The following is a 429,526-nucleotide window of genomic DNA, read 5'->3' on the forward strand; positions in this document are numbered from 1 at the left end:
GTAGACTAAGAAGTATAGAACAAATATCATGAGGTTTTTGTGATATTTTAATGAGTTCATATACATAAATGTTTTAGTAGAATCTTGGCACATAGTAAAAATCAAATAGATGTTGCTTTTATAATAATTATTATTATTTATACCAATTTCTCAACGCCTGGCTTCACATTGCCAAATGCATGCCAATCTAAGGGGAAAATATTCAATTTTTTTCTTTCTTTTTTTTGGTTAGTTGTCTCTGCTCCTTTGTTGTCTTTTCTTTTCTTCTCTCCAGGCAATCTCTTCTGGTCTTTTATTGGCTTCTCTTCCCAGTAGGTATTCTACTGGCCTCTCCCTAACCTTATTGTTAATTCCAGTATTTCACTTCAATTACATTATATTATAATTTCATTAAGATTCTCTGGGAAATTTATCAAATAGTAATTGTGCAATAACCATCCTAATTGTACAATTGTTAGGAGTAAAGATTCCAACAAACATTAAAATTAATTTTAATAATAACATTTATTAGTCATAGGAGACCCATGGAGTCAGTGTACCTATTCCCCTTTTAAAAATTTACCAGAAGTCTTTAATGAAATGTCTATCCATCTTTTTTTGCCCTCTATCCCCTCCACCCCAGCACTGTTCCCAGTGCACCACACTTGGAAAGAGTTCCTGGCTCCTGTTAAACCAGTGCTGTCCTTGTTTTTTTTTTCAGGCGCCATCATGATCATCTACCAGGACCTCATCAGCCATGATGAAATGCTGAGAAATCCCGGGTGGGCTGTGCCTGGAGGTGGAGGGGAAGATGGTCAGTAGAATAGTAGGTAACACTGATGACTTGTCCATTGGTGAAAATGCCAGTCCTGATGACCCCAAGAGTGAAGTTAGCAAAAGCACAGTTATCACTGGTGTTGATATTGTCATGAACCATCACTGGCAGAAACCCAACTTGACAAAATAAGCCTACAAGAAGTACATCAAAGATGACATGAACTCAATTAAAGGCAAACTTGAAGAACAGAGACCAGAATGAGCAAAACCTTTTACTTATTTTTTTAACACTTATTTATTTTTTTTGAGGGACAGAGCATGAGCAGGGGAGGGGCAGAGAGAGAGGGAGACACAGAATCTGAAGCAGGCTCCAGACTCTGAGATGTCAGCGCAGACCCCGACTTGGGGCCCTAACCGATGAACTATGAGATCATGACCTAAGCTGAAGTTGGTGCTTTAACCGACTGAGCCAGCCAGGTGCACCTAGAATGAGCAAAACCTTTCATGACAGGGATGCAGAACAAATCAAGTACATTCTTGCTAATTCTAAAACTTGCCAATTCTTTATTGGTAAAACATGGATCCAGATGGTCGCTCTGCTGGATTACAATGAGGATAGTGTGACTCCATATACAATTTTCTTTAAGGACGGTTGAGAAATGACAAAATGTTAACAAAATTTGGCTATAGCTTTGGATTACCTGTCATCATAACTGACTGCTGCTTTTCATCTACCCAATACCAGGGCTTAGACAAATGGGACTGATACCATCTTAAGCACTTCATTAATTTTGGGCTTGATTTACTAGGAGAAGAGGCAGTTTTTACGGGGGAAAAACATGTCATATAGGTTGTCTAAAAATAAAATGCATTTAAGCTCAAAAACAAACAAACAAATAAACAAAAAGCATCCGTCAATACTACGGTGTTATTAACAGGGATTGCAAATTTCAAGCCCTCTAGTGGTCATCACCATGTTGCTTATTCTCTAAGACTTCCTCAAAGATAAAAATTTACTACAATTTAACAAAAATATTTCCACCAAAAAATGACAGGCCATTATCTTTGTCCCTGAAACAATGTACCACAATTCAAGCTGAATAATTCATTACTTAAAAAAAAAAGAGTTGTGAATATCAGTGTTAATTAATTCCTAAAATCATGTACTTATCTTTACTAGTAATAAAAAAAAATCAAGAAACCAAGATAAATTGTCAATACTTCCTGCTTTTGGGGTGGGTTATATATTTTAGTGATACAGTACATTTTTTTTTATTATTGTGTATCATATAGGCTTTAGGAACAGATATGACTACTTATATTCATGGCTTAGAGGAGTTAATAAATATTTATAAGTATCAGTTTCTACTAGTCAAAAAAATCTAGATCATAATATCTTCCTTTTAAGAATTATGAAAAAGTAACAAGATTAAAATGTATACCTTCACTGCATAGAACAAAAGTGCTAGTCAAATCACCAGAATAATCACGGTGGTGCTACTTTTAAGTAATAAAGGAAAACTAAGGTATCTAACTGCTTCTTTATTTTTTAAATGTTTATTTTTATTTTTGAGAGAGAGAGAGAGCTGAAGCAGGGGAGGGACAGAGAGAGGGGGACAGAGGGTCAGAAGCAGGCTCTGTGCTGACAGCAGAGAGCCTGATGTGGGGCTTGAACTCATGAACCACAAGATTATGACCTGAGCCAAAGTCAGATGCTCAAACTACTGAGCCATCCAAGTGCCTCCATCTCTAATTTCTCACAAAAATGATACTCTTACTGAAATTACTTAATTAAATCTAAACTCAAGCGCATTTTATGTGTACTTAAATAATAATCATTCCAACTTTTAAGTTGTATATGACTTAATAAGATAGTTACCCCATTGCAAAACTCTGATTTTTGTTTCAAGTTTAACACAGACACTTAATGACATTTTTTAAAAGTAGGGCTAGGTCTGAAGGACTAATGACAACATTAGATTTTTTAAATGACAAATTATAAATAATTGCAGTGATTCTATATAGTTAATTTAGTGTTATTATAAGTATTTAAAATAAAAATGATGTATATTTTAAATGTATTTAAAATTGTGACAATATTAGTATGTGGAAGTCTCTGACTTTTTTCACCTTTTGAAAACTAGATTAGCTTTCTGATGAGATTATTACTATTCAGTTAGTTATATTTTATGTATAAAATATCCTTGTTCCATTGTGTGATCAAGTGTGTGTATAATACAATGAAAATAACACAACATATTCTTCTTTCATTTTCTTCTACAGTAGAAAACATAGACCTTTTATTCATAGAGACCAGGTGATTATGTATCATATTTCACTGTAAAGTTACTAACTCAAGTTTTAATGTCCTTTATATGTAAGGATATACATCTGTTTCTATTTCCTTGACTTCATACCTCTGCCAAACTTAGATCTAGAAATGTTTAAAAGTAGTTCTACAGGGCTCAGCTTACAATAAAAAGGAAGTAAATTAGCCAGATAAAATAAAGGATGCCCAATTCAATTTGTTTCAAACAGTACAGCATTGGTGATATAGTGGTAAGCATACCTGCCTTCCAATTGGTTGTAGATAAGTAAGGATTATTTAGTGTATATCCCATGCAATAATTTTTTAGTATTACCTATGTCGCAAATATTACACAGGTCATACTTACATTGAGTAATTAATTATTAATTATTTATCTGAAATTCAAATTTAACTGGGCACCCTGTATTTTTATTTGCTAAATCTGGTAACCATAAAAGGAAGATAAAAATTATTTTGGAAGAAAATACAAAACATATATGTCAACAGTATACCTTATATTTTAATTAAAAAATAAATGGATCTCCAGTCCCTAAAAATGCAAGGCCAATCCATAAAGACTTATGCATATATAGAGAAAAAAAAGAACTAACTCTCCTCTCAACTCGAGATTGTTTCTGCTGCTCCTGGCATAATTTCCATTCTTATATAAATTTCCTAAGTAATTGATTTTTAGGAGATCTGCAAGAGTTAAAGGTTAGTGGCAGTCTGAAATATAAAAAAAAAAATATAAACAACAACAAAAAACCCCACAAAAATCAGGTATTGTGAATAACTGCCTTACCCACCAAAATCTAACCAATTCACAATTTTTTTAAAGCATATATCCTTGCTTCCTGAATCATAGCTAATTGAACCATGAGTGGGTACCATTTTCAATTGAAATACCTTCTCCAGGGATTTAGAGGTTGAACAATATTCAATTTCTTTGTGTAGGCCATTTGATGGGGTCTCCACTTGCCCATATGTTATTGTTTAGAACCTAGAAAAAGTCACCCTTTCTAGGATGACTCAGCCCTGAGGGTTCACAGCATGGCTGGCATAGCTAGATTGTATTTTGATTCTCTTGGCTGGACACTTTTATGTAGTGAGCAACCTGTACAATCTTATGGGGTTGCCTTGCCATTTTATGCCATGCAGAATAAAAAGTAGAGCACAGAAAGAAGTGTAAATGGGAGATGGTATAAAAATACTGCTAGCACTTTGATGTTTTTCTGCTTCTAAATACTAAACCTCCTTGAGACAAAGGTTTATTCCTATCATTGTGTTTTGTAAAATGCTCTCTTAAATCTTATAATAAATGCCTCCATTTTGCTTAAGGTAGATCATGCTCATTCCTGACACTTGAAAACAACATATTATAATTAGTTACATAAACACTGGCTTGAAAATAACATCTTAAGAATCACTGGCAGATTCTGATAAGATTCTGGCAATAATCTATATTGAATTGACATTTGAATACACGAAAGTGCTTTCCTTTTACTTCTAGATTGATCTTGGTTTCAGAGGCTGACAAATCCTTCCGTGAACAAAAGGGTTTGCCTTAAACTGCATCTAGAATGAATTTAATTTTCATTCACTTCCCATGAATAATGAGCTCCTCAGGCTGGACTATAAGCTGTGTTGTTTGATATAAATGCCTTTTCTTTTTTTGGAACAATTTGTAAACATAGAATTGGAGAGGCAGTAAAAAGAAGGATTCAGAGGTTTTATATAAAAACAGCTTAATGACATGAAAGGAAGAAAGAAACAGCAGAATAAACAAGAACAAGAATGGAACCACTTAATGTGTTAATAAGACCTCTCTGGGCAGTGGCTTATATCTTACCAAAGCTTTTTGTTCTATTTTGTTCTGTTTAAAAGCTCTGCTTTTTCATAAACTGTGGCATCTCAGGTCTTCACAGAGCCATCTTCATAGACATTTACTTTCCTCCAGTTGGAGGAATAGGAAGTTGTTTTTTCATTGTCTTTCTATCATTTTAATGAGAGGCAAACTTGCTCTAGCATTCAGTTCATTGCAGACATCTTGTGTATAATCATGTGTTGAAAGCATCCATTTCACACAACATTGTCCAGAGCATGCTCCTACCACTGTTTCGTGTGGTAGATAGTTTTCCTTCTTATAATGACAATCACAGTTTGTATATAAATAAAAACTTGGCCATCAGAGAAATGACCATTCCTTGAATCTGACTAAGGAAGTTAAAATAGGTTAAAGTATCAATGTCTTTTTTTTTTTGGTCTTTTCTCCTTGTACTTAATCTCATTCTATATCAACAAAAATCCTGAAAGTACGTATCTTGATTTCAATGGGTTAATTTTTAAAATTTTTCTGACATATGATCACATATGAAACAAAAATTTTGTATCCAGTGATTGTCTAATTTATGCATCTTTGTAGCATCATATGTTAAATTCTTAGAATAAGCTTTGGAATCCAAGAGACCTCAATCAAACGACAGCTCTATCTGCCTTGTAGTGGGTGTGGACTTATAAAAACAAATACACAGTTAATTGAAGCTTGTTTGCTTAAATGTACAATAGGTATAAGAAGCCTTACTTTTCACAGTTCTTGAAAAGATTAAAAAATGTAAATATACATAAGGTAGTTAACAAAATTTTTAGCATAAATAAATAATAGTTATTATGGGAGGAATGCAGATGAGCCTGGTAGTTTAGGTTCTCAGTTTTTAACGTTGTTTCATTTTTAATATAGAAGTGATTGATGGGCATCAGAGAAGACTGGTGAAGTGGACTGGTAGTTTGGAGGAGAGGGCTCAGTAGGTGAGATACTCAGTTAGGGGACCATTGCAGTCACTGAGCACCAAGATAATAGACTCCCTCTTTGGTGATGACATTTAATTGGGAAGGACTAAATCCTAATGGGTATTTTTAATGCAGATATTTTGAATACAGAATCTATAGGATGTGATAACATTGGAAATAGGAAATATAAGGAAGAGATCAAACATTATTCCAAGGATTGAACTGGAACACGTAGGGAAATGGTATCATTAACAGAAATTGAGAGTTTGGAAAGATCTACTGTGGCATCAAAGCATGATGTGGGAGAGAAGAATGAGCAGTTCTGGAGAGCTACAGGGGCTAGGGATCATGATGTAGAAGTCATCTAAATGGAGCTGATAGGCAAAGGCTTTGGCAATGTTATCCACTTCAAAGCAGTGGGAAATTTAAAGGAAAAGGGAAGGAAGAAGAACAAGGCAGAAATATGAATACTATAGGAACAATTCTTAGCAGTAGGAAAACCAGGAGAACTGGAATTGAGGAAGTCATAGGAAGATTCATTTCAAGAAAAAGGTAATTGGCTATGCAGATTCCTACAGCTTCTCATGAGGATGAGATGTGAGTCAGGTTGCCTGGATTTGGTCATTGGGAGTCCTTGGTTATTCGTAGGATTCTCAGATTGGTAGAAGGATGGGAACTGGAATGCAAAGACACAAATAAGTGGCAGCGGTAGATATTGCTAGAATCCATCTGAACGTGAAACTTTCTTTTACTTTCCGAGGACCACTTGGAATCTGGCTTTGCCAGCCTGTTGGGAAATCCTGGTGTGAAGTTCAGGGAATGTACTGCAGAAATATGCTCAGGAAATGAGTTGGGCTTGGAACAGTAGGGTAAAGGGCTTGCCTCTAGTCACTGAAATATCTAGTGAGGGCTTAGGTTTTTATTATCAACTTCCCCCTTACCATTTAGTCAGAGTTGCAGATCCTAGCCTGGGTTAGCCCCGAAATGAAATATGAAACTAAGTTGAGGATGGGAGTACCAGAGCCAGGGAGAAGCAAAAAATTGAGGACGAGACATACAAAAAGGAGAGAGAAAGGATGTGCTCAGCTAAAGCTCTGTGGCAGGAGGTGATAGCAATAGATTTAGAAAATGAGTCACTTATCTCTCTGGAAAAGCGATTGGTTTATTGGTTAGTATTATCTGCCACTTAGGAATTAGTGTAGTGAATTATCAAAGCAGGAAATGCACTGGTTTTCCCCTGAAGACATTACTTCTGTGGTCCATTTGTTTACTCCACAGTGTCTCCCCTTAAAGAGCAGCCAAAGCTACTTAGCTAAATATTTTCAGAGTTACCCATTTGAAAAATATAAAGTATACCTATGAGTATCTAACTGTGGCATATTAAATGAATAAAAATATGAAAGATAATATGTAGTAATTAAAAGTACAGGTTCTGTGTGGCTCTGTAGTAGAAAACTGTCTCAGAGGATTGTGAGTCATATAGTAAAAACTCAAAAAATGTTACCTATTATTATTACCTTTGTATAAAACTTGAGTATAAAACTGAGTTGGCCCTTGTTTCTAGTGAGAAATAAAGTTATTTCCACATTTAGTGCTCCAGTTTTCTCATTCCATAAGATGAAAAATGTCACGTTGCTTACATGAAAATATAACATGCAAATAATAGTTATTACTATTCCTCCCTCCTATTTCAACAACACCAACAAGGAAATCTCAAGGAGGAAACCACAGAATTTATAAATTCTAAACTTCTTTTGGATTCTGGAATGCACATTCTAATTCCCAAATATATGCAAATTGAAAAGTTTTATCTCTTTATAGCATTCATTGCCTTTAATACACATATAAAAGGTATTCAGAGAAGGGAAATTCAAAAACATTGTAAAGAAATAATTCATACCTCTACCCCCAAAGACAATCACAGTTAAAATTTAGGAAGTTGTCCTTTGAGAATTGTATCTATCTTCCATCTATCCAAACAACCAAACATATAAACTGAGATTAAGCTAAACTAAAGTGGGATAAAATAAACTCTTTAGTAACTTGAATTTTTAGTTAACATATTGTGACATTTTTCTATGCCAGAACTTTGCTTCAGCATAATTTAATGTGATAATAGCTGCATATATTTTATTGCATGACATGGCAGTATTTGAAAGAACTTCCTGTGTTTACATTGTTGAACTCCTGGAAACATCTTCAGACAACCTGTTAATAATGCAATACAAACTCATTACAACAGAGAGAATGCCACCTTGACAGAGTTTTGGCAGTGTTTCTGACGAAAGAAGTCAGAGGTGAGATATTCTTAGGAATTGGGGTCTGGCCTCAAGATGGTGTTTGTTTTTTTTTTTTTTTTAATATTTATTTATTTATTTTGACAGAGAGAGAGCAGGGAAGGGACAGAGAAAGCAGGGGCTGGACAGAGAGAGAGAGAGAGAGAGAGAGAGAGAGAGAGAGAGAATCCCAAGCAGGCTCCATGTTGTGAGTGCAGAGCCCAACGTGGGGCTTGATCTCATGAACCAGTGAGATCATGACCTCAGCTGAAATCAAGAGTCAAATGCCCAACAAACTGAACCACCCCAGTGCTCCCTGGCCTCAAGATGTTTAAGGAAGTCTTTCAAGAAGTGAAGTGGAGAATTGGGCAATCCATGGTATAAGAGTTTAAAGTTAGTGGATACTGTAAAGTAATTCTTGATAACTAAATTGATGAGTAAGCTATTTAGCCAGATAAGCAGATTACTATCTCTACTAACTTTATCTGAAGGAATTTCCTGAAGCAAACAGTAAAGTTATTTGTTGATTTATAGTACTATATTTCCTGGGCAGAATTTTCCTAAAAATGAAAAAAAAAAAAAACACCTAAAATCTAAGTCATACTAAAATAGTCTACTGTTTTATCTAATTCCTATTAAAACAGATGGTCTCAACTGTCAGTGTGTTTTTATAATTTTAATATTAAGTTTCCAAATATATTTTCAATATTCATTTATCTCTATTTTCACCACCGCCACCTAAATTCAAGCTATCACTTTCTCTTACCTTGTCTTCCAAGCTGACCACTTCAGATTGCTAGCATTCATTTTCCACAAGGCAGCCAGACTGAACTATATGATACAGAATGTGACATCCATTTAAAAATCTTTGCAGTTTTTCCACACTGTTTTTCATACAGTTTTAAGTTCCCCATGAGAGCCTCTTAGACCCATCCTGACAGCCTCATTTGGCTAGCAGTGTGTGCTACCCGCAGTGGACTTCCTTTGGTTCCTTGAATTTGCCACGTTCCATCTACTAGCATGCTTTTCCCTGCACTTTCTTTCATCTAGTTAATTCCTACTTATTTTTCAGATCTCATTTGCTTATCCACTCTCAGAAAAACCCTCTTTGCCTACTCCACCAAGACAAATATTGTACATTCTCATAACTTCCTATATTCCTCCTTTATATTTTTTCCATATAATTGATTTAATGCTGATTCCTCCCCCCACCCCCACTTAAAAGTAAGCCCTATAATAGTGAAGACACTATTTATTTGGTCTACATTCCATCTTCAGAGTGCATGGCATAATACACGAACGCACAATTTACAGAGTAGATGCTGCAGAATTAATGGCACAATTCACCATTTGCATTTAAGCTGCAGAAAGAAGTTCTTTGTTTTCCACATACTTTGATAACCCACCTAGCTTAATTGCCTCCACCTTCAAAAACACCTTGAAACTCTTAATTTGAGGGCACACTTTCTCTGTTAAATGAACCAAGTAGTTGTGAAAAAAAAAGTGTTGCTTACAAATAAGCCATTAAGTGAAGCTTTTTTTTTTTTTTCTTTCTTTCTTGGAGTAATAAATGAAATAGAAAAACATTAAGAATGGGAAGGTTTTAGAGAAAAATGTGCATGGCCCCTCGTGGTGGTATTGCAATAGCTTCTAGGACCTCTAAAAATCTGTTTCCCCTATTGAATGAAATGTGTGTGTGTGTGTGTGTGTGTGTGTGTGTGTGTGTGTGTGTAGTAGGCAGTGAAAAGGGTAAACTTGTTCTTTTATCTATTTTTTAACTTGAACTTATTTAAGTTTAGATACTAGTTTAATGGAGCTGGACCATTTTACAATATAGCTAACTCTCAATTACCTCACTAATGGAAACCAGCATAATATGGAAAAATAAAATATGGTCATAACCCAAATCGCCTATTTCCATTCATTCATTATATTTTTATTCATAAACTTTGAGTTATAGTGATACTTTACATTTGCACAGGACTTTTGATTTTAAGATTTTTTTTCACATGCTTTGTTTTAGATATGGTAGGCTAACTACAGAAACAAAAAAGACCCTTAAAACTTACTTCCTTTATGAACAAAAGTTTATTTCTTTAGTCTAGAGCAGGGACTCCAGGTTAGCAACAGCTCTGCTCTGATGAAATCTTTCAGGCACCCAGGCTGACAGTTGCTCTGCCATCTTCAACATGATACTTACAAGATTATCCTAGAGAGCAGCCTAAAATGGAGCACATCATTTACCATAAAGGTAGAGAGAAAAAGAGCTCAGGAATGTGCTTGAAGAAAGGAGATAGAAATGTTGTGAGTGCAGGGAGGTGTCCTGAATGGAGAATGTGGTGGTGTTAGGGAAACCTGTGGAGAACATTTTAAACCCAGTATGAAATGATACGGAGAAGCCAAGTTATGGAAGATTGGAAGTGATCTATTATATATAGACACAAAGAAACATCATTACACCCTATTAAAGACTGGGCATTTTTAATATCATGGAGATAAAGACTGATGATAACATATGTTCTTTTTTTTTTAAGCACCTATGATGGCACAAGCTCTATACCAGTGCTGCTGTAGGAAACTGACAGTTCCTGCCATGAAGGGGCTAATAGTCACAGTCCAGTGTGATGAAAGTAGTAAGTGAAAGTCATTACCCGTGCACAGAGGAAGGCTTGACATCTGCTAATTCGTTTTTTTTTTTTTTTTTTTTTACTTTGCTAATGACTTCACAACCTTTTACAAAGTTGTTTTGATTTGTGCGTCATATTTAATATAACTTCCTGTTACACTTCTTTTTAGCAGAGTATTAGGTATCTTCGCGGAGGATCAAATATGCTAACCAAAATACTTGGAAGTAGTGGGGAAAGAGCTACTGGTTCTTCATTGTATTATTTCTTGATTCATTTACATATTTAGGTTTATTTTTGGCACCTGATGAAACAAAGAAAACCTTTTCTGTTATGAGCTTTTGTTTTATGAATAGTTCATTTCTTCATCTGCAAATTCATCTTGCATGAATAGACAGTTTGGTGAGTAGATTATTTGCTCACTAGTAGATTATATTTGTGTCTGGCTCTACAGGGTTAGATTATTGTACCTTGAGAGGGCTAACTGAAAGAAGCAAATTGCTTTCTTCTCCTTGCCTCTAAATCTTCAGTGAAGAGTGGCCATGATACAGACCAGAAACAGACCCTGCTAAAATTCTCACTGCAATCTTCTTATTACTGATTACTTCTTATTACCGATTATTCTTATTACTGAGTCTTCACTTTGGGGAGCAATGGATATAGCGTCATCTCTTCCTTGTTTCTTGTCTTGTAACTCTGTAGCAAGGAAAATCAATGATTGTCAATATCTGGTTTGCTTACCTAAGTATTAGAAACTCATCCTTTCCTAGTGGGACTACTAAAGGCTTGCAATTTTTAGTTGCAACTGGGCAAAAAGACAACAAAGATACTTTCTATCTTTGGTTCTCCTGTTGTATTTGTATGTGGTGATCATTTTCAGTTTGTCTTCCATCTCTTCGCTACTTTTTTGTTAGTTGATTCTATCACATACGCACATGCGCGCGCACACACACACACACACACACACACAGGGATGGATCGTATTTAGAGCAAAATATTGTGTGGTCTTGGTACTCACATGATTTTATCTGATTGAAGCCTAGCAATCTAGGTAGTGATAGGGGTCTGCTTGTAACTAGTTTTTACTCCCTTAGCCCCCCCACCTCCATGTCCCCATCCCTCATACTTCACCTCTCCTTCTTTGCTTGCTGTTACCCTTTCTAGTATTAAGGAACACATTTTAGAAGTGGATACAATTACAAATGTTTTTCTTCCACTTTAACAAAGCAGAAAGTTAGGAGTTTATACACTAGCTAATCTTGATTTGTGTGTGATTAATATAAATCGATTGAGAAACCAAGTATGCTCATGTTTACAATTTTTTCAATTTGCATTTGAACAACACATTTTTGTACAATCTCCAGCTCATGTTTGTTGCTAAATTTTAGAAAATTTCTTAACTTTAATCTGGCAATCCTTCATCACCATTCTGTAACTTCTGACGTTCTTTTCACATTTATGACTTCCTAAGTGTTTCTCCACATCATAAGATGGATCTTCTTCCATAGTAGTGGTGTTAAACTAGTTTAGGAATTACAAAAACCACATTTAAAGCCACATTTTTCATTCTCTTACATTGACTTGTGTCTTCAGAGTGAGATCTAACCATTTGGAACTTGGCATCTGTCTTTTATTACAGTGTAAAATTTAGTAAGGCCGGTATATCTAAAAAATGGAAATTCCTTCTTCCTTTATGGACTTCAATGGCAAGAAAATTAGTACTAGATCCTTTTCCCTTGATGTCAATTATTAGTGTATTTTAAAAATCCATTTCTCTGCACTTTTAATCATGGGATACTGTGACTATCTTGATTAAATACGATCACCCTTACAGTAAGTTTTATTGGTACGTTAATTATCAACAACTAACTTTAATATAATAAACCCCTAAATAATTAATTTGCCAATTTAATAAAATTCATAGAACAGCTATTATGTGCCAGGCACTATTCTAGTCGCTGGAAATAGAGCAGTGAACAAAACAGGTAGTAATTCATGCCCTTGGGAGAGTATATTTTAGTTGTAAAGTCTAAACAATTAACAGGGAAAAAAATAAAATTTATAGTATACTAGATGGTAATAGATATTATGGGGAAAAATGAAGCAGGCAATGTGAAGTCATGTTTGAAAAATGTGTAGTAATTGATAGAGTGGCTAGGGAAAGCTCCATCAATAAGATGATAGAGAAAATATTAGAAGGAGGTGAAGAAGTGCAATAGGACAGTTAAACATTCCAGGGAAGACAGAATAGCAAATGCAAAGTTGCTAATCAGGAGCATGCCAAGTCATGCTCCAGGAACCGCAGAGGCCAGTGTGGCTGGAGTAGAATGAGCCAGGGCACAAACTGAGGTAGGGAAGACTAATGATGTAGGAGTGGAGGGCAGATCCCCCAAGGCCTTGTAAGCCATTTTTAAAATTTTGGTTTTTAGTCTAATTGAGACACGAAGGCTTCAGAAGTTTTTGAGCAAAGGCATGATTTGTCCTGACTGAGGGTTTAAGGGGACCATTATGCTTGCCTCGGATGAGACTAGAACAAAGAGGGGCAAGGGTAGAAGCAGGAGACCAGGAAGAAGGCAAGAGATGATAATCCAAATGGAATTTCTGTGTAATTGTGAAAGGATTACTGCCTTCAGAAAGCCCACGCTTCAGAAATAACTGGCAATATTTGCTTAAATAAGATAAATATTTTAATTACTTTAAGATATAGACCAAGAAACAGCACAAATGCAGAGTAAGCAGTGTTTTAAAAAGTACACATTTATTGTCTAATAATACATCAATATTAAAACTGTTATGTTTTCTTTATTGTATCATACAATCATCATAACCATGTACAATTATTGGTAGTTTAAATAATTGAGATAAATACTGTAATTATGTAGACCTCATAACTTGGATATTTAAATTTTTTTTTCTTCCCTAGAGTTGTAAAATTTTATATTATCTTTATTTATTGTTTTAATTTTACTTTTTCGGTTTCACTTTTAGGTTCAGAGAATATTAAATTATTGCATTATAACTTGGACCCATATTGTTAAATATTTGATATAGATTAAAAATCTTTAGCATAGACCAAATTGGTTTTTTTTTTCAATTCTATAGCCCAATTATTAGTATTTAGACACCTTTTTTTTTTTCCCTTTATATAGTTTTTGGTATCATCTTGTACCATTACATTTTACACAATGTTATATTTGCTTTTAATAGCCAGGAATAAAAATATGTACGAAATTCAATTTTGTTTAATAACTGTTACAATTTGTAAAAATTTTGAAAATTTCAAAGTAAAAGCTGTTGGCAGAAATAGCATTCCCCACAGGAGGATGGGAGGGAATTACGATTATGTGTGACTGTGGACAAGGTAATTTACAATTAATAGCAGCCTCTGGAAGTGAGCAACAATTCCTTCAAGTTTTAGATTCTCTGTATGACCAAGTTATGTTTTATCTTCCAGCTGTGGAATTTTGAGCCCATGATGTAATGCTAAAGATGAACAAATTAGCACTGCAAGGTCTTTAGGGTCGGAAAGACCGTTCATAACCCTTTTGTTCCGCGTTTTAATTTGCAATTACATAGTTTATTGAAAACACAGGACTGTAAGAAAGGCCCAGGGGTGATTTCAGCAATCAGCGATTTATTTTACACGTAATGCATAATTATTTTTTCTCCTATCTGCTGCATGCTAATGATTAGGACATATTCTTGAACTGTTAAGTGATTTTCCAGATAACCATTTACAGAGTATACTTCTGTGCCACCATCACAGGCAGGGCACACTCCGCCTCTCCTTTTCTTTTTTTCCTTTGCAAAGCGAAACAGGCTATAACGTGTTCATGTGATGCCAGTGACGTCAGCCTCGACCGGGTCGCGTGACCGACACCCAACCTTCCCACAACCCCACCCCTGCCGCCAGAGCAGGAAATCTCGCGAGAAACCGTCTTACTATCAGAACTTACCGAGGTTACTGGGGAGTTACTCAGAAGGTGTGGCTCCATGGGGGAGTTTTTGCTTTCATTCTAACACTGAGGGCCGAAAGCAAAGGCCTTCGGGGGTTGCCAGAGTCTGAGCCACCCAACCTATAAAACGGCGGAGGTGGACAGTGAGGTGGCAGTCATATCAGAAGTGAAACGTGGCGCACGGCTGGCGTCGTCCCTCACTAAACGGGCCGGGGGTGGGGGGAGGGGAGGGAGAAAACGCGCACCCGGAGCTCGAGAGCGGGCGGCTCGGCTTCTGCTCTCCGGGGGTGGGCCCGGAGTCACTGGGAGGCTGTAGGCTGGGACCCTTCTAAGGAAGCAGTCAGTTGCCCACATCCGGCCCCCGCCGTGTCAACACGGAGACGCGCCGAGATGAAATGGTTGCACACTTCGCCCTCCCACCCGGAGCACCGCGGCTCACGAGTCGGCGTGGAGCGGTTTCTAGTGCCCCGTGCCCGCAACAGGGTCGGGGGCCTCCGCGGCCCGGGAAGCATCCCCGGGCAGCCCACGACTTACCCCACATCTTCTAAATCAACCCCAGGTTTAGGCAGCAGCTTAATTGCGAGTTTAACTGGGTAATTTTGACATCTCATCTCATTCACCTAAATCTTCCCCAGGCTTCTCCCTCGTACAGCCTCCTCCGCCCACCTGGTCTCTCTCCAGACGGGTGTGCGCGAGTGTAAGACCTAGGGAGGGAGAGCGAGATCCGCGAAGGGACTGGGTTAGAGTCGCTAGAGGGAGGTGTGGGACCGGCGAGGAGGGGGCTTCGCGAGGGAGGGGGTGCTGGCAGGCGGAGGGAGTGGCGGGAGGAGGAAAGAGGCGGAGGCCTGGGGACGGCGGACTAGTCTTCGCCCCATCCGAGCGCTCTTTCTCTCGCCGCGCAGTCTCCAAGCGGCGCGGGCTCTTGGGGGAGTGCCAGGCAGCCGAGGTGCCCGCGGGAGGCAGGCGGGTCCCGGGCGCGCACGCTCGGCCGAGCCCCGGCGCGCCCCGCGCCCGCGCCTGCTGACAGCTGCAGCTGGGCTCGAGCTGTCCGCTCTCGGCTCCGCGGCCTCCGCCCCCTCGGGTTCCCTCCCCTCTGCCCCTACCCCTCCAGCCCCGGTGCGGCTAGTTTCGCAACTGCTTTCGCCCCGTGCCCGGCTGTTTTCCGTTTCCCGACCCCCTCTTCTTGAGTACTTTGCCCCCAGCATTTGGGGAGAGGGGCTGGAAAGGGGGCGGGTGGAGCGTCCAGAGGAGAAGGAAGCGAGGGCCGGAGGAGGAGGAAGAGAATCTGCGGACCGTGGGGAGGAGACCCCACGCCACCCTTTCTGGTCATCTTCCCTCCCGCCCCGCCCCTGCGCACACTCCCTCCCGGGTGAGCTACTTTCGGACGAGGAAAGTGAGGGCGGCCCTGGGTGACAGCGCCGCGGGGCCAGTCCTGGGGAAGCCGCGCGTCTGTTCGAGTCTTGTCCGCCGCGCTCCCAGCCAGGGGCATAGCCCGGACCGAGGATGGCTTCGACTACAACCTGCACCAGGTTCACGGACGAGTATCAGCTTTTCGAGGAGCTCGGAAAGTAAGCGCCTTGGCCCGCATCTGCACGTCCCCTTTCCAGAAGAGGGCGGGTCGCGTTGCCCCCGACCCACCGGCCTCCCGCGTGGGGCGAGGGAGTTTGGGAGACCAGAGGAGAGGGAGGAGGGCCCGCGGTGTGGCAGCTCTGAGGAAGGTGCTGCCTTAGCGAGAGGAGGGGACAGAGACGGAAAAAGACCCTCCACCCCGGCTGTGGCACATTCCGATAATCCTTAGCCCACCTTCACCCGTTCCCCCACCCTCTAGCCCTAGAGACTTAGTGGATTTACGATCCCTGCAGTTGTAGCTGTCATCCAGAGAAGTGTGCGAGCGTGTGTGTGTGTGTGTAGAGGAAACAAGAACCCATGTAAAATGCAACATAGATCATGTTTTCTGTAAATAGAGATGCCTCCTGGTTAGCCGGCGTGCGGCCGTACGACCCTCGTACGGATGAGAACTCGCTGCCACAGACGGTGCCATATTTATTGATGCCGAAAGTTCAACTTGGCGTAGAGTCTATTTTGCATCCAGTAGTTGTTCTGTCCAGGAAAAGGGCCACTGAAAAGAACTCGACCCCTTGCCCCATGTCCACTCTTATTCTTTGCACTAGGTTATTCGCTCATCATCATCATCCTTCCAATGATTTACGTGTACATCTTCGCATTCTCTGGGAGGATTTATTTATACAGGCAACGGAAAAGACCTGGAGACCGAGAGAAAGCTTCCCAAGGGTAGCCTAGTGTTGTATAAAAGGACCTCCTACACCCGACTGGCAGAACTGCTCGGAGAATTTAAGGAAGGGGACCTGAGACCTCCTGAGGACCTCTGTGCTTAGGGACTTAGGGGCTGAACCGTGAATGTTGATTTATGTAGCATCCAACCCAAACCCAGTTCTTCTATCGCTAGTTTCGACTATTACTTATGAAAGGGGTGCGTTTATATGTATGTTGTTGTTTTATGCAGTTGAATTCAAGGGAATGTAATTATATTTTAAATGTAATGAAAATTATATCCTTATATATTTATACGCTGTCTGTTGTTAAAACATGGAGAATATGTCGGAAGAGCAGCTTAATTCAAATCTCTCCCTTCCCCCAGCTCAAAACAGGGCACAGAGAAATCACCATATCAGGATTTGTTAAACCACACAAATGTTCCCAACACTTATATTTTAATGAAAACAATCGCCATATTTACTTAGTTGGAGCCACATTAATTTTTTTTAACAAAATAAATAGATTTTTACTGCTCTTCCTCAGCCATGCTCTTTGCAGGTTTTTTTTTTTTTTTTTTTTTCCTCTCAGCATTTGGTGCTGTGTGAGTGTGAATTGTAAAATGTTTTCAAATTTCATGTGCAAACAAGAGCGGTCATTATTGGCAATTCCTTTCATTTTGTTGATTAATAATGTGTGCTCCCTGTTAAATAAAATTTACTTTTATTCTTCAACATTACGGAAGGTTTAGGTTTCCAGGAAGAATCGTTCATTTTGTGGATATTACTGTAGCGCACTGATGTTTGACGGTTCATTAAATGCAACAAAAATGCTCAGATTGCTGTAATTTTTTAGTAGAATATCATAGCTGATTATATTGATGACATGCTAATTATTGGTTTTCAGGGGGGCTTTCTCAGTGGTGAGAAGATGTATGAAAATCCCTACTGGACAAGAATATGCTGCCAAAATTATCAACACCAAAAAGCTTTCTGCTAGGGGTGGGTATTATCAACCACATATACAGTATATGTTAATTTTGTATTTGTCATGTTGATTGTTGGTTCTGTTGTATGTAGATATATACTTACAATTGAACTGTAGACCTACGGTATCCTATTACATTCTGAGATTATTTCCTTCCTGAATGCCTTGGTATGTATAGTTTAAAAATAAACACACAGAATTTTAATAACAATTACTAAGTAATTATATCTGTCTTATGAGCACTAGCATAAGTAACTGCATTTTAAAGAAAAGACGTGTCACAAAGTGCATTTTGCCTTTAGCTGTGCTATGAAATAACTTTCAGAAATACCCAGGAATGGAAAAGTGTAAGTCTCACAACTGTCATTATTCTCTTTTTTGCTTTTGAGAGGAAAAATAGGTCATAGCTCAGTTGAATCATATTTCAATTTTAGTTACACTTGAACTTAATTCATCAAGGTATATTTAACAGTAATAGCTTTGGGAGGAAAAATTTATCATTGCTATATTCTAGGAAGTTCAGCTTGATTTTGAGGTTTCTGTGTGCAGTCCAGATCTTTACTGGGTCTTCCGCATTAAGGCTTCTCACAGACTCATGTGATGTATTTTACACATGCTCTATAGCCACAGAGATCATTCCTATCATAAAATAGCTGTTGACATAGGAAAAAAAAAACTGAAAGGAGCTCACTGCATTCTTTCTGTTTTGTTGAACTTATGCAAAAGTACTTACACTGAAATGTTAGGCATTCTAATTATTGTGGACACGTGTCTAAGGTATTTCCATGGGAATTTACGATGTAATGAAATTTAAATGAAATTAAAATGAACAAAATGCCACAGTATAAGCCCATTTCAGTGACCTGGTTTATTTTAAGTAATGAGGGAAGAAATTCTATTAGGGTTAGTTTGCCCCATTTAATTTGTCTTCTAAAAAGTGCTGCTCTCTAGTATCCTGGTGTCATTTTTGGTCTCTGCCATATTTTTTTTTCCCCTCATTTGTTGCAACTTCTACTTTAGGTTTAGATTGGCATTTCAGTTTATTCATTAAAATGAGGTTTTGTTGTGATTTTCTTCATCCGATTTTAACAGCACTCTGAGGAAGATCTATGTGCTAAAGTAACCAGTGCCATAGCTTCACAGCTTGAGAACTAATGAGAAGCACGTTAAGCTCCATCATGTTCCCCTTTCCCTCTTCTCTCCCCAGGAAGGTTTCTAACAGTCAAAAGGAGTTACCAAACTGTAAATGACATTTTAGTTTTTAAAAAGAAAAAATGAAAATTCTCTCAATGTTTTCTTCCTGTGTGCTAGATACTTTTGGCAAAAGTAGGAGTATCAGTTCTTCTGGAGGCATGACGACACCTATCCCAAATCTTTCAGTGGCTTTGAATTTTCTCTCAAAACAAATCAGTGTTGTGCTTCACTTCTCCTTGATTTCCTTAATTAGAGTCCTCCCTCTTCATCTACCATAATTTATACTCCCTGAATCAGCATGGCAAATACATGTGTTTCTGCTCCCATTATTTTTCCATTCTTCTGCCTCCACTCTATGGAAGATAAGTCTTCTCTAGCCTGATGGGATTCCTTCTTCCTGCCAGTGTTCCTTACCTGCTCCTACTGTGCTGTAAAGAACAACCTACACCCAAAGCCACCTTGCCCTGTCTGGATTTAATTATTCCAGTTACGTTTAGGAAAAGTAGTTAAAGTGAAGTACTAGAAGACCTGCTTCTTCTCCCTCTCCAATTTCCTTTCTTAACCTGCTTCATGTCAATCCACTGAGGAGTGAGGTGGGAAAGAAGAGGCTTTGGAATTAAATGCTCTGGGTTTACATTCTGATTCGCCTACCTATTGGATGTGTAATCTTGGGTGATTTACATATTTTCAATGAGCCTTCATTTTCTTATCTGTAAATGGGTAATAGTGTAACCCTTCCTTTTATAGGGTTTGTGAGGAGTGAATTAATATAGTATAGAACAGTGTCTGCTACATAATATGTATTCAATGAATATTAGCTGCTATTATTATTTCTTGGGTTGCTGAAACAATCAGATGTGATTACTTACATGAAAGAATGAAAATTATAAATCCAGTGGCAGTCGTGACTTAGCTGTGAGTAACCAGTTTGAATCTTGGCTTTACTATTTAGTGTGTAATGTGGTTCAGTTATTTACCTTTTCTTCATCACAGGTTCTTCACTAATAAAATGGGGGAAAAGTACTCATAGTGTCTCATGGGTTGTTTTGAGGATTCAGTGAATTTTATGAGAACCTCTTCTTCATTGCAAAGTGCTGAGTCAATTTTACCTATTATGCTCACCTGTAAAATATTATAGTACTTCAAATTTTTCAATTTATTTTATAACCATAACAATTAGAGCTGCTTATAGCATATTTATACTTTTGAATGTGTGCATTTGTTTAAGCTGTACCCACATTAAGTTGTAAATACTTAAGAAAGTGCTCTCATTATTTTAAATAAAACATTTCACAGCATGGAGGACCTAGGAGGAGCTCAGTACAGAGTGACTAGGATCACATATGGCTATTAAATGGTTTGTAAAGGAGTTACATACTTAGTTTAATTCCTAAGAACAAGCAAGTACTAGATGTAAAGTAATCTTTTATAAAATAGTGTATTAAGATATCAAGAGCATATACTTTGAAATATGAACTCTCCTTTAAAAAACACTCCCTTTCAGAATAATAATCCTGAAAATTACAGAAAAATTTAAAAATAGTATATTTAAGGGAAATTAGAATGATATCTAAATTAGCATACAGTTTTTCCCTTAATGTATTGATTTTTTTTTTCTTTTGGCTATGCATGGCAGTTTTTTTGGAGCATATAATTTTTTGTATAAATTTTTGTTTGTATTATTTAAAATGCCATGCCTTTGTAAATCCAAGCTTTAAGCCTGTTTGTTTTAAAGACCAGGAAGGCCCTCCAACTCAAATAATGTTCTTCAAATGTAACATTACAACTGGAAAAGAAAGACCATTGTCAATACATTTAAGACCATGAGGGATTGCCAAAAATTTGGCTATATTCCTGCACAAATTTACACATCCAACTCTACTATCACCCAGGCATTTTTCTGTGCCTAGATGTTAATGGATTTCCAGCAGACAGTTTCAGTTGCATTTCCTCTCAGCTGTTAGTCACACAAACCATATTTGGGAGACTCAGAGTCTGTTGAAGAATTTCTTTCCTTTTGCGTTAACACGTGCATGCACAGAGCATTCATCATATGATACTGATTAGATAGATTAAGTACATTGATATATAATTTGGCTTGCTTTAAAAATAGTGTAAGAAAGTTTCAAACATCTTCTGTTTTATATGCAATTTTTGTCTCAAAAAGTTTTTTTTTGTCAGCTAGGAATAGAAAGCACAGCTTACTTAGTAAATGGTAGATAGTGATTGTAGAATTTTATCTCCTATTTTTACCATGGGCAGTAGAAATTCTATCATTTTGGTCCCAGACAATTAGGTTTGTACTTAACAAATCCTAATTTGCCATGCTATTTTGATACTTTGTTGATTTTGACCTGGTTATAACTGTAAGGTATTGACAGGTTATGCAAAGTCCAGGAAGGGGTGTGATTGCAGTTCAGAATCCAGTAGACTGATGGTTCTGATGGCAGATGTCTTTAGAAATAGTATTTGTGATTGATTTCACATTTTAAAGACTCCCTGTGGTAAAATATTTTTTATGATAGTAATAACTTCTTAATGTTCATTTTCCAATGTAATTGTTGATCATTAGAAACCACTTTTTATTACGTAGGGTCTGATGAGCCACAAGTCATTATTTTTGTAAAATGCAAATTATAGTAGAAGCTTGAAATAGCATGTGCTATTACAAGTATATTTTAGCTCTACTCTCTTGATAAAGTTAAAAAGGGATTTCATTTTATATTTCTGCAATACTTCACAGATGTAATACAGTTAAATTATTTGGTATTCTTTGATTTTACTAGTTTTGTTAATTCCCAAATTGATGATCTTAGCAGAATATGAATCAGGACTTTATAAAAACTACTTAAACCATGTACACCAAATTAGGTCTCAGCTATGAAATCTGAATATTGCATGCATGTCCTAAGTAGTTTTTTTTTATGGTATAATAGAGATGTCAACAGTTAACTTTTGCTACTTTTTTTTTCTTTTTTGGCATCCAGGCAGTCAAGAAATTAGCGCAATTTTTCAGCTTTGTGGTTACTTGTGTTAAGTTGGAAGCAGAAATGAGATGATATAGATGGATTGTTCTGATTATACATTATTGATTTTGCAATTTGGAACTAATTGGGCTAATTAACATTTTTTGAAAGTTTCTTGGTTTGAGCAATGTTTTAAGAAAAAATTAGTAAAATATTTTTATTTTTGTATGTGGAATTTCTACAGCTCTTTAATTATTGGGCCCCAGAGTAGTCCTTTCATTATGTTTAGTTGTATTTGCATTTTTACATAGGTTTTGATATTAGATATCTATTTTTCTCTTTTAGTGAATGAGAATATTATTGATGTTCAAACTGGTTAGGAGATAAAAATGCATATCTACATTTCCAGAAAATAATAAAAATCCTTTCTGTATTCCAACATGGTTATAATATGCAAACTTAATATAAAGAACATGGTTGTCAGGCATCTGACTGTGGTATAACTAGTGTCAACCTCTACCTGACAGATTATGCAATAGGAATTGAACACCTGGAGAATCTTTATTGTTATACGACGAGATTAATACTTTCATTTCCCTTGAAATATTGAATCAATTTGGTGTAAAAATTAAAATTTAGTAGTAAATTTTTTATGGGCCTTTTAAAGTTAATAATCATGAATTGCTAGAAGGCACATACTAGGATTTTCTTGGGCATTTAAGCTCATTGTTGACTAGAATTTTATTTAATTAAAATAATTTTTTTTCTTGGGCTGATACCAAGGCAGACCAACTCCTACTGTCTCTTAGGCTGAATTGATACATTTTTTTTTTTAAACATCTGCCCCTCCACATTTGTTAGGGTATGGTGTGCACAGTATTTTTTATTATTGACAGTTAAGGATTGTTCAGTGAATTGTACTGCCGGACATTAGGTGTAAGCTTGCAATACTTTTACTCTAAAATATAATACCTTTGTAGTAATTTGCTTTTATACTACTTTATAGATTACTAAGCACATTCACTTATGTGGCCTTATTTTATATATTTTTTATTTAATAAATATTGCATAAGTATAGTGGGCAGAGTGTTAGGAAAAGTAAGGCTATCTACACAAATAGACATAGAAGACATAAATGGTATTAAGTCTAGCTTGCATAAAGTGCTGTTGATTTTCAAAGGAAGGAAAGGTTATTTCTGCCTGGAGAGATGAAGGAAGGCTTTTATATAATATGGATTTAAATAAATTTTAAGTACCACAAATCTAAAACCATTTGGAGAGATTATTCAAAAGAGTTTAAATATCTGATTATAATTAAAATATTATTTTACTCAGATGGTAAGTTTGTTGCAACTATCAGGATAAAGTTACTTTTAGAATAAAATAGTTTTTATTAAAAAATTAAAAAAGGAAACTTTTTTAGATACCAAAATTCCTGATCCAGTTAAGGGAGATAGATCATTACTTCTTAAGGTGAGTTCGTAGACCTTTCATCTACTGTAAACTCTTTCTCTAGTATAGGGAAACTGTCAGGTTTGGAGGAGAGAGAGAGACAGAGTAGGGAGAGGACAGCTTTGCTTGTTGTTTGTTTGGTTTTGATTTTAAATATCTGAACTATCCTTGTAATCATACACAGTCACAGAACAAAATCATAATTGATTTTTTAGTTAGGCGAACCCCTTTGCTGGTACTATGGTCTCCTTTTAACTTTTTAGAACTTTATTACTACCCAAATCAATAATAATAATAAAATAATAGGAATGGTAATAGCTATTATTTTAAGAGAACCTTCTAAGTGACAGATATATACTTACAAGATATTTTGTTTTACTTAGTTTATTGTTATTATTATTATTCAATTTTTAAATAGAGGAAACTGAGGCTGTAAGTTACTAAAAGCCTCAGTATTAGTCAGTAGTGGAGTCAGAATTTCAAACCATTTTCTTTGGCTCTAAAGCCTGGCTCTTTCCACTACCACATCCCATTGATTGCTGTTACAAAGAACTTCTCTTAACCTCTCTGTACTTATTGGTACGTGCTTGACTGATCTCCCCACTAAACTTCAGGGTCTTTCATAAAAAGGACTATGTCTTCTACAGCTTTAGGTCCTCAGTGCAGTGTATAGAATTGAGTATTTGTTTGGGAAAATATATTTAGAGTTCCGCCTTGTGAGAGAAGATAGTATTTTAATTGCTGCAGTAACAAAATCAAACTAAAGTTTGATAGTCCTCTGTGCTCTTTCCTGGAAAGAAAACAGTGAGGTGAAGAATCAGTGGGAAAATGATTACAGAAGAATGACATGTTTTGGTAAATTTAATTCATTAACTTACTGCAAATATCTCAAAACACACTAAGTTCCTAGGACTACTTCTTCTAAATGATTCACTTGTTGCTGAAAAGAAAAACTTAGCCCTTAACCAAAGCCCAGAGGAACCTACTCAGAAAGGCATTTTATTTCTCAGGCTCCTCTTGTTTGTGAAGCATGGAGGACAGATGTTTGTTGTTTTATTGTTTCTTCTTGGACAACACTACGTGCCAAATGCATACTAACATGTGGCAAGTGAAAGAAAAACCTAAAACTATTAAGTTTTATAAATATTTTATAAAATTTATAAAACTTGGCTGTTTTATGTTTGTTGGAAAAATAACTTAGGTGCAGCAAGTCATATAAAGATACACAGATAATATTGTGTACTATTTATGTACACTTAATTGTTTTACCTAAGGTTATTTTCTCTTTAAATTACATGGGGATTGGAAACTTTTTATTACCTAACATCTTAAGTATGAAATTATATTTTATAAATCATAAAACAGTAAGCATCCAATAAACCTCCACTCAATAACTAGAGCATTCCCTCTACTTTTGAAGCTACCTGTGTGTTCCTTGCTGATCCTCATCTCTTGCCTTGCTCTGAGAGTTAATCACTGTCTCTTACTTTTTAATTTTTTTAAGTTTATTTTTTTGAGAAATAGAGGATCTCAAGCAGAGCCCTACGTAGGGCTTGAACCCATGAACTGTGAGATCATGACCTGAGCAGAAATCGAGTCGGACACTTAACTGACTGGGCCACCAGGTGCCCCAATCTCTCACATTTTTAAAAGAGAAATCTCTTTTTATTTCCCCATGCCCTGGGACTTGTTAATTAACTGGTTGATTTCAGTTGGCCAATCAGTTACCAATGGAAAATCTATGCCCTCTTTATCAAGGTATATTTACATATGTATAACAATATATGTATTGTACATGTATAAATCTAAAATTTGTGGAATAAACTCATATTAGTATATAATTTTACCCTATCCCTTAAGGCTAGGGAAGGCTTAAATTATATGGAATTTTTTTAGTAATAGGAAATTATTTTATTCCTACGTCTTTTTGAAGCATTTTCATTAATGATGATGTACACACATTGAAATAAAGCAGAAGTTACATAAAACTACCTTATTAAAGGTAAGTATAGTACTTGAGAATTAGATTTCTCTTTTATCTTCTAGAGAAGTTGTAGAGGTCAGATATGCCATATCACGGCATTAGTGTTCAAATTAAAATTTTTATTTTGGTGAAGAAATATTTAGGTGATATTTGGAGTCTGTGTTCTGATAACTTGGATTTCTGCCGAAGTGTATTCAATAGTAGTCCAGGTCCAATTCTGCTTGTCCCTGGTGGACTCAGTGATTTCCCCCTTCTATGAATGGTGCCTTACTTTTCCTGGACTTTCAAGCACGCTTGATTATCTTTCTTCTCCTTAACCCATCTCAACACTTTCCATCTCTTCCTTTTTCACCATTTTAACTTGAGCTCTTTTTTTCTTAACTCTTTTAAACAGCTTCCTAAACAGATTTTCCAGCTAATGGTTGCCATGTTTTTTATTCATTTATAAAGTTCATCGTTAGACCTTTTAGTACCCACTGTGCTGGACATCTTGATAAGTTGTAGCAATACAGAGGTGAAAGATAAGAGATCTGCCCTGAAGTATTTTGTGATCCATTAGTGTGGATGATAGCCTGCTGAATACAGTTTAGTTTTTGAGTGTTGTAATAGAAGTATACACAAGGTTTTCATGTAGATAAGGGCTGGAAGAGGTTGTTATCACAGATTTATTGAAGAGATTAATGAGTGAAATTATGTTTTTGAATGGCAATTGAGCCTGGTACAGAAGGGAGAAATGGTTGCCCAGGAAAAGTAAGCAGCATGTTCAAAGGAAGGGAGAAAGTTCTGGCTCTACTCTCCAGATGGAATGAGTACACCTAGTGCTGTTGAAACCCTATCTCCTTTAAGACTCATTTCAGGTGCTTCTGCCTCCATGATGCCGTCTCTAACTTACTCTCCACCCTTACTTTCCCTCTCTAGGCAGAAGCGATTCTTTTCCTCTTCCTCTGAATAGCTTTTTCATGTTTTTTAAGCAACTGATCACATTTCTCCTTTTGTGTTTTAGTTATATATGTTGTAGCTTTCAAACATCTTGTGAACATTTTTAAGCTTACCATTGAATCTGTGCCTGGCACAGTAATTATAAATTACTTATAAATGTTGAAGATGCTTATAAATGTTTGTTGAATGAGGGGATAAATGAATGAGTGAGCAAATAGGATTCTGTCTCCAGAAGTAGATATATGTTTAACAAGGAGAGACCTTTGGCAGGTAAAGTAAGTGGAAGTTGAGCTAAAGCTTCATGTCAAATGGAATACACTATTGAAAATAATTTTTAATTCATAAATTATTTCATTAGTTTCTTGATGACAAATTATGCTTTGTTGGAAAGAGTTTTGTATAATTTTGTAAATTTTGGAGCAACTGTGTAAATTCTTGCTTTTTTTTTTTTTTTTTTTTTTTTTTTTTTTTTACCATGTAACATAAAGTGGCTCAATAAGAAGGGGTAACATTTTCATGGTCTGCATGTCCATTAGTACCACTTTAGTAATGCCAGACTCAGGCTATCATTAAATTAATGTTTTATTTATTTTTGAGAGAGAGAGAGAGACAGAGTATGAGCAGGGGAGCAGCAGAGAGGGAGGGAGACACAGAATCTGAAACAGGCTTCAGGCTCTGAGTTGTCAGCACAGAGCCTCACGCGGGGCTTGAACTCATAACTGCGAGATTATGACCTGAGCCGAAGTCGGACACCTAACCGAGCCAGCCAGGTACCTTATTATTAAATTATTTTAAATGTTTGGATTTTTAAGTTTGTATCCATTCTCATTCTCCGGAGGGACTTGCTTTTTGACTTATCTTTTAACTAAGCTCATTTTAAAGAGCATTTTGGTGATATATAGTTTTGGATTCACAAATCATGAATATTATTTGCTTATAGAGGTTACTTGACTTTTTAGGAAAGACAGAGGCCAGCTGTTAGAACTGCCATGCCTGTCAATTCAGAAACTTGGTAAAAGGAATGGAAAGTGTGCTTGTTTCAATATTGGAAATCCCTTAAAGAAAATATATGTTTTAAAGCACTTATTTCCTTATTTACTGGGGGTTTTACAATTCTACAACTTTATGGTGTATATGTATATATACACCACACACATATATGCACACACATATCTTAAGAAAATATGCTGTTTTCATAAAAACATTCAGAACATTTGTATGTAATCATGGTGGCAAAATATGTAATTTGTGAAATTAGTTCAGCTGAACGTTTTGACCATTTTGTAGAAACTTTATCCATGATGAATTTTTTAGTAAAGTAAGTTATATATGCTCTTACATTAAAGATCATATATATGTATATATACACACTGGGTATAGGGAGAATTGTATACTATGGACATATCTCTGAAACAAATTTTAATGATTCATTACCAGTTTGCATAAGACATTAACAGTTGTATCAAAATATATATTCTAATTATGCAATCTGGAAAAATACAGAAAAATAGAAGACAATATATTCATGGTTCAGTTTTCCCAGTCACTGCTGACATTTAAGTAGAATACTGGACTAAACTGTACAGTTTTGTGTCCTGCTTTTTTCCTTAATATTTAAAAATTTCCCTATGTTACTACAAATCCTTTGATTTCTTATAACAATTATACTTCACTGAGTAAAATATTAGTATACGTAGTATTGCTAGTTTTTTTTTTTAAATTGCCTTTTGCTATGCTGACATAATAGTAAACATTGTTTTGTAAAACTTTTTCATATTTCTGATTCTTAGGAAATCTTCACGGAGGAGAATTAGTGTGTTAGAAGATGTAATATTATCAAAAATTTTGATGCATTATTGCCAGATTGCATTCTGCATGTTTAACATATTCCCACCAGTGACGTTTAAGTGTGCTAGTGAAAGTGAATTTTGGGGAGCATTATTCTAAATTTCAATTTAATCATGTTGCAGATCACCTGCTAGGTGTGGATAAACAAAGATACAAAGGTAAGGTCCTTCTTCTCAAGGTGAAGTAGATGTGGAATCAAGTAAATTACCATACAGATAAATGACACTATTGAAGTGTTTACTCATTCTGAGGTGTAAGGACATAACTGTTGGGTTGGTAAAAGGTAAGGGAAGACTTCCTAGAGCAGTTAATATTGAACTGGGTTTTGAATAACCAGTTTTGAATTTAAAGATGGCTAGAAAAGATAATAAGTTAATAAGAAATTAAAAAAAATTAATGAGAAGCAAGTAAGTGTCAATAGAGAGCGAACTTGAAGGAAGATACATGCTTTTCTAACCCTGAGTGATTGACTTACCATGTGTAAATTTTCATGAATGGATTCAAAAAGTGATGAAAGAGATGGAAAGTTTTTTTTGTTTTGTTTATTTTTGTTTTTGTTTTGTCAGTGAATCATTAAGTACAGCACAATCTGTTGGAAGGTATTAAATAAGGTGGTTGTGGATTTTACAGCTCTGAGTCATTAGGGATGAACAGCTGATAAGAGGAATACCAACCTCTAATCAATCTCACATTTTGTTTTATTTTGCTCTGGGGCAATACAAAAAAAAAAAAAAAAAATTAAGTGACTAAGTGGAAGATAAAGGAGAGGAGGATAATTACAGATTTTTTTTTAAATGAACCAATATTATAAAAGAGCCCTAGGGAATCCTGTTTCTGTTTATAAACCAGAAAAGCTAGATAGTCTCTGCATTTGCAATATTAGATTAATAACTGTTGCAAAAAATGTTTGTGGGTTTCTGTTTAAAACCAAAAGTAAGATGTCTAATATGCCCTGCCTGAATTCTCAGTGTCTGTAATAGTACCTGGCATTTTTCACAGATACTTATTGAATAAAATGAGTGAATGCTGGACTCCCAAACTGCATCATCTTATGATTAATGAATGTGCATTTAGGGACCCAGAAGTTTTAGGAGTAATATTTGTATACATTATTTCTTTTTCAACACAAAAAAAACAAAAAACAAAAACCAAGGAAGCTCACAATTACACAGTGAGATTAATTCTGTCATATAATTAATATTTTTTTAATGTTTATTTATTTTTGAGAGACCTAGAGAGACAGAGCGTGAGAGGTGGAGTGACAGATCGAATGAGAGGGGGACACAGAATCCAATCCGAAACAGGCTCCAGGCTCGGAGCTATCAGCACAGAGCCTGATGCAGGGCTCGAACCCACAAACTGTGAGATCATGACCTGAGCTGAGGTCAGACGCTTAACCAACTGAGCCATCCACATGCCCCTGTGATATAATGTATAATTTAGTACAGGCTGGTGTTTGGAAAATAGTCATTTATTCTCATCATTAAATAATGGGCAAATCTCTCATTCACTACTTAGAAGATAACTTCAGTTTAAATATTTAACCTCTTTAGCTAAGTTCAGCATTGCAATGTGTTTTCTCCAATTTTAAAAGAATCTTAGAGCTGTAAAAAAAAATTGTAAGATTTCCCCAATATATTAATATTAATGATTGTGTAAGTCAAAATTTAAACAGGGAAATATTGTTTTACCCTGTGCGCACATGTGTATGTGTGTGTGCATTTATAAGTAAGATTCATGGTAGAATGATTTTTTTTTGAACTTGGGGTAGGAGCTTTGTTGAGCAGAAAATCTATTGTGATTCAAGGTTGGTATATCATTAGAATGAAGGTTGGGAAAAATTCAAATTCCAGATTGCAAGCAGAAATTTCAGGGTCAAAGTCCACTCCTGCTCTCTTAATTGTATATCTGATTTCAGAACGTTTTTTCATTCTAGTAGAAATGGAGAGGGAAAAGATAAAACTGTCAAAGAGAACAGTTTGCCTCCTGTAAATAGACTTGAGACCTGCTTTTCTCTAATATGTGATTTGGAAATCATTCTCGGAAAAAATCCTTGCTTTGACTGCTTCCCATACATCTTTATGTTCAGGGAAAGGGAAAACAAAATTGTTATCCTTAAGTTGGATGGAAAGAAAAAATTATACTTCATATAATTCACAGAGAACCAATCACTGAATTACTTATAGCTCCATATCCCTCATTTAGTTCTGATAATCATAGCGTGATATTCTGCCAATGACATAATAAAGAGAGGGTCCTAAGGCATGAAGAGGGATGGCTAAAGGATCACTTAGTTTATCTTTTAAAATAGTAATGACTTTTAAAAACGGAGTTCATATTTGTTGAATTTTTGCAAACTTTTTAAGGTAGGAGACTTTAAGGTATATGTTTTGAATAATCCAAATGGAATAAATCCAAATTTAGAAACACCAGTATCAGAAATATTCTGTGAGCACTCACAAGGTCAGTTTTAAAAATAGCGCTTAGCTTTGAGAGGATAATTTCTCCCCACCCTGCATATAAATGTTTTATTCAGACCTTCAATAACAAGCTTTCAAAAAAAAAAAAAAAAAAAGAAAGAAAACAAGGGAGGGGAGTGTGAAATGAGCCTTTTGAGAAATCCTTGTATTTAGCATCTTTCATTCAAGGATCTTAAGATGTTCCCTAATGAGTCTCCTAGTACTTCTAGGATGTGGGATTCTTGTGCCCAGTGCTGTAAGGCCTGCCATCCCAGAGTCGCATGTTGCAGCTGCTTCCTAGTGCACATCACACTCCCTCCAGAGCCAGGGAATCGAGGAGGCAGTGTTACCCAGCTGTAGGAGCATAGGGGCAGAGAGATTTAGGGAGTAAGGAGTTACCTGATTTGGAGTTTGGTTAGGTCTCTTGGCCAGTAGCCTTATTCCTACAACAATGCTGTATCTTAAAATTTTTTTTTAATGTTTATTTTTATTTTTGAGAGAGAGACAGAGTGCAAGTGGGGGGAGGGTTAGAGAGAGAGGGAGACACAGAATCTGAAGCCGGCTCCAGGCTCTGAGCTGTCAGCACAAAGCCCGACATGGGGGCTCAAACTCACGAACTGTGAGGTCATGACCTGAGCTAAGTCTGGCGCTTAACCTATGACTGAGCCACCCAGGTGCCCCCAAATGTTCTGTCTTTAAAACATTTGATATCCTGTTTTAGCCTCAAGAAAATAAACTCTACCTCATTTTTCATCTGTGCGACTGTGTACCTTTGGAAGTTTGACATTTAATAGTGAGGAATATGAGAGTTTATATGTACTATTATTGAGGGAAGAAAGCAAGGTTAGCATTTTCTTTAAAAGACAACAGAAGAGAACCATTTGTATTACTCTTGGGCAAAACGAGCTATAAGGGACATGGAAATAATGAAACATGGTCAGTTCCCACAAAGAACTTACAGCTTGATTTAGAGAATAGGAGACACACATAATTACAGAAGAGATAAAGATGAGTAGCAGAAGAATGTAGTATGATGATTCAGTGTACCTAAATGACATTTAGTTGTGGAAACAAGAAAAACAACATTGAGGAAGTAGAAATTAAGATGGATGGATGGAAGGAAGATTCTGAAACCATAACCTAATAAAAGATGAGGAGTGAGGATACAAGGATAACTGAGCTTTGAAGTTTAATGGGGAAAATTGTAACCTTCACGTAACAGATTAAGAAGTCAGAATCAGCTGAGTTTGACGAAGATGATGAACTGACAAGTGTTTGATGTACAAGCAACATATTTCACATTGAGTACTGTATCTAAAAGACCATTGAAAATTGGGTATGATCCTTGAGAAAGGGCCCCAGGAAGCAGGGCAGTATAGGTTAAGAGCATCAGCTCTGAAATCAGATTGCTAGGTTTTAAGACCTGGCTCTGCTATTTCCTAGTTCTTATGATCTTGGGCAAACTTCCTGATTTCTCCAAGCCTTGGTTTCCTTATTTATATAACAGCAATAATCAGTTTAGCTACTCTTTGTGATTTGCAAAGAGTTGACAGTTAAAGCCATACTAGTGGAAAAGATCAGAAGGGAGAGAATATAGAAAGAAAAGAACAGAGGCCCTAGGAGAGGGATGGGGGAATACATCCATTTTGATGGATGCTAGGAGGAAATAGGACTAGTTTCAGAGAAATGGAAAGATACATCTGAAAAGGAGGAGGGAAATCAGGATAATTCAGTACTGTGACTCTGAGGTAGAGAAGTTTTGCAAAAAAAAAAAAAAAGTATGGCTAGTAACATTTGATGCAATTGAGAAGTAGAGGGAAATGGACTGAGAAAAAGGCCTTGTTTTTTCATAAAGCAGGATTTCAGTAGTGTTCAGGAGGAGATCATGAGCATTGGGCCAGTCTGTTATTCATCTCTACATTCTTGTAATCGAGCATACAGCATAAAATATAATAGGTATTTAATAAATATTTGCTGAATGGATAGAGAAAAATTATTTCTTGGGATTAAAGAATAAATGGAGATGACATGTAAAACCTTGCTTGTTTAGTAAAATAGGAAAAAAGAGACAGACATACTCAGGAGTAATTTCAGGGATTAGGCAGGTCAAGGGAATTAACAGTGATAAATAAAGCTGAAGTTTATTTGGAGGAAGAGGAACAAGAATCAGGAAGGGATAGAAAAACTGATAATGCAAGGCAGGAGTGTAAAGTTTATTGGGAAGTCATGGAGACTGTTGGGTGTTAGTGGGAACAGAAGATTTGTTTAGGAAAAAACACATTTTTCCTCCTTAGAGGGATAGCTGGAGAGCAAGAAGATAGTGCACACACTGAGGTATTCTGGAGATGGAGAAGAAGACAGCTACAGTTCATCTGACATTAAGAGAAATGGAAGTAGGATTGAGAGCTTGGAGAGAACAGATTTGTTATGGTCTTTGGGGTTTGTAAAGAAGAGTCCACCAAAAGCATTGTGCAGTGGATCATTAACAAGTATACCTGACATGAACCTAGCCCAGTAGTGACCAGAGAGGGCTCTAGGAACCCACTAGGGATTGACAAGGTGAGTCAACAGGGATGCTGGTGCTTTTTAAGCATTTAAGGAGATAGACCTCCCCCTTTTTTTTAACACATTAATTTTCCTTGATTGGTATAGCTAGTAAACATAGAGCAGCTAGCATTTAAAACCCAACTTAGGTAACAGCAAAAGACCTTGTCATTCTGTTATGTTTTTTTCTGGGTACCTCCAGCAGGAGAGATGAGGTGGAGAGGCAGTTAGAAAGCAGAAGCTTGGGAAGAAAATTCTATTCTTCCAGAATGACAGCCAGAATAATTCCATTTTGGAATGTTTGGTAGCTGATTTCTTTTGTTATCTGAAAGAGAAGCCTGGGGAATCTTCAATTCAGAATCTAAATTTCCCTTATTCCTATTCAATTTCATTCAATTTCTCTGCATAAACAAAAGCCTCTGTAGGCAGCTTTTAATGGTTTAGAGTTGTACATAATTTCATCAGTAGGAAGGCACTGTTTATGTAGAAAAATTACTGCAGATCAAGAATATGTAATAAATACTTTAAAGACATCAGATAGTTCATTTTAGATATTTTATTACCAAAGTTCGTAAGGTTTATCATTGTGAATATTCTATTTCATGTGTGCCTTGCTTATTTTCCTATCTATATGTCTCTGCTTCGTTGACTATGGGGCTTTGGTGTGATAGCTTTTCCCCAAAACGTTGGTGTTCTTAATAATTTCCTTAAAAGTCTGTGTCATTTTTCATTTGTTTTTTTCTGGGTCTATTGAAAAAGCAAAGCTTTCTTTGCTCCCTGAGAAAAGCAATGAACCCAAAGACTGTTATCAAGGTAGATGTGATCTGAATGTGTGTCCTTTTTTTTTTTCCTTCTCATAAAATGTTTCTCTGCTCCCTTATTCATTTCCTCATTCTTTTTCCCTTTGCTATTACTATTGATGTTTGATACATAATTACTCCTACTTTTCTCTCCTACCACCAAATTTCTCATAAATAAAACTGTGTCTTGAGTTCAGACTTGTAAGTTCTAGAAAATAAGAAATCTCTACAACTTTCTTTCGTGTAACAAGTGGAAATTTTATGTCTTTTATGCTGATGTTTTTGTAGCCCCGGACTTTCTCTAGTTCCCGAAGATCTCATCTTACCCTCATTATATCAGTCATCATTAATTCATTCCAACAAATATTTATTGAAGCAGCTGTTATATGCAGATATAGTTCTTGATTTGGGGGGCATAGGGTGAGCAAAGTTAGTGTAGGGGAGGCTGGAAGAATCATTTGGATAAAGTGATATGAAGTAAATAAAACAGGGCTATAAGTTAGTGACCTAAAGTGAGGTTACTTTATACAGGTCTCTCTGAGAATGTAACATTTGAGCTGAGGCATTAATGGTAAGAAGAAGCAAACCATGAGAAAATATGAGGGAAGAAAATTCCAGCCCAAAGGACCAAGGTGACAGCTTGCACAGGGATAGAAAGAAAGTAATTATAGCTGGAGTGTAATTAGCAGAGAAGAGAAGCAAACAGTGATCTTGGTAAGTAGGCAGAGAGATTGGGAAGAGACTTTGGCCAATGTTAATGAATTTGGAACTTATGTTAAAAGCACTCATAAGCCATTTTGAGGATGTGGAGCAGGGAAGTGATATGACCAGCTTTGGGCTTAAAAAGTCTCTCTCTGGCTGTCATGTGGAAAGTAGATTGTAAGGGTTTGTGAATGAGAACAAGAGTAGGAGACTATTTCAGTCTATGGGAGATGTGAGGGTGGGTGAGAAAATATATTTTGGGAGAAGAAAATACAGGACTTGCTAATGGAAGATTGTGAGGTATGAAGGAAAATGAAGAGGCCTGACTACTGGACTTATGGCTGACTCCACTATCCAATGGTGGCACTATTACCTGAGATGGGGAATAGTGGAGTAGAATTAGATTGGACTGGGAAATCAGGAATTCAGGTTTTGACATTAAATGTGACGCATCAACCCCCAAAAGTAAAACTCTTACTTTTTAGCACTTATTCCCTATTTTCTTGCTCTATAGATTTGTTTTTTCTGGACATTTCATATTAAGTAGAATCATATACAAAATATGTGATTGGCTACAAAATTTGTGATTGGCTTCTTTCATTTAGCATAATGTTTTCAAGGTTCATTCATCTTGTTGTAGCATGTTTTATTTTTATTATTACTATTATTTATTATTAATGTTTTATTTATTTTTAGGACAGAGACAGAGCATGAGTGGGAATGGGGCAGAGAGAGAGGGAGACACAGAATCCAAAGCAGGCTCCAGGCTCTGAGCTGTGAGCACAGAGCCTGACGTGGGGCTCGAACTCACAAACTGTGAGATCATGACCTGAGCTGAAGTTAGACGCTTAACCAACTGAGCCACCCAGGCTCCCCAGCACATTTTATTATTGAATGATGTTCCATCTTATGGATATAGCACATTTTGTTTATTCATCAGTTGATAGACATTTGGATTGTTTCTACTTTTCAGTTACTATGAATAATGTTGCTTTGAGCATTTGTGTCCAAATTTTTTGTACAGACTTTTTATTTTTCTTGCATATGTACCTAGGAGTGGGGGAAATACTATACACATGCAAATTCATACACACACACACACGCACACTTTGGAGAAATGCAACCTAAAGAGTTTATGATATAGATAGTACTCTGTAGTTATAGTGTAATATAGGAATTACTAATCACTAGAATGATTAATTTGCATTATGACACCTGTACATATAACAAATAGGTAACAAAGTATTATAATTTAGATATTTTGATGTGAGAAAAAAATTGAAATAAAGTTTCAGTGTAAGAAAGTGAATTATGACCATTTTCCCTTTGTGTATAGAAATAGAGGGGCGCCTGGGTGGCGCAGTCGGTTGGGCGTCCGACTTCAGCCAGGTCATGATCTCGCGGTCCGTGAGTTCGAGCCCCGCGTCAGGCTCTGGGCTAATGGCTCGGAGCCTGGAGCCTGTTTCCGATTCTGTGTCTCCCTCTCTCTCTGCCCCTCCCCCGTTCATGCTCTGTCTCTCTCTGTCCCAAAAATAAATAAAAAACGTTGAAAAAAAAAATTAAAAAAAAAAAAAAAAAAGAAATAGAGATATCACACCAAGTAAGAAGGTCTTTGTTTAACCATTATTTTAAATTAGCTGTGTCCAGAGTTGAAAAGAACATCTGTTTCATGTCAAAGAACCATCAATCCAATCTGTCTATTCCTGAGTGATCTCCTTTCTCATGTTCACTGTTACTAGAAATAATTTGGCATGGGGATCATTATTTGTATCATGAATTTTTTGCTTTTTGTTTTTTTTTTTTGTTTGTTTTGTTTTGTTTTAGAATATTGATGCAGATGGGTATTTTCCTGTTGATTGAATGCAAAGTATGGTAAAATTAAAATACTAGACCTACTCCTTCTATTCCCCTTTTGTTCATAGAAGTGCCTATTTCTACATAGTACTTTCCAGGCTCTGCCATATACTCATAGTCTGTTGACACTGGAATAAAATTTGCTAGGCTTTTTGCTTTTGCGGTGAGAATTGTTTTGGGGAGTGACAGGGGTGACAGGGGCTGTGAGGGGTGAGATGAGTAGGCTGTAGTTGTCTTTCACCAAGACCCCAGATAAGCTGATAATCAGTGAGAAGTTTCATTTTCATCTTTTACACCAAAGAGTGAATTTAGGATTCATTGAAGGCCTAAGAATGCAGCAACTTGCCTTTCTTTCCCCATGAAATTTGAATGATGAATTTCAGTTTTCTTATGTGGCACTATATTTTCTTGATCTGACAATACAAGATTAACCCATCTATGGAGTATTTCTATATATTATACTTTTATTTAATTTCTTTTTTTAATTTCTTTTTTATTTTATTTAGATTTTTAAAAAAATTTTATTTTTGAGAGAGTCAGAGCGTGAGTGGGGGAGGGGCAGAGAGAGAGAGAGGGAGATCCAGAATCCAAAGCAGGCTCCAGGCCCTGAGCTGTCAGCACAGAGCCCGTCACTGGGCTTAAACTCACAAACTGCAAGATCATGACCTGAGATGAAGTTGGACGCTTAACCAACTGAGCCACCCAGGTGCCCCTATGTACTATACTTCTAAGTGCTGTAAACAATTTAGGAATGGAAAAAAACTAAGGAAGTTGCTTTTTTGAAGGGGTATTCTAATTTACAGTTAACATTAACCCTGCTTTGCATTAATGGCAGGACATTTTTTGGATGGGTTCTATATTGTATGTATTAATAATTTGATGTATATTTTTAAGCGAATTGATAAGTATTGTTCACATTACATCTTTCATAAAATGTAATTTTATGAAATTACTGTAATTTTAAGGACTAGTTGGATTAATAGCCTTTTAAGTCTTTCATAGTTGACTTTTCTCAGGAAATTTTTGGTGTCATGGAGAAATCCATATTGGAAAATTTTACCTTAGTATATAAAATAATGAATAGTAATGTTATTTCATTATACTTTTTAGTATTATATTTTTATTCAACCATGTGTATAGGAATGGAAGCTTAATAGAATCATGCATTATGTAGTCTTTTTTTTTTGAACACACACACACACACACACACACACACTCACGATTCCTAAGAAGGAGATGTAGAAATTATGAAAAGTATTATTTATGCTTTGCCAGAATCCAAGTAAGATGACAACACATTAAAAATATTTTGTGTGTTCGCTCATTATGCAATATCCTATTTTCATTTAAAAAGATCAGGTTGGCAAGTCAGCTGGAAATAGGAGACTGGCTAACTTTCCCACACATTCTTTCTCTCTAGTGGGTTTTTATATGGGTATATTTAAACAGCCACATGAAACTATTATTTGTGGAGGATGGATTGGAAGGGAACACGTACAGACCATCTTGTATAATATTCAGGGCTAATTTAGGGAGAGTTATCAGAAAGCAAAGTACAGTGATTTCATAAACAGGGATTTAATTTGTTTCATCCAGCTTAGTTTTTCTTTCTCACAAAGTGATTTTCAATGAAATGTGTTGATTCTTCACTCATTCTGTGGGTCTGTGATATATAAAAGCTGTGATTTACCATTTATTTCATACAGAGTTGGAAACTTTAATTTCTAACATCAGCAAGATGATCTTAAGCAATTTGCTTAATGTTTTGATATTTGAAAGCCTAATTTGGAGTTGTGAGAAATAACGAGGGAACCTGTAAAGCACATTGTCTTAAAATCTACCATTTTTAAGTATATAGTTCAGTGACATTAAGTACATTCACACCATTGTGCAACCATCACCCGTATCCATCTCTAGAATTTTTTTCCTTTTCTAACTGAAACTCAATTTTCTCTTCCTTGCCTAATTTTCTCCCCCGCTCCCTTGCCCCTGGCAACCACCATTCTTATTTCTGCCTCTGAATTTGACTACTCTTAACCTCATATAAGTGGACTCCTGCATTTTTTTGTCCTTTTGTGATTGGCTTATTTCACCTGGTATAATGTCCTCAGGGTTCATCTGTATTGTAGCCTGTCTGAATTTCCTTTCTTTTGAAGGCAGAATAATATTGTATTATATAGATATACTACATTTTGTTTATCCACGCATCTATTGGTGAACATTTAGGTTGAGTCCACCTTTTGGCAATTGTGAATAGTAGGGAATTTAAGAACTCTACCTAAAAAGCTATTTATGATCATTAAATTTAATGTTCTAAAGGAGGGAAGGGAGGAAGGAATATATATTATATATCCTATAATCTTTTTGTTATACACAGGAATGTGTGGTGTTGTTTTATTCCAAGATACTTTTATCATTTTGTAAATTGTTTATGTTGAATATTCTACTACATGAATAGAGGTATTACAGCGAAAACATGATACATATTTATTTACCCGAAAAGAGAAATGGAATTATAGTATACATGTTTAACATTCTGATGGAATTTTCCAGTTCTAAACTCTGATTGGCATTTTGACTTTTTTAGTGTATAGTAATGTGATTTAATAAGTCAAGAGGAGCCAAAGAGATATTTTTGCCTTTTTGAACACTTAGCTTTGCAGTATATATTTTTTCTTTTGCCCTTGCTCTGGCTTTTGTAATTATTTTTCATTTGACTAGGTTTATCATATTCATGTTAATATGAATGAAAGGTCATAGTGTTTACATTTTGAAATCTAAAATTCCATGTACTGTTGTTGAAGAAATGTTGGTTTGTTGAGTACCTACTCCATATCACTCCTACAGTGATATGGAGTATTATTGTCCATGCCCTAGACTTGTAAGATATCTACACACTTTTACTAAACGTTTGCAGGTACTGATTTAGGGAGTACGTGCCATAGCATTACCTGCTTCTTCCTTTGTTTCTCTTGTTTTAAAGCAAAAAAAAAAAAAAAAAAAAAAGAAAACTGAAACAAACTTTGATTAAATTGAGTTGATTAACTTTTGCAGTGAGTTGCTTTTCTAAATCAGTATCTTTTAAATGCTAGAAGATACTGAACTATGGTGTACACAGTTTTGGTTTCTGGGATTATTCTAAGTGAAGAGTTTAGGGTTTAATATGTTTCACTGTGCACTTAACATCTAATACTAGATAGAATAAAACTATATTTAAAATACATTAACATTGAGCGATAGCATCTAAAAAGCCTTCAGAATAAGTTCTATGACTTAAAAGATTGATTGTATGGGAATATTTAAAAGTAAAATTATAATTGTGAGGGAAAGAAAGTCTTGAAAAACCTCTGCTGTGTTTTGCTTGATTTTTGTTTTTGTACTCTTTAAGGGTTTATTTGACTAAGTGATCAGATCATAGCTCTACTGCCTATAAGTGCAATTGAAAGATGGCAGTGACCTCAAATACAATCTGATACAATTATAGGGCTGTTAGTAGGTAGAGTTCTTTTTATTCTAGTGATAAATCTGGTAGACTTCTAATTGCGTATGGGTTGTAGATGAGAAGATAACTTCTTTCTAAATAATCTCTATCTGTATGTCCTTCCTCAGTAGTTATATAAAATTGGAGGAGTCTCTTTAAGTATTATGATGTAACAAAGAAGATAAAAGGATATTCTAAATTTTTATGATTTCTGATATTCAAAATATTAGCTACTTGCTTTTGTAGGAAGTTATGGAAACTCATTTTGTTGCCAATCGCAGTGGTGAGAGTGCTAGTATATTTATATAAAGTTTCTTTAATGGCATTTGGCTTTAATCTGTCTACTTGAGTATCCTTTTTCAAAAAAAAAATGATTAAGTATAAACTCTGTGGCTGATGTGGGACTTGAACTCACAATCCTCAGATCAAGAGCTGCATGTCCTACCGACTAAGCCAGCTAGGTGCCCCGAGTCTCCTTTTTGTTTTTCCTTTCTTTCTAATTGCTTATGTTATGTATAAAAATTTCTCAGCCACCTTATTGTTTCTTAGGAAAATGCTAGTTATTAAGTTACTACAGCTATCTTAATCTTTCTGAGCTTCATTTCCTCATTATTAGAATAGGAATAATAATGCTTGTCCTGTGTATCTCTCAGGGTTATTGGGAAAATCAAATGATTTAATATGAAAGCACTTGGCGAATTATAAAGCACCATATATATTTTATTTACCTCTATAAAATATATAGTTGCATATTATGTAAGTTTTTTAAAGGCAGCATTTCAAATATAGTATTCCCTATGTGTTATTCTGACAAGGCTCCTGTATGCTATTGGTGCTGCAGTTTCTCCGATAGGCATATTGTGTCATTTTGTGTGTGTGTGTGTGTAGTTCTTAGGTTTCTTGCTTCATTTTCCGAATCCACTTTATTAATTTGGTGATTATATGTTATCATTTAGAAGTTCGCCATATAAAATAATTTTAAAATCCTGGTTCTTTTTAATTTATTTTTTCTGCCTATTTTTTTCCCTTCCATTTTCCTTAAAGCTGTTAGGAGTACATTTTGAAGCATTTTAAAAGATAAGTGGAGTATTTTTACATTTTAGTCTCGTTTCCCCCTGTATTAACACGAGTGCATATGTTGATTTAGAGAAATATGTGTTCACAGTAAAATGTGTGTTCCCATCAGCTTTTCAAATTGTTGCATCTTGTTGATTATGAAAGTGTTGTCATTTTAATAACCAGTCTTTTTGGGCTGTCAGCTAGTTCTTGAAATGGTAGAGTTGCTTTGGCATTAATGCTGGAACCTCCCACTCTCTTATTGTCAAGAGATAATATTGAACAATTTGAACTATTTGCATACTTATCAAGTGACTTTCACATTTGCTATGTATTTGGAAAAAATATTTTTCAAAAGGCTAAATCCAGGAGATTACTACAAGAATGAAAAAGAACAACAAAATATTCTACTCTATTAGAATGTAGTAGAATATTATTCTGTAAATTTGTTAGTGATGATTCAATAAGTAGTTCTGTGACCTTTCCTTTTAGTTATTAACTCTGAGGCAGATCAAGTGAAAATCACCACAAGTTTCTCTGCACCCATGTAATGTCATATTTTAGAAAATACAGGCTAAAAAAAAAAAGTTTAAACAAATGAACGAATCTCTGGTAACCAACACCAAGAATAAGGCTTTTATATTATTCTTGGTCTTAGATTTTAGCTGAAAGCTAAAATACATAAAATTACCCTTATTAAAAAAATTAAGCTGTTAAACATGAGAATTTCAAACAGAATTCTTGTTCTTTTGTTCTATTATAGAAGTCAGGTGAGAATCTTTTCAATATTAAAAAATTGAAGTTATTTTTCTCTTAAAGAACATGTTTCTTGTCAGTTCTGTTTAAAGGCAGAATGGAAACTTATTTTCATTTGTACATATTTGGACTACCCTTTGGCTTACCAGTGGTTGAGTCATGAACAAAGTTACTTTGTGTATGTATTTTAAAAGGCAGATGTCAAGTAATCACCTTATAAAGAGGCTCATTATAATTAGATGTGTGCATCACAGTTTACTCATGAAGAAAATGCCATTTATATAATTTCATTCTTTAAAAGCTACATGCTTGAGCAGAGCCTGTATTTCTATATTTAAAAATGAAATGGCCTTTTACCTTTATGTAAAAACATGTTTAGCAACTGTATCTTTTTTCTCTAGCTCTGGTTTTAGAATAATAGCCAAACTTTCAATGGAGTGGTAAATTAACTTCTGCTAATTTCAGCATTATTGGTATTTTATTTGGATTTCTTATTGGGACTGCCCACTTGACTTTTCTTCTTTTTGGGAATTTTGAATTCACTTAAAACAAAAGTGGCTGGAAAAAAAGTAGGAATAAAACAGATGTTCAGTTGAGCAATTATAAAAGGATTTGTACTTGCTGAGAACAGTTTTTTAAGTCAGACCAGCATTTTGTTACTCTTTGATCTTTGTTCACGCCTAGACATTTTAAAACTAAGGACAAAATGCTTATGCAGGAGAAAAGACATTGAGGACCAAGTCCCCTTCCATAAATACAAAGCAACTGCTATTACAGGTTCATGGGAGAGTCACAAAGATTTGTTGTGAAATCATTCAGAAGCCTCATGAAATGGTACTTTTCTGGATTCTGGTTTTCTGGACACCATTAGCAGTCATTAGCACATTTCAACCTCATCATTTCAGTCTCTTCCTCTTTGTACAAACAGCTCTCCCAACCCACATTGCTTTGTCCCTCCTCTCCACTCGTCCCCTCACCTCCTTCCAAAACTGAACTCAGATTCTTCAGTGGGAAACTTCTTGATCAGTCTGTCCTCAGGGCCTCTTTTACTTTATATTCATTTACATACTTAATTTTTATCCTGTGTTCATTTGAAATTATTTAGAAGTTATGGGATAGCTACTCATATGTCTTTTTCATTTATTGTGTAGCACTTCTTATAGAACATGACTTCCTAACATGTATTTTTTTGATATGGTGCACTAGGTAAGCAAGATGCTCAATAAATTCTAAATCAGTAAGCATAAATTGGTCAAATCAGTCAGAGTAGCTAATGAAAACTCAAATTTAGTTCCTTTTTTAAAAAAGTTATGTGTGAAAAGTCACACTTTAAGACGACTGAAGAAAGGTTACTATAGAATGACAAAATTTCATCTTTTAAACAGGATGTATTAGCTGGAAGCTTTAGAAAAACTGGCATTTGCTTTGAATTATTAACGTACTGTGTAGGTATTGCTCATATTCCTACTGTGCATATTGATATTGTGTCTTTTAGCTTATACTCCCTCCATGTAAGATCATGTCATGCAGTAACTGGGCATAGAGCAGGGTGGGGGAGTTCTGAAAGCTCCTCCAGTTCAGAAGTTCCCCAACCATAGGCTCCGGACTCTTGTCACTGAATTATCCCTGGAGATCTTGTCACTCGATTACCCCTAGGTCTTGGTACTCATGTGCACTGATTAACATATGTGAAAACATGTGAACTACCATGTAACTAATACCATTGTGAATTCATGCCATTTTTAATAAAGGGAAATTCCCTTAAAAGTTATACTGAATTCATAAAAGCTCAACCAGAAATCCTAGAAACACCACTACTGATGTGTGGCAGTCAAGTGCGTTGCATGGGAAGGGGGTACCGATTCTCCATGAGTCTGGGCACCACTGCTGGAGTCCAGTTACCTAATTTTAAAGATGAGGAAATTGGGCCCAAGGGAGTGAAATGACCCATCCAGATCTCACCCAGAGAGTGTCAGAGTTGAGAGTAGAGCAGAGCCCGGGTATCCAGTGGGTCTATAATCACAGTACTCCTCCATAGAGCTATGGACTTTATAAAGGAGAGTGGATGGTACAAAGCACAATAATCCTTTCTTAGATTACTTTTAATTGAAGTAGATTTTCCCCCTTATTTCCCCTTATTTCAGAGAATAAGAGGCAAGTAATGATTTGATTAATGAGGATAATATCATATAGTGCTTACAAAAATGGCTTCATCTGTTACATTGTTTTTTATTTTTTGGAACCTTATTGGTAATAGCATAATAACCATTTTCATAGTGCCCTTAATCTTTTTGAAATAATTTTACAATTATAATTTTATATCTCTATAAAGCCTTGGAAAACAATTAGGGAAGGTTTGGTGGGCCCCTCTTTTAGTCTTGGGAATGTTGATACACAGAGAAGTTCAATGAATGGCCTGTGGTCATGAACTTCTTAGTCTTTGAATATAGGTCTCTTAGCCTTTAGTTCTATTTTATACCCACTACCTGTGTTTTAATTTTGTGGCATGTCTTTGCTTTTCTGTCTTCCTTTAGTGAGGGGACAGATTTACCAAAAAGTGGTTGAAATACTAGGCAGTCGATTTGGCTTTTTGCCAGCACTTTTTGAAAAGAATCAGTTTATGAATGTATTGAAATTGATGACTTAAATAACATCTAAGAGTTATATGTGTTGCACTTTTTAAGTCAATGTTGTGAAGTATATGGTACAGTAACTGCTAAATAAGTGACTTTCTGCTTGTGATGTTTCTGTTCAGTGGTAAGTCTTATAATTGTCCTGTAAGTTGACAAAAGAAAATGTAAATGTGATACCTTCCACACATAGGACATACAAGTGATCTAAGAATTAGCAAGGGTAGGAAAAGTTCAGTCATGCAGTCACTCTGTAGAAGAAGGGGTAAATCAGTGAATTGAACTAGGGAGTAAGAAGAAGAAAGTTGCTATGAGAAAAGTGATTTAAAAAGCAACACTTTCAATCCTTTCTATAGCCAGGTAAAAGAATTACATTAAAGTCCAAAAGTTTGGAGTAAGGAAATGTCATATGATGGAAAAGAGAGCTCAGTCTCAGGACTGACCCTGCAGAATATGATGTTATACTCAAGGTAAATGTTCTTTTGCAGCATGCATTTGTAGTTTGATAGAAAAGGTCTTTATAGCACATGAAATACAGCATATATGGCTAATATTATTCATAAGTACCTTAGTTTACCATCCTTAAGAAATAGGAACTTTCTTGCCATTTATATAAAATTATTTCATCTTAGGGGGCTTTGTACCATTACTGTCCTCATATTTTTAATTCATCATGTCACTTAGAGGAAGCTACTACGCAAACAAAAGTCATGAGAATAAGTGAACAGAACCATAAAATGAAGGGCTTAGGGAAAAAAAGGTGACAGTATGTTGCTGAAATGAATTTGCTGTTAATATCAGCAGAGAAATTAAGGGGCGTCTGGGTGGCTCTGTTGGTTGAGCGTCCAACTTTGGCTCAGGTCATGATCTCACAGCTCGTGAGTTCGAGCCCCGCATCAGGCTCTGTGCTGACAGCTTGGAGGCTGGAGCCTGTTTCAGATTCTGTGTCTCCCTCTCTCTGACCCTCCCCCATTCATGTTCTTTCTCTGTCTCAAAAATAAATAAACATTAAAAAATTAAAAAAAAAATAGAGAAATTAAGAACAAATTTTAGTCACCCTTGTGGGTTCATTAATTAATAAACAGCTCTGTATTGAGCACTTAAATATCTTTTAGGAACTGAGAATGCTGAGTGAACAAAAGAGAAGTTTCTGTCTTCATGAAGCTTATAATGTAGTGATGGGAGATGGAGTAAGCATATGAATAAGGTGTGTGCAGGAGTTGATAAGTGCTGTCAAGGTGATGTGTAATAGAAAATGATTCTGTAAGGCACACTTTAAGATGGCCAGGAGAGGTTTCTCTGAAGATAAGACATTTGAACTGAGGCATAAGAGAAGAGGAGAAATGGACAAGATCACATGAGGCAGAAGAAATAACAAATGCAAAGACAGGACAGATTTGACATGCTGGAACAACAGAAAGGGCAGGTATAGTTCAAATGCCGTTAGGGTGGAGGGGACTTACTGAAGCTGGACAGGTAAGAAGTTGTGTCACACAGGGTCTTGTGGGCTATGTTAAGAAATACGGATTTTATCTTAAAAGCATTGCTTAGCCATTGAAAGAATTTAAGCAGGGGCATGGCATGATCTAAATTCTCTTTATAAAACAATCATTGTGGCTTCCCCAGGGTACCAGATTGAGGAAAGGTACTATAAGAGTAGTTAGGAGACTATTGAAACAGTCAGGGAAGGGGTGCCTGGGTGGCTCAGTGGGTTAAGCAGTTAAGCATCTGACTCTTGATTTCAGCTCAGGTCGTGATCTTGTGGTTCATGAGATCGAGCCCCGCATTGGGCTGTGCACTGACTGTGCAGAACCTGCTTGGAATTCATTCTCTCCCTCTCTCTCTGCCCCTCTCTCTTTCTCTCAAAATAAATAAATAAACTTAAAAAAATAGGGAAGATTACAGTGCTGATTTGGATGCATGTTTGAGTTTTGTGGGTTTTTTTCACCCCCATAATCTAGATTTATTATGGCTGCAGATTCAGTCTTGTGTTATTCCATTGTCCGTTGGGAAGCAGTTTTATAATCACTATTTTTTGATCAGAACTACAATACCATAAGAGGCTTTTTGTTGGAACCTCCTGTGGCAAGAAACTAGTTTTAGGTGGAGAATTGCATATGTATTTACCTGTGATTGAATTAGGCATGTTCTTTGTAAATCTTTCATTAATAATGACATAATAATAATAGTGACTTTTTTTTGAGCTGTTATTTTGTGCAGTGTAGTGCTTTCAAATCCATGATCTCACTTAATCTTCACAATAATCCTTGCTGTAGATACTTTTTTATTGTCTCCATTTTGAAAATAAGGAAATCAAGGGACTGAGAAGGATTTTCCAGGGTCACACAAAAAGAAGTGGTGTAGTCAGAGTCTGAACCTAGTTCTTTGTGATACCACAGCTAAAATGCTTAAAAATCAACAACAAACATACTTCTTAATGAGAAACAATTTACATGTAATAAAATACACATATCTTAAGTGTATAATTGGGTAAATTTTGGCAGTTGTAACCACCTATGTAGTCACCTTCTCCAAACAAAACATAGAACATTTCTACCACTGCAGAAAGTTTTTTCCAGTCAGTTCGTCCCTAACATCCTCCTACCCCAAAGACAAATACTTTCTAGCTTTGATCACCATATTGTTTTTTGTCTCTTCTTGGATTTCAAGTGATGAAAACAAATAATATATTCTTTTGTGTCTGGCTTCTTTCACCCAACATGACATTTTGGAGACTCATCTGTTCTGTTGATTTTTCCTTATTCTTTCATATCTCTAAGGTGTAGTATTCCAGTGTATGAATATAGCATAGTATATCAATCCATTTACCTGTTTAGGGACATTTAAATTATTTCCAGTTCTTTGCTTTTTTATGAATAAAACTGCTGTGAGCATTTGTTTGCAAGATTATGTTTTCATTTCTATTGGGTAAATACTTATGAGTACAGTTTCTGGATCATAAGGTAAGCTGTGTATTTACCTTTTTAAGAAGCTGCCCAGCAGTTCCCTGAAGTGGTTATACCGTTTTACTTTCCCACCAGCAGTGTATGAAAGTTTCCGTTGCTGGGCATACAACCAACATTTGTTATTGTCAGTATTTTTATTTTAGCTATGCTGGTAGAGTAGGATTTGGTATCTTATTGTGGTTTTCATATGCATTTCCCTAGTGACTAATGATGTTGGGCACTTTTTAATGTGTTTATCGCCCATTAGTATGCTTTTTTTAAAGATATTTATTTGCCTTTTAAAATATTCTTGGCTTATTTGCATTTTTCTTGTGATTTTTAATGTTTCTTGACATAATCCAGGTATATTTATTTTTGTCAGTTTGTGTGTGTGTGTGTGTGTGTGTGTGTGTGTGTGTGTAGTGAATATTTTCTCCCAAACTGTAGTTTGCCTGTTCATTTCCCTGTCAGTGTCTTTTGATGAGAAGAAATGTTTAATCTTTATGGAAATCCAATATATAAGTTTTGTCTTTCACAGTTACTGTTCTCTGTATCCTAAAAATCTTTGCCTGCTTCACAGACACTAAAGTTTTCTTGTGTGTTTTCTTCTGGAAGATTTATTTTAGTTTTAGATTTCAGTCTTTGATCCATTTAGAATTTATTTTTATATCTGGTATCAGGTAAGGGCAAGGTTCATTTTTTTCCATGTTTATCTTGTTTTATTGAAAACACTTTCTTTTAACCTTTGAAATGCTTTGGTGCCTTTGTCAAGTCAATTGACCATATATATGTAGGTCAATTTCTGGACACCATCATGATTGCTTTGTCTTTGTGCCAATATTTACAATCTCTTGTTTATTATAGTTTAATCATTTTTTATACTGGTTATATATTCTAGGTTCTTTTACTTTCATATAATTTTTAGAAATGGCTTGTCAATTTCTTATAAAGAAAACTGTTAGGATTTTTGTTTGAATGGCATTGAACATATAGATTAATTATGCAAGAATGGGCCTATTAATATTGAGTCTTCCAGTCAACATATGTGGTATTATCTCTGCATTTATTTTATAGTCCAGAATATATAATCACTTACCTCTAGGAAACACAGGAAATTCTCTCTCTTTTAAGTCTGTTAAAACACCAACTCTCAGAAAATATACATTTAGTATTAAGAGAGGCTATCTGGTGAAAGTGGGTGAGATATGCTTCATTAACTTATGAGGAGTAGTTAAAATTTCACCATTGTATATGGTTATCAAGAAATAGTAGTTTCCAAAAAAATACGTAGTCTTTTGACTACTAATATAGTTTTTGTACTAATAAAAGTATCATCTGTCGTGTTTTAATTAATTTACCTAATAAGCTGGTCTGTGGTGACTAGTACTCCCATAAAACATTGCATATAGAATGAGCAGTCTTACGTGGAGATAGAAAATCTCTTAAATTAATTATGAATGAGGCTGCATTTTCTAAGTCTAGGGGAAATATGTTGCCTTATAAGTACAACAGAACTAATGAAAATAACAGCTTTTGGGATTTGGTTTTGCCAATGGTAATAAAATAGTGATTCAGAGCATTCATCTTTCAGTACATGACATTGGAGGAGTAACAGAATATGTAGCTCATGGGGTTATTGTGATGATTATAGCAGAAAATGTATGTCAAGTGCCAACCACATGGCTTGGAGTAAGGTAAGCTCTCAATAAACTTCTATTTCTTGGGGCACCTGGGTGCCTTATTGGTTAAGTGTCCGACTTAGGCTCAGGTCATGATCTCACAGTTCATGAGATGGAGCCCTGCATTGGAGCCCTGTGTTGGTGTCCTGTGTTCGAGCTGACGAGTTCTGGATGCAGGTGTTCAGTCTGTTAATCTCATGTACTTTTGCTTTAGGGTGCTATTGTAGACCTCAGTGTTGAGACCCTTTATAAATGTGCTGCTTTTCTCAAATATTGATTAGGTTTTGAGTCCTACATCTCTCTCTCTCTCTCTCTCTCTCTGTTGATGGATGGATGGATAAAACATTAGTATCAATTTTACTTGAAGAATTTTCTTTCTTTCACTGGACTTGAAACTGCTGCTAACTTATAAGAATGAAATTCCATAGATTTTTTTTTTTACTGAATCCAGTGGAAAAGGATAATTTATGGACCTATGGCATTTGTTATTACCTTAACATTAAAATATGTATTGGTTTTGACTTTTAATCCTGTTATAACTGAGTTTTAGCATATTCATTACGTGGGATATAACTGAGTTTTAGCGTATTCATCTTTAATGGTGTTATTTGGAATGGGAAGCTAATTGATATAAATTGTTATGCTTACATAAACATAACTGACTTTCAATCTAGATTTCAGCTGTCAGCATAAGTCAGAGATGGAGATTTAAGGAAGCCGGAAAGGAGGAAGGAATGCATGGGGATGACATTTGATGCTTTTTGTCTCATATTGAAGCAAGCAAGTGATTAGTAAGGGGATGATTTATTTTAAATACTAATAAAAACAGAATTTTATTCCATTATTATTAAACACAGACTTAGGGATCCTTTTTATTTTCCTTTTTCTAGGGTGTGAACATTTCTGTGTGTATATATGTCTCTGTGTGTGTGTGTGTGTTGTGAATTTATCTCTGTATCTCTAAATCTAGTAAATTTAAGTAATATGCAGATTACACAGGGCCTCTCTTCTTTGGCAGTATGCCAAAGAACCTAGGGAATTTTGTTTCATGGCTGGAGCATTTCACTTGCAACACTACAGAGATAGAGGATCTCTTCCCCGTCCTCATCCCAAGGCAGTTTCAGTCGGCCAACAGGATGATATTTCCTATACATAGATTAGTTAGCCAGTGATAGAGATGCTCATGATTTCTAAAGGCTTTAATGGGTATTAATTTGGAAAAACATAAGATACAATTCCAGATGATAAACACATCATGTTTTATAAGCTCTTCTAACAAACATGCCCACTAAAATATTTAACATTCCACTTAAACTCACTTATCTTGCTCACTAGGTTCTTTATTTATTATTTGAGCTTTGGCTATCTAAGCATAGGTTGATTACAGTTTTTATAATTGTTTTAAGTATAAAGACTTTAATAAATATTATACAAATAATTCCAATAACAAAATTATATTCACTAGGATTTACATATTGAAAGCCAGATGTGATGGTTCAAACTCATAGAACATGTACAACTTCAGGTATTTTTTGAGGAAAGTGATCTAAATGAAGAGCAGCTTAGCATGCCTAACATGCCAGATTCTGGCATTAATATATGGTAAAACCTTGGTTTGCGAGCATAATTCCTGGAAACATGCTTGTAATCCAAAGCACTTTTATATCAAAGCAAATTTCAAGAACCATTGGCTCAGTCGTGATCATGTGACATTTGGCATCACGTACTGCTCGTATCGCAAGACATCACTCATTTATCAAGTTAAAATTTATTAGAAATGTTTGCTTGTCTTGTGGAACACTTGAAAACAAGTTACTTGCAATCCAAGGTTTTACTGTAATTTCATTTTTAAAATGACCAATAGTGGTCTTTCCACATTATCATACCTTTGAGAATAAAAAGTTCTTGTCAAGATGATAATTCAACATTTCTACCAAATAAATGAACTGATTAAATATATTGATCAGCTAAAGCTTTCTTCGGCCAGAAAATAAAAAGAAAAAAACTCTATGTGTATACACATATGTAATGGATGTGGTCTGTATATGTTTGTACATATTATTAAAATTGCTTTGAAATACAGTAAGTGACAAGAAATTCTTCAGTTTTTAAGAAGTGATACCTTTTTATCACTAAAAGATTACTTGTTTTTTATTTGTTAGAACCAAAGGAGTGGAATGTCTGAGGATGTACCGTTATTATTAATAATATCTGAAATAACAAAACTCATGGAACTAAGTAAAATCTTCTTTAAAGTGTTAGGATTCACTTTATTAACATAAATTATGAGAAAATATCCTCAGTTCTGGGAGCAATTGTGTATGATGCTATTGCAAAAAAGCACGGTGTTTCAGTTTTAAAATCTTTCTCTGTGCTCACAAGATGAATGCTTGTTCTTTCTTTCACTCCTGACTTTATTTTTTAGAACTTTTAGGTTCATAGCAAAAGTGAAGAGATTCCCAGTATACTCCAAGCATTAACATGCACATCTTCAGTATCTTCATCAGAGTTTTACATTTGTTACAATTGATGAAGCTACACTGACACATCATACTCACTTGAACTCCATCCTTTACCTTAGGGTTCACTCATGGTATTTACACTCTGTGGGTTTTGACAAATGTATAATGACGTGTATCCATATTTATGGTATCATACAGAGCAGTTTCACTGCCCTAAAAATCCTCCATGCTATGCTTATTTATTCTCCCTCCACATTAAGCCCTGGAAACCATTGATCATTTTATCGTATCCATAGTTTTGCCTTTTCCAGAATGTCCTATAGTTAGAATCATATAGCATGGCCTTTTCAGATCAGCTTCTTTTACTTAGCAATATACATTTCAGTTTCCCCCTTGTCTTTTTATGGCTTGATAGTTCATTTCCTTTCAGAACCATATGTTATTCCAGTGTTGGATGACACCCAATTTATTTATCCATTCACCTGCTGAAGGACATCTTAGTTGCTTTCAAATTTTAGCAATTATGAATAAAGCTGCTATAAATATCTGTGTGCAGGTTTTTGTGGGGACATGCATTTTTAACTCTTTATGGTAAATGCCAAGAAGTGCAGTCACTGGATTGTATGGTAAGACTATGCTTAATTTGGGAGAGAAACCACTAAACTGTCTTCTAAAATGGCAGTACCTTTTTGCATTCCCACCAGTAAATGACTCCCTTTTGCTCCACATCTTTTCCAGCATTTGGTGTCATGAGGGCTTTGGGCTTTGGCCATTCTAATAGGTTTTTAGTGGTGTCTCGTTTTAATTTGCAGTTCCCTAATGACATGTAATGTTGAACATTTTTTCACATGCTTACTTGCCATTCGTATATTTTCTTTGGTGAGATATCTTTTCAGATCTTTTGACCTTTTTAAATCAAGTCGTTTTCTTACTGCTGAGCTTTTAAAGTTTTTAGTATATTTTGGATAATAGTCCTTTGTCAAATACCTTTTGTAAATATTTTCTCTTAGTCTGTGGCATATCTTCTCAGTTTTTTTTAGGGTCTTTTGTAGAGCTGAACTTTTAATTTTGATGAGGTCCAGCTTATCAGGTATTGCTTTCATGGATCATGCCTTTGGTGTATCTGAAGAGTCATTGCCATACCCATGATCATCTAGATTTTCTCCCATGTTCTCTTCTAGGAGCTTTATAGTTTTACATTTTGTTCTCAGGTCTATGATTAATTTAAAATTAACTTTTGTGGAAAGTGTTAGGTCTGTGTCTAGATTCTTTCTTCCTTCCTTCCATCCATCCTTCCTTCCTTCCTTCCTTCTCTCTCTCTCTCTCTCTCTCTCTCTTTTTTTTTTTTTTTTTTTGACTTATGGATGTCCATTTATTGTAGCACTGTGTTTCTAAAGGGACTGCCTTTTTTTGTATTGCATTTGACAGAGATCAGTCAACTATGATTATGTGAGTGTATTTCTGGGTTGTGTATTATGTTCCATTGTATCTCCTTCTCTATTTTTTTTTTTTTTTTGATGGTACCAAACTGTCTTGAGTAATGTAGCTTCATAGTAAGTCTTTAAGTCATATAGTGTCAATTCTTTGACTTGTTCTTTTCTTCCAATATTGTGTTGGCTCTCCTGGATCTTTGTCTTTCCGTATAAATATTAGAATCAGCTTGCTAGGATTTTTATTAGGCATTTATTTTTAACTTTATTTTTTTTCTTTTAATACCAATATAATTAACATAAAGTGTTATATTAGTTTCAGGTATACAATATAGTGAATCAACAATTTTATTCATTACTCAGTGCTCATTTTGATAAATATACTCTTAATCTCTTCACCTATTTTGCTCATCCCCCACATCTATCTCCCCTCTGGTGACCATCAGTTTGTTCTCTGTATTTAAGGGCCTATTTTTTTTTTTTTTGTTTCTCTCTCTCTTTCTTTTTCCTTTGTTTTGTTTATTAAATTCCAAGTATAAGTGAAATAATATGGTATCTTTCTCTGATTTATTTCACTTGTCATTAGACCCTTTAGATTCATCCATATTGTTGCAAATGGCAACATTTCATTCTTTTTTATGGCTGGGTAATATTCTGGTGTGTGTGTGTGTGTCCATTTCACCATAAATTTAAATTAGGTTCAAATAAAAATTAATGAAACATTTAAAATGAGAAAAAAATAAATTAAAAATAAATGGCTAATCACTAAAATAAAAAACACAAGAAACAAATGTTGGCAAGATGTGGAGAAAAAGGAGTACTTGTGCACTGCTGGTGGGAATGCAAACTGGTGCAGCCACTGTGGAAAACAATATGGAAGTTCCCCAAAAAGTTAAAAATAAAATTGCACTCTAATCCAGTAATTGCACTACTGGATATTTACCCAAGGAATACATAAACACTAATTTGAAAAGATATATGCACCTCTATGTTTATTACAGCATTATTTCCAATAGCCAAATTATGGAAGTGACCCAAGTGTCCATGGGCAGATGAGTGGATAAAGAAAATATAGTGTGTGTGTGTGTGTGTAGTTTCCAGTTTGGGGCCATTATGAATAAATTATAAGAAAAATTCTTGTAGAAGGCATTTTGTGGATCTGTGTCTTTTGAATAATATCTTTTGGGTAAATTTCTAGGAGTAGAGTTGCTGCATTCTAGGTTATGTATCATTAAGAAACTTCAAAGTAGTTCTCCAAAGTTGTTGGACCATTTGTGTTCTCACCATCAATGCACCAGTCCCTGTTGCTCCATAATCCTAAATAAAATTTAGGATTCCATTTTATGTCATTTTAGTGGGTATGTAATTATATCTCATTGTGGTTTTTGATTTTGTGGTTTTGATTTTCATTTCTCTAATGCCTATTGGTGTTTAACATCTCATATGCTTATTGGCTACTCGTATACTCTTTTTTTGGTAAAGTGCTTTTTCTTAATTATATTTTAAATTCGGTTCTATTTTGCCCTTAACTTATAGGAGTTCTTTATATATTCTGGATGAAGGTCCTTTATCAGATATTGTGAATATTTTCTTCCAGTCTGTGCATTTCTTGTTCATTTTCTTAACCATGTGTTTTAATGAGCAGAAGGGTTAAATTTTGATAAACTCTAATTCAGCAGATTTTCTTTCATGATCGGTACTTTCTGTGTCCTGAGAAATCTTTGCTTATTTTAAGAGCACAGATTTTTTCCTGTTTTCCTCTAGAAGGTTTATAGTTTTAACTTTTATGTTTAGGTCTATCATCTATTTTTGATGTAATTTTTCTTTATGGTGTGAAGTAAAGTTAAAGGTACATTTTATACTGTATGAGGATACAGTTATTCTACCACTGACTTTAAAAACACTTCTTTTTTTGTCATCGAATTACTTTGTTGAAAATTAATCACCTATATGTGGGACAGTTACTGAACTCTGACATGTATTTTCTTAATTTATGTATCTTTATGCTAATTGCATACTGTCTTATTACTATAGCTGTCTAGTAAATCCTGAAGTCAGGTAGTCCTCCAAGTTTATTCTTCCTTTTCAAGATTGTTTAAACTTGTCTAGATATTTTCTACTTCATTATAGATTTCACAATTTGCTTGTAAATATCTGCAACAATTTTGCTTGGATGTTATTTGGCATAATGATAATCTAATGAGCTTCTTAACAATATTATCCTTCTTAATCAATGGACATGGCATATAGAATATAAGATACAACTATTTTTAAAAGGTCTTGTTTAAATCAGTAATTTAAATCAGATTGGTAGTTTTAATTATAGAGGTTTTGCTCATTTTTATTATATTCTAAGATATTTTAAGGTAAATAATACTTGTTTTGAATTTCATTTTCTAATTAATTTTTAGTATGTAAAATAGAAATTCATTTGAGTTTTGTATGCTTCCGCCTTATCCTGCAAACTTGTCAAATTCTTCTTGCATTTTTTGGTAGATATTTAAATATTTTCTATGTATATGATCAAGTTGGCTATGAATAAGAATCCTTTTACTTTTTCCTTTACAAAATTTATGCCTTTTATTCCTTTTTCTTGCTGTATTACACTAGCTAGGACCTTCAGTTCAGTGTTAAATAAAAGTGATAAGAACGGAAAGAGTAGCTAGATATTCTTGACTTGCTTCTGATGCTAAGGGAAAAGCATTCAGCCTTTCACCATTCAATATGATGTTAGCTGTAGTCTTTCTAAATATGATGTTAACTGTAGTGTTTCTTAGTCTTAAACACCTAACAAAACTTTAGAACAGTGCCACAACAAATTAACAGTGATACAATCTACTAATCTTATTACACCAGTTTGATTATTCACATATGTGTTTACTTCTATGTAATTTTATCACCTGTGTGGGTTCTTCTGTCCACCACCAGAGTTAACATACTGAATAGTAAGATCTTTCCCATTGTCATTCATTCATTCATTCATTCATTCATTCATAGTGAGCAAACAAGTGAGTGCAAGAGCAGGGGAGAGGAGCAGATGAAGAGAGAGACAGAGACAGAGACAGAGACAGAGAGAGAGAGAGAGAGAGAGAGGGAGAGAGGGAGAATGGGAATATCCCAAGCAGGCTCCATGCTCAGTGCGGAACCTGATGCGGGGCTTGATCTCAGGACTGTGAGATCATGACCTGAGGTGAAATCAAGAGTCAGATGCTTAATTGACTGAGCCACCCAGGTGCCCCTCCCATTGTCCTTTTATAGTCCACCCTCCACCCTGCAAAATGACCACATCCCATGCCTAACCCTGGTAATCATTATTTTTTTCATCTGTATAACTTTGTTATTTGAGGAATATTTTGTAAATGGAATCACAGTATGTAACTTTTTGAGACTGAGTTTGTTAAAAACTCAGCATAACTCCCTTAAGATTCATCCAGTTGTTGCATGTATCAATATTTTGTTCTTTTTCTTTCTTCAGTATGGATCAGCCACAGTTCGACTATTCATCTGTTGAAGGACATCCCTGTTGTCTCCAGTTTTGGGCTAGTAGTAATAAAGCTGCTGTGAGAGTTTGTGTATAGGTTTGTGAGTGGGCATAAATTTTCATTTCTCTGGGCTAAATGCCCAGGAGTGCAATTGCTGGGTGTATGGTAATTGCATGTTTAGTTTATAAGGAACTGCCAGACTGTTTTCCAGAGTGGCTGGGCCATTTTAAATTCCCACTGGCCACAAATGAGTGATCCAGTTTCTTTGCATTTCACCAGTATTTGTCACTATCTATTTTAGACATTCTGATAAGTGTGTAGTGATAATCCCATTGTGGTTTTAATTTGCACTTCCTTAATGGTTACTAATATTAAACATCTTTTCGTGTGCTTATTTGCCATCTGTATTTCCTCTTCAGTGAAATGTCTGTTTGTTGTTGTTCATTTTCTAATTGAATGGTTGTTTTTTTCTCTTAAATTTTGAGAGTTCATTATATATTGTAGTTACTAGTCTTTTGTTGGATATGTGGTTTGCAAAAATAATCTCTCCACCTCTATAGCTTGTTTTTTCATCCACTTAACAGGGTATTTTACAGAAAAAAAGTTTTTAATCCTGATAAGGTCCAATTTATCAGTTTTTCATTTTATGAATTGTACTCTGGGTGTCAAGTCTAAAATTCTTTGTCTAGCCCAAGATTTTCTCTTTGACAGTTTTCTCTTATTTTTGAAGTTTTCCATTTTGAGTTAATTTTTTGTGTAAGTGGGGAGATTTAGGTTGAGGTTCGCTTTTTTTGGGCTATAAATAACTACTTAAGCACCATTTGTTGAACAGGCTGTCCTTTTTCTATTGAATTTCTTTTTCACCTTTGTCAAAATCAGGTCAGCATATTATATGGCTGTTTTTCTGGGTTCTCTGGCCTGTTCCACTGATCTACATGTTTACTTCTCCTCCAATATCACATTGGATTAATCTATATAGTAAGATTATCCTGTAGAGTGATTTTTCCTCCTTTATTCTTCTTTTTCAAAGTTCTTTTAGCTATTCTTCTTCCTTTGCATTTCCATATAAATTTTAGAATAACCTTGTCAATATCTTTAAAAATATTACTGAGATTTTGATAGGAATTGTATTAAATTTGTAGATTAATTTAGGAAGAATTAACATCTTTATCATTTTCCAGTCTATGAACATAGTATTTCTCTTATTTAGATTTTTGATTTCTCTCATCATTATTTTGTAATTTCAGCATACAGATCCTATACAAGTTTTGTTATATTTGTGGTTTTATTTTATTTTTTTAAGATTTATTCATTTTTGAGAGAGAGAGACAGAGTGTGAGCAGGGGAGGGGCAGAGAGAGAGGGAGACTTAGAATCTGAAGCAGGCTGCAGGCTCTGAGCTGTCAGCACAGAGCCCAACATGCGGTCTGAACCCATGAACCACGAGATCATGACCTGAGCCAAAGTCCAATGCTAGCCAGCTGAACCACCCAGGCACCCCAACTTTTGTTATATTTGTACTAGGGAATCCATATTTTTTGTTTGTTTAGCAATTATAAATGGTATTGTTTTTAAATTTGGTTTCCACATCGTCATTGCTAGTATGTGGAAATACTATTGATTTTTGTCTATTGATTTTGTAAATGTGACCCTTGCTTTTTTTTTTCTTGTAGATTACTTGAGAATTTTCTTTGATCTGACATATTTTTATTTATTTTTTATTTTTTTAACGTTTATTTATTTTTGAGACAGAGACAGAGCATGAACAGAGGAGGGGCAAAGAGAGAGGGAGACACAGAATCAGAAACGGGCTCCAGGCTCTGAGCTGTCAGCACAGAGCCCGACGCGGGGCTCGAACTCACAGACCATGAGATCATGACCTGAGCCGAAGTCAGACGCTTAACCGACTGAGCCACCCAGGCGCCCCTGATCTGACATATTTTTAAAAGCTCACTCTGGCTATCCCGTGGAAGATAAATTGTACCAGGGCAAAGATATAATCAATAAGCACAGTTAGGGAGCTATTAAACTAATCCAAACAAGAGTTATGGTGATTTTCTATAGAGTAGTCATTCAGTAGAAAGAATTGGTTGGATTTGGATATATTTTGAGAACAGAACCTATAGGAATCTTTAGTGAGAGAAAGAGAGAAGTTAATGTTTCTCCAACCAATCAAAACTTTGACTATACTATTATTGTTATATCATTATTTTAAAATAACTTCTCTAGAGATGGGTATGTGCATAAATGTTACAGGATATAGTTTATCCTTCAGTTTTTAAAGAATGCTTCCAATTATAAGAGAATTGAATTATTGGTAATACAAATTTCCAACCTGTTTCCGGTGTTTCCTAGCCACTTCAGAATGTTTGTTGATGATAAATTTTGAAGTGATTTGTTATAAGCAGATTAAACCTATTAGTAGCTATCAGAAGCTATTTGTGGACTATTTAGGGCAACAAAGCTTTACTTCACATTAGTGGCTTAAAAGAAGGACTTAAAAAAAAAAAAGAAAGAAAAGGAGTCATTCCTTTCTAGGCAAAGTAAATTTGATGTAAAGTGTTGGCATATATATATTTTAAAATATATTTTATATTGTTAAGAGTAATTCTTCTTCATGAGTAAAATTTAATAGGCTCGAGTTACAAAGTTTGAAAACTTTAAAGGTTCTTCCTCAAACCCTGTTTCCACTTTGCAAAAATAATCTCAGTTTATCTGTTAGTAGTTACTTGTATATCTTTCCAGCATTGTGATATGCATCTTTTTTAGCCATTAATTTCTAAAAAATAAGTAGTTAGATTTCCATAACGTTTGATGCTGTTCAGCCTGAGATCCTTTCTCCATATTCTATGTTCAGAATTCTTATTTGGTTTATTTTCATTTGTTGCAATACATTTTTAATCCTTATCATAAATTTATTAATTTAAAGAGGATTTTAATGCACTTTAAGATATCCTCAGAAATGGATCTTTTAAAAATTAGAAACCCTAAGGAAGAAAACATAGTCTTTAAATGCAAAATAGAATACAGGGAATGGGAAAACAGATTTAGCATATCAAAATCTGACAAAAGCAAACAATTTTGACACTGCATTGGCAAAAGAAAATTTAAAACCAGAAGAATGTTTATATTGACCAAAGTTGTTTTGAAAAACCCACCACCATAGTATTAGCTAAATTTAGGGTATTAAAAACACAAGAGGTGCCTGGGTGGCTCATTAGTTTAAGCATCCGACTCTTGATTTTAACTCAGGTCATGATCTCACGGTTCATGAGATAGAGCCCTGTGTCAGACTCTGCCCTGACAGCACGGAGCCTGCTTAGGATTCTCTCTCTCTCTCTCTCTCTCTCTCTCTCTCTCTCTCTGCCCCTCCCTTGCCTGTGCTCGCTCGCTCTCACTCTCTCAAAATGAATAAATAAAATTAAAAAAAAGGAAATCAGGGATATTAGAGGTTTTTTTCTCCCCCCACCCACTAAGGAGACCTTAAATTTTAGAGTTAGCTTGGTAAAGTTTTGTAAACTGTACATACTTAAGTTGACTGTGAGTTCTGTTGTCTTGTGTTCTATTTCAAGGTAGTGCTAGGAGTATTAATGGGAATAATATGCTGGAAGGTTCAAAGATGAGACAATTATTTTAGTTATTCTAAGCAGTTTGTTGTTATATTATCCTGTATTTACTTAGTTATCTCTCCATTTTTTTGCTTATAAAAGTTAGTGTATAGTTTTCTTAAATTGTCATCTGTTCCTCTTATTTATTTAATTTAGGTCTTCACTGTTTTTTCTTAATATTTAGGGTTTAGCTTTTTTTCTAAAAGGAGATGATTTGTCATTATGTAATTTTGTCTAAAATTGTATTTATATCTGTCTTTTTTTCCATTCTTCTTGAAAAATAATTTCCCCAGATTTGCTTTAAAAACTAAGTCCTCTCCAAGTTAGGCCTTTAGCAACTTTAGTTTTATTGAAAAATAATGAAAGATCAAGGAAAGGATATATTTAAGGTTATCAGCATATAACTGTGATAGAACTGTGATATAATGTGTAATACTTTTAGTTGTGTAACTATTGTCAGTAATCTGAGTATAGCTTTAATATAGTTTTATTAATATAGTAGCATAACTCTGACTTAAAGGTGTATTTATTTAACTGGGACTACTAATTTCAGAAGGAAATGTAAAAGACAGTTAAGTATATGAATAATTCTCTGTTCGTATAATAAAACATTTTAGGAATGCGAATTCAGTCTTCCCCCTCCTCTGCCTTTATAATTTAAAACTAGAACATAGAGATTTAGTAGAAACATTTACAAGTTGTATTTACAAAAAGGCACTTGGTTTTACCTCAGCACTCACTTTTGGAGGTGAAGACTTTGTTTTAATTTTGCTCGTGCACATGATAAAGTTCAGTTGAGAGATATATTTGTGGCACAAGTTTCAGGTAGTACTAAGTCCTGATGTTTTTGAGAATTTAATTATGAGCAGGCTCAAAAAATACATTATGTTAGATTTTCCTGGAGGTTTCCATAAAATTTAAAAACTATCTATTTTATCATACTTATGGTTTTAAACTCCTGTTAAGTGAAAAACACTGAAGACAGTTTTTCTGTCAGCAAGGTAAGATTTATATTGTTTATATTTTACTTTGTTTTTATAAGCATTTTATTTAAGTATTGATACTATTCCATGTTGATCTTAAAAATGAATTTAGAAGATAGGTAATTCTGGATAATATGAACTACCCACAAATTAGAATTTATTGCTTTCTGAGACTACCTTTCCGTGTCAACTTGTAACAGTAATTGTCATTCTGAGAGAGATTGGAAAGATATATTTCAGTGGTTTATTCAGCAAAATTCTAGATTTATTTGGACCTGATCACTTTCAAAGTTAGAGAAGAGCAAAATAGTTTGGAAAAAGTTAATCTTTTATAGAAATCCTTTCAAACTTTTAATTTTGAAAGCCATATAAAAATAATTGGAGTACTAAGTTTTATTCTGTTCACTTTTATGTGTTCATAACAGAATCATTGGATTGTTCTTTTGTTTTTGCAAAATACCCCTAAATGGTACCAAACCTGAATTTGTAGTGATTCATTTTTTAGAAACATATAAAACCAAACATTCTGCTTATTTATGAGTATCTTTCCTTATGTTACTAGTACACTTTTGCTGGATATCATTACTTTTATGTAGTTTTATATTAAATAAAAGGAAAGATTTTGGCTTGGAAGCGATTTCTACAGGCTTGTGATTTGTTCAAGCTTCATCAAATGATAAGACTTTGTCAATCAAGTAACAGAACACTTCGTGTGGCATATAATAGAATGGTATTTGGCTCTATTGCCATTCTATTTGTGTTTTGTTTTATAAAAGCTGAGCGCTTCATCAAAAATATAGACCATTTAACTAGTATAACAGTTGTGATCCATATTTTTTACTACTGTCAGAGCAAATGACTGAGATGGAGAAATCACAGAAAAAGTTGGTGAGGATACATATACCTTGAGATAATTCAGGGAACAAACTCTTCAGCAACCTTAGTCTTCTGTGATGTGGCATGAATTTGTCCTTTTCTCTGTGTCAGAACGTTGAGTTTTTCAAAGAAAGTAATGGGGGTAATGTTCAAAGAAAGTAATGGGGGCATGCGCACGTGTGTTTGATAAAACCTAATGATTCTTGAAATTACTCCAAAGCAAGATTTGGTCTCCCAATGAGTGTTTTGTAGTACAAAAATGCCCTAGAAATGCCAGTATATTTTTCTGAGAAAAGATAATTAGTTGGTCAAGTCAGTTTAAGAAACATTTGTTAAATAATCAAATATATATATATATATATATATATATATATATATATATTTACTGTTGGCTATCTCAGAGCCAATATGTAGTGACATATATTGTAAATTTCTAAGAAGGAGCTATGTATTTCATGGCATTTCCCAAACCCACTTGATCACACAAACCACCTCTAATATCTAGAACTATGATAGTGCTGCATAGAAATTGAAAAATAGTTCCTAAACATGACTTTCTTTTCTTGTTAGAAAAGAAATTGGAAACAAATATGGTGAAATGTTAATATTGTTGTAAACATAGTAATGGACAAATTTTTGTATTACATTATATTTTATATTATTAGACTATCACAGAAAAATCAAAATGCATTCATAGACATTTGAATTTTTGCAGTTTTAGTGTTAGGGAAGCATGGAAAAGGAGACTTTTGCAATTATTATAAAGATAGCTAGTGCCTTAATGATGTTTCAGTGTACCTTGAAACTTCCAGAATGTTTAATTTGAGGTGAAAGAAGTAATGGCATATAGCTTTTCCTAGTAGTTATATTTAAGTGAGCTAGGAGTAAAGTCTTTAAATAGTAGTAAACTTGCACAACATCTATGCATCCAGCTTGGGAAACACTATTTACCATTAGCTTTAAATTACAACTCTATACCTCTATGAACTTGAACCTACCTCTAGAAGATAATGAGTAATTTAAAATAACTACAAATAACCATAGTCCTCCTGGGTCATTCTTGGACCCATTTTCAAATAGGTCAAAATTAATTGTTGTCTACCCTAGGCTTCCCTCAAGCTTGCCTCTGTCCCTCAGGAATTGACTATATTCTTTCCTACAAAAATATGTCATGAACTGATAAATTCACGTGCAGTAAAATATAAGTGTTTGAGGATGAATAATGAGTTTCATTTCCTAATGATACTTGCATTTTAAGTAGGTTGAAAGACTTACACCAAAATACGCATTTCTAAAAGCGGAAGTTAAGGCTTCCTTCTGTAGAATGGGGGTAGATATTTCGACAAGGGCCTTCCTGTGACATCTCAAAGCCATCACCTAGACAGTATATATGCCATACTTAGGAGACAAATGAACACTTTTCGCAAGGAAAATAAAATGAGAGAAAAGTTTATTTAGTGGAAATGTTAATGTTATTTTTTTAAATTGCAAATTAGAGACAATTAGAAATTATACAGTCTCTTACCCTGAAAAATATTTAGTATTCAGATACTCTTTATATGCATAGAATGAAGTATAGTCTAAGGCAATGTCATAAAAGGAGTTAGTGAGTGAAGGCTTCCAATAAGTTGACCGTAGGGGGTCATTTTCATCCTGATAGCTAATACAGTAAATAAATTACTGTATCATTTCTTTTCATAGGTCAACATAAAGGCTAGTTCCATGCTGATATGAAACTTTGGGGAATAACTATTTCATTGTGAATCAATATTGTTATTTCAGTGTAGTTTAGCAGTTGCATTGAGGCCAGATTTCATCAGCTTATTTAGATTTCTAAGTAGAAATATGTCCATACCTATAGAAGTAGATATTTTAGCTTTAGTATAGATTTTGAATTCCTCAGTATTAAATATTTTTAAGTTTGTTATGGTTTCCACTGAGATAGTTTGTATAAAAATGGGAGATCCAATAGCATTATCCGTATGTTAGTATTTTGAAATGTATTGCAAAGGATAATTTAGGAAATTCTAATATGTATGTATATTTTACATATATATACATATATTCAACTTTATATGTGATAATAAAAGATAGTAAAGCATAATTGATATATATCTTATATATTTACAAAAATTTTTAGGTACAGAAATATATATTTACATTTAGAAAATGAAAATTATGTTTTTTGGTAAATTCATAAGTATTAGAGACTAAGACTACTTTAAAACTTCATGACAGTTCCACAGGATTCAGATTTTACTGTGTGAGCTAGATAGTATTTATTATGTAGAACACACTTCAGAATTAATCCAAAGAAGACATGCATTAGAGAAACATTCGATCTCTTACTGTAGGAGTTGTGCACTTGATCAATACTTCAAGTGCTTATAAAGGCAGTTTCCTGTTTCTCAGTATGAATTTAGTATACCTTAAGTCAGCAATCTCTGATTCTGTATTTTCTCTGAAAATAGCACAAACTTGCCTTTTACTTCTGGCATTGCCTCACCTAGCTGCTGAGGTTGTAGTGGCAGCAACAGCTGAGACAGCAGCAGAGTGTCAGGAGGAATAGTCCATGGGGATGGAACTGTAGCCACATGCAAGATTTTAAGACATGTTTCAGGTTTGGTTAATACAGGCACATTCTACCAATTAAAATATCCCTTAATTATAATCCCTCTATTTTTATCTTTGAATAAATAAGGAGAAGGAATAATTGATTGACACTTGGGACTGATTGTGTGTGTGTGTGTGTGTGTGTGTGTGTGGTGAATAGTAATCTCAGGTAGGTGCCAAAGAGCAAGGTGTTTATTGTCTTTTTCAGGGGTACAAACAGATGGCCTCAAACAGTCCTAGGAGCTCAGAATGTGTCTGTATTTATAGCTTTAGTTCCTCAGCTTTTGTTCCTCCAGCCTTAAAGAACCATTTGCATGCCTTGAGTTTGTGGCAGGTGGGAATCAAAATCTAAACAAAGATTTATTAATTACCATGTCCTATATGTTCTACAATTGTCCTTTCATCAGACTCTAGTTAGTGATGAGTTTCTAGTTTATGTCCTGTGTACCCTAGTAAATACATACAACTTAAGTTGCTATAGATATATGTCATTGAAATCTTTTGACTTTTTCACAAATATGTAAATAAGTCTTGTCAAAGTATCTTTGTTTTTAAATATCCTGAAATATAAGTGTCTGAAAATCGGTAGCTCTGAGATCTGGGTATTCAAAATGGTTGCAGCTTTAGACTACTGTCTTCCAAATATCCTACTTTGTTTCTATAGTTCACTTCTCATATCCACATCAGACTTTGGAAATAAAGTTAAAGATAAAAGTGCAGCTTTGCCCTTCTTCTCACATGGTGTTAAGGTAAAAATGAGTGCCATCCCTAAAACCTGGGATGCTTTTGCTCATGGGCAAAAATGGAGTTCTACCTACTTAATTCCTGTTTATTTTCTGAATTCATTTGTATTCAGTTCTGAAAGCTCTCATATAAGCTATAACTCTCACAGTGTTTCGCTTTTTTACTTCTACTGAATATGCAAAGGCCTCCCTGAAAGCAGAGCAGATTGGACTATAGTTTATCTATGTGGGTACCCTATGGTATTTGAGTATTTTGGACACTTTAGGTCTAGGGATATGTGGCATTTGGAAGATGTCAAACTACGGTGATTCTCTAGTGCATTCTAATTCGATTTAGATAATCAGCTCCCAAAATATTTAAATCATTCGCCCTATTCCTTTTACCTTTTAGGTATATATTCCCTTATTTAAAATAATTTCCTCTTTACCAAACTACTAGTTTGGTAAACTACTAGTTTGGTAAACTAGTAGTTTGGTAAACTAGTAGTTTGGTAAAGGTAAAGGACCAATGTTTTAAGCACTTGTTTCCATTCTGAACCTGATATAATTCAGTGAATATCAATGCATTTAAAATAAAAATACATAGTGGAGCACCTGGGTGGCTCAGTTGGTTAAGTGTCTGACTCTTGATTTCAGCTCAGGCTGTGATCTCATAGTTAGTGAGATCGAACCCCATGTTGGGCTTTCTGCTGTGTTGGAGCCTGCTTGGGATTCTCTCTCTCCCTCTCTCACTGCCCCTCTGCTGCTTGCATGCACCCTCTCTTTCAATAAATAATTAAACTTAAAAGAAATAAAATACAAACACATAGTATTCTTAAATTAAAAAATACAATAATCTTTATTTTTCTGGAATTGGAAAATTTTTGAATTTTTCTAATTAAAAAATATTTTGAATTTTTTGAATTGAAAAACTATTTGAAAAAATATATTTCATTTTTCAAATTGAAAAATATTTTTGATTTTCATTTGAAATGTCCATAGAGGAAAATATAGGATATAATATAGGTGCCTAGAGAAATAAGATGATTTTGAGAGGATGTAATTTGTTGCAGAGATAATGGGGTGATTATTTCTTCTTCTTCCTCTTCCTCTTCCTCTTCCTTTTCTTCCCTCTTCCTCCTCCTCCTCTTTTGAGAGAGAGAATGAGTGTGAGAGCAGGACAGGAGCAAAGGGAGAGAGAAAATCTTGAGCAGTCTCCATGCCCAAGGCAGAACCCAACTCTGTTTTTTTTGTTTTTGTTTCTTTTTTTACATTTATTTTTGAGAGACAGAGACAGAGCACAAGCAGGGGAGGGGCAGAGAGAGAAGGAGACACAGAATCCGAAGCAGGTTCCAGGCTCTGAGCTGACAGCACAGAGCCCAACGCGGGGCTCAAACTCACAAACCGTGAGATCATGACCTGAGCCAAAGTTGGACGCTCAACCGACTGAGCCACCCAGACGCCCCCCAACTCTGGTTTTGATCCCACAACCATGAGATCATGACCTGAGCTAAAATCAAGTATTGGATGCTTAACCAACTGAGCCACCCAGGCTCTCCCATTGAAGTGATTTATTCTTTAAAAATGGACAGGAAAATAATTTGTTTTTATAGCCAGATAATCTTGCTGTATCAATATTTTTCTTTCCTTAAAATTTCATGTACTTTAGGTCCATTAAGACAGACAGGACACACACACACACACACACACACACACACACACACACAGACACACACGAGCCCTTTTATTTTGAAGGGAATAAAACATGCCTTAGTTTGATAATATGTTTTATGGGTAGGATATAGACTATCAGGAAGGTTTAGCTTTTAAAAAGATTATCTCTAAAGCTGTGAAGAAAACTTTCCCCACTCTTGATGTAAAAACTGCCAGGTGATTTGCATGCTAGAATCATTTTACTGTAGCATCTGTGAAGTGGTCAGAGTGCAGAAGTACTCCTGGTTACCAGGCAACAGATAGCAGACTAAAAGATGTGAGTTGCAATGCTTTCATTTAATTGTCAGTAAAGAGAGTCTTCAGTCATGCAGCCCAATTCCTGGCAGTTGTTCATAGAGTTAGTTGCTTATGGAGAATCTATGCCAAGATTTTGTTTTCTGAATGTAACACATCTTGGAAGCCTTCAGATTATACCGGCATTGACCTTGCTGTGGACTACTTAAAAAGTGAGCTGTGACAAGTTGTAAGGGAAAATGTGGAGCCCTTTTGCTTATCCCAGTTTTCCTGTGATGTAGTAACATGATGCTATTCAAAATAAGGCTCAGACCCTTGAATTGCTGTAAGAAGGAGACAGGAAGAGGAGAGAAAATTAGAGGATGGGAAATTATAGACTGGAGAGAGGTCTATTTTTGATGGTTGGTACTATTACTTTCCTACCTTACAGTTCTATGAATAATAAGAGCAAGAATTCAGAAAAGTTTTGTGATATTTTATCTGTTCCTTTTGGAAAATGCAAAAGGTGTTGCATCTGTCAGGGAATGGAAGGGAACTGACATTAACTGCGCATGTTAATGTATCTAAGAAATTATACCAGATCCTTTACACAGATTCTCATTTTTTTGTTTTGTTTTGTTTTATCATCACAAGGTGATGATATTGCTTTTACAAGGTTAATCTTGCTATCTATAATCCCCTTCTAGGGAAGAATGCTTCCACAGAGTTGAAGCATTTTGAGGTTAAAAATTTTGCCCAATGTCTCACGTTATGTTGGTCCAAAGCAATTTTCCTTGCATTGCCTCTTATAATTCAGAGTGGTTGACTGTATTCAGTAACGTCTAATAGTTCTCTTTATGTATTTTAATATACATCTTGATAAAGAATATGTAAAAATTAGAATTTAAAAGGATATTGTAAATCAGACTGTAATTCTCACTCCTATACCTTAACCACTTCAGGTAAATTAAATATTTGTGTAATTTTAAATAATTCTGGAAAAAATTCCATGATTTCCCTTACTAACCGAAATCAGTGATTGCTGTAAGCCATTTTCTTCTGGTTTGCCCTAAATAGAGATGAAGAACAGCTGGTTACCATTCTCAATATAATAGTTAATATATTTCAAGGACATTAAAAAGTATCTCCTCAGCTCTTTGTTCATAGCCTGAATACTTGTGTCCTTTTGATCTTTCTTCTTTTTCTAAACCTTTCATCATCTGTGTGCGCTTCCTTCCTTTTTATTTCTCTACATTCCCTTTCAGATGTGGAGATCATAACTGGGCATGGATATCCAGTGTGAGTCAAGCAGTGAAGAGTAAAATAAGAAGCTTACCTCAGAGTTTCTAAACTAATTTTCTATTTATGAACCCCAGTAATGTGCTTGCTTAAAACACAACAAGAATGGTGGCTTGCTATCACATTTCACTTATAGGTCTGCTATGGTGCAAGATGTTTTTTCCCCCTGTTGTATTTCACTTATTTTACATAGCAGCCTTACCTACGTATCTTGTATTCCAAAACATGTTGTTTTGCAACATGACAAATAAAACCTGCATAAGTACAAATAATATTTTGATGGGAAAAACTTTCAAAAGATTTTAACAACATAGTCACTTTGAACACATTAAAAATGCCTTGATCTTTTTATATACAGTGGGATACTGAAATACTTTATATATACCTTAATAATTTATAATGCAACTTTGCCTTAATGATTTAGTTAATTACATAGAGGTTTTCTAATATACCAACTCTAATTTGAATACTATTTGAACCCATCAAAGTTCTTTGTTTCTGGCTTATTTACTAATGGAAACTTAAGCTTGCTATCTATTACAATTACCTATTTTACTGAGGAAATGTTAAAAAGTATGAAATACCAGGCCAAGTTTTAGGTATACCATCCTTTAAAACTCACTCTAAAATGCACATTGTTTGTTAAAATAGCCAGTGGTTTTTTCCTTCCCACTTCAGAACGTTTTTAGTTTATAAAATCACTTTGTTTCCTGGGAGGTGTTATTAGGATAGTGTTTTTTTTTTTTTTTCAATTTTAGATTTAGTTATTTTATTACTCAACTTTATGCCAATACTTTATCTTTTCTTGTTATGGGTAAGGAGTCAAAATTATTTTCATTTAGAGAATGTCTTGTTTTTATCCAACACAAATGGGATAGCTTCTATTAGTGGATTTACCATTTTCATTATGTTATAGTGTCAATTTGCCAATTTAGAATTGGAGTTTTTCCACACATGCTTTCTAGTTAATTAAAAGTTCATACTCATTCAATAAGTGCTACATAAAGTTCTTGAAAGGATGTTTATCACTGGCTTAATAACATTGAATAAATCCTTGATAAAAGATTGCTTCTCTCTATAAAGTGCATCCCTAAAATTAGTCCTTTTGTATAGAAAAACAGCTGAGTTCAACTATTGGAGAAGCATTTCAAAGTCTCTTACCAATTGATTAACATCTTCTTTACTTATGAATGACCCATTAATTTGGACAGTTTTTACAAAGTAGCAATATTTTCTCTTTTTTTTTTTTTTTTTTTAATTTTTTTTTTAACGTTTATTTATTTTTGAGACAGAGAGAGACAGAGCATGAACGGGGGAGGGTCAGAGAGAGAGGGAGACACAGAATCGGAAGCAGGCTCCAGGCTCTGAGCCATCAGCCCAGAGCCCGACGCGGGGCTCGAACTCACGGACCATGAGATCGTGACCTGAGCTGAAGTCAGAGGCTTAACCGACTGAGCCACCCAGGCGCCCCAATATTTTCTCTTTAGCTTTGATCTTGGCATGAGACATACTGCCTGGGTCTAGTCACTTCTTGCCTTCCCTCTCACCTCATTCAGCAGTGGTATTTTCTGACCCAGGTGTGCACACTTCTTCCTGACAACTATTCCAGGGCTCCTTTTCTCTGAGGCCTTGCTCAGAGACTGATACAATGGTTTTCTTCTTTAAATTCTAGACACAATTATTTACCTCCTTTCAATGTGTTGGGGAGGCTTATTAACAAGATTAATGTAATATGCCCTTTAAATTCCATTCAGCATCAGTTTTTAAGAAAATTCAATCCAGTCTAAGCAGGTCTATGGAGAAAATGAAAACTGCATTATCTCAGAAGTGCACTTTTGTTAGAAACCTTTATTTTGAAATAATTTATATTGACAAGAGAGTTGCAAAGATATTGTAGAATTTTCTCAATATACATCATTAAAAGTTTTAAAGGCAGAATAGCTTACAGTGTTTCCTACATAAAAACCCGATGCTGCCTACCTTTTAAAGGCATGTGCAAAGGCCTTTGGATGGTTGAAGAACTACAGATAGTGGTAGTGTGGAGTACACAGCTGCTGGGCACCAACATTTGGCAGGAATGAGAAGAGTCAAAGCATCTGAACAAGCTTTTGAAGTAGGGAGTGCTAGGCTCCATCTAGCACTTTTATGAAGGAAGAGGTATTTCTGGAACCTCTCCTGTTTCTAATCTAACAGAGCATGGTGACAGCAACTGAATGTCAAAGGACCTGCTGTCATCTTTTGTTTCTCCTGCTGTGGTTTGACCCCTGCTCTAACTTTTAGACATTCTTACTTTATTGAAGCAACTTATTCTCATGGGACATTAACTTGTACTACTGTAAAAGCCCCATTGCTAATATTTTTTTGGGCATTTAATTCCATTGCTTTGTTTTTCACTGATTGATCTACTGTTTAGTGGAAAGATTCTTAATTTGAGGTAAATGAACTTTAATGGATTCATTGTGGGCTTTATAGTGTGTACAAGAATCTGGATGTTTTTGAGAGGAGGAGTTATAGATTTTATGAGATTTTTCAAGAGTTTGTATAATTACTCCCTGCTCCCCCCCCCCCCCCCCCCCCCCCAAATTAGTAACCATTCTGCTCCGGTCTGAGAAAGATAGCATAGAAAATGTCAAGTAAATTAGATTGACATTCCACATTGGTAATGGGATTTTAAATGTGTATTTATTCTCTATCAGTATATATTAAATTATGCATGTTTCTATTAAGAATGACATTTAGGTATGGGTTTTAAATTAAATTAGGTCAATAAAATTTGCTAGTCAGGAAAATTAATTTTCCCTTTTTCTTATAACATTAAAAATGTTAAGACATTTTAACATTTTTCTTATAACATTAAATTTTATTTTTTACAATTTGTAAAATATGCCAGAATATCCCAAGTGCAAACAAACAACTTATAACCAAGAGATTTCAGTAGACACAAAGAAAAAAATTACAGATTATGTTACTTTTATACTAGAAATGTTAAGAAAAAAAGTATGAGAAGCTTGCTAGATTACTGGGGGAAACCTACTGGAAATGCTAATCTTGCATATCTATTTGTAGAAGACATTCAAATTTCATTTTAGTATCCCTTCTTATTCCCAGATAAACAATTTTTATCTCTTTAGGAATAATACTGTGTTTCTAAGGCTATTTTTATATCAATTGTATTTCCTGGGGAATCCTAAAATTTGCACAAAAGCAAGGAAAAAGCTTTTGAACTATTGAGATTTCAGAAAACATGGTTTTGCTACATGAAGCACCTGGTCTTTAAAAAAAAAAAAAGAAAAGATGTTATAAGAAATAGAAAGCTGCACCTGTGGCACACATTTGAAATATATTTTGAGGAAATATACCTTCCATTTTATGCTTTTTAGAAAGTAGAATAATCAGTTCATCATGAAAGGTTATGCAGTTCTTACCAAGTTGTCATAGTGTTATTTCGTTGCTTCTCAAATTTATTTCTCTCATTCAGAGGGCATTTAAAGAAAGAAAAATATTTTTAAAAGTCTGAAACATTTTAACTTTAAAAAATTGTGATTTTAAGGAATCCATATTGCATTGAAGAAGTTCTCAGTGATTTGGTGACCAATGAAGACTTAACTCTCCTTTAATTTTTTATTCTACAGTAGCACTTTTTTCAGACCACCAAGTGTTTTTATATCACCTGTGTCCCCAGCTAAATTCTGGGCTGCTGAAGGGAAAAAACTGAATCCTGTTAAATCTGTATTCTCACATTTAGCACAAATTGATTTGCATTCTCCATAGCTTAGAGCTTTGTAAATGCCATTTAAATAAACAAATTCATATTTGTCAAAACACCATCCCATATATTCTTTAGCTGTGCTGTCTAGTATGGTAGCCACTAGCTATATGTGACTAATCAGCACTTGAAATGTACCTAGTCTAAACTGAAATTCAATAGAAATATAAAATACACACTAGATTTCAAAGACTTACAATGTAAAATAGTCATTAATATTTCTATATTCTATGTTGAAATGAGCGTATCTTTTATATATTTTGATTAAATAAAACATTAGAATTGAGTCCATATATTTCTTGTAGCTGCTAGAGAATTTAAAATTGCATATATGGTTTACATCAAATTTCCATTTGACAGTGCTGTTCTGAAGCAAAAGTTGGTAAATGATGACCCCTGGACTGTATCTGGCCTGTTTTTATATGGCCAATGACTTAAGAATGGTTTTTACATTTTTAAAAGGTTGTTTTAAAAAAAAAGTATATCCAACAAAGACCATATATGATACACAAAGTCTGGAATATTTACTCTCTGGCCTTTAATATAAAAAGTTTATCCCTGTTCTATAAAGAAGTTATAAGGATGTAACTCATGGTTCTTAACCCTCCAGCAACTTGTAGTTTAATGGAAAATTAAATTTTTGAAATGTTTCATGGCACAATTGAAGTTTTATTAAGTGATAGTATTCAGGCATTATATGATATAGAAGTGGACTAGAGGTGTAAGACATGAGGATGAGATGGTTCAAGCAGGAAGAGTGGTGGATGTGCTGATGTGCTCCCCAGAACCCCCTTCAGAGATGTTCTTGCTCTCTGAGCTGCTGGGAATGTTAACCCCTTCAGGGATTGCCTTTGTAGAGCACCACCTCCCCAATATCACACACTTCTCAGGGTGGCTGATAGCCAGTGAATGGTCACAGGTGGAGTATAAAGGCCTCACCATTTCAGCAAGCGTTTTTTTCGCCACAGAGCTTCTGGAAGTGCTGGCTGAGGCTGTCATAGCTCAACTTCTCAACCCCTACCCAGTTCCTGCATCCTTCCCCCATTTCCTCAGGTTTTGATCCCCAGGGCATTCTCTAAAGAATGCTGTGCATATTAAACTTCCTCTCAGTCTGCTACCCAGAGAATCCAACCTGCATTGGGCAAAATGGTAAATAGTATTCCACTTGTTGAGAGTTGAGGTGACAAAGGGACAGAGCCAAAACCAAATAAAAGCTCTATTGGGGGATAGTGAAATTAATTACTGGGGTAGTGCAGAGTGTTTATGTTCGAAATGATATGCTAGAAGATTGCCAAAAGGGCTTCCCCCTGAGGAGAACAGGAAGCTTTTTGAACAAGGATCTGACATGAAGCAAACAGTGCTTTAGCAGAATTAATCCAGTAAAGAGAAGTGTGGATTATAGGGAGCAAAATTGTTAAAAATGCGTCCATTTCTATGCTAATTTTTCATCAGTGCCTGATTTTGTGGGTCATCAGTAAGTGATGATTGAGTGCATTATTTAACTGAAATCTTATTAGTTGAGCTTTGATAAGTTGAAATTATTCTGGCAATGTATTCTTTTGGATCTTTGCTGAAGACCGGATCAGGTTCCCTGCCTTTAGTCTAGTCCCAAAGAGGGTAGGAAGACTGCCCTTCTAGAGTGTCCTGGGCTCATCCAAAGGGCTGCCTGGCATGTTACCCACTCCAGTTTTTCCACATGCCAGCTGACACAGCTGAGCCTACTCTTGCCAGTTGAGTTTGCTGTGACCACTTTCTTCTCTTCTACAGAGAAAACAGAGTTGCCCACAGCTAGAATCAGGGGAAAACTGAATTGAGTGGTCTTCCTCGATAGGTAGATAGCACAGTTTACCCAAGGCCCCTTGTGTTTTCTTCAGAGTTTACGTTGCTCTGTCTGGTTTGGAGGGAGGTGTTTTTATTTTTGTTGTTGTTTCTTGATGTGAAGGAGTTGGTTATTTGATACTGCTATTTAGAGCTAAGAAGGAGAAGCCTTTGTTACCAGGGCTGGGAAGTGTGGCACAAGAATAGGCTTTAGAATTATGCAAACAGAGCCAGTATCAGTGAGTCCTCTGGAGTTGAAAGAGTCTATTCTCTTACCAATGTTGCAGCTCCAAAAATAATCAGGAAAAATAATTATTATATATAATTTATATGGTAATTTTCTCAACCTGAAACAATTAATTCCCTCTTGGCTTTTATTATAAATTGATGGAATTTACTTAAATTTCATTGACAAAAGCAAAGATGGGCAACATACAGTTATGAGATTATTAAAAATAATCCTTTGACAAGGCAATAAAATGGTTGCCTGTTTGAAGTTGGCGGATTTTCTTATGGTGTTTTAATATTTTTTAATGTTTATTTATATTTTAAGAGAGAGCACCGGTGGGGGAGGGGCAGAGAGTGCCAGAGACTGAATCTGAAGCAGGCTCCAGGCTCTGAGCTGTCAGCACAGAGCCCGATGCGGGGCTTGAATTCAGGAGCTGTGAGATCATGACCTGAGCCAAAGTCGGATGTTTAACCAACTGAGCCACCAGGTGCCCCTCCTACGGTGTTTTATAAGAAGTAGCTTCAATTTTTTGCTGGCTTTGGTCACTATCTCTGAAGTAAATTCAATTTCAGTTGCCCATTGGATATTACATGCTTGCCTTTCCATAGAAATAATTTTGTAAAATCCAATATGCAAAAAGTACCAGATGGAAAGATTATGGAAAAGCAGGAATGTTGGATGCCTAAGTACATAGTCATTTGTAATGAAATAAACTAATAGTAGAACTAGCTTCTTAACGTGATTCATAGTTCAACATTTGCATTATAAAAGTGCTTAGTGTTTTCTTAAAAGAATGACTGTCTCTTGGTCATAAATCTGTTCCTAAAACTTTGTGCCTTTGATTCAAAACACAAGTTAAGACATGAAATATTTTTAATGAATACAGATCCGTAGGAATGAGTTTCTTAATTTAAGTTTGCATCATAACAATTTGGTCTCCACATTCAAAATATTTTGTGAATGCTCTCTATATAACTATATCAGAGTTCCCGTGGTGTGTTTTGTTTTTGTTTTATATGGGGCTAGTTTTTTATTTCCCGTAAATCTTATTATCTTTGTCAGGGATGGAAATAAGATGATTTTGGGTTCAGTCACTTTTTAGGCATGGAGGAGGATTGGAAAGTAGGGCAGAATGGGAGGGGAAGGAATGTAGTAGTATCACCTGTCTTCTAGAAGTTTTAGACTGATAGGTCAGAGTTAACCTCTTAATAAACCTTAGATTGTGTGCTTGAGCATTAATGACATAATATCCAAAGGAATCTACAGTACTTAAATATGTCAATGTATTTCTCAGAGAATATGGTTGTCTGGAAAGTAACATCTTGGTAGTAAAAGTGAGTAGTGTTATGGATAATTAAAATAAGAAAAGGATATCAGATAAGCAGAATAAAAGTAGGATTTTACATGATGGTGTTTGCTTTAATTTCATGGCATATTAGAGATATAGCTCTACCTCTACTATTTGCTAGAAAACATCCTCTGTGCCTCTAATCTGTTCAGGCTGGTTCCTTAATCTCCTAAAACTGCCTGTACCAATAGATAAGCCCAGGGATCATATCATATTTCTTTACTTGGTAGAATCCTTATATTTCTATTCTTCCTCGATTAATGTAAGACTTTAAAAATATACCACTGGGGTAGGTATATCCTTTCCTGGAGGTACTTTGGCACTACCTTATCTAATCGAAATACAGATATAGCCATTAAACCAATAGACACACTTCTAGAATGATATAATCCCAGAAGTTTGTGTGTACACATATAAAATGTTTCTTGAAGCATTGTTTGGTAATAGCAAAAACTGGACACAACATCCATGTCTATCAGTTGGAGACTAAGTAAGTCATGGCATATGTGCATCCAGATTATTACTACCATGTTAAAAAATTGATATAAATATACATGGAAAGGTATATAAGACACCTATAAGACACCTACAGTGCCTATAGCATAGGAGACTTACATCTAATTATGTAGATGAAAGAAAAACAGATTGCAAATTAGTTTATGTAGCATGATCTAATTTATATAAATGAAGAAGAAAATGGGTATATAGCTATGTGTCCTGTCAGCAGATACGTTTGGAAGGACATGCAGACAGTGATACGTTTTAGGAGAGTGGGAGTTAAGGGTGAAGAAGATGGGAGTTTTATGTTTACTTTTTCTTTCTTATACTGCTTGAATTATTTTTTTTTATTGTTTATTATTTATTTTTGAGAGAGAGAGAGAGAGACAGAGTGTGATCAGGGGAGGGACAGAGAGACAGGGAGATACAGAATCTGAAGCAGCTCCAGGCTCTGAGCTGTCAGCACAGAGCCCGATGCAGGGCTTGAACTCTGGAACTGCGAGATCATGACCTGAGCCGAAGTTGTAAGCTTAACTGACTGAGCCACCCAGGCGTCCCTGCTTGAATTATTTTAGCAGTAAACATATTTGTAATATATTGTAAATTTAAATGTTAACCACTGATAGAAAAATAAAAATGTGTGTAATAATAATAATAATAATGGTTGGTTTTTGTTGAGTGCTTACAGTAGAGCAGGCACTATTGTATGCATGTATTCACTAAATTATCACAGACACCTTACCATGTAGATCTATTGTGATTCCTGTTGTATAGTTGATAAAACTGAGGCACAGAAAAATCTGTAGTCTTACGTCCAAGTCAGTGTATGAGGAAAGAGTCAAATGAAAGTATTGGGTATAGATATTGAGTGAATATTACCATTTATAAATGATCTCTCCTTTGTGACCTAGGAGGTTAAACGTTGTGGCTTCCCAGTTTTGTGAGCAGGAGGAAAGAGAACATAAGTTTTTTTAGCCTATGAATTCTGCAGTGGTTCTTAGGAGTTTAATTGAAGAAAAATGTCTATTTGATAAATTCCACAGACTTCGTTTGAGGGAGTTCTTTCCAAGGGAGAAATCAACTATCCTTTGGAATTTTTTGTATGTATTTCAAAACACAGAGGTATTATGAGTCATTTCTCATAAGAACTAGTCTTGTATATGAAGAAAAAAAAATCCTCATATTTTCCAAGATTATCGGTGGGCTGAGAGATACTAAGAAATGATTTTCTTTCTTGCAGTAGTTATCCAAATACAGAAAGGAGAAAAATAGCTTTTAGTCTAGGGATTTGAATGCATTTTACGATAGTGCTCTTTCATTCAATAGATATTTATTGTGTACCTCAGAAACCTATAATGAATATATTTTAACAATCAAATTAAAACTCCTGTAGCTCTCAAAATCTTCCAGAGTCACTTCCCTTTGTATCTATTAACCTCTTTCTTTACTGTTCTACAGTAAACTCCTTCAGCATCATCTGGCCTATTCAGTCTGGCTTTTTAATCATTCCCCTTCAACTGCTTTTGCCAGGAGATGAACTTAAGTACAGGGATTGTCTAATTGTAGTGTCCCTGACACCCGTGACAGTGCCTGGAGCATAGGAGACTTACAGCGGTTGCACAAAATGAATGCATTCATTTTGGTCTTCATGCTCTTGCACATGCATATTGTCATATGTAGAGTTTTGCTTTCCTTTTTTTTCCCCTCAACCTTTTCACAATCTTCAGACAAGAGTCCTTTTTCTTACTGGAGAGACTTTTAGTGTGTATCACTGACTACCTGGTTCAGTGCAACAGGTCCCTCCTGCCTCCTGTACCAAATCCCGACTCCTTTGATGTTAGGAACATTGTGCTTCCTTGTACATCCAAGTGTTATTTCTTATTAGGCTGTTTTTCAGACTACCTCAAAACATACTTACATGTTACCTTTTCTGTACATCCTGATGGAACCATCTTTCTGTTAGATGCAGGAGTTAAGAACATGGCCTGTGAATAGATGACCTGAATTCAAATGCTGGTTATTTCACTTCCTAGCCATGTTAAGATTTCTTAGTCTCTGAGCCCCAGTCTCCTCCTTTCAAAAAGAAAGTAAGTCATGGAAACTTGAGGCTTAGAATGTTGTAAGGACTAACTAATCTATTAAAGTGATTAGCACAGTGCCTGGTATATTGTAAGTAGTCATAAATGTTAGCTATTATAACTGAATTGCTTCTGTGTATATTTTGTCTTATCTGTGATGAAGTAGGGATTGCTCATGGACTGCATAAATACTATGTAATAGCTGTTGTTAATAGATTATTAGTAAAGTGGATGATAACCCGTAAGAGGACAGAGGAGATGACTGAAATCTGTTTTGAGTGATTGTGTAGAGACATTAATTCCTCCTGCTTGTTTCTTAGTGGGGCCACTACTTATTAAACACATGGTAATTGATTGCTTACTCTGTGCCAGGCACCATTCTAGTTTCTAGTGATACAGCAGGGATAAAAATAGAAGAAAATGCCTGTCTTCAAGGGAGCTTACATTTTTAGTCCTAAGTAAAATTTAAGTATGTGACATGGTAGTAAAGACTGTGGAAAAAAATGAAGCCACAGAAGGGAACTAAAGTGTAGATGTGTATAAGCATGTGTATGTATCTGTCAAGGGGTGTGGATTGCAATTTTAAATATGATGGTTAGGAAAGACTTCACTTAGTATGGCATATTTAGGAAAAGTTCTGAAAGAGGTAAAGGAATAACCATGGATATACCTGTGGGAAATTTTCCAAGCAGAAGGATCAGGAAGTACAAAAGATCCTGAGTTTGTAGCATGCCCAGTATATTCAAGGTACAACGAGGAGGCCGGTGTGTTTAGAGCAGAGTGAGTCAGAGAGAGAGAGTAATAAGAAGTGAGGTAAAGTGTGTGTTGAACAGGGGGCAGGTACAGATCATGTAGGGTACTATAGACCATAGCAATCCCTGTGTCTTTTATGCTGTGTGGGATGGGGAGCCTTGGGAAGGTTTTGTGTGCAGGAATATTACCTGAGTAGGTTGTAGTGAGATTACTCTGGCTGCTGTGTTGAACAAAGACTGAAGTGAGCAAGGGCAGGAGCAAGGAGACAAATTGGAGGCTTCTGCCCTGATCTAGGAAGAGACATAATGTTGGCTTGGACTTGGGTGATTGTAGTGGAGGTGGTGAGAAGTGACTGGATTCTGGTTATATATTGAAAGCAGAGCCAAAAGGAGCTGCTGACCATTGGATATGAGGTACTAGTGAAAGAGAGGAGTCAGGGATGAGACTTGGTCTGAGCAACATAAAGGATAGGGTTATTTACTGAGATAGGAAAAACTGAAGAATCATCAGTTTGGAGGGAAAGAACAAGAGCTAAGTTTGGACATGCTAAATTGGCATACCTGTTAAACTTTCAAGTAGAACTAGAGAGCTGACCCTTAGAAATCCTTTGGAATTCAGAGGAGAGATCAGGGTTGGATATATAAATTTGGGCTTGTCAATATATAGATAGTATTTGAAATGTGGAGGTTGGATAGTGAATAATTTGCAAGTTCCTCCTGGCCTTCCCATACATTTTTTCATTTAGTGTCTCTATCTTTATCATTCTTCTTATGTATCTTCTCATCCCACGAAGTCCAAACTTGCAGTAGTAGTATTGTCCTTTATTTTTCAGCTTGGGTGATTTGGAGGAGCATTCTATTTTGCTAATTTGAGATCTTATCAAAATAAATACTCATTTTAGTAAGTTGAAGGATTCTTCTTGATGACTCTAGTTGTGATAGATCCTGTCCTAAGTAAAAAGTTGGAAATCTATGTGTAACAGCATTTATTTTTGTAGCAACTATGTGCTAATCAGGGCCTACCCATTCATGAATCAGTCTATAATCTTGGAAGACACTATGTACCTTTGCTGTGGATGATATTAGAGAAGTGTTTTGCAGAAAGTTTCTGACCTCAGAAAACTTACTAATTAGTTGAGAGCCCAGACACAGGTAAACCAATTAAACACAATGTAAGACAAAATTTAATTGTGCCTTAGGTTGTGCAGTTTAGCAGTATAAGGAAAAGTTTATTAAAACTAACATTTGGTGTTTTGGGCAATGTCCTGGTAAATTACTTTATTTTCATCATATATGGGTTACATGGAACACAGGGTAAGATGGAATGTATAGCAGAGGAGACTGTCCCTCCTGTCTAATACCCCATAGGTCTTGATAATTCCCTTGACAGGTATTAGAATCAATGCCACTAGCTCCTTCTCACTGAGGATTATGAGCATGTGACCCACATTCCCCAAAGAAGAGCCCCTTGTATACCCAGATGTTAAGGTTTTCATTCATAATAATGCCTGCTTTTTGAGAAATGAAGTATTTTTTTTAGAGCGTTTCAGGTTGCCTCTTATTCTTGACTATTAACTTCTCAGAATACAAACTTAGTGGTGGCACTTGAAGAGAAGCTTCATTACAAGAGCTGAAAGCATTAATGAAAGCTTATATTAATGATTCATTAATAAATCAGTAGTGGGTAAGAAACTAGATCTTCGTTTTCTTGAAGACTTTAATGTATCTCTGTGCTCCATTGGTCTAGAGGTCAGAAAACTCCTAAAGTTTGAGGTCGGTTGATATCATATGGCATTTCCATTCTCTGGACAGATTGGCTGATTCTTACATGCCTAGATTAATCCACCGACCCCGGGTAAACTAATTACTTGATGTGGATAATGAATGGATCTTTTATTTTCATGTAAGGTTTTTAAAGCCTAGTAAACATGAGAGATTTGCATATAGAGGGAGAGAATTTTGACTTTTGCTTGGTAAATAAAAGTGATGATAATGAATACATGAAAACTCATTTTCGGGGTGCCTGGGTGGCTCAGTCGGTTAAGTGTCCGACTTCGGCTCAGGTCATGATCTCACAGTTCATGGGTTCGAGCCCCACATCGGGCTCTATGCTGACAGCTCAGAGCCTGGAGCCTGTTTCTGATTCTGTGTCTCCCTCTCTCTATGCCCCTCCCAACTCATGCTCTGTCTCCCTCTCTCTCAAAAATAAATAAACATTAAAAAAAATTTAAAAAAACCTCATTTTCATTTAGCTTTGGGATGCTTAATAGAATGGTTTTGTAGCAGATAATGTCTTCCTAATTGGGTTCAGTTTAGTAGGTATTAAAATATTATTTAGGGGACACCTGGGTGATTCAGTCAGTTAAGTGTCTGACTCTTGATTTCAGCTTAGGTCATGATCTTGTGGTTCATGGGATTGAGCCCCACTGACAGCCTGGAGCCTGCTTGGGATTCTCTCTCTCTCTCTCTCTCTCTCTCTCTCTCTCTCTCTCTCTGCCCCTTCCACATTCATACTCTTTCTTGCATGTTTGAGCTCTCTCTCAAATAAACATTTAAGAAAAATATATTATTTAGGTAGCATATGAAAGTCTGAAACATTTCCTTTGATTAACCCCTAAACAGTTTTCATCTAAAAAAATGAAAAAAAATTTTACTGATATACTGTTTTATTTTTTGTACTTACATTTGGCTATAACCGTAACCAACCTTAGAATTAATAGGACAAACTTTTAAATTCTTAGATCCTGAACAAAAATTTCCAGTAGAACCCCATGAATTTTCAAAGCCATCCCAGGTGGAGTGTAGGGATTATGAGTAACAATTAGACTCAAGGAGAGAGGAAATAAGGCATTAATTCTTTCTCCTCTGCCACTTGCTTTTGCTGGATGTTTCCATTTTCTCTACAAGGATCAGAAGCAGTGGAGTATTTGAATGTTGGGAAGTGAGTAGCTGATCTTTAGCAGGAGCTTGACTGAAGTTACCAATAAAAGGTAGTATTTTATTACATCATCTCCAAATACCTTATACCAGTAAAGTCTCAGAAAAAAAAATCTGTTAACATGTTGGAATTTAGCCAAACTAGCTAAGTCTGTCTTCGGCTCTCCTGACTTCCAGGCTGGCCTCCTAGGAATTTTTTATGGGAGCTTTGGAGCCCATAAACTTTACAAATGTTGCTTCTGACAACATAATGAAACTACACTGGGAAGGACTGCTACCCAAAGAGACTGTTTCTTATCCTGACGCCTTACTCAGAATCTTCCTTGCCCATTGTTCTATTCTGTAGATGGTATCGGTAGGAAGATTAGCTTAAGAATCAGTTTATAACCAACTGTTACATATTTGTTTTATTTATTTTTCACATCTCCTGTTGGTCAGAGGGAGTTTAAATGATGCCCTATGGGTTTCTTCCTGAATAAGGAAGTAAAAGTTTTCATGAACCCTGTGACTTGATGAAAATCATCATAAAGCAGTTCTGCAAGTTGTATTAATAGAACTTGAAAACAAACTTTGTTTTAAATCATAGTCGTTGAAGATAATATTCCTATGGATAATGTAAAATTTATACACTTGTATGCAGGAAATATATTAGTATATACACTGACGTTTTGTGCATGCATGTTTTGTATAATATTTAGTGCAATAGGAATTAACACTGTATTAATATAAATTATCAAAATTTAGTATTACTCAAGGTGACACACTGAAGATTATAGACATCTTTATTTAATGACTATTATCTAATTGATATTACTTATCTTTATTTTTATTCTAGTATAGTTAACATACAGTGTTATATTAGGTTCAGGTGTACAATATAGTGATTCAACAATTCCATACATCACACTGTACTCATCATACAACAATTGCATTCCTTACTCCCATCAACCATTTCAGCCATTTTCTATCCCCTCTTACCCTCTGATAACCATCAGTTCTCTATAGTTGAGAGTTTGATTCTTGGTTTACCTCTCTCTTTTTCTCTTTGCTTGTTTGTTTTGTTTCTTAAATTAAGCATATGAGTGAAATCGTATGGTATTTTTCTTTCTCTAACTTATTTTGCTTAACATTATCCTCTCTAGCTCCATCCATGTTTTTGCAAATGGCAAGGTTTCATTATACACACACACACACACACACACGTATGAGATACATATGTATATATGTATATGTATGTATATATATGAGATACATATGTATGTATATCTATTTATAACTATATCTATCTATCTATATCTATATCTACATCTATATATATATATATAGATATATATATCTCACATCTTCTGTATCCATCTATCCATGGACACTTGGGCTACTTACATAATTGGCTATTGTAAATCATGCTGAAGTAAATATAGGAGTGCATGTATTCCTTTGAATTAGTGTTTTTATACTTTTTGGGTAAATACCCAATAGTGTGATTCCTAGATCATGGAGTAGTCCTAATTTTAACTTTTCGAGGAGCCTCCATACTGTTTTCCACGGTGGTGGCACCGGCTTGCATTCCCACCAATGGTGCATAAGCGTTCCTATCTCTCTACTTCTTCACCAATACTTGTTTCTTGTGTTACTGATTTTAGCCATTCTGACAGGTATGAGCTGATATTTCACTGTAGTTTTGATTTACACTTCCCTGATGATGATTGATTTGAGCATCTTTTCATGTGTCTATTGGCCATCTGGATGTTTTCTGTGGAGAAATGTCTATTCATGTCTTCTGCCCATTTTTTAATTGGATTATTTATTTTTTGGGGTGTTGATTTGAATAAGTTCTCTAAGTTGGATACTAACCTTTTGTTGAATATGTCATTTGTAGATATCTTTTCCCTTTCAGTAGGTTATCTTTTAGTTTTGTTTCCTTTGCTGTGCAGAAGATTTTTATTTTGATGTAGTCTGATATTATTTATTTTAAATATGTTTTATGAGGAGGTCTAAAGATATTTGTTTTCATCCTTTTCTGATAGGGTAGAATTGGTATTTTAATGTACAAATGGAAGAATATGGTCAACAGAGAAACTCTTATGTAGAGACAGAGCATCTGGAATGAATGAAGAATTTTGAGTGTAGAGATAATTTTTTTGTAGATAACAAGAGGTTGAAGATTGAGTCACTTAGCAAGGACTCTTCAATTATTCAGTGATTTCCTCAGCAGCATTTTAAGTTGCGCTTATGTAATCGTTTCATGGTTGACTTTATTCTTCTCATGTATTGCTATTTTTCTTTGTCCTTTTCTCAGGAGTAGGAAGAAAATTTCATTAAAACACAAAACAGAATTATATTCATTGGCTACACTTCACAAAAGAGTCATTGTGTAATTTGGCCAGTTTCCTTCACCACCCATTTAAGTGGCGTGGCAAATGTAATTGGGATTTCCCCAGCCATTCAGGAATATCTGTAAATCTTTTTAAACGTAGATACAGCCACAAAATGACTGTAGCCCAGGAAAATCTACTCAGCTTGATGGCATTGCCTTTATTCCCACCATCAGATTTCTTTCCACCCAGTTTTCCAATTCAAAAGGCATAGTTAGCTTTAACCTTATCATGAAGTACATACCTTCGTGTCCTAAACTGTTGGTGGAGCATGTATGACACTTAAGCCTGGGAAATTGTGCAGAGCATGAGGGTTATCAGTCTTCCAGTTTTTGAGTGTTGTAATGGATAATCTATGTCTTTATTTCAATGGAGAATGTTCCATTCTTTAAGAGTATCTTTTTGGTGACAGCAATGGTGAATTGCCTTGATGCATTTGAGTTGTTGCACATATAGAGCATTTTATTAAAAAATACTCTGGTTGTAAATCCCAAGATAATTGTGTATCTTCATTATTCTGTGCTTGTAGTAATAATTTCTTTAGTGCAGCAAAATGCTCTCATTTTATGCCTAAGGGTTTTGTGTCTCAGGGCATTCACAAACGGTTCCTTTCTTATTTCCTGTGTGATCTATTACTGGTATCAAATAGAGAAGTATTCAGAGAGAGGAACTGACCCAATACTATGGGGAAACTAATATATACAGAACTGCAGTTCTTGAATTTTGGTTTTATAGTAGCTTATGCGTATAGCATAATACACAGTGCATAGTAAAATCAATGAATAGTGTTCAAATTAAAGCCTGCTTAGGACTGATTTGGAAATTGTCCAACATTAGTAAGAAAAAATTAGCTATTTTAAAATAGGGGAGAAGTATAATCATCCGCTTACATTCCAAAAGGATAAAGTAGTTGCCTGGGAAGCCATTCAGTAGACACTTTGAAAAATATAACTCTGGCTATTCAGTAATAATAGTGCTTCCAGTTAGTCTTATGCTTCAGTTTTTCCAAGGTAATAACTGGAGACACAGGACTGGAGTTTAGCATAGGCACAGATCTGCTCAGGAGGACCTTCATTCTCACAACTGGGAGTTCACTTCCCATTATTTCACAGATCACTCCCTTAAATTTCCTGGAACCCTCCCCCATACAGTCCTTGCCAGATGCTCTAGGAATTCAAATGAGATGTTTTATAGGCCATAGTAGATACACCTGTGACCTTTTGTTCTTCTCAGAATTTTTTCAGCACCTTTACCATTATGAATTCAAGAGTGGGGGTGAGGTTGCATTGGAGATGAGTTGTAAGTCATGCTGAATTGTATTCAGAATCCTCTGTTGCTTTTCTTGGTCAACACATTTTGAACTTCATAAGGTTATGTTCTTTTCTTTGGTTTAACTACCTTTGGTTCGTCCTACCATTTTGATCTGGTTTCATGTTGTCATTTTTACATGGATGTTCTCCCATGTTACCCCTTTCCCCACCATGGTATTTTTGGTATTCAAACTAAGTTCGTGTTAATTCCTATGCAGCAGCTTTGACATTTATTCAACCAATAATTATTGAGCACCCATTATGTGCTTAGCACTTTCCTAGATTTTGGAGAAGCAGTGGTGAACATGACAAATTCCCTGCCTTTAAGAAATCAGTATGTTAGTGAGAATGAAAAGATGGTAGGAGATGAGAACAAATTTCTTTTAAGTAAGTAATCAAATAAACACATTGATAACTTCAGATTGTATTCGATGCGATGAAGACAGTAGACATGGTGCGGTGATGTGACTTTATTCAGATTAACAAGAATCATCTTGTAGATGATTGAATCTTGTAGATTCCGCTTGGTAGAGCTGCTTGAGAAAGAGTAGTAAGAAAAGATGTGTTTGGTAACATTTGAACAGAGGCCTGAATGATAGAAGGATCTACCCATGGAAAAAGCCAGGAAGATAATATTTAAGCCAGAGGGGGAAAAGTAATGCAAAGTCCCTGAGGCCAGAATAAGAAGGGCATGATGGAGGAAAAGGTAGTAGTGTATCTGGATATAACAAGCAAAAGTGAGAGTGGAATGAAATGAGGTTGGACAGATAGGGAGTGACTGGTTTGTATAGAATTTTATAGGCTTTGAGTCTTTAGTTGTGTTCCCCATGGAACATTCTGAGGTGGAGATTTGCATAAAGGAAGGTTATTGGGGAATTATCACTGGATCAACATCTGTGAGGGAGTGTGAAAATGGACCGGCGGTGTTAGGAGTTAGAACTGTAATTCATCTCAAGAAAGGTCTCAGTCTATCTTATGTAGGCTCTAGTGTGGAGTTGGCCTGTCAACATTGTCACACCTTTAGGCAAGGCACTTGGTGTTTAAACCTGTGTACTGCATCAATAGATGCAGGTATGACCTTTGCTGAGAAGACTTGAGCTGATGCAGCTAACAACTCCTGGACAAGGCCTCTGTGAGATCCAGCCACCTCCAGAACCTCAGCAGCTAAGGACCTAAACAAGGTACCACAGTATTTGTCATACTACCAGGAAGCATTCAGTATTGATGGTTCAGCTTGTTTTTCAGCACACCGTTTACATTTGTTTAAAATACTTGGTAAATACTCGAGATGATCGCAGACCCAGTTATACACACCCACACCAGACAGTGTTGTTCTCGTTCAGGTTAAGGCTGAAGGTGCACAGGAAAAGCAATAGGGATTGAGGAAGAGCCTTCTTTCCACTTCTCCCATCCTCTTCTTCTGTTTATCCATTTAACTATTTCTTTTTCAAATGTGTTCATCATTCTCTTTATATGTTAACTTTTTTTTTCTTTTCTTTTTTGTCTTCCATGGTCACTTTTTAGTAGAGGACCAATTTTGAAACAGACTGAAGACAGTGTTATAAATCCACCTTAACTGTTCAGACAAGAAACACTGATGATGTGGCTTAGGGCACTGGAAGTTGGAAAGCAAAGGTGAGGTGAGTTTGAGAGGCATTTCAGGGTTGGAAAGTTGTCATTCTGGGACAGAATACTTGAATGAAGGAAAGCAAGGAGTAAATGGGGAAGGAGCAGGTTTGGGCAGCAGGGACTGGAAGATGGTATGTTCTGCTTTGTGGAGGATGTTTCTGAAGTGCCTCATAGGACAGTCATATGAAGGTATACCTCTGGCAGCTGAAGATGTGTGGAAATCAGAGGAGAGGTCAGGCTAGAGACATGGATTTTAGAAACCTCTCTGTAGAGAAGATAATTGTGTGAATAGGTGGTTTACAGTGCTATTTCTAAAGTCAAATTCATGTAGTAAAAACTATGTTATTTAAGTGGAAAATGGTGGAAAGTTGTTTCATTCTCACATATTTAAATACTGGGACATGATTAGAAAGGACAATGACCCTCCATTTCCCCAGCGCTTTCAAGTTCTTTTGAATAAGGTTGTTTCCCAGATGAAATTCTGAGAACATACCACCTCGTGAAGGGCACATGTTTAGCAGATTCATAACGTAAAAGATCCACTTAGTCTGCCTCATGCAGCTTTTGGATGGCAAGAGCTTTGGAATAGACATACTTTTGATAGCTGATGCTGTAGTATAGAATCTTCTGGAATATTTGTTAAGTTTTAGCAACCATAGAAGTCAGTTATTTAATAATTAAGAGAATTAAGTATTTTGCCTTTGCTGAACCTGATCTACCTGATCATTGTTTTATTTGGTAAGGTACAACTGTCTATTTAATTGAATGAGGTTTTTTTTTTTTTTCTTGTGTGGTTTTTCAATTTGTAAGTGTAGGTGTTACTCTGTCATACTGCTTTAGAAGCTTTAATTCCTATATTATTTTGTAACATAAAAGCACCTAAAAACTACAGTTTATATGAGACTCTCTGGGATGATTGAGCCAAGAAGTGGTGGAGGAAACAGGTAGAATGCCTAAAGATTTAGTATTTCATGTTAAGAGTAAAAGGAGAATAAAAATATCCCATTTGTATTTGGCTGCTTTTATGTCATTGACAAGATCAGTCAGAAGCTACCCTTTTTCAGCTGGTGGGTAGGTGTTCAAGGAATTGATGAGTTTCTTATTTCTTACAAAGCACACACCAGATGAAAAGCTTTAGAGACCTGATTTACTGCTTAAGCACAAGACAAACTTGGTCTTAATTGTGGCAGACTGTTTTATTACCCTTTGTAGGACCATTGTTAATTCTGAGGCACATTTGGAGGCAAATGTCCATTGGTCCATTCCAGCCATTGGTGTTCCTGAAAAAGGGACTGACAATTTTTTAGGCTATCAATTTTTTTTATCCTAGTTGGTTAAACTTTTTGAATTGAATTTTATTGATGATTTGGCTTGCTATTAAGACGATGGCTTGTCGGGCGCCTGGGTGGCTCGGTCGGGTGAGCGTCCAACTTCGGCTCAGGTCATGATCTCACAGTTTGTGGGTTCGAGCCCCTCATCAGGTTCTGTGCTGACCTCTTGCTCAGAGCCTGGAGCCAGCTTCAGATTCTGTGTCTCCTTGTCTCTCTGCCCTTCCCCCACTCACTCTTTGTCTCACTCTGTTTCTCAAAAATAAATATAAAAAAAAAAGAAAAAAAAAAACAAACGATGGCTTGTGACCACAGGCCACATAAAATGACAGGCCAGTTGATGTTTATGCAGTCAATAAACATTTATATATCACCCATTTCTGTGGACATTGTACTGTTAGAGGTTTTGCTACTGTTATTGATCACAGATAATCAATGATTTGTAACAAATTACCTGGGAACATGTAAAATGATTACTGGTTCTAAAATACATTTTCCTCTCCTTTAAGACATGGCTGAAAATCTAACATGAGGACTGACGAACTTATTTCCCTTAAATGAGGGAAGGCCATAAAAAGGGAAGGACTGTTAATTTCTAGTGCTTAGTTTAGGAAAAGTGACAATAGAAACTGATTCAAAAAGAGAATACTGGTGCTCCTGGCCAGTTCCCCAGTAAATTTTACCAACATCTTATATACAGAATCAGTTTTTTCCCCTTATGAGAAACTTCTATCCATTAATCTTGGAGTTTGGTATCGTGAAACTCTTTTTTTTTTCTTCCACTTATGTTATTTATTATTATTTATTAAAATTTTCTTTACTTATTTAAAAATTTTTTTTAATTTTATTTATTTTTAGAGAGAGAGAGTGCAAGTGGGATAGGGACAGAGAGAGAGGGGGTAGAGAATCCCAAGTAGACTCTGCACTGCCAGTGGAGAACCCAATGTGGGGTTTGAACCCACAGACCACAAGATCATGACCTGAGCCAAAATCAAGAGTAGGACATTCAACTGACTGAGCTACCCAGGTGCTCCAAAGGTAGTTTATTTTAAGAGAGAATCATTGGATCAATTTGGTTTGTGTGTGCGTGTGCATGCGTGCGCGTGTGTGTGTGTATGCATACATATTGAAAACAAGAAAGGAGCTTAGTATGTTTGCATTAAAACTTGTGACATATGGGGCACCTGGGTGATTCAGTTGAGCATCAACTTTTGATTTCTGCTCAGGTCATGGTCCCGAGGTCGTGGGATCAAGCCCTGCATTGGGCTCCCGCACTGAATGCAGAGTCTGCCTAAGATTCTCTCTCTCCCCCTCCCTCTGCCTTTCTCCACTCACTTCTGTCTCTCTAAAATAAATAAATAAATAAATAAATAAATAAATAAATAAATAAATAAATAAATAAATAGTAAATAAATACAGTTAAATAAATAACATTTAAAAACTTGTGGCATAAAATTTCACACTGACCAGATGGATGAGAATTATTCTTTTATTGATAAATCAGGGCTGAAAGCTTTTTTTTCTCGATGATCATATTAAAAATAAATTCAGGGTCTTATAAGGCTCTAGATACTTGGTTTGTGGCTCAAAACTTTTGCAGATTTAATTTCCCAAACCCCTAATTACTCAGGGAAGAAAACGATTCCAGAAGTAATCTGTGTACTTCCTTCTTAAATTAAAAGGTAAACTTCTCAAAGGGGCAATAAAAATCCTCTTTTAAGAAAATGAAAGATCCCAAAGAAACATTAGAATTGTTATGGAATAATAACTTATTATTAGAATTATTGTAGAATTATATTTTTCTAAAGAAAAATAATTAAAGATTTTGACAATTTTGTTAGCAAAAGAGGAAAAGCAAACTATTCTCTTTAGTATCTTGCTTATGGATGGATTTACAGATACTTGAGGAAACTTACAGAGACTGATGCTACGAAGGTATACCAGAAGGTATCTTTGTTATTTGAAAACATTTTGATAAATTCTTTTCATTACTTTCAAGATAAAAGTTAATTTACATATTACTGTCAAAGATGTTGCTTAGAATCAAGTACAGTACATTTTAGTGATTTGGCATTCATTCATTATTCATTTATGTAATTTATTTGTTTAATTATAATTTTCAAAGAAAATTTGAGAAAATATTGTTTATCTCTCCTAGTTCTCAAAGATACCTATTTTTATTCTAATGGTTAATTTTCATGATTATATTGACATAAATTAAAATATCTCAACACCTTTTACAATATTACCTATTTTTGTTTTCATAATTTGTAGACCTATTACTGCCCTCTGGGTTTATGAGTTTCCTTTTTTAAAATCTGGAATGTAAGTTATATACCTGTTCAAATGATATAAGGGGTATCAAGGGCTCCTACACATGATGGTGGAGAATCCTGGGAGATAGGTTGAGATGCCATTTGGAAAAGCTTCTGGTTTGGAGAAACTCCCCTTCATTGGTTTGCTGTCTCCGGGTGCCTTACTAAAGGCAATCAACAAAGAATGAAGGTCTTTGCTCCGTTTCTTCTGGCTTGGAGGCCTGTCCAGTTAACCGCTGCCAGCTCTCTGCAGATGTGCACACCAGAGAAAAGGAGAAGCAGGCCCAGCCTTTCGGGGAACTCATTGCCTGCAGTGGGGTGGAGTGGGGCCACTTGCTTATATAGTTGCTGCAGCACATTATTTAAAACTGACCTCAAGACTTTGGTTTGCTCAGTTTATTTTTAGAAATAATGACACTATAGCACTCTGAGGCCTGGATGTTATTTCTAAACTGAAGAGTAATATTTTTCTGAGAAATAGAATTTTGGGATTTTAAATGGATTTTTTTGGGTAAAGATTTCTGAAGCTTTTCCAGTAATTGGGACTTTCTGGGCAGAAAGAGATGGGAACAGTGTGCTTCCTTTATTCCTGCTGAACTTGAACACTAGGACAGGAAGATTGTCAAGAAAGGGGTACATAATTTTCCTTGTTCCTCCTTCTGAGTGAGTCCCCTCATGTAAAAAGAAGAAAGAAGCATTCATCCTTTTCAGTCATCTACTTTCCAAGTTACTAAATTTTAAATCGCGTTTATACACACAATACCTACTAGGTTGTCTATGGGGAGTATATTTGTGTGTATAAGTTGTAACCTGGCGTATCTAGTAGCTTGCTTAAGAGATTTGGACACACACACACACACACACACACACACACGTATCTTATCTGGAATGTATGAATAGTAACTTTTTACGTATACATATTTTGTATTATGTGCTATTTATATGGTACATAGTTATTTGGATATCTGTATAGAGAAATGTCTTTAGAAATCCATTTAATTTTTACAGATACAGTTTTCATTAGCTTCCTAATTGAAATCCTTGACTGTAATCTTTCCTTCTCTGGTTTCATACTCCACAATATCTTTATTTTTCTAAAATAACAATAACCAACGCTTTGTGTTGCTTACATTATGCCAAGCACTATTCTATTTTAATTTATAAACCTCTCAACAACTCTGTAAGGTAGGTATTATTAAAATTCTCATTTTATAGAAGAACAAACTGAGGCAGAGAGGTCAAGGAGCTTGCCCCAGTTCACAAACCTCCTGAGTGATAGAGTTGATACTTGAACCAGGCAATCTAACTTTAGAACCTGTATACTTAACCACTATGTCATACTGCCTTGCGAACAAAAATGTGTTTCCTCAGCCTTCTAATTAAAACCCACATTCTCTGCAGCAAGACATGCTAACTTCTTAACATTGGACTAAATTTATCAGCTCTTTATGTTTCTCCTCAGCTCATGTTCGAGGTCATTGTTCATAGTCTAGCACATTAGACTACTGGTCCTTCTCCAAATGTTCCAAATACATTTTCTGACTCTATACTGTTAATCATGATATACTTTTGTCTAGAATTTGCTTCATCATTGTCTAACTGGAAAGCCCCTACCTATTCTTCAAAGCCTAACTCAAACTTTACCTCTTTTATGCATTGTGATAAGATTGTTTCTCTTTCATCTGTACTTAATATGTCACTGTTTTGGTACTTGTCTCATTGTATGGTGTTATTTATCCATCTTTTTCCTTCTTGGTCTGTAGGACTTCTTGCGATTAGAGTTTGTTTTCCTCAGCTTTATACAAGTATCCTCAATACAGCTAATACAAGTGGCTGATTCATAGTAGACACTCATGAGATAGTGTCAATATTAAACTGAATTCAACACTGAATCAGTTTGCATCCTAGAATTGCAAGCAGGTTAAGAGGCAACCTGAATCTGGCTGCAAACTTCTATTGACAAGAAAATGTGTCATGTGCCTTTCACTGGGAGTACTGTGTTCCCACTGCTGATTTCATGTGACCATCTAGTAACCAGACTCAACCTTTGGGCATGTTGCCATGTCCTGGATGCTGCTCTGAGGGCCCCTGCCTGGTTTTCAGTCAGAGTTTCCTGTGCAGGTGGTGGAGGATTTTGAAATGCCTGAAACCAAATCATTACACCCACTTAAAATAGTTTCTCTTGTCTGTGTATGATAAGAGGTGGGTGGGGAAAAAATTAGTGCACACAGCCTATTTCTTGGAGTTGAGATTGCCAAATAAATGTCATGAATGGGGAAAATTAACACATATGAGTTGGGTTTAAAATATTTTGCCCCTCCATTCTTCTGTTCACTTTAATTTAGAAAGTCAGTTTCCAGATGTTGAATGAGCATTGACTAATTTCTCAGTACCCTCTTTTATTCTGTTTTCTTGATTATAGATCATCTGACTCAAGTGTATTTAGGGAAACTGGCAGATGATTGAACATGGTGAAACTAAGAGCTTTTTATTTCTCTAAGGAAAGGAGTGAATTCAGTCAGGTTTTTTACAGTCATGGAGCCCTTCTCTGAGCAAATCTTTGATGACTTTATTTTGACTTTAATTGAAGAATGTTTGAATTAAAACATTTACTTAATAATAGTAGAACACTTTTCTTGTGTTTACTGTAGTAAATGCCAAGATGATAGAATTTCTAATTTTAAGTAAGATAAATGCTAAGTTAAAGGCCTTTGCATGATTTCAGCAAAACAAAGGGTGAGACACCTGTGTTGGAGTAGAGCAGGAAAAAGGAGAAGACGAGATTGGCCAACTCATAATTGCACCAAAATTTATTCAGTAGTGGACTGTAAATTGAAGGCTGAAAGGCACTGAAATAAATGAGGAATTTGAATTTTACAAGTTTATACACTTTTAAAATGAGTCCAAAGATTGAATGATAATATTATACAATTCTGAAAAATTAATTAGAACTACCATTTTAAAAAATCTGAGTGTACATTTTTCTCATTTACCCTGTTCTGTTTATGAAAGTTTATTTAGAAATGATTAAAAGAAAACCCAATACATTACAACAATATATTGTTCTTCTTCTTTTGTCAAAACAGTTAAAACATTTAGCTTGTATTGTGTGATGGAAGGTTTTGTGCATGTAATCTAATTTAATTCTTGCAGTTGCCCTGTAAAGCGTTATCATCTTTCATCATGTAAACACAGCCAAGGAAGCTCAGGAACTGCTCCAGAAAATAAGGAGCAGAGCGGGATTCAAACTCAGGTTCACTACTACTGCAGTCCATGTTTTTTTTCAGGGGTGGAGAATTTCAGTTTTGACTAAAGATACTCCTTGAAACAAACATACTAGAAGTACAAAACTAACAAAAGTTGTAACTGAAATAGACTGTTGTTTATATTAGGTATGTTATTTGGCATAATTTAAGCAGAAGTCATCTAAATAAATGATTTATTCATATTTCAATTATCATTGAAATCTCAATAGAGAGTTTGATTAAATGGGTATTTATGATTTTTTTTTCCCCTCAGTAATATGATCACTTGTATGTATGGCTTGGAATGGATTCAGGATAAAATTTGAGGTCAGATTTTGTTTCTCAGAACAGTCTTGAAGTTTTCTGTGACTAGTGAATGATCTGATCTGTTGGGATTGGCCATGTCACTAACTGTCTTTGCACTGAAAATAAAGAGTAGTGTATCTCATTTTTCATTTTTTTAAAAAAAATTATTGTTATTTCTGAGAGAGAGAGAGAGAGAGAGACAGAAAGAGAGAGAGAGAGAGAGCGTGAGCAAGCAAGGCAAGGGCAGAGATAGAGGGAGCCACAGAATCGGAAGCAGGCTCCAGGCTCTGAGCTGTCAGCACAGAGCCCGATGCAGAGCTTGAATTCACAGACCATGAGATAATGACCTGAGCTGTAGTCGGCCGCCCAACCGACTGAGCCACCCAGGCGCCCCTCATTTTTCATTTTTAATATAGAAGTATCATACATGGGGGATGGAAGGAGGGAAAAGAAAAGAAATATAGCTTAAGCTTAAATACAGCTAGCAATAAAACTGAATATTTACTTCAGTAAATACAGTCAACAGGGACCAGATAACTGCTCTTCTACTGGTACTTCCTTAATTTACTGAATGACTATAGGAAAATTACAGAATTTTTTTTTTCTTCTGCATTTCATTGTCTGACTCTTAATTTAGGGCAATGATCTTTGTGACCTACCTATTTCACAGAGAGATGATATAGATTAATTAGACCATGCCAGCCAAGTGCCCAGCGCCTGCCCTAGAGAAAGGGCAGACCTGTCATTAGGAGGCCTTTGTTTGTCTCAAGTCCCTAAACAGGATGGTGTCATCACTCCATATCCTAATGGGAGTCACCTACATTCAGGCCAAGGGCAGGTTTTCCCATGACACAAACAGCGTTTTTTCTTGTAGTTCTGTGTGACCAGGCAGATTTCCACTTTGTGGACCTCAGTGTCCTCATCTGTAAAAGCAGCAGACCCTAGTTAGATAATTCCTAATGGGTAGTTACCCTAGAGCAAATCTACCTCCTAAGTCCTTTGCTTCTCTTGTCCCACCTAGCTTCTTGGACCTATTAAACAATTTTTTTAAGCTCATGTGCTATTAATGAACTGTGACAGACACTGAGTGAGATGGGCCATTTAGATCCCCCTCCATGGAATGTCTTGTTGGCCAGAGGTGGGGTAGGCATTCAGTAGAGGTTCCAACAATCAGGGATCAGCTGCAGCTGCAGAGAGCTGGCTGTACCATGGTCCAGTTAGTTAAGGTATTGTTGGACTTGTGTCACAGTTCAGGTTCTCACTCTCCCTGACCTTCCTTCCTTCCCCTTTCTTTTACGAGTCTTGATCCCTTTAAATATCTTGCACTCCACAGTCTGCTTCCACAGAACCCTTAACTCTTCCAGTTAAGAATTTAAACATAATGCACAAACAAGACTAGTAGGAGGGAATTCCTCAAGCTACAAATGAATAGACTTCTTTGTAATAGACTTGTGCCGTATTCTGTAGTTTATTAATTTGGAAATATTTTCATGTTAAAATAAAGCTCACCTCAAAAGGTAAAGTTCAGTCACTGTTAGGTTTATGATAGGATTTTAGTACAGGACAGTTGCATAGAATTTTTCCATTGGACATGAAGCCTTTGACAGGCAAAGTTCTTAGTTCCATTAAGGACGTTTATAGTAAGCTTTTTAAAAATGTTATTACCATTTTTTATCTTTAAGTAAATTTATCTTACACTTTGTGTTTAGTTGACTTTTATCGGCCTTTGAAAAGAAACATCAATACATCAAATATTACAGCTCTTACCAACATGCCTTAGAGATACATACTTTAAAGTATTTTTTAGCTGGTCTTCAAATACATCATTGTGAGTGTTAACAGAGGCCATCCTTCCCTTTCTTCCTTCTTTTTTCCTTTATTCCTTCCTAAATGATTTGGATTTGGTTATTTTTGTCCTAAGGAAAAAAAAATCTGACAGCTACTATGAGTTTGATATCCTTATAAAGAATGTATGCTGAGCATTTCTAAGAAATTAGATTTCCTATTGTAATGGAAGGCTGATATTTCCTTGCTTGTGCTTTAATTTTGAATTTGCATTTAGAGATTTGGCTTCTGTTTTTTTGTTTTGTTTTGTTTTGTTTTGTTTTGGATTTTGAAATGAGAGTTATCAAAACTCCGTTATGTAACTTTTTGAAAATTTGATTTCTCTCCCTATCCATGTAAGGGATATGACTTAGTATTTTTCTGTTTTCTTTTAGACATGATTATTGATTTTTTTTTTAACCAAGAAGAGCAGAGACTGGGCAATATGTAACTAGTCTGTATAGCAGGCATCTAGCAAAGAGTTAAACAGAAAAAAAGGGGCTTGGGAGAAGCAAGCATTTAAAAAAAAAACACAACATGTATTAGTAAAGAAGAGGATAAGAGACTAAATTCTGGCATGTGGATATTCATGAACCTCAACTATTTGATTTGACCCACTGTCTGTTTATGTTGTGGTCATAAAGTAAATATGTGAGTTACACTACTAAGCCTTTGTAATTAGCTCTTTAGCATTAACAACTTTTCATACTTTCTTATTTGTTTTTTCATTTACCCATCCATTCATTTTAACAAATTTTCATCTCAATGATATTGGTACGTCAGACCCCCAGAGGAGTACTACGTGAATGGAATATGCTCCAGGGATAAAATAAAACCAAGACATAGTACACATTGAATTATTTCTTTCATATTAAGTACAGGCACAAGCTAAGCTATGCTGTTAGGAGTCAGAATAGTGATTACTCTTGTGTGGGAGGTTGGAGCTGGGAGCATGAAAGGTTTTGGGTGCTGGTTTTCCTCTGTTTCTTCATCCGGGTGCTGGCTGCATGGGTGTATTCATTTTGTGAAAGATCATTGCACAATATACTTATGGCATATACAATCCTATATGCTTGTTTGTGTTTTATACTTAAATGAATATTTTTTTACAATATTAGACTTGGGAAATGGCTTTGGGTTAGACGTACTTTGTGTCCACCTAGACTTTAAGAATTCCAGAACCAAGTATGGAATCACTGAAATGGAAAAGATCTCAGTCTAGCCCACCATGTCATGAGGAGGAATAGATGCCAAGAAAGCTTTGGAGTCTTGCACGTGCCCTGTGGTGCTATGATTTCATGTCTTACCACCAAGGAAACTGATGTTCAGTGAGGTCCCACCTTCTGAAAAGCACCCTGATCTAGCTGCTTCCTCTGCTTGAGTTTTTCCCGCTGTGGGGCTCAGCCTGTCACATAAAAGTGGCTCTTTTATAGGACTGTTCTTTATTAAATGGGGGATATGGGTTAACATAACTTAGAAAGACTTCTAATGACAATTAATGCAAAAAAATTTCTTTCACTTAACCCTCAGGTAATCTGATTTTCAGCTAGACAGAACTATCAAAGTATAAAATATTCTATTGTTTGAAATTTTACTGTAGCTTTTAAAATCTTTACTTTCATGGTAGTTTATTTCATAACTGTTTATTTCACATCTGTTAAAAAAAAGCTTTGATCTTTGGAGCTTGAATGAAGATGCTACTAGATACTCTTCTATGTGTATCTATGCAGATTTCCTACATAACACTAGTAAGATATCCCCTTTAGGTTTGTATGTTTGTTTGTATGTTTGCCACCAGGAAAAGCCACTTTTTTCCCCCTGTATTCATGGAGCTATTTTTACTTGACTCGTTACTTAATTCAAGGCCTATAGTTCAGATTTTAAAATTATATCATGTCATATTACATATTGAATATGTAATAAATAAAGTTGATTTTAGTTTTCTGATAATACAATAGCTAATCCCATTTTTGTCAATCCAACAAACATTGAATTTTCTGGAATCTAGGCTCAGTTCTCATCCAGTGGCCAGTGCTAACACAGGGCATTCTTATTCAGAAGGCTTTTGTCTTGTCTGATTCTTACAGCAGCCTCTGGATTGACTAACCAGATTATCCTCATATCTCTGTAGCCAGCTGAAGAAGGAAGTATGCCAAGTTATATCAGGAGTAATCTCCATCCGTGTTTTTACTCCTACTTTCATATTTGTATTACTTTTTCCCTGTTTACTTACAAATTCATTTAATATTTATTGTTTCTTTATTATATGTCAGACACTGTCTTAGGTGTGGGATATAAAATGGTGAACAAAAAAATAAACAGATCCTGCTGTCTGGTCCTTATAGTTTATTGCAGAGATAGATCATTAAAAAAACAAAAAAACAAAAAAAATGCTACAACTGAATAAAAAAAATAACAAATGAAGCAAGTAATAACAAAGTGGAATTTCTACTATGTTGAGAGCCAATAATATAGGATTTGGGCAAGTTAGACATGGTCTTTTTGAGAAAAACTTGTTTTAGGATATGAAGAATGAATAGGTATAAATTAGACAAGGAAAGGAGGAGTGAGTATTCCAGCAGTGGGGATAGCGTGCACAAAGGTTCTGAGGTGGGAGAACCATGGCACGTTTGAGGCTCTTAAATGGCTGGAGGAGAAAGTAGGGATGTGGAGGAAAGTGAATAATAGAGAGGACTATGGATTGGGAGAAGTGGAGGAGTCAGTGGACTGATGATGCTCCTGATCTTTTGAAGAAAAGTTACCTGAAGACATTGAACACGCTGTTTGGAAAATGAGCAGTTGGTGGTTGGAGATTAGGGTTTTTAACTTACTGACTCCGGAGGAGGATGACCAAGTTTCAAGGAATGACTACCAGAGTAGTAACTGAAATGGGCAGGAAGTGAAGATCACTGGAGACAAAGTGGTCAAGGAACTGAGAAGCTGTGTGTGGATGAGTTATCCACGTGTTTGTTGAGGTAGCCTAACATGTTGGCAAGCTATGAATGAAGTAGAGGATGGCTAGGTGCCACATCTTTAATAAACGAAGTAGATTGAATGGTTGGGGCGCAGGGAACAGATCGGGGAAGGAGAACCACTTTAGCCAAATAAAAATTTCCTAACATTTGAGTGGTTTGTATGATAGAGATGGCTTGGATTTTGAGTGATCTTTTTTTCCAATTTTTCATTGTATTTTGGCCAGTATGTGGACATAAAATCAGAGCTAAAGGAGTCTTCTCATTTGGGTTGCAGATTCCACAATGACAGGAATTGTGTCGTAATCACTTGTGTTGAGCCTGTATAGATCTTCTTGGCTTACCCAAAGACAAACTGTAGATATTGATGAATAAAGCATAGTAATAAATTATGAATGAAGTAAACAGTGCAGCTATTTTAGATGGAAGATTTTGTTTTTATTTTCATACAACCCTGCAAATTTTATAAATTTTACATGACATTTTACCTCTGTGACTACAATTAAGTTTGCTTGTCCACTATTTACATATTAGGCTCAGGTTTTTTTCTCCCCCAAAATGAACTTTTGAAATAGAATAATTAATTTCCCTCTGATTCCATGGGAACTATACCATTTATGCAAATATTTTGAGGAGCCAGTCACATCCTTTTGATAGAAATTGCATTGAGGGGCATCTGGTATGATTAGGGTAAGTTTTGTCTGGGAAGGATCTTCCTGCCTCCCCAAATTCTTGTTTGTTAGCTTTTATCATTCATTTGTTTAGCCAGCCAGCCAGCAGTCTGTCTTTTTATTAAGCAATTGCTTGAGAGATTCAGATAGTTCACAAAAGTATATAAACTATGATTTTAAAGTCAGAAGTAGTCTGTTATGTAGATGCAAAAAATACCTGGCAGAACATGGATCAAATTGTAAATAGTGGTATATCTGGGTAGTGGTGTTTTAAATGATATTTATTTTAGCTGAAATATATCGTGTGTGTGTGTGTGTGTGTGTGTGTGTGTGTGTGTGTGTGTGTATTCTAGTTGGAATCTACCATTTCTTAAAATAAGATTTTCAAAAATAATATTAGGGTGAAAGAAGAAGGTAAACAGGGACAGGGACGAATAAGTCAGGAATAAGGCTATGTGAAAAGGGAAAAAAGATTTCTTGTATAGGAGATAGGTGAGATGTCAAGGATGGAATATACAGGGGTGAACTATAGCTTCATATTTGATTCTACTGCAAAAAGCTAATGCAGGATGCTTGCTTCAAAGGCCTCTGGTCACAGTCCCGTATTTCCAGGTCAGTTGGCAGAATTCCTAGAGTCTCAGGTTTTAAGGAGCAAATGGTGTGGGTTTCTCCCTAAGTGCCTCTGGCATTTGATTCCCTTCTCTGGGGAGAAGTAGCCATTGATTTAACTGTGATAGGAAAAAATGATGAGCTCCTAGGAGTTCCCCTGCCCCCTTCCAGCTGTTACTGAGTCTTGTTTTGATTCTCAGAATACCTGTGGATTGACACACATCAGATTTTTTTTTCAGTGTTACTCTACAGACACTTAGCAGCTAGGCAGTGGGTATCTTCTTTATAATTTCGTATGTCAGTCCAGGACAGATTTTACCTGATGCCTTTAAAATTTTCCACAGAAGGTCAAGCATCTTACTCTTTTATAGTTCAGAAAGAACCAAAGTCAGTTTGGGTGACATTTAATATGCCTCCTTGTAAACTATAAGCATTGGGCCAGGCAGGGTTGCAAAAAGCTTTTGCTTTAGAGGTGGCCCAGTTTGTAATGCCATGCCAGTGGCAAATACGTGTTCTAAATGATGCAGCACTTACTTGAGATAGAGAATTCTAGGCAAAAGATAAATATTTGTTACCAATGAGTGTTGAAGGATGACATCTAGAATGATGAATTAAGAATGACACTCTCTGGGCACCTGAGTGGCTCAGTCAGTTAAGCGTCAGACTCCTGATTTCTGCTCAGGTCATGATCTCATGGTTCGTGAGATCGAGTGCTGTGTGAGGCTCCACATTGACGCATGGAGCATGCTTGGGATTCTCTTTCCCTCTCTCTCTGCCACTTTTCTGCTCATGCTTACTCTCACTCTCAAAATAAATATATAAATTTAAAAAAAAATCACACTCTGTTAAGTGCAGGGAATTTTGTCCTGCATTTCTGATGCATTATCATTTCAAGATCAGATGGAATATGATGATACGCTCTAAATTGTAAGTTATCTAGAAAAATTTTAGGTGACTGACTGGAAACTCCACACATTTCACAGGTATTCTGTTGTAATCTGTTCTTCCTAGCTCTGCTTCCTAGAGAAATTGAACATGGAACTCTGAAAGCTGAGGACTGCAATGTGAAAGAAGTAACAGTATTTAGTAAATTCAAATTCAAGGGGCGCCTGGGTGGCTCACTTAGTTAAACGTCTGACTTCAGCTCAGGTCATGATCTTGCGGTTTGTGAGTTGGAACCCCACATCGGGCTCTGTGCTGACAGCTCAGAGCTGGGAGCCTATTTCAGATGTGTCTCCCTCTCTGTCTGCTCCTCTCCCGCCGGCGCTCTGTGTCTTTCTCTCTCAAAAGTAAATAAACATTAAAAAAAAAAAAAAACTATAAAAAAAGATCCAAATCTAGATGGTTTTAGATTTGTTAAAACATTTGTGACCTCTGACTGTTCTTTGAAAGTGCTATAGTCAGATCATTAGCACCACACTGAAACTACGCTTCCCGTGCTCTCTCAAACCAATTGTAAATGTTCATTCCTGCCCTTGAGGAAGTCTTGGTCAGATCTTAGAGCTTTGCACTTCCTTTGAATCACAACAATAGTCTCATTGCAGAAATTGGAAAGTCCTGACCAGTGTAATATCATTTAAGACTTCTCCCCTCTGCCAAGTCTGGCCTCTTTCATGCTTGAGAGACTCCAGCGACCAGAGAGGTGTGGTACCCACTACTCTTTGCACCTCACTTCCTCTCCCATTCACTGGTTGCTGTTTGTGGCCCTTCAGGACAAAGCTACAAGGAGCTGTGCATGTCTGATTTCACTACTGTCTGGGAGATGTGTGATTTCTGATCTTGTGGGACGTTTTTGTGGGCTTCTGGACAATTCCTCCTAGGCACCATTTGGTGACCTTTTGCTAATGATGACCATGCCTCCCCTGACTGGATGTTTTTAGCTGCCTTTCCAACTCCTGGACTTCTGGCATTCCACTCCTTTTTTGGGTTACATTGCCTCTCTGGGTGGTCCTCTTGGGAACTGTCCTTTGTAAAACAATCTGTCCCTCCTAGGGGCTCCCATCTAGCTCATGGAAATGCGGATCTTTGTCTTGCCAGTGGTAGAAGTATAGCCTGATTATGACAGAGCCTACTTTGCTTTGCAATTCCAGGGCAGCTAGCCAGCCAAAATTTCATGCCTTCAGAGTCCGGTTTAAAATAGGAAGCTGTTCTTGTTTTTCTTAAACTGTAGGGGATGTACTTCTTCAAATATTTCTCTCAAACCCACCCCTTCCCCCCTCAATTTAGTATCCTTGAATAAGCAACTTTCCAGTGTGGGCTAAGGAGATACAGAGTGTTCTGAGGACCTCTATGCAGGACAGATCTCCCTGATGGTCTCCTCACCTGCTCTTGTACAGCTGGAAGTGAGCAATGAGCTCATAATGGCACAATGCCTTCTACTGACCACTTCACAAGTCCTGGATATATGGTTTTAGCATCCTGTAGCTGACAATTGTTTTTAGCCTTCAGAATTTCAATTAAAACTGAGCCCATCATTTTATTTTAATATCTTGTTTAAGTAGTATTTTTTTTATTTAAGTATCCTATATTTAAGTGGCTATCTTAAACCTGTTTGTGTATATGTTTGTGGGTGTGTATAGGGAATAAAATGATCTACAAGATGTGGGTAAATTAGAAATATGTGATTAATATGTTGAGACAAGACTAAGTGTTTTGATTTTTTTTAACTTGAATGTAGTTCAATAAATGATAGCTTCACCTTCCATCTCCAATTTGAAGGATATTATTATTAAACCTGTGATTTCTAGTTTAATTATTTGTTCGTGAGTAGTTAGATTATAGTAAGTTACTTTATTTTCCAAAACATCAATCAGTGTCCTTGTGTCTACTTAATAAAAATGCTTAATAAATATGTTCATAATAAATATGTTTAAGTACCATGTCTGAAATAGGAATATTTCCCCCTAAATGTAAACACAAATCATCTCAAATATGTAATATTCTCATAGGGGTGAGAGGAATAAATATAGTTCTTCACTTTTGTAAGATTTGCTCTTTTCTGCCCTTAGTTCCTTGCAGAACTCGCAGTGGAAATCATTTTTTTTTTCTCCCTGATTTTCAACTTGGTGATCTTTGTGCTTTGGTCAGTCACTCATGAATAATGTAAGATGTGTATACCTTTTTAATACATAGGTTGATAATATAAATGAGTGTCTATTTACTTAAAATTAATAGAAGTTTTGTGAAGAACTCTATTGCATGTGATTTTGTTATGTTCAGAATTTGAACAGTAAGTTTTCTTATACTTTTCTTTTTTTGTAACTGTAATAAGGAGTGTAGATCCTGTGAATTACACAATTTAGGAAATTCTCCCTAAAAAAAAAAACAAAATTACAAATACAAAATGAAATTCAATAGTAAATCTATATATTAAAATGAAAACAGTCACAAGAAATTACGAATTTTAAGAGGCTGACAGATATTGCAAAGCAAAACAAAATTTAGAAAAATAGCAAAAAATAAACATTACTCTTTCTCCTCTGAACAGCCACAGTCATGGGGTGATTTGTAGTACAAGTTCACATACTGGAGTGTCCTATCATCCTACAGTAGGCTGGGAGGTGGGTGTATTCCTGGAAGCATTCTTACGTTGGGATGACTAATAATAACACAACTATACACAAAAGTGGCTGTGAACCAGGTAAATACGTTTCATTATATCCAAACTAAATTGTATCCTTGACTCAGCTTGCCCTTAGCTAGTTCTCAAAATGTTAATGGCCACTCAGCATCACTCATTACAAGGGGGAGCATTATTGAAGGGAAGAGGCAGTGGAAGGAGATAAGGATCATAATTGATTGTGCTAAAATATCTTGTTTTGCAAGTTTTATGAGAACATATGATCCTATAGCTAAGATCCTATAGGGACCCATGCATCTGAAAGGTCCTGAAGTTTAAGATTCATTAGCTTCATAGTTCCCTCTGAGGGAAACTCATTAACAGAAAAGTGACTAACTGAATGTTCCACATGCTTAAAGGAACCGTAAAAGATCATGTGTTTCTCCTTTATTTCATTCTTCTAAATTATTATCCAAAGTTATCTTTTTATTTTTGTTGTTAATGTATTAATATGAAACTACACAAGGAAAAAATGTCCTGTGGAAAATTATATATTTTATACTTTTCATGTTTTGAATAAATTGTGTATATTCGGTTATTAGAAAAAACATATTTAAGAATAGCAACATATGTTTACCACAGCAAGAAAAATTTATTTTTCTTATTGTGAAATCCCTGAAGAAAGGCTCTCTTGTGTTACTATGCAACTGCCTATAAAAATCATCTGGGCTACTGGAAAAAATGGTAAAGAATGGATTGTATTTATCTTCAGTATGCCTTTTTCTATTTTGGGTCCTTTTAGTCTCTAGGTAGTAAGTTTAAAAGATTTTAATATACGCTGTCTCAAGTGATTAACTCTGTTATGCCTACACATGAGAATAGAATTGTGCAGTTAAATTCTTCCAAAAGCGCAAGTAAAATTACACTTGGGAAGAGTACTGTATAGACCAAATTCTAGAGACTGGGAGCAGAATGAGATACTATACAAAGTTCATCTCATGATCCTTCTATAGGAATATGATTAGAATAATTTTTTTAAATGCTGAATGAATTATTGAAGTACAACTAAAATATATAGATAAATTGAAATATCTTTACTTCTTATTATGTACCAATTAATATCCTCATAATTTGTTTATATAAAGGTTTGTTTTGGGAAACCTGCCTGGCTCAGTCAGTAGAGCATGAGGCTCTTGATCTCCGGGTCATAAGTGCAAGCCCCATGTTGAGTGAGAAGCCTACTTAACTAAAAAGAAAAAAGTTGTATTTTAATGATGTTAACCATCACGTGAGCCAGAACAGCTTCCAGTCATACTATTGAGTCCTCGATCTGTTCTGTGTGAACTCTCAGTCTGACACCTTGTGTTATAAATGCCATCTAAGAAGATGCTGTATATTTGCAGGATGGAACATTACTCAGCCATCACAAAGAATGCGTCTTGCCATTTGCAATGATGTGGATGGAGCTATTATGTTATTTTAAGTGAAATAAGTCAGTCAGAGTAAGACAAATACCATATGATTTCACTCATGTGGAATTTAGGAAACCAAATAGATGAATGAATGGGAAGGGAAGAAAAAAGAGAGAGGGAGGGAGGCAAACCATAAGAGACTCTTAATGATAGAGATTGAAGGTTGATGGAGGGAAGAGGATGGGGTATGGGCTAAGTGGTTGATGGGTATTAAAGAGGGCACTTGTGATGAACACTGAGTGTTATATGTAAATGATGAATCACTAAACTCTGCTTCTGAAACCAGTATTATGCCATATGATAACTAAGTAGAATTTAAATAAAAATGTCGGGGAGGGGTACCTGGGTGGCTCAGTCGGTTGATCTCCGATGTCAGCTCAGGTCATGATCTCTCAATTTGTGGGTTCAAGCCCCACATCGGGCTCTGTGCTGACAGCTCAGAGCCTGGAGCCTGCTTCGGGTACTGTGTGTGTCTCTTTCTCTGCCCCTCACCTGCTCACATTCTTTCTCTCTCTCTCTCTCTCTCTCTCTCTCTCTCTCTCTCTCTCTCTCTCTCTCTCACACACACACACACACACAAATAAACATTAGAAAAAAATAATTTTAAAAAATGTGGGGGAAAATGCCATCTAAAAAAGTTTTCTCCCCTCCTGTGAACAAGCCTTGACTGTGACTTGCTGCAGAGACTTGTCCTGGCTATGTGTCTGTTCTGGGTACCACCCTCCTGTTCTTTTACTTCCTGTTTTGCTTCTCCTGACAGTATCCATTGGTGACCCTTATGGTACAAGTTCCCTTCCCTGGAACATGCAATGAGTGATGCTGCCATGTTAGCAAAATGAGAGACACATCGGCAGGCAGAGTCACGTCCATAAGAGGAAGATGGCAACACCATGAGAGGCTTTCAATCTGGGAGAAGAGCTGGCTGATGTCACCTAGTACTATGAGGGGCATAAACAAGGCTTCTGTCCATCTCCTCCCTTTATCCTCTAGAGGAAATCTGCATTCCAGCTAGTCTTCTTTTCAGCATTCTGTGTCCTGTACCTAAATTCTAGAAGACTCCCTCTTCCCTCTAGAGGATAAAAGCTCAATTCAAATTCTCTTAGCCCATTATATGGAACTAATGAGAGGATTGCTTACTAACAGACTCTCATAAGACTTCTTATATGTCTTCACAGAGTATTCCCACCATTCATTCTTGGTAGGAATATAGATATCCTATATATGCTGTATAATCAGATGTTAAACATTTATATGAAAGTATTTTACATAAATTAATGTTCACTATTTGCAGTTCTAAGAGGCCTGTAGATATTATAGCCTTGTTTAAATTGCTACTCAAGCAGAGCCTTATAAAAGAGATTTTGTCTTACATTTCATAATTTTATATAAAACATTATTTTCATAGCAGATGTAATGTTATGTCTCTGAATCAATGTCGTTCTCATGGAGGCAGGAAAATATTTCTGCTGCAGGACAGCTTAAGAGTGGTGCCATCAGATTTCACTGTTTATTCTTTTACATTCCTAGAAAATAGGCTAAATTATCCAGTAGCTATCTCTGAAATATCATATGATAAATTATTTATCAGAATCCCATTCATTCTGGATGTGTGAAATGAATGGATAAAAAAATAGTTTGCATATAAAATGAATCAGTTTAATTTGTTTAAAAATTTTATACTCAAAATTTTCTTCCTGTATTCTTTATTTTTGAGATGTTTAGAATATTCAATAACATTGAATAACTATGAGTTTTTGTCCATAGTTTTTTGAGTTTTTGCCCATCATTAGTCAATTGCCTAAATAGCATAAATGTATGATTTTATGGAAAAGTTATTTTCATAGTATATTGGAGTACATGTAAAATGAATAATACTTGATAGAATTAATAGTAAGTATTAATTTAGGAATTTAGTTTTTTTAAAGTTAAACAGATTTATAATAATAAGAAAAATAGTAATGATATACCGTAACTTATTGAGTACCTACTTTGTGCCAGATACGCTGCCTGGTGCTAGATACTTTTTGCCCGTTTTATAAATGAATCTTTTGAGCAGTCAAGGAACTTTGATACCCAGCTAGTAGTAAGTCGTAGAACCAGATAGCAATTCTTGTCTTTTTTACTCTGAAACCTGAGGTCTTTCCATCCCTCTGGGTTGTCTCTGTGTGTAGAGTCCTACAAAATCAGGAACTTTTATCATGGGCCTTTTATTTCTCTGGCACCTGTAGACAATTCCATCTTCCTCCACAGGTGAAACTGCAGAAAGAAGGTAAAATGAAGTAGAGGCCTGATTTATCTCCCATGTGATGGATGTTTTAAAAAATGAGGGGAAAAGGGGTTTTCCACAAAAATAAATCATAAACCATGGTTTCCAGTCCATATAGAATGGAGGTTTGACTGACACCATAATTCAGAATTTAACATTTGCGTGAGCTTCCCACACAGAAAAAGCTATCCAGAAGGTTTCACTCCTAAATTAAGATATATGAACTTCTAGCACATATATCTAATTCTACTTTACCATGAAAGGAAGAACATCATTCTATATAGTTATAGAATCTTACTGACTTATCCATGGTATTAGTGGGAAGCAGAATATAATGGGAAGTGACCAATACCCAATGTCAGAATCTAGGTCAAATAGTTTTAAAAAAATCTAATTTATGATGTGGATTAAGCCTCATTTAAAATAAAAGGATGAAATTAAAGGATAACATTTAATTGTGAATTTAAAAAACCTTTTGTTAAATGAATGTGACAGCTTTAAATCCATATACATCATGCTCAGGTTTTGTAATGAAGTAACCCCTTTAAATAGCTCCTTCTATCTTACAGTGTGGTTTTAAATGTGACCTACTTAAATGGACAGAATCTATATTCCTACTAAAGGAATGCCTCATTTAGCTTGAAGTAATTTCTCTAACAAGAAAAATGTGCTCAAAATATAATTCTAAAACCTTTATGAATAAGGCCTCTGAGTAGCCACATTACCGTGCTCCAGAATCTGTGCGCTAAGAATTGTGCCTTTTATTCAGAAAAGATCTCTTCAGGTTATCACTGCCAGGATATTTGTGATTATTTTATTTTATTTTATTTTTAATTTTTTTGATGTTTATTTATTTTTGAGAGAGAGACAGACAGACAGAGTGCAAGCAGGGTAGGAACAGAAAGAAAGGGAGACACAGAATCAAAGCAGTCTCCAGGCTCTGTGCTGATAGCTCAGAGCCAATGAGGGGCTCGAACTCACAAACAGTGAGATCATGACCTGAGCCGAAGTTGGATGCTCAACCGACTGAGCCATCCAGGCACCCCTATTTGTGATTATTTTATATTTTTATATCCTGTTTTCCTCCATTCTTAGCTCATAACAATTATGAAACAAGGGGAAGTTATCATTAATTCAGTTATTCATTTGACAGAGGTTTATGTAATGCCTGTTATGTGTACCTAAAATTGTTTTATGTAGCAGTAAGAGTTGGACAGTAAAAAAAAAAAAAAAAGAAGAAAAAAAAAACTCGGGAAGAAATAGAAAAGGTATAATAAAAAGATGTAACAATACAAACTTAAAGTGGTTTAGATCCATTTTGTTTAATCTTTCTTCTTCTGGAAATGGTTACCCAGCCAGGTGCGATTCTAGATGGGGAGCAGGGATGTCTCTTACTTGAGACTGTAGTTTCTTAGAAACCAAACAAATGGGACAAAGTTAAGAATCAAGTTCGGTTGGTTGTAGTGGAGAAGCCAGAAAAGCAGGATTAACCTGCTCTCAAAAATAGATAGATCTAAGGCACTAAACTGGAGCACTGGGCCAAGGGACAACCAAGGAGAATAGGAGCAGGGAAGATAGCAGCTTCAGGTGGCAAAGCAAAAGGCTGGCAGAACAGACATTAATGATGAAATTGGATTTTAAACATTCTATTTTCTTGGACAATGAGGAGTTAGTCTTCCATAACTGGTATATAACATTATTTTATGGGTGGGAATCTGTGGGGAGGGGGAACTAGAAGAATTTAACCCTCTTGGGTGTGGCAAATCCATGTCTTCCTTAAGTTGTATTAGTTTACACCTGCTTGTGTGTGTGTGCGTGCGCATGTGTGTTTAGAGAGAGAAGTGAAACACTTACCAGTTATGACAGTCAAGCTCCTTCCCCTGCCCAAACCATCCGTTGGCATTGCCTGTGCTCACAAGGTGATTCCACATTGAAGGGTAGGAGGCAGACTGAACACAGAGTGATAACCTGTGGCCTTTCACACCTCAGTAGCCTCTGAGGACTTCACTGAATTATAGCAGAGTAATAATTAGTGTTAATCATGATGACCCTATGGTGTCAAAAAAGGTTAAATTATTGTATATGTATACTTAAGAAAGCAATGATTGTTAAATTTACCCCCAAGAGGTTAACATTTTAAGTGGTTTGTCATTTGTGGGGTAGTTACTTTTGAAATTAACTTGGTGAAAGTTCATTCTCTCATGTTGCCAGATAAATAGGTTGTTGCTTTATGTAGCTTTAGTGATACTCCTATTACTCTGTGAAAGAGAGTCAAGGCTAGCCCTTTAATTTCCATATGTGATGAGAGTTATTCTCCATGAAGATTAAATTTTGATTTGGAACAGGAGTGAAGGGTTTACTTCATTAGGTTCAAATTCACATTTATCACCTCATTCAAAATAAAATATCTTATTAAATTTAAAAAGTCTCCAAAAACATCTCAAAGCTGACTTAAGTATCTTAAAGTGATTACATTTTCTCAAAATTCTCAGAAACTTTTAAAATCCAGAGATCTTGGGGTGCCTGGATGTCTCAGTTGGTTGAGCGTCTGACTTGGCTCAGGTCATGATCTTGAGGTTCGTGGGATTGAGCCCTGCATCAGGCTCTGTGCTGACAGCTCAGAGCTTGGAGCCTGCTTGAGATTGTCTCCATGTCTCTCTGTCCCTCCTCTGCTCATATGCTTTCTCTCTCTCTCTGTCTCTCAAAAATAAATAAACATTAAAAAAAATTAAATCCGGAGATCTTTATACTAGGTAATTCCAATGATATGAAATTAGTTTCCTCCATTCTTAGCATCGTTATGCTATTTTCCTTATGGCATCGTTTGTATGGTAGATCTTCAACCATCCATTGCTAATAACATGTATTTTATCAGACCTGACATATTACTGCCTGAAGGGTTATATTTTTATTCATTATAACAGTGTGGACTTGAGCTTCAAAGGAAGAAAAAAGTCAAACTATTGTAGTTTGAATACTTTAATAAATGTCAAATGATAAATGAAGCTGGTTCTTCAGTAGCTGCAGGGTGTGTGGATAAGAAAATATGATGTTCGGATGGTAATATAAATGGTATTATGGGTATCTTACCTTTTATAATCTGTCTTTGCCTCTTACCACTGTAGTTGTGAGAGCTAGGAATGATGAGGTAGGATGCAGGATTTTTGTTGCTGAGTGAATTAAAAGTGAAGGAAATTTTAATGTAAAACTAAATCATCTCTTTACAGGGATAAATACAGAAATGTGCTTTTGGTATTAATAGGCACGTAATCACTCCTCACCTACCTACTCCCTCTAAAGAAAAGCTGTAAACTGGATGTTGAACATGAAGCATGTCCATTATTGCTCAATTCTCGTTTTAATGAAAACTTTAGGATATTTGGGATGTCAAACATGCCCCAGTAGGAGAGCGCAGAATGCCTCACGAATCGTAGGAGATCACTAAGTTATGTGACTGTATGGAAGAAAAAGTAAGTGAAGCAAAAGCTCATGAAAACATCAGTACCATTATAGAGTTAGATGTGGCAGGCAACCTCTAAGATGGCCCCAGTGATCTTTGCTTCTTTGTATCCTCACCCTTATATATTTACCTCCCCTTAAAAGTGGGCCAACTTAATGACTTTCTTTTAACTAATTTAATATAGCAAATGTGATGGAATAGCACTTCTGTGATCAGGCTAGATACGATGATGACTTCCACTGTGGTAGTAGACTCTTTACCTTAGTAGCTTTGATGAAGCAAGTTGTCATGTTGACACATAGCAAGGAAGTGAGGGCAACCACCAGCCAACAGAGGGCTAGGAATCAAGACCCTCAGCTCAACAGCCACCAACCATTTGGGCTTGAAAAGAGATCTTTCTGTAGTCAAGACTTTAGATGAGACCTCCAACCCTAGCCGATATGTTCATTGCCATTTTTTTAATTAATTTTTTTTTATTTGAGAGAGAGTGAGCATGAGCAGGGGAGAGGGGCAGAGAGAGAGAGACAGAGAGAGAGAGACAGAGAGAGAGACAGAGAAATCTTAAGTAGGTTCCACACTCATCATGGAGCATGATGTTGGACTTGATCCCACTACCCTGGTATCATGACCTGAGCTGAAACAAGAGTAGGATGCTCAACTGGCTGAACAACTTAGGTGCCCCTCATTGCAGCATTTTGAGAGCCCCTAAAGCACAGGGCTCAGTTAAACTATTCCCAGGTTTCTGACCCACAGAAACTGTGAGATTGTAAGTATTTGTTATTTTAAGCTTTCATATTTGTGGCAATTATATCACAATAGAAAACTAATACTTTGGTGTATTGTTAGCTAGGGCTCCCATAATGAAGTAACACATACGAAGTTGTTAAACAACAGAAATTTATCTTCTCAAATTCTGGAGGCTAGAAGTCCAAGATCAAAGTTTCAAAAGGTTGTTTTTACCTGAGGGTTCTTTCTTTGGCTTGTAGGTATCTTTTCCCAGTGTCTTCATGTGATCTTCCCTCAATGCTTGTCTGTTCTAAACTCCTCTTTTTAGAAGGACACCAGTCATGTTGAAGTAGAGCTTACGCTAATGACCTCATTTCACCCCTTTAAAGACCCCGTCTCCAAATACAGACTCATTCTGAGGTAGTAAGGGTTTTTTTGTTGTTGTTGTTGTTTTGTTTTTTTTACAAGACATGATACAGCCCATAAGAATAGGCTATATAAAATTCTGTAATTATGTTCATCTTTATAGCTAAAGCTCTATACCACATATTGTCAATAAAGATCTTATTTTTCTTTAATATAATTATATAGATATCAGTTGACATATATAAATACTAAATGATAACATATACGTAATACATATCACATGAGATAGCATATATATTTGCATATCCCTGTCTTTATAAAAATTATAATTCCTATAAGCAAGTATTTTGCATATGTTTTACGTATGACACTTTAGAGAATTTAAGATGGTCTAGATGCAATTTCAAGTCAGGTTTAATCTTTTATGTTTACTTGTGTATTTCTAAATGAGAATATTCTAGAAGGAGCTTGTGTTAAGAATGAGAACCTATTAAAGAGATGGGGGTTTGAAGAATTTACATTTTTTTTTGAAGCACTAACAGTTTCAGATAATGGTAAGGCGAGAAAATATTTGCCTTTATATTTGGTAATCCGGATACAATGGATACATTGCTAGATCCAATACAATGGTATGCTGATTCTTTAAAACACCATTTCTATTTGAGCTATTAATAACATTATATACCCACATTGAGCATAGAGATTACTTAAAAATCACTATGTATGTTTAAAATATTTTTCAAAATTGCCAAAAAAGTATTATGTAAAATAGGTGTTTTTTTTGTAAAATATTCCATTGATTCTCAGAAGTGTTGTCTATAGACCCAGGAGTCCCTGAAACCCTCTTAGAGGATCTACAAGGTCAAAACTATTTTCATAATAAATATAAGACATTGTATGCTTCTGTGGTGTGTGTGTGTGTGTGTGTGTGTTGACATTTGTACCTATGATGCATAAGAAATAGTAGATAAAATTGCTGGCACCTTTACGTGAATCACATCAGTAGCATCAAACTATATAGTCTGTGTTTTTCAGCATCATACACTTATAGAATAAAAAAACAAAAACAAAAACTTATTTCACTGAGGATTGGACTTAATGAGCCAATTTACTGTTATTAAATCCTGACCTTTGATCACACATCTTTACATTACAACATTCTATGTGATTAAATGATAAGAATGGGTAAAGCACTCAGGCTCCATACGGAGGTACAATGGTTGTCTTAAGGAAAAGTACCCTGTAGTCGTTTGAGTTGGAAGCTGAACTAGGTACTCTCAGGGAACACCATTTTTACTTGAAATTACAACTGAAAAACTAGTTATGATTTTTCAGACTTATGTTTTTGAGAGACATTTTATCAAAAATGAACAAAGTGAGCCTATTGCTTGAAGGAAAACTATTGACATTTATTGCTAGTAACAATTCAAACTTTCAAACAAAAATTAGAATTTTGGAAAACTTATATTTACCCATGAGAACGTGATGAATTCCCAAATTTTAAATATTGTTCTGATTATATTAGTGGTGATATTAACAATTGTTTTTATGATAGTAGGTAACAAAATGTGTCAGTGTTTGGAAGAACTACATACTGCACTAAACCAGTATTTTCCAAATGGTTAGTGCATCACATTATAATGTTATGCCTTGGTGTAAAAGATTCGAAGTACAAGAAAGAGCAATGAATTTTAATGTAACGGAGTAAAATTTTACTATATTATAAAATGTATTATATTGTTGAAAATTAATTTGATTTAAACATTAAAGTTCATGACTTCATTGATATGGTTTGGGAAGTACATTGATAAGATTTCAGATTTCGCATGGCAACTAACCTTTAAGAAACTACTACTTGTTGAGTTTGGGGATAATATTAAAACATAATATCCACAATTATCTGAAAAGACTGTGACAATACTGTTTTCCAACTATATAACCTTATGAGGTCAGATTTTCTTCATTTACTTCAAACAAAACAACATATTGCAATAGATTGAATATAGAAGCAAACATGAGAATACAGCTGTCTTCTATTAAGCCAGACATCAAAGAGATTTCCAAAAATGTAAAATCATGCTGGTCTTTATTTTTTCCTTTCAAAATCATTTTTTGAGTATAATTGACATGATGTTATAATAGTTTCAGGTGTACAACATAATAATTGGAAAAGTTTATACATTATGCTATGTTTATCGCAAGCATAGATACTATCTGTCCTCATACGTTCTTATGAAAATGACATTAACTTTAAAAAAAACAGTATTTTTCATGAAAAGTATGTTACTGTGCTAGAGTTAGAAAATCAATGTTTTGCTACCATCAAAGTAAAGACTGGTTCAGACAGGAATCCTCACTGAATGCTAAATCTAGAGGGAAATTTTGATGAAGAGCAGAATGTTTTCCTGACCATAAAAAGTCTCATCACATATTAATTAGTTACAAAGGAAAAATAAGAATAGTAATATTCAGCAGAGAAATTCAACAGCACCTTAACCTGGTAATCAAAGTTACACTTTTGAGAAGCGTTTGGACAATGTATACCTCCAGATGTGATAGCCTGACAAGGATAATGTTCTAGCTGAGAATACAGCCTAAATAAAATCAGGAGCGAACATTTGACAATACCAAAATGAGAATCATTCTTTTTCAAAGATAGACATGACGGAATTCTTCAAAACTGTTGGGTCATAAAAGACAAAAACCATGAAATATTCCAGATTAAAGGGAACTGAAGAGAAGTGACAACTAAGTGCCATATCTGACCCTGGACTGCATCCTCCACTAAAGGGAGAAAAATCCTTTAAAGGGCATCTTTGGGTTAAATAGACAAAGTTAGAATATGGATGATAAAGTATCAATGTGACAGTTGCTGAACCTGGTAATTGTAGTGTCTGTGATTATAAGAGAAGATCACAGTTCTTAGGTAATACACACTGAAATTTTAGGGGAAAAGAGCCCTGATGTTTGTAACATACACTCAAATGGTTCAGAAAAAACCCATTTATTTGTATGTATATTTGTATATTAATTAAATATGTGTAAAACTATACACAGACATATATACATAGGTAAAGAGCATAAATGATTTTTTTAAATGGGTAAAATGTTAATAATAAATTTATCTGTATATAAGTGTTTTTAGTACTGTTCTTCAAATTTTCTGTAAGTTTGTTAATTCCAAATAAAATGTTTAAAAACTAAATGCAGTAACTTACGTTAATATAATGGGTTCATTATTTTTAAATGAATTAATATATAGTGTTTTTCTTAGTTTTGTTTCTCATAGAGTAAATATTAACAGATCTAACCCATATAAATAAAACCCATATAAATAAAACCCATATAAATAAAACCCATATAAATAAAACTCAGTAATTTTTAAGAGTGCTAAGGGCTTCTGAGACTACAGAGGTTGAGGATGATTGGTATACACCATATGTGGGTAGTTAGATGGGTGTTCCCCTCCTTCTCTTAAGGCTCTTTTATGATTCTACTTAATGAGAACTGATTTGCTAGATGCCACTAACTTTATAGTCTAGGGCAAATCAGTTAACCTCTTTATGCCTTATTTTTTATATTTTGAAGATAGATATAATGTTGCCTGTTCTCACAGGGCTATTGTAAGATTTAAGTCAGTTATTTATGTAAGGCTCTCAGCTAATGACCACTCTGCAGTGCTGTCCTTATTGGAAACATGTGTTTCTGCCCTGTTCTTCTTTTTTGCCATTTATTTTGTAATTTCGCCATTGATTTTGGTTATAAATATATACATATGAACCACCACAAAGAAGGCAAAGAAGAGTGTCTGAATAGTTCTTAAAATGCAAGTTACAGTGATCATGCTCTTTCAGAGAAGTGGTTAGGGATACCTAGAAGGGTGAAGATAAGCAGGCAATTTGGGATTTTTGGAAGTCTCTGATAGAAGGAAGAACATCATAAACCTAGGAAGTTGAACCAACAATGAAGAGTGGTTGATAGAAAATATGACAGGACAGGAAATCCTTTTCATTAGGGACAAACTATAACCCTACTTAGCACTGTTTCCATGGCATTCCAGTGTCTAGATAGGCACCCTTTGCTTAAATGTGTATGTCTATTTTGGGTTATATAAATTGTTGTAATAATATATACTTAAGGTAAAAGAATACTATTGTGCCATTTTCACTGTTTTCTCCAACCTACCTAAATTCAGCTCTGTTCTATATCTCATTCTATCAAGTATCAAGCCAATGAAAAAGAAAAAAAATTAGATTGTTCAACTATGCTATGTTCACCTAGTTACAAATTATCACTTTTTAAAAAGAGATCAAAAGATCAATAAATGTAAAGACTTTATGTCATTTTGATATGCTTTTTTTTGTCTTTTAATCTTTTTTGCTAAGAGCTGTGATTTATTTTATTATTCTTTTTAAACAGATCATCAGAAACTGGAAAGAGAAGCTAGAATTTGCCGTCTTTTGAAGCACCCCAATATTGGTAAGGAAATCTTTTCAGTGTATTTTAAATGTTAACTAAGGCTTATGTTATGGATTGTTTAACCATAATAAAAATGTTACTTTAGTAATTTAGACTATTTGAAACTTAATTTTTTTTTTTAATTTTAATGTTTATTTTTGAGAGAGAGAGAGACAGAGACAGAGGGAGGGTGGGCAGAGAAAAAGATACACAGAATCTGAAACAGGCTTCAGGCTCTGAGCTGTCAGCACAGAGCCAGACGCTGGGCTCGAGCTCTGAGGGGCTCGAACTGTGACCGGTGAGATCATGACTTCAGTCAAAGTCAGATACCCAACCTAATGAACCACCCAGACTCCCTGTAGACTATTTGCAACTTTTAAGAAATAAATTCCTAATTTTTGGTCTTGATTACATTTGATTCTTTACAATTTTTGAAAAGTTTTTCAAAAGGTAGTGTGTACTGGCACTTTAAAAATAATATAAAGTATCATTAGGTTAATAGTCCTTTTATGTGTTTTCAAGGATTTTCTGCCATTGCTGAAGTTTGGAGACAGAATTTATGTCATTATTTTAGTCAGCTAAATTACTTTTTACCCTATCCTGTGAGGAGTTTTTCTTATAATCATTGATTCTTTTCCAGAAACTAGTAAAGTTATTTTAGAATATTATCCCTCATGAATTACAAAATAGCATGATAATGTTCAAAATTAAAAAAAAAAAATGCTGAATATAAGAAAAATAGAAGAAACAAAGGAAAGAAAAAGAGCAACAAGAAAAACAAAAAGAACAAGAACATGATTCTGTGACAAGAGTTTTGATTATTTTGGATAAATAGCACTGCCCATCTCTGGTGAGATTTCTTGTCAACCAAACTGTGATATAAAGGTAGTGAGAGAGGGAGTGATAATGTGGTAGAATTGCAAAATCATTCACTGAGAAGGTTTATAGTTCTTCTATTTTTATGAATAGGACCATTCAATTTCTGTTCCTCTTGTAGTTTTTAGTATCCTGCATACTTCTTAGATTCTTAAGTGAATGAATGGATACTGCCAAGTAAATCTGAAGCATTAACAAACTAGCAGCTGTCTAAAGTGAACCTTTTGGTTGGAGAGAGAACAAAACAATGCTGAAATGTAAATCTACCTCTTTTTAAGTATTTTACCCTGATGACAGTCTTTGTTGGCTATATTATTTTGCTAGGGCTGCCATAACAAACTACAACAGATTAGATGGCTTTAACAGAGACATTTATTTTCTCACAATTCCGGAAGTAAGAAATCTGAGATCAAGGTGTTGGCAAGGTTTGTTTCTTCTGAGACTTCCCTCCTAGGATTGTAGATAGATGTCTTCTCCCTGTGTCTTTACATGGTCTTGTCTCTGTTGTAATTTTCTCTTCTTATAAGAGCACCATCATTTTGGGTTAGGGTCTACCTTCATGACCTCATTTTAACTTAAATGCCCTTTCAAGACCTCATCTTCAAATACAGTCACTTTTGGAGGTACTGGGATTGAGACACAATTTGGAAAGACACAGTTCAGCCCATAATATTGGCTAGTGAGAAATTACACAATATGACCCACTATGGCTTAAAGAGCACTGTTCATGTTCAGGTTTAAGATAAAATGAAATTTTATGCACTTGTTATTCTTATGAACAAGAGTTGTTATTTTGTTTTTAATCAGGGTCTTTCTGTGAAACTCAGTTTTTGTAGATAATGAAACTAGTTGTCCTCATTTCCTCTAGGAGACCAAAGTCAAACATTCTAAAGACACTCAAACTAAAACAAGAACAATTTTCATTTTGAAAACCCATGTAGAATAACCTTACTAATGAAGGGGAAGTTGTTCATGGGGGAAAGTTCTAAAGTTTTCTGAGCTAGACAGCACCTTTTACATACCCTGCCACTACATATAATTTTTTTCAGTGGTCCATAGCAGCCAATATCATGGCTCCTTGGTTGCCTCACTTGAGATTTTCTTCCATTTCTCAAGAGTTCAGGAGTATGAAAGCAACTATGAAATTACAGGTCCTTGAATTCTGGGATCTGTTTATAATCACAAGAAAGATTTTTAGTGACCCCGTACTGCAGGGTATGAATCATCGATAGATTATACTTCTAAGACTCACTCTCAGAAATGATAACAGTGGCAAATTCGTTCATATTATTCATTCATTCAACAAGTTAATTCTCTGGTAATACAGCAGTAATACAACAGACCATTATACCTGCCCTCATATAGGTTGCATTTTTGGGGTGGACAGACAATAAACAAAGTATAGGATATTATATATTGTGATAGGTACTGAGAAGAAAAATAAAGCAGGGAATGGAAATTGGGAATGTTGGGGGATTTTGATTTTAGATAGTTGGTCAGGGTGACTTTGCTGAGAATGAAACTGGAAGACCTGAAGAACAGGAGGAAGCAAGTCATTTGACTCTCTGGTGAAAAAAGGATCAACAGACAGAGGGAACAGACAGCCGATGTAAAAACTCAGAGGCCAGAGCTCATCCAGTGGATTCCACCAAAACTTTTTTTCTACTTTGAGAAATGTGTTTGAGCTGTTTTTCATTCTGTGTTATCCTAATTGATTATCTTAATTGATCTTCATGTTATGAAATCTGACGATGTTGTATGTTGTCGTGTAAAGAGAGATGATTAAACACCAACAGTAATTGTCAAAAAAATAGTAGCAGCAAACTAAAGATGGATGCCATAATGGATATCTGAGATTATACTGAAGAGTAGAGGCAAACCGTGCAATAAGCAGAGTCCTGCTGTTCCTGTTGAGATTATTGCACTTGGTTAACAGTGTCACATAGATCACTCGTGCTTACTCACTACTGCTTCAGTTCACTCCAGAAAAACAGCATTTGGTCTTGATTCTCCTGAATAGATGTGATATCTAGTATGGGACTCTTATCCTCTTTTTCCTTTCCTCTATTCTGTTTTTTGCTTGGTTACCTTAAAATCTCTCAGGTTTTAGAACTTGAAGGAAGAAAATACAACTTTTGACAATTTTTTCTCCAGTGAAAATTTGCTGGTTACTTTTTTTATTTTTTTATGGGCCTTTCTCTTGGCACAGAATTGATAATCTGAGAACTTGCAAGGAAAAGGTTTCTCTTGAAGAAACACATTATAAACCAACTAAAATTGGTAATTCATAAGCCACTTTTTTTTTCTTTAGTTTTTTTTTAATGCTTTTCTGATTTTCAAAGTAAAACACACAGTGGAAATTTTGGAAAATACAGTGATTTCTAAAGAAGAAACCAAAGGAAACAACTTTTAAGATTTGTGGTATTTATTTCTGCCTTTTGTGGATAGATCTTATGTATAATGATAACTTTCGGTATTCTCTTCTACATGCTTTCATACCCATTTAGATAAACCATGAAAATATAATTTTTTAAATTGTCTTACTCAACAAAATTTATTTAGTGTATAGCTGTTACCAGCAGGTTTCTAGGCTCAACACACTGGTGGAGATGAAGTGGGAATCAAGAGAAACAATATCCCTGCTTTTCCCAAAGGTCACACCGTAGTGTAAGGAGATAGACCATAAATGGCCATCATTATGTCATGGAGATTAGTTCTATGCAGAGAATTGAAATAGGGTAATTTGACACCAGAGGATTGGGTGGCTGCTATCAAAGAGAAACAGAATCAGACACTCATTAAAGTCAATAGACAGATTTTATTCTATATTATTGCATTAGGGTAAAGAGTTTAGCTCAATTTCAAATACAGCAGAGACAAGTAGGGATTTATAGCCAGGGAGCAGAATGAGGGGTCAATGAAGTGAAGATTACTAAGAGGAGATATCAAACGTGGGGGGATTCTTAATGAACTTACTAAACTACTAACAAGACTCTTATTAAAGGAAGGCCATAGACTTTGACATCAATGGTGAGGGATGAAGAACTTGATCAGATGTCAGGGGCAATCACATATCAAAGATGGAGGGATAACTTGGTAAGTTCTTTGCTAAGACTATCTTAGCCAGGTTGAGTATAGGGCTGAGACAAGGCCTAGTCAAAAAGTGGGCTCAAAGGAGCCTACATTTTGGTCAAGGGGACAGTCTTTGTCATTACTTTAGAGTGGCTTGCCAGGCAAGATATGTCTGCAGGGGTCACATTTAAATTGATATCTTTAAGACAAGAATCCATGATGAAGAACCTTAGCGAGAAAAGGTTACAGGCAGAGTGAACTTCCCTGTTAGGGGAAGAGTCAGAGGATCGGCGTGGAGCCTACCATGAGTGAAGGAGAGAGCAACCTGCCATAGGTCAGAAGGATAGGTAGGTGCGTGACCACGTAGGGCCTTGTAAGCCAGGTTAGAGTTGTTTAGGTTTTATTCTAAGTGCAATGAGAAGCCAGTAGAAGGGTCTTAAGCAAAAGTGTGTTGTCATCTGATTTGTTCTGTCTGCTATGTGTAAAATGGACTGTAGTCAGCTCAGCACAATCAGAGATGATATAGTGCTTCATTAGTTCATTAGAACTAATTAAGGTGTTTATCTTCCTTGGCACCATCTTTTTGGTAAGAATTTAAATAGCTACAGGTGGACCTCTCTTCTGTGTGCTCCACATAGTCCACAAGAAAGCACCATGCGTCTTTTGGTTCAACAAATTTGGGAGTGCAGGCAGTTTTCTGAGCAGCTCCATCTTTTCCCTGCATTTAGAGCAGCTGGCTTGACAATTCTGGTTGAACCCCCAACGAGAAAGATTATAGCTAACTTTATCTTCAGGTGTTAAAGAAATGCGGAGATAATATCTCACCTCAATCTTCTGTTAATTAGCTTATTTTTTATTGTTATGTTCATCCTTTATTTTAATAAAATGGGCTCATTTTTTCTTGAGGTATAAAGAGATCTGGGGTAAATCAAATAGTTTGAGCTATATATGTTAGCATATCTACTAAAGTGAGGGAAAAATACCTTTAAGGTAGTGAAATAAAATACTTGAGGCAATAGCCAAATTGTTCTCAAAATTATTTTATATTTCTGTTTTTTTCATACTTGATCTTTGGTAAACATTATTATTGAGGAATTTATTGAAACCTTTGGTGAAGTCCAAATAATTTAAACAGGGAGTTTTGGGAGATCAGGCAAAATGCTCATTTAATGCGACTATATTAATCTGAAAAGAAGTGGGCCAAGAAAGGAAAAGAGAAAATATCAAGAACTCTGATCTAACCTATCTGAGGTCCCAAGTGAGAAGATACACACTTACCCTTTATTTGTAAGGAGATCGATATGTGAGATAGCTTTTCAGTTTGTGGGATGATAAATTTTGTTGCTGGGCTATCCCATTCTCTGAAGACCTGAAGTTACACTTTGTGTAGACTTTAGAAAGAGCAAGACAGTTTTTTGAAAGTGTAAAGGAACATTTGTATTTGTAGAGGATCAATACCTCCTTTGTAAGGTAAGCCTTTACTGATATGGCTCAATGAATCCCAGGAGCTAGCGAGCCAAACGAAGGGCTATGTGGCCTTAAAAAAAAAAAAATCTAGTCTGTATTATTACCCTCAGACCCCTAGTACAGTGAGTTAACCATTCTGAGATAACATCATAATACCTTAGTGATTACTACCTTCCTACCAGGCCTCTCAGCCACTACCCCAAAACACATAAACAAAATAACTCATTATAAGATGCAATAGAAAATTAAAGACACAATATTAGTGGAAAAGTCTATAGACTCTGTGAACCTCACTTTATTCTGCTCTGACACTTTCTATATAAGCAGGTTTTTCCATACTCATGAGTGATCATTTATGGCATCTAGGATTTATATAACTTTCTTTTCCTAGAATGTAAAACTGGAAGAGCCTTTAGGAATTATCTAAATCCAACCTAGATTCTGCAGATGGAGATTGGAGGGTTCAGTAAGGGAGATAATACCCAAGGTCACACACAGATCTCCAAAGGGATTAAAAATGCACAACTTGCTTATTACTTCATTTTGCATGTAGTGTCTTTTCTTTTCCCTGACCTTAGGAGGCATCGTGTCCTACTGTAAAACTAATATTTCAACTTCAATCTGAGATCTCCCTAGTCTTTGCAAATAATCCTTGATTTAAATGTCATACCTCTGATTTTCACAAGACAAAATTAAGTCACTTTTGTTTGGCGGTGGTGGTGGTGTGTGTTGATTGATTGTTTTTTGGACTTTTGCTTTTAGCAAAATTTTACATTTTTGTTCTACTCTGCATGCAGTCCTCTTCCAGGTTCCTAGAATTTTTAAGAAACACTCGAATCACACTGTGCAAGCCTAAATTCAATAAATACTTAAATATTCCCAGTAGTTAGTTAGCAAATGATTAAAATGCCTTATAGGTCTATTTGTTATGATATTCCAGTTTGGAATCCTTTGCAAGAGTCGCATGGGAAAGGAGAACACAGTGCAGAGTAAATGTTAATTAGTGTGCTGAGGAAACAAAGTTAATGATTTTATGAATGATACTCAAAAGTCTTTTTCAATGTTGTGAGAAATATAACAACATTGCAAGAGAGTGACACTTAAAGTTTTTCTCTATGACCTCCTCCATTATTGGCAATTATGCCTAATATTCATAACAGTTTGTAATTATACAAGAATAAGTAATTTTTATTGCTAAACAACTTGCTCTACTGACTTTTCAGTAGATAAAAGGTAATTTAACACTATTCAGTAGTAACAAGGCAAAGTACTCTTGTTTTATATTCACCTTTTATTTGGTTAAATCTCACCTCTTTATCTTGATTATTTGGTGTAAAGGCTAAATTACTTCTCAGAATATCTTGTTGTCTGTAGAATTGATTACCCTCTCTTCACAAATGTGAGAAACAGCACAGAAAGGTTTTTTTTTTTTTTTTATCCAGCAAATAATTATTTTCAAAATTTCTCATTATCTACTGTAGCTTTTTCTTTTTTTCTTTTCATTTATTATGGTACCAGTGATGGGCCCTTCATAATTCTTGCTTGAAAGTTAAATTTATCATCATCTTCAGTAAACAAATTATTTGGTAGAAAGATAAAATATGGATATAAAAATTGTTGATACAAGATAACATTTTAAATTCATTTTTAATTAGTGTTTGAATATGAGTCCTTTTTATTGGCTTCTTTGTAAATAAATTATTTTTTACCTGTATCAGTGAAATAGCCACTTCCCTGTGTTATATTAGAATAGTTGGATTTTATACGAAACTATAGAGAATAAATGATTCTTCTGTTACAAATGAAGGACAATTTGTGCTTTGGACTTACTGAATAGTACACTTTGATTTATCAACGCATAATGCCTAAACATATCTTCTGTTTTGTTCTTCTAAACCTATTTTATGTCCATTTTGTCTTGTCTTCACTAAGTTCAGGGTAGAATCTCGTACCAGAATATTGAAAGTTTCTAACAGTTTCTTGGGCTCAGAATTGTGCCCTACACTGAAACTATGAAAGAAAAAATAATTCCAAACATTACTAGCACCTTTTTGTTTCTTTGTTTGCTTGTTTTACTGGGGCTTGATAGAATCCACTCTCCATTCCCTTACCTCACCCTGGGTAAGAATAACTCCTGTAACCTGGAATCCCTGAAAAGATCTGAGGAACCTTTTAATCCCTTAAAAATCATTGCTGTTTCCCTTTCTTCTGATAGTTTTGCAATAAAAATAAACTTAGATACAATAAGCTATTGTGTTAAGCTTTGAAGATGGCCTGAATAAAAGAAAAAAATATTGGGTTGGAATTCCAATGAACTTTGTCACTAGAATTAACAGGAGAACTGTTGACTGTGTTATCAGGCAGTAATCTAAATGCTTTCCATGCATCCAGTCTTGTAATCTTCAACACAAACAAGTGCCATTCTCATCTCCATTTTACAGACAAGGAAATAAAGCCCAAACAGGTTACACAGTTAACCAAAGTCAGATAGCTAGTAAGTAGAAGAATTGAGGAGATTTCAGCTGCCACAGACTGGTTATCACTATCCAGGCTCTTCAGCACTTCACTGTGTTGCCTAGAGTTGTGTAATTCTGAATTATTCACATTGTTGTTTAATACGGATCTCCAAATTTTATGAAAATTCGTTAAAATAACAGCAGACTGAGATCCTTTGCTGCAGATATTATATAATTCTATTTATTTCTAGTTCTTATTCTCTGAGGGAAATATCAGCATGAGATCATTGAAATACTTATGGCAAATACAGATACTGTAGAACTAATTATATTTTAATGCCAATCGTTTTTATTGTCTTGGTGAAAAACCTTTTAAGCAGTCATATCTGATCCTGAATTATTTACTTGCTATGCAAGAATATCTTTTACTCTCCTCTTTTATTGATGGGGAAAGTGAGTGAGAAATATTTGTCAGAAAACAATGAAAGTTAAGGAAACTAACAACAGTAGCTGATGTGTAACATATGATAATTTAAAAAAAAAAACTATTCTTTAATTTGTAGAAAAAGAATCAGGATATGACACTTATGAGATGATGGATTCTAAGACCAGATAAACCCTTGGAGTTGTGCATATATGTGTGTGCGGGAGGGGGAGTGTTTTAAGCAATTATTGCTTATAGCTTATTTTTATCTTTGCCTATAACTTATTTTAATAGAATAGACAAAGGAATAATAATTTAGAGTTTTCAGATAACTTTTGAAAGTGTAATTTAGAGTCCCATTATACATTTATTTTTAGCATTTTGTAAGGTAACCGTGGTTTAGTTTGATAGAAAAGTTGCCACTTTAGGAGAGGTAGCTCTATATTCTTATTCTTTATAAATTTGAAGAATATATTCTCTTTTAAAATGTTCCACAGGTAGAAGTGTTTGTTCTTTGTATTTGATTCGCATCTGCTTCCCAAAAACTACCCCAGCTCTAATGGTCTTGCTGTAGAGTAATGATTATGTCAGATTGTTGTTTGATATATTCATTTTGTTGATTATTTAGTGTGAAAGGCTAAAAGCCTGTGTTGAAGGAAAGGAAATAGGTACAAACAGTCATATAACTTGAATTCTTCTTAAGGTATTTTTTCACATTTTGTACTTCTGTCGTAATTTATACATTTCCTATGAAATGATACAAACTGCTTGGTAATATTCTGTCCACACTATTGAAGGTCAGTAGTTTTTATAGTTTATTCTTCAAAGATTACTTTCAAATTTTTAGTGATGAGTTTATGTGTAAGTAGTTCAACCAAATGCATAGAATAAGAAAAATTTCTGTAACCTGCAATGTTAACCACCAAAGAAGATAGCAGTAATTTTTATGATTCCATTATTTGAAGTAGAGGAAATCTTGTCTGTCATGTGTTCTGTTCAGAAAATGGATTATTTGACTAACAAAAACTGGAAACTTAAATTTCCACCATAAGGATATTCTGAATTATGATTTCATTAGGTATCAGTGATTTTGCATATATAGATGACTTTATGTTGGATTTGTTAAAAAATGCACATACACATCTGTGCTTTAATTATTAATCTATTTTTCACTGAGAGCAGAGCTCTACTTTCAAATTGAATTGTTGAAGCATAGTGTTATATTTTGCTTAGCTCTGAAAACATTTCTTAAAAGCTTTTGAAAAATATAATAAAATAAACTTATTTAATTTCTTTCTACATATTATTTTTTCTGGGGTGCCTGGTAGCTCAGTTAGTTAATGTCCAACTCTTGAGCTCGGCTCAGATCTAACAGTCCGCACAGAGGCTGTGTGGGATTCTCTCTCCCCCTCTCTCTCTGCCTCTTCCCTGTAGTAGTGTGTATGAATGCTCTCGCTCGCTCTCTCAAAATAAATTTAAAAGTAAAAATGAAAATAAAAAGTAAACTATTATTTTTTTCTTTTAATTTCTTAAAACTCATCATTAGATGAGTGGTTTTTTTTTTAAATCCATATTTGATTTCAGAATTAAAGAATTATACCAGTGTGGGTAAAGGTAAAATGACAAAAAAGATGAGCAGAATAAAAGTATATGTAATTTGCAAGTTGTCTTCTGTTTCCAGTGATTACTATTAAGCAATGAGTTGAATACTGCTAACTCTGTTGCAATTAAAATACTGAAAGCCTACAAAGATGAATGAATCATAGTCCTTGACCACAAGTTCACAGTTTTGGAGGGCAGAGAGTTATGTGTGCAACTAAAATACATTGTGGCTACAAACTTTAATGAATCTATTAATAATGTACCATGAGAGCTCTAAGGAATAAACTAAGCATTTTAGCTGAAATACATTGGATAATGAAAAGAATTTTTGCCATAAAGAAGTAGGTATTGTATTCAATAACAGTATAGAACGACAAAACAAAAGGAAAAGATCAGTTGTAAAAGTCTATGGTTACACTCGAAGAATGATAGAAAATCTGGAATGACTAGAGTATAATCTGTATATTGGCCTTAAAGCTTGATTGGGAATGATAAGATAGAGTCTTGGCTTTTCTATGCCAAAGTGTTTGATTTCTAATCTTTAGAAATGAGGCATTATTAAAGATTTATTTAGTTGACTCATAATTATATTGGTTTCTTAGAAGAAAAAGTTGGCAGTAATAAACATAATTTTTTGGAGTCAGGAGAAATTTGTGTTGAAAGAGCATTTGAAAGTCTTTTGAATTAGTTTATGCATAAGACAAATGATGAATTCCTGAACCATGGTAATGGGAACAGAGATGGCAAGAAGGGCAAAGATACTAGAGATATTGTGAAGGTAGAATTAGGAGATCTTGGGCAGAAGTTAAATTGTGGTAAATGATATAGAAAGTGGTTTCTGTGAGGTTTCTAGTTAGGGTGACTGGAGAGATGTTGATATCATTAATAGGGGACAAAGGAAAAGGAAGGTGGAAGAAATTAGAAATTTAGTTGATTTGAGAACATGATTAAATTATTTTTAAAGATTGGAAAATACCTTCGGGGGGGGGCATGGACAAAGAAGGAAAAATCAACATTGCAAATAACACCACATAAAACCCTGATCATTCACTTTTTGCTAAAAACTGCAAGTCTCTCCCCATTTGAGCATTCATCTTCAGGATGGCAGTGGTTGGCAGTGGTTATGATCATTCCTCCTAGACCAAGACTTGAATGTAGCTAGACTTTTGATTTTGGGTTCTTTTTTTCATGCAGGAAATAAAGACTGTCAAATTGGCTTCTCAAAGTACCTTTTGAACAAGTAGGATAGTCACTACACCAACCTCAACACTTAACTGTGGCTGAACATTTCTAGAGTGTTCTTTCCCCCACATTCTATCAACTGGAGAAAGGATCACTTCTCACTGGTCTCTCATGACTTAGCCAAATGTATATCGTTTATTGGCTCATTAACCTTATAATTACTTTAATTATATATCCTATCTGACTTACATGTGGGAGACCACATAAAACTCTAGAGAGTATGAAAAGTATTTTTAAGATTTACATGCAAGGGATAGTGAAAGTAGATAAATGTGTACACAGCAGTGTGATGATTGTGAAGATGGTCAAAGACAGATGATGACCAATATCTAGTTGTAAAGAGTATGAAAATGATTTTCTAAGACCAATAATAATTTTCTTAGATTATTTTTATTCTGAATGTGCTTTAAAACAAATTTATATATAAAATTTATAAAATTTTATTGTGGATGAATAAAAGGAAGTTATATTCTGGGGACAAAATATTTGGAAGTGTACAAAAAGCAATATAGGCTTCTTTTCATTTTAGCAAAAATGGTTTAAATGTGTTGACTTTAGATAGGCTTATATCAGTTTATAGTCTTCTAACTATAAGGAAAGGATTAAGACTATGTTTCATTAGCAGGCTTAATTTTGTTGGAGCTATTGTGAAATTGAAGATCATATTTTTTTCTTCTGCCAATTGCTATCCCCCAAACAATTTCTCATTTAAAAGCTGGTAGTACCAAATGTACATTTAAACTTATTTCTTAAGAACTTTATAAAAGAGCTATGATAAAACATGGTTTTCAAATGTCATTCTCATATCTATAGATTATTCCAGCAACCTTTTGTTTTGATACCCCTTTTATAAATCTACCCTTTAAAGTTAAATTACATCTCCTGGTCACTTTCTAAGAATATATTCATAATATGGACAAGAGAAATGAGATTAGGCCACTCCCTTTCCCCCACCCCCAAAAAGCGAAAAAATCATTGATTTAAGGTAGGTTTTCAACCTGGGGTGATTTTGTAGCCTACTGTTTCTTCTTCCTGGGGACATTTGGCAGTATGTGTTCTGGTCATTATAACTGGAGGTGCCCATCTGGCATCAATTGAGTAGAGGCCTCAGATGCTTCTAACATCCAACATTGCACAATAATGAATTATTTGGTCCAAAATATTAATAGTGCTGAGATTGAGAAACCCTGATATAGGGTAAGAATAGCAATGATATGACAAAGAGTCAGACTTATTTGGTTTAACTTTGGACCCAGGCAATTTCCTTATTAAAAAAAAAAAAAAAAAAAATTAGTATGTCCCTTTAAATGAAAGCCAAGTAAGCAATGATACTTATATAGACTATCCTGTGAGCAAAACTTTCTAAAATATTCCCATTTAACAAAAGAGTAGAAAAATAAAGAACTAGTTTAAGTGTCAGTCATAAATGATGTCACAGCTTAGAATATAGATTTGTCCTAAATCACTGAAAAAGGATATTTACATATTGAAAGGTTTTTTTTTTTAATTTAAAACTATGAATAAACTCTGTAAGTCAATATTTAAGTAAAATGAGGAGACTACCTCCCAAGAATCACATGTGGATAAGAAAGAAGTAATTATCTGGAAGATAATTTTATCTTTATTGTGACTCATTTTGATTTTATCCTTTTTGGATTTTGAAACTTGTTCAGATAAACTTTTGTCCCTGTCCATAAAATTGTATATTGACACCAATATTTCATGTAGTTTGGAATATTCCAGAGACCAGTAGAGCCCAAATATGGACCTTTTGGAATAGATATCATATTAAAATGGAACAAGACTTACTTTGAAGAAATAAAGTAAAATGGTCTCTTAATCTTAAATGTGACTCTCATGTTAGTCTTAATGATTTTGTAATTCACATAAAAGGATTCACAGATTTCTCTCCATTTCTCTCCAATGTGTTATCAAAAAGCATGCATTTTTAGATTGGAGATGCAACCTGACTGTGGAAGGGAGAAATACCACCCAGCCCCCTTGGTAATTAAACCTCTGGACAGAAACTGAGCTAGTTTTTACACTTACTTATGCCTACTTATACCTTTACATTACTAATGCACCCCCCAAAAAAATTTTAAGAAAATGAATAATGTAAGATTATAGATATGCATCTAATGTAGAGTATAAACTGCTTTTGAGACAATTAAGACATATCTAATTAAAGTGAAGCATAGGAATTGCATTGTAATCAGAAGGTAACCTAGCATAGACTGGTGCTGACATATGCTAATTATAATCCTTTAAAAATCTGTTTATTAAGAGAAGTTTTATTAGGCATTGTTGGCAAGTCTTATTTCTTCACACACTAAAGGATAGTGAAATTTATTTAAATCAAAGAGATTATTTAGTCTTTAAGTTTGACAGGTCTTCTCCCCATTTAATCTGAATCGGTGATGTGTTAATATAGCGGTTGCAAAGTGTTTATCTCACAATAAAATGAAAAAAAAAAAGTTGTAATTCTCTCCTGAGGTTTTTCCAAAAACTAGAAAGTGTTATTTTTTTGAGAAAATATGCAAATGGGCATGTTTATGTTGTAGTTATTTGTCTTTAATTTGGGAACATTTTATTGTTTAGTGAAGTGGCAGGATCCTGCTTAATTTTAACAGGATTGCTGTGGCCTCCGTGAATTCTGACCATGTGTCTCTGCTCAAAAGCTGCTTAGTGGCTTCTGACGTCACTCGGGACAAGTCCTACAGCCCTCACAATGGTCTGAGGCCCAACCCAAGGATTACCTGTCCCTTTACCTTCTGGACCTTACTTTTCTTCTCTCTCCCTCACTTGCTCTGACCCAGCCCCTCTGGGTTCCTGGGGGTTCCTCCGCTGTACCCTGTGTTCCTTCTGAGGGCACTGCTTCTCCCCACTGCAGTGATGCTGGCTCACTTCCTTTAGGCCGCTGCTCAACCGTGACCTCATCCAGGAGGCCTCCCCTGACAGCTCTGCATAAAAAAGCAACCTTCCTTCCCCATGACCACCCTGCGCTCCCTATATTCTTCCTTCCTTGCTTTGTTTTTTTCTGTAGCATTTATCATGATACTGAACATTTACTTGTTCAGTAGCCAGTAAAGTAAATCAATTTTCTACGCACTAGCACATAAAACCCAATAAAGGCAGGGACTTTGCTTGTTAACTGTTGTTCGTATCCCTTATACGAACAAAATAGTGTCCGGCTTAGGGTATGTGCTCAATACGGGCGCCTGGGTGGCTTAGTCGGTTAAGCGTCCGACTTCCGCTCAGGTCACGATCTCGCGGTTCCGTGATTTCGAGCCCCGCATCGGGCTCTGTGCTCACAGCTCGGAGCCTGGAGCCCGTTTCAGATTCTGTGTCTCTCTCTCTCTCTGACCCTCCCCCGTTCATGCTCTGTCTCTCTCTGTCTCAAAAATAAATAAACGTTAAAAAAAAAAAAAAGGGTATGTGCTCAATAAATAACTGTTGCAAGCATTAAACAATGCATGTTAATAAACATATGTTTTTATTAAGTGTAGATAATCTGAAATGGAACAAAGGAATGTCCTTTAATAAAATTGGAAAAAAAGTATAAATTTTAACTTATGTTGTTTTATGCAAGCAGAGGGTTCCTCAATGGAACTTTCATTTTCATCTAGCTAAAATGAGTATCAGTGGCCCAGGGAAAGCCCACACCTAAACAAAAACTGCAAAACAGGAGAGCAAACGTAGGGCTTCTACCTGGTCTGGAAGGTCAAATCATATGAGTTAATATATCTCTTTTTACCGCCTGGTCTTCCTAAACAGTCCCTTATCACTTAGTCTGAAATTCCCATCCTATTGGAATCTTGGTCCACACCCTTTCAGTAATCATTGACATATTTCCCATGCAACCTGGAGAATCTGAGGCATCTTTGTCTAGTGGTCAGAGTCACTGTCTCCTTTATCTGGCAGGTACCTAAAACTTCCAGCTGCTTGCCCACCATTTTGGGAAGCATTTTAGTGATACCCTCGGAAGCAGAACTGTACTACAAACAAATGCCAACATTTTTTTTTTCCCTTGCCAGATCATCTACTGATTTGGTTAGTGAGCCTCATTCTTAGACATTTATGGGATAGCCCTTAGTTTTTGAGTGCTCCACACATCAAAGCAAATGCCTGCTGTTTAGATGAACTTACTAAACTGTTGAGTAAAGAAAGAGGGTTGATTGTTGGTGTAACTCCTGCTTCTATAGTAGGCTTGTCCTGTCCTCACCAATTCCTTTAGAGGCCCACGAGGAGCCTTGCTTTGCAGCAAGATTTGGCAAACTTTCTCTGTAAAGCACCCAATTGTAAGTATTTTACGTTTTGCTGGCCATGCCGTCTCTTGTCCTTCGGTGCAGCTTTGCCGTTGTAGTGTAAAGCAGTCACGAACACTTCATTAATGAGGCTCTAAAGAGTTGCTGCCCACATTTTTTCTTCTCATCAGCTAACTACCACACCTAGTAAACCTATGAATCTTAAATTTGGTTTACAGCTTGAGCTGATATCACTCAAACTTTACCTTTCTTTGTTGTTTTTACTTGAAAATTGTCAGATTACTTCTGAATTTACACATACATGCGCTATTTCTAAAATAACTCTGAGCCCTGACTTTTTCTCCTATTTTAGATTTTTGCCTTATATATAACCTAGGCCAGTTTTGTCTTCATTTGGCAGATTTGCTGCTCTGTAAGCCACGAATCTGACAGGGTGGTATCTTTTCTGTTTATTCTGATATTTTTGTGGTCCTTCCCTTTTTGTTTCTCATCTTTCCCCCATCCTTCCCCAAACACCCTGAGTCTACCAGGATCTGCACCTTTTATGAAAGGGCCTCAGTTGAGAATTTGCCTTTATTAATAACACAAAACCATTCTGACAACAATGGGTATAAACTACAGTGAACTAATTTTGATGTAATAGAGGATTCATTCTATGGGAATACAGAAGAGAACATATTTTATTTATCTTTGTTTGCAAATATCTCATGAGGAAATTCCCACGTTCTTTAAATCTCCTGGCACTAGGAGAGCTGACTTGGATCCCCTTAAAGACTCTGCCCAGTTTAATCAGAATGGGGCAGTGGAGTGTGAGTCCTGGAGGGTAGTTTGATACTGCTCAGAGAGGGCAATGCCATGCTGAACATCTTGGTATCTCGGATATAACAGAAATTTCCCCTGGTGGGAGAAATAAGCACACCACATCTAGGCACAGAGCCGTTTCAGTAGGTTATCAAGATGGTCAGTGGAAGGAAGGGCTGCTGGTTTCCGCTGCTGAGCCTGAGAAATACTGACCCGCTCTCATTCACTTACTTGTGTACAACTGTAGACTGTGAGCTGCAACAATGGTGAACAATTCTCACTTTGTGTCGATAACCTATTAGAATATCCTGCTTTCAAAAGACCATTAACACAGTCCCAGGCCCTGTCCCACTGCTGGTAATTGATCCTGCTGACATAGCTCTTGTTTCTTCACTTGTTCTTTCTGGGCTTTAGACCATTTATTCTACACATTTGAAGTCTGGGCTCATGAGCCCCCATGTGTGACTTTGCAGAAAGCTCTATTTGTGACCTCAACCTGTGATAGCTGCCTCTGGCCTTGACCTTCCATCCTCCCAACTTTCCATACCATGTCCTGCTTCTGTCTCCCCACACTGGTGCTACTGCCTTTCCTTGACCCCTCTACACTTCTTACCTCTAACCCGGTGGAAGACAAAATTATCCCATTCCATTGAAAATCACGTGTTTTTAGCATATATTTGAATAGATATAGACTGAAGAAATATAACTAGTCTTCTGAGAAAGATTTTCACTTCTGGGATTTATTTATCTGATGTTTCGATTGTTTGATTTCTAATCCTTTAGTTATATAAGAGATAATTCCTGCTATATCTAATATAATTTGATTGTAGATCTATTTATAAATGATTTTGTAATACTGCTTGGATGTTTGTTCTCTTTTGTTCTTAGTTTTTTAAGTTCTGATTTAAATTCCAGTTACTTAACATACAGTGTAATATTAGTTCCAGGTATGGAATTTAGTGATTCATCACTTCCATACAACACCTGCTGCTCATCGCAACAAGTGCCGTCCTTAATCCCCATCACATATTTAACGCATCCTCCACCCTCTTATTTCACGTTTGTAACCTTTTCCCTTTATTTTGCAAACTGAAATATGCTGCCTAAGCAGTTATTGTAATGATCATATTTAATTTTCCCAACTACTCTACAGGTATTATTATCTCAATTTTTTGAGTAAATTCGGTAAATATTGAGCACCTGCTGTGTGCCCTGTGCATATGAAGAAGCTCAGTCTCAAAGAGATTAATTAATTTGCCTGAGGTGACTTTGTTTATGAAGGGTGGAACCAAGATTCAAATACATTTGTTTGATTCCAAAGTTCACATTTCTACTACACAAGCCTTCTGTTCTTTACTTCCTCCTCTGCTCAAAGCTATGCGAGCTCTGTGTGCAGCTGCATTACTTTTTATTTAAATAAAGCACTAAAATATGACCCAACATGGTACCAAATGTTGACATGTTAGGGGCTTCCTACTTGTGTGGGAAGTTAGGACATTTACACATGAAAATACGAAACAGTTTAAAAGTGCATGCAGTTAAGTACCCAAATTAGATATACAGAGAAGAGAGAGGCTGGTGTTGTCTCTGGAATGTTTTACACAGGATATTGGGCAGATTTGAATATTTCCAAGGACAAGATTTAGGGAGGAGGGAACAATGTTCTTCCCAAACCATGGAAGGTGAAATGAGTCAGTTCCGGGGATAATGTTGGGTAATCATCCTTCTATGTAAAAATTATTTAAACAGTTAGCTATTTAAGTAATTCCTCCCCACTTCCTTCTCATTGAGCAGTTTGTTTGTTTGTTTAATTTTAATTTTAAAGAAGCATTCTGTTTCCACTTCCTCAGCCTCTGCCTTCAGGCTTCTGCTCATGTGTTGCCGTGAAACTGCTCTCCTCATGATTAGCAATCACCCCCTTATTACTAAGTTCAGTGAACTGTTTTAGGTTCTGGTTTTACTTGATCTCTCGATAGTTGAAAGTGTGAGTCACCTGCTTTGGCTTTTGTCACACATAGTATTTTCTAGATTTATTCTTTGTCTCTGACAACTTCTTTTCATTCCTCTTCCTGAGTCTCTCTTCCTTTGCCTATCTCTTAAATCTACCCAGGCGTCTCATTTGTATGCTCTTTACTCCCATACCGACTTTTTTTCCAGCTTAATATTTCTGTCCAGATGTGTTTCCCACTACCTACTGGAATATTTTCTGGAATGCTCTACTGGTACCTTACTAGTAACATCATGCATAAAATGGGCCTTGTTTTCCACTGCTACCCCACACGACCCCCACCCAAACCTGCTCCTCTGCTTGGGTTCCCTGCTTTACCTTATGGCCTTGACTAAACCAGAAACCTGGTGTCATCCCGCCCACCTCTTTCCTTTCCTCTGTACTTACATCATCACTTAGCAATTCCTCTCACTTAGCTTCCTAAATGACTTTTAAATCTGTTGCCTCCTCTTTATCCACATAGACAGGCTGTAATAAACCTTTCCTCCTTTCAACTCTTCACTTTGCTTCTAAGAAAGGGGGCTTTGGGGCACCTGGGTGGCTCAGTTCAGCGTCCAACTCTGATTTCGACTCAGGTCTTCATCTTACGGTTTGTGAGTTTGACCTGGTGCTGGGCTCTGCTTTGACAGAGCGGAGCCTGCTTGGGATTCTGTCTCCCTCTCTCTCTGCCCCTCCCCCTCCCCCCGTCAAAATAAATAAACAAACATTAAAATTTTTTAAAAAGGGGGGCTTTTAAGAATGAAGATCAGGTCTGGCACTCCTCTCCTTAAAATCTTTTCCTGGTTCCCTAGTTCCTCAGGTTAAATTTCTGACATCCCAACTTTGCAAAATTTTTTACATCTCAGTTCCCTTAGTCGTTCTCTACCTTGCAGCCATATAGGACCCGCCCCACCCCATAATCTCTAAGTTTTCCATCTTTTCTTGATGCCTTTTTATTTACATCGCTTTTGTGGGAAATTGCTCCCCCCCTACTCCCAAGCCTGGATAATCTTCTTTTATTTATTTTTAGGTCTTTAACATCAATCCTCTGCCATCCTTGACACCTCTAATCCGTAGTCTGGGGAAGGTTTTTTGTGTACAGAGGTGCCTAGCTGAAGGGATGAGTCAGGCTGGTGCAAAGTCTGCTTTTTAAAAATTTTACAGAGGTGCTGTGCAGGCTACAAGGTACGCTGTTACAACATTACCTATTTACATTTGCATATTCTTCCAAAACTTAGTTCATTGGATTTAGGGACTTCATTCACATTTTATCTTCAAGACCTAGCATTCAAGTTGTCATTCAGTCTAGCACAAACTATGGCATAATAATCATGTCTGTTCATATTTGCTTTCATAATTTACAGTGCATTTTTTTTTTTTTTTTTTTTTTTTTTTTTTTTTTTTTTGTCTGATTCACAGTATTAGCCGCCTGGGAAAGGGAGAAAGTATTTGAAATTTTTACGTACTTCAGGTGGGAAGCTCTGCCCTTTCCACATTTCCCCCTGTTGGGGCACTTTGGGTTGTTCTTGGGTTTGTCTCAGTCATTCCTTTCCTCTTGGTGGGATCAAATTGGGGACATCTGGGGAATATCTGAATAGTACTTTCACTAAAGTTGTTGAGTGAAAGCTGGATAGGAGCATAGTCCTGGTTAGTTTGCTTTTTAGAAGCAGGTATCTGCTTAGTGAGGGTGAAGTTCCATTTTCTTAAATCTCTCTTTGCTAAGGCAACAAACTGATTCAATTGTCTCCTACCTCTAACTCTAAACTGTTTTCCTAAAAGTGCACCTGGCAGAACTGAGAGAACATTGTATCCTGTACCTTGTAAGTATCTAACCTTTCCCCTGCAGAGATATCCCTAATAGGAGTCACAGCTTAGAAAAGAGGACACTTCTTGCCTGGCCCTCTCACCCTCACTCCACTTTCTCCAAACACCTCATTTTTCTTCTTCTACTGTACAATTCTCTCTCTTGCTTTCATCCTCTTCTGTCTCTTGATCTCATACCCCCTCTGCACCCACACATGTCTAATCAGAGCTGTTTTCTGTGTTTCTGTTCAGCTCAATAGTTTTCAGCCTCATCTCCCAGTCAGGCTTCTGTTTCTTCATCTGAATTTCTTTATACTGTGCCCACACAAATGTACAGAATTATTTGCATACGCTGCTAGCTCAGACCTTCTCCTTAGAAGTTAGAAGAGTGACTGGTGGGTCAGGCTCTTCAGCTACAAATCAGGAGGAACCAAGAAGTGAATGCATAAAAGCAGATTTGGGAGAGGGAGGATATCAGGCTGTATATCCAGTTAAGGGTGCATGGGAACAAAGTTGCTGTTTTTTCTTGCTGGTGTAGAATCTTAGGGAACCAGTTCCGAGACCAGAATCCTTGTCTGAAATTTTAAAATTGATTGTTATTTCAAGAGCTTTCCAGCTCTTGCTTGCCCAGGCAGTTGAGGCCTGCACAGTAAAAGCCTGTGAACCAAGCTTCAGGCAAAAAACTTACACTTTTGTAGTTTCTGAAAACAATATTCAGATTATATCTTACTGGGTAGATATTTTATAGCTATCTGTATCCAAATTTAATATCAGAGTAAATCTATAGATGATAGATCTCAAGGGATCTACTGAATAGTTGGATTTTTGTTTGTTGGCTGCTAAAGATTGTTAATTATGTGCCCAAACCAGAACAAAAGAATGCATTTAGCTTCTTGAATGAGGATTTCTGAAACCGAACACGAATGAAACCCAGGGGAGAAAGATAAGGGCTCATAAGTTTATGAAACTTGCTAATGGAACTTAAAATAATTCCCTTTTATGTGTTACTCTCCTTCAACTTTCTTATCCTGCTTGATTTATTTGTTTTGTGTTATTTTGAAAAATTAAAACTGAGGATATGCTCCATTTTGGATATAGAACTGTTTTGAGAATTGTAAGAAAATCGTTGCAGATTTAGAATTACACTTGGCCTACAAAAAAAATTCAGCATTACTGATTTATTCTTCCACTTGGCAAATACTTGTTGAGTATCTGCTGTATTATTTACTGTTATAGGTACCTGTGATATGGCCATGTACAAAGCTGACAAAATCCCTAGAACTTATTCTGCATACACCCTCGGTATAGGGGCTGGGGATAAACAAACTGTGATAAGGGAGCCAAACCCAGAAGGAAGTGAGGAGGAATGAACCTCACCAGGACTAGTGAGCTGGGAGCTTGCCTGATGTTCCTGAGAGCAACACGCAGACCTATGTGGTGTGGAATGAGGGGGCAGGAGGTTGGAGGTGATGCCATCGGATAGGTGACAGGAGTGTCCAGGTTGTGGTAAGGACCTTCACTTTGTCTCCTAGTGAGATGGTGTTATGGACTGTGTGTGTGTGTCTCCGTCCAGTTCCTATGTTGAAGCATTGATTTCCAATGTGGTGGCATTTGTTGTAGGACTTCTGTGAGATAATTAGGTTAATATGAAGTCACAGGAGGGGAACCTCAGGATAGGATTAGTGCCCTTATGTGAAGAGGAAGAGACATCAGAGGTACTGCCTGCCACCCCCCATCACACGAAGACACATTGAGGCGGCTGACCTCTGCAAGCCAGGAAGAGAGTTCTCATCAGGAACCAAATGTGCCAGCGCCTTGATCTGGAACTTCCCAGTCTCTGGAGCTATAAGAAATAAACATGGCTTGTTTGAGCCGCCCAAGTCTGGGGTATTTTGTTATGGCAGCAAACGCTGAGATGGGAAGGTTTTGGAAAGTTCTGAGGAGAGAAGCAAACTGATCTGGCTTGTCTTTGAAGAGGATTACGGTACTCCTTTTTGATGGAGGACAACAAGGGCAAAGCAGAGCCTGGGACACCAGTTCAGAGACAGTTGTTGGGATCGGTGTCTTGAGTCAGAACAGCAGTAGTGGAGGTGGAGCACCACAGTCAGATTCAGGATGTGCTTTAAAGGTGCAACTCTGCCACAGACAGAGGGGACTCAAAGATAGATTTTGAGAAGTTGGAAGGATAGAGTTGCCCCAGGTGGAGATGGGCATGGCTAAGGGTGGGGATGTGTGGTAAGGGACGAGTAGAGGAGTAGTCACTGGCACATAAATTTAAAAATGCCAATTGGACCTTCAAGTGAACATGTCAAATACATTATTGCAGATGAGTCTGCAGTTTGGTGGGAGTTCGAGGTTGGAGATAGAAAATCAGGAGTTGACAGCAACCAGGAATGATATTTAAAATATTTAGCAACTAGTGTTGCCTGAGTACCAACCAGTCAGAAAGGGTACCTGCCTTAACAAGAGACATGCTGTATTGCTCCCACCAGCAGAATATCGGTGCAACATACATCACATTTGCTAAAGACGTCCCTCACCTTTTACAGATTAACTATAAACTTAACAGATAGACCATAAATGTAGATTTCCTATAAAAACCCAAAAAGCTATTAACTACAAATCATAAGCAGAGTACATCTACATTCTCATTTTCTACTCCCTGATTCACATTATGCCCACTCCGTCTTCCTGTAGGGGTTAAATATAAAGTATTTAACTTACCATATTTTAAAAATTTATTTATTTTGAGAGAGAGAGAGAGAGAGAGAGAGAGAGAGAGAGAGAGAGAGAGGGAAAGAGAACACAAACAGGGGAGGAGCAGAGAGAGAGGGAGAAAAAGAGAATCTGAAGCAGGCTCTGCACTATTATCGTGGAGCCTGATGTGCGGCTCTCTCAGGAATTGTAAGATCATGACCTGAGCTGAAATCAACATTCAGATGCTTAACCAACTGAGCCACCCAGGCACCCCTTAACATATATTTTTGAAGACTAGTTTGAAAGTATTGGCTTTCAAGGAAAACAGACCTGTTTTGGAATCCTGGATCTTCTATTGTACTACTTATTTTATAGAAACACGTTCTTAATCCTTCTTTTGTATGAAAACAACGTTTGTAAAATTGAGAAGATAACCACTTCACAGTTTAATGAGGCTTGGAAATTCAATATGTAAATGACCTATCATAGTGCCCATTATTTGTGGAACAATTCCCTACCTAAATCATAACATTTTCGAGCTTGAAGGGACCTTACTTTCTTTGCATTTTTACTAATAGTCAAATATTCACACCACCTAGATTGAATTGAGAATCTGATCTACATTCAAAAATCTTTGCGATTAGATTTATGCACACCTAGAGGAAGCAGAAATGGTTATCAAAGAAAAGACCTTGATTTTGATTAGTTCTTTCTTACAAATCAGACTTGAAAAATCCATCAGAAAGTGCTTTCTCATACTATGTAAGCTATCATTATATCTTTATATAAATATTTCCTTGTGATACCATCCCCAAGCGGTTGTGAGCATCTACTTTTGTTGGTAAGCTCCTATAAGTACAGGGATTCTTTCTTTCTTGCTCTGATTTTTCAGTGCCCAGAACTGTGCACCATTATATAAGGATGAGTACGGGACCAGGTACACGTGTGTTGGGTAGAGGAGAGTCTGGCCTTCTAAACTTCGGAAGATCCTACACATTCCAGTCATTAATGCATCTTTGTTCTGGGCAGATGTGGGGAGAATGTCTTGGCTGCCTTCCCAGATGGGTAGAAGTGAGGTCAGAGACTGTTTTGTTTCCTGTTGATTTCAATACCTAGAAAGTTTCCTGGCATGAATTGGTGCTCAAGAAGCATTTATTAAATTAATACATGGAAACAAAGCAGTGTAATGCTAATTGTACCTGGTGTCACAATTTTTGAGGGAAACAAACAGTAAGTATCTCATTTCTGTGAATGCAGCTTGTAACTGATTTACAAATGTCATTACTGAGCCATGACTTAGGGTCCTGTTGCGTTCCATGTTGCTCTTTTTTTCCCCTCTTCTCATTAAAATTATGGATTTTACTTACCAGGTTTTCTCTTCCCATCAAAGAGGTACAGAAAATACTGTAGTTTACATTTAATTACTGGGTCAATATTAATTGCACAGTTCTGTCTTCTCGTAGAAAGAGTCCTCTCCTTGGGGAAATCTCTGGCCCTCTTTAAAGTAAATCCCTTTTCTAATTTGTTAGACAAGCTGAATGTCAGAACCCAGCTGTGGACACAGCCATGATTCAAACTGCTAATTTCCCCCCACTGTGAAAATGAAAATATGGACACCTGTGGAGGATCAGAAAAGGGAAGGAAGAACAGAGAAACATTGAAGGCAGCTGTTTTGTGAACAGCACTCTGGAAGGCTGGCAAAGGGTTCTCGGTGTTTTGTAGGACTCTGCCACAGATCAGACTGTGCTTTCTGTTTGTGCTTTTTGTCCTACTTTTAAAAGCAAATATTTCTCCAGAAATACTTCTAATAAAACATGCATAGTAACTTCTAGCTGTTATGTGATTATACATTTTTTACCTAATTGTTAAAATTGCATCAACTACTAACATTTTATTGAATGTATGTCACATGCCAGGCATGATGCCAAATGCCTGTGTACATTATCTTGTTTAACAGTCATAGAAAACCTCTGAGCTAGTACATTAGTATATTCACTTCTACAAATGCAGTGAAGAGGGGAGTCGTACTAAGCACCTTGTGCGGTTACGCAGCAAGTGACCAAGCTGGGACTGCGTGCCATGCGTTCTGTGTGCAAAGCCCACTGGTCTCTGCAACTGTCTCTCTAGATGATGGCTGTGGAGGCCTGGGATTATTTTGTTTATCCTGTTGGAAGTGACAACTGCAGTCATGACCAAATACCCTGTGACATTAATTCCCCCTGGAAGGGTAATTTGATTATGTTTGGTAAACTGAATGAATGTCTCATTTCTATGAATGCAGCTTTTAATTGATTTACAAATGACATTGTTTGGAGCTGTGACTGCTGGAATTGGACTTGGTGTCCTGTTGCAGTCGATGCTGCTGTTTTTGCTGTCCCCACGCCGCCCGTGGTTTCTGTCAGGCTGTTTTAATCACGTCCTTTGAAAGTAGCCATCTTTTAGAGAAAGAAGTAAATGTGGCAACTATGCTGAAGTAGCCTTTGTGTGGAAATAAAATCTACTTGCAGTGGGAATTACCTTTCGGTTATTGCATGACCAAAACTGAATAGACAGACAAGTGAATAGATAACTTTAAAAAAATGTATTTTTGTACATACACATTATTAAAACCAAATGAAAATTGTTAACGTAGGACACTTCTAACGTCTACATTTAGTTTCCTCAAATCGATTTGCTTGTAAAATTCCTAATGCATTCTTCAATAGAATTTATAGTTTATGGCCAGATTCCTTGACTTTAGTCTTTGCAAAAGAAAGCAACTATCACTCCATTTAGAGCAGATGGTTGTAGGAAACAAGTTACTATACGAATGACCTTGTGCCCAGCAATAGAAATCCTAGGAATGTATGCACTGAAGATTACTTCGTGTTACTTTTTAGTAACTTGAGATCCTGTGCCAGTCTTGCCACTGTCCCATTTCAAGCTTAAGGACCTACACATTTGGGTCTGAATTGCTCAGATATATTGTTTCTTCCTAAAAACATTTTTCAGTGTCTATAGATTGACTTTTTATCTCTTTTTTATTATGAGGATTTTTAATATTTAATCTCTTAGCAACCTTCAAATACACAATCCAGAATAATTGCAGTCACCATGCCATACATAATATCCCCGTGACTTACTTATTTTATGACTGGAAGTTTGTACCTTTGACTCTTTACACATTTTACCCACCCACTAACCTCCTCCCTCCTGGCAGTCACCAATCTGTTCTCTATGTCTATGCACTTGACTTTCTGTTTCATTTTGTTTGCTTTGTTTTTCAGATTCAACATATAAATGAGATCATGTGGTATTTGTCTTTCTCTGCCTGACTTAATGTTTTACTTAGCATAATGCCCTCCTGGTCTATCCATGCCATTGCAAATGGAAAGATCTCATTCTTTTTTTATGGTTGAATAGAATTCCATTTGTGTGTGAATGTGTGTGTTTATATGTGTGCATATATCTTTTTGAATTAGCCTTTTCATTTTCCTTGGATAAATACCCAGAAGTGGAATGGCTGTATTATATGGTAGTTATATTTTTAATTTTTTGAGGAACTTCTATACTGTTTTCCATTATGGCTGCACCAATTTACATTCCCACCAGCGGTGTAAAAGGCTTCTTGTTTCATTATATCACTTCTTATTTTCTGTTTGATAATAGCCATTCTAACAAGTGTGAAGTGATATCTCATTGTGGTTTCGATTTGCATTTCCCTAATGATTAGTGATGTTAAGCATCTTTTTCTTGTGACAGTTGGCTATCTTTATCTCTTTTTTAGAAAAATGTCCATTCAGAGCTTCTGCCCATTTTCTAATTAGGGGTTTCTTTGTTTTCTTTTCTTCTTCTTTTTTTTTTTTTTTTTTTTTGCTAATCAGTTATACACATTTTAAAAAAATATACTTTAGACATTAACTCCTTATTAGATACATGATTTGCAAATATTTTCTCCCATTCAGTAGGTTGTCTTTTCATTTTGTGGATGGCTTCCTTTGCAACGCACTTTCCAGTTTGATGTAGTCCCACTTGTTAATTTTTGCTTTCATCACCTTTGGTTTTGGAGTCAGATCAAAAAGATCATCACCAAGAATGATGTTAAGGAGATTGCTGCCTGTGTTTTCTTCTAGGAGTTTTATGGTTCCAGGTCTTACATTCAAGTCTTTTATCCATTTTGAGTTTGTGTGTGTGTGTGTGCGTGCGTGCGTGTGTTTGTGCATGTATAGTGTAAGATAGTAGTTTAGTTTATTTTTTCCTTTTGCATGTGGCTGTTCCGTTTTCCCAACACTATTTATTGAAGAAACTGTCTTTTCCCCATTTCACATTCTTGCCTCCTTTATCATAAATTCATGAACCATATATGCATGGGTTTATTTATGAGCTCTCTGCTCTATTAAAATGGTCTCTGTACCTATTTTTATGCCAATATCACACTGTCTTAGTTTTGTAATGTAGATTGAAATCAGGGAGTATAATGTCTCTAGCCTTGTTGTTTCTCGATATTGCTGTGATTATTCTGGGTCTTTTGTGGTTCCATACAAATTTTAGGATTGTTTGTTCTATTTCCATGAAAAATCCCATTTGGATTTTGATTGGGATTTCATTGAATCTGTAGACTGCTTTGGGTAAAATGGACATTTTAGCAATATTCTTCCAACCCATAAGCATGAAATATCTTTCCACTTATTTGTTTCTTCTTCAGTTTCTTTCATCAGTGTCTTACAGTTTTCAGTGGACAGGTCTTTCACCCCCTTGGTTAAATTTATTCCTAGGTATTTTATTCTTTTTTTTTTTTTTTTTTTTTTTGATGCAGCTTAAATGGAATTGTTTTCTTAATTTTGCTTTCTGATATTTTATTGTTAACATTTAACTATGCAACAGATTGCTGTATATTGATTTTGTATCCTACTTTACTGAATTTATTAGTTCTAGCAGTTTTTTGGTGGCATCTTTAAAGTTTTTTATATATAAAATCATATGTCATCTACAAATAGTGACACTTTAATTTCTTCCTTTCCAATTTGGATGCTTTTTATTTCTTTTTCTTGCCTAATTGCTGTGGCTGGGACTTCCAGTGTTATTTTGAGTAAAAGTTGTGAGAGTGGACATTCCTGTCCTGTTTCTGATCTTAGAAAAAAGGCTTTCCCCATTTTTTTTTTTAAGAAAGAGAGAGCACGCATAAACAGGGGAGAGGGGCAGAGGGAGAGAGAGAGAATCTTAAGCAGGCTCAGTGTTCAGCACAGAGCCTGACATGGGGCTTGACCCCATGACCTGGGATCACTCCCTGAGCTGAAATCAAGAGTTGGACACTTAACTGACTAAGCCATCCAGCCACCCCTAGGCTTTCAGCTTCTCACTTATTGAGTATGCTTTAGCTATCAGCTTGTGTATATATAGCCTTATTATATGGAGGTGTTTCCTTTGTACCCGTATTGTTGAGAGATTTTTATCATAAATGGATATTGAATTTTTCCCAGTGCTTTTTCTGCACCTATTGAGATAATCGTATATGACTTTTATTCTTCATTTTGTTAATGTGGTGTATCATGTTGATTGATGTATAAATGTTGAACCATCCTTGCATCCCTGGAATAAATACTTGATTATGATATATTACCTTTTTAATGTGTGGTTGAACTTGGTTAATATTTTGTTGAAGATTTTTGCCTCTGTATTCATCAAGGATTTTGGCCTGTAATTTTATTTTCTTTTGGTATCCTTGTCTGGTTTTGATATCAGGGTAATGCTAGCCTTGTGATATTTGTTTGGAAGCATCCTATCTTTTTAAAATTTTTTAGAAGCATTTGGAAAGGATTAGTGTTACTTTCTTTGAATGTTTGAAGGAATTCACCATTGAAGTCATCTGGTCCTGTACTTTTGTTGAGAGTGTTTTGGTTGCTGATTCCATCTATTTTCTAGTTATCAGTTTATTCACATTTTCTATTCATGATGCAGGCTTAGAAGGTTTTATATTTGTGAGAATTTTATCTGTTTCTTCAAGGTTTTCCAACTTGTTGGTGTATGATTGTTTTTAGTAGCCACTAATGGATCTAAAGGATCTTTATTGATCTTTTGTATTTTTGTGTTATCAGTTGTAATGTCTGCTCTTTCATTTCTGTTTTTATTTATTTGAGGTTTCTTTTTCTCTTGGTGAGTCTAGCCAAAAGCTTATCAATTTGGTTTATCTTTTCAAAAAACCAGCTCTTAGTTTCATTGATTTCCTCTATTGTCCTTTAGTCTCTATTTTATTTATTTCAGCTTTGATCTTTGTTATTTCCTTCTTTAACTTTGGGCTTCATTTGTTTCTTTCTGATTTCCTTGAGGTATAAAGCTAGATTGTTTATTTGAGATTTGTTTTTTGAGGTAGACCTAAATTGCTCTGAATTTCCCTCTCTGAACTGTTATTGCTGCACCTCATAAATTCTGGCATATTGTATTTCCATTTTAATTTGTCTCAAGGTACTTTGTGTTTTCTTCTTTCTTCATTGACTTATTTGTCATTCAGTTACATGACGTTTAATATCCATATATTTATGAGTTTTCATTTTTTTCTTATAACTGATTTTTAGTTTTATGCCATTATGGTCAGAAAACACATTTGGTATGATTTCATTCTTCTTAAATGTATTAAGACTTGTTTTTATGGCCTAATGTATGATCCACTCTGGAGAATGTTCTGTGTGCACTTGAGAATAATATGTATTCTGCTTCTTTTTGGATGGAATGTTTTTTATATACCTATTAAGTTTATCTGGTTTAATGTGTCATTTAAGGTTAATGTCTCCTTATTGATTTTCCTTTGGATAATTTATCCATTGAGTTATTAAAACCCCCTATTATTATTGTATTATTGTCTATTTTCCTTTATGTCTATTAAGATTTGTTTTGTATGTTTAGGTGATTCTATGTTGGGTGCTTAAATATTTATAAATGTCCTATCCTCTTATTGGATTGACCCTTTTATCATTTTGTAATGCCCTTCTTTGCCTTTTATTACAGTCTTTGGTTAAAGTCCATTTTATCTGATATAAACCTAACTATCCTGAGGCTTTCTTTTGGTTTCCATTTGCAGGGAGCATCTCTTTCCGTCCCTTCACTTTTGATGAGTGTGTGTGTCTTTACATCTGAAGTGATTCTCTTTTAGGCGGGACATGGATGAGTCTTTTTTTTTTTTTTAATTTATTCAGCCACTTTATGTCTTTTGATTGAAGAATTTAGTCCATTTACATTTATAGTACTTAGTATTTACTTATTGCTATTTTGTTAATTGTTTTCTGGATGTTTTGTTGTCCCTCTTTGTTTCTTTCTTCTTCTCTTGCTTTTTCGTTTTGCAGTTTGATGACTTTCTTTTGTGGTATGCTTATATATCTTATTTTCTTTTGTGTATCTATCATTGGTTTTTGCTTTCTGATTACCATGAGACTTACATATATCAACCTATATTATAAGTCTATTGTAAGTTCAAAACAACTTAAATTTTCATTCTAAAACTACATTTTTACTCCATCTCCCACCCACAGTTCATGTTTTTGGGGTCACATTTGACCTCTTTTTATCTTGCATATACCTTAACTAATTATTGTAGCTATTATTTTTAATACTTTTGTCTTTTCACCTTCATATTCACTTTATAAGTGCTTAATGTACTACTTTTATTGTATATTTACCTTTACTAGTGAGATTTCTACTTTCTTATGTTTTGTTACTAATTAGCACTCTTTCTTTTCATCTTAAAAAGGTCTTGTTAACATTTCTTGTTTGTTAACATTTCTTGTAAGGCTGGCTTAGTGGCAATGTGCTTCTTTGGCTTTTGCTTATTTGGAAAACTCTCTCTCCTTCAATTCTGAAGGATAATGTTGCTGGGTAGAGTATTCTTGGCTGGAAGTTTTTCTTTCAGCACTTTGAATATATCATACTACTCTCTTGTGGCCTGTATAATTTCTGGTGAAAAATTTTCTGATAGGCTTATGGGGAGGGGGAGAAGTTCCCTTGTTCTCAACTAGTTGTTTTTCTGCCTTTAATTCTCTCCTTGTCTTTACTTTTGACATTTTAATTTAATGTGCCTTAGTGTGGATTTCTTTGGTTGCAAGTTATTTGGAACTCTCTGGGCTTCTTGGATTGAGATGTCCATTTCCTTTCCTAGGTTAGGGAAATTTTCAGTCATTATTTCTTCAAACAAGTTTCCTGCCACTGTTTTTCTCTCCTCTTTGTGGGACCCCTGTAAAGCGAACATTTGTTCACTTGATGTTGTCTCATAAGCCCTTAGACTATCTTCATCTTCATTATATATTATTATTATTATTATTACTATTACTATTACTATTATTATTTGGTCCTCTCCTGGAGTGAGTTTCACCACCTTGTCTTCAAGTTAACTGATCCTTTCTTCTGCTTCATATAATCTGTTGTTGAACCCCTCTAGTTTTTCAGTACACTTATTGTGTTATTCAACTCTGGCTTCTATTTGGTACTTTCTTATATTTTCCATCTCTGTTGAAGTAATCACTGTGTTTATCCAATTTTCTTCCATATTTGGTGGGTGTCTTTATGACTGTTACTTTGAACTTTTTATCAAGTAATAGACTTATCTCTATTTCATTGAGGTTTATTTCCTGGTGAGTTGTCTTCTTCTTTCATTTGGAACATATTTTTTTGTTTCCTTATTTCTCATGATTCCCTGTGTTTGTTTTATGTCTTTGGTGAAACAGCTACCTCTCTTCTTCTTATAGGAGGGGCCTTGTATAGGACATGAGCCTTATTGTTCAACTTTCCTGTAGCTCCTAGTTGCCTCTCAACTTCAGTGATTGTCCCAACAGCCTATTTTACTTTTAGGAGCTCCCAGTTATTGAGGTTGTGCCAAAACCTGTCAGTGTCCCAAAGGAAGAGATCTCAGTCAGCACCTAATTTCAGGCTGATTAGAAGCCAGACCCTTAGGCAGCAACTTTTAAAGTCTACAAATATATAGAGTCCTGTGGGACCACAGTTGTAAACCATGCTGGTTTCCAAACCAGGCAATCTGGAGTTGTCCCCAAGCAACAGTTACAAAAATTGGGGCTCTATGCAAGTGTATAAGCCCCCTTCTGAGTGTTACCAGTGATTTTTAGTGAGGTAGAGGGAGAGCACAATGACAGCATCTCCTGGTTTCTGTTTCCTGAGAGCATTTTCAGGGCCTCTATGAGGTTTCTAGGAGTGGGCCAAACCAAGAGCCTACCCCTCAGGCCAAAGCCTCTTTCTCAGAAAAACTGGGGGTGTGTTTTAGTCTGCTATCTGTGCAGTGCCCTGGAGATAGTAGTCTGTCAAGGAATGTCTCCAATTGTTAGATAATTATGAGATCCAAGAATGCAAGCCCATCTGGTCTCCTGAGCCAGGTGCTCAAGGGGTGTCCCATGAGCTGCTGAAATGAAAACTGAGGCAACACACACTAAAAACAGAAAACAAGGCACCAATTGTGTATAAAATTTCCCCTCCAGAGTTATTGACACTGTGGAGTGTGGCAGAGGGAGAGTGGGAAGGTGGCACCCGCTAAGGAAAAAAGGAAAAGAAAAGGCAGCCTCTGCCAACTCCTGCAAGGAAGAAAGAAAGCACAAGAATGTTGCCTACTGGCTGTAGGAAGGTATAGGAAGGTATAGGGAGAAAAGAAAAGGCAGCCCCTGCCAATGCCTGCAAGGAAGAAAGAAAGCACAAGAATGTTGCCCACTGGCTGTAGGAAGGTATAGGGAGGTGCAGGTATGGTCCCCACTGGCTTTAGCAAGACAGGGAGAGAGTGCAAACATGGTGCCTGCCAGTTGAAGTGTAAAGATGGCATCCTGCATGGAAAGGAATAGAAAAAGGTGCCTACCTCCCACTGGCTTTAGCAAAGTAAAGGGAGAATGCAAAAATGGTGCCTACTAGCATCTCTGTACCCAGAGAGAATCACAATAGACCCCTGCCCTTCCATCAGATGCTTTAAAATTAGCACGTTAATGGGGCGCCTGGGTGGCTTGGTGGGTTAAGCGTCTGACTTCGTCTCAGGTCATGATCTCACGGTCCGTGGGTTCGAGCCCCGCGTCGGTCTCTGTGCTGACCACTCAGTGCCTGGAGCCTGTTTCAGATTCTGTGTCTCCCTCTCTCTCTGCCCCTCCCCTGTTCATGCTCTGTCTCTCTCTGTCTCAAAAATAAATAAACGTTAAAAAAATTTAAAAAAATAAATAAAATTAGCACGTTAATTTTCTTCACATGATGTCTAGGTGCGTTTTCAAACTGCCATCTCTGTGTTGGGCCCTAGGGCAAATGAGTCTGCACACCAACCCTTTTGAGAGCAGTGTCTCAGTTTGCTGCTGCCCTTTGGGTCTCATAAACCCATGCCCTGTTGGTTTTCAAAGCCAGACGTTTTGGAGGCTCATCTTTCAGATTCAGGTTGTAAGAGTGGGGGTGGCTGATGTGGGGTGGGAGCCTTCGCTCCTCAGGGGGAAGTTTTGATTTCTGAGTTCCGTCCCGATTATGCATTGACATGTTGGGGGTATGAGGTTTATGGTGAGACTGCATCTCAGCTTCTCCTACTTGCTTTGATGTGACCCTTTTTTGGTGGAAAGAGCTGTTTAGCTAGTTTTCAGATCTTTTTCAGAGGGAATTTTTCTTCATGTAGCTGTAGATTCAGTGTGTCTGTGGGAGGAAATGAGTTTAGAATCTTCTTACATCACCGTCTTTGACTGCCTCCTGTCTCTATAGACTTTTAAACCAAGATCTAGCAGGGTGGGTACCAGTTAGTGACTATATCATGTATTATACCATGGAAGGGTGATCACTTGCAAGTCATATGAGTACTTCTATGAGCGATCTCTATCTCCTTTTTTTTTTTTTTTTGGTGGGGAGGAAATGAATTTGGTCAACTATTTTTACATTGACAGTGTTCTAAAAATGTTTTGAAGTTATACTTTTATGATTAGAACCTGTCCATGTGTGAATCAATTTATTATTGCAAATTAAACTTTTAATTCTAAGTCAGGGAACTTGAAAGCTCATGCTAACACACAGAACGGAATAACGAATGATAGACTGTTCTCATTTTTGCTCTAAGAGTTCTGTCTCTATTTAGAAATGAATCCTGCTTTATGTTCCATTGGGGTTCCTGAAGTTGATAGCAGAGGATAAGATTTGAGAACTATAGGGAAACCTGAGAACACTTAACATCAAGAATGAGGGGGTAGCTTGAAAAAAACTTCATAGATTTGGATTCAGGGAAGGTTTTCAATTTACTCAGCAACTTCTCTATTTACATTATATAAGTTTTGATTGGATAATAAATGTTAACTACTATACAGACATGTTTTATTGTGCTTTGCGTTATGGCATTTTTCACATATTGAGTTTTTTGGTTTTGTTTTGTTTTGTTTTGTTTTTTGCAAATTGAAGGCTTTTTGACAGCCCTGCACTGAGTATGTCTATTGGCACTATTTTCCAACAGTTCCAACAGTATTTGCTCACTTCATGTCATTGTGTCACAAATTGGTAATTTTTACAATATTTCAAACTTGTTCACTTACTATATTTGTTATGGTGATCTGTGATCAGTGATCACATATTGCTAAAAGCTCAGATGATCATTAGCACTTTTTAGCAGTAAAGGTTTTTTTAAATTAAGTTAGTATTATTTTAGACATAATAGTCTATTAGACTAAAATTTAGTGTAAACATAATTTTTATATGTACTGGAAAACAAAAAAACTCATTTGACTCACTTTATTGCAGTGTTTGCTTTATTATGATAGTCTGAAACTGAACCCACATCTGAGATACACCTGTAGTATTCTGTAACTTACGATGCCAGAGCTAAGAGAAAATCGTACTTATGTTTATTATTTTCCCAAATCTAAATAGTAACTAACAAAAGGAGTCTTGCAATTCCATCATTGGAGTTGTCTATCTTTTTACATATTTCTTTAAAACTTCTAAATAAGATTTCTGTAAAGACACCCATGTTCACCATCATATGAGGATGATCATCATCCAGAACACTTGTTTCTTCACTCAGTGTGGGTGTATTTCTCTTTTCTAAATTAATTTATAGATTGTCTTGCTACTTGCAAGCAGGCTTGTGGCACCATGATTTTGCCACTACATATTTCTTCATTCATCTTCATGTTCCAACCTAATGGATGACAAACATGCCAAAGACAATATTGACCCAATTAATGTTTTGTTTTGTTCTCGTCCATCTCACTAAGGCGTTTTACTTGCTATCTCGTATGTACTGTTATTTTGAATGTTGATGTTCAAAGAACACTCTTATGGGCAGCAGCTCACAAAATAATGGGCTAGCTGATTCTCTTAGTTGAGGGGAATGTTTGTTGGACATTGGAAGTGTCGCCTGCCATCAGTCTGGATACTTTTAAAAATCACCAGTTGTACCACCTTCAGCGTAATTCCCTATGCTTTTAATCAAGTCGTTAGTTGCTCACAAATAGCATTAGGGGTAGGAGAAGGTAGGAGGAAATTTTTTAATGGCCCAATACAAAAACCATCACCTGCTCTGGAGTAACAGTGTGGTGCTGTGATTCATAAAATTTCTGGACTCCTTTCGTATAACAAAGAGGCTATATTGTAGTTGACGCTTAATGTCTCTGTTAAGTCTGAAATTCTGGTACTTAAGTTTTTTAAATATGTTGTGTGGATTATATTTTACACAAAATACAGGTGTAGTGGACAATTGCCATACCCCGTGATCTTTTAAATAGCCTTTCTAAAGTTGGGAAATCACATTATGAATCATTCCTTACCAATTTAGAGGTCAGAAATCAACTTTTCAGCCTCCCTTGCAGTGAGGATGCAATCATGTTACCTAGAATTGTCCAATCTGAAATTTTTGCCATATATAAATTGGGGATTGATCATATGAGGAGACAGGTTTGGTATGGACCTTCTATTGTTTCAGTAAGTGTGGTAGCATACTGCTCTGATTTGAAGGGTTAGCAGTATAATATCTAATTCTTGATACAGAATTAACATATATCTGGAGACATTGGCAATTGTGGTACATTACTGATATTAAATGATGGCAGCTAAAGTGGCAGTTCTATGTAGATATGTCTATTCCTTTAAAAACAACATTGATTTTTTTTGCTACCCAACAAATGAATATTTAGTTTAGCGACTTGAATTACATGTGAATAGGAAGGAAGATAAAGGTGAGCCTAGGTAAAGTGTTGAATTTATGTCTATATTGCATGGTCTATGGATAATATGGGCCTGATTCATCATCTCCTAAATTAAATTACCCTCCAGGCACATGGGTGGCTCAGTTGGTTAAGGGTCTAGCTTCAGCTCAGGTCATGATCTCATAGTTTGTGGGTTCAAGCCTCGCATTGGGCTCTGTGGTAACAGCTCAGAGCCTGAAGCCTGCTTCAGATTCTATGTCTCTCTGTCTCTTCCCTTCCCTTGATCATGCTCTGTTTTTCTTGGTTTCTCAAAAATGAATAAACATGAAAAAATAAATAAAATAAAAATACATTATTATTCTTTGAATGAATGAGGGAATAAGCAAATAAATAATAAATAAGTAAATAAGTTAGTAAGTAAGTAAATAAGTATATAACATAAATACAACATACTTAAATTACTCTTCTCAGTATCCTGAATGTCCACTGAAGAGCTTTTACCTTTGCAAATTATACATCATTTCTTTTATATAAGTCTTCTGAGGGAAGCTGGATTTGAGAGCCATTAAAGTGAAATGGCAGGATGCAGAATTTTTCTGTATTTTCTGTTTTTACTAAGAACGTAATCCAATTGACAAGACTAAATTTATATGATGTAAGTTATTCTCTAAGGGACTTAAGAAGAAATGAAATCTTTTTCAATATCAAATCAATTCACTACTAGAACTGAGGCCCTGAACTGGGAGAGATACCAGGTGTTTTTTGAATTTTATGTCATGACCCATTACTGACCATTAAATATAATGAAATAAAATATTTAATAAAATATATCAAAATGTCTTAGTGTACTGTTCTCCAGTTGTGTGTCTATGTATGTATTTTTATGTACTATATAGAATGTAATTTTTACTGAGAGTCATTTCATACTGGAAGAGTTTAATAGACCAAGAACTTACTGTTAGCCAGTTGATGCCATCTATCTTTCCATAAAAAAACAAATCATTAAAATTGTTTTGCGTCCATTTTTGGTTTTCAAAATTGACCTATGTCACAAATGGTCACACAGAAATTGTTATCCTAGGTTATAGGAATTTCTGATATAAACTTACTTAATCAGATCATTCCGTTACATCACAGTTTATGAAAGTTTTCTGAAGTTCAGACCATTGAGTAGTTCTGTTCAGTCTGGTACTTAGCACAGTTTCTTCTTCATTGTGTGTGTGTGTGTGTGTGTGTGTGTGTGTGTGTGTGTGTGTGTTTAATGAATTATGCAATGGAAAGAATATGCTTGAAATAAAAATTGTTAGTCCCTTAATTCCAGTGCATAATTCATTTCAGTTTTTTGTTTTGTTTTGTTTTACTGTGTAGATTTTGTTTTGTCCAATTCTAGAAATAATCTTTTAAGTATTTGGAAATGTCCTTCCACCTGTGCTTGACATTGTTGGGTTCAGTTTTGCTTTGAGTTTCTGGTAACTCGAAGCAAGAGGAAAAGGTACAGATGCTCTGTTTTTCAGTTCTTAGATTGTTTAGGCAAACCTTCAAGGTAGTTCAAAAGCCTAAAGGAGATATTAAGAATTGTAAGTGTCCAGAGCACCTGGGTGGCTCAGTCAGTTGAACATCTGACTTCGGCTCAGGTCATGATGTCACAGTTCGTGAGTTTAAGCCCCATATCAGACTCTGTGCTGACAGCTGGGAGCCTGGAGCCTGCTTGGGATTCTGCGTCTCCCTCTTGCCCTCTGCTCCTCCCCCACTCTCAGTCTGTCTGTCTGTCTGTCTCACTCTCAAACATAAATATTAAAAAAAAAAAGGAATTGTAAATTTCACAAAATGACACTGAAATAACATTTTCTGAGGTTTTTTTTGCCCTTAAAAAATGAAAATTTTTTTAAAAGAATTCACTTTTACTGAATAGAAAGAATTGCCTTCATTTTTAACAATATAATAAATTACCTTTCTTTTCTACTCTTTTTATTCATTTGTATAATCTTTAGAGAGTTGTTCTTGCCAGGGAACCCCAAATATTTTGTGAAATGGTGAATAATTTGAATGCCCAGATGCTTTGTAGCAGGAAAGATAAGTCCTTTGAGAGGATCAGAGAAAGTGATAGATATCAAACTCCATTCATGCTTCATGGTTCCATGGCAGGAATCCAGAAGAAAGGTCACCTAGACTTCTGATTTTACTGTTCATTTTTAAGTATAATTTTCACATTAGTGGTAATCATAGTTCATTTTAATATTGAAGATGGCTTTTTAAAATTGATGAGACTACATCTCTTACTCCTTTTCTGTTTCTTATTTATTTTCTTTCCTGAATGGAAGCCAATCTTATAGTAGGTTAAAAACTGCAATGGAATTTGCTAGTGTAGCATCTTGCACAGTGTCATCATATGGACATAGTTTTTTAATAGTGTTTATGATTATATATAAATTATTAAATATTTAGGAAGATCGTATCTGAAAAAGGTAAGATTATCAAGTAATATTATCAAGATTATATTTATATATCAAATGATAATTGATATATAAAATATTTTTACTTTATAAATGATTAATCATACAGTTTTTTTTTTTTTTTAATTTTTTTTTTTATTTTATTTTTTTTTTTTATTTTTTATTTTTTAATATATGAAATTTACTGTCAAATTGGTTTCCATACAACACCCAGTGCTCATCCCAAAAGGTGCCCTCCTCAATACCCATCACCCACCCTGCCCTCCCTCCCACCCCCCATCAACCCTCAGTTTGTTCTCAGTTTTTAACAGTCTCTTATGCTTTGGCTCTCTCCCACTCTAACCTCTTTTTTTTTTTTTTTTCCTTCCCCTCCCCCATGGGTTTCTGTTATGTTTCTCAGGATCCACATAAGAGTGAAACCATATGGTATCTGTCTTTCTCTGTATGGCTTATTTCACTTAGCATCACACTCTCCAGTTCCATCCATGTTGCTACAAAAGGCCATATTTCATTTTTTCTCATTGCCACGTAGTATTCCATTGTGTATATAAACCACAATTTCTTTATCCATTCATCAGTTGATGGACATTTAGGCTCTTTCCATAATTTGGCTATTGTTGAGAGTGCCGCTATAAACATTGGGGTACAGGTGCCCCTATGCATCAGTACTCCTGTATCCCTTGGATAAATTCCTAGCAGTGCTATTGCTGGGTCATAGGGTAGGTCTATTTTTAATTTTCTGAGGAACCTCCACACTGCTTTCCAGAGCGGCTGCACCAATTTGCATTCCCACCAACAGTGCAAGAGGGTTCCTGTTTCTCCACATCCTCTCCAGCATCTATAGTCTCCTGATTTCTTCATTTTGGCCACTCTGACTGGCGTGAGGTGGTATCTGAGTGTGGTTTTGATTTGTATTTCCCTGATAAGGAGCGACGTTGAACATCTTTTCATGTGCCTGTTGGCCATCCGGATGTCTTCTTTAGAGAAGTGTCTATTCATGTTTTCTGCCCATTTCTTCACTGGGTTATTTGTTTTTCGGGTGTGGAGTTTGATGAGCTCTTTATAGATTTTGGATACTAGCCCTTTGTCCGATGTGTCATTTGCAAATATCTTTTCCCATTCCGTTGGTTGCCTTTTAGTTTTGTTGGTTGTTTCCTTTGCTGTGCAGAAGCTTTTTATCTTCATAAGGTCCCAGTAATTCACTTTTGCTTTTAATTCCCTTGCCTTTGGGGATGTGCCGAGTAAGAGATTGCTACGGCTGAGGTCAGAGAGGTCTTTTCCTGCTTTCTCCTCTAAGGTTTTGATGGTTTCCTGTCTCACATTCAGGTCCTTTATCCATTTTGAGTTTATTTTTGTGAATGGTGTGAGAAAGTGGTCTAGTTTCAACCTTCTGCATGTTGCTGTCCAGTTCTCCCAGCACCATTTGTTAAAGAGACTGTCTTTTTTCCATTGGATGTTCTTTCCTGCTTTGTCAAAGATGAGTTGGCCATACGTTTGTGGGTCTAGTTCTGGGGTTTCTATTCTATTCCATTGGTCTATGTGTCTGTTTTTATGCCAATACCATGCTGTCTTGATGATGACAGCTTTGTAGTAGAGGCTAAAGTCTGGGATTGTGATGCCTCCTGCTTTGGTCTTCTTCTTCAAAATTACTTTGGCTATTCGGGGCCTTTTGTGGTTCCATATGAATTTTAGGATTGCTTGTTCTAGTTTCGAGAAGAATGCTGGTGCAATTTTGATTGGGATTGCATTGAATGTGTAGAGAGCTTTGGGTAGTATTGACATTTTGACAATATTTATTCTTCCAATCCATGAGCAGGGAATGTCTTTCCATTTCTTTATATCTTCTTCAATTACCTGCATAAGCTTTCTATAGTTTTCAGCATACAGATCTTTTACATCTTTGGTTAGATTTATTCCTAGGTATTTTATGCTTCTTGGTGCAATTGTGAATGGGATCAGTTTCTTCATTTGTCTTTCTGTTGCTTCATTGTTAGTGTATAAGAATGCAACTGATTTCTGCACATTGATTTTGTATCCTGCAACTTTGCTGAATTCATGTATCAGTTCTAGCAGACTTTTGGTGGAGTCTATCGGATTTTCCATGTATAATATCATGTCATCTGCAAAAAGCGAAAGCTTGACTTCATCTTTGCCAATTTTGATGCCTTTGATTTCCTTTTGTTGTCTGATTGCTGATGCTAGAACTTCCAGCACTATATTAAACAGCAGCGGTGACAGTGGGCATCCCTGTCGTGTTCCTGATCTCAGGGAAAAAGCTCTCAGTTTTTCCCCGTTGAGGATGATGTTAGCTGTGGGCTTTTCATAAATGGCCTTTATGATCTTTAAGTATGTTCCTTCTATCCCGACTTTCTCAAGGGTTTTTATTAAGAAAGGGTGCTGGATTTTGTCAAAGGCCTTTTCTGCATCGATTGACAGGATCATATGGTTCTTCTCTTTTTTTTTGTTAATGTGATGTATCACGTTGATCGATTTGCGAATGTTGAACCAGCCCTGCATCCCAGGAATGAATCCCACTTGATCATGGTGAATAATTCTTTTTATATGCTGTTGAATTCGATTTGCTAGTATCTTATTAAGAATTTTTGCATCCATATTCATCAGGGATATTGGCCTGTAGTTCTCTTTTTTTACTGGGTCTCTGTCTGGTTTAGGAATCAAAGTAATACTGGCTTCATAGAATGAGTCTGGAAGTTTTCCTTCCCTTTCTATTTCTTGGAATAGCTTGAGAAGGATAGGTATTATCTCTGCTTTAAATGTCTGGTAGAACTCCCCTGGGAAGCCATCTGGTCCTGGACTCTTATTTGTTGGGAGATTTTTGATAACCGATTCAATTTCTTCGCTGGTTATGGGTCTGTTCAAGCTTTCTATTTCCTCCTGATTGAGTTTTGGAAGAGTGTGGGTGTTTAGAAATTTGTCCATTTCTTCCAGGTTGTCCAATTTGCTGGCATATAATTTTTCATAGTATTCCCTGATAATTGTTTGTATCTCTGAGGGATTGGTTGTAATCATTCCATTTTCATTCATGATTTTATCTATTTGGGTCATCTCCTTTTTCTTTTTGAGAAGCCTGGCTAGAGGTTTGTCAATTTTGTTTATTTTTTCAAAAAACCAAGTCTTGGTTTCGTTGATCTGCTCTACAGTTTTTTTAGATTCTATATTGTTTATTTCTGCTCTGATCTTTATGATTTCTCTTCTTCTGCTGGGTTTAGGCTGCCTTTGCTGTTCTGCTTCTATTTCCTTTAGGTGTGCTGTTAGATTTTGTATTTGGGATTTTTCTTGTTTCTTGAGATAGGCCTGGATTGCAATGTATTTTCCTCTCAGGACTGCCTTCGCTGCATCCCAAAGCGTTTGGATTGTTGTATTTTCATTTTCGTTTGTTTCCATATATGTTTTAATTTCTTCTCTAATTGCCTGGTTGACCCACTCATTCGTTAGTAGGGTGTTCTTTAACCTCCATGCTTTTGGAGGTTTTCCAGACTTTTTCCTGTGGTTGATTTCAAGCTTCATAGCATTGTGGTCTGAAAGTATGCATGGTATAATTTCAATTCTTGTAAACTTATGAAGGGCTGTTTTGTGACCCAGTATATGATCTATCTTGGAGAATGTTCCATGTGCACTCGAGAAGAAAGTATATTCTGTTGCTTTGGGATGCAGAGTTCTAAATATATCTGTCAAGTGCATCTGATCCAATGTATCATTCAGGGCCCTTGTTTCTTTATTGACTGTGTGTCTAGATGATCTATCCATTTCTGTAAGTGGGGTGTTGAAGTCCCCTGCAATGACCACATTCTTATCAATAAGGTTGCTTATGTTTATGAGTAATTGTTTTATATATCTGGGGGCTCGGGTATTTGGCGCATAGACATTTATAATAGTTAGCTCTTCCTGGTGGATAGACCCTGTGATTATTATATAATGCCCTTCTTCATCTCTTGTTACAGCCTTTAATTTAAAGTCTAGTTTGTCTGATATAAGTATGGCTACTCCAGCTTTCTTTTGGCTTCCAGGAGCATGATAAATAGTTCTCCATCCCCTCACTCTCAATCTAAAGGTGTCCTCAGATCTAAAATGAGTCTCTTGTAGACAGCAAATAGATGGGTCTTGTTTTTTTATCCATTCTGATACCCTATGTCTTTTAGTTGGCGCATTTAATCCATTTACATTCAGTGTTATTATAGAAAGATATGGGTTTAGAGTCATTGTGATGTCTGTATGTTTTATGCTTGTAGTGATGTCTCTGGTACTTTGTCTCACAGGATCCCCCTTAGGATCTCTTGTAGGGCTGGTTTCGTGGTGACAAATTCCTTCAGTTTTTGTTTGTTTGGGAAGACCTTTATCTCTCCTTCTATTCTAAATGACAGACTTGCTGGATAAAGGATTCTCGGCTGCATATTTTTTCTGTTTAGCACACTGTAGATATCGTGCCAAGCCTTTCTGGCCTGCCAAGTTTCAAAGGAGAGATCAGTCACGAGTCTTATAGGTCTCCCTTTATATGTGAGGGCACGTTTATCCCTTGCTGCTTTCAGAATCTTCTCTTTATCCTTGTATTTTGCCAGTTTCACTATGATATGTCGTGCAGAAGATCGATTCAAGTTACGTCTGAAGGGAGTTCTCTGTGCCTCTTGGATTTCAATGCCTTTTTCCTTCCCCAGTTCAGGGAAGTTCTCAGCTATAATTTGTTCAAGTACCCCTTCAGCACCCTTCCCTCTCTCTTCCTCCTCTGGGATACCAATTATGCGTATATTATTTTTTTTTAGTGTATCACTTAGTTCTCTAATTTTCCCCTCATACTCCTGGATTTTTTTATCTCTCTTTCTTTCAGCTTCCTCTTTCTCCATAACTTTATCTTCTAGTTCACCTATTCTCTCCTCTGCCTCTTCAAGCCGAGCCATCGTGGATTCCATTTTGTTTTGCAATTCGTTTAAAGCGTTTTTCAACTCCTCGTGACTGTTCCTTAGTCCCTCGATCTTTGTGGCAAGAGATTCTCTGCTGTCCTGTATACTGTTTTCAAGCCCAGCGATTAATTTTATGACTATTATTCTAAATTCACTTTCTGTTATATTATTTAAATCCTTTTTGATCAGTTCATTAGCTGTTGTTATTTCCTGGAGATTCTTCTGAGGGGAATTCTTCCGTTTGGTCATTTTGGAGAGCCCCTGGAGTGGTGAGGACCTGCAGTGCACTTCCCCTGTGCTGTGGTGTATAACTGGAGTTAGTGGGCGGGGCCGCAGTCCGACCCGATGTCTGCCCCCAGCCCACTGCTGGGGCCACAGTCAGACTGGTGTGTGCCTTCTCTTCCCCTCTCCTAGGGGCGGGATTCACTGTGGGGTGGCGTGTCCCGTCTGGGCTACTCGCACACTGCCAGGCTTGTGTTGCTGGGGATCTGGCGTATTAGCTGGGGTGGGTAGGCAAGGTGCACGGGGGGTGGAGGGGCAGGCTTAGCTCGCTTCTCCTTAGGTGATCCACTTCAGGAGGAGCCCTGTGGCAGCGGGAGGGAGTCAGATCCTCTGCCGGAGGTTTGGCTCCGCAGAAGCACAGAGTTGGGTGTTTGCGCGGAGCGAGCAAGTTCCCTGGCAGGAACTGGTTCCCTTTGGGATTTTGGCTGGGGGATGGGCGGGGGAGATGGCGCTGGCGCCTTTGTTTCCCGCCAAGCTGAGCTCTGCCGTCCGGGGGCTCAGCAGCTCTCCCTCCCTTTGTCCTCCAGCCTTCCCGCTTTCCGAGCAGAGCTGTTAACTTCTGACCTCCCAGACGCTAAGTCGCGCTTGCTGTCGGAACACAGTCCGTCCGGCCCCTCCGCTTTTGCCAGCCAGACTTGGGGGCTCTGCTTGGCCGGCGAGCCGCCCCTCCGCCCCGGCTCCCTCCCGCCAGTCCGTGGAGCGCGCACCGCCTCGCCGCCCTTCCTACCCTCTTCCGTGGGCCTCTGGTCTGTGCTTGACTCCGGAGACTCCCTTCTGCTAATCCTCTGGCGGTTTTCTGGGTTCTTTAGGCAGGTGTAGGTGGAATCTAAGTGATCGGCAGGACGCGCTGTGAGCCCCGCGTCCTCCTACGCCGCCATCTTCCGGCAATCATACAGTTTTGATAGCCTCATCTACAGTTAAGTATTTGTGTTTATTAATAATACTTGATAGTACTGCTGACAAGCAGTTAAATATAATTAAAAGAACTAAGAGTTTCAACTGAAACTATATAAGCAAATAAATACATTCCTCATTATTTGAAGATCCCATATTTGCAAATTCATTTGCTTACTAAAATTTATTGATAATCCCTTCAATATTTGGGACACTTTTGTGGTCATTCTTGGACTTTTACGCATGTGCAAAGCAGCAAAAAGTTGGAGTCACTGCATATGCATGGCATTCCCAGCTGAGGTCTATCAAGGTGACAGTCTGCTTTCTTGTGTCAACTTTCATACTTGAAACAAGTGTCTTTTTCACTATTAATGCCATATTAAATATGAGATGCGCCTTATGAAGAAAATATGAGAAAACATCAAGTGTGTTAGATAAGCTTTGTAGCAAAGCTTCCTTCAGGCATGAGTTCTAGCACTGTTGGCCATGGGTTCAACATTAATGAATCGCAATATATATTAAATCAAGTTTCTTTAACCAGAAACACATATAAAGAAAGGTTATGCATTGATAAATTGACAAAAATGTTGTGACTGGAGGTTTGCAGGAAGGTAACCCTGCATTTTCCCTAGGAGCAATGGTTCAGTATTTGCTAATTCAGTGTCCATGGCAATTGTAGAGCGTAACTATGGTGAATAATGAGAAATGGCAATATTAAGCAGTCTGAAATTTGTTATAGTGGAAAAATATTGGAAAACAATGATTTGAACTAAAAGAATCAAATTTACTTTTAAGGGAATGCATTTCAACATAGAATTAATAGCATAATTATAAGAAAGGCATTTTTCTTTATTTCCTTTAGCTTTGAAGAGAGCATCATATGACAATCAGAGATCAAAAAGAAATAAAAGATAGTTTCCAAGTAATAGTTTGTTGCCTTATTCATAGATAGAACTAAAGCCTATTATTTAAGAACATTTTTTTTTAACAAATCCCTGTGTAAAATATTTACTATTTATTTATGTAATCAATGTTACAGGAAATGTTGCTTTAATTTTGATGGTGGTGCACTGTTATAGGTGAAGGAGACAGCTGAGACCCCTCTAGCTCCAGCTCCCTAGTTTACATATGAGGAATGGAGGCCCAGACTCATTCTGTACTTTGCCAAGATTGAAGAACAAGCTATTGGTGGTCAGGGTCTGAACTAAAGTTTCCTGATTCAATCAAGTGTTTCTGTTCTTAGGCTGTCCAATTCTCTGAAACTCACCTGTCATACATCCTACAGTAACTGCCTAGTGGCAACCATAAATATGAAAGTTTTATTTCTTACAGTATTTTTATATAAATAAATTGATCAAATTTATTTGATATACAATTTACAACTTTTATTAACAATCCCTTTTCATTTAATAATTATAGTCACTTCGGGGAGCCTGGGTGTCTTAGTCAGTTAAGCTCCCGACTTCAGCTCAGGTCCGGATCTCACAGTTCGTGAGTTCAAGCCCCGTGTTGGGCCCTGTGCTGACAACTCAGAGCCTGGAGCCTGCTTTGGATTTTGTGTCTCCCTCTCTCTCTGCCCTCCCCCACTCATGCTCTGTCTCTCAAAAATAAATAAACATTAAAAAAACGTTTTAAATAATTATAGTCACTTAATTTAATAATAATATATGACATTCATACCTAAAGGTACTATGAAATGTTTTGAGCTCTTAACGTATATTATCTCCTTTAATTGTCACAACAAGCCATTGGAGGGATTCTCTTATTCCCATTTTACATCTGAGAAACTCAGGCATGGAAAGGTTAAGTAAGTGTCCAGGGTCCCCTGGTTAATAGGTGACAGAATCACGATTAGAGCATAGGCATTCTGACATCAGAACTCTTGCTCTTAAATACAATAATGTTCTGATATCTATTTTTAAAGTGTTATATTTGGAGAGTAGATTTCATTCACTGAAGAGTGTATTTATTTATGTGCTGTCTTCTTTATATCTCCATTAAGATGTATATTGGGCTTTTCAATTTACTTGTATCTTCTCAGCCTACTTGCTCCCCCTCCATTTTCACCTATTCTAATATACCAGTTACTCAGAACAAAACCCTCAAAATCATACTTTATTCCTTTCCTTCTCTCATGTCCCACCTGTAATCTATCAGCAGTACTTGTCAGCTCTGTTTTCAAAATATATCCAGAATCCAACCACATCTCTACCTTCAGTGCCACTGATCTTGCCTGAAACTCCATTATCTTTCTTTCACCTGGCTTTTTTACATTAGTTTCTCTATGTTTCTGTCTTTGCTTCCTTATAGTATATTTCAGCGCACCAGTTACAGTGTTATTTTTAAGTTTATTTATTTGTTCTGAGAGAGAGCATGAGCAGGGGAGGGGCAGAGAGAGAGAGAGAGAGAGAGAGAGAAAGAGAAAGGATCCCAAGTAGCTTCTGCACTGTCAACACAGAGCCTGACATAGGGCTTGATCTCATGAACCATGAGATGACGACCTGAACGGAAATCCAGAGTCAGACGCTCAACCAACTGAACCACCCTGGAGCCCCATTACAGTGTTATTTTTAAAACAAGCAGAACACAAGGGTGCCTGGGTGGCTCAGTTGGTTGAGTGTCTGGTTTCAGCTCAGATCATGATCTCACGATTTATGGGTTCAAGCCCTGTGTGGACTCTGTACTGACAGCTCAGAGCCTGGAGCCTGCTTGGATTCTGTCTCTCTCTGTCTCCCTGTCTCTCTCTCTCTCAGTGCTCTGTCTCTCAAAAATAAATAAATGTTAAAAAAATTTAAAACAAGCAGAACACATCTTCCCCTCTTCAGAAGGCTGTAGTGAATTCCCGTATAGCTCAGAGGAAAGGCCAAAGCACTTAATGGCCTACTCCAAAGCCCTATAGGTCCCCCAGCTCCCACCAAACACAAGTATACTCACACCTCTGACCTCCTTCCCTGCTTCCCTCTCTGTTGTTCGCTCTATTCCAGACACACTGTTTCTCAAACACATCAATTGTAGTCTTCTATCAGATTTTCTGAGCCATATTCATGATTTGTTCTGTTCATTCCCTTCTGGTTTCCTCTCAAAATTCAACCTAATGAAGCTTTTTCCAAATATTCTCCTTTCTCCCTTCTCCTGATACTCATCTCCCCTTACTCTTCTCTGTTGTTTTTCAGAGCACTTACCACACGTATATATTTGCCTATTTGCTTGACATTCGTCTGTTTTGCATATCTGAACATTGACTTTGTGAGGGTCATGCACATAGTTTTATTACCTGCTTCGTTTCCTAGTACCTACAGTACTTTGCACTGAATGGGAGTTCAGTAAATATTTACTGGAAAAATAAATTCATCACTAACAACTATTTATTGAATACCTGCTCCTTACCTTCAACATTTTATGAGTTAAAGAAGGCATATATAAATAACTAGGAGATAAATCCGATCTGGCTGCAACCTCTTGTGTCTGCTTCACTGATCACCAGACATCTGGCCAGCTAGGCAGGTGGTCCCTTCCTCATTATTCCACGTGCTTGGTTGCAGAGAAGAGAAAATTTTGCTTCTATCAAGGACATAAACAAAACTCCAGCACAAGGCAGGGTTTGGTAAGCATTATTGTAACTAAGAGGATGTTAATTTCTTTTGTATAAAGTTGAAAGGCAGCCTTCCTGGCAATCCTTAGGATGTCTATGTTTTGATTATAAGTTACCACATGTCCAAAGTTTAACTTTCTGTTTATTTTTATAATTATGGAAATGTGGACTTATCAAATCACCAAAAGTTGGCTTAGGAGACCAACTTAGCCTAAACCAATCCACTGATATTCTAATACCAGAATCCATTAATTCCTTAAAAAGCATATACCCAGTTTCCTCTGTATGCCAGAATATACTAGTTGTGGGGAATGCAGAGACCAGAAATATAGCACCAAATTTCATGGGGAACTGCCTTGTCGAACACACATTGTGTTGTCTCATTTGTATGAGAGTTCACATGGAGAAGAATTCTCATGGGAAGGTACATGAAGAACAGAACATTCTTTAGTTATATAAAATCAAGGCAAAAAAAATGAGACCAACTTTACCATGAAGTGAGCAGGAATGTTCATTTTAACTGACTAAAGCACTTAAGGACAACAGCCGTTCTTTTTTTTTTCAACCGTTTTACAAAAATATTATATCAAGCCTGTTACAAGGCTATTAAAAAGATACAATTTTGTTTTTGTTTTGTATCGGTTATTTTCAAGCCATGTTGAAAGGTCTGAATACAAACTTGATATAATTTCTGATTTTCCTTACCTGATTATGTATGAAAAAAATCTTAGAATATGTTACTTCAAAAATGACTAAACTTATTCAAGTTTGATTATGTTTTAGATTTTTATTTCAGTGGGTAATTTTCACTTTGCCTTTTCTTTAAATTTTCCTGAAGTGAAGCTCAAAGGACTACAGAAAATAAAGGGTGGGGAGTCCATGTTGAATCCATGAACCAAGGGCAGCTGGCATTGGAGCTTAAGGAATAGATAGAATTTCCATCTTAGAGACTGGAGTAGGTAACATTCTAGGAGTGGAAGCTCTTGGGTCTCAAAGGTCAAAAAGGGTAGGTCCCTTAGGGAAGAGCAAGAAACCTTGCTTGTCTAGAGTATAAAGTACAAACAACAGATGATCAGTTAAATACCTCTGGGCCAAACACGGCTCCTATGTTGTTATGTGTGTATTTAATAAACAATGAGAAGCTCACTGAGGACAAGTGATAACAATGGGGCCAAAGAAAAAAGGCTGAAAACAATCCAAGTGTCCTTCTGGAGGGGAATGGTTAAGTAGATTGTGGTGATCATATAATGTGATACTATACACCTATTAAGTCATTCTATATTATCTAAAATATAAGAGATTTGCTTAACTAATTAATGAGGGAACTAGCAGAATGTCAATGCCAGAGTGACAGAAATATTTATAGTCACAGAATTCTGGAATGTCATTGCTATGGTACTAAACTGATTATTGCCCTATAGGCAATAAAACTATAACCTTTGAGAATCCATTTATATTTCTATAACAGAACATTCATTTGCATTGCTATCGGACAAGAGTCATTTGCACTGTCATCTGTAGAAGTGAAATAGCCTAATCTACAGATTGGCAAACTTTATTTGTATGGCAGTTAATATTTTAGGTTTGTGGGCCATATAAGGTCTTTGGCCTGTATCATACATTTTTGTTTTACTTGTTTTTTCATTCCCTTAAAAATGTAAAGAAAACAAAACAAAACAAAACCAAAACCCCAAAACCAAAAATAGTTCATGGGCTGTACAAAAACAGACTGCTGCTACCCTGATTTGGCCGGTGGACCACAGTTTACACATTCTTGCTTAGAACGTAATCAATAGTAAATACTAAAACAGAATAAAGATACTATCTTAGAGAATTGGGTGATCCTTGGGTAAGCCAGTTAGATAGTGTTCCATTATGATAGTCACGAGACATGTATTCATCCTTTTGCCCATTTGCAGGTTTGTGGTATATATGCATTGTTTTAATCGAGGTGTCTGATACTATGAAAGTGTTTCCTGGGGACATAGGAATCCAGTCACCTGAGGAGATCAGTGAATCAGGAAGACAATGCTAGTCAAAGGATCACACAATCAAAATGTATCATTGCAGGTGTTTCCAGTGCTATGAAAGAGAGATGGGAGGTGCTATGAGCATTTGTTTGGGTGGCCAGAGGAGACTTTCCTGACAAAGTGATGCTTAAAATAAATTCTGAAGGATAGCTAGGGGTTAAGTTGGAGAGTAGGAAAGAGATGGCCAAGCAAAGAATTACCAGTGGAGATGTGGCTTGTTACATGAGGGAACGGAGTACCTGAGTCTGGAAGAGGACCTCTGTGGCTGGAAGGAACTGGAGGGGCAAGCATAAAGACAGTTGAAGGGGTAGAGCCTGGTGGGTGGGGTGACCACACTAACCTCTTTTCCAAGGGCTGTCCTGATTGACTGGTGTAAAAATTAATCACCTTCTTTTACTCTCAAAATGTCCCGGTGTAGATGATAAATGATGTGATAAATCAGAAGGAAGACACCGAGGAATTTTAAGGCTCGCAAGTGTAATATAATCATATTCACATTTTGGAATGATTGCTGCCTTGTGGATGATGATGTGGCTAGCTCACAGGGGATGCTAAATTGCTATTTACTGGGAAATTTATCTTTCAGGTTAAACACCTTGTTAAATTTTCTCAGCAAGTCAATCCAGGAAAAAAGGAAAATCAGGTGGATCTATTGTGTGATGAAACCAATTAGTCAGTAAATAAAGACTGTTGATTTAGTAGCCACTCATAGGTGATGCTGTTTTGGAGTGCCTTTAGTTATCATTGATGCCTTGTTTAGATTTGTTGGCCACCTCGTCCTTGTTGTCTTCCTGTGTTCACATAGGGGTGCATAATGAGAAGAGACTGTAAAATAAAACTATCGGGGTGTGCTTTTATAAAGCTGTGAATCTGATAATCAAGACTACGAAATCACAAAGTTAGCAAGGGGATTTTGTCCCAAAGATTGGTGATACCGGTGTGAGGTCTGGTATCACCACTGACTTGTTCATAGCTATGGCCCCAGCATGTGGCATTCAAATAAACTGGCTGGGAGGCTGAAAGAATGAACTCCCCACCTCTAATAAGAACTTTATTTCTTAAAAATATTAGGTGCAACCTTCAAAAAGTTCCTTAGACATTTATGCTACAAGCTTAGAATCTCTAAATGAAGACTGTAGTCAGGATTATAGAAGTAAAAATACTTACCAACTACATCTGAAATGTATTTCCTGTTAATGTTTTTTTGTTCAGCATTAAAGAACAGTTTGACATAAATTTTGCTTAGGAGTAGAGATGGCAAAACCAGTTTCCATTAAAAATAAAATTAATATCATGTAGTTTTTATTAAGAACAAATTAAAAATGTGTCTTTTTTTTCCTATCTGGAAAATAACCAAGAAGGAAAAATTAAAACTGAATTTGAATATATTAAAATCATTATGATATGAATGAATAAAATCAGATTATTCTGTAATTTAGATGCTAAGATACAGGACATATGCATAAACATTTAAAACCACAGGAGCACTTTAATAAGATTAGAAATCCCCAAGGAATATGATAGAAAATGACAGAAACTCATATTCCTTAAATGGGATCTTTAAAAATTAATATTTAGGGGTACCTGGGTGACTCAGTCAGTTAAGTGTCCGACTTGGGCTCAGGTCATGATCTCACGGTTTGTGGGTTAGAGCCCTGCGTTGGTCTCTGTGCTGACAGTTCAGATCCTGGAGCCTGCTTCAGATTCTGTGTCTCCCTCTCTCTCTGCCCTTCCCTTTCTTATGGTCTCTCCCTCTCTCTCTCAAAAATAAATAAACATTAAAAAAATTAAAAAAATATTTAAAGACATGTCTTTCCTAAAAAAAGAAAAAAATAAATATGAAAATTGATCAAAGAAAGAATCTTTAACAATTTGATGAACTATTTGGTTAATATCTAGACTGTGAGAATATTGCCAACTTTTCATACCTTTTATTAGTTTTTTCAGTTATACAATAATAAAACTGACGCCATAATATTTGCAAAATGCCCTCTGTTCTCCCAGTCATCTCTGAATGTTCATTTCTGCTTCTTGTGCTGACTGCAATCTGGCTTTCTCTTGAGTTGGCTGTTTTCTCTTTCCTCTACATGCTGCTGCACCTGGGGGTGGATAGGTGTTTTCTTGCTCTTCACTGCTTTTGTAAAACCACTGTTAACACCTCCTCCCTCAATATCCCCCACCTCCATCCTTCCACCACCCTATCTTTGAAACATTTTCTCAGATTATGACATCCTACGCTTTCTAGTGTAGCCATTTCCTGCCATTCTTTTGGTACCCGCCCCTCTTTGTTGTGTTGTGTAGGAGCTGATTGACAATGTTCTCTCCTTCCCCACTTGTAATCCTCAGTCTTGGTGGGTTTATATTTAGCTACACAGATTATTTGTGCCACACCCAGGCCTTTTACAAGGGATTCTCTCCCTTTCAGTGATTTTTTCTTCTACTCTAGGGGTCAGCAAACTTTTTTTATAAAGGGCCAAATAGTAAATATTTTCAGTTTCCTGGGTATATGGTCTTCGTTGCAATTGTTCAATACTGTAGTTGTAGCTTGAAGGCAGCCATCAATTTTAATACGTAAACAAATGGACGACGAGGCTGTGCTCCAGTTAAACTTTATTTACAAAAAGGTGAAAAACTGAGTAGCGGTTTGAAGGAGGTGAGGTAGTGAGCCATATCTGGGGGAAAAGGGTTCCAGGCAGAGGAAACAGCAAGTGCAAAGTCGAGGCAAGAGTTTGCCAGGAGTTCTCCCGAAGCAGCAAGGAGGCCACTGTGGTTGGAGAGCAGTAAACTAGAGGAGGAATGGTGGTGGGAGAGGCCAAGGAGATGATGGGGGGGGAGGGGGGTGGGTTTTGAAGCATCTTATACACCATAGATGGGATTTTTGCTTTTACTCAGAGGCAGTTGGAGAGCCATTGGAGGTTCTGAGCAGAGGGACAAATAATCAGCCTTCAGTTTTAACAGGATTGTTCTGGCTGCTGTTGTAAGGACAGTGAGGGGACAGGGTAGAAACAAATTTTTTTTTCCAGTATATATTTTGAAGAATTTGCTTAAGAATTACGCTGAGTTTTTTTTATCCTGAGCAACTAGAAAGATATGGAAGACACTGGGTAAAGCAGGTTTTAGAGGGAAGATAGTAAATGCTTTGGGCTTATTTAGTTAGAGATGTCTTTGAGGCAGACAAATGCCCCCATATTTGGGATGTCTGACATTTGTTATAACTTCCATGATTTCGTGGTAAGGAAAAATTAATCTTAAAAAAAATCATTGATCTAGGTAAACTGTTCCATTGAATGCTTATGCAAAAATATGTTACCAGGTACCTGAGACTGACTGGTACTGACTGGTGTTAACAGTGCCTATAGCTATATTTATTAATATCCTTTATTATTCCAATGGTATCAAATTTGTGAATAAATTCATATATAACTTTCATGTTTTTCTTCAGTTTTATGAGCCTAAGATCACGGTATTTTTTTTTTTTTTACATTTATGTATATTATACACAGGAAATAAGCTGATCTTTTTAAGTAATTTCAGCATAAAAATAGTTAATTGAAAACCAAATAGTAATTGGAAGATGAGAGCATTTGGGCTTGTATGTCTTCAGGGAAAATTTGTTGCAAGTGTGAAGATAATATGGTAGTAAGCCACAAAGAGAGGATGATCTAATACGTTTTTCCATTCACTCTCTGCTCCAAGGGCTACTGTCAGAAAAGCAATTTATCTGCTCTGTAAATTTTTCAGAGATTTATTAAAAATTTGGCAAGATAAGTGTTTTAAGCTTTCTCTCCAGTTACTCATTAAGAGCAAATCCAAAATAAAATTAAGTGTGTTTAAACTTAAATTTGTTTGAGGAAAAAGTCTTACATTTAGGGGATTGTATTCAACCTTGTATTGGTAATCACTATATTATTTATTTTGTGTACCATTTATTAGTCATAATCATGCAGAAATGTTGAAATGTAAAAACTTAAAGTTGGAAAGGACCTTACAGGATCCTCTTAAAGGATCATGTAACCCAGTGCTTATCAAGCCTTTTTCCTTTGATCTACAGTTATGTGGTTACCTCATGACCCAGTGTACAATATATATGTATAAAAGTCAAGTTTCACAAAGCTATACTTACCTTAAATGTGAAATGCACTTCAATATATATATTTTTTAAATGCTTTCTTGATGTGCACTTTGAAGAAAAGATGCTTATCTTGTCTGTTCTTTGGCATGATGCAGCCTCCTTCCTGTGTGATAGCCTTAGTTTACCATAAATCACATAGCCTTTGTTTAATCTTAAAGTGTAGCTAGGTACTGTATTACTTTAAGACATTTCATGTGTTTATGTCTTGCTGTCAAATAGGGAGCCAACTAAACAGCCTGGTGTGAAATTATCAATCGGGCTTCTCTTTTTGACCCAGATTGCAGGAGGCAGAGTGCTTGAAACTGCATTGGCTTCTAGAATCTGAAAGATAGGAGTGCTATTCAGGTACTTAGGGCTGAGGAATTACCAATGGCCATTTTTTTGTCTTCTTAACCTGACAGTCTTACACATTTAATACATAGTAGATAGGTGTGTACAGTTTGAATAAATTTAACAAAAAATGGTATTGGTCCAACACTGTTAGGTCCTCAAGTGCACCATCTTAAGATTTTTATGATATGCAAGTCATGATGACAGCAGCTACTCTTCCTTTTTAAATATTCCTAATACTTAAGAATATCAATGAGTGATCACTGATTAGCTTTATATAAGCATGAGAAGGTGGAATAACTAAAGGATAAAACCAGGAAAAAGATAATGAAGAAAGCTGGAATCACTTATTGAAATACATAAATAATATTCATGCATAATTGAAAGAGGAAAGAGTTTTTTTAAACAAAGGAATCTTGAAATAAATACTAACTTTTCTGAGAAATGAAATCACTTTTCCAAAAAACAAATTATAATAAGTAAAATGGAATCATGCAATTAAAATATGCAACAAGATAATCTTGAAATGTTTTTTAAAGAAAATTCTAGATATTACTAGGCTTAATAATAAACCTATAATTTAATTTCTCCTCACATATACAATTTTATTAAAAGGGAACAGTAAAGTGTATTACATGAATGATCCATTTACTTTTCTATTTGATTAACCATCTCTGAAATTCTGTTTAACCCTTTATGGCTTTTTTAAGCAAAAGGATTGCTTGCTCTCTCATGTTGTTCATGGTGTCATGTGATTGCTGTAGCAGGTAGCCTTATAATTAGCAACCACTGGTCATGTCTCCTCACTTTCTTTCATCTTCCAAGGTTGAAATTTTCCTGAGTAATAGATACTTTGACCAGCCAGAAGGTCTTTTGGATAATCTGAGTTTATGACTAGCTCTGGCCTAGTAGAAAATCTCCTGCTTTGTTCTAGTCAGCCCTAAATATTACTAACCTCATCTTATAAATACTGAAGTTAATCTATACTTTGTTTTTCATCTGGAACCAGGAAATGGGGTGAGAATTTGGGAATAAGGGAGGAGATTATGGTTGACAGAGCTGATATGATATGTTTGACTTTCAGCACTGATCTTTGAATCCAATGACTTTTTGTGTGTACTATTAAAATAATTTTAAAATTAATATGGATGACATTCTCCACTGAGTTTTCATGTAGTAATTTTGATTTTTAAAATAGTTTCTTTTTCTTAAGTATAAGCAGTGAATTGCCTTTTTCTTTTTAAGTTTATTTATTTATTTTGAGAGACACAGAGACAGCCCAAGTGGGGGAGGGGCAGAGAGAGAAAAAGAGAGAGAGAGAGAGAGAGAGAGAGAGAGAGAGAGAGAGAGAATCCTAAGCAGTCTCCACACCATCAGTGCAGAGCCTGACATGGGGCTTGAACTCACAAAACCGTGAGATCATGACCTAAGTGGAAACTAAGAGTCAGACACTTAGCTGACTGAGCCACCTGGGTGTTCCAGCACTGAATTGGTTTTAAACATAGTTTAAGGTTAGTTGAGTTTAAAAACATTTTCTTCTCATGACAAGAAAATATTTGAAATTTTATTAAAACAGTTTTTGGACTTCTGATGTTTTAACATTTGAGTACTAAATAGTGGTTCATGTGGCATTTATTAATGGGGTATATTGGTAAGTATTTATCAAAAATGCATATCCTTAATGCAATTTCAGGAATTTGTGTTCAAATATCTAAAATTAGGATAGACTGTGGTTTCTGTGCCTGTACAGTTTTATTTATTTGCCTTAGCCAGCTAAGTCAAATTCCTACTTTTTATGTGTAAATTTAAAAAGTGTCATATTAAGACAAAAAAGAACATCAAAGTATATGTGCTACAAGTCTCTTGACTGCCTATGTTTTTACTCAAAATAAAATGAACAGTGTGCACAAATCCATATCTCAAAGAAGCAGAGTGCATATATTTCTCAAATATACAAACATAAATTAATATATTTTAAATGGTATTGTTTTATCCACTGTATTATTTGTGTTATAGGAAATAGAAATTAGGAAAACATGCACATGCAGATTTGCCTTCAGGTTTTTAGAAATGTTACTTTGATTTTGAATTTGGTTTTCAGTGCTTTTATGTCTGTTTGAAAACTTTTCTCTCTAGAAATGACCAGCCTTGTCACAAAAGAGCCATTAGTAATGGTTGAGCTCAATGGGTCTCTAGAATAGTGCCATTTGAAAGTTGTAATGTTTGAGATGTGTGCGTGTGTGTGTGTATGTGTGTGTATTTTTTTTTTTTTTTCATTAACAAATGAACTCAATGTTGGCATCCCTCTTCTGAGAAAGTTATGGCACATTGTTTGGCCATAACTTGATAGTGCTTGCTCTAGCTCTGAAATATAATTAATTGCTGATGGGAATATAAAAAAGTATCTGACTTACAAGCTGCCATTTTTCCATCCCAGTATGTGAACCAAATTCAGCTACCTCAATCCTTGTAACATAGTAAAGTTAGAAATATAAAATCTACTTCATTCATAACCAGGACTATTGCTCAGAGCTGAGAAATAGTGATTATGAAAATGCAATGCATCTGTTCTGCACCAGAATTATTTTATTAGTATTATGATAACATTGACAACATTGCCCTGTCATGTTTAGTTTTAGAGATTTCTAATAACTCATATTTTGATGAAAAGTATTCTTTTTTTTTTTTTTTTTTGCTAAAAAAATTGCAATTCTTTGAGGACAATGGGCCAATCACAAATTTCAGATTGTCTTTCCTTTTTATTTATCTATTGTTGGCTAACAACTCCCATTCCCAACTTAATGGTTTAAAATAACATCAGTTTATTATTTCTCCTGACTTTGTGGACTGACTGGATTCAGTTGGATAGTAGCTCTACTCCACTTGGTATAACTGAGGTCACAATTGCAATTGCCTTCACCAATGAGCTCTGCTAGTGATGGGCTGTCAATATGGCCTTTTATTCTCCAGGGTTTCTCTCCCTGTGACTTCCTGTCTAAGTCTGTATCAAACTTCCTTTTAGCATAACATGTGGTTTCCAAGAGGACAAACTCCAATGTACAACAGCTTATGAAATCTCTTGCTTGTATCACACATGCTAATCACACAAAGCAAGTCACAGGGCCAAATTCAGAGTCAGTGTGGGAGAGAACTGCACAAGGACATGAGTACTGATAGACATGGTCAATTGGGAGCCACCAATGTAATAGGCTGTCACATCTCCATAATAAATTCTAGTAGAGAACAGCAAGTAGTGAGTATGGTTGAATGGAAGAGTAATAAGCAGTATATTGAACTAAATGATAAGTTGTATAAATAACTTCACAAAATCATAATTACCACCCTTGATTGTATTTGGAGGATGCTTTTAGGAAATGAAAAGGGAAGGAAGTATACTAAAATTGGAACATGTAGCTTTGTATCCTATTAGTCTTTTTTAAGATAATAAATCACCGTGAAAGAATATGTTCACTTTTTGACAGAGTGTTCTTAATATGTGTCCTGAAAATAGATAAGATGTACCTAATAAGCAATTGTGACATGGCTTCTATTTAGAATTTAATTCTCCCAGTCTTTCCCTTTTCTCCCTTTCACACTCATTTTCACTTCCTAACATGCACATACACACACGTCTGCCTTTTCCTAGGTTATCATAATTATATAGGATTTTTAGATTCTTTAAGTATTTAGGATTTTCAGTAAATTAAATGTCCTATCAGGTAAAATAACTGAGTCACTGGAAATTCTAACATTCCTAATTGGAAGAGGAGAATTAACAATTTTCTAGGGATTTAGGGACTACATAGAGAAATACAGCATCACATTTTAAACTTCCTAAACTCAAAATATTTTTCTCTTTTTGGGGAGCCTGTGTGGCTCAGTCAGTTAAGCATCTGACTCTTGATTTCAGCTCGGGTCATGATCTCATGGTTCATGGGACTGAGCCCTGAAGGGCTGCAAGCTGACAGTGTAGAGCCTGCTTGGGATTCTCTCCCTCCCTCTCTCTACCCCTCCCTGATCACACACACACTCTCAAAATAAATGAATAAACATTTAAAATATATTTTTTCTCTTTTTGTGTAAATAGGGTTTTTTTTAGCACTGCTTTTCTTTCTCTAATCACCATAACTATTTTTTTCCTGTCTACTTCTTTTTTAAATATTATTTTATCCTGACAAACCAATTAATACTTTTTGATGTATTTGGAGCAGGGGGTAGTTTGTTGACAAATGTATTTTAGAGGGTCCATATAGTATTCTGAGCAAGAACCAGATCTTTGGAATCCTCCAGCTCTGGATTATGGTCATAGCCTAGCCAGTTACTAGCTGTTAAGCCTTAGAAGTTTCCTTCACCTCTCTAAGCCTGTGCACATTCATCTGTAAAAGGTGATGGGAAAGGTTGTATATATTAACTAACTCTTGGAAAAAGTATTTGCACTGTGTTGACACAGCGCTGTAGTTATTTTATACCTTTTAACCCCTTAAATGAGAAGAAGTATTAAATAGGAAACTTCTTTCACATTTACATAAAATTAGTTTCTCTGTTAATTATAAGGTCCTATTTTGTTCTATTTGGCCCCTTTGTATAAGTAGTACTTAGCTAGAAACTGCAGTGAAATCATGAAAGAATATAGGATAGGAAGAGAAAGCAGTCATCCCATGGTAATTTGAACGCAAACTACCAAATTGATAATATATGAGGAAGAGAAAGGAAAAAGCCATGGGTCAAATGAATCTTGGAAACATTTTAGCCTCAGAAACCCCTTTGCTCCCCCTGTAAGTCTCATACTTAATGCTCCAGAATTTAACATTTTATTCTGGATAAAAACAGTTACACTGTTTCCATTTATGAAAACTCGTTCATTCATGACTTGATTTTACCTTTGAGGAAACTTCAGAAAAGAATGACTACCGGAGGTATTATACGCTGTGTTCTCAAATGCTTTTCTCATTATCCTCTTTAACATTTTTTTCTGGAAGCACCTTAGTGACGAGTGTGATAAGGTTAACTGTGTGTGCCTGTATGAACTGCTTATGGTGATAACGGAGGGCAGTCATAGCAGGAACATAGCACAGCATGTTCCACCATGGAGCAGCCACGGTCCTCTCAAGGCCAGCCATGCTGCCAATCTTGGGTTAGCATCTGTGGTGAACAGTGCGCCTTGTATTTTCTTAAGCATATAAATGAATTGACAGTCATTTATAGAGAGTAAGTTTTTGTGAAAGTAAACACAATTTTCAACCCTTGACAAACTGTTAAAAAGAGGAAATGGATGGAAGATGGATAATTTTGACAGACAGAAAAGGCTCGAAGAGAAAAAGATAATATCTGTGGGTGTGTAAGACACTGTCTTCAGATGATAGAAACATCTACTCTGAGAATAATAGATAAAGAGTTCAAAGTTTCAAAAGGAAACCAACCCATCCTCAGAGTAATTGTAAACATGTGGAATGCATCTGTGTGAAGATGAAATTACATAATTTGGTTAATAAAATGAAATGAAAATTGTGGGCATTTCATTTAGTTTTGTTTTTTAGTTATTTTAAAGAGAGTGGAAGGAAATAGGGAGGTCATAAGGAAGGAATGAGGGAAGAAAGTGAATGTATATATATTTATTCCAAGTAAAGGTGATGCTAGTTGTTTTCTGCTTTATTAATAACATCACTCATTCATAATGAATCTCACCTGGTCAAATGACTGGGTAGAAATAGTGGAGATTATTTTGGAATTGTGTAATACAAAAGTATTGAACTTGTGTCTAATGATTTGTCCTTAAGCATTATTATGTGCTTACTGGCTAAATGCTTTTGTGAAACCGATTTTCACCAAAAAATATATGTTTAATCATTAGGCTTGCATCTGAGCAACTCTTGACTTGTTCAAAAAATAATTTATTTCTAAATGATGATTATTTCCAAGTATTAATAAGGTAGTGATAATGATACTAAGAAAATTTTATTCCAGATAGAACCAGAAAGTAATACTGTTTCTCCAGTTGTACCTGAAATTTCCACTTCTGTTTAGCGCCACCACTCTTTGGTCTGAAAATCTGAGTTGTTCATTTCCACTTGAACTTTTTATTTTGAGACAGTGGAAGAAAGAAGTAATCATTCCTTTCTCACACTGTGATTTTTTCTTTTCATTTTAACTTTGATAGCATGGAAAAACATCTTCTTTTTGTAGAATAGCTTAAGTAGACATACCATTCTTTGAGCTTATTTAAATACAGGTTGTATTACAGTTGCTCAGTGAGGTATCTCTGAGACTGTCATTTGAAAAGCCACTGAATTATCACTTATGACCTGACTTTCCTTAGTATGCTGAATGACTATGAACAGAAGACACATCATTGAGCCTAAATTTTGATTTTCTTTGGAAGTATAAGTTTAAACAAAGGTTGTAGGCATCTTTGATATTGGTAAACTGCAGAATACCCTTCACACAATTATAGTTATGGAAGAATTGTTTGGTATCAATAGTTTTATTTTAGGTATATTGGGCTTTGGTGAAAGTTTCTGTCCAAGAACTTGGAAGAATGCCTAGCAAATGTATAGTAAGTGCTCAGAGCAGTTTTATGGAAGACCATCTACTATGTGCCAGATTTCTGTGAGGGATTCAAAAAAACCTATGAAATAAGATACCTGTATGGTAGTATTGATGAGAAAGAAATTCTGTGTAATGGAACAAAAGTTTTCTCTACCTTGGAAAATTTTCTGAAGACAGATTCAGGAAAGATTTTTTTTTAATTTTTTAAAAATTTATATTTAGTTTTGAGAGACAGAGAGAGACAGAGCACAAGTGGAGAAGGGGCAGAGAGAGAAGGAGACACAGAATCGGAAGCAGACTCCAGGCTCTGAGCTGTCAGCACAGAGCCCGACGCGGGGCTTGGACTCATGAACCGTGAGATCATGACCTGAGCCAAAGTCAGACACTTAACCGACTGAACCACCCAGGCGCCCCTCAGAAAAGATTTTAATTGCGGGTCAGAGATGATATCTGAAGGGGATGGATTTGGATTGTAAACAAAGGAGATTATGTTAAGTCTATGAGCTTGGGAATTTCATGGTACTGCAGACTCCCTCTGTGGATCATTGTAGTTTGTGGGACAATCTAAATGTTCTTTGGAATCCACATTTTCTATGTGGTGGCCATCATTTCATAGGGAACATAGTAAAGACAGGTTCTGGTAGATATCATTACCCTTTTGTGGTAACTTTTCAAAAGCAGTATGTCCTACAGGTTTTGTGGGTTTGTTTGGTTTGGTGTGGTTTGGGTTTGTTTGTGTGTGTGTGTGTGTGTGTGTGTGTGTGTGTGTGTGTGTGTTTTGCTTTTTCTGCCCTCTGTTTCTCCCAATGAAGGTCAGGCCACCGCAAGTTATTTTGATAAATAGGAAGAGTTTGCTATCTGTGGGAATGAGTTGGGGGAGGAAGGGGACTTATGCAAAAATAAACAGCAGAAAAACAGTATGTAAGTTCTACATGTGTAGTTAGTTTACTTTAGAGTTACAGTAGGTAATGAGTGCTTCCAGTTCAGAAGAGCAAACATTTGTTTTGGCTACTTATCAGTGTAAGTCTAGCTCATTGGAAAATTTAAAAAAGTGTGAATTTGAGGACCTGATAGATTATTTTACTAGAATTCCTACCTATATATTTTTGGCTGATGACTTGCTAAATGGATTTTGGTCACTTGAGTTTAGAAGTACCATAATAAAAACTCTTTTGACAGGTTAGCTAGGAATTGCTATGTAGACACTCCCCCCATCTCCACCCCCCTTCAAATAGGGATGAGAAGAGCAGACACAAGGAGACCACTTGCTAGACTCTTAAAATGATTCCTCTTTCTGCCTATTGTATTGGTCAAGGCATGAGTTGTTGAAGACCTGGACTAGAGAGATAGCAAACAGAATGACAAGGAAGAGACTCTAAGTGGGAGAATTGGTAGAACCTGGTCACTTTGAATAGATAGATATATATTATAGCAATCATTAATATTTATTATTCACTGAGTAATATGTAGATTGTTTTACTATTATTGTCTCATTTAACTTTCTCAACCATTTTATAAAGTATAGGTACTATTATCATTATAAGTTGATTAATTTGATTAAGCTCACATAGTTAATAATTGTCAGAATTAGAACTTAAAACTTGGGTTTGTCTGAACCCAAGCCCTGTTGTAAAGGATATTCACTTATCAGAGCCTAGAAGAAAGAGTGTTGCCAACATTTTTAGTTAGGAGACAAATGCCCATTAGAAGTCTAATTTAATGTTCATCATCATTATACATATAACATGAACTTTTTTCTCTTTTTTAAAAATTATTTCTTTATTTATATTTTTAGTGCGACTTCATGACAGCATATCAGAAGAGGGCTTCCATTATTTGGTGTTTGATTTGTAAGTACAACATACTTTGTGTTCATTTATTTTTGCTATTTGAAAACCACTTTTAATTAAATATTTTTTTCTAATTTATAGTCTAAATTAATGACTGTGTAGCTTTTTTAGGTGTTCTTCAAATAACATTCACTCTAATTCTTTTGAGAAAATGTGACTGTTCAGGAGTGTTTATTTAAAACTTAAGTTAATCTAAATAGGTGAAACAGTTATGAGTCTATTGTTTGGATTGTTCACAGTGATATTATAAGCAGTCATCAGTTTTATCTTTGGGCATACACAGGGCTGATGTGAGCTAATTTTCCATTGAATATTTTGGGCTATGTATACCCACTTTATTGTCTTATGTAAAAAGAACCATAGCTAACCTCATATTCAGTGGTGAAAAACTGAGGACTTTTTTCTGTAAGATCAGGAACAAGATAAGGATGTCCACCTCACCAGTTTTATTCAACATAATCTGGAAGTTCTAACCACAGTAATCAGACAAGAAAAAGAAATAATAGGCATCCATATTGGTAAAGAAGAAGTAAAACTTTCACTATTTATAGATGACATGATAGCATACATAGAAAACCCTAAAGACTCCACCAAAAAACTATTAGAAGTAATAAGAAGTCAAGATGCAGAATACAAAATTAATATGCAGAAACCAGTAGTGTTTCTATACACTAATAACAAAGTAGAAGAGAAATTAAGAAAACAGTTCCATTCATAATTGCACCAAAAAGAATAAAAGGCTTAGGAATAAACTTAACCATGAAGGTGAAAGACCTGTAATCTGAAAACTATAAAATATTGACAAATTAAAGATGACATAAACAAATAGAAAGATACTCCACCCTTATGGATTGGAAGAATTAATATTATTTAAATGTTGTTACTACCCAAAGTTATCTACAGATTCAGTGCCATCCTATATCAAGAGCATTTTTTGTAGAACTAGAAAAAATAATTCTAAAATTTGTATGGAACCACCAAAACCCCCAAATAGCCAAAGCAGTCTTGAAAAAGAAGCACAAAGTTGGAGGTATCACAATCCCAGAGTCCAATATATACTACAAAGCTGTAGTAATCAAAACACTGTGGTACTGGCACAAAAATAGATACATACATCAATGAAACAGAATAGAGGGCCCAGAAATAAACCCATATTTATATAGTCAGTTACTCTATGATAAAAAAGACAAGAATATGGAAAATGGAGAAAAAGCCAGTCTTTTCAATAAATAGTGCTGGGAAAACTGGACAGCTACATGCAAAAGAATGAAACTAACACCATACATAAAATAAACTCAAAATGGATTAAAGACCAATAACTTTGATAAGAGCCATAGCAACATTTTTTCTAGCTATGTCTCCTAAGGCAAAGGAAACAAAAGCAAAAATAAACTGTTGGACTACATGAAAATAAAAAACTTTTGCACAGCAAAGGAAGCCATCAACCAAACAAAAAGACAGCCTACTGAATAGGAGAAGATATTTGCAAATGGTGTATCTAATAATGGGTTAATATCCAAAATATATAAAGAATCTATACAACTCAATACTAAACAAACAAACAAGCAAAACAATCCAATTTAAAAAATGGATAGGGGACCTGAATAGACATTTTTCCAAAGAAAACATACAGAAAGTCAAGAGACACATGAAAAGATGCTCAACATTACCAATCATCAGGGAAATGTAAATTAAAACCACAAGGAGATATCACCTTACACCTAAATGGCTAAAACCAAATACACAAGAGACAAGTGTTAACAAGGATATGGAGAAAAAGGAACCCTTGTGTACTACTGGTGGAAATGTAAATTTATACAGCCACTGTGGAAAGCAGTATGGAGGTTCTCCAAAAATTAACAATAGAAATACCATATTATCTAATAATCCCACTCTTTGGGTATTTACCTAAAGAACATGGCAACACTAATTTGAGAAGATACATGCATCCCTATGTTCATTTTAACATTATTTGCAATGACCAAGTTATGGAAGCAACTTAAGTGTCTATCAGTATATGAATGGATAAATAACATGTGGTATGTATATACATACACACACATGCACACATATGCAGTGGAACATTACACAGCCACAAAGAAAGGATGACATCTTGCCATGTGCAACAATATGGTTGGAGCAAGAGGGTATTATGCTAAGTAAAATAAGACTGAGAAAGACAAATACCATATGATTTCAACTCACATGTGAAATATAAAAAAAAAAAAAAGCAACAAGTGAATAAACAAACAAAAAGCAGAATCAGAGAACAAATTGATGGTTGCCAGAGGAAAGGGAGTTGGTGAGGATGGGCAAAATGAGTGAAGGGGAGTGGGAGATACAGGCTTCCAGTTAGGGAATGAATAAGTCACAGGAATTAAAGACATAAGGGAATATTTTCAGTGATATTATAATAGTGTTATATGGTGAGAGATGGTAGGTACACTTGTGAATGTATAATGTATAGAGATGTACCTGAAACTAATGCAACACTGTATGTCGACTATACTCAGATAAATAAATTAAAAATAAATACATTATAATTAAAATAATGGAAAAAAAGATGCAAGGAAGGATTCTTGAGGGTGGTTTATTCAGGGGTTCAACAACAATATCAGCCTCCCATCTTTTACTTCAGCTTATTGACTTTCTTCTCAGATTGGTATGGTTCAAGGTATTATATACAGACATGCTAATATCCAGTGGAAGACATTGTCTCTTCTTTTTAAAAAAAAATTTTTTTGATGTTTATTTTTGAGAGAGAGAAAAAGAGAATGAGAGAGAGAAGGAGCAGGTTGGGGGCAGAGAGAGATAACACAGAATCCCAAGCAGGCACCAGGCTCTGAGCTGTCAGCACAGTGGGGCTCAAACTCACAAGCCATGAGATCATGACCTGAGCCAAAGTCAGATGCTTAACCAACTGAGCCACCCAGGCACCCCTGTCTCTTCTTCTTTATAAGAATAAAATATTTACCCAGTAAATTTCCCATTTTGTCTCATGGGCCATGACTGGGTCACATGCCAACCCATAACTAGTCACTGGCAAGAGGAATAGAATTACCAAGATTGACTTAGACTAATACGAATTTGTAAATGAAGTTCTATTAACTAGAATAAATAAGTTTGCTCTGCTCAACTGGGATATCGTGAGACAGGCAATACACGTGGCTGGTAGGGGTTTAAAAGGAACACAATTTATGGAATTCAAAATGTCCATACCATTTGACATAGTAATTTCACTTCTATAAACAAAGTCCATGGAAAGTATACCCTAAATTTATCTAAATTTAGATGAAGCTTTATGCCAAAATATGTTCATATGTTCACTGCATCAGCTTTTATAATGGGGAAAAAAGAAAGAAAGCCAACTTAAGGATCCAATAATAGAGAAACAGTTGCATAATTATGGTAAATTCATATAATGGACTATTGTCTAGCATTTTCATGTGTTTGGGAAACAAGAAAAAATACTGTTTCTTACGAATCTAAAGATAGGTTAGTGTTAAATTTTGGTTAATTCAAAAAAATTTGGTTAATTCAGCCCTTCAGTGATATCATTAAGAAATCAAGTTTTTTCTGCCTTTCTGTTTGTTTTCTGTAGTATGTGAGCTGGTTCTCAAGTTGGCTACCTCATTTTCAGGCATCAGTGACTTTCAAAGTCAGGAAAAAGGGCAGTATTAATGCCATTGCGTTAATCCTTTCCAGCAGAGTCCCTCAGAAGACAATCTGTTATTGAATCCTTGTTTAGAACTGCTTCTCATGCCCATGCCTAAATCAAGTATTGAGGAGGGGAGTGGGATTACAATAGGCTTTGACCTCTTATAAATTTAAAAATGGGAGGGAACTGGCTTCCCCTGAATCACCGTATGTATAGTCAGATAAGACTTAGATAATGGCTTTGTTAAAAGAAAATAGGGGAGTTTTGCCTGTTGGGTAGGCAGCCAAGTATGTCTGCCATATTGGTGACCAGTGTATGCTGGAGAATAGAGACTGAAGCTCTGATTATGCATAGTCCTACTGTATAGGCTCCTTCTCCATAGTCACAGTCCATCCATGGCTTGTTGATGTGGCTGTAGTTTGGTACCACTCCATATGGTGTTATTACTTCCTCTTCAGTCCTTTCTCAGAGCTCATATTTTTACTTTCTCCATTGTTCTTTCTTCCTTTATGATGTTCCAAGATCCCTTCTTTTATGATTTCCTTTCTTCTTTAATTTCCTTTCTCCTTTATGCATTCTTTTAGAAATGGTTGTTTTGCTAGCAACAAATGTTTGCTGGCAACAAATTCTTAGTTTCCTTGTTTCTGAGAATATCTTGATTTCCCTCTTCACTCCTGAAAGATATTTTTGCTAGATAAAAAATTCCAGGGGGCACCTGGGTGGCTTAGTTGGTTGAGCTTCCAACTCTAGATTTTGGCTCAGGTCACAATCTCATGGTTCATGAGTTTGAGCCCCACATTGGGCTCCACACTAGTGTGGAGCCTGCTTGGGATTCTCTCTCTCTCTCTCTCTCTCTCTCTCTCTCTCTCTCTCTCTCTGTGTCCCTTTCTGTTCACATTTTCTCTTTCAAAATAAATAAACTTAAAAAAAACTAGGTAAGCAGTTATATTCTTTTAATGTTGTGTCAATTCCTTCTGGATTCTTTGATTTTTTATGAGAAAATTTTTGTCATTCTGTTTTCCCCCTAAAAGTAAGGTGTTATTTCTCTCCAGCTATTTTAAAGATTTTTTTCTTTGTAGCTTTTAGAAGTTTGACTATGATGCGTCTCAGCTTGAATTTCTTAGAGTTTATCTTATTTGGTGTTCGCTAACCTCTTGAATATACAGGTTTATGTCTTCTGCCAAACTTGGGAACTTTTTAGACGTTGTTTCTTTGAATACTTGTTTAGCCTTCCCTTTTTTTCCCTTCTCTTTCTGGAACTTGATAACATGAATGTTAGATCCTTTGTTTATAGCCCCATAAGTTCCTGTGGCTCTTCATTTTTTTTTTTCCTCTTGGTCAGATTAGGTAATTTATACTGTTTTTGACTTGTCCTTTCTTCATTTTTTTTTTTTTTCATTCTGCTGTTGAATGTATCCATTGGGTTTTTCATTTCAGTTATTCTTTTTTCAGTTCTATTTTGACTATTAGTTTTTCTATAAATTCTTGGTCTTTACTGAGACTTCCAATTTTTTCTGTTTGTGTCCATAATTGCTCACTGAAGCATTTTTATTAAGCTGATCAAAAGTCCTTGTCAGGTAATTCCAACAGCCTTGTCATCTTAGTGTTGTTGGTATTGGTGTTCTCATTAATATGGAAATTTTCTTGGTTCTTGATACCATATGTAATTTGGTATTATATCTTGGACATTTAGGTATTATTTTATGAGACCCTGTATTTAATTTAAATCTTTTTAGGTATTATTTTATGAGACCTGGATTTAATTTAAATCTTCTTATCAGGCCTCCTTTGATACCACACTGGCAGGGGTAATTAGGTGCCATCTTATTACTTTCAGGTGAGGGTAGAAGTCTAGGTGTCCTATTTAGCCTCCTATGGCATCCCAGGGGTGTGCCTCCTTACTGCTGCACAGGGCTGGGAAAACAGGGATTTATTTTTTTTCATGCATTTAGTGAGAGAGATGCATCTACTCACTTTTTTAGACTTGTTATGTCTTTATAGATTTAATTCGTTAGATCTTTGTTATATAAATCAAGGATATATTATTATAAACTGGGATATGTCTTTCATGTTATGATGAATGCTAGAATGAAAAACACTTTTGCTAATGCTCATTTACCTGAGTACTGTTATTCAGGTTTGACCACAGCTCTATCAGAGAGGATATGTTTTTCCTATACCCTCTTATGTTCAATACGTGAAGGCACGTGAATCAGACTAAATGAAGATTGACAGAATGAAAGGTACACAATTTTTATAAATGTTTGTGTGCGTGGGAGTTTTTAGAAAAGGAATAAAAGTAAAAGAAGCAGTTAAGGTGTCAAATTCTTGTCTTAGATGCTAAGAATTGCTCTTTCCCTGGTATATGGAACAGATACCTTCCTCACAGGGAAATTTATTGTCTGCTTTTGGGCAGATAAGGGAAAGGCAGAGAATTCTTCACGTATTTGTTGATTCTCATTTGACTTTAGATCATAATAGTCTTTTTGGCAAAGTGGCTTATTGTGGAATGGTATATTCTGATCTTTTTGCCAGAGCAGCTTATTGTGGAGTAGTATATCCCATCCGCTTCAGCTCCAAGAAGCACGTCAGTGTTAGGTCAGTTGTAAAAGGGCAACACGCTTCTTCCCATGCCATGCCACTTTTCCACAGTTACCAAGTTATTTATATTCACATTTAAAATTTTATAGTTTTTTATATTCCTTACTAAATGGAAGGAATGATAAGAATCACAGAATTTAGGGGCGCCTGGGTGGCTCAGTCGGTTAGGTGTCCACCTTCAGCTCAGGTCATGATCTTGCGGTTTGTGAGTTCGAGCCCCATGTCAGGCTCTATGCTGACAGCTCTGAGCCTAGAGCCTGCTTGGGATTCTGTGTCTCCCTCTCTCCCTGCCTCTCCCATGCTCATGCTCTGTCTCTCTCTGTCTCTCAATAATAAACGTTAAAAAAAATATATTAAAAAAAAAGAATCACAGAATTTAGAATAAAGTTTATTTTTTCATACATCTTTTTTTTAAAAATGAACTTATAAAACTTATAAAAAACAGTTCATGTGGAAAGAAAATATAATTTTCAGTTACAGTGGATCATATCTGTTGTAATGATATTTGTTATTAATGTCTCTGAAACCAAATGTAGACTTTTCAAGGTTTAAGTTTACATTTGAAGCATAGTAACATCAAATATGCTGCATCAGGCCATTAAACCTCTGTTACTAGATTGAAGAGCTCAGACTCTTTGGAATTACTCTTAAATGTTTAAGAGAAGAGTTAAGACCAGTTTTCATCAAAATGCTTTGCCAGTAAATGAGATTAATAAACTAGTTCAATACAATCCTATAAAGTACTCAGCTTTAGAAAGTTAGAAAACAATGGTTGTAAGTATAGATATTCAATGACTAAAAAGACATTGTAACAAATATAATTCCTCTAAATTAATCATTGTGGTTACTCTATGAAGAAGAAAAGTAGCTTGAGAACAATGCACATTGTATACATAGTTAAGAAAAGTATGGTCTCAGTTATTGATGAAATACTCCCATGGGGAAATTAGAGGCCATTTAACCAATCAGATCCAAGATAAAATAACTACTTGAATTCCTAAAGAAGGAATGTTCCTGTGTTTGCCCTTTTGATGATGGTTTTGGCAGTGTGGTACTTGTGCATACTTCCTATGGAATGTCAGCTATTCACAATCTAATGGGAAGTTCTATTTTTATAGGTGCACTGAGTTTTCTTCTAATGGAATACTTTTCCCTTTCTAAAAAGCAAAATAGAAGAGGCAGTGAGTTCCATTAAAAAAAAAAAGTTTCTTCTTGCTATTTTAAATTTACATTTTCATTTAGGTATCCAACTATATGAGCATATCCAACTATAAAGCATTAGTAATTCCTTTTGCAAACAGACTCAGGAATCAGTGGGAAAGACTTGCATGAAACCAAAGACCTCTTCACAGCAAATAATGAATCCTTCTCCTTCAGGGTTTATGCCTAGCAGGATTTTCAGGCACACCTCGGGAACTCTGGGAGATAAGAGATGTGGATTTATCTGAAATCTAAGGGAAGGCTGGGCAAGGAAGTAATGGAGCTAGAATTATAGTCCCTAAGGGAAAGGCCAACAGACAGAGCCATTGGCCTTAGGCAGATAAGACAGATCCAGTCCATTTCTTTGAGAAATAGGCCTTGACAAGGGCAGTCATCTGAATGTGATATATATATTTCAGGAACTGAATGTCAGAGAAGATCTGTATTCTATGCATGCTGGGTGAATGTATAATGAAGTATAGAAATATCACAGCCCTTTCTAAGTAAATGTATAAGAGAATAAGACTTGGGTTGGATTTTGTAATCTCAATAGGGAGCTAAAGTAGATAGATTAGATTAAGGTTTATTGGCAAAAGTGCTGACCCAGAATGAAGACTTAAGTTTCAGTCTCAGAGCTACCCACGGCTAAACATTTAACATTATGTTTCCTCTAAGCCTCATTTTTTCTCATACAGAATGAGGCTGTGGGACCAGTTGAAATATTTTTTAGACATCTCTAAGTCCTTTATTGTTCTGTGAGGCCAAGATGCTGTTCTCATCAATTTGAGATTTCTGGTAGAATTAATAGGACTCCTAATGTAATTTTTAAATATTAGAAGATTTATTACGATTTGAAGCTATTAGAGAAAAATTCTGTTCTTAAATCTTTAAAAAGAACTTTTTTCTCCACCAGCAAAAACAAATCTTGGCACATGAAATACTTTTTTTTTTTTTTTTTTTCTGTTTTAAAGTGTTTGTGTTTTTGTCCCCATATAAAAAATTCTTTTCATCAAATATGTAATGGTATCTACTAGATGCAGGACCCTGTGCCTAATGCTTTAGGGGAAAAAAAAAAAGTAGTGTTTCTGAGCATTTAAAAATAAATGTTCCATTTTGATAATTTCAAAATAGAGTTCTCAGAGAATGTGATGTGTTCCCTCTCAGTGCCCCGTTTTATCATTGTTGTACCAGTCAGAAAACTTGGTCAAGTTGCATGTTTTGTAATTATTACTAGTAGGACATGCATATTTTTCACTTTTACAAATTTGGAACTATATAAATATAAAATGCTTTTCAAAAACTATACCCCATGCACTGAGGAGCTGATTGCTGTATTGGCAATATCAAGACTAAAGACTAAAAGATAAGACACCATCCCTTTTTTTGAAGATTTTATAGTTCAGAGAGTGGATTAGACAGCTTCAAAAAAAAATCTGTACTATAGACCTAATGTAGTAAAAGCTATTAAGTTACACAGAGGTTTGGGGGAGAGAGCCAACATTCATTCAGTCAGGGATATCAGGAAACAATGGGAAGAACTGAAGTTGAAGCAGACATAATTACTTTGTCTATGTTTTCATTCAACAAATACACACTTAATCTGTGCTTATTCTCTACCAGCACTGTGGATAAGCTGATTGAAGGGAAGGTGAATGAAAATTTTGCCTTTAAAAGAACCAAAAGCAATCTTATGCTTGTTGTATTAATAGCATTCTTTCATCTAGTAAAATATTTGGTTGCAAAACCAACAGGACAGTTTTACAGGACACATAGATATAGTGTAATAAGTTTCATAATATCTATGAACACATCTGATGTGTGCCCTAGTTGGTTAATCACCTTTATGGTTATTTGGTAAAATTCTTCTGTTATGCTCATAATATTCTCCTGCATCTCACAAAGCATATATATTCCATATATATTCCAATTATTAAATCTTTTCAGGGGTGGAAAGCTAGTCTGATTTTTCTGGCCATCTGTGGCCTGTTATTCACAGAAAATTTTAGCCTTCCTAGAACCTAGCTAGTCTAAAATTTCATTTGTCTTATTTTTGATTTTAGTATTATTGATAACATTTGATTTATAACAGTGTATATAGTAAACAGTGGTGGCAAAAATGATTTCCACTCTCAGATCAAACTGAATGCACAGATTGAAGATTATTTGGTCTATCAGCACACTGTAAACAGCACTTGAGAATAGGTCTCTTGGTTAAACTACTGTCAAAACAGAAAAATAAATCTAATTACAGTATAGCATGACTTGTGCCATATTTTGCTGTGTGCATGCAAAGAGAGGTCAGATTGGATTTGTGAACCCAGTTAGAATTTGGCTACACTAGCATTCAGGTAGAAGATATTAAGTCCCTGAAGTAAGCTGTTGGTAGAAACAAAAAAAGAAGTTCTAAGGTACAAACCCTCTGAATGTACTTTAGAACAAAGTTGAGTCTGTGAATTTTATTTTTAGTTGATACTTTATGCAGGAAACAGTCAATCTGTGTAACTTGGAGGATATTTTAAATAACAAATCCAAATGCCGTAAAGATACTGTGTTTCTCATTTGTTTTTAGAAAACTGTTTGAATCCAAATATATTGGCTATTTTTATTTATTTAAGAAAATTTTTTTTACATTTATTTATTTTTGAGAAACAGAGTAAGACAAAATGTGAGCAGGGGAGGGGCAGAGAGAGAAGGAGACACAGAATCTGAAGCAGGCTCCGGGCTCTGAGCAAGTGGTCAGTACAGAGCCTGACATGGGGTTCGAACCCATGAACTGTGATATCATGACCTGAGCCGAAGTTGGACGCTCAACCGACTGAGCCACCCAGGTGCCCCTATTGGCTATTTTTAAAATAAATTTATCGTCCACTCTAGTAGAAATCTATAATTCTAGAATTGTAGAGGGTCACTGATGGGAAAATACAGTTTTCACAAGGTTATGCTAAACAATTTCAGTGTCCAATTAGTTGGAAAATTAATAAAATGGTCATGATTCTGCCATGTCACACTTCAGAATCAGTTGTCTATATCTGCAAAATAACTTACTGAGATTTTGGTTGGGATTGTGTTGAATCCATAGATCAAGTTGGTAAGAACTGGCATCTTCACAATATTGAATCTTCCTATCCATAGCCATAGAATATCTCTCTATTTATTTCTTTGAGATCTTTCATCAGAGTTTTATACTTTTCCTCCTATAGATCTTTTACATATTGTAAGTCTTAAACCTAGGTTTTTCATTATTGGGGAGTGCAATGTAAATGGTAAAGTGTTAATTTCAATTTCACTTGGTCATTTATAACATATAGGTAATTTCCTGTATATTTTTTCCTCATTCCTGATCTCAGTGGGAGAGCTTCAAGTTTCTGGCTCTTAAATATGATGTTAACTTTTTATATTTTGTTGATGTTCTTTATCAAGTTGAGGGAGATCATTTCTGTTCCTAGTTTGCTGAGAGTTATTATCATGAATGGGTGTTTAATTTTTGTCAAATTGTTTTTCTACATCAACTGATATAATCACGTGATTTTTCTATTTTTGCCTGTTAATGTGATGGATAGCATTAATTGATTTTCACATGTTAAACCAGCCTTGCATACTGGAAACAAATCTCTTTTTTATGGTATAAAATTCTTTTTATACAATATTGGATTCAATTTCTTAATATTTTGTTGAGGATTTTCATGAAGGCTCTTGGTCTATAATTTTCTTGTGTTTTCATCTTGTTCTGGTGTTAGAGTAATTCTGACTTCACAGGATGTGTTGACATGTGCTCACTTCTTTTTTCTGGAAGAAATTGTGAAGACTTAGTATCATTACTTAAGTATTTGGTATAATTTACCGGTGAATCCATCTAAGCCTACTTTCTGTTTTGGGAAGTTATAATTAACAGTTCAATTTCTGTATTAGATAGGCCTGTTTGTATTGTCTATTTCTTCTTGTCTGATTTTGGCAGATTGTATCTTTCAAGGAATTGGTCTACTTCATCTAGGGCACAGAGTTATTAATATTACTTTATTGTCCTTTTATTGTCCATGGTACCCATAGTGATGTCTTCTCTTTCATTTGTGATACTGGTATTTTGTGTCTTCTCTTTTCTTAGCCTGGCTTATCCATTTTATTGATCTTTAAAAAGAACTTTTTTGCTTTTGTTCATTTTTCTCTATTGAGTTTCCATTTTCAGTTTTATTGACTTCTAATTTTTATTATTTCTTTTCTTCTTATTTTGGACTTAATTTGCTCTTCTTTTTCTTGTTCTTTTAGTGGAAACTTAGATTATTAATATATCCTTCTTCTCAAATGTATTCGTTCACTGCTATGAATTTCCCTCTATGTACTGCATCCCACAAATTTTGATAAGTTGTATTTTAATTTTCATTTAATTAAAAATATTTTATTTTTTAAAATTTTTTAAATATTTATTTATTTCTGAGGGATAGAGACAAGTGTGAGCGGGAGAGGGACAGAAAGAGGGAGACACAGAATCAGAAGCAGGCTCCAGGCTCTGAGCTTTTAGCACAGAGCCTGACACGGGGCTAGAACCTACGAACTGTGAGATCATGACCTGAGCTGAAGTCAGATGCTTAACTGAGTAAGCCACCCAGGTGCCCCTTAATTCAAAATATTTTAAAATTTCTCTTGATATTTCTTCTTTGACCCATATGTTGTTTAATCTCCAAGTGCTTTAGGTTTTTCTGCTCTCTTGACTACTAGTTCAATACCATATGGTCTGAGAGAAGACAGTGTATAATTTCTATTCTTCTAAACTTAAGAGGTGTTTTATGACTCATAATGTAGTCCATCTTAGTGAATGTTCTATTTGAGCTTGAGAAGAATGTGTATTCTGCTGTTGGTGGATGAAGTAGTCTATACATGTCAATTATATCCAGTTGACTTATGGTGCTCTTGAGTTTAGCTATGTTACTAATGATTTTCTGCTTGCTGGATCAGTCCATTTTTGATGGAGGGGTATTAAAGTCGCCAACTATGGTAATGGATTCATCTATTTCTTCTTATATTTCTATCGTTTTCTGCCTGGCATATGTTGATGTTGTGTTGTCAGACATATACACATTAATGGTTATTAGATCTTTGCCACAGACTGTGAGTCTGGAGTTGTCTCTTGTGCAGCAAGAAAGCAGATGCAGAATTGAATACAAGAGAGGTTAATGTCCAGGATGAGACAAGAGCCCTGAACAGAGGTTTTGTCTCCATATCTATTGAGCTCACAAGATATTACCCATGTGGTGAATGTACAGAAAACAAGATCTTACTCACATTAACATGGAGAAAAGAATCATACAGTAATCATTAACTTGTGTGTGTAAGCAAAGGGTCTGGTGGTGGGGGGGCAAGTGGAGTTTGTGATCAAAGTACAATAGTAAATTAGTATCAGATGGAAAGTACTTGTCACCTCATTGTAATATCTCTGTAGCTAACCCTGGGCACTTTTGCCCCATGGTGGCGGCTTTCCACCGTAAGCTTTTTTCTAACCTATTAATGTAAGTAGAACCTATTTCCCCATAGTTCCCCCTTTTTTTTGTTTTTCTTTAAGTTTACATGTGAGGACCGTCATGATGAGCTTCTAATCCTTCTTTTGCTGTCAGGTAGTTTGGAGGATGATCCTGCAAAAGCAGAAAACGAGACACAGTAAAAGTATTCCATTTCCTAGAGTTATCCAGAATTTGAGATGGGCATTAGCCAATAGAGAGATGGTTAAACTCTTTCCAAAAGGACCATGAGTCAGCCCATTAATACCTTAGTTCTTTGGAGTATCATAGTTGCTGGTGTAATGTTACATCTAAATTTTCTATCACAGGGCAGCTTAGAATGGAGGACTGGACCATAAATTGATTAAGTACATGTGCAGTTTGATAGTGTGGTGAAGACTAATTCCAGCAATGGTAGCAGAGGTCATAATGCTTACCATGGCTAGGATCCCCGTGATTAAGAAGCCTATGAATCACCTTTGCCTGGTTAATGAATACCGGTGATAGAGACCATGGCTATCAGATACAAATCAGGGGTTTATGCATTACCATTGTGTTGTAAGAGGACACAGGCCTGGTTAGACAGGCATTTAAGGCTTCCCCAGGTTACATGAGGGGTAAGGACTTACCTTTGTTGAGTGGCTTCAGGATGCAGAGTCAATGAAGAGGCTTCTTCCATCTTGAAAAATGGGAGCAGTGGTCACTCAGTCAGAGTCATTCTCTAGAAGTCTTGGTTGATTGCAAGATATTCTGGGGTCTCCACCATGCCATGGTAATGCCTTCACCAACTGAGAGGGGATCCACAGAGGTCAGGAATCTGAAAGAACACAGGCATACCCTGAACCCCAGATGAGAAGTTTGAACCAGGAGCATAGAATGAGAGGGTTTTATCTGATTTTAAAGAATGTAGCTCAGTTGCGGTTAGTCCTTGATGGTCAAGATTTACAAACTTGAGTGTGATCATAGTGCGATTGAGGAAAAATTGAGGTTGTAATATAGATAGTCATGGGTAATTCCCCCTTTTTTGTTTTTTTAACATATTTTTAAGTTTATTATGTGTTTGTTCTACAATTGTTTGGCCTTGTAGAAATTTAATTTTATCTGCTATTTCCTTCTGCCTTTGTTTCCCACATCATTCACCCCCTGAACAATTTTGACCCTTAAAATATTGAAGGTTACTGAGGGTGGATGGTCTTCTATAACTTCTTCCTGCTGAATAGGGGCATAGAAATGTCCCTGCCTATGGGTAAACATTGCTCAGTTGGGGTAGGTATAGGGGAGTCATGAAAGAGAAAGAGTTCAGGGGAAATGGAACCTCCTTGAGTAGAAAGGATTATCTGTCTACTAGAAGTTACAGTGGTGAAGAAGCCCAACAAGAGTCACAAAACTATGACAAAAAGGCTCATGATTAAAAGATCTAATGCAATTGACAAAGAAATTCAGTTATTTCTGTGGCCCATAACATTTCAATAATCAGAATATCAAGTTGATGACCTTATACCAAAAAATATTAAAACTAGGAATTGCATATAATCTCTAGAATAGTTATAGCATTTACTCAAATGTAACCTAAGGCTTATTATTTGTTTGACAGCACTTCCAGAATAATTTAACATACCAAAGAAGCCTAATTGGTCAAAAAGACTTCATTTACAATTTAAACCTTGGGAAATTTGTTAAAAAAAGAAAAAAACAAAAACCTCAGAAAGTTATAAAGCACAAAACATTTTTGCCATCAGACCCAAATATCCTTAGTTTGTCTGCAATAAGAAACCCAAAACAGATAAGCCTTGTTTAGTAATCAATGCTTTAGCATCCCATCCTATTTAGAAAAGGCCTAGGTGTCCAATGAATTCAATCCAAATTTATCATGCAAGCAAAAAAGATTTTTTTAATGTTTGTTTATTTTTGAGAGAGACAGAGCATGAATGGGAGAGGGGCAGAGAGAGAGGGAGACACAGAATTCAAAGCAGGCTCCAGGCTCTCAGCTGTCAACACAGAGCCCAATGCAGGACTTGAACCCACTGATGGTGATATCATAACCTGAGCCAAAGTCAGTAGCTTAACCGACTGAGCCACTCAGGCACCCCAAATGCAAGAAAAACTTTTTAGGTTACTAAAGCCTTTGAAAGCTATCTAACAATTACCCATGAAAACTATGAGACAATGTTAACCATTATTTTAAGTCATAACATGAGCTTATTTGACCTTTGATAAACAGGTCTATTTCAAACCAACAAACTTATGTTTGTGTCCACATAAGACAATTTTTTCCCCATGGTTATTTTTACCTGGAACGCTGGTGGGAAATCTGAAGTGGGTGGTCTTTGCTTCTTGACATTTCAGAGACAATGTTTAAGGGTTGGGAAAAGGTTTATACAGCTAATAATATGGCTTGCAGTTCTGAATGTTGGGTAGAGCTCAGTCCAGTGTCTAATATATGTTCTCAGTTTTTTTTTCCAATTTTCCAAAGGCAAGAAGCCTTGTGAGTTTTCCCCGAGGTGTCTGTAAACACTGTAAGGACATTCTTAATAAGTTGTAGCATTGGGGTAAGGATGTTGTCAGAGGGAATCTTTTGTTCTTTTAAAAGATTACATTTTTCCAAATGACAAAGTGGGGAGTCGGCATTCTCTGAATGTAGGGGTGTCAAAGGGGCTGGCTGACAATAAGGAGGCTTAGGTTCCTTGGAAACTTTTTTATTTACTTTGGGTGGGTATCTTCATAAACATCATTGGTACTCAGGAGGAGAATGGCCATACAGACAACAGATCATGTTAAGAATGGCCTCCGGCAGAACATTGGTGCCTTCCATCTGACGTGCGGTTAGTGGTTTACCTATTCATTCCCAAATGTCTGGGTCGAAGGTTCCTTGCTCCAGAAACCAAGGGCAGTGTTGCTGGGTAATCATTAATAAGGAGTAATCATTTTAAGAAGTGCTATATGAATGTAATGTTTCTGCTCTAGGGATAGGGAGTCTCACATAACGATTCTCTCAAAAGTTTTGAGGCAGGGAACCCTAACATAGTTTCGCTTTTCTCTTACCTCATCGGGAGAGATTGTCGTCCAGTGCACTTTTTCTGTTTAGAACTCTAGTTGTTCCGTGACACTCTGTAGTCCTTGAGTTTTGTTGGCTTATTAGCCACATCGGCTTCTAGTCACATGGGCTTTGTAGCCTGTTGGTTTCTAATCAGGTCCCCTTCTAATCATGTCCCCTTTTGTTACTTCAACTTCTTAGTCATGTCGGCTTTTGTTCTAATCATGTCACCTTCTATCATGTCAGCTTTTCCTCTAATCATGTTAGCTTCACATTGTCTTCTATCATGTTGGGGTCACCATCTGTTGCAGACTATGAGTCTGGAGTTCTCTCTTGTCCAACAAGAGAGCAGATGCAGGGTTGAATACGAGAGAGGCTAATGTCTGGGAGGAGACAAGAGCCCCTAGCAGGGGTTTCATCTCCGTATTTATTGGGCTCACAAGATATTACCCATGTGGTGAACGTGAAGAAAACGAGATCTTACACACATGAACATGGAGAAAACACTCAGACATTAGTCATTAACTTCTGTGTATAAGCAAAGGGTCTGGAGGGGGGCAAGTGGGGTTTGTGATCAAAGTACAATAGTATAATGGCATCATATAGAATGTACTTGTGATCCCATTACAATATCTTGCTACCTAACCTTGGGCACTTTTCACCCCATGGTGGTGACTTTCCACCCTAAACTTTTTTTCTAACCTATTTATGTAAGTAGAACCTATTTCCCCACAGATCTTCATGGAGACTCCTTCATCATTAAGTAATGGCCCCTCTTTTTTCCCTGATACCCTTGCCCTGGAAGTCTGCTCTGTCTGTAATTAATAAAGCTACCCTCACATTCTTTAGAGTAATGTTAGTATGGTTTATGTTTCTCCATCGCTTTATTTTTAATCTACATGTGTCTTTATAATTACAGCCCATTTCTGGCAACCTGTAGTTGCATCTTGTTTTTCTGATAGTCTCTTTCTATTAGTGTATTTAGTTCTCTGATGTGTAAAGTGATTACTGTTGTATTTGGATTGATACCTACCATGTCTGTTACTGTTTTCTGTTTGTTTTACTTGTTCCTCATTTCTATTTTTTTTTTTTTTTGGAAGTTTCTGTTGTCATTTCCTCAAGCTCAAAGATTCTTTCCTCAGTCATGTCCAGTCTAGTAATGAGCTCATCAATGACATTCATTTCTGTTACAGTGTTTTCTTTTTTCTAACATTTCTTCTTGATTCTTTCTCAGAATTTCCATCTCTGTGCTTTCATTATCCTTCTGTTCTTGCATGTTGTACACTTCTTCCATTAATGCCCTTAGCATAATAGCCATAGTTTTTAAAATTCTTGGTCTGTTAATTCCAGCATTCGTACCTTATCTGACTCTGGCTCTAATGCTTGTTAGCGTTCTTCAAAGTGTGCTTTTTGCCTTTTAGTATGTCTTGTAATTTTTTTGTTTGAAGGTAGACATGATACAATAAGTAAAAGGAACCATGGTAAATAGCCCTTTAGTAATGTAGTGGTAAGGTATAGGAGGAAATACTGTGATTAGGTCTCAGTCTCTTGGTGAGCCTCTATCCTTGGACTATGAACTTTATTGGTGCTTCTCAGTTTTGCTTCCATCGCTACCCTTTAGGTGGGATAGGATGGCTAGAAGGAGCTGGAGATATTTCCCTTCTTCCAGTTGAAAAGTTGGAACTAGGTATAGTTAGACGTTTGCATTCCCCTAGGTCAGTGAGGTTCTATTAATACTCCAGCAGTTTAGGCAGTGGTAAAACAGTTTCTCCTTAAACCAGGCCTTTTTGAAAGAGAATATTGTGCTATATTTCAGAGTGGTTCCTTTTTTCCTTTCACTGCTAGAAGCATGATATTTTTTCTTTGATATTCACTTTGAGGACATGGTAGAGAACCTAGAGGAAAATTTACAAAAGTCTGAGCTGTCCCAACCCCCATGACTGCGTCCTTCTGGAGTTTTATCTCCTAGGCTTGTTCACACTGAGCCTCCTGTAATTTGCCAGTTATAGTTCAGATTTTCCTGTTACAGTACCGGTTCCTGCAGAGGTTTCTGCTCCATTAAGTTGTTATTTTCTGTGTCTGCCTGTCTGTCTCTCTAGTTTTATGGTATCAATCTGCCTTGTGACCTTTTTTGACAGATCTATGAAGAATTGTTAATTTTTCAGTTCATCTTTTTACTTGTTAGGACAGATTGACAACTTCTAAGCTACCTATATGCCAGGCCAGAAATCAGAAGTCCTCACAATGTTATTTTTTTTTTAAGCTTACACTATATAAAATTCAATTAAAAACTCCCAAATTGTTTGAAATTGAAAAAGCAAGCAAGACATAGTCATTTATTAGCTGGAGGTCAGAAATCAAGACTAGAAATTTAAATTTTTAAGATCTGTTTTAAGATAATTAGAAGTCTGGTTCTGTATATTTCTCATATAGTATAAGCCACTAAGACAGAATGAGTGGTTTGAGTATTTCTCAGAAAACAACTGAACCTGTCCTTAATTATACTCCATTGTAATTTTCTGTCAGGAGTCATTAAAGAGATTTACTATGTCTTTTGTTCAACCAGATTTTGAAAACACAATTTTCTCAAGAAGTTATACATGAAATCATGGACGCTTATGAAAGTGGTACCTTATAAAGTAAATGTCTTTCACCTCCTGGGTCAGATGGTTCTCCTTGGAAAAGGCTAGCATTGCTATCTTGGATATTAATTGTCATGTTGGAGACAGGTAGTGTCTGTGGACTGTCAGTGACATTCTGCTATGTAAGAGAATCTGGAAAAGTTACAATTTAAAAGATATTAGACTAAGTTTAGTAGTCAGCTTCTTCAGTATGTGATGATATTTTCTGCCATACTCTCATCCATTCCATTTCCCACCCTGGACTTTGTTAACTAAGTCCCTCTTGATCCCTGGTTACTTTTCACTTCTACTTGAGACACCCCAAATTGGCAGGTACTGCTATTGGCTTGCAGTTAATTTTCCCTCTACGTTTGGTACGTTAGACATTCTCTGCAAATAGATTTGCTATTACAATACATTCATCCAATGACTAGAATACTTATTGGGTGTGAATTATATACCAAACACTTTGCTGAATATTAGGGATAAAACCATGAATAAGACGTAGTCCCTGTCCGATAGGAGCTTAGAGCTGGATTGGGGAAAAGGACAGTAAACTATGCTGTGCCCTTAGACAGGGTGGGCTTGTGGGAAGGAACCGTGCCCAATGAGTGCAAAGGTGAAAGCACAGAGGAAGAGATTATTCTGAGATTTAAAGGATAAGTAGAATTTAGTCACAGATTCTAACTCCTCCCTGCAGTGACCAGAGGAACAACATGTGCAACATCTCAAAAGAGACTGTGCACAATTCTAGTGTGGATTAGCCATTAAGTTTTTTAGGGGGAAAAGAGGAGGACCATGAGGTTATGAGACTGCAGAAGCAGGCAGTAGCCAACTCTCAAAGCTTCTTAGTTTATCATTTCTTGAACTGAAACCTGAAATGAACTAAAACCTAATGTTGAAAAGGAGAATTAAGGGAAATGATGTAATGAGATAGGAGTTTAGTAAAATTATTCCATGTACAAGTTGAGGAACATACTGGCATCCTAATGTGAGATACTAGTTTCTGGAGTTAAGCAGTGCATTGGGAATAAAGAAAAGTGGAAAAGCTTTGAGAGTAATTTAAGAGGTAGAAGTAATAGATCTGATGATTAATTGAACCTGGAACTCTTGTTGAAGCCTCCTGTCTGTTGAGAACATTCCATTTCTAAAATAACTACAATAATCTGATTAGAGGAAAAAAAAATTTTATCTCCTTAATGCTTTGACTAGCTAATTGATAGCTGTGTAATTGAGAACAATTAGAACAATGACATTTTGTTAATAGACAGTTAGCAGACTCAGAAATAGCTACCAGGTCAGTGTTTTGGAATTTTGACTATGTGAATAAAATAAGTAAAACATCTAAAAATATGTGGCTTGGCAAACAAGAAGACTTTGAAAAAAGGTCTCTCCTAACTAAAGCAAAGATGTAAGCAGTGCTAAAACATAGTTGGCACTTAATTCAAGTCATTTATTCAACAAGTATTTATTATTTGACACTTTAAGTAAATAAAAAAAAATTGAAGCAATAATTGAGGTAACATCAGTTTAAATTGCCCATACTCACTCTTGATATATACCTACATAATATAAACTCCTGTTGTGTGGTATGTGTCTGTTATGTGAAGGGATGAGGGCAAATATCCAACTCAATGGAGTTATTCTTTTCCAGTCATCTGGATAAAACTTGTGAAAATTGCTGGTTTGCTAATCTATTTGATTTAGATAGATCAAACTAAAATATTTAAAATATTAAAAAAGGTTACTTATGATTTAGAAATCATTTTGTGGGTAATATATGACCAATAATATAATTCCAGTATAAGTCACTATGTAAACATTAAGTTTCTTTTCTTATGTGTATCTGCCACTCGTTCAGCCTACCTGCCTCCCTATTTACCCATTAGTCTCTCTAGCCATCCTGCAAGCCATTTGTGTGTATGTGTGTTTGTGATTTATGTGTGTTGTATGTGTTGGTGGGGCTATAACTTTGCCAAGATTTTGGCAGAGAAGAATAATTGTTTTAAAGGAAGATGTTTTGTTTTGAAAAATACTTGGGAAATAAATAGAAGTCTGATATTTCATAAATGTTTTTGAATTTTATGTTTTGAATTCCAAGTCAGTAATCTGACATCAATCAGGACTTTTATTAAACCCTCAAGAAAAAGTTTTCAATATAAAATTTTAAATAAAATTATAATTTATGCATTTGTTCATTTTTCTTCTCTGTTCTTTTATTGTAGTGATACATGTCTATGATAAAGGTTTTTATACAGAACATTTACCATCTTGAATTATGATATTTCCATTAACTTCTGCAGTAATTTTTTTATATATCTTGCTAAAAGTAAGATAGGGAATCAGATCTTAATATATTTTTTATTTAACTTTTAAAATGTTTATTTATTTTTGAGAGAGAGAAAAAGAGTGTGAGCAGGGGAGGGGCAGAGAGAGAGGGAGACAGAATTGGAAGTGGGCTCCAGGCTCTGAGCTGTCAGCAGACACCCCAATGTGGGGCTTGACCTCAGGAACCGTGAGATCATGACCTGAAATGAAGTCGGACACTTAACTGACTGAGCCACCCAGATGCCCCTTAGTAATGTTTTCATTTAAAGGGAGATTTATTCTTCCTTTTAAAGAACATAACATTTTTATCCATACCTGATATATTTATGTTTACTGGCTTGATGCTGTCCTTGACAAGAAATCAAATCAATTTACTACTAAGTTAACCTCTGTTCTACATCAGACAGGTCTGTATTTATTTGTTTTCCCAGGGTCTTGCTTAGTTTCTGGAACTAGAAGTTACTTAGTAATAACTTATCCTCAGGATTCTGAATTCATTTATTCATTCATGTAGTCATACAACAAATAAATTTAGTATTTATTATATAGTTGGTACAGTGCTCATCCCTGGGACCATGGTGAGTTCTGTTTTGTCCCTCTCTTTAAGGCATTTGAAGTTTTTTTTAGATATTCATTAACCATGCATATATTCAAAATACTATAAAGGTGATTTAGATCCACCAGATTAGTGATTTCCTACTACCCTTCTATGTCTCCTTTTTTAGTTTTTTTCAGCTCCTAGATATCTAAACATAGGAATGACCCAAGGGGTTGGTGCTCGGGCATCTTCTATTTTCAGTTTATTATCCCTTCCTAAGGATCTCATCCAGTACTCTGGCTTTAAATTCCATCTATAAACTAATGCCACCCAAATTTATCACTGCAGCTCAGACTTCTACCTGAATTCCAGGCTTGGATATTCTGTTGCCTACTTACCATCTCCACTTGGATATCTAATTGGTATTTCAAATTTAAAATATCTAAAACTCACGACTCATCTCTCTATAGCAAAACTTGCTCCTATCCATGGCAACACCATCTTTCCACTTGTTCATGTCAAACACCTTGGAGTAATTATTAACTCTTTTTCCCACATCCTACATCTGATTGATCAGTAAGTCCTGTTAATTTTAAAATATATTCAGAATTTTGTAACTTATCACCATGTCTGCAGCACCACCTTGGCCCAAACCACTGTCCCTTCTGGCCTCGGTCACTGTTAAAACATCCTGACTAGTCTCCGGGTTTCTTCCCTCACCTCTCTGTATCTACTCTGATACAGCAGCCACAAAGATATCCTGTCAAAATCCAAGAGCATGTTACTCCTCTTCTCTGAGTACTCCATTGTGTCACTGTTATTACCTTCCTCCTGTCTACCTCAACTCTAGCCACACTGCCTTCCTCATAGCCTGGAACAAGCTAGGCATTTAGGCTGAGTTTTCATAACCCTGAAACATGCCTGGCTTACCTGTCACTCCCTTCAGGGCTTGGCTCACAGGTCATCTTCTCAAGAAGGCTTTCCTGGGTACCCATCTATAAGTTGCCATTCTTTCTTCATCAACTGTTTCTATCTCTTTCTTGGCCTCCCCCTCCTTGACCCTTATCACTACTAATCTAGGATAAATTAAATTTAATGTATTTGATTGTCTACATCACCCACCAGAATGTAAGCTCCCTGAATGCTGGGATTTTTTTTTCTTTTTTTCAATTTTTTATCCCCAGTGCCTAGAAAACTGCTTGCACATAGTAGGCATTCAGTGTATATATTCAATATATATGTATGAGCACACACACGTGTATATATAACATAACTGCATATGAGGAAGCTTTTGGAAAGAACACACAATTGTTTTGTAAAGAGTTTGGAGTGTGAAGTGTATATTTTAGGTCTTCTTTCATTTATTACTTTGGGTACATATGGAGCCACAATGCCAGCTATTTGGAAGTCCAGTTGTCTAATTACTAATTATCATGCTCAGAATCATAGAAATATACTTTTCGTCAAAACTAAAAATGAACATTTGGTTTAGCCAAGTGTCTATTTTGGAGCAAAATGTGACATTATGAATGCACATTTTAAGAAATGTGAAGTAGCTCTGCCTGTATGGTCAAAATAGATGTAATGTTCTCAAACGTGATCATTATAATGTACTTAGATACAAATACTGATTTTTCTTTATTGTTATAGATAGTTAATTAATTGATATTTACCATTGACATTAACTTTTTCTTAGGGACATTTTGGTTACTTATTTTTAGCCAGTAAGCAGGGTAGGATATTCCATTACCCTGGGAGCCTGATGCTCATGACTAATTATTCAGGCAATTGAAGTCATTCTTCTCATTCTCTTTCTCAAACCCAAAAGGTGCCAAGATTGAAACATGCAATGTATACATGGCCTAATATATTTCTTTAGTGGTTACATTCGTCATTGGAGTCTCGGGAAAGAAAGACTCTTTTGTTTTCTTTTTTAATCTCTTATTTTGGAATTTGAAAACTATTCAACCCTTTCCAGATATGTTGACCCAACTGGGGCATTTTCATAGGCACTAAGAAACCCTTTCTGCCTGTTTTTACTGGAACAAAGAAACCACTGATCTGGGTGAAGGACATCATCAGATTTTGGTTTCTTGTCCTAGCTATTAGTGATGGTATGGACTTTTCCTAAGGACATGCCTAGCTGACAGTCTTAAAACCCAAAGCACTTGGAAACTGAATAGAAGTGAAATGGTAAATAGATAAGGCATAGTGCCTTAGGGCAGTTACAATATTTAGACCCTTATAATTAATGCCTGGAGTTTGGAAAAACTTTATCAGCAATAGTGACTGATACCCTAGAGCATAAAGAAAGCTTTCTTTATATGCTCAGACTTAAAGCCTTGTTTCTGTAACTTTGTTCTTCAGTGTGAATTATTTCTCTTATTGACCACCTAAATATGGGTGTTGTCCGATTATTTAGGTAATCTCTTTATTTAAAGAAAACAGAGAGGGATTTAAAAAACAATACCATACTCTTTGTTTTGACTGTTGCAATGTAGAGAGTTTGGGGTACTATGATGTTGACTTGGTCTCTGAGTAGAAGCATGAATATGTATGAAATAAAGTTACTGACTATGAGTAAAACCCAAGAATAAAAAGACATTTATATTATTTATAACTTATTTATATTATTAGAAAAGCATTTGGTTTTCGCAAAGGAATATCTGTCTCTAATCAGAGGTAAAAATTTGTTAAGTACTATGAACCTCCCTTCCCAAACCAAGACAAGCATATTATGACTTAATGTCTCATTTGTGCTGCACAGTATCTCTATGAGGTATATAGTAGTATTTAACTTCTCTTTACAGATAAGGAAATTGAGGCAAGAGAGCTTACTTGCTTTCTCCAATGTCACAGCATAAGTGACTATGCTAGGACTTAGATTTTCCTGACACTGAAGACAGTGCTACAAACCACAACGAAATATTGCCTTATATTTACATGGTAGAGTACCATATACTTGCATTTGGTTTTGAATGATTTGTTTTTTCTTTTCCACCTTTAGTCCAACTGTGGATGTAGGACTTTCTGAATTCCATTACTTTTTAGTCTACTTTTGGCATCCCTACCCCACTTCTTAAGCCTACTCTTAACTGCATTCCCTGAACATGGGGCTGAATACCAAATTTATCCCTCTCTTATACTATAACTAGCACATTTTCATAGAAAAAAAGGCTTTTCTGTAAACGAGACATTACAACCCTCAGTCAGTAGTATTGGAGATGGCTCATTGGTTGAATACAGATAAAACCTCTAGATTTATGAAAGTTGGGCCTATTTGAACTAAATCCAAATGTGCATAATCCCAGGGTATTTAGGAAAATGGAGATTGAGTTGAGCCTCACATCCTGGGTGGTTCTGTTGAGAGAAGTGGGAACAAAACCTTTGGAGATAGCTAGAATCACCTGGTAGAATCACCTAGTAGATAGATACGAGTTTTGCTGGAAAGTGGTGGCAATAACATGTAAAAGTCAATGTATCCTTCAGGACTCTTTATGTTGCAAGGGACAGAAGTCCAAAACCAGCCAAAAAGTTAACTTATTTCCTCAAATAAATGAAAAGTTCATGGGTAGATTGGTCTCAAATGTGCTCAAAAGTGGCCCAGGTTCAGTTGACTCCGTGTGCTCTTTTCTGGTTTATTGTCAGGCACATTCTCCCAACATGGTGGCCCCAAACACTTCCAGGCTTACATTTTTCTTATGACAATAACTCCCATGCAAAAAAAGCCTCTTTTTCTAGCTAATTTCAATAGTTGTACCAAAATGGAGTTGTATTTTCCATCCCTAAACCAATTATTCTGACCAAGGGAATTACACAGTAGCCTTTGGGGATGAAAATGGATGGTAGTCAAGACAGTTTACTGAAAAAAAAAGGGGGGGGGGATGCGCAGCTCTAAGAAGAGAAATAAATGCCAGGTAGTGAAAAACAACAGAGGTCTACTACAGGCAGGAAAAAAAAAGAAAAAAAAAAAGAGGTAGATGGGAATCAAGCCAAAGGAAAAGTAGAAGAGAAGCAAAGTGGAGAAGCCAGTAGTCTAGGAGAATAGAAGCAAGTCTTGTTATTATGCTAGTAACATTGTCTTCTTAAACACAATTACTTCCACTTTAGTACTGGAGGTAATATTTCAAAGTTATCGACATAACAGGAGCTAAATAGTTTTTAATTGCTTTTATTTTTTAAGCATAAGGGTCTATATGCTTATCTATACTGGAAATTTAAAATCTTGCATATTTAATTCACTCATCATCAGATAAACTCAGATGACTCTGCTTAATGAGGTTTTTCTCTAGCATGTGGCTCTCTTATTCAAAATGTCAAAAAGAATATAGATAAATAAGGTAGCATAAAATTTTATTAAATTAGATAATACTTGTGAATTACCTGTGTATGTTATACATGTTTTAATCATATACAAAGAGTATATATGTATGTATATGTATAAAATTATACATATATGTGTAAATGTGTATGTATGCATATGTGCATATACACACACGTGAGGCTAGGAAAGGATATTCTATGAGGCTTAGGGAAAAAAATCATTTCATAGAACTTCAACTTCAAGACTGAAATTTCTTATGTAGCTTATGCAAAAATATTGTTGTAAATTTTTTTGTTACTCAGTTTCTAAATTTGAAATTCAGGTAGTACCTGTTCTTATTTTATCTATAGACATTTAATTGAACAAATAGGTCGAATTCCTAACTTATTTTATTGCCTTGCTTCACATGAAAAAGTTATGGAGGCTATTGATTAAGGAATTGAAAAAAATGTTTAACAGTTACTAAAAATAAACTGTGAAGTCCTTAGTTACTGTTTGGTTCAAAGCGAGATGATGAGAAAGAACAGCAATCCAGTGTGGAATACACATCAACAGCAGGAGAATGACTCAGCTGCTGGTCCCAGCTTCAATAAGTATCTGTAAATAGTTGAGTGAGCCCATCACTGGTTTTAATGGGTCATTAGGCAAAAATGGGTAAATAAGTGGAGGACATTTAAAAAAAAAAATGGATAGGGATCATGAATACTTTTTTATCCAGCATTTTTCTGCTTTTCTTTGGTAACCATTGTAATTTAACCATGGGACCACCTATTCTTTCCCATTATGTATCATCCCATGGATCTGTCCTTGAAAGTGTCCCATCCTCCCTTATCTAAGGGGTAGGCACATGACTTGAGCCAGACCTGTCAGGTGCTCCCCCTTCTCTCTGGAATTTGAAACCTGAACCAAGTAACTGGAAGACGGGAGATGGTAGGAGTGGACTCATGGTGGGGTGCCTGGAAGATCCCCAGTAGTTCCTCTGGCCTGGAGATGGAAAGCTTCTGAGCCTGCTGCTTCAGGCCTCCCTCTGACTCTGTGTGCTATCCCACGTCCTGCCAATAAACTCTTGTTCATCCTATATAAGCCAGCGCTGGTTTCTGTGGCTTTCAAAGCAAAGAACCCTAGCTGAAGCAGAAGAAAAAGTAAGGGGAAGAAGACATAAGAACAGAAATAAAAAGGAAAGAAGATAATAAGTAATTGAGGAAAGAGAAGAGGATCCACACCAGAGCCTGTCAGCCTTTCATCTTTTTTCAAGAAATAATGTATTTACCTCCAGCTCTGTTCATATTCTATCAGCCAGAGAGTGAGGTGGTGAGGCACAGGACTGTCTTGAGCCCTGAAACTCACTTGCTTAGATTTGACCCCCCAACTCTGCCAATTACTTCCTTTCTGGCTTTGAACAATTTGCTTAACCTTGTAGGGTCTCAGTTTCTTCAGTTGTTAAACAAAAATAACAGTACCATATAACTTCTAAGATTGCTGTGACAATCAAATGATTTAGTTGACGTAAAACTTAGGGAACAATGCTTGACATAGAGTAAACACTTAACAGGTGTTACCTGTGATTATAAATCTGAGCTCTGTGTAGAAAGAAAAAAATAGTTTCTATTCTGTCTACCTCATTTGTACTTCATTTGTGTTAGTAAACATTTATTGAGCGCCTAATGTGTGATGTTACTGTACTAGGTGCTTTAGAGAGTACAAAGATGAAGGCACTGTTTCTGCCATCAAATTGCTCACAGTATGATTTTGGTGGTTGATACACTTAACAATGCAAGACAGAAAGATGCTGTGAGAAATGTGGAAAATATACTCAGGGAGTTTAGAGAAAAAAGTTTTTTAAAAAAAATTTTTTTTTCAACGTTTTTTATTTATTTTTGGGACAGAGAGAGACAGAGCATGAACGGGGGAGGGGCAGAGAGAGAGGGAGACACAGAATCGGAAACAGGCTCCAGGCTCCGAGCCATCAGCCCAGAGCCTGACGCGGGGCTCGAACTCACAGACCGCGAGATTGTGACCTGTCTGAAGTCGGAGGACGCTTATCTGACTGCGCCACCCAGGCGCCCCTAGAGAAAAAAGTTTTAACACATAGAATAGGAGTCATCAGTTTGAGCAAAAGTGGGAATTGAAGTATATTTGGTTTGAATGACAGTAAGTAACCTGGTTTGGCTGAAGGTGTCTGTTACCCTCTTCACCTGGAGTCAAGAGGAGGCCTGCCAACAAAGACCTGCCTCTCCTGTGTTTTTATCACCATCATCAGGGATGAAGAGGGAGACCAGGAACCTTGTCTCCCCCTAATGCCCCACATCTTACAACTCACAGAGCCTTGGTGCTTTGAATCCACTTAAACTCACTTCATTATGCCCTTCTTTAGCCCTGCTTTTGATCACCTCAAGAGCCCCCAGATTCCCAGGTCACTCTGCATTTCTCATGTTCTATTCCCCAGAAACTTTTGTACATACAGCCTTACTGTACTCTGATGCTGAGAGCATGAAATCCCAGAAGACACATTCCATTGAGCTATGAAAGACCTCAGCAACTCTTAACCCACATTCTATAGATAAGGAACTCCTTTCTGTTGACAATGAAAAGAGATTGCTGGAAATACTTGAGATATCCACAGACAATTCTTAAATTATATTGGATTTTATAATGTGAATACAAGAATGAGATTTCTCCACATCCCAGCTAATGATTAAGCTTTACCTAATAATAGTTTAGATTGTTCAGGTCTGTAAAGGCATGTGTAGCATTTACCGTCAGAGCAATGGTGGCCCTGATTCAAGTATTTCAGGCATTTCAGTCTCTCTCCACTGTGCACAGAGCCAGTGGGGGATTAGTCCACAATGGGAATAAAATACACACTCAGGTGAGGTAAATCTATATGTACAAATCTACATTCTATAACACATGTAGTTGGTAATATGAACTGTGTCTTTGTAAATACATTTTGGTTGTACCATTGTCTTACATAAGTTTAGCTGTGGCAAGTTAATACTGGAAATTTTATTTTCTCCTCAATTGTCCCATTTTAAATATTACGTGCTTTAGTAGCAGTTATCAATTGGATTTTCCCACTGGTGACATTGGTTTTGAGCGGTTATCCTGAGGAATCCCAGTGCCTCACCTTTCAGAAGAGTGGAGTTTCATAATGTGTAATGATGTCACCCATTTTTACCAGTTGAGTCCAGGTAGCACCCGTAACACTACCACAGTGTATTTGTAAGTAGTATTTCAGTAGGACTTCTAACTTTTTTCCTAGGAAACAATAGTTTTTGTTTCTCCCGAGTGGAGTCTGTTATCATAGAGAGCGATACCAATAGATATTACTATTTTTGTATGTTAAGTATACCCACATGAAATATATATTAAAAACTTATATATGAGGTTTTTATTCAAAATCTTACCCAACTTGCATTGTTTGTGCCCCATGCAGGCTGTGTTTTAAACAGTACAAAATTAGAATTCACAATCCTAGGAAATTCTTGTCTAAAACCAATGGTATATCTGAACAAACTGGGTGGACGAGACTCAGGGAGACACTAGATAAAATTTAGCATGGCAGCAATTTAAAATTAGAAGCCCTTGATGAAAGATGAGACCTGTTTTAGGCTTCTTCGTGAGCCCCACCTTTTAAAGGCAGGATTTGATTCCGTGGAAGGGAGGTGCAGTCACGGGAGGACAGACTGTCTGCCCTCGTAGGGAGTGCCTATCTTCCTATTTAGTGTGTGATAGTGTTAAATAAAGCCGTGACCTTTGATTATCTCCCAAGCTTTTCTACCTCTCCATTGGCAGAATGCCATGGGATAGTGTATATTTATCAGCAAGCTGTGGTCTAAATTCAGACATTGTCTAAAGCTCATGACAATATAGTGTCTATTGTATGTACTGTATAGACTTTTCATCTGGGAGGCACTCTGTCAATCCCTAGAGATTGGGGAACTTTTATGTGTTTCATGAAGTTCTAGAGTAGAATAGTCTCTTTATTATTTATTTAAATAATAGCCTGAAGTAGGCTGTTAGTAGAAATAGTCTCTTTTCTGTTTTACATATGATTCAATTACTCAAGTCCGTTAGCAAAATGTACAATTTTTATGTTATTCCTTAAAGACAGATTTTTTGAATGAAAGCTCCTATAGTAGCTTAAAATTTGTTTCTTTAAAGTAGAAGAAAGAGTATCTGAGGTCTATAATTTTGAGAAGTTTTAGGTACAAGTTAATGATGGAAATGTTCTCTGTCTCAATCACCCGTGATGGTTGCATGGCTATATGTGTTTGTCAAAACTCATAGAACTGTGCACTAAAAAGTGAATTTGCTGTATACAAATTGTACCTTCATAAATGCAGGTCAAAGAGATAGCTATACTAAATGGAAGCATGTGTCCTAGATTTAAATGCTCTATTTATTTTATGGTTTATTTACAAATATTCCTTCCTACCCTCATTCTATTCATGGAGAATAGATCCCACCCATACCCCCAAATGAGCCATCCTGCACGTCCCATGATTCTATCCTTCTGGACACAACTTACTGGATTAGGTATGGAGACCTAACTGGAGCTAGGTCAACCTGGATTGGGAACCAAGACACAGACTAAAGTTGTAAGTTCTTAATAGATTTGGGGCCAGAGTCAAAATACACGCTCCAGAAGCCATAGACAAGTGAGAGTTATAGGGCATTTCCAAAACAGCTATGCAGAAGAAGCTAGTATCAAGGAAGGAGGATTGAGCAGGTATGTGGAGAAGCACTGAACAAGAGCCCTTGTATCGTCATAGGAAAAGAGAGGAACATAGTACCCTAATGACTTCAGTTTCTTAGAGGTTTGGCTGAACCTGAAATCAGTTTCTCTGACTTTCTTCCTCTGTAAATCTTTTATTTAATATAGCCAGTGTGAGTTTTGGTTTTCGTGTTAAAGAGCAGGAATATTATCTAATGACATTTGATGTTCTTCGTCCCAAATTATAGGCAAATACCAATTTTTTTATAGCATCACCTCTTTTATTCCTAAAATACATAGCTTTAGTAGGGAGAAAGAGAAATGGAATCTTACAGAAGTCTGAGCTATTTCTGTTAACTCTATTTTCACCTGGAAATTTCATTTTTAAAAAAATCAGGAACTACCAGAGTAAAAATTTTATACTTTCCTTGGTATTTCCTTTTTTCTCCCTTCCTAGAAAATTATTTAGATACAAAAAGGTGAAATAGAATCATAGTGACTGATGTTAGCTCCTTCTAATAAAATTATCTTTTTTGTGAATAAATCATTTTATCACTTTCACACCAAATTTTTGATGACTGGTCTATTTTTAAACTGGCCTTATATCAGATTTAGGAAGAAAGAAGACCTAAGTGGTTGGTACACTCATATCTGGGACCTGATTTGTACAGTTTGCCTTTTTCCATTTCTTCCATAGTTAAAATCAAGAGGCATTTCCTGCTTATTGGAGAAGGGAAGTTTTTTATTTTGTAAGATATGTTTTCTTTTCGGAAATTATTTTTCATTCTTCAAATAAACTCAGTGTTTGAGAATTTGTAATAGTAATTAAATTATCATTTAACAGTGGTAGCAAACTGTAACTCAATGTTGCTTTCTGTGAAAGGCAAGAACATTCCTGTTCAAATTACTCTTCACTACTTTAGAAGATGTGAGTTGACATGAAAATAGCCTTTTAATTCTTCTTCCTAAACTTGTCAGTTAAAAATCTTAGGATTTTTTTTAAAGTATTTAGGAAAAAAATGATGAAAAATATTTGGGTGCATCTTTATACTTTTAAATTCTCTTTTTTAGTTCTATTAAAAACTCCTTTAAAAAGCTTCAGTAAACTTTCTGGCTTAAGATATTGTATCGAAACTATATCATAAAGTGTGTCTCAGGGCACCTGGGTGGCTCAGTCAGTTAAGTGTCCAACTCTTGATTTTGGCTCAGGTCATGATGTTACGTTTTGTGAGTTTGAGCCCTTCATCGCAGAATTCTCTCTCTCCCTCTCTCTCCCTCTCTCTCCCTCTCTCTCCCTCTCTCTCCCTCTCTCTCCCTCTCTCTCTGCCCCTCCCCTACTTGTGTATTTGCATTCATTCTCTCTCTCTCTCTCTCTTTCTCTCTCTCCCTCCCTCAAAATAAATAAATAAGCATTAAAAAAAATCTGTCTCTCCCCCACCCCCGTCCCTGCCACCTAATACCTATCACGTAAGCAAAACTAGCTAAGACTTAAACAAACTATTATGAACCAAATAAGGAATGGGGTGTAGCTTAAAGCAAATACATTCACAAATCTTGTCTCCAGTGTATAAAACAAAACATTCTGAATTGGAACAGAGAGGTGTAGTGTAACTTAGTTCTTAAATGCACTCTGTACTTCTAGAATTTTACCATTGAGTTGACCCAGTCTTGACCATTCTCACAGTTGCTTCACATTAAAAAACAACTTAATAAGAACATAATCAATAAATTAAGAACGCAAAGCCTAGAAGATAAAAGGGATGTCATATACCTGAGGAAACAAATTGAGGACCAAATGAACATCATTATTGAATAAGTGACTGACAAAATATGAAGTAGTTGATAAACACCACTGATTAGCTAATTAGTGACACAGTAAAAGGACTTGTGATAATTATAGTGTATGTGGATGAAAGAGATGAAAATACCATGGTTTTAGAAAATCTAATAGATTGGAACAGAGCTAAAGTTAATTCAACGTAAGAGTAATTGGGATCCCTGAATAGAAAACCCAAATAAGGAACAGAATATATAACTCAAGAGAACTTCTGTAAAATGAAGGGAGAATTGAATCTGTATATTAAAAGCACAATATGTTCCAGGAAATTTTGAATCAGAATATGAATCTGAGATGTGTCCTAGTTAGGCTGATACACTTGTAAGACGATAGCATTCTTTAGGCATCTAGGCAGCAAGATGCCACTGAAGAAAAGACAGTGTAAAAATTCTCAAATATGGAAAACACTCCCAAAATACAAAATTCACTGGATTCTTATAGGGCAAGGGTGGGACCTAGGGGTTGCAGAGCTGGAAGAACTACTTGAAAAATTGAAATCCAGCCAATCAATCAAAATGAATTCATGAATGAAAAAGACTCTGATAAAAGGTCCAGCTTATAAGCATTTAATCCTCACTGAGATGACATGAATACTCAACAGTGCTGGGAAGTACTGACCATCAACAGAATGTGAATACATAAACCCAGACAAGGTAACGTTTAGAGAGGTGAAGGAGGGAAATTAGGAGGGAATAGAAGAATGCTAATGCCCTTATCTGTCATTAAAAGCAGGGAGTCAGCTGATACCATCTAAATTAAAAAGTAGTTAAAAATTATTCTTGGTTGTTAATTTTTGTTCAGAATTCTCTTTTTTAAAACTTCAGAGTGGTGTTTTTATTTTGAGAGAGAGAGAGAGAGAGGGAAAGCAGGGAGGAGCAGAGAGAGAATCCCAAGCCGACAGCATGGAGCCTGATGTGGGGCTCGAACTCATGAACTGCGAGATCATGACTGGAGCTGAAACCAAGAGTCGGAAGCCCAACCGACTGAGCCACCCAGGCATCCCATAGAGTCATTTTTAAGATATATGTCTACTAACAATATTTAAGTTAAAATTTGGTTTAATTTTTCTTCTATTAATATCAGATTTAATCAATTTTTTTGTAAATAAGATTAATAACAAAATGAACCCCATTTTTAAAAAAAAATATCTCCTTGTGTTTCTTTCATGTGTACAGCCTTCACACACACTCCTACACACACAACATTTCCAGTTTGTGGATTTGGAGTGCTTTTTCCTTCTTTTCACTTTTCTGCATTGTTTTGATTGTATTGAGAAAAAATAAAAATAATTGAGTGATTTTTTTTTCTTCTTAATCAGATGAAGGGCAGTTGGAACCAATATGTTAACAGGATTAAACTTGGGGAAGCCACGAATATAGACTTTTATTCTTTTTTGTATTTTCTTGAAATGTCAAAAATGAAAATATTAAAGGACTTAATAGTTGATGCCTGGGTATCTTTAGCTAGAAGATACTTATTAGAGATCAACATTGTTCTCTTTAAAAACACACACACACACACACAAAAACAATGTAGTTTATTCTTCAATCTCTACTTACTAGGAATCCAGTAAGAGGGAAAGGTCTTTATATAACTAAAATTCTGTCAAAAAACATGTTCACTAAAACTTGAACTTCACTCCATAAAGAATCCCAGACCCTCCATCAGAATATATTGGCTTCATGTATTTTAACAGTTTTTATGATCTAATATCCACCCCCACCCCCGACAATTAGAAGCTAGAAATTCAAGGGGAGAAATGAAAACCAGAGTCCCAGGAAGCTCATAACAGTGATAGCAGTAACAAGAAGAAAGAGTTGACTGCCTGACTGAGGGAGGAAATAGGCAAAAAAATTTTTATGTTTATTTATTCATTTTGAGAGAGAGAGAGAGAAAGCATGTGTGTGCACCTACGTGAGTAGGGGAAGGGCAGAGAGAGAGAGGGAGAGAAAAAGTGCCAAGCAGTCTCCACACTGTCAGCATGGAGCCTGACTCAGGGCTCCATGTCACAACTATGAGATATGACCTGAGCTGAAACCTAGTTGGATACTTAACTGACTAAACCACCCAGGCACCTCAAAAATAAGCAAATTTTAAATGAAGGGGAAAAAAAAGAAAAAAAAAACAGAGCCAGAAAAACTGTGGTTTGAGAGGGCTTAGGGTGGGAGCAAATTTTTCTGCTCACCTCTTTTGTTCTTAGGCACCAAAAACTGTACAGAACACAGCATTCTATAATCATAATCATGATCCTGAGCCATTTAAAAAATTACATATTGTAATTAAGAATTCAGAGGTATGCAAAGTACTTTTCTATGTCGCCGTCAAAATAGTTAAACTGAGTTTTGTAACTTAAAGGAATAATTTTTTGTTATTTGGAAAGATAAAATCTCCCCATTCTTAATGATGCCAGGAAAATTAAATGTTTCTCTAATTGTTGTGTTTCATGGAAACCCTACAATTAACATACAGGCACATAGCATTAATCTTTTTTGTATCTGTCCAAGAAATGGATGGCAGTCTTCAAATAAATAATTATCCTTCTTTTTAAGTTCCTTGAAACAGCAAGTGCATAGAATATACCCCCTTACTTCTGCAGTTTAATGGCCTAATATTCTCCAGAAGGGAAAATAATTACATTTGGTACCTGAGTTTTGTGGAGCTATAAATATTACTGTAGAAAACCTAATTGGCTGTTAAAACTTGAAGAAGTGAGTGCACAGATGCTCCGTTTATTTTTTTTCTTCAACTTGTTCCACCTATGTATCACACCATATGCTGTTTACAAAGATGACATATCCCATAGAACTAGGCTTGTAAGAATTTTCTGGAGTTCTGAAATCCATTAGTGGTGAATGACAGCATCTTTCTGCTGCCTGTTGGATTAATGTTTTCATGTACACTGATTTCTAGCCACATTTGAATGCATATTTAACATTTAAAAGAGCTTGAGAGTTGGCAAATAGTCCTAGCATTTTTCCATTGGTGTCAACAGAGAGAACTATTGTCCTCAATGAGGGTTGCCCAGTGAAGCACTTTCATTAACTTTTCTAAGTTCTAGAGCACTTTTTGTTTTACAAATTCCTTATAATGTAGACACATGGTTGAAAGAGCGCTTAATGATTGCATGGTATTGAAAGTGAAAAATAAATGCCTCAACTGATAAACCAAGACTCAAATTTGAAAATAAGCTTTGATGTGGATATGATGAGGAATCAGGAACTTTGGATTCTAACACTAGATCTGTTAGTGATTGATGTCCTTGGAAATATTATCCTACTATTCCGTGCAAGAGTAGATTATCTCAGCAGTCCTTTCCAGGCTTTAAAACCTTATAATTTTTTCAGGTGCTATTCATGGAATCTAATATGTTCATGCTGTGTTTTAGAACAATAACATAGCAGCAATATGGAGAATATATTTGTAGAAGGGAGAGGTGAATTTGGCCATAAGAGACAGTCTGGTAGTTTATGTGAGACATACTGAAGCACTAACTTTGGGATAGAGGATGGAGAGGAGGTGATCATGTCTGAAGGTATTTTCGAGCTAGAATTTGGCAGAACATGATAAACTACTGGATGCTATGGTGAGAAAGAAAGTGGAATTTCGCTTAATTTAGGTGGGGGCCATGTATATATTAACTCCATTATAATACGAGAATGTAGACTAAAATGAATATATTTTTTCACAATTTGAAATGCCTTTGGGATGTCCATGGGACATTGGCTGGAGCTAGTTAAAGATGGGAGATTAATAGGAGAGAGAATAAGGGTAGACAAATTTTGATGGGAGATTAATATATAGGCAAATTAGATGGAGCCAGTGAACAAGGGAATATTTAAGATCCAGGAAAAAGTGGGGCACCTAGGTGGTTCAGTTGGCTAAGTGTCTGACTCTTGATTTCAGCTCAGGTCATGATTTCCTGGTTCATGGGATCGAACCCCACATCCAGCTCCACACTCATCCTGTGGAGCCTGCTTGGCATTCTCTCTCTCTCTCTCTCTCTCTCTCTCTCTCTCTCTCTCTCTCTCTCATTCTTTCTCTCTCTCTCTCTCTCTCTCTCTCTGCCCCACCCCAGCTCACACTCTCTGTGTCTCTCTCTCTCAAAAAAAAAAAAAAAAATTAACGTAGAAAACCAACTCCAGGAAAAAGGTGAGAGGGGAGAACTGAAGAGTAAAGTTCAGAAGGGAAAAAGCAAGAACAAACTAAGATCATATCTGAAGCCTTTTATCTTTAAAGGAGGGAGACCTCTTTCCCTGAGGTGAGAGGAAAGAGTAAGTCTGGATTTAGATCAGTTCAAATATGGGAGCCTGAAAATTTATAGAGATAATTCTACAAAGCCTGTCCATTTGTTATCTGGAAGCTTCTGTTTGCTTAATTGTACAGTGTCTAATGTTATACTTGGAATCACTATTCATTACACTGTTAAGTCAAGGTCTTTGCTATCTCCCTGACTCTTCACTGGCAGATTCTCTATGGGCCTAGTGTGTTTTATTGTAGTATTCAGGGTTGGGACCTAGTGGGGCTGAGTTCATTTGAGGAAATGGTTGGTAATTCCTTCAAACCCTCACATGTTGGGTTTTTCCTTAAAGGAGAGAATTGAAGTTTGTGCCAAAATGCTCAGGCAAATCAGAAACATAATTGTAGTTTCTGAATAAATTGGTCAGTGTCAGAAAATCACCTTACACAATTTTACTTCCCTGTAATAAAATCCTCCAGTTTCCTTGGAGATCTGGTGCGTGCGTGCGTGCGTGTGTGTGTGTGTGTGTGTGTGTATTTTATTGACAGTTTCATCCCAGTCTACCAGCTTGTACCTGCTGCTAGTAAATATTTTAAGCATTCTTTTCTTTGCATGAGACATGGTCACTTTTACCATTTTTTTTCTGAGCTTTCTAAATGGTTTCAAAGGGCTTTCGATGTAAAAGTAAGATTTAAAGATCAATCTGTCTTTTTCAGCTAATGATGTATTTCCAAGCACTTTTCCTTTACCTGCCAACATTTATAATAAGACAGTTCTTATGTGAATGTACTATATTTAAACAGTTCATTCCTGGTTTAGTAAGCTATACTGTGGAGAGGAAGAAGGGAACATCTCTTGAAGGGTACCATAGCCAAGTTTTTCTTGTTTTTGTTTTTGTTTTTTTTTTTTATGATATTAAGACTGTTGCTTTATTTTTTATTTGAGGATGGTTGTTATGGTTCTGGTTTTTTCCTGTCTTGAAGTAAAATCATCTTGCAGGAATCAGGGTCAACATGTCTTTCCACATAGACAAGAATGATGTGGGCTTTTGAAGTTTTTTGAGTATGTTTTTTGAGTTAATTGAATGTATTATGTCCAAATGGGTTTTCACAATTTTCTAGTGCAGTCTGTCTTCTCTTAATAACATTTATAAAACTAGCATCTCACATAGAAAAAGTATAAGATGGGTAGGTAAGTAGAGCAACAGACAGCTAGCTATAGATAGATTTTATAAAAAGATATTGGAAAGCTATCCACAAATAGTTAAAATATTAAAAATCATGGGGCACCTGGGTGGCTCAGTCGGTTAAGCATCCGACTTCAGCTCAAATTATGATCTTGTGGCTTGTGAGTTCTAGCCCCGAGTAGGGCTCTGTGCTAACAGCTCAGAGCCTGGAGCCTGCTTCCAATTCTGTGTCTCTTCCTCTCTCTGCCTGTCCCCTGCTCGTGCTCTGTCAATAATAAACAAATGTTAAAAAAAAATTAAAAATAAAATATTAAAAATCATGTAACTTGTTTTTCTCACTTGTCATTCTTGCTTTTGTGAATATTATTGGGAAAAATAATGATATTTAATTTGGTCTATCTTCATGTGGTTTCCAGGATTTTTTTAAACTAATGAAGAATACAGGTTAAGTTTTCTAATTATCTGTCACCTTAGATGATGACCTCTTAGCAATTTTGAACTCTCTACTTAAAAGAATAAATTTAATGAAAGAAAGTATTTTAATGCAAATCACAGACTTCTAATTAACTTACTTTTCCTATTATTATAAGTCGTTTTAACATTGACACTATGATAGTATTCAGAGGCTAGATCTCAGAACAGTTAGATATCTTTGTTCATATATACTAACATGCAAATGTATATTTTTATTTTTATTTCTATAAATATTTTATTCTGAAATCCTTTCAGTTGTCTAACTGATATTTTCTCCAGGGCAACTTTGAAGCAACTGACCTAGAAGTTTCTATAAATATCCCTTTCTTTGAAAATATAAGGGGAACGAGATAGGTCACAGAGAATAAAAACCCAATGTTGGTACAGTGCACTGGGCATGTGGCCCCTTTGAAACCCAGAAGCTTTCCCAGTGAGAAGGAGGGATGAAGAACAGATAGTTATCAAAGTTAACCCTTGCAGGCAAGTCACCTGTAGCTAAGTGGAGCCTTCTTTACATGTCCTCTTTTCCAAAACCTAATTGCCTCCCCAAACATGAGCAAAACTGTGTAGGAGCCTTGTTTATAGTAGAACTTTGACTGATAATTACTTTTTGATTTCTCTTTTTCCGACATTGAAATTTTATTTTTATCATGGACTTAAGCTTTCAAGATCAATATCATGTACTTAACTATGTGTTAATTTTAGGGCTTACAGTTTCACTTTTATTTATTTTCTCATATTTTCCAAGTGTCAAATATAATTCCATGTAATTGATATAAATATTAGATATAATATAGCCTATGACAAAAATCCATGCCTAGAAATTTGGCAAAAACTAAATCAGCTCTATTTGGTACCTTAGCCTTGTAGGAGGCAGTAAGCATTGTGGCTGAGAGCATGGTATATAAATTCAGATCCATATATGTGTCCCTTATCAGCTACTTTCTGGCTCTGTGATTTTCTGAAGCTTATCTTTGCCAATCTTCATATTTTTCATCTCTAAAATAGACATAATATTATTCATAAGATGTTTGAATGGATTAGATAAGACAGTGTTCACAAAGTGTCCCAACAAAACTAGTGCTTAATAAATCTGACCTGTTTCTTTATATGCCAGCTATTATGGCAGATACCCTCAGGGTATAAAATCACAGTTGGTAGTTGGGCAGCTTGATGATTCTAGTTCAGATTTTTAACTATGGAGTGGAAGTATTTTTTTTTTTTTTTGGCTTGGTGGTTTCCTCTTTATTGATGTGCCTCCTACCTTCCCCCCACAACTTCAGTCCCTCCCATCTACCCCCAAAAAAGAAGGTAGTGAAAGGAAGGGAATGTCGGGGTTCTGAGCCCCTTGGGCAGTTAGAAAGGGAACAGGAGCAAAACAATCACTGGATGTGACAGAGATTGACAATCGAGAAATCTAAAGCAGAATGGGGAAGGTGGAAAGAGAAAGGGGACAAAGGAGAGATCCTAGAAGCCACCTCCCCCATGAGCCCTCCTGCTAAGAGGGGCTGGAGGAGAGCCTCAAACGATAGGAAGTACAGGTCCTGAAGGAAGGAGGTGGTGGTCGAGCCTGAAGGAGAACTAGGTCAAGGAATGGGGGCCACCTCTCTCTTTGTAGAATGGGACCCCCCTACCTCAGAGGCAGCAGCTTCACAGACCGTAGACACTTTGATCACTGTAGGCGATGTATAGAAAGAAGTCTTCTTCGTGATCTCCCATTAAGGACGTAGAAGGCAGGCCAAAGACAAATGAAGCAGGGCTAGGCTAATCTTTGAAAAGACCAAGTCTCTTGGGGTGCCTGGGTAGCTCAGTTGGTTGAGTGTCCAACTCATGATTTTAACTCAGGTTGTGTCCAACTCTTAATTTTGGCTCAGGTCATGATCCCAGGGTGGTAGGGTAGAGCCCTGCATTGGGCTCGGCACTGAGCACACAGCCTGCTTAAGTTTCTCTCTTTCCCTCCATCTACACCTCCCCTGCTTACTCTCCCTCAATAAAAAATAAAAAGTAAAAAATAAAATAATAAAATTGCATCGAAAGACCAAGTCTCAGGTATATTGGTTCTTTTGAGCCTTTAAAGTCATCTTGGCTTTCAGCAGCTGTTTGGTCTTACAAAGGAAAGATCAAAATATAATGAGAAAGAGGTGTCTAGAAACAAATATGTAGAGTTGGATGCAAAAATATTGTGATGGTGGGACCTAGGAAAGATGAATTCTTATGCTATGAAGTATGTGCTTACTTTTTACACCAAGTTTGAGTATCCATTTATTATTCTTCCTTCCTGTTGGCAGATCTCGGGGGGTGCAAGCATTCCATTTTATACTTTTATTGCATTAATCTGACAAAGAAAACATTGTGGAAATTTGAAACCCTGAAATTTAATAAATTAGCTTATTATAAATGTATAGCCTATTTGTGTGACCTTGGATGTACTACCTTCTCTGTGCCTTAGTGTCTTTGGCTAAATAAGGAAATTGAAAGAATAAATTATATCTTAGGTAAAAAGTTCTAAAAATGTATAGTTCTCTGTATTTTTATTTAGAACAATGTACAATATTCTTTAGAAATCTTTCCTTAACACAGATTTATTCTCTTTGGTTAGTACATAGACTTTTCGTTGCAAATCTCTATTCAAGCTGCATTACCTTCAAGAATAGAAACAAGACATAATAACCATTGACACAGAAAAGTTCATGCTTTTCTATCATTATAATAATAGGTAACATTGTTGAGCTATTAATATATGCTAAGTATTTTTCTGAGTATATTATAAACTTTATCATATGTAAACTCAAAAAACTATTGGTCTTCTTACTTTATGAATGATGAAAAAAAGAACTTTAATAACTTTGCCAAGAACAGTAAGTGGTAGAGCAAAAATTTACCCAAAGTCAGACTAGGACCCTATGAATGACAAATATTTTTCTGAATGCTACTGAGAGCATCTAAGTTTTATTATTGCATTATTTCTAATTTGTATTCATCTTCATATTTTCTATTCATTTCTTCCTTATACTTGTGTTGCTCTAAATATGAATGTCCTTCTAGTTGATAAAAAACCTTACTTCTCATAAAACATCTCAAATAACTTGTTATTCTTGTGTTTCTCATACTTGAATAATTATTTAAAATCTTTTCATAAAAAAGTTATTAATGATACCCTAAAGAATAAAATATTATAGCCTTATTTTAATAATATTTTAATGTCCCATAAAGAAATGGATAGAACTTTATGGATCTCCTAAGTAGTATAACTTTAAGTTTCTAATAGGGGTGATTCATCTAATGTCAATGTTTGATACACCTTGTTATGTCAAGAAGTTTTTTTCAGCTCTTTTGAAATTGTGCAGAATTGCAATCTGGGGTTCATCTGGTGAAGTTGAGGAAAAGAAATAGAGAGATATATGCACAAGCAGAGAATTTTCTGATCTCTCTAGAACTGTATTCTTAAGTGATTATCTAGATTATACTCACTATAAAGAAAAAACAAGAATAAACTAGAATAAACTTGCTTCACAGGTACTATTTAAAATATTTACAATTTAGGAGAATCTATTTGTACATACATATTTTATTGTTGCTACAAAGAGTTTTTTCTAAATTTCAACATAAAAGCCAATTTAATATTGTTCATAGAGATATTATCCTAGGGAGGGTAGAATTGCATGAGTTCTTCCCTGTAGAGAGTGCTCTGTGCTATAATGGTTTGGATTAAATATGAACAAATTCTCCCAAAACATTGTGTGAGATATTTTGAAGTGGATTAAAATTCTGGTAACAGGTTATTGTAATTTTTATAGTCTCTATATAAAAGGGAACTTTGAATGCATTTTATTTTTTTATATGAAATTTATTGTCAAATTGGTTTCCATACAAAACCCAGTGCTTATCCCAACAGGTGCCCTTCTCAATGCCCATCACCCACTTTCCCCTCCCTCCCACCCCCCCATCAACCCTCAGTTTATTCTCAGTTTTTAAGAGTCTCTTATGGTTTGCCTCCTTCCCTCTCTGTAACTTTTTTTTTCCTTCCCTTTCCCCATGGTCTTCTGTTAAGTTTCTCAGGATCCACATAAGAGTGAAAACATATGGTATCTGTCTTTCTCTGTCTCCGCAAATATATACAAACTTTGATAGCCCTTTTAGTCATTTTCCCACATAGCCAAAATCATTAGAGAATAACTGGATATCTACATGCAAAATAATGAAATTGGACCCTTGCCTTATACCATATATAAAATTTAATTCAAAATGGATCAAAGACCTAAATGTAAGAGCTAAAACCGTAGAACTCTCAGGAGAAAACCTTCATGATAGTGGATTTGGTAGTGATTTCCTGGATATGACACCAAAAGTACAGGCAACAAAAGAAAAAAAAAAAGAGATAAATTGGACTTCATAAAAAAAAATGTGTATCCATTGATGTACTGGTAGGGTGGCACAATCTGACTCCACAGGGACAGGAGCTTCTACACTTAGGACTCTTTTAGACCTTGCCCTATGTACCTCTTCACCTGATCATTCATTTGTATCCCTTATAATAAAAAGATAATAACAAGTCAAAAAAAATGTGTATCAAAGGACACTTTCAAGAGAGTAAAAAGATGATCCAGAGATTGGGGGAAAATATTTGCAAATCATGCATCTAATAAAGGATTAATATCTAAAATATATAAAGAACTCCTACAGCTCAGTAACAAAAACAACACAATTCAAAATTGGGCAAAGCATTTGAATAGATATTTTTGAAAAGATATAAAAATAACCAATAAGTACATGAAAAGATGCTCAACATTACTAATCATTAAGGAAAATACAAATTAAAACCACCATGATATACCACTTTATACACATTAGAGTGGTTAATATAAAAAGAAAATAAAACAAAACAGGAAATATCAGTTGCATCAAGGATATGGAGAATTTGGAACCCTTGTGCATTGCTGGTGGGATGGAAAGTAGTGCAGCCACTTTGGAAAAAATTTGGCAGTTCCTCAAAGAATTAAACATAGAATTGGGACATGATCCAGCAATTTAACTTTTCAGTATATATCCAAAAGAATTGAAATCAGGGACTCAGATACTTATGTACCAAGGTTCATAGCAGCGTTATTAACAATAGCCAAAAAGTGGAAACAGACCAGATGCCCATCAACAGATAAACAGATGAATAGACTATATACATACATTATTCAGCCTTAAAAAAGAATGAAATTTTGGTATATGCCACAACATAGATGAACCTTTGAAATATGCTAAGTGAAATAAGCCAGATGCAAAAGGACAAATATTGTATCATTCCACTTATATGAAATATCTAAAATAAGCAGATTCATAGAAACAGGGGCTGAGCGGGGGAGGAGAGATTGGGGAGTTTTTAATCAGTAGAGAGTTCTTCTGGGAATGATAAAAATTTTTGTAAATGGATAGTGGCTGATGTTGCACATTGTGAATGCGTTTCATGCCACTGGATTGCACACTTGAAAATGAGTAATGGGATAAATATTATGTTATGTATAACTTACCACAATAAAAAAATCACTTTACCCCCCCAAAAAAATTATTAGAGATTTCTAAACATACTATATGGATATTTTTATTTATAAATCTTATGGTTTAAATATCAAGTTATTTTAAATCACTTCTACTTCTAAATTTATAAATCTGAGACCTCAATGGTGACTTGTTATGTGGTTGCTATCTATTAATCAAAGTGGACTCACTGTATTGAAATAACAATAACTGTATCTAATGTTCATTGGGTACCTACTGTGTACTTGACACTGTTTATGGTCTGCAACTATATTAACTCCTTCATTACTTACATTGGCTAGGTATTATTTTTTGTTATTTCATAAAAGAGGATACTGAAGATCAGAAAGATGAAATGATTCTCCTAAGCCACACAGTAGTAGTAAATAGCGGACACAGAATTCTAACACAAGATGGCTAACTTCTAACCTTGTCATTTTAGCTAATTTCAGATTCTATCCAGATTTGTTATAATGTTTATTTTTTAGCTCTGATCTGCTTTTTCTGGTTGATCTTAATATCAATGAATCTGATAATTCAATCAACAGACATTTATGTTACGCCTTTTTATTTATATATACTCCTCCAAGTCCTGGAAATACAGTGATGGACAATACAAAACTTATATTGTAGTAGGTCGGAGAGGAGGAGATAGATAATAAGTAAATAAACAAGTAAAGTCAGCCAGATAATTTTAGATTATTTTTAGTGCTATGAGGAAAACAGGATGATATATGGTGAGTGACTAGGGACTCATGGCTGATTTAAAGGGGGTGATTAGGTAGGATTGCTATGAGGTGTCAGGAACAGAAACCTAAATACTGAAAAGATCTGGAAGTAGAGATTCTACCCACAGCGAGCAATAGATACAGCCCTATGAAAAAATGACCTCAGTGTGGAGCAGAAGGAAGGCTACTGTGGTTTAAAACACCACAAGGACTAAGGCACAGGGATCTAAAGTAACACATAACATAGGTGTGGGCCAGAGCTCACAAGGCCTTGTAGGCCAAGAAAAGGAATTTGGATGTTATATTGTGTGCTGTGGGAAACCCTGGAGAGATTAAAGCTAGGAAATGAAATGATCTAATTTCATTTTACAAAGCTCTCTCTTGCTGTAGGGTGGCAAAGAGATTATGGGAGGCCAGAAGGGAAGCGAGGAAAATGGATATTGTGAGAGTTCAGGAAAGAAAGAAAGAAAAAAAAAGATTGTTATTGGGACAACGGTGAGAACAAGTGAGAAAGAGAGAAACATCAGTGTCATCTTGAGAGGGTAAATTGGACTTTTTAAAGTGAACTGTACATGTATATTGCAAATGTATAAAGAATGTTGGACTTTCAGAGCTTTAGGAAAAAAAAAATACGGATTTAAATGAAAGGAATTCCTGCCCCTCAACCTAGGCCAGAATTACAGAGATGGTTTCAGATTCATAGGATGACTTCTTTACTTTTCTCTGGGTAGAACTTTCTTTCTCTCCATTGTTCCATCTTCTGACTGAATCTCTCCTATAGTTAGTCAAAACTGAAAATAATATTCAAAGAAAAATGTGACAACATCACAGAGTAACTAATAGACATTCAAACATATTTTATGATGAGGAAAATATGTAGAAATTCTGTTTGGTATTTCAGAATATTACATAATGCAATAAAATCTCCCAGAGGTACATGTGGGATCATTACTAGCCAGTGCTATATTTTTGTATTCTGTGGGAAGCCAAACTCTGAGTTCATAAAATCTTTCTCTACTTCACTACCTTTCCTCAACATCTTTCAACATTCCCAAAAAGTAATTTAGATCTAACATTAGGATGAATCTGTCATTTGCATGGCAAAGATGTAAAGATCAGTAGCATTTGTCTTGCATACACTGATTCTTGTATTCTTTTACAATCTTGTATAATTTGTATGTGGAAGGTATTCTTCAGGCATTTGGCAAAAAAAAATATTGCATAACCCTTTTTAATTTGGTATATTGGATAAATTTATAGGGCCATGACTCTGTCTAATCACTAACCCCATACCCTGTTTGTTCTCTTGCACAAACCAGCACACTGTGGCACCAGCTAAAAACATTTCTAATCACAGGCTTATCTTCATCTAGTGACCTAGTGGCAAGATATTTGTGGCCTGATTGGGGATTGACCACATCCTGTGGTTACATGTTATTTTTTTGAAGACTCTTTAAATGTTTTAACTGCTTTCATTTGACGTTTCTACTGACTTATTTGTAGTAATAGCTAAGCATTTATGCTTTGAAAATTTCAATTGATATCTTTTTATATATCACATGGATATTTGCTTATACCTAACAATGTTCTAATACATTGTTTATTTTCTATTTTTTTAAAGGCTTTAATACACAGACACTTGGTAAATACTTGTTAAAAGGTTAAATGTGCAAATGATTGGAAGGACAGGAATTTAAAATTCCCCCTTTAAAGGGAAATTTTAGTAATAAAAATTACCCATAATTCCGCTTCCCTGTTTTAACTGATTTCATATTTGCACCTTCTCTTCCACAGTAATGTTTTTGAGCTACTAATATGTCTCAGGCATTGTGATAGGCTTGTGTGTTAGACATGGGGATACACAAATAAATGAACAGGACATGGTTCCTGCCATGTTTGATTTTGAAATATTGTTGGGGATTTAGATACATAGCAGATGGTCTTAGTGTCATGAAATTTCAACCAAGTACAGTGTATTCTGAGTGGGTTTTAGAGAAGGCTTCCTAGAGAAGTCTAGGGCTTCTCTCTTGAAGAAAGCATAAGCTCAAGGAAAATAAAATCAAGGCTATTAGACAGTATTAACAGTGAATAATATTACAAAACATGGAGACATAATGCAAATAGTCAAAGTCCAAGGTAGTTGCTATGGAGTGAGAGCTCTGCAAGTGAGAGCCAGGTCATCAAGGTCTGTCTAAATCATGGTAAGGATGAGAAACTATATGCTCCAGGCCAGTGAATCTTAGCTTTTTGGGAAAAGGTCACTGATACCTTGACACTGCACTTGATGCACATATGTACAGGGTAAACCTATAAGAAGCCTTGACATAGGGAATGGGTAGCCATGGAAGAGTTTTTAGCAGGGAAGTCACATGGTTAGATTTGCCTTTTAGATAGATCATGCCGGTTGTAATGTGGAGGAAGATACAATTGGAAGGAGAGTGATCAGTCATGAAACCAATATATTTCTCCAGTTGAGAGATTATGTGGTCATGATGGAAGTAGAAGGGATGGGGGGAAAAAAGTATTGTGAATCAAGAAATATTTAAAAGACAAAATTAACAGAGCTTATCAATTTATGGAGAAAAGTGGACAAAATTAGTCAAGGATGATTGGCCAGGATTTTGGCTTGGTTGACTTTGTGCACAATGAGATGCAGGATATGGAAGGAGCAGCAGGTCTTGGGATAAAGGCAATGAAGTTAATTGAATGTAAGATGCTTGTGAGACATCAGAGTTTCATATTCATTGCATGCACATGCTAGCTTAAATCATAAGATGTATCATCTTCACAAGGGAATTACCTTATTTCGTATTGAACACCAAGGAGGTAACTGGGAAAAAAAGGGGTATTTATAAACAAGACAAATAGGAGGCAATTCCCAAGAACAGAGTATTATGGAAACAAAGAAATGTGGAACTATTGGTTGTCAATGTCAAAAGTAAAAGGGAAACCCAATATAAGGTGAATAGAGTTTAGGCGAGGAGATCAACGAGATCAGGAAGAAGCCTGGAGATGAGAACATGGAAGAGTCAAGGGGTGGGGATTCCTTTTGAGGAAAAATCACATGCTGTAGTCACAAATTCTAATATAGGTATTTATTCACTCTAACTTTAAATTCACATCAACTACTCCTACCCTTGGCCACAGCTTTGATTTTGTCACCACCCAAATCTGCTTCAAGGAACTAAAAGAATAGATGTGGGAAAGGCTGACCAAATGGACAGTGAAGTCAATAAAAATAGTAGATAGCAGGACATGGGGGGAGAAAGCTAGAAGTGACCTTTTATAATGCTAAGGGTAACAGCGATGAGGGAGTGATAGATGGTAATATGGCAGATAGCATAAGCTTCAAAGGAGAAGGTTGTTTTACAGGTAAATGAGGGAGAGCTCATATGTATTTATATTTTTTGCAATGATGTGAATGTACTGAATTATTCTGTATTCTAATACTTTCACTTGTAAACACATTTTTCATGTTCATACATCATCCTCATAATTTTAGTTTTGGTGTAACATCATACTGTGCATCATAATTATTAACCCATTATTGTGAAGATGGTCATTTAGGTTGTTTTCTAAACTTTTGCTATCAGGGATAACGCTTCATTAAATAGTTCCTATTACCATAGCTTTGATTTTCTTAATTCAGATGCTTTCTAAGTTTAGTGATTTTGCAGCTTTTAAGAATCATAAAAAGCAAATTCCTAAAGGAAATTTTTTTAAATAATTTATTGTCTTGTTAGCTAACACATAGTGTATACAGTTAGTCTTGGCTTCAGGAGTAGATTTCTGTGAGTTTACTTACATCACTTACATACAACACCCAGTGCTCATCCCCAAAAGTGCCCTCCTCCATGCTCATCTGCCATTTTCCCTGCCTCCCCAACCCTCTATCACTATCAACCCTCAGTTTGTTCTCTGTATTTAAGGCTCTCTTATGGTTTGCCTCCCCCTCTCTTTGTAACTTATGTTTCTTTCCCTCCCCCTATGGTCTTCTATTAAGTTTCTCAAATTCCACATATGAGTGAAAACATATGATATCTGTCTTTTTCTGACTGGCTTATTTCGCTTAGCATAATACGCTCCAGGTCCATCCATGTTGTTGCAAATGGCAAGATTTCATTCTAAAGGGAAATTTTTAAATCACCTGAAATTCCTTTTGTAAATCTAATAGCCCATTTTTATCCAACAGATGATACTCTGAGCATAGTATGCTTAAGGTCAAAGACTCAAGGATGATGGCAAGAGTGAAGGACACAGAGGAAAAGTCATGTCCAGGAATTGGAATGTTTCACATTCAAAGAATCAAGGGCAGGGGGAGATGTTTTTCTTAAGAGGGTGAGAATTCATATATGTGTGAAAATCTTCTTGTTTGATGCTCATCTATTCCAATTTGGTTACCAGGCAATAAAGTAGTTTCAATATAAAGAATTATTATAGAAAGTGTTTTATGAATGAAAAATAGATATTTATTTACATTTTATAAATGAAAAGTGGGTATTTGAATTTACAAGTGGGAGTTTAAAAGAAACTATACAAGGTGTCTCTATTTCATAGCTTCACCAAGGAATTTTTAAATTCTAGGCTAGCTTCCTTTTACACTACCACAGCCTGTGATATTTTTCACTAAATTCTTTCCTCCCCTTTTCCCCAAGGACTGCTTAATGTGAAAATTGGTTTAAGTAAAATACGAACCTTGATATTAAGTATATTCTGGGGATATATGATACTATGCTGAATTTGCTTATTCTTACTGTTTATGTAGTAAGGAGTTGAATACAAGTATACTCCAGACTTGAATAATGTAGTTAAATAGACACCCACTGAGTGAACATCTAAAACAGAATTCTACCACCACCTCTTATCCCATTGTTTTCAAAAAAGTACCTCCTAGAGAATCACCTTTCCTTCTCCTTCTCCAACATTGAAGATCTGGAGAATAGCACCATCCAGCAATCTGTTCATCAAGCAACCTATCTTAGAGTTGGAAGTGCAAGAAGACATTGAAACATACTAGGGTTTCCTTTTCAGGGTCTCAAAATGGTTTAGTGCAACACCCTCTTTCCTCTGGAGTTGGAGGCAGGGAGAAGGGAAGAATACACAAGAGAAACTAGAGTGAGGCTTCTGTGAAAGACAAAGTGAAGAAATCTCTCAGTGAAAACCCACACATTATACTTTAGACACCCAGATCCAGAGAGTCTGAGCATGCTTTACATTTAGGGTCATACTAAATCTGATTTGTGTTATACTATAACATTTGTATTCCAGCGGTGAATTGCTCTCAATAATGAGTCCTACAAATAGTTTGTGTGAGAATATTTTTTTAATTTTCAAATCCACATTCTAAAGATCATATTATCTTACTGTTGAATAGTGATAAAACTGCTACTTACTGTGAATTAGGAGTTTGTAGCTTTGCAAGACTGAATTAAATTAAGCTTTATGTTCCTGAGAACCTGTCTATTGAAAAAAAATTCCATTGAACCAAATGACTAAGCCAAGCTTCAGTAAATTAAGTACTTAACACAGTGGCTTTCACATAATAAGCAACAAATAAATATTTTTTTGATTCAGCAATTATTAAATTCAAGTTCATTTTGTCTTCCTGAGCTGTTGTGATAAAAAAAAAAAATGGAGGCAATCTAAGATTTTTGTAGGTGCCAATTAAGTATATATTTGTTATTCCTTCTTTTGCATGTTAGCTTGAATAAGATACATAGGTATATGTACTTAGAGCTCAGGTGAGGAAGTCTGATAATTTAGATTATCTGAGAAGCTATCTCACATCCCTTTAGAAGGTGGCGTAAGTAACACAAAAATACATGAGTAAATGAATATTTTTTTCCATTGACAGTAATGTGAATGGTCTAGGCCTAGGTATGTCTTTCTATTGTAGATAGGCAATATGCTAAGAAAGTGAGTGTAAATAAGATTTCAAATCAGCATTTAACATGGTAATTTTCATGCTGATGTAAGGTTCTTAGCTATTTCTTAATGGAACCCTGGCAGAACCTCTTACTTGCAAAATAGACAAAGAAGTCTTTATTACCTCTTATTTAAAATAAAATATATCTTCCTTTCCTTAGAAAAAATGTTCATAATTCAGAAATTTGGCTACTTATTAAGAGGTACAAACTTCCAGTTATAATGGCACAGGGAATATAGTTAATATTGTAATAACTTTGTGTGGTGACAGATGGTAACAAGACCTATCATGGGGAGCATTTTGTAATGTATAAAAATATTGAGTCACTATGATGTACACCTGAAACCAATGGGATATGGTATGTCAATTATACTTCAATAAAAAAAAGAAATATGGCTCTTTAGACCAGCCAGTTAATCTGAATTACTGCAGCTTTACTGTGATGCTTATTTTTTCATTTTGAAATTCATTGAATGTTTTATAGCCAATAAAAAATAAGATTAAATTACCAGAGTAAATGGGGCTACATTTTTTCAAACCTATTAAGCAAGTGGGTATGTTTGCAAGTGTATGCATACATATGTGCAATAAGCTATTCATTAATATTCCAGAGACCCAGCTAAAAATGCAAGTAAAAAATAAGAAATTTGTTGTCCGATAATAAGTAGTACTTTGATAGTACTGAAGCATAGCTGAAGCATGGAGAAAAACTTATGAGCTTAAATGCCAAACCTAGAAGGGGCACCTGGGTGGCTCAGTTGGTTAAATGTCCGACTTTGGCTCAAGGCATGATCTTGGGGTCTGTGAGTCCAAGCCCCGCATTGGGCTCTGTGCTGACAGCTCAGAGCCTGGAGCCTGCTTCAGATTCTGTCTCCTTCTCACTCTGTCTCTCTTTCTCTCTCTTTCTTTCAAAAAATAAACAAACAGAAAAAAATGCTAAACTTAGAAACAAGTACTAAATTATTTACTAATGACTAAATCAAAAAGGTTGGGAATAAAACCAGGAATAACTTTTGGTAATTTTTTAAAAATGAAATTACTGTCCTAGGCATCCCTTTAAGAGGAATTGTTTCTATAACACTGGATAAAAATTAATCCAGCATTATCTTTTAAAAAAAAACAATAGTTTTTGTTTTGCTTTGTTTTGTTTTATTCTCATTGGATGATTCTTTATTCAGATCTTTGGGGAAATGTTGTGCCACCAGAAATTAACTTACTACTAGTTTCCAGTGTGAAAGCATAATCGCATAGTCACATAATCACTTACCAAAAGGATGCTTGTAGAAAATGGAAAGTTGACAACATTTGGGAGAATGTAGCTTCTGGAAGTCCCATTAGTGGTAAAGTATACCATGAATATTTACTGTGAAGAACGGAAGGAAAAAATATTGAGACAAAATAAGAAGAGATGGAGATTCCTACTTCAATCCTTTTGTTGCTTTTCTCTCTCCTTTCTCCATTAAACTCCCAATGTTGCTTGGACATTCCTGTCCCATGTTTCTTCCTGGATAACTCTTCCTCATTTATGTTGGTTCCTCTTCAAATAGCACCTCCTCTGTGAAGTTTCCTCTGACCCTCAGAAAGAATTTATAATTCCTTCCTCTCTTTTCCCTTATCCTTTGTGAATGTATTATTTCTTCCTTTCATTTTGCTTATCGTTGGTACAAACGGTATAACTTCTTAATCCAGATACAGTGGTCTGGAGCCCTCTGTGAAGCAGGTAGCAGGAATTCACCATAAGTGACAAGATGTGAAAGAACTCCCGTCCATACTGGCGTTGGACATCAGTTGATAAAATGCTCCAGTGTGGATGTTACTTAACTGCTTATTCATCAGCAAGCTTTTATAGAGTGCACATATGTTGCATTTGTGCTAATTTTTCTTCCTTTTATCATTCCAAAAAGATGAGTGTTGGGAGAAGCTTTTTTACTTAGGGGTGCACATACTTCCCCTGTGTATAAGAAGATTCCCTGATTTGCAATGTCTTAAGGATCCTAGCTTTATAAATAAACCTGTGCTTCAGTTAAAGCATATTCCACAGAAACTTAATTTTATTTTATGTTTTGGATTTTTCCACTAGTCCAAATGCTTGATGGTAGAACTTTATATCCATGTATGTATGTATGTATGTGTATGTATATATATATATATATACACACACACACACACACACACACACACATTGTATGTATACACACACACACACACACATATATATGCACGCACACATACATACACACATACATATGTATATATACATATGTACGTATATGTATATATATATATGTACGTATATATGTATGTATATGTGTGTGTGTATTCTTACCTATATCCTTATATATTCTTTATATCCTTACATCTTTTAGTATGGGCAAGCCTCATACATATTACAGACACAGTTCAACAATATTTGTGAGATTAGTATATAAATGACACTGATGTGTAGGTGACAAGCTTAACTCTCCATGAAGTTATTCAGGTATCAGAAAGAAAACCAAGAAACTAAATGTGTCTCTAACTGGAGAACTTAGTAGGAGAACTTCTGTTATCCCCCAATTCTCAAAACAATAAGCACTGTTTAATAGCTGGCAGCTACAGGTAGTTTAAGCCCTTCCTTTATAAACATCTAGACACTCAGTGTGATCAACACTAACAGTATGTCCTCTGCAGCAGAGAATCTGTTGCTCTCCTGAGTATTAAAGACTGATAAATGCTAGGATCTCCTGTCTGTCATCTTGGAAAACTCAAATGTTCCAGGACCTGAAAAATCTGATGTCTTATAGGGATGTATCATCAAATTACTGGCTTGACTCATCTTTCACCTCTATTCTAGGATTCTTTCTGGAGTACTGTTTGTCAGAAATACGTTCAAGTCTCAGCTTTGGGGTATAAATTCACTCATCATTTACACTGGCTTTGCTGCTTTTATAACTTGATCTAAACATTTTGTGACTAAATATAGGCTCATTGCTCTGGTGACTAACGCCAACTTTTAGATGAATTACTGAGACACAAAAACTGTTTCAGCCCAATTAACTTGTGAAACAAATTTTAGCTGCAGTGTTTTTTTTTTTTTTCTGTCAAAGGCAGTTGCCTTGACATTAACAATGAAAAGTTCACATTCATAGGAAGATTCAGCATAACCTCAGCAGTACTCCTAGGCTGTTCAGAAATCAGAAAAAGGCTATTGATGTGTAGTTTATAAGGTGAAGATTAATTAGTAATATTCATCAGAGAATTAATGGCAGATTTTTAAAGCAGTGATTATAATTCAGGGTGCCTGGGTGGCTCAGTTGGTTAAGCATCTGACTCTTGATTCAGCACAGGTCATGATCTCATGGTTTGTGAGTTCAAGCCCCACATCAGACTCTGCACTGACAGTGCAGAGCCTTCTTGGAATTTTCTCTCTCTCTCTGCCCTGCTCCTGCTCACAATCTCTTCCTCTCTCTCTCTCAAAATAAATAAATAAACAAACAAGCAAGCAAACTTTTAAAAAGTTATTATAATTTTCTCTAGGGATTACATAGGCATAATAACAAAATATGAGCAAAAATTGTGGTAATACAAGATATTTTTAATATGACAATGATTTTAATATGCAGATAAAAATAATCATGTCCATATTGCATTGTTTGAAACTTAGTCTAGTGAATGACAAATTATAGCACGGTATCAAGGTTTTAGTTTATCTTTTATGTAGTAGTCCTTCTGATAGATTTACTAAATTTCAATTGTGCAATTCACAGATAATTTCTCTATAGCACTCAAATTTTTCTAAATAGGTGTAATTTTCTACTCTTTTCAAAATGTATTTTGTAAATATTCTCCTGTATTTCTTTAGAATATCTGCAGCATATATGTAAATCTATAAATGGTCATTGTTTTTCTTTCTGTTCGGAGTTTTTTATATTTTTATGTACATTAAAGCATAGGGTATCAGGTATCTTGTTAAGATGTTTGGTATGTGTTAGAAATTTTCCCTTCACTTCTTAAAATAAGTATCTATATTGTTTTACAAGTGAGATTTTATAAATACGTGATATGTATATAAAAAAATTATATATATGATATAATAACAGCTGGCTATAAACATATAAAAACAACTTTTTAAATATATATATGGATATTTTTATTATATGTATTATTAAATATATATATAATATATATTTTTTTAAATATATATATTATATATAATGTGCATATATATATATATATATATATATAAAAACTCTGTTTTATGTACATAGGTACTGTGATGTCAGTTGTTATGTCTTCTTTTGAAGAGTTGAGCACATTGTATCAATTCATCCATCCTCATAGTATATGTGTGCATGCCAAGCAGGATTTTGGTGAGCTAAGTGTAGGACTGGTGCAAAGCTATGTAATTGCAAGTTATCAACTACCAAAGAGGTAAGCTGTCGCTTACTTAGTAGACCAGTCTCCAGTCAGAAAAGATATGTACCATGATAAGACATGAGAGAGGCAAACAATTCTTTTGGTCTCCAAAACATAGCTTGCACAGCCCTAAATTTAATTTTAAAATTTCCATAAGGACTTATAAAGGATTCTATAAATGTCTCATACCTCACACACACGAAAGAAAGATCATTTACTCTAAAATTTGATATTTCCAGAATGAGAACACCTTGGGTGCCTCAATGAATGTCCTTGGGTATTTCAAAGGGGTTTTGGGGTTATAGTAGGCATATCTTGGTGAGTGGGGGATTATATGAACTAAAGTACTCATGGAACTTTGTCAAACATAGATAGAGTCACCATTAGTCTGTTGGTGTTTCTGTGCCTTTAGAAAAATCTGCTGGTGTGGTGCCTGGGTGGATCAGTTGGTTAAGCATCCAACTCTTGATTTCAGCTCAGGTCATGATCTCACAGTTCATGAGTTTGAGCCCCATGTGGTGCTCCATTCTGACAGTGGGGAACCTGCTTAGGATTCTGTCTCTCCCTCTCTCTCTCCCTTTCCCCTCTTCTCTTGCTTGCTCTCTTTCTCTCTCTTTCTCTCCCTCTCTCTCTCTCTCAAGATAAATAAATGAACTTAAAAAAAAAAAAGAAAAAAAAAAAAGAAAAAGCTTCTGGTATGGGCACTTTGCTTAATGAGTGGAATAGGGCTGGATTACAGCCCTCCCTTTCTCCCTTGATTTGTGCCTTTGTGTAAAACACAGATTACACAACCTTTATCTGGTCATGGGTGTGAATGGGGAGAAAGGCTATCTTTTCTTTTTGCAATTTATGAATAAGCAAAATACAGCTGAGAAACGTTTTGGCCTGACCTGACCTCACACAGTTGGTTAATATCAAACCAGAATATTGAATTCACTTCATTCTCTATTTGACCATGCTGCCTAAAAGTGAAACAAATTGTCAATTTTATTAACTGGCTGATATAGAGCTATTTATTAGCTTTTAAAATTATGGTAAGGATAATTTTCTAAAGCCCTCTGGAACCCACAGAAGAAATAAGAAATAGCAGTTTGTAGTAGTCTTCATTAAATTATACTCTTTATGTTTTCTTCTTCATCATCATCATCATCATCATCATCATCCTTATCATCATCATCAAACATTTTGGTTTGATGCTTTTATATTGGTAAAATACACATAGCATAAAATTTGCTATCTTAACCATTTCTTTTTAATTTTTTTTTTAAGTTTATTTATTTTTGAGACAGAGAGAGACAGAGCATGAACGGGGGAGGGTCAGAGAAAGAGGGAGACACAGAATCGGAAGCAGGCTCCAGGCTCTGAGCCATCCGCCCAGAGCCCGACGTGGGGCTTGAACTCATGGACTGCGAGATCGTGACCTGAGCTGAAGTCAGACGCTTAACTGACTGAGCCACCCAGGCACCCCTTAACCATTTTTAAGTATACAGTGAAGTGTCACTAAGTTCATTCACATTGTCATGAAACCATCATCACCATCCATCGCCAGAACTCTTTTCATTTTGCAAAACTGAAACTTTGCACCCATTAAACAATAACTCCACATTCCTTTCTCCCCTGAATCTCTAGCAACTATAATTCCACCTTCTGTCTCTATAATTTTGACCGCTATAAGTACCTCATGAAATCATACAGTATTTGCCTTTTTGTGACTGGCTTACTTCACTTAGCATAATGTCCTCAAGATTCATCTATGTTATAGCATATGGCAGAATTTCCTTCCTTTTTAAGGCTGAACAGTATTTCATTGTCTATAGGTACCACATTTTGCTTATCTGTTCATCTTCCAATGAATAGTTGGTTTGCTTACATGTTTTAACTTTCATGAATGATGCTGTTGTGAACTTGGGTGTACAAATATCTCTTCAACACCCTGTTTTCAGTTCTTTTGAGTATATACCTAGATATAGAATTGATGGGTGTGTGGTAATTATAGTTTTAATTTATTGAGGAACTGTTTTACAGTTTTCCACAGCAGCTGTACCATTTTACATTTCCACTTTTCTACATCTTCACCAACCCTTATTTCCTTCCTTCCTTCCCTTCCTTCCTTCCTTCCTTCCTTCCTTCCTTCCTTCTCCTTTCCTTTCCTTTCCTTTTCCTTTCCTTTTCCTTCCTTCCTTCCTTCCTTCCTTCCTTCCTTCCTTCCTTCCCCCTTTCCTTTCCTTTCCCTTCCTTCCTTCCTTCCTTCCTTCCCCGTTTCCTTTCCTTTCCTTTCCTTTCCTTTCCTTTCCTTTCCTTTCCTTTCCTTTCCTTTCCTTTCCTTTCCTTTCCATCTGCTGTCCTAATGGGTGTGAGTGGGTATCTCATTGTGGTTTTAATTTGCATCATTTTTTTTAATGTATAGTTTTACAATTTATTCCTTGCCTTCAAGAAGCATTCATTTTGTTATGCACATCTTTGAAATACGTTGCCTGAGTGTTTAAACAATCACACAATCCTAGATTAAGGCAGTTTATTGAATCACACACACACAGATTATATGATAAGCTTAATGGCTGATTTGCTCATTTGGGGAGGTCAGTAATATTAACAGAACAAAAATAACCCATCCATTTCTGCTTTTGCTTTATTCTCTGTGCCCAATTAATTGTGGTTAGCAGTGTTGTTTTCATTCATGCTTTTTCTTGGTCATAGAATAGGAAAAACAGTTTTAAGAATATGAACTTTTGATAGTGGTTCATATTTTCCACATGCATTTGTGAAAGATGAAATGAGAAAGGAATTGCAGAGTTGGCAGGAGTTGGGGATTGTGGGAGGATACAGAAGGTATCAAGAATAAAGTAGAATAAGATGAGAGAAAATGAAATCCAGAGTGATATTGAAAGGATAGATTCAGTAATCACAGATTAGGCAGAAAAACAAGAATAAAGTAAGTGCTCCTTTGAAGGATATGGAACCTTGCCATCCCACTCCACTCCCCCACTCTGCTGAATGACCACATGTTGGATGGTGCCTGTGAATGTCTGTCCTGTGTCTGATATCCCAAAGTGTGCCTCTCCCAGTGTTTTGCCTTTCCCCTCCTGGCCAGAATCATTTTTGAATGGAATCAGTTTCAATGGCCTGCCTCAGTTTTATCATCTAAATTGTTATTCTTACTATGACTCAGCAAATCTATTTACATCAGGATCAATAAGAAACTCTTTGGACCTTCTAGTAAAGCAAACTTCCAGCCTTTCAAAATTCCCATCATCCAATTTGGAATTCATTCAGAAAATCATTTCTGAACAACTTCAGGTAATACACTACTTCAGAGGTGTCATCAAATACTAGATATCCAGCTAGAAAATAGGTTATGTAAGAAGTTGATCTTGGCTAAATAAGATACCAACAATGGGGTTAAAAATGAAGCCAGGGTTTTGCTTGTAATCCCTCCCTCCTCGGTTTGCATCAGCTGCCCCCCATGCCCACCATTGTACCTTTAATAGGACTGGATGACACATGTGATTCTGCTTGTGTCGTGGTTACACCACTTGACTCTTCCTGAAACAGTGGTCATTCACCAGGAACTTATGTTTCCGAACCTATGAGAGAGTCATAATGTCAAATGAAGTTGGACAAATAAATGTTCTTGTTCTCTGTATTTAATTTTGGTAACAAGAGGCATAGGTTCGGTTCTTTAAAAAATGAAATGTTATACATTTCTTCCTCATATTGTAAAACACCATGCTTTCATTCCCTTTTCAATCTCCAATCCAGTTATGTGACTTATAATGAATTCAACAAATGCTTCTACATTTGTGATCAGACAGGATTATTTCATAGACAAACTCTATCTTGTGGGAAATATACTACAAGATCCAGGACTGAAATATATGATTTTGTAGGGGGAAACTGCCTGAAAAATCCTTACCTTCTTATCAAAATATAATGGTTAGTGATATATGAAGAATACCCACCTTAATGCACTGACATATGATCATCTCCCACATATGCCTCTCTCTGAGATATAAAACTCTGGAATCATTCACTTAAGAGCATTTAATGAGCTTGTTAAAGGCACTATGACTCAGCTCTGATTATTTTATAGTGAAAACACAACAGATTTTACCCTCCCAGAGCTACCATACTAGTAGAGTGACAAACATTAAGCAAATGAGTACATAAATGAACACATAATTATATTGGTGATAAGTGTTACGAAGAATAACACAGGGTTCTAGGGGGATAAGATAATGTAGATGAGTGGAGGTCTGAGGATATAAAATTTAAGCCAGATTTTAAGAGTAAGAGGGATTTAGTCACCAAGTAATAGAGGTAAACAGATTGAGAATATCCTGGAAGAGAGACAAGCATGTGAAAAGGCCCAGGAATGGGAAGGAGTTTGGTGCACTTGAGGAACTGGAGGAAGGCCATTGTGGTTGGAGTAGGATGGAGAAGGGGTGCCAAGGAGGGTCAGAGATGGGCAGAGTACAAATTTGGCAAAGACTTGAAGGTCATGTCCAATATCACTGGACAGCTATTTAAAGGGCTTCCTATAGTCATGGGACAAAATATGAAGCACATTTAAAGCTGCTTTCTGGAGAACTGATGGCAGAGGAGCAGGAGAGGAAGTAGGGCCAATTAAGAGGCTATTGCAGTAGTGCAGGTGACAGACAGTGACTGCTAGTGGCACCATTTGTTCTTCCAGAGCCCAGTTTTGGACTCTACTATCTGCTTAGACTCATAGTCAAGGCTGTAATCCTCATGAAATTTTATAAATGTTTCATTCATTATAGAACTACTTTCAACGATTTCTGATATAAATCATAAATATATAGACCAGGAACAAAACGACAGTTCATTCTGCTGGATAACACAGAATGAATCAACATCTCTACAAATAACAATAGCAGCAACAAAAGTATTTATCTTTTTTGATATGTGAAATCTCATCTTTTCATGATTCCAGGATTATCTTATTTTTCCCTGTGACCCCTAATGTTCCAGAGATTCATAAAAGGCAATTAATGCTAAAAATATATAATTAATATGCCTCACATAATAATAGAACTCTAACATTAATTTATTCACAGAAGTTTGAATTAGTTAATGAATACTTTATTCATGAGGCTGATTCAATTTGACTTTGTATGAAATTTTATATAGCATGCTAAATTTTTTTAATGTTTATTTTTGAGAAACAAAGTGTGAGTGGGGGAGGGACAGAGAGAGAGGGAGACACAGAATCTGAAGCAGGCTCCAGGCTCCGAGCTGTCAGTACAGAGCCCGATGTGGGGCTCAAACTCAGGAGCGCTGAGATCATGACCTGAAGTCAGATGCTTAACCAACTGAGCCACCCAGATGCCCCAAATTTTCAATCTGTAACTACTGCTTAATTTTGCACTCCATTAAACAATAATGTCAGTGTAGAAATATGTAAAAGTTAGAAAATTCAATAGTTTATCTTCAAGGCAACATGTTCTATTAGAACTCCATCTTTACCTTCCCATTTATCATACATACAACAGAAATGATAAAAATGGTTTCATTTGCACAAGAATGTTTTTAAATAATGGGAACAATGAATGTTAGAAAATGAGAAAGAGTGCTGTCAGAGATGCTTAATTCAAAATAAAACTCTACCCCTTAAACTTCTTTAACAGCTAGAATGGTTCATTGAAAATTACTAGAATGCTAGGCCCCAAGTGTTTTTAATAGTCTTCTTTAAATACAAACATCTTAAGAAATAAAACCTATTGCCATATATAAATTTTAATGTTTTTTTTTCCTTTTTAAGTGTGTATAAAGTCCAGACTTAGAGTAGATGAATAGCATGGTTTTCTGACTTGTTAATTCATTTAATCATTACTTCAGTACTCCTTAATTGAATAAATATTTGGGGTTAGAAAAAAGATCAGTAAGTTATGAATCCTAGTGATTTAAGATATGACAATTCTCTTGGAATATATACTATACTTACGGAGCTTCTCCTGGAATATACAGTATATTTAAGGAGCTACTATAAGCAGCAATATCACTGATGTCAATAAGCTTTTTTAATCGATATTTGGTAACATTTCACAAACCACACTTGTTTGTAATGCAGATTTTCTAGGTACCTGTGGTCAAAAAAAAAGATAAATATGGTTATATATCATATTTACCTACTCATATTCATTCAAAGGAAGAAATCCTACAAAACTGTTATTATAGGGATGATAATGGGTTTGTTGGAAGTATCATCTATTATTTAATTATTTTGTATTATAATTTATGTGATTGCATTATTGTAATTCTAACTGGGGAAAAAAACCTAGGTGAGGTATTAAATGAAATCACATGTACATGTAACCATGGTTTTCAGAACAAGCCCATATGAAGCTTTAAATAATTTTAGATGCACATTTTATTTGTAAAAACAATAGGACTGAAAATAGTGACTCTAGCATTAAAGGACTTATAAATATCCAGAATGCAATGGAGAGGAGTCAAAGTTGCATAAGCTTTCAGACATGTTAACAGTCTTTAGTATTATATCTTTTCCTTTAGGAAAGGAAAATCCAAAAGAAAATAATAACTAGTGATCTCTGGAACATGTTATCATTTGGTGTTATTTCAGAACTTATTAAAGCAAGTGAAAACCAGAAGGAAAAAAGAGCTATCTGAAGAGCAAATTTATTTCTCCTTCCATAATGTACACACCAAGATTTATAACTTTACCCAGTGCTTTTTCAAATCACTCATGCCTTCTAAACTTCTGGAAAGATTGACAGTATAATTATTGGAATGGCTATGTTGTGTGGTGATTGAGAGCAGGAACTATGGAATGGATGGCCCGCCTGTGCCACTTATATCTGTATAATCTTGGGCAAGTTACTTCTCTGTACCTTCATTTTCTCATCAGTAAACTGAGCTAGTGTATTTTCTGTGTATCTTTAAATATACTTGTCCCCATCGCAGACAATAATTACAAGGATTTATGAGTTAATATGCTTAGTACACTGTGTAGCACATGGTAACCAAATGTTATCTATTACAAGGTTAAACTCCAAAGTTGAAATTTAAAATCAAGCCATATCCTAATAGATTAGGAAATGGCTGATACGTGAGAAAATGGTTCATGTCACTAATAATCAAGAAATATTAACGTGAGATAACTTTTTCTAACTTTTTTTTTTAATTGGGAAAAAACTGTCGGTACCTTCATGATGTTTGCGTAGGGGTGGGTAACAACCACTTTGGAAGGCAGTTGGCCTGGACTCATACACACATATGCATATGTCTATTTATTAAATAGGGAAAAGACTTCTTACACAAAATGGTGCCCATGACCTTAAGTGAAATGAAAAAACAGAAGTAGCCTAATAATTTACCTATATTGCATGATTCTACTTTTGTGAGGAAAAAAAAATGTTTTCTTTGTGTTTGCAAGGGGACAAGTATATTTAAAGATACACAGAAAATTGAAAGGATATACATAAAGTTAAAATTAGTTTTTTTCCAGAGGGTGGAATTGGGGTTGAGGGACAAGGGGGTACTTGGTACACTTCCATATTTTTAAAATTTGCTAAAAAAAAAATCACATTAAAAACATATATTTGAGGGGGGAGCCTAAGCCAGAAAATCACTGGTTAGGGAATTCTAGCCCCAGAACAACAGTCTTTTGGACCTGGAGAAGAAATGGATCCGAAAGATAGTTACATTTATGTATATACAGAGCATTGGTTTGAATGTACTTTGTAGAGTAACTAAATCCAGTTGCTGAGTTATGGGAAACTCTTCACTTAAAGATGGCTGACAGATATGACTTCTTAGTTGGCAAGAGATCAAGTTGCCAAAATCCCTAAGTCTGTGTTGACTGGCAAATACATGGAACATAAAGGGAATTGGGGTGCTTTACAAAGAAAATCTAGCACTCAGCCCAAAAGCAATATGTATTTTAGAAGGCCACCTCTAGCCCATAAAGTCATGTGTACTGCAGTCTAAAAAGCAAGCCCGTTCAGAGAGATGCAGACTACAAATGCATACTCTATAGCCTTGAATAGTAATTGTCTTCTCTTATTGTTCAGAAAATATTTTTACACTGTTCACCACACTTCATCAGACCTTAGTTAATATTGGGAGAATTAAAATGAAGAGTTTCATAGAGATTATCTGTGGAAGAGATATCTCTGAATATGGTTTTGGTATACAGAAAATTGTGTCCTCAGGATCTAGTGATACAAAGATATGTAGAAAAGATGGAAATGTTTAGATTAGTATAGATTGTTATGAAAACTGTAATGTAGTGTCTTAAAATCCTTTGTTTTGATAATTTTCAAAACAATCTGAAAAAAATTCTATATGAGCATGGTGCAAGTCTATTGATGCTTATTATTATTTTTAATGACAATATCTTGATTATCTTTACAGAGTTACTGGAGGTGAACTGTTTGAAGACATAGTGGCGAGAGAATATTACAGTGAAGCTGATGCCAGGTAAGTGACTTGCCCTGAGCAAGATACAAGACTCAACATTCAAATGACACTTGCTCAATATATCTCTTTATAAATATATCATAACCCTTAGTATTTATGAGACTCTCATAAAACCATCTGGGACTTCTTCTCATAAATGAGTCCCTCTTAATTGCTATTTGTCTCTCTTAATGTTTCCAAAATAATTGGTTTGGGGAAAAAAAATTAGAATCTGGTCTAAATGTTGTTATTATCTAGCATCTACAGTTAGTCTTTTAAAAATGAATAATAAAATATACACTGTACTGGGAATGACTTCTGCTAAAGAGATGTACTCTTTTAGCAAAGTTAAGAGATAAAAGATTAAGATCTTCTAGTCTCTAGATCCTGAGCTGCCCATGATGGTAGTCCCTAGTGTCACATGGCTATTTTAATTTCAATCCATCAAAATTAAAGTTAAATAAAAAATTTAGTTTCTCAGTTGTACTAGCTACATTTTGAATGCTTAATAGCCTTAAGTGCTAGTGACTACCAGTTGAAGATAGCAGATATAGAACATTTCCATCATCATAGACCATTCCACTGAACAGCCCATGTCTAATCAGAGAGCATAAAAAAAAATAGACTACAAAAGCCCAAGTGGTCTCCTTAAAGCATTTATTAGCTGTTTAACTCTTTGGAAATTCCAGGATAGCTTTTGGAACTCTCATATGAAAAATATTTATTCAGGTATTTCAGAGGGTTCAATATTTCCCAATCTTGTTAATTGTCGTCATCTTTAACAGTGGCTATACTGTACATTTTCTCTCATTTGAAACTTCCTAGGCTGCACAAAGGCAACCTTTTTGAAGTAACATTAATTTGCTTGCCTAGGTACTACTTAGACTGTATCATGTTAGTTTTCCTTGGTGTTTCTTTACACATATTCAGTAGTTGGCACTTATTTTGAAAACTCTAGCCTTGAGCAATTGACTCTGTATTAGCCATGTAAATGAGATATTCTGAAAATTCAGTTACTTATTGTCTGCCCCCATTCTCTAATGCTTTCAGAGCTTCCTAACACTTACTAATCCCACAGTAGCCTGCCCTCAGCAGATAGTCAGCTGATAGCCGATTCCCTCCCCATCCCTTCAAAGCAGCACATGCATACACAGGCTCACTTGCAAATCTCTAATTAATCTTCTTGGTTTAATGCCAGTTTATGACATTCTGTGAACCTTATCTGTACATGACTACATGCTAATTTTTTAATGGAATTTTTACTGCCAAAGTCAAATAGAAACTTCCATGCCCCTTATACTATGATGAGTGAATCACCACTTGCTCAGTTTATCCCATTTCTTACATTCGGCCCCTGAAAAGAGGCTTCAGAGCAGCCTTGCAATTAGCTATTTGCCCACTTGCCCAAAGAGAGTAGTAATTTTAACTAAGGTAGTAAACAAGTTAGGGAATTACATTTATTTTGCTATTTAAAGTTATGTAAAACAGGTTATTATGTTTGAAAGATATTGGTTGGAATTAAAATAGAAACTGTTTTCACTATTGAAGAACCCTACAGATAACAGGGTAGACCCTATAAGTTGGATCATTTTATATGCATGTTTCTATTAAGTTTTGGAATTCACTATAAGTTAATTTTTAGGATAGGTCCTACAACAAAATCAAGGAGAAGGAACAAATCTTCCCACGTACAAACATAAAGAAAAAGTCTTTCCTTACTAGTCCTCAAGAACTTAAGAATTGAATCCATTCTCACTAGCAAAAAATGATGTAATTCATTTAATTTGAATTATTGTTTACTTCTTTATTTTGCATTATTCATTAAACCTGATGACTTACACCTATGGTTGAAGAGAAAGTGAAATATTTCTAAAAAGTAATACAAAGTGAAGGGAAAAAATTCATAAGATTTAAAAAATAATTACCAACACACACTCAAATAACCTATATAGTCAAAAAGTAAACGATGTTTAGCCCCTTTAATGGTACTCTTTATAGAGTTAGCATTGGAAAATCATAACCACAGTCATGTTTTTTTTACATTCACATTGTAAGAAATCAGATGGCGATTACTTTTTATAATTCAAGGATTTACTTTGAAGTAATATTATTTTGTACATTAAGTGGTTGAAATGTCCTTATTAAAATGTTTGTTAATGAATATAGCTCTATACATAACCTGTATTTGAATTGCACAGTAAATTTGTACAAAATACATCAGTGTGATCTCTATTATTTTATGTCAGATGACAGTTCATGGGACCTTACAGGTGCCAATCAATGATTTATCCCCTTTAATTAGCAATCTGTTTGACATCAGCGAGCCTTTAATAAGAATAGTATAAATTGTACTTTTTGACATTGTATAAGCAAAAGTTTTCCTTCACTGAGGTGTATGGAAATGTATCTAACAATTACTAGTGTTCCAGGGTATTAAAAAGTTGTTTTTTTGTTTTTTTTTTTCCGTAAGTTCCTAGCCCTTCTCCAGAGTATGCCTCTCCTGAAGAGGGATTTATTTTATGTCGTGGGTTTACTTGAAATTTTCCCTCTGTTATTGAGACTTGCATTGGTTTTCCTCTTAAATATTCTACGAGAAGCACCAGTTCTAAGTCAAAATGATAAATGTGTCCCTCCATTTTTTTAACCCTCGTTTCACCTGCCACTTCATCTGTGTTTACCCTCTTGTTTCAACACCTATGTTTAATTGTGACCTCAGATTTTAAACAGTTTAGATGTGTATGAGAAATACTCATAAATTTTATATTGCTAAAGGAATTTCCCAGAGCATTATGGGAATATTTATGAATTTTTCTCCTTGAATATGGAAATTTTGACTTCTATATACAAGTGATTTAATATGTACACTTGCAATGAAAAAAACACACAGCTCAAATTGTTTTGTCTGAACATGTCACAAACTCTATGTTGGATGTCATTTTTGTTAGAACCAGAATTAGCTTTATTCAGCGTTATTAAATTCCAATGTAAAGCTAAAAATATGTTGTGAAAATATAATTTTTGTTTGTTTGTTTGTTTCGTTTTAACTTTCATTTTATTTTGTATTCAATGTGATTATGTACCTTTAAAATGTTCTCCCTTCCATTCTGCCCTTGTATCTTTACAGTCATTGTATACAGCAGATTCTAGAAAGTGTAAATCATTGTCACCTAAATGGCATAGTTCACAGGGACCTGAAGGTCAGTATATGGAGTCCATAAATCTGAATCAAAGGAGGTTTTTTTTTGTTTGTTTGTTTTATTTCTGGGGAAAGGGCAGAGGGTGGGTATTTAAAATGGTTCCCTTGCCTTTCCCAATTTTTCCCTAAAATGACTACATGATGAAATGATAATGCATGATGCCTCTTTCAGTTTGCTCATCTACAGGCTAAATATACATCATAGCAGAAAGGAAAGGACAGTATTAAAAACACAACCTGTTAAGTTTCCAAGCAGTAAACTACCAGAGGCGGTTTGGGGGCAGGCTTTCCTGAAATGTCCAGCATTCACCTGGAGATAAACTTGGCCTGTGATGTATGTCCGCCTGTAGATTTAAACACCACTTCTGTTCTGAGACCATGGGTTGCTGTAGCAAAACAACTGGCTACACATTGCTCCATTTGAGTCTGATGAACCCTCAGGCAAGAGGTAATAATTGCCAGCTAAATTAAAGCACAAGAAGTTAATGATTTATCAAAAATTCATTATGTATCCTAATTTCACCTTAATGGTGCCTTGACTGCTAATGTGACAGCCTTTGGAATGATACTGAAAAATGGGAGGGAATAAGGAAGCAGTTTTTTTATATGGGGTGGAGGTGGACCACGACAGCTATAAAAATTTGACTTGCATTCCAGTTCTTTTCCTATAAGAATTTAGAACTAGGAAATGAGCTCCTGAATTAAAATATTTTTAAGAAGGTTTTTGTCCTCAAACACGTGGATCCACATTTTCTCTCACATCTGGCAAGATCCTGATTGCGCTGAGGTAGTAGTCACTCTACTTGAGCAATATGTTTACATTACTGAAGGTGGTAAAATACAACCCAGTTGTCTGCTGGTTTTGCACTGTAACCCAGTCTCTCTGAGGGTATACAGACAGTGAGTGTAAGCTTGGAACTAACACACGCCCCCTGGTGTTTGCATGCAGTCATTGCATTCAGCAGATCCTGGAGGCTGTGCTACACTGCCATCAGATGGGCGTAGTCCATCGGGACCTGAAGGTGAGTAATGCTGTTGGAGAAGATAAACCACCACACAATTCCTAATGACTGTTCAGCTGCAATTATGCCTGTAAAGGCAAAAATATGAGCAAGAAAGTTGTGTGGACTCATTCCAACACATTACGAAAACGCATTCCCTTACCACAGTCTCACTTATTTCATCTCTTCTCTGATACACACTTGAGACTTACATAAATCCCATTTCATCCCGAGAAATAATGTCCTACCATTAACAATAAGTAGGTTACTATATTTCTTTCCTCCTAAGAATATAGCACTTAATGTGACTTTGAGTACGATTGATGGTCTCTTCTTCAGTCTGAACTCATTCTGTGGACATTGATCAAACATACTATTTTAGAGTCATACTGTGTATACCTAATATAATGTAAATAGTTATGAAAATTATAAAGAGAGTAGAGATAAAGTCATTGAATATGTTTTTGGCCCAAGTTATTGGTGCTAAAGGACCTCCGTTTTGGGCTCTGAAGTCTCTTTCCCTCAATAGTAGTTCCAGGAATTCTGAGGACATTGAGGCTTCCTGGCTCCTTGTTTATTTACATTCCTAAGTACTAAGATACTAGTGCCTTTTACAACAGATAGGAAAAAGGTCAAGCAGATTTAATGTCAAATAATATTTATGTAACCTGTATATGGACTCATACTTTTAAGACTTCACTCAGTTTCTGATACCATTGAGGATGAGAAATGTTCAGATCACTTAGAAATTAAACAGTTCAGGGGAAGGCTTCTCTTTCATCCAATCTCTGTCCCCTTCTCTCAGCACTCTAGTTTCACTTATGGAATTTCAGGGATCTAGTGAAGGCCTATAAATTTAAGTGAAAGCACTGGGTGGGCAAAATAGCAAATTGTGAGCACTATGTGGTTGTCATTCTTTGTTTCAAGCCTCAGCCACTTCCAGGCATTAGTACAAATGTGGCCAAGTAATGTAGAATGTCAACTGTGTGTGTTCAGTGGGAGGACCTGGGCTGGTTTCTCACTTGCAGACTTCCCTAGTTATGATAAATTGGTAAATCCGTAGTTACCATTCATTTAGTATGCTCTGGAAGAATATATCTCTAAGGATCCACAACAAGTTACTTGAAGATGTGATGTGTAAGCAAAGTATCACCTTAGTCTCTCAGATCTTCCTTCGATTTCAATTTGAGTCTGAGAGCTTTAAATGTCAAAAGCAAAGGTATGGTTAAGGGTATTTTCTTTTGGAGAGCCAAGATGGGACTGTGTGCATCTGCTAACGCTTTACCAAATGTACCCATCAGGATTAAGGAAAAACAATATGTTCCTTTGAAAATTCATATCTTTGGCAATCACCTCAAGAATTCCCTACCAGACATGTAGAGAAAGTCCCCGTTTTGTTACTACTCCGAGCTCTCACTGTACTACTATCCTAAGTGAATATACATGAGCATACACATTTATTTGTACAATTTTATCAGATACTCAATTTAATACATTATCATTTGAAATATTTTACTCCATGTTATGTAATTATAAGTATACTCTAAAAGCCAAGATTGAAAAAATGTTAATTCTCTTACATGACCTTAAAATCTATCTTGTGGGGTCATGATATTGGGCTTCTGTAAGTGTTCCAACTCAGCTGAGCTCTTCAAAGACTGGAGCTTTCATCAGAGATGGCAGTGGGTCTAGGTTGTGGGCTGTGCAAAAATATATTTTCTGACATAGGAGTTAAATTCACTAGTTAAAAACTCAGGCAGGGGGCACCTGGGTGGCTCAGTTGGCTGAGCATCCGACTTCGCCTGAGGTCATGATCTCGTGGTTCATGGGTTCAAGCCCCGCGTCGGGCTCTGTGCTAACAGCTCAGAGCCTGGAGCCTGCTTCGCATTCTGTGTCTCCCTTTCTCTCTGTTCCTCCCCTGCTCCTGCTCTCTGTCAGAAATAAAGATGAAAAAAAATGAAAAATTCAGGCAGGTGATTTTTAGGGAGGCCTGATACCAAAGGAAATAACCTGCACATCACCCAACAAAATGTTTTTGTTCTCCATCCTTATTTTGATTTTGGGAGAGGATAGGAATATGCTTTGTGTAGAGCTTGTTATAATTTTTGTGATTATCTTGGTTTCTGGCAAATTCCTGACTTGAATAGATTTCAGTTGAGTCTAGTTTTCAGGGCATGTTTCAGTAGGCCATTTCATAACATGATATGAGAGTTCATAACATAATAAAAGAATATATTAGAGGAAGTTTATACACACACCCTGAGTGTGCTAAATCTCTGATTTTATGTCTTTTATATCTACACGTATACTTTATCTGCTAAGTATACTGCTTGTAATAGTATATTTGCCAATATATAAAATGAAAGAGATAGGTAAAATTTTTATTATCAGGCTTTAAACAAAAATTTGCCCTCCTATTCTTAGGTCATATATTTTTGTTTCCATATCTTGATTCATTTGTTAATTCGTATATAATACAGATGTTTGATGCACAGTTTAATTTGTCCATATCAGTGAGAGAAAAACACAGAAAGTGTTCTGTTTTCCATCCTTATTAAAGGCACCTACAAGCATATGAGTACTGTACAATTTGTTTGTAAGCCCATCCTAGAACAATAGCTATATTACTGTAATACCTATAATACCTACTTATAATACTACCTGTAATACTTCACAGTACCTAATATAGGACTTCATACCTAGTAAATACTTGTGGCATATGCTTTCAATTTAGGAATGAATGAAACTCAATGAAAAGCACATTTACAATATAAAAAGCATCATTGAATAAAATAATTTTTGTGGATGTTAGTTAATATTGAATAAAGAGGATAAGTATATCCTCTTTGATACGGTCATAACATAAAGATCATTATCTGAATAACTGCCACTCTTGGGAGCTTCTTAGACAGTGGAATCCACCAGATGGAAAATTATAAGGACCTAGAGACAAGGCTGAGGCATAGCAGACAATTAGGGGATGTCCTCAAACAAGCAGTAGAATAAGGTTCCATGTGGTGGGATATTAGCATAAAGGAAGCACATCAGTCAGAGCCAGACAGTATCCAGTGGATACACAAGCCTCTTGTCTAATGTGCAGCCAGTGTCAAACCTAAGCAATATTAAGGAATATCTACCAGTGGTGACATAATTATGGTACTATAGTTGAATATGATTCTCATCTTTGGGAGAATTTGGATCAAGGTGAGATGTTAGTAATAAAAATGATAATAGCTGCCATTTATCGGGCATTTACCATGTACCCTATACTATGATATCATATGAATCTTAAGAGCTTTATGAAGAAGGCACTTTGATATTCCCCATGTTGCGTAAAGAGAGCTTTAGCAACCACTAGTGTAAGAACTTACTCATGGTCACTCAGCTAGTGAGATATGATTTGTGCCCAAGCATTTTGTTTCCAGTGTCTGCATACTTAATTGCTACCATTTCTCAATTCGTTAGTTGGATAAATCAAAAACTTTACAGAGGCCGAAAAATAGGTCAAATGATGATGGGAAAGTAATTTCACTGGCAACAGTAAGAATTGGGAAATGATTATAAGATTTGTGAATCAAATGATTAAAATGATCCTGCCTATGGATGTTCCAGAACTACACAAAATCTGTATCATTAGGAATAAGAGAATAAGTTACTTTTTAAGATATAATATGGAGTGGAGGGGGACAATATAATTTGCCAATAGATTGGTGTCCGAAGTATAAATTTCTTATTCAGGAAATCAGTAAAGTGGCATTGGTCCCAGCCTTGGGAAAATGAGGCATAGAGAAGAACGATATGCATTTGCCACATGTAATTTAGGCCACATCAGACAATCAGTTTGAAGTACCTAAAAATAGACTGTTTACAAAGAATGGATTGCTATAACTCAGTGTTGAGTGTTTGTGAACTGAGGATTGAAAAGTCAGGTATAAAGAGAGAGGAACAAACATTCATCAAACATGTCTTGAGTACCTGCTGAGGCACTGTCATAACTCCGGGCATAAATTACAGAGCAAACTAAGAACAAACCTTATGTGGATAGAACCTATAGGCCACTGAATAAAGATCATTTTAAAATATGTATCAGGGCTGTTCCTCCCAGAAAGAAGGATATACATCACATGAATAGTGCACCCTGAAAAGCATTAGGTTAAAAAGGTCGCAGTAACAAATCACAGCTCTTGAGGTCACAAGAAGTAGAGGGATATCAAACCAGATGTGTTCTCTCATTTAAGAGCCTGAAGAGTACAGTTTCTGTGAATCAGTTAACAGAAGTCAAAGGAGGCAGCTCTATAGCTGCGTTTTATCATATAACTGTATTTCACACAAAGTGGTAAGATTTCTTCAGTTCAAAGTACAGCAGAAATGGTTACCAAACTACTTCATGAACACCAATCTGGTTAGAAGACTTCATATACACACAATAATCTCTTAGCAGCACATCGACACCTGTAAACTGCCTTAGCAGAGAATGAGCTACCTCCTGAAAAACAATGTTATTTAATGGAAAAGTCATTAGGTCAATGGATGGAGAAAGAGAGGGAAGAAGAGAGAGAGGTATAGAATAGGTTTTTAATGAAGGTAATAATTCTGGAGATTTGGGGGCACTTGAAAACTTTTATAGGAATAAAATTAAATTTCAAACCAGAAAAGAAAGAAATTAATTTTCTGGAGGACCATGACATGTAATAAATCCTCTTTAGCAAAAGATATATCAAATTGTGAATGTCTGTTTTGAATAATTATAAAATCACAATTATTCCACTTTTCTCAGAAGCATACTTAAATACAAGTTTAACAAACTTATCATTTGTGTATAATGTATGTCGAGGTGCTTTAGAAACTATGTAAGTGATAAATTCCATAATTCATTAGTCATTCTGGTGTCTCTTTATTGAACCTGACAACTGTGTGTCAAGCCATAGAGAAACAGTAGGTGATTGAAACAGTCCCACTGTGGTCACCCTCACTTCTTTCAGTCTACCTGAAAATATGTGCTAATGATGTAGAAGTAAATAAAAAAAAAACAGGAATGGAAAACAGACAATTCTAAGGAACTTGCTCCATATATGCATGGTGGTACAAATAATACTTCCTAATCACAGACTTACAGAACATGTGTCAGCTGAAAACTCCCTGTGCTAAATACATAAATTCAGGCATCCATTCCATATAAAAATAAAAACAAAAGTCACTTGTACCATGTGCACAAAAGAACTTCTACCATGTTCATGAGTGAGATTGGTATTCAAGCTTTGCAATTCATGCAAACTTTCACTTAGTTTATTTCTAGGAGCTTTGTTCACACCTTCTTTGGCAAAGGAAAAGTGACTGAAAACACACCAAAGCACAGAATGCTTATCTTCATGTTGAAATAATTGATACACTTCAATAGAGGAAAGAAATCTAAAAAGACAATTTCAGTTCCTGAAAACTAATATGCAAAGAAATGTAAGAATTAAATAATAATGGAATAATGAAACTAATAACTAGCTGTTTTTATAATATTCATAAAGGAAAGAGTTATAAAAAATAAGTAAAGCACACATGATGTTGCTGCACATGTATAGTCCTAGTATTTGAGTTTTATTGGCTAGATTTATTGGCTGTGATATGACTGATGCTGAAAATGGTCACCACTTTTGCCAAATCAGTTCCTTCATAAAGATCACACTAATTTAGAAATTCTCATATGTTTGTGAGATTTTTGAGAAGCAAGATTGAAAATATGTCTCATAAGTTCTCCCCCTTGTCTTATTTGGATATGGGTAGTAAATATTTTTGAGTATTTCAGATTCTTTTGCAACTAGCTACTTAGTGGACTGTCTATACCAATGGTATAAAACTTACCCATTTTTAATCCATTGGAGGAATTCCCTCAGTCTGACATCTTTAAAAGAAGCAGTCAGAAAGCTGGCTTCAAGTCCTCCATCTTTTTTGATGTCTCTACCTCATTTAGACACTGAGGAGTTTGAGTCATTTTATCTCCTATGCCAGTCTCTGTCCTAAAAGTGATTCCAGCAACTTGCCTAGGTACTTAGATATTTGAACAGATTCAAGAAAATCTCAAATCACAACTAACAAAGTTGCCTCTGCATCCATATGGAAGTAGAAAACAAAACTTGCCAACAGTTGCTGCTCATTACAGCTGATATGCTATAAATGGTTGTTGACACTAAGACCAGATGTCATGGAAAATCCTGCATCATTAGGAAGCAATTGGGTGGGGAAGGAACCTGTGTGTGAGAACATCAGTAGAATCTATTTAAAAACCGACCTAAAAAGTGATCGCATTATAGGAATTTAGAGATAATCTCAATATATAAAGATTAGCATAATAGATTGCATTAAATTTAGGAATATAGACATCCTCCAAGTTATAAACATTCATTGCAAATGTGATGTGCATTTGAAAGTTGAAGGGACTCATTAGCTCTAAGACTGTGAGTTACCCATGTCCACACAGGACATAAACCTAGATCTTCATCTTTTTTCTAGGTCATCATGTTGCCCATTTCTCTCATGTTCATCTGTACATTGGAAAATCTGTGTTTCTGATTTCACCTTTCTCCTTTGCTTTACAAAATCAAAATAGTCGAATAGTAGCAGATAAGAGTGTAGTGGTGATCCTTTTTAAGGAAGCAGCCACTAATTAGCTGTAAGATTCTACCATTTTAGCTTTTATGAAATATAGTCACAAATTATCTTCCTTTCTGTCGGTGTTCAGAATTTGAACTAACCTACTTGCCAACAAACTTTTGTAGTACAACATATTTTTTAAGTTGGAAGCTATATAAATAGTAGAACATGGTAACAGGATTATTCAAATTTTGGATATATTCCAGAGAGTTGTATATAGTTCAAATCTGTGTGCTATTTCTAATGTTTCATTGAAGCTGGTCATTAGAAGCAATCTTGTGATGAAAGCAAAGAATTTTATGAAAGCAAAGAATCCTTTAATAAAATCAATAAGCATCCTGATTTTATAGTTTGCATTCCATAATTCAATATTTTAGGTTTGCCTAAAAGATATGTACAAACATGAGGCCATTTTAGTGCTATTAATTTTTAAATCTACACAGTAACCTTGAAAGAGCCCTGCCTTTTCCTGTACATAACTGCAGCTGAACAGTCTTCATGGGTAGAAGGTGAAACACTGATCCAGATGGATTATTTCCCTGGATGACTCATGAGGCCCTATAGAGAGGTCTTCTAGGTCATCTCTAGGTATGAATATTTGCCCCAGTCATTCAGAGGCCATGCATGATAAAATTCTAAGGTGTTCCATTTCTTCTGAATTGGCAGATACTTGGTGTTTAAGGGCATAATGCACACAGCACTGCCAAGAAACGTTTTTGATCTAGTGATAAGAATAAAAGCACATTAAATATTTTAAAAGCTTACTTACTGATGGCGCTGGCATTTTCTCAACAACTTCAGTATTATTTGATCTAAAAGACCCCAAATGACTGAGATTTCTAAAGTGATTGGAACTCTCCTTGAATGAGTGTGGTTGACAAATTAGGACAGATGTGTATTAGCAGAGATCTCTGACATCTCAATGCTTTTGAACGTGAAGGTTACAAAGAACTAAACTATTGCTTAGAGTTTGATGTGGTTTTTCCAAGTCATTTATTCCATAAATTAATAGCTGGAAATCACATTGTGATTAAATTAGAAAATGTGTGAATGTAGTGGGCCATAAATTTTATTAATGAAAACAAAATGTCAAATATTAATAATATAACATTGTTAGGTACTGTACTACATTAATAGACAACAGAGTTCCAACTAATTTTGAGTGTTAGGTTTTTACTAAAAGTTATTTCAGCCTGGAGATCTTTCATATCCTTGAGACATCTTTATCCCAGTGTCCACATTAAATTACCATGTGTTTAGTGTTGAGGTGATTAAAAAAACAAACAAAAAAACCCTATCAGCCCTAAGAAATTACAAAGTTTTCCTTACAGTTACCTATTGTCATAATAGTGATGAATCTGATGGCAGTGAACAGCAGTAGCCCGAAGAAGCTGGTACTTGATTAAAACTTACTTGCCTACACTCTTATTTCTTGTAGACTTAACCTAATTTTTTCCAAGTTCTGGTTATGAGTCTTTGCTAATTTGCATGGCTGGCTTAATCAATAAATATTGGTTTAGGCTGTGTTTATACAAGGTCAAAACAACCAACAGAATTGCTTAATTCAGTAAGAAAAAAGTAGCCATTTCATGAAAAAAAAATTATATTAGTTTGCTAACACATAAACAGAACCAATTTGAATGACCTGAATATGTAGATTTCCAGACAATTGTTTTGGCACTTGTAGACTCCATTGTTTCCCAACTTTTTTCAGTCCGAGGCACACATCTAAATTTACTGGGTTTTAGCCCAAGGTAAGAACATGTTGAACTACACTCCCAAATGTGTACTTGGGGATGGTGGACTTCACTGTATGTCTTAATCAGCCTCCTTTTCCTGACCGTCTTCTGCCTTTAGTTCCTAAAATCCACAAAGGCGGTCTGGGGAAATTCAGGATTTTGCCCTGATGCCTGTTTTCAAAGTTCCAGTGTGTCTCGATGCCCTGGTTGGGAAACAGGGATAAATAGACACAGCCTTATTCCAAGACTGAGTTATCAGTCCTTGAACAACGATAAATACCCAAGAAAATGAAAATATGTATTTCTTATAGTATTCCAACATGTGAGAACACATATATAAAGAATGATTTGAATCACACTTTGTAGACATATAAATTATGTTTTAAAAAACTGGCTTATGAAGAAAAAAAGCTAACTATAACATTTGGCAAATAGTAGTACACTCTTCCTGCCTTTAAGAATAAACAGATTCTTAAAGACAGCAATTTAATACGTAATTCAGAATAAGACTCCAAAATTTGTTCAGAAATTGTTTGGAAACATTGAGGAATCAAAATCACTACATTTGGGTCCAAACTCTTGAAGTCAACTAGGATTTAATTTGCACAGTTTCATTTGCCAAATGTCTGTAGATTGGTCCAACTCTTGTTATCATTTTGCCAAGTTTCCTTCTGCTGAAAATGTCTGTGCTCTATTAGGCTTCTAAGTCAATGTCCATGGCCAAGTCTGGACCTCAGCAGCCCTTGGAAGCATGTGAGCAGGTCAAGACAGGTGCTTCCATTCATTTGATCTCTCCCCAAGTGTATTCTCTCTTCTGCCCAGTATCTCTCTAGTACATTTTTGCATCTGTCTGAAGCCTGCACACATGATAATTTTTAATCATTTTTCTAACCATATTTTCCCTGAGATTTAGGAATGACAGTCTCCTGGAGAGAGGACAGTGCATGACTTTTTTTTTTTCCTATTCTTACAAAATATGTTGTTAGTTTTGAATAGTCACTTAAAATAGGTTCTCACTTCAGTCTCTTTTTTTTTTCTTTCTAAATAAAGCCTGAGAATTTGCTTTTAGCTAGCAAATCCAAGGGAGCAGCTGTGAAACTGGCAGACTTTGGCTTAGCCATAGAAGTTCAAGGAGACCAGCAGGCGTGGTTTGGTGAGTAGGGCCTCTCTCTACTTCATGCTGCTCATTCTCTTCTGGCTCATTGTAGCCCACTTCCCAGCCAAAATAAGACAGAAATGTTGCCTCTAACAACAACCTGACTAAATTTGAAGACATTAGATCTTTATAAGCACTTAATTTTACTGACATTAAAGGGTATATGATCTAGAAGTAATTTAAGGGAAAATATTAATATGAGAACAGTAACACATTGACTTTTTCTTAAGGGATGAGTGAGAAAATGAATCCTGTACCAAGAATTAATGGGGAGGGTTGCAGTGTTCAAAAAGGACTTATTTTTCATTTGAGAAGAAATTGATTGTTCACACAGAACCTTACTTGATGCCAAAAACTGCTGTATAAATAGGTACTCAGGAAATATGGACTATTTCACATATTTTTTGATTAAGAAATTAAGGTTCTAAAAATATTATAATATGTGTATGTGTGTGTTTACCTTAATTATCTTCTGTTCTTTAAACTTCCAGTTTCCTCTCTAAAATTTTGATAATTTTGAAATTTCTATATGATGAAATTTCTGTTTGTTTACAGTTAAGAAAGAAATTAACTGTGAGTTTAAATTAGAGCATAGAAAACCAGGCTTGTGGATTGTTTTAATATTTATCCTGTCAGGTTATTTTATTCACTTTTTTTTATGCCTCCGTTTTTGCCGCTTCTCAGTACTGACCCAGTTTTTCATGTAATGTCCCAAAATATAACCTCTCCCCAAGCCTCAATCTTACTTTTCTGACTTTCAATGTATTGAGGTTAGGTTATTTTTTAAATGATTTTTTTCACTTCTCATTGCTTGTTCGCTGAACAACAACAGAGCACTCAAAAAAATGCTTATTCCTTTTGTTTTACATGCAGACCCTCTCTGTGTTTTCCTAAAGATAAGGTGTGCACAGAGCTTCCAGGATTCATTCTGTCTCTAATCTGTCCCAGCTAGTAACTGGGAATAGATGACATGGCAGCCTTCTCCCATCTCCTCTGCCAGCAGCTTAATTTAGGACCTCATTTTCTGCTTCCTGTCCTGTTTCAGTAGTACCTGACTGTTACCCTTGTCCGTGAGTCCTCCTAAGCTTAATACCGTCATTTGCATGAAGTCTCTCCTCACCCACCAGATAAATTTAGTATCTCCAAATTTGGCATTTGGTTTGTCATATTTTGACATGTGAATAAGCTTGTTCCTGTTAATTGCAAACTCAGAGAAAGTAAGACCTAGAATAAGTACTGTAAATTGGAGATACAGTCACATCTTTGTATCCTGGGTAAGAACATGGTTGACACAGATAAAGAATATATAGTAATTTGGAGTTGGGGTCCAACAGGAAGTAGCAGGGTAATCGCAGAGATGGACTGAGTAATTAATGGGGATGCTTGAATTAAGCATGAGGCTCTGCCCCCTCAAGATGCTGACACTTTCATATCAATAACTATTTACCATGCAGTGTGGGAGCATCTTAAAAGAAGCATGCATGAAGTGCTGTGGAGCACAAGAGAGGAAGTCTGAAATTCTGCCTGTGGGGAAAGTTTCAGTGATTGGTGTGCTTTTCTGCCTCCCTAATGGGTGAATGAGTATTTGTTCACTAACATAAAGGCCATGCAGAGGGATCAGCACATACAAAATCTCAGAGGCATGAAACTATTGTTTCTATTTAAGGAATAACAAGAAATTTGGTATAGTAAAGTATAAAGTATACTGGGATGAGTGGTAGTTAATGAGGTGGGAAAGGATTTTATGTGCTTTTGAAGGATTTGGCTTTTATCCTAGAAGTTTCAAGGATCTGGTGAAAAATTTTAAGTAGGGAAGGACATAATTGGGTTTATGTTACGTAATGATGTTGTGGGTAACGATGTGGAGGGTGGCTTAAGGATACTTAGCCTCAAGGCAAGGGACCAGTTAGGCTAATGCAGGAGGTCAAACTATCCCTGATGACAGCTTGAACTAATGAGTACGCAGAAACAAGTTCCAGATACCATGCAAAACAGACAGGGTCTCTGAACTCTAAGGAAATCTGTTTAGAGGAAATCAGAACCCTAGAGGTTGGACTTTAGCCCCATCTAGAGAAAACCAGGAACCTGTTTCACAAGACTCCAGGTATGAAGCAGGATACCAAAATAGGGACTTAGATTTAGGCTAAGGGATGTAATTGTCAGAACTGGGTACAAGGTGATGATTAGATATCAGGAACAAGACAAGCCCTATTATCAGAGCTGAGGCTGCAAATTAACAACAGTAATTTGGCTTGGTGCTTGCAAGAATGATATTATTGAGCTCCTTAAATCTCCCCTGTTTTTGAGCTCTATGTTTTATCTCTTGTGCTCTGAGCTGAGGACAGAATTGAGTGTAGTGCAAAAAACTCCGCTTTTTGAACTAGAATACCCAAGCTTATATCCTGTGGTTCTTAATAGCTGTATGATATTGGGCAAGTCACTTTAACTCTGTGAGGTCCATTGTCCTCTTTGTAAGCAGTTATAATAAACACTTCCTTGCAAGGAACATACCTGTGCTACAAAAGATGTTGAATAAGTTTTCAAAACCATCTTGGCAGGGAACACAATGTCACAGTTCTTTGCCTACTTAGTGAAAGTTGTTGAGCAAATCCATGAGTGGAAAAACCAAATACCAAGTTAGTGAAAGCAATAGCATCCAAATAAAAGTACACAAATTTCAAATTGTGATCTGGTTTATTTCTAAAAGTGATCTGGTTCCAGAGAAAGAATGACAGATTGGGAATAAAATCCCCATTTCTTCTTCTGCATGATTCTATGACAGTTAAGTTCTTGCTAGGGTATCTATTAGAGTAATGACTTTTAAGAGGTGCATTTTAAGTCCTAAGAAAATTCAGCATTTCAACAAGTGTAAGAAAAAAACATAGTTTATAAGCTTAAGGGAAAACACAAGTTTTTTTTTTTCTTTTTTTCTTTAGCATATATTCTGTTTATTCTACTCAAGTTCAAGTGAATCCTCATTGTAACCTACCTGAGAAGGAGGCATGTGGTGTATATAATATATCTTGTGGGTGTTCTACCAGATATATCATAAATTTTAAAGTAAAAGCATGTTTTAGTATGAACGACTTGATTCGATATTTATTCAGTATTACCTACCAGCATAGTCTCGTGTATTTGATTAATTTTATCTTTTAAAATGTATTATCAATGTTAGGCAGGGAGTCTTTTTATTTTAATAAAATAAATTATTTTAATTTTAAGAAAAGAGCAGAACTCTTTATTTTGTGCAATGCCAGGAGTTCAGGCTTTTGCACAATTTTATTTTAAGAGTTCTTCTATAAATAAAAACGAGACAAGGCTTATAGAAGCTCTTTATTGCGTTTTTTCAATACTCCTTTTCAAGCCTAAATGTTTTTCTCATGATAATTTCTTCTGTCTTCTTAGCCCCGATTTATTTGAGCACTAGCCAAAATGCTAGAAGTAACACCTTGTGTCACTACATTTGTTAAGATGGCTAGAAAATTTACCAAAGCAAAATATCCAAATACAGCCCATTTTCTCCTGTGGGATTGGAAGTGCTATTTACAATATATCTCTAGTTCTTTGTTGCTGTTAGGGCAAAAAAGTATAACTACCACCATCTTGCTTCATGTAAGAATTGTTTTACTTGGTTGCTGTTATGTCTCTTTTTCTAAATATTAAGGTGTTTTTTTTTAATGCAATGGATACATTTCCAACAGTAAGTAATTCTGTATTTGTTTTGGTATATTCTGATATCCTATTGGTTTTTCAGAGTGAGAAAAACATACTATCTCTAAAGAAGACAAGCTCTCATTAATTTACTTGCTAATAATATACATCATGAAAAACAAGATTCTTATGAGTTTAATCTCCTGCTAAAGAAGGTTTTATCCATTTTACCCTCAGTATTTTGGTATTCATGAGAACACATTGCACAGTACACGGTTCCTTAATGTTTGTACATTTAGATTATACAGTAAAACCTTGGTTTGTGAGCATAATTTGTTCCAGAAACATGCTTGTAATCCAAAGCACTTGTATATCAAAGTGAATTTCCCAATAAGAAATAATGGAAACTCAGATGATTTGTTCCACAACCCAAAAATATTCATATAAAAATGATTACAATACTGGAATATAATACAAAATGTAATGAAAAATAAACAACCTGCACCTATCTTTGAAAACCCTTGTGACTGGTGTGAAGGAAACAAAAGAGAGGAGGGTTATTGTTTAGGACCCACTTTCACTATCACTAACAGAATAACTACTACCTATTAGCTTAATGGAATCTTTTTCTGCATGGGGGCCATTGTATATGCTAACACGGATGTTGAGTACAGTACAGTATTAATCAACTCTTGTCATACACCATATTTAATGTAACTGGCAATAAAGCAGCAGAGGAAAGGGTCTATATCTGCAGGCAGCCTGATCTAGAATGAAGCAAAGCATTCCTAAGCTTCCTCTTGTCTGGAAAAGCAAGGGACTGTCCACAGGTGCTTTGAAGTGACAAATAATACACTACCACCAGTTACGGGCACCTTCCAACATTCTGAAGAATCACTGATATCTGCCAAACACAACAGCCTGAGACCAAGCATCGGAGCGACGATCACCCAGAGTCCTGCAATGAGAGAGAGAGAGAGAGAGAGAGAGAGAGAGAGAACCATTGGCTCAGTTGTGATCATGTGACATTCGGCATCACATCTTGTATTGCAAGACATCGCTCATTTATCAAGTTAAAATTTATTAGAAATGTTTGCTCATCTTGCAGAACACTTGCAAAACAAGTTACTCGCAATCCAAGGTTTTACTGTACTTAAGTATTGTTAGGAGTAAGGACCCCACTGACTGCTCAAATGATAACTATATCAAATAAGAATGAATGTGATGGTGTTTTCTTAGCATTTCAGTCTCCGGAAAAGGTTTGTAATAATTTACATTTAAAATTATCTTTTCATTTCTAAATCACATGGTGACTTATCTTTTATACCTAGATGAAATATTATTAACATTTCCTCCTCTAGGAAAGGTATTCTACTAAGATATTTAAGACACACATTAAATTTTACTGATGCTAGATAGGAGGTTATAGATTGTATATAAAAGAATACTCAAAATTTAGAGTAAGGAAGGACCACTGAGAATTATAGTTACCCAAAGAGATCACTAGGGTGGAAATAACTCATAGCCCACCCTTTGTTAGAGAAAAGGTAGAGATAGAAATTGAGGCTTTAAGGAACAGAAAAAGTAACATCAAGGGCAAGAATGAGAAGTCTGTTTTCAAGAGACCTTAAAGAGATTAATCAGATCAAATGCTGCGGAGTAGAAAGAAATCATGTTGGGTAAATAAAGGGGAACTGAGTGATAAAGAATCTTAAGTGTAGGCTAGGACCTTAGTCTTTAACCTGGACTTTGGCATCAGTTTCTCATTGGGTTCCTTTGTCTGTGTCTCAATTTGGGAGGAGTTGGAATGAGAGAGAGCAGGTGTGGCATACCAGAAGTTCTTTAGAACTCTTGTGCCCAGCCCTACCTTGGAATTAGCTGACTGACATCACTCCTTAAGGTAATCCTCAAACTTCAGTTAATGGAACTGCCATTATTCAGGAATTCTTCTACCTCACAACTGTCAAGCAAATGCTTCTTTGAAGTAAAGTTTGAAGAAGAGGTAGATCTGTTGTGGTCCATGTAAAGCTTAAACTACAATACAGGGCTCTTTTTTTTGGAGTCCCTTCACACTGTCCATTCCATCTTCCTCCACTACAAAGAAAAGGAAAAGTAATACAAGGGGAAGGGGATTAAAATCCCCAGCCCTTTGCCTCACTTTCTAAAGTAATTTATTTCAGAAATAACCATGCCATTTATACACACACACACACACACACACACACACACACACACGTATACACACACACACACATATTTGTTTTTATATCTTTTTATACATTGTTTGTACTTAATAGCTTTGAAGATGGGAAGAAAAAGCTCCGTTCCACAGAATTTTGCATCCCAGTAAATGTATAATGAGCTTCTTCAGTGATTTGTGGTTAGAGGAATTCCTGATTACATATCCTTTTAAAGAAATGTTTTGTTTTTATGTGTGCCTTTAAATAAAACTACCAAATCAGAATAGTTATTTTTAGTCTTTTTGAAAGTAAATATTTTTATTTGAAACCTATTATTTTCAGAAATAAGGAAAATGTTACTCTAGGTTCTAGCTATAAATTGATTGTTATTTAAGCGTACCTTATTGGAGTTTACATTGATTTATACAATAATGAAACTTTATTCTGCCATCTAGTTTCTCTTACCACATCTCTCTCAAAATTCTAGTTGATACTTGCTCAATAGTAATTCATTCAAATGTTCCTGAATCTTCTCTTTAAATTCAGTTATGAGTACACACTGACTATTTATTAGTACACTGTGATCTCTTTGATGTATTTCGGGCTTATTTCTTTTAGTGAATTCTTCAACTTCTCTCAACCCCATCCTCACCTCATAGACTACCTCAATTTCCAAAAATATTTACTTGGCATCTATGTTTTGTGTCCTTCTGTTTTATAGGTGAATGCTTCTCATAATAAAATTACGTAGATATCATGATAACTATCATCTTTTGTCAGGTTCTAACCCTATCTTCAAATTTCTCCTCATTTCTTTTCAGGTATAGAGGAGGAAAGACTTTGTCTTTTCCCTCTTAGGTCTGTGGCGGGGGCCTGTGAGTTGAACTGACAAAAGACTGATGAACAGGAGAAAAGCAAACAATTTGTTTTAATGTTAATATTGTAATGCCTTTCTAGAGAAGAAATGAAGACCTAGAGAAAGGCTAGACCCAAGGAATTATATCCCATTTTAACAAAAAGTGATAAATTGTGGAGATTTGACAAGACAAAGAAAAAAGGGTTTGGGCTAGGGGCATTAAACTGTGGGGGGAATAATGAGGAAATACCTAGAGAAACTAATGGAAGAGCAAGGCTATTTTACTAAGGTTGGTTTGTGTAGATCCATCTTGGCACCAATTCCCATGCCAAGAATGTTCTCTTCCTGGCACAGGGAGGGCACCTTTTCCACAAGAAATGTATGCCCTACTTTTGGGTAGAAAGGAGGAGATTAAAGAGCCTGTCATACATCTGCTAATTCTCAGTTGCCTTCAGCTAAAAATAATCAGTATGCCACCGTGGCATATTTTAGGGTGGTGTGTTCTTATCTTTCACAGGTTTTGTTTCAGTTCTGACATAAGTACGTGAGAATAAGAACTGCTAACCGAGTAGACTTAAGTACACGCGCTGACTGTATAGCACAATAAAGTAGCCTTCATGTCTGGAAATAAATGTACTTTTTCCAATAAGCTACCAAGCAGATTAGTGTTGATACTACTATAGAGAGAAACCAGTCTGCGTTATTTTCATCTTCTGAGAGCCTTATTTTATTTTGACAAACATATTAGAAGGTTAAAACATCCTCCAAATGTTTTATTCCTTAGTTTCCTATATCATATTGGTTTTGTTAAGTCAACTCTGACTCCTTAACACCCATTTTCCCTAGGTTTTGCTGGCACACCCGGATATCTTTCTCCAGAAGTTTTACGTAAAGATCCTTATGGAAAACCAGTGGATATGTGGGCATGCGGTAAGGAATCATCTATCTATCTATCTATCTATCTATCTATCTATCTTCCTTCCTTCCTTCCTTCCTTCCTTCCTTCCTTCCTCCCTTCCCCTTCCCCTTCCCCTTCCCCTTCCCCTTCCCCTTCCCCTTCCCCTTCCCTTCCTTTCCTTTCCCTTCCTTTCATTTTCTTTCTTTCTTTCTTTCTTTCTTTCTTTCTTTCTTTCTTTCTTTCTTTCTTTCTTTTTTTCTTTCATGGATCTGTTATTTAATTAGGTTCTTTGTAAGAAATTTAGAACACCAATTTGTGAGGATAAACTCCATTTGTGAGAGCGAACACAGAGCAGAGGTAGACCTGAAGCTGAGGACCGGCTTTGATTTTTGGCAGAATTTGCGAGTCCACAGCTTTCTGATCAACCTTGCACTGCTCTGTAATCTCATATTTTTCTTTCTCCATGTTGAAGATCTCACCTTCCTGGCATCTGGGTTTACGCAGCTTCTTCTTAAAGTAAACATCAGTGAGGTGTTTGGGGATTTTCACACTGCTGATACCAATTTTGGTGGAGGTGGCAATGACAAATTTCTGGTGTGTTCTATACAGAGGAGCTCAATTAAGAGACAGAGGTCCAGTCACAAGTAGCAAGCCACTGCTCAGTTGCTTCAGGAAAACCACTCTCTTGCCTCTGTGGCACCCAGTGAGGATGATCAAAATGGCCCTAGGAGTGATGCTAGCTCTAAGTTTCCTCACATGCTGACTGAAAGGATTTTTGCCATGGCTCAACAGCTTCTGAGGCACATCTTCAGTAGGATAATACCTAGGCATTTTGTGAAGTTTAACCACTCGGGTACCACCATTCTTATCACCACCAACTGGTTTTGTGACAGTAGCAAGAACCTTCTCCTTCTTTTTCTTTTCAGTTCTGGATTTTGCTGCTGAATACTTCGCTTGTACATGGCCTTTCTCGAATACATAGCCGATTGGGAATATCTGCCAATTCCTCTGACTAGGACAGGGTTTCGGCTGCAGTGGGGCTTCTTCTTCTTTGGAGTTTTAGCCTTGAGGTTACCCTTCTTAATCTTGCCACCAGCATCAGCCTTCTTGGCTTCAGGTTTCTTCTCCGTAGTATCCGGCTTCTCCGCTTTTTCGCCCACCATCTTGCAAGATGGGAAAGAGCAGGAATCATATTTCTATGCAAATTTTATAGTATACCAGTATTATAATTAATGATAGGATCCTTTAAATTGGAAGTTGATGCTCTCTAATGATCAACTTAGGGTAGTAGTTCTCAAACTTCAGCCTACCACAGGTCACGTGGAGGGCTGGTTAAAGCACAGACTGCTGCTTCTGAATCAGTCGGTCTTGGGTAGGAGCATGTGTGTTTTTAGCAAGTGCCCAGGCGATGTTAGTGTTTCCAGGTCCAGAAGCACCTTGAGACCAGGGACACAGCATCACCTGGAGTGGCTTTTATGCTGCTGTCCTTCCACCTCATCCAAGCAGCCCTTTCAACAAATGCCACATCTGCACCACATGGTTGGCAGGGACTAAAAGGGAAAAAGTGAATCTTGGAAAAGAAAACAATTAGTCTGTTCTGTGGACTGAACTCTGCTTTAGGCCTTTATCAACCAACTCTAATCAAATAAGTATCCTGTGCAGGCTCAAAGCCATATAATATGGAGGATTCCCACCACAATTTTTAAACGGAATTTCTGTGTGTTACTGTACACTGCGAATAGGTGAAAGACTAAAATAAAAAGGATACTATAGAATACTTTGAAATATTTTTCAACTGGGGTCATTGATACAAACTAGTTTTCTAGGTTCCTGACACTGTGTCATTGCTACCAGTCTCAATCGTGTGGCTTTAGTGTGCCGCAGATTTTGTTGCCTTCGGTGTTTGTAAGCCTGGAAGGATTTGTTTAAAAAAATGATTATGAAAATAACTTTTTAGATTTGGTTTTATGGAAAAAAATAATAAATTCATCACCATTACTTTGTAGTGCTAGGTTAGCCCACACTATATATCTTGTCAGCTTGATCTCATTAGCAATAGCAACTTGGTGTTTGATCTGAAACTGGATGCCTCTTGGACCTTTAGACTTACCTCCATGCCCAGGAAAGCAGTTATGGGAGGAGCACTATATCTCCAGTCACAACGCCTGCGTTAAGGTCTTTACTTTGCACTTACTCACCCTATCTCTAGTATCTCTGAGTTGGTTTCTGTATCTATCAAACAGGAAATATTACCCTTGTAGAATTGCATGGGGGTCAAATAAAGACATTTTATAGTTTGTAAAGAAATTTAAAATGCAAGCAGCTATTACTCTAAAAGGTTGGATTGTCACTTAATTAAAGGGTGAGGTCTTAGGTGTCTACTCTGTCCCCAAGCTCTGTCTTCCTTCTGCCTACCTGAGAGTATCTTCGAAGTATGAACTCGATGTCTTTGGGTTAGAGCATTGTCACAGAACATCCTTGTTCAAATCTAAATGCTAATGACAGATAACTCACATATTTCCCTTGCAACATAACACCTTTCATCACAGATCTGTCATTGCTGATGAATTTAAAAAGCAGCAAAGAGTGTCCTGAGAGGCAGGCAGATCTAGATGGGTTTTATGGAGGAGAAAATTGATGGGAGTGTAGCCGGAGTTCTGCACTCAGACCCTGAACACTAGTGGGCTAGTGTAGTGGAGACTGATCAGTAGCTGGGGCAAGGCACTCAAGAGTCTTTTTGCTGCCTTCATGAGAAGGTCACCTCTAGCCTCCCTTCACCTCCCTTTTTCTCCATCCCTTCTTGTTTTCCTCTTTCTCCTCCTCCCTCCCACCCACCCCACAGGTGGGAGGCAGTATGTGCACTGGTTGAGAGCACCCACTCACTCAGCTCTTTGATGCGCTTGCTGTAGAACCTGGCACAAATTTTATTGTCTCGGTATCTCAGCTTCCTTGTATAAAACAGAAAGTAAGAAAGTGTTTCTTTTTAAATGAAGTTTCAAGATAACTGATAAGTAGATATGTGAGAGAGAGACTTATGCATTTTATTAGATGACTCAGCATTATTGTTTTGATCAGCAGTTGAAAATTATAAGTTCATCTGGTTACCTGAATACCGAATACCCTCTCTCCCTTTGCTTTCTTTCTTCTCCTTTAAATTATTCTTTTGCAGGCCTTTGATTCTGCCAAAGATGCTATTGTAGACCAGTTTCATAGCTCCTGAATCCTATTCATTCAGACAATTTAAATAAATCATTTATTTAGTTCTTGCATTAAAAACATTTTTTTGACAATGTATCAATTTTATTTGTGTTTAAGAATGTCAGGTTATTTAAAAGAACCCCCCCCCCCAAAAAAAAACCTGGTATTTTGTATTAGGAATTCTTTTCCTGGCTGGGGAGCAGAATCAGTGATGAAACTTATGTGTCTATGTGTGTGTGTATATGTATGTATATGTATATATATGTATCCAGCCCCTACATAGGCCCTCTGCTTTAGTGGCTCTGAGTGGCAGCTACATATTTTAATAACTATGACATATCATCGGGGTTTAGACTCACTGTCTTAGACTTACTAAATACACTATGCTCAATTTTAATATTGCTTTGGTAAAGTTGAGTATATCTGGCTTTTGAATTTTTTGTTTGAATGCATTGTTTATATAGCTAATCTTTTAAAATAATAGTATATCTTGTAATAATAGGATTTCACATCTGGTAAATGCAAGGTAACTCATAGAGTAGAAGCTCTAACTCTCTTGGCTGGACAAGGGGAAAAAGATGGGTGAAGAGTAGCTTCCCTTCTTACTGTGTGAGCTATGTAACATTCTTAAAAAGTTAAGTAGGGGCATCTGGGTGGCTCAGTTGGTTAAGCATCTGGCTCTTGATCTCAGCTCAGGTCATGATCTCATGATTCGTTGGATCAATCCTTGTGTCAGGCTCTGCACTGGCAGCATAGAGACTGCTTGGGAGTCTCTCTCTCAAAATAAATAAATAAACTTTTTTTTTTAAGTGCATGTAAATAGCAGACAGTGTATGTATGCCTGCAGATGTATATGCACACACACACAGATCTCATAATGACTATAGAAACTTAGAGCCATAGGGCATCTCACAGATTTCAACCTGAGTTTTGCCATGGGCAGAACCACCTTTCACTTTGCTCGGTTTTATCCTTACCTTTGCTTTCTTCACACAGTTTTCTACAAACAAATAGTTAAATCCCTTTGTGACAAGCAATGCTCTATTTAGAGCATATATTTCCTAACAGTTCCTATTTTGCATAGAGATAGTGATATATTTTTAAATTGTGTGCCTTAAAATGCATTTGGGATCACATAGGTAACTATGGAAATGTCTTAGATATTCTAATATCACAATAATGCCCCACCTCCTTCCACAAACATCATAATGCCTTTTGTTACATTTCTGGATCACTGCAGTGGGTTTGGAACACTGCCTTAACTATTTTATTCTATTTTCACTTCACTAAGGTAACATGAAAGTGACATTAAATTCTCTCAGGTTTGTAAGACGGTCTACCCTTTCTCATCCTCAAGGTAATAAGCACCAAGGGAATGCACACATATTCAGTTGCTTTTAGATTATGACCTATCTTGAGAGAAACTCTTTTTTAGCCATCCATCAGCACTAGCACTTGCCTATTGAATAACTACTTCTTTTCAAGGCTAGACATTGTAGAGTGGGGTAGGAAATGACACTACCCAGATAATAAAAGAAATGCAGAATAAGACATTTAGCAGAATAGCAGCTAACCTTCTGTGAATTAAGCTATGAGCATGCACTACAGCAGATTGTCTTTTTAGCAGTTGACATAGAGCAGAGTGAAGCACAGTATTGGTATAATAGATAAAGAAGTCTATACATCATTTTTATTAGAAATATGCAATTATCCATACATAGGACATTTCAAATACCACCATTACCTTGCTTTTGAGACCTCACACAGAATGTAATCTGACCTGCACTCAGTCTTTCAAAGCAACTAGTCTTTTATTGAAAAGCAAATAATGGACATTAGTGAAACAAGAACACTCCCCTGAGTTCTACCTTAACAACAGTAAATTGATTTTGATGGCTTTCTTGCATATATAGCTGTTTCCATAATTCCCCAAAGGAATGAACAGATGTTGTTTATAGATGTCACTGAATCACTGGATTTTAACAGAACTTGCTTCTACATTTTGGCTCAAATGTAAGCCCATATAAACCTAGCCAACACACACATGCGCGCGTGCGCGCGCGCACACACACACACACACACACACACACACACACACACTTGTCTTACTACGTCTCTGTCTGAATTAGATATCACTCAGAACAGTTATAAGTGATAATAAATTAGTGACTATCACAGAATATACCATGACTTTTGATGAGCCTTTGGAATATTATGGAATATATTAAGAAGCATGGTCACTAAGTTCAGCATTTGTGTGATTACTGGGCCTCAGAGCATATATTTGCTAAGGGTTCCCATTTCCTTAGAGATTGTGTTGCTGTTTTTTTTTTTTTCTTTTATTTCACTGGAATAAATCAGCATCAAGCACTTTTTAAGAAAGTATTTACAATTTTGAAATCTCAAGCAGTTTGTTGGTATGATTACCTTACACTGGTCAACTTTGTTGTTTATGATTACCAGTTCTGTGATTACCTTACACTTGGCCATCACAGATATGCCTCACAATTACAAGGCTCTGTTGCCTTCATCCTTTATGACCTATATCCTCATTAGTCTTCTATCCATGGAGCTTTACTCCTAATTATAGCCCCTACCAATATTGTCTTACTGTGAAGTTACCTATTCTCTTAGATTTCTCAAGACACAGTGTTATGGTGTCCCTAACCTGATGTTTTAGAAACATGGACCCATGTTTCAAAGTGACCTGAGTACTTACCAAATTCAATTTTCTGGAATGGACCAGAGAATCACTGAATAAGATTCTTCGTGGTGAGGCTCAGGAATTTGCATTTTATCAGGCTTGCTAGGTTATTCTAGTGCACACCAACATCAAACAGCATCATGCTAGCTAGTTGCAGTTTTCTTTAGGGCAGCAAATTTTAAGATTCTTACACAATATAGCAGAGGTTGCAAACAGGTGGTTCACAGATATTTTGCCCAGATTGCTGAACCTTTTACTTTGGGAGGGGGGGGGTGTTGACATTTATCATTTATCTTTATAATTTATTATCAGGAAATTTCACTAAAGCAATTGGAAGAACTAATAACAGGATACTCTTGCTCTTAAATAACAGCTGTACCTGTCAAGTGATGGACACATGCTCTCCCCTGGTTACCCGCCCGCCCCATACACAGTGTGGACACAGGCATTCATCTCTTCCTGGTGCTGGAAGACCTGTTTGCCACCCCTACTATATGGCATAGTTACCATCATCTGGAAAACAACTTCCTATCTTGCTGACCTTGATCTTCTAGATCTTTGTTCTTCCCATAATTGTCCCTTTGGGTCAGAGTTAGTTAAACACTTTTTCCTATTTGAATTGCATGGTGATTTTTTTTGCATAAGGTATTGCAATATAAAAGGGAGCCATACTTATTCTTTGTATAGTTAACTGTACATTTCCAAACTCCACTCACAGTATGCCCTTTATTTACTGAGAGTATTAAGTGGATGTCTTGTTAGATTGTTCCATTAACTCCCCACTGACTTTTTGGAGTTTTTGAACATTGCTTTTTTCTCTCTCCTTTCATCAGAGCAGCGACTAGAATGTTTTAATCGTTAATGTTATTATAGGTTTAATCATTTTTCTAACTCCAGCTTTTATTAACATTATTTTTGAATGTTATTGATAATGTAATCTTTCTACCTAATCAGTAATCAGTGCTTCTCAACTCTTATTAATCAAATATCTCTAGCATTGCCCAAGCTCAAATGACAGTGAAAACTAGTTCAACTTCCACTTTTAAATGTTATATGAAGCTGTGTCAAAATAGTTGTTTTAACTTTTTATTTTGGAAATTTTGAGGTATACAAAAGTAGAATAATATAATTAAATGACAGCTAATCCTATTTCATCTACACCACCCAACTCATCCCTCCTCCCCAAGATTATTTTAGTCAAATACAAATATAATATCAGTATATCTATACATACCATAATGTGTGTCTCTAAAAGAAAAGGGTTCTTTTAAAAGAATGACAATAATAACAGTACTTTAAAATTTAATATAATTACTGCTTAAAACCATCAAATAACTAGTAATTTTTTTGGCAGTTTGCCCTCTTGTCTCATAATTTTATTATTAGTTTGGTGTCTTAGGTCCCCCCCTTTTTTCTGTGAAGTTTATTTTTGAGAGAGAGAGTGAGTGCACATGAGGGGGAAAGGGCAGGGAGAGAGAGAATTCCCAAGCATGCTCCACACTGACAGCACAGAGCCTGATTTAAGGCTGGAACCCACAAACCATGAGATCATGGACTGAGCCACCCAGGGGCCCCTCTTAGGTCTCTTTTAATTTGTAATTTCTGCTTCTCTATCTTTCCTCCTCCTCACCCCCCTTCTCGTTTTTCCATTTATTTGTTGAAGAAACCTGCAGTTCCCACAGAGCACCCCTACAGAGTACCTGATATTGGTCTCTACATAATGTTTACCATGGTAAGGAACCATGATTCCTTGTGAAAGAAACTAATTCCAAGTCTAGGTTAAGAAAAGCACAAGATGATACAGGTGCATCTTGTTATAGCAGAAAGACAGAAAACTGTTAAAGACCACAGACTTTTTTTTTTTTTTTTTGCAAGAACATATCAGGGATGATATGACCTCCAAAGGTTGGATGTGTCTCATGATGTTAGTAGCTTCTGATGATCTCTACCTAGATATGAACAGGACTCAGGAGCCAACTTGAAGAGACGACTTCTAGTTAAAGATAGGACAATGAAAAGTTAAATGAGAAAAATAACAGTAATAGATTGAAACACATCAAGTTTAAATCCATGCATTCATGACTATAATCAAACTACAATAGCAATCCTAACCTTGGATTAGGGGATTAATTAATGGGAAACCAATGTATTTCAAAATTATTTCGAATTATTTCGAATTATTTCAAAAACCAATCCATAAAGGAAGGAACAAAAGTCTGCTACTTTACCTTTCCTGTATGAACCTGGTCATACAGGTCACCAAATAATTGATGAAATAAGTTGTTCTTAGACTAAAGAAGGTGTAATAGAATCAAAATATCTTTTTTTGTAACCCCTAATGAAATATCTAGGTAGAAATCATTAAAGGCCAGTAACATCCTGAGAAACATTCAAATTTTGGAGGTTATATCCTCATCCCTGAAGTGCTCTTGCAAAAAAAAAAAAAAAAAAAAAAAGAAGATTTTGACCAGCTTTTAAAGATTTTACTGACTTAGTTTTAGGGCAAGAAAAGAAACTCTATTTTTTTTTCATTTTTTTTTTCTCTGACCTAGGAGAGGAAGGTAAAATATTAGGGTTATAAATTAAGCTTACAAGAAAAAAGTAAATTGGAATGGGGCAAAGACTCTCAGTTAGACAATAAAAACTTTAATAAAGTTCATAGCTAAAGGAAAAAGTGGCTGCAGGGAACATTTAAGACAGTACCAAAGTGAAACCTTACTAGTGGTCAAGGCCTTTCAATTACACAACACAAACAATTTAAAATTTAAAATGCATTTGTCTTCATAGATGAAGAAAAAGTAGCTCTAGCCTGCTTGTGGCTGAAACAGTTATTTCATATAAGCTCTCAAACCATTTCCTCATCTGTAAAATGGAGACAATAACATTTATTTACCTCAGCATTGTACAGGGAGTAAATAAGGTAATGCACTAAAGCAGATGTAGCTACTCAAAAAATGTTACCTACAAGAAAATGTATTATTATACCATGACTCTCATAGTTATTCTATACTTACAGAAAATAGAACTCCAAAAAAGCATGTAATTCAGGAAGGCCTCAGACTCCAATCTAATGAACAAATCAAAATAAGCTTACAAACGAGTATTTATTTAAATAGGCATTGAGAAGTAAACATCAGTGTAAATAGTGCTCATGTATTTTTTTTCTTTAAGTCTTCTGGCCTGAATGTTTTTAAATCTTTTATATTTGTGTTATTGTTTTAGTAAAAGTAAATTTTTTGGTAGAAACTCCTCAATCAAGCAATTAAATTGTGGGCATTTATCTATGTAGTGGTTGCCATTTCTTGGGGAACGAGGTATCTATGAACCTTCCCCTTTGTAGAGACATACCACATCAGTGCCAGCCAGCAGGACTGCAGGACAAAGCCTCTGAAGCAGGCCAGCCTTGCAACCTACCCTAGGTTCAGAGTGCTAAATGTCTCAGTTGTCTCTGTTTTATAATTTCATAACAGCCTACTTCAAATGTTTATTAGAAAAATGTCAAATTAAAAAATTAATATCGACTATTGCCATTACAGAGCTAATTTTCTTTGGGGCACCTGCGTGGCTCAGTCAGTTCAGGGTCCAGCTTCATCTCAGGCCATGATCTCAAGGTTCATGAGTTCAAGCCCACATCAGGCTCACTGCTGTCATTGCAAAGCTCTCTTTGGATCCTCTGTTGCCCTCTCTTTTTGCCCCTCCCTTGCTAGCTCTCATGTGTGCTTCCTTTCTCTCTCTCTCTCTCTCTCAAAAATAAGTAAACATGAAAAATAATTTAAAACTAATTTTCATATTTACCCCCAAACCATAACTAAGAGATAAAACTACTTAGGTACAGCCCTTCTTCTACCTCTGTCCTGGGAACACAAACACAGACACTCATCACGATCCTCATTATTAGATGCATGTGTTAGATAGAAAAATAATATAAAAGTAAATTTAAATAAATTTACGTTGTTATAATGTGGAGAGAAATGGAAAAAATACCTTTTTATGTTACAAAGATGAAGTATCAATAGGCTAAGATTTTTTCACAATATACTGTGATTTTTCTTTTCATGGCCTTTTTTTTTCTTTTTAAATCTATAGTAAAATTATTTTCAGCCTTGATTTTAAAGTTTTGTTAGGTTTTTATTTAATAATGTTTAAATAAAATGTTGTTTAAATTGTTCCACTCTGGTAGTGATTCACATGAATTTAAGAATCTGCTTTTGAACTTGAACTTCCAGAAGCAGGCTGTGACAGTCTAGGGTGATTAAACTATTGTCTAAAAGCCATTTTAGCTCCCACAGTGTCTATTGTATAAAGATGACAAATCTGATGGACAAGGGCTATATTTTCCTAACAAGGAAAGTTAAAGAAACCCAAGAAACCAACACTGGTAAGAGATAAAAGGAATCCTAGGCCATGCCAGGCAAAGTTTTATCTGTCTGACCCTCTTTCCTTGGTTTCCATGCTTTAAGGGAAAGCAGCAAGGGAAAAATAATCAGTAGAGGTCAGAGCAGTGACAGAAACTAAAGACTTTAGGTAGGCCAATAAACTTTTCCAAAGTAGGAGGGGATTGGTTCAAGATGGCAAGTTTAGAAGATCCTGAACTCACCTCCTCCCATAGATACACAGACTCTCCAGCTTCATATGCAAAAATTTAAAAAAAAAAAAGGGCAAAGGCTGTCAGTGTTGACTAGACACTGGCAAAAGAGTAGAAAACCACACTGAAGTGGGTAGGAGAGACTGGGACACAATCTCACTGTAAACCCTGCCCATAGCTTGGTGATCCACAATGAAGAGAAAACTCAAAACCTGGGCTTCTCCTTGAGGAGTAAATGGTTCGAACCTCATATCCAAGACCTCAACTTTAAGGACCTGCACCTGAGAGATGAGCACCAAGAATGTCTAATTTTGAAAGCGGACTCATGTACCAGATGCACAAAACTATCATGATCTGTAAGACAGCTCTTAAGGGGCCTGGATACTTGGACATACCTGCCCCAGGGCCCAGCTCAGAGGCAGCCTGATTGCACCCAGACATCAAGTGAAGGAGGTTGACCTGCTTATATTAAAATGTCAGCCAGTGGGGCAGGCATCTAATTAAAAACACATATCTAGGAGCCTGCTGGAGTATTCTCTGGGGTGGAGGCTGGCAGGACTGTGTCCATGCTCTCCTTTGGCCATGCTTTCCATTTGCTGCTCCAGAGCACCAGGAAAGAAGCTTTTTCATGTATCTGATGCCCTGATCTTGTGGCAGCTGCCCAGGGGATGCCTCCTGACTGGCTGGCTCTGGAGGCCATGGGGCCTTGTGTTCCTTCTCTTGTGAGACTGTAATAATCAGCATCACCCAGGGAGGAGCTCATACCTCTGTCTGGAACCTTGATTTTTGCAGCTGCTGTCAGGTGACACCTCCACATTGCCTGGCTCTTTCGGTCAGTGGAGCTTATGCTTGTGGGTCCTCTAGGACTGTAACCGATAGAGAGATAGTTCTTAAATGGCCACTACCCACATAGCATAGCAAGAGGTAATAGACCTAGGAGCTTCGTCTTTCTGTGAAGGGCACCTATAAACTAACCATCATAGCTGCAGCCTGAGGAGCAGGTTTCTAATTAAACACACATCTAAGGAATGACTATAATCCTTTTCAGAGATCTCAGAGAGTACCACTATCTTCATGCTCACCCTCTGCCACACTCCAGAGCCCCAGTGTCTGCTGGAGGAAAGCTTTGCATACAGCTGGTGTCCTGGTTTTTACATTTACTGCCCTGTTTTTTGCAGCTGCCTCCCAGGGCATGCCCCCTTGATTGCCTGGCTGGTTATGGGGACTTGCATTCTGAGGTCCCACAGTTGGAAATTGTAGAGAAAGTTATTGGCAAGATGCCACACCAGGGCACTGCACAAACAGCAGATTTAGACACACATCCTTCTAATCTTTCTGTGAAGAAGACATCTTGGCTTTTCCTAGAACTTTGGCCTGAGGAGTAAGTTTCAGAATTGATATACATCTAGTGGACTACAGAGTTGCTCTCAAGAAATGTAGGTTGTGGATACTATCTTGGCACTCTCCCTTTGCCTTGTTTCAGCTTGCTAGTATCTCCCAGGAAAGATATTATGCATTCATCTGAAGCTCTGATTTTTGTGACTGTCACCCATGGGACCACATCAAATTACTTGGTCAGTAGGGCTTATGCTTGTAGTCCCACAGGACTGTATATATTTGCATAATTTTTAAAAACCTGCTATCTGAGGGTCGGGATTCCAAACAGTCTGAACCCAGGTGCTGAGATCTTTCCCTTTCAGTCACTGGTGGGTCTTGGCACATCCTCACCTACTAAGAGCTAATAAAAATATAGTAGGCTTTTTGGAGAAGAGCAAAGGTTTGAGAGATGACAAAGAGTTGGGGTAGAGTTGAAAGACAAGTTTCATCTTCTACACAAAACCACTACTTAAATGTTGGGAAAGGTGGGGGGCACCTGGGTGGCTTAGTCGGTTAAATGGCCGACTTTGGCTCAGGTCATGATCTCATGCTTCAAGAGTTCAAGCCCCGCATCAGGCTCTGTGCTGACAGCTCAGAGCCTGGAGCCTGCTTCAGATTCTGTGTCTCTGTCTCTCTTTGCCCCTCCTTTGCTCATGCTCTCTCTCTTTCTCTCAAAACTGAATAAACATTAAAAAAATTTTTTTTTAAAAGATTGGGAAAAGTGGTTATTTTATCCACTCTGTAGACCAATACAGAGTCAAATAAAATGAAAAAACAGAGGAATATGTTCCAAATGGAAGAATAAGATAAAACTTTAGAAGAAATCTTAATAGAACACAGATAAGTAATTTACCTGATAAAGAGCTTAAAGTAATGCTCATAAAGATGCTCATTGAACTTGGGAAAAAAATGGATAAGCACAATGAGAACTTCAACAAAGAGATGGAAAATAAAAGAAAGTACTAAATATAAGTCACAGAGAATGTGACTAACAATAGATTACATGAAGTAGTAGAAAGGATGAGTTATGAAACCAAGCTGGTGGAACTCACCCAGTCACAACAGAGGAAAAAAAAAAAAGCAAAAGTGAAAAGAACTTAAGGCACTTATGAGACAACATCAGGCAGACCAACATTCACATTACAGAGGTTCTACAAGGAGGAAAGAGGCAGAAACGTGTTTGAAGAAATAATGGCTGAAAACTTCCTTAATGTGGGGTAGGAAACAGACATCCAGTTCCAGAAAGCTCAGATTTCCAAATAAGATGAAACCAAAGAAACTCACACCAAGACACATTATAATTAAGATGTCAAAAGTTAAAGATGAGAGAATATTAAAAGCAGTAAGAGAAAAACAACTAGTTGTGTACTAGGGAAGCTTCATAAGCCTATCAGTATGTTTTTCAGCAGAAACTGTGCAGGCCAGAGAAAGCTGCATGATATATTTAAGCTGCCAAAAGAAACAGCAACAACAACAACAACAACAACAAAAACTTTGAATCAAGAATGTTCTACCCAGTAAAGTTATTCAAAATTGAAGGAGAGATAATGAGCTTTCTGGACAAAAACTAAAGGAGTTCATCAAACTAAACCAGCCTTACAAGAAATGTTAAAAGGAATCTTTAAAAGCTGAAAAGAAAGGTTGCTTATTGGTAATGAGAAAACATATAAAAGAATGAGTCTCATTGGAAAGGTAAATACATAATAAAGATAGTAGATTAATCACATATAAAGCTGGTATACAGGTTAAAAGACAAAAGTAGTAAAAAACAATGATTATAATAATTAGTGAAGGGATACACAAGTAAACTATGACATCAAAAACAAAATGTAGGATAGGGCAGAGTAAAACTATAAGCCTTAGAATAAGATCAAACTTAAGTTATTAAGTTAAAGTACACTGTCACAATTAGAACTTGTTAAGCCTCATGATAACCACAAAGCAAAAACCTGTAGTAAATACAAAAGAGAAAAAGAGAAATAAATATAACATAGCTCTAAAGAAAGTCATCAAACCACAAAAGAAGAGAGCAGAGAAGAAAAAAGGAGCACAGAAGAACTACAAAAACAGCCAGAAAACAATGAACAAAATGCCAAAAGTACATACCTATCAATAGTTACCTTAAATGTAAATGGACTAAATTCTCCAATCAAAATACATAGAGTGGCTGAATGCATTAAAAAAACAAAAACAAATTTATACTGCCTACCCTTCAGATGTAATGACATACAGTCTGAAAGTGAAGGGATGGAAAAACTATTTCATGCAAATGGAAACCAAAAGAAAGTTAGAGTAACTATACTTATATCAGACAAAGTAGGCTTTAAAATGAAGGCTGTAATGAGACAAAGATGAGCATTACATAGTGATGAAGGGGTCAATCCAACAAGAGGATATAACATTTGTAAATATTTATACACCCAACATTACATAAGTATAGGAGCACCTAAATATATAAAACAAATATCAACAGACCTAAAGGGAGAAATAGACAGCAATACAGTAATAGTAGGGGATTTTGATACCCCACTTACGTCAATGGATAGATCATCCAGACAGAAAATCAATAAAGAAATATTGGCCTTAAACCACATGTTAGACTACCTGGACTTAACAGATGTGTACAGAATATTCCACCCAAAGGCAACAGAATACACATTCTTCTTGACATGGAACCTTTTCTAGGAAAGATCATATGTTAGGCCACAAAACAAGTCTTCATCACGGATATCAAACAATATATCACCCCAATGACAGGTAAGTTTCATCTTTAGGTATTTTTTTTTTTTTTTTTTTAATTTTTTTTTTTTTTTTTAACGTTTTTTTTTTTTTTTTTTTTTTTTTTTTTTTTTTTTTTTATTTTTGAGACAGAGACAGAGCATGAACAGGGGAGGGGCAGAGAGAGGGAGACACAGAATCGGAAGCAGGCTCCAGGCTCTGAGCCATCGGCCCAGAGCCCAACGCGGGGCTTGAACTCACAGAGTGTGAGATCGTGACCTGAGCTGAAGTCGGACGCTTAACTGACTGAGCCACCCAGGCGCCCCTCATCTTTAGGTATTGATCTGTTGTGCCTGTTTAGAATTCTTTGGTTCTAAAGTTAATAAGGAAACAGTGTCTTTGAAAGACCCATTAGACCAGTTGCGCATAACAGATACAGATGTAACATCCCATCTAAAAACAACAATACACATTCTTTTAAAGTGCACAGAGAAATTTTTGGACTGCCATATACTATCAGAGTTCATGAGCATAAGAAGAGAGCATTCGCCCTCCACAGAATGTTTCAGAGTAGATCAGAGCATGTCTTTCTGAAGCTTTCCAAATACCCAATTTCCTCTCTTTGAATGGATGTGGCTTAAGTATCATTGTGGATCTGCCACATTTAATTTATTGTTGCCTGAATGACTTAACATTATGTTAATATGCTCATTCTGTCTAGGTGTCATTCTCTATATCCTTCTGGTGGGATATCCACCCTTCTGGGATGAAGACCAACACAGACTCTATCAGCAGATCAAGGCTGGAGCTTATGATGTATGTAATAAATGTTCATATAGTGTAGATGAGCATTTGTTTTTTTTATTAACCAAGAACAAAATTTTTTCATTACACTTTAAACTATAATTTTCAACAATTTCTCTAATTATTTTTCTCAATCCTAGGGAGAGGGAGATAAAGAGTAAGAAAAGCAGCATATGTGTTTAGTTTGTATTTCCTTTTAGTTCACTATCTCCTAAGATTGAAAGGAAAATAGTTGGAAGTCTCTAAGGAAGGAGTTCGCTTCTCAAAATTTTTGGATCTTAGTACATTTTAAAACATATAAAAATTAAAAGATTTTTGCTTTAGAAATGATTAATGCTTGTTTAGTTGAATTATATTCCCAAATGTTTATCACATAATTTTAAATCATGTATCAACAATATTTTGCAGTGATCTATGTATCAAATAGAACATCGTTCCATTGTGTCAGCTTGATTTTTTTTTAGTCTTATTTACCTCATGGGCTTCTGTGGAAACTTTCATTTGAAGAATGTGTTTCACAATTTAATATACTTGAAAATCACAGTTCCAACATGTTTCATTTATAATTAGAATATTTGAAAGTATGAGTATGAATTAGGTTCTAAATCTCAAAAGTAAAGCCTTATCTATTTTCTCTTTATGGCTTAACTTTGGGTTCACTGATAATAATTTTCTCTCCTTTGACAAATATGTATATAAATATGATTTACTACCACCTTTGGTAGCTTCTCACACATCCCTCTGGAAATTAGAGTTCAAGGTTTAGAGATGCTTTTGATATATTATTAAGTGGAGCAACTAAGTCGTAGGAATTTTTGGGTCCACCTTCTGTGCAGAAGTTAAAAGCTCAGTGTGGAAGTGAGAGAAGATAAAATAAAAAATCTCTGTTATATTAAATCAGGTCTCATGAATTCAGCAGTGCCTTTCTGTTAAAATGTTCTATATAGATGGATGTGGGTATAGCAAGAATTTAAAATGCATATTCTTTTAATTTTGAAGCATCCCATTCTATCTAGTCAGACTAATATTTGGGCCAAATTAAGATTTACATGGCCACAGCTAGCACATTCATCATCTTTGCAGACTACAACTAGGCACCCCCTTGGCAAGACATAGTTCTGCAGATGCACTGCTTAATGAATATGGAGGAATGACTTTGTGGAAACTTTTTTAAAAATGAGATAAAGGTCCACCTTTATTCAGGCTGAACCAGCTCCTAATTTGCTATCCGAATATCTGTACCTCAAGGAGGAACAGCTTGAATATTTCTTCATTGGCAAGTTTTCATAGCTGCCCAAAATAACTTATGGAATTAAAATGACAGTTGCTAAATTGGTAACATTTCAAGTATTAAAGAGTCAGTATCATTTTTTTCATATTTCATTTTACCAATGGTTCACAAAGTACCCATCTTACAACTACTAAAAGTGAACTAAAGTCCATGACATAGTGACAGTGACTTTTGTTCCAAGATTGTCTATAAAAATCCGTGAAGTGGAATAAGAACCTGATATTCTGTCTGTTGTTTCGAAACCGATGCAAATTTTTCTTAGCCTATGAACAATAGTATCTCTACTAATAAATTATGTGAAAATGAGGCTACATAATTATCAACAAAAGATTTAAATACACTTAGGATAGCTATTATATAGTTATTAATACACAAATGGATTACTCATAGAAGTTTTGAATGTTGGTTACTTTTAAGAACTTTGATGAAATTTGTCATTAAGTAGATTAACCTTTCTGAAGTGCTAAAATGAAATCCTGCTGAGGCACTTGTAGTCTGAGATTTCTTCTCACTACTATATTCCAAATAGCCACAATTAGTAGGTCAGTTTTGGCACCAGCAACGGAAGCTCTTTTATTATTTCTACTCTTACTGATCATGAGGTGTGAAAGTATGTAATACCTCATTTTTTCTTATAATACTTCATTTTGAATCTTGGTGTAATAGCATGATGACATCAACACATTTGACAACCTGCCAGCTTTATTGATGTTTACAAATAATTATGAGAAAGACTGTGTAAAATCTTATTTTCAAACCAAAATAAAGATCCTTTGAAAGGACTAGAAGATCTTTAAATTTATTTTTCGAAACATTAAAATACATTTACTAGGTATAATATGCAGTTTAGTGTATATACTTATCACTTATTAGCTACTTATCTTTTATATATGTAAATATATTCAGATTTATCTACATGTAGATACAATTTAACTTATACAAAGAGTAAGTTTTTTGATGAAACCCACTACTTAAAGAAATGATTAGTTTACTTGGCTCTTCCCTGTTTAATTGAATGTATCTATTTTTGAAACTATTTATAAATTTGTATTTTTGAAGTTTCCATCACCAGAGTGGGACACAGTGACTCCTGAAGCCAAAGACCTAATCAATAAAATGCTTACTATCAACCCTGCCAAGCGTATCACAGCCTCAGAGGCACTGAAACACCCATGGATCTGTGTAAGTGACAATTCTCCAAAGACCTTAGGAACTAAGATTAAAAATGAATCATTCTTTAAAATTTTTTTCATGGATTTAAAATAATTTTTATAGAAAAAGATGAAAGTAAAAATGAATGAATTTTTGACTTGAGTTATTTAATAAAATAAATTTATAATGGTAGTAAATGCTGTTTTGGTAACAAAATCTGATTTACATAGATCGATAAATATTGCCTACAGTAACACAAGGAATAAGTATTTCTCCTACCAGTTATTGATAATACTCATGAACAGAGGATAAGAAAATGACACCAAAATTAACTGTATTCCAGTAGAGATTAGACAAAGTTCAATTATTTACCATTAGGCAGCTTTAGGAAAAACAGCAACAACAGCAACAACAACAACATCAAGATTTGGAAGCTTGTAGTTAAGTTAAACTAGCAAGAAAGAATGGCCATAGTAGACAGATTATACTTCAGATGTGATAAAAAAAAACTGTGAAATTTGGAGGGGATGTAGAGATTTCACTACATTTCTAAGGTTGTCAAATGTTAGGGCAGTAAATATGGTACTTAGTAAATGAAAGGCAGTCCAATAGAAATATGATTAAAGACATTGAAATAAAGGTAATTTCGGGAATTATTGATATTCATATCTATGCTTTCTATAGATAAATGTTGCATCTTAGTCATAAATAGTCTTGGCAAAGCTAATCATCCATTAGGAGGGAACTTTTGCAAGTGAATACTCACAAGTTCATTGTATGGGTTTAGGCACCATTAATGCAGATTGGATGAAGTTGAGGATACTATAATGCTTAGTATGATTTAATTACCCTAAGTTAAGTTTCTTTTCTTCCTCTTCCAGCAACGTTCTACTGTTGCTTCCATGATGCACAGACAGGAGACGGTAGACTGCCTGAAGAAATTTAATGCTAGAAGAAAACTAAAGGTAAGGAATTACACATTTGTGTGAGGAGGTGGACTTAGCAGAGTGAGAAATGAAATTGAGAAGAAAATAACTTACAGCAAAGGCTTTTGAATGTGCGGACCTCAGAACTCTTATTCCTCCTCTTCTGGGTCTTGAGAAAATGTAATAGATGCTGGAATGAAACCTACAACGAAGAGCTGGGATCTCTGTGGCAGTGTGTGCTGTGGTTCTTCCCTTCAGAGGAAAGCAACTGTGCAGTTTGATCATTGGAACCTGGCCACACACCTGAGGGTGGCCCCAGCTGAATGTGAGACATAGTCCTGCTGCTCTCAGGAAACCAAAACAAAAACAGATAAAAATCCCCTAACTAAAAGTAACGTTAGGAGAAGATTTGTTATCAAAGACTGTTTGTTAGGTTCAAGATTTGCAGAGGCAACATTAATTTCGAATTCTTATTTTTCTGACAGGGTGCCATCTTGACAACTATGCTGGCTACGAGGAATTTTTCAGGTACATGTGTTAAGAATTCTCCTTATCCACTGCTCTCCTCTTCAGTAGTCAGTTTGGAATTGAAGAAAAACTTAGTAATTATAAAAACACTGTTGTTTAGGGATAACAAATATGTGGCATGGATTCCTTCTACAGAGTGTCTATCATCAGGAATCTGCCTGGGTGCTGTCTCCACAGAGACATTAGGCACATGACTGCGCCCTTCACAAGAGCACTCAAGCAGCCCCTGGTCAGTGCTATACAGGACTCAAAACCCATCTGCCATCTGTGCTGGGGTGCACACAAGTTGTGGAAATATGTACTTCCTCCTCTTGAAGCTCAGTATTTCAAACTTAGAATTAGTTCTTTGATATTTCATCAACTGCTAACTATAAATACGGTTTTTGTGTTTGTCTCATTCTCATAGGAAATCCCAATAAGTGAGATTCTTAAAAGAAGAGCATTGTTGAGGAACCCAGTTCTTTTAGTCCCAAGTTCTTTCAAAAGTACAGTTGTATCTTGGCACACTGTAAGAATGGTTGCATATTTCAAAGGTATCTAAACTCCAGAATTTACAGAGAACCCTACCTTAGAGTAATATAGGATAATAAATGTTCCTCAAAATGATTCCATGATAAATTTTTTTTTTTAAATAATGGGCTGGCTGAAAGAAGCTAAGCCATTTCTTTGTTATAGGGGTGACTCTCTAAAATGGACATAAAGTATATATTATGTCCAGAAAGTATTTGAATCTTGGAACCTCCTTATTCAGTAGGTTATCTCAAAGGACCAGGTTTCCAAAAATCAAATTTTGGTAAATTTTAATCAGCCTTATGTATGGAGAGTAACTGAAGTGCAAGAAAGTTACATTGTTAAAGTGGCTGTTGAGACTTAGAAGGATTATCAACCAATTATGCCAAAAATACCACCACTTCGCTTTGTTTACTGTTTACATAAGGGTGATATGTGTCATCAAATGATCTAGCTATTCTTCCATTATTTATCCCAGGACATACTTAACTCCTGGGAATTACAGTGCTATCAGGTGATGATCCATACCGTTATCAAGGGTTCTACAACCTTCTCAACCAATTTCTAGTTAGTTTACAACTATATTAAATGGTCACCTTTTGTCCCCCGTTATATTTAGTTATGTATTATATGAAACCGTAGGAGGCTTTCCAAAGGCTTCCATTGACCTCTTAAACGACATCAATGATAAGAATACAATGAGTAATGCTACAGATTGAGGGTCTGTGTTAGTCAAATGCATGTATTTTGTCCAGTTTGGTGTGATAAAACCTTGTCACTGCCTTTGTCAAGTTACTTGTTTTATGAACAGTTGATTAACATAGTTGACATTTCTATGGGTGAGTTCAGTATCATCTCATTAAATATTAACTAATGTATACTATATTCAAATAAATATTTCACTGTGGCCCAAACATTAGTGAATCACTAAGAGGTAGGATTATTAATATATATTGTTAAAGACAAATTAACTTGAAAAAAGTGTCCAGTATTAAGATTGTGTATTTTGTTAAAGTCTTAAATACACTCTTAGCCGTAAATTGGGCCTTTTTAAATGTATACACTCATGTATAGACGCTTTTTGTTTACATCACATTTTCCTTTTCATCATTGTGTAAACTAAAAACTCATGACTAATATGTGAATTTTATATTGTTTCTGATGTCTCAGCATGAAAGGCAACCTTTTTTTTATCCATCACTTCAAAACCAACTGAATAACAATGGATCCAGTTACATCTTGTACTTGATATACTGCATTTTAGTTTTGAATATTTTATTCATTCTGTTTCATTAGCAAACATGCTCTTTAAAGTAATTTGTCCATAAGTATATGGTTATAAAGTTGTTTTTATTTTTTTCTTTTCTCCCTTTATGTGGAATGTATTTCTTGTGAGGTAAGGTGAATAGTAACCAAAAGGGACATTTCTGCATCTCTCAGGCCAAATCCCTGCTTACCCTGAATCATTGTCTTCTCTTTGCTTGCTATTGCAATTTCAACTATTCTGAGTTTGCTTTCTAACCTATTAACTGCCACAGGATTTACTTAATATTGCTTTTTAACTCCAGGCAAATAGTACTACAGCTAAGGCAACAATTCTTACAATCTCAATTAATAATAAATTAATAGCTTTGTTGCTAAAGACTAAATAAAATTAACAGTTTTCTATCTTAAACAAATTTAAAATTATACCAAAGTGATATCAAAATAATATCCCAAGTCAAGTGGATGTCAGGAAGTTACATGTTCATGCAGTTTTATTATAGCTAGGTAATTCCATTTCAGATGCCAAAGTCTATTCTGATATACTTAAATAACTACATATATATACACACACACACACTCACATACACATATATACATACACATATACACACAATTAACATTAAATGGAAACACAAGTATGTACCTTGTTCTGCATAATCATAAATGTTCTACACTTGGTGTACTACTTGTCATTGACAATTATATAATCTGCTCACTGTGTATGAATATACCCATTCCTAAGTATATTTTTTTAAGGGATGACTTCATCTTCTAATATACCCAAGAAGTTCAGTAACAGGAGAAATGCTAAAAGCTCCCCTCCGGGAAGATGAAGTTTTATCTGAGACTATATGCTTCAGTTCTCTGATTTAGTTGAAGATTTTGTTTTGTTTTAAATCTCACCTCAAATTTTCTGATTTTTAATTTTTTGGAGTAAAAGGCTTTTGTTTATCAAAGCTTTCTATTCTGATTTTGAAGTATAAAAGAGTACATAATGCCTTTTTTTAAGGTCATATGCTAAAATTTAAAAATTTTGCTCTAGGTCAATAATATACCACTTCATTTTAAATTGTTATTAATATTTTTTTGTAAAAATGGAAGTTCTGACTTCAAATACATGTATATTTTAAAAAGGATGTTATTTCACCAGAGCAAATTTTCAAACCTTTAGGAAGGGGGTCTTAAGTGGCAGAACTGAGATGGTCACCATACTTGTAGTGTGGATGAACATGTAAAACAGTCTGTAAGCTGATGTCTGAAGACTGAAATCAACTTTCTGGATTACAAAAGCATAGTCCAGTTAAAGTTCCAGTATCCTTTTCACAACCAACAGCGACATAAAGTCCAATAATAACATAACTGACACGGTGTTCAATTATATGCAATGAACTAAATAAGAATTAGTTCTAAATTTGATGTGGCAAAACCAAGAAAAGTGATACTGTGTTTCAGTGTCCTGTAAGCTCGCGCTCATCAGTGTGATCTTGATAATTTGGCATATGTTGGCCATAACGCAGTAAAGGTGATAGAGAGAAACAATAACCGGATTTGTTACCTGGCACGGGTTTCAATGGATAACTCGCTGAAATGATTTTACTCTCATTTTGCAGCAGCCAAGAGTTTGTTGAAGAAACCAGATGGAGTAAAGGTAAGTTAAACAAGCACTCCCAAAATCAGTTCTGACTTTCAGATGCTGGATAATTTTTAAATGTTAAATAATTTTTTTAAGTTTTCACAGCTTGTATTTTTTATAGTTTCTGTAAAAGATGCAGGTTGAAGTATAAAATAATTTCATACATAAAGATGACTAATATTTATGCCAAGAAAAGGTGTATTATTTCTATTTTATTAAATATTAAATAATCTGACAATACTTTTTTATGGAGTTGTTATAGAAACTGAATGTCTAAATACTCTGTGCTTTACTGCAGTCCCAAACTATCACAGTTACCTGAAAAATCAATGAAAACCAAATGTTTTTCTGACTCATTATGCTATATCTTTTTTTATTAATTTTTAAATGATTTATTTATTATTTTTTATTTTTTATTTTTTGAGAGACAGAGACAGAGCACAAATGGGGGATGGGCAGAGAGAGAGGGAGACACAGAATCTGAAATAGGCTCCAGGCTCTGAGCTGTCACCACAGAGCCCCAGGCAGGGCTCAAATTCACAAAGGGTGAGATCATGACCTGAGCCCAAGTCAGACACTTAACTGACTGAACCACCCAGGTGCCTCTAGTTATGCTATATTCTGGAGGCCTGCTGAAATGTATAGACTGAAAAAAAAATCAAGTGATAGGGTCTGGGAAATAGAATGTCAAATGATTAAATATCTCTGCTTGGGCAGTTCTTATAAAGGTCTTAATTTTTCCTATGCTTCTGTAATAGGGTATTCAGACATATACTCAAGGTGAATATTCTAAAAACGTATAGAAATATTTTCCAGAAAGATAACAAAAGGATACTTTTAGTTTCTTGGATTTCTAAACAAAGTAATACAATGTATTTTCTATTGATTCTATTTTGCTTTGTGGGAATTTGCCTTTGATTGAATGTAACCTTATATTTGTATTATGTTTGTTATCTTTCCAGAGTATTACCTAAATATTTTATTTCTTTAATCCTTTTCTTTCTCTTCCAAGGGCAGATGCATACATTCTTCATGAACACTTCAACATTCTTGGGAATTAGTTAATATTCTAGCATTTGAACTTGACCCAAAGTCAGGTGGTCAGTTCATTTTGAAAATATAACAAAGAAAATCATTTGTCACTTCTTACGCTCATGCACAATCATTTCTTCATCTCCTGTCTATGTGTGATTTGGGGATTTCCAGAGCTATGGTGACCATGCACTTGTGTTTCCCATTATGATGGCATATGCCTTTTACCAATTGCTTTCCTCAATCTGTAATTTTCTCTTCCCTTTGCTTAGTTTATTCAGTTTAAATTTCAGTAGTGACAGTTGATATTGCCCTTTTTTCCAATGTTATATTGGTGGAAATGTGATACTTAAAATTTTCCAAATGTTCTATGTTTTTCTATACCTTTCAGAGATGCAGAGCTCACAGTTCCTATTGAGATACTTATTTTCACTACCATCCTTATATAGAAAGAAATGTTTCCAGAACTCTGTGCTCCATGCTTTGACACTTTAAAAATTCAACCGGTCATATTTTTTTCTTTCCCTTTCTCTTTGACTGGTCAATTCAGAAAAGGAAGTCCAGTTCGAGTGTTCAGATGATGGTGAGGATCTCTATCTGCCAGATTTCTCCTCCTGTGCCAATTCACACTTAGGAAGGAATAAAAACACTCTTATTTACCTACGTTAGTATAAATAGAGAAAGTGTAGGACCATTACAGGTCAGTGTCAAGTAACTATCAAAACACAGTACCCACATACACATCATACTGTTTACCTTTGAAGTTGAATTTGTTAAATATATGAAAAGTTCATACCTTTATTTATATGCCATCAAGGATCTTTTGTAAGACCAGAGTCCAGGTTTCTCTTGAAACTGAAGAGAACATGACATAATGGTCTGTTTAATGATAAGCGAAGAAACATTGTAGGATTATTTTTAAGCGATGATCATGATTACTAAAATAGGAGTTTTTAGCTCAGATAACCTAATACAGATACACCATAATACATCTACATGGAGTTTATAAATAGTGTGAAAATGAGCTTACAATGGACCCATCCTCGTTAAACACCTATAGAGGAAACATTTATTAGCCTCAGGACTGAATAAACATAACACCTGAAAAATAGGAATATTTTACCCATGCCTCATAAAATAATTCGGTGAATCATTTAAATATCTGGTTTGATTCAGTTTTGTTAAAGAAAGATAGCTTCCATAGTATAAAATAACTACATTTCATAAACAAAAGTGCCAAAGTTCTGGTATGTTCAAAAGACACCTTATAGTTTAACTAATACTTAATATTTGACTCTTTAATAAAAAGGAAGTCCTCCTAACCTTTTACTTAGAAATTCTCCTATTATTTTTCAACTAATTACTATTACAAATACCTTCAAAAGACTTCCCATAGTAATAAAAGGCCATTAAGCTGTTCTTTACATTAACTAAAAAAGTTTGTAACTGCACATTTAAACACCACTAAAAGTGGTGGTTGAGGCTCATATTCATTTAACTGATGTTTGCCGTGCCTGATAATAAAGGACAGCTCATCTAGGCAGAATGGCCTTCAGTTGGAAGACATGATGGTGTGTGTATGCTGTGTACCTATGTGTGGCGGGCATGTGTTGTGTGTGTGTGTGTGTGTGTGCACATGTTTGTGCAGAGAGGTATGTGTGCATAGGTGTGCATGTGTGACATTTTCACCGAAAGAAATCAGTTCTTCACAACCATTCTAGAAAACAATTAAGTCTCTTACTTCAAAATAGAAATAAAAGTATATCAGTATATTCCTCTTATATTTTTGCATCCACTGATACAGACTGAATGTAGCATATTAAATATATATGATACTTCAATTGTAAGTGTCTCAGCTCATTTGATAAGAAGTCAGCTGGGTTTTGCCGCACACTTTTCCTGATAGGAAGTGATTTGTGCGTGCATACCTCCTCTTTTATCATGTATTTCATACTAATATAAATACTAATTTTTGATCCTTCTTTAATTCCTTCCTTAATTCCTTCTTTAATTACATTATTTCTTATCTCTTTCTGGCTGTTGCAAAAATTTGATGTTAAATTCTGTGAGCTTTTATTTAAAGAAAAATTTTAGACTATCTGCAAGGTAGAGATTGATGATTTAACCTTTAAAGAGTTTTTCATTAAAGGGCACAAAATTTTTTCTCTTTTCCTGCATGCCACAGAGCACAGTGTTGTATCTTATTTGAATAATACTGATACTACTTTTTTCAAAAGAAAAAAACTTCCAGAAAGTCCAAACAATTAACTGGGTGTAATTGCTAATGAACTTACTTGGTATTCATTTCTTTCATGCAGTATGATTTTCTCTTTGAGGCCCTTAAGAACATTTATACTAAAATTATGGGATGTGTTCCTTTAGATAATAATATGTAAAAAAAATACATAGATAATGGAGTATAAGAGAATGAATGTTAATTTATATTTCTTTTTGGTAGCCATAACGTAAGTTACCATGCATGAGTTTAAATGAATGTTACTACTTTTTAGTTTTGATTCTTTAGCACCCAAGCTCAATTGTAATGTCAAGTTGCCACTTGTCTACAAAGAGTTTTCTCTGTGGACCCATTGTAATACTTATTGACTCTCTGAGTTACTTTCACAGTGTGGCTTCCATTGTGATATGGTCTTTCTTTAAGGTCAACCCAACTATGTTAAAGCAAGGGAATGATCTTACCAGATATAAGCTTCAACAGTAGCGGTAACACTGTGATGGAAGACACGGTGTTTCCCTCTCACACAATTGTGAAAAATAATTTTTTTTACGTTCAATATAGTAAAGAGTTCAGTTTGGTCATTTATAATGGAAGATGTGTTTTTTAAAGGAAGCCCAGACTTATTATTTAAAATATTACATTACAAAGTCAGCATTTCATCAGAGATCTAAGTTTTTAATTGAATACCTATGAAGCAAAGTGACGATGGCTTCCCAGAGAGAGACAGTCTATGTGTGACTTCAGGAACAAGAATAAAATGGGGAAAAAAAAATGAAAAAAAAAAAAAGGAATGTATTCATAACAGTGAACAAACAATTGGAAGCTGGGAAACAGAATCCAACCTGAAGAGTATGAAAATGTTTATATTTATTTCATACTCTGGAACTTGATTTGAGCTCCACTGAAGCAGTTCTTTGTTGGCTAAGGTGGCACAGCCAAAGCAGCCAAGTCTGTTTTACATTCCACCATCACAGATGCGGTCCTAGCCTGTGTGTGACCATCAGAGACTGGAATTGATTATCATTCCCATCAAGCATCACTGTGTCTTTCATGTTCATCTTCAGTGGCTCTTTATTTTCATGTCTATATCTCCATATAGACATGCTGCATATAGAGACATTGGCTACCAAGGGGTTTAAGGCGTCTCTGTTTCTATTTTCTGCATACCTACAGATAAACAACAAAGCCAACGTGGTAACCAGCCCCAAAGAAAATATTCCTACCCCGGCGCTGGTATACCTGGACTCTTTGTAACCCTTCTTGAGTTCTTTACTGTTTTTTTGTTGTTTCTCTCATTTGCTTTCACTATATATATATATATATATATATATATATATATATATATATATATATATATGTATGTATATAAACATTTTGTTGGGTTTTGTTTTTCTTTCGAAGATACAAAAAACTTTCATTCACTTCTTTTTTTCTTTTTGTTAAGGTAGTTGCCAAGCAGTGTGTTTCTAACATGAGATGATCTCATTTCATTGTTGAACATTATTCTGATAGCTGTGGTCTCTGTAGTTGAAATTGTTGCATGCTGCCTTAGAAATACAGTAGAATGCGCTTTGGTTGCTCTTAGCTCTTCTTCTGATGATAGCTCTAGATTATGCAAACAATGGTTTCCTCCTTTCATAACGCAAATATTGACATCAAGGAGAGCTAAGGGGATTATTGCTAGACAACAGTAAATGTAGACCTTATTCAGAGCTACCGTTTCCCTCTCATTAAAACACAGCAGGGCTTTGTAAGACCTCACTTTCTGAGATAAAGAGGCATTGGGCAGTTTGAAGCTTTTTGTTTGTTGTATTTTAAATTATCACTGTTTCACTTTAATCCAAAGAATGAAATGTATAGCATAGGACTTTGAATTGTCAGGGAGAAAGCGGTTTTGTCCATTTTAATCACATTCACACTGTTTACAACTAAATCATTTTAATACTTTGAGGCAGTGTTACATAAAAGTCAAGATTTGAATGCTGCCCTTCAGTACTCTGAGTTCCATAATATTTTGCTCAAATTATTCCATATTTTGATTTAGGGTTTTCTGAAATAGTTCTGATTTTTGACTGTCCTCTATAGTATTATCTTAAATGAATAAAACATACTAAGGGATTACTTCACTTGGGTTAACCAGAAGGGTCAATTTGAAAACATTTAAAGGAAAAGGACACATCAAGGTAGCAGGTTATCTATGAGTTAAAAAGCTCTGTGGATCACCCCTCTGGCCAGAGAAAGGAAGAAGGGAAGCAGTAAATACGTTCTTTACGTGTTGCAGCACAAAGGTGGTAAAGAGGAGGGTCTAGAGGACAGAGAGCTCTCAGAGTAGGAGAAAACTCTCAATGGGCTGCAGTAACTCTCAGTTACCACATCATGCAATGAAAGTGCCAAGCATGCCAATGATATATGGACACTGAATCTTTGTCAACATCAGTCATTTGACTGTTATTTTCCACTTGGGAATATTTCTTCAAGTCTCTGGTAGAAAGCAGAAAGGAAAAATGTTCTCTTCTTGGAAAAGCATGACTTCACAAGCAAATCTGTAAATGTAGTTTATAAAGCTGAAATTTCATTTAGGCGTGGACTCACATGGCATTTAACAGCAATATGTCTCAAATTATAGTGATTATGGGATTAGTTCTAGAATCCTTTAAATGAACCTTTTAAATATTCCGCAGAGTTTCATGTGGACTTTCGAATACACTCCTTAGGATAACCTTTTCTTAAGCATGGGACAATGTTCTCGATTTTCCAAGAGTATTTTTCTGTGTATTAACTATACACTATTAACTATAGTGATGACACCATAATCAATTCTTAAGGCAATACATCTGGAAAAAAATCCTCACAAAGAATTCAAGATTATTTTAAAGAGTTCTAATCTCTAGTGTCGTTGGTCAGTTTTTTATAGGACAAACATTAACAGGCTACTCACTCAAGAAGAAAGGAAAGCTCTATCTGGTATAGGACTTTGTGAAACAGTGAGTGCCTCTTTAGGTCTCCAAACTTCAAAGCCTTGTCTGTTTACTGATCGCGAATAAGGTCTTTTGCATGCTGCTGCTGGGTACTGAGATATCCTATCTCATGGGCTCACCAGGGAGATCTTTCATCAGTGATCTTGTCACTGCTACCTCTGACAGTAGTTAACATTGCTTAAGCTCTTGTCACTAGTTAGTTGTGTCAGCTGGCTCACTCTGCTCTGTCCTCACACTAGTAAGAATGTACTTACCAATGCGAACTGTTTCTTTCTCTATTTTGTTCTCACTCAGGAGCCCCAAACTACTGTTATCCACAACCCTGATGGAAACAAGGTATTCAGAAAGAATCAACATCATCTTGCTTTAATAAGATCACACATTTCATCAAATATCCAAAGCAAAAATAATTCATTATTTAAACATGGGAAAGAAAATTTTGACCCTTTTTCTACCACAATTTTTTTTTCTGGGACCTAATTTATCTAGAATTGTATCCATGTTTCTTTCAAAACAAAAATGAATGACATCCTGAAAGAGAAATGAATGGTACTATTAGTCAATAAGACTTGGGTTAAGCAAAGTCTTTATGTCAAGATGACTGTGTATCTTAAGCAATTCCATCTGGTCTTTTTATTTTCTTCTCCATGCCTGTTTGTGCATTGTACTTTAGATATATTCTGCATGAAATTTTATAATTTCTTGCTATGTCATTTCACTGTCTTCAAAAAAAAGTCAACTTGAGTTCATAGGTGTCTGTTTAAATTTAATGTTGCTTTTGAGTTTTATTCTGTCGTATTGTGCTTTTTCTGTTAATTCTCTGTTGTTGGTGTTGTTTCTGTTGTTTGGCATGAAACTGAGGATATCAGGGAGTTTAACTTCTTATGAAATGTTTGTTTTGTTGAATTATATGCATTTCAATAACATATTTAGTGACAGTCTGAAGAAGACTGTAACATTTTTTGTCTGTTGTTGATTGTGTAGCATGTTAACTGAATAATAGTATCTGTATACATGTTTATAGGATAAAAGGAGACATTTTCTGAATGTATTCCATGTTTCCTGTTTATTAATTCTCATTGTGTGTCTAAAAGGAAAAAAATATACTTCATCAGATTTTTTCTCAGATATCAAATATATTCATGGGTCCAACTTCTCCTTACTCTTATCAGCAATGTTTATTAGAGAACACATTTCCTCTGGTTTAACATTTAGTGGATCAATATTAAAATCATTAAAGTAAAACTCAAGTATACTTTAATATGAGATGTGTTTTATGTTCATGACACTTAAAATATTTTAAGTCCCTAAATGACTTGAAGTAGACAGGAAGGAGAATCATACAGGAGAACTTTTTTTTAATATCATTAGTAAATGAAAGACCGAGCATAACAGCTGGAGTGGATACTTCAATAGTTCTAGCTATATCATTTGTAAGAGTTGCTGCATGACATTTCTTGCTTACATGAATTAATTTATTTCTACAGTGCATGGGTTTACCTCCATCCTGAGTTTAAATTTGAACACTTAGGTCACATTAAGAAACGCATGAAGACTCTGCTTTGGTTTTGTGTGTATGGAGAGTCTGGATACACCTTTAATTAGTCTGTCCCTTTGGTTTAAATATTACATAAGCTATTTATATAAATTGATTGCTTTTTTGAATATTGAACCTCTAAAAGGACACTGATTGGTATTTCCATCATTTTCTAAAATCTGTTTTTCATCACTGAACACATAGATCTCAATTGGAGGTTTGTTTCTAATTTCTTTCAGCTCTAGCCCTTAACCATTTCGAGTAGAAAATTGTGTGTTTTTTTATGAATACTACTAAATTTCTTTGCTAGAAAATATTTTATTGGTACGTTATTAATGGAAAAATTTATGAAACCATTGTAAGAAACTGTATCTTAATATTGGCAGTTACAGTGTCCTTTTAAGTGTGCTCATTAGCCTTCAACTTCATTTGTAGTTTTACAAAGAAATAGCTTTGTCTTTCCACTATGGGAGCAGGCTTCTTATCAATAACAGCCAGTTTCTAATTTAGAAATGGATGGAAAAAATCTGATTGTCCTTTAAAAAGTAAATTATTCATATAATTCTATTGTGCTGATCACAAACACAGAAATTCTTGTTAAAAGTAATTTCAGTATAACTCAGCTTAGGGCCCCCAGCTTCTTCATCAAATGATGCAATGAAATGCTTTCTGTCTCTACGTAGGAGTAGGACAAATAGGCTGTAAATTCAGTGCTTGATATAGTGCCTTATACAAAGAAAGGATTATTTACTGATTAATTAGGAATAGAAATTGTTCTATTTTAGGGTCAAATTCAGAAGGCCAATATGTTCAATTTCTGATAGCTACATAGAAAAAGCACACCTGATCAGGCACCGTAACCAAAGATGGCCTAACACAGCTCTTAAAATAAGTTGCATACTTTGGCTGCTTCTACAAATAACCCAGATTTTTCCTGCTTCAGAGATTAGGCCACCAGAGTACTCCCTTTCTGAAATGTTTTCAGCATTTGCCATTTTATTTCTATCAAAACCACATAATGTATTTGTCCATCTGCATGTCAATATACGTGCACAGCCTGCTGAAGAACTTTGCATGATATGTACATCACTTGCCAATTTTAAGAAGAATAAAAATGAAGTTATCCATTGTTTGCAACTTAACACATGTTTTCTTCTCAACAGGAGTCAACTGAGAGTTCAAATACAACAATTGAGGATGAAGATGTGAAAGGTATGATTACATTAGAAATGGAAAATCCTAACTTGGAGTTTCATATATATCAGAAAAAAAAATTATTTCAAATAACTAATAAGTTTAGGAACTAGGCCTATTCTAAGACACAAAAGTAATTTTCTTTTTAAAAGTATACTACTATTTTGATTATATGTATTGATTTTGTCAATTTTTTCACATATTCTTTTCTCTGTCTTGAAATATAGACAAATGTGGTATATTTGAGCACATTGTGATTTTAACTACTAATGATGGTTTGAGGACATAATATCAAATTGTAAATGTATCAGTCAAAAGGTACTATAAAATGTACACCTATGTCTAGAAAACAGCTTATCTTCAAGAATAGAGTATGAAAAGAACCATTTTTAAAAACCTTTCATGGTCTTGGTGAATTTCAATGGAATTTCACATTTGGCAGCCTTTTTATCCTAGGTTTTTGTGCACTTTCCTGATACATTCTTGACCTCCATTCACTTCAATTACCCAGGTTCTTTTAGAAATATAAATAAGTCGTTGCCAGCATTTCTGTGGACATCTCACTGCCTATGCACACATATACTAAACACACTTTTTACCTCTTTTTTGTCTCATGGCTGTTTTCGAAGTGTTAATTTTGCTTCAGTTGCTCTCATAGTTTTGTGTTCTCATTTTTGTGATTCCATGTATGTAACTACTAATTCTACCAGCCACTTGTCTAGAAGCCATTCCAAAAAAGAATGGAAACAATAGGGTGTTTAAAAAGTATTAAAGGATGTATTAAAGGAAAATAAGCATAAAACAAATTCAGAGAAATGATTCATCAGATAGCTAACCATTATTTGGAAAGATTACCCAACAGTGTCAACATGGGCTTTAATTCTGTAGGTGGCATTAGTAAGACATGGTCTTGGATAACTGTATTATTCATGTTGTAGAAATAAAGAAGCTGGAAATTCTCAGGTCAGGGAGACATCTAGGCAATTGAGGAAATAAAAATACCTATAAACCACAAGTTGCCAGTCACCTATGCTGACTTTTCCTCTTTGGTTGAATAGAACAGCTGATTCTATTAAAGTGTACTCTCTATTTATATTTCAGTGCACTGACCTAAGTCTGCTAGAGGTAGTCGGTCATTTTTTTTCTTTTTACAGTGGAAAGGTGGAGAGCTGTGTCGAGGACATTGTTCAGTAGGTCTATTCATCTCACTCTTGCCCCTGAGCTAAAATTTGAACACAAGTAATTTTATGAATCATTGATGCCAGTCGCATTAGATAAAGAGATTTTTTTTTAACCAAATAAGCAGATATCCCATTTAGCTTTATCAGTGATTCAGAAAGCATCATCTTTGTAAGTTGGATTCATTAGCTCTTTCAGCCAAGCAAAATGTTTATATGACTTGATACATTCTTCTCTTGGGCAAGAATCAGAGAGGGGAAATAAAGTGGCATTAGCCACTAGAAAGACTGAATCTTTAAACAGCTGAATGATATTAGAATAACAGCACCTCGGTATGTGTAGTTCATCCTAATAAACCTATTCCTTGGTGATCACAAGCAGGGTTTTAATAAGCAGTCTTTCTCACCTAAATTTGACTCTTTACTAGGTTTTGGTTTAGGATGATCGGTATTAATCCTATGTAAATATCAACATGTAAACAGAATCTCACCTTATAGTTTATATTTTTGATGAAATAAAATTATATCAGCACTTCTCAGAAAACTGTTCTCTTCAAATCACAACAATAATATTGATTTCATTTTGTCTCTGGGATCTCACAAATTGAGTTAGTATTTGTCTTTATGGTTACATGCTGAGACTATACATAGCTAATGTTAGAGCAATTAAGCATGAGACTGAGATGGAGAGAAATGTCCAGTTGATTACTGAGCCCAAAGTGCTTTGGTTTATTTCCTTGAATTCAATAACTAAGTTATTTAAGTTTCTGCTTAATTCTCCTTGTGTGGATGTGGCCACAGAGTCACAGATATAACACATTAGGCATCATTTGTATGCTCTGTAAGACCCACACAGCTCTTTGGTGGCTAACATTTTTTAAATATTGAATGATATAAGAAACCTTTCAGAATAGAAGACACTTTAAGAAATCACCCAGGCCATGATTCTGACTACAAGACAGGTGGCATATAAATTGTCACGTATATTTTTAATGTAGTTATTGTGCTAGTGATATGCTTGTGTGGGAATCTCTTCATTAATCAGTACACAGGCCTTCAGAAAGACCCTAATTAATTTCTTCATTTGTACAACCATGTTCTTTTTCTCTTTACCTCAGAGTTTGCTATAGCTATGGGTAGTTTGGTAGAGAATATTTATTGACCAGCTCTGTTAGAACCCAAATTTACCTGTATATCTAAGCTCTAAGAACTCAGGCCATCAGTTATATAACCTGACCAAAGCCACACCCTCTCTATAAAACCATATCCTTTATACAAAATTGGGTGTCTTTCTTCCCACATACACTTGACAGTAACTTTGTTATCAGGGTAAAACACTAGACTTTTCAACATATTCTCAAACGCATAATCTCCCAGCACACTCCTGCATGCGGTCACATGTTCCATCCATTCCTGGTGGCTGTCCCACCTAACACTAGCACCTAGACTTGAATTGTTTAATGGTGGCATATCATCCCTAGAATACTACAGCACATGCTTCCCATGCCAGTGTAGTGCACATTCTGTCCACTCCCCAAGGACCAACCTGGCAGTGACAGTTGTACACCCTCTCTACTGTAAAGGAACATAGTGGGGAATATTAACACATTGTGGTGACCTAGCCAAAGGAAGAAATGAGGTTAAACCAATGGCAGAATACCTTTTTCTGGCCTTCTCAAGGTGGCGGGGTTGGGGGGGGGCGGAGGGGCGGAGAAGGTAGATAGGCTAACTGCTCTTAAAGAAGGTGGGAGATAGAAGTCATAGTAGATTGGTAGTCCTTCACTTTCAGGAAAACCTGAAAGCATCTAGAGCATCTAGAAAGCCAGGATTTTGAAAAGATCATTTTCTTTGAGCTATCTTTATTAGTTTCTGTTCAAAATGGCCTTTGGTTTTCAAAAGGCCCCAATCTGTGTTATTCTTGAGCTGTATCTAGGCTACCTCAGTTTCTTCATTCAGCAAATATTTTTTTGAATGCCTACTGTTTGCCTGAGCTCCACATCTTTTGGTGAACTAGTCTTATTCAAGAGCTTTCAGCAACTCAGAGTCAAGACATTCTTTACGCTTTACGGAAAGCTTTTATGCTATGATTTAGGCTGTTTCTCTCGTTTAATTCAATAAATATAAAGAAAATATGCTTTAAAAAGTGAGACCCAAGAAAAATGGTATTTTATATCTAAAAGTCATTTTATTTTTCATTTTTTAAAAAATCTTCAGCATTTAGTTACAACCATAACATTTCCCTTCCCAAGCTCACGGTCATCCTAAGGAATTTGCATTCTTTTACAACTCTTCTTTATAAAAGCTTCTCAAGTTTGCTGTTTTCTCTCCCCAAGGCAATGTGGACTTCCTAGTGTGGATTTTTTGAGCCATTCCCTAATTTTGTCCTATATTCAAAACCGAATATTATCTTTAATGCTACGTCTGTAAACTCATCAGGAAACTCAGTGTAATGGAAGGACACTATTGGCTTAAAAATAAAAAGGGGTCTTAATGAGGCATAGTTATTACTACCCAAAAACAAACAAAATAAGTTTTCCTATTAGAGTTTACTGGTGTTCTCAAAATATGAATTTTGTAGGTCTAAAATTATTGAAATAGTCGTTCCATTTTGAATACATTTCTAGTAAAACATTTTCGTTAATTTGTGTTAAAAACAGCTATCGTCATTGGCCTTTAGTTAGTAGATGGCAACACTAACAGTGAAGCTCTCTAGGATTATGGATGTCCTTAAAGCCAGTGATGTGTAGTAATGGTCCTCTCAGCACTGTCTACATTTGAAGACCGTCCTTTGGTTTGTGGCTGTAGCCAGTTTGCAGGGCCTGTCACTGTATGCCACAATTTCTCTCCACCTCATAACCTGCCCGACACCATTGCTCAGAGTCAGCTACTTCTTCCTGATGGGTATGCATCAGTTTGGTCCATCTGCTGCTCTTTCCCAGAGTTCCAGAGTTGCGTGACACATGTCGAAGTTGGGCTCCTCTGTGCCCTTATGTCATTTCTGTCACTCACCCTGCTTCCAGCATCTCATTACATTGAGCAGCTGCTTGGATCTCTTGCTGCATTTCATCTTTCTTGTGGGTCTAGACCATAGGAGTTCTGTACAGCAAGCAGAAATGTGTCGCTATCAGCCTGTGTGTGGGGACTTCATTCTAGTTTATCCTCTTTTTCCTTTTGCTGAAAAATAGATGATGACAATGAACTTGCATAGAATGTTTGTAAAAGGCCCAGTTAAGGGCAAGGGTGTTGACACCTTTATCACTTGTATGGGGCCTGGTATTTGAGGACATCTGGATTTCAAAGTCTTGGCTACTCTACACAATCACTTGATTAATGAGCTTTTTGTGTATTTCTTTGTAAATGTGTACATTAGTGGACAATGTGATGACTAAATACTCAGATTCAACTATTCTTAAGTTATCTTTTCAACAGAAGACCGTCATTGCTGGGTAGGATTCCCTGAGGCAGGTGATCAGGCGATACCAATCTTCCTCAGATTCCCCTGCAGTAACTCAGCACTTGTCTTACATGCTTTTCTCCCTTCAAGCGAGTCTGCAAATCAAGAAACTTCTGGTTATTTTATTTAAGAACCTTTGATAATTGTGTCATTCCATTAGGTTAAAAGTGTCTTAGAAGATCTGTAGTGCAGTGCATAATAACTTCTTTCAGGTTTCTAATCCAAAATTTGATTTTTAAAAGGGTTTATTTAGAAAAATTCATGTCTGTATGTGTGTATCTTCCTGTCGATCCTTTAACTTTTAAATCAGGATCAATAACTTATAGAACTGATGCAGAATTTATTCTGCTCTACCACCAATATAAAATAACTTCATTTTTTCTTTATTGTTCTTTTTGACATTCCTTTATTTTACCTCCGTACTCATTCATAATTTCTCATTTAGTCTTTGCCTTCTGCTATGTTTGTATCTTAAATTTGTCAGTGACAGCCTCAGGCTTCTTTAGCCATGCCGACAAAATACAGGATCAAAACCACTGCCAACTCTAGCTTAAAACAAAGTCCTAAATCGAAAGGAACAAAACCAATAAAAACATGTAACCATTCATTTCATCATTAGGAAAACATAGGCTCATTCTATGTTAATAGATTTTCACCAAAGTTTCCATAAATGGCTTTCTTAGAAAGTTTGCAAAACCCTGCATACACCTTTAGAAAACAATGGAGCATTATTTTATTAAATAATGCATAAATTCTAAATCATGTATGTTCTAAGACTCCTCCTACCTTAATTTTTGGATTTTTTTTTTAAGGTTAAAATATTGTGTTTACAAAACATGCTTTTCATAATGTTTATATAGAGACTGGGCTACAGGTTTAGTTAGCATTTTTACGGACAAAGCGTTGTGACATAGAAAACAGATTAATGTATGGCATTTTGGCCAGGTTTGGCTCTCCCATAAGACAAAATAGGGTAATTTATTCTAACATACTTTTCTAATACTCATATTTAAAATGACCACCAAGGATCCATATCAGGGCACGACTTGTTAGCTAAATTAACAATTGCCTTTCAGAATTGAAACCTAAAAATATTTGCTAATTGCTGTATTTTTTTGTATATTATTCCTTGAAAACAGATAAACTCCTGTTTAAATTTTATTTTTACATTCACTTTATTTTAGTATTTTTAATGTTATTTTATTTTCATTCAGGTATAGTTAACATACAGTGTTATATTAGTTTCAGGTATAAAATACAGTGATCCAATACCTCCATACATTACCCAGTGCTTGTCATGACAAGTGCCCTCCTTAATCCCCATCACCTATTTCACGCATCCCCCCACCCAGCTCCCCTCTGGTGACCATTAGTTTGTTCTCTATAATTAAGTCTGTTTCCTGGTTTGTCTCTCCCCCTGACCTTTATCTCTCTCTCTCCCTCTTTTTCCTTCCTTTGCTTGTTTGTTTCGTTTCTTAAACCTCAAATATGAGTGAAATCATATGGTATTTGTCTTTCTCTGACTTGCCTTGTGCAAAAGTGTTTTTGTTTGATGTAGTCCTGATAGTGTAGTTTTGCTTTTATTTCCTGTGCCTCAGGAGACATGTTTAGAAAAACATTGCTATGTGGATGGAATTGGAAGGTATTATGCCGAGTGAAATAAATCAGTCATAGAAGGACAGATATCATATATTTGCACTCATATGTGGATCTTGAGAAATTTAAGAGAAGACCGTGGGAAAACGGAAGGAAAAAAAATAGTTACAAACAGAGAGGGAAGGAAGCAAACCATAAGAGACTTTTAAATACAGAGAACAAACTGAGGGTGGATGGGGGGGGGGTGGAGAGGGGAAATGGGTGATGGGCATTGAGGAGGGCACTTGTTGGGATGAGCACTGGGTGTTGTATGTAAGTGACGAACCACAGGAATCTACCCCAAAAACCTAGAGCACACTTTACACACTGTATGTTAGCCAATTTGACAGTCAATCAATCAATCAATCAATCGAAATTTTGGACAAAAAAAAAATATTGCTATGGCCAATCTCAGAGACATTACTGCCAGGATGTTTATGGCTTCAGGTCTCACATTTAGCTCTTTAATCCATTTTGAGTTTATTTTTGTGTATGGTATAAGAAAGTGGCCAAGTTTCATTCTTTTGCATGTTGCTGTCCAGTTTTCCCAACACCATTTGTTGAAGAGACTGTTTTTTTTCCCCATTGGATATTCTTTCTTGCTTTGTTGAAGATTAGTTAATCATATAATTGTGGGTTCAATTCCGGGTTTTCTGTTCTATTCCATTGATCTGAGTGTCTCTTTTTGTGCCAGTACCATACTGTTTTGATTACTATAGCTTTGTAATATAACTCAAGGCCTGGAATTGTGATACCTCTAGTTTTGTTTTTCTTTTTCAAAATTCCTTTGGCTGTTTGTGGTCTTTTGTGGTTCTATATAAATTATAGGATTTTTTGTTCTATCTCAGTGAGAAATGCTGTGTTTGTATTTTGATAGGGATTGCATAAAGCCTGTAGATTGCTTTGGGTAATATAGATATTTTAACAATATTTGTTCTTCCAATCCATGAGCATAGAATGTCTTTCTATTTCTTTGTGTCATCTTCAATTTCCTTTATCAATGTTTTATATTTTTCAGAATACAGGTCTTTCACCTCTTTGGTTTATCCTTTGGTATCTATTATTTGGGGGCAATTGCAAATGGGATTGTTTCCTGAATTTTTCCTTTTGCTTCATTATTAGTGTATAGAAGTGCAACAGATTTCTGTAGGTTGAATTTGTATCCTGTGATATTGCTGAATTCATATATCAGTTCTGGTAGTTTTACGTGGAGTCTTTAAGGATTTCTATACATAGTGTCATGTCATCTGCAAATAGTGAAAATTTTACTTCTTCCTTACCAGCGTGGATGCCTTTTCTTTCTTTTTGTTGTCTAATACCTGTGGCTAGGACTTCTACTACAATGTTGAATAAAAGTGTTGAGAGTGGACATCCTTGTCTTTTTCCTGACCTTAGGAGGAAAGCTCTTAGTTATCCCCCCACTGTGGGTTTTTCATATATGGCCTTTATTATGTGGAGGTATGTTCCCTCTAAACCTACTTTGTTGAGGGTTTTTATCATGAATAGGTGTTGTGCTTTGTCAAATGTATCTGCATCTATTGAAATAAGCATATGGTTTTTTTCTTTCATTTTCTTATTGATGTGACATATCACATTGATTGATTTGCGAATATTGAACCACCCTTTCATTCCAGGAATAAATCTCACTTGATTGTGGTGAATGATTTTTTTAATGTATTGTTGGATTCAGTTTGCTAGGACAGTATTTTGTTGAGGATTTTTGCATCTGTGTTCATCACAGATATTGGCCTGTAGTATGTTTTTTGTGTATTTATCTACTTTTGATATCAGGATGATAGTGACCTCATAGAATTTGGAAGTTTTTCTTCTATTTTTTGGAATAGTTTGAGTAGAAAAGGTATTAACTCTTCTTTAAATGTTTGGTAGAATTCACCTGTGAAGCCAGGTGGTCCTGGACTTTATTTGTTGGGAGTTTTTTTATTGCTGATTCAGTCTCTTGCCTGGTAATCGATGTATTCAGATTTTCTATTTCTTCCTTCTTTAGTTTTGATAGGTTAAATGTTTCTAGATATTTATCCATTTTTTCTAGATTGTCTAATTTGTTGGTGTACAGTTTTCATAATATTCTCTTACAATTTGTATTTCTGCAGTGTTGTTATTTCTCCTCTTTCATTAGAGATTTTGTTTATTTGAGTCTATTCTCTTGCTCTCTCTCCCTCTTTGAGGAGTCTTGCCAGAGGTTTATCAATTTTGTTCATCTTTTCATAGAACCAGGTCCTGCTTTCATTGATCTGTTCCTTTTTTTTTTTTTTTTAGTTTCCATATGTTTTATTTCTTCTGTAATCTTTATTATTTCCTTCTTCCTACTGGTTTCAGGGTGTGTGTGTGTGTGTGTGTGTGTGTGTGTTGTTTTTGTTTTTGTTTTTATAGCTCCTATAGGTGTAATCTTAGGTTTTTCTTCCTTCTTGTGGTATAAACTTCCCTCTCAGAACCACTTTTTCTGCATCCCAAAGGTTTTGAACAGTTTTGTTCTCATTTCTGTTTCTTTCCGTATACTTTTTGATTTCTTTGATTAATTTCCATATCATAATTAAACTATCAGTTTTTTTAGCTTTGAATTCATTTTAATAATTCAAAGCTTAAACATCTAGCATATACTATTCATAGATAATTACTTTATATGGAAGTTAACAGTATAAGAGGTAATGAGACTCACAATTTATATAATCAAAAATTTCATAGTCAATAAGATCTAATTTACATTATAATATAGTTGCATATGTATTAAGTGTAAAACTTTGTCTTTTTTTACATTTACCTATATTTCCCATTACCTAATAAAAATGGTGCCATAAGCAGCTTAATTTAAAGTTATCTTCAAGTTTTAAAGTATTTTATTACTTTCTCTGTCTCCCTTACGTTTTCAGATTGTAACTTTATTATTTTTTTTAATGATGTAAAAAATATTAGCAAGGATCTGATTGGAATCCAGAGTTTATACTCTTGTTTGTACTTCTTTTATCTAACTTACTTAAAACATGTTGCATAACTTCTCTGTGGCTCAATCTTTCCCAGGTCACATAATTTAAATACTGAAATCAATAATACAGAGTTGTAAGGTTTTTATCAACCCTACTTTAATACAATAGATTTTTATGAAGTCTCATATTTTAAAGTGTCCGCAATTACACATTATAAAATAGTATAAATATAGATGTTATAAGCTATTCAAAACAATTATAAAAAGACATTCAGGAATAAAGTTGAATTCAGGAATAAATTGCTGCAGTTTTATGGAATATTATTACAATGGGAAAATATGGTCCACTAAACTATATGTTCAAAATGTTATCATAGCACTGATGGACTGTAAAATTAGTACTTTAAACACATCCCAGCAAGAATTATTATGGGGCTGTATTTCATGTTTTTAAGGTATCTACTATCTACAATTACTTTAAATATCTAAACTTATTTTACCTCATACATTTCTATGCAGAAACTATAATTATTTATATTTTATTAGCTATAAATTTATATAATTCTGAAATTATTTATTAGGATAAAATACTTTAATGAAATACTATTTCCTTTGCTGAGTTTGTATTATTTTATGTCTCGATCATTTAGTGATTCTTCTTGTAAATCAATGAAATGGCTTTTTTTTTTTTTTTTTTTTTGGTATGGACTTCTGCTCAAATCCCTTTGATTTGTTCAGGAGGCATTAAGTCTAAGGCAGTCAAATAAATAAATCTGAGTTCTGTGCATTTTTACTATTTTACCTGGTTACAGGTCATTCCATTTCAAACCATGTTAAGTGGAGATATTATAAGAAGAAGCAGAGAAGGTATTACTGAATGAAAGAGCTTAATGGAAGCGATTATGTAGAAGTAAAGGATTTTTTTTTTGCATCTTGAATAGTGGTATTTTCGTTATTCAATTCAAATAGTCAATGAATACTCTGTAGGTACCTCCAGTGTAAGATGTACTAAGTAAGCACTTAGCCACATTTCTTGCCCTGGTGAGTGAGTCTATAAAAGACAAAGACAATTCTGCATGATAACATACCTTCTTTGTTTCTGGCTGGTATTTAGATAATTATAAAAGAAAGAATAATATGTTCACTAAAAAACAAATATAAGGACACAGCTAGAGTCATATGTGAGCAATACAGAAAATTTCAGATGCATGTAACACATGTAATTCCTAACAAAGAGACCACTGTTTGGATCCAGTTTTGTTTTTTAGAAAAAAATTATTGAGCACCGTTTGTGTGCTGGATTTGATAGACTAGGCTGAGGCTAAAAAGGCTTACATTTTTCCTTATGGAGTTATCAGTCTTATAGTATCCTCTTTAATGAAATTATACCTGGGTACATTTCCCCAGTGAATGGCTATTTTTGCATTAAAATTTTATTCTGTGTTAAAGACAATTTCTTCCAGGATACATGAATAAAATGTACTTAGTGAATTAGTCTGTCAGTTTTCTTCCTTTCTTTCCATATATATATATATATATATATATATAGTATTATATATTATATATATAATATTGTATTATATATATTATAATATATATTATATATTATATTATATAATATTGTAATATATATATATATATATATGATGGTATAACATTTTTTTCCTGGCCAGTGTTGTTTAGCAGAATTTGCCCACCCATTATATTAAAATAAGCATTGTAGTTGATACAGAAAGACTGATTTAATTATTGGGATTGCAGTGATTTGTTTTATGGTGATAAAATGAATGTCCCTGCTAGAGCCATATTATTCTTAATCACTTATATGTGGGTACTATAGCACCCAAAGGAAACAATTTGCAATATGCAAGTACCTTTGGATGTTTGGTTTGATCTCTTTAGATTAGATGAGAAAATTTAAAAACTACACTTGGGTTTGAACATGCCTAAACTATTCAATTGTGTTTTCTTTAAAAAGAAACCTACATCATACTATCAGTGCAAGTCTGCAGTGTTTTGATGTAATTGCATTATTCCTATATATCATGTCTCCAACCTTTTTTCATATATCTGTGATGAAGTGCCTCTATGAAAACTGAACTTGATATGCCTATGGTATATTCTAGTTCCTTTAATACTCCCAGGTCATCATCTTAGAACTTTCTTTGTCAAAAAAATAAATAAATAAATAAAACTTTCTTTGTCTCCTCAGTTTTGCTTATACCCTGCATTCAGTCTATCAGTCTATCAGCAAATCCAACGGACTCCCCTTTCAAAATACACACATTTTTTTCCCGCTTGACAGCTGCTCACTAACTCTACTCCCACCACCCTGGTCCAAGATAGTATTATCTTTTGGCCATATTATTGATGTGACTTCTTATCCAGTCTACTTGCTTTAGCATTACTTGATTATAGTTTATTCACAACATAGTAGTCAGGGTGACACTTTCAACATATATCAGATTGTATAATGTTTCCACTCTGTATTTTCTAGTGACTGCCAAAGCCATTTTATTATCTTCTTTTTTACTTTTTATTTTTATCCCAGTATAGTTAACATACAGAGTGTTATATTAGTTTCAACATAGTGTGCCAAAGCCCTTTTAGAATTGAACGTCCCTCCATAATGAGAACTTCCACCAGCCATGCCTTCCTTTACCATCTGGCCTCATCTCATGTTATATACCTCAGGAACACTATTCCTGAAATGTATCAAGCAGGTTCCTGCCTTAGGGCCTTTTCATTTGCTGTCCCCTGCCTGTTATGTCTTGATACACATTCCATGTTGCTTGCTGCCTCCTCTTTTTATGTCTCTGATTAAATGATACCCTCTCAGACTTTGATGACCCTGCTTTAAATTGTGCCTTCAAATCCAGCCAATTCCATTCTTCTTCTCTGCTTTGCTTTTCCCCTAGTACTTTATATTATGTGAAATATTTATTTTACTTATTTGTTTAATGTCTCTCTCTTCCTTTACTAGAACGTAAGTTTCTTCAGGGCAGAGATTTTTGTTTTGTCCCCTGCTGTATCTGCAGTATCTAAACCAGTGTTTGGTAATAATAGGAATAATAAATATTAAATTGATAGAGGAAGTATGGTGGATACCAACCATGCCCTGTCCTACCAGCCAATAAAATGATGACAATACTTTCAAAGTTATGATCTCTCCATTTTTATCTTCATGGGTTTTTATGCAGATGCTCTGTGCCCCTCCCCCCATAATTTAGGAGCTAAAAATAAATTGCAAATGTAAAAAGTAACTCACTTACGATCCTCTTCCTTGTTTGGATGGCACATGTGCTTTGATGTCAAACATATTATGTTTGAATCTCAGCCCAGCCTTTGATGGGCTGTGTAATCCAACCCTTTATATAAACCTCTCTGAGTCGTACGTACATTAGAGATGATAGTATCTCAATACTTAACTTTTTATTTTTTACCTTCAAAAGTAGTTTGATATGCTTTATCCTAACAATAACAATAATAAAGCATGGTAATGTTCACTAGAGAGATTGTTAGTTAAATGCCTGGTATAATGTCTATCTCATGAGAGCTGCTTAGTGAAATTATATTATTTCTGGCCATTCTTTCCTATGAGTAGATGATATAAGCACCAAGGCTCACAATTAAAAGAGACCATGAATCTAAAGGGACCTGTTTGTTTTTTTTTTTTATTTTAGAATCAGTGTTTCTATTTCCTAAGCCATTTATTTCAGACAAGTGGGTAAAGATTTATAATTGTTAAGATCATTTATAGAATTCAGCCAACTTATATACATAAACATAAAAGCTGCCCAAGTACAGAAATATTCATTTTTTGCTTTACAATAAAAGTTCCTACTTTTTGAAAAGGGTTTTATTAAAGAAAGAGTATACTTTTGACTTTTGGTGAATTTTCAAGGTAGATTATGTTAATGTTAATTCACTGTTTTTTCCCTCCATGGTACCATATGCTAGACACTCAATAGATTAATAAATTATTTATGAGGTTTTTGCCATAAGTTAATTTTGTTTGAACACTTAAAATTTTGAGTTCAGAGACATACTTTGTTTGTAATTAAACATAAATGTATTAATGATTCAGCCTTCCCTCATCTAAACCAATCTTTTTATGTTTTCAAGTATTTTGAAAAATTTGCTCAGTTTTGGGGTGCTTGGATGGCTCAGTCGGTTAAGAGTCCAACTTTGGTTCAGGCCATGATCTCGCAATCTGTGAGTTTCGAGCCCCATGTCAGGCTTTGTGCTGACAGCTCGGAGCCTAGAACCTGCTTTGGATTCTGTGTCTCCCTCTCTCTCTCTCTCTGCCCCTCCCCTGCTCATGCCTCTGTCTCTGTCTTTCGCTCAAAAGTAAATAAACATAATTTTTTTTTAATTCGCTCAGTTTTGGCTGTCTTGATTATTCTTGTTGAGAGTAAAAGCATATAGACTGTTTTCCACAAAAGTAAAATATATATTTACAAAGAAGCATATATGTGCAAAATTATTACATACTTATCAAGCAAAATGTCTCAAGAAACATTACATAAAATATCCCTCTTGGAGACTGTAACCTCTTGATAGAAGTTAACGGATCAAGTGTGAGAGACCTATTTGTCTTTTTGTTAAATAATTTATTACAGGATCATTGATTTCTTTAGCATCACTACATGTGGTTATTTAGAGTGTGTCTATCTAGCAAAACACAGATGGAAAATGTTAAGGAGAGAATTTTGGATTTTAGGAAGTTTGAGTAATAGACAAAAACCCCATTGCCATTATGTATTTTCAAATTTAAAAAGCAAAAAAAAAGAAAAAAATGCTGCTCCAAAATGTCATTTGTTTATAATTTGAACTAGGGAATATCTTCAGTTGGGAAAATAACTTGTGGTGGTATCTATTTTGAGTATGTTTTTATTCTATACCTATCTTGCTTTACTCAGAAGTCTAGTATTCTAATCAAATATTGTACCACATTATATAAAGTTAAGGTGAATAAAATGTAAAGATATTCCTGAACAGTAGATAAATAACCTCTGAAAAGATTAATGATCTTTAATGACAGAAAAGGCAGCTTACTTTAAAGAGACTGCTATGACTTTTTAAAGATATTTTTGTCAGTGTAGAAACAGTGTGAGTATATGAGATTGTGTATTTTAAATCTTTCTTCAAGAAATAGCTCTTCATTCATAATTTTGCACATAAACAGAGCAGGGTAAGGTGGAATTTAATAATGTCATTTAGGGGCGCCTGGGTGGCTCAGTCGGTTAAGCATCCAACTTCAGCTCAGGTCATGTTCTCACAGTCCATGAGTTCGAGCCCCACGTCGGGCTCTGTGCTGACAGCTCAGAGCCTGGAGCCTGCTTTGGATCCTGTGTCTCCCTTTCTCTCTGCCCCTCCCCTGCTCATGCCCTATCTCTCTCTGTCTCAAAAATAAATAAAAACATTAAAAAATTTTTTTTAATAATATCATTTAAATAAACAGCTAATAAAAATGAAATGTGGTGTTTACGTGTTATGGAGGATAAAACAAACAAAAAAAACAAGACAAAAAGATGGGTTTTGGATGAAGGTCTGAATCTGTCCCAAAGTTGGTATCCTTAGAGTCTATACTAGAATTTTCTAACATGATCAGGGTTGTGAGTTATTGGAGAATTTCCCCATCAGTGTTATTTAAGTTATACCTCATTTCTCATCATGTTGTGTAATCTGTTGATACAAATGCTAGAGATAATTTTTAAAGATGTTTATGGTGGTCTGCCCTGCTGAACTTCCAAGTCAGTATCTCCATGTTAACTCAAAATTATTCTCTATGAAAGATTCTTACTATTATCTTAATCTCATTTATCATTATATAGATATGAATTTTATATGTGTGGACTGTTGATTACTCACCAAACAACCTGAATGGTGTATTTGATGAATGTTCATCATTTGAATTCAACAGATAAAGGCAAAGCAATATTCCCTACTCAAAAATGTACCCATTCTAAGTTACATTTTATAATAATGTGTTAATTTAAGATAATTTACTTTATAATACGTGCTAGAATAAAAGTGACAGTAATATGTTCTGAAATATATGGTTCATAAATTATTGTACTCACGTTGGTTAAACAAAGAATAATTTTACTGGTTTGTAAAATTTGGTCAAGATTTTACAGCAAGTACTTTTACATTACTTTCCTAAGCTGAATTTAGCACAGAATATCCCAGAGCTGAACTGATTATAGAGTGCCAATATGAGGAATCACTTTAATAAAAAGCATTTGCTATGAGAACTCACTTAAGAACTTCTGGTCTGATAGGATATTTTTACCTTTCCAAATTAAGCTTTGAAAAATGTAGTAACGAATCACAGAAATGACTCTTGGTCCTAGAAGTCTTACCAGTGCAATCTGTCAAATGCATGGGGACATCAAAAGAGTTATAGGAATTTATAACATTTTGTGAGAGGGACTGTGTGTGTGTGTGTGTGTGTGTGCATGTGCGTGTGTGTGTGTGTGTGGTGTGTGTGTTGAAAAAAGGAGGTATATGTAAGTAATTTTCCTCTAAGTAAGTTTTCCAAGTTGTGACAAAACATTGTAAATTTATATCCAAACTGACTGCAGCTCCGCCTTTTCACTGCAGTGGTCTTGCATCTCAGAAGGCAACAGTGGTCACATGTATATAGACACATATGTTACATTGAATGCTGCCTTTGGATGCCATAGACAAACTGACTTATCAAGAGAGTCTATCATTATTCCGCAATTTTCGAAATTAAAAATATCTCCTCATTTATGTTATTTGTCCTATAAACTTGTTACACTAGTTCCCTAATTTACTATTGATTAGAGAGACTATAGAACTCTTGAATTATGTATGAGTGCGATTGTATTCTATGATATGTTTTGAAAATTGTCCTCTCTCTTCCCATTTCACTGGACCTCATCTGCCCTTTCAGTTCTCATTTATTAATTCTGGAAGCTATGGATTGGATAATGATAGACTTTGTAATGAAAGCACAGCCACTATTTTTGTAGCCGTTGAAGATGAGAATTAGCTAGAAAGTATGGAGTTTCAATGACAGGCGATGCTGCTACCTATTTGGGGGAATGGTTCAAAATGGGACAAGTAGACGTACTTAATGCTTAGAAAAAAGTGACATGACATTCTTAGAGTTAAAATATCTATACAGTGGTAGGTGATAAAAAAAAAAAAAAAAACGCTTTCACTTCAGCCTTACTGAGACAACACTGGTATGAGAAACTTGGAAATATGACTAAGAGTTGTGTGAACATGGAGATAAGGAGAAAAGACTTCAGAAAATCAGATTGGGCTCAATAAATATGGAGGCAGAATACTATTTTTGTGTACTCTTACTGTGTTCAGTCTCAGTCTTTCTCAAAAATCACATCACACTTCAATTAATTTTGGTAGGGTTTTTTGTTTGTTTGCTTGCTTTTTATTTTTGCTTTGTGCAAAACAAAGATTTAAAATGGTTTTGGAGTATAGAGAACATGCTGTTAAGTTTATCTTACATTCTTGGTCCCAGGGAGCATTTACAAACCTACCAGTTGAATTATTCAGAAAAGTGTAGTTACAAATAAACTTATCCAAGAATATACTGAATTCTATTTTTTGCTAAATTCAAACTGTATACTTTTTATATAGGAATGGAATAAGTTATTAAAAATAAAATATCAAGCTAAACCACAATAGAAACCATTGGGGGAGAAAAACCTACTCATGACTGCACAGGGTTTTAACCCTTCTCTCTCTCTCTCTCTCTCTCTCTCTCTCTCTCTCTCATATATATATATATATATATATATATATATATATACACACACACACACACACACACACACACACACATACATATACATACTTAGTTCTGGCTATTCATATTGCATAACAGAGCATTAACACTTTGACAATTACTTTTGACCATAAAGACACATGCTTCTTTTGGCTGATATTATGTAAAATTAACTGGAGGGGTTAATTGGACTCATTATAGTTCCAGGGTCTGGGGAAGGCTGGATTTCCTTCTTGTCAAAAAACAAAACAAAACAAAAATTTTCCAGATATTTAAAAATTCTATCTCATTGTCTCCTTTTCAAGTCTGATTATTCTTTTGAGAAAATAACTTTATCACCTTGGTTCTACAGTGGAGCAAACAGATACTCATTGAGAATGCTTAGTATCTTTGTTTCATTCAAGTGTACAAACTTGAATGCTAGTAGACTATGGTTTTTTAAAGATATAATTAATATACAGCATACAGCACTATATAAGTTTATATGTAACAAATGAATTTGGTTTACATATATTGTGAAATGATTACATAGTAGGTTTAGTTAACACTTAACATCTAATATAGATATAAAAAAATGTTTAAAAAAGTTTTTTTCTTCTGGTAAGAACTCTTGGGATGGACTTTTGAACAACTTTCACATATACCATCCAACAGTGTTAACTGTAGTCACCACGTTGTACATGACATCCTTAGGACTTATTTACCTTATAACTGCAAGTCTGTACCTTTTTTTTCAAGTTTATTTGTTTTGAGAGAGAGAGTGCCAGCAGAGGAGGGACAGAGAGAGAGGAAGTGAATCCCAGGCAGGCTCTGCACTGTCAGCACAGAGCCTAACACAGGGCTCGATCTCATGAACTGGAAGATCATGACCTGAACTGAAATCAAGAGTTGGACACTTAACTGACTGAGCCACCCAGGCGCCCTGCAAGTCTGTACCCTTTGAACATCTCCCTCCAATTCCCCCTTCTCCTATCCCAGTACTGCCTATGGTAACCAGAAATCTGATCTCTTTTTCTAGGAGTTGTTTGTCTGGTTGGGAGATTCCACATATAAGTAAAAGCATACAGTATTTGTCTTCCTCTCTGTGACTTACTTCACGTAGCATAATGCCCTCAAGTTCGACCCACATTGTTGAGGAGACTGAAGTTTAATCCTCAAGCAATTGATGTGAATCTTTGAACCAGTTTCTTAAAATCTTTTTCTTCCATGTCATCAACTCTTAACTGGAAGTGGTACCACACCTATCTGATTCACAGAAATCTTAATACTAAAATACTCAATGGTATTCACAATGTTGTGCTGTTTCTAGCTTCTACAAGTCAGTTGGGGATACCAGAACAGTTATTCAATTGCTTTAATGTGGCTGGACTGAATTCTTCCATATAAGCAAATATTCTACATAACCACATATAGTTTCTCTATACTCTAAAACTTAACGTAAGCCATTTTTAATGAAAGTCTTTATAAGTATACATCCCTTAATTTTTTACAAAAAATAGTAAATATTTTACTTCTTTACATCTAGAATCATTTTAGGAATGACATGGTCATATTTTGTAACCCAATGATATCCTCACAAACTTTTTTAAAAATGTAAACCTATTTTCACTTATACTAAATGATCCCAATGCTAGAGTTTTTTTGTTTTTAAATATTTGTTAATCATCTATTGCCAAGTCATAGAAATTTAACAGGGCTAAGATTAATAGCACTTCTTCTCCCAATTAACATTTTATGCTTTGAAACTAAGAGCAGTTTTTATAGAGCAAAGTACAAAGATGATTTGAATAATTTAGTTTTGTAATCTTAAGAAACACTAGTGATTAAAGAGCTGAGTAATTGATGTCGTTCAACAGGTGACTTCTGGGTAAGTGAGCTTTACAACAATTCTTGAAAGCATTACTGAGGAGAAATTTGGTAATTTCCAGCTCTTAATTTGAGTAAAATATTCCAGGGTAAACCAGGCAACTCTAAAATCTTTTATGGGCTTGATTTTAAAAGCCAAAATAATAGAAAATATTCTCCTGAATGTTAATACATGAAACTAGTGAAATAAAAATGAAATCACTAAGAAGCAAGCTGTTAATTGCATAGGAAATGCGAAACAGCTTAGTTGATAGGCACCTTTTTCAATAAACTACCAATACCATGAAAATGATCCTAATTTGTATATTTGCCGAAGATAATAACTATTGCTAAGAGTTATTTTCGTTAATGGCAGTGTGGAAAAAGACAATGAAACCATGGGGCACCCAGTTTTGTGAAATTGGTATAATAATTAATTACAACCTTGGCACAGTAATTAAGTAGTCAGTCACCTTGCCAGAGTAAGTTCAAAGGCACTCAGGTGGTTCATTTAAGTTTATTATTTCAAAATATTGAATTAGGCACTGTGGGCTGGAAGGGAACATAGATTAGTGAATTAAACAGATACCTCAGCCAAATAAAGTTCCAGCCCTGGCACAGCTTCTGACTTTGCTGGATGACTTGAGCAAGTCACTTAACCTCCCTGTCCTTCAAGTCTCTGGCAGCCAAGTGCCCGATACCTCTGAGATATGTAAAAAGAAGTTAAATTAAATAGAACTATACCTCTTGGCAAAAAGTAAATGAGCAGAATTGCTAATGAGCTAATAGACCCCAAAAAGCTAAAATTTTAATTGTGCAACTTTTGATCATTAAGTAGTCTTTAGGCACAGTTCACTAAAAGATTTCAGTGTATGATACTGTGCTAACATTTTAGTAAAGATCAACTTGCATCTATAAATTCAGTTCATTTCCTAGTCTGAGTTTCACAGTAGACAAGATAGACGCCTGAGTAAGGTTAATTGTCAAGTGGTTTCATCTCAGCAAACTTCTTAATCCAAAATCTATAACTACTGGAAAGTTCAAGCTTGAATAACTAGGATATTTCTCTGAACTCAGTTCTCTTGAAAAGAAATTACAAGTTTAAACATTGGCTAGATATGCCTAGTTTATCTTACTAGATCTATACAAATTACTCTGGCATCTAAAATACCATGGCGTCACACAGAGTGGTCATTCTGCTGATTCTGAGCTATGCAAGATCCGTAAGTGCCCTTTCTTTTTTTTTTTTTTTTTTAAGGGATTTTGTGGGTTTTTAAGTTTATTTATTTATGACAGAGAGAGAGAGAGAGACAGAGAGAGAGACAGAGAGACAGCATGAGGGAGCAGGGTGGGGCAAAGAGGGAAAGAGAGAATCCCAAGCAGGCTCCATGCTGTCAGCACAGATCCTGATGCAGAGCTTGAACCCATGAACTGTAAGATCATGACCTGAGCCTAAACCAAGAGTTGGACACTTAACTGACTGAGCCACCCAGGTGCCCCCATAAGTGCCTTTTCAGTTAGCACAGTTACTTTCAAACTGCTGCCAGACGTGATCATCACCAGCATACTTGGCATTTATCTAATGTTTCAAAATGTATATAATATTTTATACACCTCATCTATGTATTCATATGTGCATGCATTTATAGGAATTTATTCAGTGCCAGGTGTTGAAGGTAGAAAACTGTCAAGCCCTGCCTGAGCAGATTTATGAACATCCTATGATAATGCTTTAGGAAGACTGCAGTATAACCAAAGAGTTGTGAATAGCACTTAGGAAAGGCTATAGGAAAGAGAGAACTTTGGAGCAGAATATTGAAGGTTTCCAGACAGAAGAGGGAGAGTTTTCAGACAGAAGAAATGGTAAGAAGAAAGGCAAAACATTATCAAAGAGCCAGGATTAGTTGAGGAAAAGTGAGACACTTGGTGTAGTTATAGAATAGGTTATATGGGACTCCTGGGGGAAAAGAAGTGTGAAGAGTCAAAGCTAGAAAAATAAAGTAGGAAGATCTTTCAAGAACAAAGAATATTGGGCTTGGCTTCTAGACAGTGGGGGAAAGGCATGGTTAGCCCTATTCTATAGAGATGATTTTACAACAGTGAGGGGTGGAGAGTGGGAGTGAGTGGGATGTGACCTTGGAGCAGGAGTGGTTAGGAACTTCTATGAGCCTGAATCAGAGAAGTGGCCATTAGCCTAAAGAGGAATAAATGGATCTGAGAAAGATGTAGATGAGTGAAGAAGAACTGGTGATCAGCTATATGAAGAACTGAAAGAAAAGGAAGTGTCAAGGCTTTTGGTTTGGGCAACTGAGCAGATTATGTCATCACTATCCAAGGTGAATGATAGAAGACAAGCAGCAGGTTTCTCAGGGAAGATACTTGAGGTCCATCTTGGCACCCTACTAGGTCTGAAATGCCAGGGTAACTGGAGATGTTACAAATCAGATAGAAATATGAACTTGGAGCCCAGAAAGGTTTAAGGTTAGTGGTAGAGATTTGGCAGTCTTCATTATATGGTCAAAGCCAGAGGAATAAATGAGATTGCCAAGGGCAAGCAAACAGACGAAGAGGCTAAGGATATACCATAGGAGACATCATGTAGATGATAATGGAAAATTAAATGACTTGTGGAGGACAATATGAGGACAAAGGAGAGAACAGAGTCTAGAAGTAACCCAAGGTTTTGAGCTGGGAGACCAGTAAAATTGTGGTTGCATTAGCAAAAATAAGGAAGTCAAAAAGAGAAAGAAATTTGATGGTTAGTTTTAGACAAGTTGAAGAGTATTTTCTTTCACTGTCAATAAACAGTAAGGTATGCTTCTTAAAATCTGAATTGTTTTATTAGTTGTATATTTTTTAAAGGCTCTCTGACCATCATTTAAAAATGAAGTATTTATATGTTGGAAAGGCCACTGGATTGGGAATCAGAAAGCGCTTGAGTCTGTTCTGGACCCGTTGTTCATTCAAATATTTATTAAGCATGTACTATGCTAGATGTTGGGTTGCAGTGGTAAGTTATCTGCCCCTGTGGAGCTTACAAATAGAGAAAATGTAATCAAATCCACACAAATAAATATGTAAATTCTAGTATGCTAAGTGCTTTTAAACAGCAGTTGTAGGAGAAGATAAGTGTGAATTTATAACATGGAGACCTCTCCTAAAATGAGGGTCAGAGAAGGCTTTTTCAAAGATATAATAGTTGAGATCTGATAAAAGAAGTGGAAGCAAAGATGGGGGACCGTTCTCCAAGAGAGGATAATATATACGGGCTAACACTAGAAGGCAGTTTGGCCATTTTTCATTTCTGAGAATAGGCTGTATGGGTGGAGTGGAGAGGATAAAGTAAAAGGGCCTTTGAATGAGTCTGGTGAGATGAGCAGAGTCGAGATTATGCCAGATTGCATAGTGTCTCTTCAGATAACTTACTATGAAATGATGGGTGCTTACACCAGAGTGGTGGTGAAGAAGGTAAGAACTAATATGTAATACATTTTATTTTTTTAATTTTTAAAAAAATGTTTAATGTTTATTTGAGAGAGAGAGAGAGAGAGAACATGAGTGAGGGAGGGACAGAGAGAAAGGGAGATAGAGAATTTGAAACAGACTCCAGGCTCTGAGCTATCAGCAAAGAGCCCCACGCAGGGCTTGAACTCACGAACCACGAGTTCATGACCTGAGCTGAAGTCGGACATTTAACCAACTGAGCCATCCAGGCACCCCAATATGTAATATATTTTAAAAGGCAAAATCAACAGAACTTGAAAGATTGGATGGGGTGTGTAGGATAAGGGATTCAAAGATGATTCTCAGGTTTCTGGCTTATGCAACTGGATGATGATGTTGCCATTCACCAAGAGGGAGATCCCTGGAAAAGCAAATAGATTTGTGCAGGTAGAAGTTCATTAGATCAGTTTAGCGTATGTTGGGTTCAAGATGCATTTGAGATATCCAAATGAAGATTCCAAAATAGGCACTGACACACAGAGGTAGAGGAAAAGACTAGAAAAAAGGAAGTAACAATGTGCCGTCACTGGGACATAAATAGCAATATAAAACACTGGTGTGGGAGGGTTCAGAAGGATACAGTGTATGTTGAGAAGGGCCTCAAATTGAACCTTTGAAAGGAATTGAAACATTTAAAGTCCAGGTAGAGAAAGAGAACATAGTAAATAAGAGATCATATGATCACACAATTATTAAGCAGGAAAGCAGTAAAAGTATTTCAAGATGGAGGGAAGGAGTAATCAGCAAACTCTGTGTCCCTTGGTCAGTGCCTATATTCTCTGTACTTACCTGTAAAACCGGTAGGTAATGTTTGTGTGCATATCCCAGAGCGTTGTTGATCATCGTTCAGATCTGATAATGTTTGAGAAATGTTGAAATCTATCCATTGTTTTATTATGTACTTATTCTCAGTTCCCAGGGTTTCTTGTTTTGTTGGTTAGTTTTTAACACTGGGACCATTCACATCCTTATCTAACTCTAACAGTCCTCTTTGGAAAAATAAGGGAGGCAAAAAGAATATGAATTTGAACATGAAAATGTTCCTAGGTCTTTTGCATGGTTGCATGGGAAGCAATTACACTCAGAATCTGAAACATCTCTCCCACTTACTTTTCTCTCCTGCCTTTCCCCTAGGAACCTGGAAATCCCCACAAACTACTTTGGGACTTAGGGGTATAGGCTTCAGTACCTTTATTCTGTAAATGAAACTACTGAGTAATCAGTCCCCAGTGATTAAAATGCTAGCTAAAGATGGAAAAACTTCTGGTATGCAGGGAATGCCATATTGATACAATTTTCCTTCATCTGAATTGTTAAATAGTGACACATCACAAGCTGTCCCCAGTTTGAATTCTGGAGTGGTCATTACTTGATATTTAGGAAGAGGGAAGGCCAGACGATAGGGGTACCTTTCTACAGAAGATAGGCACCCAGGCACCTAGCACAGTGACTGTCCCTTAACCTCACTTCTGAGAAGTAGATTGTCCCTTATCCTCACTGTTCGACAGCGATCACCAAAACCTCACCTCACTCTTCCTGTAGGTCACTGTGGCAATAGTCCCAACCACAGTAGACTACTATATACAAATGATTCATTTCCAGACTTCTGCTTTCCTTTAAAGAGTCAGCTGTCATGTGCTACCTATGACTCACTCAGGCTCCTTTGCCCCAGGGAAGTAAGCACTCTAAAGATTCCTGAGTTCCAGGGCCTCTGAAGCCAAGATTGTCATGTTGTTTTCCTGATGATGCAGCACAGAAGCATTCTCACTAATTCCCACTTGCTGTGCTGCCAGCTAAAGGACCATTGTTTCTGAGCCTAAGAACTAAGAGAGAAGGCAATTTGTGTTGCTTTGATTGTGCAGGACAAAAATTAAGCCAGTTGTAGCTTGTAAACTATTAAAGAGATAATAAGTATTTCCACAGTGACTCACAGTATGAGAGATGGCCATACCTAAAGCCGATATTCTAATTCCATATTTTGTTTATCAGGGAAGGTAGAGATGTTGAGAAAATTCAGAACGTGACCTTGAACTTTTCACGCTCTGTAAACTGAGCCTTAGCCTAATGAAGCTCTACAAAGGGTACTGATTTCACATTTGTTTTTCTTCCATCTCATTTTTAAAAATTGACATTTTCTAAACTGTAGTTTTTTACTTAGCAAACTAGGAAATATATTAGCTTTAAACAAGGATTTAATTTTGAGGAGGTTTTGATAGTCACATTTTCTTAATCTCCTTTTCTGAGTACCAGTGTCCTTTATATTCCAGAATCGGGTCAGCTGTCATGCACTTTTGCCAAATGTTCATACTGTTGAGGCCAGAAACAGATGAATCACTTATTGCCTAACTAAATTAAGCTAAAATGTGCCACTGGTGGCATCCCTATTACAGAATTATTCCCTGCTACTACTGGTGTCAGTATGTTTTGGTGTTGGATATATTCTAGATATTCATAAATCAACTGAACAAGGGCAAAAAATGTTTTAAATGTGTGTAGGAGCTAAGAAACTTTGTTCTTTTTTCATAATATAAAAGAAAGTTAATAATGTAACTAAAATGAAATCTAACCTATATAGTGATTTTTTTATATTATTAACCTTGGCATTATTAACAGTCATATTTTATAGGGTAGTCTCATATAGTATAAGTGAGGTTAGGTTTACAGAATATTTATTTTCAATAAGGAACATCATAACTTGGAAAATGTAAGCACTTAACTTTGTGGTTAAAACATGTTTAATAATGATCAGTTTCATTAAAAATACATATTGGTTGCCTTTAATCAATAACAAAATGGGGTACCTGGGTGGCTTGGTCGATCAAGTATCCAACTCTTGATATCAGCTCAGGTCATGATCTCCCAGTTGGTGAGTCCTCAGCCAGGCTCTGCGATGACAGCGCAGAGGCTGCTTAGGATTCTGTCTCCCCTTCTCCCTGCCCCATCCCTGCTTGCACTCTCATTCATTCTCTCAAGATAAATAAACAAACTTTGGAAAAAAAAATTATCTAAAACCAGACTTCTGCTTTTTCTGTTATGAATAGCAGCTTCACTAAGATAGAATGAATATAACTCTTTGTGACTCTCCTAGTTAATTTCCAGTGATTTAAGGAAGTATCACAATGTTCTTAAAGCAAAACTCATAGAAATTTAAATTTTAAAAATTCCATGCATTAATTTCATTAGTAACAATAGAATTCTGAAATCAAAAGATTATCATTAATGGCAGTTGATCAAATTCACACATTTATTGAGCACCTATTTTAAAGACATTGGAATAAAACTTAGAGGATGCAAAAAATAGCCTCCCCCCACCCCGCCCCAAGGGAGCTTTTAATTTAACTAGAAAGACCATCACACAGTGAACAAAGTTTAATAACAATTTAAAACTAGTAATGATTTAACTAAAAAAGGTGTTGTGGTATTATAGCATATGCTTCATTACCAAATGAATGATACACTGTAGGCATTCAGAAAAGGCAAGGAACATTTGCAAATGGAATCAGAAAGGAATTTACTGAATAAGTGGGATTTGAGCCAAGCCAACTATTAATAATTTTACCAATTGTGGGCTGGAAATAGAAACAAAGCATGTTTGGTGTTGGAATTGACAGCTCTTCAGGGAGGTTCCATCGAACTATCTGCCTATGTCCACATATTGATTCATATGTTGGTTTTCCAATTCATAGAGTTCATTGAAGGCCATTTGTCTAAATATGATGTCATTTACAGTGTTAGCATCCCCTTTTGCAGAGTTGGTTGAGCTGAACGGTAAAAAGTATCTGAAGTGTCTCAATGTAAAAGATCCTCTGTATTCTGAAGATAGACATACATCTGTTAAATGTTCAAAGAAAAAAAAATTACAAACCCTATTATGTTGATGAAGGTAATGAGAACTTATTTAAAAAATATAGCCTGGAATTTCTAGGTGACTAAATGTCCTGTTAAAATGCAGATTCTGAATCTGTAGGTCTGGAGTAGACCTGAGAATCTGTGAGTCTTACAGCCTCCCAAAAGAAGTCGATGATGCTGATCTCTGCACTATAAACAGCAAGATTGTAGAGAGAATAACACCATGTTTGGGGGACGGATGGGTCTTAAATGTTAAAACTCTAAGAAAAATAGCAATATTGTTAGAGTTTTATGAGAACAAAGGACAAAAGCCACATAAAATAATCTATCTTTGCCTTTAGCACGAAAGCAAGAAATTATCAAAGTCACTGAACAACTGATTGAAGCTATCAACAATGGGGACTTTGAAGCTTACACGTGAGTAGAGGCACATTTATTTTGCTTTCATGCATGTGAACAAAATATTTTATATATGAGTGCATTCTTCAGTGTACCAGAATTCATGTATATTTAACCCCAGGTTTGAGGTCAATGATAGCTTTATTTCATAAATAAATAGGATTTACAGAGGAAACACAAAGCTTCTGATAGGAGGATTGGTGCTCTCCCGGTCAATGCACAGACTTGTAATCACCCACTCCTCCATATGGGGAAGGCATTCCAGGCAGAGCATCCATGAGAGCAAAAACACAAGAGACAGGAAAGCACATAGAAGTACATTTTGGTTTAAGAGATGTTTTGCCTCGCAGCTCTGTCAAGATCCTGGGACAGAGAGAGATCAGAAGGAGACATGAGGCAGCCTTCTACCTCTTGGGCCAGCACGCCTCAACCTTTCTTTGTCTCTTTTATGAGTTTGTCTCTTAGGTAACAGTTTATTTGAAGAAACTCCCAATGCTTAAAGTTTATGAACTACTGGACCATAAGGTATATAAAGGAAATCAAGTAAAAATAAAGCATTCAAATAAATAGGCTTATTTCACAAAGTATGTAGGTCAACAAGCTAACTATTTGGACAAAGATAAAAATCAGTCCAAGCCTTCCTCTTACTCCATACGAGGAGCTCCTCTTGAATGAAAGAGTTCAATGCAAAAAGATTGAATTTGATCTCTGATTGGAAAGACCTAAATTTAGAAGCAGAGAAAGTAATGACAAATGAGAAGATAAAATGATTAGGCTACCCAAATAGATAAAACTTGTATACGAAAGAAAGAAAAGAAAGAAAGAAAGAAAGAAAGAAAGAAAGAAAGAAAGAGAGAAAGAAAGAGAGAAAGAAAGAGAGAGAGAGAGAGAGAGAAAGAAAGAAAGAAAGAAAGAAAGAAAGCAAGCAAGCCCAAATGTGCAAATGTGAATGCAAGAGCATTTTCTGCCAGTCAGCTCAGCAGGGGTAAAAATTGCTGACAAGCAGTGGAGTGCAGATACTGTAGGACTATGATGACTTTCCTCCAACACTGGGTTGGAGTATAAATGGAGGCAAAAATTTAGGTAGGTGGTGGTGGCAGTGGTTAGAAGGGACGTTTAGTTCTTATATACCAGAAAGCATTTATTTCAAATTTATTTCTAAAGTTTCAAATTGTTTTAATCCTCTGATTTTACTGATAAAAATTTAACATGGGTATGGGAGCACCTGAGTGGCTCAGTTGGTTGAGCGTTCAACTCTTGATTTTGGCCCAGGTCATAATCTCAGGGTTTGTTAGATCGAGACTCTAGTTGGGCTCTGCCCTGACAGCACAGAGCCTTCTTGGAATTCTCTCATGACCCCCGTTCATGCACACTCTCTCAAAATAAATAAATAAACTTTAAAAAATTTAACACGGGTATGGATTTTTAATCTAAAGCATGGACAAAAAATATAAACAAAAATATTATTGAAGCGATGTTCATAATAGTGAAAAATTGGAAACATATGTCCGACATTAAGGAAACCATTAAGTAATATGTGGTGCATTCGGTACAGTGGATGTTTATGTAGTTTCTAGAAATCTGGCAAATGCTTATGATGTAATTATAATGTACATAATTATTCCAACTACATAAGAAAAAGCATTAAAAATAGAATGAGATATGACAAATTGGTTTTGAAAAGGAAAAAAGGACATTGCCTCTGGGAGATGAAATTATGTGTGAATTTTTTTTCTTGCCCTTTTTCCCAAATTTTATATAAGGTATTGCTTTTATCATCTGTTATAAAATATGAAAAGTAAATGAGTATAAGAACTAAATTAAATGCAGGATTGCTTCTTGTAAATTAAATGTGTAAATGCATATACAGGCAAACACATGCATGTGCATGTGTATATATTTGTGTGTATCAGCTATTTTCACATGATTTAATAAAGTACACTTGAAATAGTAAGATATGAAGTTTAAAATAAAACTCTCGTCGGAGACCAGAGTTCCCTTTTAAACAGTTGTGGAGAACTCTGTGTCATAGAAGCTGCTCTTCTATCGTTTTGCTGAGAACTCTATTAAGGAAAACATGAGAACATGTTCTCTAAACATGAGAATACTATTTTCAAATATGTATTTTTTTGTAATAGCATTCTCCTGTAGAATAGTAAAAAAGTGTATTTTGTTGGTGGTCGTAGCCAGGCAAAATTGGGACGTTTCCTATATTCTAAGACAGGTTAATGTAAGGTATTTTAAATAATGCAGTCCTGTGGAATCACATCTGTTTACCTACAGAGGCCTGGAATCTGGCCTGATGTTTCAACTCAGGCCCAGGGATAATTCAACAGGACCTTACATGGGAGCTTTTTGGATGAATACACTGGTAAAGCCCTGTCAACTGGTCCTTAGGACACCTGTTCAGAGCATGTGTGTTCACACATACACATATCAAGTGGCAGCTTTGTGAATCCTTTATTAATCCAAAGCCTATGACAGGTGATAAATGCATATATACAGAGGAGAGAGAAAGAAAGAACAGATTAACAGGTTTTCAGATATATTGACTCTTTTTGGTGGTTGGTAAAGAGATCCATCATAGTATGGTGATTCTCAGATGATTTCAGCACCAATATAAGGTAGTAAAAATTTTTGATTCACCAATGTTGACAACCAGAAGTCATATTTGCAGAGGAAGTAATAGCCCCTGGCAGAATAAATTCCTGTTACCATAGCAACACGGTATTCCCATTTCACCCCTTAGAGATTATATATATTTGACTTTGAGCTTGAAAGTACCTGCCCACCAGCAAGTCTGAGACAAAATGTAAAAGCCCTCCTCACTACCTCCCCTCTTGCCACTCCTGCCTTTAAGGCTTTTTTTTTTTAACCACAGAAATATTCACTGATTTTTTTTAAGTATTTTCTTTAAAAAAAACATTTTTTTAATGTTTATTTGTTTTTGAGAGAGAGAAAGATGGAGTGTGAGAGGGAGGGGGCAGAGAGAGAGGGAGACACAGAATCCAAAGCAGGCTGCAGGGTCTGAGCTGTCAGCACAGTCACAGGGCTCAAACTCACAAACTGGAAGATCATGACCTGAGCTGTAGTCGGACGCTTAACCAACTGAGCCAACCAGGCGCCCCAACTATTTTCTACTTTAAAAGCATTCTTTAAAAAATCGGTTCCATGCACTATGAACAATACTGTGAAGAACCATAGTGAGTTGGCCTTTTGAATACATGTTGGCCAACTTGTATTTCTGTTGAACAGTTAAAATGTTTTTCCCCCAAAATAAATAGTCCCAAATCCTTTTATCACTTTGTAAACTTGCACTATTTCCTCAAATCCAGATTTTATGTCACCTTCTCTGAGAAGCCTGCCTTGATCACCACAGGCCCAAGGAACTGTTTCCCCCTTTATGGGACTTATATACATACCCACTGACCCAGTGCTCACCAGATCAAGCGACTAGTTGTTCCCTAAACATACTCTCTATTCTCTCAGTATTAAGCTATTTTATTTGCTGCCCTCCTCCTGCCTACCATCTTCCCCACACCTGGAAAACTTCTACACATTCCTAAAAGCCCAGCTCCCTTTTTCTCCTAAATCTTTCCTGTCCCATATGTAAGTAGTCTGGTTTTCAGGCACTTTGTATTTATTTCTATTCCAGTGTTAATTGTTGTATTATAATTGTTTCAAAGAATATCTGCCACATAGGTGTTTAACAATTCTTCATGGAATCAATTTCTCCAAAGAAAGCCATTGGCTTTCTCTGAATATTTAAAAATGCCCTCTTTGTTGAATTACATTTCTAGTATTAAAAAGAAAACTAATCTGTATGTTTGAATCTCTCAATTTTATTTTAAAAGTTAAACTTTATTTTTTATATTTTATTTTTATTTTTGAGAGAGAGCGCAAACAGGGGAGGGTCAGAGAGAGAGGGAGACACAGAAACCAAAGCAGGCTCCAGGCTCTGAGCTGTCAGCCCAGAGCCCGATGTGGGGCTCGAACTCACAAACCGTGAGATGCCGACCTGAGCCGAAGTTGGACTCTTAACCGAGTGAGCCAGCCAGGCACCCCAAGTGAAATAAACTTTAAAAACAGCTTTTCGAGAAAGTACAGCATGTGATATATGCTTTCAACTCAATGAATGTAGAAGGTGTCAAAAGTTGTTCCAAAATTATTTAGTTTCAGAGCCAATGTTGATTTTGTAGGACTTGGAGAGTGTATTGGACTCCGACAACTTAAGAGTAAATCACTTCTCGGCCTTTTGGCTAAGATCAAGTGTAAAAAAATAAAAGTAAGATGGGGCGCCTAGGTGGCTCAGTGGGTTAAGCATATGACTTTGGCTCAGGTCATGATTTCACGGTTTGTGAGTTCGGGCTCTGTGCCGACAGCTCGGAGCCTGCAGCCTGCTTGGGATTCTGTGTCTCCCTCTCTCCCTGCCCCTCCCCTGCTTGTGCTCAGGCACGCTCTCTCACGCTCAAAAATAAACATTTAAAAAATTAAAAATAAGAGGAAAAACTGGAGAAAGCCTAGAGAATTCATCTTGGAAATATAAAAAAGCAGAAATTTTAAAAAGGAGACTCCTAAAGAAGTCTAGTTATCATCTGCTGGAACTTGCTGTGTTATCTTGCGCCTATCAGAGTTCCCTGCAAAATGCTTTTATAGCATCTGTTCCTCAACTCACCTTGCCAAGGCCTGTGAAAGAAATTTTATATTTTTATGTTTTTTTAAAGACTCTTTCCTTCCAGTGAAAAATAAGAGTTGATAAATAAGATTGGATATGTGTGAAACAAAGTATATTATATTATATAAACAAAACATATTAACCCATGTATTGGTTATTTTCATTATGTTTTTTTTTTTTTTTTTCCCCTACAGAAAAATCTGTGACCCAGGCCTTACTGCTTTTGAACCTGAAGCTTTGGGTAATTTAGTGGAAGGGATGGACTTTCACCGATTCTACTTTGAAAATGGTACATTTATTCTAATTTAATAACATGCCTTTTGCAATTCCTCTTTGAATTTCTCTTAAATTTATAGCTTTGCTCTATTCTATAATGAGAATTTTCACCTTAGTCCAGTATTTTACATCATAACACTTTTCGTGTTTGAAACTGAAAAAAAAATGACAAGCTTAAAAGTTTTGGTGTTTTGGAAACTCTTTGATTTTGTATAAAAGGTAATGTTGATGAAACGTACCCCAGCTAAGTCCCAGCAAATGTATATATAAGCTGCAAAATGAATTACCAAAAAAATAAGTTTTCATAAAACATTGTTTATGTACGAAAAAGTAAAAGACACCATAGCATATCAGAATATTTGACATAAAGGGGCACTTTCAAGCATAGTGCTCATTTTCAAAGTGAAATGTACCTGAAGATGAGTGATCGGGTAAATAAATATTTCAGTTTTCACTATAAGAATTTGAGTGGTCTTAGAGGAAATAGCCACATTTCAGAGATAGTAGCAAAAGAAACTCCTGAGATCCTTGAGATCATCAAAAAAAAGTGTAAACCAGAAATTCCTTTTATCTTTCTTTTCCTTACACCTAAAGACTAGGAATTGTCTTTTGTTTGCATGATACATAGAGTGAATTCATCAAATTAAAGAGGAAGTGTAGCAAGGACTAGAATAATCCAATTCACTTCCAATAATTATAAGCATTGACAGGAATGTCTGCTGTGGCATGGGTTTTTAATTTAAAGTATGTTTAATGATTTTTTTTTACATAGTCACTAGGCATTTGCAAGGAAAGAATTATGTGGTAAACTGGCCTTAACAAAGCTTCAGTAAATTTCCTGATTCTCTCATAACGTTTCTTCCAGTTGGTTCTCAATCGACACCACCTCATCACTAATAAAAGAATAATTAACCCCTTAAATGTTTAACTTACTTCAATAGAAACTATATGTCATTACTTACCATAAATACATATTCTTCATAATGGGATATTCTTTTTTATGTGACTGTAGCATTTAGTAATTTACTCAGATCTTTTCTGAAAATGGGAGAGAGGTTTGCATAACAGGTAAAACAGTTTAACCTGTTTTAGTGATCTAAAGGAATAACATCAGGGGCGCCTGGGTGGCTCAGTTGGTTAAGCGTCCTACTTCAGCTCAGGTCATGATCTCAGGGTTCATGAGTTCAAGCCCCTGCATTGTGCTCTCTGTTGTCAGCACAGAGCCCAGTTCAGATCCTCTGTCTCCCTTTCTCTCTTCTTCTCCCTCACTTGCTCTCTCGCTTTCTCTCAAAAATAAATAAAAAGCATTTTAGGAGCATCTGGGTGGCTCAGTCAGTTAAGCATGATACTTGATATATTTCCTTGTCCCATGTATTTCATCAACTAACAAAACGAACAAGACCACAGGGTATCCTCTCAACTGCTCCATGCATCTGGGCCAGGCCCTCTACCTCTCTATTTGTATCATGGCTTTTGTTTTTATTTTATTTTTTTACATTTATTTATTTTTGAGAAACAGAGTGAGACAAAGCATGAGCTGGGGAGGGGCAGAGAGAGAAGGAGACACAGAATTCAAAGCAGGCTCCAGGCTCTGAGCAAGCGGTCAGCACAGAGCCTGATGCGGGGCTCAAACCCACAAACTGTGAGATCATGACCTGAGCCCAAGTCGGAGGCTAAACCGACTGAGCTGCCCAGGTGCCCCAGTATGGCTTTTGTTTTTAACCACTTCCCATTATAAATAAATTTATAAATAAATACACCTCTTCACCTTCAGCTTTGTGTGTCCCTGAGTTTCCAGAGTGACAACTTCTCTATGAAGGGAAACAAAGAAAATAATGACTATCTACTTTTGCTCTTTCTTTTTTCCTTTCTCTTTTACTTTGCACAGTGCCAGGGACTCAAAGCAAACAATTAGTAGTTGAATGAATGAATGACATTGCATTCATTGGCCCCAGATGAAGTTACTGGTTTTGGTTTTCTGTATGTAGTAACTAAGTTTTGTTTTCATTTTATTCTCTTTCAGCTTTGTCCAAAAGCAATAAACCAATCCACACTATTATCCTGAACCCCCATGTACACCTGGTAGGTGATGATGCTGCCTGCATAGCGTACATTAGGCTCACACAGTACATGGATGGCAGCGGGATGCCAAAGACAATGCAGTCAGAAGAAACCCGTGTGTGGCACCGCCGGGATGGAAAGTGGCAGAATGTTCATTTTCATCGCTCTGGGTCACCAACAGTACCCATCAAGTAAATATTTCCAGTCTGTCAGCTTCTTTGTTAATATACCCATGGCCAGTGTTTTTTACTTATTCCATTGTTAATGACATGACATAGTGTTGTTTAACACTGGAAGTCAGTTACATCGGTGGGAATGTTTAAGGAGAAATAGATTATAACTGTCTAGAAAGATCAACTAGACCAGCTGTTTGGGGGTTGAAACACATGTATAATAGAAACTGGAGGATACCCCAGCAAGCTGGTTTCTTTTTCTTAAATCACATAATACGGCAAACTATTTGTGACTTCATTGTCACAATTGGCAGAGGAGGGTGATGTGGGAGGAAAAAATAAGGAGGCGTTTCTAAAATGACCATTATCATATCAGAACCTTTATACATGATCTACTGGGCTCAGTTAACAGGTATTAGAAGAAATTTATAAACACAGCATTCAAAATACAAGGAACAGGTATTTCCGTGTCTTCCTCACTATACTACTCTACCTCAGATGTTATGTTTGCTCTTCCAATCAATAAGTAGACAAATATTTCTTGCACATCTCCTAGGTGATTAACTTATGCCAGATAAAATACAAGGTAAAAGATAATTGTCTTCCAGGAACTTATATTCTAGTTTAGAAATCAACTTATGATTGATACCAAAGAAAAATTACAAGGTTTGCAATCAACTTCAGAGTAGAATGGAATGAATGACCAACGTAACGAACTGTTGTAGTTTAGAAGTATATCTTGCACAGAATATATCATTTAAGACCTTGTCCAAATTCCAAGTGGAATTTGGAGACATAGAGCAAATGGAAGATAGTCCAGGAATATGATAAGAAAAGGACAATGTCAGGATGTTAGCTTTGTATGGTAGAGGATTATGGATAAGGAAGGCTGGCTCCAACTGGAGTAAAGGGGAATATTAATGAGAAATAAGGTTGTGTCAGTGAAGGGATGAGATGAAAACAAGAAGGAGAGTTTAGACTCAGAAGTTTGACGTAATGTTGGTCTCATTCCAAATTGTCTCACCAGGATCACCTGTTAATATTCAGAAGGGAGTAGGATGGGGAGTCAAGTTTATACAAACAGCCATTCAACTCCAGAGAATCTATCAAAATTTCTCAGTTTAATAATGTACCACAGTGGTTTTCAAAGACCTTCTCTATAGCCTTAATAATTACTTATCACTGTTGGATTTATAAAAAGTAGAGGAAGGAAAAATAGATAGCTATGTAATGAAGAGAATGACAAGAGGAATATAATAATGAAGATACCCATGCTTGTGTGTTTTTTACCCCAAAGAGGTACAGCACTAATTGACAGTTAATATGGAAGGGATTACAATCATACAGTACTAGAGGGTAAGGTTTTTCTACAATTCCCTCAAGTGTTTATGGGATAGAGCCTATTTAAGAAAACTTCATTTTATGCCAAGTGGCTTAAATGGGGCTTCTCTTAATAGGCCATCCTGTATTCCAAATGGGAAAGAAAACTTCTCAGGAAGCACCTCTTTGTGGCAAAACATCTAAGGCCTGAAAACCATTCACATATGGGTCTTGTAAGTAACATCCTGCTCCGGGATACTTTGTGAATGGAGCTAATGACTAAAAAGCTGCATGGCTGTTTTTCTTCCCTTTAAGAATATTTTCTTTTGCATTATATTCAATGGAAAATATTAAAGGTCTTTGGAAATTTATAGCACTTTTGCATGAGCTCTTGAGTCTAATGTTTGGCCTCATTTTGTAGCATAACCCTTGTTTTAAAGGTAATAAGCTCTGAGAAGAGCCTTAGCATATGGATGTTGGCATTTTAGAATATCCTGGAGTTCTCGCCTTAAAAGTCCATTATGTCTGGGTCAATTCTCACAACTCTCAATTATCCAGACCTAATTTATAACCAGCTGTAGGATTTTTTTGGTGTCCATTTTTCTAGGTAATTCCTGTTAAGCACTTGACTAAGGTTAATTTATAAATTAATTTGCTGTGCCTGACTGAGTATAATAGTATTTGACCATGAGCACAGGCCACAAGAGGAAGTCAAGCTGAAATTTAAAACTCACATAGTAGGTAATTCCAGAGGATAATTGAAAGTTGACTGTAATTAAATTCATGCCTGTGTTGTTTTTTAAGATTTATTTCTTAACTTGGATTAGGATCCAGATATGTGTGGTAATGTTGTGAATATTTTCTCCACTCAAAGCACTGAACCTTATCAGAGCTTTTAAGAAATAGTGCTCCCAGCAGTTGGATTAAAAAAAAAAAACAAAAAACCTCCAATTAAATCATTATGTTTCATCTACTTTTGAGGCTATATTCCTTGTTAAATTGACTTCTAGGTTTAACTTTCCAAGGAGCCTAAGAATGATGACAAAAGCTAAGGATGAACTCAAAATTCATTTTAACAAAACATGAATGCTTACAATGCATATTTATATTCAATAATGTGATTGAAGCCTGGGTTCCTGTTTCTGTTTTCAGCTTAGCTCTGTGTGGACAAAGTTGACAGAAAATTAATGCTGTTGTTATCTATTTTAATTTTGTTTCTGCTTAACATCGTGTATTTCATCTTTTGCAAGCAAAGATCTCATACATTGTATTTTCAATTAATTTAGCTAAGGTATAAAATTGTACCCTAGTCACATCTTTGGCAAAACAATTTGGCAATATTTTGTAAAACGGTGTAACTTATTTCTTCCCTCCCCCCTCCCCCACTTTCTTTCAGCTAAATGTCAACAGTGCCACTTCTGCATTCTCTTGTTCTCAAGGCACCTGGATGGGAACCCTGGGCCGTCCTCTCCTCCTCTTCATGCATGTTTCTGAGTGCATGAAGTTGTGAAGGTCCTACATGTAATGCATATGTGATACATCATCTTGTCATATATTCCTTCCCACACATTGTTTACACTTCAACTAGGAGGATGTTCCATGCAAACTTAAATTACTGTTGGCAAACAATAGAGGGAGGTCAAAAGAAATTCCACAATGTTCCAAATACAACCTATTCGTCAAGTTTCTGTTTATGCCAAGATTTAACAGACTTCAAAATTATTGTTCTCTGAATGACAGTTTGTAAGAGAAACGTAAATTTTTAAAACTCTTTGCTGTTAATCAGTTTTGGCTTGTTTGTTTAACAAAAAGAAAAAAAAAGAAAAAAAAACAAACAGAAAAAAAAAAAAAACACTTTCAGTTTCCTAGTGTGATCCTGGGATCCTGGTTGAAAGCTTTGTTGCTCTTTAACAATTAAAGTAGGTTGATATGTGAGCAAAATCACTCAAGAATGTGGAAGCGAGATAAAGTCATGCTGTTTTTGCTCAAATCGTAAACTGGAAAAATTCACATAATTTACGAGTGATCACTTTAGGATATACTCACAGTTGTGAATTTGTTGTATTTCCTGTTCCTTTCTCACCTATGTGCTCTGTTTTCTCCATTTGATCTCACTTTTTGCTGTTTGCTTCCTTTTTCTCCATCCTCTTCTGTCTTTTCTCACACACTACTAGACAGAAAGGAAAGTGAAATTTGCATAATGGCGGTAACTAAACTAGCACTCCTATCATCTTTAGGACCCTGAAAACGTTGTCAAGATTTTAAACATTCTTAATTCTGCTTAGAATCCCTGTGTCCAAACTACAGCCTATGTTGGTGGTATTAGAATTATTTAAACTTAGGTAAAAGCAGGGAGTTCCTAGTTTACCTGAGAGGTGTCTTACTAATTAGGGGACTTGCAAGGACAATACCAAGTTATAGTGGATCAGGGTTTTGTGCAAAGGCACTTAGTTCTGCCTTGTGGACTGGGCCCCTCCTGCTTCACCACTGGCTAGTTTTCTAAAGTCAGAGAGGTCTGCAAGTGATTTCCATTCTCCTAAGTGTTTAGAACTTGATCTTTGTGGCGTGTGCTTTCTTAGCTTCTCTCTTGTGTCGGTGACATTATCTTCCTGTGAGGAGTTAGGATTTTCCAGTTTAAAAAGAAAAGGGAAATGCCTGGATTTTCTTTGTGCTTCTCATTTCTCCTTTGTTTTCTCAACTCCTGTGAGGCAGTTTCTCTTCCCTGAAATGCTTTCTAGTGCATGGTATCTTCATCAGCATTATTTTAACAATAGTAATTCACAATCTTCAGAAGCCTATTTTTAAAGCAGAAGCAAAAAACTAAACAAAAAACAACCCTCCCTCTTTCTCTCATTTCACCTTTCTGTGTTGATTACTAATCACTTTAGATATTGTTGCTAGTGGATGTATGGTAGATGGATTGAAGCTTTTCTGATAATTACACGATTTAAAAATATATATTTAAAATAAATATATACAGTAAATGTATTGAGCCATGTTAACCTGCCAATGAGATCTGTGAAAAGTAATGGCCTCGTTTTTCCCTTTTTGATTTCTTCTACCTTTTTGTGAAGCGGCTATACGTGGCATACATGTATTTTAAAAATAATAGGTATAGTGTTTTTTTTTTTTACACTTCTAACTTAGCATGTGGTGTTGAAGTATTACCATAGATCAAGTTTGTCTTCCGCACTAAGATGTGAGGAAATTGTGATTTGTTCTCTCCACCACAACTGAATTACACATTTATTATCTTCTATCATTTTGAAACACTGCAGTTTACCATGGGACACTGTATATATTTCTTGCCATAATGGTAAATGACTGATTGATATATTTAAGAGTTAATAAATTTGTGATTTCTGCTGACAATGTTTCCATCTTTATTTCTTAAGAAGAGGTACTGTATTGATGCATCCACGATGCTGGCCAGTGCCAGCGGCCGTGTGTCCTACCGTGGTCTCATTAATTCATAACAATTTACCTTTGATGCAAAGATGAAATTATTGAACTGTGCTTCCTTTTAACAATGCACTTGGTAATAATGGCAAGTTAATTTAGTATATATGTCCAAAGTAAGTCTATCCTAGGAAAATTTTTCTGAGAACAAAGTAGTTAAAAACAAGAATCCTGAAATTGCTGTGTCCTCCCTTCCATCCTTCACTTGGCTGCTAGGATGTTCCTTTTTTAAGCCAACTCTAACTGTATACCATTTCAATGTCGCTTCCAGTCTACCGTAAGCACCTCATCTCCTGCTTACATGTATGCGAGTATACCACCTTTCAATTGACTGCAAACATCACACATCTATTTATGCTGTATTTCACCTAGAACATTCTTCCCCCATTTCTTCAACCTAATTCTTACTCATTCCTAAACATTCAGTTTAGAGTATCACCCACCTGATTGAACTTTCCTCGACCACACTCTAAGCTTGCTCGTTCTCTCAATACCAGCTGTAGTTTGGGTCTGCCTCCCGCCAGCCACATGGTTTCGAAGATACATCTTTGTGTCTTCACTGTGGAGCATAATATCTCTATAGGCAAGAGCTGTATATTCATTTTTTTATCTCTAAACTCAAAGAGGGCCAACAAGGGAGAAGCCATTAATAGTTTCAAACTGTGGCCAAATTGTAAATGGGAACCTCAAGATGCAGTGAACCAGACAATCTTGGGTATAATGCTTACCTCTGTCACTATTGTCTTTGATACTCTGAGCATGTTAACTCTTCCCTCTGAGCTTATATTTGTAAAATGAGGACAATCATGCCAATCTAATAGGGGTATTTTGAGGACTAGAGATGATGAGTACGAAGTACCAGAGTAATAATTAAATGGTAGCAGCTATAACTATTACAGTTGCTGATATTAATACATTGTCCCCATTCCTTACTTAGGGGAGTATAACACTCTTATTTTATGGGCTGCTGTCTTAATGCTGGTTTACGAATATTGCTAAGGATATATTCATATCGAATCTCAGCAGGAAGATGAGAGATACTGAATAAGGTAGTCATCTAGCCAAAAGCAGGGAAAATGAAGCAAATCAGTTTATTCTAGGAAAACTCTCAAGGAATCTTAATCTTAAGTAACTGAGAGTCTGAATCCTTGTAAAAATAATCATATATAAGGTAGGGGTAAACGTAGATGGCACGACATTTGATTTCATTAAATAAAATTCTACTGATATCTAGAATTCCTTCACTGTTTTCATGGAATCTTTTGTCAGATTTTAAGAAGTGAGAATATATAAAAAGATTATAATAAACATCAGTATACTAGACCATGTATCCATGATGTGAGCAATAAGCAGGGATAAGCCACCTTGGCTGAGATAGCGGCGTGAAGCATTCAGAGTATTCCTACTTTGCCCAAACAAAACCAATTCTCAGAAGTAGGCTGAAATGTTCTCCCATAGACTCCAGTAGGAAACATCGATGAAATTCAGTCTTACCCCGGAAGGATTTATAGTTTTAGAGGCTTTTACTACTTTACAAGTCAAACTCTTCCGGTTTGCCCATAAAAAAGGTTTTTAGCTTTTTTTTTTTTTTTAATTTTTTTTTTTTTTTAATGTTTATTTATTTTTGAGAGAGACAGAGACAGAATGTGAGTGGGTTAGGGGCAGAGAGAGAGGGAGACACAGAAACAGAAGCAGGCTCCAGGCTCTGAGCTGTCAGCACAGAGCCCGACGCGGGGCTCGAACTCACGAGCTGTGAAATCATGACCTGAGCCGAAGTCAGACGCTCAACCGACTGAGCCACCCAGGCGCCCCGGTTTTTAGCTTTTTGAGGAAAAAAAAATGTTGCCAACATTTTAAAATCGGAGGTTTCATCAAAGTCATGATTTCTGGGTTAATTTGAAAACTTGTAAGATTTTGCATCCTGTGTTCACTTGTGGTGACAGAAAAGCCGAAGCCTCTTTTAGAGGAGACCAAGCGCTTGGCCTGTCCCCGCCCACAAATGCTCCACTCCTATCTGCTGCCAGCTCCTGCAGACACTGGAGTTTTAACCCCTTTTTAAAGTCAGCACTTGTACTGACACCTCAGGCTTCAGCAAGCAGGCATGGGTTGCCTGCTGGGTTTACAGAGGGGGTGCTCCTCGTATCCCTGAACCATACTCCTTAGGCAGCTGTCTTCCTAGTAGGTCTCTCCAGCTAAAGTACCCAGAATTATTTAGACTTCATTTTAAGAAAGAAAATGGAGATCCACAAAAATAAACCCAAAGCACAAATTTTTTTCTGAGGTACTATTTGAGATATTAAAGGAAGAACGCGGGCTCTTTTCATGTAAAATAATTTACCCCATTCTCAAAGTCTTGAATGGCCAAGAACTGTCAGGTAATTTTTATTGCCAGGGTTATATAGGCAGCACAGGATAGGTGTGAACTATTTATATAAATCCTAGCAATGTTCTATCTATAACTAGATATTCAGAAACTGCTTTGGGATGCAGGGGTGGCAATTTACCCTAAGGCCAAAGGGCCTGACTCAGCCACTAACACATAATGTAGCCTGAATTTACAAACTCCCTTGCTCCTTCCTCCATTCTCACTCACCTGGAAACCCACAACCAGTTAACATCCATCGGTCTGTGTGAGCCATGCTCATGCTCTGGCTGCTGAATGTGACTGAAGGAAAGTATCCAACACTGCTGACAAGTCCTGCTCTACAATCATGGCCATTCACACCCCTCACAGATCCTCGTGGCTGCCCAGGAATTGTATTTCCCTACCTAGTCCATTTTCTCCCACTCTTCCACGAGTGAGGTCAGACTTTCCTTACCATCTTCCACTTCCAACTCTTCCTTCCCCATCGTCACTCAGTGGAGGACCCCGCTTCCATTTCACCGCAAGAAATGAAGCTGTCTCAGCAGCTCTTTCTGCACACCCTGCCTTGTCTCCAGTGGTGAGAATAAAGAGTTTAGGCACCTGCCAAACACCCATCCCCCCCACACACACCTATTCATAGATGTCTCTCTAGCAACTCTCCCCACTTCATCATTATAAAGCCTTTCCTCCCTGCTAGCTGTCCCCACCGATGCCTACTTCTTCCCTTAGTAGACAGACTCCATGAAAGGGCTGTCCCAACTTGCCATTTGCACTTTCTCCCTCCCATTCCTCCTGAACCCACTCCAGTTGCCTTTATTGCCTCACAAGTTTTTCCCAGTCTTCTGTGGCCACCCTATTAATTCCAGGGATCCACTCTCAGTTCTCCTTTTACTTGATCTGTCAAGTTGTCTACCCTCTCCATCTTGAAATATATTTCTCTTGTCTTTTGGACAATACACTTGGCTGATTTTCTTCCTATCATCCTAGATGCCCCTATCCAATCTCTAACTGCTGTGTTTTCATCAACTTGACTTTTAATTTTGGAATTTTTTTTTTTAGGTCTTCACATACTCCCAGGATAATTAACATGCGATTTCAATGGCTTTAGATTATATTGATTCTCAAGTATATATGTCCAGCCTGGATAACTGCCCTAAACTCTAAACATCGAGATCCAGCCACCTATTTGAAATCTACAGTGTAGATCCAACAGGCATCTCAAAGTAAAACGTCCAAAACTGAGCTCTTGAGAGTATACCAAAACCTGCTTCCCTCAGTACTTTCCAGATTTCAAGTAATTGCCAACACAATTCTTCCTTTGATCAGGCCAGACATCCTGGTGTCTTTTCTAATTCTTTTCTATTTGAAATTCTTTCACTTTTACCTCCCAAATAGAACCAGAGTGTGACCTCTTCTCACAATGCCTTCTGCCACGTCTCTGGGCCAAATCACCATCATATTCTCTATAGTACCAGACTATCCCCCTCACTGGTCTCTCAGCTTCTATTCTTTTCTCTCTTCTCCTTACTCTTAATGCATCAGCTAGGATGAGCTTGTTATAAGCCAAAACATGTCACTTCTATGAACAAAACCATCCAATAATTTCCCTTATCACTCAGAGTAAAAATCCAAGTCCTTAGAGTGGCCTTTGTGGTTAAACTAGGTATGGATTTTCCCTTACCCTTCCCACTCACTCTTCTATAAACATGCTAGAAATGTCCCCAACTCAGGGTTTTTGAATTTGCTGTTTACTGTGCCTGGAATACTCAGAGATCCAAGTGGCTATCTTCTTTGCTTTCTTATTTATTTCTTTATATAATTAAGTCACATTCTTAGTAAAACTTTCCCAGATCATCTCATCCAAGACTTAAAACTTCAGTCCCCTACTGGACACTATGTATTCTTCCTGGATTTTTTTTTCCTTAGCACTTATTATTTAACACATTGTTTTCTTCATTTTATTTATAATCCTCTTCTCCAGTAAAATATACACATGGGCAGGGATTTTTATCTCATATTCATTGATACACCTCTTAGAAAAGTGTCCAGAACAGTGTCTAAAACCTATAAGCTGCTTAATAAATACATGTAGTTGAACAAAAAAAAATTAATGAACTGCCCTCTTCTTTTACAGTTAGAAAAGCCGAAGCTCCCAGCCCATTTAAAAGTTGGCTCAGTGAAATCCTAGAGGTTATAAATTGCCTACATAATTACTTGGGGGAAAAAAACTGGAATGTTTAGCATCTGTGCAGAAATTTGGAAATTTTTAGGCACAAAGAACAGAAAACAATTTCAAACATCTTAAATAATAAGAAAATACATTATTTTACAGAAAAAAAAAGATGAGTGAGATCCAGTGTTGTTAGCTCCAGTGATCAACAACATAAAAAAAGAACTAGGTTCTACCCATTTTTTTTATCTTGCCCTTTCTAGAGCATAAACTTTGTACTCCAGGTGAAGAGACCTAATGGTCCCAAAATGCAGGACTTGGTTCCTAGTGTCACATCCAGACAGGAGAACATCCAATGGAAGGAATCATACCCTCTCTCTTCCATTCCCCACCCCCCCCAGCAAAGACACATTTCCTAGTAGCCCAGTTGGTCCAGAACTGACCCAACTACCATATCCTATTCAGTTTAGCCTGATTTAAGGACTAAAACTGGAGCTATGAGTGGGCCACCTTTCTTTATGGGTGGTCACGGAAGGATGGATATCTGGACAGAGACCAGTTTGCGTTGCCCCCTTTTTTTTTTTAACAAAAGATTTTGGGAACCAACATTGTCCAGTATAGTAAGTATAAATTTGTTTTTATTGTCCCTTATAAAGCTGCTATTTTGTGCATGTCCTGAGAGGGATGGAAATATATGAGAGAATAAAGCATAGTCTCCAAACTCTACATCTCACCCACTGGTACATTTACTTGTGTTGTGTGTTCCTGATTTGCCCAGTCAGTTCAGTGCTGGAGAGTGCTTTCAGCACATAAGTCTTGGGGACTAGGAAAGTTTAATCATTTCACTCCAATTGAATTTCTTCCAGGAACTCTGGTCCCAAGCAGGGCCCATTAAACCACAATTACATCCTGCCTCTTCCAGATACCCTCCTTGCCCTGCCTGAAATTCAATAATTTAAAAAAAAAAAAACCAAAGTGAAAATAAGATAAAAAGAGAGAGGGAGGCAAACCATAAGAGACTTTTAAATACAGAGAACAAGCAGGGTGTTTGGTTGGGGGGATGGGCTAAATAGGTGATGAACATTAAGGAGGGCACTTGCTGGGAGGAGCACTGGGTGTTTTATGTAAGTGATGAATCACTTGGGTTTAAATAGAATTTTATTTATTTATTGCATTTTTATTTTACTTTTGAGAGACAGACAGTATGTGAGTGGGGGAGGGCTAGAGAGAGAGGGAGACAGAATCTGAAGTAGGCTCCAGGCTCTGAGCTGTCAGCGCAGAGCCTGACGTGGGGCTTGAACTCACAGACTGCGAGATCATGACCTGAGCCGAAGGGACGCCCAACCGACAGAGCCACCCAGGCACCCCGAAATAGAATTTTAAAAATTAAAAAAAAAAAAGTGAAGACTACTTGGTGCCCAAAACCACATTTACTGGTTAATCTTCTTCAGTTCTGCTTTTCTTTTCTTATTAAATAAAGTTAGGAAAATGGGGGAGACTGTTACAACTAAGTAAACATCAACGATCTTATTCACCATCCACCCACTTGATACTGCCTGGCAAAGTGAACAAAAGAACAAGCAATTCGTCTATATAACCTATTCCCTCATGGTCTGAAGCAACAATTTGCTGCTGTGTGGGAGGAAGTGTTTAGCTAACTGATTTGTGATTAAGTGGTTTTATGTGTGCAAGGCTCCTTTTTGTATTATTGTTACAAATATAGGTGACTCAGAGACATCTACTGAAGATGAGGCTGGTTAATCACCAGTCTTTTTTAAGAAAAGTCTTAACTCTCAGAATTAAACTTCCTCTCATATTTGCTTTTTTAATATTTTCATGATAGCCCTTTCACCCCAAGCAAAAGAACTCGATTCTCTATTGTTTAAACTGTGAGGAAGGAACTTCTTCTAGGGCATGGCTAAGAGGATGACATTTTGTTGTTGTTGTTGTTGTTGTTTTTAATTTTAGTGAAAGAGAAAGTGCACGAGCATGGGAGAGGGGCATAGGGAGAGAGAGATAGTGAGAGAGAGAGCACTTTAAGCAGGCTCCATGTTCAGCGTGGAGCCCAACACAGGGCTCTATCCCATGACTCTGGGACCATGACCTGGGCCAAAATCAAGTGTGGGATGCTTAATTGACTGAGCCACCCAGGAACCGCTAAGAAGATGACTTTAAAGTAACAAATGAGTTCACACACATGCATTCCCCTCTTTCAGTTCATTAAAAAAAAAAAAAAAAAATAGCCTGGAGCTGATTTAGATTCTGTGTCTCCTTCTCTCTCTGCCCCTTCCCTGCTCACACTCTGTCTCTCTCTCTCTCTAAAATAAATAATAAAACATTAAAAAAAAAGAAAGAAAGAAATGGTGAATGGGAAAGAAAATAAAACAAAAATTCCCTTGTAGGCAGGAAACCAGAGCAGAGGGAAGCATCCACTAAGTGCTTCCTACGTTAGAGGAATGGTGATAAAAATCTTCCCAGAAAGAGACAGCCCCTTGCCAGGAGATTGCAGTTGTGGGCTTCTTGCTCATTCTTAACCTGGCTCCACTGCCCTCTGATTCATGCTTAGGCCACAAAACTCCTTCTTAAAACTTACCCAAGTAAACACATCCTGCTTTCGGGAGAAGTCACAGAAAGAGGTCTCTCACCACCAATTCATTACTCCTCCCGCAATAGCCTTTCCCAGGGTTTGAAGACACAGTGGCTAGAGAAGCATCCGGGCCTTGTATTGTGTTGTGTGATTTCTACGCTGATGATGTAATGCCACAAGACAGGAAGGAAGGAATGAGAGAAAGGGAATTTTGAAGCTGTAGATTCTCAGCAGCACAAAACCTCAAGTTTTTCTTTTGGGTTAAACTCATCTCTGTGCTCCACTCGTTTTTTCTTTGTTTTGTTTTGTTTTTTAATATATCTGTTAAAGGCATGAATACACACACCCTCCTAAGATCAAGTATTAATTCTTCCAGGACATAGGAACAAAATGCTTTGCCAGCCACCTCATGATCAATGTCCCTTCTCATTCTTAGCATGTTTGATTTCGTTCCTACTTCTCCTTCAAGTTAACTAGAAAAATTACAGAACTTTATTGCCCTTAATTATTATTTTACAAGAGAGGTTTTGAAATGCTAAGGATCTTTTGTTCTTATCATTCTTCATCTGCAGAAAGGAAAAAGGGATGTTTGGTTCTCCAATTATGTACATATAACAAAGAGATCATACTATATATTCTTATATAACTTGCTTTTTTCACTTATTAGCATATAATAACAAATTTCATTTCAAAACAATGCCCCCATACCATTACTTTTAGTGGCCTCGTACTAATCTATTTATCTAAATGATATGTCATTTATTTAATCAATTACCTGTTGTTTAACATGATTATTTCTTATTTTTATGATATGAACAATAAGCATTGAGCATATTTATAGCTAATTTTTTTTTGCTACTTGATTATTTTATTAGGGAAACTACCAGAGGAGAAAATATTGAGTAATCCATTCCATTTTAGCCTCAGAAAAACAGTGATAGAGCAGATTTATAGGGCAGAAATGATCAGAGATTAAATCACATATCCAAGCTCGCTCAGTGGCAAACCCTACTAGGTTTCCTCATTGCATGTCCACTGTATTCTCCACTGTCCAATCATCCACAGCTCCTTAAGCTACCAGTTAGACCCTGGTCACCACATTGGAAGGACAAGATACCACATAGGAGGGAAGTTTCAGAACACTGTTGTTATTCATTGCTTTAGTTTTCAAATGCTGTTCTCAGCCTGTTCTTTCCACTTGATTACATTCTTTTTTTTTTTAATGTTTATTTTTGAGAGAGAGACATACACACACACAGAGTATGAGTAGGGGAGGGTCAGAGAGAGAGAGGGAGACACATAATCCAAAGCAGGCTCCAGGCTCTGAGCTGTCAGCACAGTGCTGGACACGAGGCTCAAACTCACGAACAGTGAGATCAGACCTAGGCCGAAATCTGACGCTTAACCAACTGAGCCACCCGGGCACCCCTTGATTACATTCTTCTCCAGATCTTTCTGTACATGGGCCTTGCTGCTTAGTGTCTTTTTGTTTTGTTCTGTTTTCACCTCATCTTGAGCTTCAAAATTGACATTTTCCTCAATATAATTTAGGTTGCTCTTAATTATGTTTGGGATGCCACATTCCCTAGACAAGCCTTGTGAGTTCTGATGGAGTTAATCTGGATTATCAATTTGGGCACTACAGACTGGGGAGAAATGATTATGAGAACTCAAAAGAATCCAAGATCCACTATAATATCCTCTTGTAATTTTTGTTCTATTGGTTGTATTAGGGTTCTCTGCCTATATAAAAAGAGACTTATTATATGGATTTGGTTCACATTACTACAGAGGCTGACAATTCCCTAGATCAGCGGTCAGTGAGCTGGAGACCCAGAAGAGCCAACTGCATGGTTCTAATCTGAAATCCAGCAAGCTTAAGACCCAAGAAGAGCCAATGTTTCAATTCAAGTCCAAAAGTAAGAAAAGACCAACTGAGTCCCTGCTCAAAAGTAGTCAGGCAGGAAGCGTTTCCTCTTACTAGTGGGTCAGCCTTTTTGTTCTACTCTGTCAACTGATTGGATAAGGCCCACACACATTAGGGAGGACAATTTGCTTTACTCATTCTACCAAGTCAAATCTTAATCTTATTCAGAAAATTCTCACAGACACAGCCAGAATAATGTTGATCAAATATCTAGGCACCCCTTGGCCCAGTCAAGTTGACACAGAAAATTAACCATTACACCAATATTAGCAGTAATATAAGAAAGAAAAAAAAATCTCTCATTTTTAAGAACATGGAAATGGACAGTTTGTAGATGGCATCCAATCTAATGGCGAATCTTATTAAGAGTAAGAAATCCCAAAGAATAGTTATTGCCAATTTTAAAACTGGAATGAAAAAGGATGAATTTATAAAGTCCAGAACAAGATTTCTTCAACAATTTAGTCTCAGGACACTTCATACTTTTAAAAATAATTGACATCCTCATGGAGGATTTACTATATGATGAATTAAAACCAAGTAGGTTTTAATACATATTTATATTTAATACATATTTACATTTAATACATATTTAATACATATTACATGATAATATGCAAGTACACCATCCATTAACTCTTAGCACAATGATGTCACCACACATCACACAGCTTCTAGAAAACTCCAGGGTGCAATCTTTAGAGAAAAATAAAAGTAGTAGTTAAGACTTTAGTATTATTATGAAAGTAGTTTTGACCATGTAGTAATGTTTCTGAAGGCCTAACCAATAAACCATTTGGAACCTACTCTCCCTCAATACATTTATGGTGATGGTTATAAATAGAGATATTTAATAATTAATTAAACGTAGGATGAGAACAAAGTACCAGTTATCACTGATCAGTAAGATAAGCTGAGAAATAGATTTGGACAGAAACAGGGAGCAAAAGAGCAGCCAAACATAGTAATTAACTGTATTGAGTATGACATTTGGAGAATGGAGGAGGAAGGCAGAAGCAGCCAAGCAATCAAATTACTCTAGATATGCCAAGATGGAGTACGAGGAACAGATTTACCCTCCTGCTGAAACATTTATAAAACAGATGAAATACATGAAAAAGGTTTTCAGGCACTGGATATTAAGTGTCACAGGACAGTGATCTCTGAGAGACAGGAAGAAACAAGGTGAGCCCTAAAATGATTACTCCAGTTTCCTGCCTGAAGAGCGTTTCCAGCCTATAGCACAAGGGGGTCCGAGCATTGCTCAGTAGTCTCCTTAAGTTGAGCAGATGGGAAGTAGGAGATGAGGAGGTCAAGGCAAATAGAATTTTCAAGACAAAGTTTCAGAAAGAGGAGAACTGCTATGGAGATTTGCAGAGGGTCCTCCTGAGTCTTCAGCTGAGAAGGCTGGGGGAAAAACACCTAAAGGCTAATCCCTAGGGCTCCCACAGGGCTGGGAACAGTTTGTGCTGTCACTAGTGCTTTCATTAGTCAGAGTAGAAAATCCTTCATAGGGCAGTAGGCAGTGTACTCAAAAGTGTATTTACTCCTATGGTGGGGAAAAAAATTAGCCCTAAAGCCTTTCCTGATCCCACCTAATGGATCTTGAAAATAAACTTCAAAAAGGATCAAACTGTTTCCAAGTAACTTAACTGACCCTGAGGAAAAAAAAAAGAATAATTTACAGGAATACAAAATACCTAGCAATAAGTAAGGTCAAATTCACTATGTCTGCATACAATAAAAGTCACCAGGGGGTCACCTGGGTGTCTCAGTCAGTTAATCGGCCAAATTCAGCTCAGGTCATGATCTCATGGTTTATGAGTTCAAGCTCCTAATTGGTCTCTGTGCTGACAGCTCAGAGCCTGGAGCCTGTTTTGGATTCTGTGTCTCCCTCTCACTCTGTCTGCCACTCCCCCGCTCACATTCTGTCTCTGTCCCCAAAATAAGGAAACATTAAAAAAAAAGTCACCAGGTATACAAAGAAGCAGAAAAAACATGAACCATCAGGAGAAAAATTAATGAAAGAATCAGATCCAGAAATAATGTAAATGGTAACATTAGCAGACAAGGCATCAAAATTTATTATATCTTATGTGTTTAAGATAAAAAACAATTGAATGTGTTAAGGAGAGAAATTCAAATATATTTAGAAAAAGTTTTTAAAAACTTCAAGATACAGAAACTATAATATCTGAGATTAAAGTAGACTAGATGGAATTATTAGCACATTCTTACAAAAGAAACTGTGAAGTTAAAGACATAGCAATTGAAATTAGGCAAAATGAAGCAAGGAGAGAAAAACTCAAAAAGCAGGAACAGTGTATCAGTGTGCTGTGAGCAGCTTCAAGCAGCCTAATATATGCAAAATTGAAATCTTTATAAAAGGAGGGAAATAGGAGGAAATGAAAAAAACATTTTAAGAAGGTATTGCCGGCATTCCCAAATTTGATGAAAAATATAACCATAATTTGATTATGACATATGTTGGTGTATTTTCTCTGCTTCTTGAACTTGGGGTTTAGGAGCTTCTGCATCTGTGACACGTTAGTGAAAGAGGACAATTGTAGGAGCAATGTCGTTGAGAGGAGATGAGATCCAGTGCCTCAGAGGATGGGTTGCCTTAGATGGGAGCACTGGTAGATCTTTCAATACGGAGAATAGTAATTCACCCCAGACAAGACAGTAAGTTATTGGAGGGGCCATATGAAATTCTCTTCTCTCTGATGTTGTTTCATATTACATAGGAAGCAAAATCCTTAGTTTACTGTGAAGACGGAAAAGAGGATATTGGGCTTTTGAGGAGCAAAGAGAAGGTAGGAAATATTGTTGGGGGTGGGAGGAGGACAAGAGTGAACAGGCTAGAGAAATGTAGTTGGAGTAGCAGGAAGTTCTAAGAACCCACTCGGGTTTGTGGTTGCAAATGTAAGTCAGCAAAGTGCAAGATGTTTCTCCTCTCGTGTTCATCTGCTTGGGTGCTGGTATTGAGCAAATTAGTAGTTGGAAATAGTCAGGAAGGCAAATATCCAAGACCAGATAATGTTCTTAAATTCCCCATGCCGTCCCTTGCAAAACTGACCTGTTCTTCCACATCCATTGGCCACTGTTCCCTTACCGCTCAGTCTATAGGTGTGTGTGTTTAGTCCCCATGCTGGACTCTGAGCTTCTTGAAAACTCAGAGCTGTTATTTATTTCTGGAGCCCCAGTACATATGTTAAAATGTACATATGTATTTCTGGAGCCCATACATATGTTAAAATTTGAAGCACTGATAGAAGTTTGCGAGCAGAACTAAAAAGGAGATTCAGATAGGTGGAACAATATTCACAAAGAAATAAAAGTAAAAATTAATTGTACATTTAGAAACCTACATGTTGTTTAGTGCTGCTGGAGCAAAAAGTAGAAAAGCAGGGAGGGTATCAGGAAATAATACTAGAGAGAATGGTGGCTTAGAATTTTCTCTTGGCAGATTAATCTGTCAGAAGTATCAGCAAAAGATGTGCTATGTCACATATGGTCAGAATAACACAATTTTCTTGTACATAATGAATAGTGAGCTATTGAAGAGTTGTAATGAACATCCCAACAAACAAAAGTCCAGGATCAGATGGTTTCACTGATGCATTTTATCAAATATTTAAAGAATAATTAATACCAATCCTTCTTAAACTCTTAAGAAAAAAAAAGATGTAAGAGGAGTGAATGTTTACAAACTCATTTTACAGGGCCTGCATTACCCTGATATCAAAACCAGAAAGGACATCATAAGACAAGAACATTACAGGCCATTATCCCTGATGAAAGCAGATATTCTCAAAAGAATATTAGCAAGCCAATTTAACAATACATTAAAAGGATCGTATAAGGTAATCAAGTAGGATTTATTCCTGAGGTGTGATAAGCCATACGCCATCACATAAATGTGATATGCCACATTAACAAAATGAAGGACAAAAATCATATGATTGTCTCAATAGATGCAGGGAAAGTATTTGATGAAATTCAAAAAACTATTTATGATTAAAACTCTCAACAAAGTGGGTATAGAAGGAATGTATCTCAAAATAATAAAGCCCGTATATGACAAACCCGTAGATAACATATGTAATGGTGAAAATCTGGAAGTTCTTCCTAAAAGATCAGGAATATGGATGCCCGCTCTTACTACTTGTATTCAACACAGTGCTGGAAGTCCTACACAAAGTAATTAGGCAAGAAAACAAAATAAAAGACATCAAAATTAGAAAGGAAGAAGCAAAAGCTGTCATTACTTACAGATAACATGATATTAAATATAGAAAACCCTAAAGATTCCACCCCCCCAAAAAACTGTTAGAATACATAAATTCAATAAAGTTGTAGGATACAAAATCAATATACAACAAATCTATTATATTTTTATACACTTAGAGTGAACTATCACACGGGTAAATTAATAACACAATATGCTTTATAATTGCATCCAAAAGAATTAATACCTGCGAATAATTGTAACAAAGAGTTGAAAAATCTGTACACTGCAAACTGTAAGTCACTGATGAAAGAATCTAAGGACACAAATAAATGGAAAGATATACCATGCTCATGCGTTGAAAGGATATTGTTAAAATATCCGTAAGCAATTTACAGATTCAATAAAATTCCTATTTTGCTAAGTGGCAATTTTCACAGAAATAAAATAATCCTAAAATTTGTATGAAACTACAGAATACCCCATATAGCCAAAGCAATCTTGACAAAGAAGAACAAAGCTAGAGGCATTATACTCCCTGATAATTAAAACAGTATAATTTCAGCATAAAAACAGACACATAGATCAATATAGCAGAATAGAACCCAGAAAGAAACCGATGCATATACGGTTTATGCATTGGTCAATTTATGACAAAGAAGCGAAGAATGTACAATGGGGATAAGACAGTCTCTTCAATAAATGGTGTTGAGAAAACTGGATGGTCATATGCAAAAAAATAAAAACTGGACTACTATCTTACAACATATTGCAAAACTTAACTCAAAATTAAAGACTTGAATGTAAGATCTAAAACCATAAAACTCCTGGAAGAAACCATAGGTGGTAAATTCCTTGACATTGGTCTTGGTGATAATTTTTGGATTTGTCATGGAAAGCAAAGGCAGCAAAAGAAAAAAAAACAAGTGAAACTACATCAAACCAAAAGGTTACAGCACAGCAAAGAAAACCATCAAAATGAAAAGGCCACCTACTGAATAGGAGAAAATATTTGCAAACTATATACCCAATAAGGAGTTAACATCCAGTATATAAAGAACTCATATAACTCAATAGCAAAAGAGCAAACCAATTTAAAAATGAGCAGAAAATCTAAATGGACATTTTTCCAAACAAGACATACAAGTAGTCAACAGGTGCCTGAAAAGACAGTCAATGTCACTAATCATCAGGGAAATGCAAATAAAACAATAATGAGATATCACCTCACACCTGCTAGAATGGCTATTATCAAAACATCAAAAATGGAACTACCATATGATATAGCAATTCCACTTTTGGGTATTTAACCAAAGGAAGTGAAACCACTAGCTAGAAAAGATACATGCACTGCCGTATTAACTGCAACATTATTAACAATGGCCAATATTTGAAAGCAATATAAGTATTCATCAATAGATGCATGGCTAAAGAAGATGTGGAGATACACAGAGACACACATACACATGAATATTATTTAGCCATAAAAAGGGATGGAAATATTTCCATTTGCAGCAGCATGGGTGGACCTTGGAGAGCATTATGCTAAATGAAATAAACAGAGAAATACAAATAACATATGATCTCACATATATGTGAAATCTATAACAACAACAACAACAACAACAACAACAAAACAGGTTCATAGATACAGAGAACAGATTTGTAGTTGACAGGCAGGGGGTGGGGTGGACAAATTGAGTAAAGGGGTCAAAAGTACAAAGTTGCAGTTATAAAATAAATAATTATGAGGATGTAATATACAGCATGGTGCCTATAGTTAATACTGTATTAATACTGCATTGAATATTTAAAAGTTGCTAAGCGAATAAATCTTAAAAGTTCTCATCACAAGAAAAAAAATGCATAACTATGGACCAGATATTAACTATAATTATTGTGGTGATCATTTCTAAATATACAAATATTAAATCATTATGTTGTATACTGGGAACCAATAAATGCTATATGTCAATTATACCTCAATTAAAAAAATGTATATTATATATGTTATAGGACACAACAAAGTAGACTGGGAAATTACAAATGCTCATGCTTCTGGGGCACCTGGGTGGCTCAGTTGGTTGAGCATCTGACTTCAGCTCAGATCATGATCTTGTGGCTAGTGAGTTTGAGCCCCATGTCAGGATCTGTGCTGACAGCTCAGAGCCTAGAGCCTGGTTCGGATTCTGTGTCTCCCTCTCTCCCTACCCCTCCCCAGCTCACACTCTGTCTGTCTCTCTCTCAAAAATAAACATTAAAAAAAATTAAACAAACGCAAATGTTCATACTTCCAAATCTGGTATATATTTTCTCCAATTTGTGTAATCTCATTGTATTCTTCATGTGTTAGGTTGCTTTGAGAACTCATTTTTTTTTTTTAATTTACCAGTTTAGTAATGAAATATACTACTGTTTAGAAAAAAAAGTTACAATAATAATTATTTGGTTAGTTCTGTATTTAAGGAGGTTATTCTAGCAGCAGTGTGGGGCATATACTGAAATATGTCAAGATTAGAGATATGGATTCATAATAAAGCTCTGAAGATGTCCATAGCCTAACCCCTAGAATCTGGGAATATGTCACTTTACATGGCAAAAGGGATTTGCAGACATGAATAAATTAGGGATCTTAAAATGGGAAGATTATTCTGGATTATCTAGGTGGGCCTAGCATAATCACAAAGGTCTTTATAAGGAGGAAAAAGGAAGGAAGATTAGAGAAGGTTACAGAGTAGACATCAGAGACAGAGAGAAGAGAGATTTGAAGATGGTAGACTACACTACTGACCTTGAAAATGGAAGAAGGGTCTATATACCAAAGAATTCAAGTGGCCTCTAGGAGCTAGAAACGGCAAGGAAGCAGAACCTTTCAGAGAACCTCTATAAGGTACACACCAATTTTAGCCCAGGGAGAGTCCTCTCAGAATTACAAGAAAATAAATATGAGTTGTTTTAAGCCACTAAGTTTGTGGTTATTTGTTACAGCTGTGACAGAAAACTAATACAGGGTTCAACTAGGCATTTAATGCAGCAATCCAGGTGAAGGATGGAGACTCCTGAGCCAGTCACAGTGCATGTGGAGAAGAGAGGATGAAGTACTGGATGAATGAAATACTGGGTATTTAGTAGAGTTGTGAACATAGAAACTTAGTATTCCAGTATCCAGATCAAAAGGAAATTTTCTCTAAAAAAGAAAATGTGGCAGATGGCTAATTCACCACCACAAATCCTTCTTCTCCTTCCAAAGTACAGTGGTGTTACTGGAAAGTTGTTGCCTGGCGAGGGACTACATTTCTCAATCATCTTGCAATTATGGCCATGTGATTATTTCTTGCCAATGGAATGTGAACACAAACACTATATCACTTCTAAAACCAAACACCTCAAAAACCAGGTGTGCATTCTATCTATACTTTCTCTTTCCTCCATCCTCTGGCTGAATGAGGATTGAGTCTCTGGGTGGCAAAGAGAACAGGAGGGTGCAGAACCACAATATAAAAGGCCCCTAAATCTCTACAGGGGAGGTCACTTGCTGACCAGGAACACCCACATAGGTCTGTGTGATGACCAAGAAATATACTTTTTTGTAAGATACTGATTTTGAGGCTTATCTCTTTCTATCTCAAAAATTGGTGCAACTAGAATGCTGTTTTAACAGAATCCTAAAGTATGTGCCATCATTGAGTGGATGAAAGAATCGTTGTAAGACACAGGAGGGATGGAGAGTCGTGTTATGCAGTGGCAATAGACTTGAAAAGATTTGGCTGGCCAAGCTTGTAGCTCTAAATTATAATGTTGGTTGTGTTAGCTTGATACTGACTGTTCTTAGCAGGACAGAAGAAAAATGAGCTCAGGCAAGAATGGACCAGTTTGTAAGCAAAAAGTAAAGATGAATAGAGGGAATCCAACTATCTGGGGTTTCTCACAATTGAAAAATCTGCATAATTCTAGAACCCAAACATGAAGAGATAAGACCAAAAAGGATTTTAACATCAGAAGCTTTTTATTTTTTTCAGTTAGAAAAGTCACTCAGTCTTAGATCAAAAATCAGAATAAGGATGTTTCCTTCCCACATAAGCCCATTGTTTTAAGATAGGTATAAAATAGGAACTATTAAGAGAAAGGCATTGGCAAAAAAGTCAAGGAAAAAAGCAGGCCTAAGGATGAGGCCTGGGGTAAAACTCTACTTATAAGTTCTGGAATGTAACTGCCCAGAAGCGAACAGAACAGGAATCTACCAAGTATTTGAGAGGGGGATTTGTATTGCCAAAGAATCCTGAATCCTGAACAAAAATGCCATTGAATATTAAGCATTATCCTGAAACCACAAAACTTACACAAACAGAAAGTTCAATAGAACCAAAGGATTCTTTGGATTTATTGCCCACTTCGGATATGGCCATTCCGAACGGTGGAATCCCTACTAGAGAGTTAGTTCAATACCTAATCAAGTAACACCACCACCCACCCCCTGACGGTGACTGAGGAGTTTCACAATGCCACAAGCTCACATGATTTCAGTGTTGCCAGGGACCAATGATTGCTGTGAGACTCCCATTTTCCCTCTCAATTGTTGAACCTCCAATATCATGGATAGTCTGTTACAACAAAATTAAAATTTTAAGAACTTACTGCAGTGTGAGAAATTACCATATTAATAGAGATTTAGCAGTGTCTCAAGAGGGAGAAGTCAGGAGTGGGATATTTATAGATTTCAGTCTGGATCAACCAATTTAAGTCAAGTCATTCAATGTGGGGAACAATTTGAGACAAGAAAAAGTATTTAATATAATATAGAATTTATAAGTGTAAGTAAAAAGAAGGTCTTGAAGCAAAGCTTTGATAAGTAAGCTATTAGTAGTAATTGAGACCAGATGAGTGAGCTATTGTGTCTAAATTGGGGGAAAACAGATAAATGGGGATTTCCTAAAGCAAACCATGAAATGATTTTTTTTATTTGCAGCAATGTCTTTCCATGTCAAAGTTCACCTGGAACAAACAACATAGTTGTGGTCCACAATATTTATATAAGTCACATTGACACAGTCTCAATTATCACTAGTCTAGCTATCCTGCTCCTTCTCTACCATGATATGGATATCAAGGGGCATCTTTTAAATCAAGTATTGCCAAACTAAAAAAATATGTATATATTGCCAAACTGTGAGGAGCCACATCCATACCTGATACAGAGGGACTGCTCTTTATCTTGAGATCTAGGATTTTGAGATCTGGTGTTTGAAGGGACTCTGGTTCTTTTGGGAGGAGGTAGATGTATTCTGTGTTTACAGAAAAGTTTTGATTTGTTTACTGGTTGCCCAGATGGGTGCACCATGTAAGAAACGATTAACTGATCACCAAACTCTTGTGCTTCCCTTGCATTGTAGGCTTGTCCCTGGAAAATAGCTGCTCAGGGAGGGACCACATTTCCCATTTCCTGCATGACTAGGTGGAGTCCTGTGACTAGTTCTCAGAAATGTGAATATGAGGGCGCCTGGGTGGCGCAGTCGGTTAAGCGTCCGACTTCAGCCAGGTCACGATCTCACGGTCCGTGAGTTCGAGCCCCGCGTCGGGCTCTGGGCTGATGGCTCGGAGCCTGGAGCCTGTTTCCGATTCTGTGTCTCCCTCTCTCTCTGTCCCTCCCCCGTTCATGCTCTGTCTCTCTCTGTCCCAAAAATAAAATAAACGTTGAAAAAAAAAATTAAAAAAAAAAAAAAAAAAGAAATGTGAATATGAGTGCAGATGATGCAGGTCACTTTCAAACCTCGAATCTGTGAAACAGTTGTGCATTCTCTATTTTTTTCCCTCCATATGGCACTGAAGGCAATAAATTTTGTAACGTAGGAAGAGGCAAAATACAAATGGAAGAAGCCTGGATGCCTGAATCCATACATGGAAAGTTGTCCAAACTACCTACATTGACTTGTGAAATAAGTTAGGAATAAACTTCTCTTGAGGTAAGTCATAGACTTGTCAGCATATTTATGATGGAATAGTTTGCATAGCATATAATAATAGCTAGAACTGTCCTAATACATGATGCTTATCATAAAAGATGAAATATGTAATCTCAAATAGTAACATTTAACATATTCATTGAAAAAGCAATACAAGCACATATATATGGAATCATACCATTTTGGTGATAAGCTCCTATGTAAATAGAAGAATCAAGGAAGAATATCCATTAAATTTTTAATAAACATGTCTGAATATTGGTATTACTGATAACTCCTGCCTTTTTCATTACGGTATTCTGGATTTTCCAAATGCTCTCTATATTTTTTAAGATGTCAAAGATATAATTATGTTTTGTATCTATATTAATTACTAAACATATTGGTTGAATTCTGGATTGAAGGGACTTATAATTAATAGTATTTTTAAACACAATGATTCAGTTTCAATATAGGAAAAATATATTTTTTGGTGCAGAAATCTACAAATGAGTATTAATTCTGGTTTGGCCCCAAATTTCTTTTTTTTTTTTAAGTCATGGTTCTTTATTATTTATTTATTTATTTTTTTATTAAAATCCAAGTTAGTTAACATATAGTGTAATAATTTCAAGAATAGAATTTAGTAATTCATTGCTTACATATAACACCCAGTGCTCATCCCAACAAGTGTCCACCTTACTGACTTTCATCCCTTTAGCCCTCCCTACCACCCAACACTCCACCAGCAACCCTCAGTTTGTTCTCTGTATTTAAGAATCTCTTATGCTTTGTCTCCCTCTCTATTTTTATCTTATTTTTGCTTCCCTTCTCTTTTGTTCATCTGTTTTGTATCTTAAATTCCACATGAGTGATATCATATGATATTTTTCTTTCTCTGACTTATTTCATTTAGCATAATACACATTAGTTGCATCCATCCATGTTGCAAAGGGCAAGATTTCATTCTTTTGATCGCCGAGTAATATTCAATTGTATATATATACACCACATCTTCTGTAACCACTCATCAGTCGATGAACATTACGGTTTTTTCCATACTTTGGCTACTGTTGATAGTGCTGCTATAAATATTGGGGTGCACGTGCCCCTTCGAATCAGCACTCTTGTATCCTTTGGATAAATACCTAGTAGTGCAACTGCTGGGTCCTAAGGTAGCTCTACTTTTAATTTTTTGAGGAACCTCCATATTGTTTTCCAGAGTGGCTGCACAGTTTGCAGTCCCACCAGCAGTGCAAAAGGGTTCTCCTTTATCTACATCCTCACCAACATCTGCTGTTGCCTGAGTTGTTAATGTTAGCCATTCTGACAGGTGTGAGGTGGTATCTCATTGTGGTTTTGATTTGAATTTCCCTAATGAGTGATGTTGAACATTTTTTCCACGTGTCTGTTAGCCATCTGGATGTCTTCTTTCAAAAAGTGTCTATTCATGTCATTTGCCCATTTCTTCACTGGATTATTTGTTTTTTGTGTGCTGAGTTTGATAAGTTCTGTATAGATTTTGGATACTAACCCTTTATCTGATATGGCATTTGCAAATATCTTCTCCCATTCCATCAATTACCTTTTAGTTTTGCTGATTGTTGCCTTCACTGTGCAGAAGTTTTTATCTTGATGAGGTCCCAATAATTTTCATTTTTACTTTTGTTTCCCTTGCCTCTGGAGACATGTCAAGTAAGAAATTGCTGTGGCCAAGGGCAAAGAGGTTGTTGCCTGTTTTCTCCTCTAGAATTTTGATGGTTTCCTGTCTTATGTTTGGGTCTTTCATTCATTTTGAGTTTCTTTTTGTGTATGGTGTAAGAAAGTGGTCCAGGTTCATCCCTCTGCATGTCACTGTCCAGTTTTCTCAACACGATTTGCTGAAGAGACTTTTTTTCCATTGGATATTCTTTCCTACTTTGTTAAAGATTAGTTGCCCATACATTTGTGGGTCCATTTCTGGATTCTCTATTCTGTTTCATTGATCTCTGTGTCTGTTTTTGTGCCAGTATCATACTGTCTTGATGATTACAACTTTGTAATACATCTTGAAGTCCAGAATTATGATGCCTCCCACTTTGGCTTTATTTTTCAGGATTGCTTTGGCTACTCGGGGTCTTTTCTGGTTCCATACAAATTTTAGGATTGTTTATTCCAGCTCAGTGAAGAATGCTGGTGTTATTTTGATAGGGATTGCATTAAATATTATAGATTGCTTTGGGTAGTGTCAACATTCTAACAATATTTGCTCTTCCAATCCATGAGCATGGAATGTTTTTCCATTTTTCTATGTCTTCTTCAATTTCTTTCATAAGCTTTCTATAGTTTTCAGTGCATGGATTTTTCACCTCTTTGGTTAGGTTTATTCCTAGGTATTTTACAGTTTTTGGTGCAATTGTGAGTGGGGTCGATTCCTTGATTTCTTTCTGTGGCTTAATTACTGGTGTATAGAAATGCAATTGATTTCTGTACATTTATTTTATACCCTGAGAATTTGCCAAATTCATGTAGCAGTTCTAGCAGGTTTTTTGGAGTATTCTGGGTTTTCCACATAGAGTATCATGTCGTCTGCAAAGAGTGAAAGTTTTACCTCCTCCTTGCTGATTTGGATTCCTTGTATTTCTTTGTGTTGTCTTACTGCTGAGGCTAGGACATCCAACACTATGTTGAATAACAATGGTGAGAGTGGACAGCCTTGTCATGTTCCTGAACTTTGGGGGAAGATTGCAGTTTTTCCCCAATGAGGATGATATTAGCAGTGGGTTTTTCACATATGGCCTTTATGCTCTTGAGATATATCCTTCTATACCTACTTCCTTGAAGGTTTTTATCAAGAAAGGATGCTGTATTTTGTCAAGTGCTTTTTCTACATCTATTGAGAAGATATTTTGGTTCTTATCCTTTTATTAATGTGATGTATCATATTGATTAATTTGCAGATATTGAACCAGCCCTGCATCTCAGGAATAAATCTCACTTGATCCTGGTGAATAATTCTTTTAATGTATTGTTGAATCCGGTTGGCTAGTATCTTGTTGAGAATTTTTGTGTCCATGTTCATCAGGGAAATTGGTCTGTAGTTCTCCTTTTTAGTGGGGTCTCTGGTTTTAGAATCAAGGTAATGCTGGAATTGTAGAATGAATTTGGGAGTTTTCCTTCCATTTCCATTTTTTGGAACAGTTTCAAAAGAATAGGTGTTTACTCTTCTTTCAATGTTTGGTAGAATTCCCCTGGAAAGCCATCTGACCATGGACTTTTGTTTGTTGGGAGATTTTTAATTACTGATTCAATTTGTTTTCTGACTATGGGTCTGTTCAAATTTTCTATTTCTTCCTGTTTCAGTTTTGGTAGTTTACATGTTTCTAGGAATTTATCCATTTCTTCCAGATTGCCCAATTTGTTGGCATATAATTGCTCTTATGCCCAATTCTCTTATTGTTTGTATTTCTGCAGTGTTGGTTGTGATCTCACCTCTTTTTTGTGATTTAACTTATTTGGGTTCTTTCCATTATTCTTTTGATCAATCTGACTAGGAGTTTATCAATTCTGTTAATTCTTTCAAAGAGCCAGCTCCTGGTTTCATTGATTTTTTTTTTTATTTCGATATTATTGAATTCTTCTCTAATATTTATTATTTCACTTCTTCTGCTGATTTTAGGCTTTATTTGCTGTTCTTTTTCCAGCCCTTTTAGGTGTAAGGTTAGGTTGTGTATTTGAGAACTTTCTTTCTTCTTTAGGAAGGCCTGGATTGCTATGTACTTCCTTCTTATAACTGCCTTTGCTGCATCCCAGAGGTTTTGAGTTGTCATGTTTTCATTTTCATTGGTTTCCATGTACTTTTTAAATTTCTCTTTAATCTCTTGGTTAACTCATTTGTTCTTTAATAGGGTGTTCTTTAATCTCTTAATATTGATATTTCCAAATTTTTTCTTGTGGTTGATTTTGAGTTTCACGGTGTTGTGGTCTGAAAATATGCAAGGTATGATCTCGATCTTTTTGTACTTCTTCAGGGCTGATTTGTGACCCAGTATGTGACCCATTCTGGAGAATGTTCCATGTGCACTGAGGAAGAATGTGTATTCTGTTGCTTTAGGATGAAATGTTCTGAATGTATCTGTTAAGTCCATCTGGTCCAGTGTGTCATTCATTGTTTCCTTGCTGATTTTCTGCTTACATGATCATTCCATTGCTGCAAGTGGGATGTTGAAGTCCCCTACTGTTATGGTATAGTTATCAATGAATTTATTTATGTTTGTGATGAATTGATTTATATATTTGGGTGTTTCACATTGGGGGTATAAATATTTACAATTGTTTGATCTTCTTGGTGGATAGACCCATTAGTTATGATATAATGCCCTTCATCTCTTGTTACAGAACTTAAAAAATCTAGTTTGTATGATATAAGTATGGCTACTCCAGCTTTCTTTTGACCACCATTAGCATGACAGATGGGTCTCCATCCCTTACTTTCAATCAGCAGCTGTCTTTAGGTCTAAAATGGTCTCTTGTAAGCAGCATATAAATGGATCATCTTTTCTTATCAATTCTGATACTCTGTCTTTTGACTGGGGCATTTAGTCCATTGATATTTAGAGTGAGTACTGAAAGATATGAATTTAGTGCCATTGTGTTGCCTGTTGAGATGGTGTTTCTGATGATGTTCTCCAGTCCTTTCTAGTCTTTGTTGCTTTTGGTCTTTTTTATTTGTTTTGTATTTTATGCACTCAAAGCATCCCCCTTAAAATTCTTTCAGGGCTTGGTTGGTGGTCATGAACTATTTTAGTTTTTGTTTGTCTGGCTAACTCTTTATCTCTCCATCTATTTTGAATGACCACCTTGCTGGATAAAGAATTCTTGGCTGTATATTTTTCTGATTCTGAATATATCCTGCCACTACTTTCTGGCCTGCCAAGTTTCTGTGGATAGATCTGCTGCAAACCTGATGGTGTTCCCGTAAGGTTTAAAGATTTTTTTCCCCTTGTTGCTTTCATAATTCTTTCCTTGTCTGTGCATTTTTTGAATTTGACTATGATATGTCTTGGTGATGGTCGGTTTTTGTTGAATGTAATGGGAGTTCTCTGTGCTTCTCGGATTTTGATGTCTGTGTCCTTCCCCAGGTTGGGAAAGTTTTCCACTATAATGTGCCCACACAAACCTTCTGCCCCTTTTTCTCTCTCTTAAGCTTCTGGGACTCATTTGATTCAGATTTTATTCCTTTTTAATAAATCACTGAGTTCTCAAAGTCTTGTACTGGGATCTTTTCCTTTGTTCCCCTCTTTTTTTCTGCTTCATTATTCTCCATAATTTTGTCTTTTAAATCAGTGATTTGCCGTTCTGCTTTGTCCACCCTTGCTGTCATCGGCATTCATTTGAGATTGTATCGCAGTTGTAGCATTTTTAATTTCTTCCTGACTAGATTTTATTTCTTGTATCTCCACAGAAAGAGATTCTATGCTTCTTTCAACCCTTTTATAGTGGTTCTAAATTCTAGTTCAGACATCTTGCTTATATCTGTGTTGATTAAACCCTGGCTGTAATTTCTTCCTCTTCTTTCTTTTGGGCTGAATTCCTTCGCTTTGCCATTTTGGAGGAAGAAAAAAGCTTAATATAAAAAATAAAAACTAAAAAAACAAAAACAAAAATCAAATAAAGGAAGCTAGATCCTAGGTGTATTTTGGTCTGCTTGTTGAAAGAAGCTTGACAGAATAGAGTAAAAAGAGAAAGAGAAGGGGAAAAATGTAAGCAAAAATTTAAAAATAAAAAAATAGAATAAAATGAAATAAAGAAAATGAAATAGAATATTAAAAAAATAAAAAGAAAAAAAAAGAAGTAAAATTTTCTCTTTCTGTATCCAAGAATGAGGAAGGAAGGAGGGAAGAAAGGAAGGAAGGAAGGAAGGAAGGAAGGAAGGAAGGAAGGAAGGAAGGAAGGAGAAAGAAAGAAAAAAGCAATTTAAGCAAAAAGAAACAAAGAAAATGAACAAATAAATGAACCAGCAAACAGAATGAAACACAAATGACATCGCATCCTAGAACTGAAACTAGACCCTAGAACTGAAACTGTGAAGTCTTCTGTAGTCCATACACTAAGCACTGGGAGTGACTCGTGCTGGTCTTCTAGGGGATGTACTTGGAGGGCGCAGTTGTATGGACTTGATGTAACAGCTTCGTTCTCCAGTAGGTGGCGCTGCTTAATTTACTGGGGTGGATCATTGTGGCACACATGAGCAGGAGAGGTGGAAATTGCTTTACTCAGCTCTGGCACAGGAACTTCGTGCTTTCACCCACCAGTGATCAAGGACCCTTCCTTTGTCTCAGGCTTCTATCCACTCCCTGCCTCTATCCTGTTCATGTCCAAGGTGTCCACTTGCCAGGCAGCACCTCTCTCCAGAGTTTTATCTCAGATGGGATTATGTTTCAACCCCATGCTTCAGAGACCCCTGTGGCTTGGACCAGTGCCAACGCTTTAGGTGAGGGTCTCGCTGAGCAACAGCCAGGTACTGGCTTGCCCCAGAAAAAGTTTATATGATTGTCCTGTGGCAGAGTTTCAAAGATTATGGTAAACCACAAAGCACAACAGGCACCAAGTTTCATCACACTCTGGCGTCTTTGTCCCCAGTACCAGCAAACGTGTCTGCTCTGTCGGGTCTGCTAGGACCTTTGCTGTGGGGAGGCCATATGACCTCTACCAAATGCACTCTAAGCAGGGAAGCCACTTCTCCCCGTGTGGTACATGAACCCCTCAGACCCCACTGTCTGCTCCTGGGGATTTGCCCTGCTTTCTCACCAGAGCACCACCAGGCACTGAGCTCTGAACCTTCAGACTCTGCACTCTACTGTTTATAGAATTCTGGTGATATTGAAATCCTCTCCTTTCTTCCCATCAATGTTTTTAGGGAGATTTCTTGTTCAGTCCCTTATAAGAGTTTACTCTGTCTCTGTCTCTTTCTCTCTCTCTCTCTCTCTCTCTCTCTTCCTTTCTCTCTGGAGACTTTTGGGAAGTGCTTCACTTGCATGATTCTGGTGTGCCACACTCTCCCCCTTTCCCTTTCTCTGTCCTCTCTCCACAAAAACAGCTCCCTACCCTCCACAGCTTTTCTCTGCCCCAGTTCACCTCTCTGCACTGTGTACTTGCCATGTTCTGTGGCTCAAGTTATGCAGATTGTTGTTAATCCTCAAGTCAGTTTCCTAGGTGTTCAAAATGATTTGGTGCTTATCTGGCTGGGATCAGAGACAAACTCAGGGTCTCCATGCTGCTCTGCCATCTTAACCCCAAATTCCTTGTATGTGGGACCTGTTTGCTCATCTAAGATAAGCATGTTATTAGCTCTTTGAGTCATTTATTTTTGTCTTTTCTATGCTTGCAACCGTCCTATGAAATAGGCAGAGAAGATATGATCGATTATTTTTATCCCATTTCATGGTCAAGAAATTTATATCCAGACAGAATCAAGAGACTTGTTTACAACTCCACAGCCATGAAGTGGTGGAACTAGGACCCCATTTGTGATGCTCACAGCAAGGCTCTGGAAGAGGAAAATTTTTATCAGGGAATGCAATTGCCAGCTATCCACACCACCTTAGAATGCTCTCTATAATTAATCATTATTTTCAGGTAAGAATAAATAATTTTTAAAAAGATGTACATCTTAACCAGATGTGATTGTCTCTAAGACATAAACCATTACTACTGGGTTCTAGCATATATTAAGTCCTCCAACTAATATCTGTTTAATAACAATGATGATCAGGGGCATCTGGGTGGCTCAGTCAGTTCAGCATACAGCTTCAGTTCAGTCATGATTTTGTGGTTTGTGAGTTCGAGTCCTGTGTCGGGCTCACTGCTGATAGCTCGGAGCCTGGACCCTGCTTCAGATTCTGTGTCTCCCTCTCTCTCTCTCTCTCTTTGCCCCTACCCCACTTGTACTCTCTCTCAAAAATAAACATTGAAAATATTTTTTAATAATTATGATGATGATGATGGTGATGAAAGAGCCCTCATGTGCAACATCCTTTAGTTTCCCATGGGTCGGTGATACAACAGAGGTAGAGGGTTATGAAGGTGCTTTTCCAAATTTGGGTTTGAAGAGGCTTCCAGTCCAAGAAGGCAATATATGAAGAATCTGAAATCACCTCCATGGAAATGCCAAATCTACACCTGTCTATAAACAATTGCTCCTGAAGAAGAACTGAGGGATGACTAAACAGCTTCTGCACAACAAAATATGGAGAGAGCACTTAGATAATGGCAAGAGAGATGGAGACATGTTGAAATAGGAAACCTCACTGACAGTGCGAACTACAGTGAGGAGGGATAGTACTAAGGAATCATGAGCAAATCCATCTGCCTAGGGGCACAGAAATAAAGTAGTGATTTAAAAGAGCTAACAGAATATAAAGAATTAAGCCCCAAACTCCACCAAACAAACAGGAAGATGCTGGAAGTCTATGCAGTTCAGAGGTCCTAGTAAGTGCAACAGTTTATGTTTCCCCTCCACTTTGATAAGATGTATGAGAGGAGTGTCTGTGTGCCCTAATTAGTCTATCACCCCAGTGATCTCCAGGTCTCTAGCCCACACCAGCCCAAGCCATCCCACCAAGATGGCCTCAGAGTGGCACACTCCAGGACATCCCTGGTCAGCACTCACTACAGCTTTAGCCACCTTGCCAAGATGACACAGGAACAAGGCACCCCCAAACAGTCCAAGCCCAAACCACTTCATCTCCTGATGATTTGCAAGTGCAGTCTCAGCACAGAGGACTCAACAAGCTTCTGACTCATTCTCACTGCTGCTGCCCCAATAGCGTGGCTTCTGAGCAGAGTGCACCTGGACCCTTCTGCTTGCACCAACTTCACCATCAGCTGTCCTGCCAGGACTCCTTCTATACAGAGTTTCAGGACCTCCTGTCTTGCGCTGACTTCAGCTTCAGCAGTCCTGGTGGCACACACTGTATGTGGAGAGCCCCACCCCATGCTCACTTCAGCTCTTGCCATCCCACCAGGGCAGCACAAGCACAGAGTACCACAGGAACCCCAGTCAATACGAGCCATAAATCCAACCACAAGCTATAGTCACCAGTCTATACAGGGAATGACCTTGCACAAGACCATTTCTTCAACTTTAGGAGAAGAAGCTGTTCCATCTAATTCATAGAAACAAACTTAAGAAAAATGAGAAGACAGAGGAATATGTTCCAAACAAAATAACAACAAAAATCAGAGAAAAAGAACTAAATGAAACTGAAATAAGTAATATGTCTAAAAAATAGGTTAAAGTAGTAATCATGAAGGTTCTCACTAGACTGGAGAGAAAGGGGGAACAACTCAGTGAAAACGTCGACAAAGAGATAGAGAAGATTTTAGGTGGGAACTTGGGAAGACGGCAAAGTAGAAGGACCCTAAGCTCACTGTGTCCCATGTTTGCAACTAGAGAGTAGTCACATCTGAGTAAAGAAACCAGAAGGCAATCCAAAGACTGGCAGGACAAACTCCACAACTAAATGTAGAGAATAAGCTGCATTGGAGAGCTTAGGAAGGGCACAAACTGTGGTGAGAGCTGCCCTCAGGAGGGAGGGAAGAGGGGGCACAGAGAGGGGAAAGCATCAGGGAGCCTACATGGGGAAGATGAATCTCTGTAACAGGTGGCCTTGAAAACCAGAGGGGCTGAATTCTATGCATTTATATGACAAGTGGGGCTTGGAGCTTGGAGCTTTGAAAGTCAGTGACTCAGTACTGTGTAGGCCAGAAAGGCAAATGATAACTAGGTCCCTGCCCTTAAAGAGACCACAGCCAACTGAGAGGGAATGCACTAGAGACAGTTTACATGACTGGTGCAAACAAGAGAGAGATCAGTTTTTTTTTTTTTTTAATATGAAATTTATTGTCAGATTGGTTTCCATACAACATTCAGTGCTCATCTCAACAGGTGCCCTCCTCTATACCCCATCCCCCACCCTCCCCTCCCTCCCACCCTCCATCATGCTCAGTTTATTCTCAGTTTTTAAGAGTCTCTTATGTTTTGGCTCCCTCCCTCTCTAACCTTTTTTTTCCTTCCCCTCCCCCATGGTCTTCTGCTAAGTTTCTCAGGATCCACATAAGAGTGAAAACATATGGTATCTGTCTTTCTCCGTATGACTTATTTCACTTAGCATAACACTCTCCAGTTCCATCCACGTTGCTACAAAAGGCCAGATTTCATTCTTTCTCATTGCCACGTAGTATTCCATTGTATATATAAACCACAATTTCTTTATCCATTCATCAGTTGATGGACATTTAGGCTCTTTCCATAATTTGGCTATTGTTGAAAGTGCTGCTATAAACATTGGGGTACAAGTGTCCCTATGCATCAGCACTCCTGTATCCCTTGGGTAAATTCTTAGCAGTGCTATTGCCGGGTCATAGGGTAGATCTATTTTTAATTTTTAGAGGAACCTCCACACTGTTTTCTAGAGTGGCTGCACCATTTTGCATTCCCACCAACAGTGCAAGAGGGTTCCCGTTTCTCCACATCCTCTCCAGCATCTACATTCGAGGGAGATCTGTTTACATGGACTTCAGAGTGTATTAGGGAACTTCTCTTGGAACAAAGGAGCTGACAGGCACTATTTTCCTCCCCTGCCCCCAGACATAAACACAGTGGCAGCTGCAGGAGGTAGAATTGCACAGATACTTGTAACCTAACCTGCTAGCAATGCTCCCACCCAGAAGTTTGCCTGAGGACTCATCCACTCCAAGTATGCTAGTCTCAACTCTGGGCTCAGCACAGATTTTGTTAGCATCCAGTGTACTGTGTCCAGCCACCATGCACCATGACCCTGCCTACTGCTGTCACAAGCCATGGACCCAGTGGCCACTGTACTTTAGGAATCTGGCTTAGGGCTAGCATTTTAGTGCAAAATTTGCTAACATCACATGTTAGCAAGTCACAAATTTGCATCGAAAATTTGCTACCCCACTCAACCACCACACACCTGGCTACCACCTCCAATGAGCACCATGTCCCCAATTGCCACCACTGTGTTCCACAGCCCTGGCAGCTATGTTACTTCATGGATCCAGCCTAAGACTAGCAGCTCAGCACAAATTTTGCTAACACTGCTGCTCCACCTCCAGCCTGCCTGTGGTCAGGACCCCTCAGAGGCAGCCTGCCTGGCTCTCACTAACACCACAGACAGCAACCACAGTCTACAATAGGCAAAGAGCAATGCAGATGTCTGGACTGAAATAAAAAGTGACTCAAACAACAGCAAGACACAAGCGATACACATAGGAGACAACCCTGAAGTGCCATGTTCTAGTGAACAGGGGAAGTCACACTACAGGGTGCTACTGGACATCTTCTTTGTAAAGCTACTACTTTCAAGAGCAGAAGTACCTGACTTTCCTGACAAAGAGAAACAGACACATAGAGGTAGACAAAATGAGGATACAGAAATATGTCCCAAGTGAAAGAACAGGACCAAATCAGAGCAAGAGATCTAAGTGAAACAGAAATAAATAATATGCATGATAGATAATTTAAAATAATAAAAATAAAGATATTGTACTTTAGAAAAGGGTGAAGACCATCATTGAGACCCTTGACAAAGAGATAAAAACACATGTCAGAGATGAAGAACTCAATAAATGAAATGAAAAATAAAATAGATGCAATAAATAATAGTCTACAGGAAGCCGAGGAACACATCATGACCTGGAGGAGTGTAATGAAAAAAATCAAGCTGCACATGTAAGACATAAACACTACATGATGAGAACAGACTTAGAGAACTTGGTGACACCATCAAGTGTAATAACACTCACATTATAGGGATTCCAGAAGGAGAAGAGAAAGAAAGGAAGAAAATGTATTTGAAGAAATAATAGCTGAAAAATTCCCAAATCTATGGAAGGAAGCAGAGATCCAGAACCAAGAGGCAAAGAGATTCCCCACAACTTCAACCAAAGGAAGTCCACTGTAAGACACATAGTAATTTAGTAATGACAATGGCAAAAAAAAAACAAAAACAAAAACTGTGATAAACAATATTAAGATTGCAAGAGGAAAGAAGACAGTTATATGCAAAGGAAGTGCCCTAAGGTTATCAGCTGATCTTTCAACAGAAGCTTTGAAGGCCAGAAGAGAGTGGCATGATATATTCAAAGTGCTCAAAGGGAAAAATCTGCAGGCAAGAATACTCTATTCAGTAAGATTATCATTCAGAATAGAGGGAAAGATAGAGTTTTGCAGGCAAACAAAAGTTAAAAGAATTCATGACCGCTAAATCACCCCTATAAGAAATGTTAAGGGAAACTCCGTGAGTGGGAAAACAACAACAACAACATAGGAAACAAACGCAAAACAAAATTAAGTATATTTGTAAAACACAGTGAAGAAAAGCACAAAATAAAGGGATATAAAATACGATACCGAATATCTGAAATGTGGAAGGGAAAGGAGTGAGAATGAGTTCAAAATTAAGCCTCCAGCAGCTTAATATAAAAATGCTAAATACAGAAGATGTCACATATAAACTGAATGGTAACTACAAATAAAAAAAAAAGTATAAGAGGGGTTCCCAGGGTGGCTCAGTCAATTGGGCATCCAACTTAGGCTCAGGTCATGATCTCACAGTCTGTGAGTTTGAGCCCCGTGTCAGGCTCTGTGCTGACAGCTCAGAGCCTGGAGTCTGCTTTAGATTCTGTGTCTCCCTCTCTCTCTGCACCTCCCCTGCTCACCCTCTATCTCTGCCTCTCAAAAAATAAACATTAAAAAGAATTTTTTTAAAAAAGTAACAGATATGCAAAAAATAAAGAGTAAGGAATCTAAGTATACACTACAGAAAACCAGCAAAACATTAAAAAAGAAAGTAAAGAGAAGATTAGAGAAAACCTAGAAAAACAACCACAAAACAAGTAATGACTATATATATATATACACACACACACACACACACACATATAATACATATACAGGTAAGTATATGTACATATATACATATATGTATATGTATATGTATATAATATATACATATAAATATATACACATATATATTTCAATATATATATTTCAATAACTACTTTGAATGTAAATGGACTAAATGCTATCAAAAGACAGGATGACACAGGAGTACTGATGCATAGGGGCACTTGTACTCCAATGTTTATAGCAGCACTCTCAACAATAGCCAAATTATGGAAAGAACCTAAATGTCCATCAACTGATGAATGGATAAAGAAATTGTGGTTTATATACACAATGGAATACTACGTGGCAATGAGAAAGAATGAAATATGGCCTTTTGTAGCAACGTGGATGGAACTGGAGAGTGTGATGCTAAGTGAAATAAGCCATACAGAGAAAGACAGATACATATGGTTTCACTCTTATGTGGATCCTGAGGAACTTAACAGAAACCCATGGGGGAGGGGAAGGAAAAAAAAAAAAGAGGTTAGAGTGGGAGAGAGCCAAAGCATAAGAGACTGTTAAGAACTGAGAACAAACTGAGGGTTGATGGGGGGGTGGGAGGGAGGGGAGGGTGGGTGATGGGTATTGAGGAGGGCACCTTTTGGGATGAGCACTGGGTGTTGTATGGAAACCAATTTGACAATAAATTTCATATATTAAAAAAAAAAAAAAAAGGATGACAGAGCGGATAAAAAGCAAGACCCATCTATATTCTGCCAACAAGAGACTCATTTTAGACCTAGAGACACCATCCTTTCAATGGAGAAACATTTATCATGCAAATAGATGTCAACAGAAATCTCGGGTAGCAATACATCTATCAGACCAAATATGCTTTAAAAGAGAGATTATAAAAAGAAACAAAGAAGGATACTTTATAATAAAGGGGAAATTCCAACAAGAGGATATAACAATTGCAAATATTTGTGTACCCAACATGGAAACACCCAATACATAAAATAGTTACTAACAAACATAAAGGAACTAATCAGTAGTAGTACAATAATAGTAGGGGACTTTAACATCCCACACACATCGAGGGACAAATCATCCACACAGAAAATCAACAAAAAAACTCAAGTGGCTTTGAATAACACACTGGACTAGATGGATTTAATAGATATATTCAGAACATTCCATCCTAAAACAGCAGAATACACATCCTTTTCATGTGCACACCAAACATTCTCCAGAATAGATCACATATTAGGCCACAAAACAAGCCTCAACAAATTCAAAAAATTGAAATCATACCATGCATCTTTTCTGACCACATCACTATGAAATTCAAAATCAACCACAAGAAAAATTCTGGAAAGACCACAAATACATGGAGGTTAAGTAACATGTTAGTAAACCATGAATGAGTCAACCAAAACAATCAGAGAAGAAATAAAAAAGTACATGGAAACAAATAAAAATGAAAACACAACAGTCAAAAAACTTCAGGATGCAGCAAAAGTGGTATTAAATTTATAGCAATACAGGCTTACATCAAGCAAGAAAAACCTAAAAAACAAAAAAAAAAAAACAACCTCACCTAAATAAGAGTTGGAAAAAGAACAATAAATGAAGCCTAAAGCCAGCAGAAGGAAGAAAATAATAAAGATGAAAGCAGAAATAAATGATATAGAAACTAAAACAACAACAATATAACAGATCAATGAAACCAGGAAGTGGTTCTTTGAAAAAGTTAATAAAATTGATTAACCTCTAGCCAGACTTATCAAAAGAGAAAAGACAAAGAACCAAAATAAATAAAATTACAAATGAGAGGAAAAATAACAACACCCCAGAAATACAATTATAAGAGAATATTATGGAAAACTATATGCCAACAAGTTGGACAACCTAGAAGAAGTGGATAAATTCCTGATAACCAGCAAAGAAATTGAATCCATAATCAAAAATTTCCCAAAAAACCAAAGTCCAGAACCAGATGGCTCCATAAGCAAACTCTACCAAACATTTAAAGAAGGGTTAATGGGGCGCCTGGGTGGCTCAGTCGGTTAAACGTCCGACTTCGGCTCAGGTCACGATCTCGCGGTCCGTGAGTTCGAGCCCCGCATCGGGCTCTGGGCTGATGGCTCAGAGCCTGGAGCCTGCTTCAGATTCTGTGTCTCCCTCTCTCTCTGCCCCTCCCCCGTTCATGCTCTGTCTCTCTCTGTCTCAAAAATAAATAAAACGTTAAAAAAAAAAATTAAAAAAAAAAAATAAAGAAGGGTTAATACTTATTCTTCTAATCTCTTCCAAAAATAGAAGGAAAACTTCCAAATTCATTCTGAGGCCAGTATTACCCTAGTACCAAAACCAGATAAAGACAACAGATAAAGAGAAGAAAGAGAGAACTATAGGCCAGCATCTCTGATGAACATAGATAGAAAAATCCTCAACAAAATACTATCAAACCAAATCCAATGATACATTTAAGAAAATCATTCATCATTATCAAATAGGATTTATTCCTGGGCTGATTTATAAATCAATCAACATGATACATTACATTTTAAAGAAACAACAAAATGATATGATCATTTAAAAAAAAAGCATTTCACAAAGTACAGCATCCATTCATGATAAAAATCTTCAACCAAATAGGTTTAAAGGGAACATGCCTCAACATAATAAAGGCTATAGATGAAAAACCCACAGCTAATATCATCCTAAATGGGGGAAACTGAGAGCTTTTCCTCTACAGGCAGGAACAAGACAAGGGTGTCCATTCTTACCACTTTTATTTTACACTAGAAGTCCTAGCCACAGAAATTAGATAGATAGATAGATAGATAGATAGATAGATAGATAGCAAATCCACAAGAAGTAAAACTTTCACTATTTGCAGATGACATGATACTCTCTATAAAAAACCTAAAAGATTTCACCAAAAACTGCTAGAACTGATAAATGAACACAGTAAAGCTGCAGGAGACAAAAATCAACATATGGGAATCTGTTGCATTTCTATACTCAATAATAAAGCACCAGAAAGAGGAATTAAGGAATCATTCCATTTACAATTGCAATGGGAAAAATAAGATAACCCGGGAATAAACCTAACCAAAAAGGTGAAAGACCCGTACTCTGAAAACAATAAAACATAATGAAAGAAACTGAAAATTACACAAAGAAATGGAAAGACATTCCATGCTCATGGAATGGAAGAACAAATATTGTTAAAATGTCTGTGCTACCCAAAGCAATCTAAACATTTACTGCAAATCCTATCAAAACCACCAATATTTTTCACAGAGCTAGAACAAACAATCCTAAAATTTGTATGGAACCACAAAAGATCCCAAATAGCCAAAGCAACCTTGAAAAAGAAAAACAAAGCTGGAGGTATCACAATTCCAGACTTCAAATAATATTACAAAAGATAAAAGCACCCCTGTGTTTACAGTAGCATTATTTACAATAGCCAAGATATTTCCAATGGGCAACATAATGCTCATTGACAGGAACAGATAAAGAAGTTGTGGTGTGCATATCTATATCTAAATCCATATCCATATTACATATACATGCATACACACACATGCACAAATATATACACACAATGGACTATTATTTCACCATAAAAAAGAATGAAATCTTGCCATTTGCAACAAAATGAATGGACCTCAAAGGTATTATGGTAAGTGAAATAAGTCAGAGAAAAATACCATATGATTTCATTTATATGTGGAATCTAAAGACAACAAATGAAAAAACAGAGCAGAAACAGGCCCATAAATACAGAGAACAAATTGGTGGTTGCCAGAGGGAAGTTCGGGAAGGGGATAGGAAAAATGGAAGAGGAGTGGGAATGGGAAGAGGCATGATGATTAAGTCACAGGAATGAAAAGTACAGCATAGGGAATATAGTCAGTGATATTGTAATGCATTGTATGGTGACAGAGTAGCTACATTTGTGGTATGCATAACATTATTAAGTTGTCAAAGCACTATGTTGTACATCTGAAACTAATGAATTATAGGTGATATTCAATGTTACAATAAAAAAATATAAATATAAAATAAAAGCCAAACAGATTTGAATTTGCAGAAACTCTTTTCTCACCAAAAAGGAACTTTATTAATAAGTCATTTAAAAAATAAAAGCAGTGTCCAGAAAATAACACTGTTATTAACTTAGGCAAAATTTAAGAAGGATAAGGCTAAAACAACAGCTCTTTAGACATGCCTGACCCAATACTGCTGTGACTCATAATTAAGAACCATCATCATGGTAAGCAATTGGTTCCTGAAATCGCCTGGGAGCAAAATGGAGTTTCTGGCACTGGTGTCTTTCTCCCCAGGGGAATGCTGAGTGCCATCCAGTTCTGACTACTTCTGAAAACACGCATTCTATCACCATGGCAGCAAGGCTGATCATCTCATCTTGATTAAAGAGGTTTCTTTTCTCAATCCCGTGAGGATAAATCAGCACTTCCAGACACAGGATGAGTCACTGTTTTTGGCCTCATTAACATGGTGTAGCCCTTCTGTCTGCTAACAACCAGATTTAAAACAAAACAAAACACACAAAAAAATTAGTTAACCAAATGAGTTAAATAATACAGCCAGGCAGTGAGAATTCCAGCAAGTAATTCCAAATCCAAACTTTGCTTTGGAAGAGAAGAAGGTGTACTAAAAAAATAAATAAATAAATAAATTCTGGAAAACTACACTAACCCTTTAAATGTGCATGTTCTTCAAACAACCAGAAGCACCTAGTTGTGAGAAGAAAATGTCAATTGAAGTATATACAGTACATGGAACAGCAAAACCATCTTTCACTTAGTCCTGAAATAAAAATAGGGTTGTTTTGATGAAGAGTTCCTGGTTGAATATGCCTCTTCAGAACAGAGTTGGAGCCAGAGGAGAGGCTGTGTCCTCCTGCTACTAAAAGGGAAGGTTGAATGGACAGGAAATAGAAACCCCAGTAACAGCTTTGTGTGGAGAGGAGCCAACTGAGTGGTTGAGAACATTCTGAAGCAACCACATGGTTTTTGGAACTGTAAATATGTTTTCTTATGAGAAGGGTCATGAAGAGATTGAGCTGGACTATAAGAAGAAAATGCAACTGTTCAATTCAAATTTACTGTTTAAGTAAGGATTCTGATTACATTTTCACAGATTCAAATCACACACACACACACACACACACACACACACACACACACACATCGTAGAAAATGGAGTTCAAACTAGAATTTTTCCTCTTTTTCTCTCCTAAATGTATAGGCAAGCTTCAGCACATATACCTAATCTAAGCACTATTTTTCTTATAAAGATGACACCTTAAAATTTCACAATCTTTAATACAGCAACTGTGCCAGTATTCTTATATGGAGACCTTTGCTAAGATTCTGGTTCCAAAGAGATCCTCTTGTAGGGTGAAATGACAACCACATAATTCTTCAGTAGGATGAAAAGAAAGGCTAATAATTTGTCAATAAATTATGAAGAGCCAGGATTATATTTAAAGAACCTGAGTGAATGCAATCTATTGTTAAAAACATTACAACATAGAAAAAATTGGTAAAAAGACAGCAAACCTGAGGGAAATAGACTCTATTTGGGATGGTACCGAGAGCTGAAATATACAGCTACACATGTAATTGCATAACAATTTAGGAAGTCTCCTAAGGTCAAAGGTGCAGCTGTGATTGGCTTATAGCAAGTAAATCCTCAGGTGCTTTGAAAAAAGTGACCATGATTTCTCAGAACAAAGCACTCGAATAAATCCAAGAGAGTAAAAAAAATAGATTCAGGCTCCCGAGACCTCTAACAAAATGGTATTACTAAGGAGAAAATCTCCAAGTGCAAATTGTAAACTAAACAAGTAAAGGAAATAAAGAGCCAGTGACTATAGTCTGAAGTGTGCTAGGCAGTTGAGTTTCACATTTCCTAAAGCAGTCTGATTTTGCTTAGGTTGGATGGATACATGACTTTCGATAGAAAAGAACATGACAGTTGTCAATTATAGGGTACATATTAACAAGGCAAGATTGATGGCAATAAACTTGTAGAGATTATAAAATTATCTTTAAAAGTCTGTGATACTTAAGATCTACTAACATTCCATTGTCCTTTATCCATGTCAGGGCCTACTGGTCAACCTCTGAGTTCCCTGAGAAATCCACCTTACCTAAGAAATTCAGACAGATAATTGCTCATCAATATTTCCTCTCCCTATCTCTTCCTCTCTCTCTCTCTCTCTCTCTCTCTCTCTCTCCCTCCCTCCCTTTTAAAAGTTGCCTTAAATAAGGGTATCAGAGAACAGATGTTCTGACTAAATCATGGATATGAACTTTGTTTCATACTCTACCTTAGATAAAAGCATGTTTAAAGATCAAGGAAAGAAATCCCTTTTCATCCATGAGATACATTCAAGTATCAGATTAATAATTAATTATCTAAAATTTTCATTTTGCTTCTTCACAAATTGAACTGTAAGCCCTAAGTGAAGCAGTACAGAGAATCTGAGATAAGATCATCTTTATATTTTTTCCTTTTGGTAAATATCCCATTAGGGTAGTCTGGATTATTAGAACAATGATTAGGAGGTTTGGGCAGTCAAATAGTATTGAATTTTTACTTTGTCAAGGATTGTTCCTTAGGATGGCAACTGTTTTGCCAATCAACTCACAGATTTATCCTTTGAACTCTCCAGAGTTTATGTTTTTGCTCATTTATTTGTTGGGGGGAGGAGGTTGGTCACATTGCCATTAGATATATGGGAACTTCTTTCTCTGAAATCTCTCATATCTACTTTTTACCAAAGGCCATAAAATGCCACCATTCTGGATATCTTAGTCTTAGGATTCCAAAGTAATCCTAGAATCAATGGACTAAAGATAGGAAGGACTCGTTATCATCATTATTAAGTGATCATTATCATTAATTCTTTCCCAACATCATTTCCATTCAGAAATGTCCCAAACCGATTTATCAGGAAGGTAAGGATGAGATGGAGTTAGGGTCGCAATATGCTTATTAAGAATCAAGATCTTTGAAGAAAAGGGGAGGAAGAAAGACTGGACATAGGAAGAAGTCAAACTACAATGGAATGCCAACAAACTGTGGCCAAACACAGTGTGAGCTCTTGAACAAATGTGGCACATCAGAGTATTCCACATCAAACTGAAATGACTGTTCTTTATATTCCTATTTCAATCAGTCACTCTCTGTGGGTTGCCTCAGGAAGGGCATGAACCTGAGTGAGGTGATTCTCTGCAGCTGAGGGAGAATTGAAGGAGCGGACAGCTCAGGTTGTCTGACATTCACATACACCATAAACTGAGCAGCATGACTTTCTTTTTTTTAGAGGGGTCTGGGCAGTGCTTCTCCATATTTACCAAAGCAAATTATCAAACTTCTTCTTTAAAATCATCACTTGTATGTCCACACAAAAACTTACAATATGTGAATGTTTAGAGCAGTATCATTTATAATAGTCAGAAAGTGGAAAAACCTAAATGTCTATCAACAAATGAGTGGATAAATACAATGTGCTGCATCCATCCAATGGAGTATCATTTGGTGATAAAAGAAAGGAAGTGCTGACAGATGCCACAACTTAGATGAACCTTGAAAATAATGCTGAGTGAAAGAAGCCAGTTACAAGATACCACATATGGTATATCTTGTATATAACTGTCCACAGTAGGCAACTCTACATAGAAAGATTAGCAGTTGCTTAGGATTTGGGAAGGAGCTGGAGTGGGAAATGATTGCTAATGGATATGAGGTGTCTTTTGAGGATAATGAAAGTATTATTTTTTAAGTTTATTTATTTATTCTGAGAGGGGGTAAGAGGAGGGACAGAAAGAGAGACGTAAAGAGAATCCTAAGCCCAATGTGGGGCTTGACCTCATCAACCATGAGATCATGACTTGAGCTGAGATCAAGAGTCAGACACTTAACTGATTGATCCAAGTGCCTCAATGATGAAAGTATTCTAAACTTAGATGGTGATGATGCACAACTCTAAATACACTAAAACCACTGATACACTTTAAATTGGTATCTTAAAACCAATACATGTTAAACTGGTGACTTTTTATAGTATGTTAGGTAGATCTGAATACAAATGATTTTTTTAAAAGAGTCACCCTGAAGAAAGGTAGGCAAATGTACTTCCTGCTCTTCTCTGAATATATTCAACTAATCATCATTATCATTATCACTGACATCATTATCATCATTAATATTTATGGGTACTTATACCAGGCACTTTCCTAAAATGCTTTGTAGCTATTATTTCTATATCAACCAACAATTATTACTCCCATTTTACATAAGATAAAATTGAAATTTAGAGAAAATTAAGTAACTCTTGTAGTCTAAGACTACAGAGTTAGTGATATTAGAACTATGATTTAATCTCTTTAGGATTCCAGACTTATTTAATGACTTTATCACTTGTGTTTAAGAAATAAATCAAAACATCCGTGTTGTACTGCCTGTGGTGATTTTACATTTTATAATGACCTGTTCTCTGTGTAGTTTGAAAGTTTACATCATATCTCCTAATTAATCCAAATCAAACAAAATAATTAAGTTTTTATCTATTTCTCTACTTCTGGAAGATAACCACTCCCCTTTAATAAAATAATTACTGGCATCTAAAGAAATCTAAGGAGAATGAGGCAGTGGTACAGTGTTGTCTATTGAGAAACATTATTTCCTTTGCATGTGGGTATGATAAACTTGATAAGGAGACTGAGAATGGAATGACAGTAAAGTTTATGTAGAATATTGTTGACTTTGTACAGAACAGTGGATTAGTAATTTTTTTACAGATATTTGCAAAGATTTTGAGACATGGCATGGTAACATTCCTTACACTATGATTTAATATGCCAAGAAGTAGGACTGCAAACAAATAAACTCATGAAGTATAGTCTCAAAATAATGTGCTCCGATAACTTTACTAAAGGCCTTGAGGTTATTTATTTGTGATGTTTATATTTGTGATACTTATTTCAGTTAGGTGGAATTTTAGTTTATTGTAGATTTTTAAATGTGAGTCTAGAACCCATCTCTGGTGGATTCTCTTTGCCCTGGAGCAAAGTAGTATCTGAAGAATTATCCATCTTATCAGGAGGAAGTCATTCCAATGTATACCCTGAGGCAATTTATTTTTAAAATAGGAGAAAATTTTATGATAAGGTACATAACTAATGATTTTTTGGATGGAAACAAATTTTATAAATTCAAAGATTTAGAAAGTTGTCACCAAATAGACAAAAGACACAAATTACTAATATAAATGTAAGTAGGATCATTAATACTGATCCCTTAGACATCAAAAAAATAATAAAGGAAAACTATAAAAAGCTCCATGCTCCAAATTTGATAAACTAAATGGATCAATCCTTTGAAAGTCATAAACTATGAAAACTCACACAAGATCATTTGAATAGGCCTAAATTTAATAAAGTAATCAAATCAATAATTATAAATTTCCCCCAAAAAAGAAAACACCAGGCCCAGATGGTTTCACTGGCAATTCTATCAAATATTAAAGGAAGAGAACAAACACAAAATCTTCACAAGGAAATACAAGCAGAGTACACACATTCTAACCTATTCATAATTATCAAAATTAGATAAAGACACTCTAAGAAAGAAAAACTATATACCAATATCCCCCATAAATCTAGATGTAAAAATTTTCAAAAAACATAACAAATTGAATACAACAATGTTTAAGAAGAATCATGTACCATGTCCAAGACGATTTCAAATATGCAAATCTGGTTCAATATATGAAAATTAATTAATGTAATCCATCACATCAATAGGTAAAAAAAAAAAAAAAAAGTGATCCTATGATCATATCAGTTGTAGAAAAAAAAACATGACAAAATTCAACACCCACTCATGATAATAATTTAGCAAACTAGGAACAGAAATGGCCTTCCTTGAGTGAAGTCAGCAAGATGGTATAATGATACAAGTTTTGTTCCCCAACAAAACTCAAAAGTTATATAGCTAACCAGGAATAAAAATAGCTTTGGGAGGGCTCAAGAGGCCATTGAGAACCTGTAGCAACACAGCAGAGCAAAAGAAAAAAGAAAAAAAACAGAATAACTGCACGCAAAAGAACTCTGGAGAGATCAGCATAACAGAGAAATGGTTGGGAACAAAGGGTGGAGATTATCAATATCAGTCATTTGTCAGGTGCCACGATGGTCCACATTGACCATTATAGAAGCTGACATTTGCAGACTCCCCACAGCTTTTACAGCAGAGGGCTCCATAGTGTTCATTAACAGGGACCCTAGTAGCCTTCTCCATGGAGTACATGAGCCGCTTTTGCCACAGAGGTAACCAATAGCCATCACTGCAGCAGACCCCTGGAAAGAGAGACATTTCTGTATGACCCCCTTCTCCAAAAAGGAGCCACTGTTATGCCACCCCATGACCCTTGTCACCCCTCCCCCCATAAATACTATGTATGCCCCAGGTCCCAAGCAGTAGCCCATGCTTCAGATACTGACTCAGCAGCTACTCCACAAGCAACTATGCCTAGGATGCCAGAGCAAGAACTCTGCAGCAAGAGCACCTGCATCACAGACTCCTGGTCTCATTAATGTAGCTGCAAGTAAACTATGGTGCTGTACCCTACCCAGAGTTGGAACCATTGCACCTCCACTCATCCAGTGACCTTACACCCACTAGTGGGTGGAGTTCTTTTCCTACCAAGATAAGTCCATAAAATTTGGAAGAGGTGATTTATCAAATGTGCAGAAATCAATGCAACTCTGTAAGAAACATGAGAAGACCAAGGCAAAATGATACCACCAAAGGAACACAATAATTTTCCAATAACCATCTCCAAAGAAGGGATATCTATGGATGTCTGGGCAAAGAATTCAAACTGGTGCAGCCACTCTGGAAAACAGTGTGGAGGTTCCTCAAAAAATTAAAAATAGAACTACCCCATGACCCAGCAATAGTGCTATTAGGAATTTATCCAAAGGATATAGGAGTGCTGATTCATTGGGGCACATATACCCCAATGTTTATAGAAGTGCTTTCAACAATAGCCAAATTATGATGCCAGTGATGATTATCATCATCAACTAATGAATGGATAAAGAAGATGTGGTTTATATATACAATGGAATACTACTTGGCAATGAGAAAGAATAAAATCCTGCCATTTGCAACAACGTGGATGGAATTGGAGGGCATTATGCTAAGTGAAATAAGTCAGGCAGAGAAAGACAGATAACATGTTTTCACTCATATGTGGAATTTGAGAAACTTAACAGAAGACTATTGGGGAAGGGAAGGGGAAAAAATAGTTTCAAACAGAGAGGGAGGCAAACCATAAGAGGCTGTTAAATACGGAGAACAAACTGAAGGTTGATGGGGGGAGCTGGGGAGAGGGGAAATGGGTGATGGGCATTGAGGAGGGCATTTGTTGGGATGAGCACTGGGTGTTGTATGTAAGAGATGAATCACAGGAATCTACCCCCAAAACCAAAAGCACACTGTATGTTAGCTAACTTGACAATAAATTATATAAAAATGAATAAATAAATAAACAGTAATTCAAAATAATTATTTTAAAGGAAGTTCAGTAAACTATAGAGAGTACAAATAAACCAAAAAAATGAAATTAAGAAAAGATCACATGAACAAAACAGATAAGAAAAGATAGAAAGATAGAAACCTATCAATAAAAAGATAGAAATTATTATTATTTTTTTAAAGAACCAAACAAATTCTGGAGCTGAATAATAGAATGAATGGAATGAAAAAAATATTGCAGAGTGTCAACAGAAGACTTGATCAAGCAGAAGAAAAAAACCTGAGAATTTAAAGACAATTCACTTGAAATTCTCTGTGCTGAGTCACAGCCCTAACCACTGTGGGGAGTGCTTCCAACCCCATCTGACCAAAGAGGTGGTAACAACTCCTGGGAGTTATACACTGGCACTTGAGTCAAGAGGTGTACAGAGCTAATTGCTTCCAGTTGGAGGAAAAAAATGAAAAAAAAAATAATGAAAAATAATGAAGAAAACCCATGAGATTTATGGGATACTATCCAACAAAAACATTATGTTATTCCAAGAAGTCAAAGGGAAAGAAAAAGGGGATTTCTTTTTTTAAAGGAAAAAAAAAGGTTGAAAACACCTTACATCTAGGAGGAGCCCTGTACATGTAAGTATATGAAGTTAATACGTCCGTCCTCAAAATGAATCCAAAATGGCCTTCACCAGGACATATTTTAATAAAACTATCAAAAAACAAGGACAAAGAGAATTTAGAAACCATCAAGAGAAAAGAGGCTCTTCACATACAAAGAACCCCAAAATGCTATCAGTCCATTTCTTAGCAGAAACCTTGCAGGCCAGGAAAAGTAGGGTGATATATTCAAAGCACTAAATGGAAATGAATGGAAAAAACTGCCAACAGAGAATTTCTTACCTGGAAAAATTGTCCTTCTCAAATGAAGAAGAGTGAGCTTTCTTAGGCAAACAAAAGCTGAGGGATTTCATCACCACAAGACGTACTTTATAAAAATTGTTAAAGGGAGTTCTTTAAGCTGAATAAAAATGATGTTAATTAATAACATAAAGCATGTAAAAACAGAAAACTAACTGGTAAAGGTAAGTATAAATTCTAATTTAGAATATTCTAATACTGCAGTGGTGGTGTGTGAATCACTGTTAACTCTAGGATAAGTTGAGCAGGTATCAAAGTATAAAAACAAAGTATTAAAAATAACTATAGCTACAATAGTTTGTTAATACATATACAATATTAAAAAAATTGTGGTATCAAAAACATGGGAAAGTGTCATCAAAATGGCAACAAAGGTTATTGCTGACATTGCTCCCCCTCATGAGAACTAACATCTGTTCAAGAACAAGACACCACCAAGAGAATTCTAGAATACTAGGATAGAATAAAGCAACAAATAGCACATATATCTTAGCCAATTGAGTTTACACCTGTAGTACCCCAGTAGTAATCCCAACCAGCAGTTTAGCCCATCTGCAGAACCAAGTTGAGAGCACATTCTGACCAGAGAACTTGACAGAATGCAGAACTGAGTGCTTCCAGCCCCATCTGACCAGAGGGTTGGTATCAACTCCTGGGAGCTATACATCGGCACTTGAGTCAAGAGGTGTACAGAGCTAATTGCCTCCATAACAAAGTCAGTACAGGGTGTGGAGTCCTCTGTGCTACATACAAGTAGGGGGATTAATTTAATTACAAGATTAAGGCCCCTTAAAACTGGACACCCAATTTGGAAAATTAAGAGTAGCCTGGAGCATCCTCTCCTTCTCCAGCCCAGGCAAAAGGGCTGAGACATAGTCCCACTTACTGTGGAGCATGTCATCTAGCCCAAAATGAACAGAAATGCTAGCAAAAACACTAGAAAGCTGTGGGAGCTGTGGGCTTTTAGCCTAGAAAGCAGAGAGAGCCTTTAGTTTGCAAAGTAAAGCCAGTGATCCTGTTCATCCGGGGAACTTGGGGGTGTGGGTCTGCTCAAAATAAGACAACAAAGAGCCTTACCAATTTTAGAGATGCTTTTCCCACTGCATAGCCCATTCAAAAGCTCTTTGTACAATGGAACTTGAATAGAGAGCACAACTCTTGTCTTCCCCCAACTGCAAAGCAAAACTTGTGGCCTCCTCTAACCAAGGAATTCAGAATATACTCAGGCCTCATTCAGGATCCCAAATAAGAAGTGGCACAGGCCTTAAGCCCTAGCCTGCTACCCTGCCTGGGCAGGGAAGCTAATTCATAGCCCCAGCTACTACTGAATATAGTGCCTAGTCCTGACCATCTGGTAAGCCTGACTAGAGAACCTAGACAACCATGGAGCCCACCCTACAGCCTCACTTGTGTAGGAAACCAAGCCAACAGTCATATCCAACTATTCTCAGCCAGTGGCACAACACTCTTCCTTGTCCTCAGAACTCAAGTGGTAGCCTCACCCAAATACAGACCATAATGACAGGCTCCACTTGTGCAAGGACATTACCAGCAGACACACCCAGAAGTCCAAATTGAGCTGACGGGTGAGAAACTTCCTCTGCCAAAGCAAACCTGTAAAGTTTTTAAGGAGAGCCTGATCACTCAAATGAATAGATACTGACATAAAGAATAAAGGATAATAAAAAATCAGGTAAATAAGACACCACTAAATGAAACTAATAACTCCAATAACTGACCCTAATGAAATAGAGATCTATGAAATGTCAACAAAGAATTCAGAATAATCCTTGTAAGGAAGTTTAGTAAACTATAGGAACACAGGCAACTAAACAAAATTAGGAAAATAATGCATTAAAAAAAATGAGAAATTTGACAAGGAAATAACCACCACCACCACCAACAAAAACCCCAAACAAAACAAAACAACCTAGAAATCACAGAGTTGAAAAATACAATAACTTCAGAATTCAATAGTTTCAAAAGCAGACTGACCATGCAGAAAAAAAAAAAAATCAGTGACCCAGATGATTGGAAATTACCCAGTCACAAGAGCAAAAGGAAAAAAAGAATAAAAACAAGTGAAGAAAGCCTATAGGAATTATGAGATGCAATGGGGAAAAAAAAAAAACAAAACAGTACTTGCATAATTCCAGAAGTGAAAGAAAAAGGGACACAAAGTATTTTTAAAGCAACAGGGGCTGAAAACTTCCCAAATTTGGGAAGATAAATGGACATCCAAGATCCATGAAGGGAAAACAACCCTAAATAGATTGAACCTGAAGAGGTCAACACCAAGACACATTATAAATTGATAGAAGTAACGGGTGCCTGGCTGGCTCAGCCAGTAGAACATGTAATTCTGGATCTCAGAATTACAGGAGTTCAAGCCCCATGTTGGGGGTAGAGATAACTTAAAAAAATAAAATTTGGGGGCACCTGGGTGGCTCAGTTGGTTGAGCATCTGATTTGGGTTTAGGTCATGATCTCACAGTTGGTGAGTTCAAGCCCTGCATCGGGCTCTATGCTGATAGCTTGGAGCCTGGAGCCTTGCTTCAGATTCCGTGTCTCCCTCTCTCTCTGCCCCTCACCCTGGACACATAGAAATTAAGCAACAGTTTCCTGAAAAACCAATGGATTAAAAAAGAAATTAAAGGAGGAAAAAAAAGTTTGAGACCAATGAAATGGAAACAAAACATACCAGAATTTATGATATGCAGCAAAAGCAGTTCTAAGAAGGAAGTTCAAAGCAATACACACCTACATTGAGAAGAAAAAAGATCCCAAATGAACAACCTAATTTAATGCCTAAAGGAACTAGAAAGAGAAGAAACGGGCTAAAGTTAGCAGAAGAAAGGAAGTAATATACAGTACAGCAAAAGTAAATGAAATGTAGAACAGAAATAAATAGAAAAAAATTAACACAACTAAGATATGCTTCTTTGAAAGACAAATGAAATTGACATGAACAGACCAACAAAGCAAGAAAGCAAGGAAGCAAGCAAGAAAGAACTCATACCAACAAAATTATAAATGAAAAAGAAGACATTACAACTGATGCCAAAAGAAATTCAAAAGATCATGAAACTATGAACAATTATATGCCAACAAACTGGAAAACCTAGAAGAAGTGGAAAAACTCTCAGAAACATACAATTTATCAATTGGTTGAATCAGGAATCAACTTACATCTCAATTTTCAAAATCAGGAAGAAATACAAAATCTGACTAGATCAATTATTAGTAAGGAGAGAGAATCAACAATTAAAAATCTCCCAAAAAAGAAAATCCTAGGATGAGATGGCTTCACTAGTGAATTTTGCAAGACTTGAAGAATTAACACCAATTCTTACCAAACTCTTCAAAAAAGAAAAAAAAATAATAATGAAGGGGAAGGAATACTCCTAAACTCACTGTAAGAAGCCTTTATCATCTTGATACCAAAACCAGAAAAGGACACTACTAGAAAACTATAGACCATTATTTCTGATAAATATACATACAAAAATTCTAGATAAAATACTAGCAAACCAAATGCAGCAACACATTAAATGGATCATTCTCTATGACCAAGTAGAATTTATTCCTGGGATGAAAAGATGGATCAACACATGCAAATACACCGATATGATACATCACATTAAAAGAAGGTAAGAATCATATAATCAGCTCAATAGACACAGAAGAATCATTTGAAAAAAATCAATACTTACAATAAAACACTCTTAAAAAAGTATGTATAGAAGAAACACAATATAATAAAGGCCACATATGACAACACCACAGCTGACATCATAATGATAAAAGAATGAAAGATTTTCCTTAAGATCAACAATAAGACAAAGTACGCACTCTCACTACTCCTATTCAACATGGTACTGGAAGTCCTAGCTGAAGCAATCAGGCAAGAAAAATATAAGGTATCAAAATATAAAGAAGAAGCAAAACTGTCTCTATTTGCAGAGGACATGATTTTGTATATAGAAAATCCTAAAGACTCAGTCATTAGGGAAATGCAAATTAACCACAGTGGCCTATCATCTCACACCTATTAGAATGGCCATCATCAAAAAGACAAGAGATATCTGCTGGTGTAGATGTGGAGAAAAGGGAATCCTTGTGCACTGTTGATTGGATTGTAAATTGGTACAGCCACTATGGAAAACAGTATGAAGGATCCTCAAAAAACTAAAAATACAACTACTAAAAGATTCAGTAATTCCATTTCTGGGAATATATTCAAAGAAATAAAACACTAACTCAAAAAAAGATATCTGCATGCCCATGTTTATAGCAGCATTTTTTATAATACCTAAGACATGGAAATAACCTAAATGTCTATTGGTAGATAAATGGATAAAGAAGTTGTGGTATATATACACAATGGATTCTTATTCAGCCTTTAAAACACACACACACACACACACACACACACACACACACACACACACAGATTTCCTACCATTTGCAACAACATGGATGGAACTTTATTATGCTAAGTGAAGTAAGTCAGTCAGAGAAAGACAAAAGCTATATGATCTCACTTAAATGTGAAATATAAAGAAAGAGGAGGAGGAGACTGAACTCATACAAAAGAGATCAGACTTGTGGTTACCAGAGGTGGGGTTGTAGAAAGGGCAATTAGAGAAAATGGCTAAAAGGTACTAACTTCCAGATACATAAGTACTAGGGGTGCAATATACAATATCATGACTATAGTGAGCAATGCTTTGTGATATATAGGAAAGCTGTTAAAAGAGAGCATATCCTAGATTCTCATCACAAGGAGAAAAAAATTTTAATTCTTTTTTTTTTTTTTTGGTTTTCTTTTGATTTCATCTACCTAGAAGACAGAGGTGAGCTGAACCTAGTGTGGTAATCATTTGACAACATATGCAACTCAAACCATGTTATATGCCTCAAACTTATGCAGTGATGTATAATTATTTCCCAGTAAAACTGGAGGGAAAATGAATACTATGCCACATTCAAAAAACCCCATAAAATGTGGGTAAAAGAATAAAAAGATAGTTTTTAAATGCAAAATCATCTTAAAATAGACTGTTCAACTATAAGATGTTTTATGTAAGGCTTATGGCATCCATTTCAAAAAAAACAATAGTAGGAGTGCCTGGGTGGCTCAGTCAGTTAAGCTTCCAACTCTTGGTTTCGGCTCAGGTCATGATGTCAGAGTTAAGATGATTCAGCCCCCGCCTTGGGCTCTGCTGACAGTGCAGAGCCTGCTTGGGATCCTCGCTCTCTTTCTCTCTCTGCCCCTCCCACATCTGTCTGTCTCTGTCTCTCTCTGTCTCAAAGTAAATAAATAAATTTAAAGAATATAAATTAAAAAAAAACCATAGTAAAAACACAAAAGATAAAGAAAAAGTGATCAAACCATATAAAAATTTAAATAACAAAGAAGCCAGCAAGAAAGGAAGAAAGGAACAAAGAAACTAATAGTTGGAAAACAACTAACAAAATGCAGTAGTAAATCTTAATCTGTTAATAATGTACTTTAAAGATAAATGGATTTAGGGACACCTGGGTGGCTCAGCTGGTTGAGCATCCAACTTCATTCAGCTCAGGTCTTGATCTCACAGGTCACGAGTTCAAGCCCCTCATCAGGCTCACTGCTGTCAGCATGGAGCCGGTTTCCAATCCTCTGTCCCTGCCCGATCTCTGTCTCTCCCCCACTCTTTCAAAAATAAAAATCAAAAAACCATTTAAAAATTGATTTAATTCTCCAGTCAAATGACACCGAGGGGCTAAAAGGATTAAAAAACAAGACCCAAATAATTATGTGCTGCTGGCAAGAGACTCACTTCAGCTTTAAGGACACCCACAGTCTGAAGTGAAGGGATGAAAAAATATTTGTGCAAATTGATACCCAAAAGAGGAGGTAGCAACAATTACATCAGACGAAATAGACTTCAAGTCCAAAACTCTAACAAGAGTAAGAGAGTTATCATATAATGATAAAGGGGTCAATTCATTAAGAGGATATAACAATTGTAAATATAGTTTTACTTAACACTGGAGCACCAAAATATATTAAGCAAGCAAGGATATCAAATCAGTAGTCAAAGTCTCCACAGAGAATAGTCTATGACTAGACTGGTGAATTCTACCACATTTAAAGAATACCAATCTTTTTCAAACACATTAAAAAATTATAGAAACACTTCCAAATTTATTTTGCCAGTCTAACATTACCCTGATACCATAGCCAGACAAAGACACTAAGGAAAAAGCAAATAACAAGGCCAATATTACTGAATAAACATAGACACAAAAACCCTCAACAAAATACTAGCAAATCAAATTCAACAGCACATTAAAAGTATCATACACCATAATTAAGTGAGCTTTATTCCTGGGATGCAATAATTAAGCAACAGAAGGAAATCAATCAATGTGATATATCACATTAACAAAATGAAGGATAAAAATAAAATAATCCTCTCAATGGATGCAGAAAAATCATTTGATGGAATTCATCATTGATGGAATTCAACATTGCTTTATGATAAAGACTCCCAACAAATTAGCTATAGAAGAAATGTGCCTCAACGTAATAAAGGCCATTTGGACAAGTCCATAGCTAATATCATACTCTACATTCAAAAGCTGAAAACTTTTCCTCTATGATCAGGAATAAGACAAGTGTGTTCCCTGTCACCACTTTTATTCAACAGAGCACCTGAAGTCCAAGCTAGAACAAATAGATGACAAAAAGAAATAAAAGACCTCTAAACTGGAAAGGAAGAAGCAAAATTGTCTGTTTGCAGATGACATGATCTTCTTTAGAAAAATGTAAAGACTCCACTAAAAAAAACCGTTAAGACTCATAAATGAATTCAGTAAAATTTCAAGATACAAAATCAATATACAGGCAAACCATATTTTACTGCACTTACTGTGCTTTTCAGGTGTGTGTACACACACACACACACACACACACACACACACCCTTTTTAGATATTAAAGGTTTGTGGCAACCCCACATCAAGTAAGTCTGTTGGCACCATTTGTCCAACAGCATTTGCTCACTTCATGTCTCGGTGTCACATTTTGGTGATTCTTATAAAATTTCAAATTTTTATTATTATATTATTGTGGTAACCTGTGATCAGTGATCTTTGATATTACTATTGTAATTGTTTTTGCTGCATTATGAAATGTGGCAGCATAAGAAGACAAACTTAATAAATGTTGTGTGTGTTCTGACTAGTCCACTGACCACCCTTCCCCGTTGAAAGCCTCCCTGTTCCCTGAGACACAACAATAAATTAGGCCAATTAAGAACCCTACAATAGCCTCTAAGTGTTCAAGTGAAAGGAAGAGTAAATCAATGCAGCAAACTTCATTGTTGCCTCATGTTTAAAAATTGCCAGTTATGTTAACCTTCAGCAACCACCACCCTGATTAGTCAGTGGACATCAGCATTTAAAGCAGGATACAACTTGCTCAAAGCTCAGATAATGCATTAGCATTTTAAAAATAAGGTGTGTACATTTTTTTAGACATAATGCTATTGCACACTTAATAAACTACACTAGGGACACCTGGGTGGCTTAGTCAATCAAGTGTCTGACTTCAGCTCAGGTCTGATCTCACTGTTTGTGAGTTCAAGCCCTTAGTCGGGCTCTGTGCTGACAGCTCAGAGCCTGGAGCCTGCTTCTGGATTCTGTGTCTCCCTCTCTTTCTGACCCTCCCCTACTCACACTCTGTGTCTCTCTCTTGAAAATAAATAAAACATTAAAAAATTAAAAAAAAAATAAACTTCACTATGAGGCACCTGGGTGGCTCAGTCAATAAGCATCCAACTCTTGATTCCACAGTTTATGAGATGGAGCCCTGTGCATGGGAGCTCGGCACTGAGCATGGAGCCTGCTTAAGATTCCTGCTCTCCCCCTTCCTGTGTCCCTCCTCTGCTTGCACTCTCACACTCTCTCTCAAAAAAGAAAAACTACAGTATAGTATAAACATAACTTTTTTATGCACTGGAAAACCAAAAACTTCATTTTACTTACTTTATTGTGATATTCACTTAATTGCAGTGGTCTGAAACCAAACCCATAATATCTCCAAGGTATGCCTATACAAAAATCAGTTACATTTCTGTACACTGAAAGCAAATTCTCTGAAGACATAAAAGAACACAATCTCATTTATAAGAGCAAAAAAAAGAATAAACTACCTAAGAATAAATTTAAGTAGTTGAAAGATCTGTACACTGAAAATTATAACACATTGATGAAGTAAATTGAAGATACAAATAAATGAAAGAATATGTGTTCATGGATTAGAAGAATTAGTATTATTAAAATGTTCACACTATCCAAAGCAATCTACGGATTGAACAGAATCTATAAAAATTCCAATGGCTGGGTGCCTGGGTGGCTGTTGGTTAAGTGTCTCTTGATTTGAGCTCAGGTCATGATCTTGCGGTTTGGAAGTTTGAGCCCCAAATGGGGCTCTACACTGACGGTGCAGAGTCTGCTTGGGATTCTCTCTCTCTCCCGCTCTCTCTGCCCCTACCATGCTCTCGTTCTCTCTCTTAAAATAAATGAATAAACTTAAAAAAATTCCGTAACATTTCAAAAAAAAAATTTAAATCCTAAAATCCATATGGTACTACAAAAAATTCCATATAGGTAAAGGAATCTTCAGCCAGAAAAACAAAACTAGGCGCATTACCCTTCTTCATTTAAAATTATATTACAAAGCTAGAGTAATCAAAACAGTTTTCTGGTGCAAAGACAGATACATAGACCAATAGAATAGAATAGAATAGCCCAGATATAAACCCATACATATCCAGTTAACTAATCATTGACAAAGACACCAAGAATACACAATAAGGAAAGGACATTGTTTGAATAAATGGTGCTGGGAGAACTAAATGTCCATATGCAAATGAAACTAGATCATTAACTTACACTTAACAAAAATCAACTCAAAATGAATGAAAGACTTGAATGTGGGATATGAAACTGTATAAGTCCTAGAAGAAAACATGGGGGAATGTCTTAGCAATGATTTTTTTGATTTGATACCAAAATCACAGGTAACAAAAGCAAAACAATAAACCAAGTTAAACTATATCAAACTATATAGTTTCTGCACATCAAAGGAAACAATCAACAAAATAAAAAGGCAACCTACACAATGAGAAAAAATATTTGGAAACCATATATCCAATAAGGGGTACATATCTAAAATATAAAAGGAAACAACTCAATAGAAAAAAACCTCATTTAAAAACAGGCAAAAGACCTAGATAGACATACAAATGGCCAATAGTTATGTGAAGAAAATGCTAACCATATCTAATAATCATGGAAATTAAAATCAACACGACAATGAGATATAATCTCACACTTGTTAGGATGGCAACTAACAAAAAGTCAAAACAATTTTTAGTGAGGATGTGGAGAATAGGGAACCTTTGTACACTGCTGGGTGAGAATGCAAGCTTTACAGTCATTAAGGAAAAGAGCATGGAGGTTCCTCAAAAAAAATCAAAATATGGGGCTTCTGGATGGCTCAGTTGGTTAAGCATCTGACTTCAGCTCAGGTCTGATCTCACTGTTCGTGAGTTCAAGCCCTTAGTCGGGCTCTGTGCTGACAGCTCAGAGCCTGGAGCCTGCTTCGGATTCTGTGTCTCCCTCTCTCTCTCAGCCTCTCCCCAGCTCGTTGTCTCCCTCTCTCTCTAAAATAAATAAACATTAAAAAAATTTTTAATTAAAAATATAACTACCATATGATCCAGCAAAAATAATTTCTGGGAATATATCAAAAGGAAATAAAATCACTATTTTGAAGAGATATTTATATTCCCACATTCCCTGCATTATTCACAGAAACTAAGGGCAACAATCTAAGTATCCATCCACAAATGAATAAAGAAAACGTATTGTGTGTGTATATATACATGATAGAATATATATAATATATACACATATACATATATACAATAGAACATACATACTGTTTTATATATGTTTATATACATATACACACAATAGAAATTATTATAAGGCCTTAATAATGAAAGAAATCTTGTCGTTTATAAAAACATGAAAGAATCTAGAGGTCATTATGCTAAGTAAATTAAGCCAGACCCAGAGACAAACATTGCTGATCTCACTTATATTTGGAATCTAAGAAAAAGGTCCTCATAGTGACAGAGTAGAATTGTGGCTGCCAAGGTACTGGGGAGTAGAGGAAAGAAGAAATGTTGGTCAGGGAAAACAAGGTTATAAGTTCTGGAGAACTAATGTACAGCATGATGACTATAGTTAACAATAACATATTGTATGCTTGAAATTTGCTAAGAGTAAATCTGAAGTGTTCTCACCACAAAAAGGGAGAGGTTAACTATGGGAGGTGGTAGACATGTCAATTAGCTTGATTGTGGTAATCATTTCACAATGTATGTGTATATGTCAAAACATCATACTGTACAACTTAAATGCATACAATTTTTATTTATCATACCTCAATAAAGATGAGATAAAGAAGTGGCCTTTCTCAACATCTACAAAATACCAACAGCTAACATCATCCTTAATAGTAAAAACCTGAATACATTCCCCTTATAATTAGGCACAAGGCAAAGATGCTCTCTTTTGCAACTCCTACTCAATATTTTACCAGAAGCTTGAGCTAGTGCAGTAAGAAAGTAGTGTACAGATTGGAAAGGCAGAAACAAAACAGCCTTTGTTGGCAGATGACAAAATAGCATTACATATTGCCTAGGTCAAAAGTCCCAAATGAAAAGAAACTCCTGGAATGAATAAGTGAATATAGCAAGGTTGCAGAATACAAAATTAATGTAAGAAAATCATTGCTTGTTTATACACCAGCAATGAATAATTCAATGCTCGATTAAAAATAAAAATACTGTTTACATGAGTTCCAGTATAAGATGGTAACATAGGAAGAGCTTGAACTCAACTCCCCCATGGTCACACCAAATCTATGCCTGTTTATAGAGTAATGCCTCCTAAAGGAGAAATGAGGGATGACTGAACAGTTTCACAAGAAAAGATAGAGACCACATATAGAATGGCAAGAGAGATAGAGACACAATAACAAAGGGAACGTACATTCACCAACATTATGAACTGCAGTGGGGAGGGATAATACTGAGGGACCATGAGCAGATTTTTCTGCCCTAGGGCACAGAAAAAAAAAAGCTGTGGTTTAAAAGGGTGATTTATATTTAATAGCTCCAGCTTTAGAACTCCCCCAAATGGCAGGGAATCTAATGGAACTCTCTCCAGGTTAGAGGGGCTGGCAAGGGACATGGTTTACATTCCATATCCACCTTAATAGTGCAGACAGGAGAAGGGTCTGAATGCCATAGCTGGCACGCCACCTCAGCAAGCTCCAGCCCCTTAGCCCACATGAGCCCCAGAGGCTCTGGAGCACAGAAAAAATCATGGAGAACCCTGGGACTGCCCCATCCCATGCCCACTTTGGCCCTTGTCATCCCATAAGGGCAACCCCAGCAAAGAGTGCCCAGGACACCAGCCCATGCCAGCCAAAGCTCCAGCCAGTTGAAGTCACCAGGCATAAAGGGGATGATCATACACAAGACCATTCTTTCAAGTTTAGGATAAGTAGCAGTTCTACCTAATTTATAGAAACAAACACAGAAAGTCAAGCAAAATGAGGAGGCAGAGGAATTCTCCAAATGATAAGACAAGACAAAACCACAGGAAATAAAAACTAAATAAAGCAGAGATAAGCAATATGTCCAATAAAGAGTTTAAGTTAATGGTCAGAAAGATGCTCACTGGACTGGAGAGAAGGGTGGAATAACTCAGTGAGAATTTCAACAAAGATGGAAAATGTAAAAGAGAACCAAACAAAGATGAAGATTATAGTAACGGAGATGGAAAATACACTGGAGGGAATCAACAGTGAATTATCAGAGGCATAAGCATGGATGAGCAATCTGGAAGACAGGATAATAGAAAGTGCCCAAGCTGCACAGCAAAAAGAAAAAAGAATTTAATTTTATTTAAAGGGTAAGTTAAGGGATCTCTTGGACACACCAAGCAAACATTCAAATTTTAGGCATCCCAGAAGAAGAGGGAGAGAAAGAATTGAAGAAATAATAATTCTTCATTAATTGAAGAAATAATAGCTGAAAACCTCCCTAAACTGGAGAAAGAAACAGACATTCAAGTTCAGGAAGCATAGAAATTTTCAATCAAGACAATATCCAATGGGGTTGACACCACATCACCTTGTAACTAAAATGTCAAAATTTAAAGATAAAGGGATAATTTTAAGAGCAGCAAGAGAGGAGTGCCTGGGTGGCTCACTTGGTTAAGCATTGACTTCAGCTCAGATCATGATCTCATGGTCTGTGAGTTCAAGCCCTACATCTGGCTCTGTGCTGACAGCTAAGAGCCTGGAGCTTGCTTCATATTCTATCTCCCTCTCTCTGCCTCTCCGCAGCTTATGTTCTGTCTCTCTCTCTCTTTCAAATATAAACATTAAAAATTTTTTTAAATAGAATTTTAAAAATAAAAGCATTAAGAGAGAAGCAAAATGTTATATACAAGGGAAACCCCATAATGCTATCAGCTGGTTTTTTCAGCAGAGATTTTGCAGGCCAGAAGGAAGAGGTACAATATACTCAAAATGCTGAAAAGGAAAAAAACCTACACACAAGAACACTACCTGGTAAGATTATCACTCAGAATTGAAGAACAGATGGAGTTTCCCAGACAAATAAAAAGTTAAAGGAGTTCCTCACCCCTAAACCAGCCTTACAAGAAATGTTAAAGAGACTTCCCTAAGTGAAAAGAAAAGTTGATAATTATTAATAAAAAGATGTAAAATATGATAACAAATACCTAAAACATGGCGGGGGGAGTAAATATCATTGTTTTGAATGTGTTCAGTCTTAAGTGACCATCAACTTAATATAGACTCAGGATGTTGTATATAAACCTCATGGTAACCACAAACCCAAAACCTATAATAGATACACAATAAATAAATAAATAAATAAATAATAAATAAATAAATAGAAAGCAAGCCAAACATAACACTAAAGAAAGTCATTCATCACAAGAGAGAACAAAGAACTACCAAAACAACCAGAAAACAATTAATAAAATGGCAACAAGTACATACCTATCAGTAATTAATTTAAATGTACATGGGCTAAATGCTAATCAAAAGACATAGGGTGATGGAATGGATAAAAAAAAAAAAAAAAACAAGACCCATCTGTATGCTGCCTATAAGAGATTCACTTCAGATCTAAAGACACATACAGATTGAAAGGAAAACACTGGAGGAAAAGATTCCATGAAAATAGAAGTGGTGGGGGGTGGAGGGCAGATGGGGAAGGGAGCCAGGGTAGGAACACTTAGATAAAATAGACTTTAAAACAAAGTCTGTAACAAGAGACAAAGAAGAGCATTATATAATAATCAAGGGGTCAATCCAACAAAGGAATGTAACAATCATAAATACTTAATGTACCCAACATTGGAACACCTAATAAAAGCAAATATGGACAGACAAAAAGAGAGACACTGAGAGTAGTATAGTAATAATAGGGGACTCTAATACCCCACTTACATCAATGGGACAAATCATCCAGGCAGAAAATGAATAAGGAAACAGTGTCTTTGAATGAAACCTAAGACCAGAGAGATTTAACAAATATCTATGGAACATTCCATCCAAAAGTAAAAGAATACACATTCTTTTCATATGTACATTTTCCAGGATAGATTACATATTAGGCCACAAAACAAGTCTCAATGAGTTTAAAATTGATATCATAGCATGTATCTTTTTTAACCACAATGGTATGAAACTAGAAATCAATCACAAGAAAACTAGACAAAACACAAACGCGTGAAGCTAAACAGCATGCTACTAAAAAACCAACGGGTCAATGAAGAAATCAATGAGTAAATTAAAAAAAAATACATGGAGACAAATTAAAATGAAAACATAATAGTCCAAAATATTTGGGATACAGCAAAAGCAGTACTAAGAGGGAAATTTATATTGATACCAGCCTACCTTAAGAAACAAGAAATATCTGAAACACCTAAAGGAACTGAAAAAAAGAAAGAAACAACAAGGATCAGAGCAGAAATTAAAAATAAAAGACAAAAAAGAAAAGATTAGTGAAACCAAGAGTTAGTTCCTTGAAAAGATAAATAATTGATAAATTTTTAGCCAGACTCATGAAGACAAAAAGAGAGGACCTAAAGAAATGTAATTAGAAATGAAAGAAGAAAAGAAACAGCTAACACCACAGAAACACAAAGGATTATAAGAGACTACTATGAAATTTCTATGCCACAAAATCGGACAAACTAGAGAAACGGATAAAGTCGTAGAAACACACAATCTTCCAAAACTGAATCAGGAAGAAACAGAAGTCTGAGTAGACCAAGAATTAACAAAGAAACTAAAGTGGTAATAAAAAAAATCCAACAAACAAAAGTCCAGGACCAAATAGATTCACAGGTGAATTCTACTGAATATTTAAATAAGCGTTAATACCAATTCTTCTCCATCTATTCCAAAAAAAATAGAAAAGAAAGGAAAACTTCCAAATATAAGGCCATCATTATTCTGATGCCAAAAGCAGACTAAGACACTATGAGAAAAGAACAACAGCAAAAACTATATCCTTGATAATAATTCCCAGGCCAATATCCCTGATAAACATAGATGAAAATCCTCAACAAGACGTTATCTAACCACAGTTAACAATACTTTAAGATGATTCACCACAATCAAGTGAGATTTATTCTGAGGATACAAGGGTGGTTCAATATATGCAAATCAATCAATGTGACACACCACATTAAAAAAAACAAACAAACAAACAAAGGATAAAAATCCTATGATCATCTCAATAGATGCAGGTAAAACCTTTGACAAAATTCACCAACCATACATGATAAAAACTCTCAACAAAGGGGATTAGAGGGAACATATCTCAACATAATAAAGATCATATATGAAAAACCCACAACTAACATTATACTCAATGGCAAAAACCAAAGATTCCCCAAAATCAGGAATAAGACAATTATGTCCATTCTCACCACTTTTATTCAACATAGCAGTACTGAAAGTCCTAGCGACACCAATCAGACAAGAAATAAAAGGCATCCAAATTGGAAAGAAAGAAGTTAAACTCGCTATCTACAGATGACATAATGCTGTATATAGAAAACCCTAAAGAATCCACCAAAAAACTATTAGAACTGACAAACGAATTCACTAAGATCACAGGATACAAATTCAACCTACAAAAATCTGTTGTATTCCTATACAATAATAACCGAGTAGAATAAAGAGAAATTAAGAAAATTCCATTTACAAATGTGTCAAAGGCATAAACTTAACCAAGGTGCTGAAAGACCTGTACTCTGAAAACTATAAAATATTAATGAAAGAAATTGAAGATGACACAAGAAATGGAAAGATGTTTCATGCTCATGGATTAGAATATTAAAATATCCATACTATCCAAAGCAATCTACAGATTCAATGCAATCCCTACCAAATACCAACAGCATTTTTTACAGAACTAGAACAAATAATACTAAAATTTGTATGGAACCACAAAAGACACTGAATAGCCAAATAAATGTTGAGAAAGAACAAAGCCAAAGGTATCACAAACCCAGATTTCAAGATCTGTAACAAAGCTGTTGTAATCAAAACAGTATGGTACTGGCTCCAAAACAGACACACAGATCAATGGAACAGAATAGAGATCCCAGAAATAAACCCATGCTTATATGGTCAGTTAATCTATCAAAAAAACACAATGGGGAAAAGACAGTCTCTTCAATAAATGGTGCTGGGAAAACCAGATGGATATATGCATAAAAATGAAACTGGGTGACTTTCTGACCCCATTGTTACAAATAAACTCAAAATGGATTAAAGACCTAATGTGAGACCCAAAACTGTAAAACTCTTAAAAGAAAATATAGACAGTAATCTCTTGAATGTCAGTCTTAGTACTTATGAATAGGTCTCCTTAGGCAAGGGAAATAAAAGCAAAATTAAACTGTCAAGACTACATCAAAATAAAAGCTTTTGCACAATAAAGAAACTATCAACAAAACAAAAAGGCAACCTACTGTATGGAAGATATTTGAAATGATATATCTGGTAAGGGATTAATATACAAATTCTTCAAAGAAACTATACAACTCAAGACCAAATCAAACCAAAACAACAACAACAACAACAACAACAACAACAACAACAAAACACCAGACAATTCCATTAAAAAATGGGCAGAGGATCTGAACAGATATTTTTCCAAAGGAGACATACAGCTGGGAAATAGACACATGGAACAATACTCAGGGAAATGCAAGTCAAAACCACAATGATATATCATCACCTGACATCTGTCAGAATTTAAAAGACAAGAAAAAACAAGTGTTGGTGAGGATGTGGAGAAAAAAAAAAAACTCATATACTATTGGTGGAAATGTAAATTGGTACAGCCACTGTGGAAAACAATGTGGTTTCTTCAAAAAATTAAAAGTAAAGGGGTGCCTCGTGGCTCAGTCGGTTAAACGTCTGACTCCAGCTCAGGTCATGATCTCAGGGCTTATGAGTTCGAGACCCACATCAGGCTCTGTGCTGACAGTGCAGAACCTGGAGCCTGCTTCAGATTCTGTGTCTCCCTCTCTCTCTCTGTCCCTCCCCCACTTGTGTTCTGTCTCTCTCTCTCAAAAATAAACATTAAAATTTTTTTAAAAAAATTAAAAGTAGAAATACCATAATATCCACTAATTCCGTTGCTAAGTATTTACCCAAAGGTAACAAAAACACTAATTTGAAAAGATATGTGCATCCTTATGTTTATTGTAGCATTATTTGCAATACCAACATAAGGAAGTGACCCAAGTGGCCAAGTATCCATGTGGTCTACACACACACACACACACACACACACACACACACACACACACACACACACACTGGAATATTACTCAGCCATAAAAAGAAGAATGAGATCTTGCCATTTGCAACAACATGGAGGCTATCAAGCTAAATGATATAAGTCAAACAGAGAAAGACAAATGCCATATATTTCACATGTAAGTGGAATCTAAAGAACAAATGTAAAAACAAACATACAAAAAGCAGAAACAGATCCGTAAATGCAGAGAACAAACTTGTAGTTGCCAGATGAAAAGGGAGTGAGGGTATGGGCAAAATGAAAGAAGGAGAATGGGAGATAAAGCCTTCCAGTATGGAATGAATAAGTTACAGGGATAAAAGGGAATAGGGAGTATAGTTATTGTATGGTGACAGATGGTAGCTTATACTTGTGAGCACAGCATAACATATAAACTTGTTGAATCACTATGCTATACACATAAACTAATGTGACATTGTGTGTCAACTATACTTCAATACAAAATACTGTTTACAGTAGCACTAAAAAATAATGAACAAAATATACGCAGAATGTATATGCAGAAAACTACAAACTCTGAGGAAAGAAATAAAGATATGACAGAGAAATGTTGCATGTTCATTGATTGAAAAAATACGTTAAGATGTCTTTTCTTCCTTATTCTATAGCTTCAATACAATCTCAATCAAAATCTGGTGGTTTTGCAGATAATTGACAAAATGATTCTACAGTTGATATAAAAAAAGCAAAAGCCCCAGCATAGCTAACACAATATTGAAGAAGAAAAACAAAGCTGCAGGATTTACACTACTCAATTTTGGTGCATACTATAAAACTGCAGTAATCAAGTAATCAATACTAGTGTAGTAGTAGTGAAAGAACAGACATACCAGTCGTTAGAACAGACTAGAGAGCCAAAAAAATACACCCAAAGAAATATAGCCAACAGATCTTTGACAAAGGAGTAAAGGCAATTCAATGCAGCCTGACTAGTTTTTCTCAACAAATGATGCTAAACAATTGGATACCCAGATGCAGCAACAAAAGAAGAACCTAAAATTAGACCTTATACTTTTCACAAAGATTAACTCAAAATGCATCACAAACCTAAATATTAAGTGGAAAGCTATAGTAGTTTTGCTATAGTGTCACAGACTAGGAGTCTGGAGTTCTCTCTTGTCCAGGAAGAGAGAGATGCAGAATTGAATATGAGAGAGGCTAATGTCCAGGAGGAGACAAGAGCCCAAACAGGGGTTTCGTCTATTTATTGAGCTCACAAGATATTACCCACATGGTGAATATGAAGAAAACAAGATCTTACACACATGAATGTGGCAAAAACAATCAGACAGTAATCATTAACTTGTATGTGTAAGAAGCAAAGGGTCTGGGGGGCAAGTGGTATTTGTGATCAAGGTACAATAGTATACTGGCACCAGATGGAAAGTAATTTCCTTCAGGTGATATAACAAATTACTTGTAATCTCATTACAAGATCTCGCTCGCTAAACTTTGGTGCTTTTGCCCCATGGTGGCAGCTTTTCACCCTAAGCTTTTTTTCTAACCCATTTATGTAAGCTGAACCTATTTTCCCACACTATAGTTTCTTTTAAATATAAAACTTCTAGAAGAAGAAAATCTTCACGACCTTGGGTTTGGTGGTGAGTTTTTAGATACAACACCAAAAGTGTAATTCGTGGAAGAAAAGATTGTTACATTGAACTTGTGCTCTGTGGAAGGCATTGTTAAGAGAATGAAAAGACAGGTTAGACTAGGAAAAAATATTTGCAAAACACACATCTAGTAAAGGACTTCTATCCCAAACACACACACAAAAACCCTGAACAGTTGACAAGAAAAGAACCACATTTTAAAAATAGGTCAAAGAAAATCTGAATAGACACCTGACCAAAGACTATATACAGATGGCAAACAAACGTATGAAAAGATGGTTACCATTACAGGTCATTAGGTAATTACAAATCAGAATAGCAATAGGACAGCATTGCACATTCATTAGACTGGTTACAATTCAAAACACTTGATAACACAAATTGCTGGCAAAGGTATGAAGCAACAGAAATTCTCATTCATTGCTGGTGGGAATGTAAAATGGTACAGCCACTTTAGAAATCAATTTGGTAATTTCTTTCAAAGCTAAACACAGACTTACCATACAATCCAGAAATCACACTCTTCTATGTATTTACCCAAATGGGTGAAAATGTCTACTCAAAAATCTGTTTTATAATGTTAATAGCAGCTTTATTCATAATACAAACTAGAAGCAGCCAAGACCCTCAAAAGGTGAATGGGTGAACAAACTGGTACATCCACACAATGGAATATTTTCTCAGCAATTTAAAAAAGAGCTATTAAGTTACAAAAAGCCATGTATGAATCTTATCCATATTGATAAGGGAAAGAAACCAGTCTGAAAAGGTACATACTCCATGATTCCAATCAGAGGACATCCTAAAGATTAAATTCCAATGATGGTTAAAAAAATTAATGGTTGGCAGAGGCTTAATGTGGGGGGACATGTTGAACAGGTGAAACACAAGTCACATTTTTAAGGCTTCAGCCTCACTGAAGAGGGTAGGGGAAAAGACACTGACCTAGGTAACTCTGTAACAGAGTGGAATCTATAAGACAAAAAGCAAAGGATTATATACTCTAATTGATAAAGTTCTTTCCCCTGGGTGTGTGGGTTTATTATAACTCTGATACCACTATACACAAACACTGGAAGCAAATATTACATAAATGGAAAATGGGTGCTTTGAATGGGAGATTAAGATAAATAAAAGACAGAGAGTAGAAAGATCCATGTAGTAATGGATTCCAGTTGGAGATTTCAGTATGAACTCCTGTTGAGTTCAATGTAGATACAAATGATTACATATATTTGTAATGTATGTATGGGTTATTATACACACATCCATTTTCTTGCTCTGGAGCTGAGAGGGCCTGGAAAAAACAATACCCCAGTAGCAACAAGTATACCTATTGATCAGATCTTTTATACTTTCCTCCCATGAAAGGAACCAGGACTCAGAGAAATGACTGGTTTCTGGGATTTGGCTATTCTCAATTTCTATCAATCACTTACCAAAACAGAAAATTGCTTAGAAAATTCTCATGTCCCACAAAGTTCTAGATCTTGATAGCATTCTAATTTGTTCTTTTATTTCTGAAATATTTTTAAGAAGTTATATAGATATGTCCTGAGGCTGCCATAACAAAATACCATGAAATGGTGACTGAACCAACAAAAATACATTGTTTTATAGTTCTGGAGGCTGGAAGTCAGAAATCAAAGTGTTGAGAAGGCTGGTTCCTTCTGTAGTCTATAAAAAAGAATCTGCTTGTTTTGTGACTCTCTCCTCCTCTGGTAGCCTCAGGTGTCCCTTCATTGCAGGTGGTTTCCTCCCTGAGTCTTCACCTTGTTTTTACTCTACCTATTTCTGTGCCCAAATTTCTTTTATAAGGACATCAGTCATATTGGATAGAGACCACCCGAATAACCTCATCTTAGTTTGATCATCTACAAAGATTTTATTTCCAAATAAGTTTGCATTCACAGATACTCTAGGTTAGGACTTCCACATCTTTGGGGAGGACGCGAGATGACCCAGAACAAGAAAGAAGAGAAACAATGTCACTCCAAATGTCACTCCTTGGCATAAACAAAAATTTGAAACCAGAGTCCATTTATCCCATGATATTAGTCAGGACCTGGGGTGAGGGGATGTCCTATCACAACCAAGTTTTTTAAGTAAAACCTTTTATAAGTAGAAGTGCCTCCCCCTCCAAGTTTGACCTTTATAAAATGTTACTGTCATCTGATGTTTCCAGTTGGCATAATCTTGCTTTATTTTTATATGTACATAATTTTCTCAATATTTCCCTTTTTCCATCACTGTTTCTTCCTATACAGTATGAAAATCTAAGTCCCTGATGCAGACTTTGGAAGCTTCCCTGTTTTCTGCTAATTATCTAATTAAGTTAGCTTTAGCCAACATGGATCATAAATTGGAATTATGTGGTTAGCAGGGTTTGCTAGGAATATGTGATCCTTAAACCCAGGAAAGAGGGATGGGGCTGAGCCAAAAGAAGGAGAAATCGAGCATCTACAATGAGATGAATAGTGGTCAAGGAAAGGTAAGATTCTGCATGTGCAATCCATTAATCTAGACTTGAATAATTAAGAAAATCGCTTGTAACGCAGATAAAATTTGTACAGTTCTTGGTTGTGATAGGACATCCTCTCACCCCAGATCCTGACTAATATCATGGGATAAATGGACTCTGGTTTCAAATTTTTGTTTATGTCAAGGTGCCATTGGTGCCTAGGAAACAGTCCTTGAACTTACTGCTGGAAAGATACATGTAGCATATGAGCCAATGAAAGCCATCAGAAAAATGGACCTAAAATTCCTGGATCTGAGACTGGTCAGTAGCTAGCATCTGTGGTTTCCACTTAGTGACAAAAAAGATCCTAATGCTGGCGGGCATGGAGCATACCCAAAACTTTTTGCTCTTTTTGGAAAGGCATGATAGACGAAGGGAGCATGCATGCTTGAACTCTTCACAGATCACCGCTGTGTCTTGCTTGGCCCTTGGTACCTGTTTATGCAATATGGCTAGAAGATTTATGGAAAAAACTATTTAATTTTTTAGGTTTATTCATTTTTTGAGGGGCAGAGAGAGAGGGAGACCCAGAATCCGAAGCAGGCTCCAGGCTCTGAGCTGTCAGCACAGAGCCCGACGCGGGGCTCAAACCGTGAGATCATGACCTGAATCAAAGTCAGATGCTTAACAAACTGAGCCACCCAGGTGCCCCAGTACTATTTTATAATTTGACAAATTTGGTAAAGAATGATTTTTAGGCTGCCTCTTTGAAGTCCAGCTGAAAGGTTTTCTTGTAATCTAAGCAGATCCATGAAGAGTCTCTAAACTTGTGTTCTTTCTGCACTTTTGCTCAATATAGATTGTATGTCAATGGCTTTCAGGACCGCAGTATCATGAATATTATTCTCTCTATCCATTTATTAAATGTTTTCTTTTTTCTATATATATTCTTACTTTATAAGAATGTCTATTCCAGATTACACTCTAAGATTGCAAGCTATCAAAGCAGTGCCTTCTGAATTGTGGCATGAATAAAAAAATCACTGAGCAATCTCCTTTTTAAAATTCATATTAGTTTCCTTACCCAAAGAAATTCTGAATCAGTAGATCTGGAAGAGAGATCCAAGTATCTGTATCCATAACAAGCGACCTATCTGATTGTAATGCAGCTACTCCTTGGACCCCACTCTAGGAGACAAACTGAAAAGGTAGGGATGAATTCTATTTATGATTTGTAATATTCATGGATATATTTAACTAACCCTAATTGTTGGCCATTGCTAATTACATTCTAAGCATTCCTTATAGCCAACTGATAGTATGGAAATGGGGTTTTATATAGTTAATTAGCTACTGAGAAACAGAATAAGGGACTGATGGATTGTCTTCCTTAGTAGCAGAGATGCCATTAATTCTTAGACAAGTTACTAAAACTTTATTTAAATTCCTTTGCATGACTTTAAATTCCTTTGAATGACTATCTTGCCCGTGGTTGACCATACACAAAATGGATAAGAGTTTACATTGTAGAGATGTACTCATTTTTTCTTTTCTGTTGCCCATCAGATCGCCTTTCTTCACATTTGTCTGACGTCAGCTGAAGAAGTCGCATTTTTTTTTTATGGATCACAAAAATGTTGCACATGAGGGAAAGTACTCCAATGGAGAACCAGAAGCACCATGACCTAAATAAATCTTTACATAGTAGGCAGAAGCAAACAAACAAACAAAAAACCCAAAACGACTGAGGAATATCATCCCGCTAGGGCTGCTGTTTCAATATGAACAGCTCTGTCACTTCCACAGACACTTTATCTGATTTCCTCTGGTGTAGGCTAGCATCCTGTGCTCCCCTGAGCCCTGTAACAGCCCTCCTACAGTACTGTGTCATTAACAGTTTATTTGTCTGAACCCATTGTCATTTCTCCGAGAGGGTAAAAATTATGCCCAAACCATCTGTGTATCCACAACTCTTGGCAAAACGCCTGATTTAAAGTAGGCAATGAAAAAACAGTAGTCTAATGAATGAATCAATAAACTAACTTCCTGGGAAGTAGAGATAGTTTCTCCCACAAGCTTCTAGGAGAATTCTTAGTATCTCCAGTCGTGTCAGATCCATAGTGGAACTCACACTGGCAACCCAGCCAGCTCCCCAGGTCTCAACCCTGCATTGCGTCTACTTCACTAGATTTGTTCTAAGATTGGTGAGGCAGAGAAATTTAATTATTTATTTATTTATTTATCTTGAGAGAGAGTGGGGGTGGGGCAGAAAGAGAAGGAAAGAGGGAGAATCCCAAGCAGGCTCTGCACCATCAGCATAGTGTGGGGCTCAGGCTCACAAACAACAAGATCGTGATTTGAGCTGAAATCAGGAGTCAGACCCTTAACCAACTGAGCCACCCAGGTGCCCCTGTGGGGCAGAGAAATTTAAAAAGCAAACAAACAAAACCACATCAGCTTAAGCTCACAAAAGAGGAGACATCCAAAGTAAAAGACAAGCTTACAAATATGAAGGAGGCATGTGTGGTATTCTTTTTTTTTGAGGTGGGGAGGAGTGATGTTATAGGCATTGTCACAGCTATAAAGATTCTGAATCTAACTCTCCCCAACTAAAGATACATTTGTAAATACCCATGTGTAGATTTGTCCAAAGACTTGTTTTAAACGCCTATTTTCTCCCATTTTTTACACTGCATCCCATCGTATATATCTGCATTTTTATTTTTTTTATGTTTATTTATTTTTGAGAGAGAGAGAGAGAGAGAGCTTGAGCAGGAGAGGGACAGAGAGAGGCAGACACAGAAAATGAAGCAGGCTCCAGGCTCTGAGCTGTCAGCACAGAGCCTGATGGGGGGCTTGAACTCATGACTGTGAGATCATGACCTGAGCCAAAGTCAGAGGCTTAACCAACTGAGCCACCCAGGTGGCCCTTTATTTTTTAAATATAAATCAGATACAAGTTGAAAAAAGGAAATGTGATGGGGGAGGGCTCACAATTCAACAACTTCCAAGATATCAGAACCCTGGGATGAAACATGAAGACATTCTCCCCCCACCCCCCACTCTTGCAACCTCATGCCCCATTCCTATCCTTCCATACCTCTTGCAGCTGAGCTATTTTCTATCTTTGATGCATCCTTGGCAGAACAACAAAAGGTGGCATTTATAACTTAAACTCTAACTGTAAATAAAACACTCTAATCTTTGAGGTATAGCAAGAAATGATTTCTTTTAAAATCTGCAGGACTCTAACACCTGGTGGTTTAAAGCTCTGATATATATATAAAAGAGTAGGTTGAAAGAGAGAAACACTGCAGAATTTGCTTTGGGGAATGGATTCTTCTCTTGACAATACAACACACAGAGCACCCCCCTCCCCACCACCACCAAAAAGACTCTCCAGCATCTAGGCTTTCTCCTACTTTCTGGTTTTAAGACAAAAATGGCATAATGATTCAGCACAGAAATTTTAGGATCAGGCAAGAGAGTTGTCTTGAAAGCTGTCTGGCCTTGGGAAAGGTATTTCAATTCTGAGAAATAATTCCTTCACACATGAAAATGAAGATTAAAATATATTATTTTGTCAATCTGTGAGGGATCTCTAGACAACATATATAGAAAATGCAGAGTGAGTCATGTAGTGACTAGGTCATCGTAATTGTTCCACAAAAACAGACAACATTACATTTTGAACCAAAGCAGAAGAGCACCCAGTGTGGAGAATCGGCACCTGGTTACCTAGCTGCTCTATTTTATCCTTATAGATCTTTTCTCCTCCCCTTCTTCAGGTTTCTGTATAGGGTTTACTGTATTTTTGAACTTCTTCTATCATTTTAAGTCTAGTAAATCAGACCAATGAAATTGCTGATATCCCACCATTTTTGACCAGCGCGGGGGCGGGGCGCGGCGGAGAAGAGGCTATTTCATAGACTTCAACCAAATAGCTCTCAGTTAAAAGTCCTTGTCCATTGTGAGAGACTTCTTTAAGTGAGTAAACACACTGGTAAAATTATTTTCCACAGGCTGAAATTGGTTACGGTTAGTTCACCCATTGAACTTAAATGGGCTCTGGGATACGGGATTTAGCTTATAAAATAGCTCTTCACAGGTGCTTTAAATACAAAGCTTATAGTAATTACTTCCATTAAAAGGTTCCTCTTCTGTGTTTCACAGGAAGAATTTTATAGAAAATTATATGCCATGTTAACTGGGGATTTTAAAGATACTTTTTCTACACATACTTCCAAAACTGCCTTTTTTTTTTTTTTTTTTTTTTTTTTTTTTTTTACCATCCAGGATAGCAAGAAACAACAAAAACTGATTACTGAAAATAAAAGCTCCTAGGCAACAGCCTCACATGATATAAAAATAATCTAATACTGGCAGAAATGGTCCCTTGAAAATAGTGGCTCATTTGTTTAGAGTTCTGTTATAAACTTCTGGTGATCAGGGAATGAGAAATGGAAAAGATGCCACAGAGAATCATTAAGAACAACACACCAGACAGAGATAACCCATTCAGCTGACAAACCATATAATGCAGTTTGGATTAAAAGCAAACAAACATATAAAAAAAAATTCCAAAAGTTAAAACCATTGCTAAAGAATGTGAAGTCCCTGAGAAACCCTGGCTGATTTCTGAGGTCTCTATGAAGAAAGAGCCCATTTCACTATTATGGTCCCAAACCAGTAACAAATACTGAGTATGTTTAAAAGGAACTGGGAAAAATGAAACTGTGGTTCTCAGCTGGAAGTTAACCGTGCTTAAATGGCAGATTTTAAATGTCTAGTGAATCTTAACCTTTTGTGGCCTTGAGTGCACAGAAGGCCTGGGCAAGGGCAGAGCTTACAACGTTAGGCCTGACTTGAGCGCAGAGCCCTATCTGGAACTTCCTGTGCATTGCCAGAGACCCTTGATCCCTCCCAATCCTTTGGTTTCCTTGCAGCACTCTGTGCTGTCACTTACTCAAAAATAATAGAACCAGGCTTTGAACTCCTAAGACTAAGTTAGTCACTGAATCCTCATTGAAAACTTTTCTGAACACTTGTTGAGTGCCGAAGCTTACTGATCTTCAAGGAATTCGAGGGTGTGTTGTGCCTGCCACAAGCCCAGAGCAGAGTGGGGTTCCCCCTCTGACTGAGGACAGACATGGATACTTCTCTTCTTTGACACTTTGACAGTGTCACCACTGAGCAAAACCAGTAAAGAGTTACAGCATCCTTGCTTTCTTGCCATTTTCTTCCCTATAGTTTCTCTTCATGGAAAACAGGATGTGAATTGCATAGGCACTAAAGGATTTTCCAAGATATAGGGGTTGTCAAGATATAGGGGTGGGGGTGACCAGAACTTTTGCTTTTACCTACAAGAACAGTATAGGGATATCCTCCATCATTAGCAGAGGATTCAGAGATGTAGAGCCTATCAGGCTTGCAAAATGAAATACTTTCAAATTATTAGATTTATCTCACTTATAAACAGCAGCTGGCAAATCAAGTCTGATTAATTTCCTCCTGAGGAAAGATCATTACCTGAATTTCATTGATCTTTGCCTAATATCTTCACTCTTTCTCCACACAGAGCCTTTTTTGTTATTGTTGTTACTTGCCAAAAAAATAACTGCCTCAAAATGAAATGTAGTTAAAGCAGTTATTTGATAAAATATAGTTTTTTGTTTTGTCTGAATTCCATACTAAAATAAAACAGTCAAATCTGTGTGTATCAACATAGCCATTCTAGACCAAATCTTGTGAGATTTCTCCAGAATGTTTTATCCTTCCAAACTAATTAGTTACTTTTAAGGGTGTCTTCATCCACTGGGGCTGCTATAACAAATTGCCATAGTCTGGGTAGCTTACAAACAATACAAATTTATTTCTCACAGTTCTGGAAGCTGGAGATCTGAGATCAGGATGCCTGAGTGGTTGTGTCTTGGAAGCATTCTTCCAGGTTGGCTTCTGGTTGTGACCTCATGGCAGGGGGCAGAGCCAGAGGGAGCACTTTGACCTCTTCTTACAAGCCACCAATCCCATTGGTGAGAGCTCCACACTCATCACCTGATCACCCCCTAAAGGCCCATCTCCAAATACCATCACACTGGGATTAGAGTTTCAGCAGTGAATTCGAGGGGAACACAGCAATGCAGTCCATCGCAATGGGTTTTAGTCATAAACACAACCAGTCAATATAGAATTGTTGCTCCCTTTGCAATAGAAGGACTGAAAGGAACCAGTCCATATAAAACCACACTCCCTCTTCTCTGACCAGTTGCTCTTCCCCACCCAGAGCTGCCTCATTTTCTTGACGGTTTTAAGTCTTTACTCAAGTGTCACCTTAGTGAGATCTTCCCTGCCCAGTTGGTTCAAAACAACACCATCCCTACACACTAGTTCCTATTGTGCTTCCCTATTCATCTCAATAAAACCTTTCCCATCTGTGTTATTTATTATACTCATTTACTTTAGTTAGGAAGATCTCCCTTTTTCCATGAGGGAAGGGACTTGGTCTCTTATTTGCTGTCATATTCCCAGGGTCTAAGGTGCAGGCACATAATGCAGAGTAAATAAAGATTTACTGAAGGAAGGAGAGAGACTGTGATTAAAAGTTGTGTCTTAAAGTTATCTCTGAAGTCACTTAACTATAAATGAAGTTAATTTATATATCCAGGAAAAATATATCCTACAAGGTCTCTGCAGGGCAAATCAAACATACTAAAAACAAATAGTGATGGCTGGCGTGAGATGTTATTTTTAGAGGTTACAAAATAGAACACAGGAAAGGGGTGAGCTCTGTAGGTGTCAGGGGGGGCATAAAAATTCTGTATTTGAGAGACTAATTCTTAAAAGTGCTTTATACTGCTTGGAATTCTGCAACAATAAGCAGTGTGTATGGCCATAACTATTACAAATGGGGACATCTGGCTGCATCTTCCTGTGGATTTTCAGGTGACTGAAAATGTCACTCAGTCTTGTGAACTAAAACCAAAGGAAACATTTCCCTGAGCTGCTGGCAGGCTCTACCCACCACGAGTTTCATGTTTCTGAGCTGGAGGTGCAGCTGAACAGCAAAAGATACTTCCTGTAGCTAATGAGCCCCTTGCAGGTGCTCAGTATCGCCGAGGCCTCACAAAAGTCAACACCATATCGGGGATTGCTCAAGGGAACTTTCTGGAGCTAATTGGGCTTTCCGATATTGTCATTAGGCACAGCAATTGGTGTGTCCCCAGGTGACCCGAACTGCCTGCTCCATGCTCATTGCTACTCTGTTTGGCACTTGCTAGAGAAATGTTTACAATTTATCGAGTCACAGAACAGAAAGGACTGAAAAAGATTCAGTGTGATCCGTGATGGCAGCCCACAGTTGCTATCCAACCCTACAGGGGATCTCCTTCATAAACTAGGTAGACTAGTCAACAGGAACTGGTACCATCCCCATCTATTCTGTCCTCTGTGTGGGGGACATGGGTACACAGTGTGGCTCCCTGCCTCTGCCTTACATTTTCATCTGCTGTAAACCTTCTCTCTTTAGAGTAGGCTGGGGACGTATGGATTATCTAAATTCCATGATAATTCATTGCCCACTATTTTGATGAAGACCATCCAGGGTGTGTTGCTTTAATGACAGAGTTATCAACATAGAATGGGGAATCTTAGATCTTGATTAGATAGCTCATTCCATTCTAACCCCATGGAAGAAAGCACAATTTTCACAGACTAATTCACCTTCTTAAAAGAAAAATACATTCACCATATTAAAAAAAAAGGGGGGGGGCATGCCACAGTTGGTTACTGGAGTAGGGAGGGCAAATAGCATAAAGGTTCGATTCTTGGGCTCTGCAATTATATAGCTCTGCCTCTGTCACTTCTTTGGTATGTGTATTTGGCTATGGCCCAATTTTCTTCACTACAAAATACGGTTAATAAAAGTACCTACTAGTCAGGGCTGCAGAGGGAATTAAATGGAACTATGTACACAAAGTGTTTAAGACCACACTGGACATGTAATCTCTCAATCAACATTCACTGTTACAATTATTTCTTGTTAACAGGTTTGAAAAGAAACACATAGTTCTTTTATCCAGTGTGGAGGAAAATAAGTCTTTCCCTTGTGTTTTTCTTTTCTGTGATTCTTCACGCCAGCTCAGTGTCCTACACTTTAACTCAATTCTGACACTGTTTATCCAGAGACAGCATCAAATCCTACTAGATGCCTCACCCCACCCCCACCTCAGATGCCAACAGCAAGCCCAGGTTGTTACCTGTGCTTCTGACCCACCAGCTGTAGATTAGAACTTCCAACAACCTTCTCCTTGGGTTTAATTAGAGCAGCTCACTGAACTAAGAAAAACATTCTACTTACCTTCGTTATAAAAAGATATGGGAAAGGATACAGATGAACATCCAGATGGAAGAGATGCCTAGGGCCAGTTACATGGAAAGGAGTGAGGAGCTTCCTTGCTCTCGCTGGGCACCACACTCTCCCAACACTGCCAACAGGTTTACTAACCCAGAAACTCCCAGAACCCTCTCTCTTTTCGGTTTTTATTAAGGCTCCTTTACACAGGCATGATTGATTAACTCATTGGCCTTTGGTAACTGGTTCAGCCTCCAACTCCAACTCTCCTCCCCTGCCCCCAGGTCAGGAGGTAGGACTGAAAGTTCCAACCCTCTAATCACTTGATTGACTCCAATGGCAACCAGCCCCCCATACCTGAGTGCTTCCCAAAAGTTTTCATTAGCATCATAAGACACCTTTATCCCTCTCACCACTTAGGAAATTCCAATGGTTTTAAGAGCTCTGAGCTAGAAATGGGGATGAAAACCAAATAAATATTTCTTCTCATAAATCATATTACATTACCCTGAGAAAAAATGCATTAAACTCTTCTTAACATGAATGTGTGATAAAGTTAGAGTGTTAAATAATATCGCAGACACCTTTTAACTCTGTGCTTAATGCTACCCAGAAAAGGTAAGGGATGATTACCCACAATTCTAACCGCATTTCAGCTGCAACCGGTCAATTCTATTTTCAACAGCCTTAAGAAGTAATTAACAGGCTTATGTTTATTTTGCCACCTGTACCATTCTCCTCATCATCTGGTTCAAATGCTAATCAGTGTTGAAACAGTCCAGGGAAAAGAGAAGAAACAGGGGAAGGAGGAGAAACCAGAGGCCCCGTGGCTGATTCCAAGCAAAGCAATGGCCTTGAGTCAGTGAATGGGACCCCTGCTACCATAGGGTCTTTTGGGATTTACTCCTTGGGTCTGCTTGGAGCAGTGGAGGAGCTGGTAAATGGCCCTGGGTCTAGTGGCCATACAACACCGTGCAAAACTTTTCTACTGTTGCAAAACTAGGGAGAGCTGCAAAGAGGTACAATGATGTTAGTTAATCTGTTTGAAAAATCTTGGGAATTAGTTTCAGCAGCAGCAGAGGGCTTCAGTTTAGGTGGTAACTGCAAAGGACATAGTTGAGTGTTAGAGCTCACCTTCCCTCATTGTCTACACCCCGCCAGAGCAGGGGAGCTCCATACGTAGGGTTAACGTTTTTGGCGGAGACTGTTGGTCGTATGCCAAAATGCACCCCCCTCTTCTTGCAGGGTGATGGAACTCTAACAGGTGAGTAGGTGTGGCCATGTGGCTAAGTTCTCACCAATGAAACATTACACAGGTGATTCTGCCACTTCCTGATGGGAGCTTTTAACAAAGGAGCTGGCCTCTGCACTCTCTCTTCTGCTGGCTGCATGTAACTATGAGGCCTAGGACATAGTCTCTGAATTACCATCTGAAGGAAATCTAATCAGTCACCTGAACATCCGTACTGAACTGTTATGTGAATGAGAAATAAAAATCTGTTGCGTTTGAACCGTTGACATGGTGGTTTCACTTGTTCTACCTAACACACTGTCTTAAATTCCACTGTTGGAAATGTCCCACTTTGGATTTCAACTTTTTTCTTTTGTCCAACCCTAATAAAAGGCAAATATGTCTGGGATATATAAAATAAATGCTCTGTTGGTAATTTTCTCCTCAGTGAGATGATTCATTCAAAGATTGCCTGAGACGTGATTATGACACGGGTCACAGAGGAGAAGACATATAAAAAGGAACATATAAGAAGAGATCAGAACCCTGGGGTGCCTGGGTGGCTCAGTCGGTTAAGCATCCGACTTTGGCTCAGGTCATGATCTCACGGTTCATGGGTTTGTGCCCTGCATGGAGCTCTGTGCTAGGAGCCTAGAAGCCTGGAGCCTGCTTCAGATTCTGTGTCTCCCTCTCTCTCTGCCCCTCCCCTGCTCACACTGTCTCTCTCTCTCTCTCCCTCTCTCTCTCTCTCACAACTAAATAAACATTAAAAAAAAATTGAAAAAAAAAAAAAAAAAGGAAGAGATCTGAATCCTGATGGAGTGGGTGAGAGTGACCTTTGCATCCTTCACAACTTTGTGTACTACATGCTTCAACCAACATAGTGGACTTGGTAGACTAAACCCTACCTTCTGTGTGCTCATAGGATATATGACTTCTCTCTCAGCCTAGCTCAAAAAACCAGTCACACAAGTGTCTGCTGTCCTCTGGGGGTATGTTTAAAGAAGTTCCTCTGTATTTGCTGAGAACCCACCATGTGCCAGCCAATGTACCCACGTCCAAAAACCCCTGTAACCTCCAGGGGTTAACAGATCTCTGCTGCTTATGATTGGGCTTCCCACAGAGCAAGGTGGGGCTCACATCTGGAACTCAAGTTCACCATGGCTAGAGCATCCCACTGGATAGAGTGATGGCTGATGCTGCTTCCAAAGGAGTTGGTTTATTAGTCACCTTTGGCTTTGCTCCTCAGTCTAATATTATGTGACCTGTTCTGCTGATGCAAATAGTCATTTTGAATCCTCTTCTATGTAGTAGAACAGCATTTATTGAGTGTCTACTGTGGTCTGGGCAGGAGACATTTGCTGGGAGCATACACTTTCCTATTTTTCCTTTAATATGAAGACCTTTACCCTTATGTACATATCTCCCCACATTCTGGGAGATTTAAGTTCAGAAGAAAAGGTTGACCTCCACTAAGGCAGCTGCTGAGGGTGAAGGAGAATGTGAACCATTGGAGAGAAGGAGAGTAGAGGAGTTTTGTTCCTCATCTCTGCTCCCATCCCTCCTCCCCTGTCAGGGAGAGGTCTTTGACCTCTTCTGAGCAATATGCTCTTAATTCAAATTGGCTCCTAATACAAAATCCTGGATCAACACCAAATCTCAGTTCTCTGCACAAAATCTTGGATCACTGTTGAGGAATCCAGGCCAGAAACAAATAAGACCTCTATTCATCAGTTTCCATTGGTTACAGGACTCACAGGTTGTTTCAGGGATGCTCAGTTACCAGATCTTCCTCTGATAAGAAAGCACATGATGCCATAATGATCTGTTTACTCCGTTCATCCCTAGGCCAAACAGGAAGACAAATGTTTTGTTTGGGAGGAAAATTAATACTCAGAGACCGAGTTTGTGTTCACCAACAATTTATTTAACACAGGTTTGCTGTGTGCATTTCACAGCCAAGAGCATATAGGATAATGTCTCTTAATAAGCCAATAAAGAAATAACAGTAGAAGTCTATCATTGATCCAAACCAATAATGGATTGATCACTGTTATTCCAGGCTAGGGGAGATAAAAGGAATACAGCCCAAATGTAGTTGAGGTGTACCTTTACACAGGTGAGTACTCGGATGAGAGGCCTTAGCCAACAGAGAGCTGAGGTCCAGCTGCCAGTGCAAAAGTAACTGTCCCTTGTTGCTAAAGCACATTACTAGGGAACAAGGGCACTGGTTGTGATGGACAAGACGATTTTCTTCTCGAGGCTGCTGTACAGCTTTTGCTATAGCTGGTAAAACAGTTGCCTTTACCATGCAGGAAGCAATTGCCCCAAGATCTCCAGAGAGCTATTTAGATCCGCAAAGAGCCACCTTGCCCAGACTGAACACTCTCAGTTCTTGCAGACTCTCCGTATTTATAATCCAAATGTCCCCTTGCCACAGCTAGGGGTTTCTTCATATGTTTTCATAAGCCCCTAGCAGGACCCTCAGCTTGCTGAGTTTACCGTGTTTTTATCAGTGAGAACAGATGAGATGATGACATTCTGACAGAACTTCTTTCCTATATCAAAAAAACCCTTTTTTTCTTTTGGTATTTTTCATAAACAAATGGATTAAAACAACTTCACTTAAGTCATAAACAAGTGGACTTGAAATCATATCAAACCAATACACAAAAACAACATTCTTCTTGGAACAGAGTTCTTTATTTTTTTTTTAAGTTTATTTATTTGAGAGAAAGAGTGTGTGCAAGCAGGGGAGGGGCAGAGAGAGAGAGAGAGAGAGAGAGAGAATCCTAAGCAGGTTCCCCACTGCCAGTGAGGAGTTAGAAGTGGGGCTCAAACTCACCAATTGTTAGATCATGATCTGAGCTGAAATCAAGACTCAGATGCTTAACCCACTGAATCACCAGGCACTCCTGAGCTCTTACTTTAAAAATACTCATGATCGGGGTGCCTGGGTGGCTCAGTAGGTTGAGCAACTGACCTCAGGTCATGATCTCATAGTCTGTGAGTTCAAGTCCCACGTCGGGCTCTGTGCTGACAGCTCAGAGCCTGGAACCTGCTTCGGATTCTGTGTCTCCCTCTCTCTCAGCCCCTCCCCTGCTCACACTCTGTCTCTCTCAAAAATAAATAAACATTAAAAAAATTTTTTTTAAATACTCATGATCTATTATGTTTATTTTGATGATCACTAACTCCACTCATTTAATCCCAAAGAAGAAACTATATGAAATCCTAAGTGAAGCGCTATGAAAATAACCACCAAAGACATTGCTGGAGGTGATCCACCAATCACATTTCATCTACAGAGTTTTACATTTTTAGTAATGGGAACAAAGCATTCAGACAAGTTCAGTAATAAGCATGACATTTATTGCTTTGTTCCTTGTATTGCTAAAGAGGGGAGCTCTATTGCCTAAGAATAAACCATTTTAGAATAAAACTTTTATTTTTCTTTTCACCATGCTTGGGCCAGTCCAGACATCTGCAGAACACATATCTTCTTACAGGACACATACCATGCCACAACATGAAAAGTAAGTCATCAGGGCAAAGCCTTTTCACCCACCCTGGAACTGGGTGGAAAAGTCAGAGGAGAAAGCCCAATTAGGGCTCTAAATCTATGCCTAAGCCTATTTTATTTTTACTTAACAAAATAAAATTGGTATTTACTCCTATAACTTTCCCTATCTGGATAAGCATTCACAGAGGAGGGATGTGATTCACCATTGACCTCGGACCTCACTCCAAGCAGAGGAATAGATAATTAAGGAAAAAGATGAACTTCCTTGTACATATTTCAGATTTGGTTTATGAAAACTAGTTTCAAAAACTCATTTTGAAAGTGGAAATTCCAATATCCCTTTTGAATGATTTTCTGAGTTTGTTGTTGATCAAATTCAGGGTCACCTGTGACCCTCTCTAGAGATGATAAGGCAGCTGGGATACATAAGGCCCAAAGGCAAGTACGTTCAGAATCTCCAGTCTGTGGTGAGATAAATGGGGTAAGGACAAAGTTTTGTTGACGTTATATGTGTGATCCAGGGCTTATATTATAATTATCTAAAGGAAAGGAAGAACATTCAAGCATTAATCAAATTTTCTAAATAGATATTTATGAGCCACGACAGTTCCTATGCATTATAAACCCCCAGACTGAATTTTCAATGAAATGGAAAATCAGCACAATTGTAGGGTCTCCTTTTCAAGGTACAACAACTTAAAATATATAAATATTTCAATGATTTTATTCATAAATTAGTAAGGATTTCTGAAAAGTAATTAATAAGACAGTAAAGCATCACAAATAGAAGGGATTCTAATGGGTCATTAGACATATTACAGAGAAAATATTTTTTCTCTGGTGAGTTTTATCTAACTGGAGCAAATAATACGTAAAATTTATTTTGCTTATAATTTCTTTCACTTTACAATCTTCGTTATTATGTTACTTGAAGAAGTAGTATGTTTTCCAGGCAGAAAACTTGGAAAACACACAAAGACATAAAGAAAAAGATTGAGCTAATTCTTGTACTCAGATAACTATTGTTGCTCTAGTCCTATCTGCATGTGTGTGAGTGTGTGTGTGAGAATGTGTGAGCATGTGAAAGTGTGTGCATGTGTCAGATGCTAAATGATAATCTTCCTACTGACTCAGACCTTAGAGCTTTCAGAGCCCCAAAGGTCAATGACTATAGGTGCTTGACCATCCCTCCATACAGGACAGGATGAGTTTGTGAAACCAGTTTGGCAGCTTGAGCTCATCACTTATTTTGCAAGAATCTAACAGGAAAAAGGTATGGAGAGAGCCAGGCCTGTTGGTGTGGAGTACTTTACAGAGACTGCTGATGTCCTGTGAATTCCTCTTTCACTCCCCAGCTAAGCATATGGAGCTTCAGGGAAGCCACTTGCAAAAACTAGGCATATGTCCTCTGAATTTGGGAGACGGAACTGGGAAGTCTAGAGTGATCTGTGGTCTGTAATGGCAGAGCAAAGAGAAGAAACAGGTCTACTCTGGTATGGCCTGAATTTTTAGAGATTAACAGGGCGAGATTACACAAGAGCCAAGTGGACAAGAAAACGTGACTGGCTTTGAGTTGCCTGAGGATTCATTATGAGGACATGGCAGAGAGAAGTAGTCCCCAGTGCAGACCACTGGTAGCTGGGGTTTTGGGACACACACACACACACACACACACACACACACCATGGAAGACAAACCTGTTCCTTTTAATTCCTCTTAGGTTTTTTTTTTTTTAAAAAAACATTAGTTATGCATATATGTGTTTGTATGTGCATTTCTCCTTTGTAAAATAACATTTTACTCCACATACTAGTAATACTCCTTTAAAATTTTCAACTATGTGTAAACACATTTTTGTGTAAACATATTTATAAACACATGTATAAACACATTTTTGAATACCAGCTACAGCTTTATTTTAACAAAACCCTGACCTTGGCAAACTATATTTTATTTCCAGTAACTCAATTTTCAAAGAGTTTAATCCTGATAACATCATCAGGGTTTTATTTTCTTTCCAGCATGCATTAGGGCCTCATTCCTAGACCACATAGCAGCTTTCTACGTCTCTTGTCTGTGTCCCTAAACTTATTCCACCTAGCACTTTACTGACCGAGTATCTGCTATAGTTGTACATGGCCAACCACATAACATCCAAACTTCACAGCTTGGCATTCAAGACTTTCTGTAATTTAACTTAAAAAAATCTCTTCAGATTTACTTATCATTCCCCCAAACTTCCTCTGTCAGGGAAACTGGTCTTTTCACACTCCCTGAATATGCTTTACACGTTCCCTCTTCCCTGCTGTGCTCATACATTCCTCCAGGCTCTTCTCCACCTTTCTAGGAATGTTTGTGAACATTTTGGTTTGAGAAGAAAGGAAGAAAGAAGGAGAGAGAGAGAAGGAGAGAGAGAGAGAGAACATGAGTGCCTGAGAGGGAATGTATTTTGGGGGCATAACAGATTCTAGTGAGGTTTGTTTTAAATTAGCCAGAAAAAGTTTAAGCATATTTATAGTCAAGGAGAAAGAACTTCATGTCTCAGAGAGATAGAACTGAGATGAGATAGGACGCTATCAAAAGCACAGTTCAATGAGGGAAACATCAACTTACAGAAAAGTGTGAGAGGCTGAAGTACTTTGAGGGCACTGATTTCATACATATTTGTAAACAGAAGGACACCCATTTTAGAAAGACATTTTGGGGGCGCCTGGGTGGCTCAGTTGGTTAAGCGTCCGACTTCAGCTCAGGTCACGATCTCACAGTCTGTGAGTTCGAGCCCCGCATCGGGCTCTGTGCTGACAGCTCAGAGCCTGGAGCCTGCTTCAGATTCTGTGTCTCCCTCTCTCTCTGCCCCTTCCCTGCTCATGCTCTGTCTCTCTCTGTCTCAAAAATAAATAAAAACATTAAAAAAAAAATTAAAAAAAAAAAAAAAGACATTTTGCCTGAAGTACCAAAGCTTGGGTAGAAACCCATATGAAAACCAGTTTAAAACCAAACAAAAGCTAGCAGAGCTGATCCAAAAGGTAAAAAATGATTACCCGCCAGGCATAATCCCTGGTCTGAATCCTCAGCACCTGTGAGGAAAAACAATCTAGTTTTAGAATCAGCAATCAGCAAGAATGTTTTGAATCCAGTGACCCCTTAAGCAAGATAAGGTGTTTCTAGATGGAAGTTACATGGTTCTGACTTAAATTGCTTATTCCAAAATTGGTAAGAAGCTACCTCTATCTAGTCAGTTTACACACCCCAGTAGGTGTCGGGAATCTCCCACATGCTGCTGGTTTTTGCAACCCTGCCTCCCTACAATTGATACCTAATGCTGATTCTTCATAATGATTGGGCATACCAACTTGTACCTAGAGATCATTAATCAAGTTTTCAGCATCCAAGATACCTGGGCACAATGACTTTTAAAAGATAAAGCAAAATAGAAGAACTGTCATTGCAAATTATTGAATAATTAAATAAAGTCAGAGAATTATTTCTAGGTGATTCAAAATCATTTAGGTCACTGGCAGAAAAAAAAATCTATGTAAAAGGCAGATTGGTTCAAAGTCCTCAAAGCAAACGTTTGAAAAACCTACATTCATTCATTCTTTTATTCCTTCAAAGAATAATTATTATCTACTATATTCCAGGTACTAGGTTAAACTTTAGGTTACAAAGAGGAAAAGAGATAAAGTATCTAAGAGTTTACATCTAGCTGGGAAAAAAAAAACAACAAAATAAACAAATTTGGTACACTAAGATTGTTGCTAAAGTAGAGATATGTAAAAAGTGCACCTTAGACCACCACAGAGGGAAAGATTTACAGGGAGACCACGCTTGAGTTATGGTTTAGAAGCATGGCCCACAGGGATGGGGAAGAGCCATTCAGTGAAAAGCTTGTGTGAACTGCAGTGGGGCTCACAGCAAAGCTGTGGGGGAATGTTGCCAGCAGCTATGGAGTTGGGGTAGCAGAGAGATTAGCTCAGAGATCAACAGTCATTGCAATGGACAGATTACAGTGTTTTTATGGTAACAAAATATTGCTTAAGTACAAGGTATAGGGTACAATTGTATGATTTTTATGCCCTGAAAAGCTCCCAAGAAAGTCATTTTCTATAAGGACAAAGCTATGCATTGCCAGATGCAATTATTGATTTTATTAGACATTTGGGTTGCCTTTCATTGCACTGGTAGTTTCATTGCACGATGGAGCAGTTGTAAACTTAGCCTCTGATGTCAGAGCTCTCAGAGTCTGGCCCTACCATTCCTAGCTGCGGGCAAGTTACTTTACCTCTCTGTCCTCACCTTCCTCATCTGTAAAATGGGAACAATAACTATAATAACTACATTTACCTCAACAGGAGTGTTATATAAATAACAAGACAAGCAAAGCACTTAGAACAGTATCTGGATCATAAGAAGCTCTCAAAAACTGTTAGCTATTTTTTTTTTTTAAATAGAAAAGTAAACAGATTGGAGCTGAAATAGTTTTTGTTTAATGGTTACACTTTAACATGGTTACATTTTATCTTAACAGCAGTCACTATAGTCACTATGTGAATCTAACTGTGAGTTAAATCACAGCCTGATATTGCTGGCAAAGGTCTTAGGGTCATCTAGTTCACAACCCCTTTACATTTTGCTAGTAACATTGAGATTTAAGAGAAAGTTCAGCAACTTTTTTAGTCACAAACCTCCTGAGCTGGGAGATTGCCATTCTAATGCGGCAGCCAGGACCTGGAGCTGTTGGGCAAATGACCGATCGTCTGCTGCCCTCTCATGGCAGACTGGGGAAATTTTCTTATGTACAGTAATGGAAATGACACTAACAGAGGGCTCACCAGGCATGTAACAAAGCCTCCTATATATTGTCTCTATATTGAAAGCGAAAATTGAAACTACTGGATGTCTTCATTATTTATATTTACAAGTAGCTGAAATTGTTTTTATACAAATCATACAAAGGATTTTCCTGTGTTTTGAGTATTTACATTTGTTTTTTAAAATAAAGTTTATTCATTTATTATTTCTGAGAGAGAGAGAGAGAGAGAGAGAGAGAGAGAGAGGTGGGGGGTGGACAGAGAGAGAGAGAAACACAGAATCTGAAGCAGGCTCCAGGCTCTGAGCTGTCAGCAGAGACCGACGTGGGGCTCGAACTCACTAACAGCAAGATAATGACCTGAGCTGAAGTCGGAGGCTCAACCTGAGCCACTCAGGTGCCCCTAAATTTCTCTGTTTAATGCACCTCTCCATTTGTTTGAAATTACTTAAAGTGTTGGTTGCTTTTTTTTTTTTTTTAACAACAGCTCATTACCAGTATCTATTTTTACTTGGACTTAATCATCTATATAATAACGGCACCCTCACCCTTTTCTTTCAAGTAGCATGTACTTTTTTTTTTTTAAAGAGTGAAATTAAACACAACCAGAGGCTACATAGTACCAAGTTAGTCTCCCTTACCTGCAGACTTGGAGAACAACTGTTACACATTTATACCAACACATATAGATTTTTAAATAGAGGTAGGCATATTATGCCCCCTCTTTTGGACCTTACCTATTCAGGCTTATTCACATAGACATACTTGAAGACAACAGCTACATACAATTCCTATTCATGCATCTTATTATGGATATAAAATTTGTCTCCATTTTTTTAACCTATTATTTTAAAAAGATAAAATATTTTCCATCCACATGGAGACTATCAATAAATCCTTTAAAGTAGAACTGTGGAGTCAAAGAGCTTGAACATATTTAATTCTGAAAGACATTTTCATTCCCACTGGCATACATGACCCATTTTCCTATCCTTGGGCTTATGAAATGGTAATTGTTTCCAAATTGATAAGTTTAAAAATATCATGTTGGTGTTTTAGTTTATGATGTCTAAATACAGGTGGTACTGGGCTATTTTCCCAGGTAAACAAGTCATTCAAATTTCTTCCAGTGCTGTATGAATAGTCTTTTCTGTTTATATATTAGTCATTTACATAAGCATGCAATCTCTTCATATAATTACTAAATTATACTTTTCCATTTATCTCTCAATTTTACTTATATCTTTTCCTCATGGAAATGTTAAATACTTATATAGTCAAATTTGTGGTTTTTTTCCTCACCCAGGCTTCTGTTTTTGTTTGTCTACAAAGATCTTCCCCATCAAAAGTGCTAAAAGAATTTGCCTTTGCTCTCTTTGTAACTTCTACCTAAAAAAAATTATATGTAATAATTGAACTATCATTTGTTTTAATGAAAGAAACACATACAGGTTTAGCATTATTTCCTCTCCAAAGTAACTAGTCATTTGACCTAACACTATATAGAATGGTCCACTCTTTTCTGGTTGATTTAAAAGACTACATTTATCATATGGCAAATTTCTTTTTAGTTTGGATCAATTTCTCTTTCTGGATTCTCCATTCTATTTCTTTGCTTTTTTTTTTTTTTTTTTTTTTTTTTTTTAAGTCCACCTATTTATTTTGAGAGAGGGAATAGGAGTGTGAATGGGGGAGGGGCAGAGAGGGAGAGAGAATCCTAACTAGGCTCCTCACTTTCAGGACAGAGACTGACAGGGGCTCAATCCCAGGAACCAGGAGATCATGAGCTAGGCCGAAGCCAACAGTTGGATGCTTAACTTACTGAGCCACCCAGGTGCCCCTCTATTTCATTGCTTTTGTCACCACCTAGACCCTAAGACCTGATCTTTTACTATTCATTTGCTTGTACCCACTGACCTTTGTCCCACATTTTCCCTGAAACTCTTCTTTCCAGATTATCTCTTAACCCAGGCAAAAGACCCCACAGGATGGGCACAATATCCCAGATGGAAACCAACTACCTCTCAAACAATAATGACTGCATGCCTAGAAGGAGGGTTCCAGTGTTCCAGGGTTCCAGACCACTCAGACCAGTTTGAACTAAACCCCAACTCACACCTACACAGATGGACCATGGAGTGACCACTAGAATGACCAACAATTACCCTTACATCATTTTATATATAACTAAAATCTCCACCCAAGGAGAAGGATAAGCCTCACCTATATAACATACAATGTACGGATAGGCATGTCTCTTTAAGGCACATGTGCAACCTTGTGCCTGCCTCTGCATATGATGACAAGGTTTCTCTAAATATTCAATGTAACCCTAAGCAAAAGGTACCCACTGACCCTCTCAGCCTTTTACATTGTTCCGTATGTTCTCCTTATTTGCTGCAAAGTTTCCTTTGTGCAACAACTCACTTGGGATAGTTTCTATCTGTGATTCACAAAGGAGAGAACTCATGTCAATTATATTACATGACGACACTAATACTGAACTGCTTTAGAAACGGTAGCTTAAACGTTTTAATATCTAGTAGGGCTAATTTGGTACATACATTCCTTTTTAAAATCCTAGAATCTTGATTAACTTCACATGCTTATTTTTTTTTCACGTGGAGTCAAGTTAAAATCTCACAAGCAATTTTATTATGATCCTATGAAGAAATAAATTAATGGAGAATTGACATCTTCATATTCTATAATTATATATAAGTGTATGTTCCTCCAATAAGTAAAACCTTTTAACATTTTTTAATAGACCCTGTACATTTCTTGTTAAATTTATAACTAGGCATTTAATCTTTTTTACTGTTATGGTAAATTATATGACTGTTTCTTCCATTTTTATTTTTAATTTGGAAATTTTCTATGTTAAAGAAAGTTACAGATTTTCTGTTAACTTTGAAAATAGTGACAACATTGTTGATTAATTTTTCTTTTGGTTTGATTGTTTGGTTTCTCCGGTTCACAAACCTATCATCCGCCTATATTGATAATATTTGCCTCTTGTTTTCCCATTGTTAAGCTTTATTTCTTTGTTGTTGCTGTTTTTTTTTTTTTTGTTTGTAAATTTGCATTGATTAATACCTCCTGGTCCATTCTGGATAATTATGGAAATATTAAACTTTTTTGTTTTGTTCACAGTTTTAAAATAAGAATGTTCCCAGTGTTCATCATTAAGATGAACTTAGTCATGAGGACCTCATGTCCCCTCTTTAGTGTTTCAATCCATTTTTTAAAAATTCATTTTTAAAACAAAATGCAAAAAAGCATGAAATAAAAATTATTTCCTATAAGCACAAATTTTGGCTAAAATTGCAAATTCATTAGTGAACTACACCTTAAGTGTAAATTCTTTCTAACTGATTTATGTGATAAATAAAAGAATCCTCTATTTGTGGCACATTCTTTCTTTTCTCTTGCTTTAAACTTTAAAAAAAATAACTTAATGAATGTATTAATTTTGAACCTTTTACAGGACAGGATTCATAAACTTTCCATGACTGATATCACCTTACAAGGAACGAGCCAGTAGTGTGTACTGTCAGAGATAAGGTATTCTCTATTATGGCAAATTATTGCAAAAGCTGTGCTAAACTGAGCATAACTTAAATGCTGTTCACTTAAATGTATTTAAACATTTGTTAGAGAAGTGCTGTTTATACATACACATAAAACCTTTGATCATTTTAAGGCGGCGTATCTCTCTTTTAATTTTCTTAATAGAAAAATCAAGAACCCAATGCCACATCTTACCAAATGTCTCTTGGCCATCTATGGGAATCATTATACATTTTCTCCTTTGGCCTTTCAATGAGGGTACTTACACTAACAGCTATCAGTAAAAAACAGTTTTGGACTTGGAATGAAGCCACTTGGTTTAATTTTCAAAATATATGCCAGATTACATTTATTTTATTTGCAACTTTTTGTATAGCTATTCCTTAATGAATTTATCCGAGTTTTTGTTATTTTTGATGTTTTGGGGGTTCATTTTGTTAAAGTGATTGGGAACTTTTTTTTCTTATAGGGCCCTGTGTCAGTTTAATGGTAATGGAATTATCTGTTTATTGAAAGCTTAATAATGTGGCAGCACCTATATTGTGAGGAATTGGTTATGCAATTGTGGAGGCTGAGAAGACCCAGTATCTGCTGTCTGCAAGCTGGAAGCCCAGGGAAGCCAGTGGTGTAATTCTAGTCCTAACCCACAGGCGTGTGAACCAGGGGGTCCATGGCCCAAGTCCTGGTACAAGTTCCATGACCTAAGAACCAGGAGCGCTGGTGTCCAAGGGCAGAATATACATGTCCCAACTAAAGCAAATTCACCCTTCCTCTGAATTTTTGTTCTATTCAGGCCCTCTATGCATTAGATGATGCCCACCTGTACTGTCAAGGGTGGGTTTTCATCACTCTACCCACTGAAATGTGAATCCTTCTGGAAACAGCAAACAGAGACACCCAGAAATAATGTTGTGCCAGCTTTCTAGGCATTCCTCAGCCTAGTCAAGCAGACACGGAAAAATACCACCACCTTAGGGTTTACCTTTGCTATCTCTTCTGTGGTAAATTTTATTAATTTCTGTTTAAACAAAATCAGAACAAAATTCAGTTTTCTACACTTGCTTACATAAAATTATGGAACATTTTGTTATATCTATTTCCTCTCTGATTATCTCCCTAAAGGGTTTCTGCTTCTAATTCCAGAGAGTGTGGGGGGTGAGGGAGGGTCTCCCATACCAACAAACAATTCTCTGACACAAACTGGGAATCTGAGACTATCAACCTGACACCAACCTGGAGATAGCTTAAGATCCCGCAGGTTAAGGGCTCAGTGCTACAGGACCCCCCACCCCCAACACCAGTCAAAAGCCCATTAATATGGCTTAATAATTTATAATTAATAATTTACCTGTGCTTTGACCAACCAGCTATAGATTGGAGATTCCAACAAACTCCTTCGGTTTGATCAACTTGCTAGAGCAGCTCACAGAACTCAAACATTTTCCTTACTAGATTACTGGTTTATTACAAAAGGGTATAATTTAAGAACACCCAGACAGAAGAGATGTACAGGGTGAGGTGTGGGAAGAGCCATGTAGAACTTCCAAGCCTTCTCCAGGTGCACCACCCTCCCAAAATCTTTACGTGTTAACCAATCTGGAAGTTCTCCAAAGCCCCTCCTTTCCGAGTTATGGGGCTTTGTTACACAGACATGATTGATGAAATTGGTGATTAATTGACTCTCTAGACCTTTCTCCCCTCCCTGGAAATCAGAGGGTGGGACTAAAAGTTCCCTGCCTCTGTTCTGGTCCTTTCCCTGGCAACCAGCCCCCATTCCTAGGTGCGTTCCAGAAGTCACCTCATTAACAGAGACTCAGGTGCGGTGGAAAGAGGCTTGTTAAGAATAACAAGACACACATTTCACCTTGTGCCTCTAGAACCATTTCAGAAACTGAAGACATGAGAGTAAATACTGTAACAAAAGATGCCCTTATTGCTCAGGAACTTCCAAGGGTTTTAGTTTTGTGCCAGAAATGAATGAAAACAAAATATATATTTATTATAAATCACAGTATCACACTCCCCAATTCTCTTTTTTAACATTGCACATTTCTGCTTCTTTACCTCTTGCTTATGTCAGTGGCGACCATCTGTATTATTCCAAAAGAGACCTCTCAGATATATTTTGTATTTTTACTATTTTTCTATTCTAAATAATACATTAATTATTGATGGTTTATATTTATCTCAATATATATATATAACATGTGGCATGCTCTCTTAAGTTTGCCACGGGCCCCACTAATTCTTATTTCCTATGCCAAGATAATTCATGCATTATTTTCCTGTCTGGCCGTGTGGACATACTAATTATGACTCTCCCATTTAAGGTTTTGGTTTTCCTAGGACCTCTGCTAAGCCAGGTCCCAAGCCTGGCTTAGGTGCTTACCCATAAACAGGTGCTAAGCCATAGTTTCTAATACATTAAGTTTTTAGATTCTTTGAATACAGACTGAAGGAGGATTGAGAAATAAGAAACTGGGGAAGGATATTTAGGAGGGGAAAAAAAGAAAAAGAGTGAGAGAGAATAAAAGAGAGAGGGAAAGAGAGCAAGAGAGTGAGCATTAGTTAGATGCAAAGCCAGGATTGAAGGATAATTTTTTTTTCTCTGTAACCAGGAGAAATCTGAACGTATGCCTCGGCTGGGAGAGAAAGCTGTAGAGAACATCCATGAGAACGAAGAATGTGTTAAAAACCAGAACACAGGTGCAAAGTGGAGTCACTAATGCTAAGCCCCACATCACGAAATCAAGGCTTAATTAGTTTCAGCTTTTCCAGAAATGGAATCTTAAACCAGTCAGTCAAGAATCTCCTGATCAGCTCTAGTGAGGTAGTCTGCCTGACAGACCCCAGCCATCCCCCAAAGGAAAGGAACTGTAATAACTAACCCACTTTTGCCTAGTATAACTTCCTTATTCCTGCTCCCATCTGCCTGTAAGAGTGTTTCATTTGGTGCAGGATGTACAGCTCCTTGGAGCTCCTTTCTATCTGCTAGATGGGATGCTGCCCAACTCATGAATCTCTGAATAAAGCCAGTAAGATCTGTAAAATTTAGTTGGATTTTGTGCGAGGGTGGAGGTAGATAAACATAATTTTGGAGGTAGGAATAGGAAGAACATTTGCGATGATTAACTTAATGCATCAACTTGTCTGGGCCACAGGTGGCAGGTATTTGGTCAAACGTTATTCTGAATAGGATTCTGAGGGTGTTTCTGGGTGAAATTAACATTTGAATTGGTAGGCTGAGTAAAGCAAATTGCCCTCTCTAAGGTTGGTGGAATTCATCTAAACAATTGAAGGCCTGAATAGTACATAAAAGTTGACCCTCCCTTATATGAGAAGGAAAGCTTCCTGCCTGACTGCCTTGACCTGGGATTTCAGCCCTTCCCTGCCTTCCAACTCGAACTGAAACATGGGCTTTGAGGTCTGGGTCTGCCAGTTTTTGGACTAGAACTGCGTCATTGGCTCTCCTGGGTCTCAGCTTGCTGACTGTAGCTCTTGGGACTTCTCAGTCTCTATAATCACATGAGCCAATTCCTTACAATACATCTCTCTTTATCTATACATACATCCTATTATTTCTATTTCTCTGGAGAACCCTGACCCATACAGCATTGAAATAATTATACCCATTGACACCTACTTTCTTATAAAACAGAATCAAGGTCATCTGCTGAGCATGAGGTACAGAGGAAGGTAAAGTAGGTTTGTGAAAAAAGAAAGGAATTTTGTAGAAGAATAGAAATAAGAATGGTACTGAACAGGGCTTGTTTCTTTGTATAAAAGGTCTTTGTCTCAAAGCAAATTAATGTTTATTTGTGAACTTATTGACTCCATATATCGATACTGCAAGCTTATAAATTCAAGGGATAAGGACTGTCTTTCAAAGATGGAGCGTGCTTTACTGTTGGAGCCATTTGCTTGGGTTCTTATCCCAGATTTGCTGTTTTGTAGTTGCATTGTCTTGGGTAAGATACTCAACCTTTTTGCTCCTCAGTTTCCTCATCGGTATTTACTTAATAGGCTTGTGGTAGAAACTAAAGAAATCTCCAGGGCACTTTCAATGGTGACTGGCACTAGGAAAAATCATGAACGTCTTGACCTCAATCTACCTGAGCACTTAGCACAATACCTGGAATATAGTAGATCTTGAATACACGAGTTAGTGGTTGGATGAAAACTATTCTGTGGCTTAGCTTCTATGGCTAATGGTTGCCAACTCAGTGTCATTTCCACCCTATTCTACATTCTTTGCTATAGGCCGAGGGAAGATCCTCAGAACTGTATTTCCCGGAATCCCTTTGCAGTGGGGTTACGTGTTGGATTCTGCCAAAGATAAGTGTTTGCCCAAAGTCCAAACAGGAAAGAGAAGGAAAACAATTATTTGTTCAGGGCAGCTGGGGAGAGTACAAGACTGCAGGACTTTAGCAGAAGACAGATGAAGTATTTTGTGCAGCTATGTCTGGGCACTCTCCTAAGAAGCATCGACTTCATTGCTACATGAAGCCAAATCCATCAGTGGCAGCTTGGACTTCTGATTTCTGCATTATGGGTTTCTTCCAGACAGCAGCAGCTTCCTTCCCTGGCTTCACTTGTTTGGCTCTTCCAACATTTATATAAGTTTCTAGTTCTCTTCATTAAATCCTTTCCTGCTTAAAATATCTCGTGGGCTTTGTTTCTTGGACTAAACCCAATTGTTATGGGTTAGATTGTGTTCTCCCCCAAATTCTTGTGTTGAAGCACTTGGGTGTAGTACCTCATATTGTGACTGTATTTGGAAATAGACATTTAGAGAGATGATTAGGTTAAAATGAGACCATTTGAGTGGGCCTTAATTACATCTGACTGATGTTCTGATAAGAAGACGAAATTTGGATATACAAGGAACACCAGGAATGCCCTTACAAAGAAGAAAGACCACAGACTACTTGAGGACATTGCAAGAAAGTGGCCATCTACAAGCCCAAGAGAAAGGCCTCAATAGGGACCAATCTGCTGAGGGGCCTTGATCTCAGGTCTCTGGGCTCCAGAACTGTGAGGAAATAAATACCATCCTTGGGTATTTTGTTATGGTAGCCCTATGAAACTAACATACCAGTCGGAACAGTAACTGGATTATGAGAACAATAGACTCTCTACATTGTCCCTCTGATTCTTCAGGGTGAGACAGTGTGGTTGGAGAGGTGTTTAAGGTATCACATATTAGTGAGTCGCTTGAAAAATTCACACGAGGTCCAACTTACCCAGAAGTTGCTGCTATACTAATGCCATGAAAATTCCATCTCATGGCCTAGATGAGATCTGAGTTCTGATCAACACCCAGGAAAAACTGGCACGGTGTGGATGTCATGCAACACGGTAATTCAGTTGTTTCTGCACACCCACAAAGGCAGCTGTTACGTTCATCCCCACCTCCAGGACAACCCAGGGCCCTGCCAGCACATGCAGCAGCTATGCTAGACCGGTTGCCAGCAGAGAATATTCAATAGGGGAGTTTGGGTAGTTTTACCTAATTCAGCAGTTTTAAGGGTAAAGAAAAAATGAAAACCCAAGAATAGAATATGTGCAGGAAGTTTGAAGAAGCAATGGAAACCAGAAGTGAGTTATGAAGACCTACTAAGAAAAAAGAGATCCTGAAGTATCCTTCCTCAGAAAAGGAAGTGAATTAAAGGGCGTAACTGACATAAAAAGATCTTGTGAGTGCCTAAGAGGAAGTGGTTAACTCTACTTTCTAATCTAGAGGGGTGACAGCCTTCAACTAGTACCCTGAGGCCCTCTCTTCCCAGAGAGATGGAAGATCACAAATATGGGTCCATATCTAATGAGCTCCGAGGACACACAGGCCAGTGTGACACTTCCAAATTAAAGGGTTGATAAATGGGACAGGACTTGATGCGCTGCCTGCGCCTGGTATGGCGAGAGGGTTCTAAGGCATTATTTTGTCTTATTTTACTAATGAGGATTCCAGAGGGTAAACTTGCACAAAGTCACATAAGTCCTGACATAGCAGTCCAATCTTAGTCCAAGATTACCTGTTGAACCATTTTGCCTCAAAGAAACACTTCAAGGACTCATCAAATGAACACTTCCAGTGATTGAAGATATCTGCTGGAGTACTACAAACACCACTTTTAAATGTCCCTGTCTACCCTCCACCCACAGGCTATTCATATGTGTCATCGATTCCCTTCTGTGGAGCTAATTTACAGTGAGAGAGTTCTTTTGTTTTTCCCAGGGAGTCTAACCAAAAAAGAATAATTTGTCTGTAGGAGTTAGGAATAAAGGTTTTTCTCAAGATACTTAAAAGATTTTCTTAAATGTTCCACTATTACAGTGAAACAAAAGTTGTATTACACATTTACGTGGGTGGTTCATTCTAAGACTGTAATTCTAGCTTTAATTAGATCAGAAACAGAAATCAGACCTTAACTGAAGGAGAATGTAGTTTCTAAGCAGCGAGTGGCAACAGAGGACCAAGACATTTAAACAATTCTTTTCTTATGGAATAATGAAAGCAAGCTGACCATCTTTTTTTCCATTCTTCAAGAAAACCTTGTAATGATTTTGTTTTTCATTAAATATTTGGTTGGCTTCTCTTTATCTGTTCTTTTCATGTGCTTGTCTACTTGCCTACACCCAGACCAGACCCTCCATGCTGAAATAAATTGAATTCCATCACTAGCCACCTAAGTTCAAATGCTGTTCGTGCCCGTTTCAATGTGTGTATATGTAGTTGTCTCTTCTTCGTAACTAATTCAAGTCATTTATGAAATGTGCATAATCCCTCTTGGGAGGTGGGGGGGTGGGGTTCACCCTACCTTACATTTTAAATATGTTTCTGTAAAAGGACATATGAACCACTGTTCATTGTTTTAATGGAGTTTGTACACCAATTAATGAAACGTGAGAAGACATTGAAGATTCATTCCCTGATGCTTTAATCTCCTTAATCAAACTCAAGGCACTGGAAGCCATGAGTTCCTGTCAGTAGAAAACACAGCCCATGAGAAAAATGAGAGGAAGAGGATGGTCACACAGACAATCCTACTTTGGGAATTTTTTTTAACCTTGACTCTTTTATTATTTTTTAATTTCAAGCATACTTGGTATTTTAATTTCGGGAGATCTTGTAAATCAACTAGGCATATGAGCCAGATCCAGTGAGCTTTACAGCTTATACTAGTTAAAACTTCAGTAAAACCTACTCGATTTCCTAACCATGTCTTTTTGTACCTTTTTTACAGTAAAAAAATAGTCTAGCGGCACTAAAGAGATTTTTCAAAAAACAAAAACAAAAAACTCTCCAAATACAACTGATTTCAGTCTTGTATGTTTCTGCCCTTTTGCTGTTTATATTGGTGTATCCATTTAGTGTTTAATTCTCAGGCTAGGAGATAAATAACACCCCCATGCACCCCAGCAAAATGCTGTTCCCAAAAAAGGGTGTTTCCAGAGCACCCTGCTGCCTTGTAGGAGAAAACTAAAATGGAAGAGTCATGCCCAGTGGGCCTCACTGCCCTACCAATCCCTGGTTACACTCCCCTCATTTTCCCCAAGCCCCCAAATTCCTATTTAGTAATGATCCCAAAACTAAATATAAATCTTTGTTTTTCTTTTTTTAAAAAAATTTTTTTTTAACGTTTATTTATTTTTGAGACAGAGAGAGACAGAGCACGAACGGGGGAGGGGCAGAGAGAGAGAGGGAGAC

General features: G+C 36.3%; 1 protein-coding gene and 2 pseudogenes across 8 annotated transcripts; 2 read left to right on the forward strand and 1 right to left on the reverse strand.

Moving 5' to 3' along the window:
- The first annotated feature begins 708 nt into the window (after positions 1-708).
- On the forward strand, positions 709-1,430 carry LOC122217032 (annotated as a pseudogene).
- A 14,149-nt stretch (positions 1,431-15,579) lies between these two features.
- CAMK2D (calcium/calmodulin dependent protein kinase II delta) lies at positions 15,580-333,002 on the forward strand. Of its 8 annotated transcripts, XM_042935660.1 has the most exons (21): positions 15,580-16,275; positions 17,888-17,982; positions 116,957-117,016; positions 179,773-179,827; positions 243,041-243,106; positions 247,231-247,303; positions 256,714-256,816; positions 264,353-264,436; positions 279,708-279,802; positions 282,141-282,263; positions 283,115-283,198; positions 283,645-283,687; positions 287,074-287,111; positions 291,538-291,597; positions 293,637-293,678; positions 296,043-296,091; positions 322,604-322,679; positions 327,531-327,625; positions 329,636-329,864; positions 331,304-331,399; positions 332,563-333,002. In XM_042935660.1, exons 1-20 carry the CDS (start codon positions 16,211-16,213, stop codon positions 331,368-331,370), a joined length of 1,602 nt encoding a protein of 533 aa, XP_042791594.1. In that variant the 5' UTR covers positions 15,580-16,210; the 3' UTR covers positions 331,371-331,399; positions 332,563-333,002. The 8 variants fall into 8 exon arrangements, with proteins under 8 accessions (XP_042791594.1, XP_042791587.1, XP_042791589.1 ...); XM_042935653.1 differs by lacking the exons at positions 291,538-291,597; positions 293,637-293,678 and having other exon boundaries at positions 15,582-16,275; XM_042935655.1 differs by lacking the exons at positions 291,538-291,597; positions 293,637-293,678 and having other exon boundaries at positions 15,582-16,275; positions 287,077-287,111.
- Positions 264,672-267,207, reverse strand: LOC122217938 (annotated as a pseudogene).
- Positions 333,003-429,526: the final 96,524 nt, after the last annotated feature.

The sequence above is a fragment of the Panthera leo genome, chromosome B1 (assembly GCF_018350215.1).
Source record: "Panthera leo isolate Ple1 chromosome B1, P.leo_Ple1_pat1.1, whole genome shotgun sequence".
Taxonomy (NCBI): Eukaryota; Metazoa; Chordata; class Mammalia; order Carnivora; family Felidae; genus Panthera; species Panthera leo.

Bases quoted from the DNA above. Each gene is read 5' to 3' on its own strand.
- CAMK2D (XM_042935660.1), top strand. From the start codon at position 16,211: ATGGCTTCGACTACAACCTGCACCAGGTTCACGGACGAGTATCAGCTT. The intron at 283,199-283,644 runs GTAAGGAATTAC...TTTTTCTGACAG, and splicing joins ATGCTAGAAGAAAACTAAAG to GGTGCCATCTTGACAACTAT. The intron at 291,598-293,636 runs GTATACCTGGAC...GTTCTCACTCAG, and splicing joins ATATTCCTACCCCGGCGCTG to GAGCCCCAAACTACTGTTAT.